The 576716-nt window shown below is 44.6% G+C and overlaps 4 protein-coding genes across 9 annotated transcripts; all 4 read right to left on the reverse strand.

Moving 5' to 3' along the window:
- Nucleotides 1-79039: 79039 nt before the first annotated feature.
- On the reverse strand, nucleotides 79040-366181 carry xylb (xylulokinase homolog (H. influenzae)). 3 transcript variants are annotated; one of them, XR_013889542.1, is made up of 21 exons: nucleotides 366124-366181; nucleotides 360777-360859; nucleotides 348976-349045; nucleotides 347476-347556; nucleotides 347298-347384; nucleotides 345747-345875; nucleotides 345519-345584; nucleotides 335604-335676; nucleotides 323631-323749; nucleotides 317651-317732; nucleotides 314997-315037; nucleotides 307500-307615; nucleotides 305845-305960; nucleotides 301439-301512; nucleotides 293732-293828; nucleotides 179136-179194; nucleotides 172334-172421; nucleotides 167908-168002; nucleotides 139761-139863; nucleotides 81879-81938; nucleotides 79040-79312 (listed from the first exon to the last, which is right to left on the reverse strand). XR_013889542.1 is itself a non-coding variant. In XM_080213346.1 (20 exons), exons 1-19 carry the CDS (start codon nucleotides 366172-366174, stop codon nucleotides 139801-139803), a joined length of 1590 nt encoding a protein of 529 aa, XP_080069472.1. In that variant the 5' UTR covers nucleotides 366175-366181; the 3' UTR covers nucleotides 79040-81938; nucleotides 139761-139800. The 3 variants fall into 3 exon arrangements, 2 of the variants coding, with proteins under 2 accessions (XP_080069472.1, XP_080069480.1); XM_080213346.1 differs by having other exon boundaries at nucleotides 79040-81938; XM_080213354.1 differs by lacking the exon at nucleotides 366124-366181 and adding an exon at nucleotides 363876-365078 and having other exon boundaries at nucleotides 79040-81938.
- A 7174-nt stretch (nucleotides 366182-373355) lies between these two features.
- On the reverse strand, nucleotides 373356-455829 carry LOC145359003 (meiosis-specific coiled-coil domain-containing protein MEIOC-like). Of its 4 annotated transcripts, none has more exons than XM_080213364.1 (8): nucleotides 455732-455829; nucleotides 433768-433896; nucleotides 426160-426329; nucleotides 421015-421116; nucleotides 413609-415418; nucleotides 392014-392148; nucleotides 383559-383739; nucleotides 373356-383000 (listed from the first exon to the last, which is right to left on the reverse strand). In XM_080213364.1, the coding sequence occupies exons 3-8, from the start codon at nucleotides 426306-426308 to the stop codon at nucleotides 382714-382716; spliced, it is 2664 nt and encodes an 887-aa protein (XP_080069490.1). In that variant the 5' UTR covers nucleotides 426309-426329; nucleotides 433768-433896; nucleotides 455732-455829; the 3' UTR covers nucleotides 373356-382713. The 4 variants fall into 4 exon arrangements, with proteins under 4 accessions (XP_080069490.1, XP_080069495.1, XP_080069500.1 ...); XM_080213369.1 differs by lacking the exon at nucleotides 455732-455829 and adding an exon at nucleotides 450678-450766; XM_080213374.1 differs by lacking the exon at nucleotides 426160-426329.
- Nucleotides 455830-484641: 28812 nt separating this feature from the next.
- Nucleotides 484642-489682, reverse strand: iba57 (iron-sulfur cluster assembly factor IBA57). The gene is made up of 3 exons (XM_080213391.1): nucleotides 489324-489682; nucleotides 486945-487291; nucleotides 484642-485113 (listed from the first exon to the last, which is right to left on the reverse strand). Exons 1-3 carry the CDS (start codon nucleotides 489611-489613, stop codon nucleotides 484719-484721), a joined length of 1032 nt encoding a protein of 343 aa, XP_080069517.1. The 5' UTR covers nucleotides 489614-489682; the 3' UTR covers nucleotides 484642-484718.
- Nucleotides 489683-516793: 27111 nt separating this feature from the next.
- On the reverse strand, nucleotides 516794-527521 carry gjc2 (gap junction protein gamma 2). Its single transcript, XM_080213403.1, has 2 exons — nucleotides 527432-527521; nucleotides 516794-520538 (listed from the first exon to the last, which is right to left on the reverse strand). The coding sequence occupies exon 2, from the start codon at nucleotides 520516-520518 to the stop codon at nucleotides 519283-519285; it is 1236 nt and encodes a 411-aa protein (XP_080069529.1). The 5' UTR covers nucleotides 520519-520538; nucleotides 527432-527521; the 3' UTR covers nucleotides 516794-519282.
- Nucleotides 527522-576716: the final 49195 nt, after the last annotated feature.

A 576716-nucleotide genomic window follows, 5' to 3' on the forward strand; every position in this document is an offset into this window, starting at 1 on the left:
TCAACCTTTCCTCATAAGACCTACCCTCCAAACCAGGCAGCATCCAGGTAAATCTCCTCTGCACTCTCTCCAATGCTTCCACATCCTTCTTATAATGAGGTGACCAGAACTGAACACAATATTCCAAATGTGGTCTCACCAACATCCGGTACAGTTGCAGCATAACCCAGGGCTCTTAAACTCAACCCCTTGTTAATAAACGCTAAGAATAAATGACTCGAAGGGCCGAATTGGCCTCCTTCTGCAATGTAGGATTCTATGAATCTATGATTCTGACTCTTGTGGCTAAATAGATCAAGGGATATGGGGGAAGTCGGGATCATGATATTGAACTTAATGATCAGCCATGATCACAATGAATGGCATAGTAGGCTGAAAGGGCTGAATGGTCTCCTCCTGCATCTATTTTCTATGTATGTTTCTATGTCAAAAGTACTGGGGAAACTATTGGTTTTAAGGGTTGATAAGTCCCAGAACCTATTGAGTTACATCCTAGAATATTAAAGGAAGAGAGGGCGGATGGACTGGTGTAATCTCCCAAGAATCCTTAAAATCCTACATAAGTCCTTGATGCATTATCACCAAGTTTACAGCATTGGGAAATTGTCAATTGAATGCCTTATCCAAAAAGGTTGGGAGATAAAAAAATCCATAGGCCAATTATCTTAAATTTATTGGGAAGATGTTAGAGAACATAATAAAAGTTGTAAAGCAGAGCATTTATAAGTACATAATATAACCCAGAGGGTCAGCATGACTTCATGAAGACGCCTGCCAAATGTATTGGAATTCTTTGAGATGGTAATAAGCAGGATAGATAAAGGGGAACCAGTAGATGTAGTATACTTGGATTTCCAAAAAGCATTTGATAAGGTATTACGCAAATGGCTACTTCGTAAACAAAGAGTCGATGGTGTTGGGAGTAGTACATTGGCATGGATAGAGGATTGGTTAACTAATAGAAGGCAGAGAATTGAGATAACAGTGGTATTTTCAAGATGGCAACTTGTAACTAATGTAGTGCCACAGGGATCAGTGCTGGGGCCATAATTATTTACAATATCTAGAAATGACATGGGCAAAGGATTTGAATGCATTATTACCAGGTTTGCAGATGACACAAAAATAGATGGAAAGACTAGTGGTGAGGATAACACAAAGACTACAGAGGGTTACAGACAGGTTAAGTGAGTGGGCAAAAGCGTGGCAGATGGAATATAACATAGGAAATTCTGATGGTTGCACTGAGTGCTATTTAAATGGAGAAAGACTGCAGAAAGCTGCAGCACAGAGGGATGATAAATTACAAAAAGCTAGCATGCTCGTTCAGCAGGTAATAGGGAAGGCAAATGGAATGTTGGTCTTTAGTTCAAAGGGGAGGGTGGGTGGCACAGTGGTTAGCACTGCTGCCTCACAGCGCCAGGGACCTGGATTCAATTCCCAGCTTGGGTCACTATCTGTATGAAGTTTGCATGTTCTTCCCATGTCTGCATGTGTTTCCTCTGGGTGCTCCAGTTTCCTCCCACACTCCAAAGATATACGGATTAAGTGGATTGGCCATAGTAAATTTCCCCCTAGTGCCAGGGGACTAGCAGGTTAAATATTTGATTTGATTTGATTTATTATTGTCACATGTATTAACATACAGTGAAAGTATTGTTTCTTGCACGCTATACAAAGCATACCGTTCATAGAGAAAGAAACAAGAGGATGTAGTGCTACAGTCATCGTTAGGGTGTAGGGAAAGATCAACTTAATGTGAGGTAGCTCCATTCAAAAGTCTGGCAGCAGCTGGGAAGAAGCTGTTCTTGAGTCGGTTGGTACGTGACCTCAGACTTTTGTATCTTTTTCCCAAAGGAAGAAAGTGGAAGAGAGAATGTCCAGGGTGCGTGGGGTCCTTAATGATGCTGGCTGCTTTGCCGAGGCAGTGGGCAGTGTAGACAGAGTCAATGGATGGGAGGCTGGTTTACGTGATGGATTGGGCTACATTCACAACCTTTCGTTGTTCCTTGTGGTCTTGGGCAGAGCAGGAGCCCATACCAAGCTGTCATACAGCCCGAAAGAATGCTTTCTATGGTGCATAAGTGGAGTTACAGGGATAGGGTCTGGGTGGGATTGTTGTCGGTGCAGACTCAATTGGCCGATTGGCCTCCTTCTGCATGGTAGGGATTGTATTCTATGGAATGGAGAATAAGAAAGGGGAAATTTTGCTAAACTATATAAGGCACTAGTTAGACCACACCTGGAATACTGTGAAAAGTTTTTATCCCCTTATCTAAGGAAAGATATACTGACTGTCCAGAGGGGGGGGGTTCACTGGATTGATCCTGGGTATGGAAGGATTCTCTTTTGAGGAGAGGTTGAGTTGGTTAGTCCTGTACTCATTGGAGTTTAGAAGAAAGAGAGGCGACCTCATTGAGATGTATAGGAGGTTTGACAGGGTAGATGGTGAGAGGCTGTTTCCCCTTGTCGGAGAGGCTTGGACCAGAGGGCATGATCTCAGAGTCGGGGGGGGGGTCACCCGTTTCAGACAGAAATGAGGAGGAATTTCCTCTCTCAGAGGGCAGTGAATCTGTAGAATGCTTTGTCACAGAGAGGTGTAGAGATCAGGTTGTTAAGTACGTCCAAGGCTGAGACAGACGGATTTTTAATCAGTAAGAATCGAAGCTTATGGGGATATGACAGGAAAGTGGAGTTGCGGAATATCACATCCGTTATCACGAGATTGATTTCAGATATGAGGGGTTTATTGTATGAAGAGAGATTGAATAATTTTGGCCCATACTCTCTGGAATTTGGAAGAATGAGGGGAGATCAAATTGAGGTATACAAGATGATAAAAGATATGGATAAAGTAGACGTGGAGCAGATGCTTCCTCTTGTGGGGCATCCTAGGACGAGAGATCATAGTCTTAGGATAAGGGGTAGCAAATTTAAACAGAGTTGAGGAGAAACTACTTCTCCCAAAGGGTTGTGAGTCTGTGGAATTCACTACCCCAAAGTGTGATGGATGCTGGGACAGAGACCGAATTTAAGGAGACAGATTTTTAATTGGTAATGGGTTGAAGGGTTATGTGGAGAAGGCAGAAAAATGGGGATGAGGAGCACTGATGGGCCGAATGGCCTAATTCTGCTCCTACACCGCGTGAACTTACGAACATCGGATCAGTCAGGATCTGACTGAGCAGACTCGACGGGCCGAATGGCCTGCTTCTGCTGCTCTGCCTTCTGGCCTAATCCTCTGGAGGTGGGCACATCCAGCAAAAGAATACATTTTAAACATTTCTTAATCATGCCTCCTCCGTTTCGTCGAATGATTGGGTGGGCGTTGTTACCTGAGTCTTAAATGAGTGCAACATGGGAGAGAATCCGAAGGAGTCAAACGGAAGATTAACGCTGGGTGGAATTTTAATCAGCTGAAATCCTCCAGATAGCGAACAGCACGGTTAAGTTGCTGCATTTATGCAGTTGTATGCTAATCTCCCAGATCAGAATCTCACCCCCTCATCACAGCTAGACAAAATCAGGAGACAATTTTGCGGCAGGCATTTAGTTCAACCCTTGCATCCAACTCTGTTTTTAATGCGTTCCTCTTTTTTTGAACGGAATTTACATACCTGGCCCACAAAGCGATGATTTATGTGACACATGAAAGGATGAGCAGTGAGGAAAGAGCTTAAAAAGAAGCCAGTGGATTAATGAGAGGGTGAATGTGCGAGCGTACTGAACGCTCGCCTGGGTCTGAATGGGAATTGTAATTTGTGTGGCACAGTTGCTGTCGAGGGGAGCGCTGAGCCGGCAATGGCTGAGAGATGCGCGAGCGGCTCACTGCTGACCGCTCCCCCCTCCCCCCCCCACCCCCCACCCCCCAGGGCCACGTCACTCGAGGGGGACCGGCGAACCCCTCGCTACCTGCTCCGGAGAGCTCCCTCGGGGAGCCAGGCCGCACTGGGAATCTCCTCTCCCATCTCGTGCTAATCGATCGTCCGCAGGCGACCCCCACCCCCCCACCCCCCACCCCTTGCCGGTGGGGAAAGGAGATAATTGCCGCCGTCGGAATGCGGCTGGAGCAGCCGGCCTTTGAGTTTGGCTCCTTTGTAGGCGAGCGGGGAGCGGGAGGGAGGTGGTGCGGTGGGACATCTGGTGACTGGGTGAAAGGTTCCTCGGCTTTGTTCACCAGAGTGCTGGCAAACAATAGGGGGGCATTAACTCAAACATAAAGGACAGAAAGAACAGCGGAACAGATAGTTCAGACGAGATTCAAACGGAGGTTTCCTCCTCTGATGTGTGAGGAGGACTTGTCTTCCTTTGATGTTGCCTTTAAATCTTTCACTGTCGCTTTATTCCGAAGCTGACAGATCTCACTCCTTATTGTGAGATCTCGCTGTCGGAACTGCTTCGAAATGATTGAGCCTCCCTTCATCATTCCCCGTCCTACCCTACTCCTGGGGCCCCCTTTAGCTACGGTCGTTGGACTCTGGAGCAGGAGGGGAGCGGAGGGGCAGCTTAACAGCTAGTGTCTGGAAGGTTATTCACTTTGGGCCTCGGAAACGTGGGGCAGTGTGTCGTCCAGAGGTAAATTAGCCAGAGGAGCAGAGAGAGGGTGAGGGTGCACGTCAAGGAACCATGTAGAGACGCTTGTACAGAAATAATCAAAAGGGCTGATGGAATTTCTTTTATTCATTCATGGGACCTGGGCATTGCTGGCTGGCCAGCATTTATTGTCCATCCCTAGTTGAGGGCAGTTGAGAGAAGTAAAGTTTAAAGTTTATTTATTAGTCACAAGTAAGGCTTACATTAACACTGCAATGAAATTGCTGTGAAAATCCCCTAGTCGCCACTCTCCGGCGCCTGTTCAGATACACTGAGGGAGAATTTAGCATGGCCACTCCACCTAACCAGCATATTTTTTGAGTCAACCACATTGCTGTGTCTCAGGGATCACGTGGAGTCATAGAGGTTTACGCCATGGAAAGAGGCCCTTCAGCCCAACTTGTCCATGCCACCCTATTTTTTAACCATTAAGCTAGTCCCAATTGCCCACATTTGGCCCATATCCCTCTATACCAATCTTACCCATGTAACTGTCTAAATGCTTTTTAAAAGCCAAATTTGTACCCGCCTCTACTACTACCTCTGGCAGCTCGTTCCAGACACTCACCACCCTCTGTGTGAAAAAATTGCCCCTCTGGATCCTTCCCTTTGTAGGCCAAACGGGGTAAGGACAACAAATTCCCTTCCCAGGTGGTTTTTTCTGACAATTGGCAATTGGTTTCATGGTTATCAGTAACTTCCTGATTCCAGATACTTTTCTTGAATTCAAATTCCACCATCTGCCGTGGCGGGATTCAAACCCCGGTCCCCAGAACATTAGCTGAGTTTCTGGATTAATAGTCTTGAAATAATACCACTAGGCCATTGTCTGCCCCTAACTTCTGCCCTTTGTCTAATGGGGTATGGAATACAAAAGCATGGTGGTTATGTCACATCAGAACACAAGAAACGGGAGATGGAGTGGAGCACTCAGCCCATCTAGATTCTGGCTGATCTTGGGCTTCAAGTCCATTTCCCACTCCCTTCCTTGATTCTCTAAGAGACCAAAAACCCCCGGCTATCCCAGCATTCAACAATGGAGCACTTACAACCTGGACTGGTTAGACCCCACCCGGAGTAGGCCAAGACAGATTGCAACGGCTAATCTGTGGGTGTCACTGGCAAGGCCAGCATTTATTGCCCATCCCTAACTGCACTTGTAGAGGAGGCTGTGAAAATATAGAGTCACGTATAGGCCAGACCAGGTGAAGAGCATTACAGAACCAGAGGGGTTTTTAGAACAATGGTCATCATTAGGTTTACAATGAATTAAGATTTCACCATCTGCCATGGTGGGATTCGAACCTGGGTCCCCAGAGCTTTAACCCTCCCCCACCCCCACCCCCGCCCCCGCCCCCGCCCCCGCCCCCGTATTATCACCCAGGTTATTAGTCCAGGGATAGTACCACTACAGTACCACCTCCCCACATCTCCCTGCTCCCTCCTTGATTAATGATTAACAAGGTGTCCTAATACGATGGATTAGATGATTTAAAAATTTGACAGTCTGCATGAGGCAATTGTTTCCTCTGGTAGAGGAGCCCAGAATGGGGGGGGTGGGGGGTGGGGGGGGGGGAGGGGCGAACCTTAAAATTATACCTAGGCCATTCAAGGTGAGAGGGCAGGAAGCAGCTGCTCACACAAAGGGTATTAGAAATGGGTAGCACGGTGGCACAGTGGTTAGCACTGCTGCCTCACAGCACCAGGGACCCAGGTTCGATTCCCAGCTTGGGTCACTGTCTGTGTGGAGCCTGCACATTCTCCCCACTGTCTGTGTGGGCTTCCTCCCACAGTCCAAAGATGTGCTGGTTGGCCGTGCTAAATTCTCCCTCGGTGTACCCGAACAGGCACTGGAGTGTGGCGACTAGGGGATTTTCACAGTAACTTCATTGTAGTGTTAACGTAAGCCTACTTGTGGCACCCGTAAAATAAACTAAGAAATCTCAATCTCTCTACCTGTCCAAAAAAAGACTGCCTCAAGGCCAGAATCCATTGAAAATTCAAAATATCATAGCTGAGCTTGATCAATTATTGTGCAGAACATGTATTAAGTGATATGGTGCAAAATGGGTAAGTGGGGTTAAAAGTTTATTTATTTATTAGTGTTGCAAGAGAAACAATCTAAAGAATGACTCGAGCTGCTCTGTTTCTGTGCAGACCCAACTCTGATTGCAAAACGTATCCCTGCAGGAACCACTTCCATTGATCACCATCTCCACCCCCCCCGCCACCACCCCCACCCCCCCACCCCCCCCAATGCTCATTGGTTAACCTCAGGAATGATCAAGAGGGGTTTCTGATAGATTGGCGAGGCTGGCTGCAAGTGTACCTGCGATTTGTGCTGCTGTGGAATATCTCTCTTGTGGATCCAGGGGAATCATGTTTAACCCAAACGGTAATGGCTGCTGCTGTGCGGGCCTCACTTTTTGTGGTCATTAGCTGTGCTGCCGCTGGGAGGACCTCAAAATGTTCATTCTCACAGAATCCCCACAGTGCAGAGGGAGGCCATTCAGCCCATCGAGTCTGTACCGACCACAATCCCACCCAGGCCCTATCCCCACAACTCCACATATTTACCCTGCTAACCCCTCTAATTTATGCATCCCAGGACACTAAGGGACAATTTAACATGGCCAATGCGCCTAACCTGCACATCTTTGGACTCTGGGAGGAAACCGGAGCACACGGAGGAAACCCACGCAGTCATGGGGGGAATGTGCAAACTCTGCACAAACAGTGACCCAAGCCGGGAATTGAACCCGGCTCCTTGGTGCTGTGAGGTAGCAGTGCTAACTACCCTGCCACCGTGCCACCCAGTTTGTGAAGCTTCTTGTTTTTTAAAAAAAAGATACACTGCACATTTAATGAACTCCAACCCAAACAGGAGTAGCATTTTATTATGACAAAATTTCCATTTATATATCATGTACAAACTCAGGGTATTCCAAAATGCTTTCTTAGAACCCTACAGTGCAGAATGAGACCCTTTGGCCCATCGAGTCTGCACCAACCACAATCCCACCCAGGCCCTACCCCCCTATCCCTACATATTTTATCCACTAATCCCCCTAACCTAAGCATCTTAGGACACTGAAGGGCAATTTCTTAGCATGGCCAATCAACCTAACCCGCACATCTTTGGATTGTGGGAGGAAACCGGAACACCCGGAGGAAACCCACACAGACACGAGGAGAATGTGCAAACTCCACACAGACAGTGACCCAAGCCAGTGATCGAACCCAGGTCCCTGGAGCTGTGAAGCAGCAGTGCTAACCACTGTGCTACCGTGCAGCTTTCTTCTTTCACAAGGAACAATTTATTGCCACCCCAGTGCCTTAATGTAATCTTTCATTTCACGGATCGCCTCCTGTGACAGTGCAGCATTCCCCCAGTACGGCACTGCAGCATCATTCTAGACTGTGTTCTCAAACCTCTAGACAAGACTGAGAGGCAACTTGATGGAGGTGTACAAGATTATGAGGGACATGGACAGAATGGATAGGGAGCAGCTCTTCCCCTTAATTTAAGGGTCAGTCACGAGGGAACAGGGGTTGAGGTGAGGGGCAGTAGTTTGGGGGGATCTGAGGAAAAACTACTTTTCCTGGAGGATTCTCACGGTCTGAAATGCGCTGCCTGGGAGGGTGGTAGAAGTGGGTTACCTCATATCCTTTAAAAAGTAGCAGGGTGGCATGGTGGCACAGTGGTTAGAGTGGCACGGTGGCACAGTGGTTAGCACTATTGCCTCATAGGGGCAGGGACCCGGGTTCAATTCCCTGCTCGGGTGACTGTCTGTGTGGAGTTTGCATGTTCTTCTGTAATTGGGTGAGTTTCCTCCGGGTGCTCCGGTTTTCTCCCACACTCCAAAGATATGTGGGTTAAGTGGATTGGCCTTGCAAACTTGCTCCTTCATTTCAGGGGGACTAACAAGGGTAAATGATGGGGATTTTGGGGATAGGGCCTGGGTGGGATTGTGGTCGATGCAGACTCGATGGGCTGAATGGCCTCTTTTGCACGGTGTGATTCTACGAGAGATGTGGGCCCACAATGCTTTGACTTGGAGGTGAAGGTGCTACCAACTGACCCATTGCTTGCTCAGTAATCCCAAGCAAGGAAGAACAATTTCTTTGCAGTACTCAGCATCCAAGCCGATACCACATGCCTGTCAGATCACAAATAGAAGTCCCTGCCCTTCCCAGTTGTATCCGAATAAGGATTGGGAAGTCACCCCCTCAGCCTTGCACCAGCAAGGATTAGAGACAGCCACGACCATAACTGCACAGTTCCCCCACTCAACACTAAGCCTACAAGATTATGAGGGGCACGGAGAGAGTGGATAGTCAGAAGCTTTTTCCCAGGATGGAAGAGTCAATTACTAGGGGGTACAGGTTTAAGGTGCGAGGGGCAAGGTTTAAAGGAGATGTACCAGGCAAGTGTTTTTACACAGAGGGTGGTGGGTGCCTGAAACTTGCTGTTGGGGGAGGTAGTGGAAGCAGATACAATAGTGACTTTCAAGGAGTGTCTGGACAAATTCATGATGAGGATTGGAATAGAGGGATACGGTCCTTGGGAGGGTAGGGGGGGTTTTAGTTAAGTCCGGTGGCATGGTCGGCGCAGGCTTGGAGGGCCGAAGGTCTGTTCCCCTGCTGTAATTTTCTTTGTTCTTTCTTCTAACACAACAACTGCAATCCCAGCAGGATGTCAGGGAAAACTCACTCTTTCACCTTAGCCAGAGGGACACATCGATGTATTACAGAAGATGCATACATAACTTTGGCCAAGAATGATACCATGGGTGAGGGGTTTCAGTTACATCAAGAGACTAGATGAGCGCTAGCATTAGAACACATAAGATTGAGGGGAGATTTAAAGGAAGGGTTTATAATAATGTAGGTAGGTTAATAAGGGAGAATCTGTTTTCGTGAGTGGCGACAGTTAGTAACCAGATTAGCAAAAACAAAACAGAGCAGAGAATCATAGAATAATCATAAACTATAGAATCACAGAATCCCTACAGTGCAGAAGGAGGCCATCCGGCCCATCGAGCATGCACCGACCACAATCCCACACAGGCCCTTTCCCCTTAACTCCACATATTAACCTTGCTAATCCCCCTGGGTCAATTTAGTATGGCCAATCAACCTAGCCCCCACATCTTTGGACTGTGGGAGGAAACTGGAGCACCCGGAGGAAACCCACGCAAACATGGGGAGAATGTGCAAACTTCACACAGACAGTGATCCCAAGATGGGAATCGAATCCCGGTCTCCGACGCTGTGAGGCAGCAGTACTTGCCACTGTGCCGCTCCAAAATGGCAAGTGTTGTATTTAAGGGAAGGAGTTACAAACTGGAACACACTGCCCGAAAAGGTGAGAGGAGCAGATTGAATAGTTGTGAAATACCTCCTCAGCAGCCGGAGTCCCTTCACCAGATTCCCTTTATTTACAACTCCACTTATCTCCACTCCTCAGAGTGCTTCAGATACAGGGTCAGAACCTGGAGTGTCAGTAGCCCTGACACTCATTATATACATGGGTGAGACTCCCTGATGGGGCGGAAAGTCATTACCTCAATCACGGAGCTCATACTCGAAGAGGCCAACCTGATGGGCCTCAGTGAGGTCATTATAGGCTACTTTCAAAAGGGCATTGGATACAAGAAAGATTTGGAAGACTATGAAGGTTGGGGGGGGGTGGTGGTGGGTTTCTGGGACTAATTTGTTGGTCCTTTCAAAGAGCCTGCACAGAGGCGATGGGCCGCATGGCCTCCTGCTGGGCTGTACAATCCATGATTCTGTCCTTTGGTTTTACAACTCTTTATTCTGAGGCAGCATTTTCCCGGTTTCAATTGTTGCTGGCAGGGAGAAAGAATTGGAAATCTATAACAAGTTTGTTCTACTTAGAGACGATGAGAAAGAGAGGATTTGCAGTTAATGGAGATGTATGGTGAGCAGTGAGATTAAACACATCCTGCCTCACCCGCAGTGGACGGATGCCAAGCCAGGTTAGGCACAGGGCCACGTGAGCTAAAGATAGAATGTTTGCAAATCGGGCAGAAGTGGCTTGGATAAGGTCAATCCAACTTACAAATTTTAGAGCATAGAAACATAGGGACCAGGAACAAGTCCAGGCCATTTGGCCCTTTCAGCCTACCCCACTATTCAATGTGATCCTGGCAGATCCTCGATCTCAAAGCCGTATTCCCATTCCCCAATAACATCCCTGCCCCCCCACCCCCAGTACCCCTTGAAACTGTTAAAATCTAAAAAAAAATCTATCTCCTTCTTGAATATATTCAGTGGCTTGGCCTCCACAGCTTTCTGAGATAGAGAATTCCACAGGTTCACCATCCTCTGAGTGAAGAAACATTTCCTCATCTCAGTCCTAAATGGTCTGTCTGTATCCTGAGACTGTGTCCCTTGATTCGAGCTTCCCCATCCAGGGAAAACATCCCCCCTGCATCAGTCTGTCCAACCCTGTTAGAAATGTTAGTCTCCTCTCAACTTTCTAAACTCCAGTGAATACAGGCCCAGTCTAACCAATGTTTCTTCATAGGACAGTCCCGCCAACCCCAGTGTCAGCCTGGTGAACCTCTGCTGCACTCCCTCATTTTTTAGTTAGGGAGACCAAAACTGCACACAATTCTCCAGGTGTGGTCTCACCAAGGCCCTGTGTAACTGCAGTAAGACATCCCTACTTCTGAACTCAAATCCTCTTGCAATGAAGGCCAACATACCATTTGCTTTCCTGATTGCTTGCTGCACTTGCCTCTCCACTTCCGCTGACTGGTGTACAAGGACATCCAGATCCCTCTGTACGTCCGCCTTCTCAAGATATCACCATTTACATAATACTGTTCCTTTCTATCTTTCATATCAAAGTGCATAACTTCATATTAAGCCATGTTTAGCATCTGCCATGTGTTTGCTCACTCAATCAGCTTGTCTACATCATTTTGAAGCTTCCTTGCATCCTCCTCACAATTCCGCCCAGTTTTGTGCCATCAGCAAACTTGGAAATGTTACATTTGGTTCCTTCATCCAGGTCATTTATGTATATTGTGAACAGCTGGGGCCCAAGCATTGATCCCTGTGATACCTTACTAGTCTTTGCCTGCCACTCAGAAAAACACCCATTTATTCCCACTCTCTGTTTCCTGTTTGTCAACCAATACTCAATCCATTCCAATATATTACCTGCAATCCCACGTGCTTTAATTTTGCCCATTAGTCTCTTATGAGGGATTTTATCAAAAGCCTTCTGAAAGTCCAAGTACACTACATCCACATAAGAACATAAGAACATAAGAAATAGGAGCAGGAGTAGGCCATCTGGCCCTTCGAGCCTGCCCCGCCATTCAATAAGATCATGGCTGATCTGTCGTGGCTCAGTTCCACTTTCCCGCCCTCTCCCCATAACCCTTAATCCCCTCTCTTATCAAAAACCCATCAACCCGCTTCTTAAAAATATTTAGCGAGGCAGCCTCCACCACTTCAACGGGCAGAGAATTCCAGAGATTCACCACCCTTTGAGTGAAGAAGTTCCTCCTCAACTCCGTTCTGAACCGCCCCCCCTTTATCTTGAGGCTGTGCCCCCTAGTCCTACTGTCTTTTTTGAGCGGGAAGAGTCTTTCCACCTCTATCCTATCCATCCCATTCATCATCTTATACGTCTCAATGAGATCTCCCCTCATTCTTCTAAACTCTAACGAGTACAAGCCTAGTTTATTCAGCCTCTCCTCATAGCTCAACCCCCTCAACTCCGGTATCAGCCTAGTAAACCTCCTCTGCACTCCCTCCAAGGCCAAAATATCCTTGCGCAGGTGCGGCGCCCAAAACTGCACACAGTACTCCAGCTGCGGCCCCTTCTACTGATTACATTCTCAAAAAACTCCAGTAGATTTGATAAGCCTGATTTGCCTTTCATAAACCCATGCTAGCTTTGTCCAATCCCATTCACGCTTTCCAAATGTTCTGTTACCACGTCTTTTATAATAAACTCCAGCATCTTCCCCACGACTGATGTCAGACTGATGTCTGTAATTCCCCCATTTTTCTCTCACTCCCTTTTTAAATTGTGAGGTAACATTTATCCCCCTCATATCTGTGGGAATGTTTCCAAAGTCTATAGAATTTTGGAAGATGACCACCAATGTTTCTACGGTCTCTTCCTTTAATACTCTGGGATGTAGGTTATGAGGCCCTGGGGATTTGTCAGCCTTCAAGCCCATTAACTTCCCCAGCACCATTTCCTTACTCATTCTGATTTCCTTCATATCAGTCCTCTCATTAGACCCTTGATTCCCGAACAATTCTGGGAGGTTATTTCTGCTCGCTTGTGAAGTCAGTCCAAAGTCTGTGTTCAATTCTTCTGCCATTTCTTCATTCCCCATTATAGTTTCCCTGGCATCTGACTGTAAGGGGCCTACATTTGTCTTCACTAATCTTTTTCTCTTTATATTTTTATAGAAGTTTTTACGATCCGTTTCTGTGCTCCCTGTAATTTTACTCATGCTTTATTTCTCCCTTCTTGATCAAATATATCCGTCCTCCTTTGCTGAATTCTAAAATGCTCCCAATCCTCAGGCTTGTTGCTTTTTCTGGCAATTTTATGTCTTCTCTTTGAATTTAATATTATCTCTAATTTCTTTTGTCAGCCATGGCAAGCACCTTTCTTCCTTTATTGTTACACCAGTCGGGAATGAATAATTGTTGTAATTCATGCACATATTCTTTAAGTATGAACCATTGCCTATCCACCAACAACCCTTTAGTAAGGTTCCCCAATCTATCCTTGCCAATTCACACCTCATAGCCTCTTGTTCCCTTTATCAAGACTCAGGACCTGAGTTTCAGACTTGACTACTTCACTATTGGTGATGTAGTGGTAGTGTCATTAGGCTAGTCAACCTGACAGCCAGGCTAGTGCTACATAAGAACATAAGAAATAGGAGCAGGAGTAGGCCATCTAGCCCTTCGAGCCTGCCCCGCCATTCAATAAGATCATGGCTGATCTGTCGTGGCTCAGTTCCACTTTCCCGCCCTCTCCCCATAACCCTTAATCCCCTCTCTTATCAAAAACCCATCAACCCGCATCTTAAAAATATTTAGCGAGGCAGCCTCCACCACTTCAACGGGCAGAGAATTCCAGAGATTCACCACCCTTTGAGTGAAGAAGTTCCTCCTCAACTCCATTCTAAACCGCCCCCCTTTATCTTGAGGCTGTGCCCCCTAGTCCTACTGTCTTTTTTGAGCGGGAAGAGTCTCTCCACCTCTATCCTATCCATCCCATTCATCATCTTATATGTCTCAATGAGATCTCCCCTCATTCTTCTAATTCTCACTCTTCTAGTGCTTTGGCTGCACAAGTTCAAATCCCACCATAAGACCACAGGAGCAGAATTCAACCATTCGGCCCATTGAATCTGCTCCGCCATTCAATCATGGTTGATATGTTTTTCGATTCCATTCTCCCGCCTTTTCCCCATAACCTTTGATCCCCTTATTAATCAAGAACCTATTTATCTCGTAGTTAGCACAGCTGCCTCACAGCACAGGGACCTGGGTTCAATTCCCAGCTTGGGTCACTGTCTAAGCGGAGTTTGCACATTCTCCCCAAGTCTGCGTGGGTTTCCTCCGGGTGCTCCGGTTTCTTCCCATTGTCCAAAAGGTTGCTGGTAAGGTGTATCGGCCATGCTAAATTCTCCGTCAGTGTACCCGAATAGTTGTCAGTGCTCGCCAAGTGGGGTTCCGGCTCTCAAAGATTCAACATCCTTCTTGGCGGGTTTGTTTTTTTAGGCTTTCTGTTCCAATTGGTACATATTTGCAGTGTAGAAATAAAATTGGAGAGCGTGATCCCGTCATATCTTTGTAAAAAAAATCAGCTGGCTTTTGCTGTGAATTGTCCACTCCCTTCCCAAGTTAATATTCCAAAGAAATTCACTTCCACAACATCACGGGAAAGTTCAGCATATCTGTTTGGAAATCAGGTGGCCTAGTGGTATTATCACTAGATCATTAATCCAGAAACTCAGCTAATGCTCTGGGGACCTGAGTTCAAATCCTACCACAACAGATAGTGGAATTCAAAATCAATTTTTTAAAATCTGGAATTAGGAATCTGCTGATGACCATGAAACCATTGTCGATTCCAGAAAAACCCATCTGTTTCACTAATGTCTTTTAGGGAAGGAAATCTGCTGCCCTTACCTGGTCAGGCCTACTTGTGACTCCAGAGTCTCAGCAATGTGGTTGACTTTCAACTGCCCTCCAAGGGCAACTAGGGATGAACAATAAATGCTGACCAGTCAATGATGCCCATGTCCCGCGAATGAATAAAAAAAATCTTCATCTTGAAATAGTAAGAAGTCTTACAACACCAGGTTAAAGTCCAAGAGGTTTATTTGGAATCACGAGCTTTCGGAGCACTGCTCCTTCATCAGGTGAGTGGACGTAGGTTCACAAACCTACTGGGCAGCACAGTGACACAGTGGTTAGCACAGCTACCTCATAGTGCCAGGGTCCCGGGTTCAATTCCCGGCTTGGGTCACTGTCTGTGTGGAGTTAAGATAGTCTGGAGTTAGGTTGATTGGCCGTGCTAAAATTGCCCCTTAGTGTCCTGAGATGCATAGGTTAGAGGGATTAGTGGGTAAATATGGGGGTGGGGCCTGGGTGGGATTATGGTCAGTGCAGACTTGATGGGCCAAATGGCCTCTTTCTGCACTGTAGGGATTCTATGAGTTTGCACATTCTCCTTGTGTCTGCATGGGTTTCCTTCAGGTGCTCTGGTTTCCTCCCACAGTCCAAAGATGTGTGGGTTAGGTGGATTGGTCATGTTAAATTGCCCCTTAGTGTCAGGGGTAGTATTTAGGGTAAATGCCTGGAGTTGTGAGGATAGGGTCTGGGTGGGATTGTGGTCGGTGAAGACTCAATGGGCCGAATGGCCTCCTTCTGCATTGTAGGATTCTACGAAACACGGCATTAATAGGCAATTGCAAGATAATTACAGATGGGAATGGCTGAAATGCGAGTCTTTACAGTAAAGTTTGTGAATCCAAATAAATCTGTTGGATTTTAACCTGGTATTGTCAGTCTTCTTACTGTGCTTATCCCAATCCAACCGCCAGCATCTCCACATCATCTTGAAATAGTTCTCATTCTGGGAATATTGGATTGTTCCTGACTCTCGTTTAGACTTGGTGCTAATTGGTGCACATTGAAAATGTTCAGGTGCCTGGACCCTGGAATTCCCTATCTAAACCTCTCCATCAATCACTCCTGTCCTTCCACTGAGGTTACAGAATCACAGAGATATACAGCACGGAATGGGCCCAGCTCACCCACGCCGACCAGTTTCCCAATGTGAACTAGTCCCATCTGCCTGTGTTGGGCCCATGTCCTTCTAAACCTTTTCTACCCCTATACCTGTCCAAATGTCTTTTAAATGTTGTAATTGTACCTGCCTCTACCACCTCCTCTGGCAGCTCATTCCATATACACACCATCTTCTGCGTGAAAAGGTTGCCCCTCAGGTCCCTTTGAAATCTTTCCCCTCTCACCTTAAACCTAGGCCCTCTGGTTTTAGGCTCCCCTACTCTGGGGAAAAGGGCTTGGCTATTCACCTTATCTATACCCCTCATGATTTTAGAATCCTCTGTAAGGTCATCCTCATGCTCCTTCACTCCAGAGAAAAATGTCCCAGCCTATCCTTACAATTCAAACCTTCCAGTCCCAGTAACATCCTTGTAAATCTTTTTTTTACATTCTAAGTTTAAGTTTATTCATTGGCTTCACAAGTTGTCTTACATTAACACTGCAATGAAGTTACTGCGAAGATCCCTTAGTCGCCACACTCGGGTGCCTGTTCGGGTACACTGAGGGAGAATTTAGCACGGCCAATCCACCTAACCAGCGCGTCTTTCAAACTGTGGGAGGAAACCGGAGCACCTGGGGGAAACCCATACAGACACGGGGAGAATGTGCAAACTCCACACAGACAGTGACCCAAGCCAAGAATCGAACACAGATGCCTGGCACTATGAGGCAGCAGTGCCAACCACTGTGCCACCGTACCATCAAGGCTGTAGGGAAATAGGTCCCAGCCTATCCAGCCTGTCCTCCTAACTCAAAACTTCCAGTCCCGGTAACATCCTTTTTTTGCACACTTTCCAGTTTAATAACCTCCTTCCTACAGCAGGGCGAGCAGAATTGTACGCTTATCTAACATCTCTACATCTGGGTCAGTGTCAAACTCTGGACATCTCTACCTCAATGCAAGTCGTGTTGATGTTTGTGCTTGACGACGAGGTGGGGACGGGGCAGGGCGAGGGGAGGTCATTGAGTAAAAGTACAAATTGGAGAGAGAAGCATCCTGGAACTGGTGCATGAAGGAAAGCACTGCCTCCTCCTCCTCCTCCAGTAAGGAGTTATTGACAGCTAGCCCATGTCGTATCAATCAATACCAGTGGCCCTCTGGGGGAGATTGATCTCACTCGAGGGGCTTTCATTTCACATTTCATGAAAAACCTTCTGTCTTTTACCAAAATAGTTCAATCAATAGGAGCTTTCAGAGAAGCGAACGGGAATAGATTCTTCATCATTATTCCACAGTGACCAACACCGGAGCACTCTCACTCTCCTCCATTCACATCCTTTCAGCTGAGATCCCAGCTTCACTGACTCCAGAATTCAGTGTGGCCAGGACTGCGCTGTTCCCTTTGCTGCCCTCGCTTAAGCCTGGCCTCTTGTCATTGCCACCGAATTGGCGATGGCCTAATGGTATTATCGCTAGAATATTAATCCAGAAACTCAGCTAATGTTCTGGTGGACCCGGGTTCGAGTCCCACCACAGCAGATGGTGGAATTTGAATTCAATAAAAAATATTTGGAATTAAGAAGGCCATGAAACCATTGCTGGAAAAACCCATCTGGTTCACTAACGCACCTTAGGGAAGGAAATCTGCCACCATTACCTAGTCTGGCCTACGTGTGACTCCAGAGCCACAACAATGTGGTTGGACTCTCAACTGCCCTCTGAACAAGGGTGACTAGGGATGGGCGATAAATGCTGGCCAGCCAACGGTGCCCATCTCCCACCAATGAATAAAAAAAAAGAATCACACGTCCTCACCCAGCATCTTGTGCCTGTGATTCACTGTCCTCATTTATCACACTCTGTGCAATTTGATTTATTATTGTCACATGTATTGGTGCACAGTGAACAGTATTGTTTCTTGCGCACTATACAGACAAAGCATACCATTCATGGAGAAGAAAATGACAGAATGCAGAATGTAGTGCTACAGTCATAGCTAGGGTGTAGAGAAAGATCAACTTAATATAAGGTAGGTCCATTCAAAAGTTTGACAGCAGCAGGGAAGAAGCTGTTCTTGAGTCGGTTGGTACGTGACCTCAGACATTTGTATCATTTTCCCAATGGAAGAAGGTGGAAGAGAGAATGTCCGGGGTCCTTAATTATGCTGGCTGCTTTGCCACGGCAGCAGGAAGGATAGAAGTATGGGCTCTGAGTCTGCCTTATAGTCTGATCCTTATAGTCTGATACAAAGGGAAATAAAAGAGCCACATTTCGGTAACAACTTTCCCAGCTGCAGTGGGAGAGACTAAGATCCAACGGCACAACCTCAGGGCTAAAGGGATGACTCTTTAGAACAGAGATGAGGAGGAATTTCTTCAGCCAGAGAGTGGTGAATGTGTGCAACTCATTGCCATAGAGGGCTGTGGAGGCCAAGTCACTGAGTGTCTTTAAGACAGAGATAGGTAGGTTCTTGATTGGTAAGGGGAGCCCAGGTTGTGAGGAAAAGAGGGAAAATGGGGTAGAGAAATTTTGAATGGTGGAGCAGACTCGATGGGCCAAATGGCCTAATTCTGCTCCTAATATCTTATGGTCTTATAAAACACTTTGCAGTCAGTGAGGCGCATTTATTGAAACGCAGTCTCGGGTGTAATGTACGAAACACAGCAGCCAATTGGTGCAGAGCAAGATCCCACAAACTGCTATACGATTCTGGACCAGATAAAGGAGGCAATTCTCCCACCCCGCCAGATGGATTTTTTTAGTGCAGCAGTCAGGAGATTTAACCATCTGTGCTGGGTGTCCAGTCCCGAGCGTGTCTACCAATGCTGGATTTCCGGCGTGGGGTTGAATAACTTATTCAGCAGCTAATTTTAATGTGATCTGTCCAGACACACTAGCCTCTCCGCCCCCCCCCCACCACCACCAGGAGTATTTCACTCCAGCAGAGATTACCATAGCTCCCCACTTGCGGGCATCCTGCTGAAGTGAAGGGTGGGGCAATCAAGATACCCCGAGAGGGTCGGACGCTGGAGAGATGCCCCCCTGGGCATTGACACCTTGGCAGTGCCAGTCTGGACTCCCTGGTACTGCCCAAGGGGCAAAGTGCCAATGCCCAGGGGGCATAAGCGATTGAGCTGGCCAGCGGTCGGGAGGCTGGCAGTGCAGGGCCGCTGCGTATGCACCAATCTCAATGCTGGCAGATCAGCGCATATGTAGTGGACCGCTCAGTGCTATGCTGCCGGATCTCCAGTGGGAATAGGCCCTGCCCACAGCTTCTCAGCATGATTTACACTGGTGAACTTAGCAGAGTGTGGGAGATTCTGTTTTAAACTCCCGCTGAAAAAACCAGCACGATTTACTCCAGATTTTATGCAAATTCCACACTTGAATTTTTTTTGGGAGAATCGCCCAGCTGGCTGAGTGATGTTAATTGATGAATAAATATTGGTCCAAACGCCGCCATGGGATCTTTCACACCCACCTTAGAGAGCAGAGAAGGTGGCTCCTCAACTTCACATTTTACCGGAGAGACAGCAGTACGGTACTGGAGCATGTGCCAACATCCATGCTCAAGCATCTTGGGTCTTGAACCCACAACCTTCTGACATCTAGGCCACAGTACTAGCGACCGATTCGTGGCGGCTGACACAGCACCAGTGCTTTTCTCCCCTTGTCCCTTCCCCTCTGTTACCATTTATTCTGATTCTGTTTCTCTCCCTCTCTCGATTTTCTACACACCTTTGTTTTCCTCCTAATTTCCTCTTGGTTTTGCTCCACAGATGTTTATGTCTCCAATTCCCTACATCTGAATCTGCCCCCACCATCTTTTCAGGCATCGTATTCCACATCACAACTGGGCCGTAAGTGGCCGTGAGCCCTCAAATTGTAATTGCTAACACCTACTTGTAACACCTCCCAGCCTGAGGTCAATGCCTACACTTTTTTCAATTCATTAATGGGACATAGGCATTGCTGGCCGGGTCAGCATTTATTGCCCATCCCTACTTACTCCTTGAGAAGGTGGTGATGAGCTGCCTTCCTGAAATGCTTCAGGACATGTGGTGTAAGTACACCCTTATTTATTAGGGAAGGAATTGCGGGATTTTGACCCAGTGGCGTAAAGGTACGGCTGATATATTTCCAAGTCAGGTTGGTGAGTGGCTTGGTGGGGAACTTGCAGATGGCGGTGTTCCCATGTATCTGCTGCCCGTGTCCTTCTCATAAGAACATAAGAAAATAAGAAATAGGAGCAGGAGTAGGCCATCTAGCCCTTCGAGCCTGCCCCGCCATTCAATAAGATCATGGCTGATCTGTCGTGGCTCAGTTCCACATTCCCGCCCTCTCCCCATAACCCTTAATCCCCTCGTTTATCAAAAACCCATCAACCTGCGTCTTAAATATATTTAGCGAGGTAGCCTCCACCACTTCAACGGGCAGAGAATTCCAGAGATTCACCACCCTTTGAGTGAAGAAGTTCCTCCTCAACTCCGTTCTAAACCGCCCCCCCTTTATCTTGAGGCGGTGCCCCCTAGTCCTACTGTCCTTTCTGAGCAGGGAGAGCCTCTCCACCTCTTCTCGATAGAAGTGGACGTGTGTTTGGAATGTATTGCCTAAGGAACCTCAATGACTGAGGGGAATTTCACAGTAACTTCATTGCAGTGTTAATGTAAGCCTTATTTGTGACTAATAAGAACATAAGAACATAAGAAATAGGAGCAGGAGTAGGCCATCTAGCCCTTCGAGCCTGCCCCGCCATTCAATAAGATCATGGCTGATCTGAAGTGGATCAGTTCCACTTTCCCGCTTTCTCCCCATAACCCTTAATTCCCTCGTCCATCAGAAACCTATCTACCCGTGACTTAAATATAATCAGCGAGGCAGCCTCCACCACTTCAATGGGAAGAGAATTCCAGAGACTCACCACCCTTTGAGTGAAGAAGTTCCTCCTCAACTCCGATCTAAACTGCCCCCCCTTATCTTGAGGCTGTGCCCTCTAGTTCTGCTATCCTTTCTAAGCAGGAAGAATCTCTCTACCTCTACCCTATCCATCCCTTTCATTATCTTATGTGTCTCTATAAGATCCCCCCTCAGCCTTCTAAACTCCAACGCGTACAGACCCAGTCTATTCAATCTCTCCTCATAAGCTAACCCCCTCATCTCCGGTATCAGCCTAGTGAACCTGCTCTGCACTTCCTCCAAGGCCAATATATCCTTTCGCAAATCTTGTGCCTTCTGTCTCTTTTATGACGTGATACTGCAGGAACATGTTCAGTTGCCCTGTTTAAGTGTGGCTTAAAAGCATCTCAAAGTCAGAAAGTTGTGGATTCAAGTTCCAATAGCTTGACTGAAGCCCAAATGTCAAGGCTGGCGTTCCAGTTCAACACTGAGAGAATGCCACACTTTTGGAGGTGCCATCTTTTGGTCAAATCATTCCACTCAGGTCTTGTCCCTCCCTCTCAGGTACACATAAAAGATCCCTTTTAAGATAAAAGATCCCTTTTAAAGATAAATAACTTTAACTTTTGAGTTCTTGCTTACAGTGCATCTTGCAGATGGTACATTGTGTGTCAGCGATGGAGGACGTGAATGTTGTGGAAAGGATAGCAATCAAGTCAGCTACTTTGTCCTGGATGGTGTTGAGCTTCTTGAGTGTTGTTGGAGCTGCACCCATCCAGACAAGCGGCAATATTCCATCACAATCTGGACTTGCATCTTGTAGATTGTGGACAGTCTTTGTGGAGGCAGGAGGGAAGTTACTTACCACAGGATTCCCAGACTTTGATCTGTGGAAATCATCCAGGCTGATACATCAGGGCAATGCAATTGGAGGTGTTGGCAGTCTTAAAAGTGGATAAATCTCCAAGTCCAGATGAATTGTTCCCCAAGCTGTTGTGGGAGGCAAGGGAAGAGATAGCAGGGGCTCTGACCCAAATTTTCAAATCCTCTCCAGCCACAGGGGAGGTGCCAAGGAACTGGAGAACAGCTAATGTGGTTCCGCTATTTAAGAAGGGTTGTAGAGATAAACAGGGAACTACAGACCGTGAGTCTCACGTCAGTGGTAGGGAAACTATTAGAGAAACATCTAAAAGGGAGCACCTGTCTCCACTTGGAGAGGCAAAGCTTGATCAAGGATGGCTTCATCAGAGGGAAGTAAAGGCATTATTGCTGGACTACTAATCCAGAAACTCAACTAATATTCTGGGGACTGGGGTTCGAATCCCACCGCAGCAGATGATGGAATTTGAATTCCATAAAACATATCAGGAATTAAGAATCTACTGGTGACCGTGAAACCATTGTCGGAAAAACCCATCCCTAATGTCCTTTAGAGGAGGAAATCTGCCATCCTTACCTGGTCTGGTCTACATGTGACTCCAGAGCCACAGCAATGTGGTTGGCTCTCTACTGCCCTTCAAGGGCAACTAGGGATGGGCAATAAATGCTGGCCAGCCAGCGATGCCCATGTCCCATTAATGAATAAAAAAAACAGGGCAAATTCTCCCGTCCCGCCCACTACGGGGATTGGAGAGGGGGTGTGGTGGGGTGGGGGGGGGGAGGGGGAGAAGGATGCTAGTAGTGGAACACCGTGCAAAGGTCCACTGACCTTGGGTGGGATCCTCCAGCCCCGCTTGCCCCAAAGCCGGAGAATCCCACCCAACAACAGTGAATGCGCTTCACTAATGATTGATCGGGTCTGAGTGACGACGGGTGTGGTGTTATCTGATAAACAGGCCTTTGTTTATAATAAAACACACGCCCTGAATTTCAACATCTGACTAATAATCAGATTGAGTTATACAGAGGCGAATACAATCAATCTCACTTGATCTGGGCCAGCCCCCGTCTATTCATTGGAGCCAACCCTGAATTATTATTAATGTGAGTTAACGTGGAAGAAAGGGGACATGTTCGGAGGGACGGCGGAAATCGCTGACAAAATGGCAAGGTCCCTGCGCGTGATAGTAATGTGTCGAGACCCTTTACAGGAAAGAGCGCTGACATATTCTTCAGCTGTTGTGGAGTTTGCTGTGAGTGCTTTCTCCACAGACTGTGGGCCATCTCCCAGCAATGCGTGATACCATGGCCCGTGATGTGTAGCTATAAATTCCCATCAAATAGGGTTAATCTAGTGAACGCAAATGAGGCTCAGGGGGGTTAATACATCAGTACTTGTCTCCGCATCGCCTGCAGTTATAACCTTGCCCCGTACAAGTAACCAACATTCAGCGGAGTGTAATCCAGATGAGTCCTGATAAATGGATTTGCCCAGAAATGGTATGCAAATTGCATCAGGGTGAAGCACACGCCACAACTCCGAGGGTTAAGACGGGACTTGAATGCAAAGGATGCATTGGAATTCAGGCCCCGGTTCAAGGAGCCATTTTCCACCCACGCCTCGCGGAATTAATACTCAAGGCTGCACAAGTGCAACATTCATCTTGCCTGGGTGGGAATTTAATATCCTGATCCTTCAGATGGCTGAATGATGTGGCTTGAAATCCTATTGCTGCTCGAATAAAATGCCGCACAGTAATGCAGACTGCATCGGCACGTCCCATCACATCCTCGCGTGATGTCACTGGTGTGACAAAATATCGGCAGAATGACAGGAGGAGGCCATTTGTTACATCCTGCTCTTCTTTCACCTTGTCCTTGGGATGTGGTTGTCGCTGGCTAGGCCAGCATTTGTAGCCCATTGCTAATTGCCCCGGAGAAAGAGGCAGCGAGCTGCCTTCTTGAAACACTGTAGTCCCCCGAAGTTAGGTACATCCACTGTGCCGTTAGAGAGGGAGTTTCAGGCTTTTGACCCAGCCACAGTCAAGGAACAGCCAATATATTTCCAAGGCAGGATGGTGAGGGGGATCTCCAGATAGTGGAGTTCCCATGTAGTTGTTGCCCTCATACTTCCAGGTGGTAAAGTTCAGGGGTTTGGGAGATCTTTTCGAAGGAGCCTTGATGAGTTGCTGCAGTGCATCTTCTAGATGGTACACATGGTGGGCAGCGTGTGTTATTGGTGGGAGGAACGAATGTTGAAGGATGGGGTGTTAATCAAGCAGGCTGCTTTATCCTGGATGATGCTGAGATTATTGGGTGTTGTTGGAGCTGCACCCATCCAGGCAAGTGGGGGTTACTCCTGACTTGTGCCTTGTGGATGGTGAATAGGCTTTTGGGAGTCAGGAGGTGAGTTACTCTCCACAGAATTCCCAACCTCTGACTTGTTCCTGTAGCCATATTATTTATATGGCTGGTCGAGTTCAGTTTCTGGTCAATGGTAACCCCCAATATATTGTTAGGGAGGATTCAGGGAAGGTAATGTCATTGAATGTCAAGAAGAGATGGTTAGATTCTTATATATGCCAACTCTTTGATAAAACTATATAATTAGTCATACTTCCTTGTACTACCCTCATAACTCTCCATGTTGTTTCTCATTTGTAAGCATCTTTTTAAGTTAATTTATTCGTGTCACAAGTAGGCTTACATTAACACTGCAATGAAGTTGCTGTGAAAATCCCCTAGTTGTCACACTCCAGGACCTGTTCAGGTACACTGAGTGAGAATTTAGCATGGCCAATACAGCACGTCTTTCGGACTGTGGGAGGAAACCGAAGCACCCGGAGGAAACCCATACAGAGACGGGGAGAATGTGCAAACTCCGCACAGACAGTGACCCAAGCCAGGTATCGAACCCAGGCACTGTGAGGCAGCAGTGCTAACCACTGTGCAGTCTCAAATCTCCCCTGAACCATTCCCTGCTCTAAGGAGGGCAATCCCAGCTTCTCTGCCTGACTCGAGACTCCCCACAGGAAGGGATGTGCTTTCCCAACTCCTGTGAGGGGTTTGTTTTTGGACATTGGCCTGTGCGAGGTGGATTCACCAACACACACGCTGCTGCCCCTCGAACGCAGCTCTGAGCAGTCACTACAGTGGAGGGGGGAGGGGAGAGAGGGGGAGGGGGAGAGGGAGTGGAGGGGGGGAGGGGAGCTGTTCAGTTGTACACTGCCGTGCACAGTGATTTAACATGAATATTAATTACATGTAATAAATGTACTCTTCTAAAGGGGCTTTGAGAGGAGCAAATTACATGATGAAGGACTAATTAAGATGATGTAATCTCGCTTGCAAAGAATAATTCCTTCTTGCCGATATAGATGATCTAATTGAAGTTCCTCATTAAAGCCTCACCAGATTGACTGATAAGATTCCTCCGTAAGTACCAACTGAAGCGTGAGCCAAAAGTGCATTCAAATCGGGGAGCGCTGTCTGCATTCTCCCTGTCCACTTTGTAGTGACAGCATTATCCTTCTTCAGCCTGTCGTCCCACTCCCCCCACCCCCACCAGTCTTGTCTCCCTCCCACCCTGCCAGCCCCCACCACCCCTCCCCCTCCCTGCCACCCTGACAGCCCCCACCACCCCTCCCCCTCCCCACCCCAGTCTCCCTCCCACCCTACCAGCCCCCACCACCCCTCCCCCTCCCCACCCCAGTCTCCCTCCCACCCTGCCAGCCCCCCCCACCCCTCCCCCTCCCCACCCCAGTCTCCCTGCCACCCTGCCAGCCCCCCCCCACCCCTCCCCCCTCCCCACCCCAGTCTCCCTCCCACCCTGCCAGCCCCCACCACCCCTCCCCCCTCCCCACCCCAGTCTCCCTCCCACCCTGCCAGCCCCCACCACCCCTTCACCCTCCCCACCCCAGTCTCCGTGCCACCCTGCCAGCCCCCACCACCCCTCCCCCCTCCCCACCCCAGTCTCCCTCCCACCCTGCCAACCCCCACCACCCCTTCACCCTCCCCACCCCAGTCTCCCTGCCACCCTGCCAGCCCCCCCCACCCCTCCCCCTCCCCACCCCAGTCTCCCTGCCACCCTGCCAACCCCCACCACCCCTTCACCCTCCCCACCCCAGTCTCCCTCCCACCCTGCCAGCCCCCCCCACCCCTCCCCTTCCCCACCCCAGTCTCCCTCCCACCCTGCCAGCCCCCACCACCCCTCCCCCTCCCCACTCCCTGCGTACAGAGAAACATTCTTAACCCACAAAATAGAAGAAGGGAACCATTATCTTAACTATGAGATTGTACAATACCTTTTAATCCCCACGTTTATTGCACAAAAAAAATTAATTTCTTGAACAGAAATATATAATGTTGAAAAATTAGCATTATGTTTTCCACAATGGGATGTATGATTTGATCTATTTTTTTTAAATGTAATGTATTTTGTATCACTTGAGTGGGGCTGTAGGAGGGGTGCGCAAGGTGTTGAGTTATTTTAGAAGGTGCACCATCCCTCGGGCGCAGATTCTTCTGAGCTGTAGCTGGGGAACAATGTCAAAATAGGAAAAGTAGTTTTAGAAAGAGATTACTGTCTTGAATACATAATAAGGACACAAGAACATAAGAAATAGGAGCAGGAGTAGGCCATCTAGCCCTTCGAGCCAGCCCCGCCATTCAATAAGATCATGGCTGATCTGAAGTGGATCAGTTCCACTTTCCCGCTTTCTCCCCATAACCCTTAATCCCCTTGCCTATCAGAAACCTATCTACCCGTGACTTAAATATATTCAGCGAGGCAGCCTCTACCACTTCAACGGGCAGAGAATTCCAGAGATTCACCACCCTTTGAGTGAAGAAGTTCCTCCTCAACTCTGATCTAAACTGCCCCCCCTTATCTTGAGGCTGTGCCCTCTAGTCCTGCTATCCTTTCTAAGCAGGAAGAATCTCTCTACCTCTACCCTATCCTGTTAAATACTGTTAAAATTCTCAGGACAACAACACTTTACACTGATGTATAATCATAGAATCCCTACGGTGCAGAAGGAGGCCACTCAGCCCATCAAGACTGCATCAACAACTATCCCACCCAGACCCTGTTCCCATAATAGCCATAGGGGGTCATAGTTTGAGGATAAGGGGTAAACCTTGAGATGAGGAGAAATTTCTTCACCCAGAGGGTGGTGAATGTGTGGAATCCCCTATCACAGAATGTAGTTGAGGCCAAAACATTGTGTGATTTCAAGAAGAAATTAGATATAACTCTTGGTGCTAAAGGGGTCAAGGCTTATGGGAGGAAGGGGGGGATCAGGATAGTGAATTCGATGATCAGCCATGATCAAATGAATGGCGAAACAGGATCAAAGGGCCAAATGGCCTACTCCTGTTTCTGGTTTCTGTGGTAACCCTCATTTACCCTGCTAATCCCCCTCACACTAGGGTCAATTTAGCATGGCCAATCCACCCAACCCGCACATCTGTGGAGTGTGGGAGGAAACTGGAACACCCGGAGGAAACCCACACCGTTTTAGTGTCACAAGGCTTACATTAACATTGCAATGAAGTTACTGTGAAAATCCCCTCGTCGCCACACTCAGGCACCTGTTCGGGTACACTGAGGGAAAATTTAGTGTGGCCAATGCACCTAACCAGCACATTTTTCGGACTGTGGATGAACCTGGGGAGCAGTCGGAGGAAATCCATGCAAATACAGGGTGAACGTGCAGACTCCATACAGACAGTGACCCAAGCCGGGAATCGAACCTGGGTTCCTGGTGCTGTGAGGCAGCAGTGCTAACCATTGTGCCACCGTGCTGCCCATGTAGCACCTCTAAGCGGGTGGGCACACCTCAAGGTGCCTCACAGAGGGTGTTGTTACCTTTCAGGCACTGAAGCCACAGGATTTAATGAGTGTTTCAGAGCGTGCGAGAGAGGATTAGGGGGAGAGTTGGATTGATTTATTTTGCGGGGTATGAGTGAGACTTCAGAGGGAACTTGAACATAAGAACATAAGAAATAGGAGCAGGAGTAGGCCATCTAGCCCTTCGAGCCTGCCCTGCCATTCAATAAGATCATGGCTGATCTGTCGTGGCTCAGTTCCACTTTCCCGCTTTCTCCCCATAACCCTTAATCCCCTCTCTTATCAAGAACCCATCATAGATGGTCAAACTGGGAGACAGTGTTGTGTCCTCCCACAACCATCCACCGTCTTTGCCTCTCATCTCTCCCCACCCTCACCCCATGCTCACCTACCAACCCTCCAAGCAACCACCCTGAACTCCGCCATCCCTCAAATCACTACCCATTTTTATTCATTCATTCACAGGATATGGGCATCCAGGGCAAGGTCAGCATTTGTTGTCAATCCCTAATTGCCCTCAACTGAATGGCTTGCTCGGATATTTCCGAGGGCAGTTGGAAGTCAATCACATTGCTGTGGCTTTGGAGTCACATGTAGGCCAGACCGGGTAAGGATGGCAGATTTCCTTCCTTGAAGGGCATTAGCAAACCAGATGGGTTTTTTATACAATGGTGATGGGCAGCACGGTGGCATAGTTGTTAGCACTGCTACCTCACAGTGCCATGGACCTAGGTTTGATTCCTGACGTGGGTCACTCTCTGTGTGGGGTCTGCACGTTCTCCCTGAGTCTGTGTGAGTTTCCTCCTGATGCTCCGCTTTCCTCCCACAGTCCAAAGATGTGCAGGTTAGATGGACTAGTCATGCTAAATTGCCCCTCAGTGTCAGGGGGGCTAGCTAGGGTAAATGCATGGGGTTATGGAGATGGGGCCTGGGTGGGATTGTTGTCGGTGCAGACTCGAAGGGCTGAATGGCCTCCTTCTGCACGATATGATTCTACGATTGTTATCATGGTCACCATTATATTGCAGACTAAGGAAATTTGGGATGTCTGCTATGATTCTCACCAACATTTACAGATGCACCATAGGAACCATTCTTTCTGCTTGTATCGCACCTTGGTATGGCTCCTGCTCGATCCAAGGCTGCAAGAAACTACAGAAGATCATGAACGCAGCCCAATCCACCACGCAAACCAGCCTCCCATCCATTGACTCTGTCTACACACCTCAGCAAAGCAGCCAGCATAATTAAGGACCCCACACATCCCGGACATTCTGACTTCCACCTTCCTCTGTTGGGAAAAAGATACAAAAGTCTGAGGTTGCCAACTCAAGAACTGCTTCTTCCCTGCTGCTGTCAGACTTTTAAATGAACTTGCTTTGCATTAAGTTGATCTTTCTCTACATGCTAGCTGTGACTGTAACACTACTCTCTCCTTACCTTCTCTATGAACGGTATGCTTTGTCTGTATAGCGTGCAAGAAACAATACTTTTCATTGTGTACTAATACATGTGACAATAATAAATCAAATCAAATCAAATTGACAAGCCCTCGGCCATTATTTGTTGCACTGGAACAAAATACTGTGATTTTTTTTTAAATGAAAGGTAAGGCAAGAGGGCATGGCCCCTAATCCACCCCAAGTGGAACAGGAATTGAGCTGTTTGCTACTTGGTGTTAACCATGACCACTACCTTCCACGTCCAGCCAACTGAGCTAACAATTCCTGTCCAATACAGTGCCAGCTCTTCAAGAGTTTTAATGTTTAAAGTTTGTTTATTAGTGTCACAAGTAGGCTTACATTAACGCTGCAATGAAGTTACTGTAAAAACTCCCAAGTCGCTACATTCTGGTGCCTGTTCAGGTACACTAAGGGGCAATTTAGCCTGGCCAATGCATCTAACCAACACGTTTTTCAGGCTGTGGGAGGAAACCAGAGCACCAGGAGGAAACCCACGCAGAACGGGGAGAATGTGCAGACTCCACACAGACAGTGACCCGAAGCCAGGGATCGAACCCGGGTCCCTGGGGCTGTGAGGCAGCAGCGCTAAACACTGTGCCACAGGGCCACCCAGAAATACAAATTAACTCAGGCCTCTCACGGTGAGTGCAACTTGCTTCAAAACAAGCCAGGCCGATCTAACTTATTCCGGCTTCTCTCTACAGTGGGCTTGCTTCAGATGCCCCCTGGCTGACCTTTGCTGCCTCGGCAAAGCTCCAGAGGGTAGGTGCCAACTTGGAAGATTCCCTGGATGTGGAGGGAACCTAACAGGGCTGACTGTAGGCCTCAGTGGGAACCGGCACCGTGCTGAGCATTGGCCTAGCCTCTCATCTCCCAACACACAATCAGAAACAAACTCCAATCCAGGCTGAGGCTGAGGCCTTTATGTTGTCATAGCAACCAGCCTGTGATGAATCGTTCTTTGGCCTATCACACCCTCAATGTGCATCGAAAGCCTAATTTAAAATGAAAACAGAAAGTTCTGGAAATTCACAGTCTTCGCTATAAGTTCTGACAGAGCATCCCACCCCAAAACAACTCTTACTCTTCCAATCTCTGCTGGCTTTTGGTTCACATTTTCATCAGTCGTGGTTTTCCCTCTCTCTACCTCTTCTCACTGTCCACAGTTCCCTCTCTCGGCCGACTGCCTGCAGTCACTTTAAACCAGAAACAATACAGGCTTGTACCTGGTGCACCTACTCCTGCACTGACTCAGGTGTCTAAAAACTGGGCAAGAACCCCCCCAAGAATCTCACCCTTCATAAACAGCCAGGAACTACAACTGGAAAGATCGAGAGAAAGAGAGACTGGAAAGAGAGAGAGAAAGAGATAGAGAGGAAGAGAGAGAGAGAGGGAGTAAGAGAGAGAGAGCATGAAAGAGAGGGAAAGAGAGACAGGAAAAGAGAGAGAGAAAGAGAGGGACACAGAAAGGGAGAAAGAGAGGGACAGACAGCGGGGAGAGTCTGAGAGACAAAGAGAGAGACCAGAAAAAGAGAGAGAGACAGAGAGAAAGAGGGATGGAGAAAGAGAGAGAAAAAGAGAGAGAGAGAGCGAGAGAGAGAAAGAGTGCAAGAAAGAGAGAAAGAGGGAGGGAGAGAAAGAAAGACAGGAAAAGAAAAAGGAGACAGAAAGAGAGACAGTGAAAGAGGGAAAGAGAGGGAGAGAAAGAGAGAAAAAGAAACAAAGAGAGAAAGGAGAGCGAGAAAGAGAGAATGAGAAAGAAGTGAAAAGAGAGAGAAAGAGAAGGAGAAAGAGAGAGAGAAAGAAAGAGAGAGAGAGAGGGAAAAGAGAGAGAGAAAGAGAGACAAGAAAAGAGAGAGAAAGAGAGGGATGGAGAGAGTGAGAAAGAGAAAGAGAGAAAGAGAGAGAGAAAGAGAAGGTCAGAGAGTGGGAGAATTCAGAGAGAGAGAAAGCGAGAGAGACAGGAAAAGAGAAGAAGAGGGAGAGAAAGAGAGAGTAAGAGGAAAAGGGAGAAGGGGTGAGAAAAGAGAGAAAAAGAGGGAAAAGAGAGAAAGAGAAAACGAGTGAGGGAAAGAGAGCGAGAGAGAAAGGAGAGAGAGAATGAGAGGGAGAAAGAAAGAGAGGGAGAGATAAAAGTGAGAGAGAGAGAAAGAGAGAGAGAAAGAGAGGGATGAAGAAAAGAAAGAAATTTACTGACACTGTTGGGAAAGAGAATTCACTAACTCTCCACCAGAGCCTGTAAACAGTGTCCCCACTGACCAACCTTTCAGAGTGATAATGTGTCCTGTAAATGGCCAGAAATGGTGACCCAAGCTGACAATGTCCAGCTCCTGGGAATGTGGGAGGAAAATTTTACCTGTAACACGTCCAGTGGAAGCACACACACTAATCCCTGGGAACATTCCTCACAGAGCTCCGAGCAAATCCCTACCACGAGTAAAGCTCTGTTGGGAATGTAACTGTGTGAGGAGTGGGACTCTGGGAGTGAGACTGGGAGTGAGACTCTGGGAGCGAGACTCTGGGAGCGGGACTCTGGGAGCGGGACTCTGGGAGCGGGACTCTGGGAGCGGGACTCTGGGAGCGAGACTCTGGGAGTGAGACTGGGAGTGAGACTGGGAGTGAGACTCTGGGAGCGAGACTCTGGGAGCGAGACTCTGGGAGCGGGACTCTGGGAGCGGGACTCTGGGAGCGGGACTCTGGGAGCGAGACTCTGGGAGCGGGACTCTGGGAGCGAGACTCTGGGAGTGAGACTGGGAGTGAGACTCTGGGAGCGAGACTCTGGGAGCGGGACTCTGGGAGCGGGACTCTGGGAGCGGGACTCTGGGAGCGGGACTCTGGGAGCGGGACTCTGGGAGCGGGACTCTGGGAGCGAGACTCTGGGAGCGGGACTCTGGGAGCGGGACTCTGGGAGCGGGACTCTGGGAGCGGGACTCTGGGAGCGAGACTCTGGGAGCGGGACTCTGGGAGCGAGACTCTGGGAGCGGGACTCTGGGAGCGGGACTCTGGGAGCGGGACTCTGGGAGCGGGACTCTGGGAGCGGGACTCTGGGAGCGAGACTCTGGGAGCGGGACTCTGGGAGCGGGACTCTGGGAGCGGGACTCTGGGAGCGGGACTCTGGGAGCGGGACCCTGGGAGCGGGACCCTGGGAGCGGGACTCTGGGAGCGAGACTCTGGGAGCGGGATTCTGGGAGCGGGACTCTGGGAGCGGGACTCTGGGAGCGGGACCCTGGGAGCGAGACTTTGGGAGCGGGACTCTGGGAGCGGGACTCTGGGAGCGAGACTCTGGGAGCGGGATTCTGGGAGCGGGACTCTGGGAGCGGGACTCTGGGAGCGGGACTCTGGGAGCGGGACTCTGGGAGCGAGACTCTGGGAGCGGGACTCTGGGAGCGGGACTCTGGGAGCGAGACTCTGGGAGCGGGATTCTGGGAGCGGGACTCTGGGAGCGGGACTCTGGGAGCGGGACTCTGGGAGCGGGACTCTGGGAGCGAGACTCTGGGAGCGGGACTCTGGGAGCGGGACCCTGGGAGCGAGACTTTGGGAGCGGGACTCTGGGAGCGGGACTCTGGGAGCGAGACTCTGGGAGCGGGATTCTGGGAGCGGGACTCTGGGAGCGGGACTCTGGGAGTGGGACTCTGGGAGCGAGACTCTGGGAGTGGGACTCTGGGAGTGGGACTCTGGGAGCGGGACTCTGCTGGGACTGAGGCTCTGGAAGTGAGACCCTGCTGGGAGTGAGACTCTGCTGGGAGTGAGGTTGTTGAGAGTGAGTGTCTGCTGGGAGTGAGCCCACCAACGCCGCTACTTTCTCAGAAGATTAAGGAAATTTGGCATGTCAGCTACGACTCTCACCAGGTTTTACAGATGCACCATAGAAAGCATCCTTTCTGGTTGTATCACAGCTTGGTATGGGCTCCTGCTCTGCTCTGGAGGGGTGAGCGTTTAAGGTGGAAGGACTGAGTGATTAAGGTGGAGGGGTGAATGTTTAAGGTGGAAGGGTGAGTGTCTAAAATGGAGGGAGTGTGTTTAAGGTGGAGGGATGAGTGTTTAAGGTGGAGGGATGAGTGTTTAAGGTGGAGGGGTGTGTTTAAGGTGGAGGGGTGAGTGTTTAAGGTGGAGGGGTGAGTGTTTAAGGTGGAGGGGTGTGTTTAAAGTGGAGGGGTGTGTTTAAGGTGGAGGGGTGAGTGTTTAAGGTGGAGGGGTGAGTGTTTAAGGTGGAGGGATGAGCGTTTAAAGGGGAGGGAGTGTGTTTAAAGTGGAGGGGTGAGTGTTTAAGGTGGAGGGATGAGTGTTTAAGGTGGAGGGGTGTGTTTAAGGTGGAGGGGTGAGTGTTTAAGGTGGAGGGATGAGTGTTTAAGGTGGAGGGATGAGTGTTTAAGGTGGAGGGGTGTGTTTAAGGTGGAGGGGTGAGTGTTTAAGGTGGAGGGGTGAGTGTTTAAGGTGGAGGGGTGAGTGTTTAAGGTGGAGGGGTGTGTTTAAAGTGGAGGGATGAGTGTTTAAGGTGGTGGGGTGTGTTTAAGGTGGAGGGGTGAGTGTTTAAGGTGGAGGGGTGAGTGTTTAAGGTGGAGGGATGAGTGTTTAAAGGGGAGGGAGTGTGTTTAAGGAGAAGGGCGTGAGTGTTTAAGGTGGAGGGGTGTGTTTAAGAACATAAGAACATAAGAAATAGGAGCAGGAGTAGGCCAACTAGCCCCTCGAGCCCGCCCCGCCATTCAATAAGATCATGGCTGATCTGTCATGTCTCAGTTCCACATTCCCGCCCTCTCCCCATAACCCTTAATCCCCTCTTTCATCAAAAACCCATCAACCCACGTCTTAAAAATATTTAGCGAGGCAGCCTCCACCACTTCAACGGGCAGAGAATTCCAGAGATTCACCACCCTTTGAGTGAAGAAGTTCCTCCTCAACTCCGTTCTAAACCGCCCCCCCCTTTATCTTGAGGCTGTGCCCCCTAGTCCTACTGTCTTTTTTGAGCGGGAAGAGTCTCTCCACCTCTATCCTATCCATCCCATTCATCATCTTATACGTCTCAATGAGATCTCCCCTCATTCTTCTAAACTCTAACGAGTACAAGCCCAGTTTATTCAGCCTCTCCTCATAGTCCAACCCCCTCAACTCCGGCATCAGCCTAGTAAACCTCCTCTGCATTCCCTCCAAGGCCAAAATATCCTTGCGTAAGTACGGCGCCCAGGTGGAGGGGTGAGTGTTTAAGGCGGAGGGGTGAATGTTTAAGGGGAGGCAGTATGTTTAAGATGGAGGGGTGAGTGTTTAAGGGGGAGCGAGTGAATGTTTAAGGTGGTGGGGTGTGTTTAAGGTGGAGGGGTGAGTGTTTTGTCCCGAATGGTGTCAGGCTTCCTGAGCATTGATGGAACTGCACTCACCCAGACATTGTGTTGAATGTAGTCCAATTCTGGCTGGTGTAGATTGTAAATAGGGAGCAAATATTTATCCAAAGCTCGGCTGTTATTATTTCTTCATTAGTTATATTTGCTAATGATACAATTCCAATTGAAAAAGTCCTGTTTTTGTATGGTGTCACTGAGGTAAGGTCAATAAGAGTAACTTTATGCGATTGTGTAAACTTGCCAGGAAGCTATTCCATCACTGGGTGATTGGACACAGAGATGGAGACCGGGAGGGTTGGGGAGCAGTGGGGAAGGAGGTGGGGGGGGGGACAGTTGGGGGGAAATGCCCTCCACGGTGAACTGGCCAATATTCATTCCTTGACTAACAGCTTATTTGGTCAGGATTGTTTGTGGGATCTTGCTATGTACTGATTGGCTGTCGTGCTCTGGTTCAACAATGTATGTAAGTGGCTGCAACATCTGTGAGACGTCTACATGTTGTAAAAGGTGCTATATAAATGCAGGTCTCTCTCTCATACCTAAATCAGTGGTGATGGATCATCAGAACAGATCAGGGCGTTGACTGGAAGTGAATCTATCCATAGGCTGGCTTCTCTGACAGCTTAATATAAAACCTCCATTTCTACTGTCGTCCATCAAAGAGACGATACAATGTGACCAGGAATTTGCCTCAACCCCCCCACACTGGCACACCACAGACTATGGGCTGGATTTTCACCCCCTGCACTCATTGCCCCTGTCCCCTACCACCCCGACCCCTGTCACCTACCCTGCCCGCTGTTGTCCTTTAGAATAACACAACATTAGAAACCCTACAGTGCAGAAGTAGGCCATTAGGCCCATCAAGTCTGCACACCAACAGGGCATCCCCACCTGGGCCTATCCATGTAAGCCCAACTAGGGTAGCAGGAGGGTTGAGGAATGCCCTCAGTGGAGAGTAATTAGGTGTCCTGCGGCTCCTACCAGAAGTGTTTAAGTAAATCAGCTTATGTTTATCAGTTGGTGCATATGTGCATTTTTTTTGTGTTTAAATGTATGAGTATAAATGTGTTGTACGTGTAAATGTGTATGCATATGTGTGGATAAGAGGGTATGCATATATGTGGATAAATGCACGTTTGTGTATAAATATTTGTGTATACATGTGTGCATGCGTATGTTTTATTTATATATATCTGTGTGTGTGTGTGTGTGTGTGTGTGTGAGTGTGTGTCTGTGAGTGCATTTGTGTGTGTGTATATGTGAGTGTGTGTTTGTAAGTGAGTGTGCATGTGAGTTTATGTGTGGGTGCGTGCATGTATGTGTGTGTGAGTGTATATGTGAATCATGTGTGTGTGTGCATGTGTGTGTGTGAGTGTGTTTGTGTGTGTGTGTATGTGTGTGTGTGAGTTTATGTGTGTGTGAGTGTGTGCATGTGTGCGTGTATGGGAGGGTGTATGCGTGCGTGTATTTGTGAGTGTGTGTGTGCGAGTGTGTGCGTGCGAGTATCTGTGTGAATGTGCAAATGTGTGTGTGTGTACGTGTGTGTGAGCATGTGTGTGTGTCTGTGAGTGTATGTGTGTATGTATGTGAGTGTGTATGTGTGTGAGCGTATGTGTGAGTGTGTCTATGTGTGTGTATATGTGTGTGCAAGTATGTGTGTGTGTTGTTCTAAAAGTGTGTATATCAATGAACAGAATTGTGTTGAATATGATGCCTCTGTGGCCAAATAGCCTGCCAGCATTCCTTGTCAAGCCTCGTAAAAAATGGCAAGATTGAGCAAAGTAGTACCGATCGCCGGTGTCCCCAAATCCATTCCCCATCCACCAGGGCTCAAAAGCAGCAGAAACGGTGAAAGCAAGCAGATCGAAAGTTTTGTTGCAAAAGATTCTGTCACAGTGAACAATAACGTAAGTGCAGATTTTCAAAATACGCTTTGCTCCGGTGAAAGATCTTTCAAAAGCGGCCGTCTGTGGGAAAACACGATAAAAATAAAGACAAATCCATGTTTCACGCAGAGCTCCGGAGTTTGTGCAGCGTGGTAAATCCTCCCCCGCTGCGGGGATGAGGCAGATGACGCATTGGCATGCCGTGCCCATCACTGCACATTCAGTAAAATATTCATCAGTTGTGCAGTTGAGCACAGAATCTGACACGGCTCCACAGAGCTGGCCCTAAGTGTAGAGAGCGAACTCCACACAGCTCACAGTCCCAGGCCGCTTTCTATCCCTGGTACCCGGGCACTTGTCGAGGGCATGGGCTGGTGAGATGGTTTCTTCTGAGCCTTTTGCTTAGAACTGTTGATCTAAGGAATTTTTCCACACCCCCCCGATCTCTCATTGTTCTCCACTGAAAATTGCACCTTATTTTCCAAAGTAATTTTTTTCCCTCAAGTGCTTTAAATTGGGGGAAGATAACCTGCACCTGTTTCCCACTAGACACTGAACAATGCCACAAGTGTATGAAAGCAAGTCTGAGCGCACATCAATCCTCTGCATCAAATGTCTTCAGGAGGCTGTTTATCATGAGAGCATATGTTCCCCATCAAACGCTGCCTCTGACAACTCTTCAAGCTCTCTGGCCAACATTCTGCCAGCTGTGTCTCCATTCTGGGGGTCAGGGGGTTCCCCCACCTGTAGTCTCTAAAGGTCACGGGTTCAAGTCCCACTCTAGAACACTATTTTTACATAGAAAGTATTCTTTCTGGTTGTATCACAGCTTGGTACGGCTCCTGCTCTGCCCAAGACCACAAGAAAGTACAAGGTGTCATGAATGTAAGTCCAGTCCATCATGCAAAGCAGCCTTCCGTCCATTGGCTCCGTTTATATTTCCTGCTGTCTCGGAAAAGCAGCCAGCATAACCAAGGACTCCACTCACCCAAACATTCTCTCTTCCACTTTCTTCTGTCAGGAAAAAGATACAAAAGTCTGAGGTCACGTACCAACCGACTCAAGAACAGCTTCTTTCCTGCTGCTGTCAGACTTTTGAATGGACCTAACTCGCATTAAGTTGATCTTTCTCTACACCCTAGCTATGACCGTAACAATACATTCTGCACCCTCTCCTTACCTTCTCTATGAATCGTATGTTTTGTCTGAAGCCATTAAAAGGTTACATCTGGTAAAGTTTATTTATTGTCACAAGTAGATTTACATTAACACTGCAATGAAGTTACTGTGAAAATCCCCTAACTGTACAGTCTGGCACCCGTTTGGAGACACTGAGGGAGAATTTAGCATCGCCAATACCCCTAACCAGCACATCTTTCAAACTGCGGGAGGAAACTCACGCAGACACGGGGAGAACATGCAAACTCTGCACAGAGAGTGACCCAAGCCAAGAATCGAACCCGTGTCCCTGGCACTGTGGGGCAGCAGTACTAGCCACTAGGCCACCGTGCTGCCCCAAAATCAAAGTGGAGAATGTGGGAAAGATAGGGTTGATTGGACAAACAGTGGAGTTGTCTCTCCATGTAATTTGTGGTAATTTTCAGCTCTGTTTGGGAGATTATGCTTGGATAAGATAAAGCTTAACTGGAGTGCTTTCAACAGATTGGCCAATGCCAAAACAGACAGACAGCACATTCTGGATAAATACAAGAGTGTATTCGAAGAGACACTTGGCTCAATGAAGGGAATTTAAATCAAAGTCAAGAGAAAGCTGAATAGTCAGCCAAAAAGTCTCAAAGCAAGAGCAGTGCCATATTCAACTCATCCCAAGGTCAAAGGAGAATTGGTACGACTTGTTAATACTGGTGAGTTAGAGCCTACAAGAATAAGTGTTTGGGCAACACCCATCGTGCCTGCCGTGAAGCCAGATGGTTCAATTTGAAATAATGATGAAACTTCCGTGAGCCAAAAATTATAAACAATGCTTCTTTTTCTAGAAGTGGCTAAACCCTGAACTCAGATGTTATTGGTCAGTCAGTTTAAGAGGAATTCTGAAAAACTACACTCTCAGGACTGTCATGACTCGAGGGGGAGAGATTTCATTGAAGTGCACATTGCTGATAATGGGCTGGATTCTATGACCTCGCTTGAGCAAGACTGAAAATTCCTGCCCGAGGACAACAGACCTTTCGGTTGTCGACCCCTCGCCCACTCCGATTCCATGGCAGCGAGGCGGTAGACTTCTGGTGAATATTCATCCCACACCAACCCCCGCCGATTATGGCAAGGTCAGCAAGGCAGAGCAGGCGACAAGATGAAGGCATGTAAAATCACCGGTTCCAATGCATCCCTCCCTGATGAGCTCAATGCATTCTACGCCCATTTTGAATAAGAGGTCAGTGAGAGCATGCCCTCCACCCTGGAAGCCCTGGATGAACCTGTACCTGGGGTCACCATTGCAGATGTCAGATCTGCCTTCTTGAAGATCAACCCACGGAAAGCAACCAGTCTGGATGGGGTATCCGGACGAGCACTCAAATCCTGTGCGGATCAGCTGGCGGAAGTATTCACAGGCAGCCTCAACCTCTCTTTACAACAATCTGAGGTCCCTATCTGCTTCAAGAAGGCAACCATCGTCCCAGTGCCAAAGAAAAGCTAGGCCTCAATGACTATCATCCGGTGGGTCTGACGCCCATCATTATGAAGTGCTTCAAAAGGGTGGTCCTGGCACAAATCAACTCCAGCCTCACAAAGTGCCTACACCCACTATAGTTCACCTACTGCCGCAACAGGTCCACAGCAGAAGCCATCTCCCTGGCCTTGCACACAACCCTGGAACACCTAGATAACAAGGACACTTTTGTCAGACTCCTATTTATTAACTACAGCTCTTCAACACCATTATTCTACAAATCTCATCTCCAAACTCTGTGTCCTGGGGTTCGGCACCTCCCTCTGTGACTGGATCCTGAAATTCCAAACTCACAGACCACATTAATTAAGATAGGCAGCAACACCTCCTCCACGATCATCCTCAACACCGATGCCCCACAAGGCTGTGTTCTCAGCCCTCGACTATACTCCTTATACACCTATGACTGTGCGGCTAAATTCCACTCCAATTCGATTTTCAAGCTTGCTGACGACACCACCGTAGTGGGTCAGATCTCAAACAATGACGAGACAGAGCACAGGAATGAGATAGAGAATCTGGTGAACTGGTGCAGCAACAATAATCTCTCCCTCAGTGCCAAAAAATGAAGGAGATAGTCAACGCTTTCAGGAAGCGTAGTGGAACTCTTGCCCTTGTCTACATCAAAAGGAAATGGAAATGGTTCAAGGTTTTAGGTGTCCAGGTCACCAACAACCTGTCCTGGTCCCCCCATGTCGACGCAATAGTTAAGGAAGCCCACCAACGCCTCTATTTTCTCAGAAGACTAAGGAAATTTGGCACGTCAGCTACAACTCTCACCAAATTTTACAGGTGTACCATAGAAGGCATTCTTTCTGGTACTTTTCACTTTATACTAATACATGTAACAATAATCAAATCAAATCCTGTGAAACAGAAGTGACTATTGTTGTCAGATAGAACTCCTGGCCTTCTCTCTGGGACTAAAGAACAGAATATTGCGCAACTATGTAGCTAACAAGTGCAGTATTTCTGCAGGGAGAAATGGTTACATAAGATGCATTATTGGAGTATAATTTACCTTTATATATGAAATATCCTTTGCCTGTCAATTCACGTGTAATTTACGTGGGTTAAGACCTGTGTTGAAGTAAAAAGTGGATTCTTGTTAGTAATTTCTTTGGGAATCAGTCAGTAAATTTGGTTATTTTATTTGGGATCTGCACAAAAGCCGTGATGGGTTTTGAAAACAAGGATGGGAATTTTAACACCAAGACATTGTTGGATTGCTCCCAATGTGGTCAGAGAGCGCAGGGATGCAGAGTGAGTTGAGACATGGGCAGCAGAATTTCCAGAAACTGGGAATAGTTCAGTCTTGAGGTAACTGCAGCATGAATTCATCTTGTTAATACTGATGTTGGAGAAAGATTTATAAGGGGCAAGATGTTGGGCTATTGGAAAATGACTGCAGGGTGGGGTAATTGCAATTGCGTATCTCTTTCAAAGATAGACGATGGGCTGAATGGCCTCGCTCTCATTGGATCCCTACAGTGCAGAAAGCAGCCATTCGACCCATCGAATCTGCACCAACTCTCCAATAGACCATATTACCCCAGCCCTATCCCCAAAACCTCACGTATCCACCATGGCTGAGCCACCTAATCATGATGTGGATGTGCCGGCGTTGGACTAGGGTAAAAACAGTAAAAAGTCTGACAACACCAGGTTTAAGTCCAACCGATTTATTTGATAGTAAATTCACTATTCACCTGACGAAGAGGGTAACCTCGAAAGCTAGTGAGTTTACTATCAAATGAATCGGTTGGACTTAAACCTGGTGTTGTCAGACTTTTTAGTGCGTCCATCTAATCTACACATATTTGGATACTAAGGGGCAATTTAGCATGGCCATTCCTCCTAACCAGCATGTTTTTTGGACAGCGGGAGGAAACTAGAGCACCCAGAGTAAACCCACGCAGGCATAAGAACATAAGTACATAAGAACTAGGCCATTCGGCTCCTCCAGCCTGCTCCACCATTCAATAAGATCATGGCTGATCTTTTCATGGACTCAGCTCCACTTACCCGCCCGCTCACCATAACCCTTAGTTCCTTTACTGTTTAAAAATGTATCTATCCTTGCCTTAAAAACTTTCAGTGAGGTAGCCTCAACTGCTTCACTGGCAAGTTTGTGCATGGGTTTCCTCCGGGTGTTCTGATTTCCTCCCACAGTCTGAAAGGCGTGCTGGTTAGGTGCATTGGCCATGCTAAATTCTCCCTTAGTGTACCCAAACAGGCGCTGAGTGTGACTTTCTCAGTAACTTCATTGCAGTGTCAATGTAAGCCTACTTGTGACATTAATAAATAAACTTTAAAACACAGAATATAAGAGCAGGGAAGTTATTAAACACTCATTAGGCTACAGCTAGAGAACTGTGTGCAGTTCTGGTTACCACACTATGGGAGGGAAATGATTGCACCAGAGAGGAGATCCACCAGGATGTTGCCTGGGTGGCACAGTGGCACACTGGTTAGCACTGCTGTCTCACAGCACCAGAGACCCGGATTCGATTCCCAGCTTGATCACTGTTTGTGTGGAGTTTGCACGGCCCCCCTGTGTCTATGTAGGGTTCCTTCGTGTGCTCCGGTTTCCTCACGGTCTGAAAGATGTGGGGGTTAGGTGGATTGGACATGGTAAATTGATGCCAGTGGGACTAGCTAGGGTAAATACATGGGTTATGGCGATAGGGCCTGGATGGTATTGTGGTTGGTGCAGACTCAAGGGGCTGAATGGCCTCCTTCTGCAGTGCAGGGATCCAATGATTCTGGAGAGTTTCAGCTATGAAGAGAGGCAGGTTAGGCTAGGGTTGTTATCCTTGGAGCAGGGAAGACTGAGAGGGGACCTGATTGAGTGTACCAAATTATGAGGGACACAGATAGGATGGATAGGAAAGAACTTCTCCCCTTAGTGGAGGGGTCAATAACTGGGGCATAGATTTAACGGAAGGGCAGCAGATTTAGAGGGAATTTGACGAAATCCTTTTCACCCAGAATGTGGTGGGAATCTGGAACTCACTGCCTGACTTCTCACCCATGTTCTCCAGGAGCGTGGGTGGGGAAGGAAGGTAAATCTACATCATATACCCAACTCTCAAGAGTGCAAATCAAATCCACAAAGTTTCAACAGGAAGACACTGCCAAATGGGTCACAGCTTGCCAGGTAAAATCTCAACATGCCAGAGTAACGAAGACAAAATGTACAACCCTTGAATAGGGGGCACAAGTACACAGGGCATGTGACAGTGCCCGCCAAGAGAATTCTCTTCATTCTATTGACGAAGCAGACATTGAGAGTCAGCGACAAGCCAGGATCTGGTGTGCCGTGAACCATTCAACACAATTTCCAGTTATTGGTTGGCATAGCAGAGAGCAGAGGCAGTGGGTGGGTGAGGTGTGGCATTAAGCTGGTAATGTAATACAGCCTGGTACATGGGCTGGAGAAGGGCATGAACATGATCTAAATGCTGCGGCATTCAGTCTGATCAAACCCATCCTGCAGATTAAAAGCAGCTTTTCTATATCACTGACTCCGGAATATACAGTGTTCACAAAGACACTTCCTCCTGGCCAGTGTTACCAACACTGGGGAGTGACGTGGCAGCATTGCATTGTCAATCCAGAATCAACCCATCAGAATTCCCGTTCCACTGAAGTGAGCAAAGCAGAGAGAGGGGCAGCAGAAGGCGTACCCCTCACGATTGAGTTAGAACATCAGCCGTGATCGTAATGCATGGGAGCAGGCTTGAAGGGCTGAATGGCCTCCTCCTGCTCCTGTCTTCTAACTTTCTAGCAACAATAGGGCCACACACACCGGGATCACACACACACACCGGGATCACACACACACACCGGGATCACACACACACACCCAGATCACACACACACCGGGATCACACACACACACCCGGATCACACACACACACCGGGATCACACACACACACCGGGATCACACACACACACCGGGATCACACACACACCGGGATCACACACACACACCGGGATCACACACACACACCGGGATCACACACACACCGGGATCACACACACACACCCAGATCACACACACACCGGGATCACACACACACACCGGGATCACACACACACACCCGGATCACACACACACCGGGATCACACACACACACCCAGATCACACACACACCGGGATCACACACACACACCGGGATCACACACACACACCCGGATCACACACACACCGGGATCACACACACACCGGGATCACACACACACACCCGGATCACACACACACACCCAGATCACACACACACACCCAGATCACACACACACACCGGGATCACACACACACACCGGGATCACACACACACACCGGGATCACACACACACACAGGGATCACACACACACACCCAGATCACACACACACCGGGATCACACACACACACACGGATCACACACACACACTGGGATCACACACACACACCCGGATCACACACACACACCGGGATCACACACACACACTGGGATCACACACACACCCAGATCACACACACACACCCAGATCACACACACACACCGGGATCACACACACACACCGGGATCACACACACACACAGGGATCACACACACACACCCAGATCACACACACACCGGGATCACACACACACACACGGATCACACACACACACCGGGATCACACACACATACCCGGATCACACACACACACCGGGATCACACACACACACCGGGATCACACACACACCCAGATCACACACACACACCCAGATCACACACACACACCGGGATCACACACACACACCGGGATCACACACACACACCCAGATCACACACACACCGGGATCACACACACACACCAGGATCACACACACACACCGGGATCACACACACACACCCAGATCACACACACACCGGGATCACACACACACACACGGATCACACACACACACCGGGATCACACACACACAGGGATCACACACACACCGGGATCACACACACACACCGGGATCACACACACACACCCAGATCACACACACACCGGGATCACACACACACACCGGGATCACACACACACACCCAGATCACACACACACCGGGATCACACACACACACCGGGATCACACACACACACCCAGATCACACACACACCGGGATCACACACACACACACGGATCACACACACACACCGGGATCACACACACACACCCGGATCACACACACACACCGGGATCACACACACACACCGGGATCACACACACACACCCGGATCACACACACACACCGGGATCACACACACACACCCGGATCACACACACACACCAGGATCACACACACACACCCAGATCACACACACACACCGGGATCACACACACACACCGGGATCACACACACACCCGGATCACACACACACACCGGGATCACACACACACACCGGGATCACACACACACACCGGGATCACACACACACACCGGGATCACACACACACACCCAGATCACACACACACACCGGGATCACACACACACACCGGGATCACACACACACACCCAGATCACACACACACCGGGATCACACACACACACCCGGATCACACACACACACCGGGATCACACACACACCGGGATCACACACACACACCCGGATCACACACACACACCGGGATCACACACACACACCGGGATCACACACACCGGGATCACACACACACACCGGGATCACACACACACACCGGGATCACACACACACACCCGGATCACACACACACACCGGGATCACACACACACACAGGGATCACACACACACACCGGGATCACACACACACACCAGGATCACACACACACACCCAGATCACACACACACACCGGGATCACACACACACACCGGGATCACACACACACCCGGATCACACACACACACCGGGATCACACACACACACCGGGATCACACACACACACCTGGATCACACACACCGGGATCACACACACACACCGGGATCACACACACACACCGGGATCACACACACACACCGGGATCACACACACACACCCGGATCACACACACCCGGATCACACACACACACCGGGATCACACACACACACCGGGATCACACACACACACCGGGATCACACACACCGGGATCACACACACACACCTGGATCACACACACACACCGGGATCACACACACACACCGGGATCACACACACACACCGGGATCACACACACACACCGGGATCACACACACACACCCAGATCACACACACACCGGGATCACACACACACACCCGGATCACACACACACACCGGGATCACACACACACACCCGGATCACACACACACACCCGGATCACACACACACACCGGGATCACACACACACACCGGGATCACACACACACACCGGGATCACACACACACACCCAGATCACACACACACCGGGATCACACACACACACCCAGATCACACACACACCAGGATCACACACACACACCCGGATCACACACACACGCCGGGATCACACACACACCGGGATCATACACACACACCCGGATCACACACACCGGGATCACACACACACACCCGGATCACACACACCGGGATCACACACACACACCGGGATCACAGACACACACCCGGATCACACACACGCACCCGGATCACACACACACACCGGGATCACACACACACACCGGGATGACACACACCGGGATCACACACACACACCGGGATCACACACACCGGGATCACACACACACACCCGGATCACACACACACACCGGGATCACACACACACACCGGGATCACACACACACACCCAGATCACACACACACACCGGGATCACACACACACACCGGGATCACACACACACACCCGGATCACACACACACACCCGGATCACACACACACACCAGGATCACACACACACACCGGGATCACACACACACACCCAGATCACACACACACAGAGGGATCACACACACACACCGGGATCACACACACACACCCGGATCACACACACACACCCGGATCACACACACACACCAGGATCACACACACACACCGGGATCACACACACACACCCAGATCACACACACACAGAGGGATCACACACACACACCGGGATCACACACACACACCCGGATCACACACACACACCGGGATCACACACACACACCGGGATCACACACACACACCCGGATCACACACACACACCGGGATCACACACACACACCCGGATCACACACACACACCGGGATCACACACACACACCGGGATCACACACACACACCGGGATCACACACACACACCCGGATCACACACACACACCGGGATCACACACACACACCGGGATCACACACACACACAGGGATCACACACACGCACCGGGATCACACACACGCACCGGGATCACACACACGCACCGGGATCACACACACGCACCGGGATCACACACACGCACCGGGATCACACACACACACCGGGATCACACACACCGGGATCACACACACACACCCGGATCACACACACCGGGATCACACACACACACCCGGATCACACACACACACCGGGATCACACACACACACCCAGATCACACACACACCGGGATCACACACACACACACGGATCACACACACACACCGGGATCACACACACACACCCGGATCACACACACACACCGGGATCACACACACACACCGGGATCACACACACACACCCGGATCACACACACACACCGGGATCACACACACACACCCGGATCACACACACACACCAGGATCACACACACACACCCAGATCACACACACACACCGGGATCACACACACACACCGGGATCACACACACACCCGGATCACACACACACACCGGGATCACACACACACACCGGGATCACACACACACACCGGGATCACACACACACACCCAGATCACACACACACACCGGGATCACACACACACACCGGGATCACACACACACACCCAGATCACACACACACCGGGATCACACACACACACCCGGATCACACACACACACCGGGATCACACACACACCGGGATCACACACACACACCCGGATCACACACACACACCGGGATCACACACACACACCGGGATCACACACACCGGGATCACACACACACACCGGGATCACACACACACACCGGGATCACACACACACACCCGGATCACACACACACACCGGGATCACACACACACACAGGGATCACACACACACACCGGGATCACACACACACACCAGGATCACACACACACACCCAGATCACACACACACACCGGGATCACACACACACACCGGGATCACACACACACCCGGATCACACACACACACCGGGATCACACACACACACCGGGATCACACACACACACCTGGATCACACACACCGGGATCACACACACACACCGGGATCACACACACACACCGGGATCACACACACACACCGGGATCACACACACACACCCGGATCACACACACCCGGATCACACACACACACCGGGATCACACACACACACCGGGATCACACACACACACCGGGATCACACACACCGGGATCACACACACACACCTGGATCACACACACACACCGGGATCACACACACACACCGGGATCACACACACACACCGGGATCACACACACACACCGGGATCACACACACACACCCAGATCACACACACACCGGGATCACACACACACACCCGGATCACACACACACACCGGGATCACACACACACACCCGGATCACACACACACACCCGGATCACACACACACACCGGGATCACACACACACACCGGGATCACACACACACACCGGGATCACACACACACACCCAGATCACACACACACCGGGATCACACACACACACCCAGATCACACACACACCAGGATCACACACACACACCCGGATCACACACACACGCCGGGATCACACACACACCGGGATCATACACACACACCCGGATCACACACACCGGGATCACACACACACACCGGGATCACACACACACACCCGGATCACACACACCGGGATCACACACACACACCGGGATCACAGACACACACCCGGATCACACACACGCACCCGGATCACACACACACACCGGGATCACACACACACACCGGGATGACACACACCGGGATCACACACACACACCGGGATCACACACACCGGGATCACACACACACACCCGGATCACACACACACACCGGGATCACACACACACACCGGGATCACACACACACACCCAGATCACACACACACACCGGGATCACACACACACACCGGGATCACACACACACACCCGGATCACACACACACACCCGGATCACACACACACACCAGGATCACACACACACACCGGGATCACACACACACACCCAGATCACACACACACAGAGGGATCACACACACACACCGGGATCACACACACACACCCGGATCACACACACACACCGGGATCACACACACACACCGGGATCACACACACACACCCGGATCACACACACACACCGGGATCACACACACACACCCGGATCACACACACACACCGGGATCACACACACACACCGGGATCACACACACACACCCGGATCACACACACACACCGGGATCACACACACACACCGGGATCACACACACACACCGGGATCACACACACACACCGGGATCACACACACACAGGGATCACACACACACACCGGGATCACACACACACACCCGGATCACACACACACACCGGGATCACACACACACACCGGGATCACACACACACACAGGGATCACACACACGCACCGGGATCACACACACGCACCGGGATCACACACACGCACCGGGATCACACACACGCACCGGGATCACACACACGCACCGGGATCACACACACACACCGGGATCACACACACCGGGATCACACACACACACCCGGATCACACACACCGGGATCACACACACACACCCGGATCACACACACACACCGGGATCACACACACACACCGGGATCACACACACACACCGGGATCACACACACACACCCGGATCACACACACACACCGGGATCACACACACACACCGGGATCACACACACACACAGGGATCACACACACGCACCGGGATCACACACACGCACCGGGATCACACACACGCACCGGGATCACACACACACACCGGGATCACACACACACACCCGGATCACACACACACAGGGATCACACACACACCGGGATCACACACACACAGGGATCACACACACACACAGGGATCACACACACACAGGGATCACACACACCGGGATCACACACACACACTGGGATCACACACACACCGGGATCACACACACACCCGGATCACACACACACACCAGGATCACACACACACACCGGGATCACACACACACACCGGGATCACACACACACACCGGGATCACACACACACACTGGGATCACACACACACACCGGGATCACACACACACACGGGGATCACACACACACACCGGGATCACACACACACACCAGGATCACACACACACACAGGGATCACACACACACACCAGGATCACACACACACACAGGGATCACACACACACACCCAGATCACACACACACACTGGGATCACACACACACACCGGGATCACACACACACCGGGATCACACACACACACAGGGATCACACACACACCGGGATCACACACACACACCGGGATCACACACACACACGGGGATCACACACACACACCGGGATCACACACACACACCGGGATCACACACACACACCGGGATCACACACACACACCGGGATCACACACACACACGGGGATCACACACACACACCGGGATCACACACACACACCAGGATCACACACACACACAGGGATCACACACACACACCAGGATCACACACACACACAGGGATCACACACACACACCGGGATCACACACACACACCCGGATCACACACACACACAGGGATCACACACACACACCGGGATCACACACACACACCGGGATCACACACACACACCAGGATCACACACACACACAGGGATCACACACACACACCTGGATCACACACACACACCGGGATCACACACACACACAGGGATCACACACACACACCTGGATCACACACACACACCGGGATCACACACACACACAGGGATCACACACACACCGGGATCACACACACACACAGGGATCACACACACACACCAGGATCACACACACACACAGGGATCACACACACACATCGGGATCACACACACACACCAGGATCACACACACACCGGGATCACACACACACACCGGGATCACACACATACCGGGATCACACACACACACCGGGATCGCACACACACACCCGGATCACACACACACACCAGGATGAGACACACACACCGGGATCACGCACACACACCGGGATCACACACTCACACCGGGATCACACACATACCGGGATCACACACACACACCGGGATCACACACACACACCGGGATCACACACACACACCAGGATCACACACACACACAGGGATCACACACACACACCGGGATCACACACATACCGGGATCACACACACACACCAGGATCACACACACACACAGGGATCACACACACACACCGGGATCACACACACACACCAGGATCACACACACACACCAGGATCACACACACACACCGGGATCCCACACACACACCGGGATCACACACATACCGGGATCACACACACACACAGAGGGATCACACACACACACCGGGATCACACACACACCGGGATCACACACACACACCCAGATCACACACACACACCGGGATCACACACACACACCGGGATCACACACACACCGGGATCACACACACACACCCAGATCACACACACACACCGGGATCACACACACACACCGGGATCACACACACACACCCGGATCACACACACACACCAGGATCACACACACACACCGGGATCACACACACACACCAGGATCACACACACACACAGGGATCACACACACACACCGGGATCACACACACACACCGGGATCACACACGTACCGGGATCACACACACACACCGGGATCACACACACACACCCGGATCACACACACACACCAGGATCACACACACACACTGGGATCACACACACACACCGGGATCACACACATACCGGGATCACACACACACACACAGGGATCACACACACACACCGGGATCACACACACACACCGGGATCACACACACACACCGGGATCACACACACACACCGGGATCACACACACCGGGATCAGACACGCCAGGATCACAGTCACTGGGATTAAGACATTCCGGAGCAGGATAACTGCTTTCCCTCCCCAGAGAACGCAATGTGAGATACTCTTCTGTAAAGGTCAGTTAAACAGAGTCAGCAAGCAGTAAAATGCCAAGAAGCTCTCTGTGAAAGAGGCTGTACCTAAATCTCCCTGGACTCAGTGGAAATAAGTTTTCATCTTCGATCTGACTTCTCTTTCTCGGTCGGACAATCTGCCTGTTTCAATGCAATCAGGGTTACCAACCGTCTCTGTTAAAGCAACTCACCATGTTCTCACCCAGTGTGGTACTTGGTGCTAAATGAGGAATTAACTCTGTATTTTAATGTGGTTTTGTTAGCCTGTCTCACACTGCGATGTGTATGTGTCCTTGCTCATCAGACAACCAGTAAGTCACATCGCTGGCTCCCTGTAGGAAGGCCCAGATTCTGATGTGAATCCTGCTTCACCGCTTGTCTCAGTTTGAATGATAGACCACTCCGTGTTATTTATTCATTCATGAGATGTGAGCATCGTTGCTACAGCCAACATTTTTTGTCCGTCCCTATAATTACCCTTGAAAACAGCTTCAGCTGAATAACAGGCCACCTTGTGTACCAACACCACCTCTAACAGTGACATTTTATGCGATTTCATTCCCAGTATTTAATATGATTTATTATTGTCACACGTATTAGCATACAATGAAAAGTATTGTTTCTTGTGCGCTACACAGACAAAGCATACCATTCATAGAGAAGGAAAGGACAGAGTGTAGTGTTACAGTCATAGCTAGGGTGTAGAGAAAGATCAACTTAATGCGAGGTAGGTCCCTTCCAAGTCTGACAGCAGCAGGGAAGAAGCTGTTCATGAGTCGGTTGGTACGTGTCCTCAGACTTTTGTATCTTTTTCCAGACAGAAGAAAGTGGAAGAGAGAATGTCTGGGATGCGTGGAGTTGTGGATTATGCTAGCTGCTTTTCCAAGGCAGCAAGAGTTGTAGGGATGGGAGGCTGGTTCGCGTGATAGATTGGGCTACATTCACAATTCTCTAGTTTCTTGCGGTCTTGGGCAGAGCTGGAGCCATGCCAAGCTATGATACAGAAAGAAATCCCACAACACCGGTCTAAAGTCCAAACAGGTTTATTTGTAGCAAAAGCCACAAGCTTTCGGGACAGCCTGTCCCTTCGTCAGGTGGCTGGGAGTTCTCAGAGTTCCACTTGCAGAGGGAGGAGCCAAGCCTCAGGCCATGGAGTTTGGAGATGAGTCTCGTAGGAGTAATGGTGTTGAAGGCTCAGCTGTAGTCAATAAATAGGGGTCTGACATAGGTGTCCTTGTTATCTAGATGTTCCAGGGGTGAGTGCAGGGCCAGGGAGATGGCATCTGCTGTGGACCTGTTGCAGCGATGGGTGAACTGTAGTGGATCCAGGCAATCTGGGAGACTGGAATTGATTTGAGCCAGGACTAACTTTTCGAAGCACTTCATAATGATGGATGTCAGGGCCATCGGCTGGTACTTATTGAGGCACAATGCTTGGCTTTTCTTTGGTACTAGGATGATGGTCATCTTCTTGAAGCAGGTAGTTACCTCAGATTGTTGTAAAGAGAGGTTGAAGGTGTCTATGAATGCCTCTGAAAGCTGGTCAGTGCAGGATCTGAGTGTTCATCCGGGTACCCCCATCCAGGTACCCCCTTTCCGTGGGTTGACCTTCGCTGATGTTGACTTCACTGGCAAGACATTTATCACCCATCCCAAACTGCCCTTGAGAAGGTGGCGGTGAAACCCCCTCATGTCCACATGATGCGTGCGCTATTAGGAATAGAGGATTCAGATTTTGACAAAGCCACCATATAGAGTTGGAGGATGATGAAAGATGTTGGCCCGCAGCACTGCTCGAGCAGATACCAGCCTGCAGCGAGGTTCGGTGCAAGACTAAAGGTCAGCCAGACTCGAAACATTGGCTCTATTCTCTCTCCACAGATACTGTCGGACTTGCTGAGATTTTTCCAGCATTTTCTGTTTCTGTTTCAGATTCCAGCATCTGCAGTATTTTGCTTTTATTGTTATTAAAGTTTATTTGTTAGTGTCACAAGTAGGCTTACATTAACACTGCAATGAAGTTACTGGGGCGGTTCAGAACGGAGTTGAGGAGGAACTTCTTCACTCAAAGGGTGGTGAATCTCTGGAATTCTCTGCCCGTTGAAGTGGTGGAGGCTGCCTCGCTAAATATTTTTAAGAAGCGGGTTGATGGGTTTTTGATAAGAGAGGGGATTAAGGGTTATGGGGAGAGGGCGGGAAAGTGGAACTGAGCCACGACAGATCAGCCATGATCTTATTGAATGGCGGGGCAGGCTCGAAGGGCCAGATGGCCTACTCCTGCTCCTATTTCTTATGTTCTTATGTTCTTATGTACTGTGAAAATCCCCTAGTCGCCACATTCCGACGCCTGTTCGGGTCCACGCAGGGAGAATTTAGCATGGCCAATCCAACTAACCAACATGTCATTCGGACTGTGGGAGGAAACCAGAGAAAACCCATGTAGACATGGGGAGAACGTGCAATCCCCACACAGATAGCGATTACTGGGAATTGAACCTGGGTCCCTGGTGCTATGAGGCAGCAGTGCTAACCACTGTGCCATCGTGCCACCCCAGGAATTCAGAGCAGAAGTAGGCAAGTTAGCCCTTCGAGCCTGCTCCGCCATTCAATCAGGTCATGGCTGATCTTGCGCTGGTCTCAAATCCACCTCCCCACCTGTTCCCCCTATCCCTGTATCCCTTTTTTATTAGAAATATATCTATCCCCTTCTTGAAGCCACTCCCGAGCCCATCCAATTTTAACTGTGTAGCTTTTATCTTATGGTACTTAAGGTATTTTTATTCCTTTTCAATAAATCTTTTCATTTTTAAAATACCTAAAATTATTAATGGTGTTCTGTGCTTCTGGGGTCAGTGGCTTGTCAAATCCCAGGCTGCCTGGATCCACCTATCGCTGCAACAGGTCCACAGCAGATGCCATCTCCCTGGCCCTACACTCACCCCTGGAACACCTGGATAATGAAGGTACCTATGTCAGTAGCTTATTAACACAGAAGTGGAAGCAATAAGAAAATATGACAAAACTTTATATTTGGAAAAGTTGAGTTCAAAGAAGTGTCCGAGGAAAATGGGATCTGTGGTGAAAGGGGTGTATAAGGAAAACTGTTTAGCTGAGTCAGGTGGGGGAATTATCCTGAGGCCAAATGTGTGCTGGGAGAAAGTGTGAAAGTTGTGAATTTTAAGTAGTGATTACAATAAAGGCAGGACACAGCCTACTTCTGGACATTCCTTTTAGAGTTCCACATCCGAGTGGAAATGTTTGAGGGGTTGTGTGATATACCTTTATTAAAAAAGTGACAACAATTGTTTGCCTTGGGTAATAACACTGGATTTTACAGTGAAAAACCTATACAGGATTTGCTGCCAAGAAGATAGTTTACTTGTGTGCTTTGGGGGCTTGTCCTGCAAGAACATTTTAACTGTGTAACTTTAATCTTAAGGGGTTTAAGTTCTTTTTTCAATAAATCTTTGAGTTTGTAAAATCCTAAAATTGTTACTGGTGCTCTGTGCTCCTGGAGTCAGTAGCTTTCCCTCCTGGTTTTCAAACTATATTAAAAAGGAGAGTTATAAGAACATAAGAACATAAGAAATAGGAGCAGGAGTAGGCCATCTAGCCCTTCGAGCCTGCCCCGCCATTCAATAAGATCATGGCTGATCTGTCATGGCTCAGTTCCACTTTCCCGCCCTCTCCCCATAACCCTTAATCCCCTCTCTTATCAAGAACCCATCAAACCCGCTTCTTAAAAATATTTAGCGAGGCAGCCTCCACCACTTCAACGGGCAGAGAATTCCAGAGATTCACCACCCTTTGAGTGAAGAAGTTCCTCCTCAACTCCGTTCTAAACCGCCCCCCTTTATCTTGAGGCTGTGCCCCCTAGTCCTACTGTCTTTTTTGATCAATGAGACTTTTCCCTCTGGAATCTGGCCCTAATCAGCAATAATGTCTGCTGTGGTCGTAACCGAAGAAAGAAGAAATATATGATTCCAAGTCAGGCTGGAGTTTGGCAGGGAAGGGAGCTTTCAATCACTGAACCACAGAGCAGGCGAGGGGCCACAAAATTACCTTCCTTACTGCCTTCCCTCCCTCCAGCTCTGATCCATCCACAAGTTTACAGTGGGATGGGGGAAGGCCCACATTACCCAAATCAATGACCACGTAAGAGCTGTTTCCCTACTGGACTCAATTTACAGGCTTTGCAAGGGAGGGAGCTACTGACCCCAGGAGCATAGAACTCCAGTAACAATGTTAAGAGTTTCTCCTTTTCTTCTCGATCCAGGCTCCTCATAAATTTGAAGGCCTCGATCAAATCTCCTCTCAGTTCTCTCTCAGGTGAGCAATCCTAGTTTCTCTGACTTATCTGCAGATTGGGCAGGTTGGGGTTATTTTCCTTGGAACAAAGAAGGCTGGGGGGTGACTTGATAGAGGCGTACAAAATTATGAGGGGAAGAGATAGAGTGGGCAGGATAAAATTGGTTCCCTTGGCAGAGAATTCTAGAACTAGGGGACACAGTTTCAAGATAGGTGGCAGTAGGTATAGAGGGGGCATGAGGAAGAACATTTTTACACAGAGGGTGGTGGGTGTCTGGAATTCACTGTCCGAGTTGGTGGTGGAGGCAGAGACTCTAAACTCTTTTAAAAAGCACCTGGCTCTGTACCTTCAGCGCTGTAAACCACAGGGCTGTGAGCCGGATGTAGAAGGTGGGATTAGAAAGGGCACCTTCAGGCTGGCATGGACAAGATGGCCTCCTTCTGTGCTATAACATCTCTGTGGTTTCTATGGTAGCTAAAGTTCCTCAATCTGGGACAATTCCCGTGAATCTTTCTGGCACCCTTCCTAAAGCTTTCATATTCTTCCTGCAGTGATCATCTTTATCCTCGTATATTTATATACATCACCGATTTTTATCTTTCTGCCACCTTCATCTAAGGCAACTTCTGAAATCTGTTCTTTGCATTTGCAGCGATGAATGGATTCACATTCAGTGGTTTGTGGTTTGAATTCAGTGATGATAGTGTTTGAGGATTTTGTTGCATGCTTTAGGAATATAGGAATTAAAAGCAGAAGTGGGCAAATTCAACCCTTCGAGCCTGCTCCGCCATTCAATCAGATCATGGCTGATCTCTCCCTGGCCTCAAATCCCCCTCCCCACCTGTTCCCCATATCCCTTTATCCTTTTTTTAATTAGAAATGTATCTATCTCCCTCTTGAAACCATTCAACGGTTCAGACTCCACCGCGCTATGGGGCAGTGAGTTCCATAATTTCACCACCTTCTGCGAGATATAGATCCTCCTGTTTGGCACAGGCCATATTTTGCCATTCTTTCCTTTTCGGTATCAGCAATATTGAAGAATCTTAGCCAGCCATTACATTCACTGGAACAGGGATTCTCACACTATTAATAACAGTGCTTCCTTTACAATGAGAGGGAATTTCCTGGCTGGCCGCTGTGAATGTGAGGCCTTGGAATCAATGTCAAGGTGATGAACACCTCCTGACTCTCACCTCTCCTTTGAAGAGATCTGGTACATGAGCGTTCAATCCTTTATGAGCATGAATACACTCCCTCCATTATCACAATAGTGTTCTGATCATCCATTGCCACATGCCACCCAGATTGAATGGTTCCAGCACCTACGATAGGGCAATATTCATGGACTCTACTTGAAACTCGAGGCCTTCTTTCTTCTTGTTTTGTAAAGCTGACTCTTCCACAAGAACTGTTATTCTGTCAAGACGTGAACTGCAAAGTGTCAAGGACCTGGAGTCCTCCGTCGTTTAGTACCATTGAGACATTCACATGCAGAACAGAGAACACAGAACACCCACATTCCAGCTTCATCAGCATAGAACATAGAACACTACAGCACAAACAGGCCCTTCGGCCCACAAGTTGCGCCGATCACATCAATACCTACCAATCCATAGACCTATCTATAACCCCCAATCCCATAAAACCCCATATACTCATCCAGAAGTCTTTTAAAAGACCCCAGCGAGTTCGCCTCTACCACCACTGACGGCAGCCGATTCCATTCACTCACCACCCTCTGAGTGAAAAACTTACCCCTAACATCACTTCTGTACTTGCCTCCCTGCACCTTAAATCTGTGTCCTCTCGTAGCAACCATTTCAACCCGGGGAAATAGCCTCTGAGAATCCACCTTATCTATTTCTCTCAACATTTTATAAACCTCTATCAGGTCGCCTCTCAACCTACGTCTCTCCAGGGTGAAGAGTCCCAGCTCCCTCAACCTATCTTCATAAGGCATGCCTCCCAGTCCAGGCAACATCCTTGTAAATCTCCTCTGCACCCTCTCAATAGCTTCCACATCCTTCCTGTAGTGAGGCGACCAGAACTGCGCACAGTACTCCAAGTGAGGCCTGACAAGGGTCTTATAAAGTTGCAGCATTACCTCCCGACTCCTAAACTCAATCCCTCGATTAATGAAGGCCAGTACACCATACGCCTTCTTGACCACATCCTCCACCTGCGAGGCCGATTTAAGAGCCCTGTGGACCCGGACCCCAAGATCCTTCTGCTCTTCAACACTACCAAGACTCCTGCCCTTGATAGTGTACTCGTTCATCCCATTGGTCCTGCCAAAATGGACCACTACACATTTATCTGTGTTGAAGTCCATCTGCCACTTCTCCGCCCAGTCTTGCATCCTATTTATGTCCTGCTGCAACTTCTGACATCCTTCCAGACCATCCATAACACCATCGACCTGCGTGTCATCGGCGAACTTACTAACCCATCCCTGCACTTCCTCATCTAGGTCATTTATGAAAATGACAAACAGCAAGGGTCCTAGAACAGATCCCTGGGGCACTCCACTGGTGACTGACCTCCATGCAGAAAAAGACCCATCCACAACCACTCTCTGCCTTCTGCAGGCAAGCCAGTTCTGGACCCACAAGGCCAAAGGCCCTTGGATCCCATGCCCTCTCACCTTCGCAAGAAGTCTTGCATGGGGGACCTTATCAAACGCCTTGCTGAAGTCCATGTACACCACGTCCACTGCACTTCCTTCGTCAATGTGTTCAGTCACATTTCCGAAGAACTCAACTAGGCTCGTAAGGCACGACCTACCCTTGACAAAACCATGCTGACTATTTCTGATCATGTCAAACCTCTCCAAATGCTCATAAATCTTGTCCCTCAGAAGCCTCTCCATCAGCTTACCAACCACTGAGGTCAGACTCACCGGTCGGTAATTTCCCGGGCTATCCCTGTTCCCTTTCTTGAAAATAGGAAACACATCCGCAATCCTCCAATCCTCCGGAACCTCTCCCGTCTCCATCGACGACGCAACGATCATCGCCAGGGGCTCTGCAATCACCTCCCTCACCTCCCACAGTAACCTGGGGTACATCCCATCTGGTCCTGGCGACTTGTCTATCTTGATAGAATTCAAAAGTTCTAACACATCCTCTTCCTTAATATCCACATACTCAATCTTTTCCATCTGCTGCAAACCTGTAGCAAAATCTTCCAGATCAGTTTCCACCATGTTGCAATATATATTAATATATTGGCCTGGAATAAAATAGACCATTGTTGGAGTGCAGCTTCCAACAAGAAGCGCAAAACCATCCAAGGCAACCACCCACCAGGTACACAGTACATACTCATGGGATTTAGCCAATGTTGTCCATCTCATACGCTGCAGAGAAGGTTATCATGCAGACACCACGACAATGGATGAACGGACACCATGTGACAATCGCCAAGCAGGACTATTCCCATCCAGTAGGGGAGTTCTTCAGCAGTCAAGGGCATTCAACCTCTGATCTTCGGGTAAGCGTTCTCCAAAACGGCCTTCAAGACACACAACAGCGCAGAGTCGTTGAGCAGAGACTGATAGCCAAGTTCTGCACACATGAGGACGGCCTCAACCGGGATCTTGGGTTCATGTCACATTATCTGTAATCCCCACTATTTGGTGTGAGTTTGCAAAATCCTACTAACTGTCCTGGCTGGAGACAATACACACTGCTTTAACCTGGGCTTAACCCTCTCTCCACTTGCATTGTCTGTACCTGTAAAGACTTGATTGCCTGTTAAGACTCGCATTCCAACTGTCCCAATCTGTAATCATCTTGCAATTGTGTCTTTGCCCTAATATATGCTGTGTTTGTGAAATAAACTCAGCTGATGAAGGAGCAGCGCTCCAAAAGCTTGTGATTCTAGATAAACCTATTGGACTTTAACCTGGTGTTGGGAGACTTCTCACTGTATCCAGGCAGAGCAGCCCATTTGATTGCTATCCCTTTCACCAACGTTCAGTTGCTTCACCACTGACACAGTGGCAGTCGTGTGCACCATCTACAAGATGCACTGCAGGAACTCACCAAGGTTCCTTAGGCAGCAACTTCCAAACTTATGACTACTTCATCTAGAAGGACCAGGGCCACAGGTACCTGGGAACACCGCCACCTGCAAGTTCCCCTCCAAGTCACTCACCATCCTGACTTGGAAATGTATTGCTGTTCCTTTACTGTCTAACTCCTGGAACTCCAGTCCCCCGAGTGTACTTACACCAACTACAGAGGTTCAAGACGGCAGCTCACCACCACCTTCTCAAGGGCAGCTAAGGTGACCAAAAAGTGCTGTTTCACATCAGATGACTGAATATTTCTTTTAAATGAACCATGGCTACTTGGCTGAGATACTGGAATGTGCCCAGAACCTATTGCGCTGCACCAATTCAGAAATCAACTGCCTTCAGGAGCTGTGAGGAGGGCAGAAAATGAGAACTTAGAACATCTGCATTCATTTTTAAAAAAAAATTCCATGGGATGGAGGCATCGCTGGCACGGCCAGCATTTATTCCCCATCCTTAATTACCCTTGAACAGAGTGGCTTGCTTGGCCAGTTCAGAGGGAGTCAAGAGTCAACCAGATTGCTGTGGCTCTGGAGTCACATGTACAAAGAACAAAGAAAATTACAGCACAGGAACTGGCCCTTCGGCCGTCCAGGCCTGCACTGACCATACTGCCCGACTGACCTAAAACCCCCTACCCTTCCGGGGACCATATCCCTCTATTCCCATCCTATTCATGCATTTGTCCAGACGCCCCTTAAAAGTCACCATCATATCTGCTTCCACTACCTCCCCCGGCAGTGAATTCCTGGCACCCGCTACCCTCTGTGTAAAAAACTTGCCTCGTACATCTCCTTTAAACCTTTCCTCTCCCGCCTTAAACCTGTGCCCCGTAGTAATCGACTCTTCCACCCTGGGAAAAATCTTCTGATTATCCAATGACTGTAGGCCAGGCCAAGCAAGGATGGCAGATTCCCTTCCCTCAAGGACCCTAAAGTAAACCAGGTGGGTTTTTCCAACAATCAATGATAGTTGTCATGGCTGCCATTACTGAATAGCTTTTAATTCCAGATCGATGACTTGAATTTAAATTCCACCAACTGCCATAGACCTGTGTCCCTAGATCATTAACCTGGGCCTCTGAATAAATAGTCCAGCAACAATACCACAACATCACCAGCACCCCACTCTGTATTGATGGTATAAAACTTACCACCGCCGCCCCCCCCCGCCCCCGTATTGATAGTATAATCCCCTCCTCCCCCCGTATTGATAGTATAATCCCCTCCTTCCCCCCTGTACTGATAGTATAATCCCCTCCTCCCTCCTGTACTGATAGTATAATCCCCTCCTCCCCCCCGTATTGATAGTATAATCCCCTCCTCCCCCCATACTGATAGTATAATCCCCTCCTCCCCCCCCCGTATTGATAGTATAATCCCCTCCTCCCCCCTGTACTGATAGTATAATCCCCTCCTCCCCCCATACTGATAGTATAATCCCCTCCTCCCCCCTGTACTGATAGTATAATCCTCCATTTCACTTAACAATCGGTCCAAATGGGAAGAAAACAAATTCTATTCCACAATGAGACATGTGACTTGGGGCCGCCATCTGCTCAAAAGACCTGAAGCATGTTATATCGCTATGAAAGCAACCGTAGAAGGAGACCATTTGTGCACCATGTCTGCATTGGTTCTCCGAAATGAGTCCCTCTCCTTGGTTCTATCCCCAGACCCCCACAAAGCATCTATCCAATCCCCTCACAAAAGTTACTGGGGCAGCACAACGGCACAGTCGTTAGCACTGCTGCCTCACGGTGCCAGGGACCTGGGTTCGATTCCCAGCTTGGGTCACTGTCTTGAGACTGTACGTTGTCCCCGTGGCTGCGTGAGTTTCCTCCGGGTGCTCTGGTTTCCTCCCACAGTCCGAAAGACATGCTGGTTAGGTACATTGGCCATGCTAAATTGCCCTCTATTGTCCAAAGATGGGTAGGCTAAGGGGATTCATTGGGACAATACATGGGATTCCGGCAATAGGGAAGTAAGATGCTCTCTCAGAGAGCTGGTACAAACGTGATGGGCTTCCTTTTGCACTGTAGATCTGAGGTCTGCTTCATCCCTCCTTTGGGACAATGCATTCCCACAGCTTGTCACCATTCATAAAAATGTGCTATGCCCAAAGAATTCACTAATGTCCTTTAGGGAAGGAAATCTCCGTCCTTACCTGGTCTGGCCTACACGTGACTCCAGGGCCACAGCAATGAGGTTGACTCTCAACTGCTCTCAGGAACAAAAGATGGGCAAGACAGAGATGCCCATGTCCAACAAATGAATAAAACCACATTGTCCTTGTCTGCACACTCCGCATCTCTCACCCCAGTTCATTCTGTCAGTTACCTTAAACCTTTCTGGTTTTTTTTCTGGATGTATCACAGCTTAGTATGGCTTCTGTTCTATCCAAGTCCACAAGAGACTACAAAGGGTCATGAATGTAACGCAATCCATCACCCAAACCAGCCTCCCATCCATTGACTCTGTCTACACTTCCCGCTGCCTTGGAAAAGCAGCCAGCAAAATTAAGGACCCCACATACCCCGGACATTCTCTCTTCCGCCTTCTTCCCTCAGGAAAAAAATACGAAAGTCTGAGGTCACGTACCAACTGACACAAGAACAGCTTCTTCCCTGCAGTCGACAAACTTTTGAATGGACCTACCTCGCGCTAAGTTGATCTTTCTCTACACCCTAGCTATGACTGTAACACTACATTCTACACTCTCTCCTTTCCTTCTCTATGAATGGTATTCTTTGCCTGTATAGTGCACAAGAAACAATACTTTTCACTGTATATATGTGGCAATAATAAACCAAATCAAATCAGAAAAATGAAATCAAATCAAATCAACCTGTGTGTGGCCTCGGGTGACCTACCCTACTGCCAAAGAAATCAGATTGCTCTTGATCTCCGCCAGAAGCCACGCTCCATAATTTTGGACGCTATTAAATCTCCCCTTGATCCTCTCTGCTGTAAGGAGGAACAGTCCTTACTTCCAGCCAGAATAACAAGAACAATAACACTTGCAATGATCTGCAAAGTGAAGTGAGTTTCTAATGAACAACATCTTTGAAGGAGAGCTAGTTCATCATTGACCAAGCTATTTATTCATGATTTATGGAGGCCAACACCACTGCACTCCATCACAGTTAGATCATCTACCGATCATCAGGAAAAACGTGCTTTTGCTCAGTTATTTATTTTGCTGGACCCTTACACAGAAAAACTGGGGAGAATGCATAGTTAATCAGCAAGCATCTGCTATCCCTGGCGATGCACGGCTGTTACTGTAGAAACAGGAAATGTTTAAGATTCATCGTGGAGACAGGTTTTTTTCTAAAGATTGTCCCTTCCACATAAAGTGTAACAAGCTGTTAATCTGTCAGAGGATTCGTTTAAAAATAAGGTACAACTGTTTGAAGCTCCCACAGTTTCACGTTTATTCATTAGTCACAAGTAGGCTTACATTAGCACTGCAATGAAGTTACTGTAAAAAACCCCTAGTCGCCACACTCCTGTTCGGGTACACTGAGGGAGAGTTTAGCACAGGCGACGCATCTAACCAGCACGTCTTTCGGACTGTGAGAGGAAACCAGAGCACCCAGAGGAAACCCACACAGACACAGGGAGGAAGTGCAGGCCTCGCACAGACAGTGACCCAAGCCGGAATCAAACCCGGGTCCCTGGCGCTGTGAGACAGCAATGCTAACCACTGTGCCACCACACCATCCTTCACCTTTGATGTGTGGAACTTACATTAATTAAAGAGACAAGTGGGCCAGATTCAAATGTAAACCTCAGATGTGGATGTATGAGGCAAATATTTTACATTGAGGGTGGTGGATGCCTGGAACTCGCTGCCGGGGGAGGTAGTGGAAGCGGATGCAGTTGTGATTTTTAAAGGAGTGTCTGGAAAAATGCATGAATAGGATGGGAATAGAGAGATACAGTCCCCGGAAGGGTAGGTGGTTTTAGTTCAGACTGGCGGTATGGTCGGTGCAGGCTTGGAGGGGCCGAAGGGCCTGTTCTTGTGCTGTAATTTTCTTTGATCTTTGGTCTTTTGTGGAGTTTCCAAATGGCTACCTCTGAGCAGAGACAATGGTCAGGATTTTAGGGCCTTGCTTGACCCAACATGATAAAGTCCCGCCTGAAGTCAATGGAACTTTCCATGTTCTGCCCCTTACCCACTCCGAGTCCTGTGGCGAGCGGGGGGGGGGGGGGGGGGCAAAATTCCACCCGTGGTTTCAATCTTGTTTTGTGCTTTAGCTGAATTCCAGGGTGCGAAGGCCTCAAACTCCACGTCCAATATAACTAAACAGTAAGCTCACTGTCACCAGCCGATTCTGAGGCAGCAGAATGGGAATGGAGGCAGCACTGTCAGCATTGTGATTGGGCTCCTGACTACCAATGTTTACCAGGGCGGGATCTTTTCATCTCATGAACCTCTCATTGGCTCCATTTCCAGCCCCAGGAACAATCGCCTCCTCTTTGCCGTAGCCTCGGCAACTGTTTTCTGGCGGAAGCATCCAGAGGGAACTCAGTTGGAATCGCGGCCACCACCACCACCACCCAGGCCAGGTATGAAATTGAAACACTTCTACTCCAGGGAGGCCCCCAGAAAGGGCTTTCGAGGAGGAGGACAAACTGCAGGAACCCAGCTGAATTTATACCGGCAAAAAAGAAGGCAATGGGTTCAGCTCTTAATCAATGGTGAGGGACTGGCCCCCAACCCTGTGCAGGTCATGATGGCCTAATTAAACTAAAAAACACCTTCTGCCCTGAGTCGGTCCGTACTCCTCTATTCCCCCCTCCCCCCCATTCACATACTCATCCAGATGCCTCTTAAATGTTGCTAATGTGTCTGCTACTTTCACCTCCTCTGTCAGCGCGTTCCAGGCACCCACCCCTCTCTGTGTGAAAAACTTCCCCCCCCCCCCACATCTCCCTCAAACTTTCCCCCTCTCACCTTGAATCTGTGCCCCCCCCCCCTTGTAATTGACACTTCCACCCTGGGAGAAGGCCTCTGGCTATTCACCCTGTCTACGCCTCTCATCATTTTATAGACCTCTATCAGATCTCCCCTCTGCCTCTGTCTTTCCGGGGAAAACAATCCTAGTTTATTCAACCTCTCCTCATAGCCAACATCCTCGAGACCAGGCAACATCCTGGTGAACCTTCTATGCACTCTCTCCAAAGCTTCCACTTACTTCTGATGGTGTGGTGACCAGAACTGCCTCAATATTCCAAATGCAGCTGAACCAATGTTTTCCATTCACAGTTCAAGGACGCGCTGGTTAGCTGCACTGACCACGCCAAATTCTCCCTCAGTGTACCTGAACAGGCACCGGAGTGTGGTGAATAGGGGACTTTCACAGCACTTTCACTGCAGCGTTAATGTAAGTCTACTTGTGACATTAATAAATAAACTTAAACTTTACTTTTATATAATATTCCTGAAAGAACGGGCATGCTGTCGAAGTTTTTTGTCTGGCATTCATCAGATCACATGCAAGAGTATCAAATTTCAAAGGGAACAACGGCACCACATGAGAAAAGGGTACTAATTGATTGGCAAGTTGATTTTGATTGGTCAAGGTGTTGTCATAGAAAATTATTGCCCCCCCCGTCCCTCCCAGCCCCCACACTTTTGTTTAATTCAAAAAATGTGCAATGTTTGGAGATGTTCCCTTTGTCTGTAGAGAAACTCTTTATACACTTATGACTGTGCAGCCAAATTGCCCTCCAGTTCGATTTTCAAGTTTGCTGACGACACCACCGTACTGGGTCAGATCTCAAACAATGATAAGACAGAGTACAGGAATGAGATAGATAATCTGTTGATCTGGTGCAGCAACAATAATCTCTCCCTCAATGTCAGCAAAATGAAAGATTGTCATCGACTTCAGGAAGTGTAAAGGAGAACATGCTCCTGTCTACATCAATGGGGATGAAGTAGAAAGGGTCAAGACCTTCAAGTTTTTAGGTGTCCAGGTCACCAACAACTTGTCCTGGTCCCCCCATGCCAACACTATAGTTAAGAAAGCCCACCAATGCCTCTACTTTCTCAGAAGACGAAGGAAATTTGTTATGTCAGCTACGACTCTCACCAACTTTTACAGATGCACCATAGAAAGCATTCTTTCGGGCTGTATCACAGCTTGGTATGGGCTCCTGTTCTGCCCAAGACCACAAGGAACTACAAAAGTTAGTGAATGTAGCCCGATCCATCACGCAAACCAACCTCCCATCCATTGACTCTGTCTACACTTCCCACTGCCTCACCAAAGAAGCCAGCATCATTAAGGACCCCACACACCCTGGACATTCCCTCTTCCATCTTCTTCTGTTGGTAAAAAGATACAAAAGTCTGAGGTCACTTACCAACCGACTCAAGAACGTCCCTGCTGCTGTCAGATTTTTGAATGGACCTACCTGGCATTAAGTTGCTCTTTCTCTACACGCTAGCTATGACTGTAACACTACATTCTGCACTCTCTCCTTTCCTTCTCTATGAACGGTATGCTTTGTCTGCATAGAGGGCAAGAAACAATACTTTTCACTGTATGTTAATACATGCGACAATAGTAAATCAAATCAAATCAAAAAAGTCAGACCCTTGTGTATGGATCTAGGCAGCTTCTAACAAACATAAGATCCACATTGCAAGCCTGACTAATGAGCTTAAATTGATTGCCAGTGTAATTGTTAGGACACTTTGGATGTTTCAGTAAGTGCTACACATAGCATCCTTGATCCCACACAAATTCTGCAACCTATTAATCCGTCTTTCTTCTACTAGCTGGGTAAGTAAGTGTTGACAGGCAGTCAACTGCAAGAGTTGTCGCTAAAACAGAAAATGCTGGAAAATCTTAGCAGGTCTGACAGTATCAGTGGAGCGAGAATAGAGCCAACGTTTTGAGTCTGGATGACCCTTCGTCAGGACAAGAGTTGTCACACCTGCCCTCTTCACACTCCCCACACCCCTCCCTCACTCAATCTCCAGATACCTGCAATTCTGGCAGAAAACATTGAATAAATCAGCAGATGCAAGAACATAAGAACAAGGAGCTGGAGTGGACCATTCAGCCTTTTGAGCCTGCTTCGCCATTCAATAAGTTCATAACTGATCTCATTCTGGCTTCATGTCCACCTTCCTGCCCACTCTCCATAACCTTCCATCCCTCTACAAATTAAAAACTCATCTATCTCCTCCTTAAATTTGATTAGTGTTCGGCATCCTCTGTGGTAGAGAATTCCACAGATTCAAGGTCCTTTGAGCGAAGTAATTCCTCTTCATTTCTATTTTAAATCTACCAGCCCCTAGCCTCACACTATGGCCTCTCATTCAACAAGGGGAAACAATCTCTCAGCATCTACCCTGTCAATCCCCGTTAACATCTTATATACCTCAATTAGATCTCCTCTCATTCTTCTAAACTCCAGCGAATATAGGCTTAAACTGCTCCAACTCTCTTCATAAGACAAGTTCTTCACCCCTGGAGTTAATCTCGTGAATCTTCCCTGAACCGACTTTATATCCTTCCGCAGGTAAAGGCACTAAAACTGTGCATTGTACACCAGATGTGGTCTCACCAATGCCCTACACAGTTGCAACAGGACTTGCCTACTTTCTATTCCATTAGCAATGAATGCCAAAATTCCATTTACCTTCCTTATTACCTGCTGCACCTGCATACTATCTTTCTGTGATTCATGCACAAGGACATCCTCTGCACCGAAGGAAGGTTCTCTCCATTCACATAATAATTTGCCTTTATATTCTTCTGATCAAAATGGACAAGCTCACACTTATCCACACTGAATTCCATCTGCCAAATTTTGGCCCATTTACCTAACCTATCCATATCCATTTGTAAATTTCTTAATTCCTTAATTCTTATCCTACCTATTTAAGTGTCACCTGCAACTTTGGCTATGTTGAGTCAACCATAAAGCATTTCACAGGATGTGGGTGTTACTGGCCAGGCCATCGTTTGTTGCCTATTCCTAGTTGTCCTTGAGAAGATGGTGGTGAGCTGCCTTCTTGAACAGCTGCTGTCCCTGTGATGTAACTACACCCACAGTGCTGTTAGGGAGGTAGTTCCAGGATTTTGACCCAGCGACAGTGAAGGTGACTGCGATTTAGGCCAAGGTTTTCCACAGGGGATGTGGCAGATCAGCCAAAGGTTAACTGACTTTCAGCAGGACTTGGAAGATCCCAGTGATGGGCTAGACCAGAAAATCCTGGCCATAGTTCCAAATCAGGATGGTGAGTGGCTTTGAGAGGAGCTTGAAGGTGTTGGCATTGCCATGCATCTGCTGCCCTTATCCTTGCAGGTGGCAGGCATGGTGAACAGGCATGGTGGCACAATGGTTAGGACTGCTGCCTCACAGCGCCAGGGTCCCAGGTTCAATTCCCAGCTTGGGTCACTGTCTGTGTGGAGTTTGCACGTTCTCCCTGTGTCTATGTGGGTTTCCTCCGGATGGTCTGGTTTCCTCCCACGGTCCGAAAGACATCGGGTTAGGTGCTTTGACCCGGACAGGCACCGGAGTGTGGCAACTAGGGGAATTTCACAGTAACTTCATTGCGGTGTTAATGTAAGCCTTATTTGTGATAATAAATAAACTTTAACAGCATGAGTGAGTCAGTGGGGTTGTTACAGAGCTGTTGTGATTGTTTACCAATGATAGTTTCCTGAATGTACTGAATTCAATTTGGTAAATTGTCACACTGGGATTTAAGCTGCATCAAACCTTGTCCTGTGCATTAGCTGTTAAGTTATCCTACCCTTTACAATCGGGTAAAACTGAATATTAAAGTAAGACTAACTTTTTTACAACTATTATCAACAGAGGTAAAGATATTTTCATACTTTTTATTGTAGTTTGCTTTAGTTTTAACGTTGCTGAAAAGAGGAACCTATTACTGAGGCTTTTTGTTTCGTACTGATCAGGACAAATGCAAGAGTATCAAATTTTAAACCATCATGGCCAGTCATCCTACAGTCTTGTGATGGTTTGAAATTTGGTATTCTTGTGTTTGTCCTGATGAGTACAAGATAAAAAGCCCTTACAATGCATCCCTCTTTTTGGCAACAATTAAGTTACCAAACAACTTCTTTTATTTTCTTCCAATTTAGGCAAAAGTGAGGTTTTAAAGGAGCCATCTTCCATTTGAAGAGTTATTTTGATCACGTTAGTACACCTCATGATGCTAGTTCAGTAACCCGGAAGGTTCAATTCCTGCCACATCGAGTTTTGAAAATGAATTCAACAAATTTGGTAACATGAGCCTAACATGTTGGGTGGAATGGATAATGTGGGGAGGGAGGTCTCGCCCACACACCTAACCTGCACATCTTTGGAGGAAATCAGCTAAATTGCCCTTTAGTGTCCAAAGATGTGTAGGTTAGGGGATTGGTCAGGGGAAATGTGTGGGTGAGGGAGGGCCGGGGATAGGGTGGGTGGGGGACGGTCTGGGGAAGATAGTCTGTCAGGGAGTCGGTACAGACGCGATGGGCTGAGTGGCCTCCTCTGCACTGTAGGATTCTATGATTCTTGGTGTTGATGCAAACTATGGACTGTAACTGGCTTGTAACAGAGAAAGAGATAGGCCTGGTTTTCACCTGAACCAGCGCTCCATTTTATGCGAGGAATAGCTACGGCACCACAAAGTGTTAACTAAAATTGGGAGGAAATCGAGTTTTAATAGGAGTTACTTTCTCACTCTGCTTAGCTCCAAATGTTGAACATGAATTTGTGGAGCTTTGTGCTTTGATTTCAAATAACAATAGCAAGATGGATGGACTCACCGATAAATATAGAAACATGGGAGCTTCATTAGAAAGAATTGAAGATAAATAGCCTGGGATAATGAAAGAGAAATCAGAGGAGTGCATCAGCTCTCAAAGGCAGGGTTAACATGAGTCAGAAATATAGGGGGGATTTATTGAAAAAACACAGATTAGTCAAGGACTCACTTGGGATTTAGTAAGAGTATTCTCCCCTCTTAGACACCATAATAAAACATCACATTTCTTCACTTCTCATTCAGAATTCCACTTGTCATTGTTTATTGCAGAATGCAACGGTAAATTAAAGCATAGCATAATAGCAGCTTATATGGAGAGAGAAAGAGAGCGAGACAGCGAGCGAGGGCACCTTTAATGTAATGAAAGGGCCCCTAGGCATTTCACAGGAACATTATAAAGCAAGGTAAGTCACATAAGAAGATATTGAATCAGTAAGGGGATCAAGAGTAATGGGGGTAAGGCATGAAAGAGGAATTGAGGATTATCACGTCAGATCAGCCATAATCTCATTAAATGGCAGAACACACTTGATGGGCCAAATGGCCTATTTCTGCCCCTACAACCAAAGGTTAACACTGCTGCCTCACAGCGCCGGGGACCCGGGTTCCATTCCCAGCTTGGGTCACTGCCTGTGCACAGTTTACACGTTCACCCCGTGTCTGTGTGGGTTTCCTCCGGGTGCCCCGGTTTCCTCCCACAGTCCGAAAGACGCGCTGGTTAGGTGCATTGGCCCTGTTAAATTCCCCCTCGGTGTACCCGAACAGGCGCCGCAGTGTGGCAACTAGGGGATTTTCACAGTAACTTCATTGCAGTGGTAATGTGAGCCGACTTGTGACACTAATAAATGCACTTTATGGGTCACAGGCTTGGTCAAAGAGGTAGGTTTGAAAGAAGGGGACATAGAGAGGTGTAGGGTGGGTATTCCGGCGGCCCAGGCAGCTTTTTATTTACTTGCGAGGTGTGTACAAGGCCAGCATTTATTGCCCCTTCCTAATTGCCCCTTGAGAAGGTGGTGGCAAGCTTCCTTCTTGAATCTTAGGCTGATTGGTGTAACAAATTGTCCCTAAATTAGTCTTCCCTCAATGTTCACCAATAGGCGCATGCTTGTTGGGCCGAAGGGCCTGTTTCCCGTGCTGTGTTGTTCTTTGTTCTTTGTTGCTGTCCCTGTGGTGTAGCTACACCCACAGTGCTGTCAGGGAGGGAGCTCCAGGATTTTGACCCAGTGAAGGAATGGCAAACAATTTCCCAGTCAGGATGGGGAGTGAGCTGCTGCGAGTGTTCCAGTGGTGGAATGATTAAAATTGTGAATGCACGAGAGAACAGAATTAAGAGGAAATTCTCTGCCAGATTTAGATTGCTGTGCTGCTGGCATCGTGATACAACCCAATGGCCAACTCTTTCCACCGTCCTTGATGAAAACACCATCTGGTGCAGTCCTGGCACCCACCGTGGCAAAATTGATGCCAAATGGTGCTTTTGGCAATCAATGAAGTTAACAATGTTGTCAGTACGATGGAATAAATGAGAGGTGACAGATACACCCTGCACCCAAATGAACTGTGACAAATGCCCAGCAGTGCGATTCTTGCACACTCTCTGCTCTTCCCACTGAAGAGAACATCCTGAGTGACATAACACCAGCGGAGGACGTTGGCCTGTCACTGGAGGTGGGAGAAATTTGGGCCAATAGGTTAGGAGTATCACACGGGACGCTTACAAAAGAGGGGTCACTGTTTGAGGATTAGGGGGTCGCAGTCTGAGGATTCGGAGTAGACCATTGAGGACGGTGATGAGGAGGTATTTCTTCACCCAAAGAGTGGTGAGCCTGTGGAATTCATTACCACAGGAAGTAGTTGATGCCAAAACATTGAATGTATTCAAGAGGGGCTGGATATAACACTTGGGATGAATGTGATCAAAGGTTATGGGGAGAAAGCAGGATTAGGCTATTGAGTTGGATGATCAGCCACAATCGTGATGAATGGCAGAGCAGGCTGGACAGGCCGAATGGCCTCCTCTTGCTCCTATCTTCTATGTTTCTAATAAGCACACTGTGGAGTACGGTTTGTTTTAAGTGTGATTTATTTTGTCTCCTTTAGCAGGGGACAGATTGGTAACTGCTTCCTCACTTACAATGATTTGATTTGATTTGATTTATTATCGCCACATGTATTTACAGCAAAAAGTATTATTTCTTGCGCACTATACAGACAAGCATACTATTCATAGAGACGGAAAAGACAGAATGCAGAATGTAGTATTTCAGTCACAGCCAGGGTGTAGAGAAAGATCAACTTAATATATGGGAGGTCAATTTGAAAGTCTGACAGCAGCAGGGAAGAATCTGTTCTTGAGTCAGTTGGTATGTGACCTCAGATTTTTGTATCTTTTTTCTGAAGGAAGAAGGTGGAAGAGAGAATGTCCGGGGTGCGTGGGGTCCCTAATAATGCTGGCCGCTTTGCCGAGGCAGCAGCAAGTGTAGACATCAATGGATGGGAGGCTGGTTTGCGTGATGGATTGGGCTACATTCACAACCTTTTGTAGTTTCTTGCGGTCTTGGGCAGAGCAAGAGCCCATACCACACTGCTTTCTATGGTGATCTGTAAACGTTGGTGAGAGTCGTAGCTGACATGCCAAATTTCCTTAGTCTTCTGAGAAAGCAGAGGCGTTGATGGGCTTTCTTAACTATAGTGTTGGCATGGGAGGACCAGGACAGGTTGTTGGTGATCTGGACACCTAAAAACTTGAAGCTCTCGACCATTTCTTCTTCATCGCCGTTGATGTAGACAAGGGCATGTCCTCCTTTACGCTTCCTGAATTCGATGAAAATCTCCTTCATTTTGTTGACATTGAGGTTTGAATTTTTTAAAAAAAATATGCACTACTCAAGACACCCCAAATAATTTACAGTCAATGAGGGGCCATCACTGTGGGTGCAAAAAAAAACTTTCAAAGTGTTGTCGCTGGTGGGGAATGCAGTGCGATTCCAGTTGGGTGAGTTGGCGCGATCCAGATTGCAATCAACCCACACTTCGACTTCCTTTTGGAGCTTTGGGGGATCCTCGTCAGGAAGAAGATGCTCAGGACTTAAAGACACTGACACGGACAGCTCCTCAGAGATTGGGGCACTCTTTATAGAGTGTGGCTCAATGTCCCGACAACCCTGCACATCCTCCCCACCTACTCACTGGCAAGGCAACCTCTGACTCACTGGCATCAGCATCACCCTCTCCATCTCCCCCACCAACCCAATTACCACTTCCAGTGACTCTCTCCCCACAAGAGACCGAAACCCCATTATGGGGTCACCAAAGGGCCTCCTCCCCCACCTTCAATCCTCCTTCATATGTCCTGCCTTCAGTCCAATCCCTCCTCCCCCCCCAACTTCAGGCCTGCTCCTTTGCAGTGCCAACCTGGCAGTGCCTTGCTAGGTGTGAACTGGATTACATCACTGGTGGGGGAGGGAGAATCTCAAAGTCAGTCCTCCCTGGCGCTGTGGCTCCTCTTGCTAGAGTCTCCATTCTTAACGTGATTTGCAGCCGCACATGGCCAGACAGAATCACTCCCGGTGTAACGCAGAAGGTGTGGCGGCCATTTTACACACAGCAAGCTTCTGCAAACAACAATGTGACAATGGCAGCGACTCAGCAAGGTTCCTTTGGCGGCTCCTTCCAAACCCACAACCTCTACCATCCAGAAGGACGAAGGCAGCAGATACCTGGGAACACCACTACTGGAAGTTCCTCTCCGAGTCACTCAACACCCTGGCTTGGAAATGTATCGCCGTTCCTTCCCTCTCACCGGAACAGAATCCTGGAACTCCCTCCCTAACAGCACTGTGGGTACACCTACATGGACTGCATCTGCTCCGAGGTGTCTTATCCTCAGTTTAATATCTCATCTGCAAAACTGCATCTCCAACCATGTGGCATTGCCTCAGTACCACAATGGGGACATGTCAGCCTGCAGTATGTGCTCTGCTCCTGAGCCCACAGCGTCACAGCTAACGTGGCACGGAGATTAGCACTGCTGCCTCACAACGCCAGGGACCCGGGTTCAGTTCCTGGCTCGGGTCACTAGCTGTGCAGAGTCTGCACATTCTCGCTATGTCTGCATGGGTCTCCTCCCACACTCCAAAGATGCAGAGGTTAGGTTAATTGGCCATGTTAAATAGTGTCAGGGGGACTAGCTAGGATAAATACATGGCATTACGGGGGTAGGACCTGGGTGGGAAGGATGTTGGTGCAGGCTCGGTGGGTTGAATGGGCTCCTTCTGCATTGTAAGGATTCTATGATCTACCCTGTTGATCCCTTTCAGCACCTTATATACCTCGGTTTGATCTCCATCATTCCTCTAAACAAACAGAACATGGGCCTAAAATGTTCAAACTCTTTTCACAAGACAAAGCCCTCATTCTGTCATGCTGGTAGGAGGAGAGGAGGGGGGCCACAAAGGGAATATCACTCAACTGGTGATGCAGACCCTTTTCTGTGGTGACCATGGCAGCTGGTGGAATTTGAATTGAGTGCAGAAATCTAAAGCTCATGTCAGCAATGGTGACCATGGCCAAACCTTCCCGTCTCCATCATGGCTGGGATTTTCTGGTGCCGTTGACAGTGAATGGGGCTCTGGCTGGAATGCCAAAGTTTCCATTCTCACTCACCGCGGGCCCTGACACCAACGGGACTGGACGATCCCACTCCATGAAACCATTGCCGATTGTCGGAAAAACCCATCTGCTTCACTAATGTCACTTCAGGGAAGGAAATCTGCCGTCCTTACCTGGTCTGGCCTACACGTGACTCCAGAGCCACAGCAATGTGGTTGACTCTCAATTGCCCTCTGAAATGGCCACTTCATTACGGATGGGCAACGAATGTTGGCCTTGCCTGTGATGGCCACAGAAGATAAAAAAAAGTATCAACTGAAATTGGAGAGTGAAGTGAAAGAGAAGAAAACGATTTTCTCCAAATATCAGGCAAACAAAATCCCTTTAAACAACTAATGAGTGTAAATTATTTATTTTTTATGTTGCTCGATATTCCTCTCTCTCTCCACTCTCACAAAACAGCCTCCAAGATTTACAATCAGTGCTGGAGAATTGTGAAAGGTCAAGCAATAGACCTGAGACTTTCATTTTTGAATGATAATTCGGAACACGACAGCTGATGAAATGGCAATCCTTTCTTCCCTGCGATTTTTAGAAAAAGTTGTGTCTCTATGGTCATTTGATTTGATTTGATTTATTATTGTCACATGTATTAGAATACAGTGAAAAGTATTTTTTCTTGCGTGTTCTGGAAACAAAACATATCGTTCATAGAGTACATAGGGGAGAAGGTAAGGAGAGAGTGTAGAATGTAGTGTCACAGTCACAGGGTGTAGAGAAAGATCAACTTAGTGCCAGTTAGGTCCATTCAAAAGTCTGACAGCAGCAGGGAAGAAGCTGTTTTTGAGTCAGTTGATACACGTCCTCAGACTTTTTCCCGTTGAAAATGTGGAAAAGAGTGACCGGAATTCTCCTGTCCTGTCTGCCATGGGAATTGTAGTGGACGGGCGGGGCAGATGAAGCAAAGGTCCATTGACCTCCGCTTTTGAAGCCAGTGTGGTTGGAGAATCCTGGCCAGTATGTCCAGGATGAGTGAGGTCCTTGATTATGTTGGCTGCTTTTCTGAGTAAGATGTCCCACAACACCAGGTTAAAGTCCAACAGGTTAGCACAAACTTTCAGAGTGTCGCTCCTTCTTCAGGTGAGTGAGGACTTGTGTTCACAAACAGGGCATATATAGACACAAACTCAATTTACAAGATAATGTTGGAATGCGAGTCTTTACAGGTAATCAAATCTTAAAGGTACAGACAACGTGAGTGGAGAGAGGGCCAAGCACAGGCTAAAGAGATGTGAATTATCTCCAGCCAGGACGGTTAGTGAGATTTTACAAGCCCAGGCAAGTCGTGGGGGTTTCAGATAGTGTGACATGAACCCAAGATCCTGGTTGAGGCTGTCCTCATGTGTGCAGAACTTGGCTATCAGTTTCTGTTCAGCGATTCTGCATTGTCGTGTGTCGTGAAGGTCGCCTTGGAGAACTCTTACCCGAAGATCAGAGGCTGAATGCCCATGACCACTGAAGTGTTCCTCAACAAGATGAGAACACTCCTGCCTGGTGATTGTCAAGCAGTGTTCATTCATCCATTGTCGTAGCGTTTGCATGGTCTCCCCAATGTACCATGACTTGGGACACCCTTTCCTGCAGCGTATTAGATAGACAATGTTGGCCAAGTCGCAAGAGTATGTACCATTTACCTGGTGGATGGTGTTCTCACGTGAGATGATGGCATCCATGTCGATGATCCAGCATGTCTTGCAGAGGTTGCTGTGGCAAGGTCGTGTGGTGTCATGGTCACTGTTCTCCTGAAGGCTGGGTAGTTTGCTGCGGACAGTGGGCTGTTTGAGGTTGTGCAGTTGTTTGAAGGCAAGAAGTGGGGGTGTGGGGATGGACTTGGTGAGATGCTCATCTCCATCGATGACATGTTGAAGGCTCTGGAGATGTCGTAGTTTCTCTTTCTCCAGGGAAGTACTGGACAACGAAGGGTACTCTATCTGCCGTGTCATGTGTTTGTCTTCTGAGGAGGTCAGTGCGGTTTTTCGCTGTGGCACATCAGAACTGTCGACCGATGAGTCGAGCACCATATCCTGTTCTTACCAGGGCATCTTTCTGCATCTGTAGGTGTCTGTTGTGATCCTCCTCATCTGAGCAGACCCTATGTATAAGAGAGCAGTCTGTAGAAGATGGCTTCTTTAACGTGTTTAGAGTGGAAGCTGGAGAAGTGGAGCATTGTGAGGTTATCCGTGGGTTTGTGGTACAGTGAAGTGCTGAGGTGACCATCCTTGATGGAGATGCGTGAGATTCCAGATTCTGGAGAGTAGTCCATGGTGAGTCTAATGGTGTGACTGAACTTGTTGATGTTGTCATATAGTTGTTTCAGTGATTGTTCACCAGGAGTCCAAAGGAAGAAAATGTTATCGATGTATCTAGTGTATAGCATCGGTTGATGGTCCTGTGCAATGAAGAAGTCTTATTCAAATCTGTGCATGAAGATGTTGGCATATTGAGGTGCGAATTTGGTCCCCATGGCTGTTCCATGTGTCTGGATGAAGAACTGGTTATTAAAGTTGAAGATATTGTGGTCCAGGATGAAGCGGATGAGTTGTAGGATTGCATCTGAAGATTGGCAGTTGTCGGTGTTGAGTACTGCGGCAATTGCAGCGACGTGGTCATCGTGGGGGATGCTGGTGTAGAATGCCAAGACACTGGGGAGACCATGCAGACGCTACGACAACGGATGAATGAACACCACTCGACAATCACCAGGCAGGAACAAAGAACAAAGAAAATTATAGCACAGAAACAGGCCCTTCGGCCCTCCAATCTTTCACCGACCATGCTGCCTGACTGAATTAAAATCCCCTACCCTTCCGGCGACCATATCCCTCTATTCCCATCCTATTCATGCACTTGTCAAGGCACCCCTTAAAAGTCATTACCCGTATCCACTTCCACTATCTCCCCCGGCAACGGGTTCCAGGCACCCACTACTCTGTGTAAAAAATCTGCCTCATACATCTCTATGCCCCTCGCACCTTAAATCTTTGCCCCCTAGTAACTGACTCTTCCTCCCTGGGAAAAAGCTTCTGACTATCCATTCTGTCCATGCTTCTCACAATCTTGTAGACTTCTATCAGGTCTCCCCTCAACCTCTGTCACTCCCATGAGAACAAACCAAACTTCTCCAATCTCTCCTCAAAGCTAATGCCCTCCATACCAGGCAACATCCTGGTAAAGCTTTTCTGTACCCTCTCCAAAGCCTCCACATCCTTCTGGTAGTGTGGCGACCAGAATTGAACACTATATTCCAAGTGCGGCCTAACTGCAACATCACTTCCCAATTTTTAAACTCAGTGCCCCAGTCAGTGAAGGCCATATGCCTTCTTGACTACCTTCTCCACCTGCATTGCCACAGGTGGAGAAGGTACACCTGCACACCCAGCTCGCTTTGCCTATCAATAATCTTAAGAGTTCTGGCATTTACTGTATATTTCCTATCTGTATTAGACCTTCCAAAATGCATTATCTCACATTTGACAGGAGTGTTCTCTCCTTGTCGGGGAACACTTCAGCAGTCGGGGGCATTCAGCCTCTGATCTTTGGGTAAGCGTTCTCCAAGGCAACCTTCGCGACACACAACGCAGAATGACTGAACAGAAACTGATAGCTAAATTCCGCACACGTGAGGACAGCCTCAACCGGAATCTTGGGCTCATATCTGTAACCCCCACGGCTTGCCTGGGTTGCAAAATCTCAATAACTGTCTTGGCTGGAGACAATACACATCTCTTTAACCTGTGCTTAACCCTCTCTCCACTCATATTGTCTGTACCTGTAAAGACTTGACAATTTGTAAAGACTCACATCCCAACATTATCTTGTATATTGAGTTTGTGTCTGTACAAGCCCTGTTTGTGAATACAATTCCTCACTCACCTGAACAAGGAGTGATATTCCGAAAGCCTGTGTTACCAAATAAACCTGGTGTTGTGAGATACTGTGCTTACCCCTGTCCAACATCAGCATCTCCACATCATGCTCTTCTGAGGCTGCGGAAAGTGCAGACAGTGTCAACGGGTGGGAGGCTGGTTTGAGTGATGGACTGGGCTTCATTCACAACTAGTTTTTTGCAGTCTTGGGAAGAGCAGGAGCTGCAATATTTCCTCTCTCCGCTCCTCCCAGATTTGACTGTTTCCTCTGCTGGCGGTTCTCTGCCACTGGTCCCCATGGGGTTAATCTCAATGGGACCCAAGAGCTTGCAGGTGCAGCAGGTGGTCAGGAAGGCGAATGGGATGCTGGCCTTCATAGCGAGGGGGATTGAATATAAAAGTAGGGAGGTCTTGCTGCGGCTGTATAGGGCATTGGTGAGGCCGCAGCTGGAGTACTGTGTGCAGTTTTGGGCACCGCACCTGCGCAAGGATATTTTGGCCTTGGAGGGAGTGCAGAGGAGGTTTACTAGGATGATGCCGGAGTTGAGGGGGTTGAGCTATGAGGAGAGGCTGAATAAACTAGGCTTGTACTCGTTAGAGTTTAGAAGAATGAGGGGAGACCTCATTGAGACGTATAAGATGATGAATGGGATGGATAGGATAGAGGTGGAGAGACTCTTCCCGCTCAGGAAGGACAGTAGGACTAGGGGGCACAGCCTCAAGATAAAGGGGGGGACGGTTTAGAACGGAGTTGAGGAAAAACTTCTTCACTCAAAGGGTGGTGAATCTCTGGAATTCTCTGCCCGTTGAAGTGGTAGAGGCTACCTCGCTAAATATTTTTAAGGCGCGGGTTGATGGGTTTTTGATAAGAGAGGGGATTAAGGGTTATGGGGAGAGGGCGGGAATGTGGAACTGAGCCATGACAGATCAGCCATGATCTTATTGAATGGTGGGGTAGGCTCGAAGGGCCAGATGGCCTACTCCTGCTCCTATTTCTTATGTTCTTAATGCCATTAACCTGCTATCTACTCTGGGCTATGTGTTTTGGGTTGCTTTCAGTCATCGATACACAACAGGAAATGGCTCACCTTAATTACTGAAAATGCCGAAAAAGTCTTTTCATTGATCAGGACCCTCGGGAGCGATTGTGAAAAGAAGGCAGCTTAAATACGCCTGAGGTTACCTGCCAAATGGGTCAGTGACCTTTTAGTCCTACTGGATTCCATCACATCCTGAAGAATGTCTTGTTTGTTCCATACAATCCAGCTGTTTATTCTGATAATCTGTGGGATATGAAAGCTTTTAGAGAATCTAGGTTACATTTCAATGTGGAAAGGAAATATGTGAGGAATCTGCTGGCGTTTACCATTAATGGAATCATAGAGTCATAGAGATTTACAACATGGAAACAGGCCCTTCGACCCAACTTGTCTGTGCTACCTTTTTTTTGTCTCACGGTGAGCAGACAGTAGATCAAGAAAAACCTTTGATGATTTTTATTTTCAGCTTCTCAGGGGAGTAGGAAATGGTGAACATCGGAATTTGTAAAATGTGTGATGTGAAGGGCGAGCTTGCATTTGTATAGCACCTTTCACAGCACCCCACTGAACTTTACAGCCAAAGGAGTACTTTTGAAAAAGGCAAAGTGCTGGGAATCCAAAACAAAAACAGAAAATGCTGGAAAATCTCAGCAGATCTAACAGTCTCTTGTAGACAGAGCAAGAAGTCTCAAAACACCAGGTTAAAATCCAACAGGTTTATTTGGAATCATGAGTTTTCGGTGTGCTGCTCCTTCATCAGGTGAGCGGAGGTAGGTTCACAAACATGCCATATATAGACAAAGGAATTATCTTGCAATCATGCCTTTGCCTATATATGCTCTGTTTGTGAAAACAGAGCATATATAGGCCCTGAGTCAGAAGCTCCAGCTTCGAGTCCCACCCCAGGCCTTTTTGGCCAAGGAAGATGCGTCCATAATGTGACCAACAATTTGAGTGTGTCAACCTACAAAATCATTCCGGTAGGTGGTAAGTTTAACTTTATTTATTAGTGTCACAAGTAGGCTTACATTAACACTGCAATGAAGTTACTGTGAAAATCCCTGTATCGCCACACTCCCACGCCTGTTCGGGTACACTGAGGGAGAATTTACCATGGCCAATGCATCTAACTAGCATGCCTTTCAGACTTTGGGAGGAAGCCAGAGTACCTGGAGGAAACCCACACAGACATGGGGAGAACACACAAACTCCTCACAAGCAGTGGTCCAAGCTGGAAATTGAACCTGGGTTCCTGGCGCTGTGAGGCAGCAGTGCTAACCACTGTGCCACCGTGCCGCCCGGACAGTATGGTCAGCCATGCTTCAAGCATAGTAGCACCTCTTAAACTATAAGCCTCCGGTGACAGGCTAGCTCCCTGTTCCATGAAAAACCTTGCTGTGGGAACTGATGAAAATCTGCTTTGTGTGCCTCTAGGTGCAGAAAGACCATCAATAACTCAGGTATAGTCTGAAACTTTGAGATCACACCTCCTAGCCCAATATTCTTGCTGCAGTGTGTAGCTGGACAGAGAGCATTCAGTGTCTACTGACACAATTCCATGTCCAATGGGCATTGTGGGGATTGAGGGATTGATTGATCCCTTCAAGCACGTTTTGTTTCATCTCATAATTTTCCTTTGAGATTAAGTTGACTTTAATGCATTATCCTTCAAAAGGACTACCTTTCAATTTATCTCTCAATTCGTTTCTAGTTTATTTGGTTATTCAGAAGAAGCACCTCCGGGTCACAAGGTCATTGGTTCATGTCCTCAAGTTTCATAGACTCGTGGCCAGATTCCCTGCTGGAGGTAGCTCATCACTGGCCAGTGGTCGGATCTTCTGGTCCCTCTGCTTTCAACACGGCTCCCCATGGTTTACAACCTCCCAGCGCTGGGGAACAAGTGGTGTGGGCTCATTGTCGTCAGGAAGGGAAGCTCCACACCAACAGGAATTGCTGGAAAATTCTGGCCTCAATGTAGATCGATACCCTCGGGGAAAACTGAAGGAGTGCTGCAGTGTTGGATTTGTTGCTGTTCTGGATAAGATGTTCTGCCCTCTCTCGTTGTAAAACGCACATGGCACACTTGCCTTCATCAATTAGAGTATAGATTACAAAAGCAGAGAGGTCATGGTGAAGCTGTGTAGAACTTTGGTGAGGCCACAGCTGGAGCACTGTGTGCAGTTCTGGTCACCACATTACAGGAAGAATGTGATTGCGCTGGAGGGGGTGCAGAGGAGATTCACCAGGATGTTGCCTGGGATGGAACCTGGGATGGAACATTTAAATTATGAAGAGAGGTTGGGTAAGCTTGGGTTGTTTTCTCTGAAGCAGAGAAGGCTGAGAGACGACCTGATCGAGGTGAACAAATTTTGAGAGACGTGGACAGGATGGGTAAGGAGCAGCTGTTCCCCTTAGTTGAAGGGTCAGTCACGAAGGGACACAAGTTAAAAGTGAGGGATGGGAGGTTTAGGGGGATTTGAGGAAAACCCTTTTTATCCAGAGGGTGACAACAGTGTGGAATGCACTGCCTGGCAGGGTGGTGGAGGCAGGATGCCTCACATCCTTTAAAAAGTACCTGGATAGGCATTTGGCACATCATAACATTCAAGGCTATGGGCCAAATGTGGCAGGTGGGATTAGGTGAGCAGGTCAGGACCTTCCATGTGTCAGTGCAGACTCAATGGGCCGAAGGGCCTCCTCTGCGCTATAGTGTTCTGTGATTATGTGAAATAAAAATAGGGTCAGTTTTAACAAGATCAGGGAGTTTTGTCCAGTGTTGTTATCCCCTCACTTTCATCCCTCAACTCACATCATTAAAGTCAGTGGAAGAGCAGCGAATGTCAGCAATAATCAGCGGGTCAGGCAGTATCTGTGGAGAGAGAAACAGAGGTAATGTTCCAGCTCAGCGACAACTCCAAAGCAAATTATCTGATTGTTAATGTCATTGCTGCCTGTGGGATCTTGCAGTGTTCAAACTGACATTATAGCAGTGACCACACATTAGAAACATAGAAACCAGAAGCAGGAGTGGGCCATTCGGCCCTTCGAGCCTGCTCTGCCAGTCATTTTGATCATGGCCGATCATCGAATTCAATATCCTGAGCCCCACTTCCCCCCCCATATCCCTTGATCCCTTTAGCCCCAAGAGCTATTTTTTCCTTGAAATCAGACAATATTTTGGCCTCAACTACATTCTACACATTCCCCACCCTCTGGGTGAAGAAATTTCTCCTCTCCTCAGTTCTAAAAGGTTTACCCCTTATCCTCAAACTATGACCTCTATTTCTGGACTCCCCCATCATTGGGAACATTCTTTCTGAATCTACCCTGTCTAACCCTGTTAGAATTTTATAAGTTTCTACAAGAACCCCTCTCACTCTTCTAAACTCCAGTGAATATAATCCTAATCGACTTAGTCTGTCCTCATATGACAGACCTGCCGGCCCAGAAAGCACGTGGAATATTTGGAGTTTGTAAAGGTTACGATAGCAATGCAATATCTTTTCTTCCTGAAACTTTACTCCATGCTAAATTACCAAAAATTTGTGGGCGCAGCCTTTGAGAGAGCGAGAGAGAGGGACAACAGCAGATTAACAATAAAGGGGGAACATGTCTGTCCTCAGAAAACAAGATATTGGATCTTACTGAGACGTATAAGATAATGAAGGGGATGGATAGGGTAGAGGTTGAGAGGTTCTTCCTGCTCAGGAAGGACAGTAGGACTAGGGGGCACAGCCTCAAGATAAGAGGGGGGGGCAGTTTAGAACGGAGTTGAGGAGGAACTTCTTCACTCAAAGGGTGGTGAATCTCTGGAATTCTCTGCCCGTTGAAGTGGTGGAGGCTACCTCGCTAAATATATTTAAGTCACGGGTAGATAGATTTTTGGTAGGCAAGGGAATTAAGGGTTTTGGGGAGAAAGCGGGAAAGTGGAACTGAGACACGACAGATCAGCCATGATCTTATTGAATGGTGGGGCAGGCTCGAGGGGCTAGATGGCCTACTCCTGCTCCTATTTCTTACGTTCTTATGTTCTTATATCATTCAACTCAGTAAAACCAAAGCCGCAAGGGACTCCTGGATATATACGGGGGCAGCAAGGTGGTTAGCACTGCTGCCCCATAGCACCAGGGGCCCAGATTCAATTCTGGCCCGGGTCACTGTCTGTGTGGAGTTTGCACATTCTCCCCGTGTCTGCGTGGGTTTCCTCCGGTGCTCCAGTTTCCTCCTACACTCCAAACATGTGCAGGTTAGGTGGATTGGCCATGCTAAAATTGACCCTAGCGCCAAGTGTGAGGTTACTGGAATGGGGCCTGGGTAGGACTGTGGTCAGTACACATTTGATGGACCGAATGGCCTCCTTCTCTACTGCAGGGATTCTAAGATTCTATGATAATAACACAGGAGTAAAATAATTTTACAAGACTATAATACACTCATTTGAAGCAGTGTTCAGGTTTAATATGCTGCCAGTTTATTTGCAGTTCGCAGCTTCTCTGTGTTTAACAGTGCTCTCTATGGGTAAATAGTGAGTAATACAAAGTGAAAAGTTTGTTAATTGATTCAATTTCATTGAGAAAATCAGCAGTGTTCTGACTCTCTCCCCCCACCACCCCCATTCCCCCGCTAAAGTGAGCAGCTCTGTAACGGAGCTCACAATCTGGGGAAGAGGGGATGTGGAAAGGGTGACACTGCCCAGCGTGAGCGATTGGCATCTACTTACAGGGACCAGAACATCACAGATTCTGGTGGCAGCGACTACCAAAAATACCCGAGGCGTGCACAGGAGGGCAGGAGAGCTCTAAATCCCACCTCCTACACCCCAACGCGGGGACTGGTCAGTGAGGGTGGAGGGAATGTGCGTTTCTCCATTGTCAGACAGAGCAAACACCGATTCACAGCAGGACAGCACGAGATAGTGAGAGTGGATTCATGGAAACGGAGAATATAGGGGCTGGAGGAAGCCATTCGGCCCTTCGAGCCTGCTCCAACATTCATTTTCATCATGGTTCATCATCCAACTCAATAGCCTGATCCCACTTTCCTTTTAAGTTTATTTATTAGTGTCACAATAGGCTTAGATTAACACTGCAATGCAGTTAATGTGAAATTTTCCCCCATATCCTTTGATCCCCTTCCCCCCAAGATCTCTAATTAATTTCTTCTTGAAAACATACAATGTTTTGGCCTCAAATGCTTTCTATGGTAGAGAACTTCACAGATGTATCACTCTGGGTGAAGAAGTTTCTCTGCATCTCATTCCTAAAAGTTTACCCTGTATCCTCAGACTGATGCCTGGTTCTGGTACCCCCACAATCGGGAATCTCTTCCCTGCATCGACCCTGTCTAGTCCTGTTAGAATTTTATAAGTTTCTATGAGATCCCCTCTCATTTTCCTATGCTCTAGCAAGTGTAATCCTAACCAACTCAATCTCTCCTCATACTTCAGTCTTATCATCACAGCATTCAGTCTGGTAAACCTTCTCTGCACTCCCTCTATGGCAAGAACATTCTTCCTCAGATAAGGAGACCAAAACTGCATCCAATATTCCAGGTGTGGTCTCACCAAGGCCCTGTATAATTGCATAAAGAGACTCCTGCTCTTGTATTCAGTCCTCTGGCTATGAAGGCCTGCTGCACTTGCATACCTACCTTTAGTGACTGGTGTAGGAGGACACGGTATACATTCCCCTTTCTTAATTGATAGGCATTCAGATAATAATCCACTGATTATCTGAGATTTTCCAGCATTTTCTCTTTTGGTTTTAGGTTCCAGCATCTGCAGTAAATTGCTTTTATCCGATAATAATCCGTCTTCCTTTTATTGCTACCAAAGTGGATAGCTTCACATTTGTCCAAATTATACTGCATCTGCCATGCATTTGCCCACACATTCAGCCTGTCCAAATCACACTGAAGCATCTCTGCATCCTCCTCACAGCTCACCCTCCCAACCAGCTTTGTGTCATCTGCAAATTTGGAAATATTACATTTAGTTCCCTCTTCTAAATCATTAATATATAATGTGAACAGTTGGGGTCCTAGCACCAATCCCTCCGAAAGCCCATTTGTCACTAAAAAGCAGGACCTTTCAGGTTGTAATCTCTAAGTTGCTTCCAGTGCCATGTGCGAGTGAGCACAGAAATAGGAGAATGGAGCAATTAATGCGTGCCTTAGGAGTTGGTGCAGGAGGGAGGGTTTTAGATTCCTGGACCATTTGGACTGTTTCTGGGGAAGGTGGGACCTGTACATATGGGATGGTCTACATCTGAAACAGAGCAGGACTAATAGTCGCTGCAGTGCATCTTGTAGATGGTACACACAGCACCACTTGGTGGTCAAGGTTTGAATGTTTGTGGAGGGATAGCAATAAAGCGGGCTATTTTTTCTTGGATGATGTTAAACTTGTTGATTGTTGTTGGAGCTGCACTCATCCAGGCAAGTGAGGAGTATTCCATCTCACTCCTGACTTGTACCTTGTAGTTGGTGGACAGGCACTGGGGAGTCAGGAGATGGGTTACTTGTTGCAGGGATCAAAATACAAAGAATAAAGAACAGTACAGCACAGGGACAGGCTCTTCAGCCCTCCAAGTCTGCGCCGATCACATTTACCTATCTATCTAGACCAACCGCTTATATCTTATATCCCTCTGGTTTTTTTTTGTTCATATGTCTACTAAGATAAGTCTTAAATGTTGCTAACGTATCTGCCTCAATCACCTCCCTTGGCAGTGCATTCCAGGTCCCCACTGTTCTCTGTGTCCTAGCCTTTGACTTGCTCCGGTAGCCACAATGTTTAATGGGCTGGTCCAGTCAGTTTCTGGTCAATGACAACTCCAAGGATATTGATCCTGGGGGGTTGTCTCTGAGTTTCCTGCTCCCTGCGATTTTCAATGATCTTTTATTGAATATCTGTTGCCTATTATTACTAGCCTGTTTGGGCAGAATTTTCCAGTCTCGTCCACCGGGGGACCATAAATTCGCAACTGTTGTCAACAGGCATTTCACTGGTTGGTTAAATTATCTGTCTCGCCTTTGCCAATTCCCTTTGCGGGCAGGGTTGGAAAATTTAACTCTTTATCCAATGTCCAGCACCAGATGAGAAGAAATTTTCTCCAATTAGATATTGGGAAGGCTGAAGCTGTTGTTTTTGGTCCTTGTTCCAAATCCTTGTCCTGAGCCATCGATTACCACACTTTGGCCAATGGCTGAGATGGACTAGGCCCTTCACACCTCAACACTGACCTCAGCTTCCAGCCTCCATCACTAAGACCAACCATCTCCACTTGATCTTGTCCCTCTCTCAGCTCAACTGCTGTTGAAACCCTCAATACCTTTCTTAGCCCTAGGCTTGACTATCCCAACGTACTGAAAGAACAAAGAACAGTACAGCACAGGAACAGGCCCTTTGGCCCTCCAAGCCTGCGTCGATCATGATGCCTGCCTAAACTAAAACCGTATGCACTTACGGAGTCCATATCCTTCCATTCCCACCCCATTGATGTATTTGTCTAGTTGCCTCTTACATGCAGCTATCGTATCTGTTCCCACCTCCTCCCCAGGCAGCGTGCTCCAGACATTCACCACCCTCTGTGTAAAAAAAAAACTCCTGGCAGATCTCCCAAATTCTATCTTTGCAAACTTGAAGTCATCCAAAACTTTCGTCCTGACTCACAGTAAGTCCCATCCCTTATTACCCCTGTGCTCACTAACCTCAAGACCAAGAAACACCTCAAGTTTCACATTCTCAATCCTTGTTTTTAAATCCCTCCATGGCCTCAAACCCTACCCCTCACTTTCTCCGTAATTTCCTCCAGCCCCACAAGCCGCTGAGATATCTCTGCTTTCTCATTCTAGCTTCTCATGCATCCCCCATTTTAACCTCCCAACGTTGTTGGTCACGCCATCTGTTGCTGAAGGCCTTGAGTTCCCTCCCCAGACCTCTCCAACTCTCTTCCCTCCTTCAAACCTATCTGTTTGACCAATCTTTGGCTCACCTGATTAAATATCTCCTTGGGTGGTTTTGTTTATCATGCTCCTGTGAAGAGCCTCGGGAAATTGACTTTTTAAATTCATTTACAGGATGTGGGTGTCGCTGGCTAGGCCAGTATTTATTGCCCATCCCTAATTGCCCTTGAGAAGGTGGTGGTGAGCTGCCTTCTTGAATTGCTGCAGTCCACGTGGCGTAGGTACACCCACAGTGCTGTTAGGGAGGTGGCTCCAAGATTTTGACCCAGTGACAGTGAAGGAACGGTGATATATTTCTAAGTCAGGATGGTGAGTGGCTTGGAGGGGAACCTCCAGGTAGTGGTGTTCCCGAGCATCTGCTGCCGCTTCTACATTCTAGCAGTTGTGAGTTTGGAAGGTGCTGCTTAAGGAGCCTTGCTGAGTTCCTGCAGTGCATCTTGTAGATGGTGCATACGGCTGCTATCTAACATTAAAGGTACTATATAAATGCAAGTTGTTGTTGCCTTGCCTTTCTTCCTAATCTCTCTAACCTCTGAATCTACTATACTGAGCTTATTTTACCCAATGAGTTGTAATGTAAGCTGATTTAATAAGAAAAGAAGTAACAGAAGCAGGAGGTTATGGAGGCCATTCTGCCCCTTGAGCTTGTTCCACTATTCAAGAAGATCATAGCTGACCACAGTCAGCAGGAAATTGAGGAGCAAATATGTAAGGTGATTACAGATAGCTCCAAGAAAAATAGGGTGGTAATAGTCAGAGATTTTAACTTTCCCAACATTGACTGGGAAGCTATAGTATTAGAGGGTTGGATGGAGAGAAATTTGTTGTGTGTATTCAGGAGGAACTTCTCATTCAGAATGTAGATGGCCCGACTAGAGAGGGGGCAAAACTTGACCTTCCTTATTTGGAAGGGCAGGTGACAGGAGTGTTAGTGAGAGATCACTTTGGGACCAGTGACCATAATTCTATTAGTTTTAAGATAACTATGGAGAATGATAGGTCTGTCCCAAAAATTAAAATTCTAAATTGGGGCAAGGCCAATTTTGATGTATCGGCCGGAACTTTCAAAAGTTAATTGGGGGAGTCTGTGAGAAGGCAAAGAGATGTCTGTTAAGTGGAAAGCTTTCAAAAGTGAGTTAACCAGTTCAGGGTAAATACATTCCTCTTAGAGTGAAGGGCAAGGCTGGCAGAAGTTGGGAACCCTGAATGACTCAGGATATTGAGGCCCTGCTCAAGAAGAAGAAAGAGGCACATGACATGCATAGGCAGCTGGGATCACGCGAAGGGTATAGGAGGTGTAGTAGTAGAGTTAAGAGAGAAATCAGGAGGGCAGAACGGGGACGCAAAATAGTTTTAACAGATAAGGCAAAGGAGAACCAAAAGAACTTCTACAGATACATAAAGGGCAAAAAAGAGTAATGAGAGAGTAGGGCCTCTTAAGGCTCAACAAGGTCATCTATGTGTGGATCCACAAGAGATGGGTGAGACCCTAAATGAATATTTCTCATCAGTATTTACTGTTGAGAAAAGCATGGATGTTAGGGAACTTGGGAAAATAAATAGTGATGTTTTGAGAAGTGTACAAATTACAGAGAAGGAGGTGCTGGAAGTCTTAAAGCGCATCAAGATAGATAAATCCCCAAGACCTGATGAAGTGTATCCCAGGACATTGTGGGAGGCTAGGGAGGAAATTGTGGGTCCCCTAACAGAGATATTTGAATCATCGATAGTCACAAATGAGGTGCCTGAAGATTGGAGAGTGACAAATGTTGTGCCTTTTGTTTAAAAAAGGCTGCAGGGAAAAGCCTGGGAACTACAGGCCACTGAGCCTCACATCTGTGGTGGGTAAATTGTTGGAAGGTATTTTGGGACACAGGATCTACAGGCATTTAGAGATGCAAGGACTGATTAGGGACAGTCAGCATGGCTTTGTGAGTGGAAAATCACGTCTCACAAATTTAATGAAGTATTTTGAAGGGGTAACCAAGAAGGTAGATGAGGGCAGTGCAGTTGATGTTGTCTACATGGACTTTAGCAAGGCCTTTGACAAGGTACGCATGGTATGTTGTTGCATAAAGTTAAATCTCACGGGATCCAAGGTGAGGTATCTAATTGGATACAAAATTGGCTTCTTGATAGAAGCCAAAGAGTAGTTGTAAAGAGTTGTTTTTTAAACAACTCTTGGTGGTTATTTTCCAGACGTCGCTGGATTCCGGGGAAGTGCCGGAAGATTGGAAAACGGCTAATGTTACGCCGTTGTTTAAGAAGGGTGCCAGGCAAAAGGTGGGGAATTATAGGCCTGTTAATTTAACGTCTGTTGTAGGTAAAATGTTAGAATCGGTCATCAAGGAGGAAATAGCGAGGCATCTTGAGGGGAACTGCTTGATAGAGCAGACGCAGCACGGTTTCCTTAAAGGGAAGTCGTGTCTGACAAATTTACTGGAGTTCTATGAGGATGTGTCTGGGGCGGTGGATAGAGGAGAGCCGGTGGATGTGGTCTTTCTGGATTTTCAGAAGGCGTTTGACAAAGTACCTCACAAGAGGTTATTACAGAAGGTCAGGGGGCATGGAGTTGGGGGTAGGGTGTTAGCGTGGATAGAGGATTGGTTGTCAAATAGGAGGCAGAGAGTGGGGGTCAATGGGTGCTATTCGGATTGGCGGATGGCGACTAGTGGAGTGCCCCAGGGGTCGGTGCTGGGGCCTCAGCTATTTACCATTTATATAGATGATCTGGAGGAGGGAACGGAGTGTAGGGTGTCGAAATTTGCTGATGACACCAAGATTGGGGGAAAGGCAAATTGTGCGGAGGGTGGGGAGAGTCTACAGAAGGATCTAGATAGGCTGGGCGAATGGGCCAGGAAATGGCAAATGGAATTTAATGTTGGCAAGTGCGAGGTGGTCCACTTTGGTAGGAATAATGGTAGGAAGGATTATTACTTACGTGGAGAAAAACTGCAGCAGGCGATGGTGCAGAGGGACCTCGGGGTCCTTGTGCATGAGTCGCAAAAACCCAGCTTGCAGGTGCAGCAGGTGGTCAGGAAGGCGAATGGCATGCTGGCCTTCATCGCGAGGGGGATTGAATATAAAAGTAGGGAGGTCTTGCTGCGGCTGTATAGGGCATTGGTGAGGCCACAGCTGGAGTACTGTGTGCAGTTTTGGGCGCCATACTTACACAAGGATATTTTAGCCTTGGAGGGAGTGCAGAGGAGGTTTACTAGGCTGATGCCAGAGTTGAGGGGGTTGAGCTATGAGGAGAGGCTGAATAGATTAGGCTTGTACTCGTTAGAGTTTAGAAGAATGAGGGGAGATCTCATTGAGACGTATAAGATGATGAATGGGATGGATAGGATAGAGGTGGAGAGACTCTTCCCGCTCAGAAAGGATAGTAGGACTAGGGGGCATAGCCTCAAGATAAAGGGGGGGCAGTTTAGAGCAGAGTTGAGGAGGAACTTCTTCACTCAAAGGGTGGTGAATCTCTGGAATTCTCTGCCCGTTGAAGTGGTGGAGGCTGCCTCGCTAAATATTGTTAAGACGCGGGTTGATGGGTTTTTGATGAGAGAGGGGATTAAGGGTTATGGGGAGAGGGCGGGAATGTGGAACTGAGCCACGACAGATCAGCCATGATCTTATTGAATGGCGGGGCAGGCTCGAAGGGCTAGTTGGCCTACTCCTGCTTCTATTTCTTATGTTCTTATGTTCTTAAACTGGAGGCCTGTGACCAGTGGTGTGCCGCAGGGATCAGTGCTGGGCCCACTGTTATTTGTCATTTATATTAATGATTTGGATGAGAATATAGGGGGCATGGTTAATAAGTTTGCAGATGACACTAAGATTGGTGGCATAATGGACAGTGAAGAACGTTATCTCCAATTGCAACGGGATCTTGTTCAATTGGGCCAGTGGGCTGACGAATGGCAGATGGAGTTTAATTTAGACAACTGCGAGGTATTTTGGTAGATTGAACCAGAACAGGACTTATTCAGTTAATGGTTGGGTGTTGGGGAGAGTTACAGAACAAAGAGATCCAGGGGTGCAGGTTCATAGCTCCTTGAAAGTGGAATCACAGGTGCACAGAGTGGTGAAGAAGGCATTCAGCATGCTTGGTTTCATCGGTCAGAACATTGAATACAGGAGTTGGGACACCTTGGTGAGGTCACACTTGGAATACTGTGTGCAGTTCTGGTCACCTTATTATAGAAAGGAAAGATTTACTAGGATGGTACTGGGACTTGATGGATTGAGTTGTGAGGAGAGACTGAATGGACTGGGACTTTTCTCTCTGGAGCGTAGGAGTGAGTTTATAGAGGTCTATAAAATAATGAGGGGCATCGACAAGGTAGATAATCAATATCTTTTCCCAAAGGTAAGGGAGTCTAAAACTAGAGGGCATAGGTTTAAGGTGAAAGGGGAGAGATACAAAAGTGTCCAGAGGGGCAATTTTTTCACTCAGAGGGTGGGGAGTGTCTGGAACAAGCTGCCAGAAGTCATAAGAACATAAGAACATAAGAAATAGGAGCAGGAGTAGGCCATCTAGCCCTTCGAGCCTGCCCCGCCATTCAATAAGATCATGGCTGATCTGTCGTGGCTCAGTTCCACTTTCCCGCCCTCTCCCCATAACCCTTAATCCCCTCTCTTATCAAGAACCCATCAACCCGCTTTTTAAAATATTTAGCGAGGCAGCCTCCACCACTTCAACGGGCAGAGAATTCCAGAGATTCACCACCCTTTGAGTGAAGAAGTTCCTCCTCAACTCCGTTCTAAACCGCCTCCCCTTTATCTTGAGGGTGTGCCCCCTAGTCCTACTGTCTTTTTTGAGCGGGAAGAGTCTCTCCACCTCTATCCTATCCATCCCATTCATCATCTTATACGTCTCAATGAGATCTCCCCTCATTCTTCTAAACTCTAACGAGTACAAGCCTAGTTTATTCAGCCTCTCCTCATAGCTCAACCCCCTCAACTCCGGTATCAGCCTAGTAAACCTCCTCTGCACTCCCTCCAGGGCCAAAATATCCTTGCGCAGGTGCGGCGCCCAAAACTGCACACAGTACTCCAGCTGCGGCCTCACCAATGCCCTATACAGCTGCAGCAAGACCTCCCTACTTTTATATTCAATCCCCCTCGCTATGAAGGCCAGCATCCCATTCGCCTTCCTGACCACCTGCTGCACCTGCAAGCTGGGTTTTTGCGACTCATGCACAAGGACCCCGAGGTCCCTCTGCACCGTCGCCTGCTGCAGTTTTTCGCCACGTAAGTAATAGTCCTTCCTACCATTCTTCCTACCAAAGTGGACCACCTCACACTTGCCAACATTAAATTCCATTTGCCATTTCCTGGCCCATTCGCCCAGCCTATCTAGATCCTTCTGCAGACTCTCCACACCCTCCGCACAATTTGCCTTTCCCCCAATCTTGGTGTCATCAGCAAATTTCGACACCCTGCACTCGGTTCCCTCCTCCAGATCATCTATATAAATGGTAAATAGCTGAGGCCCCAGCACCGACCCCTGGGGCACCCCACTAGTCACCAACCGCCAATCCGAATAGCACCCATTGACCCCCACTCTCTGCCTCCTATTTGACAACCAATCCTCTATCCACGCTAACACCCTACCCCCAACTCCATGTCCCCTGACCTTCTGCAATAACCTCTTGTGAGGTACCTTGTCAAACGCCTTCTGAAAATCCAGAAAGACCACATCCACCGGCTCTCCTCTATCCACTGCCCTAGACACATCCTCATAGAACTCCAGTAAATTTGTCAGACACGACTTCCCTTTAATGAAACCGTGTTGCGTCTGCCCTATCAAGCAATTCCCTTCAAGATGCCTCGCAATTTCCTCCTTAATGACGGATTCCAACATTTTACCTACCACAGACGTTAAACTAACCGGCCTATAATTCCCCGCCTTTTGCCTGGCACCCTTCTTAAACAACGGCGTAACATTAGCCGTTTTCCAATCTTCCGGCACTTCCCCGGAATCCAGCGACGTCTGGAAAATAACCACCAAGGCATCCACTATAACCTCCGCCATTTCTTTCAGAACCCTCGGATGCATTCCATCCGGTCCTGGGGACTTGTCCACAATCAGCCCCTCCAGTCTGTCGTCATAGTAGAGGTGGGTACAATTTTACCTTTTAAAAAGAATTTAGATAGTTACATGGGTACGATGGGTATAGATCGATATGGGCCAAATGCAGGCAACTGGGATTATCTTAGGGGTTTTAAAAAAAAAGAGTGGCATGGACAGGTTGGGCCGAAGGGCCTGTTTCCATGCTGTAAACCTCTATGTCTCTATGACCATTTACCTAATCCACATCTTCCCACCCCACCTTTATAGCGTTAATTCCCTTAATGCTCAAAAGCGTAAAATTCATGTGGGATAACCACATGAAGGGGGTAACACTTGCAGGTCAATAGGGAAAGAGCAGGGGCAATGGCGCAAATTGGATTGCCCCCTCCCAAAGAACTAGCAGAGGCAAAAAGGGTCAAATGGCCTTCTCCTGTATTGTCTCATTCTATCAACTTGGTCTAAAGATGGATTGTTTGTTGCCAAATGAGGGAGGTGGATGGAAGGAGATCCCAGCCCTGACAGTCAGATTTCGGAGCTAACGGCTCCCAGAAACATGAGCTGTTGTGTTCAAACCATTAAGGACGCAATTCTGTTCTCTGCATCCCTGGCGATACATTCCTCAAGAGTTTTTGGAATAAAATACTGTGACAACATCTAAGAAGACAGGAGAGAACAAAGCGGAGTCGTGAACCACAGATTACTTTTAAATAATGTGAAAGCATGTTCCATTTGAAGGCACCAGCAAGCTCCCTGGTGGGAGATTACCAGAGTACATGTTGAGTAAGTACATCAAATAGTGTAGGCATCAATTGCATCAAACAATTCTGCTATGTCTACGAACTGAAGGTACCCAATATAGTCTGCAAAAGATGGATTACAGCGCGCACTGTGGGACTCGCAACAAGTCTGTTTCGATAAGTACTGGACACCATTAAAAGTACCAGTCCGATCCTATGGCAATGCCCAATGGAATCTGGCATTTAACACAGACAAGTGAAATTGGAGGGTTGATTCGTCAAGTCTCTCCCGCAATGACAGCATGACAAGATAAAATTCTCACCTAAAGAGAAAACGCTGGAAAATCTCAGCAGGTCTGGCAGCATCTGTAAGGAGAGAAAAGAGCTGACGTTTCAAGTCCAGATGAACCCACCCACCCATTATCCCCACACCCTCCTGCCCAAAATGACACCCCCTCCTCATTATAATCTCTGGGAAGAGACAAAAATAAAAGCCAAATACATCACAGAATTGTTTCAGTGCAAAAGGAGACCCATTGGAACAAATTTTATCATCCCGCCTACTACAGGAATCGGATGGGGCAAGGGACAGACCATGGAAAGATCTGTTGAGCTTGGGCGGGAGTTTCCAGTTTGGGGACGAGGGAAGCCGGAAAATCCCACCCACTCTATCTGCAGCAAGTCTCCAAACGAGCATTATGACTTAGTGCCATTCCCCTGCCTTTTCCCCGCACCCCCGCACATTGTTTTGATTCCCAATAATCATCTAATGCCCTCTTGAATGTCTCAATTGAACCTGCTTCCACCACATTTCCAGGCAATGCATTCCAGTGCGGATTAAGGAAAGAGGTGTCCTGTGGAAAATTTCTCTCCACACAGACAGTGACTCAAGGCGGGAACCGAACCCATGTCCCAGGCACTGTGAGGCAGCAGTGCTAACCACTGTGCTACCGTGCCACCCAGAGAGCGGTGGCTTGTTATAATTGATTTGACCTGATTTATTATTGTCACATGTATTAGTACACAGTGAAAAGTATTGTTTCTTGAGCACTGTACAGATAAAACATACTGTTCAGAGAAGGAAAGGAGAGAGTGCAGAATGTAGTGTTACAGTCATAGCTAGGGTGTAGAGAAAGATCAACTTAATGCAAGATAGGTCCATTCAAAGTCTGACAGCAGCAGGGAAGAAGCTGTTCTTGAGTCAGTTGCTACGTGACCTTAGACTTTTGCATCTAACCATCGTGGTCGACTATGAGAGGTAGATCATGGCATGAAAACATGGGGATGTTAGGAATGGTAGTCAGCACTTCAGCAACTTGATCTCCTTAATTCCATTCACTAACCATTGTTCCACATCTTGTTATTGCCTCACCTAATAAAATTCAATCTTAGTCTTGAAACGCCTAATCACGCCAGCATCTGGCCTTAGACATGAGGTCGGGTCAGCTCTTTCCCTCATGTCATGCCATGGAATTGTGCAGCTGTGTATTCCTCACATGGTGAGTTTATCCATCTCCTAGGGAGGGAGATCTACTCTCACTGACCCAGCGCTACTGGGGATACAGGTTAGTTTCGAACACAGAAATCTCCACTTGAATCTGCAAACTTAAAACTCATCCTTATCCTCACACCTGCCACTCCCATTCCACCTTTCATCTCCTTCTTGGGATGGCACGGTGGCACAGTGGTTAGCACTGCCGCCTCACTGCGCCAGGCACCCAGGTTTGATTCCTGGCTTGGGTCACTGTCTGTGTGGAGTCTGCATGTTCTCCCTGTGTCTGCGTGGGTTTCCTCTAGGTGCACCAGTTTCCCCCCACAGTCCGAAAGTCGTGTTGGCTAGGTGCATTGGCCATGCTAAATTCTCCCTCTGTACCCGAACCGGCGCTGGAGTGTGGCGACTAGGAGATTTTCACAGCAACTTCACTGCAGTGTTAATGTAAGCCTACTTGTGACACTGATGAAGAAACATTAATCTTTTCTGCACTGACCTACATTGGTTCCCAATCTGGGAACATCTAAATTTTAAATTCCTCACCCATGTTTTCAGATTCTCCCTCCATGGCCACTGCTGTAACCTTCTTCAGCCTAGAATTCCAGCCACTTGACCATCCCAAATTTCATCTTTTCAATCTCTGGCAGCCATTGCTTCAGCTGCCTAGACCTAAACTCTGGAATTCCCTCACTAAATCTCTCCAACTCGCTATCAGTCTCTCCTCCCCAAAGACTTTCAGCTCCACTCCCCATGACTCTTTTGGTCCGCAGGTGTGTCGGTCCACCTTGATGTCAAACGAGGGGCACGCACTATAGGCCCCCCAATAATGATCTGGAGATGGGGCGGGCTGTTAACGCACAAATAAGTGCGGCGTGCAGGAATGGGACGGCCGTGGTTATGGGGGATTTCAATCTGCATATTGATTGGTCAACCCATGTTGGACGCGGTGGGCTCGAGGAGGAGTTCTTGGAATGCTGCCAGGATAGTTTCCTGGAACAGTGTGTGTTGGAGCCGACGAGGGAGCGAGCTATCTTGGATCTGGTGCTATGTAATGAGGCGGGTAGAATTAGGGAGCTTGCGGTGAAGGATCCTCTTGGGGAGAGTGATCATTGTATGGTGGAGTTTCTGGTGCAGATGGAGGAGGAGAAAGCGGGTTCCCAGACACGCGTCCTTTGTTTGAACAGAGGGGAGTATGGTAGGATGAGAGAAGAATTGGCGAATATTGACTGGGGGAGCGCGTTGGAAGGTAGGTCTGCTGAGGAGCAGTGGAGGATCTTTAAGGAGATCTTTCTTGGTGCTCAGCGGAAATTTATTCCGATGGTCAAAAAGGACTGTAGGAGGAGAGGTAATAAGCCGTGGATAACGAAGGAGGTGAAGGAAAGTGTTAAATTAAAAGCGGAGGCGTTTAGAGTAGCTAAGAGTAGTGGGTGAGAAGAGGATTGGGAGAGGTTTAAATGTCAACAAAGATTGACAAAGAAGTTGATAAAGAAGGGTAGGAGAAACTATGAAGCTGGGCTAGCGCTTAATATAAAAAAGGATAGCAAGAGTTTTTATAAATATATAAAAAGGAAGAGGCTGGCTAGGGTGAACGTTGGTCCCTTAGAGGATGAGAAGGGGGACTTAGTGGTAGGGATGGGGATATGGCGGAGGTCTTGAATAACTTTTTTGTTTCGGTCTTCACGGAAGAGGACGTGAATAATTTGCCGGATGTTAGCGATGGAAAGGTGGTAGGACTGGAGGGTCTCGATGACATTACTGTTACTAGAGAGGTGGTGCTCAACAGACTGGAGGGGCTGATTGTCCCCAGGACCGGATGGAATGCATCCGAGGGTCCTGAAAGAAATGGCGGAGGTGATAGTGGATGCCTTGGTGGTTATTTTCCAGACGTCGCTGGATTCCGGGGAAGTGCCGGAAGATTGGAAAACGGCTAATGTTACGCCGTTGTTTAAGAAGGGTGCCAGGCAAAAGGCGGGGAATTATAGGCCTGTTAGTTTAACGTCTGTTGTAGGTAAAATGTTAGGATCGGTCATCAAGGAGGAAATAGCGAGGCATCTTGAGGGGAACTGCTTGATAGAGCAGACGCAGCATGGTTTCCTTAAAGGGAAGTCGTGTCTGACAAATTTACTGGAGTTCTATGAGGATGTGTCTAGGGCGGTGGATAGAGGAGAGCTGGTGGATGTGGTCTTTCTGGATTTTCAGAAGGCGTTTGACAAGGTACCTCACAAGAGGTTATTACAGAAGGTCAGGGGGCATGGAGTTGGGGGTAGGGTGTTAGCATGGAAAGAGGACTGGTTGTCAAATAGGAGGCAGAGAGTGGGGGTCAATGGGTGCTATTCGGATTGGCGGATGGCGACTAGTGGAGTGCCCCAGGGGTCGGTGCTGGGGCCTCAGCTATTTACCATTTATACAGATGATCTGGAGGAGGGAACGGAGTGTAGGGTGTCAAAATTTGCTGATGACACCAAAATTGGTGGAAAGGCAAATTGTGCGGAGGGTGTGGAGAGTCTGCAGAAGGATCTAGATAGGCTGGGCGAATGGGCCAGGAAATGGCAAATGGAATTTAATGTTGGCAAGTGCGAGGTGGTCCACTTTGGTAGGAATAATGGTAGGAAGGATTATTACTTACGTGGAGAAAAACTGCAGCAGGCGACGGTGCAGAGGGACCTCGGGGTCCTTGTGCATGAGTCGCAAAAACCCAGCTTGCAGGTGCAGCAGGTGGTCAGGAAGGCGAATGGGATGCTGGCCTTCATCGCGAGGGGGATTGAGTATAAAAGTAGGGAGGTCTTGCTGCGGCTGTATAGGGCGTTGGTGAGGCCGCAGCTAGAGTACTGTGTGCAGTTTTGGGCGCTGTACTTACGCAAGGATATTTTGGCCTTGGAGGGAGTGCAGAGGAGGTTTACTAGGCTGATGCCAGAGTTGAGGGGGTTGAGCTATGAGGAGAGGCTGAATAGATTAGGCTTGTACTCGTTAGAGTTTAGAAGAATGAGGGGAGATCTCATTGAGACGTATAAGATGATGAATGGGATGGATAGGACAGAGGTGGAGAGACTCTTCCCGCTCAGAAAGGATAGTAGGACTAGGGGGCATAGCCTCAAGATAAAGGGGGGGCGGTTTAGAACAGAGTTGAGGAGGAACTTCTTCACTCAAAGGGTGGTGAATCTCTGGAATTCTCTGCCCGTTGAAGTGGTGGAGGCTGCCTCGCTAAATATTTTTAAGACACGGGTTGATGGGTTTTTGATGAGAGAAGGGATTAAGGGTTATGGGGAGAGGGCGGGAATGTGGAACTGAGCCACGACAGATCAGCCATGATCTTATTGAATGGCGGGGCAGGCTCGAAGGGCTAGTTGGCCTACTCCTGCTCCTATTTCTTATGTTCTTATGTTCACACGGTGGGTCGTGCGTGGGCTGCTCTTGGATGTTTCGAGAGTGGCCTAGTACTTCGCGTCGTGGTGTGTGCTTAAACCTGGACCAGCAGATGGACAACACAACATCTCAGTGACTATCACTGTTTGCTGTGCAGATACATGGATTTGGGCCGGCGTCTGTGGGAGTTTGTGCATTCTCCCTGTGAATGTGTGGGTTTCCTCTGGGTGCTCTGGTTTCCTCCCACACCCCAAAGATGTGCTTTTAGGCTGATTGGTGTACCAAATTGTCCGTACACTATTCTCCCCTGAATCTGGTTACAATAGGGGTACCATTTGCATACACACGGGGCAAGGTAGGTGTAGGAAAATGCTTTGTTAAGATGGCGGCGCAGACTCGTTGGGCCGTAGGGCCTGTTTCCCGTGCTGGGTTGTTCTTTGTTCTTTGACTCTTGATTCCCTGAGAGATCAACAACTTGTCTCTCTCGGCGTTAAATATATTCAACAACACCACACCTCTTTGGGGTAGAGAAATCCAAAGATTCACAACACTTTGAGAGAAGACATTTCTCATCAGCTCAGTTATTAAGGGGAGGTGCTGGCCTAGTGGTATTATCGCTGGACTCCAGAACCTCAGCTAATGTTCTGGGGACAAGAGTTCAAATCCCACCATGACAGATGGTGGAATTTGGTTTCAATAAAACAAAATATCTGGAATTAAGCATCTACTGATGTCCACAAAACCACTGTTGATTGACGGAAAACACATCTGGTTCACTAGTGTCCTTTAGGGAAGGAAATATGCTGTCCTTACTCAGTCTGGCCTACATGTGACTCCAAAGCCACAGCAATGTGGTTGACTCTCAACTGCCCTCCAAGGGCAAATAGAGAAGGGCAATAAATGAGGCCCAGCTAGCGACACCCAGGTCCCATGAATGAATAAAACAAATGACTGGTGCCCTCATCATGATACTGTGCGCTGCTGGGACTGCGCGGAAAATCCAGCTCAAAGGCTTTCATTCACATTGCAGAAGGAGGAACAGTACTTACGGCAGTATCTTCCAGCCCCGTCTGCTTCCAGGATTGCCCAGTTCTGCCGAAAATCAATTGATTTTTTGCTGAGCCAACACTTCTCTCACGTGTGGGTCCAGCCACATCAGGGCTGGAAAATCCTGGCCTTAGCAAAGTATTAAAACATTCCACAGCTACTGAAATACTTAGCATAGTCACTGCTGTCATCATATTCACCCATTCACGGTGGGTGGAATTTTATGACCTGATTGCAGAGCGGGCGGGGCTGGAAAATATGACAAGCCACTCAGAAGTCCACTGACTATCGGCAACAGCAGAAAATTCCATCAGTGTGAAAGTCCACCTTGTGTGTGGGGGTGGCTGGGAAGGGTAGATGCCGAGGTTGTGGCTGTACGGCTGGGGAGTGGCTAGTTTTGGAGCACAGGTCTTCAGTACTTTTACCAGGATGTTGTAAGGGAGTCTAGCCTTTGCAGTATCCAGTGCCTCCAGCCATGTCTTGATAACATGCAGACTAAATCAAATCAGCTGAAGATTTACTTCCAACTGCCCGCCAGTTGAAATTGTATTTTCGATTCCTGAGTCCAAGTCATTTCCGTGAATGACAAGTAATAAAAGTACCAGCATCATAGCGCCAGGGCTCCCGGTTCAATTCCGGCCTTGGGTAACCGTCTGTGTGGAGTTTGCACATCCTTCCCATGTCTGCGTGAGATTCCTCCCACACTTGATAGATGTCTGGGATAGGTTGAGTGGCCATGCTAAATTACCCCTTGGTGTTGCGGGATTTGCAGGGTAAATACATGGGGTTACAGGGATCGGGTCTGGGTGGGATTGTTGTCAGTGCAGGTTCAATGGGCCGAATGTCCTCCTTCATCACTGTAGGGATTCTTCTGTTCTATGATCAATCCTTGCACAGCATCCCAACCTCTCATCTTCTGCCAGTCTAGAAAACATTATCACCTACTCTCTATTCTGCAGCAGTATTGGGTGGCAACCAGGTGATTTTAATCTGGGTTTTAGGATTTTATTGGATGCAGTCATATATATTAGCTTCCTGTGACACGTTCATTTATGGGGTCCATTTGACGTGACATTGTTGAAAGAACACACTCCCTTGCCTGTTTGTGTTGGCTATTGACTATCCGAACACAGCAAATGAAGCGATACGTGGCCCGGCTTAATAACAACTCTTCAAATATTGACTTGTGCTGTGAGCCTGCTCAGCAAAGGCTTTAATGAAATTTCTCTCCTCTCAGTATCTGCTGCTTACACTGAAAGCTCCATGTCCCTCGCGTTGATAATAAGATGCGACTGTTTGTATTTTCCAGGGGGGCTTTGCAGTTTGAACGTTTTTCATCAATCTCCCAAAAATGTCAAGCAAAGGGCACAGCAAGACGCTCAAGAGAGATTTCCCTGATCTATTCAGTGGCAAGCAGCAGGGCTGCTCTTGACAAAGTGGTGATAAGTGAAGTGACCTTTTCTAATGTCACAGGATCCTATAACATGGTAATGTCTTGTGGCAGATATATTCCAATAACGTCACGGTTTTATTTTTAATTTTCAATTGAAACACAGCGGAGGAATGAAAGGCCTAGCAGAGTGAAAAGATCCCGTGCTTCAGTACCTTTGTCCAAAGCATCATAATCATAGCATTACTTCCCCCACTCTGGTCCCCCTCGTCTTGTCAATCAGCTGCAATGCCTTCTCAGCATTGCGGGCGAGAGAGTCAGCATTGAGTTTAATTCAGAAGTGAGCAGCGCAATGGAAGGGTTGAATTGACATTAATGGCATCATGAGCTATGAGGAGAGGTTGGAGAAACTTGGTTTGTTCTCAGTGGAGCAACAGAGTTTGAGGGGCGACCTAATAGAAGTCTACAAGTTTATGAGGGGCATGGACAGAATGGATAGTCAGGAGCTTTTTCCCAGGTTGGAAGAGTCAATTACTAGGGGGCATAGGTTTAAGGTTTGAGGGCAAGGTTTAAAGGAGATGTACGAGGCAGATTTTGTACACAGAGAGAGGTGGGTGCCTGGAGCTTACTGCCAGGAGAGGTAGTGGAAGTAGATGCGATAGGGGCGTCTTGACAAATACATGAATAGGCTGGGAATAGAGGGATATGGTCCCCGGAAGTGTAGGAAGTTTTAGTTAAGTCGGGCAGCATGGTCAGTGCAGGCTTGGAGGGCCGAAGGGCCTGTTCCCTGTGCTGTAACTTTGTTCTTTGTCCATTGATGGAATTGAATTCCGCCAAGTGGCATTAGATTGGCTGGAGGTGCTCACAGGTGTCAGCAGTAGTTTAGTGGGTGGCTGGGATTTCTGGTTTTATCAGCAGTATACATCTAACCAAGGCTGCAAGAAACTACAAATGGTTGTGAACGTAGCCCAGTATATCACGCAAACCAGTCTCCCATCCATTGTTTCCATCGTCTACACTCCCCGCTGCCTTGGGAAAGCAACTAGCACAATCAAAGATCCCACGCACCTCAGCCATACTCTCTTCCACCTTCTTCTGTTATGAAAAAGATACTATCACATACCAACCAACTCAAGAATAGCTTCTTCCCCGATGCCATCAGATTTTTGAATGGACCTATCTTATATTAAGCTGAGGAAGGAAACACCAATGTATTAGTAAAGGAGTTGTGGGAGAGGATTAGTGTAGCCTAGACAAGAAATGTTCCGCATACCCTATAAAAAGACAAGCGTAGCTAGGACCCATGCGGGTACCCACTGCTACTCCTTTGATTTGGAGAATGTGGAATGAGTTAAAGGAGAAGTTGTCGAGAGAGAGAATGAGTTCAGCCAGGCAAGGGAGAGTGGTGATATATGGGAATTATTCATTGTCTCCCCTATGTACTCTATGAACAGTATGCTTTGTCAGTACAGTGCACAAGAAACAATACTTTTCACCATATCCCAATACATGTGACAATAATAAATCAAATCATTGCAGGCGGGACAGGAAAATTGCAAAATTTGGAAGTTAATTGACTTTTGACACTCTCCAAGTTTTATTTTATTCATTCATAGCACATGGGTATCACTGGCTGGCCAGCATTTATTGCCCATTCCTCGTTAGCCTTGGAGGGTAGTTGAGAGTCAACCACATTGTTTTGGTTCTGGAATCACATGTAGGTCAGAGCAGGTAAGGACATTAGTGAACCAGATGGGTTTTCTGACAATCGACAATGGTTTCATGGCCATCAGTAGATTCTTAATTACAGATTTTTTTAATTGAATTCAAATTCCACCAACTGCCGTGGCGGGATTCGAACCCGGGTCCACAGAACATTAGCTGAGTTTCTGGATTAATAGTGTCGCGAGAATACCATTAGGCCATCACCTTCCCCAAAGATGGGACGTTTTCCTGTCCCATCTGCGACAGTGTCCACCACTGGTGGGACTGGAATATCCCAGACCTTGTTTCGGAATCTGAAGGTTGTGAGTTCCAATCCTACCCTTGGGATGTGAGCATTTAATCCAGGCTGGCATTACACTGGACGCACGGCACAGAGCCAGGCATTCAATTCACAGTCCATGCTGGTCTTTCTGCCCACTCGAGTCTTTTCTCATCTAAATCTGTCATTGTAATCATCTATTGTCGAATAACATACAGATTAGGAGCAGGAATAGGGCATTTGGCTCCCACAAGCTGCCTAATGGCTGGACAATCTATTTTAGGGAGGTTGGATAAGTGTCGGCCAGGGCACCAGGAGTCATCTTCTTGCTCTCCTTCAGAGGGGGCAGCGGAGCTTCAGTTAAATGCCTCATCTGAAAGACAGCATCTCCTCCACAGCAGCACCCCCTCGTAACACCATAAAAACGAGGGGAGCAGGAGTAGGCACTCAGCCCTTCGTGTCTGCTCCACCATTCCAAGTTAAAAGTTAATTTATTAGTCACAAGTAAGGCTTACATTAACACTGCAATGAAGTTATTGTGAAATTCCCTTAGTTGCCACACTCCAGCGCCTGTTCAGGTACACCAAGGGAGAATTTAGCACGGCCAATGCACCTAACCAGAACATCTTTCAGGCTGTGGGAGGAAACTGGAGCACCTGGAGGAAACCCATGCAGACATGGGGAGAATGTGCAGACCCAAGCTGGGAATTGAATCTGGATCCCTGGCACTCTGAAGCAGCCGTGCTAACCACTGTGTCACCCTTCCTGCACTATCTGCAGACCCTTCAATTCCTTTTGTATCCAAAAATCTATTGCCCTCAGTCTTGAATGAGAAGTAAAAATGCCAAGAACTGAGCTAAAAATTATTACACTCTAAACTTCATAGGCACCTTAAAATCATAGAATCATACAGCGCAGAAGAGGCTCTTCAGCCCATCGAGTCATTTTGGTAGGACAAACTTGAATTAGGATTACAGGGTCAACGGCAAGGTTCTGAGGAATGTGGAGAACAGAGAGATCTTGGGATTCATATCCACAGATCTCTGAAGGTTGCCACTCAAGTGGATAGAGCCGTGAAGAAGGCTTATAGTGTGTAAGCGTTTATTAACAGGGGGTTTGAGTTTAAGAGCCGCGGGGTTATGCTGCAACTATACAGGGACCTTGGTGAGACCATATTTGGAATATTGTGAGCAGTTCTGGTCACCTCACTATAAGAAGGATGTGGAAGCATTGGAGAGAGTCCAGAGGAGATTTACCAGGATGCTGCCTGGTTTGAAGGGTAGGTCTCATGAGGAAAGGTTGAGGGAGCTGGGACTTTTCTCTTTAGGGTGGAGGAGGATGAGAGGCGACTTAATAGAAGTTTATAAGATGATGAGGGAGATAGGTAGAGTGGACGTGCAGAGATTATTTCCTCGGGTGGATGTAGCTGTTACTAGGGGGCATAACTATAAGGTTCATGGTGGGAGATATAGGAGGGATGTCCGAGGTAGATTCTTCACTCAGAAAGTGGTTGGGATGTGGAATGGACTGGCTGCTGCGATAGTGACGTCGGACACTTTAGGAACTTTCAAGCGGTTATTGGATCGGTACACGGAGCATACATTAGAATGATAGGGAGTGGAAAAGCTTGATCTTGGGTTCGGACATAGCTTGGCATAACATCGAGGGCTGAAGGGCGTGTACTGTGCTGTACTGATATATGTTCTATGAGTCCTCACTGACACATTGGAAACATTGAGGTCAATACCTGATCATGTGCAACTCAAAATTATCAGAAAGCAAAGCATGATTTTGTTTTTGATAATGGAATAAATGAAGTTCAAGATAAAGGTCTTCAGATCTTCAATCACAACTGTACAGCAATCAGAGAGAAATAGGTCAGTTGCTGACATACGGCACATTGTAAATGGTAGACTCAATAGCCGAGCCTTCTGGCTCATTAATGTCCTTCAGGGAAGGAAATCTGCCATCCTTACCTGGTCTGGCCTACATGTGACTCCAGAGCCACAGCAATGGAGTTGACACTCAATTGCCCTCGGGTAACTAGGGATGGACAATAAATTCTGGTCCAGCCAGTGATATCCACATCCCATAAATGAATAAAAGATTTTAAAAATTCAAAGGGCTTTGCATCATAGTATATATTTGCGTGTGTATTTACTTATACCTTTGCGTGTGTTTCTGGACATGTTTCTAAGCTCATGTGTATGTGTGTTTGTATGTGGCGAGGATGAGCACGCCCTCTGCAGGAGCTGTCAAACTGCAGTCGGTGATGGCTAACATGTCAGGAGGGAGCGGAATGTGTCAGGACCGCTGTCCCTCTATTCTGCAATTCAGACAGATCATTTCTCTCCGGGGATTACAATTTCATGCACCCCTGTGTATCTTGCCGTGAATTAAGCATGAGCAAAAGAAAGAGGCAACTGTGCATGAATTTATTGTGCTGAAAGTTAAGCTATTCTGGAAGGCCATTACATATGTTAAATCATGCTGTTAAATCGAATATAAAGCACAAAAACTAGCTACGTACCATGCCGTCTATGCCAGTACTTGTGTTCTGTACGAGCCTCCTCTCACTCTACTTCATTCCATCCTCACAGCATGACTTTCCAATCATATCTCTTTTGTGTGTTTATCTAGACTCCCTTTAAATGCATTTGTGCTGTTCACCCCAACCACCTTCTGTGGTGACACATTCACCTTCTTCTGCACAGTAGGGATTCGATGATTCTCATCACTCTCTACGCAGAGTTTCTGGCCCTCCAGTGGGAGAGATTGGCAGCCAGAGAACAACACAAAATGCCACTGACACCAGCGGGGCTGGAAGATTCTGCCGCCAAGCAATGTTGAGCCATTTCCTTGCAGGAAAACCCGGCCTCTGGGGAAAGATTTTCCTGAGCTCCTCAGGGGGTTTATTAGTGACCATCTTGTACTTATGGCTCTGCCTTTGCTCACCTCACAACTGGAAGGTGGAGGCGATGGCCTAGTGGTATTATCGCTAGACTATTGATCCAGAAACTCAGCTAATGTTCTGGGGACATGGATTCAAAGCTTTGTGGAGAACATGCCCCTGTCTACATCAATGGGGACAGAGTAGAAATGGTCAAGAGCTTCAAGGTTTTAGGCGTCCAGATCACCAACAACCTGTCCTGGTCCCTCCACGCCGACACTATAGTTAAAAAAGCCCACCAGCACCTCTACTTTCTCAGAAGGTGAAGAAAATTTGGCATATCCCCTAAAACTCTCACCAACTTTAACAAATGCAGTATAGAAAGCATTCCTTCTGGTTGTGTCACAGCTTGATATGGTTCCTACTCTGTCCAAGGCTGCAAGAAACTACAAAAAGCTGTGAATGTAGCCCAATCCATCACGCAAACCAGCCTCCCATCCATTGACTCTGTCTACAATTCCCTCTGCCTCAGAAAAGCAGCTAGCAAAATTAAGGACTCCATACACCCCGGACATTCTCTCTTCCACCTTCTTCTTTCGGGAAAAAGATATAAAAGTGTGAGGTCACGCAAAAACCGAGTCAAGAATAGCTTCTTCCCTGTTACCATCAGACTTTTGAATGGACCTACCTCGCACTAAGTTGATCTTTCTCTATACCCTAGCAATGACTGTAACACTACATTCTGCACTCTCTCCTTTCCTTCTCTATGAGCGGCATGCTTTGTCTGTGTAGCGCACAGGAGATAATACTTCTCACTGTATACTAATTCATGTGACAATAATAAACCAAATCAAATCATTTCAAAGACTTCCTCAGTGGATTTATTCGTGATCACCTTGTACTTTTGGCTCTGCTTTTGTTCACCTCACAACTGGAAGGTGGAGCCAATGGCCGAGTGGTATTATCGCTGGATTGTTAATCCAGAAACTCAGCTAATGTTCTGGGGACCCAGGTTCGAATACCGCCACAACAGATGGTGGAATTTGAATTCAATAAAAATATCTGGAATTAAGAACCCACCGATGACCACGAAACCATTGTTGATTGTCGGGAAAACACATCTGGTTCAGTAACTTAGGGAAGGAAATCTGCCATCCTTAAGGCACAATAGCACAGTGGTGAGCACTGCTGCCTCACAGTGCCAAGGACCTGGGTTTGTTTCCCGGCCTCGGGTCACCATCTGTGTGGAGTCTGCACATTCTCCCCTGACTGCGTGGGTTTCCTCTGGGTGCTCCGTTTGTTCCCACAGTCCAAAGATGTGCAGGTTAGGTGGATTGGCCATGCTAAATTGCCCTTAATGTCAGAGAGCTTAGCAGGCTAAATAGATGGGGTTACTGGGATAGGGCCTGGGTGGGATTGTGGTCGGTGCAGACCTGATGGGCCAAATGGCCTCCTTCTGCACTGTAGGATTCTAAGATTTTATGATTCTATACCTGGTCCAGTCTACATGTGACTCCAGATCCACAGCAATGTCATAGAGGTTTACAGCATAGAAACAGAAGTTTTGGCTCAACTTCTCCACACCGCCCCTTTTTGTTAATGACTAAGCTAGCCCCAATTGCCTGCATTTGGCCCATATTCCTCTACACCCATCTTACCCAGGTAATTGACTAAACGCTTTTTAAAAGACAAAATTGTACCCGCCTCTACTACTGCTTCTGGCAGCTTGTTCCAGACACTCACCACCCTCTGTGTGAAAAAATTGCCCCTCTGGACACTTTCGTATCTCTCCCCTCTCATCTTAAACCTATGCCCTCTAGTTTTGGACTCAGGGAAAAAGATATTGACTATCTAGCTGATTTATGCCCCTCATTATTTTATAGACTTGTATAAGCTCACCCCAAAGCCTCCTACACTGCAGGGAAAAAAGTGCCAGTCCATCCAGCTTCTCCTTATAACTCAAACCATCAAGTCCCAGTAGCATCCTAGTAAACCTTTTCTGCACTTTTTCTAGTTTAATACTATCCTTTCTATAACAGGGCGACTAGAACTCCTGTTCGTGTGACCAATGTGCTTGACTTGCAAATGCCCTCCATGGGTAACTCGGGATGGGCAATAAATGCTGGCCAGCCAGCAAGGCCCATGTCCCACGAATCAATGTAAATAAAATATTTTCTACCGTACCAAATCAAAGCCCTTCCATAATTTTGAAGGTTTCCAGCCAGGCTGCCCACCAGCCTTCTCTTTCCCAGAGGAATTCACACGATGATGTTGAGCTTCCCTTGCTCTCACAGCATTTTCCTCCGATTTCTTCCAATCCTGGCCTGCCAGCAGCAATCCTTCAGTCCCTCAGGGCAGCCGAGTATTCCCAGCCTCCAGGAAATGCTGCTCTAATAATCACAGCCGATCGTTAATTAACAAAAGTCCCCGGTGGATCCTCCCCATCATTAAGGCCCCACAGCTGGACACAATAGGCCTGAAGCCTCAGGCCCTCTTTCATATCTGCCCTCAGGGGTAGGAGCGACAGGGAGGGAGGAGTGGCGAAACAAGAATTCAGAGTAGGACAGCGATCGGAAGCAATAATTCGGGGAATGAGAGAGGCATCTGGGAGAGGGAGTAGTGGTGGGGGTGGGGGGGGGCGGTGACGGTGGGGAGGGGGGCAGCAATGTATGCATTTGTTTTCTTCCTTAGCTCCAAATGATGTTGACACAACAAAGACAACAGAAACTCCTAAGATCTGCTCTGCCATTCAGCAAGATCATGGCTCATCTCACGCCTTTTCTCGACTTTCCTGCCTGTCATCCCATCCCCCCTCCCCCCATTGCTCCTCCCCCTCAGCCCCTCAAAGAACCTTTGGCTCCCTTGTCAAAAATCTGACTAATTCAGCCTTGAATTCAATGACCCAGCCTCCACTAATCTCCGTGGAAGAGAATTCTAAACACAAACAACTCTCTGAGAAATATCTCCTTGCCTTAATCTTAATTGGAAGATCCCTTGCTGTGAAACTGTGTGGCCCCAGCTCCCCGTCCCTGCTTGTTCTAGATTCTCCCCATGCAGGGGCAACATCGTCTCAACATCTAGCCTGTCAAGTTCCTGCAGAATCCTGTATGTTACAACATTTTTTGTAATTCATTCGTGAGACATGGACATCACTGGCTGGTCAGCATTTATTGCCTATCCCAAGTTGCCCTTGAACTGAGTGGCTTGCTAGGTTATTCCAAAGGGCAACAGTTGGCCACATCACTGTGGCTCTGAAGTCACATGTAGGCCAGACCGGGTAAGGACGGCAGATTTCCTTCCCTAAAGGACATCAGAGAACCAGATGGGTTTTTCCAACAATCAACAATGGTTTCATGGTCACCAGTAGATTCTTAATTCCAGACTTTTTTAATTGAATTCAAATTCTACAACCTGCTGGAGCAGGATTCGAACCGGGTCCCCAGAATATTAGCTGAGTTTCGGGATGAATAGTCGAGCAATAATACCACTAGGCCATTGTCTCTCCTCTCATTTCTCATTGTTCTAAACTCCAATGAATACAGGTTCAATCTGTTCAACCTGTGTTCATAAGGCACAACATCCCAGGAATCAGCCTACCGAACCTTCTTTGAACTGCCTCCAATGCAAATATAACTCTCCTTACACAAGGAGACCAGTACTGTACATAGTCCTCCAGATGTGGTCTCACTAATTCACTGTTCCTTTATCGTTATTCTTTCATAGGATGTGGGCATCGCTGGGCAAGGACGGCACTTTTTGCCCATTACTAACTGCCCTTGAACTGAGTGGCCTGCTCAGCCATTTGAGAGCAGTCAACCACATTGCTGAGGCTCTGGAGTCACATGTAGGCCGGACCTGGTAATGGTGGCTGGTTTTCTTCCCTAAAGGACATTAATGAACCAGATGGGTTTTTCCGACAATCGTCAATGGTTCCGTGATCTAGCTTTATAAATGTTCCAGATCTACTAATTGAAATTAAGTTCCACCAGCTTCCTGGGTGGGATTTGAACTCTTGTTCTCACTGGATTACTAGTTCAGCATCATCAGCACCACGCCACTGTCTCTCCTGTTGTAGCAAGACTTCCTACATGACAAATAGGTGAAATGCAACTGAAGTTAGATTCTTGACAGTGCAGAAGGAGGCCATTTGGCCCATTGTACCTGCACCAACAACAATTCCACCCAAGTCCCATCCTCGTAACCCTACGTATTTACCCCGCTAATCCTCCTAACTTTAAAGGGCAATTTAGCACGGCCAATCAACCTAACCCGCACGTCTTTCAGACTGTGGGAGGAAACCCACACAGAGAGTGGGCAAATTCCGTACAGGTAGTGACCCAAGCCGGGAATTGAACCTGGGTCCCTGGTGCTGTGAGGCAGCCACGCTAACCACTGTGACACCCATAATTTATATTGAAAGAAGTCATTCCTGAACTTTATGTGAGACTGGTCAGCTTCAGCTAACGTACTGTGGATAATTCTGGGCACAACACCTCAGGAAAGATGTAAAGGCTTTAGAAAAGGTTTACCAGGATCCAGGGAACTCGGCAATGAGGAAAGGTTGGAAAAGTTTGGACTATTCTTCTTGAAACTGAGAATACTGAGAGGAATTCTTTTTAAGGTTTTCAAGATGATGAGAATATAAAAGTATGGTGAGCCTGTCAGTAACCAGAGGCAACAGGTTTAAAATGATCAGAATAAAAGCTCTAGACAGAGACCAGGGAAAATATTCCACTTTCCTTAAAAAGCAGTGGAAGCTGAGTGTATAAACAATTTTATATTGTATGAGTACTTGGCCATGAAGGAACTATGCATTATACACAAAAAGCAGGTGTGTGGGGCTAAATATGACGGGACTTCCAAACAGCCAACACAGACACAATGGGCCAAATGGCCTCCTTCTATGCTGTAACTTTGTAGCCTATTGGTGGAATCACCAGGACCCATAGAGGTGGTTTTGAAAGTGGAATCGGGAGCAGGATTGTCAGAATGGGGGCAGGCAGTGCCATGATGCATTCCCCCTTCCCGATAATTCTGACAAAAGCGGGCATACATTGGCAACAGCAAGTATGGGTGGCACAATGGCACAGTGGTTAGCACTGCTGCCTCACAACACCAGGGACCCGGGTTCCGTTCCCGGCTTGGGTCACTGTGTGGACTCTGCACGTTCTTCCCGTGTCTGCGGGGATTTCCTCTGGGTGCTCCGGTTTCCTCCCACAGTCCAAAGATGTGCGGGTTAGGTGGATTGGCCATGCAAAATTGCCCCTTAGTGTCGGGGGTCTAGCTAGGGTAAATGCATTAGGTTATGGGGGTGGGGCCTGGTAGGGAATGTGGTCGGTGCAGACTCAATGGGCCAAATGGCCTCCTTCTGCACAGTAGGATTCTATGGTCCTACGATTCTGTAAGTAGCCAATAGTGATCATCTGCCCATTGGACCTGGATGACAATGATGTTCTGGCAGTAGAATAATTGGAAGAGTCCAGGATTTGGGCAGCTGAGTTCAGTTCTCAAACACACTGCACCAACTGTTGTTCTGACAAAACCACTAAAAATGTTGATTGAAATTCATGTTTCTCTTAGTTACTTTTTGTCGCGGGATTTGGTGCCAATTGGTGAACGACTGTGGGACATTTTGCGGTGTGAGCTTGTGTCCACTTGAGTAATTGCTTGAGATAATTCCAAATTCAATTCATTGGATGGGATTCTCTGGCTACATTCGCCCCAAGACTGGGGATTCCTGCCCGAGATTGATTGACCTTTGCGTGGTCCACCAAATTTGCTGTCCTGCCCACTATGATTCCCGTGGCTGGTGGGACGGGAAAATTCCGTCCCCCAGAGTAATGAGGCTTTCTATCCCCTCCCATTCTGGGTTCCACAAATCAACTACAACGTGTTCTCACAATGCACCACTTCTTCCTCCAGGTGGCTTGGGGAAAGAACCAGAGACAACATGAGGAAGCATCAGCAAGTTACATAGAAACATAGATGATAGGAGCAGGAGGGGGCCATTCAACCCTCTGAACCTACTCCACCATTCATTACAATCATGGCTGATCATCCAATAGCCTAATCCTGCTTTCTCCCCACAACCTTTGATCCCATTCGCTCCAAGTGCTATATACAGCCGCCTCTTGAATACATTCAATGTTTTGGCCTCAACTACTTCCTGTGGTAATGAATTCCACAGGCTCACCACTCTTTGGGTGAAGAGATATCACCTCATCTCCATCCTAAGCTCCTGAGTGCCTTGCCTGAAAGGGTGGTGGAAGCGGATTCAAGAATAACTTTCTAAAAGGAATTAGATGAGTACTTGAAGGGAAAAGATTTACAGGTCTCTAGGGTAAATGCGGGAAAATAGGACTGATTGGATGAAAGGGCTAGCGGAAACTTGATGGGCCAAATGACCTCTGTCTCTGCTGTATCATTCCTTCTTTGAAGATAACGGTTCTAGATAGGATCGCAACAGCTTGCACTTGAGGTGGTGCAGCAAAGATTCAATAGAATGCTGTTCCAATGATGACAGGCTGAGTAAACTCTGGGAGTTTGGAAGATCGGGAGGTGATTTCATTCAAACATACGAAATTGTGAAGAGTCTCGACAGGACAGACACTCAGAGGTTGTTTCCCTTGTAGAACACTGGTGCCTAACCTCAGGACAAGGAGATTTTTCCCACACTCCACTGTGTGTTTTGCAGAGGTGTACTGTCACTGGCTGCTCAGGGTTTTCCAGCCCCGCCGCTGTCGATGCGGTGTTTTCCCATTGTTTGCACCTTCCACTGGTGAGGAACCTGCAGCAGGGTGGGGGGTGAGGTGGGGAGGGGGGGGGGGAAACACAACGACTGATGTTGGCAGATCTGGAAGATCTCAGCAGTGGGAACAGCTGGAAAAAACCCATCCAATTATTTAGGACTGAGATGAGGAGAAATATCTTCTCTCACAATATTGTAATGTTGTGAATCATAAAAGTTCCCTGCCTCAGAGGGTTGTGGATGCTGAAAGATTCAATAGAATGCTGAACTGAAAATATTACTGAAAAAAATTCAACTGAAAATATTAAAGACTGTGGGATAAATAGATTTTTGACCGACTGGAGAAACAAAGGATATGGGAAGTTCTTTGATTTTGATTTGATTTGATTTATTATTGTCACGTGTATTAGTGTACAGTGTGACAATACAGATGTATTGTTTCTTGCGCACTATACAAAGCATACTGTTCATAGAGAAGGAAAGGAGACAGTGCAGAATGTAGTGTTACAGTTATAAGTGGGTGTAGTGAAAGATCAACTTAATATAAGATTGTATCACAGCTTGGTATGGGCTGCTGCTCTGCCCAAGACGACAAGGAATTACAAAAAGTCATGAAAGTAGCCCAATCCATCACACAAACCAGCCTCCAATCCATTGACTCTGTCTACACTTCCCGCTGCCTCGGCAAAGCAGCCAGCATAATTAAGGACCCCACTCACCCCGGACATTCTCTCTTCCTTCTTCCTTCGGGAAAAAGATTTAAAAGTCTGAGGTCACATACCAACTGACTCAAGAACAGCTTCTTATCTGCTGCTGTCAGATTTTTGAATGGACTTACCTTGCATTAAGTTGATCTTTCTCTACACCCTAGCTATGACTGTACCATGACAATCTGCACTCTCTCCTTTCCTTCTCTATGAACAATATGTTTTGTCTGTCTAGCACGCAAGAAACATACTTTTCACTGTATGTTAATACATGTGACAATAATAAATCAAATCAAATCATTCAAAAGTCTGATGGCAGCAGGGAGGAGTCGGTTGGTACGTGACCTCAGACCTTTGCATCTTTTTCCTGACGGAAGAAGGTGGAAGGGAGACTGTTTGGGGTGCATGGGGTCCTTAATTTTGCTGGCTGCTTTGCCAATGCAGCAGGAAGTGTAGACAGAGTTAATAGATGGGAGGCTGGTTTGCGTGATGGATTAGGCTACATTCACAACCTTTTGTAGTTTCTTGCGGTCTTGGACAGAGCAGGAGTCATACCAAGCTGTGATACAACCAGAATGAATGCTTTCTAAAGTGCATTGAAGTGGGGTGGATCTTGGGGTGGCCCAAGGACCTGAATAATTGTATTGAATGGCGGAGCAGGTTTGAAAATTGTATGGTCTACACATGTTCCCACTGTCTATGTGTGCATAAGAGGTATGCTTATATTCTCTCAGAAGCAATTCATTCTCAATGTATTTCAATCAGTATTGACGTGGTTTGTGTAGCAAGGATAGTTGTCATTAAACAATTTATTTTCCACAGGACACCTCAATTAATATGCTTCATCGCTATCACCTGCTTTGTCAGCTCTTCACATCCACTGGCAAACACAAAACTCCAAGATCATTTACAAGCTGATATGATCTAACAATGTTTGTGGTGAGGATTCAGTGCGGTTTTCTGTCAGAGAGTTCCAGGTCTACAATTAACACCCAGGCAGAAAAATAACACATTGATCCACTGGGATTTGCACAGGAGCACTGCTTCACTAGCCCACTTAAACACCTTGCCAACTTCCCGATGCAAACATGATCTTCCAATCCGCAATATGCGTCTCAGTAATAATAATAACTTCAAGGATTGGCCATTAACCCCTTCATTGGATGGTGCAGCCCCAGTGCGTGGCTCTGGACTCAAACATCCATTCCAGGATGTACACCTGTAGGCAAGATATTCAGTAACCAATCTTTGCGGTAATGCAACTTCATATAGAATCATAGAATCCTAAAGTACAGAAGAAGGCCATTCAGCCCATTGAGCCTGCACCAAACATAATCCTACCCAGGCACTGTCCCCATAACCCTATTTACCCTAGCTAGTCCCCTGACACTAACAGGCAATTTAGCATGGCCAATCCACCTAACCTGCACAGCTTTGGACTGTGGGAGAAAACCAGTGTACCCGGAGGAAACCCACACAGTCACAGAGAGAACATGCAAACTCCATACAGACAGTGACCCAATCCGGGATCAAACCCAGGTCCCTGGCACTGTGCGGCAGCAGGACTAACCACTGTGCCACCAAGCCGCCCCATGAATGATAGTAGCACATGTTGAACATATGTTTAATGTGGAGGAGTGAAAGGGAAATAAATGGATTAATTACTATTTTAAATTGTGAAGAATGGAATTTCATAAGGCACCATTAAAGGCCCCAAAACTCTTTTACCCAAATCCTAACACACCTGGTACTGTTTGCCTATCGCCCACAACACTTTGGCTTCAGGTTTGGCAAATGATCTTTGTGTTCAAATCCTTCCATCCTGTCTCCATCTCTATCTCCATAATCTCGAGAGGCACAGTGGCACAGTGGTTAGCATTGCTGCCTCACAGCGCCAGGAACCAGGGTTCAATTCCCAGCTTAGGTCACTGCCTATGTGGAGTCTGTACGTTCTCCCCATGTCTACATGGGTTTCCTCCGGGTGCTCCGGTTTCCTCCCACAGTCTGAAAGACATGCTGGTTAGGTGCATTGGCCATGCTAAATTCTCCCTCGGTGTACCCGAACAGGTGCCGGAGTGTGGCGACGAGGGGATTTTCACAGTAACTTCATTGCAGTGTTATGGTAAGCTCCTTGTGATATTAATAAATTAACTTCAAACTCTTTCAGCCCTCTAACTCAAAGGGCTGAATGGCCTACCTCTGCATCTATTTGCTGTTTCGAACTCTCCAGGATTGCAGTGTTCCTCCAGCACCAGGCATTTCCAAATTTCATTTGCGTTCCAAAGAAAAGTCATTTTGGACTTGAAACATTAACTGTTCTTTATCTCCACAGATGCTGCCAGGCCTGCTGAGGTTTTCCAGCACTTGCTGTTTGGATTTCTTTGCTTCACTATTGGCTGTTGCACCTTCAGCTGGGTTCTAGCTCTGGACTTCCGTGCACCAATCACTCTCATCCCACTCCTGGCTTAGTTGTAAAGTTTATTTATTAGTGTCACAAGTAAGGCTTACACTAACACGGCAATGAAATTACTATGAAATTCCCCTAGTCGCTACAGTCCGGCGCCTGGTCAATGCACCTAACCTGCCCATCTTCTGGCCTGTGGGAGGAAACCAGAGCATCTGGAGGAAACCCACGCAGGCATGGGGAGAACGTGCAGACTCCACACAGACGGTGGCCCAAACCAGGAATCGAACCCGGGTTCCTGGTGCTGTGAAGCAGCAGTGCTAACCACTGTGCTACCATGCTACCCATCTGAATAACAAGGTTCGGGACTCAAGTCCCACTCCAGGGCGTGAGCACAAACATCACAATGAAGTACCGAGGCAGCTTTGCACTGTTGGAGATTCTGGCAGTGATTTAACGGTCCCATCCAGTCTAAAGATCATTTGGCGGGACCGGATGATCACTGCAGTGGGCAGGACTGGAAAACTCCAACCTCTTTCTTTCTGGTGTGATGTTGCACCAAGGCCCCATCTGTCTTATTGAGTGAAAGATCCCACAGCACTATTTTGAAGAGAGTGATGGAACACTCTCCACTTGTCTGGATGGGTGCAGCTCCAACAACACTCAAGAAGCTCAACGCCATCCAGGACAAAGCAGCCCGCTTGATTGGCACCACATCCACAAACATTCAATCCACCACCGATACTCAGTAGCAGCAGTGTGTACTATCTACAAGATGCACTATAGCAATTCATCAAAGATCCTTCGACAGCGCCTTCCAAATTCATCACCACTTACATTTAGGACAAGGGAGGTGGATACTTGCAAATAACACCACCAGCAAGTTCCCCTCTGAGCCACTCTTATTGCTGATGGTCATTGCATGGCATTTGTGTGGAGCGAATACTACTTGCCACTTGTCATCACTCTCCCAAAAAATGACTAAGTTTGGGAAGATTGTCATCCAGTCTGTGCCGTAAGGACCAATGTGGGTTGCTCTGGCTTACTCATCTTTATAACACTTAGTGGATAATCACAGCCCCAAGCATGGCTTCCTGCTGGATGCAGATACCGTGAACACAAAGAAAAATATTCAAAAGGATAATAATCTGAAAGAGAAACAGATTTGGAACCACAATTGCTCAGTGTAGGCAAGAGACGACCAACTAGTAAGAAGAATGTTGAAGAATAAATCTGCAGGGAAATTACAGAGAGATGCAAGGATTATAGAGTCCTTTTAATGGGGGACTTTAATTACCTGAATGTAGACTGGGACAGTGGTAGTGTAAAGGGCAGGGAGGAGGCAAACCTTCCTCGATTGTGTTCCGGAAAATTTTCTACAGTAGTATGTCCAGTCCAACACGAAAGGATGCACTGTTAAACCTGGTTCTTGGAAATGAGGTGGACCAAGAAGATCAAGTGTCAGTGGGGGAACATCTAGGAGACAGTGATCATTGTGTTGCGAGGTTTAGGATGATGATAGAAAAAGATACCAGGCAATCCAGAGTAAAAATAATTGACTGGGCGACATCCAGCTTCAGTGGAGCAAAAACAGAGCTGGGTCAGTTAGGCTAGAATAAAAACTGTATCTCAACAATAGGCTACCTTCAAAACAGAAATAGTCTAGATACAGTCACAGTACATTCCTGTGAAAGATAGAGCAAACAAATCCCGGGATGAAAACTGAGATAGAAATTAAGACAAGGAAGAAAATGGAACCAGCTTCTGACAGGTGCCAGGTAGAAAATATAGTTGAGAACCAATTGGAATACAGAAGGTTTAGAGGGGAGGTGGAAAGGTACATTTGAGAAGCAGAAAGGGATTCTGAGAAAAGAAGGGCAGCCGACATGAAGGAGAATCCTAAAGTCTTCTTTAAACATATAAATAGTGAAGAGGTAGAAAAACAACTGATTAGGGACCATAAATGGAATTCACACATGGAGGCACTTCAGCAATTCCTAGTGGTTAAATACACAATAAATCCCTGACACTGTCTCTAAAATCAACACAGAACAATTTATTTATCTAACTAACTGTGAGCAAATTTACTAAACTATTAACAAACTGAATAAATCCCTCTATTAACTATTCCCGAATTACACAAGATTCCAATGGTCTGCTGTTCAAATAAATAGTTTCCACTCATTAACAAATAGAATTTTGTTACTCTTTAAACTACAACCAGGTTTTGTGTCTTCCAGAATATTCTGGACTGTTGATTCTTCTGGCTGGAACTTTTTTTCTTCCTTGGTATCTTTGCTATCTACATAGTGCTTTCTCTAAGACATAGATGAAGTTATGAGAGCCAGCAATCCTCTCTCCAGAGCTGAGTTATTATCTTTGGCAGGTGGCAGTTGCTCTCCTCTCTTTGTCTCACTGCCCTCCTTCTTTTATACCCGTGATGACGTATCAATATTTTCCACAATAGGATCGGTCTTAGGTTGTCAAAACTATCAGATTTAAATCTTAGGAGTGGCATGTTGGCACAATGGTTAGCACTGCTGCCTCACAGCTCCAGGGACCTGGATTCAACTCCTGGCTTGGGTCACTGCCTGTGTGGAGTTTGCATGTTCTCCCTGTGTCTGTGTGGGTTTTCTCCAGATGTTCCAGTTTCTTCCCACAGTCTGAAAGACGTGCTGGTTAGGTGCATTGACCCGAACAGGCATCGGAATGTGGCAACTAGGGGAATTTCACAGTAACTTCATTGCAGTGCTAATGTAAGTCTACTTATGACCAATAAATAGATGAAGACATTTCCCCCTGGTGCTGCAGTTTCCTCCTACATTCCAAAGATGTGCGAGTCAGGTGAATTGGCCATGCTAAAGTCTCCCTCAGTGTACCCAAACAGGTGCTGGAGTGTGGCCACTAGGGGAATTTCACAGTAACTTCATTGCAGTGTTAATGTAAGCCTTACTTGTGACTAATAAATTCACTTTAAAAAATCTTTAATAGGTTTTTGGTATCTAAGTGCCTGATTCAAACTGATCAGCTAAATTCAAAAGCCTATTGTCTTGGTAAAAACTGAGACTTGGCCTTTCGATACCAATGTTTCAGTTTGGGCTCTCTAAGCATAGAAAAAGCACCACCTTTCAACAGGACCATGTAGTTCTTTCACCCCCCCCCCTTAGCATTTTACAACTTTTCCATTTTACAAACACCAAATTCTAACTTCCTACCTCTCAATCTACAATGACTCTACCCTATTTCATTATAGTGTGCAGGGGAAGGTATCAAGGTTTGCTGATACACAAAACTTGGAAGTATCGAAGAGGACAGTATAGAATTTCAGAAGGACTTAGGCAAGTTGGTGGATTAGGCAGATAGGTGTGAGAGAAGTGTGAGGTGATGCATTTTGGTAGGAAGAAAATGGAGAGACAATACAAAATAAGGAATAAAATTCTTTAAGGATTGCAAGAGCAGAGGGAATTGGTTGTATACGTGCATAGATCATTAAAAATGGTAGGAAAGACCAGTTAATTAAACATACAGTATTCTGGACTTAATTAAAGTTTACTTAGTAGTGTCATAAGTAGGCTTACATTAACACTGCAATGAAGTTACTGTGAAAATCCCCTAGTTGCCACGCTCCGGCGCCTGTTTGGGTTCCCTAAGGAAGAATTTAGTACAGCCAATGCACCTAACCAGCATGTCTTTCAGACTATGGAAGAAAACTGGAGCATCTGGAGGAAACCCATATAGACACGGGGAGAATGTGCAGACTCCACACAGACAGTGACCCAAGCCGGAATTTAACCCGGATCCCTGGTGCTGTGAGGCAGCAGTGCTAACCATTGTGCCACTGTGTAATAGGGGCATAGAGTACAGGAGCAAGAAGGTTATGTTGAACTTATACAAGACACTAGTTAGGCCTCAGGTGGCATATTGCGTACAGTTCTGGGTGCCACATTATAGGAAGGATGTGAACACAATGGAGGAAGTGCAGAAGAGATTGAGAAGAATGGTTCCTGGGATAAAAAAACTTCAGTGATGAGGATTGGAAAAATTGGGACTGTTCCCCTTGGAACAATAAAGGTTAAGAGATTTTAATAAGATGTTCAAAATCATGAAGGGACTGGACAGAATAAGTAGGGAGAAACTCTTCCCATTCGTATCAAGAAGGAGAGGGAACAGATACAAGTGATTTGCAGAAGAAGAATCAAGAAGGAGAGGGAACAGGTATAAAGTGATTTGCAAAAGAAGCAAACGGGACTTGAGGAAATATTTTTTCCCACAGCAAGTGGTTGGGGTCTGGAATACACTGCCTGGAAGTGTCAGGGAGGCAGGTTCAAACAAGGCATTCAAGAGAGCATTAGGTGATTATTTGAATAGAAACAATGTGCAGCGGTATGGGGAAAAGAGAGGAGAATGGCACTGAGTCATGATGCTTGTTTGAAATCGAATAGCCTCCTTCTGCACTGTAACAATTGGTGATAAATAGAGTCTGATACAATAGTCCTTCTCCTAAAGGGGGAAGAGACAGTTCAAGTCTATAGCCTCTTCATCTGAATTCTGGGTGAATCTTGATGAAGGGGCTGAACAACTGTTAACTCAGCTTTCACCTTTCCTGAGCTGCTCAACTTGCAGGTTTTTTTTATTGTTATTTTTATCCCTCAAAGCAGAAAGTTAGAAAAGAAGGAGTTTACAAAGAAAACGCCTTTTTTGTAAAGTTTCTTTTTCACAATAAAAGCAGTGAAAGGATAAGACCATGTGGCTGTCTGTCACTGAAGATCCTGTTAACTCAAACTGTATGGGATGTGAAAGAAGGCTGAATTTCTTTCACGCAGAATGTTTGAGCCTTTGAGGATGGACAATGCCTATTAAGCCCCTTTCCCCATAATGGGTCCAAGGACACACCAAAGCACTGTCAGAGTTAATTTTGTTCCATGTTAGTCCTTTTGACGACAGTCTTAGATCCTGCAGGGGAAAAAACGTTGCGGTTTTTCAATTCGTTACTTCAAATAAAAATATTTTAACAGCTTTCCATCTTGGGAGGCTGTTGAAGTGGGAATCAAAGGGGAACAGGAGGGAACACAAGGAATCAACATTCTACGTAATTCATATTACAGATAGAAAAAGCTTGCCTTTGTGTAGGAACCATTTTTATTTTTAATAGTGTCACAAGTAGGCTTACATTAGCACTGCAGTGAAGTTACAGCAGCACGGTGGCACAGTGATTAACACTGCTGCCTCACAGCACCAGGGACTCAGGTTCAATTCCTGTCTTGAGTTACTATCTGTGCGGAGTCTGCATGTTCTCCCCGTATCTGAGTGGGTTTCCTCCAGGTGTTCTGGTTTCCTCCCACAGTCCAAACACGTGCAGGTTACATGGATTGACCATGCTAAATTGCCCCTTGGTGTCAGGGGACTAGCTAGGAATTGTGGGGATACAGCCTGGGTGGTGTCGTAGTCGGTGCACTCAATGGGCTGAATGGGCTCCTTCTGCACTGTAAGATGCTGTGATTCAATTGTGAAAATCTCCAAGTCACCACACTTCAATGCCTGTTCAGGTATATTCACTGATAGAGAATTTAATGTATCCAATCCTCCTAACCAGCATATCATTCAGACTGTAGGAGGAAACCCACGCAGACATGGGGAGAACGTGCAGATGCCGCACAGACAGTGACCTGAGGCTGGAATTGAACCTGGGTCACTGGCGCCGTGAGGCAGCAGTGCTAACCACAGTGCCACTGGGCTGCCACTTTGTGTAAGCTCAAAACGTTCTGAAACATTTTACAGCCAAAGAAGGACCTTTGAAGCATGGGTAACATGGCAGCCAATTTGCACACAGCAAGATCCCACAAACAGCAACACGATAATGACCAGATAATCTATTTTAATCGCATTGATTAAGAGATAAATGTTGGCCAGAAGATGAGTCGAGAGAGAATTCTCCTGCTCTTCCTGGTAATAGTGCTATGGGGTCTTTTACTTCCAGCTGAGAATATACAGGGATGGGAGGGGGGTTTCGATTTAGCACCTCCTACAGGCCAGCACTCCTATCAACACAGATAAAATATGCAGCATAAACTGTACTGAACACTAACCCTATTTCCCAAACAAATCCTTTCGAGTCTAAGCTGCCGATTGTCAATGCCAGCTTGAAATTCTTCTCTCTGTTTGATGCCACAGTTTGACTTTGACGTGGATCACTGACTTATCCCTTTGTTCCGTTTCTCTTTTCATCGTTTCTTTCCTTCCTTCCTTCTTTTTTCCCTTCCTTTTTATGGCTAGGGGATTGGATGTCAAATGGTGGGGCGGGGGGGGTGGGTGTTGGCCTGAAAAAGATAGGGGGTGGGTGGGAAGGCGTTGGCACTGGGAGGTGGGGGGGGGGGCGGGGGGGCTACATGTTTTTTTAATTCGATTTGAGGAACATCTCAATCTCTTGACTTTAGTTTGGGTTCATGAAAGCTGATTCCCGCTTCAGTACACTCCGGCGACCTGAGCATTCTCACGTGCGGGTAAACAAAGCACTGACACAAAGCCAGTGGCCCACCAAACAAAAATCCTCTGCTCCTCAGCATCTGTTGTTGGGAATTGGCAGTCACAAAGGTAATTATTTTTAATTGCTGTTTTTTTTCCCCCTGATTTCCCTTTCTTAGCCCTGCTAATCCAATGTGGGCTTCCCAAACGTTGGAAAACCATCTGATTTTACAGGAGTCTGGGAGGGGAGGTGGTGGAATTGGGTTGAGTGGTGGGGGGGGGGGGGGGGCGGTGGCAGGGGGATAATGTTGCCAACTTTATTCTGATGCACCAGCTGAAGCTTTTTAGCTCTAACCTGGGCTGAACCGATGGAGGACTTTCCAATTTTGAAAGGGCTTGACAGGGTAAAGCTAGACAAAGTTTTTTCACTTGTGAGCAGCTAACTAAAGACCATAAACATAAGCTAGTCACCAATAAAGCCCATAGGGAATTCAAATTCGAGACAAACACCTTTCCTCTGGAGCAATAGAATGTGTTTATTTATTTATTAGTCACAAGTCAAGCTTACATTAACACTGCAATGAAGTTACTGGGAAAATCCCCTAGTTGCCACACTCTGGCGCCTGTTCGGGTAACACTGAGGGAGAATTTAGCATGCCTAATGCATCTAACCCGCACGTCTTTCAGACTGTAGGAGGAAAACGGAGCTCCCAGAAGAAACCCACGCAGACATGGGGAGAATGTGCACACTCCACACAGACAGTGATCCAAGCCAGGAATTGAATCCTGTCCGTGACGCTGTGAGGCAACAGTGCTAACCAGGCTTGCTGCCACGAGGGGTAGTTGAGATGAATGGCAAAGCAAGACGGAGAGAGCGACGGGTACAGCAGGGTGGCACAGTGGTTAACATTGCTGCCTCACAGCGCCAGCGACCCGCTTCGATTCCCAGCTTCAGTCAGTCTGTGTAGAATCTGCACGTTCTCCCTGTGTCTGTATGGGTTTCCTCCACTTTCCTCACACAGTCCAAAAGATATGCAGGTTAGGTGCACCGGCCATACTAAATTCTCCCTCAGTGTACCCAAACAGGTGCCGGAGTGTGGCAGCTAGGGGATTGTCACAGTAACTTCACTGCAGTGTTAATGTAAGCTTACTTATGACAATAATAAACAAACTTTAACAAGGTTAGATGAAGAGAGATGGGAGATGGCTCATGTGGAGCATAAATTAATGCATGGACTGTTTGTCCTGCTTTTTTACTGTAAATTCTATGTAGCCTAGAGTGGTGGGTGCCTAGAACGTGCTACCTGAGGAGGTAGTGGAAGCAGGCACATTAGCAACATTTAAGAAGCATCTGGATGGGTACATGAATAAGGATGATACGGACCAAGTAAGGGCAAAAGTTTTTTTTAGTTTGGCTAGGGCATCATGATTGGTGCAGGCATGGAGGGCTGGTTCCTATGTTGTACCTGTCTTTGTTTTTGTTCCCCCTCCACTGCTTTCTGAGGTAGAGAGTTCCAAAGTCACACAACCCTCCGTGACAACCTCCTAGCCTTCTGTCCAACCTGACTCCACACCCAGCCACTTTGTCTGCTTCAGAACTCTTTCCAGGAGTGGCTGGCATAAACTCCCCTCCCCTCCCCCCAATATTGAAAATCCAAAGTTTAGGGCATTTTTTCAGAAGGCATTAATTCTCCCAGCTCTGCGCACCCAATGTGTGAGTGAAAATCCAGGCCTCAGTGCATTCACTGGTGCTCACTTGGATTATTGAATATAGGAGTTGGGGTGTCTTGTTGAAGTTGTACAAGACATTGGTAAGGCCACACTTAGAATACTGTGTACAGTTCTGGTCACCCTATTATAGAAAGGATATTATTAAACTAGAAAGAGTGCAGAAAAGATTTACTGGGATGCTACCAGGACTTGATGGTTTGAGATATAAGGAGAGACTGGATAGACTGGGACTTTTTTCTCTGAAGCGTAGGAGGTTTGGCGGTGATCTCATAGGGGTCTATGAAATAATGAGGGACTACCTAGATCAGCAGGGTAGTCAATATCTTTTCCTAAAAGTAGAGGAGTCCAAAAGTAGAGGGCATAGGTTTAAGGTGAGAGGGGAGAGATACAAAAGGATTCAGAGGGGCAATTTTTTCACTCAGAGGGTGGTGAGTGTCTGGAACAAGCTGCTAGAGATAGTAGTAGAGGCAGGTACAATTTTGTCTTTTAAAATTCATTGAGACAGTTACATGGGTAGATGGGTATAGAGGGATATGGGTTAAACTTGGGCACTTGGGACTAGCTTGGTGGTTAAAAAGGGGGCAGAATGGACAAGTTGGGCCAAACAGCCTGTTTCCATGCTGTAAACCTCTATGACCTCAATAGGATAGGCCCTGGTGGTCCAATATGATGGGAACTAATTCCCAATGGTGTCTCATATTCTGAAAGTAGAGTTTGGATTTGAAACTCATGGAATGTGCTAAAGGCTGGAGCCCACATTTCACCAGATTCTCATCTGTAGCTCAGCCTCTCAAACGCATGTGCGGCCATTTGCCATTCTGTTTTAGTCACCCCTTCACAGATCCTGCTGGAGGTTGTGTTACAGTCACATTCTGCCCTTCCCAAAATCAAAGGGAAGCTGGAATTTGCAGAAAGCTCAACCGTAGATGAGTATGAATCAAAATGAACATGTAAAGATTACACTTTGCCCATTACTGCAGATAAACTGAAAGGTCACACACATTTATAAATCAATGGGATATGGTGTACAAGTAATTCCAAAAGAATTAAGTCATTATTGAGCTACAGTAGCTTTAAGTTATTTTGACAAGAATGCACTGGCTTTATACAAGGACATAGTCTCTTTATTTTTAAATGAATACATTTTTTTTAAGTTGATTTATTAGTCACAAGTAGGCTTACATTAACACTGCAATGAAGTTACTGCAAAAAGCAGTAACTTCATTGCCACTCCGGCGCCTGTTCGGGTACACTGAGGGGGAATGTAGCACAGCCAATGCACCTAACCAGTCCGTCTTTCAGACTGTGTGAGAAAACCAGAACACCCAGAGGAAACCCACATAGACATAGGGAGAACGTGCAGACTCTACACAGACAGTGACCCAAGCCAGGAATTGAACCTGGCGCTGAGAGACAGCAGTACTAACTACTGTTAGCTACTATTAAATGCTGTGGCTACAAGAGCAGGTCAGAGGCTACGAATCCTACAGTGAGTAACTCACCTCCTGGCAAGTTAGTGATGTTAGGAACAAGAAGATAGTGCAGCTCTAACGAATGTGGTCATGGGCATTTGGCCTCTGATCTTTGGGTAAGCATTCTCCAAGGTGGCCTTCATGACACACAACAACGCAGAGTCGCTGAGCAGAGTCTGATAGCCAAGTTTCACACATGAGGACAGCCCCACTGGGATCTTGGGTTCATATCACACTATCTGTAACCCCACGACTTGCCTGGGCTTGCAAAATCTCAGTAACTGTCCTGGCTGGAGACAATATACATCTCTTTAACCTGTGCTTAACCTTCTCTCCACTCACACTGTCTGCATCTTTAAGACTTGATTACCTGTAAAGACTCACATTCCAACCACTATTTTGTAAATTGAATTTGTGTCTTTATATGCCCTGTTTGTGAACAGGACTCCCATTCACCTGATGAAGGGGCAGCACTCCGAAAGCTTGTGGCTTGTGCTATCAAATAAACCTGTTGGACTTTAACCTGGTGTTGTGAGACTTCTTGCTGTGCTTTCTGCCCAATGCAGGGTTCTATGAAACCCAGCACATGCTCAATAAAATGCACCGCATCTTTCAACACTGCACTTTGCAACCTTCTGGACTCAACATTGAGTTCAACAATTTTAGATCATACCCTCTGCCTTCAAAATGTACTTCTGGTGGGCCACGTTGGCACAGTGATTAGCAATGTGCCTTACTGCAGGCTCGATGGACCCAATGGCCTCTTTCTGCGCTGTAAGAATTCTATGATTCTTTTTGCTGGTTTAATTTTTTTTTGTTTCCTTTGAGCTTGAACAACAACTATTTAGATCCTTCCATTCACACCTCCTCTAGACAGGCTGGGTGGAGTTTTCCCGTCCCACCGCCACGGGAATCATCAGACGGGACGTGGACCATGCAGGATTTTTCGACCTTGGGATGAGCGTGGCTGGGATATCTCACTCATTGTTTTGCTTCCTTATTTAGCCCATTAGCACTTTTGGTCTTGCGTGAAAAAAACGTTTGTCTTTTGGTTTCTCCTGCTCTCTGCTCTTTGGTTCTTTTGCCCATCCCTTCCATCCTCACTGTGCCCACCACCCCTCTCCCCCTTCACTTGATTTAAGGTTTTTCCGACATTGCCCAGTTCTGATGAAAGGTCATCAACCTGAAACAGTTTGCTGTGCTGCAGTTCTTGCCGCATCTGCTGAGTGTTTCCAGCATTTTCTGCTTTTATTTCAGATCTCCAGCACCCGTGAGGTTTTGCTTTTGAAAGCAGAGCAATGTTGTGTTGTCCAGTGCACTTCCACAAGAATTAAATGTCTAGGTTTGTGGTAATGCCAATTAATTTTATCAAAAACTTAAACTGGCCAGACAAAGTAAAGACTCGGTCCTCTAATTTCCGGCTGAATAATTCCCTATCTACATAGGATAGTCAGAAGCTTTTGCCCAGAGTGGAAGGAAACAAAACAATGAGTGAGATATCCCGGCCATGCTCACCCCAAGGTCAAAAAATCCTGCCCGAGAGTAACGGACCTTTGCATGGTCCCTGTCCCATCTGCTATGATTCCCATGGCGGTGGGAGAGGAAAACATAGGATAGAACATAGAACATTACAGCGCAGAACAGGCCCTTCGGCCCACGATGTTGCGCCGACCAGTTAAAAAACAATGACCCACTAACCTAAACCAATCCCTTTTCGTCCATAAACCTATCCACGGATCTCTTAAACGCCCCCAAACTAGGCGCATTTACAACCGCAGCAGGCAGGGCATTCCAATCCCTCACCACCCTCTGGGTAAAGAACCTACCCCTGACATCCGTCCTATAACTACCCCCCCTTAATTTAAAGCCATGCCCCCTCGTGCTAGCTTTCTCCATCCGAGGAAAAAGGCTATCACTGTCCACCCTATCTAAACCTCTAATCATCTTATATGTTTCAATAAGATCCCCTCTTAGCCGCCTTCTTTCCAGCGAAAACAACCCCAAATCCCTCAGTCTCTCCTCATAGGACCTCCCCTCCATACCAGGCAACATCCTGGTAAACCTCCTCTGCACCCTCTCCAAAGCCTCCACATCCTTCCTGTAATGTGGGGACCAGAACTGCACACAATACTCCAAGTGCGGCCGCACCAGAGTTGTGTACAGTTGCAACATGACGCTGCGACTCCTAAATTCAATCCCCCTACCAATAGGATAGTCAGAAGCTTTTGCCCAGAGTGGAAGAGTCAATTATAGAGGACACAGGTTTAAGGTACGAGGGGCAAGGTTTAAAGGAGATGTGCAAGCCAAGTTTTTTTACACAGAGGGTGATGGGTGCCTGGAACTCGCTGCCAGGGGAGGTAGCGGAAGCAGATATGTTAGTGACTCTTAAGGGGCGTCTGGATAAATTCATGAATAGGATGGGAATAGAGGGATGTGGTCCCCGGGAGTTTCAGTTCAGACTGGCAGCAGGGTCGGTGTAGGCTTGAAGGGCCGAAGGGTCTGTTCCTGTGCTGTAATTTTCTTTATTTCTTGTACATAAAACATGGAGTAATCAATAGCAATGGCATGTCCATATTTTCATTCAATATTGCGAGCTTATTCACTAATACACACCTCAAGGACGCTTTACACCATGGGTGGCCAAACTTTCTGAACCTTAGAGCTGCCTACAATAATCTCCAGATAGGGAGTAGCAAGACATGGAAAATCTTCGCAGACACATATTAATAACATTGCACAGGTTCTCTCACCACCTGTCACAGACACAGTCTCGCAGCTACGTCCTTTAGATTGGTCAGTGATGGTGCCACCGAACCACTTTTGGTAACAGACATTGAAGTTCCTCCACGCAGAGCACATTCTACACCCTTGCCACCCTCAATGCTTCCTCCAAATGGAAGTGTTTGACCTGATGCCACGAGACTTCAATTGATCTTGAAGACTTCCAGGGCAACTCCTACCCAACTGTAAACCACTGTGCCACCACCTCTGCTGGTGATGGTGATACATTATCTGTAAGGTACGATGTATTGAGTATGACTAAATCAGGCTGATGTTCGACTCATGCGTGAGACAGCTCTCCAAATTTTGGCAAGGAGTTTGCAGGGTTGACAGGGCTGAATTTGCCATTGTCATTTCACAGTGCAGAGGTCCATTTGCTTTCATTCCTTTGAGACTTTTTGACAGTTTTATACAACTGAGCATTTTGCCAAACATTTCAGAGAAAATTAACTTTTAGCCAGGCTGTGGGTCTTGACTCACATGTAGGTCAGGCCAGGTCAGGATGGCAGATTTCCTTCTCCAAAGGACATTAATGAACCAGATGAGTTTTTACAACAGTCGACAATGGTTTCATAGTTATTCATATTTTATTTGAACTCAAATTCAACGATCATTTGCGCTTGATAGTCTTGTGGTGGGATTCAAACCTGGGTCCCCAGAACATTACCCTGGGTCTCTGGCTTACTAATCCAGCGACAATGTCATTCTGCCACCATCTCTCTCTGGAGTTCGTGATTGTAACACCCATAGGCAAAGTTTAAAAGGCAGGAAGAGATTCTTTTCACATAGTCAATGCCCATTGGAAGAACATTGGATGTGAGTCTGCAATTGGACAACACTTGCTAAATAATCCTGAGTGTGCAAAGAATCAGACTAAGAATTAACCAATCTAAGAATTTCAGTCATACTCGCAGTGTGGTTCACTTGCTAAAAGCTTCATATTCACACACAGGGCCCTGTCCTTTTTTTATTCAACAGTGGGGCACGGGCATCTCTGGCTGGCCAGCATTTATTGCCAATCCTCAGTTATCCGAGGGCAGCTGAGAGTCAACCACATTGCTGTGGCTTTGGAGTCACATGTAGGCCAGACTGGGTAAGGACGGCAGATCTCCTTCCCTAAAGCATATTAGTGAATCAGATGGATTTTTCCAACACTCAACAATGGTTTCATGGTCATCAGTAGACTCTCTTCCACCTCCATCCGTTGGGAAAAGATACAAAAGTTTGACGTCATGTACCAACCAACTCAAGAACAGCTTCTTTCCTGCTGCTGTCAGACTTTTGAATGGACCTACCTTGCACTATGTTGTTCTTTCTCTATTCCCTAGCTATGACTGTAACATTAAAACATAAGAACATAAGAAATAGGAGCAGGAGTAGGCCATCCAGCCCTTCGAGCCTGCCCCGCCATTCAGTAAGATCATGGCTGATCTGTCGCTGCTCAGTTCCACTTTCCCGCTTTCTCCCCATAACCCTTAATCCCCTCTCTTATCAAAAACCCATCAACCCGCGTCTTAAAAATATTTAGCGAGGCAGCCTCCACCACTTCAACAGGCAGAGAATTCCAGAGATTCACCACCCTTTGAGTGAAGAAGTTCCTCCTCAACTCCGTTCTAAACCGCCCCCTCTTTATCTTGAGGCTGTGCCCCCTAGTCCTACTGTCTTTTTTGAGCGGGAAGAGTCTCTCCACCTCTATCCTATCCATCCCATTCATCATCTTATACGTCTCAATGAGATCTCCCCTCATTCTTCTAAACTCTAACGAGTACAAGCCTAGTTTACAAAGAACAAAACAAAGAACAAAGAACAACACAGCACGGGAAACAGGCCCTTCGGCCCAACGAGCCCGCGCCGCCGTCCTACTATCTCAGTGACCTATTCATGATTTTAGTCTACGTCTAACGTGCGAGGATCAGGGAGGTCCAATTTAGGGACAATTTTAGTACCCAATCAATCAGCCTAAAAGCACATCTTTGGGGGATGTGGGAGGAAACCGGAGCACCCGGAGGAAACCCACGCAACCACGGGGAGAACGTGCAAACTCCCACAGACACAGGCCCAAATCCATGTGTCCGCACAGCAACAGAGATAGTCTCTGAGCTGTCATGTTGCCCTCGAGATGGTCCAGTTTAAGCACACTAACGACATGAAGCAATAGGCAACTCCCGAAGCAACATCCAAGAGCAGCCCACTACAACCTGCCGCCTGCATGCCCCTTGCTGGACTTAAATGCCTGTGGAGACAAAAAAATTCATTATTAAACAGGCAAAGACTAACATTCCTGAGGCAAAATGTATTCCCAAGCCTACAATGTTCAGTAAGGCCTACTATATCCCCCTATATGTAGCCCGCTCATATGGCTGTCTAAGTGACTCTTAAACAACCCTAGCGTGCCTGCTTCCACCACCTTACTCGGCAGTGCATTCCACACCCCCACTACCCTTTGCGTGAAAAACTGCCCTCTAATATTTGTCTTATACCTAGCCCCCCTCACCCTAAGCCCGTGACCCCTCGTTCTATCCATTTCTTGTAGCGGAAAAAGCTTACCACCATTTACTCTATCTATCCCCTTCATAATCTTATAAACCTCTATTAGATCCCCCCTCAGCCGACGTCTCTCAAGGGAAAACAGCCCAAGTTCATCCAATCTTTCCTCGTAAGACAGCCCTTCCATACCAGGCAACATCCTGGTAAATCTCCTCTGCACTCTCTCCAGGATCTCTACATCCTTCCGGTAGTACGGCGACCAGAACTGGACACAGTACTCCAAGTGAGGCCTAACCAATGTTCTATACAACTGCAACATCAAACTCCTACTCTTATATTCTATACCTCTTCCTATGAAGGCTAACATACCATACGCTTTCCTCATCACATTCTGCACCTGTACCGACACCTTCAGGGACTTATGCACTTGCACCCCCAGGTCTCTCTGCGTATCTATACTCCGGATAGTTCTACCTTTTATCGTATAACTCCCCTCCACATTATTCCGGCCAAAGTGCATCACCTCGCATTTCTCCGGATTAAATTCCATTTGCCATCTATCTGCCCAATCTACCAGCCTGTCTATGTCCTGTTGCATTGCCAGGCACTGCTCCTCAGTACCCGCCAATCCAACCATCTTGGTGTCATCAGCAAATTTGCTGATCACACCACCTACCCCCTCTTCCAAGTCATTAATATATACCACAAATAGAAGAGGTCCAAGTACCGAGCCCTGCGGCACACCACTGGTGACAGGCCTCCAATTGGAAAAGGAGCCTTCCACTACTACTCGCTGTCTCCTCCTCCCAAGCCAGTTCTCCACCCATCTACATACCTGGCCTTGTATCCCATGAGCCTTCACCTTTTCTATCAGCCTACCATGAGGGACCTTGTCAAACGCCTTACTGAAATCCATATAGACAACATCAACGGCTTGTCCTTCGTCAACCGTTTTTGTCACCTCTTCAAAAAATTCCACTAGATTCGTAAGGCACGACCTCCCTGTAACGAAGCCATGCTGCGTATCCCTGATCAGATTGCAGCGCTCCAGATGTTCATACATCCTATCCTTGAGGATCCTCTCCATTAGCTTGCCTATAACTGAAGTCAAGCTCACCGGCCTATAATTCCCTGGGTTATCCCGCTGACCCTTCTTAAACAACGGTACTACATTTGCAATGCGCCAATCCTCTGGGACCTCACCTGTGTCCAAAGAAGAGACAAAGATTTGCGTCAGAGGCCCAGCAATTTCATCCCTCACCTCCCTTAACAGCCTGGGATAGATGCCATCAGGCCCTGGAGATTTATCCGTCTTTATACTATCTAAGAGTCCCAACACTTCTTCCCTCGTGATGACTATATCCCTCAACGGATCCTCAAACTCCTCAAGCACAGCACCAGACATCAGGCCCCTCTCCTGCGTGAATACCGACGCAAAGTATTCATTCAGGATCTCCCCCATTCCCCCAGGCTCCAAGCATAGTTCCCCTCCTCTGTCCCTGAGAGGGCCAATCTTCCCTCTAACCATCCTTTTATTTCTAACATAGGAGTAAAATGCCTTAGGATTTTCTTTAATCCTACCCGCCAAAGCCATTTCATGGCCCCTTTTTGCCTTTCTGATGCCCCTTTTAAGTTCTCTCCTACATTCTCTGTATTCTTCTAACGCTATCTCTGTCCTCAAATGCCTAGATCTAATGTACGCCTCCCTCTTCCTCCTGACCAGGTCCTCAATATCCCTAGTTACCCACGGCTCTCTAATCCTACCCTTCCCATCCTTCCTCTTGACCGGCACGTGCCTTTCCTGCAAAGATTTTAGTTTTCCCTTGAGAGACTCCCACATACCCAGCGTCGACCTGCCATCAAGCAGCTTACCCCAGTCCGTATCTTTAAGATCCTGCCTAATCCGGTTGTATCTAGCCCTCCCCCAGTTTAACACCCTCCCCTTAGGACAGGCTTCATCTTTATCCATTAATATCTTAAACCAGACAGAGTTGTGGTCACTGTTAGCCACCTGCTCTCCTACTTCAACGTCAACCACCTGCCCAGGCTCATTCCCCAGAACCAAGTCCAGTATAGCCCCCTCCCTGGTCGGGCTATCCACATACTGCTCCAGGGATCCTTCCATTACACACTGTACAAATTCCTCCCCGTCAGCACCCTCTGATCTCGGCACCTTCCAGTCTACCCCGGGGAGATTAAAATCTCCCACTACCACCACCCTATTCTTCCTGCACTTATCTAGAATGTCCCTGCTTATCCCTTCTTCCACAGCCCTCAGGCTGTTGGGCGGTCTGTAGTACACACCCAACATAGTAACATCTCCCTTCCTATTCCTCAACTCCACCCATAGCGACTCGATTCCTATATCCTCTATACCTCCCTCCCTCTGCACTGCTATGATGCAATCCTTAACTAACAACGCCACTCCCCCACCTCTCTGTGACCCTCCCCTATCACGCCTGAAGCACTTATACCCGGGAACATTCAACTGCCAGTCCTGCCCTTCCTTCAACCAAGTCTCTGTCACCGCCACCACTTCCAACTTCCTTTCGAACATTATTGCCTTCAGTTCATCTGTTTTGCCAGTCACACTCCTAGCATTGAAACACATGCACCGAAGACACTCAGAAACAATTCGATCCTTCTTCCTACCCTCTGGGCTTACCCTATCCCCAATCCCAGTTCCGTCCACATCCCCACCCCCCCTCCATATTAGTTTAAACCCTGCCGAAACACTCCAGCTAACCTTCCAGCTAAGATATTCACACCCTTCCCAGTTAACTGTACCCCATCCCTCTTATATATTTGCCCCTCTTTCATAAAGACTTCCCAATGGTCTACGAATCTAAAACCCTCTGCCCTACACCAATCCTTCAACCACGCATTGAGTTGGAGTATCTCATTATTTCTAGCCCTGCTAGCCCCAGGCACCGGCAGCAGCCCAGAGAACGCCACCCTGGAGGCCCTACATTTCAGCCTAGCCCCCAACTCCCTGAACTGCCTACGTATGTCCCCCCTGCACTTTGTTCCTACATCCTTCTCTCCTATGTGCACTATCACATCAGACTTGGTCCCTCCACCCTTCAAAATTCCCTCTACCCTTTCTGAAACATCCTGTACCCCTGCCCCAGGGAGGCAGACTACCATCCTGGATTCCCGCTTTTGCCCACAGAACCGCCTGTCAATCCCTTTGACTCTCCCATCCCCCACCACTATCTCACACCCTGCACTCTTCCCTTCCTCCGAGGTATTCTGATCTCCCTCCCTTGCCTTCTCTACCCCAGCTGTCACCCCACCCTTGATATTCCGGGATAATTCCTCTGGGGCGGTCCTAGTGCCACGACTCCTTTTCTTTTTGCTCTTCCTAACTGTGACCCATCCGTCTCTCCTCCCAGGTCCTGGTATCTGCTCAGTGTTACTGTCCCTATCCATTATTTCCTCATTTTCCCTAACTAAAAACATATCCTCCAGCCTCAGTTCCAGCTGCCTCACCCGGGCCCTTAATCTCTGCACCTCTAGACATTTCCCGCATATGTGGGCTTTCGGGAGATGTGCTGTCTCCAGGAATGTCCACATATGACAACGAACACAGTGAACACGTGTAACCCTAGACCCTGCCATTATGTTTGCCCCCTATTAAGTTGTCCTATTAATTCCTGTTACCAAGCCTACTCTCGCCCAAGCCCAGTGAGCTTAAGCCCTTTTACCTCTCACTCTGCTTCCCGCCTCACTCCGCTGCCCGCTCCCGACGCTGCCCGCTATCTACCTTGGCCTTCTTTTTATACTCCCGCGCTCCCTTCCCAGCAGCCCCCGCGCCTATCTCCCGCTACGGAGCGCCAAAATAATCAAAAAACCCTCTCGAACTAGAATTAAGTCAAAATATAGTAATTACAATGCAGCACACTCACCAAAAGGCAGCCACTCGTCGAAATCACAGCTCCAGAGAACAGTGAGGTGGATCCTCGGGTGAGTGACTGTTTTATACTCCCGCGCTCCCTTCCCAGCAGTTTATTCAGCCTCTCCTCATAGCTCAACCCCCTCAACTCCGGTACCAGCCTAGTAAACCTCCTCTGCACTCCCTCCAAGGCCAAAATATCTTTGCGCAGGTGCGGTGCCCAAAACTGCACACAGTACTCCAGCTGCGGCCTCACCAATGCCCTATACAGCTGCAGCAAGACCTCCCTACTTTTATATTCAATCCCCCTCGCTATGAAGGCCAGCATCCCATTCGCCTTCCTGACCACCTGCTGCACCTGCAAGCTGGGTTTTTGCGACTCATGCACAAGGACCCCGAGGTCCCTCTGCACCGTCGCCTGCTGCAGTTTTTCGCCCCGTAAGTAATAGTCCTTCCTACCATTCTTCCTACCAAAGTGGACCACCTCGCACTTGCCAACATTAAATTCCATTTGCCATTTCCTGGCCCATTCGCCCAGCCTATCTAGATCCTTCTGCAGACTCTCCACACCCTCCGCACAATTTGCCGTTCCCCCTATCTTGGTGTCATCAGCAAATTTTACATTCTGCACTCTCTCCTTTATTTCTCTATGAACGGTATGCTTTGTATAGTGCACAAGAAACAATGCTTTTCACTGTATACTAATACATGTGACAATAATAAATTAAATCAAATCCAGATTTTTTTATTGAATTCAAATTTCACCATCTGCCGTGGTGAGATTCAAACCTGGGTCCCCAGAACATTAGCTGAGTTTCTGGATTAATAGTCTCGTGATAATACCAGCAGGCCATCACCTCCCTGAAAAAACATTTCCATTCACATGTCTTTTACAACTAAACCAAAGCTCATGGCTGACCATTCTTTGGCCTGTGCTCCCAACTGAGTCAACGGCCTTGTTTGGGAAAACCCTACAAATCCAGGCAAAAACTCAGAGGATATTTGGGTTACTCAGTTTTCCAATTTAGTTTTCTGCAATTTCACAAGAACTTGATGGAAGGGCTGCACATCTTTGGCTCCACTGTCTCCATAGCCAATCGTGACAAATCAGCCTGAGGTCTCATGGCTTGTACAAAAATAATTATTCTAACATCCTCCTTCATTTCTCTGGTAATAATCCTGATGCCTTGTCACCAATTCAAATTCAAATTGGCACACTCAAATGTGAGGGTGAGATTTTAAAGCTGAAATTATGGGTAACATGAAATAAAACATTGATTCACTAAATCACACTGAATAACCAGCATGGAGGCAGCTCATTCAGCCAAATACACTCAATGAATTATTTCTGACACTAAACTGAATGTTGATGGGCGGCACAGTGGCACAGTAGTTAGCTCTGCTGTCTCACAGCGCCAGGGACCCAGGTTCAATTCCCAGCTTGGGTCACTGTCTGTGTGGAGTTTGTACATTCACCTCATGTCTGCATGGGTTTCCCCTGGGTGCTCCAGTTTCCTCCCAGAGTCCAAAGATGTGCGGGTGAGGTGGATTGGCCATGCTAAATTGTCCCTTAGTATCAGAGGAACTAGCTAGGGTAAATGCATGGGTTATGTGAATCCCTGTGGGTTGTTAACCAGAGATCCAAGAAGCATTGCAGATGCATTAGAGGGAGAAATGAGCAGTCACGTTTTTACATAGAGGATTGTTAAGATCTAGAACACGCTCCCTAAAAAGCTGGTGAAATAATGCCAGCAAAATATGTAAAGGACAACTGGATATATATTGTAGAGAATTAATTTGCAGATTCGGGGGAGGTGTGGATATAGTGGTAATATCACTGGACAACCGATCCCAAATACCATACCAAAGTTTTGAGGACAAGAGTTCAAATCCCATCATAAGAACATAAGACCTAGGAGTAGGAGTAGGCCATCTGGCCCCTCGAGCCTGCTCCACCATTCAATAAGATCATGTCTGATCTTTTCATGGACTCAGCTCCACTTAGCGCCCGCATGCCATAACCCTTAATTCTTTTACTGTTCAAAGATCTATCTATCCCTGCCTTAAAAACATTCAACGAGGTAGCCTCAGCTGCTTCACTGGGCAGGGAATTCTTTGTGTCTTTCACTGTGAAGACCGACACAAACTGCCTGTTCAATGTCTCAGCCATTTTCTCATTTTCCAGTTATTAAATCCCCCTTCTCATTCTCTAAAGGACTAACAAAGAACAAAGAACAGTACAGCACAAGAAACAGGCCCTTCAGCCCTCCAAGCCTGTGCCACTCACTGGTCCAACTAGACCATTCGTTTGTATCCCTCCATTCCCAGCCTGCTCATGTGACTATCCAGGTAAGTCTTAAACGATGCCAGCATGTCTGCCTCCACCTCCCTACTTGGCAGCGCATTCCAGACCCCCACCACCCTCTGCATAAAAAAACCCTCTGATATCTGAGTTATACCTCGCCCCTCTCACCTTGTGACCCCTCGTGATCGTCATCTCCAACTTGGGAAAAAGCTTCCCACTGTTCACCCTATCTATACCCTTCATAATTTTGCACACCACTATTAGGTCTCCCCTCATTCTCCGTCTTTCCAGGGACAGCAACCCCAGTTTACCCAATCTCTCCTCATAGATAAGACCCTCCATACCAGGCAACATCCTGGTAAACCTCCTCTGCACTCTCTCTAAAGCCTCCTTGTCCTTCTGGTAGTGCAGTGACCAGAACAGGACGCAGTACTCCAAATGTGGCCTAACCAGCGTTCTATACAGCTGCAACATCAGACTCCAGCTCTTATACTCTATACCCCGTCCTATAAAGGCAAGCATACCATATGCCTTCTTCACCACCTTCTCCACCTGTGCTGCCACCTTCAGGGATTTGTGGACTTGCACACCCAGGTCCCTCTGTGTTTCTATACTCTTGATGAGTCTGCCATTTATTGTATAACTTCCCCCTACATTAGTTCTTCCAAAATGCATCACTTCGCATTTATCTGGATTAAATTCCATCTGCCATTTCTCTGCCCAATTTTCCAGCCTAGCTATATCCTGCTGTCATTAGCATTGGGGTGTCCCTAGAAATGTAAATGGGTATAGTACGATAATAATGTTTTTCTCTTTTCATTTTAAGTCGGTTTTAAGTCGGTCCACCTCGTGTCCAACAAGGGGCATACACGCGATGGGTCGTACTGGGGCTGCTCTTGCTTGTTCAAGATTGGCCTAGTGCCTCATGTCGTTAGTGTGTGCCTAAACTGGACAAGATACTGGGCAAGACGACTGCTCAGTGACTATCGCTGATTGCTGTGCAGACACATGGATTTGGGCCGGTGTCTGTGGGAGTTTGCACATTTCCCCCGTGCTTGCGTGGGTTTTCTCCGGGTGCTCCAGTTTCCTCCCACACCCCAAAGATGTGCTGTTAGGCTGACTGGCAGGAATAAATTGTCCCTAAATCAGTTTTCCCTCAATCTGGATGGCCACAAAACATTAGATAGAGGTCATGGGTAGAGAGGTGGACTGGTGGTGTTGAGATGGCAGCGTGGGCTCGTTGGGCCGAAGGGCCTGTTTCCCAGGCTGATTTTGTTCTTTGTTCTTTGTATTGTCTGACAATATTCATCACTATCAGCAAGTCCAGCCATCTTTGTGTCATCCGCAAATTTGCTGATAACACCAGTTACACCTTCTTCCAGATCATTTATATATATCACAAATAGCAGAGGTCCCAGTACAGAGCCCTGCGGAACACCACTAGTCACAGGCCTCCAGCCGGAAAAAGACCGTTCGACTGATACCCTCTGTCTTTTACTTCAGCCACACTTTTTCATTTTATATATTTGTAGAAACTTTTGCTATCTGTTTTTATATTCTGAGTTAGTTTACTCTCATAATCCATCTTACTTTTCTTTATAGCTTTTTTCGTGGCTTTCTGTTGACATTTAAAGATTTCCCAATCCTCTAGGTTCCCACTAATCTTTGCCACTTTGTATGCAGCTGGTGGAATTAAAATTCCATGAACAAATCTGAAATTAAAAGCTAGCATCACTAATAGTGACCATTATCAATTGTTGGAAAAACCCATCTGGAATGAATGGGATGGATAGGATAGAGGTGGAGAGACTCTTTCTGCACAGAAAGGATAGTAGGACTAGGGGGCATAGCCTCAAGATAAAAGGGGGGCGGTTTAGAATGGAGTTGAGGAGGAACTTCTTCACTCAAAGGGTGGTGAATCTCTGGAATTCTCTGCCCGTTGAAGTGGTGGAGGCTACCTTGCTAAATATTTTTAAGACGCGGGTTGATGGGTTTTTGATAAGCGAGGGGATTAAGGGTTATGGGGAGAGGGCGGGAATGTGGAGCTGAGCCAAGACAGATCAGCCATGATCTTATTGAATGGCGGGGCAGGCTCGAAGGGCTAGTTGGCCTACTCCTGCTCCTATTTCTTATGTTCTTATGTTCACTGATGTCCTTTAGGGAAGGAAATCTGTCAACCTTATCTGGTCTGGCCTACATGTTACTCCAGAGCCACAGCAATGTGGTTGACTCTCAACTGCCCTTTGAAATGGCCGAACGAGCCACTCTGTTGAAGGGCAATTAGGAACAGGCAACAAATGCTGACTCAGCCAGCGACGCATACATTCCATGGAAGCAAAACGAAAATAGGGGGAATGGGATCAAACGTTATGAGGAGAAAGCAGGATTAGACTGTTGAGTTGGACAATCAATGGAGCAACTCGAAGGGCCAAATGGCCTCCTCCTGCTCCTATCTTCTATGTTTAAAAGCTATGGGGTGGGTCTAAATTGAACCGCTCTTTCGCAGAGCCAGCACAAGTAAGATAAGGTAAAAGGCCTCCTTCTATGCCATAAAATTCTAGGCACAGTAAGAAGTCTCACAACACCAGGTTTAAGTCCAACAGGTTTATTTGGAATCGCGAGCTTTTAGGGCGCTGCCCCTTCATCAGGTGAGTGAGCAGCACTCTGAAAGCTCACGATACCAAATAAACCTGTTGGGCTTTAACTTGGTGTTGTGAGACTTCTTTCTGTGCTCACCCCAGTCCAACGCCGGCATCTTCACCTCATAAGATTTAGGATTCCCGCAGGATGTTCTTCATTGTTCAGCATTTGTTCCGCACCAACTGTTCTAATTCCATGTATCGTGTCAGCATTGGTCCATACACCTAGAATTGAAGACAAAAGAAGGAAAGACATTTTTTACATTACTGAGCCCTGTCTGTAATAACATACATATAAAAGTTAGTTGATTTACTGTTGTCCCAAGTAGGAATACATTAACACTGCAATGAAGTTGCTGTGAAAATGCCCTAGTAGCCACACTCCTGTACCTGTTCGGGTACACTGAGGGAGAATTTAGCACAACCAATGCACCTAACTAGCACGTCTTTCAGACTGTGGGAGAAAACTGGAGCGTCCAGAGGAAATCCACCAGACATGGGAGAATGTGCAGATACTGCCAGACCTACTGAGATTTTCCAGCACTTTCTCTTTTGATTTCAGATTCCAGTATCCACCGTAATTTGCTTTTATTAAAGTACAGACTCCACACAGACAGTGATCTGGATTCAATTCCAGCCTGTCTATGTGGAGTTTGCACGTTCTCCCCGTATCTGCGTGGGTTTCCTTCAAGTGCTCCGTTTTCCTCCCAAAATCCAAAGATATATAGGTTAGGTTGATTGGTCATGATAAGTTGCCTCTCAATAATGAGGAGGTTAAATATGTGGGGTTGTGGGATGGCACCTGGGTGGGATTGTTGTCGGTGCAGGCTCGATGGGCCGAATGGCCTCCTTCTGCAATGCAGATTCTGTGAGTCTATGAAGCTGGGAATTGAAACTGAATCTCTGGTGCTGCAAGGCAACAGTACTAACCACTATGCCACCCATATTCGATTCATTATTAGGCATATTAGACTAGAATATTAGACCTATTAGATGTTAGATGAGAATTTAATCAAAGCACGATAGTGGCACTATTGGTTTGGTGCCAGATGCCAGACTGTTCACTGTATAAAGCCCAAATTCATTCAAGACTGGAATATTGTCAGTGCTTCGCTCAGTCTGTGCTGATATCAAAGCTTACTGCAAAGACTCCTACTCATCCTAATGAACTAATCCTTTCCCAGACTCTCCTTACTCTCTGAATACAATCAACAGAATTTTAATACACAAGCTCAACAGCGCAATGCTGAGCTCAACTCATCCCCCCTCCTAGAAGGCAAGATGAGATGAGGATGCCTCCAAAATGGATATTTCTCTTTGAATAACTTTCCCAATTTGAAACTAATTGGGAATATATTGCTGACGAATGTTTCTGGTGTATGTGGGTGGGTTATTCATGGGTTTATTGGCACATTCGGCATATCTTGGTGGGGGCGGGTTTAGCATTTCACACACGTACCGATGTATTTTAGTAAACATGCCGGGCGATCACACATGATGTCTACTCGGATGAGAAATTCAGCAGGTGCGACTTTTATTTTTGTTCATGGAGTAGAAGTGGCACAAGTGCCACCGCAGATTCCCGAGAGGACTACACAACATCACTGCCAACTCAACAGTTGAAATTGGCCAACAATTTATTACGTAAATAGTCACATGTGCAGATACCAGTATAAGCTGCAGCTTTCACATGGAAGTCAATTAAAAGCTGCTACCAGCTGGAGTTTGATTCAGCAACTGAATTCACAGCGATTAAATATATTAATAAGTTTATTTACAAAAAAGGTGCAACAGTAGCATTTTGCTGTTGGCATTTGCGATTTTTCTGGAATTATGTGATGGAACTGTGTTGCTTTGCTATTGCGATAGTAAGTACTATGTTAGTGCCATGGCCTCCCAGTAAGTGTATCTTGTGGTCTCTCTCTCTTTCTTTCTCACCTACCTGGTTCATTCCACTGGCAGGCAATGAAGCCATTTTATACAGAACCCACACCTTAGGGTCCAGAAGTGCTAATATGAGATTAACCACAATGTAGAAGCAGTTTACCTGAATTAAGGGGAGATGATGGCTGAGTAGTACTTAGAACATAGAACATAGAACATTACAGCGCAGAACAGGCCCTTCGGCCCACGATGTTGCGCCGACCAGCTTTTAAAAAAAACACTGACCCACTAATCTAAACCAATCCCATTTCGTCCATAAACCTATCCACAGATCTCTTAAACGCCCCCAAACTAGGCGCATTTACAACTGCAGCTGGCAGGGCATTCCAGTCCCTCACCACCCTCTGGGTAAAGAACCTACCCCTGACATCAGTCCTATAACTACCCCCCCTTAATTTAAAGCCGTGCCCCCTCGTGCTAGCTTTCTCCATCCTAGGAAAAAGGCTATCACTATCCACCCTGTCTAAACCTCTAATCATCTTATATGTTTCAATAAGGTCCCCTCTTAGCCGCCTTCTTTCCAGCGAAAACAACCCCAAATCCCTCAGTCTCTCCTCATAGGATCTCCCCTCCATACCAGGCAACATCCTGGTAAACCTCCTCTGCACCCTCTCCAAAGCCTCTACATCCTTCCTGTAATGTGGGGACCAGAACTGCACACAATACTCCAAGTGCGGCCGCACCAGAGTTGTGTACAGTTGCATCATGACGCTGCGACTCCTAAATTCAATCCCCCTACCAATAAACGCCAAGACACCGTATGCCTTCTTAACAACCTTATCTACTTGATTCCCAACTTTCAGGGATCTATGTACACATACACCTAGATCCCTCTGCTCCTCCACACTATTCAAAGTCCTCCCGTTAGCCCTATACTCAACACATCTGTTATTCCTACCGAAATGAATTACCTCACACTTCTCCACATTAAACTCCATCCGCCACCTCGCGGCCCAGCTCTGCAACCTTTCTAAGTCACCCTGCAAACTATGACACCCTTCCTCACAATCTACCACACCTCCGACTTTGGTGTCATCAGCAAACTTACTAATCCACCCAACTATACCCTCATCCAGATCATTAATAAAAACTACAAACAGCAGTGGCCCCAAAACAGATCCCTGAGGCACACCATAATAACTATCGTACTATCATACTATCGTACTAGCATACTATCATAATAATAATCACTAATAATCCAAAAACTCAGTTCGGGCTGCACGGTGGCACAGTGGTTAGCACTGCTACTTCACAGCACCGGGTTCAATTCCCGGCTTGGGTCACTGTCCGTGTAGAATTTACACGTTGTCCCGTGTCTACGTGGGTTTCTTCTGGGTACTCCGGTTTCCTCCCAGAGTCCAAAGATGTGCAAGTTAGGTGGATTGGCCATGCTAACATTACCTCTTAGTGTCAGGGGAACTAGCTAGGGTAAATTGGGTTATGGGGATAAGGCCTGGGTGGGATTATGGTCTGTGTAGGCTCGATGGGCTGAATGGCCTCCTGCTGCACTGTAGGATTCTATCTATCAGCTAATGTTCTGGGGACCCGGGTTCGAATCCCACCATGGCAGATGGTGGAATTTAAATTCCATCAAAATGATCTGGAATTAAGAATCTACTGATGATCATGAAACTGTTGTTGATGGTCAGAAAAGCACATCTGGTTCACACATGTCCTCTAAGGAAGGAAATTTGTCATCCTTATCCAGCCTGGCCTCCACGTGACTCCAGTCACAGCAATGTGTTTGACTCTCAATTGCCCCCAGGCAACCAGGGATGGACAACAAATGCTGGCCAGCCAGCGATGCCCATGTCCCACGAATGAATAAAACGAATATCAATACCAATGTCAAACAAAGTCAGTAACTCATAAACCAGGGGTGTTATTTTCCTAAGTTATTCATTTTTTCATGTGTCACAACTGGCTTACATTAACACTGCAATGAAGTTACTGTGAAAATCCCAGAGTTGCCACACTCAGGTGCCTGTTCAGGTACAATAAGGGAGAATTTAGCATAGCCAATGCACCTAACCAGCCCCACTCATTGGCCAATGGGACAAGAAGGTAAGATCACCTCCACAGTTGCCAAGAAACTCTGCCATATCTTGGGAGTCAATGTGAACCTCTCCCAGCAATCCTTTAATGGTCCCAAGCCACTGACTTTTAGCACACTGTCTGTTCCTTGATTCAAATTCCCCACATCATGTCAAAGCCTTTTACAGGCTACAGAGGAGATTTATTCAAATGATACTATGGATGTTTTTTATTCTTTCATGGACATAGACAAATCTGGCTAGGCCCTAATTACCCTCAAGATGGTGAGTAATTAACCTCAAGAAGGTGCACCCACAGTGCTGTGAGGGAGAGAATTCCAGAACTTTGTTCCAGCGACCGCAAAGGAATGGCAATACATTTCCAAGTCAGGATGGTGAATGACTTAGAGGGGACCTGTAGGTGGTGGTGTTCCCAGGTATCTGCTGCTCTTGTCCTTCGAGGTGTTACAGATCATTGGTTTGGAAGGTGCTGTCAAAGGATCCTTGGTGATTTGCAACTCTTCAGTTATATGGAGATACTAGCATTGTTCTCCTTGGGGCAGGGGATGTAAAGGAGAGGTTCTATAGAAATGCTCAAAATTATGAAGGGTTTGATGGAGGAAATAAGGAGAAAGTTGTTTCCAGTGGCTTCCAGAGCACATAGCCGAAAGAATCAGAGATAAGTTGAATTGAATAAGCTGAATCAGAAAAAGCTGGCACACCTTAATAACAAAGACACTTATGTCAGACTCCTATTTATTGACTACAGCTCAGTCTTCAACACCATTATTCCGACAAATTCATCTCCAAACTCAGTGGCCTGAGTCTTGGTTCCTCCCTGCGCAACTGGATCCTGAACTTCCTAACTCACAGGCCATAATCAGTAAGGATAGGCAACAACACCTCCTCCACGATCATCCTCAAAACATGAGCCTCACAAGGCTGTGTTCTCACCCCCCACTACACTCCTTGAGTATGACTGTGGCCAAAGTCCCCTCCAAATCAATTTTCAAATTTGCTGACAACACCACTGTAGTGGGTCAGATCTCAAACAATGACAAGACAGAATACAGGAATGAGATAGAGAATCTGGTGAGCTGGTGTGACAACAATAGTGTCCCCCTCAATGTCAACAAAATGAAGGAGATTGTCATCAACTTCAGGAAGCTTAGTGGAGAATATGCTCCTGCTTATATCAACGGGGAAAAAGTAGAAACGGTCAAAAGCTTCAAGTTTTTAGGTCTCCAGATCACAAACAACCTGTTCTGGTCCCCCTATGCCGACATTATACTTAAGAAAACCTACCAATGCCCCTATTTTCTCAGAAGACTAAGGAAATTTGGCATGTCCGCTACGACTCTCACCAACTTTTACAGATGCACCATGGAAAGCATTCTTTCTGGTTGTATTACAGCTTGGTATGGCTTCCTCTCTGTCCAAGGCCACAAGAAACTACAAAAGGTCACAAATGTAGGCCAATCCATCATGCAAACCAGGCTCCCATCCATTGGACCCCAGACATTCTCTGTTCCACCTTCTTCCATTGAGAAAAAGATTACAAAGGCCTGAGGTCATGTACCAATCGACTCAAGAATAGCTTCTTCCCTGCTGCCAACAGGCTTTTCAATGGACTTAACTTGCATTGAGTTGATCTTTCTCTGCATCCTAGCTATGACTGTAACACTGCAGTCTACACCTCCTCCTTTCCTTCTCTATGAACAGTATGCTTTGTCTTTATAGCACGCAAGGAACAATACTTTTCACTGTATATTAATATGTGTCATTAATAAATCAAATCAAATCAAAACAATCAGCCACATGAGTCTAATGCAGAAAATGCAAATTGGCAGCTATAGCTACTGATCCCATTGAGAAGCCTCGGGAAAGAGAGGAGCACTTGGGTCTGAACGTACCTGCATCTAATTGTTGGCAGTCTGCTCGAACCTTGACTTTCAGGATAATTGTGGAAAAATTGTATTGACAAAAACACAATAGTTGTGTACAATGCTTTAATGCAATGTGGTTGACTCTCAACTGCCCCCTGAAATGGCCTAGCTAGCCACTTTGTTGTATCAATTGCTCAACTCCACAACACGTGGACTGTAGCGTTTCAGGAAGGCAGCTCACCACTACCTTCTCAGGGGCAACAAAATGCTGGCCAACCAGCCACGTCCCACGAATGAATAAAAAAAAGTACCCCCATATCGGTGGCAATTGCCAATTTAGGTTCGTCTCATAGTTGAGGAACCCGAAGGTGTGAGAAAACTGAAGCACAGTTACATTCATCTTCCGACTGATAGCAATGTAATTCTTCACTTTCAACAAGGCAAAATGCAGCTAAATGACTAATTGGTTTAGTCGATGACCTCCCTCTCTGCTCCATGGTGCTCGTGCTTATAGTTGATGCTTATAGTTGAGGCTGCTTCCAGCTTAAACCCATTTTGGATGTGTCCCCTGCAGCAAGAATTCCAACTCTTCACCATCAAGGCAAAGCAGCCTTGGCTACTTTCCCCCACGATCAATCAGGCAGCTATTTTGCACAATCTCAATTTTTCTTTCCTTGACAAATTGCAGCCCTTTCAGTGCCATGTCTTTTTTGGATTTTGCGATCCCAAAACAATTTGATTTGATTTGATTTCTTATTGTCACACATATTGGGATACAATGAAAAGTACTGTTTCTTGCACGGTATACAGACAAAATACACCATTCATAGAGTACATAACCCATTTAGTTCACTAATGTCTTTAGGGATGGAAGTCTGCTGTCCCTACCTGGTCTGGCCTACATGCGACTCCAGAGCCGCAGCAATGCGGTTGACTCTCAACTGCCCTCTGAACGAGGGCAACTAGGGATGGGCAATAAATGCTGGCCAGCCAGCAACGCCCATGTCCTACAAATGAATAAAAAAAGACATTGTGGAGAAGAAAAAGAAAGGGTGCAAAATGTAGTGTGAGTCATAGCTCGGGTGTAGAGAAAGACCAACTTAGTGCGATTAGGCCATCCAAAAGTAGGCCATCCAGGCGGCACAGTAGCACAGTGGTCAGAACTGCCACTTCACAGCTCCAGGGACCTGGGTTCACTTCCCGGCTCGGGTCACTGTCTGTGCAGAGTTTGCACATTCTTCCCGTGTTTGTGTGGGTTTCCTCCAGATACTCCGGTTTCCTCCCACAGTCCAAAGATGCGCAGGTTAGGTTGACTGGCCAAGCTAAAATTGCCTCTTAGTGTCCTGCGGTGTGTAGGTTAGAGGGGTTAATGGGTAAATATGTAGGGATACAGGGCTAGGGCTTGGGTGGGGCTATTGTTGGTGCAGGCTCGATGGGCCCACTGTAGGGTTTCTATATATTTTTATATTAAAAGTCTGATTACAGCAGGGAAGAAGCTGTTCTTGAGTTGGTTGGTACATGATCTCAAACTTTTGCATCTTTTTCCCGAAGAAAGTAAGTGGAAAAGAGTATGTGATATTCATATTGTGTTCCAACAGTTCCATGGTTTGGACAGTGCTGCTTTTTGCAAAATACTTGAAGAAGCTGAAAGGCACAAGAGAACACACGGGGTCCTTAATTATGCTGGCTGCTTTTCCAAGGCAGCAGGAAGTATAGACAGAGTCACTGGATGGGACACTGGTTTTCGTGATGGATTGGGCTTTGTACACAATCCTTTTGCAGTTTTTTTGCGATCTTGGGCAGAACAGGAGCTATACCAAGCTGTAATACAACCGGAAAGAATGCTTTCTATGGTGCCACTTTAAAAATTGGTGAGAGCCGCAGCTGGCATGCCGAATTTCCTTAGCCTCCTGAGACAATAGAGGCATTGGTGGGCTTTCTTAACTACAGTGCTGCATGGGGCTGCCACATAAGAGGGTCAACTATAAGAGGGCCAAATCGCCAGACAAGATTCTCTTGTGCCTTTCAGCTTCTTCAAGTAAGTGACACTGACTTTGCAAAAAGCAGCACTGTCCAAACCATGGAACGGCTGGAGCACACTATGAATATCACAAATGAGTAGCTATTACCTCAAGTAGACCCTAGCACACAATAGCCCTATTCCACTGGTGTCTCTTCCAAATATTTTAAGTTTATTTAATAGTGTCACAAGTAGGCTTACATCAAAACTGCATTGAAGTTGCCTTACCAACTAGCTTTCATATAAAAGAAGGATCTGAAATCCATAGCAAGCCAAAAGGGTGAAAAGGAGAACAAAGAGTTACCTGCCACCATCAGACTTTTGAATGGACCTACCTTGCATTAAGTTGATCTTTCTCTACACCCTAGCTATGACTGTGACACTATATTCTGCATTCTCTAAGATGGATATAGAGGGGTAGGGGCCAAACTCGGACAATTGGGACTAGCTTAGTGGTTAAAGAAAAGGAGCGGCATGGACAAATTGGGTCAAAGGGCCTGTTTCCATGTTATAATCTTCTATGACTCTCCTTTCCTTCTCTATGAACGGTACGCTTTGTCTGTATAGCACACAAGAAACAATACATTTTACTATATACCAATATATATGACAATAATAAATCATTAAATCAAATCAATCAAATTAAATCAAGTTATTGTGAAAATCCCCTAGTCGCCACACTCCAGTGCCTGTTCGGGTACACTGAGGGAGAAGTTAACATGGCCAAAGCACCTAACAAGCAAGTCTTTCAGACTGTGGTCACGTCATTATGAGATTGCTGAACTGGGTTGTGGGTTGCTATGTAGAGTTCGTAGTTGAGGGGCATCATTTTGTTAGTTGTATTTCCCCAATCAACTGCAAGCTGAGGTCGCCAATACTTAGTGGGATGAACTTTTCGGCAAGCTACACTGATTGACACAGTAATGGCGCGATTATGCAACATTAGTTAGAAAAGCAATTTTTTAATAAAAAATAACTCATCCCGCCCGCCACATATAAATCACACAGCCTGTCTATTCCAAACGGTCTTATCGAGAGGTAGACTAATTGATGAAACATCACGTCAAGAATCAGCCAAGGTTTGCAAGAAAGAAAGTTTCATTCGTCAGCAAAAGTCACAAGTCAAATTAGCAAGAAAAAGTCATGGCGCATTTATCAGTGTCTGATCTCTGTGACACATATTCTCACCGTACAACCTGTAGAAAACGGAATGATTAGTGTGTGAGGCTGTCAGAGCCTGATGACTGATTTATTCCCTGGCTAGTAAATCTTGCTAGCAAGAGGGTCTAAGATTAATCTGTAGAAATATATGATACATAGACTCTTTTTTTCATCATGTCCAATAAACTGGAATGGGTATTAATGAAAGATTTAACAAAACCTGTGGGAAATATGAAATTTCCCTCAACCTATTGCCTGCAAGGCTGCTGCACTAGCCAGCAGTCATTTTAACGGTGTGGAGTGGCGCACTTTAACCCTGTTGTTATCACAGGCAGGGAGAAGTAGTTTGGCGGTGCTGTATGTCAATTTCATGGATTATCTGTACTGAGATTGTTAATGGCAGCACAAGTAGTCTTAAAGTTTTACTTGTTCTGAGGATGTGAATAATGGTGCCAAGGTCTTATTTACTGTTCATTCCCAGTATCACTGCCATTTATTCTGAGCAACAAGTTGGCTGGCTCGACCGCTTCAACAGATATTACGAAGAAAAAAGTAGGAAGCCTCACACAGCAGGTTAAAGTCCAACAGGTTTATTTGGAATCACGAGCTTTCAGAGCTCTGCTCCTTCATCAGGTGAGTGCAGAAACTCATCAGAGGATTTGATTTCATTTATTATTTCACATGTATTAACACACAGAGAAAAATGTTGTTTCTTGTGCACTATACAGACAAAGGAAGGACTCTGAAATCTCGTGATTCCAAATAAATCTGTTGGGCTTTAACCTGCTGTTGTGAGACTTCTTACTGTGCCCATCCCAGTCTTACGCCGGCACCTCCATATCAAAGAATAAAAGAACAAAGTACAACACAGAGACAGGCCCTTTGGCCCACCAAGCCTGTGCCGATACGTGATGCATTTCTAACTAAAGATATTTTGCCTCTACGCAGCCCATTTCCTTCTGTCTGTCAAGGTGCCTCTTAAACATTGCCATTGTATCAGCTTCTACCACCTCCTCTGGCAGCGCATTCCAGGCACTTACCACCCTCTGTGTAAAAATCTTGCCTCTCACATTTGTTTCAAACATTCCCCCTGTTATTTTAAACCTATGTCCCCTAGTAATTGACATTTCTACCCTGGGAGTCGACCACATCATGTGGGACTCAAACGATGTGTAGGTTCAATTAGGCAAAGGCGGCAGGCTCCCTTCCATGAAAGATATGTGTTAACCAGCTGGGTTTTTACAAACATTGGTAAATTTAATGGACATTTTTATTCTGGTGCCAGCCCATGAATTACCAGAATCCTTGCCAAGTAGCTTTCACATAAAAGAAGGATCTGAAATCCATAGCAAGCCAGAAAGGTGAAAATAAGAACAAAGAGTTAACTGCAGAAACAACAATACAGCAAGGAAACTAGCAAGCAAAGCATTAATCTCAAATACCTTGCAATGCAGATACACAAAGTCGCCTCTCCAAATCATCTTCCAGACTTTCCTACGTAGTTTCTTCAACACCATCTATTCTGTAATGGTCCTGGACCAGAACCTCGAGGTATTTTACGAAGCCAGACTAGACCATAACAATTTTCTACTTTGGTATAAATGTGAGGAAAGAATGCTTCACTCCAGCAATAATTCCACTGACAAATTAGGTATCTATTTTATCAAAACAAGCTTATTAACACATTTAAGTGTAACTCTAAAATTAACTCTTACAGGTTGAATGATCTTTAAACATGAAGGAACAACTTTAATTTCACTATTTCAGTTCCAAATAAGCAACTTTATTCGTAGAGACTTAAAACCAATTTTAAATATAGTTAGCAATCATAAATATACTTGCTATAATAAGTGTATATATTCTGAGGCTTTGCTCCCTGAGTTAAGGCTCACCAGCCAGGGGAGACATCCTGTCCACTTCTACCCCGGCATGCACTGTTAGAATTTCATAAATTTCAATGAGACTACTTCTCATTTTTCCGCACTCGAGAGAATGAAGGTCCAGTTTTCAGCATGGGTTTCTTCTGGGCGCTCTTGTTTCCTCCCACAGTCCGAAAGACGCGCTGGTTAGGTACACTGATCACGCTAAATTCTCCCACAGTCTGCCTAAACAGGCGCCAGAGTGTGGCGACTAGAGGATTTTCACAGTAACTTCATTGTATGTTAATGTAAGTCCTTACAGATGCTGCCAGGCTGATTGAGATTTTCCAGCATTTTCTCGTTTGGTTTCAGATTCCAGCATCTGCAGTAATTTGCTTTTACTCAGTTAGTTAATGTAAGTCTACTTGTGACACTAATAAATAAACTTAAAAAACTTAAACTTAAAAATAACTTAAAAGTGTTGGGGGGGAGAGGGCCTGGCTAAAATACTCCATCAGAATCGGTACAGACTTGATGGGCTGAAGAGTCTCTTTATGCACTATACACATTCTATGAGCCAATCCTGCCATCCCAGCGATTAATCTGGTGACCCTCTATTGCACTTCCTCGATGACAAATCGTGACGCAATCTCAGGTTCTTCTGGCAGTAATCACCCATGTCTCAGTGTTCACTGCTTGTTGCCATGCAGGGATCATGCAGGTTCTCACTGCTGCCATTATGGCTGTGGACCTCTTTGTTCGAAGAAGTCTGCAGATTCTTATAGCTGCAATCTGCCCTCCAACAGATGAGGAGGATTGTGATGTGTAGTAATGGGGGAATAACGATGGCAGGGTGGAGCACAGATCTGTTGTCCCCTCCCAGGAGAACATTCATGCTCCCACCACTGCCAGTCTGTTAGTGTCCCTGCTGCTGCCTGTCAGGAAGCCCATCTGGTCTGCAGCCATTCAAACCGAGGCAACCTGAAGTCAGGCACTCAATGTGAAACCTTCTGCAATATCTCCCAATGAAAGTTAACAGACTTCCATCAGCCATGCTGCAGTTACAGACATTACAACAAAGCTTGAAACCAGGCAAAAGCATCCATATTGCAGGCACTAAGAGAATGGTTTGGTTTTGTGTGTATAATTGGATGTGCTGTTGGATAAAGCTGTTACGGAAAGATCTTTTGTTGGTGACTTTTATTTCAAGGCATAGGCCAAGTGGACAGCGTGATGGTACATAATAGATCAAAAGGTGGGCAATTGTGGAATAATGGTATTGAGGGGATGGCACATTAGGGAAAGTGGAATCTCAGTAACCACTCATGGACAGCTCATCTAGAGGGAAATGGGTCCCAGACATCTCCTCTTCCTCCTCCTCCATCTCCCAGGTGGCCTCTGAATACCTGCAGGCAAAGGCTGCACCCACATTATAGTTTGCGGAAGATACAGTAGACCAATGCTAATTTGAACACCCGCTATAGTGAGAACGGGCAGGCTTCCCTGGGTGGTCCAGGCAGCGGGACCATTGTTTCAGGATGCCGATGGTTTGCTCAATGATGCGGTCGCCATGTTGTTCTTAAGTAGTCGGGTGGCAGGGAATGGCCATGAGCCAGGCGTCACTAAGTAGCCAGCCTCTCATTTTTCTTTGTGGTCCAAAGATTGCAGGGATGGTCAGTTGTCTCAGGATGAAGTGGCTATTTACCGCCATGATGTCTTGTGCTCACCATCTGCATCTTGATGGAGCAGTAGTTATATACATCTGGTACATCTCCCCATTTGCTTGCAGTGTCCATATTTAAGACAGAAATGGAAAGGTTCTTGGATGGTAGAGGAAATCAAAGGTTACAGGGAAAAGGCGAGAGAATGGGGTTGAGAAACTTATCAGCCATGTTTGAATGGCAGTGCAGACTTGATGGGCTGAATGGCCAAATTCTGCTCCTATATCTTATGGTCTTATGGAGTGATGTGTGTAAAATAGATGGTTGCCTGCAACATTGGCATCTCGCAACCCTTGCGAGCACACTGGCCACCACTATTTCTGCTCAGGGCTTCTGTAGCACTGGTCACGCAGATGACAGTGCCACGCAGCCCAATTTCCAGCCAATAGTGTCTCCAACATTTGATATCGGCGAAGTCTACATTAATGGTGAGCTGCTAAATTGAAATTGTCTCTCAGTTTTAATGTAAATGGTATTCACTGGAAGTTGGCTGGTTCCTGATCAAGAACAATTATGTGGTAATTTTTTTTTAAAACATAATCAGCTTTGATATTAAGCCAGCAAATGTCATCCAAAAGGTTCTTGTCACTTCACATTAAGTCAGTCTTGTACTCCTGCAGCTCCAACCTTGTCACTGCTCATGCACCTCATAGCAGCCCCATCTTTCATCTGCACTCTGCTTAATGCAGCTCATGTCCTCGAACAACCTCAAATTGTGCTACCTCTGTCGCAGCCAGTTGGCTTTAAGTTGTCTTTTAACCCTTCATCACAGAAGTCCAAGGCATAATGGGCAACAAACTGGGACTGTGAGGAACAGCTGTTCTGAAACTGAAGGGCTACTGGATCACTACGATCCTGTCAAATGCTTCACAGTTAATATGCACTTGTCTTCTCATTTTAACTAAAGAAAGACAATAACAGTACCATCTGTTTCTCCGAATGAGCTAACTTTCATTTGGAGTATTTACCTTTCTCCCTTTAGCCCAGGACAAATTAACATATAAACAAGGAAGAGGAATAGACCATTCAGCCCCTCAAGCCTGCACCATCATTTAATAAGATCATGGCTGGTATGATTGGAACATAAGACAAGAACTTGGAGCAGGGGCAGGCCATCTGATCTCTTGAGTCTGCTCCATCATTCAATAAGATCATGGCTGATCTTTTCATGGACTCAGCTCCACTTACCCACCCTCTCACTATAACCGTTAATTCCTTGACTGCTCAAAAAATTACCTAGCCTTGCCTTAAAAACATTCAATGAGGTGTCATTGAACATTCAAGTGCTTCACTGGGTAGGGAATTCCATAGATTCACAACCCTTTGGGTGAAGCAGTTCTTCCTCAACTCAGTCTGAAATCTGCTTCCTTTATTTTAAGATGAAAGGCATGACCAAGCTGGCTACCTAACCATCAATTCTCATCTTACAAGTTATATTGAGCTTATTTTTAATTAATCTGGCACAGCCTCAAGATAAGGAGGGGGGGGTGCGGTTTAGAACGGAGTTGAGGAGGAATTTCTTCACTCAAAGGATGGTGAATCTCTGGAATTCTCTGCCCGTTGAAGTGGTGGAGTCTGCCTCGCTAAATATTTTTAAGACGCGGATTGATAGGTTTTTGATAGGCAAGGGGATTAAGGGTTATGGGGAGAGGGTGGGAATGTGGAACTGAGACACGACAGATCAGCCATGATCTTATTGAATGGCGGGGCAGGCTCGAGGGGCTAAATGGCCTACTCCTGCTCCTATTTCTTACGTTCTTATGTTAATCTCATCAGCTTGCATAAACTAGGCCTAATTAGCAATTCAGAAATTACATCCAATGCCACTGTGACAAAAGTAAACTATCCCTCTTGCTCCTGTGTTCCTCCTTGCCCTGCTTAATCTGTCTGTAGCTTCTGACATGGTAACCACACCATTCTCAAAGCTTCCGCACTGCCATCCAGCTGGGTGAAACTAGTTGTTTGCTTCCATTCTCTTCCTTCTTATCGACAGACAATCACCTTCAATGGCTTCTCTACATCTTTCCATACTAAAAACTCTGGTGTCCCCCAATTTCTCCTCTCCTGCTCATTTATCATCAACATTTTGTCCCCCTCCCCATGTACCCATGACATCATCCAAAAATACGGCATCATTTTTCACATGTTCAAAGTTTATTTATTAGTGTCACAAGTAGGCTTACATTATCACTGCAATGAAGTTACTGTGAAAATCCCCTATTCGCCACACTCCGGCGCCTGTTCAGATACACTGAGGGAGAATTTAGCATGGTCAATGCATCTAACCAGCACATCTTTCGGACTGTGGGTGGAAACCGGAGGAAACCCAAGCAGACACAGGGAGAACGTGCAGTCTCCGCATAGACAGTGACCCAGTCCGAAATCGAACCCGGGTCCCTGGTGCTGTGAGGCAGCAGTGCAAACCACTGTGCCACCATGCTGCCCACTTGCTGATGATATCCAGCTCTACTGTACACTCAACTCTGTCAACTATTCTACTGTCAGTAACTATCAGACTACTTATTTGTTATCCAGTACTGAATGAGCAATACTCCAATTGTATATTGGGAAGATCATTAGCAGAGGTATGGTATTCGGCCCATCGAGACTGCTCTGCATCAATAGACTCGAGGCTGATCTGACTGGACCTTAACTCCACTTCCCTACTTGTCCACCCCCACATCAACTCTCACCTGACCTTCACTCCCTTAAGAATCAAAAATCAATGTAACTCAGTACTGAATGTATTTAATGGAGCAGCCTCCACTACTCTCTGTGGAAGAGAAATCAAAAAGATCAATGACCATCGGCAAGAAGAAATTCCTTCCAATCTCTACCTTAAATGGGAGACATTTTATTTCGAAACTGCACCTCCAGTTCTACACTTCTGCGCGAGGGGATACATCCTCTCAGCATCTACAATGTCAAGCTCCCTCAGAATCTTTCATGTTTCAGTAAGATCACCTCAAAAAGAATAGTCATTTAAATGAGATATGGGAGGGCTGCTTGATTATGAAATTATACTTCAGTATGCAGCATTTTTTTCCAAGATGGCACAGGGTGAGGTGACTTTTTGTAAGCTGTGCCCAGCATATCTTCTAATTCTATCTTTTACTCTCATTCTATGCTTCTAAAACTTATATTCTACACCATCTCTTTTCCTTCTCTATGAAAGATATGCTTTGTCTACATAGCGCATAAGAAACAATACTTTTCACTGCATACTAATACATGTGACAATAATAAATCAAATCAAATCAAAAATCTCATTCTTCTAAACTCTACTAAGTACATGATCAACCTGCTCAGCCTGTGGTAATGTGGCAGCTTTAAGAGAAGGGGCGGGAGGTGTTCCCTGAGGGCCAATCAGGCTGAACCCTACAGAATTCCTACAGTGCAAAAAGAGGCCATTTGACCCATCAAGCTTGCACCAACAACAATCCCAGCCAGACTCTATCCCTGCAACCCCAGGTATTTACCCTGTTAATCCCCCTAACCTACCCATCTAGGGACACTAGAGGGCAATTTAGCGTGGTCAATCCACTTAACTCACACATTTATGGACTGTTGATGTGGGAAGCTGAGGCCATCAAGAGCAGGAGCATATCCCAGGTTATGGAAGAGAGTTGTACAGTCACATAGTACATTCTGTCTGATGCTGATTTAGCGTTGGCTATACATCCTTGCTTCTCTGAGTCACATTAAACCACCATCGATTTATTACACAACCTTCCCTCATTCATCCCAGGAATCAACCTAACGAACTTTTGCTGAACCACTTACAATGAAAGTATTCCCCTCCTTATGTAAGAGACCAGGATCACATATAGTACTCTTGGTGTGTCTTCCTAATGTCCTGTACAGTTGGAGCAATACTTCCCTACTTTTATACCCCGTTCACTGTTTACATAGATTGGGGGAAAGTCTGAAGTCATTGTCTTCTGACCCACAGCAAACTCCACTCACTGGCTACTGACTCCATCCTTCCCCAGCAGCTGTTTCAAGACTGTACCAGGCTGTTTACAATCTTGACAATATTTTTGCAAGGACAACATTTTGTAAAATGATTATGTTTTGGACTGACTCATTGATTCAAGGTAAAATGGAAGGACGAAGTAGTCTGCTACAGATGCTGCCTGACAACAAGCCTGTGTGGCTTCTTACCATGGAATATTGTGGATAGTTCTGGGTGCCACACTATAGGAAGGATGTGAACACATTAGAGGGAGTGTAGATGAAGTTTACAGGAATGTTTCCAGGGATGAGAAACTTCACTTTTGAGGATAGATTGGAGAGATTGGGACTGTGCCCTTTGGACAGAAGAAGGGTAAGAGAATTTTTGATAGAGAGGTTCAAAATCATGAGGGGCTGGGCAGACTAACTGGGAAAAAACTGTTACCACTCATAAAACGATGAAGAACAAGAGGGCACAGATTTGCAAAAGAAACAAATATGATGTGAAGATAAAGTTTTTCACACAGTGAGTAGTTTGGGTTTGAAATGCACTGCCAGAAAGTGTGGTGGAGGCAGGTTCAATTGAGGCATTCACGAGGGCATTAGATGATTACTTGAATAGAAACAATGTGCTGGAGTATGGGAGAAAGGGAGGGGAATGGCACTAAATCATGATGTTCACTTGGACATGCAGATATGATGGGCCAAGTGGCCTCATTCTGCACCATTACAATTCTGTGATTCTGAGATAGGGAACTCAGGTCAGAAGTTGTTGAAACAGGGCAATTTGAAGGAGATGACGGAGAATCTTGGCCACTTGCTGGAGAGCCAGTGAGAGACCCGTGCTGCCTCCTCTGGAAAGGCCCAATCAGGCAGTTGTGAGGTCACTGGCAGGCCTTCCACAGGATCAGGACTCTAGAGGCACAAAATCATGCTTGGCAAGAGCTGCTAGCCAATCAGAGGTCAGCAGCTCTGTTGGAAACAAGGGAGTCAATGGCTACGGCTGGAACAACACCCAATGGATCTCAAAGTGACTCACAGTAGAGACAAATGATGGTGGGAAGGGTTTCACAGGAGAAGGAAATGGAAGGGGCTCATCGGGGGTTGGCTCTGAGTGGACACTGCCTGATGCTGAGTTGGTTGGTCAAGCACTGAGTGTATTTGAACAAGATTTGGCTCAGTTAAATTCATTAGGCGATGGCCCAGTGGTATTATCACAGGACTATTAATCAGCTAATTTTCTGGGGACATGGGTTCAAATTCCACCATGGCAGGTAGTGGAGTTTAACTCAAAAAAACCATGAAACCACTGTTGATTGTTGGAAAAAACCCATCTGGTTCATTAATATCCTTTAGGGAAGGAAATCTGCTGTCCTTACCTGGTCTGGCCTACATGTGACTCCAGAAACAGCAATGTGGTTAACTCGCAATTGCTCTCAGGCAAATAGGGGTGAGCGATAAACGCTGGCCAGCCAGTGAAACTCAAGTCGCACAAATGAAGAAAAAAAGTTAGCTGGACAGCTGGTTAGAGATGCAGAGCGATGCCAACAGTGTGGGTTCAATTCCTGTACCAGAACCAACTAGGTGGTTCCTAAATCAACTTCGCCCCTCATCTGAGGTGTTGTGATCCTTAGATTAAATCACCGCCAGTTAGACTTCACCCTCAAAGGGGAGAGCAGCCTATGGTCATCAGGCTCTGTAGCGACTTTACACATACGTACATAGAAACAAGGAGCAAGAGTAGGCCACTCAGCCTTCGAGCCTGCTCCTCCATTCTTGTAACCTCATTCTTGATCTTGTAACCTCATTCCCGCCTACCTTTCACCCTTTTGCTTCTCAAGAATCTATCTCGCTCTGCCTTAACAATATTCAGAGACTCTGCTTCCACTGCCATTTGAGGAAGAGTTCCAAAGACTCACAACCCTCTGAGAGAAACAAATTCCCCTCATCTCTGTCTTAAATAAGCGACCCCCTAATTTTTAAACAATGGCCCCTAGTTCTATATTCTCTTACAGGTGGAAACATCCTCTTCACAACCACCCAGTCAGCACTGAATGCATACTGTAACTCAATGACAGAGGATTTGGGCAGCATGGTGGCACAATGGTTAGCACTGCTGCCTCACAGCACCAGGAACCTGAGTTCAATTCCCAGTTTGGGTTACTGTGTGGAGTTTGCACGTTCTCCCCGTGTCTGCATGGGTTTTCTCCGGGTGCTCTGATTTCCTCCCACAGTCCAAAGATGTGCAGGTTAGGTTGGTTGGCCGTGCTAAATTGACCCTAGTGTCAAGGTGAGTAACAGGGGAAATATGTGAGGTTATAGGAACAGGGCCTGGCTGAGATTATGGTCGGTACCAAATCAATGGGCAGAATGGCCTCCTATTGCACTCTAGGGATTCTATGATTCTATGATTTAGCCTGCAGACGGCACTGGCTGAACAGATTTCCATTTGTGCTGTAGTTTGACTCCATTCCAGCAGGCAGTGCAACAACGAAGACTGAGAAGAGTGTTGGTGCAATAACACAACCTTCCTTGCCCTCAGTCCAAATATGAACTGGATCTGTAATGAATCCATTCGTGAAGATCACGGTTTGCATGTCATTGTGAAGCAGGTGGAGGATGTGACAAGATGTGAGTGCAGTTAAAATGGAAGAGGACACTCCATAATCCCTCACGATTGACAGTGTCGAGGTCAATAAAGGCCACATATTAGAGTTAGTTCCCAGCACTTCACTTGTAGTTGCCACGCAGTGTCCATCGTGCCCTTAGTGGGTGGAATCCAGATTGTGACTCTTGAAGAAGCTCTTCAGCCACCATTGATTAATCACCTTAATCGCAGACTGAATGATGTTATACTGGCCACGGTATTATGGGGGACAGCTTGGGAATGATGGGAAGGTGGTAGACTAGCAACCTCTCCTATTTTATATGCCTACCACCACGCGCCCACACCGCCCCCCCAATATGCTGACTGGTGGAAGGTGGGGGCTGGGAGAGGGGGGCATAAATTCCCCCTGTATTGCCAAAGTAAATTCATTCACTAATGGTCAGGTGGCCTCTGTAAATTCTGACATACAGCATTTTAACTCATCATCGATAGGAAGACATCTAATCAGAAATTAGTTGGAATTATTCAAATCTACCAACTCAACAAGTGAGAACGAGGCACATTACCCATGCTAATTTATGGTAATTAATTTGCTCAAAGCAGCCTTAATGCTTTGACTGCATTTACCACATGGTAATAAGTCAGTATAAAAATGACCAATGATCGGGATATCTCTCCCAAGGGTTTAATTTCATCTGGTAAAACACATTGATGAATGTTCCTGTATAAAATTTGTTTGCGTGTTATTTTAGCAAAGTCATTAAGCCAATTAAAATAAACAGGGCAGCTTAAACATTGCTTTAAAGGAACAAAGGAATTTTATGCAAATGCTTTAACTGTTGCACTGGCAGAGAAAATTAAACCCCAGAGTGTTTAGTTACAGGAGAAGTCTAGCTTCTAATTAATTAATTTGCATGTGTTAATTAGGCATAATTGCCATACTTCACTAATATGTTTTCTACTGTGCAATAAATGCACCCTTAAAGCTTCAGAAAGCAAGGAGTGGCTGAAGTAGAAACACAAATAGAGCGGGTTAGATGAACGTTACTGGGAGTTCTTTGCATAAAATACTTTTCACTGTATTCCAATACATGTGGCAATAATAAAAACAAAGAACATTGCAGCGCAGGAACAGGCCCTTCAGCTCACCAAGTCTGTGCCTCTAATCTAATATTTTCTTGCCTCTACTTGGTCCATATCCCTCTAATCCCTGCCTTTTCATGTATCTATCCAGATGACTCTTGAACGTTGTTACAGATCACCTCCTGCAGCAGCGCGTTTCAGGCATTCACCACCCTGTGTGTGAAAAACTTGCCCTTTATATTTCTTTTAAACTTTCGCCCTCTCATTTTCAACCTATGCCCCTGAGTAATTGATCCTTCAACCCTGGGAAAAAGACTCTGACAATCCACTCAATCCAAGCTTGTCATAATCTTGTAAATCTCTATTACGTCCTCCCTTATCCTCTGACGCTCCAATGAAAACAATCCAAGTTTGTTCAACAGGCAGCATGGTGGCACAGTGGTTAGCACTGCTGCCTCACAGTGCCAGGGACCTGGGTTTGATTACCAGCTTGGGTCACTGTCTGTGCGGAATCTATACATTCTCCCCGTGTCTGCATGGGTTTCCTCCAGGTGCTCCGGTTTCCTCCGGGTGCTCCGGTTTCCTCCCACAGTTAGAAAGACGTGCTGGTTAGATGCATTGGCCATGCTAAATTCTTCCTCAGTGTGTACCCCCTCAGTGTGGCGACTAGGGGATTTTCACAGTAACTTCATTGCAGTGTTAGTGTAAGACTACATGTGACACTAATAAGTAAACTTTAAACTAAGTTTAAAACTTTCTTCATAGTTCATATTCTCCAAACTAGGCAATATCCCTGGTAAATCTCTTCTACGCTCTTTCCAATGCATCAACATCCTTCTGGTAGTGTGGCAACCAGAATTGTACACAATATTCCAAATGCAGCTTAACCAAAGTCTTATACAGCTGTTACTTCCTCAAACAACTCAATCAAGTTTGTGAGGCACAACTTCCCCTTCACAAAACCATGCTGCCTATCGCTAGTAAGCCTACTCTCTTCCAGCTGTGAGTATATCTTGCCCCTAACAATCTTCTCCAATAATTTCCCCACCTCTGATGTAAGGCACACAAGCCTGTAATTTCTCAGATTGTCTCTTCTGCCCTTCTTCAACAGAGGAACAATGTTAGCTATTCTCCAATCCTCTGGCACCTCACCTGTGGCTAAAGAGAATACAAAGATTTTGGCCAAGGCCTCTCAGTGTTCTGGGATAGATCTTATTTAAAAGACTCCCACATATCGGATGTGGATTTACCCTCAAACAGTCACATCCAGTCTACATTCCCTAGCTCCTGCCTAACACTGTCGTTGTTAACCTCCCCCTAGTTTAGTACTTTCATTTTGGACTATTGCTATCTTCTTCTACAAGTACCTTGAAACTTACAGAATTGTGATTACTGTTCCCAGAATGGTCCCCCACTGAGACGTCAATCACCTGTCCGGATTTGTTTCTCAAAACCAGGTCTCACATGGCTCCTTCCCGAGTTGGACTATCTGCACATTGCCTCGAGAAGCACTCTTAGACACACTGAATAAACTCTGCCCCATCCAAGTCCCTGACACGAAAGGAATCCCAATTAGGGAAGTTAATCACAGCAACCATGTTGTTTTTACATCTTACCATAATCTGCTGACATATCAGTTCCTCCACTTCACACTGGCTGTTGGGAGATCTGTAGTACAACCCCAACAGTGTATCTGCACCGCTCCTGTTCCTGAGTTCTACCCATAAGGCCTCACTGCATAATCTCACCAAGGTGTCCTCCCCCTGTTTAGCTGTGACATTCTCCCTAATCAGTACAATAACACCCCCACCTCTTTTGTCACCCTCTCTATCTCACTTGAAGCATCTAAATCATGGAATGTTAAACTGTCAGACCTGTCCTTCTTTCATCCAGGTCTCCATAATTATCACAACATTGTAGTTATCCAAGCTTTAAGTTTATCCACCTTACCTGTCATACTCTTCGTGTTAATTATGCTGGCTGCTTTTCCGAGGCAGTGGGAAGTGTAGACAGAGTCAATGGATGGGAGGCTGGTTAGGTGGATTAGCCCATGGTAAAATGTGCAGGGTTATGGGGATCGGGTGGGGGGAGAGGGGGGTGGGAGTACTGTGTAAAAGTTGATGCTGTCTTGATGAGCTGAATGGCCTCCTGCACCGTAGGATTCTATGATTCTACTGTTCTAAGGTCATGAACTAAAGTGGAGGTGGACATGCAATTTGGTACTGCCGGTCTCTGTGGCGCTTCCAAACCCTGGGCCATCTTGAAAGAGGTTGGCTCATGGTCAGATTGACTGCCGTCTTGGGAGAGGGCAGGTAGCCAGTTCATGCTAAATGTATTTAATTCAGGTGCCAATTTGAGGCCCTGTTCCAGTGGCGGTTGGGATTTCTAGTTAGCAGTGCAGGCAGCCCACATTGGCCTGGCTCAGGTAGAATGGCCAATGGATCATGTGGAACCATAATGGCTGCCAACCCACAGCTGTGGCCGCTGGACATCACTGAAGGGTCAGTCCCCCCAGAGAAACATGGCCAGATTGGATGGTGAACCTGCTCTCTGGCCTTTAATTGTCTGAAGCATTGAAAATTGTGATAGACATGTCTAAAGCACACCATGCGGTGCGGAGCCTGGAACTAACACAATGATAGGTTCCCAATATCTGATTAAAAATTCAATCCCAGGGACACTGTGTGGAGTTTGCACCTTCTCCCCATGTCTGCATAGGTTTCCTCAGGTGTTCAGGTTTCCTCCCACACTCTAAAGGGGTGAGGGTTAGGTTGATTGGGCACGCTTAATTGCTCCTTAGGGTTCCAGGATGCGCAGGTTAGAGGGATTAGCAAGCTAAATATGTGGGGTTAAGAGGGTACGGCCTGGGTGGGATTGTCATAGGTGCAGATTCGATGGGCCAAATGGCCCCCTTCTGCACTGTAGGATTTTATGACTCTATGACACTGAATGACCAAATTAAAAAGGAGCTTGGATAGGCTGGACTATAGAATACTGAATGTGGACATATAAAATATTAAGTGATTGGCAAAGGACGACGAATTGTGGCAATAAAAGATGGACGGCATTATTTTACAGCACAAACATACACAGTAGATAGATTTATGGATGATAGTGGATTGGTATAATGTAGCAGTAAAGAAGATGAATAGATCCTGGGCATGTAAATCCCAGGAAATAGAACAGAAATCTCAAAATAATCCTGAAGTTGTACTGAGTGTGGTTCCAACTTCCCCTGGAGTTCTGTGGGGTGTGTTGGAGGGCATGAGGGCAGGGGAGAGGTATTAGGGAGGGCATGAGAACAGTGGAGAGGGTATGATGAAGGGCAATTAAATCGATTATTGGGATTGGGTTCTTGAGTCTGTAGGAGAGGATAAAGAAGCTGGGAATATTTACACTGGAGAAGGGAAGGTTCAAAGCATGATCCTGCAGGAATGGTCAAGATTCTAAAGTGATAAATGAGACAACATCAGGATGTCACAGATGCTGCAAGAGGGCATAGCCTCAGGTTTAGAAGAGACATTTTAGATTTAACTGCCATATGCAGAACTGAGCTATCATATGGAATGGATGGTCAAGGGAGGCATGAGGCTGACTGTGTCATTTAAAAACAAATATTTATTAGTGTCATAAGTTGACTTACATTAACATTGCAATGAAGTTACTGCGAAAATCCACTAGTCACCACACTTCAGAACCTGTTTGGGTACACTGAGGAAGGATTTTAGCATGGCCAATGCACCTAACCAGCATGTCCTTCGGACTGTGGAAGGAAACCGGAGCACCTGGAGGAAACACACGCAGACACAGGGAGAACATGCAAACTTCACAGAGGCAGTGACCCAAGTCAGGAATTGAACCCAGGTCCCTGGCGCTATGAGGCAGCAATGCTAACCACTGCGTCATCGTGCCATCTAGGTCAAGTCACAGTTGGATAAGGGCCAAAGGGAAAATCCAACAGAGGGATATGAGAGGTGTCTTGAGATACGTGATCATTTTTAGGTGGAGCTAATCAGATGGACTGCAATGACTTATAAATTTCTGCGTTCTTAGCCTGTATGCTCCCAGTACAAATAGGTCAAGTATCTCAAGTCTCTCCTGATAAGTAACAGTTCCCATTCCTGGCAACATCCTAGTGAATCTAGGTTATATATCTCTATGACTTTAATATCCTTTCTATAATAGGATACTCAAAACTGTACAAAGTACTATAATTGAGGCAAGTTACAATCAGCCTCACAACTGAAATAAATAAATGTATCAGAGAAATATCCAAGTATTTTATTCATAACACTATTGTCAAAAGTAATGGGCTTTTCAAAATTTAAATGTTAACTTACTGATTTCCCCTGAGAAGTGCTAAAAAAAACTGAGCAAAGATGGTGTGGCATGACAGACTGGAATGTATGTGGGAAGAGTGGAGTAACTGAGAGCTGGGGAGACATCAGAGGGGTGAGTATGATGGCGAGGTCTTGTCATGCTCACAGCCGTGATGAAATATTGACTGTTCTTATAGGTTTATACGACCCTGTTATTTATCAGGAACTTCATACTTTGCAAAGCTTTTCTTCATATTTCAGTTACTTATCACTCACCTCATTCACACAACTGTAGCAATATTGCTACCTTTCCAGAGATTAGTGGGTTGAATTCTGCCAACTGTTGCCACCACTGGGATCAAAAGTAGGAGGTGACTCTGCTACTCATAGAAACCACAGAATCCCAACAGTTTAGAAGGAGGCCATTTGACCCATGAATCTACACCAACCACAATTCCACCCAAGCCCTATTCCCATAACACCACAAATTTACCGTTAATCCCTCTAACCTATGCATCTTAGAATAGAATCATAGAGTCTAGTGTAGAAGGAGGCTATTCAACCCATCAAATTTGCATCGACGATGATACATCTAGCCCCTATCCCCATGTATTTACCCTGCTAGCCCCCCCCGATACTAAATGACAATTTAGCATGGCCAATCAACCTGACCCACACATCTTTGGAGTGTGGGAGGAAACCAGAGCACCTGGAAAAAGCCCAAGCAAACCTGGGGAGAATGTGCAAACGGCACACAGACAGTGACCCAAGCCAGGAATCGAAACCGGGTCCCTGGCAGTGCTAACCGTTGTGCCACCATGCCGACACTTTGAGAGACTGTGGGTGAAGAATCCAGGTGGCATAAGACTGAGGGGTAACCTGATGAGGTGTATAAGATTATGAAAAACACGGACAGAGTGGATAAGGAGCAGCTGGTCTCCTACATTGAAGGGTCAGTCATGACGGGACATAATGAGAACACAGAAATACAAAGTGAGGAGCAGGAAATTTAAGGTGGATGTGAGGAAAAATGCTTTTACCTAGAGGGTGGTGATGGTCTGGAATATGCTGCCTGGGAGGGTGGTAGAGGCAGGTTGCCTCACATCCTTTAAAAAGTATCTGGATGAGCACTTGGCATGTCATAACATTCAGGGCTATGGGCTAATTGCTGGCAGATGGGATTAGATGTTTCTAATGTGTCGGTGCAGACTTGATGGACCAAAGGGCCTCTTCTGCGCTGTACGATTCTATGATTCTATGAAACCAGAGCAGTGCAGTTATAGTAAGGGCAGCCACGGCTATCGGGGGTGCCCATAAAAAAGGTTTCCCACCTACCGCAGGAGTCCACTGGAAGGCCAGAAGGTTTCACTGTGACTGCAGCAGGCCCTCGCAACATGGAAAAAACAACCCTGGAGGCAATAAGTTGCCTTAATTGCCCATTTAAGTGGCTCAATTGGTCACCCAGGCAGTATTGTACTGTGGCAGGAGGATTGGGTCTCCTCTCATTGTCTTCCCATATGCTATTTTGCCAGTCTCCCGCCTCCAAGCCTATCGCCATAAGTCTGTGAAAAATCAGCCTGAAGTTTCTCTAATTCAGACAGACTGGAGAGATTATTGACTAAGAAAGATGAAGAGAACAGTACCAAAAGAAAATAAGAAATAATGGACCCCATGTGTGCACTTGTCAGAGAAAGCCTTGTGTGGATGACTTAGAACAAAAAAATCAGTTCTATCGATTGACCAATCTGCTCACAATCTACTTAGATGGTACACTGAGTGGTCCATCATCATTATTTAACCACACTTTAAGGACTTTTAACTTCTAAAAGGTCTGCATTTGCATTAGTATTTTCTTCACTTGAACTGCACTGTTCACACGGACACACACAGCTCACTGCTGGAGGACTGCCCATCATTGACCTCATTGCAATAGTGCAGCTCAGATAAGGACATCTCAACTGACAATGAAGCATTTCTGCTATCAGTTCACGTAAACAGCAGAAAGATGCCTGCTTAAGTGTAAACTTTGGCTTGGGCTATGCAAGCTTTAACGAGAGGAACTGGGGAAATAACAGCCAAGGTTCCCACTTCTGATTCTTATCCTCTGACCTTGCTGGAATGGAGACCAGGTGGTGGGCAATAATGTGGAACTTGCCGCAGTGCCCTGTATGATTGAACAGAATACTCATCTGTCAAGGTGGTCAGTTGGCTCAAAAACAAAAACAAAATACTGACAAAGGGCCATCCTGATTCGAAACATTAGCTCTATTCTCTCTTTACAGATACTTTCAGACCTGCTGAGATTTTCTAACATTTTCTGTTTTGGTTGGTTAGCTCAGTTGGATGGACGGTTGGTTCTTGATGCAAAGTGATGTCAACAGAGCAGGTTCAATTCCCTTACTGGCTGAGGTTATTGGTGAATCACAGAAACCCCACAGTGCAGAAGGAGGCCATTCAGCCCATCAAGCCTGTACTGACAACAATCCCACACAGGCCCTATCCACATAAAACAATGCATTTACCCTGCTAATCCCCCTAACACTAAGAGGTAATTTACCATCATCAACCCACCTAACCTGCACATCTTTGGAGTGTGAGAGGAAATCGGAGAAGCCAGAGGAAGCCCAAGTAGACAAGGGGAGAACGTGCAGACTCCACACAGTCACCCGAGGCTGGAATTGAACCTGGATCCCTGGCGCTGTGAGGCAGCAGTGCTAACTGGCCGTTCGAAGGCCCAACTTTCTCAAACTTGCTACTCATCTGAGGTGCGGTGACCCTCAGGTTAAATCACCATCTCAAAAAGGAGGAAAGCAACCTATGTTTTAAAGTTTATAATTTATTTATTAGTGTCATAAATAGGCTTACATTAACAGTGCAATGAAGTTACTGCGAAAATCCCCTTGTTGCCACACTCTGGCGCCTGTTCGGGTTACACTAAGGGAGAATTTAGCAAGGCCAATGCACCCGAACCAGCATGTCTTTTGGACCTTGGGAGGAAACCAGAGCACCCGGAGGAAACCCACGCAGACACGGGGAGAACATGCAGACTCCGCACAGGCAGTGACCCAGGGCTAGGAATCGAACCGGGGTCTCTGGCGCTGTGTGGCAGCAGTGCTAACCACTGTGCCACCATGGTCCCCTGAGACTTTGGCGACCTTCATTTCACCATGAATACTCGTCTTTTGAGCTCTGTGCACACTTAGGAAAGTTTAGAGGGACACTGGTCCTGTCTGTGGAAATGTATTCACAGTAAAAAGTCTGACAACACCAGGTTTAAGTCCAACCAATTTATTTGATAGTAAACTCACTAGCTTTCGAGGGGTTTCCCTCTTCTTCAGGTGAATGGAGAGTTCTGGCCTCAGACAGAGCATATAAAGCACAGACAGTTTACAGATTACAGATCTGTAATCTGTAACTCTCCATTCACCTGAAGAAGAGGGAATCCCCTCGAAAGCTTGTGAGTTTACTATCAAATAAATCGGTTGGACTTAAACCTGGTGTTGTCAGACTTTTTACTGTGTTTACCCCAGTCCAACGCCGGCATATCCACATCATGAAATGTATTCAACCAGATTTGTGGAAAAAAATGTAGAAAAGTATTTAAAATTAGCAAAATGCATTCCACTCTGAGGGTGTCTCTCTCTCTCTATCTCTCTCTTACACATTCCCTCTTGCTCTCACCTTATCAACTTCACAGGTTGGAGTAACCGCCAGCTTGGGTTCTGGTGCGATTTTCACCGTATCTGCAAAAGATTGTCCAGGTGCTGCTTGCAGTCCTGAACACAAGAAGACAGAAGCAGAAAGGTAAGTGATGGCTCCAGGTCTATTACGAGATTGTAAAAAATACTAGAAACACAATATAAAAGTTATAAATATCGGAACTGCCCGGTGCGTTAGTCAAGATTCGAAAGAGAAAAACACAGTTAGAAACATAACATCAGGGCTGCCTATTTCCAACATTTGGGGTGGAATTTTCCGTTTTTTTCACAAAATGTTGCCTCAGGTGGGAAAAATTGTGCTGCCAGATTTTCCCACAAATTTTTCAGCACTGGAAAAAATGCTGGGGGTAAATCCTAATGTGAAGGGGTAATGGAGCAAAGAAATTCATAAGATGGGGAGGCAGTGGCCAAGTGGTATTATCACTAACTATTATTCCAGAACCAACTAATGTTCTGGAGACCTGGGTTCGAATCCCGCCATGGAAGATGGTGGAACTTCAATTCAACAGAAAAAATTCTGGAATTAAGAATCTACTGATGACTATGAAACTGATTGTCAGAAAAACCCATCTGGTTCACTAATGTCCTTTAGGGAAGGAAATCTGCCATCCTTATCTGGTCTGGCCTACATGTGACTCCAGAGCCACCGCAATGTGGTTGACTCTCAACTGCCCTCAGGCAATTAGGGATGGGCAATAAATGCTGGCAATGCTCACGTCCCACAAACGAATAAAATGAAAGATACAGGAGCATAATTATGCCATTTACCCATCGGGTCCATTCTGCCATTCGATCATGGCTGATATGCTCCTCATCCCCATTTTCCTGTCTTTTTCCCATAACCCTTCAACCCATTACTAATTAAAAATCTGTCCAACTCCTCCTTAAATTTACTCACTATCCCAGCATCCACCGCTCTTTGGGGTAGTGAATTCCACAGACTCACAACATTTTGGGAGAAGTAGTTTCTCCTCAACTCTGTTTTAAATTTGCTACCCCTTATCCTAAGACTATGACCTCTTGTCCTAAAATGCCCCACAAGAGGAAGCATCCGCTCCACGTCTACTTTAACCAAACCTTTTATCATCTTGTATACCTCAATTTGATCTCCCCTCATTCTTCTTCATCTCCCCTCAATGATATCAAAATGTATGGTAATGGGGTTCCCGGAGAAGCCCATTATGTAATTGTTGGGAGAACAGAGATAATTCAGCGAGGAAATCCCAGCAGCTTGAAAGCCAGTTTTTGAGTCCTAAAGGATTTTCCTCCTCTGCCAGCATTCCTACCCATAGGTGCGGAAAAAGATAGAAAGAGGAGCAGAAAAGAAAAAGAGACAGAAAGAACAAAGTAAAGACATGCTTCATACGGTGAATATTGATGGGTAAAACCCTGTTTACTCAGAACCTGTTGCCTGAGGAGAATTGGCTAAATCCTTGAAGGCTGAAATTGAGACCCTACAAGCAAAGTTTAAAGTTTATTTATTAGTGTCATAAGTAGGCTTAACACTGCAATGAAGATCCTGTGAAAATCCCTAGTCGCCACACTCCGGCACCTGTTCAGGTTATACTGAGGAAGAATTTAGCATGGCCAATACACCTAACCAGTGCATCTTTCAGACTGTGGGAGGAAACCGGAGCACCCGAAGGAGAACGTGCAGGCTCCGCACAGACAGTGACTCAAGCTGAGGATTGAACCCGGGTCCCGGCTGTGAGGCAGCAGTGCTAACCACTGTGTCACCATACAGCCCACTGCCTACTGATCAAGTGGACTGCCTACTAACAGAGTGAGGTTGTCTCTGTTGTTTCTACTATTTCATATGTCATTTGTAGTTCATAGCAATCATGATTTGCCTGTTAATTTAACTGATTCTGACTTACATTGAAGTAAAAGTAACATAAAGTGAAATGTCCAGTAATTTCATTTGGGACTCTACCAGTAATTTGGTTATTTTGGTTTATGGATCCCCAAGGGATTCATATTCCCTCCCTAGCTCTGTAACCACCTGCAGCCCGACCACCCACCAAGAGCTCTGTGCATCTACAATTCTGGTTTGTTGCTCCACCATTGGTGGGTGTGCCTTTGGCTACTGGAATTCTATTTACAAATCTCGCTGCCTCTCTAACACTCTCACCTCGGGTTCTTTTACTCAGTTAAAGATGCTATATAAATGCAATCTGTGATTATAATTTATTCTTCATCATAGAGTCATAAAGTTGGACAGTGCAGAAAAGATCCTTTGGCCCATCAAATCTACACCAAGAATAACTACCACAAAAGTCACTCTAATCCCATTTTCCAGCACTTGTCCATATCCCTGAATGTTACGCTATTGTCAATTGCTCATTGGATCCCATTGGATCCCATCTAAAAATAATACATGGTAAGAAGAAAATAATCCTGTGCCTACTTTTATAAATTATTTTATACAGTAATGGACATCTCAGATCCTTTATATGAATGATTTAGGGTGCAACTTTAGCTTTAAAATCACAGGATGACAGCACTGTGGATTTACCTACAACGCATGGACTGCAGCAGTTCAAGAAGGCAGCTCACCAGCACCTTCTCAAAGGCAATTCTGGATGGGTAATAAATCCTTGCTTAGTTAGTGAGACTGACAACTCATGAAATAATTTTAAAAAAGATCTCTGTATCTACCACAGGTTCGGCCATTCAATTTAGGACTGATCTGGAGAGAACGCACTTGTGAAAGGCATTTGAAAATCACACTGAAGCCAGGTAGGTATCATAGCATCTCGAATTGCAGTGAGATACCCACCTGTTTTTGTCCATTTCAAGAAATCGACCAAGGTGTTGGGAACCCAGATGTTGGTCCCACCTTGGAAGAGTCCAGCTTCATTGTAACAGTGGGGGAGGCCTGAGACAGAGGCTGGGATTTTCCGCTCCCAGTTCCGTCGGAGGGCTTCAGCTGCAGGAACGGAAAATCTCAAGATGCCCAAATGGCATTTCATGCCAATGTAAAAGATTTCCCCCCTACCCCCCTGCCCCATCGCCTCCCCCTTCCCCTGATGTAACGGGATTTCTGATGTTTGAACATTGGGAACATCATTTCCATACATTAATGTCTTATTATCAGCCCTCTGTGTCTGAATCAACTTCCTCCGTAAGGAAGTCAATTCACATCAACGTAAGGGTAGACCAGTGTGAATCACCTCCCAGAGGAACGCAGGTGACTGCATTGTTCAAGTGGAGAAGGTCATGCCCAGACTGTGCCCACTGACACTATCGGGCACGAACACTGCCCCCAGCAGCAGAGGGCAATGCCTGTGCAGTAGTGGGAGGGCGATTGCGTAGTGGGACTGGGTGGGGGGGCGGTGGAATTCCTGGTTAATGTTTGCGCATTGGAGCGACCTTTAAACATAAGCACCCTTACTTCCAAGAAACTAAGTTGCTGGCAGCATGAGCTCAATCAGAGTCCTCCCCATCAGCGTGACGTCGGGGAACCCACCCCATTCTTTTTTTTACAAAATCCGGTACTATAAGGTGGAGAAAGTGCAGGCAGCTTCGATGCCACTCTTCCCGCCTGCTATCAGCCTTTGCCGATATTGGGAAAATCCCACTTAGAGAGATGGTCAGACTCAGAGTGGATTGAAAATTGAGTGGCAAACAACAGGAGGCTCAAGACCGTACCTGTGGACAGAACAGTGGTGTTTGGCAGGAGCAGTCGCCTTAACCATACTTGGTTTTCCGACATCGAGGCTGTCACATGGCAGACAGGAAAACACCATAACCAGGTCAGAGAAAATGCACAAAAACTGAAGTCTCACCCAGAGGAAGCGGTCTCTGGATTACAATGTGGGGGCAAATGTTTGGACGGCACAGTGCCCAGTGGTTAGCACAGCTGCCTCACTGTGCCAGGGACTCGGATTCAATTCCCAGCTTGAGTCATTGTCTGTGTGGAGTTTGCACATTCTCCCTGTGTCTGCGTGCGGTTCCTCTGGTTGTTTCGATTTCCTGCCACACTCCAAAGATGTGCGTGTTTTTGCCCGTGCTAAATTGAGCCTAGTTTCGGGGGGGATTAGCAGGGTAAATATGTGGGGCTATGGCGACAGGGTGGGATTATTGTTGATGCAGGCTCGATGGGCCAAATGGTCTCCTTCTGTACTGTGGAGATTTGATGATTCTAAATGAATGGGCAGGTGTTGCATTTCCTGTTTGCTTGCACAGCCATTTACCAGTGAAAGATCAGCAGTGGGTAGGGGTGATGGAAGAGTGAACCAGCTGGGCAAGGAAAGAACAGTCACTTTGAAAAAACTGAGAGCGCTGGGGACTTCAGGCTTCCTGCTGAGATTGTGGTAGAAAAGGATCCGTTTAAGACTTGAGCCATCGCATGAGCCGGTCATTCAGAACACTCAGCTTCTACATACCATGTTTTGCTCTGTACGCACATCCCAGGCAGGCTGAATTAGCTGTGTCTATTGTGTACACTGGGGCATTGAAAACATCTGCCAGGACCTGCAACATCAACAAACAGGTGGTGACTGGGTAATCCCTGTTATTGCGGTTTAACGGAGCAATCCCACAGAAGGTACTGGCGCCACATACAGTCACACCAGAGACCATGGCTGCACAGAGTTAGGGGTGTCATATCACATGGAAGGGAATCAGGCAGCCCCTTGAGGAATGAATCATAGGACTTAAGGGGAAAAAACACACACACACATGCACGCAGGTTTCATATCACACAACTCATTAATTAGAACAGAAAACAATTATTTTTAATGGTGTGACAAGCCTCGGTGCAGGCAGAATGTTGCTCACGATGCAGAGTGCCAACATTGAGGTCAATGAATGAGAAGTCATGTTAGGGGTGATAGAAAAGTAAGGGTATAGGTGGAGGTGGGGTGGGGCTGGGGGAAATACAGAGTGCTACTGAGGCCCAGGAGTGAAATGAATTAAGAATAAAAGGCAGCGGGACACCAGGAGGAGAAACGTAGGTAAAATGTGGGTTGCAGCAGAGCTTTGGCTTGTCAGTTTCTTTGAAGCCAAATGGGAAAAATATCAGCTCTGATCTTCTACCACTTTCTCAAGGGAAATTAGAGATGGGCAATAAACACGACATTGCCAATGATGCTTACATGAAGTTGTACAGTACAGAAAAAGCCCTCTGGCCCATCAAATCTGCACCTACACTAAAGTCGCGCTAATTCCATTTTCCACCACTTATCCCATATTCTCGGATGTTATGATATTTCAACTGCTCATCCAAATACTTTTTTTAAAGTTGTAAGCTTTCTGGCCTCCGCTACCTTCCCAGGCACTGCATTCCAGATTCCCACCATCTTCTGGGTGAAAATGTTTTTCCTCAAATCCTCTCTGAATCTCCTGCCCCTCACCCTAAAACTCTGCCCTCTGGTGACTGACCCCTCAAGCCAGACGAACAACTGCTTCCTACTCACCCTATCCAGACCCCTCATAATCTTATCCACCTCAATCACATCCTCCCTCAGCCTTCTCTGCTCTAAAGAAAACAATCCAAGCCTATCCAGTCTCTCCTTATAGCTCAAATGCCCCATCCTAGGCAATATCCTGCTGATTTTTTTCTATACCTCATCCTGTGAAAGAACTTTTTAAAAAATGCCCTCCTTCTGGGGGGATTTAGAATGGAGGCCAAAGCCACTGCGGCCTAAGCCTGAGGTTCCACCTATCTGGAATGTGAAGTACAGGTCTGCTTCTGCAATATGTGCGTCAGTGACCTGTGCAGCAATGTGCAGCCATTTGCGAGATATGACCAGCTGCCCCTTGGAAAGATCCAGAGATCTAGAAGTTTGAGGCCACTGTGCTTTTGAAGTCTACTGACAAGCAGTGGTGAAAGGCATGAGGTCTTCTGCAACGTGGGCACAGATCTTTAGTCTAATGGCCTGGAGAGTCACAGCCTCCTCCAGCACTGGTTCACGGTCATCTCAAGAGAGTTGCCTTTTTTAATGGTTGATTCTATGCTGAGGGTGCGACCTCCCTTGTCTTTCTGTCCCTCGTCCCTCTCACCTCCCCTCCTAATGCTGAGGATGTTGCAAGACATCATTACTTGACTTGAAATCCAAGAGCCCAACTAAGTACTGCCTTCCTTGTGCTCAGGTGACCTCCCTTTGCCCCTTCTCCTATGCTGCCATCACGTCAGTAGGTTGAGGCCCCCACTGAACTTGATTTTCCCCCAGTTAAGTATTGTTTCTCTGGGCTAATGAATACATATTTGAAAGTTTGGGCTACAGTCCAGGGGAATTGAGGAATAATGTTTTTGCAGCGTGTGGTAATGACCTGCAACTCGCTGCCTCCAAGGTTGATGGTTGAACGCACATAGTCTTTTTCCCAGGGAAGGAAAATTGAAAACTAGAGGGCATAGGTTTAAGGTGAGAGGAGAAAAATTTAAAAGAACGTGAAGGGCAATTTCTTCATGCAGAGGGTTATGCGTAACAAGGAACAAAAAAAAGGACAGCACAGGAACAGGCCCTTTTGTCCTCCAAGTCTGCGCCGATCATGATGCCAGCCTAAACTAAAAACACTTACAGAGTCCCTGTCTTTCCATTCCTATCCTATTCATTATTTGTCTAGTTGCCCCTTAAATGCCAGTGTCATAGCTGCTCCCACTTCCTCCCCGGGCAGCGCGTTCCAGACATTCCCCACCTTCTATGTAAAATATCTGCCTCGCACACCTCCTCTAAACTTTTCCCCACACACCTTAAACCTATGTCCCCTAGTACTTGACCTTTCTATCCCAGGAAAGAGCATCTGACTTTCCACCCTGTCCATGCCTCTCATAATCTTGTAGACTTCTGTCAGGTCACCCCTCAACCTCCATCATTCCAGTGAGAACAAACCGAGTTTATCCAATCTCTCCTCATAGATAATACCCTCCAGACCAGGCAACATCCTGGTAAACCTCTTCTGTACCCTCACCAAAACATCCGCATCCTTCTGATAGTGTGGTGACCAGAATTCTAAGTGGTGATGATAAATTGTTTCTAATGGAAATTTGATGGGCATTTGATCAGAGATAAACTTGTGGGTCTACAGGGATAAAGCAGAGGAAATGGACTGACTGGATTACTCTATAAGAGCTGGTATAGATTCAATTATTTAAACTACCACCTTCTGTGTTCTGGTTCTATGACATAAGGTATAGGATATAAGATAAAGTGGTCTATCACTGATGAAGCCTTAATAAGATTACAGCTGGAGTATAGGCCTTTTTTCCCCCACCCTCATGTGAAGCTGGACTAGCCATATCTTATGTTGCACTAGATCAACCCTCTCAACTTACCACTGGCTCTTGGCTTCTGCCTTAATTTCCAAATTCCCACCTTTGTGTTTAAAATCTCTTGGTGCCCGTGCCCCAGTTCACCTGTTCCAGTACTCCATTCCCTAACAAACTCTCTGCTCCTCTCTCTAAATCTTGCATCTCCAGTTCCTCCATTCCCACCTCCCTTTGCTGCCGGATGTAAATTGTACATTTTTGTTCTAATTCTAAGTAATCTTGCTTATTTTTCACTTCTCTAATACAGATGAAGGGTCACATTCAAAACTTTAATTGGTCCTGTTTCCTTGCCTCGCAAAATGTGGACTGACACGTGGAAAGACCACATTTATTATCTATTTACTGCGGATGCTGGAGTCTGATTTACAGATTCCAGTATCTGAAGTAACCTGCTTTAATCGACTGTTAAACTCACTGCCACTTCTCTTCCACTAATGCCTACCCTACTGCTTTTCTTTCTGATGGGATTTCCGTATGTCTTTACCCCCCCCACCCCCAACCACCACCACCCGTCCACCTTCACTGCTTTTCATTTCTCTCTTGGTGTTGGACAAGGTATTTACCAAGACTGGCTTCCACATTTCTCATCATCCTTGGTTGAGCTAATAGTTGAGTTTGGCCACTCAAAGAGTTGTCTACTGGTCAGATTAGGGTAGTTCAGTGACCCAGTCAGGTTTTCATTACAAATCCAATAGCTTTCACAATTTTTTATTCTGCTACCAGCCAACAGTATCCAAATTTATTGAAAACAGTTCCACAATTTGTCATAGCTACGATATGAACTCACAACTCCAGGCTGTTAACTCAGCACTCAGCACCCTTACACTATATTCCTTTTCTCTCCAAGCTGCTAACTCATAGAGTCATAGAAATATACAGCACAGAAACAGGCCCTTTGGCCCAACTCATCCATGTCAACCAGGTTTCCTAAACTGAACTAGTCCCATTTACGTGCATTTGGCCCAAATCCCTCTAAAATTTTCTTATCCATCTACCTGTCCAAATACCTTTTAAATGTTATAATTATATCTGCCTCTACCACCTCCTCTGGCTGCTCATTCCATATACACATCATCCTCTGTGTGAAAAAGTTGCCCCTCAAGTACCTTTTAAATATTTCCCTTCTCACCTTAAACCTATGCACTCTAGTTTTGGACTTCCCTACCCTGGGGAAAATACCTTGGCTATTCACTTTATCTATGTCCCTCATGACTTTATAAACCTCTATAACAGCATAAGATATAGAGCAGAATTAGGCCATTCGGCCCATTGAGTCATTCAATTGTGGTTGATATGATTCTCATCTCCATTCTCCTGCCTTCTCCCCGTTACGCTTGATCCTCTATCCCTGACTTCCCTTGTCAGCCATAGTTGCCTCATCCTCCCCTTGGAATGAATTTATGTTGTGCCTCCTGAATTATCCCCAAAACTCCTGCCACTGTTGTTTCACACTCTTCCCTGCTAGGCTCCCTTTTCAATCAAATTTGGCCAACTCCACCCTCATGACCTCATAGTTTTCTTTACTCAATTGCAGCACTATTATATCCGATGCTAACATTTCCCTCCCAAACTACAAGGTGAATGCTATCATATTGTGGTCACTGCCCACTAGTGATTCCTCCATCTTAACCTCCCTAAGAACATAATAACATAAGAAATGGGAGCAGGAGTAGGCCATCTAGCCCTTCGAGCCTGCCCCGCCATTCAATAAGATCATGGCAGATCTGAAGTGGATCAGTTCCACTTTCCCGCTCTCTCCCCATAACCCTTAATTCCCTTGTCTGTCAAAAACCTATCTACCCGTGACTTAAATATATTTAGCGAGGTAGCCTCCACCACTTCAACGGGCAGAGAATTCCAGAGATTCACCACCCTTTGAGTGAAGAAGTTCCTCCTCAACTCCGTTCTAAACTGCCCCCCCTTATCTTGAGGCTGTGCCCTCTAGTCCTGCTGTCCTTTCTGAGCGGGGAGAATCTCTCTACCTCTACCCTATCCATCCCTTTCATTATCTTATCCGTCTCTATAAGATCCCCCTTCATCCTTCTAAACTCCAACGAGTACAGACCCAGTCTCTTTAGTCTCTCTTCATAGTCCAACCCCCTCATCTCCGATATCAGCCTAGAGAACCTCCTCTGCACTCCCTCCAAGGCCAAAATAACCTTGCGCAAGTGCGGTGACCAAAACTGCACACAGTACTCCAGCTGCGGCCTCACCAGTGCCCGTACAATTGCAGCAAGACCTTCCTGCTCCCTAATCAAGTTTGCCTTATTACACATTGCCAGATCCAGAAGTGCTGGTTTCCTAGTGGGCTCTGGCACACTCTTCATCCACCTATGCTCCAGACTGAAAAGTCCCAGCCTATTCATCCTTTCTTTATAATTCAAACCTTCCATCCCAGTAACATCCTTGTACATCTTTTTTGTACCCTTTCCAGTTTAACAATATCCTTCCTATAGCAGCACAACCAGAATTGTATGCAGTACTCCAAATGGACTTCAACGCGGATAAGTGTGTAGTAGTCCATTTTGGCAGGACCAATGGGATGCAGGAGTACAATATCAAGGGTAGGAGTCTTAGCAGCATAGAGGAGCAAAAGGATCTTGGGGTCGGGTCTATAGGACTCTTAAGTCGGCCTTGCAGGTGGAGTATGTGGTCAAGAAGGCGTATGGTGTACTGGCCTTCATTAATCAAGGGATTGAGTTTAGGAGTCGGGAGGTAATGCTGCAACTTTATAAGACCCTTGTCAGACCCCACTTGGAGTACTGTGTGCAGTTCTGGTCGCCTCACTACAGGAAGGATGTGGAAGCTATTGAGAGGGTGCAGAGGAGATTTACAAGGATGTTGCCTGGACTGGGAGGCATGCCTTATGAAGATAGGCTGAGGGAGCTAGGGCTCTTCTCCCTGGAGAGACAAAGGTTGAGAAGCGACCTGATAGAGGTTTATAAAATGTTGAGAGGAATAGATAGGGTGGATTCTCGGAGGCTATTTCCCGGGGCTGAAATGGTCGCTATGAGAGGACAGAGATTTAAGGTGGTAGGGAGCAAGTACAGAGGAGATGTTAGGGGTAAGTTTTTCACTCAGAGGATGGTGAGTGAGTGGAATCGGCTGCCATCGGTGGTGGTAGAGGCGAACTCGCTGAGGTCTTTTAAAAGACTTTTGGATGAGTATATGGGATCTAATGGGATTGGGAGTTACAGATAGTTCTATGGCTTGGTAGGTATAGATGTGATCGGCGCAACTTGTGGGCCGAAGGGCCTGTTTGTGCTGTAGTGTTCTATGTTCTATGTGGCCTTACCAATGCCTTGTACACTTGTAACTTAACTCCAATATTCAATGCTCTTACTAATAACGGAACTGTGCCAACTGCTTTCTTCACCATCCAGTCTACCTGTGAGGGCACTTTCAAGGAACGATGTACCTACGTCCCTAGGTCTCTCTGCCCCATGTCTTTCCTGCCTTTATTTCAGCTGGCTGGTATTGGCAATTCTTTGCTTTTGACTTGAAAAGATTCATTCTTAGTGATCTGGAGTGAGGCTTTGGTTTTTCCTGGCTCAAACCTGATCCTGGTGCCTTTGTTATCGTCATATCAGAGAGCAACTGGTGCAGCACAGATTTGGTTGAGTGGGTGTTTGATTTTTTTAATGTAAATTTCACTTCGCTACCTGGACAGTGAGAAATGTAAAGCCACAGATATTCTTGTGTCTTCGTATGTTAATTACATTGTTCACCAGAATTGACAGCCTTAATTGGCTTTGATCTGGTTGAGATGGAGGATAATTATAAGACGTTAAGCAGGGAGAAGGGTAACTCAAGGGTGGAAATGGAAACTCATTCATCGTCCTCTGGCGTCAACTGATTATTGTACTGAGATAACCTCATAGCAGACAGCTACGTGATAAGGATGGATGGTCTCCTACCTGTAGGATATCTGGGTTCGAAGATGCCCCTCCTGTAGCCAGCACTCTGGTTCCCTTCACTAAAATGAAAAGCAGAGTAAGAGGGGCAGAAAAAGAATCAAAGCTGATAATTTTACATCAAGTGAACAAATGTTTTGCTAATGATCTAAACGGTACCGTTTCTGTACTTAAAGGAGATGAGTTCAAATGAGCACTTGTAGCTTGTATAAAGTTGATCCCCATCCACTTTTGAGCTAGCCACATCATTTGAATGGGATGTCTAAGGGTTTCCAAGACTGAGGCAGTATACAGAAAGTTTGGTTTTAACAAACAATGAGCAGTACAGCATAGGAACAGGCTCTTTGATCCACCACGTCTGTGCCTACACATGACTCCTTTCTAAACTAAAGACCTTTTGCACCCACGCTGTCCATATCCCTCTATTCACTGCCTATTCATGTATCTGTCAAGATGCTTCTTAAACGTTGCTTTTGTATCTGTTTCTACGATCTCCTCTGGCAACACATTACCAGCACTTACCACCCTCTGTGTAAAAGAACTTGCCTCTTGCATCTCCTTTAAACTTTCCCCCTTTAACCTTAAACCCCACTAACTAACATTTCTCCCTGAGACAAAGACTCAGACTACGCATTCTTTTAGGTTTATTTATTATTGTCACACATAGACATACAATAACACTGCAAAGAATTTACTTTGAAACTCCCCTAGTCGCCACACTCTGGTGCCTGTTTGGGTACACTGGGGGAGAATTTAGCATGGCCAATGCAGTCTTTTGGACTGTGGGGGGAAACTGAAGCACCCGGTGGAAACCCAAACAGACACAGGGAAAACATGCAGACTCTGCACAGAAAGTGACCCAAAACCAGGAATCAATACCAGGTCCCTGGCACTGTGAGGTAGCTACGCTAACCACTGTGCCACACCATGCTTGTCATAATTTTGTAAACTTCTACCAAATCTCCCCTCAGCCTCTGTCATTCAAGTGAAAACAAACCAAGTTTGTCCAATCTCTCCATATAGCTAATACCCTTCATTTACCAGTCAATATCCTGGTAAATCTTTTCTGCATCCTCTCCAAAGCCTTCACACCCTTCTGTAGTGTTGGGACCAGAACTGTATGCAATATTCCAAATGTGGCCTAACTAAAATTCTATGCAGGTGCAACATAACTTGTCAATGTTTATACTCTATGTCCCAACCAACGAAGACAAGCATGCCTTATAGCTTCCTGATCATCTTATCCACTTGTGTTGCCATTTTCAGGGATCTATGGATATGGCTGCCTAGATCTCTTTATATGTTAATGCTTCTAAGAGTTCTGCCATTTACTGTGTACTGTCCCACATTAGACCTTCCAAAATGCATCACCTCGCACCTGTCTGGATTAAATTCTGTCTGCCATTTCTCCATCCAAGTCTCCAGTCTATCTATCTCCTGCTTTATCTTCTAGCAATACTCCTCATTATGTGCAGTTTCCCCAATCTTTGTGTCGTCTGCAAACTTACTATTCAGACCACCTACAACCTTCTCCAAATCATTTATATATATTACAAACAGCAAGGGTCCCAACATTGGTCCCTGCGTTACACCACTAGCTACAGATCTCCATTCTGAAAAACACCCATACGCCACTACACTCTGTCCAAATGACCAAGCCAATTCTGTATCCATCTTACCAGCTCATTGCCAGTCCCAGGTGGCTTCACCTTCTGTATCAGCCTGCCATGAGGTACCTTGTCAAAGGCGGTGCTAAAGTCCATGTAGTTAACATCCATCACCTTGCCCTCATCAATCATCTTCATCACTTTTTCAAACAACTCAATCAAATTTGTGAGACACGACCTCCCCTGCACAAAGCCATGCTGCCTATTACTAATTAAGTCTATATTTTTCTAAATGTGAGTAAATTCTGTGAGATTATAAAGCATCTTTCAGAATAGAAACCCTCCACATGTCACCTCATGTTGTGACTTTATCCCATCCTGTCTTCCTTCCTGTATTCTTTGTCCCGTCACAGGCAAGGCTAGCATTTATTGCCCATCCCTAATTGTCTTTGAACTGTGTCGATTGCTAGACAGCATTTAAGAGTCAACCACATTGCTGTGAATCTGAACTGGGTACGGGTTCCTTAAAGGACATTAGTGAACCAGATGGTTTTTACAACAGTTGATAATTCAAATTTCACCACCTGCCGTGGTGGGATTTGAACCCAAGTGCCCAGAGTATTACAATAATCTCTGGATTAATAGTCCAGTGACAATACCATGACACCACCACTTCACTTAGTATGTAACATGGTAAAAGCAGATGAGAAGAAGGGAGGGATGGGGAGAGAGATGAGAGAGAGGAAAGAAAAGAAAGAACCTCAATATCTCACAGCCAATGACATATTTTTTATTGCTGCTGTTTTCACATAGTCAAATGAGTCAATTGTGGACAGCCAATCTGGATGCTTAAAAGAGACTTTGTGTGTTAATGTAGTTTAAGATGTGCTTTGTAATCCATGTTAATCTTAATATAACTGATATGCAAAGGGGGAAGTAAAGGAGTATTGTACAATAATCCAACTTTTCACATTCAACAAATGGCTTTTTCCTTGTTGTTAAACTAATTAACAGTCCTGTGACTCTGGTTCTCACGTTTTACAAAAAAAGGTAAAAGTTACGGTCTGTTGAACCCTGCCCTCATCAATCATCTTTGTCACTTCCTCAAAAAGACTCAATCAAGTTTGTGAGACACAACCTCCCCCGCACAAAGCCATGCCGTCTGTCACTAAAAAATCCACATTTTTACAAATCTGAGTAAATCCTGTGAGATTTTAAAGCGTCAAAGCAAATTTCAGAGTAGAAACCCTCCTCATATCACATGATGTTGTGACCTTATCCCATCCTGTCTTTTTTATTGTATTTTTGCCCCGTCACAGGCAAGGTCAGCAAAATGTTGGCTCTATTCTCTCTCCACAGATTCTATCAGGCCTGCTGAGATTTTTCCATGTTTTTTGCTTTGGTTCCAAGTGACCCTTCTGGGTTTTGGGATACCCTCGCATTTAACATCAGCAGGTTCTGAACAAAAAGTCCCATCACGCAAAAATGCCCATCACGCAAACCACTCTCCCATCCACTGACTGTGTCTACACTTCCTGCTGTCTTGGGAAAGCAGCCAGCATAAAAAGGACCCCACGTACCCATTTTGGAATCTTCTCATCCGGTTTTAACAACAACTGGGATCAGAACAAAAGGGGCATCTCAGAGTTCAGGACATGTCAGAGTAATGGGGAGCGAAGGAGTTACTACGTGAGATGCTGGCTGGAATTTTCCCATCTTGTCCGCCATGGGAATCGTAGCGGGCGGGACAGGACCATGCAAAGGTCTGTTGACCTCGGGCAGGATTTTCAGCCTTGGAATGAGCACAATAGGAAAATCCCGCCCACTGTGTGTGTAAAGCCAAAACTGCAGTTAAGTAAACTGTTGCACTGTATTCTTGTTGTGGGTTTTTCTTTTATGTTAATAAATATTCTTTATTAATTGATCACAAAATGACTAGACTATTCGTCCCTGATTTGAATATCTTTTTTCTTTAATTTACGTTCCAAGTTACTCTAAGATAAAAGCAAATTATTGTGGATGCTGGAATTATTGTGGATGCTCTGACGAAGGGTCATCCAAACTCAAACCGTTAGCTCTATTCTCTCTCTCTCTCCCCACAGATGCTTTCAGATCTGCTGAGATTTTTCAGTACTTTTTGTTTCAGTTCCAAGTTATGCTTCTGGGTTTTGGGATATTCTCGCATTTAACATCAGCGGGGTCCTGAACAAAAAGTCCCATCACGCAAAAATGTCCATCACGCAAACCAGCCTCCCATCCTGTCTACGCTTCCCATTGCCTCGGCAAAGCAGCCAGCATAATCAAGGACCCCACGCACCCCAGACATTCTCTCTTCCACCTTCTTTTATTGGGAAAAAGATACAAAAATCTGAGATCACGTACCAACCAATTCAAGAACAACTTCTTCCCTGCTGCTGTCAGACTTTTGAATGGACCTACCTCGCATTAAGTTGGTTGTTCTCTACACCCTAGCTATGACTATAACACTACATTCTGCACTCTTTCCTTTCCTTCTCCCTATATATTCAATGAATGGTGTGTTTTGGCTGTCTAGCACAAGAAACAGTGCTTTCCAATACAAAGGGTGGCAATAGAATCATAGAAACCCTATAGTGCAGAAGAAGGCCATTTGACCCATCGAGTCTGCATCGACCATAAACCCACCCCGACCCTACCCACATATCCCTACATATTTACCTGCTAATCCCTCTAATTTATGCAATGGGCAATTTTTAGCATGGCCAATCAATCTAACCTGCACATCTTTGGACTGTGGGAGGAAACCGGAGCACCCAGAAGAAACCCACGCAGACACAAGGAGAATGTGCAAACTCCACACAGACAGTGACCCAAGCCAGAAATCAAACCTAGGTCACTGGAACTGTGAAGCAGCAGTGCTAACCACTATGCTACTGTACCACCCATCATGTGCATGATGGCACAGTCATTAGCACTGCTGCCTCACAGCCCCGGGGACCTGGGTTCGATTCCTGCCTTGGGTCACTGTCTGTGCAGAGTCTGTATTTCTCCTTGTGTCTCCGTGGGTTTCCTCCAGTTTCCACCCACAGTCTGAAAGATGTGGTTAAGTGCATCAGCCATGCTAAACTCTTCCACAGTGTACCCGAACAGGCGCCGGAGTGTGCCAACTAGGGGATTTTCACAGTAACTTCACTGCAGCGTTAATGTAAGCCTACTTGTGACATAATAAATAAACTTTAAGTGTGATAATAATAAATCAAATCATAAGCTTAAAGGACCAGATAATCTGTTTTCAGTCGTGTAGTTTGAGGGGGTAAATATTAGCTTGGACACTGGAAGCACATCCCTGCTCTGCTGTGAACAGTGAAAACTGGTAGCCAGTTTATACTTATTCATTCGTGGGATATGGGCATCCAGCATTTATTGCCCATCCCTCGTTGCCCAAGGGCAGTTGAGAGTCAACTACATTGCTGTGGCTCTGGAGTCACATATAGGCCAGACTGGGTAAGGTCGGCAGATTTCCTTCCCTGAAGGACATTAGTGAACGAGTTGGGTTTTTCTGATAATCGACAATGGTTTCATGGTCATCAGCAAATGCTTAACTCCAGATTTTTTTTAACTGAATTCAAACTCCACTATCTGCCGTGGTTCGAACCTGGGCCCCAGAACATTAGCTGAGCTTCTGGATTAATAGTCGAGCGATAAAACCACTAGGCCTTCACCTCCCCAGTTTTAGTATCTGACTTGAAATTCAGTAATTCCAATTGAGAAGCACTCTCTCTGTACTTCACTTAAACGTCAACCAAAAGTGTGTGTTCCTGGCCTGAATTTTACACTCCTCCTCCTTGGATTTTAAGCAGTTGCAGGGATAGGATTCCCTTCCGGGTTCTGGCCTGCCCTCACCACACAACGATATTACACTGGAGTGGGCAAAGCCTCGGATGGGAAACCCGCCCTTTTTTTTCTATTTTCTCATGAGATAAGAGTGTTGTGGCCAATATTTGTTGCCCAACCCTAATTGCCCTTGAACTGAATGGTTTGCTAGACTATTTTAGGGACAGTTAAGAGTCAATCACATGGCTGTGGGCCGGAGTCATATGTGGGCCAGAACGGGTAAGGATAGTAGATTTCCTTCCCTGAAGGATGTTAGTGAACCAGATGGGTTTTTAATGACAATCAGCAATTGTTTCATAGTCATTATTAGACCATTTTTAAATTCCAGGCTTTTTATTGAATTCTAATTCCACACATGCTGTGGTGGGATTTGAACCCGGGTCCCCAGGGCATTACTTGGGTGACTAGTCCAGTGATAATACCACTACACCATTGCCTCCCCTTAACCTATTTGAGGTCCTGAAGTGACTATTATTTGGTCACTTAATGGCCATTTCCTGCCCTTATCCCAATTTTTAGGTTGGTGAGGACAGTGAGCCTCCCTGAAGGAAGGTCAGAACGATCCAAAGCTAGATATCTTAGGTGGGAAGACTTATTAACTAGACCCCAACGGCCCCCTTTATGAACTCCTGGACCTTCCCAATACTCTTCCCTGCGACCCCTTACATTTACCTTGTCCTCTGGCTCCTCACACTTCAGTTCAGGCAGGTTGGTGTAGTTTCTCCTGTGTCCACTGCAGGGACAGCTTCCTAAAGCAAGCTTCCTCCTGAGTGTTGGAAGTCCCACCTGTAGCCAATATCATTCATTGCAGGGTACTTTGATTATGGGGCACGCGGGAGGCAGCTTGGTGTGTTCCTCACTGACTCCTTGGGTCATTTCTTTAGATCTCAGTCAAGACACCAATATTTAATTGCCCACCATTCCTTTAGAAATCATCGAGAAATGCAGGGCAATTAAATTACTCACAAGTGATTCATGCATCAATCATCTCTTTATTACTATTGTTTTTGAAACTTTTTACATTTACGGTTACAGTCCTTATATTTTGCAACAATTCTCTGAAAAAACAAAGCAGAATTTGGCTTTTTCCACATGCCAAATATTCATTTTCCAATGAATCCCAATCGCACTCAGTAAAGACTGTGATAAATCATTTGTCCAGGATCTGCGTCTCTCCTGTGGAAAACGCTGCGAGTTTTAATGCCAGGATAAACAATATCTTTGCACTGTAGGTGGATTTAGTTTGCAATTCACTATAAAAGTGTTCATAAATTTAATGTTGTTGTACTTGGGAAAGCGTTTTCTGAAGATAATAAGTTTGGGATTACTTGTGACATGTCTTATGTATTGCAAAAGATTTTATTGTGACACATCTTTCATTCTGTCACATCACGGCTAGCACTTATCCAGAATCCTTTGGTTGGCTGAAGCACAGGGAACATGTGTAGCAGCGTACAAATTCAAAGAAAGATGTGTTTGCAAAACTATCTTTGCTTTCAAATGGATGTAGAAATTGAAATTATAGATTCATGACAATTTATTGAAAAAAATCATTTATCCTTATGAGGTATTATTACCTTGAAGTAGGGGCGGCACAGTGGCTAGCACTGCTACCTCACAGCACCAGGGGCTCAAGTTCGATTCCCAGCTGGCATCACACTTTGTGCAGAGTCTGCATGCCCTCCACATGTCTGTATAGATTTCCTCTAGGTGTTCAGGTTTCCTCCCACAGTCCAAAAGACGTGCTGGTTAGGTGCATTGGCCATGCTAAATTCTCCCTCAGTGAAACCGAACAGGCACAAAAGTGTGGTGACTAGGGGATTTTCACAGTAGCTTCATTGCAGTGTTAATATAAGCCTACTTGTGACACTAATCAATAAACTTTAAGAACAGCTCAGACTGGGACACCAGTATCTGTACTGGTGACTGAAGTTTACATTGCAATCTTTAACAAACTTAGAGTCTATCAGATAACATCTCATTTGAAAATGATTTTCCTTCCATTATACCCTCAAGACATGGATCAGTTAAAGTACTATCTCTACTCTAATGCTGTTAGATTTTGGTTTCTGACAGAAGTCTTTGTGCTTGATTGAAGATGTGCAGTTGGATATTCACTTAAGCCTACATCTTACTGAAAATGTCCCAGAACACCTTAGCTCTTAGGACTGTTTATACGTGATATGTTAAACATAAGAACATAAGAACTAGGAGCAGGAGTAGGCGATTTGGCCCCTCGAGCCTGCTTCACCATTCAATAAGATCATGGCTGATCTTTTCGTAGACTCAGCTCCACTTAGTCACTCACTCACCATAATCTTTAATTCCTTTACTGTTCAAAAATCTTTGCCTTAAAAACATTCAATGAGGTAGCCTCAACTGCTTCACTGGGCAGGGAATTCCACAGATTTACAACCCTTTGTGTGAAGAAGTTCCTCCATCTTACGATGTGTACAGAGTGGCCAAAACTAGTGAGGAATTAGAAGATTGGGAAAGCTTTAAAAAACAACTAAGAAAGTGACAAAGAAAGGAAAGATAGATTATGAAACTAAACTAGTGCAAAATATAAAAACTGATAGTAAAAGTTTTTACAAATATATAAAAAGGAAAAGAGTGGCTAAAGTAAATGTTGGACCCTTAGAAGACGAGAAGAGGGATTTAGTAATGGGAAACGAGGAAATGGCCGAGGCCTTAAACAAGTTTTTTGTGTCGGTCTTCACGGTGGAGGACACAAATAGCTTAACAAACATTAACGGTCGTGGGACTGTAGGGGGCGAGGTCCTTAAAACGATTACTATTACTAAAGAGGTAGTGCTTGGTAGACTAATGGGACAAAAGGTAGTCAAGTCCCCGTGCCCAGATGGAATGCATCCCAGGGTACTGAAAGAAATGGCAGAAGTAATAGCAGATACATTAGTAGTGATTTATCAAAATTCACTGGACTCTGGGGAAGTGCCGGCTGATTGGAAAACAGCTAATGTTACGCCGCTGTTTAAAACAGGAAGTAGACAAAAGGCGGGTAACTACAGGCTGGTTAGCTTAACGTCCATAGTTGGGAAAATGGTAGAATCCATCATTAAAGAAGAAATAGCAGAACACCTGGAAAAGAATGGTTCAATCGAGCAGACACAGCATGGATTCATGAAGAGAAAGTCGTGTTTGACGAATTTACTGGATTTTTATGAAGATGTAACGACTGCGGTTGACAGAGGGAAACTGGTGGATGTGGTGTTTTTAGATTTCCAGAAGGCATTCAATAAGGTGCCTCACAAAAGGTTGCTGCAGAAGATTAAGGTATGCAGAGTTGGAGGTAAAGTGTTAGCATGGATTGAGGATTGGTTATCTAACAGGAAGCAGAGAGTTGGAATCAATGGTTGCTTTTCTGGTTGGCAGTTGGTGACTAGTGGCGTGCTGCAGGGATCGGTGCTGGGGCCTCAACTGCTTACCATATACATAGACGATCTGGAGGAGGGGACCGAGTGTAGGGTAACAAAGTTTGCTGATGACACAGTGATGAGTGGGAAAGCGAATTGCGTGGAGGATGCAGAAAGTCTGCAGGGAGATTTGGATAGGCTGAGTGAATGGGTGAGGATCTGGCAGATGGAGTATAATGTTGGCAAGTGTGAGGTTATCCACTTTGGAAGGAATAATAGTAAAATGGACTATTATTTAAATGGTGAAAAATTACAACATGCTACTGTGCAGAGGGACCTGGGGGTCCTTTTGCATGAATCGCAAAAACCCAGTCTGCAGGTGCAGCTGGTGATCAGGAAGGCAAATGGGATGTTGGCCTTTATTGCGAGAGGGATAGAATATAAAAGCAGGGAGGTCTTGCTGCAACTGTAACGGTACTGATGAGGCCACAACTGGAGTACTGTGTGCAATTTTGGTCCCCTTATTTGCGAAAGGATATATTGGCCTTGGAAGGAGTGCAGAGAAGGTTCACCAGATTGATACCGGAGATGATGGGGTTAGCTTATGAGGAGAGATTGAATAGATTGGGCCTGTACTTGTTGGAGTTTAGAAGGCTGAGGGGTGATCTTATAGAGACATATAAGATAATGAAGGGGCTAGATAGGGTAGAGGCAGAGAGATTCTTTCCACTTAGAAAAGAAACAAGAACCAGAGGACACAGCCTCAAAATAAGGGGGAGTCAGTTTAGAACAGAGTTGAGGAGGAACTTCTTCTCTCAGAGGGTAGTGAATCTCTGGAATTCTCTGTGCATTGAAGCGGTGGAGGCTATCTTGTTGAATATGTTTAAGTCACAGGTAGATAGATTTCTGATCAATCAGGGAATTAAGGGTTATGGGGAGGAGGCAGGTAAATGGAACTGAACCACTTTCAGATCAGCCATGATCTTACTGAATGGCGGGGCAGGCTTGAGGGGCTAGATGGCCTATTCCTGCTCCTATTTCTTATGTTCTCAACTCAGTCCTAAATCTGCTCCCTCTTATTTTGAGGCCATGCCCCCTAGTTCGAGTTTCACCCGCCAGTGAAAACAACTTCCCTGCTTCTATTTTATCTATTCCCTTCATAATCTTATGTTTCTATAAAATCTTCCCTCATTATTCTAAATTCCAATGACTATAGTCTCAATCTATCCAGTCTCTCCTCATAAGTCAACGCTCTTAACTGCAGAATCAACCTAGTAAATCTCCTCTGCACCCCTCCAGTACAGTGTATCCTTTCTCAAGTAAGTGCTCCAGGTGTGGCCTCACAGCACCTTATACAGCTGCCACATAACCTCACTGTTTTTAAACTTCATCCTTCTAGCAAAGAAGGACAAAATTCCATTTGCCTTCTTAATTACCAGTTGCACCTACAAACCAACTTTTTGTGATTCATGCACAAGGACACCCAGGTCCCTCTGCACAGCAGCATGCTGCAATTTTTTACTAGTTAAGTAATAGTCCATTTTGCTGTTATTCCTACCAAAATAGATGGCCTCACATTTACCAGCATTGTACTCCACCTGCCAGACCCTCGCTCACTCACTTAGACTATCTAATGTCCCTTTGCAGACTTGCAGCATCCTCTGCACACTTTGCTCTGCCACTCATTTTAGTGTCATCTACAAACTTTTACACACTACACTTGGTCCCCAACTCCAAATCATTCCCGAAAGACCTCCCCCGCAGACTCCAAATCATCTATATGAATCGTAAACAATTGCAGTCCCAAGACTGATCCCTGGGGTACACCACTACCTACTCATCGCCAACTAGAAAAACATCCATTTAACCTCGCTCTTTGCTTTCTGTTAGTTAACCAATCCTCTTTCCATGCTGATACATTACTCAACGCCTGCACCTTTATCTTATGCAGCAGCCTCTTGTGTGGCACCTTGTCAAATGCCACCTAGAAATCCAGATACACCACATCCATCAGTTCCCCATTGTCCACCACACTTATGATGTCCTCAAAGAATTCCACTAAATTAGTTAAACATGACCTGCCTTTCATGAACCCATGCTGTGTCTTCCCAATGGGACAATTTCTATTCAGACATCTCACTATTCCTTCCTTGATGATAGATTCATTTTCCCCACCACAGAAGTTCAGCTAACCAGCCGATAATTACCCACCTTTTGTGTTTTTTAAACAATAGCATCACATTTGCTGTTTTCCGATCTGCGGGAAGCACCCCAGAACCTAGTGAATTAAATTATCATGAGTGCATTTGCTATTTTCCCCTACTTTCCTCATCTACCATAGCCTTCTTGTCATCAATTTTTGATATATTATTTGTGTTTTCCACTGTGAAAACTGACACAACTATTCAATGCCTCACCATTTCCTCATTTCCCAATATTAAATCCCTCTTCTCATCCTCTGAAGGACCAATGTTTGTCTTAGCCACTCTTCCTTTTTATATATTTGTAGAAACTTCTGTTATTTGTTTTTATATTCTGAGCTAGTTTACTCTCATAATCCACCTTAATTTTCTTTTTAGCTTTTTTCGTGGCTTTCTTCCCAATCCTCTAGTTTCCCACTAATCTTTGCCATTTTGCATGCAGTTTCTTTCAATTTGATACCCTCCTTTATTTCCTTAGATACCCAAAGCTGATGATCTCTTTTTCTACAGTCCTTCCTTAACACTGGTATATAGCTGAGCTGAACATTGTGAAAAATTGCTTTGCAAGTCCTCCACAGTCCCACCACAAAGTTTTTGCTCCCAGTTTACCTCAGCCGACACCTCCCTCATCCCATTGTAGTCTCCTTTGTTAAGCACAAGCCACTGGCATTGGATTTTATCTTCTCACGCTCCATCTGTATTTTAAGTTCAACCATACTGTGATCGCTCCTTCTGAGAGGATCTCTAACTTTGAGATCATTAATTATTCCTGTCTCATTACACAGGATCAGATCTTGGATAGCTTGCTCCCTTGTAGGTTCCATTACATACTATTCAAGAAAGCTATCGCGGATACATTCTATGGACTCCTCCTCAAGGCTGCCTTGACTGACCTGGTTTGGCCAAACGACATGTAGATTAAAGTCCCCCATGAAAACTGCTATACCATTTTCACGTCAGTTAATTCTTTGTTTATTGCTCACTCCACTGTGATGTTATTATTTGGCAGCCTATTCACCTATTGGTGACTTTTTCTCCTTAATATTTCTAATTTTCAACCAAATGGATTCAAGGTTTTTCTCCACAGAACCTATACCATCCCTCACTACCACCCTAATGTCATCCTTAGATATCACAGCTACACCACCTCCCTTACCTTCCTGTCAGTCCCTCCAAACAGTCTGACACTCCTGGATATTTAACTCCCAATCATGACCATCCTGCAACCATATCTTTGTAATGGCCACTAAATCATACTCATTCGCGATGATTTATGCTGTCAATTCATTTACATTGTTTTGAATGCTACGAGCATTTAGATAAAGTGCCCGTACACTAGTTTTCATACCTTCTTACTGAAATAGGCAACACAAGGCTCTTGTTGGCTCTCCAGTAGGCCTCCATGACCCCTGTCTCTTACATTAAATACCATGATTTTGGATTTTAACCTGGTGTTGTGAGACTTCTCACTGTGCCCGCCCCAGTCCAACGTCAGTATCTCAAGTGGAGAGTGCTGGCGGTGGAATGGGGCGGGCACCGTAAGAAGTCTCACAACACTAGGTTAAAGTCCAACAGATTTATTTGGTAGCATGAGCTTTTGGAGCGCTGCTCCTTCATCAAGTGAGTGGAGAGTTGAGTCCACAAACAGGGCATATATAGATACAGAGTCAATCGCAAGATAATGGCTGGGATGCGAGTCTTAACAGGTAATCAAGTCTTAACAGATCTGTAAACTGCTTAACCTCTCTCCCTCAGTGGACAGAGGGTTAAGCACAGATTAAAGAGGTGTAAATTGTCTCAAGCCAGGACAATTGGTAAGTGTTCCTGTCAGGGAACACTTCAGCACTCAAGGGCATTCAGCCTCTGATCTTCGGGCAAGTGTTCTCCAACGTGGCCTTCAAGACACATGACAACGCAAAATCGCCGAGCAGAAATTGATAGCCAAGTTCCTCACACGTGAGGATGGCCCCAACCAAGATCTTGGGTTCATATCATGCTATCTGTAACCCGCACGATTTGCATGGGCTTGCAAAATCTCACTAACTATCCTGGCTTGAGACAATTCATAGAACATAGAACAGTACAGCACAGTACAGGCCCTTCAGCCCTTGATGGTGCGCCGAGCTTTGTCTGAAACCAAGATCAAGCTATCCCACTCCCTATCATTCTGGTGTGCTCAATATGCCTACCAATAACTGCTTGGAAGTTCCTAAAGTGTCCGACTCCACTATCACAGCAGGCAGTCCATCCCACACCCCAACCACTCTCTGAGTAAAGAATCTAACTCGGACATCCCTCCTATATCTCCCACCATGAACTGATAATTATGCCCCCTAGTAACAGCTATATCCACCCGAGGAAATAGTCTCTGAACGTCCACTCTATCTATCCCCCTCATCATCTCATAAACCTCTATTAAGTCACCTCTCACCCTCCTCCGCTCTAAAGAGAAAAGCCCTAGCTCCCTCAACCTTTCCTCATAAGACCTACCTCCAAACCAGGCAGCATCCTGGTAAATCTCCTCTGCACTCTCTCCAATGCTTCCACATCCTTCTTATAGTGAGGTGACCAGAACTGCACACAATATTCCAAATGCGGTCTCACCAAAGTCCTGTATAGTTGCAGCATAACCCAGGGCTCTTAAACTCAAACCTCCTGTTAATAAACGCTAACACATTATAGGCCTTCTTCACGGCTCTATCCACTTGAGTGGCAACCTTCAGAGATCTGTGGATATGAACCCAAGATCTCTCTGTTCCTCCATATTCCTCAGAACCCTGCCGTTGACCCTGTAATCCGCATTCAAGTTTGTCCTACCAAAATGAATCACCTCGCACTTATCAGGGTTAAAGTCCATCTGCCACTTTTCGGCCCAGCTTTGCATCCTATCTATGTCTCTTTGCAGCCTACAACAGCCTTCCACCTCATCCACTACTCCACCAATCTTGATGTCATCAGCAAATTTGTTGACCTACCCTTCAGCCCCCTCTTCCAAATCATTGATAAAAATCACAAATAGCAGAGGGCCCAGCACTGATCCCTGTGGTACACTGCTGGTAACTGGTCTCCAGTCTGAAAATTTTCCATCCACTGTCTTCTATGAGACGGACAGTTACTTATCCAATCGGCCAAATTTCCCTCTATCCCACACCTCCTTACTTTCTTTAATCTGTGCTTAACCCTCTCTCCACTTGCATTGTCTGTACCTGTAAAGACTTGATTACCTGTTAAGACTCACATTCTAATCATTATCTTGCAATTGAGTTGTGTCCATATATGCCATGTTTGTGAACCAAATTCTCCACTCACTTGATGAAGGAGCAGCACTCCAAAAGCTCATGCTGCCAAATAAACCTGTTGGACTTTAAATTGATGTTGTGAGATTTCTTATTAAATACCATCTTATACCTTCATACAATGTGCCTGATGAATGGAATAGTCTCATCCATGAAGAGGAGCCAAAGAGTGCCCTTTTCATTTTAATCTAACTATAATCATATCTTCTGTTAAAAAATACAGCTGGAAAAAAATCTACAGCTCAGCTTTTAAATCTCTCAAAAATACATCCTTTAAAGATGGATTATCCTCGATTGTGGGAAAGAAACACTTTGTCTTGTGTCCATGACATCTTTGTTAATCTCTCCTTAGCTCTGACCTCATCCCTGCCCTTCTATTCTGCCCATCTCCCCAACCACCCTCCAACAATATAATCTATCATATTTCTCCACCTCTTCTATTCTGAAGCACAATCATGCTGGACTCGAAACATTAACCATGTTCCCTCTCCACAAATGCTGCCAGGCCTGCTGAGTTTATCCAGCACTTTCTGTTTTTATTTCAGAAACAAGATCAGATCTCTTCAACATAATAATTTCAACTTCCCAACCACATTAGTGCAACTGGGTGTCTTATTTTTAAAACAAGGGACAAAATTTGACAACATAGGAAGGATGTGAAGGCTTGTGAATGAGTACAGAAGAAATTTGTTCCGATGTCTTCAGATGATACATTTCAGTTATGTATGTAGACAGGAGAATATGGGGTCGTTCTTCTTAGAGCAGAGAAGGCTAAACAAAGATTCAGTTGAGACATTCAAAACCATGAAGGGTTTACATTTTGCTTCCAAAGATTGATAATGAGAGAGTACAGATTTATGATGATTGGCCGAAGAACCAGGAAGACATTAAAGAAGGTTAATCATAGAATCCTGCAGTGCAGAAGGAGGCCATTCAGCCCACTGAGTCTGCACCGACTATCCCCATAACTCCATGCATTTACCCCGGCTAGTCCCCCTGACACTAAGGGGCAATTTAGCATGGCCAATCCACCTAACCCGCACATCTTTGGACTGCGGAAGGAAACCAGAGCACCCACAGGAAACCCACGCAGACACGGTAAGAATGTGCAAACTCCACACAGACAGTGAGCCAAGCCAGGAATTGAACCCAGGTTTCTGCTGCCATGAGGTAGTAGTGCTAACCATTGTGCCACTTTAACACACAGTGGCTATGATTGAAATGCACTGCCTGATGAGTGGCAAATGCACATCAGTTCAAAGGGAATTGAATAAAAATTTGAAGGGGTAATAAACCTTCAGGAATATGGGGAAAGATTCAGGAAGTGGGACTAACTGGACTACTCTTCAATGCAAGCTCCTCTGGCAAAATGGCCTCCTTCTATACTGTATTATTCTGAGATTTTATGATGTCAAACCCACTATGGCAGGAATTTAACACGTAGGCTGAGAGATTCACGTGTAATGGCATTAACTAAGCCCTTTCTTATTAGGCAGATCCAGGACTGGGCCTGCTGAACTGCAATCCCAGGCAGGGACTAGTGTCCACCACAGTTACTTTATATTCTGTAATTAAATGATGTTCTTTTCCAGTTGGGTTTCTTGAGTTTTTACAGGGAGAAAGTTAACTTTCAAAACACAAGCACTTTTTTTAAAAATCAGCAAGTGTAATTTTTTCTGAGGGAATGAAAATCCATATTTGTAAAATATGTTTCTCTGAGTCAGAGAGGTTGATCAATAGTAATTATAATTTAGTAATCCATGAAATACTCAAGTACTCCTGATTGTGCATGACTTCATTGTTCTTTGCAGTGAGCATCGTGGGTACTTTAAGTTCATACCAGATCACTTGGAGTGACACAGTGGTTAGCACTGCTGCCTCACACCACCAGTGATCTGGGTTCAATTCCCAACTTGGGTCACTGTCTGTGTGGAGTTTGCATGTTCTCCCCATGTCTGCGTGAGGTTCCTCTGGGTTGTCTGGTTTCCTCCCACAGTCCAAAAATATGTGAGTTAGGTTGATTGGCCAGGCTAAATTGCACCTGTGTCTCAGGATATACAGGTTAAAGGATTAGAGGAGTAAATATGTGGAGTTGTGGGGGTAGGGCCTAGTTGACATCGTTGTCGGTGCAGACTCGAAGAGCCGAATGGCCTCCTTCTGCACTGTATGGATTCTATGGCTCAAATCAGTGATTTCTATGGTGATTTTCTCTGTGGACAATGGTAGCGGACCCTGTGTAGGAAATGGGGTATGTATCTGAGCTCTGATCAAAATTTCTAAATATCCATGTTTATAGCGCATGTGCAGTGCCAGAAGTTGCTGTCAGTTTTACCTAGCACCGACAGTTCCAGACCAAAATTGGGTCATTACCTCATTGCTATTTGTGGGACTTTACTGCACACAAATTGGTTGCCGCATTGCCCCACATTAGTGTCTACACTTCAAAAACACTTAATTGGATGTATGTCACTTTGGGACATTCTGAGATCACAAAAGGTGCTGTAGAAATCTTTCTTGTTTAAGGCAAGAGGTAAAAGCAAATGGTGCAGGTAAAAGATATATGAACATAAAGGCAGGCCAGAAGACGGAGAAGACACAGTGAAGGCAAGACTTTCAGGAGTGATAAGAGAGAGAATGACAAATAGTATGCCACCACAATAAGAGTGTTACAAACAGACAGAGAAAATAAACACAAAGCAACATGGACTGAATGAAAGACTACTGAGTTGGATTATCCGCCATGATCATAATGAATGGTGGTGCAGGCTCCAAGGGCATCCTGCTACTCCTATCTTCTATGTTTCCATAAAAGCAGGAAAGAACAAGCTTCAGGAAATCTTGTTTTGGTTCTTCTTCAAGAGATGAAATATATCAGCTAATAATACATTCTGAGTTGGAGGGTATAACATCCCTATTGTTATAAACCATAATACCATGGGCTTGCGTTATTCTCTCTAGGTTGCTTCCTGTCCTAACTCTTTCAGTTTTAAGAATCAGCCAAAGGTCCACATGTGTCACAGGTGATTCAGAAAGAAGGTCAGAGGGGAATGATGATTATATTTGTCCTTTCCCATGGGATTGGCTTTGCATTTCAGTGTTCCAGCTGAGAAGCAATTGAAGCTTTCCCTCAGAGATAAATTGAGTTTAGTCAAAGTTAGTTCATGTGTAAGATAAAATCAGTTCCATGTGTAAAATAAGTGAGGTATTTTTAAAAACAGATTTAAAAGCACATTCAGCAGTAGACTGCAATAGATGTCCAACCATTCTTTATATGGTACAGGTTTCAGATTTCCATTGTATCAACCAATGAACATCTCACTTGGTTTGTAACTGAAGTTGAGACATTGGCGATATTAACTGCCTTATTTCTTTAATAAAAACAGAAAATGCTGGATAAACTCAGCAGCTCTGGCAGCATCTGTAGAGACCAAAGAAGTTACACGCAACTGGTAAGATCATTCCCATTGGATCAAACAGCGCAGAATGGCCATTCGGCCCATTGAGTCTGCAGCAACAATATCGACCACTAAAGTCGCACGAATCCCATTTTCCAGCACTTTTCCCACATCTTTGAATGTTATGATACTTAAAGTGCTCATCCAAATACTTTTCAAATGTTGTAAGGTTTCCAGCCTGCACTACCTTCCCAGGCAGTGCATTCTAGATTCCCACTACCCTCTGAGTGAAAATTAAATTCTCAAATTCCCTCTGAATCTCCTGCCCCTTACCTTATGCTCCCTTGTGATTGACCCCTCAACCAAGGGGAACGGCTGCTTCCTATTCATCCTGTTTATATCCCTCATAGTCTTATACACCTCTACCATGTCCCCCCTCAGCCTTCTCTGTTCTAAAGAAAACAATCTAAGCCTATCCAGTCTCTCTTTATAGCTCAAATGCCCGATCCCAGGCAATATCCTGGTGAAGCTCCTCTGCATCCCCTCGAGTACAAACACATCCTTCCTACAGATCCTCAACTAAAGATTAGTAATCCCTACATCTGCCCAGTTTGTCAAGATCTTTGGCCTATTTCTTGTCTAATAAATAGTGGATCCTTTGTTTCACAAATTAGTTTGGAGCTTAACCCTTCCCAGATAGGCTGTGTCTTCTGGTTCGATATTCTGGACAATGTGAGATAGATTGTCACACAATACATTATGTAGCATTTACCAATCTTAACAATAGCAATCTTCTTCACCATCTCCCTTTCAGTGAGAACATGCCTGATTCATACAAATGTTCCTCATAAACCAATCCCTTCAAACCCTCAAATCATTTTGGTTGTGTTGAGTTGGATTTTTGCAGCCATGTGATGGTGAGCTTGGAGATGAAGGGAATGGGAAAATAAGAGGAGCCACATTGAGACAGCCTTCTGGCCAACAATTTTTCGCCAAAATCAGGCTGGGATTAGCAACCCACTCTACAAAGGCAAACAGCCAATCGTGATGGTTAACTGGGGCATTTTGCCACTGTAGGGAGGAATCCCCCAATTCAATTAACATGGCCTCCTTGCAGCAGGCTGGGGTGTCTTTCAAGGCAGAGGGTCCCTGCCCCAAAGAAGCCAGTTGAATGTAGGAGTGGCCATTCCTCTGGGACAAAAGATTGCTCTTCACAGGGTCTGCCAGTGGGGTTACTGAGGCTTCAGCCCTCTAATTGGGTCTCCAGCATTGCAATTCACCTGCCATCCTTATTATGATGGGAAGGGTGCACAAGCGGGCAATTAGGAGGCCATCTCCAGAAAGATTGCATAGCTGCTCTCATTGCTAGCAGTTATTGGTTCAGGACTCCCATTTGATCCTAAACCCGTGGGGAAATCTAACTCACTGGGCGGGATTCTCTGGCTGCGTGTGCCCCAAGACTGGAAATTCCCATCCAGGCTCAGCATGCCTTTGAATGGTCTGCCACCTTTTCTGTCTCACTCGTTAAGTTTCCCGTGGCGGACGAGATAGGAAAATTCTGGCCATTAACACTGGAAGTGGATGGATGGGAACAAGGTGCAGCATGGGAAAAATAACAAACCCGTTCATTCATTCACTGTGTGCACACGGCCTGAAAGGCCGGTCTGTAGTTCACTGTCTTCATCCTGAACTGTTTCCCTGGCAGTTTCTATCAAAGGTGGCTTGTCATTTTCTTCCATTCTCAGGGGCTGAGTGAGGAAGGAAGTCCCAAGTCTCCAACAGCTGGAACAAGGACCAGACCCACATTGTTGGCCTTATCCTGAATCGCATGCCAGCTATCTAGCCAACTGCACTAATTGAAGGCCACCTTCAATCAAAAATATTAAGCACAAACTGGATGAAAAAGTTTGATCATGTCCTCATCTTCTCCTTTTATCAACTTGATGAATAGGCAAGACCGACAAAGAGGAAATGCAGAAAAGAACACACTGCCAGAGAGGAAACTGACAGATTTTGAGCATGTCCTGCTCAGTGTGTGACTTTGAGACTATGTATGATTTTCTTCTGTGGCTTCCTGCGATACAGTTCATTTGGAATACTATAATTGGATATTTTGACTGTAGCGTGATCCTGACATATGGCAAGACATTCTCCTACCCAGTAAAACCAGCTGGGCAGCAGGCACAAATCCATGTGGCACTTTCATTAAACACTTTCTGAATACTGAAGTAAATGGCATCCACTGGATAGTCCACATCCACTAATATGGTTATTCCCTTCAATTATTCCAGTAAATTAGTAAATCACAAGGTATTATTTTAAAATAACCCGTGTATCAACTGAGCTCTTTATGTGAGCACTGGCTGTGTCAGGGGCAGCGCAGTGGCACAGTGGTTAGCTTGCTGACTTATAGTGCCAGGGACTCGGGCTGCAAGTCAGCAGAGCTAACCACTGTAAAACCTGAGGGAGAATTTAGCATGGCCAATGCACCTAACCAACACATCTTTCGGACTGTGGGGGGAAGCCAGAGCACCCGGAGGAAACCCACGCAGACACGGGGCAGACTCCACACAGACAGTGACTCAAACGGAAAATCAAATCTGAGTCCCTGGCATTGTGAGGCAGCAGTGCTAACCACTATGTCCCCGTGAATGGAGGAATATAGACTAAGGGTAGGCAGGAGGGATTAGTTTAATTTAGTGTCGTGTTTGGCACAACAACGTAGGCCGAAGGGCTGTTCCTGTGCTGTACTTTTTGATGTTCTAACCCTTGCTTATTTCAAAATAAACATGTTATTCTGACATCTGTTTACAGTTTCGACTCCAGATCCAAATTTAACTAGGGTCTTTGTAGATGTTGAAAGGGTCTACTTAACAATCTGAAAGATCCTAGCCTGTCTGTAACTTGCCACCTCCTATGAATGCACCTAAAAGGTCTCGCTATTTTCTGCAATTTATCTTTCTCAGCTGACATTGGAAAACCAGTCTTCACCACTTCTTGTATTCTTGCTTTTTTCTATCTAATATGCCTGAAGTGGTCGCTTAAACATGTGGTTGCAAGATTGTTTTCACCTTTGTCAATTGAATTATAGAAGAGGACCATTCAACCCATTGTGCCTACGCAGGTCTTTGTAAAGGCTATCAAATTAGTTCTGTTATTCCTGTTCAACCCACCGCCCTGCAAATGTTTCCTTTTCAGCAATGTATACAATTCACTTTTGAAAGTTATTATTGATTCTGCTTCCAGTACCCTTTCAAGCAACACATTTCAGACCATAACAGCTCACTGTGTTAAAAAAAACTCATCTCCTCTCTGGTTCTGTTGCTAGATTGTTTCCCTTGTTTCATTGATGGGACTGTCAACCAGAAGCTGCTATTCAGCGCTTTACACACAAACTGCATTTGCCATCTATAGTTGCAGTATAAATTGCCTATAGCGCTGAAGCCAGCAATGGGGCAAGGGCAGGGGCAGACAGAGAAGGCTTGCAAAAAAATTCTCAGTCTGCCCATGCCCTTGCCCCATTTATTGCCCATCCCTAGTTACCCCTGAAAACGAGTGGCTCGTTCAGCCATTTCAGAGGGCAGTTGAGAGTCAACCACATTGCTGTGGCTCTCGAGCCACATGTTGGTCTAAAGATGGTACATTTCCTTCCCTAAAGGACATCAGTGAACCAGGTGGGTTTTTCCACAATTGACAATGGTTTCATGGTCATCAGTAGTTTCTTAATTCCAGATATTTATTGAATTCAAAATTCAAATTCCACCATCTGCCATGGCGGGATTCAAACCCAGGTCCCCAGAACATAAGCTGAGTTTCTGGATTAATAGTCTAGCGATCATACCACAAGAGTGGATATGAAGGTGGAACACTGCACTGAAAAAAAATCAGTGTCACCAACTTGATAGGAATATTGCTCAAGGTCAGATATGATGTTCATCGAATCTACAGTGCAGAAGGAGGCCATTTGCCCATCAAGTCTGTACCAACAATAATCCCACCCAGGTCCTGTCCCATCTCACTAACCCTATTCATTTACCCTCCTAATCTCCCTGACATGAAAGCGCAAATTTTAGCATGGCCAATCAACCTAACCCGCACATCTTTGGAGTGTGGGAGGAAACTGGAGCAACCGGAGGAAAGCCACGCAGACATGGGGAGAATGTACAAACTCCACACAGACAGTCACCCAAGGCCAGAATTAAATCCAGGTCCATGGAGCTGTGAGGCAACAGTGCTAACCACTGTGCCACCATTATTAAAATAACTTTGAACTTTTCTTTTGAATAACTTGGGTCAGTGTCTGCATCTTCGGAAATAATCGATCCTTTTCCTTATGTATACAATCATACAGTTTCTGAATTGTTGTGCTTTTAAACCGAATGAAAATACAGATGTTTGCATTGTACAAATAGGATTCAGCTATGTAACAAAGCACATATGGACAGCAATGCTTTCCAGCAGCATTACTCATGGAAAGTCAGAATCTGTGGGCCCAATGTGTGACCAGTAGAGAGCGTTGACATAACATAGAACATAGAACACTACAGCACAAACAGGCCCTTCGGCCCACGAGTTGCGCCGATCACATCAACTCCTATCTATAACCCCCAATCCCATAAAACCCCATATACTCATCCAGAAGTCTTTTAAAAGACCCCAACGAGTTCGCCTCCACCACCACTGACGGCAGCCGATTCCACTCACTCACCACCCTCTGAGTGAAAAACTTACCCCTAACATCACTTCTGTACTTTCCTCCCTGCACCTTAAACCTGTGTCCTCTCGTAGCGACCATTTCAACCCGGGGAAATAGCCTCTGAGAATCCACCCTATCTATTCCTCTCAACATTTTATAAACCTCTATCAGGTCGACTGGTGGAGAGCGCTGACCGGTGGAGACTGCTGACCGGTAGAGACTGCTCTCCGGTAGAGAGTGCTGACCGGTAGAAAGTGCTGACTGGTGAAGTGCACTGACAAGTGAAGAGCACTGACCAGTGGAGAGCGCTGACAGTGAAGAGCACTGACCGGTGGAGAGCACTGACTGGTGGAACATGCCGGCCATTGGAGAGCGCTGCTTAGTGGAGAGCACTGACCAGTGGAAAGCGCACTGACCAGTGGAGCGCACTGACCGGTGGAGAGCATTGTCTGGTGGACAGCACTGACCAGTGGCGTGTGCTGCTCTCTGGAGGGTGCTGACTGGTGGAGAATGCTCATCAAAGAGGGAGCATCCTCAGCCCCCATCTACATATAATGGATTATACCCCTCCACACCACAAAGGCATAAGGTGACCCAACCCATCCCTCCTCCCATTCAGGCCTCCTTTAGCCATGTGCCTTGACAGTGCCAAGTGTGTACTTACTGCCACTATGCACCCTGGCACTGACACCTGGTGCCTTGGACTCTATGGGGAATTGCGAAGGTAGGACCAGTGGCCATCTGCCCCTCTGTTGCTGCCAAGCTGCAGAGAAAGGGTCCCTGAACGATCCTGAGATTGGGTGGGTCGGATTGAGATTGGGTGCCACTCTCCCACAGGTTGAAGGTGTCGTGACTGGACAGCCCTTTACAGCCCTGGCAGACCTGAAGATCGCCCCCTGGCATGGTGACTTCCTGTCTGTAAGCTGTGAAAATTCTGCAGTGGCCAGGACACTTTAACCTCCATGCTCCCTGGTCATCTGGTAAGATTTTTAAATCACTGCAGCACTCCATTCTGCAGCAGAGGTTTCCCTTTCTCCCTGTCAGAAGCTGCAGGTGTGAACATACTCCTCTGAAGTCCTCTGACAGAGAGATGTCAATTTCAGGCGGGGAGGGGTGGGGGGGTTCCCAGTCTGCTCAGCTGGGCACACAGCTCCAACGTATGCACACAGCTTTGATTTGATGCTCCTAAGGCTTTCCAGCAGCGAGAAATCACTTAAACCCGCTCCACTGCACTGAAGACTTTGATTTATAACAAATTCAACACACAGTGCCTCATAAAAGATTCAGCTGTCAAATCAAGCAATGTCTATCATCCTCCTATCAGCCACCGGCCATGATTCATTTTGGTAGGACAAATTTGAATGCGGATTACAGGTTCAACGGCAGGGTTCGGAGGAATGTGGAGGAACAGAGAGATCTTGGGGTTCATATCCACAGATCTCTGAAGGTTGCCACTCAAGTGGATAGAGCCGTGAAGAAGGCTTATAGTGTGGTAGCATTTATTAACAGGAGGTTTGAGTTTAAGAGCTGTGGTGTTATGCTGCAACTATACCAGACCTCAGTGAGACCACATTTGGAATATTGTGTGCAGTTCTGGTCATCTCACAAAAAGGATGTGGAAGCATCGGAGAGAGTGCAGAGGAGATTTACCAGGATGCTGCCTGGTTTGGAGGGCAGGTCTTCCAAGGAAAGGTTAAGGGAGCTGGGGCTTTTCTCTTTAGAGCGGAGGAGGATGAGAGGCGACTTAATAGAGGTTTATAAGATGATGAGGGTGATAGATAGAGTGGACGTGCAGAGACTGTTTCCTCGGATGGATATAGCTGTTATTAGGGGGCATAACTATAAGGTTCATGGTGGGAGATATAGGAAGGATGGCCTTGATCTTGGGTTTGGACATGGCTTGGCACAACATTGAGGGCTGAAAGGCCTGTACTGTGCTGTAATGTTCTGTGTTTATTTTGATTCCCCTTCATGGTTGACTGCGTCTCATTGATCCTGATCACAATGTAGACAGAGTCTAATCCTGATTAATAGTCTGTGGTTTCACTCCCTCTTTGAAATGATGAGATGGGGGCTGTTTAGGGAGACTGAGGGGGGAGGGGTTTGGGTCAGGTCAACCTCATGTCTGCATAGTGTGTGGGTGACCTGTGATTTGAGTGGGCTGCGGGGAGGTGTCAGATGCCCTACTTTTCTGAGGAGCTGGCGGCAATCCCCTGTAGCCTAGGGGTCCAGCATGCCATGCCCCTGCATCTGTGTGGCATCTATAAAGCCCACCTGGTGCCATTCCCAGTGGTGGGCCGGGTGAATGAGGGGAGGCTAGTGAATGGTCTGTCAAACCCGCTGGTGCCATTTCAAGGTGAGTCACGGTACGAATCAATTCCGAACTCCCAGATTGCCTGGATCCTCTACATTTTGCCTGCCAGCACAACAGGTCCACAGCAGACATCATCTCCCTGGCCCTGCATTCAACCCTGGAACACCCAGATAACAAGGACACCAATGTCAGACTCCTATTTATTGACTCCAGCTCAACCTTCTGCACTACTTTTCCCATGAAACTCATCTCCAAACTCTTTGGCCTGGGCCTCAGCTCTTCCCTCTGTAACTGGATCATGAACTTCCTAACTCACAGACCACAATCAGTAAGGACTGGCAACAACACCTCCTCCACGATCATCCTCAACATCGGTGCCCCACAAGGCTGTGTTCTCAGCCCCCTACTATGCTCCTTATACACCTATGACTGTGTGGCCAAATTCCACTCCAATTCAATTTTTAAGTTTGCTGACGACACCACCGTAGTGGGTCAGATCTCAAACAATGACAAGACAGAATACCGGAATGAGATCGAGAATCTGATGAACTGCTGCGATGTCAACAATCTCTCCCTCAATGTCAACAAAATGAAGGAGATTGTCATCGACTTTAGGAAGTGTAGAGAACATGCCCTCGTCTACATCAGTGGGGATGAAATAGAAATGGTCGCGAGCTTCAAGTTTTTAGGTGTCCAGATCACCAATAACCTGTCCTGGTCCCTCCATGCCGACACTGTAGTTAAGAGAGCCCACCAATGCCTCTACTTTCTCAGGAGACTAAGGAAATTTGGCATGTCAGCTACAACTCTCACCAACTTTTACAGATACACCATAGAAAGCATTAATTTTTGGTTCTGTTACAGCTTGGTACGGCTCCTGCTCAGCCCAAAACTGCAAGCAACTACAAAAGATCATGAAATAAACCCAGTCTATCACTCAAACCAGCCTCTCATCTGTCTACACTTCCCACTGCCCCAGAAAAGCAGCCAGCATAATCAAGAACCCCACGTACCCTGGACATTTTCTCTGCCACCTTCTTCGATCCGGAAAGAAATACAAAAGTCTGAGGTCACGTACCAACCGACTCAAGAACAGCTTCTTCCCTGCTGCCATCAGACTTTCGAATGGACCTACTCACATTAAGTTGATCTCTCTCTACAAACTCGCATGACTGTAACACTACATTCTCATTTCCTTCTCTATGTACAGTATGCTTTGCCTGTATCGTGCACAAGAAACAATACTTTTCACTGTATACTAATACATATGACAATAATAAATCAAATTGAATCAAATCAGATTATCGGGTTGCCGTCCACTTGGGTGGGAAACCAATCGGAGCTGGTGGGTGAGGTGGGGGTTCGGGAAAATCCCGAGAACCTTCGCCCCTATCGGATATCCCAATTTTTGGCAAGCAGCCCATTCACGGGACATTGGGAATCCTGCTTGATCTCTGAAGGGAATGGAAAACTGCCCCCAGAATGTTTCATTCCAAGTAGTGTACATTACATCAAGAAGGCCTTTATTGTGGCCATTGGTCAGCGCTCTCCACCAGTCAGTGTTCACCACCGGTCAGTGCTCTCCAGCGATTAGTGCTCTCTACCAGTCAGTGCACTCCACCAGTCAGCACTCTCCAGCGGTCAGCACTCTCCAGTGGTCAGTGTGCTCTCCACCAGTCAGTACTCTCCACTAGTCAGCACACTCCACTGATCAGTGTTCTCCACCGGTCAGCACTCTCCACTGGTCAGTGCTCTCCACCAGTCAGTGTGTTCCACTGGTCAGTGTGCTCCACTGGACAGCAGTCTCCACTGATCAGTACTCTCCACTGGTCAGTGTGCGCCATCAGTCAGCACTCCCCGCTGGTCAGTACGCTTTACCGGTCAGTGCTCTCCAATGGTCAGTGCACCCCACCAATCAGCTTTCTCCACCAGACAGTGCGTTCCACCAGTCAGCATTCATCACCATTCAGTGCTCTCCACTAGTCAGTATGCTCCACCGGTCAGTGCTGTCCACTGGTCAGCGCTCTCCACCAGTCAGTGGCTTCACCAGTCAGTGCTGCCTACCGGTCAGTGCTCTCCACCGCTCAGTATGCTCCACTGGTCAGTGCGCTCCATCAGTCAGTGCTCTCCACTGGTCAGCATTCTCCACTGGTCAGCGCTCTCCACCAGTCAGCATTCTCTACCGGTCAGTGCTCTCCACCGGTCAATCCTCTCCACCGGTCAGTGCTCTCCACTGGTCAGTGCACTTCATCGGTCAATGCTCTCCACTGGTCAGTTCTCGCCACCAGTTAGTACACTCTACCAGTCAGTGCTCTCCAATAGTCAGCATTCTTCAGCGTCAGTACTTTCCAACAGTCAGTACATCCCACCGGTCAGCATTCTTCACCGGTCAGTGCTTTCTACCAATTAGCATTCTTCACTGGTCAGCGCTCTCCACTGGTCAGTGGGCTCCACCGGTCAATGCTCTCCACAGGTCAGCAATCTCCACCGGTCAGTGCTATCCACCAGTCAGCGCTCTCCACCAGTCAGTGCTCCCCACCGGTCAGCGTTCTCCACTCATGAGTGCTCTCCACTGATCAGTGCACTCCACCAGTCAGCACTCTCCACCAGTCAGTGCTCTCCACTGGTCAGTGTGCTCTCCACTGGTCAGTGCTCTCCACCAGTCAGTGCGCCCTCCACCGGTCAGCGCTCTCCATCAGTCAGTGTGCTCTCCATTGGTCAGCATTCTCCACCGGTCAGCACTCTCCACCAGTCAGCGCTCTCCACCGGTCAGTGTGCTCTCCACTGGTCAGTGCTCTCCACCAGTCAGCACTCTCCACCAGTCAGTGCGCCCTCCACCGGTCAGCGCTCTCCATCAGTCAGTGTGCTCTCCATTGGTCAGCATTCTCCACCGGTCAGCACTCTCCACCACTCAACGCTCTCCACCGGTCAGTGCTGTCCACTGGTCAGCGCTCTCCACCAATCAGCGCTCTCCACCGGGCAGCACACTCCATTGGTCATGCTCTCTACCAGTCAGCACTCTCTACTGATCAGTGCTGTCCACCGGTCAGCGCTCACTACCGGTCAGTGCTCTCCACCAATTCGTGCTCTCCACCAGTCAGCGCTCTCCACCGGTCAGTGCACTTTCCACTGGTCAGTGCTCTCCACCGGTCAGCTCTCCCCAGGGGTCAGCGTGTTCCACTGGTCAGTGCGCTCTCCACCAGTAAGTGCTGTCCACTGGTCAGCACACTTCACTGGTCAATGTACTCCACCAGTCAATGCTCTCCATCAGTCAGTGCTCTCCACCGGTCAGTGAACTTTCCAATGGTCAGTGCTGTCCACTGGTCAGCACTCACCACTGTCAATGCTCTCCACTGGTCAGCGATCTCCACCGGTCAGTGAGCTCCACCGGTCAGCGCACTCCACCACTCAGTGCGCTCCACTGGACAATGCTCTTTACCGGTCAGCACTCTCCACCAGTCAGTGCACTCTCCACCGGTCAGTGGACTCTACCAATCAGTGCTCTCCACCGTCAGTGTTCTCCACCGGTCAGCGCTCTCCACCAATCAATGCTCTCCACCAGTCAGTGCGCTCCACTGGTCAGTGCACTTTTCACTGGTCAGTACTCTCCACCAAGCAATGCTCTCCACCAGTCAGTGCACTTTTCACTGGTCAGTGCTCTCCACCAAGCAATGCTCTCCAACAGTCAGTGTGTTCCACCAGTCAGCGGTCTCCACCAGTCAGCGCTCTCTACTGGTCAGCGCTCTCTACCGGTCAGAGCTCTCCACCGGTCAGAGCTCTCCACCGGTCAGAGCTCTCTACTGGTCAGAGCTCTCCACCGGTCAGAGCTCTCCACCGGTCAGCGCTCTCTACTGGTCAGAGCTCTCTACCGGTCAGAGCTCTCCACCGGTCAGCGCTCTCTACTGGTCAGAGCTCTCTACCGGTCAGAGCTCTCCACCGGTCAGAGCTCTCCACCGGTCAGAGCGCTCTACCGGTCAGAGCTCTCCACCGGTCAGAGCTCTCCACCGGTCAGCGCTCTCTACTGGTCAGAGCTCTCTACCGGTCAGAGCTCTCCACCAATCAATGCTCTCTACTGGTCAGTGTGCTCCACCAGTCAGCATTCTCCACCGGTTAGTGCGCTCTTCACTGGTCAGTGCTCTCCACTAGTTAGCATTCTCCACCAGTCAGTGCGCTCCACCGATTAGTGCTCACCACCAGTCAGTGCACTCTCCACCGATCAACGCTCTCCACGGGCAGCACACTCCACCAGTCTGCACTCTCCACCGGTCAGTTCGCTCCACCAGTCAATGCACTCTCCACTGGTCAGTGCTCTCCACCAGTCAACGATCTCCACTGGTCAGCGCTCTCCACAGTCAGCACTCTCCGCCAGTCAGTGCGCTCAACCAGTCAGTGCTCTCCACTGGTCAGTGCGCTCTCCACCGGGCAGCGCGCTCCACCAGTCTGTGCTCTCCACTGATCAGTTTGCTCCACCAGTCACTGCATTCTCCACCGGTCAGTGCTCTTAACTGGTCACTGCATTCTCCACCGGTCAGTGCTCTTTCCACCGGTCAGCGCTCTCCACCAGTCAGTGCACTCTACTGGTTAGCAATCTCCACTGGTCAGTGCACTCTTCATCAGTCAGTGCTCTCCACCGGTCAGCACTCTCCACAAGTCAGTGCTCTTCACTGGTCAGTGCTCTCTACCGGTCAGTGGTCTCTCCAACGGTCAGTGCTCTCTTCACCGGTCAGTGTTCTCTTCACCGGTCAGCACTCTCCACCGGTCAGCGTTCACCACTGGTCAGCACTCTCCACCGGTCAGTGTATTCACCAGTAAGGACGCCCCAATCAACAATGCTCTCCCAGCCATCCATGAATCAGAATGATTATCTCCCCAGGAAAATCTCCATAAACTAAAGGGATCGTTAGAGAAACAGGCACAGAACGACTGAGCTAAGAGACATGAGAAGAGTCTCTGAGACTAACCATTTCACCATATCAATCGGAAGAGGGAGAAACAAAAACTAGTTGGGAAGCCCAAGTTGGAAAACAATAAGAAAGGAGTAATGTTAATCTTTTACATCGATACTCATATGTAAGAGAGATAAAAGTAAAAGCATCATTCCTGGCTCTGTGCAGAACAGTAATGCCTTTGGAAAGGAACAGCAACCACTTCTGTTTTATATGAACCATCTAATGCAGTCACATTCAAGCTTAAGGGTGCAATGATAAATTAGAGCTTTCAGGTAATGATTTTTTAAATTGATTTGTTGCTTTTATATTTTTTTCGCGAGTGATTACAGTTTGCGTACAGAGGGAGAGAAAATAAAAATCAATCGGTTAGCTGGGAGACAGGGTTTGACGCTGCACTGATGAGACACATTGTGAGCTGGGGAAACATTAGCGCTATGGGCAAAGTCGAAGTGAGCTACCAGCGCAGCTTTGAAGAGAAATCAACCCCCCCTCGCCCGCCCGCCTTCATTAATATAAAAATATCACCAACACATCTGTTTCAGAAGAAGGCTAACGTCTGTAAAAACACCGTGCATTGTGAAATCCGACTTTTATAAGAATCGGCAGGTGTATGTGTGTGTGTTCAACAATCCTCATTTCCATGTAAGACATTTGGCCTAATTAAATCATCCTAATGGCTACTGCCCCAATGCCGCACTGATTTATGGAATTAAAATGTGTCTCGCAGCAAAGTCAATGGCTAATTACTGCTGCTATCAAACGGCGGGAGGGAGAATCTGAACTGATTTTATACAAATGGTAATTGTATTTGACAGCTTAATTGCTTGCCTATTATTTTTACTATGGCTGCTCCACAACCAGCTTTCTTTACTCCGCTGAAATGTAATCAATTTCCTTTCTACAGATGCTTTCCAGCCAGGATGTGGACAACAGTTTACTTTATAAATCTTTGCCTGGCGTTCACTCCAAAACAGCTGCAAAATGAAACCTCATTTTTACACCACTTTCAGCTCCTGATAAATTGTATTCCATCAGCCACTGTGCAGCAGCTAATCAATCCAGCCCGGAGCCGCTGGCAGCCCGGAAACTCAGAGCTCTTTCCTACTCCACAATCCCTCACGTTGAGACTCTGGGATTTGTTTTAGTTTAGGAAATTTGCCCCTCCTTTCCTGGAGATGTTCACACTGGGTAGAGTTTTAACTATTTGTGTGTATTGAGGTTCACCAACTCTCCAGGACTGCCCTGGAACCTCCGAGAATGTCTTGCAGCTGTCAGGAATCAAAGGTTAATAACGCAGGTTAAGTAACCCAGAAAAAAACCCGTGGGGGCGCTGAAAGAAAATGTTTCCTTCATCTTCTTTGTTTTATTTGTAAATGGCACAGCGGTTAGCATTCTTGTCTCAGTGCCAGGGGTCCAGGTTCGATTCCCAGCTTGGATCACTACCTACGTGGAGTTTGCACGCTCTCCCTGTGTCTGCGTGGGTTTCCTCCAGGTGTTCCAGTTTCCACCCACAGTCCAAAATACGCGCTGGTTTGGCACATTGGCCATGCTAAATTCTCCCTCTGTGTACCCAAACGGGCGTCAGAGTGTGGCGACTAGGGGATTTTCACATTAACTTCATTGCAGTGTAAATGTAAGCCTACTTGTGACACTACTAAACAAATGGTTATAAAAAATATTTGCGCTTTAGGGGCTGAATCTTGTCAGTGCGTGCTGTTCCCAATGGCAGAACCAGAAGTGGGCACCACTTCCAATCTCCTGTTTTTTCTTGCTTCCTACGCATTTACAACTGAGATGTAAAGTGATCGCAACGTGCACAGGATAAACATGCAGGTCCATGGTGGGGGTTGTGTCTCAATGGTGAAACCCCACCATCAGATGACATAGTTGCAGCTACAGGTGGGCTACAAGGCAGCCTCCTCAACAAACAGGGACGTTCTGCAACACAGCCAGGATTTTCCTGCCATTTACACAAGATATGAGAGGATAAAGGTGGCGTGAGTGTCCTTCAAAATTAAATTTCATTTGCAATATTTGACGTTACGTTGGTTTCACTTTCTCCGTGTGTGTGTTATTGTTATTTATAAAGACGAGCTCAGTCCAACAGCAAAATGCCCTGGCACATGTCATGACTGACCCAATGAGTGAAGTGAGGGACTTCTCCTTCATTGTGGAAGAAACAATGATGTCTCTTTGCAATAATCGAATGGCCATGTTGGTGTACAGTGCTCACCTCTCTGTGGGACAAGGGCTGAAATTGTATGTTCAGCCGGTCCCCACTTCTACGCATTGGAAAGGACATTGTCTGAGGGCAATCTCAGTCAGAATAACTGAAATGTTGCTGGCTGAACTCAATAGTCTGTAAGTCCAAAGATGGTAAAAAGTCTGACAACACCAGGTTTTGTGTCAGTCCAAAGATGTGCAGGTTAAGTTGATTGGCCATGCTAAATTGCCCCTTAAGCATTCTGGGATGTGTAGATGTCGGTGCAGACTCGATAGGCCGAATGGTTTCCTTCTGTACTGTAGGATTCCTATGGTTCTATGACTCTGCCAGCCACACCCCGAGATGGACACTTGTGGAGGGGACTGACATCACCCTCATTTTCCACAACCAACATCACTTCTCCCTATTGCTCCCCCTCCACAACACATCCACAACACATACCTTTCCCAGTTCACCCCACCTCACCACCAACCCAACCTCTGTCCTTCCTTGGATCTTATTCCACTCTTCTAGAGCCGTTCTCCACCACTGATTCACCTTTGCTGATTCCAAGCCTTCATGCAAGCTGCCATTGTCCTGACACCTGCCCTCCCCTCTGCCGTAGAGTTAGACAAGGAAAACCGCTGACCTTACGCACACCTGCGGACATACACAAGCGAATGTGAACCGAGGGCCACCAGATTCTTGTGCGTACTGACTTTATCTTGAAGGTAGGATGTAATTAAAAACAGTTTGATGCTAATGATAATTCATGGTATACAAACATATTACAAGTAGGGATCTGCCGCAGGCCAGCATGAGGCTTGACATGCTGCAAACACACCACTGACTTTATCTCTGCATCTCCACCCACTGACAGGAAGTCAACATTTCACATCATGCTTAATTAAGTCATGCCACCTTTCACACTATTGTCGGATCCATAAGAACATAAGAAATAGGAGCAGGAGTAGGCCATCTAGCCCTTCGAGCCTGCCCCGCCATTCAATAAGATCATGGCTGATCTGTCGTGGCTCAGTTCCACATTCCCGCCCTCTCCCCATAACCCTTAATCCCCTCGCTTATCAAAAACCCATCAACCCGCTTCTTAAAAATATTTAGCGAGGCAGCCTCCACCACCACAACGGGCAGAGAATTCCAGAGATTCACCACCCTTTGAGTGAAGAAGTTCCTCCTCAACTCCGTTCTAAACCACCCCCCCTTTATCTTGAGGCTGTGCCCCCTAGTCCTACTGTCCTTTCTGAGCGGGAAGACTCTCTCCACCTCTATCCTATCCATCCCATTCATCATCTTATACGTCTCAATGAGATCTCTCCTCATTCTTCTAAACTCTAACGAGTACAAGCCCAGTTTATTCAGCCTCTCCTCATAGCTCAACCCCCTCAACTCCGGCATCAGCCTAGTAAACCTCCTCTGCACTCCCTCCAAGGCCAAAATATCCTTGCGTAAGTGCGGCGACCAAAACTGCACACAGTACTCCAGCTGCGGCCTCACCAATGCCCTATACAGCTGCAGCAAGACCTCCCTACTTTTATATTCAATCCCCCTCGCTATGAAGGCCAGCATCCCATTAGCCTTCCTGACCGCCTGCTGCACCTGCAGGCTGGGTTTTTGCGACTCATGCACAAGGACCCCGAGGTCCCTCTGCACCGTCACCTGCTGCAGTTTTTCGCCATGTAAGTAATAGTCCTTCCTACCATTATTCCTACCAAAGTGGACCACCTCGCACTTGCCAACATTAAAATCCATTTGCCAGTTCCTGGCCCATTCGCCCAGCCTATCTAGATTCTTCTGCAGACTCTCCACACCCTCCATGCAATTTGCCATTCCACCAATCTTGGTGTCATCAGCAAATTTCGACACCATACACTCGGTTCCCTCCTCCAGATCATCTATATAAATGGTGAATAGCTGAGGCCCCAGCACCGACCCCTGGGGCACTCCACTAGTCACCATCCGCCAATCTGAACAGCACCCATTAACCCCCACTCTCTGCCTCCTATTTGACAACCAATCCTCTATCCAAGCTAACACCCTACCCCCAACTCCATGCCCCCTGACCTTCTGCAATAACCTCTTGTGAGGTACCTTGTCAAACGCCTTCTGAAAATCAAGAAAGACCACATCCACCGGCTCTCCTCTATCCACCGCCCTAGACACATCCTCATAGAGCTCCAATAAATTTGTCAGACACGACTTCCCCTTAACGAAACCGTGCTGCGTCTGCTCTATCAAGCAATTCCCCTCAAGATGCCTCGCTATTTCCTCCTTGATGATGGATTCTAACATTTTACCTACAACAGACGTTAAACTAACCGGCCTATAATTCCCCACCTTTTGCCTGGCACCCTTCTTAAACAACAGCATAACATTAGCCGTTTTCCAATCTTCTGGCACTTGCCCGGAATCCAGCGACGTTTGGAAAATAACCACCAAGGCATCCACTATCACCTCTGCCATTTCTTTCAGAACCCTCGGAAGCATTCCATCCAGTCCTGGGGACTTGTCCACAATCAGTCCCTCCAGTCTGCCGAGCACCGCCTCTCTAGTAACAATAATGTCACTGAGACCCTCCAGTCCTACCACCTTTCCATCGCTAACACCCGACAAATTATTCACGTCTTCCTCCGTGAAGACCGAAACAAAAAAGTTATTCAAGACCTCAGCCATTTCCCCATCCCCTACCACTAAGTCCCCCCTCTCATCCTCTAAGAAAGTACCCCCACCTTCTCACCCAGTTCCCCCTTGGTTAAAAACGGCTATCTGACTGGGTGAGTTGGATGTGCAGCAAGGCAGATGTGTAACATGCAGTATATTTGGCAATACCAGAGGCGATGGCCTAGTGGTACTATCGCTAGACTATTAATCCAGGAACTCAGCTAATGTTCTGGGGACCTGGGTTCGAATCCCACTACGGCAGCTGATGGAATTTGAATTTAATAAAAAAAATTCTGGAATCAAGAATCTAAGGGGTGGCACAGTGGTTAGCACTGCTGTCTCACAGCGCCAGGGACCTGGGTTCAATTCCCGGCTTGGGTCACCGTCTGTGTGAAGTTTGCACGTTCTCCTGTGTCTGCGTGGGTTTCTCCGGGTGCTCCGGTTTCGTCCCAGAGTCTAAAAGGTGTGTCGTTTAGGTGCATTGGCCATGCTAAATTCTCCCTCAGTGTACCCGAACAGGCGCCAGAGTGTGGCGACGAGGGGATTTTCATAGTAATTTCATTGCGGTGTTAATGTAAGCCTATTTGTGACTAATAAATAAACTTTACTTTACTTTCAATAATAGCCATTGCCAATTGCCGGAAAAAACCATCTAATGTCCTTTAGCGGAGGAAATCTGCCATCCTTACAGGTCTGGCCCACATGTGACTCCAGAGCCACAACAAAGTGGCTGACTATCAACTGACCCCCAAAGGCAACGAGAGATGGGCAATAAATGCTGGCCAGCCAGCGACGCCCATGTCCCACAAATGAATTTTAAAAAACCCTCTATGGCAGGGGATTAACACAGCCATTACCTCAATGAAATTCACATTTCCAGCAGGAATTACAAACAAGGCCCGGCAAGGATATATGCCAGATCCACACACATTCCGGGAACTACTGAAACAAAGCTAAGGAAAATTTTATCAGGGACTGCTGTGATATGCCTTGCAAGAGTTACAGCAACACATCACTGCAAAGGAAGTGTGTCATGCAATCCAATTTTAATTTCACTTTTATTTTCAAACAGAGCACAGCATGGACAGCTTTACTGCTGATGTTGTCTTTGCGCTTTCCGGCACGTGTATTTGTTCACACATCTAGAATTAATAAGTGAACTCACAACAGGTTTACCTAATTCTTTGTGAGTGATCAAGCATAGAATCATAGAATCCCTACAGTGCAGAACAGCCATTCAGCCCATCAAGTCTGCACTGACTGTCTAACAGAGCATTTACGCATGCCTACTCTCACCCTATCACCCTAACCCCACAAATTTACCCCATTAATCTCCCTAACTTACATATCTTGGGACACTAAGGGGCAATTTAGCATGGCCAATCCACCTAACCTGCACATCTTTGACTTGGTGCTTATATAGTGCAATAACACATACAACAAGGGGGGCCTTCTCTTTTGGTGACCTCTGTCAGGAAAGGACACAGCACAAGCTACTGCAGCAAGCAGGAAAAGGGTTGGAGATCTGGAATTATTCGGTTCCATCTAGAATCACACCCGAGCCTAACCAAATAACATAATGGGTGCCTTTCTTTGTCAAGCAGGCAGGGGGTGGCTTACATAGGGCACACAGTGGCATAGCGATATTATTGCTAGACTGATAATCCAGAGATCGAGGGTAATGCTCTGGGGACCCCGCTTCGAATCCCACCATGACAGGTGGTGAAATCTGAATTTGATAAAAATCTGGAATTAACAGTCTAATGGTGACCATAAAACTATTGTTGATTATTGCAAAAACTCACCCTGGTTTAATCATGTCCTTTTGGGAAGGAAATCTGTCGTACGTGTGACTGCAGACCCACAGCAATATGGCTGACTCTCAAATGCCCTCAGGATGGACAATAAATGCTGGCTCAGCCAGCAATGCCACATTACCATGAAAGAATAAAAGAAATCCTGAATTTTCCCCTTAAAGGTACTGACATTTTACCATCATTTTTTTTAATCCAATTCAATCAAATCAGGTCCAATTCAGAGTCTTAACAAGTGAGACATTCCCAATCCAAGCTGACAAGACAGGGATCTCACCTCCTGTCCTGGGCTTGATCTACATGATACAAGCTGATTGGAGCAGGCATTGCATCACTTCCAAGGCTTGATTTCATAGCGTCATTGAGGTTTACAGCATGGAAACAGGCCCTTTGGCCCAACTTGTCCATGCCGCCCTTATTGTTTTTTAAAACGCCTAAACTAATCCCAATTGCCTGCATTTAGCCCATATCCCTCCATACCCATTGTACCCATGTAACTATCTAAATGCTTTTTAAAAGATAAAATTGTATGCATCTCTACTACTACCTCTGCAGCTTGTTCCAGACACTCACCACCCTCTGTGTGAAAAAATTGCCCCTCTGGACACCTTTGTATCTCTCCCCTCTCACCTTAAACCTATGCCCTCTGGTTTTAGACTTCCCTACCTTTGGGAAAAGATACTGACTATCTACCTTGTTTATGCCCTTCATTATTTTATAGACCTCTGTAAGGTCACCCCTCAGCTTCCTATGCTCCAGAGAAAAAAGTCCCAGTCTATTCAGCCTTTCCTTATAACTCAATCCATCAAGTCCCAGTAGCATCCTAGTAAATCTTTTCTGCACTCTTCCTAGTTTAATAGTATCCTTTCTATAATAGGGTGACCAGAATTGCACACAGTATTCTAAGTGAGGCCTTACCAACGTCTTGTACAACTTCATTTGCATCTTAGCCAAAAGGCCATTTTACCATCATCTTCTGTTTCATTTCAGCATTACAAATAGATTTCTACTAAGTTTTCTCTTTTACTTTCAGTTTTGTTCATTCCTTCTCGACTTGCATTTTTTTATGTGCCTTCTTTTTTATTCCATTAATTTTGTGCTTGTTTTATGAATTCATCGTGGTAAAGGAGTCCCAACATTGCAACAGTGACTACAATCCAAAAAGTACTGTGAACGGTTGTGGTCATGAAAGTCGCGCTTTAAATGCAAAAAATATGAATAATAATAAATAAAGATAATAAAAAATAGTAAAAATATATATAATGCAAATGCAAAAGCCACTATATGAGGTGTCTTCTTGTGAGCTGTACCCAGCATATCCTCAAATTCTATCTTTCACACTCATTCTGTGCTTTTAAAACTACACTCTAACTTTCCAATGTTATGTCTGTAACATTATATTCTGCACCCTCTTCTTTCCTTCTCCCCTATGTACTCTATGAACAGTATGCATTGTCTGTACAGTGCACAAGAAACAATACTTGTCACTGCATACAAATACATGTGACAATAATACATCAAATCAAATTAAATCAAATAAAAGCTCTGACGAACAGTCATCCAGACTCAAAACACTGGCTCTGTTTATCTCTTCACAGATTCTGTTAGACCTGCTGAGGTTTTCCAGCATTTCCAGTTTCAGCTTTCAGCATCCGCAATAATTTGTTTTCATTATATAATTACAAGACTTTCTTTTGAAGGGATATTAAGGGATAAAACACCTTGTCATATCAGGTCTCAGACACTTATAGGGTATTTAGAACCAATGATACAACTATATTGAGGGAATGAAATCTTAAGGCTGAACTCGTACTGAAGCTAACTCCACAATCCTCCAGCTTTTCACGCCCCTGGCTTGTCTCTCACAGTAAGCTGCTGATAGATGCAGAGCAAAGTTGCTGCAATGATTTGGGATGTTCTGTTCGTGCTCAACACAAAAATTGGCATTACTCGTTAGAGTTTAGAAGAATGAGGGGAGATCTCATTGAGACATACAAGATGATGAATGGGATGGATAGGATAGAGGTGGAGAGACTCTTCCCACTCAGAAAGGACAGTAGGACTAGGGGGCACAGCCTCAAGATAAAGGGGGGGGGCGCGGTTTAGAACGGAGTTGAGGAAGAACTTCTTCACTCAAAGGGTGGTGAATCTCTGGAATTCTCTGCCTGTTGAAGTGGTGGAGGCTACCTCGCTAAATATTTTTAAGACGCGGGTGGATGGGTTTTTGATAAGAGAGGGGATTAGGGTTATGGGGAGAGGGCGGGAATGTGGAACTGAGTGAGCCACGACAGATCAGCCATGATCTTATTGAATGGCGGGGCAGGCTCGAAGGGCTAGATGGCCTACTCCTGCTCCTACTCAGTTCAAAGACATGTGTAATCTAACTACTTTTTACATGCTCCCCACCACCCTTTTACATATGTTATGATGAAGATGGCAGACTTCAGTCTGATTTGTTTCGCAAGCTGGGAGGGAGTGCAGAGGAGGTTCACTAGGCTGATACTGGAGTTGAGGGGGTTGAGCTATGAGGAGAGGCTGAATAAACTAGGCTTGTACTCTACTGAATAAACTAAGCTTAGAAGGATGAGGGGAGATCTCATTGAGACGTACAAGTTGATGAATGGGATGGATAGGATAGAGGTGGAGAGGCTCTTCCCGCTCAGAAAGGACAGTAGGACTAGAGGGCACAGCCTCAAGATAAGTGGGGGGGGGGGCAGTTTAGAATGGAGTTGAGGAGGAACTTCTTCACTCAAAGGGTGGTGAATCTCTGGAATTCCCATTGAAGTGGTGGAGGCTGCCTCGCTAAATATTTTTAAGACGCGGGTAGATAGGTTTTTGATAGGCAAGGGGATTAAGGGTTATGGGGAGAAGGTGGGAAAGTGGAACTGAGCCACTTCAGATCAGCCATGATCTTATTGAATGGCGGGGCAGGCTCGAAGGGCTAGATGGCCTACTCCTGCTCCTATTTCCTATGTTCTTATGTTATGTTCTTATTTTCACTGAACTTGAGATTAATGTATGCAGGACAGTAAGCCACTGGAGAAACGAGGAACTCTACCTGACAAAAGGACATTGACCTGAAATATTGGCCAGAATTCTCCGTCCGTGAACGCCACCAGGATTCTCCGGTCCCACTGACAACGCATCCCCACCCCTGGGTTTCCCGCCGGCGTGGGGTAACGTCAGTGGGAATTCCCAGAGAATCCCACCACTAGCAAACAATGTGATCACCTCCCACTGGCGGGAAACATGCAGCTGGGAGGGTGGAGAATATCACTGTTAATTCTATGGCCGGGATCATTTACCTCAATGCCACCCTGCTGTCATTATCCCTGTATCCCTTGATATCATTAGTCTATAGAAATTTAAGAGCAGCACGGTGGAACAATGGTTAGCACTGCTGCCTCACAGCTCCAGAGACGCGGGTTCCATCCCCAGCTTGGGTCACTGTCTGTGTGGAGTTTGCACGTTCTCCCCATATCTGCGTGGGTTTCTTCTGGGTGCTCTGGTTTCCTCCCACAGCTGCAAGCAAGGACAAAGAATTTGGCACTCAGCCAAATCTCCAGTCACTGCAACAGGACCGGGGAAGCCTGACAGCAAAACAGCTGGAAAGTCCATCCTATTTCTCTCTCCACAGATGCCGTCTGCCTCGCAAGGTAATTCCAGGGTTATTTGTTTACATTTTAGTAACCACTGAGGTGTGCAGAAAACAAGAAAGTGTACACTCTGCTCTGACAGATACAAAATGCTCCACTGACAGACCATTAGCTCAGGCTGTGGAGAATCATTTGTGTTAAGTGAGATTAAACAGAAGCAGGTTTTTCACAGATTTCAGCACTTTGTTTAAGATCATGGGATAGTTACAGCACGGAATGAGGGCATTTGGTCCATTGAGAACATGCCAGATCTCTGCAAGCCCAATTCAGCCAGTCCCACTCTGCTTCAATTTTCACACCATTGGCTGGAGGTGGGGTCTTGCTGTCCCACTGCTGTCAACAGTATTTCCCATTGTTTGAGCCCTTCACCGCTGGGGGACTTGTGGGGACTGGATGATCTTGTCAGAGGGAACAACTGGAAAATCACCATACTCTCAGGCAGTGCATTCCAGATTTTAACCACATGCTGCATGAAAGATAAAAGCAAATTATGGCAGATGCTGGAATCTGAAACCACAAGAGAAAATGCTGGAAAATCTCAGCAGATCTGGCAGCATCTGTAAGGAGAGAAAAGAGCTGACGTTTCGAGTTCAGATGATCTTCCAAAGCTTTGACAAAGGGTCATCTGGACTCGAAACATCAGCTCCTTTCTCTCCTTACAGATGCTGCCAGACCTACAGAGATTTTCCAGTGTTTTCTCTTTTGGGTGCTGCATGAAAGAAATGTTTTCTCATGTCACTTCTCGTCTTTCAATTTTCTCATTTTGAATAAAATCGGATTGCTAAGATTTAATGGAAAAAGTTGTTGCTCTTTGGAAAATTACAGTCGTTGATTTGTAGTGTCGTATATTTTACAATATTACTTATTCCATTATTCTAGCTGCAAATCAATGGCACATCCATAAACAGTGCTGAGCACACAAATTCCCAACATTAAATCTAGTCAGCACATCCTAGCACCAGGATAAACATCTCTGAATAAAGGCACTATGAAAACAATGATAAGCAGCTATAGATTAAGTATTAGAAATAAACTCATCGGCACAGGAACATGGGAGCAGGAGTAGACTCTTCAGCCCCTCGAGCCTGTTCCACCATTCAACTAACCATGACCGATCAATCTACCTCATGACATCTTGCTGTTGTTATCCCCATATCCCTCGATATCATAGGATATAGGAATCTAAGGGCAGCATGGTGGCACAGTGGTTAGCACTGCTGCCTCACAGTGCCAGGGATATGGGTTTGATTCCTGGCTTGGGACACTGCCTGCGTGGGGTTTGCACATTCTCCTTGTGTCTGCGTGGGTTTCCTCCCACAGTCCAAAAGACGTGCTGGTTAGGTTCATTGGCCATACTAAGTTCTCCCTCCGTGTACCTAAACAGGTGCTGAGTGTGGCAACTCGGGGATTTTCACAGTAATTTCATTGTGCCATTAATGTAAGCCTATTTGTGACACTAATAAACTTTAATAGACTCTTGTATTTTCCCTACTACTGACATCAGACTAACAGGTCTGTAGTTCCCCATTTTCTCTCACAAGAACATGAGAGCAGGAGTAGGCCATTTAGCCCTTCAAACCTGCTCCACCATTCAATAAGATCATGACTGATCTTTTCATGGACTCAACTCCACTTGTCCGCCTGCTCACCATAACCCCTTAATTACTTTACTGTTCAAAAATCTATCTATCTTTGCCTTAAAAACATTCAATGAGGTAGCCACAACTGCTTAATTGGGCAAGTAATTACACAGATTCACAACCCTTTGGGTGAAGAGGTTCCTCCTCAACTCAGTCCTAAATCTGCTCACCCTTATTTTGAGGTCATGCCCCCTAGTTCTGGTTTCACCCACCAGCGGAAACAAGCTCCCTGTTTCTATCCTAACTATTCCCTTCAATAATTTATAATGCTGACACTATAGTTAAGAAAGTCCACCAACACCTCTACTTCCTCAGAAGAACATAAGAACATAAGAAATAGGAGCAGGAGTAGGCCATCTAGCCCTTCGAGCCTGCCCCGCCATTCAATAAGATCATGGCTGATCTGTTGTGGCTCAGTTCCACTTTCCCGCCCTCTCCCCATAACCCTTAATCCCCTCTCTTATCAAGAACCCATCAACCCGCTTCTTAAAAATATTTAGCGAGGCAGCCTCCACCACTTCAACGGGCAGAGAATTCCAGAGATTCACCACCCTTTGAGTGAAGAAGTTCCTCCTCAACTCCGTTCTAGACCGCCTCCCCTTTATCTTGAGGCTGTGCCCCCTAGTCCTACTGTCTTTTTTGAGCGGGAAGAGTCTCTCCACCTCTATCCTATCCATCCCATTCATCATCTTATACGTCTCAATGAGATCTCCCCTCATTCTTCTAAACTCTAACGAGTACAAGCCTAGTTTATTCAGCCTCTCCTCATAGCTCAACCCCCTCAACTCCGGTATCAGCCTAGTAAACCTCCTCTGCACTCCCTCCAGGGCCAAAATATCCTTGCGCAGGTGCGGCGCCCAAGCTACAACTCTCACCAACTTTCACAGATACACCATAGAAAGCATTCTTCCTGGTTGTATCACAGCTTGGTATGGTTCCTGCTCTGCCCACGACTGCAAGAAACTACAAAAGGTCGTGTATGTAGCCCAATCCATCACGCAAACTAACCTTCCATACATTGAATCTGTCTGCACTTCCCACTGCCTCAGCAAAACAGCCAGCATAATTAAGGACCCCACACACCCCGGACATTGTCTCTTCCACTTTCTTCCATTGGGAAAAAGATACAAAAGTCTGAGGTCAACCGACTCAATAATAGCTCTTCCCTGCTGCTGTCACACTTTTGAATGGACCTACCTTGCATTAAGTTGATCTTTCTCGACACCCTAGCAGCAGAACTAGAGGGCACAGCCTCAAAATAAGCCGTGGGGGGAGGGGGGGGGATGCAGTTTAGATCGGAGTTGAGGAGGAACTTCTTCACTCAAAGGGTGGTGAATCTCTGGAATCCTCTGCCCATTGAAGTGGTGGAGGCTGCCTTGCTGAATATATTTAAGTCACGGGTAGATAGATTTCTGATAGACAAGGGAATTAAGGATTATGGGGAGAAAGTGGGAAAGTGGAACTGATCCACTTCAGATCAGCCATGATCTTATTGAATGGCGGGGCAGGGTTGAAGGGCTAGATGGCCTACTCCTGCTCCTATTTCTTATGTTCTTATGATTGTGACACTACATTCTGCACTCTCTCCTTTCCTTCTCTATGAACATATGCTTTGTCTGTATAGGGTGCAAGAAACAATACTTTTCACTGTATGTTAATACATGTGACATTAATAAATTAAATCAAATCAAATTTTATAGGATTCTATAAGATCCCACTTCATTCTTTTAAATTCCAATGAGTATAGTCCCAGTCTCCTCAGTGTCTCCTCACAAGCCAACTCTCTCAACTCCGGAATCAATGTAGTGAATCTCCCCTGCAGCCCTCCAGTCCAGTGTATCCTTTCTCTTCCTCCTTTCTTAGATATTTGGGTTACATTTGCTATCCTCCAATCTGAATTTTGAGAGATGGATACCAATGCATCCATTATGTTACTGCCACCTCTTTCAACACTCTGAGATGTAGATCATCAGCGCCAGGGGAATTAATAACTTTCACTTTCATTAATTTCTCCAGTCCTGTATTTTCACAAACACTAATTTCTTTCTATTCCTCATTCCCACTGGTCCCTTGGTTCTCTCCTATTTATGGAAAGATTTTTGTGTCTAAAGTAATTATTTAGAGTCTCTGCCATTTTCCCATTCCCCATTATAAATTCTCCTGTCTGCCTGTAATGGGGCCACATTTGTATTTGTTAACCTTTTCCCTGTTGCATGCCTACAGAAGCTTTTACTGTCCCTTTTTATGTTTCTTGCTAACTTACATTCATATTCTATTCTCCCATTCTTTATGGGTGGAATTTTATATCTGCTGGGCAGGTAATTGTGCGCCTGACCCAAAAATGTGCTAAACAGTGTGTGATGATGTTGTGCGATAAGTTGAACGTTGGCAAGGATCATCCGCACACCCACCAATAGTTATGCTGCATTTTGAGGGGATTAAAATCTCAACTGATCAACATTTTACCCTGTGCCCTTTGCGATTCGAAGCTCAGCGCATGGAAACATGGGAGATGGACTTGCCACTTTTTTAACTTAATGGAATCAAGGGTGGAATAAAAGGGGAATGGATTAAAAGCTGACTGAGGAATTGTGAGTTTTAGGTGGTGTTTTGGAGTTCTGAGAGACTGTTTTCTGTGTTGTGCTCAGCATGGTGTAGAGCGCTCAGGATATTGCTATCCTCTAGCTGGCCGCTAGAAGTCCCCTCCCAGCTTGCTGTGTCCACCAGCACTGGCCATTCTGCGGGCAGTCATACCTCTGCGGCCTCTGCCTGCCACTTTTAAACTTCGTGGTAAGCTGCCATTGGACATGGAATCTGCCAAGCGCCTGTCCCCCTCGGCCCAATGCGGCCATGATTTGCGCTGGCTGCCATTTAAGTGGTCGGCCGGTGAAGTGACTTGATTTAGAATTGAGCTAGGATGGGGTTAGGAATCACGGCCGCTGTCGGTTTACCTACTGAGCGTGCGCATCACGTGTCAAGTTCTGCCCTCTCAGATTCATGGTCCATCCCTTGCTGAATACTAAAATGCTCCCAGTCCTCCAGTTTATTACTTATTTCTAGCAACTTTATAAACCTCTTCCTTTGATCCCATACAATCATTAAATTTCTTTATTAGCCATGGTTGATTCACTTTCATCAAAGCGAAATACTGTGGAAGTTGGAATCTGAAAGAGAAACAGAAAATGCTGGAAAATCTCAGCAGGTCTGACAGCCTGTGTGGAGAGAGAATAGAGTCAATATTTCAAGTCTGGATGACTGGAGCTAAGAGCAAAGAAAATCAGATGAGGGTGGGTGCTGTAATTGGACAAAGGGAATGTAAATGAGGATACAGAAGTCTGAAAAAGGTGGCACAAGTGTCTACTGAGTGGTCAGAGTGTATGAATGGCAGATGGGTCGTACTTGGGCTGCTCTTGGTTGTTCGAGATTGGCCTAGTGCTTCATGTCGTTAGTGTGTGCCTAAACTGGACCAGATACTGGGCAACACGACAGTGACTATCACTGATTGCTGTGCAGACACATGGATTTGGGCCAGTGTCTGTGGGAGTTTGCGCATTCTCCCCGTGCTTGCGTGGGTTTTCTCCGGGTGCTCCGGTTTCCTCCCACACCCCAAAGATGTGTTGTTAGGCTGATTGGCAGTAATAAATTGTCCCTAAATTAGTTTCCCTCAGTGTGGATGGCCATAAAACATTAGACAAGGGTCATGGATGGAGGGGGGGTCTGGTGGTGTTAAGATGGCGGCGCGGGCTCATTGGGCCGAAGGGCCTGTTTCCCGGGCTGTTTTTGTTCTTTGAACAGAGGTACAGGTTATAAAGGGACTGCCTGAGGAACGTGGCAGTTGCCTTGAAGGCAGGGGTGGTGGTGGTGGGGGTGGTGGTGGTGGTGGTGGGGAGGGGTGGGGGGTGGGAGAAGGGGGAGGCTTGGGGGAAGATGGAGAACGAGAATAGAGAAATGCAAAAATTGAAGTGAGACTGAGGGTGATAAAAATGATTGAACGAGGTGAGAAGATGAAACAAAATAAATGAGAATGGGGTGAAAGTGTCCAATTACAGCTCCCCCCTCCCAGCATAAATCTCTTCTGATTTTCTTTGCTCTCAGTTCTGATGAAGGGTCATCCGGACTTAAAACATTGGCTCTATTCTCTCTCCACAGATGCTGTCAGACCTGCTGAGATTTTCCAGCATTTTCTGTTTTTGATTCACTTCCTTGTTGCATTTTTGTGCCTGAATGTATACTTGTTACAAACCACATCTTAAATCCTTAAATGCTAGACATTACCTATCTACCATCGTACATTCTAACTGTATTTTCCCAATCTACCATGGTCAACTTACCACTCATATGTTTGTAGTTTCCTACGTTTAAACTTAAGATCTTGGTTTTGGGTAGAATCACATTGTCTTCAACCTTAATGGAAGATTCTATCATATTATGGTCACTCTTTTCCAAAGGTTCGCAAGAGGATTATTCATTTTGGAATCATAGAATGGTTACATCACAGAAGGAGCCCATTCAGCCCATCATTCAGCCCCGTTCTTTATGAGAACAATTTGGCTAGTAACACTTCCCAGCTTTATCACAGCAGCCCGGAAAATTTTTTTTCATGTGCTTATCTATTTTCTTATTGAAAAATATTTTGCATAATACTAGATCTCAAATAGCCTCTTCCCCAATTGGTTCCTCAACAAATTGCCCTAGAAAACCATCTCGTACATGTTCTATGAATTTGTCCTCCACAGTATTAAATTTTGATTTGATCTATTATTGTCACATATATTAGTATACAGCGAAAAATATTGTTTCATGTGCACTATACAGACAAAGCATAACGTTCATAGAGTATGATGTGGAGATGTTGGCATTGGATTGAGGTGGGCACAGTGAGAAGTCTCACAATACCAGGTTAAAGTCCAACAGGTTTAATGCTAACACAAGCTTTCAGAGCACTGCTCCTTCATCAGGTATTGTCTCCAGCTAGGAGAGTCAGTGAGATTTTGCAAGCCCAGGCAAGTCATGGGTGTTACAAATAGTGTGACATGAACCCAAAATCCCGCCCCGGAATCTGGCCAACTCTGTCAGTAGAAGTTCTACCGAGCCATTCACCCAGAGGCCCCCATCAGAATACATGTCTGTGCCCTTGATATCTGTGATGCTTCTTCCAAACAGTATTCAATATGGATGGGTATAGATTCAGCTGGGGGTAACTGATAATCTGCTTGTAACTAATAGGATGTTTCCTTCCCCATGTTTGACCTGACGCCGTAAGACTTCATAGGGTCCGATGTCAATGTTTTAGATTCCCAGGACCACTCCGTCCTGGCTGTATCACTGTGCCGTCTCCTCTACAGAAATAGCTGGATGAAATTTATTGGCAGTTAGAATTATTGCAGATAAAATCCAGCATAGATAAGTACAAAGAAGAAAATATGGCACCAGGCTTGGAAATGGTATTGAATTGGTCAGGCAGAAGTCTGAAGAAGAGGTCAGTTTGATAGTTTAATCAACAGTTACTATGTTATTGCAGAGAAGCAATCAATAAAGGAAGCAAGCCGCTGTTAAGTTGCCAAAGCAATAGGGTATAAATCTGAGGCTATCATGCTGGAGCTATATCATACGCTGGTTAGATAACACCTTGAGTAGCGCATTCAGTTCCCATCAGTGAAGCCTAAGGGAAATTCAATATCTGATTGTCGTCCAGAAAAGGTTCACAAAGCTTATTTTTTGTATCAGTGGTCTGAGTTATGAGGAGAGGTCAGAAAAACTGGGGTCAAGATTTTACAGGATGGCACTGGCTCTGTCCACTAACTAGAAACTCTGCGGCAACCCTTCCCCAGACAATCATGGAGGGCCCGAAATACATTTTACATTAATCGGTTAATTAACAGACTGCATTCAAATTTTCCATAACTTTAAGAAATGAGATCCCCCTCCCTTTTAGTTTCATTTTGGGCAGTGTTTTGGAAGCAGCTTTAGCAGCAATCTAAGAAGCAGTGTCTCCCTCTCCCTGTTCTTCTCTTTAAGAAGCTGTGTTCTGGGGAAACAGATTCGACTACAACCTGAGTTTCTTCCCAAGGGATTTTCAGCATTCAGCCTAGGAGGCGGGATTCCAGTGGACATTACCCTATGCGATATTGTGTTTATTTGGAGGGTTTTGTGTATTGGATGTTGATTTTGGTTGGAACATATTAGAGATGTTTCCGTTATACATTATCGTGGTTGTTCTGTCACTCATTTGTAATTGGTAAAAGTTCTTGCTAATTGCCTTACTGTACATGTCAACAATATTCTTAATTAAATTTTGTCTTTGATAAAAGCTCCTCATGGATCAGTTCAATCACACCTGGAGTGAAACCTCTCATGCTCATCCTAGCCAAATTCAACATAAAATGTTACAGGTCAAGCGAGCTTCATAGAACAGCTTGAAGTATCCAACCTGACTTGTAACACAGGACAAATCTAATGATATTAAAAGGCATTTTCACAAAAATAAGATACTCACTGATGCTGAGTTTGGGTTCTGCCAGCGCTACTCAGCTCCTGAACTCATTACAGCTGCGGTTCAAACATGGATAAAGGAGCTGAGCTCAGGTGGTGAGGTAGAACATAGAACATTACAGCGCAGAACAGGCCCTTTGGCCCACGATGTTGCGCCGACCAGTTAAAAAAGCAATGACCCTCTAACCTAAACCAATCCCTTTCCATCCATAAACCTATCCACGGATCTCTTAAACGCCCCCAAACTAGGCGCATCTACAACTGCAGCAGGCAGGGCATTCCAATCCCTCACCACCCTCTGGGTAAAGAACCTACCTCTGACATCTGTCCTATATCTACCACCCCTTAATTTAAAGCTATGCCCCCTCGTGCTAGCTTTCTCCAGTTACTGCCCTTAATATCAAGGTAGCATATCATTCGGCATGTCGGCAAGGAGCCCGAGCAAAACCAAAATCAAAGGGAAGCACGGGGACACCCTCCGTTGGTTGGGATCATACCTAGCACAAAGGAGGGTGTGTGTAGCTGATGGAGGTCAATCATCTCAACCCCAGGACATCGAATGGCATGAGTTCCTCAGCATAGTGTCCTCGACTCAACCATCTTCAGCTGCTTCATTAATGATCTTTCCTCCATCATAAAGGTCAGAGTGGGGTTGTTTGTAAATAAGAACATAAGAACATGGATAGAGGATTGGTTGTCAAATAGGAGGCAGAGAGTGGGGGTCAATGGGTGCTATTTGGATTGGCGGATGGTGACTAGTGGAGTGCCTCAGGGGTCGGTGCTGGGGCCTCAGCTATTTACCATTTATATAGATGATCTGGAGGAGGGAACCGAATGTAGGGCGTCGAAATTTGCTGATGACACCAAGATTGGAGGAAAGGCAAATTGTGCGGAGGGTGTGGAGAGTCTACAGAAGGATCTAGATAGGCTGGGCGAATGGGCCAGGAAATGGCAAATGGAATTTAATGTTGGCAAGTGCGAGGTGGTCCACTTTGGTAGAAATAATGGTAGGAAGGATTATCACTTATGTGGCGAAAAACTGCAGCGGGCGACGGTGCAGAGGGACCTTGGGGTCCTTGTGCATGAGTCGCAAAAACCCAGCTTGCAGGTGCAGCAGGTGGTCAGGAAGGCGAATGGGATGCTGCCGTTCATAGCGAGGGGGACTGAATATAAAAGTAGGGAGGTCTTGCTGCGGCTGTATAGGGCATTGGTGAGGCCGCAGCTGGAGTACCGTGTGCAGTTTTGGGCGCCGTACTTACGCAAGGATATTTTGGCCTTGGAGGGAGTGCAGAGGAGGTTTACTAGGCTGATGCCGGAGTTGAGGGGGTTGAGCTATGAGGAGAGGCTGAATAAACTAGGCTTGTACTCGTTAGAGTTTAGAAGAATGAGGGGAGATCTCATTGAGACGTATAAGATGATGAATGGGATGGATAGGATAGAGGTGGAGAGACTCTTCCCGCTCAGAAAGGATAATAGGACTAGGGGGCACAGCCTCAAGATAGAGGGGGGGCGGTTTAGAACAGAGTTGAGGAGGAACTTCTTCACTCAAAGGGTGGTGAATCTCTGGAATTCTCTGCCCGTTGAGGTGGTGGAGGCTACCTCGCTCAATGTCTTTAAGACGCGGGTTGATGGGTTTTTGATAAGAGAGGGGATTAAGGGTTATGGGGAGAGGGCGGGAATGTGGAACTGAGCCACGACAGATCAGCCATGATCTTATTGAATGGCGGGGCAGGCTCGAAGGGCCAGATGGCCTACTCCTGCTCCTATTTCTTATGTTACATAAGAACATAAGAAATAGGAGCAGGAGTAGGCCATCTAGCCCTTCGAGCCTGCCCCGCCATTCAATAAGATCATGGCTGATCTGTCGTGGCTCAGTTCCACATTTCCGCCCTCTCCCCATAACCCTTAATCCCCTCTCTTATCAAAAACCCATCAACCCGCGTCTTAAAAATATTTAGCGAGGTAGCCTCCACCACTTCAACGGGCAGAGAATTCCAGAGATTCACCACCCTTTGAGTGAAGAAGTTCTTCCTCAACTCTGTTCTAAACCGCTCCCCCTTTATTTTGAGGCTGTGCCCCCTAGTCCTACTGTCCTTTCTGAGCGGGAAGAGTCTCTCCACCTCTATCCTATCCATCCCATTCATCATCTTATACGTCTCAATGAGATCTCCCCTCATTCTTCTAAACTCTAACGAGTACAAGCCTAGTTTATTCAGCCTCTCCTCATAGCTCAACCCCCTCAACTCCGGCATCAGCCTAGTAAACCTCCTCTGCACTCCCTCCAAGGCCAAAATATCCTTGCGTAAGTACAGCGCCCAAAACTGCACACAGTACTCTAGCTGCGGCCTCACCAATGCCCTATATAGCCGCAGCAAAACCTCCCTACTTTTATATTCAATCCCCCTCGCTATGAAGGCCAGCATCCCATTCGCCTTCCTGACCACCTGCTGCACCTGCAAGCTGGGTTTTTGCGACTCATGCACAAGGACCCCGAGGTCCCTCTGCACCGTCGCCTGCTGCAGTTTTTCGCCACGTAAGTAATAATCCTTCCTACCATTATTCCTACCAAAGTGGACCACCTCGCACTTGCCAACATTAAATTCCATTTGCCAGTTCCTGGCCCATTCGCCCAGCCTATCTAGATCCTTCTGCAGACTCTCCACACCCTCCGCACAATTTGCCGTTCCACCAATCTTGGTGTCATCAGCAAATTTCGACACCATACACTCGGTTCCCTCCTCCAGATCATCTATATAAATGGTAAATAGCTGAGGCCCCAGCACCGACCCCTGAGGCACTCCACTAGTCACCAACCGCCAATCCGAATAGCACGCATTAACCCCCACTCTCTGCCTCCTATTTGACAACCAGTCCTCTAACCACGCTAACACCCTACCCCCAACTCCACGTCCCCTGACCTTCTGCAATAACCTCTTGTGAGGTACCTTGTCAAATGCCTTCTGAAAATCAAGAAAGACCACATCCACCGGCTCTCCTCTATCCACCGCCCTAGACACATCCTCATAGAACTCCAGTAAATTTGTCAGACACGACTTCCCCTTAACGAAACCGTGCTGCATCTGCTCTATCAAGCAATTCCCCTCAAGATGCCTCGCTATTTCCTCCTTGATGACGGATTCTAACATTTTACCTACAACAGACGTTAAACTAACCAGCCTATAATTCCCCGCCTTTTGCCTGGCACCCTTCTTAAACAACAGCGTAACATTAGCCGCTTTCCAATCTTCCAGCACTTCCCCGGAATCCAGCGACGTCTGGAAAATAACCACCAAGGTTATGATTCTACAATATTCAGCACCATTCACAGAATCATAACAGTGCAGAAGAGGTCATTTGGCCCATCAACTCTGCACTGCCTTTCTGGCAGAGGATCTTACCCAAGCCCTCTCCTCCACCCTATCTCTGTAATCCCACACATTTACCATGGCCAATCCATCCAACCTTCACATCTTTGGATTGTGGGAGGAAACCAGAGTACCTGGAAGAAACTCCCGCAGACACGGGGAGAACATGCAAACTCCACACAGACAGTCACCCAAGGCTGGAATCAAACCTGGGTCCCTGGCACTGAGGCAACAATGCTAACCACTGTGCCACCTGCCGCTCTCAATGCCGCTTCTCAATTACTGAAGCAGTCCCTGTTCAACTGCAGCAAGAACTGGACAATATTCTTCATGCTCGGGCTGATATGTGGCAAGTAACATCTGTGCCTAACAAGTGACAGGTAATAACCATCTCCAACAAGAAAGCACCTAACCTTCAACAACATTCAATGGAATTCCCATCACTGAATCTGCCACTACTCAGCTTGCTGAGAATTGTCATTGACCAGAAACTGAACTGGATTAGCCATTTTTTTATATTCATTCATAGGATGTGGGCAAAGCTTTCTGGGCCAGCATTTATTGCCCATCCCTGAGGGCGTTTAAGAGTACACCACATTGCTGTGGGCCTTGAGTCACATATAGGCCAGACCAGATGAGAACTTTTGAATGGGCCTATCTCACATTAAATTGATCTTTCTCTACACTCTAGCTATGACTGTAACACTACATTTTGCACCCTCTTCTTTCCTTCCCTATGTACAGTATGCTTTCTCTGTATAGCACACAAGAAACAATACTTTTCACTGTATACTAATACATGTGACAATAATAACTCAAATCAAATCAAATCAAATGGCTTCCTTTTGTGCTGTGACCATTCTATGATTCTATAGGACAAATTGTTTTATAAAAAAGAAAGGTTTGCATTTATACAGCCCCTTTCACAAACTTCAGGATGTCCCAAAAGATTTGAAGGATAGTTGAGAGCAGTTAAGTTAGTTCATTGGGGAACATCACTCAACCAGAGATAAACTGGGAAAATCCAAGTGCTTTAGATTGAGTTGGTGGATTCAACACATTACTGCTTCATGACTAAGGGCTTCGGAGAAGCCATGGGAGGTAAGGGTTACCTCAATCTGCCATTTGCAAATGACCCAAATAGCATACAAGAAATTTAAGTCAGAGTGACCCTGAGGGGGTCAGTGAACACACAACGATCAAGTTGCATATGATCTATGATTCAATTATACTAAAGAGCAAGAGAAGGTTTCATCTTTGAAAGGTTGGTTTCAATTAGATGAAAGAAGAACTGAAACAAATGAATTATGGGAGGGTGTTCATCCACATTTCAGTATAAGACAATTGGAACACCATTGAAATAGTGCGAGAGGACTGAGTTTAGGAATAGGGATATTTGGCTGCGATTGTGTAGGGTGTTGGTGAGGCCACAACTGGAGTGTTCTGTGTAGTTTTGGTGTCCTTATCTGAGGAAAGATGTCCCTGCTACCGAGGGAGTACAGTGAAGGTTTACCAGGCTGATTTCTGGGATGGCAGGTCCGTCATGTAAGGAGAGACTAAGTCGGTTAGGATTATATTAATTAGAGTTCAAAAGAGTGAGAGGGAATCTCATAGAAACTTATAAAATTCTAACAAGGTTAGACAGGGTAGATTCAGGAAGAATGTTCCCAATGGTGGGGGAGTCCAGAAGTAGGGATCATAGTTTGAGGATAAGGGGTAAACCTTTTAGAATTATGATGAGGAGAAATTTCTTCACCCAAAGGGTAATGAATGTGTGGAATTCACTATCACAGAAAGCTATCGAGGCCAAAACGTTGTCTGATTTCAAAAAGAAATTAGATATAGTTCTTGGGGCTAAAGGGATCAAGGGATATTGGGGGGAAAGGCAGATCAGAATATTGAATTTGATGATCAGCCATGATCAAAATGAATGGCGGAGCAGACTTGAAGGGCCAAATGGCCTACTCCTCCTTCTAGTCTCTATGAGAGATACAGAACAACTATCTACTTGTGATTGGCAAACTCAGATTAAATAAATTTGATTCCAAATGGATTAAAAGATTACAAGTAAATTAAAGAGAGGAAATACAAATACGAAAGAGAAAAGGTTCACTGGGACAAATAAAGAAGCATACACAGTCATATGAAAATAGATTAGCAGGGCTAAGAGTAATTGAATAACAGCACAATACTGCAAATTTCTTTCAGAATTATGAAGACAAGGGGTGGGATTTTCTGGCCTTGCTTGCCCTGAAACTGGAAAAATCTCACCCGAGGCCAATAAAACTTTCTATGGTCCGTTCCGATTCCCATGGTGGCTAGGATGGTAAAATTCACTCCAAGGCCTGTCAAGCAACAAAGTGGCATTATAAAATGTGGATGGTCTTAAAACTGCAAAGAAGACAAGGTCAATAATACTCTCAATTATTATTTTGTCATCAGACTGGGAAAATAACACCTGAACAGCACTTAATTCCTAAAAATGGAGTGGTAGCGTAGCAGTTACATTACTGAACCAATAAGCCAGAGGCCTGGATGAATAATGCAGAGAAGGTGAGTTCAAATATAACCTTGCGTGATGATACTGTGCTATTAATATACTTTATATTTGGCAGGAGGGGATGTTGTTACTTTGGAGAGTTAATGTACCTTTGTTTACATAAGTTCTCCTGGGATTTCAGACTAGATGGACCGAGTTACATTATATTAGGTTAAGGGGAACAGTTAGGTTTGTAGCAGAGAAAGAGTTTCAATTTCACTTTTAAAAGAGTGCACTTGCTGGATGGGGCTAGGTGAAGATCACAGCCTACAAGCAACTCTGTCTCTCTTTCTCTCTCTACAAAATCTCTCTGGAAGCTCCAAAACTGTCAACAAAGATCAAAGCAAGTATGCCTGGATTTGCAAACTGCCTGTAAAGTGGGGTTTAAGTCTATAAGAGAAATACTGTTTTATTAGAACTAACTAGTGATAAGTTAGACTGCTGCATTTTGTTAGAATGACATTTAAACTGTGTTATGAATAAAACTTGTTTTGATTTTAAAAATTCCCTAATTTGTCAATGAATCTCTCCAGAAGTGAAGCATCCTTCCCTCACATTTATGCCAAAATAGAAAAATTATTGGGTCTCGCCTGGCTTCATAACATAGCTTGGGGTTTCTGATCTGTCATCCAAACACGTAACAATTTGAGAATTTTAATTAGTATTTTTTAAAATTTGGAAATATAAAGCTTGTATCAACAGAAAATACGATGAAGTTACAGCATGATCTGGACAGGTTGGGTGAGTGGATAAGTCAATGTCAGATGCAGTATAATTTGGATAAATGTGAGGTTATTCACTTTGGAAGCAAAAGCAAGAGGCAGATTACTACCTGAATGGCTGTAAGTTGGGAGAGAGGAGTGTATAGCGGGACCTGGGTGTCCTTGTGCACCAGCTGCTGAAGGTAAACATGCAGGTGCAGCAGGCGGTAAAGAAGGCAAATGGCATGTTGGCCTTCATTGCGAGAGGTTTCAGTTACAGGAGCAGGGATGTGTTGTTGCAGTTTTACAGGGCCTTGGTGAGGCCACACCTAGAATATTGTGTGCAGTTTTGGTCTCCTTTTCTGAAGAAGGATGTTCTTGCTGTCAAGGGAGTAGAACAAAGGTTTACCAGACTGATTCTGGGAATGGCAGGACTAACGTACGAGGAGAGATTGACTAAGTTAGGATTGTTTTTGCTGAAGTTCAGATGAATGAGGGGGGATCTCACAGAGATTTATAAAATATCTAACAGGACTAGACAGTGTAGATGCAGGAAGGATATTCCCAATGGTGAGGATGTTCAGAACGAGAGGTCAGTCTAAGAATAGACGATAGACCATTTAGGACAGAGATGAGGAGACATTTCTTCACTCAAAGAGTGGTGAGCATTACTGCAGGAAGTAGTTCATGCCAAAACATTGAATGTATTCAAAAGGTGGCTGGATATAGCGCTTGAGGCGAATGTGATCAAAGGTTATGGGGAGAAAGCAGGATTAGGCTATTGAGTTGGACGATCAGCCGTGATCATGATAAATGGTGGAGCAGGCTCGAAGGGCTGAGTGGCCTTCTCCTTCCATGTTTCTATGTTTATTGCACTGTGTTAAAAACTCAAAGATTTACCATGGTCCTTCAGGGAAGAGCTGCCATCCATACTGAATTTGGGCTGCAAGTGACTCTCATCGCACACAAACATGGTTGCCTCTTTACTGTCTTCTGAGGTGGACGAGCAATCCATTCAATTATACTAAACTGCTCAGATGAATTTCAGATCAAGAAGAAGTACCAGCATCATTTCTGGGCAATTAGGAATGGGCAATAAATCCAGATTTGCCAGCGATGCCATTACGCTGAGAAATAGTAACAAATCCAAAACAAACTGCCAAGGGTTTACAATAAAGGAAATGGCAAGGTTAGATATCGGGTGGAATTTTCCAGCTGGTCCCATTGACGGCAACCTCTTGCCATGAAATATTCAGTGGCAAAGGGCGTGAACCACAGGAAACCCCATCAACAGTGGCAGAACCAAAAGATCCTGCCACTAGCCAATGGCAGGTCACCTCTGCCACCACAAAACATGCTGCGGATGGTGTGCAGCAGTAAGGGCTGGATAAATGAAGGTGCTGGGTGGAGGCTGGGTAGAGAGTGACTAAGATGCCATGGACAAAAAGATAATGGGAATATAAATGGTGGTGATTGTTGTAGAATCAATCTTGGTCAACGTAATGCAGCATTGTTAACAGTTCAAGGAAGCAGTATTCATTTAGACCTGGTACTTATTATGTATTCATATATTGGACATAGTATCATAGAATCAGGACAAAAGAGGCCATTCAGCCCATCAAGTCTGCACTGACTCTCCAACAGAGTATCATGCCCAGACCCTCTCCATCCCGCTCTATCCAAAATTCCCACACATTTACCATGGCTAATCCCATTTAACCTATATATCTTGGTACATGAAAGGGCAATTTAGCATGCCCAAACCACCTAACCTGCACATCTTTGGAGTGTGGGAGGAAACCGGAGCACTCGGAGGAAACCCACGCAGACACGGGGAGAATACGAAAACTCCACACAGTCACCCAAGGCTGGAATTGAACCCAGGTCTTTGGAGCTGTGAGGCAGCAGTGCTAACCACTGTGCCACCATGCTGCCCGTGTACGAATTGTCTATAAGGGCTGGATAGGTGGAGGCCTTAGATGGAAGCTACAGAGAGATTGACAAAGATGCCATGGACAAAAAGTCAAAAAGAATGTAAGTGATGGTGATTGTTTTAGAATCAGTCTTGGTTAATGTAATGCAGCATTGTTAATAGTTCAAGGAAGCAATGAGAGGCAGAGTTCATGTAGACGTGGTACTTATTATGGATTCATATACTGTACAAGAAATGGAAGTCGCCTCAACAGTAGCCATAAGATGATAAAGTTTAACATGATCTGTAAGTCTTAAACATCCACAACTTAGAAATACCCAAATCCAGCTGTGTTTTTACAACAATTTGTGCTTAGTGTTCTTTTTCTTACCAATACCAGCTTTCACTCAAGATTTTGGGGCATCATGGTGGCACAGTGGTTAGCACTGCTGACTTACACTGCCAGGAACCTGGGTTCAATTCCTGGCTTGGATCACTATCAGTGTGGAGTTTGCACGCTCTCCCTGTATCTGCGCGGGTTTCCTCCGGGTGCTCCGATTTCCATCCACAGTCCAAAGAACATGTTGGTTAGGTGCACTGGCCATGCTAAATTCTCCTTCAGCGTATCCGACCAGGCGCTGGAGTGTGGCAACTAGGGGATTTTCACATAACTTCACTGCAGTATTAATGGAAGCCTAATTGTGACTAATAAATATATTTAAAACTTCAACTGTTTAACCTCCATTCAAATCCATGGTTAAGCCAGGGTGGCAAAACTGGCTGGGTTCACACATGGAAATGGCAACCGGAATAAGGTAAGGATTGACTGCTAATGCTGAGAGAATTATACCCCAGCATGGATCATCATTATCAAGAGAGAACAGAAGTGTAAAAATAAATAACCAAGATGGAAAGTTAAACAATAATGCCTGTGCAGAGGTGGAATAGGTCGTAATTGAGAACATGTAATCTGGTTGAGTAGCAAGACTACAAGTCAAACCTTGCATTCAAACTGCTGTGCTCAATTACAACCTACTATAAAACCACAGGTTATTACTGTGATTCAATTATGCTTTAATCATTCTGTAAATGGAATAAGTGGTATTTTCTGCTTCCTGCCATTTTAAGCCAAAGTAACAGAACAAAGAACAAAGAAAATTACAGCACAGGAACAGGCCCTTCTGCCCTCCAAGCCTGCCCCGACCATGCTGCCTGTCTTAACTATGCTTCTGGGGACCATATTCGTCTATTCCCATCTCATTCATGTACTTGTCAAGACACCCCTTAAAGTAGTGGGGACACAGGCAAGGCACTCAATTTTTTTAAATAATCCTCTATGTCAACGTTTTTGTTTTACTTCCAAGTGACTGAGGCTAATTGTGACTTTGTTTATATTCATTTACTGCAGAGTTGCTGTGAGAAATGCTGAGCTGTCATGGAGAGTGGAAAAGTCAAAAGTGGAAAAAGGGTGGCACAGTGCCACAGTGGTTAGCACTGCTGCCTCACAGCGACAGAGACCCGGGTTCAATTCCCGGCTTTGGGTCACTGTCTGTGTGGAGTTTGCACATTCTCCCTGTGCCTGCATGGGTTTTCTCTGGGTGCTCCGGTTTCCTCCTACAGTCCAAAGAATGCGCTGGTTAGGTGCAATGGCCATGGTAAATTGCCCCTTAGTGTTAGGGGGACTAGCTAGGGTAACTACATGGGTTTATAGGAATATGGGCTGGGTAGGATTGTGGTCAGTGCAGACTTGATGGGCCAAATAGCCTCCTTCTACATTGTAGGATTCTATGATTATCTATGAGAAAGGGACTCCCTTTGCCCAGCCTGTCATTATAGTTTTGAACCATTCCAAAGATTGTCTTAAAGTTTATTTATTGGTGTAACAAGTATGTTTACATTAACATGCATTGAAGTCACTGTGAAAATCCCCTAGTTGCCACACTCCAGTGCCTGTTCAGGTACACTGAGGGAGAATTTAGCATGGCTAATGTACCGAACCAGCATGTCTTTTGGATTGTGGGAGGAAACCCACACAGACATGGGGAGAACATTCTGATTCCACACAGACAGTGGCCCAAGCCGGAATCAAATCTACGTCCTATAGCTGTGAGGCAGCAGTGCTAACCACTGTGCCACCATGCTGCCCACATAATTGGACCACACATTTAGACTGACAATCCCAGTACTGTACTGTGGGAAAGAACAAGACTTGAATTTATACTGCGCTTTTCGCAACCACTGGGCACCTCAAGTGCTTTACTTTTGATGATGAGATTGCTGCAATGTCAGGGTGCTGTCTCTCAGACTGACGTTAAACCGAGGCCTTTCTGCCTCTCAGCTGCTAATAAAAGGTCCTGTGGCAACTATTTGAGCAAAAGAAAGGCAGGTTGCCCTACTGTGCTAGATAATATTTATCCCTCAACCAATTTAAAACTGATTATTTGGGCATCAACACATGAGGTTAGTGGGATTTTGCCATGTGTTGGTTGGCTGATGCATTTCTGAGACTAAAACAGTAACTTCATGAATATTTCATTGGCTGAGAAACTTTGGAACATCCCACTATCATTAAAGGAGTACTGTGGCACAGCAGATAGCATTGCTGTCTCGTGGTATCAGGAACCCGGGTTTGATTCCAGCCCTGGATGACTGTTCTCCCCATTTCTGTATGGATTTCCTCCAGGTGTTCCGGTTTCCTCCAACAGTCCAAAGATGTGTGGGTTGGGTCGATTGGCCACGCTAAGTTGCCACATCGTGTCCAAAGATGTGTAGGCTAGGTACATTAATCATGGTAAATAGACAAGGCTACAGGGATAGGGCAGAGAGGAGAGCATAGGTGGGATGCTCTTTCAGAGAGCTGGTACTGACTCGATGGGCCAGATGGCCTCTTTCTGCCCCATTGGGAATTTGTAGTTCTTTCTTTTGCCAATGAACTTAACCTCCTTAGCAATAGTTTCCACAAGAGCCACAGAATTTGGCAGCACAGTGGTGAGCACTGCTGTCTCTCAGCACCAGGGACCCGGGTTCATTTCCTGGCTTGGGTCACTGGCCGTGTGCAGTTTGCACGTTCTCCCCGTGTCTGCGTGAGTTTCCTCTGGGTTCCTCCCACAGTCCAAAGATGTGCAGGTAAGTGGAGTGGCCATGCTAAATTACCCCTGTCAGGGAGGCTAGCTAGCGTAAATACATGGGGTTACGGGGATAAGACCTGGGTGGGATTGTTGTTAGTGCAGATGCAATGGGCCAAATGGTCTCCTACTGCACTGTAGGGTTTCCATGATTCTATGAATTTGTTATCTTTCACCTCCCTCAACATCTGATAGAATCCATATTTTAACAAGTACAGTTAATTATCTCATTTCAGTTAATTCAAATTATCTTTCAGCAAGCAACAGAAACAGCCAATGGCAGAAGGGCATTGGATGTTGTGTTTGGCAGAAGGGCAGTGGATGTTGTGTTTGGGGGAAGGACAGTGGATGTTGTGTTTGTGGGAAGGGCAGTGGATGTTGTGTTTGGGGGAAGGACAGTGGATGTTGTGTTTGGGGGAAGGACAGTGGATGTTGTGTTTGGGGGAAGAGCAGTGGATGTTGTGTTTGGGGGAAGGACAGTGGATGTTGTGTTTGGGGGAAGGACAGTGGATGTTGTGTTTGGGGGAAGGACAGTGGATGTTGTGTTTGGGGGAAGGACAGTGGATGTTGTGTTTGGGGGAAGAGCAGTGGACGTTGTGTTTGGAGGAAGGACAGTGGATGTTGTGTTTGAGGGAAGGGCAGTGGATGTTGTGTTTGGAGGAAGGACAGTGGATGATGTTGTGTTTGAGGGAAGAGCAGTGGATGTTGTGTTTGGAGGAAGGACAGTGGATGTTGTGTTTGGGGGGAGGGCAGTGGGTGTTGTGTTTGGAGGAAGGACAGTGAATATTGCGTTAATGAACGTTTCGAAAGCCTTCGTGAGTGAAGACAGAAAATTGGAATAAAAACTGGACAGAAGGGAGCGAACAGACAGTAGTATTCAGGGTAATTTCTCAATGTAATGGGAATGGTCAGCTGTGCCTTACAGAATTCTGTTCTGAGCCAACTTCTGTTTACTCAGTATACCAATGATTCACATCGAGGAGTCATTCATACACAACATAGCAAATATGGAAGGGAATATTGATAAAATGATGCAATAAGCGAAGAAGTGTGAGGTGGCACATTTGGATGAAAATAAATAAAAGTCTATAATATTTTGAAAAAGGGAAAGTTGGGTGATGTGGAACAGCAGAGAAATCTGGGGTTTCATGTTCACCGGAAACATGAATCATTCACACCCCTCAATACCAATGCATCGTGAAAACAGGGTGTACCATATACTGCAGCAAATAGCACTTAGCAAATCTGCAACCTTTAGCATCTAAAAGGATGGGGGCAGCAGATGTATAGGGACATCACCAAGTGCAAGTTCCCCTCCAACACACACACTTCCCTGATTTGGGACTATACTCCTGCTCCTTCACCACTGTTCCTTCACCATCACAGGGTCAAAATCCTGGAACTCACTCCCTAACAATAGTGGAGTGCGGCAGGTCAAGAAGGTGGCTCACCATCTTTTCAAGGGCAGTTAGGGATGGTCAACGAAATGCTGCACAGCGGCCAACCAATAAAAAGTATTCACAAGTATGTTATTTCTAATTGTAAATCAAAGAGTTTGAATTTATATTGTGTCTCTCGTACTTTCATGTTAGGGGGAAGGAAGTGGCATCGTGGTAACCAACCATTGGACTAGGGATATGGAGGCCCAGGATAATGCTCCAGGGAAATGGGTTCAAATCCCACCACAGCTGGAGGAATTGAAATTCAATTAATAAACCTGGAATTAAAAGCTAGTCTAATGGTGACCACAAAACTATTGGCAGTTGTCATAAAAAAGCCATCTGGTACATTCTTGTCCTTTAGGGACGGAAACCTGCTGTCTGTAACTGGCCTGTGATTCCAGATCCACAGCAATGTGGCTGATTCTGAGATGGCCAAGCAACCACTTCACTATAAAGTTCAAGAGGAATGAGATCAGGCAGGCCACATGGCATTGAGCAGAAATCTCACTGCCAGCGTTAAATGTCGCTACATGATAGATTGAATAGAATAGACAACTGTTTCCAACAACTGAGAGGCATGAGACATGGACAGAAGATTCAGTTTAGCTATATGCTGGAGTTTTACCGCCATGCCTGTCCAACACTCGCAGAATGGCATTCTCTGTTGGCCTCGGGCAAGATATTACGAGCCTTGGGCAGACGGGGCAGTAAAATTCCGGTAATAAACTATGGATGAATGGAACACCATAAAGGTGATGACCCTACAGGCCCATGGAGAATCATTGATTGATCTACTAGGGGCTCACTGAGTACAAGTTCCCCTGGTAACAGGCGGTGGTTTGTTCGGCTGGAAATCATTACCTTAGCCTTTTATAAGGCAGGCCCAGGAGTGGGCCTGTTGAACTGTTGTCCCAAGCAAGGACTAGTATTTGTGCATCACAGTAGTTGATTTACTTTGCACTGCTTTCCAGTCGGGCTTCCTGAGTCATTACATTATAGTATGTGAACAGTTAATGATTGAAGCAGAGGGCAATTACACAGTTAGAAATAGCTTAAGAAGCTGGATGATGGTGGAAGACATACAAAGAGACAAAGACACAGGTAAGGCTTATGCTCCTCTACTGCGGAAAATTAACATCAGAACAAGTTGGACTGAATGTCTTTTTTCTAAATTGTCTTCTCTACACAACCTGATACTAAATGAACTGTAAGTTCTTCATTTGATAACATTAACACTGCTGAATTAAGGCTATTAAATAATTCAAAGTACTTGGTGCAAAAAATTTCCTTGCATCTGTCATTGGCCTGGGCTCATCAGGACTTGGAAAATGTTTGTGGGGGGAGAGAACAGGGAAAATAGGAAAAACCTCAGCTGAAAGTAAATTGAGTGGTTTCTGTATCTGAACCTAAACAGCAGGACAAGCTAAACAACACTTTTCCCAAGAGGTTTCAGTCCCTTCTGCTCCATTCTGTCTCTGCACTGGTTCATCCAAATTAGTCATGCCATCTAACATCTCGTAGATTCTCCTGTGCCAGCAGAAAGCTTTTTGATCGACTACTCATCCAAGCACAAGCAATAAAGCAGAGTATTTGTAAATACCCAGCCCCGTAAAGGACAGATTTCCTCCCCCAGTGGAATGCCCAGGCAATTGCCCTGGTCCTTTCTTCCAGTAAACCATCTATATTTCTGATGTGTGAATCAATTGAGCATTAAACTGCATCTCAGAATGCCAAATCGTACGACTGTGGGAACTGGACTAAAGGGAGGTTTTCCATCTGAAACCCTTTCTATCTTGCCTCTCCTCCAATATTGACAGCTATATTGTATACACACACAACTGGCTGTAATTTCCTCCTTCAGACTTTCTTTCTATCAATACAACTGTGGCTCTGGGAGGAACGTGTTTCATTCTATCGTAACCTAGCTAATTAGTCTTGCTATCCCATTAGAAGTGGAACAAAGCTCTCTAATCTCTTTAATGCTTTCAGTCAGAATGGACATCAGATAGTTTATGGATAAACGGCAGCCCTTGTCTAAATGGAGTCAGCGTTCCCATGCAGAGATCAAAATAATCCATTTCCACATCTTTTATTTGTGAGATTGATTCATCAAAGATATTTAATGAATCATCAAATGTATACCAACCAGTAAACATACAATGCGAGGAATGGTCATTTTCAGATACAAGTTCAGCACAGCTTTACCCAAATGCCAGAAAAAAACACGGGAAAGTTTAGAAGTGGGACTGAAAGAGAAGATAGCTGTTGCATGAATTTTTGTATATGTTTTTGTGGGATTTGCCCACAAGCAAAGGTTGTGCAATTAAATTCAACTGATTTGTCCAATCCCATCTTCTGAAGCATAAGGCTTGTAACCGCAAATTATATGGATTTCTGGAATGATTAACAGTAAGATGCTGAAAAGACTGCTTTTCTAAATCTGAAATATGTAGTTAATCTTCCATGGCAGAAGTCACAAGTATCAGCAAAGAAGCAAGTTATGTGGCCCATCACGCCTGTGCTAGCTCTTTGAAAGAGCTATCCAATTAAGGGGAGGCAACAGCTAAGTGGTATTATCGCTAGACTATTAATCCAGGAACCCAGCTAATATTATGGGGACTCAGGTTTGAATCCCACCACAGCAGATGGTGGAATTTGAATTCAATAAAAGAAAAATATCTGGAATTAAGAATCTACCATTCAAATAGTTGCCAATTGTCGGAAAAACCTATCAGTTTCACTAATGTCCTTTAGGGAAGGAAATCTGCTGTCCTTACCTGGTCTGGCCTACATGTGACACCAGAGCCACACAGCAATGTGGTTGACTCTTAAGTGCCCTATGAACAAGGGCAACTAGGGATGGGCAATAAATGCTAGCCAGCCAGTGACATCCACATCCCACCAATGAGTAAAACAAAATTACTATCACATAACCCATTCTTTCATCACAAGCCCTGAAATTATTTCCTTTTGAAAGATATGTTGACAGGCAAACGTGAGTTTCTTGTACCAGGGTGCGTCAAGTGTTGGGAAGGCTCAATATTACCGACTCAGAATAACAACAGATTTTATCATGATAATTTACGCATTTTCAATGTCACCAAAGTATTACCATATAAATAGAAAAGGGAATTCAGAGAGCATTGAGTAGTCAAATTTCAGAGGCACAGCACTGTAGCATTCAGTACTAAGGCCGGAATACTACAGTTGTTCATTCTTGCGGGATTTCCCATCCCGCTGTACTGAATAGAGGTTTGGCTGGTCACCAAATTCTCTGACTTCACTGCAGCGGGAGCGTGGCATGAACTGCCAGTAAGATCACACCCTAAGTTAAGTCTTCGAATAAGTTTGTCAATAAATAGAACTGGACACACAGATATAATTCATTACCAGATTAAAGTCATACCATAAGACACAGGAGCAGAATTAGGCCACTCAGCCCATCAAGTCTGCTCCACCATTCAATCATGGCTGATATTTTTCTCATCCTCACTCTCCTGCCTTTTCTCCATAATCCCAATCACCTTATTAATGAAGAATCTAACTATCTCTGTCTCACAGACACTCAATGATCTGGCCTCTACAGCCTTCTGCAGCAAAGAGAGCCACAGATTCACCACTCTCTGACTGAAGAAATTACTCCTCATCTCTGTTTTAAAGGATCGTCCCTTTAGAACAAAGAGCAAAGAAAATTACAGCTCAGGAACAGGCCCTTCTTCAGCCCTCCAAGCCTGCACCGACTATGCTGCCTGACTGAACTAAAACCTCCAACCCTTCCAGGAACCATAACTCTCAATTCCCATCCTATTCATGTATTTGTCCAGATGCCCCTTAAAACTCATTACCATATTTGCTTCTACTACCTCCTCTGGCAGCGGGTTTAGCCTGAGGTTGTGCCCTCTGGTTCTAGGTTTTCCTACTCGTGGAAACATCTATATATGGAAACATACATTCTATCTTTATTATTATATAGAGTTGGATTTTACCCCCACCTTCCAGGATATTTGAGGCAGAGGTCTCACTAAATAAAGCGCATGGCCCTCCCACCCACACAGCCCTGGCCTGTCTCTCATATTATCGTGGATGGGGAAGACATCAGGCAGTCCACTCGCCCTTGGGTCTAATGAGGCCCTTATTGGCAACATAAGGGCGTCATTTTGCCTCCACCACTATTTTACTGGCAACAGGAGAAGGTGGACACCAGGCGGATAGCTTTCACAACATAGGCTACTGCTGGAGGGAAAGGGGGTAACTCCTTTGGGTATCCCCTGTCCCATCAGAGGCAGCCTCTCCCCCAAACACCAAGATCATATCCCTGCATTAATCCTCCTGTTTTCACACTGTCAAGATCCATCACGGGCACGGGGCACTGGTGACTACACCAGCACAGCTGAATCACTGGATCTGAAAACATCAGCAGGGGCTATGATGGCTATAACTAACAACGGGGACAGTAGATGGAATCAAGTAAACAGAAAACATGAGGCCAGGATGCACTGAATTAGGGATATACAACACGATTGGTGACATGGGGCTTGGGGCAGGCATCAGACCAGGCAGAGCACACCTTAAGTATTAGTGCAGCAGGCATTGGGCTAGGTTTATCTTTGACTGCAACAAATTTTCCTTTTTGAAAAAAGGAACTCAGTACTTTTTTTTAATTCCTGAGACACAGAGACAGATGCTGAGAGTTGCTCCAGGCATGGCGGAAGAACTATAAGCTAATAATGTACAGATTCAATCTGAGGAAAAATATCAAAAAATACTGGCATTTATATCGTACCCTTAACATAATTAAAATTCCCAAGATGTTCCACAGGAGGGATATCAAGCAAAACGTGACGCTGAGACACAAAGGAGACAGCGGACAAATAGCCAAAGCTTGATCAAAGAGGTAGGTTTTAAGGAGCGTTTTAAAGGAGGGGAGGGTGGGGGAAAGGTTAAAGGTTTAGGGAAGGATTTTCAGGGCTTAGGGCCCAGGCAGGTAAACGATTAAAACGGGGATGTACATGAGGCCAGAATCAAAGACGGGCAGATATCTTTTAAGTTTATTTATTAGTGTCATAAGTAAGCTTACATTAACACTGCAATTAAGTTACTTTGAAAATCCCCTATTCTCCACACACTGGCGCCTGTTCAAGTACACTGAGGGAGAATTTAGCACAGCCAATGCACCTAACCACCACATCTTTCAGTGCAAAGATATGTGGATTAGGTTGATTGGCCATGTTAAATTACTCCTTAGTGTTCCAGGATGTGTAGGTGAGAAGAATTAGCGAGGTAAATATGTGGGATAGGACCTGGGTGGGATTATTGTCGGTGCTGACTCGATGGGCAGAACGGCCTCCTTCTGTTCCGTAGGGATTCTATTCTATGACTGGAAACTGGAACACCCAGAGGAAACCCACGCAGACATGGAGAGAACATGCAGACTCCACAAAGGCAGTGACCCAAGCCAGCAATCGAACCCGGGTCCCTGGCGCTATGAGGCAGCAGAGCTAACTGAGGCTGTAAGGCTGTGGGAAAATCCAATGATAGGGAGGACTTTACATCATGGAGGAATTTGGGAAAAAAAGGATCAGAATTTTAAAATCCAGGCAGGGAGGGAGCAGATGAGTGACATATGATCGGGACTTGGTGCAAGTTAGGAATATGGGCATCAGAGTTTTGGATGAAACTCAAATTTATCGAAGGTGGCAAATGGAAGTCCAAAGGCTATATAAAAAAATTAATTAAAGCATTAATTATGTATTAAAAATGTAGAGTGGGTCACAACATTCCATTCAGAAATACACTGAACCTTTCTACAACTGATCAACTAGAAGAGGTAATAAGGGCTATTAAGGGGTCACAAATAATAAATTAACAAAAACTGAATTGAAATTTAACATGGCAACTTAAAACACTATTCCAATTATCAATGACGCACTCCAATAATCCAAAGGCCATTATAAAACATCAATTTGTACCTGCAGAATCAACTATGCTTGTAGGCTGTTGTAAATTGCCAATGTCCTCGTTAAAGCTGCTCTTACGAGAAAACATGATTCCCGCACAGTTCCACCTGCCAAATTGTTCTTCCTGGGCTACCTCGCAGATTGTCCAAATAGATTTTGTGCTTGATTTATGGCCTAAGCTGACCCACCAATTGCTGGAACAACTTCTTTCTCAGCAATAATCTCCCTTCCTGGAGAGGGTGGTATAGTGGTTAGCACTGCTGCCTGACTGCGCCAGGGACCCGGGTTCAATTCCAGGCTTGGGTCACTGTTTGTGTGGAGTTTCCTCATATCTGCGTGGGTTTCGTCCGGGTGCCCTGGTTTCCTCCCACAGTCTGAAAGACGTGCGGGTTAGGTACATTGGCCGTGCTAAATTCTCCCTTAGTGTAGCCGTACAGGCGCCGGAGTGTGGTGATTCGGGGATTTTCACAGCTTTATTGCAGTATCAATGTAAGCCTACTCGTAACTAATAAATAAACTTCAGAAACTTAAAACTTAAGAAGTTAAAAAACAACTTTAAAAACTTAAAACTTCCCACTTTGCAGAAAACGACTCCTAGTAGCTCTGGATGCCACCATCGCAGCACCCGCACCCTCAGCCAGCCCCAATCGCCCACCCCTGCCAGCTGGTTCAGCCACATGTCACACACACACACACACACACACACACACACACACACACACACACACACACACACACACACACACACACACACACACACACACACACACACACACACAGGTTTAGCCTGCAAATATCAAGCAGAGTATCCCGCTGACCCAGAAGGTCCTGGGTTTGAATCCTACTTTGGCAGATGTTGAAATCTGAATTCAAATTACTCAATGAATCAAAACAAAATAGAGTAAATTTAAGTGCAACAAGTGCTCATAAAAGATTAAAATTTGAAATGAAAACTCACTGAAATAAAAAAACAGGCTGAATGTTGAAGATTCTGAAAATGGTCAAAGAACAAGCATGCTGCCAAGTGGGCCACTTTTGTCATTACAGTCTGCATCAATAAACCACATTTTCTGGTTGTTCACACCCCGCTGCAAGCAAGGGCAGAGAATACGGCGCTGAATCAGCAAAATCTGCAGCAGGACCAGAAAATCCTGCTGGGGCAGACATCCAGAAAATTCCCCATCATTGAGCAAAGGTTTAGAAGCAGCAGATTACAAATATAACCTCATTGCAGATTTCTCAAGAGTATAGAGGCAAGAAACTAAGGAGGGGGGGTGGAATTCTCCCAAGTGGAGGCCGTTTCACAAGATCCCTGCTGGACACCACGGCCTTCACGAGTCTTCGGCAGCCAGATTTCCAACAGCGCCAGCTCCGCGTCAGAAATCAGTGAGGAACAGCATAACTTATCCTCATTTTGAGGCTATCACTAAGGAGGATAATACAAGGTAAGTATATATAATGTTTCTGTGGAAAATGTATGAAGACATCATTCGTGGTGACAGCTATGGCTCAGTTGATAACACTCAGGTTTCTAACTGTGGCTTCAAGTCCCATTCCAGGATCTAAGCCCAAAAAACAAGGCTGACACTCCAGTGCAGTACTGAGTGAATGCTGCACTATTGGAGGTGCTGTCTTTCGAATTAAACATTCAGCTGAGGTTCAGTCTGCCTGCTTAACTTGGATGTAAAAGATCCCATGGCACTATTTCAATAAAGAATAGGGAAATTATTTGTTCAGGTACATTGAGGGAGAATTTAGCACGGCCAATGCACCCTAACCAGCACGTCATTCGGGCTGTGGGAGGAAACCCAAGCGAACACAGGGAAACGTGTAGACTCCGCACAGTCACCCAAACCGGGAATCAAACCGGAGTCCCTGGCTAATATTTATCCTTCAATCAACATCACAAAAAGAGATTACCTGATCACTGTCAGATTGTCTTTTGTGAAGTTTGCTCTGTGCAAATTAGTCTCTGTGCTTCCCACATTACAATAGTGACTATACTTCAGAAGTACTTAATTGGCTACAAAGCACTTTGAGGCAGTCAGTGGTTACAGATGGCACTATGCAAATACTAGAGTTCCTTCTATATACCTGTGTATAAGGCAACCTACGTATAAGGCAATCCCAAAATTGCATCCAAAAGTTCATGATCAATACATTTTTTTCTGCTCTTCTCAATCTAACCAGTGCATTCAGCTGGTGTTCCTGCCCTCTAAAAATGTGATTTAAAGTTTATTTACTGGTGTCATAAGTAGGCTTACATTAACACTGCAATGAAGTTATTGTGAAAATCCCCTAGTCACCATACTCCGGCACCTGTTCAGGTACATTGAGGGAGAATTTAGCACGGCCAATGCACCCTAACCAGCACGTCATTCGGACTGTGGGAGGAAACCCAAGCGGATACAGGGAAACGTGTAGACTCCGCACAGTCACCCAAACCGGGAATTGAACCAGAGTCCCTGGCGCTGTGAGGTAGCAGTGCTAATCACTGTGGCGCCCAAGGAAACCTCCCAGTCCCCATCCCTGCATTACCAGCACCGCTCACCCTCTCCCCCCACTCCAAATCTAATACAGGCTCCCTCAGAGATCCTGTCAGGATAGACAATAGGATTGGGAAATTTGAAAAGCAGCAGCAGTTAAGTGTGAACAAAAATAATTATAATGGGCAAGGTTGGCGTAACATATGATGCAAAGTGTGACAAATATGTGACAACCAGAAGTCAAGTGGTGCGGACAGGTAGGGCATTCAGACACACCTTTTTACATACATAAATAATTCTACATCATTTAAATTCTGTGCAGTGAGCTGATAAATTCCAATATGCAGTCCCCAGTAGGCAAGGTCTTTGATGGAGGTACAGAGTTGAAAGTTACCCTTTACAGTTCTAATACTCAGTCTGCAATTGCGTGGTGTCAAATTGATGTTTTGCCCCAACCACAAAGCATATTATTCAAGCAAACCAGTTTTCATATCTTTTGATCGCTGCCTATTATTTAGTAAGGTAACAGGAGAAATTTATACAGGAATTGCCCGCTATTCTGTTAGCAACCATTAATCTAGGCAATAGTCCTAAAGTATTGGTTTTGGGATTAATAATGGTTGATAGATCACCTTTCAGCAGAACGCTGAAAGTAAGGTTTCACATGAAGTTGCTTTATAAATCTGGGGTGCTAATATGTTAGTGTTCCTGGCAGCTAATTACAGTTTGAACATCCCCTTGAGGTGTGCTAAACTAATACTTTGGAAGAAACAGTATGATCTTTAACATTATTAGTGAAGGAAAAATGGCAGCTCTCAGATGGTGCAGTAGATCATTATGTTACAGTTGGGTTTCACGTTGAGAAAATTATCTAAGGCCATTGCACATTCTGGGTGCAATTTAATGTTTTCCCCAGTGGCAAGCTTGATGGTATACATAGAAACATAGAAGATAGGAGCACGAGGAAGCCATTCAGCCCTTCGAGCCTGCTTCACCATTCATCACGATCATGACTGATCATCCAACTCAGTAGCCTAATCTTGTTTTTTCCCCACAACTGTTGGTCCCATTTGCCCCGAGTGCTATATCCAGCCGCCTCTTGAATACATTCAATGTTTTGGTATCAACTGCTTCCTGTGATAATGAATTCCACAGGCTCACCACTCTTCGGGTGAAGGAATGTCTCCTCACCTCTGTCCTAAATGGTCTACCCTGAATCCTCAGATGGTGAGGATACATTCAATGGGTTGTTAAGTTTGCAATTTTAGCTGAAATTCTATGCATTTTTTTTGACAGAGTTTGTTACAACATTGTCAAGACTCTTCTGCCCTCCCTCGTGGTGAGTTTGGTGGCAAAGGGACATTTAATCAGGCCCTGCCACATTCCCACCTTCATCCCAATTAAGTCCCTGTCTGGAAGGCTGTGGATGGGCCTCTACAACTAGGACACTGGGCAATCAATACCCACTTACAGACTTCCTCCCGTCACCTTTGGAGTTAGTCCAAGGGCAAGAGGCAGGCTCACCATGTGGGGAGCTTGACTAGAAAACCCGTGCAGGGCTACTTGCAAGCGGAGGACTGTCATTTAAAAGGTCCCAGCATCAAGAAAGGCGAGACCCTCTGAGACCTACCCTCTGCCCCTGCTGTCAAACCCCCCCCCACCCTGCAAAGGCCCATCCACCATCACTCACATGTGACCTGGGATCCTGTAAGAACACACATGCTGGGTGAATGCTGTACCAGCAGCAGCCACCACTTCCCTGGGGGCACTGCATTTCATTAGAGCTGCCAGCCTCTGAATGGCCGGTGAGTCCATGGGCCGGGCTTCCCTCCTTGGGTCTTCGATCCCAGGGAAGCCCACTGCTGTCCAACTAAGTGCCTGAATGACACTTTAAATCTCTAAAAGAGAGCAATAACGGGCTCACACCAGCTTTCCATGTGGCAGCCATTAAATATTACTACCTGTCTCTCTGTCGGTGCAAACTGTATGGTCAGCATCAAGGTCACTCTTCCATCCCAAGAGTGTAAAGGTGAGTCATAGCTCACCTGGGATTTTCACAGTAACAGTTAACGTAAGCATACTTGTGACACTAATAAATAAAGTTAATACTTTAACTTAAACTAGAAGTATTACAAAAGTAAAGCAATGATTTTGGACAATGTTCCTCAAGAGTAAACAATAGCTATATTTTTTAAGCATTTTCCAAAAGTAACAACTGAGATATTGTAAACTTGGGCGACTAAGGTAATCCTTAGGGCGACACAGTAGCACAGTGGTTAGCACTGCTGCTTCACAGCTCCAGGGACTTGGGTTTGATTCCCGGCTTGAGTCACTGACTGTGTGGAGTTCGCACGTTCTCCTCATGTCTGCGTGGGTTTCCTCTGGGTGCTCCGGTTTCCTCCCACAGTCCAAAGATGTGTGGGTTAGGTTGAGTGGCCATGCTAAAAAAAATTGCCCCTTAGTGTCCTGAGATGCGTAGGTTAGAGGGTTAATGGGTGGATATGGGGGTAGGGTCAGGGTGGGATTGTGGTCAGTGCAGACTCAATGTGCCAAATGGCCTTTTTCTGCACTGTAGGATTTCTAGGTATAGCACAATCCTGAAAATTCTACTCTTTGGCTAGGTTCTCCAACAAAAATTTTGTATCAACACCAATATTTCACAGTACTTCATTGCAGTGTTAATGTAAACCTACTTGTGGCTAATAAATAAACTCTTTTTCACTTTAACTCTTGTATTCAACTGTTGCTTCTGTTCTGCGAAAAATTGATAGTTAAATAGTGAACCTCTCCTTGACGTAAAACCAAATTTGTGTCAAGAAAAGTGGAGATAGGGAGCTGAGAGTGGAAATTTTGAATGACTTACACTTATTATTGTCACAAGTAGGCTTACATTAACACTGCAATGAAGTTACTGTGAAAAGCCCCTAGTCACCATACTTCGGCACCTGTTTGGGTACACTGACGGAGAATTTAGCATGGCCAATGCACTTAGCTAGCACATCTTTCAGACTGTGGGAGGAAACCGGAGCACCTGGAGGAAACCCACGCAGCCACGGGGAGAATGTGCAAACTCCGCACAGACAGTGACCCAAGTGGGAAATTGAACCCAGGTCCCAGGCGCTGTGCGGCAGCAGTGCTAACCACTGAGCAGCAGTATCCAGGGGCTTGTTAAGTGAGCAGAGTTGCCAATCACATCTGACAACACGGCAGAAGCGAGTCAACAGCTGACTGACAGCTGAATGTACTGATAAGATACTGCTGGTTCTGTCATCCTTTGGAGGGAACCAGTGAAGAGAAAACCCCAGCAGATGATATAGGGTGGATACCTTCCTTTACTTTTAATTTGAAATGGAGACATGGGGCTTGTAAAATTCTTACTGCTATCTGAGTGCTGTTCAATGGCTGCAGAGTGCAGATCAAACCCAAGTCTATTGACTGCCAGCCTGAGTGAAGTGAGCTGGTTTTAAACCCCCTGCCCCCCCAACCCTCTTCCCCCACTGCTCCTTCTCTATTGGGCGAGCCTCCATTCATCTAGTAGGGGACTTTGTATTCAACAAGGCCCAAGGGAAATTTATTGATGATCCCCCGTGGCCATAATGATCTGTTTGAATATTTTAATTGCTTACCCAACTGCTCCACATGAGTGGCCACTCGACTGAAAATGGATGGAACCATGTCAGGATCCCAATTCAACCCCACATTTAGGGAATTTCTCTTTCTCCCCTTTGCCCAGAGAAACATCTCCCGTTTGAATCCAGAGTCTGCTGACTGATGGCAGTTGGCACGGAGCGACTGGAAGGGAGAAGGTTGATCAAGGTGTAGGCAGATGTCTTTCATGTGCCCATGTTGATGATAGTGATGTGATGCAAACATCTTGGTTGCAAACGTATTCATAAAAAAAAGGAAAGCTTGTATTTAGTTAGCACTTTACAGTCAATGAAGTACTTTAAAACTGTTGTAATGTAGGAAACGTAGGGGCAAACTCTCAGGCACTGTGATGTGGCAATGACCAGTTCATCTCTCTTTATAATGCTGATTGACGGATAAATGTCAGCCAGGACACAAGGGATAACTCCTCTCTGCTCTTTTTTGAAAGAATACCATGACATCTTTTTCACTCAAGCAGGAAGATTGGGCCTTCACTTCAATGCCTCACCTGAAAGACAGCACTTTTTCATACTGCATAAAAGTGTCAGCCTTGAATTTTGTGCACAAGCTCTGGAGTGGGATTTGAACGCTTGTGATTCAGAGGCAACGGTGCTACTTTTAAAGCCACAACTGACTTCATTGCCTTTCACTACATAGGCAAGATATCTGAATACATGTGCAGGGAGGGACCTCGGTTCAAATCCTGGCTTGGGTCACTGTCTGTGTGGAATCTGCACATTTTCCCCGTGTCTGCATGGGTTTCCTCCAGTGCTCCAGTTTCCTCCCACAGTCCGAAAGACGTGCTGGTTAGGTGCATTGGCCATGCTAAATTTTCCTTCAGTTTATGATTTGGATTTGATTTATTAGTATACAGTAAAAAATATTGTTTCTTGCGTGCTATACAAAGCATACCATTCATACAGAAGGAAATTAGAGAATGTAGAATATAATGTTACAGTCATAGCTAGGGTGTAGAGAAAGATCAACTTAATACAAAGTAAATCCATTCAAAAGTCTGATGGCAGCAGGGAAGAGCTGTTCTTGAGTCAGTCAGTACGTGACCTCAGACTTTTGTATCTTTTTCCTGAAGGAAGAAGGTGGAAGTGAGAATGTCAGGAGTGTGTGGGGTCCTTAGTTATGCTGGCTGCTTTGCCGAGGCAGCGGGAAGTATAGTCGGAGTCAATGGCTGGAAGGCTGGTTTATGTGATGGATTGGGCTACTTTCACGACCTTTTTTAGTTTCTTGCGGTCTTGGGCAGAGTTGGAGCCATACCAAGCTGTGATACAACTAGAAAGAATGCTTTCTATGATGCATCTGTAAAAGTTGGTGAGAGTCGTAGCTGACATGCCAAATTTCCTTAGTCTCCTGAGAAAGTAGAGGCATTGGTGGGCTTTCTTAACTACAGTGTCAGCATGGGGGGACCAGGACAGGTTGTTGGTGATCTGGACACCTAAAAATTTGAAGTTTTCAATCCTTTCTACTTCTTCCCTGTTGACGTGGATAGGGGCATGTCCTCCACTACTCTTCCTGAAGTTGATGACAATCCCCGTTGTTTTATTGACATTGAGGGAGAGATTATTGTTGCCGCACCAGTTCTCCAGATTTCCTATCTCATTCCTGAAGTCTGTTTCGTCATTGTTTGAGATCCGACCCACTAAGATAGTTCACCAGCAAACTTAAAAATTGAGTTGGAGGGGAATTTGGCCACACAGTCATTGGTGTATAAGGAGAATGGTTGGGGGCTGAGAAAACAGCCTTGTGGGGCATCAGTGTTGAGGATGATCATGGAGGAAGTGTTGTTGCCTATCCTTACTGATTGTGGTCTGTGAGTTAAAAAGTTCAGGATCCAGTCACAGACGGAGGAGCTGAGGCCCAGTTCACACAGTTTGAAGATGAGTTTCATGGGAATAATGGTGTTGAAGGCTGAACTGTAGTCAATAAATAGCAGTCTGACATAGACATCTTTTTTATCTAGGTGTTCTCAGTGTACCCGAACAGGCGCCGGAGTGTGGCAACTAGGGGATTTTCATAGTAACTTCATTGCAGTGTTAACGTAAGCCTACTTGAGACACTAATAAATAAATCTGAATAATACAATAGGCCTTTAAAGTGGCAAAACATCCCAAGCAGCGTTATTGAATAACAATTTGACCCTGAGCTGCAATAAAAGATACCAAATCAGGTGGCCAAAAGCTTAGTCAGGGAGGTAGGTTTTAAGTTGTGTCTCAAAGGAGGAAACGGAGGTCGAGAGATAGTAAGGATTATGGAGGGAATTCCAGAACTCAGGGCATCTAAAGGCCTCATTGCAGCTACAATGTGCTCATACAGCCACTGCTAAAATTGAAGCAATACCTTTACTGACAACGCCATGGCTTCTCAAATCACTGTCATGCAACAGTGAGACAGCTATCACTTTCAACTCTCTCATACTGTTACTCAGAGCTTTAAGTTTAGTCAGAGACGCTCTATTTAATTTTACTGTGATCATCATTCAGTGTTAAGACCATTGACTGCTGATATGCCTGTGTGTGCTGATTAATCGCATGTGCTTCAAGTATACTATGCAAGATCCAGCCCATTGCCACAGCATTATTAATTTGTGAATGCTGCTCAAGTTGACAGGCTGCAGAAATCTGCCATCCAACCATTGCTTCCTGCAAATGTTATTAGAAATCCATCGGAAACCTTTGGATTTTCCAATCAAGGTACTGACACTTTGCAACAAACCAGTCAACTGGACGGAGCTGAAGCAGAGATAGACTCTGCTATCAGTTACTGACACTGAGGTATGATACAGTGGTGTCTTTCATTAAAGATAAGGGCAAGTCTCCATTTGTCCTGGCTGATGATATATGTCAGGTATTCTTTGTAAAATTCATTATCAACTCTTTCAAGCGGCTGACTGCATCGCTTGCTCAAGTCAATGCAGTTGGATTCTATATGAGTTTTGCTGAGGGTGCCAAGCTGCTCCAGTGCTACTTTAGATACATTCCCCACACAAAGGCACAATATTATAGCCTTTTTGTCTCTTTCATGCTCACAATTAGTGTTCGTACACCGAGAAGGAGATGAGCTTGCAAAAGCAGGGGTCAGAACAGTGGTACTGGGTATAATATTTCACTTCTGGCTGTCACAAAACTATTATAAAGAACTATTAACCTACAATCCTACATGTTAGTACTGTTAATGCACTTTACCCTCTCCAGGAAGAATAAGTTGTAATCATATGTAATCATAAGTTGCAATCATGGCTGTAAATTGGGAGAGGGGAGTGTGCAGCGGGACCTCGGTGCCCTTGTGCACCAGTCACTGAAGGTAAGCATGCAGCAGGTGGTAAAGAAGGCAAATGGTATGTTGGCCTTCATTGCAAGAGGTTTCGAGTACAGGAGCAGGGATGTTTTGTTCCAAATATACAGGGTCTTGGTGAGGCCATACCTAGAATATTGTGCGCAGTTTTGGTTGTCTTTTCTGAGGAAGGATGTTCTTGCTTTTGAAGGAGTCACAGAGGTTTACAGCATGGAAACAGGGCCTCCAGCCCAACTTGTCCATGCTGCCCTTTTTTTAAACCCCTAAGCTAAGTCCCAATAGCCCGCATTTGGCCCATACATACCCACCTTACCCATGTAACTGTCTAAATGCTTTTTAAAAGAGAAAATTGTATCTGCCTCCACTACTACCTCTGGTAACTTATTCCAGAGACTCACTACCCTCTGTGTGAAAACATTGCCCCTCTGGACACTTTTGCGTCTCTCCCTTCTCACCTTAAACCTATGCCCTCTAGTTTTAGACTCCCCTACCGTTGGGAAAAGATATTGACTATCTAGCTGATCTGTGCCCCTCATTATTTTATAGACTGCTATAAAATCACTCCTCAGCCTCCTACGCTCCAGAGAAAAAAGTCCCAGTTTATCCAGTCTCTCCTTATAACTCGAACAATTAAGTCCCAGGAGCATCCTAGTAAATCTTTTCTGCACTCTTTCTAATTTAATAATATCCTTTCTATAACAGGGTGATCAGGACTGTACACAGTATTCCAAGTGTGACCTTACCAATGTCTTGTACAACTTCAACAAGACGTCCCAACTCCTGTATTCAATGTTCTGACCAATGAAACAAAGCATGCCAAATGCCTTCTTCACCACTCTGTCCACCTGTGACTCCATTTTCAAGGAGCTTTGAACATGTACCCCTAGCTCTCTTTGTTCTGTAACTCTCCCCAACGCCCTACCATTAACTGAGTAATTTACCAAAATGCATCACCTCACATTTATCTAAATTAAACTCCATCTACTATTTGTCAGCCCACTGGCCTAATTGATCAAGATCCCGTTGCAATCGGAGGTAACTTTCTTCACTGTCCACGATGCCACTAATCTTGGTGTCATCTGCAAACTTAATAACCATGCCTCCTATATTCTCATCCAAATCATTAATATAAATGACAAATAATAGTGGACCCAGCACTGATCCCTGAGGCACACCGCTGGTCACAGGACTGCAGTTTGAAAAACAACCCGCTACAGTGCAGCGAAGATTTACCAGGCTTGTTAGGGGATGGAGGGGCTGATATATGAGGTAAGATTGATTAAGTTAGGACTGTTTTCGCTGGAGTTCAGACGAATGAGGGGGTACCTCATAGAGACTCATAAAATTCTAACAGGACTAGACAGGGTAGATGCAGGGAGGATGTTCCTGATGGTGGGGGAGTCCAGAACCAGGGATCAGACTTTTGGAGAATGGGATCAAAGGCTATGGGAAGAAAGCAGGATTAGGCTATTGAGTAGACAATCAGCCATGATCATGATGAATGGAGGAGCAGGCTCAAAGGGCCCATTGGCCTCCTCCTGCTCTTATCTTCTATGTTGCTACGTTTCTAAATTTATATTGCCAGTTTCCATATGCCTTCCACCCCTTTTGTTTCATCCAGCTATCCAATCTAATCTTGAAGGTTGACATAGTTCTTATTTTTACGTAGTTCTCAACCACTAACCCTGGATTTGAATTCCACTACTTCACAAATCTTCACCTAAGGGAACTTTTCCTGCCTTCTGTTTCAAATCTTTTGAATTTTAAGTTTACATGTACGACCCTTCATACTTCTGCCCTCAATTACTGAAAACAATCTGCTTCTGCCTACAGCAAAAAACAGAAAATGCTGGAAAGGCTCAGCAGATCTGACAGTATCTGTGGAGAGAGAATACAGCCAATGTTTCAAGTCAGGATGACCCTTTGTCAGAGCTGAAGACAACAGAAAATAGGATCAGATTTATACTGTTAACGGTGAGGGTTGGAAAGTGAGATTTAAAAGTGGACAAATTAAATGGTGGAAGAAATTGAGAATTTAATGATGTGCCCTGTATTCTTTGTTGCTGTCATGAAAAAATGCTAAATTTTTCTACTCTTTCTTTTTAATTTCTATTTTCCACAGCATCCTTATCAATCTGCCGTTTCAATATCCTCTCTTTTTTAGTATGATGGACAATACAGCACACAGTACTTTAACTCAGTACTTTGGCTCATCATTACTCTTTTTCTATATTCTAAACCTCTTACGAGGAAACCTAGAATTCTCTGGAATTCTATTAGCTTTCTATTTACAGCACCTAACATGCTGCCTTGATAACAAAACAAGAAATGGGAGCAGGAATTGACCATAATGGTCTGTTGAGCCTGCTCTGCCATTCAATACCATCATGGCTGATATTGGCCATTTTCCTGTCTCTTCCAAGATACTAAGAATCTGTCTATCCTCAGCCTTAAATGTACTCAACAACAGAGTAGAAAGGGACACACGAGGAGACAGTTGAAAACACCAGAATGAGACAAAGACCGAGTGAGTAGCGAATGAGGTTCACCTGGAAATTCAGTGCATGGTGAAAGAGATGCGTATACATATTCAAAGTTAATGAATTGAGTGATTAATTTAATTAAATAACAATGGTAGGACATATGTAATGTTGCAGCTGTGGAACATGGGTACTTTTGGACGAGGACAAACACATCTGCAGAAAGTGTAAGGCGCTAGAGGAATTCTGGATCAGGATTATTGATCTTGAAGCTGTACTGCCAATGCGGCACAACATTAGGGATGGGGAGAAATACCTGGATGCTTTGGCTGGGATTTTCTGACCATTCCTGTCGGCGCGATCTTTCAGTCCCAATGGCAAACCCAGCAGCAGTTGGTGCTTACAATGGAAAACCACAGTGGCAGTGGTGGGGCCAGAGGATCCTGATGTTGGTCAATGGCAGGCAGGCTCGGTTCCTACAAAACACTCGCTATCACAAAACACTCCGCAAAGGCACATGGAAAATCCCGACCTTCGTTCCAGAGGATGGTCACCCCTCTTAGAATAGGGTGGTCTGTTTGGTCAGCAACTAGGGACAAGAGAACGTGACTATGAGTGAAGCAGGTAAAGGGACCGAGAACATAGTAGGGGGGGCCTCAGCCTTCGCAACTGTCTACTTCTTCTTCTGTTTTGTACATTCGCGTCCCTCTAGAGTAGAGAATTCCAAAGATTCACAGCCCTTTGAGTGAAGTAATTTCTCTTTATCTCAGTCCTAAATTAGCCCCTTATCTTGAGACTGTGCCTCTCATGTTTTATACTCCCCAACTCCTTACGGCACAGAGAAATGAAGAGGAACTTCTTCAGCGAGAGAGTGGTGAATCTGCGGAACTCTTTGCCGCAGAAGGCTGTGGAGGCCAGGTCACTGAATGTCTTTAAGACAGTTAGATAGGTTCTTGATTAAAAAGGGGATCAGGGGTTACGGGGAAAAGACAGAAGAATGAGGACGAGAAAAGTATCAGCCATGATTAAATGGCGGAGCAGACTCGATGGGCCAGTGGCCGAATTCTGCTCCTATGTCTTATGGTCTTATGGAATTCCAGTATTCATTGTGGGGTCGGTGCTGGGGCCTCAGCTATTTACCATTTATATAGATGATCTGGAGGAGGGAACCGAGTGTAGGGTGTCGAAATTTGCTGATGACACCAAGATTGGGGGAAAGGCAAATTGTGCGGAGGGTGTGGAGAGTCTGCAGAAGGATCTAGATAGGCTGGGCGAATGGGCCAGGAAATGGCAAATGGAATTTAATGTTGGCAAGTGTGAGGTGGTCCACTTTGGTAGGAAGAATGGTAGGAAGGACTATTACTTACGTGGCGAAAAACTGCAGCAGGCGACGGTGCAGAGGGACCTCGGGGTCCTTGTGCATGAGTCGCAAAAACCCAGCCTGCAAGTGCAGCAGGTGGTCAGGAAGGCGAATGGGATGCTGGCCTTCATAGCGAGGGGGATTGAATATAAAAGTAGGGAGGTCTTGCTGCAGCTGTATAGGGCATTGGTGAGGCCGCAGCTGGAGTACTGTGTGCAGTTTTGGGCGCCGCACCTGCGCAAGGATATTTTGGCCCTGGAGGGAGTGCAGAGGAGGTTTACTAGGCTGATACCGGAGTTGAGGGGGTTGAGCTATGAGGAGAGGCTGAATAAACTGGGCTTGTACTCGTTAGAGTTTAGAAGAATGAGGGGAGATCTCATTGAGACGTATAAGATGATGAATGGGATGGATAGGATAGAGGTGGAAAGACTCTTCCCGCTCAAAAAAGACAGTAGGACTAGGGGGCACAGCCTCAAGATAAAGGGGGGGCGGTTCAGAACGGAGTTGAGGAGGAACTTCTTCACTCAAAGGGTGGTGAATCTCTGGAATTCTCTGCCCGTTGAAGTGGTGGAGGCTGCCTCGCTAAATATTTTTAAGAAGCGGGTTGATGGGTTTTTGATAAGAGAGGGGATTAAGGGTTATGGGGAGAGAGCGGGAAAGTGGAACTGAGCCACGACAGATCAGCCATGATCTTATTGAATGGCGGGGCAGGCTCGAAGGGCCAGATGGCCTACTCCTGCTCCTATTTCTTATGTTCTTATGTTCTTATGTAATGTTCTGTGAACCTGGATTCTCAAACCCCTCTGTTCTCCAATCAGTCTTTCCATTAAATTGTAACTATTAACCGTTATTCTGTTATCAAAGCTCATATTTACTGACATTAAACTCCATCTGTAAATTTTTATTACACCTCTCACATTATTCAAATATTCCTTTGCTATTTTAAACAAATTGCCTACACCATACTCAAATTTTGTCAGCCTATATCCAAATTATTGATAAGACAGGGCACTGCATTAGCCCCAGATTTGGACTCTGTGAAACATCACTACACATTTCCAGCTGCTCTTAAAGATAAAATCTCCTTAACCACTGCTTTCTGTAGCACATTTTTTCATCACTTTGCCATTCTCTCCCTTCACAGTGGCACAGTGGTTCGCACTGCTGCCTCACAGTGCCAGGAACCTGGGTTCAATTCTGGCCTCGGGGTCACTGTCTGTTTGGAGTTTGCACGTTCTCCCCATGTCTACGTGGGTTTCCTCCCACAGTCCAAAGATGTGCAGGTTAGGCTGATTGGCCATGCTAAATTAACTCTAGTGTCAGGGGGATTAGCAGGGTAAATATGAGGGGTTATGGGGATAGGACCTGGGTGGAATTGTAGTTAGTGCAGACTCGACTGGCCAAATCTTCTGCACTATAGATTCTATGATTCTTTTCCATATCCCTTAACATTCACTAGTAATCTCCATTGTAATACGTTATTAAAGGTTTATTTGAAGTCAATCTTAACTAGGCCCCTTGCATTTCCCTACCTATCATGTCTGTTATCTCCTTTTTATGAGGTCTGTCGTCCCTCTGTAACCCATACTGAACTCTCTCCCAGATACTGAGGGCTGAAATCTCATCTGGGATGTGGAGGCATGTTTTCATGTGCAATTGGTTACATTTGCTCTCGATGGAATCAGACTTTTTTTCCATATTCCCAACTCAAATTTTTCTCTGGTCTTTTTTGCAAGTCTGGAAAGCCTGGTGTCAAAACACTCTCCAATTTAAACAGGGAACTAAAATTGGCTTTAAGGCTGTTGAGGAGTCAGAACATTCTGAAATCTAAGTCTAAAATTGTTTTCATGTCTTCAAATGTCACTATTATGTACTGTATTGTAATGTTGACTTATATATAATGCAATCATTCATCACAACGATATGCCCTTTCAAGGTAAGTTGACCTTTATATTGACTCGCCTTGTATATTTGTTCACATGCATTACAATGCCCTTTTAGTGGAGATAGCACAATACAGCAGTGAAAAATGTTATAAAATGGCCTGTCAGTCTTTGCTATCATCTTTTCTACTATGATTTAAGTGGCCCTGATTAATAAAAAAAGATTAACACCTGAAAAAAAATCTAGCCTCCTGCTCCATTGCATTGAGAGACACTAATTTGAAATTGGTATGAGCGCTTTCTATTCTCCACAGGGGTACTCTATTGTTTGGAAAGCTGAGGCCATTGTCAATGCCTGGCTGAGTTTTAAGTGCGAATAGGTTTCTACAGAGTAGGTGTTACATTCAACCTGAGAATAAATGACATTTTCAAGAAGTTGAAATAACTGATCGATGTTTGTTGACACAAGCTAATAGGAAATACAAGTATTAAAAGCTTTTTTCACATAGCAGATTGCATTTGTTTTCTCCACTTTATTAGATAGACAGATGTTAATTCCTGCACCCCCTCCGCCCTCTCCCAAGGAATGTAAAATCTTTCCATTGATATTGCATAGAATCTGAGGACTATACCTGTTGCATACTGCTGAGAGGCAATGGAAGATACACATGGGGCATAGAGGTAGCATAGGTGATCTAAGAAGACATGGAGGATATGTGAGAGCGTATAGGTGGCACAGACGATCTGGTTTGCCCTGGTGGCTGGGTGGAGAGGAAGGTGAGAGGTGAAATTTAGGTGATCAGGTGAACATTAGGTGAAATTTAGGTGAACAATGTCAGCAGCTTGGATTCTGTACCAGAGAACCAAAGTGGGCTTTCCAACCGGCCTGCCTCCACAACTACGCTCATCATCAACTCTATTGTGGCTTGCAAACCACCCTTCATAATGAACCTGACCCCGATGAGGAAAGACAAAGGTGGCACACAAAGTCACACAGCGGGAAGATTTAGCCCACAGTAATTTCATTCTGAAAGAGACTATAAAACTTCTCCTGTCACAGATGTTTAATAACTGGCCCATAACTACTTGAATTTGTTCTTTCACTCATTCATCATTATTATCAGAATATGCAGGACATTGAATGTTATAAACATGTTACTTTCTCTAACAACTGATTGGATTTGATTTACTATTGTCACATGTATTAACATACAATGAAAAGTATTGTTTCCTGTGCATGTTACAAAGCATACCGTTCATAGAGAAGGAAACGAGATAGTGCACAATGTAGTGTTACAGTCATAGCTAGGATGTGGAGAAAGTTCAACTTAACGCGAGGTAGGTCAGTTCAACACTCTGACAGCAGCAGGGAAGAAGCTGTTCTTCAGTCGGTTGATACATGAACTCAGACTTTGTATTTTTTTCCCGAAGGACGATGGTGAAAGAGAGAATGTCCAGAGTGCGTGGGGTCTTTAATTACGGTAGCTGCTTTGCCGAGGCAGTGGGAAGTGTGAATAGAATCAATGGATGGGACGCTGGTTTGCGTGATGGATTGGGCTACATTCACAGTTCCTTGCGGTCTTGGGCAGAGCAGGAGCCATACCAAGCTTTCTATAGTGCATCTGTAAAAGATGCACTACAAAAAATATGGATCTGGATCAAAGATGAGAAAGTCAACAGATGAAACAGATCAAATTTTAAGATTTCCTGTAAGATGTTCCATGCCTAAAAATAAATTCCCTCTTTACATGGGTTGCTGCACCATTGCGAATCTCAGGCTTTCAAAAATGGTGCAAATTAATTAAACAGACATCCAATGTAAGTATCAGAAGAGCCAATAACTGAGTGGTATTTGTGATGGATGAATGTTTATGTATTATGTACAAGTGTTCAAAGAAAATAAAAAAGAAACACATTTGTATGAATGTCTCTATGATTTTTCTTCTGGCTTGCTTGCAGCTGCATCCAGGCAATTAATCTTTAAGTTTCCAGGGCAATCCTCAAGCATTGGCAGCTTTAGATTAGTCACCTTGTAACGTGAATGGAGATTTGCAAATGCCATCTATGCAATGTTTTATTTGCTCTTGAGATGTGGATGACACTGGTAAGATCTTGAAGGCCTTAGCAGTTAACCACATTGTGGGAATGGAGTTACCTGCAGACTAGGCCAAGTAGAAGTGGCAGGCCTCTTTGCTGAAGGTCATTATTGAACAAAAGGAGGAGCAGGAAAAGTAGGCCTTTCAGCCCTTCAAGCCTGCTCAGCCATTCCATAAGATCATGGCTGATCTGATTGTGCCCTCAACCAAGCATCAGATCAAGTTCCAGATGGGTGCAATGCCTCATTTTGCCAGCTTGCATCTTATTTACCTCATTAAATGTGTTTGAGTCACAGGTAGATAGATTTTTGACCAATAAGGGAATTAACGGTTATGGGGAGCAGGCAGGTAAGTGGAACTGAACCACTATCAGATCAGCCATGATCTTATTGAATGGCGGGGCAGGCTCGAGGGACTAGATGGCCTACTCCTGCTCCTATTTCTTATGTTCCTATTATTGAAGGAACAATTAATTGGATTCAATTGGATTTTGAATATGATTTATGGAGCGAGTAAGTAATGGATTTGGGTTTGCTCAGTGTATTCTGAGCATTGGCTTTGTAAGAATGGAGCAAAAATGAAAGAAGCTCCAAACACTCCACAACCCCTGATACCTTTCAACTCTCTTGATGGTCAAAAATTTATCTAACTGTGCCTTAAAATTATTCAATGACTCTGCCTCCGCGGCTCTCTGGGGAAGAGAGTTCCAAAAACTCAAGACTCCTAGAAGAAAACATTTTTCCTTACCTCCATCTTAAATGGGAGGCCCCTTATTTTAAACTGTGTCCCTTAGTTTGGGTGTCTCCCATAAGGGCAAAAATCCTTCCAGCATCTATCTTGTCACGTGCCCTCAGGATCTTAGATGTTCCAATAAGATCACCTCTCATTCCTCTAAACCCTAAAGGACACAAGTCCAGGTGGTTCAACCTTTGCTCTCAAGATAAATCCCCTATCCCAGACCGTCAGGTTGGGTTGAACCACTTTGGTTTATTTGACAGCTACTTTCATGGTCATTTTACCTGGTATGACAAATTTCACAACTTGCCAAGAGGATTTGGACTAATAACCACCGAGTCCAATAGCATAAACATCCAGCTGCCATTGTCTGTGCAAGGAACCATATCAGCCTGGCGTCTTGCATACAGCAAGACCCCAGCCTAACTTTCATATTCAATCACAAATCCTTCAATTTTCAAACTACACTTGTTATTTTTTTAACTGGGTTTGTCAATAATAAAAGATACCCTTGCATCCATCATATCTCAAAATTTATAATCAATATCATAAAATTAGATTTTAAAAATTACAAGCTGTGAAAATTTCCATCAATTTCCAACAATAAAGTGTAGTCAGCATGACCATGATCATGACAGACTTTAGTGGACTAGACATAAAACCATGCAACTGCTAAAAATCTGAAACAGGGAGCAGATAATGCCAGAAATCAGAATCATTAACTGGAACATTGGGTGGATTCCGCCCAAAGCCAACAGAGAATGCCGTTCTCCGAGCCTTGCCCATCCCTGGAATCAGGGCAGGGTCGCCGGTAAAATTCTGGCCATTAACTTTCTTGCTCTCTCCACAAGTGCTGTCTAACCTGCTGAGTATTTCTTATTGTTTCTGTTTTTATTACTGGAGTATGCATTTCAGTTAAACGTAAAGGGAACCAGGGTTCAGAAGTTCTTGTACGAATAGTGGAGAACAGGAAGGGAGACAATCTTGGAAATGGATTGCAGTTTATACCTATATTGGAAGCAAGCTTCTGTGATTTTGTCCTATTAGTTACACTGGGTGGAATTTTCCACTCCAGCCATCATCATATTTGACACATTCTCCATGAATATGTCATGCTTCATGAATATGGAGGGCATCTAACGCCAGTAGCTTTGAAGTTATCACCACACTGAACTTCCTAGCCTGCAATTCTTCCAGAATTCCACTGGGGATCTTAGCACAATATCACAATTGGCTACACACAAATACGTAAGGGAGGTGACAGGTGCATTTTTCGATAAAGCTCACCATTATGCTGGGCGAGCGCACTGGCAGATAATTAGTTTGGAATTTTGCTCCCCTGATTTTGATGGTGAGTTAAAGACGTGGCGAGTTTCCAGCTGATCAGTTATGTCTCAGGAGAAAGCTCAGCCATGTGTCATCCACGAAGATTATATGAGTCTGCGATGGGGTGTCCTTAGTATGTGTTGTGCAGACTGAAGGAACATCAATGGCTGGAAACTGCATCTCTGCCTTGTACATGGAGGGAAACCATTCCACGGAAACTACCACTGATAGCTCAATTGTATCCGTCCACAGATACAGGAGTGGAGGAGAATGCAGGCTGCAGGCATCACTGCCTTCTTGACATTGAGCATGCACTTATCAATAAAGGTCACCATTATGTGCAGATCAACACGCTTAAAGTAAGCCAGGCTCCCAGAGCTTTGGGATTCACTACAATCTTTTACTTATTTCTTTATATTAGTGTCACAAGTAGGCTTACATTAACACTGCAATGAAGGTACTGCGGAAGTCCCTTAGTTGCCACATTTTGGTGCCTGTTTGGGTACGAGAACTTAGCATGACGAATGCACTTAACCAGACCATCTTTCAGATTGTGGGAAGAAACTAGACCACCCAGAGGAAACTTACATAGACACGGGGGGGGATGCGCAAACTCCACACAGACAGTGACCCAAGCCGTTAATTGAACCCGGGTCACTGGCACTGTGAGGCAGCAGTGCTAACCACTGTGCCACTGTGCCACACAGGCTTCCCACAAGTCCAACGCACATCAACTGTACACATATTGTTTTTTAGGGCTCCCTTGCAACAATTCTGAAAGAAATGGCGTGGCGGAGGTGATAGTGGATGCCTTGGTGGTTATTTTCCAAACGTCGCTGGATTCCGGGGAAGTGCCGGATGATTGGAAAACGGCTAATGTTACGCCGTTGTTTAACAAGGGTGCCAGGCAAAAGGCGGGGAATTATAGGCTGGTTAGTTTAACGTCTGTGGTAGGTAAAATGTTAGAATCTGTCATTAAGGAGGAAATTGCGAGGCATCTTGAAGGGAATTGCTTGATAGAGCAGACGCAGCACGGTTTCATTAAAGGGAAGTCGTGTCTGACAAATTTACTGGAGTTCTATGAGGATGTGTCTCGGGCGGTGGATAGAGGAGAGCCAGTGGATGTGGTCTTTCTAGATTTTCAGAAGGCGTTTGACAAAGTACCTCACAAGAGGTTATTGCAGAAGGTCGAGGGACATGGAGTTGGGGGTAGGGTGTTAGCATGGATAGAGGATTGGTTGTCAAATAGGAGGCAGAGAGTGGGGGTCAACGGGTGCTATTCGGATTGGCGGATGGTGACTAGTAGAGTGCCCCAGGGGTCGGTGCTGGGGCCTCAGCTTTTTACCATTTATATAGATGATCTGGAGGAGGGAACCGAGTGTAGAGTGTCGAAATTTGCTGATGACACCAAGATTGGGGGAATGGCAAATTGTGCGGAGGGTGTGGAGAGTCTACAGAAGGATCTAGATAGGCTGGGCGAATGGGCCAGGAAATGGCAAATGGAATTTAATGTTGGCAAGTGTGAGGTGGTCCACTTTGGTAGGAAGAATGGTAGGAAGGACTATTACTTACGGGGCAAAAAACTGCAGCAGGCGACGGTGCAGAGGGACCTCGGGGTCCTTGTGCATGAGTCGCAAAAACCCAGCTTGCAGGTGCAGCAGGTGGTCAGGAAGGCTAATGGGATGCTGGCCTTCATAGCGAGGGGGATTGAATATAAAAGTAGGGAGGTCTTGCTGCAGCTGTATAGGGCATTGGTGAGGCCGCAGCTGGAGTACTGTGTGCAGTTTTGGGCGCCGCACCTGCGCAAAGATATTTTGGCCTTGGAGGGAGTGCAGAGGAGGTTTACTAGGCTGATACCAGAGTTGAGGGGGTTGAGCTATGAGGAGAGGCTGAATAAACTGGGCTTGTGCTCGTTAGAGTTTAGAAGAATGAGGGGAGATCTCATTGAGACGTACAAGATGATGAATGGGATGGATAGGATAGAGGTGGAAAGACTCTTCCCGCTCAAAAAAGACACTAGGACTAGGGGGCACAGCCTCAAGATAAAAGGAGGCGGTTTAGAACGGAGTTGAGGAGGAACTTCTTCACTCAAAGGGTGGTGAATCTCTGGAATTCTCTGCCCGTTGAAGTGGTGGAGGCTGCCTCGCTAAATATTTTTAAGACGCGGGTTGATGGGTTTTTGATAGGAGAGGGGATTAAGGGTTATGAGGAGAAGGCGGGAAAGTGGAACTGAGCAGCGACAGATCAGCCATGATCTTATTGAATGGTGGGGCAGGCTCGAAGGGCTGGATGGCCTACTCCTGCTCCTATTTCTTATGTTCTTATGTTCTTAATCTGTGAGATTCATTAATAGAAATAATAATGGGCAGCACGGTGGCACAGTGGTTAGCACGACTACCTCACAGCACCAGGGACACAGGTTCAATTCTAGCCACCATGGGTCACCGTCTGTGTGGAGTTTGCATATTCTCCCCGTGTCTGCGTGGGTTTCCTCCCACAGTCAGAAAGACGTGCGGGTTAGGTTGATTGGCCATGCTAAATTGCCCCTTAGTGTCAGGTAAATTAGCAGGATAAACATGTGGGATTACAAGGATAGGGTCTGGATGGGATTGTTGTTGGTGCAGACCTGATGGGCCAAATGACCTCCTTCCGCACTGTAGAGATTCTATGATTCTTTGAAAAGGATTTCACTTTCTGAACGTCCAGCTAATTTGTGTTCACAGAAAGCAGATCCCGCATGTTTGTGCCAGGAGCTCACAAGGCCCATACATTTTGATTCACTCCAAGTGTCAGAGAAATTTGAGGGAGCTTGGTGCTTAGAGAATTGATTCGTTGGTGATAAGGGGTACCCTAAGAAGACATGTAATGACACCCATGCATTGGCCACAGAGTGCATCTTAGGAGAGATACAATGCTGCAGATTCTGTCACATTGGTAGATCCAATTCAGGTGGGAGTTATAAAACAAATGGCAGAACCATCAGGAGCACAGACACACAGACAGATTTGAGAGTACAGGTCCACAGATCCTTAAAAGTGGCAGCACAGGTGGAAAAGGTGGTGAAGAAAGCATATGGCATGCCTGCCTTTATCAGCCAGGGTATCAAATATAAAAGTTGGCAAATTATATTGCAGTTATATAAAACAATGGTAAGTTCACACTTGGAATACTGTGTACAAATTTTGGTCACCACACTAACAGAAGAATGGCTTTGGAGAGAATACAGAAAAGGTTTATCAGGATATTGCCTGGTATGGAGGGTATTAGCTATGAGGAGAGATTGAATAAATTGGGATTGTTCTCCCTGGAAGGATGGAAGCTGAGGGGTGGCCTGAGAGAAGTTTATAAAATTATGAGAGGTATAGATAGGATGAATAGTTGGAAGCTTTTTCCCAGGGCAGAAATGACAATTACAAGAGAATACAAGTTCAAGGTAAGGGGGGAAAGGTTCAGTCAAGAAGTGTGGGGGAAGTTTTTTTTACACAGAGGACAATGGGGGCCTGGAATGCACTGCCAAGTGAGGTGGTTGAGGCAGATGCGGTGGCGACATTTAAGACTTATCTGAATAGGCACATGAACAGGCAGAGTATGGAGAGATAGAGGCGGTTGATCTAGATAGGACAACATAATCAGCACAGGCTTGGTGGGCCAAAGAGCCTGTTCCTGTGTGCTGTACTGTTCCTTATTCTAACAAAGTACTTAAGACAGCAAACTACTGGCCCCTGAAAGATGCATTTCAATCACACAATGATCACAAAGAAATCATAAGTCACCTTCAATCCTAACTATGGGACCATCCTTGACTACTGTGGAATGTGATGTGCATTCCACTAATATACATCCTTAAGCAACTACATGTAGTGTAGTCCTGCCAACCATTTCAAGAACAAATCAGAGGCCATGGCATCCTTCAAAAGTCTGAAACACTACTGCGCACATGGATGCACTCATGGCAGCATGACAAGGCGCCTCAAAGGCAAATAATGTTTGTCAATAGTTAGCGCTTGACTATCTCATGATGGAGCCAGTACCCTCCAAATGCCAGCTCTCATGCATGATTAATGGAGGGGTTTCATACTGACACTGAGCCCCAAGGTACCTTTGGATATAAGAAACAGTGACTTGTTACACAACAGCACGCACGCAAAGCTGCAAGTTATGATAGCCTTGTCCTCACACAGAGCAGTTCAGCGGGACCATCATGTGATTATTGATGAACATTCCCAACCCTGCATTCATCAGAAGCCTGCCAAGTTTACACGCTGGGAAGAGTAGTGGCTCAGTCAGTTTTGACACAACAGTCAATGATAACTTACTCCCTTTAATGATACTGCTAAGCACTAGGGAGATGTGCTGGAGCATCGCTTTGATCCCATTTCTGTCCTCAACACTGTCTACCTCACAAAGGCTGATCCTCTCTATTCCCCCTCAGTCAGTGAGTACAGAGTCATGCAATGAATTCCATATCGACTGGCTTTCTGCAACTTTGCAGAGAGATTCCACGAATTACCATTAGGCAGCTGTACAAGAGCAAAGTAAGATCCTCACAGGTAAGTGGTTGGGTTCATCAGGATGAGTACACATCCTGACAGCAAACACTCACTCCCATCGAGCAGACATTTTAAATGTCACCAAGTGGAACCAACCTCCATTGCTCAGCATCATGCATGGAGAGAATGGAAATAAATAAAGAAATAACATTCAGCCTTAAACCCAGAGACGAAGTAACGCTGCAGGGAGGCATGAAAGGCTATACTTCTCTTTCCAAAACCTTCAGTCATGAAGTAGACACCATTGCAAAGAGCAGTGACATTAAAAGACTCGCAACAAATACTTGTGACATCCACAAACTACAGACATCAGCGCGACAGCTTTCAGATAATCACTAAGCTTAATGAACAATTCTCATGAAGTCACAAAGTCTAGGTGAGATGGAAAGATTGTTGTTGGTGCAGACTCGATGGGCTGAATGGCCTTCTGCACTGTAGGGATTCTATGATGATTCTATTGTCCAGCCATCCTCTTCATATAGAAAGTGACTTTGTTTATGTCACAGATGTGGAACTAAAGGTGATTTTTTTTAAAATGAATTAATGGGATCTGGGTGTTACTGGCTGCACCAGCATTTATTGCCTTGATCACATGGATCACCAGGATCTGGGTGTCCTTGTGCACCAGTCACTGAAGGTAAACATGCAGGTGCAGCAGGCGGTAAAGAAGGCAAATGGCATGTTGGCCTTCATTGCGAGAGGTTTCAAGTACAGGAGCAGGGATGTGTTGTTGCAACCATACAGGACCTTGGTGAGGCCACACCTAGAATACTGTGTGCAGTTTTGGTCTCTTTTTCTGAGGAAGAATGTTATTGCTCTTGAGGGAGTGCAGTGAAGGTTTACCAGGCTGATTCCAGGGATGGCGGGACTGGTGTATGAGGGGAGACTGACTAGGTTAAGATTGTTTTTGCTGGAGTTCAGATGAATGAGGGGAAAACTCATAGAAATTTATAAAATTCTACAAAGACTAGACAAGTTAGATGCAGAAAGGATATACCCGATGGTGGAGGGAGTCCAGAACCGGGGGTTCACAGTCTGAGAACAAGACATTTCTTCATCCAAAGAGTGATGAGCCTGTGAAATTCATTAATACAGCAACTACTAACTCATTAGTACTTGATGCCAAAATATTGAATGTATTCAAGAGGCGGTTAGAAATAGCACTTGGAGTGAATGGGGTCAAAGGTTATGGGGATAAGGCAGGATTAGACTTTTGAGTTGGATGATCAGCCATGATCATAATGAATGTCGGTGCAGACTTGAAGGGCCTATGTTTCTATGTTTCTTAACTGTAGCTTCAGCATGGGGGACCAGGACAGGTCGATGGTAATCTGGACACCTAAAAACTTGAATCAAACTAACAAAGGGGGAAAGAAAAACTAGCTGCGTTGATTGCTGGCCATCATTCCATACCAGGGGATATCAACTACTTTCTACTTCATGCTATTTACCTCAGGTAGATTCAGCTAGGCAAAGATACCACTGCACAGCAAAGGAATGAGAATTAGGTCCAATTTACCTGTCTTGTAAATTTGTATCGAATTTACATTATCCTCCAGAGAGAGTACTATTTTTTCATTTGGATTGGGTCTAAATGGAGCAATTCTGCATCTCTCAGGCAGCACCAATCGAATCCAAATTAAAAGAAATCAGTGTGGAAATGACTTTTCGTGGAGGCATTTCTGTTTTGTAATTGATAAAAACATCCATGCCTGGTCTTACACTGCCAAACCTCTGACAAACTGCCATAGATTTATTGGATATATTTCAGGTACTTAATTTACCTTCATTAGGTTCCTAAATGAATGTGGGAGAAAGCCACTCAGAACACTGATCAATATTTTAAAAAAGACTGCATCTGACCCAATCCCTCCCAATTACTTTCCCTGGCTAAATGATCTCGAGACAAGGTGCAGAATTTTACAGCTCCCCACCTTGGTGGGATGGGATGACAGGAAGGGAACAGGGGCACAATGTCAGGAGCATTATGTGCACCCACCCTCGCTGCAATTTTACCAGCAGCAGCAGGTAAAATTAGCCCAGTTGCCCATGGGTAATTGAGGTCAATTAATGGCCACTTAGAGACCTCCTCTCGCTGCCGCTGGGATTTAACCTGTGGCGGGGGAGGTCAGAGCCAAGTGTACAGCCCACCAGGTGAAACATCTATAACCATCTTCAGTATTGATCTATCTTGGGTTCCTCCTGAGGTCCCCAGCATCACAGATGCCAACCTTCGGCCAACTTAATTCACTCCACATGGTATCAAAAAATAGCTGAGCATTATATACAGCAAAGGCTTTAGGTTCTGCCTATATCCTGTCATAATTAATGAATACTTGTGCTCCATAACAAGCTTTTCCAGTGTAATTATACCACTGGCATCCACTCAACAACGTAGAAATATTGCCCAAGTAAGACCTGTCCACAAAAAGCAGGATGAATACATCCAATCAATTACTGCGCCATCAGCCTATAATCAATCGTCAGGAAAGTGATGGAAGATTTTGTCAACAGTGCCATCAAGCAGCACTTACTCAACCAATTACCTGCTCACTGACACTCAGTTTGGGTTCCAGCAGAACCATCCAGCTCTAGACCTCATTACAGCCTTGGTCCAAACGTGGACAAAAGAGCTGAACTCAAGTGACAAGGTTGCAGAAGATGGTGGCATAGTGGTAACGTCACCAGACTAGTAGTCCAGAGACCCAGGGTACATGCAGAGTCATGGGTTCAAATCCCACAGCTGCTGGTGGAATTTAAATTCAGTTAGTAAATCTGAAATTGAAAGCTAGTCTCAGTAAGGTCACCACGAATGTAAAGTTTGTGAAGTTTATTTATAAGTCACAAGTAAGGCTTACAATAACACTGCGATGAAGTTACTGTGAAATTCTCTTAGTTGCCCACATTCCAGCGCCTGTTTGGATCAATGCACCTAACCAGCATGTCTTTCAGACTATGGGAGGAAACGGGAGCACCTGGAGGAAATGCACGCAGACGCGGGGAGAATGTGCAGACTCCACACAGACAGTGACCCAAGCTGGGAATTGAACCCGGGTGCCTGGCGCTGTGAGGCACCAGTGCTAACCATTGTGCCACCGCGCCACTCCAAATGATTGTCATATTAAAAAAAATCTGTTTTCCTAGGAGTTTTATGGAGGGACATGGAAGAGCCAATTGCGAGAGGAGCTGGCTGGGTTAGTTTTAGAATCTTACTTTTTTTTTAAGTTCCTGTAGACCAGGAGAAGCAAGGTTAATAACATAATCCTAATTTCCCAGAAGATACTCAGAACCACATTTTAACTATCTGTCCACAATGGGTGGCCACAATCAGTCTCAATCATAAAGTAACGCTTTCCATCTTGAGACTGTCATCCCCTGGTCCTGCCAACATTAATGTTGAAAGTGAGTTATAGGAAAAGGCTTCAGCAAAGAATTGCGATCATACCATTAATCTCTATTGATAAGTCTGCCTTGATTTCAAGCCTTAGTGTTGCTATTCCATCAGTATGGGGTTGGTTGCTTGGGAACATACAATCCCAATGGCCGTGATTCCATTCAGCAAGCATAAGCAATGGTTACAGTTCTGCTCACTGATCCTCAGGTGCTTAAGCATATTAAATACAGCCTTGAGGCCAATCTATTTTCAAGTCAATTTAAAACAGAGTTGAGGAGGAACTTCTTCTCTCAGAGGGTGGTGAATCTTTGGAATTTTCTGCCCATTGAAGCAGTGGAGGCAACCTCATTAAATGTGTTTAAGTCACAGGTAGGTAGATTTCTGACCAATAAGGGAATTAAGGGTTATGAGGTGGGTAAGTGGAACTGAACAACTATCAGATCAGCCATGATCTTATTGAATGATGGGGCTGGCTCGAGGGGCTAGATGGCCTACTCCTGCTCCTATTTCTTATGTTCTTAAGGCACAAAAGCCGGACAGAAAGTAGCACAAAGGGGTTGCAGTTAGAAGAACTGCAGTGTTCTGAAAATTTGTGGGTGGAATTTTACAACCTCATCGTTTCCGTTTTGCAGCAGGAGAAGGTCATAAAATCGGGCATGAAGCGACTAGAATCATAAATCCCTACAATACAGAAGGAGGCCATTCTGTCCATCAAGGGTGCGCTGACAACAATCCCACCCAGGCCCTATTCCCCGTAATCTCACATATTTACCCTGCTAATTTCCCTAACCTACACATTCCAGGACACTCGGGCAATTTAGCACAGCCAGTGCACCTAACCTGTGCATCTTTGGACTGTAGCAGAAAGCCAGAGCACCCGGAGGAAACCCATGCGGACACAGAGAGAATGTCCATGCTGTAAACTCCACATAGACAGTGACCCAAGCTGGGAATCGAACCCAGGTCTCTGGAGTTGTGAGGTAGCAATTCTAACCACTGTGCCACCGTGCCACCCATTATTGACTATGAGGAATGGCACCCCTATAATCTGATGGTATCTTTCTGAAGTCGCTAACAGTTAACCACACAACCCATTTTAGTGTTTTCTTCAAATTTTCACATGTTGCTCCCGTACCCTTTCATGGAATATTAAAAGAAATGGTCTTAAGGTTGGTCTCAAGGAAACAGTGCTATTTACAATCCTCTAGACCAGAGTTTCTCAAAATTTTTCCAGCCATGGAAGACTTTCAACCTCCCAGGAGTAGTGACCAAAACCCTGAGAAACATTCAAATTATATTGAAGAGTTAAACCACAAAAATTAAGTTGTTTTTGTGCAATTAAGGTACAAACAAACAAAAACAAATTTATAGAAGTATTTTCTATTTCTTATAGGTATGCATTTATTATAATTAAAAAGTTTTCTAATTTAACAACGTACTTAAGTCTTACCTTATTCGTGTTATTTTTAATTGAAGGAGTGATGCTGCATCTTTTCCTCACAATTGATTTAATATTACGAGTGCTGATGGAGAGCCGGATTCATACAACAAGAACCCGTGGATGTATCCAAAGGAAAACATCTGCCTTGTATTTCTGAGCCAACTTCTGACCTGTGCTGCTGTTGTCTTTGGATATGATGTGTGACTATTTCTGTGTAGCACCTTAACAACTCACATACATAACATTTATATTATTCCTTCACCAGTAGACTTCGCCGTTTCCTAAAAGATTCTAATAAATTGATGCATGTAATTTGGATTTTAGAAACATGCGTTGTCTCCTCTTAATTACCATGTGAGCATAAATGTTATATAAATATCGTGTTACAGTCACAGCTAGGGTATAGAGAAAGATCAGCTTAATATATGCTGCCATCAGATTTTTGAATGGACCTCGCATATACTTCTTGACATCCTAGCTGCGTTAATGTAACACAACAGGAGAGATTTTACAGCCTCACTTAGCCCGAAAGCCCACCTGAGGTCAACAGGCTTTCCCACTGTCTACCCCTTGCCCACTCCGATTCCCATGGTAGGCGAGTTGATAAAATTCCAGTGTATATTCTGCATTCTCTCCTTTCCTTTTCCCTTATGTACACCATGAACAGTATGTTTTGTCTGTATAGCACGCAAGAAAAAAGATACAAACGTCTGAGGACATGTACCAAACGACTCAAGAACAGCCTTTTCCCTGCTACCATCAGACTTTTGAATGATCCTATTATATATGAAGTTGATATTTCTCTTCACCTTATCAGTAACTGTAACACTACATTTTGCACCCCGTCCTTTCGTTCTCCCCGATGTACTCTACGAACGGTATGCTTTGTCTGTATAACGTACAAGAAACAATACTTTTCACATATCCCAGTACATGTGATAATAATAAATCAAATCAAATCAATGTTACCCCATGCTATACGGCCTGTCGAACTTTCTGTATTTCAGATGTTGGCTGGCTAGTTTATCATTATAGAGTTTACTGCATTCTGCTTTCTCAAACAATTTTGTTAAAGCGTTGACTTTCCAATACAACAACCACAGGCAAAGATGTTTGTATGATAATGGTCAGAATCCCTGCTTTCTCCTCACCTCATTTAGCATTTAGGATGCATACCCATTAGGGTCTGTTTTATTTTCATCTATTAAGTTCCACCAAAGTTTCCGATACCACTCGCTTATCTGTCTGTAGCTATCTTTCTAACAATACTACTGCCACTTCTTATAAACACTTTCTCATCATATTCTTTCACGAAAATCAAAAGAAAGAAGGTTTGCATTTTTATTGCGCCTTACATGATCTCAGGATGTTCAACACGCTTTACAGTCATGGAAATGCTTTTGAAGTGAAGGCACTGTTGCAACAACTTGACAGACAATTTTGCAGAACAAGCAACCACAAAGAGCAATGTGGTAATGACCAGATAACCTGTTTTTCAGTGATACTGAATGAGGGATAAATATCAGCCAGGACTAATTGATACAAAATGTTCATTTTTGATGTGGTTTACTTTTTCACCTCTGTAGTTACCAGCAGCAAGCCTCACTAACGTTCCCCTCCTGGACCTCAGTCACTGAAGTCAATTTAACACGCTTACTCGTCACTCCAACTGGGATCAAATAGAGCAGGGATTGGACATCAAGCATCCTTGTTGCTTAGGGCTGATCTTATAGAGGTCTATAAAATAATGAGGGGCATAGATCAGCTAGATAGTCAACATCTTTTCCCAAAGGTAGAGGAATCTAAAACTAGAGGGCATAGGTTTAAGACGAGAAGGGAGAGATACAAAAGGGTCCAGAGGAGCAATTTTTTCACACAGAGGATGGTGAATGCCTGGAAAAGGCTGCCAGAGATAGTAGTAGAGGCGGGTACAATTTTGTGTTTTGAAAAACATTTAGACAGTTACATGGGTAAGATGGCTTTAGAGGGATATGGGCCAAATGTGGACAATTGGGACTAACTTAAAAAAAGGGCAGCATGGACAAGTTGGGCCAAAGAGCCTTTTTCCATGCTGAAAACCTCTATGATTGTATTACTCAGGTAAATACTGAGCAAAAAAAAAGAACTGGACAGGGAGTTTTAAGGTATTGTAAATCAACAAAAATAGTTGTGGGCGAAGAAATACAACTTTATATAAAGCCTTAATATTAAAGGAACAAAAACTATGCATGCACAAAATAATTAATCGATCATGCTTCTTTTGAAAACAATTTGGAAAATGAAAAATTGGGACCCATTTAAAGTTTAAAATTTTAAAAGTTTATTTATTAGTGTCACAAGTAGGCTTACATTAACACTGCAATGAAGTTATTGTGAAAATCCCCACCACACTCCAGCACCTGTTTGGGTACACTGAGGGAGAATTTAGCATGGCTAATCCACCTAACCAGCACGTCTTTCGGACTGTGGGAGGAAACTGGAGCACCCGGAGGAAACCCATGAAGACATGGGGAGAATGTGCAGAGTCCACACAGACAATGATCCAAGCCGGGAGTCGAACTTGGGTCCCTAGCACTGTGAGGCAGCAATGCTACCCATTGTGCCATCGTGTTACCCCACGGTTGATTTAACTGATCACTGGTTGATTTAACAAGCTGCACATTCCGATGGGGGTAAGAAAAGACACATCCAAGGCATTTTTACTTTTCTTCTTCAAGCTTTACATAGCGTAACTAACTGTACGAATGCTGATCAAGCCTGTCCCATGTCTCTTAGCTTGGATTTCTTGTGCCATCGCTGTCTCAGCACCCAAAATTCAATCAAGCTGCTTGGGGAAGAAGGAAAAGAAAAGGAACAAGCTGTGCCGACAACAATTCTGCATAAAGACACAGGTCAGAAAGTAGCCGTGAACCAGCTGACCTTGGTCTACATCTAGGCACAGTATGGCATTCATATATCTGCCAGACACACCATCTAATATGCATTAGCAATCTGTGCAGGTAACAGTGCCAACATTCATGGAATATTTTTGAAAAAACAAATTAATCAAACGTACTATGAGGAAGATTCTCCTGAATGATGTGGAGGAGAATGTGAAAAGGGATTGTGTAGGATTGAGGCAAGTGCTGTGAAAGATGACTCAATCCAAGCTTCCTCAGAATTATAGTCCTGTAATTTACACAACCTCCTCTGCTTTTCCTCAACATTTAAAGACAATGCCCCCATCATTACTTAAGGCAATAAACTCAATATCACATTTGACTTTACTCAGTCAAAGGTTAATGTCTATTAGAAATTTGCCTCTTAATTTTTTTTATAGTTGACATTCATAGAATCCCTAATACTGAAGGAGGCCATTCGGCCCATCAAGACTGCACCAACAACAATCCCACCCTATCCCCGTAACCCCACATATTTATGCTGCTAACCCCCCCAAAATTAGGGTCAATTTAGCGTGAAGTGTGGCAGGAAACTGGAGCACCCAAAGGAAACCCATGCAGACACTGGGAGAATGTGCAAATTCCACACAGATAGTGACCCAAGCCAGGAATCGAACCCAGGTCCCTGGTGCTGTGGGGCAGCATGCTAAGCACTGTGCCACTCATTTTCTCGTACGTCTATTGTTTGGAAGACTCTGATCAGTGCCATACAAAGTTGTTTTTTGTCCAAGAATAGGAACACCGGAACAGGAGCAAACCATTCAGCCTGTTCTGGAATCTAGTTCCATATACCTGCTTTGCACCATTCCCCGTAATATCTTTGATTAATAAAAATCTTTAACCTCAAATGCAAAATTCTCAATTGCTCTGCCATCAATTGCTGTTTGCAGCAAAAAAGCCACACACTTCTACCACCATTCGTATGTCCAGGAGTTTCTTACTTTCATTCCTTAAATCACTGGTTCCAATTTTTTGACCAGCCCTAGATTTCCCAACAAACATAAATAGTTTCTGTCTATCTACTCTATCTGTTCCCTGTTAAAATCCTGAGAGCCTCAACTAAATCACTCCTAAATTCCAGAGAATGCAACCCTACTTTGTATAAAAGTATAAAAGTCAAACCTTTGTTATCTCTAGACTCATAGAAACATAGAAACTAGAAGCACGAGTAGGCCATTCAGTCCTTCGAGCCGGTTCCGTCATTCATTCTGATCACGGCTGATCACCAAATTCAATATCCTGATCCCGCCTTCCTCTCATATCCCTTGATCCCTTTAGCCCCAAGAGCTACATCTAAATTCTTCTTGAAATCAGATGACATTTTGGCCTCAACAACTTTCTGTGGTAGCAAATTCCACATATTCACCACCCTCTGGGTGAAGAAAATTCTCCTCACCTCAGTTATAAAAGGTTTACCCCTTTTTCTCAAACTATGACCTCTAGTTTTGGGCACCCTCACCATTGGGAATATTCTTTCTGAATCTTTCCTTTATACTCCTGTTAGAATTTTATAAGTTTCTATGAGATTGGTGTAACAAATTGTCCCTAAATTATTCTCCCCTTAATCTGGTTTCCAATGGGGGTACCATAAGCATAGACATGGGTCAAGGACGGAGGAGGAAAAACACATTGTTAAGATGGCGGCGTGGGCTCATTGGGCCGAAGGGCCTGTTTCCCGTGCTGTGTTGTTCTTTGTTCCTTGAGATCCCCTCTCACCCTTAAACTCCAGTGAATATAACCCTAACCCAACTTAGTCTCTCCTCATGTGACAGACCTGCCATCCCAGGAATTAGCCTGGTAAACCTTCACTGTTAAATGACCTGACTATTACAACACGCTCCTGCTGCTCTCCAACATTCTACCCATACTTTGTAAACTTCAGGTCAACCAAAACTGCGGCTCATACTCAACTAGCACTAAACCCTGTTCACCCTTAACTCTGTACTCACTGACGTACAAACCCTCTCGCAGTCTCGCCCCTCCTTATAACCTCTTCCAGACCCACAACCCTCTGAGATAGCTAAGTTAGCTTTGGCCCCTGGAGCATTTTCTAACTTAAATGTCACCACCATTACTAGGTGGTCGTACTAGGGCTGCTCTTGGATGTTCGAGAGTAGCCTAGTGCTTCATGTCGTTAGTGTGCGCTTAAACTGGACCAACTGACGGGCAACATGGCAGCTCAGTGACTATCACTGTCTACTGTGCAGACACATGGATTTGGGCCGGTGTCTGTGGGAGTTTGCACATTCTCCCCGTGCTTGCGTGGGTTTTCTCCGGGTGCTCCGGTTTCCTCCGGGTGCTCCGGTTTCCTCCCACACCCCAAAGATGTGCTATTAGGCTGATTGGAGGTAATAAATTGTCCCTAAATTAGTTTCCCTCAGTGTGGAATGCCATAATCATAGATAAGGGTCATGGGTGGAGGGAGGACTGGCAACGTTAAATTGCGGCACGGGCTCGTTGGGCTGAAGGTTTCCCAGGCTGTTTTTGTTCTTTATTAGTGGCTGTGCTTTCAAATGCTGAAGCTCCAAACTCTGGAATGCCTGCCCTTCTACCTCTCCACTTCACTTTCCTCCTTTAAGACGTTCCTAAAGCCCGCAATTTTGAACGAGATTTTGATCATCTTGCCTTGATCCAAACTTTCATTCCTAAGGGAGAATTCCCAGCTCTGGAAACCCGAACTTTAGAAATAGAGTCATAGAGGTTTCCTTCGGCCCAACTTGTCCATGTCGCCCTTTTTTTAACCTAAGCTAGTCCCAATTGCCTGCGTTTAACCCATATTCCTCTATACCCACCTTACCCATGTAACTGCCTAAATGCTTTTTAAAAGACAAAATTGTACCCACCTCTAATATTGCCTCTGGCAGCTCATTCCAGACACTCTCCACCTGGCACCTGCAGTATCATTTTGGTGGGGTCTGGGCGGCAGGCTGGATTAGAAGTCAAGCTCATCGGCCCCAAAATGGATGCAAAAGCTTATGTTTTATTCATTCATGGGTCATGGGCGTCATTGGCTGGCCAGCATTTATTGCCTATCCATAATTGTCCAAGGGCAGTTGAGAGTCAACTACATTGCTGTAGCTCTGGAGTCATATGTAGGCCAGACTGGGTAAGGACAGCAGATTTCCTTCCTTAAAGGGCAGGAATGAACCAGATGGATTTTTCCGACAATCAACAATGGTTTCATGGTCATCAGTAGATTCTTAATTCCAGATATTTTTTACCAAATTTAAATTCCATCTGCCGTGGCAAGGTTCAAACCTGGGCCTCTAGAACATCCGCTGAGTTTCGGGATTAATAATCTAGCAATAATACCACTGGGCCATCAGCTCCCCTGCCAGGTACAGAGACAGCTTGGGAAGAAGATCTTCCCTTAGTTGGCCAGCCAACTAAGTTGCCAGTAGCGGATTTCACGGCTGTTTCCGGGGATTGTCGATTGTGTTCACACAAGGTCCAGGTTTCTTGGCCTACCAAAATCCCACTTTAGTGGACGCAGCTGGTGATTTATTTGACTTTTGATACGGTGAAAAGTTGAGGCTGCAACACAGATTCTTGCAGGACACCATTACATACATTCTGCCAGCTGAAGGACCTGCCTATTAACCTTGCACTTTGTCCCTGCCGTTTAGTCAATTTCCTGGTTAATGTTTTGCCTGCAACTGCATGGACATCAACTTTGGCTAACTCTCATAGTTAGGAGGGAGACTTGCAGACAGTGGTGTTCCCATGCATCTGTTAGCCATGTCCTTCTAGGTGGTCAAGGTTGCTGGTTTGGGAAGTGCTGATGAAGGAGCCTTGGTGAGTTATTGCCACATGAGTTGTAAATGCTATACACTGCTGCTGTCACTGTGCAACAGTGGTGGAGGGAGTGAATGTTTAGGATGATGCATGGGATGGAGTCAAGCAGGGTGTTTTGTTCAAGATTGTGTCAAGCTTCTAGAGTATTTTTGGAGCCATACTCAAGGGAAAGCATTCCATAACATTCCTATTTGTGCCTTGTAGATGGTGGACAGACTTTGAAGAGTCAGGTAATGAATTACTCGGCATAGAATTCCCAGCCTCTGACCTTCTCTTGTAGCTACAGTTTTTATATAGCTAGTCAATTCAGTTTCTGGTCAATTTAAGTCCCAAGGATGACGATAATGGGGAATTCAGCCATGGTAATGCCAATAAATGTCATGGGAAGATGTTTAGATTTTCTCTTGTTGGGAATTATTTCATTATCTGGCACTTGGGTGTTGCAAAATTTACATGCCATTTATTAGTCTAATCCCAAATGTTGTCCATGTCTTGCCACAAATTGAACAGGCTGCTTATGGTACTAAATGTTGTGCAATTATCAGTTAACACCTCCGCTTCTGAATTTATGATAAAGGGAAAGTTATTGATGAAGTAGTTGATGACTGTTGGACCTAGGGCACTCCTGCAGATGATTGGCTTCCAACAATCACAACCGTCTTCCTTTATGCTAGGTGACCCCAACCATTGGAGAGGTTTCCCCTGATTCCCATTGCCTTCAGTTTTGCTCAGGCTACTTGATGCCACACTCAGTCAAACGCTGCCTCGATGTCAAAGGCAGTCACTCTCATTGCAAAATATGCCCTTGATTCATTGAAGAGAGGTCCTGATAGAGCTTTATAGAAGTTGGGTGAGGTCACAGGTGGAGTACTGTGTGCAGTTCTGGTCACATTATAGGAAGGACATGAATTCACTACATGGGGTGCAGAGAAGATTCACCAGGATGCTGCCTGGGATGGAACATTTAAGTTATAAAGAGAGGCTGTGTAGGCTTGGGTTGTTATTTCTGGAGCAGAGAAGACAGAGGGGCGACTTAATCGAAGTGTTCAAGTCTATGAGGATAAGGAGCAACTGTTCCCCTTAGTTGAAGGGTCAGTTATGAGGGGACACAAGTTAAAAGTGAGGGGTGGGAGGTTTAGAGGGGATTTGAGGAGACGGTCTGGAATGCAGTGCCTGGCAAGGTGGTAGAGGCAGATGCCTCACATCCTTTAAAAACTAGCCAGATGAATACTTGGCATGCCATAACATTCATCGCCAAATAGTCAATATGTTTTTCCAAAGGTAGGCGAGTCTAAAACTAGAGGGCATAGGTTTAAACGGAGAGGGAAGAGATACAAAAGGGTCTAGAGGGACAATTTTTTCACGCAAAGGGTGGTGAGTGTCTGGAACAAGCTGCCAGAGATAATAATGGAGGTGGGTACAATTTTGCCTTTTAAAAAGCATTTTGACAGTTACCTGGGTAAGTTGGGTATAGAGGGATATGGGTCAATCGTGGGCAATTCAGACTAGCTTAGAGGTTAAAAAAAGGGGCGGCATGGACAAGTTGGGCCAAAGGGCCTGTTTCCTTGCTGTAAACCTCTATCACTCAATGACTAAAGGACAAGTGCTAGAAAATGGGATTTGGTGTGGAGGTTAGGGCCTTTCATGCATTGATGCAGACTCAATGGGCCAAAGGGCCTTCTCTTCTGCACTGTTGTGTTCTGCGAGTCCTGTTTTTCACCAGGGAATAAAAGTTACTATAACCCATGATGCCTTTTCAGTGTTTTTTATTAATGCAATAATCTAAATTATGTGAATCTCTGTTTATAAATACAGTGAGTGAATGAGTGCATGAGTGCGAGTGAGTGTGGGAGTGAGTGAGTGAGTGCGTGTGAGCATGCACGCGTGTGTGGCGAGCTAGCGAGCAAGTGAGTGCTGTGTGTGTTCACTGTACCAGTGGGATGTGTTAATTATTTGAGAAATCAGAGAGAGAAAGCGGGGAGTTATGGACCAGTTAGCCTAACATCTGTTGTCGGGAATTTGCTAGTGTCTGTAATTAAGGATAGGGTGACTGAACACCTTGACAATGTTCAGCTGATTGGAAAAAGCCAGCGTGAATTTCTAAAGGGTACATTACACCTAACAAACCTGATTGGATTTTTCAATGAAATGACGGAAGTGGTTGACCGGGAATATCTTATGGATGTTATTTAGATAGGTTTTTGTAAGTTATTTGATAAAGTCTGGCATTATGCGGCAGCATTGCAATGTATCACCATTCCTTCACTATTGCTGGGTCAAAATCCTGGAATTCTTAAACAGCAGTGTGGGTATGCCTACTGCAGCGATTCAAAAAGGTTACTCACCACCACCTTCTCAAAAGCAATTAGTGATGAGTGACAAATGCTAGCCTTAGCAGTGACATCCATGTCCCATGAAAGAATAATTTTCAAAAAAATCCATTTAGCTGAAACCGGGTGAAATATAAAATGGAGCAATTCATATATCCAGTCGGATCCTTGCTTCCCCCACAGTTGCATCCAGGTATTTTTTGAATGATTCTGGGATTTTTGCCTCCTTTGCAAGATTTCCTGATTATCAATCTTAAAACTCTTTTATTAGTTTCAATCTAGATGTTTTATTCTACTCCACGGTTATTGTTCTCCAAGTCGTGCTGCAGCTACGATTTTGTGGACATTTTCTGGGTCTTTTGCAAATATCAGATGAAGATAAACATCACTTCTCATGGCTTCTTTGACACGCTGGGTCAGCAAGGAGTCATGCCTTACATTTAGAAACTCTTGACCCAAATCCCCTAGGGTTACTCTGTTTATATTAAGTTAATTGAAGTCTCCTATTAAAATAAATTACTTGTTCTCACATGCATATGCTTTCCATTGCTCCATCTTGAAAACTATTCTCTTGTGCTGACCTTGTGGTCTGTAACATATCCCTGGAGCTAGCTTGATTTTTTAGAGCATTCCACCTCATTTTGTAGATTTCTACCTTCCTTATAAAACATCTTTTATCTCTCAAGTATCCCTGGAATAGAGCACTGAACCATCAGTTTTTAGTTCACTGTATTTTTTGAAAGCTCTGCATATCCCGTGATGTTGTATTGATTTCCATCCTGTGAGTTTAACCATGTTTCTGGTTCCCTGAGTACACATTAACCTAAACACTGCTGCACAAGTTCCAACTGCTGGCAACAATGGCAAATGCTACCCAACAGCAACCCATCCATCCCCACAGCCCCAGGCTCCCTTCACCCACCTGTCACAGTATGGTCTGCACCACCTGAGCTCCAAAGGAAAAGGATGAGTTGTAATGGTTTAAAAAACTGTCAATTTTCATCATTGGCTAAGAGGTTCAACATGTAATAAATGATTCACAAATCACAGACTTGTTACGGTGCAGAAAGACGCTATTTGGTTGATCGTGTCTGCACTGGCTCTCCAAATGAGCATCATGACTTAATGCCATCTTCCTGGCTTTTCCCCCTACCCCTGCAACTTGTTTCTATTCAAATAATTATCTAATGCCCTCTTGAATGCGTCGATTGAACCTGCCACTATTACACATTTAAACAGTGCATTCCAGACCCAAACCTCTTACTGTGTGGAAAAGCTTTTTTCTCATTGTATTTATTTCATTTGCAAACCACTTTAAATCTGTGCCCAGTCGTTCATTTTCCTTTTACACGCAAGAACAGTTTCCCCCCCAACTACTGTGTCTGGACCCTTCATGATTTTGAACATCTCTATCAAATCTCCTCTTAGCCTTCTTCTCTCCAAAGAGAATAGACTCGACCTCTCCAATCTATCCTCATAACTGAAGTTTCTCATCCCTGGCACCATTCTTGTAAACTTCATCTGCACTCTCTCCAATGTATTTGCATCCTTCCTATAGCGTGGCACCCAGGACTATCCACAGTACTCTAGCTGAGGTCTGACTAGTGTCCTATACATGTTCAGTACAACTTTGTCAAAGTCATCTGGACTTGAAACTTCAGCCCTTTTCTCTCCTCCCAGATGCTGCCAGACATGCTGAGATTTTCCAGCATTTTTTTCTTTTGGTTTCAGATTCCAGCATTAACAATAATTTGCTTTTATTCAGTACAACTTTCTTGTTCTTGTGCTTTTATGTCCCTATTGATAAAACCTAAGATGTTGTACGCTTTATTAACTGTTCTCTCCAGCTGCCCTGTCACCTTTAATGACTTACTTAGCAGTAACAACAAATTCTTACATTTACATAGTGCCTTTAACAAGCAAAGAATTCCATAGGAACACAATCAGGCAGAAAAATGGCAGTAAGCCAAAGAAGAACACATTAATGCAGATGTCTAAAATCTTGGCCATAGGTAAACTTTAATGAGGTTCTTAAGAGAGGAAACAGGTAATGGGGAAAGCTGTGGGGAAATGGATTTGGAGAGATTTAGGGAGCAAATTCCATGGCTTAGACCCCAGTTGGCTAACGGCAGGGCCACCCATGATGAGCTGAGCAAAATGCATGTGCGAGTGTGCATGTGCGGGCATGCGTGTGTTTGTTTGTGTGTGTGCATGTGTCGTGGGTGGCGAGACATAAGGTGAAATGTGCAAGCAATAATTTATAATTTTTTAATTATTTACTTATTAGTGTCACAAGTAGGCTTACATTAATGCTGCAATGAAGTTACTGTGAAAATCCCCTAGTCCCCACATTCCAGCACCTATTTGGGTATACTGAGGGAGAATTTAGCATAGAATCATAGAATCATACGGTGCAGAAGGCCATTCGGTCCATCAAGTCTGTACCAACCACCATCATACCCAGGCCGTACCCCCCATAACCCCTTGCATTTACCCTAGCTAGTCCCCCTGACACTAAGGGTCAATTTAGCATGGCCAATCTACCTAACCTGCACAGCTTTGGACTGTGGGAGGAAACCAGAGCACCCAGAGGAAACCCACGCAGACACAGGGAGAATGTGCAAATTCCGCACAGACAGTGACCCAAGCTGGGAATCGAACACGGGTCTTGTCACTGGCAGGCAGCAGAGCTAACCACTGTGCCACCGTGCCACCCAACAAAGAATTATCAGAGGGTTGTAAGGCTGGTGGAAAGACAGAAACAGGGTGTGGCGAGGATTTGAATACGAGGATGAGAATTCTAATCTTGAGGAGTCTGTGCAACAGCAACCAACATAGGCCAGTGAGACTCAAATGATGGGTGAATGGGACTTTTGCAAATTAGGATATAAGCTGCAGTGTTTTGGAAGCTTAAGTTTACAGAGAGTTGAAGATGAGCAGCCAGCCAGGACAGCATTGAAACAGTACAAGATATTTGTAGGAAAGCTTAGAAGTAGTCCCAGAGTGAAAGTACTAAACTGGAGGAAGGCTAACTATGACAGTATTAGGCAGGAGCTAGGCAATGTAGACTGGGGATGGCTGTTTGAGGGTAAATCCACATCCGATATGTGATAGTCTTTTAAAAGTCAATTGTTACCAATTCAGGACAAGTGTGTCCCTGTAAAAATGAAGGATAAAGATGGCACGATTCAGGAATCCTGGATGACAAGAGTGATCATGAGCTTAGTGAATAAGAAGGAGGAAGCATACATAAATTTCAGGAAATTGAAAATGGATAAGGCTCTTGAAGAATACAAAGATTGCAGGAAAGAGCTTAAAAAGGGACTTAGAAGGGCAAAAAGGGGCTGTGAAATGTCCCTGGCAAGCAGAATTAAGGAGAATCTCAAGGATTTTTATGCATATGTAAGGAGGAAGAGAGTAGCTAAGGAAAGTGTAGATCTACTCAAGGATAGTGGAGGGACTTTGTGTGTGGAGCCAGATGAAGTAGGTGAGGTGCTTAACGAGTACTTTGCATTGGTATTCACAAAGGTGAAGGACGTGTTGGATGGTGAGTGTAGAAGGAAGGATGTTGACATTGTAGGACATGTTGAAATTAAAAGGGAGGAGGTTTTGAAAAACATAAAGGTGAACAAGTCCCCAGGGCCGGATAGGGTCTACCGCAGAATACTGAGAGAGGCAAGGGAAGAAACTGCTTTGGCAAAAATCTTTGAATCCTCTTTTGCCACAGGTGAGGTCTGAGAGAATGGGAAAATAGCTAACATTGTTCCTCTGTTTAAGAAGGGCAGAAGAGACAATCTGGGAAATTACCGGCCTGTGAACCTTACATCAGTGGTGAGAGATTATTGGAGAAGATTCTTAGGGATAGGATGTACTCACAGCTGGAAGAGAATAGGCTTATTAGCAATAGGCAGCATGGTTTTGTGAAGGGGAGATCGTCTCCCACAAACTTGATTGAGTTCTTTGAAGAAGTGACAAGAAAAATTGACCAGGGCAGGGCAGTGGCTGTTGTATACATTGACTCTAGTAAAGTCATCGATAAGGTTCCTCATGGCAGGCTGATACAGAAGGGAACTCATATGGGATCCAAGTTGAGCTGGTAAGATGGATACAAAACTAGCTTGGGCATAGAAAACAGAGAGTAGCAGTGGAAGGGTACTTTTCTAACTGGAGGTCTGCTACAAGCAGTGTTCCACAAGGATCAGTGCTGGGGCCTCTGTTGTTTGTAAGATATATAAATGATTTGAAGGAAAATGTAGGTGGTCTGATTAGTGAATTTGCAGACGAAACAAAAATTGGGGGATAGTGGATAGTGAGGAGAATTGTCAGATACAGCAGGATATAAATCAGCTGGAATCCTGCGCCAAAAGATGGCAGATGGAATTTAACCCAACAAACGTGAGGTGACGCGATTTGGATGGTCTACAGCAGAAGCAAAGTATACAGTAAATGGTAGAGCCCTTAGAAATATTAGCATACAGAGGGATCTAGGCATGTAGATCCACAGTTCCCTGAAAGTGACAACTACTCAGACAGACAAGGTGGTCAAGAAAGCATACGGTATGCTAGCCTTCAACGGTCAGGCCGCCGAGTATAGGAATTGGAAAATCATGTTGCAATTGTATAAGACTTTGGTTAGGCCACATCTGGAGTATTGCGTACAATTCTGGTCGCCACACTACCGAAAAGATATTGATGCATTGGAAAGGGTGCAGAAGACATTTACCAGGATGTTGCTTGGTTTGGAGGATGTGGAAAATGAAGAAAGGTTAAAGAAACTTGGATTGTTTTCATTGGTGCCTCGTAGGACGAGGGGGGGGGGGGAATGTGATGGAGGTTTGCAAGACTATGACAGGCTTGGATCGAGTGGATAGTCAGTCTTTTTCCTAGGGTTGAAGGATCAATTACTCGGGGGTATAGGCTGAAAGTGAGAGAGGGAAAGAAATGTAAGGGGCAAGTTTTCCACACACAAGATGATGAATGCCTGAATCACGCTGCCGGAGGAGGTGGTGGAAGCAGATTCTACAACAGCTGGATAGAGACATGCATAGGCAGGAAATAGAGGGCTATGGACCAGGTAGAGGCAAGAAAATATGAGATTAGAGAGGCATCTGTGTCGACACAGACATGGTGGGCCAAAGGGCCTGTTCCTGTGCTGTACTGTTCTTTGTTCTTGTTAAGTTTTATGGTAATAAATGTGTTGATGAGGATTTCAGCAGCAGATGGACTGAGGCAGGGGTGGAGAAAAGCAATATTAGGATGCTGAACGCAGACTGTCTTGGTGATGGAAAGGATACGAGTGCCGAAACTCAGCTAAGGGTCAAATAGGACACTTCAGCCAGAGACAGCAACCAGAGGGATGGACAGATTCTGTGATTAGGGAACACAGTTTATGACAAGGACAATGGCTTCCTCTCTATCTGCATATAAGGGATCCTCTTCCTGCAAACTGTACGGTGATTATTGCACAGAAACAAACACACACGCAGTTGAGCCTGTACATGTAACTACATCTGTAACAATCACGCATTTACTCAAGGTGTCAGATTATCAAACTGACGCGCTGAGATATGAACGAAGAAACTCAATTGCCTTTGGAGAAGTAGACTGAAGCTCTCGGATAGTCATTGACTGCACCCTTGTGGTAGATAGAAACTTCTGCATCCGTATTGCTGACTCGTGTGGTTGGATTCATGTTGCCTGCTTTCTTTTGGGAGTTATCACAATTTTGACAGGTTTGATTAATTTTCAATAACCCGAACCACTGAATAATTCTGACTTTTAGAAACAGATTTTCATTACGCCGGCTGAAATCCACTGTCATCAACTTGAGCTTGATTTGAGGATGACTTGCAACTTCAGCTGAATACACTGCACGACTAGCCAAAATTTTCACCTCTTAACATAAGAACATAAGAAATAGGAGCAGGAGTAGGCCATCTAGCCCTTCGAGCCTGCCCCGCCATTCAATAAGATCATGGCTGATCTGTCGTGGCTCAGTTCCACTTTCCTGCCCTCTCCCCATAACCCTTAATCCCCTCGCTTATCAAGAACCCATCAACCCGCTTCTTAAAAATATTTAGCGAGGCAGCCTCCACCACTTCAACGGGCAGAGAATTCCAGAGATTCACCACCCTTTGAGTGAAGAAGTTCCTCCTCAACTCCGTTCTAAACCGCCCCCCCTTTATCTTGAGGCTGTGCCCCCTAGTCCTACTGTCTTTTTTGAGCAGGAAGAGTCTCTCCACCTCTATCCTATCCATCCCATTCATCATCTTATACGTCTCAATGAGATCACCCCTCATTCTTCTAAACTCTAACGAGTACAAGCCTAGTTTATTCAGCCTCTCCTCATAGCTCAACCCCCCTCAACTCCGGTATCAGCCTAGTAAACCTCCTCTGCACTCCCTCCAAGGCCAAAATATCCTTGCGCAGGTGCGGCGCCCAAAACTGCACATAGTACTCCAGCTGCGGCCTCACCAATGCCCTATCTTCCTCCATTTAATGGGCTAGCTTAGCAGTTTTAATCCTCCAGCTTACAAAACTTGCTGCAATTGTAAATTTACAGCAGAATTTGTGAAATGAGACAAATGCTAGCACTATGCCATTTTCCACTAAATATTGAACAAATGCAGCATTCAGACGTACAGCATGAAAATTTTACCAGAAGCTCATTTTCTCTATGTCAACAAATGCTAACAAGAAGATTGCAGAGACCATGCCAGGAGCAGCACCAGGCATACATAAAAATGAGGTGTCAACCTGGTGAAGCTACAGCACGGGACTACTTGCATGTCAAACAGCAGAAGCAGCATGTAGCTGACAGAGTTAAGTGACCCCACGACCCACAGATCAGATGTAAGATCTGCAGTCCTGCCACATCCAGTCATGAATGGTGGTGGACAATTAAACAACTCATTGGAGAAGCAGGCGCCACAAAAATCCGCATCCTCAATAATGGAGGAGCCCAGCACATCTGTGCAAAAGCTAAGGCTGAAGCACTGCAACCGTATTCAGGCGGAAGTGTCAAATGGATGATCCATCTCGGCCTCCTCCTGAGGTTCCCGGCATCACAGGTGCCAGTCTTCACCCAATCCGATTCACTCCACATGGCGGCACAGTGGCACAGTGATTAACACTGCTGCCTCACAGTGCTAGGAAACTGGGTTTGGTTCCCAGCTCCTGTCACTGTCTGTGCAGAGTCTGCACGTTCTCCCGAGTCAGTGTGGGTTTCCTCCGCCATCTTTGGCTTGTATGTCATTTTTTTTTAAATTCTCAGGTCTTATTTAAAATCCAATATTTTAATTTGATTTGATTTATTATTGTCACATGTATAAGTATACTACGAAAAGTATTGTTTCTTGCACACTATACAGATAATCTCCAAACTCTGTGGCTTGGGTCTCGGCTCCTCCCTCTGCGATTGGAGCCTAGACTTCCTAACCCACGGACCACAATCAGTAAGACTAAGCAACTACAGCTCCTCCACAACAATCCTCAGCTCCGCTGCCCTACAAGGCTTTTTCAGCCCCTTACCAAACTCCCTGTACACTTATGACTGTGGTGCCAAATTCCCTTCCAACTTGATTTTCAAGTTTGCTGACGACACCACTATAGTGGGTCGGATCTCAAACAATGATGAGACAGAGTAAAGGAAAGAAATAGAGAATGTGGTGAACTGATGTGGCATCTCTCCTGCAATGTCATCAAAATGGAGATTGTCATCATCGACTTCAGGAAGTGTAGTGGAGAACAGGCCCTGTCTACATCAATGGGGATAAAGTAGAAAGGGTCGAGAACTTCAAGTTTCTAGGTGTCCAGATCACCAACAACCTGTCCTGGTCCCCCAATGCCGCGCTACTGTCAAGAAAGCCCACCAATGTCTCTACTTTCTCAGAAGACTAAGGAAATTTGGCATGTCAGCTACAACTCTCACCAACTTTTACAGATGCACCATAGAAAGCATCATTTCTGGTGGTGTCACAGCTTGGTGTGGCTCCTGCTCTGTCCAAGACTGCAAGAAACTACAAAAGGTCATGAATGTAGCTCAGTCCATCACACAAATCAGCCTCCCAGCCATTGACACTGTCTACGCTTCCCACTGTCTCAGAAAAGCAACCAGCATAATCAAGGACCCCATGCATCCCGGACATACTCTCTCCCACCCTGTTCCGTCGCCAAAAAGATACAAAAGTTCGAGGCCACATACTAACCGACTCAAGAACAGCGTCTTCCCTACTGTTATCAGACTTTAGAATGGACCTACCTCATATAAAGTTGATCTTTCTCTAAACCCTAGCTATGACTGTAACACTACAGTCTGCACTCCATCCTTTCCTTCTCTATGAATGGTATGGAATTCACTACCACAGAACGCTGTTGAGGCCAAAACGTTGCACACAAAACGTGTCATAAAGACTCCACCACGGGGTACTTATGCTCGTGAATGTTAAATCCTATAATAAATATGCAAATAAACCCTGACCTCACTGTCCCTCATGCAGAGGTTTACTTAATATGTCATGGCTGTGGAACATCTTTAGGGAGATAGGTATAGGAGATAGTTTGATGCTTCAAGTATCAATAATTGAACAGGACAGTGGACATGGCAGGATGGTGACATGTGTCTCACTGTGCACAGGGAAAAAGGTTTGGACACACACTGTGCATGCAACTCTGACGTTGAGTCTTCAGAAACTATCGAAATTTCTGCCTCATCACGGTATCACAGCCAACCATGCCACCATGTAAAGGGCCTCATCCACAATCATATAGGTTTGCAGCATGGAAACAGGTCCTTCGGCCCAATTTGTGGGTGGCACGGTGGTACAGTGGTTAGCACTGCTGTCTCACAGAGCCAGGGACCCGAGTTCAATTCCAGCCTTGGGTGACTGTGTGGAGTTTCCATGTAATCTGTGGTTCCTGCACTTGCGTACGATTAACATCTAGAAAGCTGCTTGCAGCCCCAACGAGTAACAATGGGACAATGCACTGATTTGCCGGAAGATTTGACACAGGGAGTGGGATTTTACGGCCTCGCTCATCCCAAAACCATAAAATCCCCGCCCGAGGTCAATGGAGTTTTCCATTGTCCGTCCCTCGCCCGGTCCTGTGGTGGGCATGACGGTAAAATTCCAGCCCCAGGGAGTGAAGCCTCAGCTGGTAAATTAATAGATAGAATAGCTCTTCAAAGCTAATTGCAACACAAATTTATTGTTACAGCATAAGGATGCCTATGCAGGCTTTTGTGGTTGTGCTATTTAATTAAACCTGTATCAGAAGGATAGCCCTTGAGATCATTTTTATGCATCCTTCCCTGCCTTTTAATATAATCAAATGAACTTTAAACCAACTTTAAACACTGGAAACACAAAAGCTTTCCTTGCTGCCCTAGCCAATATTCTGCCGTCTACCAGTCAACAATGCAGAAATCCAAATCTACTTCAATTCTCACACTGTGCTTTATAGTGGTACAGTTATGGTTCAGCCACACCAGTACTAAAACAGTCCAAAGTGTTGCAAGTTTGTTTCTGTTGTTTTCAGAGTGCGCAAAACACATTTAAACGAATGCAGAATACTCCAACATATTAGATCATTCTAACTTACAGACTTCGAAGCCCAGCTTCTCAGCATATGCCCTTTTGGCCAGCATCTGTCCCTCTATCACTGCTCGGACCTCCACCTCTTTTGGAAACTGTGAAACCTACAACAGACAAGCAGACAAACAAGGACCCTTTAATTCATCTGGTTTTACAGAGACAGAATAGAAAGAAAAAACTAAGGAAGTATAATAAAAAATGAACAATACAACACCCCCAAAATCCTAGATGAAGGGCCCGATTTTACCAATTGGAGCCTAAGGGCAGGATCCGGGCGTAATATGGATGCGAGCCCAGAATCCTCGTTCCAGTGTGCCTCTACACTTCTTGACGTCTCCGATCCAATCGGCGCTGTGGGCAGGACTTAGTGCTGCCAGACCGTTCGGATCTCTGAACGGCACATGTGCCGTTCGAAAAAAATCGGAGGCAGGGCGCCCGGGCGCTGGGCTGGAGCACGCGGCTGTGGCAGTTTGTGCCTTCTTTACAGCTGAATGTTTCCGAAAGATTGTTTCCTGCTGTGTATCCTGTGTCAGTGTACCCAGGCGGACCAATTCCAATAGAACATCAGCAGTTCGCTTTGGAAGGCAGGTCTATGCCAGGCTGTATCTTGTTTTGGTGGTTCGACCTGATGGGTCCACTATCAATATCCGATGCAAGGAGCTTAAAAAAATGAATATGATGCCAGTCGATGTTTCACTTCTGCCAGAAGCTGGAAGGAAAGCAAGGTTGTGCAAACGTGTTCCCAAAAGAGCTAGAATAGAGCAATCTGAAGATGAATTTAAAGTTGACAATTACAGCTAATTCTGGACGAAGAAGTAGTCTTCAAAATTTTGGATTTTAGAAACAACCATCACTGGACTGCTTGGCTGGTGTTGACATCAGAGGAACTTTGACAAATGCACATATTACTGTGATGTCATTAATAAGTTGTGTTTTTTACTTATGATTGACTCCATTTATTTTGTTAAAATGTATTTCTACAGGAAGGATACAGGGAAGGAAAAAACAGACTCCCGTTTTAATATCTATTATTACATGGTTTAAATGCAAGGAGAAAATGCTTTGAATGTTAAGTAGACAATACCCATTCACATTAATTCTGTGCCTCCTGTTCCTGACTACATTTGTATGGATTCGATTTACATATTTAGTTGTTTGTGCGATGTATCGTTAAAACCAGTTGCAGGAAAAAAAGGCAGAAAGCGGAGAGAGCAGCGCTCTGACACAAATCATCCTGGGGGTGGTGGTGGTGGCAGTGGGGTCGGCTGCCACTCTGCGGGCAATCCCTCCTCCCCACCATAGGAATGAATCCCTCCGCTCGGACTGGACATGCAGCCATGCCATCCCACCAAATCTTCAGGATCAAGCAATTCCTCGCTAAGAAGATGAAGCAGAACTGGCCAATTCCACAGTGAATCTGCATGAAAACCGGCGACAAGATCAGGGACAACTCCAAGAGGAGACACCGGAGAAGGACCAGGCTGGGCCTGTAAAGAGATACACCAACACTGGTACATTACCAGCCACAGCCATCTCTCCCATTCTCTCGCCCCTGCAGGGAAGAATAATCTGTGGCTGGTAGTGTACCAGTGATGGTGTATCCCTTTACAGGCCAAGCCTAGTCCTTCTCCAAAGCCTCCTCTTGCTCCCTGATCTTGTCGCCGGTTTTCATGCGGATCCACTGTGGAATCGACCAGTTCTGCTTCATCATCTTAGCGAGGAATCGCTTGATCCTGAAGGTTTGGTGGGATGGCATGGCCGCATGTCCAGTCCCAGAGGAGGGATCGCCTGCAGAGTGGCAGCGGACCCCCCTGCCACCCCCTAGCCAGAGATCCATCTGCACTCTCTCCTCTCCCCGCGCCCCCCCCCAACCAGAGATCCATCTGAGCCCCCTCTTCCTCCGGCGGACACCAGCGGAACGATGTGAAACCCGGTCACTTTAGCCGTGGCTCCGAGTCTGTGGTGAGCAGGATGCTGCAGGCTCTCGAAGGACTGAAGATAGTTGAGAAGGATGGTGGAGGGAGGCCAGCTATCAAGGTAGGTTGGGGTTGTGCTCTGCCAAGGGGGGCCTGCCTCCCAGGAGGGTCTGATCAGTGCGGGGGGGGAAATCTGCCGGGGTGGTTAGCAGGGGGTCTGTGAAGGATGGTTGAGGAGGATGGGCTTCGGAGGTTTAAATCATCGTGCCGCCCAATTCAGGCGCGAACTGGATCCGCACCCAAATTGGGTGTTGGTAAAGTCGCGATCTGCTCGGATGCACGTGCAGATCGCGTTATAGGCTCAACCTCATTGGGCCTATCAATACTCATTCTCTTCTGGTGACTTTCACATTACTACCATCCCAACTGACATGTTGCTCATACTCCATTCTCTGGCCCTCCTGGGGAAGGCATGCCCAATCAGGGGACATGCATCTCACCTAACTCTGGTCCATCTCCTCATGATGTGGGTATGCCGGCGTTGGACTGGCGTAAACACAGTAAAAAGTCTGACAACACCAGGTTTTAGTCCAACCGATTTATTTGATAATAGACTCACAAGCTTTCGGGGTTAGCCCCTTCGTCAGGTGACCTGACGAAGGGGCTAACCCCGAAAGCTTGTGAGCGGCTAACCCCGAAAGCTTGTGAGTCTATTATCAAATAAATCGGTTGGACTAAAACCTGGTGTTGTCAGACTTTTTACTGTGCCATCTCCTCTGACCATGTGCCTTTCTTTCATCTCCATATACGCCAAGCTGCTGCATAACAAGTGAGTGAGCCCATCCCAGGGGAGGCACAGCAGAGATTGTCGCCCTCACAGAATGTAGGAGGCTGCAGCAGAGCTTGCTGGACAGGACAGGGGTCACTTGTGTGGGAAAGGGGAGATCACAGCTCCATCAGTTCATCAATCCTGACAATCCGGAAACAGCTTAACTCAGCCATTAAAATTCCGTAGGCATCAACAGATTGAGGCCATCCAAGTATCTCAGGGCAGTCTGAGCTCCCAAAACACGCCTGATGACAAGGAAGCTCATGAAGACCATCACAGGGCTCACTTGCACCCTCCACCAACATGGAAATACACACACCAAGGTGGGACACACTCCAGATTAGATTCTGGTCACTTTCTGGAGAACACTCATTGACATGTCCCACCTCCATCAGAGCTTTGGGGAGTTGCACTTTTCTGCACAACTTCCACTTTGAGTGTTTCTCTAGTGCTCCAATAACAAAAGGTAGACACAGTTTTTAAGCTATGGCTTTACCACAGCTTAATGTGGATAGCTTACACTTGATCACTGTAAATATCTAATTGCACTGCAGATACTGTGCAATGCTTTGGGACCCTTTATTGAAAAGCAGCAAGATCCAAAATCCAGCATCTACTCAAAGCCAAGATTTTGAGACACTCTGCGTGTACATTAGCGATGCTACATAAATATTCATTTTTGAGGTTGTGAAAGGCACTATCGAAATGGAAATGGAAACCTTTTTCCTATCACATAGAAGATTACAGCACAGGAACAGGCCCTTCAGCCCTCCAAACCTGTACCGACTATGCTGCCAGTTTGAAATAAAACCCCCTACCCTTCCAGGGACCGTATCCCTCTTTTTCCATCCATTTCATGTGTTTGTCAAGATGCCCCTTAAAAGTCACTATCGTATCTGCTTCCGCTACCTCCTCAGGTAGTGAGTTTCAGGCACCCATCACGCTATGTGTAAAAACTTGCCTCACATATCTCCTTTAAACCTTGCCCCTCACACCTTAAACCTATGACCCCTCATAATTGACTCTTCCACCCTGGGAAAAAGCTTTTGACTATCCACTTTGTCCATTCTCCTCATAATCTTGTAGACTTCTATCAGATAATAATGTAGTAAATACAATGAATACATGTAACATGTAATAGGCAAAATAATTGCCCTAATACACAATGTTGCTGACTGAGACTAGTTCTGAACTAAAAGCCATTTTTTTCATAAGGGTAGTGAATGGACAGTAAACAGTAGAAAGCAGTGCATCATACATTTCTCTACTATCCCTGACACATAAAATCACATTCTCTCCAAACCAACCTCAGAACATAAAACCATCACTTGTGCTGTGGAACATAATCCCAAAAGACCAGCCCCCCTGCTGATTAGTTCAAAGAATAGAATTCGATTCTGATGAGCAACACAAAAAGCCACATATATAGTCCTACAATCAGCATCCCTTCTCAAAGACCTCTGATGTATTTGTCAAACAAACCCATTAAGTTAAAGCTGAGATGCTCCTTTGACCTTTGCTATTGCGAATGTCTAGTTTGCGTAGTATATATCTTCTAGTTTTAGGAATTGAAGTTTTAATTTCTAGGTAAATGGAGGTATCTGATTGAAAGACTGATATGCAACATTGAAGTAAATGCAATTTTAATAAACTTGGAGCTAATTAAACTTAGCATCTGGATGGGTGCATGAATAGGAGGGAAAAGAAGAATAAGAACCCAAGTAAAGGCAGATTTTTTTTTTAGTTTAGTTAGGACATCATGATCGGTATGGGCTTGGAGGACTGAAGGGCCTATTCCTGTGCTGTACTTTTCTGTGTTCTTTGCTCTAAAAGGTAATATACATTTAACTTCAAGATCAGAGGTAACTGTGTGAAAACCATAAACAAAAGGGTATCTTCTATCCAAATGTAATAAGCCCTTACTTCAATAAACGATTTTAAAAATTTATGTAGTTCCCAGGTCAAAATGAGGTAAAACCAGATTATTAACAAGAGAGTTTCTTAGTTGGGCTGGAAAATCTTGGATGAGTGTGTTGTAAAATTCCATTAGAGATGGAGTTTAGGATCAAACAGTGTGCTGGAGATAAAATTATTTGTTAAGCTGGTGCTGCTTGGGTTTGCTTGCATAATTTCTTCCCATATATAGTGAAGATCTTTTTAAAAAACAAGAAATCTTATAGCGTCGTTCTGTCAGTTAATTGCTGTATGTTTGTATTTCTTCTTGAAGTCTTAATTGTCCCTAACTTGATCAATTGGGCCAGTGGGCTGACGAACAGCAATGGTATTTAATTTAGACAAATGCGAGGTGATGCATTTTGGTAGACTGAACCAGGGCAGGACTTACTCAGTTAATGGTAGGGCGTTGGGGAGAGTTACAGAACAAAGAGATCTAGGGGACATGTTCATAGCTCCTTGAAAGTGACAGAGTGGTGAAGAAGGCATTCGGCATGCTTGGTTTCATCGGCCAGAACAATGAATACAGGAATTGGGATGACTTGTTGAAGTTGTACAAGACATTGGTAAAGCCACACTTGGAATACTGTGCAATTCTGGTCACCCTATTATAGAAAGAATATTATTAAACTAGAAAGACTGCAGAAAAGATTTACTAGGATGCTACCAGGACTTGATGGATTGAGTTATAAGAAGAGGCTGAATAGACTGGGACTTTTTTTTCTGAAGCGTAGGAGGCTGAGGGGTGACCTTATAGAGGTCTATAAAATAATAAGGGGCACAGATCAGCTAGACAGTAAAAATATTTTCCCAATGGTAGGGGAGTCTGAAACTAGAGGGCATAGGTTTAAGATGAGAGGAGAGGTACAAAAGTGTCCAGAGGGGCTATTTTTTCACACAGAGGGTAGTGAGTGTCTGGAACAAGCTGCCAGAAGCAGATACAATTTTATCTTTTAAAAAGCATTTAGATGGTTACATGGGTACGATTTTTATAGAGGGATATGGACCAAATGTGGGCAACTGGCATTAGCTTAGGGGTTTTAAAAAAAAGGACAGCATGGACAAGTTGGGCTGAAGGGCCTGTTTCCATGCTGTAAACCTCTATGACTCTGACAGGGTTGTAATATAAGGCAGTTTTGGACCACTTCTGCACACTTGATTACCCACAGAAATTTGATCTGGCCACCTTTGAATTATTTACCAAACTTCGCTGGATTCCGGGGAAGTGCCGGAAGATTGGAAAACGGCTAATGTTACGCCGCTGTTTAAAAAAGGTAGCAGGCAAAAGGCGGGGAATTATAGGCCGGTTAGTTTAACGTCTGTAGTTGGAAAAATGCTTGAATCCGTCATCAAAGAAGAAATAGCGAGGCACCTAGAAAAGAATGGTTTGATAGAGCAGATGCAGCACGGATTCGTTAAGGGGAAGTCTTGTTTGACGAATTTATTGGATTTCTATGAGGATGTGACTAGTGCAGTAGACAGAGGGGAACCGGTGGATGTGGTGTTTCTCGATTTTCAAAAGGTGTTTGATAAGGTGCCGCACAAAAGGTTGCTTCAGAAGGTTAGGGGGCATGGAGTTGGGGGTAAGGTGTTAGCGTTGATAGAGGATTGGCTGTCTAATGGGAGGCAGAGAGTTGGAATCAATGGGTGCTATTCTGATTGGCGGTTGGTGACTCGTGGAGTGCCGCAGCTATTTACCATTTATATAGATGATCTGGAGGAGGGGGCTGAGTGTAGGGTAACGAAATTTGCTGATGACACAAAGATGAGTGGGAAAGCAAATTGTGCGGAGGGTGTGGAAAGTCTGCAGAAAGGCTGAGCGAGTGGGCGAGGACCTGGCAGACGGAGTATAATGTTGGCAAGTGTGAGGTTATCCACTTTGGCAGAAATAATAGTAGGAGGGATTACTATTTAAAGGGCGAGAAGCTGCAGCATGCTACGGTACAGAGGGACCTGGGGGTCCTTGTGCATGAGTCGCAAAAACCCAGTCTGCAGGTGCAGCAGGTGATCAAGAAGGCGAATGTTGGCCTTTATAATGAGCGGGATAGAATATAAAAGCAGGGAGATCTTGCTGCAACTGTACAGGGCACTGGTGAGGCCGCAGCTGGAGTACTGTGTGCAGTTTTGGTCGCTGCACTTGCGCAAGGATATCTTGGTCTTGGAATGCAGAGGAGGTCCACTAGGCTGATGCCGGAGATGAGGGGGTTGGACTATGAAGAGAGACTAAATAGACTGGGTCTGTACTCGTTGGAGTTTAGAAGGATGAGGGGGGATCTTATAGAGACATACAAGATAATGAAAGGGATGGATAGGGTAGAGGTAGAAAGATTCTTCTGCTCAAAAAGGACAGCAGGACTAGACAGCACAGCCTCAAGATAAGGGGGGTGGCAGTTTAGAATGGAGTTGAGGAGGAACTTCTTCACTCAAAGGGTGGTGAATCTCTGGAATTCTCTGCCCATTGAAGTGGTGGAGGCTACCTCGCTAAATATATTTAAGTCACGGGTAGATAGGTTTTTGACAGACAAGGGAATTAAGGGCTATGGGGAGAAAGCGGGAAAGTGGAACTGATCCACTTCAGATCAGCCATGATCTTATTGAATGGCGGGGCAGACTCGAGGGGCTAGATGGCCTACTCCTGCTCCTATTTCTTAAGTTCTTATAAGAAAACAGTAAACAACATATAACTGTATCTCTCCTAAATACATCACATCCTTGGCTGCCAACAGAAATGTGTATTTCTCGCAACAATATTGGATGGGTGGCTAAACTTTAACAATAGGAAGGATGCTTGCAATTAAATATAACAGCACTAATGAATTAATTAACACCTTAGGAAGCACATCAGAGCACACTCCTTTTTGCACAGCCACAACAGCCAGTTTGTCTGAACTTTCAACCAATAGCTTTATCATTGAGAGGTATTCTGTCTGACTTTTTATATTTCTGCTTGCAAGTTATTTCCAACATACAAGTTAAGCATCTAAAACAGGTGAAAATCCATTTTTATCACACTTACTTTGCAGTTGTTGGCATTGAATCGATGAATACCTACAACAGCAGGGGTAATCTCCATCACATCAAAATAAAACCCTTAAAAACAGAAACACATTGTACAAATAAGAAGAAAAAAGCCTTTAACTAAAACTCAATCATTTCATATTGATTAGTGAGATACTTGTGAATAATGCATAGGAACAGGCCCTTGGCCATGATGTGCTGAACATGACGCCAACTTAAACTAATCTCTTCTGCCTGCCCTTGGTCCATATTCCTCTATTCCTTGCATATTCATGTGCTTATCTAAAAGCCCCTTAAACACCTTCTCTGCAGCATGGCCTCTCTCTCATGTTTCACCTCAATGCCTCTAGTGTCAGGAAGGAATTTGTATAATTCTGGTGAACTCTGTTGGAAAAATCATGGGGACAGTTCTCCAGTTGTTCATGCCGGTGGGATTCTCCCATTTGCAGCACACCCCTTCCCAGAGGTTTCCCGGTGGCATGGGGTGACATCAATGGGAAACCTCATTGACAGCTACTGGACCAGAGAATCCCAAAGCCAATGAATAGTGTGCCACCTCCCACCACCGAGAAACACACAGCTGGGAGGCCAGAGAATTCTCCTCCTCCATATCTTTCAAAACTATGTATTTTTTAAAATACAGAACATTGTTTTATCTGGATACATGGATGCTGACCTGGAGTTCTTTAAAAAGGGTCACAGTTCCCTTTGAACTGGGAGCATGCCTGCCCTTTTCCACAAAGTCACCTGATCAGCATGGTATGTGAGGGTGAAGAGCGGCTTGTTTGTTTGTTTTAAACTGCAATCACTTTGACTGATGTGGGAAGACTGGCAAAGGCTAGTGATTTACTAGAAATCACTTGACAGAGACAGCCTTTACGCTTTGGACCTGGGGTTTTTCAAATCTGCGTGTTTTGGGAAATAAGCTGAAAAGGAAGACTGCTCTAACTTGCTTCCTCACTGCCTTGACCAGAATTCCGTGTGTGGTTACCGACACGCCGCCAGAGAATCTTCAACAGAGTATAACTTGTCTGCATTTGCAAACCTGTAAAACTGAGACAAGAATTAATCCAGCTCTATATTCTCTTTGCTGAAGATCCATTGGTAAGAACCTCTTGACATCTATTGGGTTTTTACACAAGGGAGGTCCAGGTCAACAGCAATGAAACCGTGCGAACTTTATGCTTTACATTTTAAAGTCTAACCCAAAGCTCATTTCTGCAAAAACCCTATCTGTTTGCCATTTGGTTGTTTTTGTATGTGCGTGCTGGGGTATCTTTAAAAAGGATAGATGGTTATATTTCCAGAATACACTTAACATGACAGAGGGACAGTTCAAAAGAGATGTGAGGGGCAAGTGTTTTACACAGAGAGTGGTAGGTGTCTGGAACCTGTTGCCAGGGATAGTGGTAGAGGCAGATACAACAGGGATGTTTAAGGGGCTTTTAGATAAGCACATGAATATGTAAGGAATAGAGGGATATGGACCAAGAGCAGGGAGAAGGGATTAGTTTAATTTAGTATCATGTTCAGTACAACATCATGGGCCGAAGGGCCTGTTCCTGTGCTGTACTGTACTTTTTTCTATGCTCTAATACAATTGTGTATTAACGAGTTCCCGCAACGTTCACAAAAATAGTTTTGTTTTATAATAAATCAACCATTCTGTATTTATTGGAACTGAGAGGAAGGTTCTTTACGCAGAGAGTTGTGGGGGTATGGAACGCGCTACCGAGTAGGGTGGTGGAGGCAGGAACGTTGGACTCGTTTAAGGTTCAGTTAGATAGACACATGAGTGAAACGAGGACGGAGGGTTATGGTAGGGGCTATTAAATAAGGTTAGAACCTCAGGAGACACCGGAAAAGCAGGCTTGTAAGATTAACGTTTTTGTCTTTTTATTCCGCAGGTGGAGGTCCACCTCGTGTCAAACGAGGGGCATGCACACGGTGGGTCGTGCATGGGCTGCTTTTGGAAGTTCCGGGAGTGGCCTAGTACTTTGTGTCGGTGTGTGTGCTTGATCCTGGACCGGTAGACGGGCGCCGCAACAGCTCGGTGACTAGCACTGCTAGCTGTGCAGATACATGGATTTGGGCCTGTGTCTGTGGGAATTTGCGCATTCTCCCTGTGGTTGCGTGGGTTTCCTCCGGGCGCTCCGGTTTCCTCCCACACCCCAAAGATGTGCTCTTAGGCTGACTGGTTTTACCAAATTGACACTATTCTCCCCTGAATCTGGCTAAGTTAGGGGTTCCATTCGTAGACATGCAGGGTAGAATAGGTGTAGGGTGATGCGGCGGCGTGGGCTCGTTGGGCCGAAGGGCCTGTTTCCCGTGCTGGGTTGTTCTTTGTTATTGAAAGGCTAGCTAAAGTCTCTCTAATTCTGGGTCTAACAGCAGCAAAGGTAAATAACTGGCCATTTTGGTAAGTGATTTAAACTTTTCAACCTGCTGCGTAGTTGGGCGAGTTAAGTTGTGCATTCCTCCCATGCTAGTCGTAACAACTGGAATCCTATCTTGAAATTAATCCATATTTTCAAATAGATATTAATGCAATACAACTGTGGGGCAACTTAAATAAATGGAAGAACAGATTCCTTTAATTACCAGACAAATGTTTTGTTGCCTCTTCTTCCTTCTACTTTGCACGTTGTGATGCTTTCCCATCCCAACTCATCATTACTCCTCTGCCCTCCCACTCCCTTGCTGCCATCCCTATTTTAAGTCCCACTTGCATAAATATAAAGTTAGCATCTGTGCCTCTCTCAACATTTTCCAAAGGTCCATTGAATTTACTCATCATTGCCTCCTTTTAAGCAGCAAACCTAACAGTCTCATCTTCTTTGCTAATCAACCTTCCAACTAGTCGTCTCATGGCAGGGGTTAATTTTGTCAACTCCCTTACTATCACGATTACCACTCCCACCACTGTCTCCCAAAACTATGTTAGCAGATCAAACAAAGCACTCTCCTTTGCATTTTACTCCAAAATGTCTGTTGCTCACAAACATCGTTCTTGCCTTCAATCACATTTTTGTTGGACAATTCAACTGACATTGTGATTTTGAGTAAAACTTGCTTAACAGGTAATCTGTGTGGAGTCTGCACGTTCCCCCCATGTGGGTTTCCTCTGGGTGCTCCGGTTTCCTCCCACAGTTCAACGATGTGCGAGTTAGATTGATTAACCGTGCTAAATTGACCCTAGTGTCAGGGGGATTAGCAGGGTAAATATGTGGGGTTATGGGGATAGGGTCTGGGTGGGATTGTGGTCGTGCAGACTCGATGGGCCAAATGATCTTCTTCTGCAGTGTAGAGATTCTATGAACTCCAACAAAAATGCAGACTATCCAACAGCTTTTCTGATCCCTGCACCAGCTGATCATATTTCTTTCTCCTCAGGTACTCTTTTCCCCCACCTTTTAAAAATTGGTATCAAATTACATCCTCTGTGAACGTAACCACAGTACAATTCATTCCCTCACCCTTCTCAATCTCCCTCCAGCATTAGATGGTCAGTCATGTTACCCTTCTTCAAAACTGCATCCAGCTCTTTTTGACAACCCTCACTTGCCTTCTTCCCAAATTAATCATAATCAAAGCATCAACGCTTCTTCTTTCCACTCAATACTGTTAACCTCTGGACTCCGCTAAGCAGGTATATTGGCTGTCTTGGTTCCTCATTTTCCCCCATAACAACACATTTGAAAATATTAGGTCAGTTTCCATATTTACACTGATGGTACACAGTTCAACACCTCCCACATCAGTTTTCTAGACACTCCCCCACTCTTTCTGCTGCCCCTCCCCTACCCCCAGCTATCTCTGTTGTCAAAATGTTGACTTTCTTCCAATTATGGAACTGAGCAGCGACAGATCAGCCATGATCTTGTTGAATGGCGGGGCAGGCTCGAAGGGCTGGATGGCCTACTCCTGCTCCTATTTCTTATGTTCTTATGTTCTACCAGTCAAACATTGGGAAGGCAGTGGCATAGTGGTATTATCTCTGGACCAGTAATCCAGAAGCCCAGGATAATGCTCTAGGGGGCCCAGGGTCAAATCCCACCCTAGGCAGATGGTGAAATTTGAATTCAATAAAAATCTGGTATTAAAAGTCTAATGATGACTATGAAACCATTGTTGATTGGAGTAAAAAAGGAAGGAAGTCGGTCGTCCTTACTTGGTTTGGCCTACATGTGGCTCCAGATCCACAATCATGCGGTTGATTCTTATTTGCCCTCAGGGATGAACAATATATCCTGGCCTAGCCAGCGAAGCCAACATCCCACGAACAAATAAAAAAAAGCTATCACCTTCAGTCCATCAGCACTTGCTGAAGGTGAAAGCTCTAGTCTAAAAAAAATTACAATCTCTTATAGTTGATGAAAGTTCTTTGCGCATTCTCCACTTTACCTAAATTTCCATTATTCCCAGGACAAGTGGCTTTCAATGCTTTTGTAAATTCATCCCATGAACCAGAAGCACTCTCGTCACGGATCTTCTCCCTCGTCAAAGAACCATTCTTAAAACTAGAGATAAGGAAATTAGTTAGTTAAGAGCACAAACTTACCCTCAAATTTCCTTACCTGGCATGGTAACTTGTGTAAAACATTTTTTTATAGATTCCTATACAACTGATCAAATCCTCAAAATGTTACATTATAAGCACAGGTTAACCTTTGCCTCCACCCTCCCCACAATACTGGGGCAACATGGATCTGATTAAGGAAAACCCCACATTCAAACTCAAACATATCACGAATAATGGGGCACCTATAGAAGCTGAACATGTACAATAAAGGGGATTGGGTGCAGAACAACAGAAATCTCTTTAATGGCATCCAAGATGGAGAAAAATAAAACTTCATAATAACATTACATCCAGTAATATAATGCCAACATAATGTGGGACAATTTGGGGTGGTTCAGTGGTTAGCATTGCTGCCTCACAGCACCAGGGACCCGGGTTTGATTCCTGGCTTGGGTGACTGGCTGTGTGGAGTTTGCACATTCTCCCCATGTTTGCATGGATTTCCTCCGGATGCTCCAGTTTCCTTCCACAGTCCAAAGATGTGCAAGTTAGATGGATTGGCCTTGGTAAATTGACCCTTAGTGTCCAAAGTTGTCTAGATTAGGGGAGATAACGAGGGGGTGAATATGTGGGGTTACAAAAAAAGGTTACCTGGGTAAAATGCTGTCGGAGAGTCGGTGCAGATTTGATGGGCCGAATGGCCTCTTTCTGTACTGTAGGGATTCTATGGTTCTATAAATATTCGTGAGGAAATTTTTTTTTGTTTTATGTAATAGTTTTAAATCCTGTTTACATTATTAGAAGAACTTTGCATCAATGTCATGATGGACTGAGCTTCTTAAAATTATAATTTCATTATATCTTTAACTAACCACTATAATTGTGTTAAGCTCATTTTCGCTTCAAGAGTGCGTCTGATTAAAGTGAGTGTGTGAAAAAATATGAGCAATTTGCTACGTTACTGACAATAGTTTCCATCCCACTATCCTCCAGTGGTCACTTTGCTCATTAAAAGCCAGCACTCCATTGCCTCAGAAAAGCAACCAGCATATTCAAGGACCCCCACATACTCCAGGCATACTCTTTTCTACATTCTTCTATCAGGAAAAAGATATAAAAGTTTGAGATCAAGAACCAACCAACTCAAGAACGGCTTCTTCCCTGCTTCCATCAGACCTTTGAATGGACTTGCCATATATTAAGTTGAACTTTCCCTACACCCTAGCTACAATTGTAACACTACATTCTGCTTCCTCTCCTTTCTTTCTCTCCTATGTACTCAATGAGCAGTATGCTTTATCTGTATTGTGTGCAAGAAATTATACTTTTTACTGTATCCCAATATGTGTGGCAATAATAAATCAAATCAAAGTATCCACTAATGTTAGTTAAATACACAATCTAGCCCATTGCCTGAGCTAAGGATGGAAGTCGACAACACACATCTTAAACAGTGTGAAAAATAAGAGGATACAGTGAACATTCATTTTCAGATTTCTCAGGTCTTTTTTTTCCAATTTTAGAAACTATTGTTTACCATACGAGTGCCATGTAGGCGTTGCTATCAACAGGATTACAGAAGATATGTCCCTCTAAGGTGGGTTTCGGATCCTGAATCCACAGAAAGGCAGTATCACTCGTCCCAAGGCTTACCTGGAAAATTCAATAAAAAGCCTCATTGATGCAAGTGCAAATCCAAGACAAAAGAAGGTGGTTTACTAGTTATGTTTTTGGAATACAATCAAAAAAATTGTAACATAGAAACACTGAACATAGGAGAGGAGGAAGCCATTTGACCCTTCGAGCCTGCCCCATCAGTCATCACGATCATAGCTGATTATCCAACTCAATAGCCCAATCCTGCTTTTTCCCATTAACTTTGATCCCATTTGCTCCAAGTGCTATATTTAGCTGCCTCTTGAATAAATTCAACGTTTGGCATCAACTACTTCCTCTGGTAATGAATTCCACAGGCTCACCAATCTTTGAGTGAAGAAATGTCTCCTCACCTCTGTTCTAAATGGTCTACCCTGAATCCTCAGAATGCAACCCTGGTTCTGGATTCCCCCGCTATCGGGAATATCCTCCCTCCATCTACCCTGCCAAGCGTTGTTAGAATTTTATAAGTCTCTGTGAGATCCCCCTCATTCATCTGAGCTCCAGCGAAAACAGTCCTAACCTAGTCAATCTCTCCTCATACATCAGTCCTGCCATCCCTGGAATCAGTCTGGTAAACCTTCGCTGCTCTCCCCCAAGAGCAAGAACATTCTTCCTTGGAAAAGGAGACCAAAACTGCCCAAATACTCTAGACGTGGTCTCACCAAGACCTTGTATAATTGCAACAACACATTCCTGCTCCTGTATTTGAAACCTCTCTCAATGAAGGCAATATACCATTTGCCTTCTCTAACGCCTGCTGCATCTGCTTACCTTCAGGGACTGGTGCACAAGGACACCCAGGTCCCGCTGCACAGTCCCATCTCCCAATTTACAGCCAGCCATTCAGGTAGTAATCTGCCTTCTCGTTTTTGCTTCCAAAGTGAATAAACTCACACTTATCCAAATTATACTGCATCTGCGATTGATTTGCCTACTCACCCAACCTGTCCAGATCATTCTGAAGGATCTCAGCATCTTCGTCACAGTTCACCCTCCCACCCAACTTGATATCATCTGCAAACTTTGAGATGTTATATTTTGTTCACTCATCCAAATCATTAATATATATTGTGAATAGCTGGGGTGCCAGCACCGATCCCTGTGGCGCCCCACTAGTTACTGCTTGCCAATTTGAAAAGTACCTATTAATACCTACTCTTTTTTCCTCTCTGCCAATCAGTCTTCTATCCATCTCAGTACATTTCCCCCAATCCCAAACACTTTAAACATAAGAACATAAGAACATAAGAAATAGGAGCAGGAGTAGGCCATCTAGCCCTTCGAGCCTGCCCCGCCATTCAATAAGATCATGGCTGATCTGTCATGGCTCAGTTCCACTTTCCCGCCCTCTCCCCATAACCCTTAATCCCCTCTCTTATCAAAAACCCATCAACCCGCGTCTTAAAAATATTTAGCGAGGCAGCCTCCACCACTTCAACGGGCAGAGAATTCCAGAGATTCACCACCCTTTGAGTGAAGAAGTTCCTCCTCAACTCCGTTCTAAACCGCCCCCCCCTTTATCTTGAGGCTGTGCCCCCTAGTCCTACTGTCTTTTTTGAGCGGGAAGAGTCTCTCCACCTCTATCCTATCCATCCCATTCATCATCTTATACGTCTCAATGAGATCTCCCCTCATTCTTCTAAACTCTAACGAGTACAAGCCTAGTTTATTCAGCCTCTCCTCATAGCTCAACCCCCTCAACTCCGGTATCAGCCTAGTAAACCTCCTCTGCACTCCCTCCAAGGCCAAAATATCTTTAGTCATGCACAATAATCTCTTGTGCAGGACTTTGTCAAATGCTTTCCAAGAGTCCAAATATAAAACAACAACTGGTTCCCCCTTGTCAACTCTACTATCTTCAAAGAATTCCAACAGATTTGTCAAGCATGATTTCCCCTCCATAAATCCATGCTGATTCTGTTATGATCCTGCCACTGCTTTCTAAATGCTCTGCTATAAACTCCTTGATAATGGATTCGAGAATTTTCCCCACTGCCGATGTTAAGCTTACAGGTCTATAATTCCCCGTTTTCTCTCTACCTCCCTTTTTGAATATTGGAGTGACATTCACTACCCTCTAATCTGAGGGACTGTCCAGAGTCTATAGAATCCTGAAAGATGACCACCAATGCATTCACTATTTCTAGTGCCACTTCCTTAAATATTCTGGGATGGAGATTATCAAGCCAAAGAACAAAGAACAAAGAAAATTACAGTGCAGGAACAGGCCCTTCGGCCCTCTAAGCCTGCACCAACCATGCTGCCCGGCTTAACTAAAACCCCCAACCCTTCTGGGGACCATATCCCTCTATTCCCATCTTATTCATATATTTGTCAAGACGCCCCTTAGGAGTCATTATCATATCCGCTTCCACTACCTCCCCTGGCAACAAGATCCAGGCACCCATCACCCTCTGTAAAAAAATCTGCATTGTACATCTCCTTTAAACCTTGTCCCTCACATCTTAAACCTGTGCCCCCTAATAATTGACTCTTCTAGCCTAGGAAAAAGCTTCCAACAATCCACTCTGTCCATGTCTCTCATAATCTTCTAGACTTCTATCAGGTCCCTCAACCTCCATCATTCCAGCAAGAACAAACCAAGTTTCTCCAACCCCTCCTCACAGCTAATGCCCTCCATGCCAGGCAACATTCTGGTAAATCTTTTCTGTACCCTCTTGAAAGATTCCACATCCTTCTGGTAGTGTGGCAACCAGAATTGAACACTATATTCCAAGTGCAGCCCAATTAAGGTTCCATAAAGCTGCAACATGACTTACCAATTTTTAAACTCAATGCCCTGGACGATGAAGGCAAGCATGCTGTTTGCATTCTTGGCTACCTTCTCCACCTGTGTTGCCACTTTCGGTGACCTGTGTACCTGTACACCCAGATCCCTTTGCCTATCAATATTCTTAAGAGTTCTGCCACTTACTGTGTATTTCCTATCTGTATTAGACCTTGCAAAATGCATTACCTCACAACTGTCTGGATTAAACTCCATCCGTCATCTCTCTGCCCAAGTCTCCAACCGACCTATATCCTGCTCTATCATCTGATGGTCCTCATCGCTATCTGCAAATCCATCAACCTTTGTGTTGTACGCAAACTTACTAATGAAACCAGTTACATTTTCCTTCAAGTCATTTATATATATTACAAACAGCAAAGTTTCCAGCTTTGATCCCTGAGGAACGCCACTTGTCACAGCCCTCCATTCAGAAATGCATCATTCCATTGCTACCCTCTGTCTTCTTTGACTGAGCCAGTTTTATATCCACTTTGCCAGCTTACCTCTGATCCCATACGACTTCACCTTCTGCATCAGTCTACCACGAGGGACCTTGTCAAAGGCCTTACTGAAGTCCATGTAGACAACATCCACTGCCCCACCCTCATCAATCATCTTCATCACTCCCTCAAAAATTTCGATCAAGTTAGTGAGACACGACCTCTCCTTCACAAAATCATGTTGCCTCTAATATATCCACTTATTTGCAAATGGGAATAAAATCTGTCTCGAAGAATCCTCTCCAATAATTTCCCTACCATTGATGTAAGCTCACCAGCCTGTAATTACCTGGATTATTCTTGCTATCCTTCTTAAACAAAGGAACAACATTGGCTATTCTCCAATCCTCTGGGGCCTCCACAGTCACGGGCAAGTGTTCTCCAAGGCGGCCTACACGACACACGACAGCGCAGAGTCGCTAAGCAGAGACTGATAACCAAGTTCGACACACATGAGGACGGCCTCAACTGGGATCTTGGGTTCATTTTGCACTATCTGTAACCCCCATGACTTGCGTGGGCTTGTAAAATCTCACTTACTGTCCTGTCTGGAGACAATACACATCTCTTCAACCTATGTTAATGGTATCTCCACTCACATTGTCTGCATCTTTAAGACTTGAATAGCAGGTTAGCTGTAAAGACTTGCATTCTAATCAGTATTCTGTACACTGTGTGTGACTTTATATGCCCTTCTCTGATCAGAACCTTCCACACACCTGACGAAGGAACACCGTTTCCGAAAGCTTGTGGGTTTACTATCAAATAAACTGGTTGGACTTTAACCTGGTGTTGTGAGACTTCTTACTGTGTTTACCCCAGTCCAACACCGGCATCTCTACCTCATGACCTCTGCAGTAACCAGTGAGGATACAAAGATTTCTCTCAAGGCCCCAGCAATTTCCTCCCTTGCCTCTTTCAGTGTTCTGGGGTGTATCCAACCAGGCCCTGGAGACTTGTCTACCTTAATGTTTCTCAAGAACTCCAATACCTCCTCTTTTTTGACCTCAATCCCCACCAGGCTCTGAGGATTTATCCGCCTTCATTCCCATCAACATTTCCAGCACCATTTCTCTACTAAAATTGATCTCCCTCAGTTCTTCCCTCTCACTAAATCTTGCATTTTCTTTTGTGAAGACAGAATCAAAGTGTGTATTCAGTTGCTTGGCCATTTCTTTGCCTCCTTTTATACATTCCCCTGTTTCTGTCTTTAGGGGACCTACATTTGTCTTCAATTTTTTATACACATTTATTACATAATGTTTACATATTCAAATATTCTTAAAACAAATTTGATACAAATAAGTTATACTTACAAACATACATACAATTAAGGAGTAGGAGGAGGCCATTCAGCCCCTTGAGGTTGCTCAGCATATAGTAAGATCATGACTGATCTAACAGCAATCTCAAATCTGCACCCTGCCTGCACTCAACAATTTATCACCCCTTTGCTTACCAATACTCCATCCAAATCTGCCTTAAAGATATTCAAAGAGGGTGATCTTACCGGCTTGTCACCCTGGTCAATGGACGGATCAAGTTGAAAAGATCACAAGACAAGCAAAAAAACCAGGCTCATGGCTGGTTTCTTGTCTCTCATGGTCTTATCGGCAGTGGATTGCCAGGGTAATTAGCCTGGCACCTGGGAAGCTGGGGTGTGGGGAGTAAGAGATCTGTCTGCACTTACACAATACACCGAAAGATCAACTTTTGAACAATGGTGCCCTCTAGCTGTCAGCAGCTGGCTTTCCGGCAAGAACAGACTTCATCCACTCTCTCTCGATGTGAATCATACTTTTCCTTTCTTCTTTGCACCAAGTGCCATAAGATTTCACCTGACAACTCGCCGAAACATTGGGTGAAATTTTCTCCCGCTTTCACACACATTCAGCACTTAGAATATTTTTTGGTAAGATCACCCCCACAGTCTCTGCTTCCGCCACCTTTTTAAGAAGAAAGTTCCAAAAACTCACGTCCCTCAGAGAAAGTTTTTCGCCTCATCTCCGTATTAAATGGATGAACGCTTATTTTTAAACAACGACACCTTGTTCTACATTCTGCCACAAGAGAAATCATCCTGTCTACATCCATCCTATCAATATCCCTCAGGATCTTATATGTTTCAATAAAGTCACATTTTATCCTTCTACACTCCAGTAGATATAAGCCTAGACTGTCCAACCTTCCCTCACAAGATAACCCACCCATTCCAGGTAATAAGACTTGTAAACCTTTTTTGAACTGGTTCTAACACATTTATATCCTTCCTTAAGAAAGGTTGCCAATAATGTACATGGTATTCCAAATGTGGTCTCACTATTGCCCTATACAACAGAAGCGTAACTTCCCTACTTTTGTAGTCAATTTCCATTACAATAAATCATAACATTCTATTAGCTTTCCTAATTACTTTCGGTATCTATATACTAACCTTCTGGGATTCAGGCACCCAGTTCCCTCTGTGAATTGTAAACAGTTGGTTAGCACTGCTGCCTCACAGCACTACGGACCCGGGTTTAATTCCGGCCTCGGGTCACTGGCTGTGTGACGTTTGCACATTCTCCTCATGTCTGCATGGGTTTCCTCCGGGTGCTCCAGTTTCCTCCCACAGTCCAGAGATGTGCAGGTTAGGTTGATTGGCCATGATAAATTGACCCTGGTGTTTGGGGATTAATAGAGCTAATATGTGGGGTTATGGAAATAGGGCCTGATTCAGTTGAGGTCCTAGCATTGATCCCTTTGGCACACCACTTGTTATACCTTGCCAACCTGAAAAAGACCTATTCATGCCTATACTCTGCTTCCTACTAGTTAGTCAATCTTTTATCCATACTAATATGTCACTCCTTATAAAATGAGCTTTTATATTTTTGAAATAATTCCTCAAAGGCCGATGTCCCTTCACCAGATTCCCTTTACTTACAAACTCAATTCCATTCCTAAGAGTGCTTCAGATACACAGTCAGAATCTGAGTATCAGTAGCCGCGACACCCCTCAATATATATACAGGTGAGACTCCCTGATTGGACAGGCAAACATTACCTCAGTCAGGCAGCTCATACTCCAAGAGATCTAACTCATGAGCCTCACCGAGGTCATTGCACCCCTTTCCCAGTAAATCCAAGGAACCTTGGTGATTTGCATGCCTCACCGGTCTCTTGCAGTGTTTCAGCGCTGGGTCAGGTTCCTCCATTGAAATCTAAACTCAAACAATATGAGCATCAGAACATTGGGCTGTGATCACGAGTCTCACTACCGGACACCTAACTGTCACGTATCACCAAAGGGAGGCACTACAGGGGTAACTGGTAATTCAGGCATTCTTTACTAGCGCATGGCTCCCATTTGTAGTAAGCTAGCCAGTGGCCATGGATTCTGCAACTGCATTTGAAGCATAGCAAGTGGGGAAATCTACTGACCTGTGGACTGAGTTAGGGGAACTCAGTGGAATCTGCAAAGTCTGTCCATCATCTGCAAGATGTGACAGAATGCTCTGCACTTGCCTAGAGTTCAGCAGCTCCAACACTCAAGAAGCTCAACACCATCCAAGACAAAGCAACCGCTGGATTGGCACCCCTTCCACCACAATAAATATTCAACCCCTCCACCACCAACACACAGTGGCATCTACAAGATGCATGGCAGGAACTCACCAAGGCTCCTTCAACAACACTTTATTACCTACAACCTCTATCATCTAGAAGGACAGGAGCAGCAGATATATGGGACACGATCACCTGCCAGTTCCCCTTAAAGACACACAGCTTCCTGACTCGGAGCTACATCTCTGTTCCTTCACTATTGCCGGATCAAAATATTAGAACTCCCTCTCGAACAGCACGAGTGTGCTTACACCAGATGGACTGCAACAATTCAAGAAGGAAGCTCGCCACCACCTACTCAAGGGCAATTAGGGATGGGCAATAAATGCTGGCCTAGCCAGCGATGCCCACATCCCACGAAGGGATAAACTAAAATTTGGAGGATAACAAATTGTTAGACGTGGTCAACCTTTCTTTCTTGAAACTTGAATGTTCATTATTTAACATGCAAGCTCCTCAACAATACGAATATACTCACTGCTATATCTCCCTGCTGAAGTCGCATTCCTGCCAGTGATGCTGTAAGATAGAAGAGATTCGACATATTAACATATCAATATTGCAATTATCTATATTAATATCTTAATCTGCATTCTGTTTCAGAAAAGTTAATTTAATTCTCATGCTTACTTTTCAATAACTGACAGTGTGTCTATAAGTAGATTTTATTTTAAAATTAAGTTTAAATTAAATGATTATATATATACTTTCAAAATGTGGGAAAGTTGTTCACAATAATGGGCACTCCGATTAAGTTGTTCACATTAATGGAAGCACTTACACACTAAAGTTAGAAAAGTTTAAAATGAGATTTTTCATTGCTAAAATGAAACAAAAAACTATGAAAGTTGAAGCTCTGAAACAGAAAATTAAAAAGTTGCTGGATATACACAACAGGTTAGTCAGCATTCGGAAAAAGAAAATCTAGATTCTGGAAAAGAGTTGATCGACCTTTTATGCATTCCCTCGATTTTCCTTTTAATTTCATAACTGTGTAAGTTAAAAACAGGAGGAATCAGTGTTAGTTTGCGAAAGGACAGTCTACTTGATTAAAGATCCTGCATGTGAACTTATTTTCCACTTTTCCACCACTAATGTACTGCAGCAATGGTATGTACTAGCTTCAGCTACTCAGCAACCTGGCTCCAGCAGTGCGGCTCTACAGGTCCGTTCACCATGGAAGTAAATCCCATTATGGCTGCTAAATCTTACGAGAGGGCCATAAAGGGACTTGCAGCAGAAATATCTTGGTTTGAGATCCTTCCTGCGTCCAACCGGCGGCAAAATTACCATGAATTAAAATTAATTTACATAGCATTAAAAGGTTCAGCACTGTATCATCCAGGCTTGTTAATTACTACTGGTTTTCAAAAATAAACTCCAGTTGTGATGATCACACCAGGAGAGGGGGGGATGATTATAGCCCCCAGGCAGTGAGGGACATGGCTGGGCAGTATCCTGGCACTGTTCCCAGAACCCTAGGAGAGCAAACCAGGCAGTGCCAACTGGCTGGCACTGCTGGGGTGGGCCCACTGGAGAGCCCCATTGGTGGAGCTTCCCCTTGTGTGTGTGTCGGTGTGGGGGGTGGGGGGGATGGTGAGGGTGGTGTCTCCCTGATGCATGCATGATGTGCGGGAGGGGGTGCCCCAATCATTGAATGGCGGGGTGAGGGGGCTGTCCTTCAGCCTGTCTGCGAAGGCTGGAGGTGGTCCCCTTGTCTACCGGGGGTCCTGATGTCCATAGGAAGGTCCCCCCATCCATGAGGGGTGAGAGGTGGTGGGTAGGCAGTCCTTTAACTTAACTTAATCGGAATGCCCAGTGTCCAGCCAGCCTTGCCAACTCTTTCAGGCTCTGACCCAATAGAATGATGGCGGAAATCACAATCATAAGAACATAAGAACATAAGAAATAGGAGCAGGAGTAGGCCATCCAGCCCTTCGAGCCTGCCCCGCCATTCAATAAGATCATGGCTGATCTGTCGCTGCTCAGCTCCACTTTCCCGCCCTCTCCCCATAACCCTTAATCCCCTCTCCTATCAAAAACCCATCAACCCGCTTCTGCTGCAGTTTTTCACCCCGTAAGTAATAGTCCTTCCTACCATTCTTCCTACCAAAGTGGACCACCTCACACTTGCCAACATTAAATTCCATTTGCCATTTCCTGGCCCATTCGCCCAGCCTATCTAGATCCTTCTGCAGACTCTCCACACCCTCCGCACAATTTGCCGTTCCCCCAATCTTGGTTTTTATTTCTGACAAAGTATCAGAAGATCTGCTGAGAAAACCTTATTGTGTTTCTGGAGAGGAATAGGCCAGTCTACAGTCAGAATCTGACACTTTGCCATTTCGTTTTGTTAAATTCTACCTCAGTTCTGCAATTTCTGCCAAGGAAGACTCGATAACTCCGAGTTGCACATCCATCCAAATCACATATGCAGGGCAGGTCCTTCATTGTCATTGACTAAAATCTTAACATTCCCGATTTAACACCAGTGTGAAAACACATCACAGCAAGGATTTCAACGGTTCCAAACAATGACTCAACTGCTGGCGTTGGACTGGAGTAGACACAGTAAGAAGTCTCACAAAACTAGGTTAAAGCCCAACAGATTTATTTGAAGGAGCGCTGGAGGAGAGTGATTCCAACGCTCCGAATTCGTGGTTCCAAATGAACCTGTTGGACTTTAACCTGGTGTTGAGAGACTTCTCACTGTGCCAATTCAACCAGGCTTGTGTAATAAATGTGGCTTTGTCAGTATCTTCCACATCTCAAAAGGAAAGGGCCGATAAAATGGCCACTCTCTGCTGATCCATTTATCCCTCTCAAACGTAGCACTTTAATTTAACGATTTTCCTCTTTTCATTTTCTTTCTGAGCCCATCCTTCTTCATATCAAGATAAAACACTTGTGGTTTACATTAAGGGTGATTGAGTATACGTTTGTTGATACAAAAAGTACTCTGAAGTGAACCAATTTGTAAGTCCCAATAAATTTGTCCAGAGGGAATCCGTGCCCATAGATCAGGGGAGTATCTTACTGCACCAATAATTTTTTCTTCTGAGCATCCACTCTGTAAAGCTCTTAGAGAAATGAAGCTGGTAATTGCTACAAAATACATGACTATAATCTTACCTGGATTATCTCCTGTAAAAGCAATGACTTTACACTCAGAATTGAATCCAAAGCGTTTCACATAGTATGGAGATACTGAACCCTAAACAGAAACCAAGGAAGAAAAGAACACTGACATTTCTCATGCATGAAGTTATCACAAATAGCAGCCAGTTAATAGAGGCGTATATTTCCCACCTCCTTCAGAAAAAAAATGGGCGGTTATGATGGCACAGTAGTTAGCACTGCTGCCCCACAGCGCCAGGGACGTGGGTTCAATTCCGGCCTTGTGCCTCTATCTGTGTGGAGTTTGCACATTCTCCCCGTGTTTGTGTGGGTTTCCTCCGGGTGCTCTGGTTTTATCCCACAGTCCAAAGATGTGGGGTTAGGTTGATCAGCCATGCGAGTGTCAGGAGAAATAGTAGGGTAAATATTGGAGTTACGGGAACAGGGCCTGAGTGGGATTGTGGTCGGTGCAGATTTGACGGGCCGATTGGCTTCCTTCTGCACTGTAAGGATTCTATCCTATGAAAGGAATAGAGAATATCATAGGCACAATGAAAGAGTTAGTGCCAAATCAAGGATTTGCAGAGGCAGTAATTAAATACAGTGATTCTTAACACTAGCTCAGTTCCAGAAGGTTGTGAGTACTGATTTGTGTACCAAAACTAGTCGTGCCCCTAGCCAAGCTGTTCCAGTATAGTTACAACATTGAATCAAACCCACAATGTGGAAAATTGCCCAACTATGTTCCTTCCACAAAAAGCAGAACAAAACAAATCCAGCTTATCACTGCCCCATTAATCACTTGACAAGCCACCATGTGTACTGCTCCTGGACAGTGCATTTAGTTGTACACAGGGCTTCCTTACTGGCATTCCCATCAGCAATGGTCACTAACTGCACTAATCTCCTCTCCATCCTGCTCACTCTGCCCAACACGGAACTTCTGGGCTCTTCTGATGGATCAACAATCACCGTACTCTACTATTTCCCTTGCAGACTGTCTGCTCATGCCTTCTATGTGTGATCATATTTGAACCCTCACTTGAACTGAAATCTTACACATCACTTAAGCCTCCCCATCAGTCAGAGCTCTCCAACCCCCATCTTAGACCATGACTCTAATCACTAAGTCTTTATCTGATCATTCCTTTCATATCTTCAAGAACTTTGCCTTTCCCATATCCCTCACCATTCTATCAAAGTCCCACCAACCCCAAGTTGGCCCCAAGTTTCCCCCTGAGACATTCTCCCTTCTTTAATCCTCTAGGCCAAGCAATGCTCATCTTAGGTCACATCAAACTCCAGGTCACATGGTCCTGTTCTTCTGAACTTATTATTCTGTCCTCTCTAAACCTTTGGCTACTTGTAAATTCTCGTATCCACTATCCTAGTAATGCTCTTAATCTAAAAATTTCTTTTTTGGTTCCAATCACACAAACAAGTCTTGTGAAAAAAGTTTTCCAAATCTCTCTATAACCAGAGGCACTACCTTTTGTAACCTCCCAGTAACGAGGCCCCCAAAACTCAACACAATACGCTCTGTATGTTCGAAATTGCCTCTTACTTTCCGGTTATAGTACTGAAGGTTGGTGCTCCAAGACTAGTGGTGCCCCCAGTAGAGGAATCCTATTACATTTACAACACTGGCATTTACCCAACAATGTAGAAAACTATCCAGCTATATCCCTTCCACAAGAAACAGGACAAATCCAACCAATTGCTGTGCTAGTAGTCGACTCTCAATCATTAGCAAAGTGAAGGAAGGTGTTATCAACTGTGTTATCAAGGCACTTAATACAGCAACAACCTATTCATCAATTTTCAGTTCCGTTTAAACCAGAAGCACTTGTTTTCATAATTCAGTACAGTCCTGAGCCAAACATAGACAAAAGAGTGAATTCCAGAGGGAAGGTAAGAGTGACAGACCTTCACATCCAAGGCAACATGGACTGAGTGTGGCATCAAGAAGCCCAAACTCAATGGGAATCGGGGGGAAACCTTCCACTGATTGATCCACTGATAACAGTAAGGGGTATGGCTGTGTCATTGGAAGACAATCAACTGGGTCCCAGTATATTGCTGCAGGAATTCCTTAGGCAATGTCTTAAGCCCAACTATTTTCAGCTGCTTCATCAATGAACTATCCTCCAACATAAGGTCAGAAGTGGCATTCCCATGCATGTGCTGCCGAGGCAATAGAGGTTATGGGTTTAGAAGGTGCTGAAAAAGCTTTACTGATTGCTGCACCACAATTGTAGATTGTTCACAGGTGCTGCCACAGTGTGCCTATGATGTAGGGAGTGAAGGTATAAAGTGGCGGTTAGGGTGTTGATCAAGTGGGTTGCTTTGTCCTGGATGGTGTTGAGCTTTTTGAACGTTGTTGGAGCTACACTCATCCAGGCAAGTGATAAGTGTACCACCACAAACCTGACTTGTGCTTTGTAGATAAAGAACAGGCTTTAGGGCGTCAGGAGGTGAATTAGTCTTGACTTGAACATTGCAGAATTCCCAGCCTCTGACATGCCCTGACCCACAGTATTTTTATGAACTGTCTTGTTAAGGTTCTGACCAATGGTAATCCCCTGGATGTTAATTCAGGGAGGGTCTCAGTGATGGTGCTTCCATTGAACATCAAGGAAAAATGGTTAGATTCATTCTTTGTAGAGACAGTAATTGTTTGGCAGTTGTGTGGAGGGAATGCATGATAACACTTATCACGCTGTGCTACACGACAAAAACAAGATACTTGTTAATTTAAAAGAGGAATTAAATGGTTTCTAATTTAGTTCTTTATTCAGGTTGCAGCTCCTCCTAAATTAAATACAGGCTACACTGAGGAATAACCAGCTTTATTAATGGTTACGGTAAAAGGAAATGCAAATTTGAAATCACTATTTATTAAAAATGCCAAGTGGGTCACAACATTCCATTTCAACATGCATTGAGAACATTTTGCCAACGGCAAAATCCATTATAAAAGATCAACATTCATCTCCTGTGTCTCATACACCAATGATAGGGGTTTCCAATGTTATTAAGTGTTTTGCTTATGAAATGTTCTGTGACAACCTATTTTAGCATACTGACAACACAATAATAAAATAAGTAAATAGTGCTTTCAGTCTCTCTGTATTTGTGGTCATTAATCACTGGGTGTTGTTGTGGTGCAATCTGTTCCTTTGCGCTGGATGTTGATGTTGGTTTTGTGGTGTGTGAGGTGAGTAACAGGCAAGTTATTTCTTCTCTGTTAAGGACAAATACATGATGACCATCCAAGTTTGGGTGACGAATGGCAAGTAATGTTCGCGCCACACAAGTGCCAGGCAGTGACCATCTCCAACAATAGAGAATCTAACCATCACCCATTGACAGTCAGTGGCATTACCATCACTGAATCCTTCACTATTAACATCCTGTGGATTCCCATTTACCAGAAACGAACAGAACTGGCCATATAAATACCATGGCTACAAAGCCAGGTCAAAGGCTAGGAATACTGCAGTGAGTAACTCACCTCCTGACTCACCAAAGCCTGTCCACCATCTACGAGGCACAAGTCAGGAGCATGTTCGAATACTTCCCAATTGCTAGGACGGATGCAACTCCAACATTCAAGCAGCTCGACACCATCCATGACAAAGCAGCCCGCTTGATTGCTACCCCTGCCACAAACATTCAATCCCTCCACCACTCACACACAGTAGCAGCCATGTGTCCCATCTAGGAGATGCACTGAAGGAATTCACCAAGTTTCTTTAGGCAGCATCTTCCAAATCCACAATCACAACCATCTAGAAAGACAAGAGCAGCAGATATCTGGGACACCATCACCTGGAAGTTCCCCTTCAACTCACTCGCCATCCTGATCTGGAAATATATCATCATTCCTTCACTGTTGCTGGGTCAAAATCTTTGAATTTCTGTGAGTGTACCTCATTTGCTACGCATCTTATTCCAAAGGTACAATTTGAGTTTTAGTGAGAATGTAGGATGTTGTAGTGTATTAAAAATAGGTTCCTAACACTTGACGTCAGGAAGCACGAATACCCTCAATCCGTCAACTTGATAACCAACTTTCATCACGCAGTCAGGAAGTCTTATTTTGTATTTTCTCATGGGATATGGGCATTGCTGGCTAGGTCAGAATTTATTGCCCATCACTAACTGTCCTTGAGAAGATAATGATGAACCAACTTCGTGGACTGCACAGTCCATGTAGTGTAGGTACACCCCCAGTGCTGTTAGGCAGTTTCAGGATGTCAACCTAACTGCAACGAATGAACGGCGATATATTTCCAAGTAAGAGTGGCTCAGTTTAAGTTTATTTATTAGTGTTGCAAGTAGGCTTACATTAATACTGCAATTAAGTTACTGTGAAAATACCATAGTCACCACATTCCGGAGCTTGTTCGGATACAGTGAGGGAGAACCTAGCATGGCCAATGCACCTTAACTAGCATTTCTTTGGACTATGGAAGGAAACCGGAACACCCGGAGGAGACCCACATAGACAAGGGCAGAATGTGCAGACTCCACAGAGACAGTGGCCCAAGGCGGGAATCGAACCTGGGTCCCTGGCTCTGTAAGGCAGCAGTGCTAAGCACTGTGCCACCATGCCGCCCCTATGGTGAGTGGCTCAATGGAGAACTTGGTGGTGTTCCTATGTACCTGCAGTCCTTTCCTTCTCAGTGATAGCAATCATGAGTTTGGAAGTTGGTGTTTGAGAGATTTGGTGAGTTGACATTTTGCCTCTCACTCAATTAAGTGTCCCAACTACTTTCCCACTCCCCGAAACATCATGAGGCTCTGTGCACCTTATGTGAAACAATAGGGCTAAACTACCTATTTGCTTCTCTTTGATTTAATTCTAAAATCTGAATCCTTTGACAGTGTCTGGAAAACTTAATTATTCTTTTCATAACTTTAAAACTTTCAATATATCACCTCTGATTTCTTTTCGCAGTAAAAACATGCTTAACCTTTTTGATCTTTCTTTCCTATAGCCATTTTTTAAGACACAGCATCATCTCTGTTAGCTGATACAGCTTGTTTAAGAACAGTGAACAGGTTCATAGCTCCATGAAAGTCACAGGTGGACAGAATGTTGAAGAAGGCATTCAGCATGCTTGGTTTCAGAACATTGAGTAGACGAGTTGGGACATCTTGTTGAAGTTGTACAAGACATTGGAATACTGTGCACAGTTCTGGTCACCCTATTATTGAAAGGATATTATTAAACTAGGAGTGCAGAAAAGATTTACATGGATGCTACCGGGATTTGATGGTTTGAGTTATAAGGAGAGGCTGGATAGACTGGAACTTTTTTCCCTGGAGGCTTAGGGGTGATCTTAGAGGTCTATAAGATAATGAGGGGCATAGATCAGCTAGATAGTCAATGTCTTTTCCCAAAAGTAGGGAAGTCTAAAACTAGAGGGCAGAGGTTTCAGGTGAGATGGGTGATATACAAAATGGTCCAGAGGGACAATTCTTTTACACAGAGGATGGTGAGTGTCTGGAATGAGCTGCCAGAGGTAGTAGTAGAGCTGGGTACAATTTTGTCTTTTAAAAAACATTTAGACCATTACATGGGTGAGATGGGTCTAGAGGGATATGGGCCAAACGCAGGCAATTGAGACTAGTTAAAGGTAAAAACTGGGTGGCATGGATAAGTTGGGCCAAAGGTCCTGTTTCCATGCTGTAAACCTCTATGGCACGATGAGTGAAGTGATAATGATGGTACTGGAATGGGTAGAACAAACATTAAGACTGGAATTCTACAGCCATTCACCCCAGCGGGATTCTTGCATCCTACTGGCAGCGCAACCCCGTTGTGGATTTTCTGGCAGCGTTGAATGGCTTCAACAGAAATTCCCATTGACAGTGGGGACACCAGAAGGTCCTGCCACCAGCGATTGGTGTGCTGCCTCCCGCCACGAAGAAAAACTCGGAGGGAAGGTCAGAGAATCCCACCCTGAATCTCTGATTAATGTCATACCAATATGGAATGCGATGGAAGTGGCGCACCAAGCTTCTCCTTCAGACCTGGTGCACAGACATCAAGACATTTCTGGGACCAGTCGTGCGCACGAATATCCATCAAATTCATTCCGGAACCTAGAGGAAGGCACCAAAAATGTGAAAATTCTTTCAAGTGAGTTAGGAAAAAATGGACAAAAGTATAAAAAAAAGGTATAGGAGTAGGCCAAGGGTCCTTCAAGCCTTCTTCAACATTCAAAGATCAGGACTGATCTTGATCCCACTTTCTTGCTCTATCCCATTGCCTTAGAGTCTAAAAATCTATAGCACTCAGTCTCAAATATGTTCAATGACTGAGTATTCACGGCCCCCTGGATGGAGAATTCCAAAGAATCATAACCCCTCTCAATGAAGACATTTCTGCTCAAAGGATCACAGTAGCAGGAGTAGGCCATTCAGCCTCAAGTCTGCTCCCCCATTCAACTAGATCATTGCCTACCACCGCATTATTCACAAATCCCATTGTCATTACTATCTAGAAATCTATCGATCTCCATTTTGAACAGACTCAATGACTGAACTTGCATTGCCCTCTGGAATAGAGGATTCCAAAGATTCACCACCCACTCTGTGAACAAATTCCTCTTTATCTCAATCTCACTCCCAGCTGCAGGAAACATCTTTTCTGCATCTACCTTCTTATAGCCACTTAAGAATTTTCTAAGTTTCAATGAGATCACCTCTCATTCTTCTAAACTCTAGAGAATATAATCACAGTCCCCTCAATCTCTCCTCAGTAAACAGTCCCGCCGTCCCAAGAATTGATCTGGTAAACCTCCACTGCATTTGCAATATGATAAGTATATCCTCCTCTGGATAACATGACCAAAACTCCAAGTGCAGTCCAACCAAGATTCAAGACAACTGAAGCAAAACATCTTCAATCTTGTACTCAAATTCTCACAGCACGGTGGCACAGTGATTAGCACTGCTGCCTCACAACGCCAGGGGCCCGGGCTTGATTCCCGGCTGTCTGTACAGAGTCTGCACATTCTCCCTGTGTCAGCGTGGATTTCCATTGGGTGCTCCGGTTTCCTCCCACAGTCCAAAAGACATGCTGGTTAAGCGCATTGGCTGTGCTATATTCTCCCTCAGTGTATCCGAACAGGTGCCAGGGTGTGGCAACCAGATTTTCACAGTAACTTCATTTCAGTGTAAATGTACACTTACTTGAGAGACTGAAAAAAAATAAATGAACTCATCTAAGTCCTAAATTGCAACCCCTTATGCTAAGGCAATGACACCTGGGTCTAGACCCTTATGACTGGTGAAACAGCCTCTCACCATCTACACTATCACACCGTCTCAGAGTCTTAGGGGTTGTGATGAGATAGAAACATAGAAGATAGGAGCACGCCATTTGACCCTTCGAGCCTGCTCTGCCATTTATTATGATCATGGCTGATCATCCAACTCAACAGCCTAATCCTACTTTCTCCCCATAACCCTTGTTTCCATTTGTCCCAAGTGCTATATCCAGCCACCTCTTGAATACAGTCAACATTTTGGCATCAACTATTTCCTGTGGTAATGAATTCCATAAGCTCCTCACTCCTTGTGTGAAGAAATGTCTCATCTCCATCCTAAATGGTCTACCCTGAATCTTCAGACTATGACCCCTGGTCCTGGACTCCCCCACCATCAGGAATCTCCTCCCTGCATCTACCCTGTCTAGTCCTGTTAGAATTTTATAAGTCTCTATGAGATCCCCCTCATTCATCTGAACTCCAGTGAAAACAATCCTAACCTAGTCAATCTCTCCTCACACATCAGCCTCACCATCCCTGGAATCAGCCTGGTAAACCTTTGCTGCACTCCCTCAAGAGCAAGAACATCTTTCCTCAGAAAAGACCAAAACTGCACACAATACTCTAGTGTGGCCTTAACAAGGCCCTGTATAATTCCACAGAGACCATTCCCTCTGAGATAACCTAATCCACTCCTCCATTACACCCAACAGCTCTCCCATCACTCATGGCACCTTCCCATGCAATCACAGATGGTGTAACACCTGCCCCTTTACCTCCTCCATGCTTACCATCCAAGATCCAAAACACTCATTCCAGGTTAAGGAGCAATTCGCTTGCACCTCTTTTAATTTGGTGTATTACATTCGCTGCTCCCAATGTGGTCTCCTCTATATCGGAGCAACCAAGCATAGACTGGGTGATTGCTTTGTTGAGCAACTTCGGTTTGTATGCAATCAGAATCCTGACCTTCCGCTTACTTGCCATTTTAACATATGATCCTGCTCCCATGCCCACATGTCAGTCCTTGGCCTGCTGCAATGTTCCAGTAAAGCTCAATGCAAACTGGAGGTACAGCACCTTATCTTCCAGCTAGGCACTTTACAGCCTTCCAGTCTCAACATCGAATTCAACAACTTCAGATGATTAGCTCTACCCCACCTCGACCCCATCTCGACCCCTTTGTTTTCATTTTATTTAATTTTTTACTATTCTCGACCTTTTATTTCTTTTTGTCTTTCTTCATTTTCCTTCCCCCACTCTTTCCCCTGATTTATCCACCTTCATTTCCTTTTCTTCCCCTTTGCTTCCCCTTTTCCTCTTTCTAAATTTCACCTCTCTCCCAACCTTTACCCCCCCTCCCCACATCTTCATCTGTTACAGCTTATCCTCTGACTTAGCTTCTCTGCTGTTTGGTCATTCACACCCTTTATTCTCTGTGGACAGCTAGTAGTAGTCTTTTCCCCTAGTTCCTGTGGCTATGACTCATCTTTCATTCCCTCACCCTGCAGTATAAATATCTCCCACTTTCTATGCCTTTTAGCTTTGACAAAGGGTCATGCGGACTCAAAACATCAGCTCTTTTTCTCTCCTTATAGATGCTGCCAGATCTGCTGAGATTTTCCAGCAATTTTTCTTTTGGTTTCAGATTCCAGCATCCATGGCAATTTGCTTTTATCCTGTATAATTGCAACAACATATCCCTGCTCCTATCTTCGAAACCTCTCACAATGAAGGCCAATATGCCATTTGGCTTCTTTACTGCCTACTGCATCTGCATGCTTACTTCAGTGACTGGTGTACAAGGGAACCCAGGTCCTACTGCACACTCCCCTCTCCCAATTTACAATTGTTCAGATAGTAATCTGCCTTCTTGTTTTTGCTTCATAGAGTCATAGAATCTACAGCATAGGTCTACAGCATGGAAACAGGCCCTTCTGCCCAACTTGTCCATGCCGCCCTTTTTTTTAAAACCCCTAAGCTAATCCCAATTGACTGCATTTGGCCCATATCCCTCTATACCCATCATACCCATGTAACTATCTAAATGCTTATTAAAAGACAAAATTGTACCCTCCTCTACTCCTCTACTACAGGATGTATCGGACAGAGTATTCAGGACTCTTAGGGGAGAGGGAGATCAACCCCAAGTTATAGTTCATGTGGGGACACATGACATAGGGAGATTAAGGGAAGGGGATATTAAGCAAAGATTTATGGAGTTGGGGTGGAAACTCAAGGCGAAGTCAGAAAGAGTAGTTATATCTGGACTCTTGCCTGTGCCACGGGATAGTTTAGAGAGGAATAGGGAGAGGGAAAGTTTGAACTCGTGGCTGAGGGGATGGTGCAGGAGGGAGGGGTTCAGGTACTTGAGCAATTGGGGCTCATTCTGGGGAAGGTGGGACCTCTATAAGAGGGATGGTCTACACCTGAACCAGAGGGGAATCAATATCCTGGGGGGTAAATTTGCAAAAGCGATGCAGGAAGGTTTAAACTGATTCGGAGGGGGGGAGGGATAGTGAGGAAAGGGGGTGAAAGTGAGGGGGGCATAGTTGGGGAATGCAAGGCACGGCATAGTGGGGGTGGGGCGGAGCAGGGTTTGAAATGCGTGTACTTTAATGCGAGGAGTATTCGCAATAAAGTGGATGAACTTGCAGCGTGGATCAGTACCTGGGACTTTGATGTTGTGGCCATTTCTGAGACTTGGATAGAGCAGGGTCAGGAATGGATGTTGCAGGTTCCGGGGTACAAATGCTTTAGTCGGAGTAGAGAAGAAGGTAGAAGGGGGGGTGGGGTAGCATTGCTAGTCAAGGACTGTATCACAGTGTCGGAGAGAAAGTTTGATGAGGACTTGTCAGTTGAGGTAGTATGGGCGGAGATTAGAAATAGGAGAGGAGAGGTCACCCTGTTGGGAGTCTTTTATAGAGCTCCTAAAAGTTCTAGAGAGGTTGAGGAAAGGATTGCGGAGACAATCCTGGTTAGGAGTGAAAGTAATAGGGTAATTGTTATGGGGGACTTTAACTTTACGAATATTGATTGGAGTTGCTATAGTTCTAGCTCGCTAGAGGGGTCAGTGTTTGTACAAAGCGTGCAGGAAGGTTTTTTGTCTCAGTATGTAGACAGGCCAACTAGAGGTGAGGCTATATTGGATTTGGTGCTGGGAAATGAGCCAGACCAGGTGCTAGACTTGGAAGTTGGTGTGCATTTTGGTGATAGTGACCACAATTCGGTTACGTTCACCTTAGTGATGGGAAGAGATAGGCATGAACCTCGGGTCAGCAATTTTAGCTGGGGTAAGGGCGATTATGAGGCTATCAGGAGTGAATTAGGAAGCATGGATTGGATTAGGGGATTACAGGGACTGGGAACGTCTGAAATGTGGAGTTTTTTCAAGGAGCAGCTACTGCGAGTCCTTGATAGGTATGTCCCTGTCAGGCATGGTGGATTTGGTAGATCTAGGGAACCGTGGTGCACTAAAAGAGTTGAGTCGATGGTTAAAAAGAAAAAGGAGGCTTATGTTCGGATGAGATTGGAGGGCTCAGATAGTGCACTAGAAAGCTTTAGATTGGCTAGGAGGGAGTTGAAGAGTGAGTTGAGAAGGGCTAAAAGAGGACATGAGAAGACTTTGGCTGATAGGATTAAGGAGAATCCTAAGGCGTTCTATAGGTATGTCAAGAACAGAAGGTTGGTCAGGGCAAGATTAGGGCCAGTTACAGACAGCAGGGGGAAGTTGTGTGTGGAACCGGAGGAGATTGGAGAAGTATTGAACCAATATTTCTCTTCGGTGTTCACGCAGGGGGACATGAATATAGCTGAGGAGGACATTGGGTTGCAGGGGTGTAAAATAGACAGTATTACGGTTGATAAAGGGGATGTGCTGGAAATTCTTGAGGGGCTGAAAATAGATAAGTCCCCTGGTCCGGATGGGATCTACCCTAGGATTCTCTGGGAGGCTAGAGAGGTGATTGCAGAGCCTCTGGCTCAGATCTTCAGGTCGTCATTGGTCTCTGGTGTAGTCCCGGAGGATTGGAGGATAGCGAATGTTGTCCCATTGTTTAAGAAGGGGAACAGAGACTTTGCCGGGAATTATAGACCGGTGAGTCTTACTTCTGTTGTGGGCAAGGTTTTAGAAAAAATTATTAGGGATAGGATTTATAGTTATTTGGAGTGTAATGAGTTGATTAGAAATAGTCAGCATGGTTTTGTAGCCGGTAGGTCGTGCCTTACTAACCTTATTGAGTTTTTTGAGAAGGTGACCAAAGAGGTGGATGGGGGCAAGGCAGTTGACGTGGTATACATGGATTTTAGTAAGGCGTTCGATAAGGTTCACCATGGTAGGCTTCTGCAGAAAATGCAGATGTATGGGATTGTGGGTAATCTAGGAAGTTGGATCAGGAATTGGCTATCAGATAGGAGACAGAGGGTGGTGGTGGATGGTAAATATTCATCATGGAGTACAGTTACGAGTGGTGTGCCTCAGGGATCTGTTTTGGGGCCACTGTTGTTTGTAATTTTTATTAATGATCTGGATGAGGGTATAGTTGGGTGGATTAGTAAATTTGCTGATGACACCAAAATTGGAGGTGTGGTAGATTGTGAGGAAGGGTGTCATAGTCTGCAGGGAGACTTAGATAGGTTGCAGAGCTGGGCCGAGAGGTGGCGGATGGAATTTAATGCGGAGAAGTGTGAGGTAATTCACTTTAGTAGGAGCAACAGATGTGTCGAGTATAGGGCTAATGGGAGGACTTTGAATAGTGTGGATGAACAGAGGGATCTAGGTGTGTGTGTACATAGATCCCTGAAAGTTGGGAATCAAGTAGATAAGGTTGTTAAGAAGGCGTACGGTGTCTTGGCGTTTATTGGTAGGGGGATTGAATTTAGGAGTCGCAGTGTAATGTTGCAACTGTACACTACTCTAGTGCGGCCGCACTTGGAGTACTGTGTGCAGTTCTGGTCCCCGCATTACAAGAAGGATGTGGAGGCGTTGGAGAGGGTGCAGAGGAGGTTTACTAGGATGGTGCCTGGTATGGTGGGGAGGTCCTATGAGGAGAGACTGAGGGATTTAGGGTTGTTTTCGTTGGAAAGAAGGCGGCTAAGAGGGGATCTTATTGAAACATATAAGATGATTAGAGGTTTAGATAGGGTGGATAGTGATAGCCTTTTTCCTCGGATGGAGAAAGCTAGCACGAGGGGGCATGGCTTTAAATTAAGGGGGGGTAGCTACAGGACGGATGTCAGGGGTAGGTTCTTTACCCAGCGGGTGGTGAGGGATTGGAATGCCCTGCCTGCTGCAGTTGTAAATGCGTCTAGTTTGGGGGCGTTTAAGAGATCTCTGGATAGGTTTATGGACGAAAAGGGATTGGTATAGGCTAGTGGGTCATTGTTTTTGTAACTGGTCGGCGCAACATCGTGGGCCGAAGGGCCTGTTCTGCGCTGTAATGTTCTATGTTCTATGTTCTATGTTCTACTACCTCTGACAGCTTGTTCCAAACACTCACCACCCTCTGTGTGAAAAAATTGCCCCTCTGGACACTTCTGTATCTCTCCCTTCTCACCTTAAACCTTTGCCTTCCAGTTTTAGACTCCCCTACTTTGGGAAAAGATATTGACTATTTAGCTGATCTGTGCCCCTCATTATTTTATAGACCTCGATAAAATCACTCCTCAGCCTCCTACGCTCCAGAGAAAAAAGTCCCAGTCTATCCAGCCTCTCCTTATAACTCAATCCATCAAGTCCCAATAGCATCCTAGTAAATCTTTTCTGCACACTTTCTAGTTTAATACTATCTTTTCTATAATAGGGTGACCAGAATTGCACACAGTATTCCAAGTGTGGCCTTAACAATGTCTTGTACAACTTCAACAAGACATTCCAACTCCTGTATTCAATTTATTTATTCTGACCGATGAAACCAAGTATGCTGAATGCCTTCTTCACCACTGTCCTCCTTCACCACCGGTGACTCCACTTTCAAGGAGCTATGAACATGTACCCCTTTGTTCTATAACTCTCCCCAGCGCCCTATTATTAACTGAGTAAGTCCTGCCCTGGTTCAATCTACCAAAATGCATCACCTCGCATTTGTCAAAATTAAATTCCATCTGCCATTCGTCAGTCCACTGGCTCAATTGATCAAGATCCCATTGCAATTGGAGGTAACTTTCTTCACTGTCCACTATGCCACCAATCTTAGTGTCTTCTGCAAACTTACTAACCATGCCTCCTATATTCTCATCCAAATCATTAATATAAATGACAAATAACAGTGGACCCAGCACTGATCCCTGAGGCACACCGCTGGTCACAGGCCTCCAGTCTGAAAAACAATTCTCTACAATCACCCTTCGAAGGCCAATTATGTATGCATTTAGATACCCTGCCCTGGATCCCGTGAGATTTAACCTTATGCAACAACCTACCATGCACATTTGGATCTCTCATCCTTCTAAACTCCAGAAAGCATCACTCCAATGTACTCAACTTTTCAGCATCCAGGAATTTCCAGGAATCAAACTCATGAATCTTTTCATAACACGGCAAAAATCCCAGCCAGGATCACCATCACTGAGAGTCATTTTTTTGTCCCACATTTATTAACAAACTGAATTTGAATCCCACCAGCTGCTATGGTGGAGTTTGAACTTGCGTTTCCAGTGTATCTGTCTGCCCCTCTGGACTTCCGGCCCAGTAACACTATCACTACACCACTCTTCTTATTTTCCCCATGTTTTTGTTCTTCTTGGCGGAAAATAACACTTGAAAAACAAATCATTAAATGTATTGCATTTTGAGACATCCAGACACCAAAAGATGAGATATAAATGCCCATTATTTCATATTGCAAACAATTCAAAGTACAGGATCTTTATGTTTAGATGCTGTGCTTTGCTTATTAAGGGTTGCAGTACATGAACATGGAAAGGATGTTTCCACTAGTAGGAAAAACTAGAACCAGAGAGCACAACCTCAGGCTAAAGGGACAGTCCTTTAGAACAGATGAGGAGGAATTTCTTTAGCCAGAGAGTGGTGAATCTGTGGAACTCTTTGCCGCAGAAGGCTGTGGAGGCCAGGTCATTGAATGCCTTTAACAGAGAGATAGGTTCTTGATTAATAAGGACATCAGGGGTTATGGGGAAAAGGTAGGAGAATGAGGATGAGAAAAATATCAGCCATGGTTGAATTGCAGAGCAGACTGGATGGCCTGTGTGGCCTAATTCTGCTCCTATATCTTAAGGTTTTATGGTAGCATTCTGCACCAAAAATAAACTGTAATGCAAGCAAGAAAAGTCCATGCATCTAGCAGTGAAGTTATTTAACCTTAAAAATCATTGAAAGCTATCGCATGTCATGAATTGGTTGGACTAGGAGACTACAGGGTCTGGGAACGTCCGAAATGTGGAGTTTTTTCAAGGAGCAGCTACTGCGAGTCCTTGATATTTATGTCCCTGTCAGGCAAGGAGGAAATGGTCAAGCAAGGGAAAAAAGTTGATTCGCTGGTTAAAAGGAAAAAGGAGGCTTATGTCAGGACGAGACTTGAGGGCTCAGGTAGTGCACTGGAAAGCTTTAGATTGGCTAGGAGGGAGTTAAACAGTGAGTTAAGAAGAGCTAAAAGAGGACACGAGAAGACTTTGGCTGATAGGATTAAGGAGAATCCTAAGGCGTTCTATAGGTATGTTAAGAACAGAAGATTGGTTAGGGCAAGATTAGGGCCAGTTAGAGACAGCAGTGGGAAGTTATGTGTGGAACCGGAAGAGATTGGAGAGGCATTGAACCAATATTTCTCTTCGGTATTCACGCAGGGAGACATAAATGTAGCTGTAGAGAACACTGGGTTACAGGGTTGTAAACTGGATAGTATTGCAGTTGATCAGGAGGATGTGCTAGATATTCTTGAGGATTTGAAAATAGATAAGTCCCCTAGGCTGGACGGGATTTACCCTAGGATTCTCTGGGAGGCAAGAGAGGCGATTGCAGAGCCTCTGGCTCTGATCTTCAGGTTGTCGTTGGTCACAGGTATAGTGCCAGAAGATTGGAGGATAGCGAATGTTGTCCCATTGTTTAAGAAGGGGAGCAGAGACTTCCCCGGGAATTATAGACCAGCGAGTCTTACTTCTGTTGTGGGCAAAGTTTTAGAAAAAATTATTAGGGATAGGATTTATAGTTATTTAGAGGGTAATGAATTGATTGGAGATAGTCAGCACAGTTTTGTGAAGGGTAGGTCGTGCCTTACTAACCTTATTGAGTTCTTTGAGAAAGTGACCAAAGAGGTGGATCGGGGTAAGGCAGGTGACGTGGTATATATGGACTTTAGTAAGGCGTTTGATAAGGTTCACCATGGAAGGCTTCTGCAGAAAATGCAGATGTATGGGATTGAGGGTGATTTAGTTAATTGGATCAGGAATTGGCTAGCAGATAGGAGACAGAGGGTGGTGGTTGATGGTAAGTATTCGTCATGGAGTTCGGTTACAAGTGGTGTGCCTCAAGGATCTGTTTTGGGGCCACTGCTGTTTGTTATTTTTATAAATGATCTGGATGAGGGTATAGGTGGGTGGATCAGTAAATTTGCTGATGACACCAAAGTCGGAGGAGTGGTAGATAGTGAAGAGGGGTGTCATAGTTTACACAGAGACTTGGACAAGTTGCAGAGCTGGGCCGAGAGGTGGCAGATGGAGTTTAATGCGGAAAAGTGTGAGGTAATTCACTTTGGCAGGAATAACAGATGTGTAGAGTATAGGGCTAATGGTAGGACTCTGAATAGTGTTGATGAACAGAGGGATCTAGGTGTATGTGTACATAGATCCCTGAAAGTTGGGAATCAAGTAGATAAGGTTGTTAGGAAGGCATACGGTGTCTTGGCGTTTATTGGTAGGGGGATTGAATTTAGGAGCCGCAACGTCATGTTGCAACTGTACAAAACTCTGGTGCGGCCGCACTTGGAGTATTGTGTGCAGTTCTGGTCCCCACATTATAGGAAGGATGTGGAGGCATTGGAGAGGGTGCAGAGGAGGTTTACCAGGATGTTGCCTGGTATGGAGGGAAGGTCCTATGAGGAGAGACTGAAGGATTTGAGGTTGTTTTCATTAGAAAGAAGGCGGCTAAGAGGGGACCTTATTGAAACATACAAGATGATTAGAGGTTTAGATAGGGTGGACAGTGATAGCCTTTTTCCTCGGATGGAGAAAGCTAGCACGAGGGGGCATAGCTTTAAATTAAGGGGTGGTAGTTATAGTACGGATGTCAGAGGTAGGTTCTTTACCCAGAGGGTGGTGAGGGATTGGAATGCCCTGCCTGCTGCAGTTGTAGATGTGCCTAGTTTGGGGGCGTTTAAGAGATCCGTGGATAGGTTTATGGATGGAAAGGGATTGGTTTAGGTTAGAGGGTCATTGCTTTTTTAATTGGGCGGCGCAACATCGTGGGCCGAAGGGCCTGTTCTGCGCTGTAATGTTCTACGTTCTATGTTTGAATTAAGAACTTCCCACTCAGTCAAGATAAAACAAAGAATTCCAGCACACACACATTATCTTTTTGACTAATACAGTTTGTGACTACTTGTGTCAAACACAAAATAGTTGAATGCTGTATAAAAGCAGAACTATAAACTACCTACCTCCCATTTTTGTATCTGCCAGTGACTTTCACCTATCAGTTTCTGCCAGAATCTTCTGTCCAACCCTGGCAAGTTTGGTGGTGGGAGCAGAGTTGCCCATCTCCACCACGATTAAGTCTGTGGCAGGACTGCCCTCAAATTAACTCCAAACTGTTGCTTATGACAGCTTGAGTCAGTGTTAAAAACGCAATTCATTAAATGGTCAATTCTAATCAAACGGGACATGCTCAGTGGCCATCTATGCTGGGGGAGGGGGTGGAAGGGGTCCTTCGTTCAAAGGCACTCAATGATCCAGTGACGATCCCAGACCGCTGGTGATGTCATATCGGCAGCAGCCATCATCTCCCCACTTTTGGCTGCTGCCTTCTGATCCATCCCCCAAGTCCTGCATCCCAGGAAAAGGTTCACCACTGGCCTGTCGCGTGTCTGAGTAACACATGATAAGACCATAAGAAATAGGAATAGGCTGTTTAGCCTCTCAAGATTACGCCGCCATTCCAGAGGAACATTGCTGATCAATTGCAGGACTCTCACCAGCTTTCCACATCTGGCAGCCAAAAACCCATCACCTCCACAGAGTTCCGGCCTGAAGCACATGTTAGAGTTACATCAATCTGTCTTTGGGAATCAGAGGTGTAACGTAGGGTCAAATCATCTGGGAATTCGAATCAATTCAAATTCCTGGTTATGACCTGATAAATCCACACAGTTCACAGGTCCCTGCAGTATGGCTCAGTATTTCTATTCAATGCAAGTCAGGTTATAAGCAACTCTGATCTATCGCCTTTGACAGCTTGAACTCAGTATTAAAAATGCACTTCATTAAATGATCAATTCTAATCAAATGGGACATGCTCATTGGTCCAAATGACTTTCTCCTGTTTTAAATATATTTCCGTGTGATCGTCAAAACTAATTTCTACTATCGAATATGGAGAGCACAAAGAATATGGCTGGGATTTTACCAGCACACCCACCCAAGGCTCATTAGATCCTGTCCAATTTTGGGCAAGCGTGCCAGGAAAATCAGGGCCTATGTGTTCTGTAAACAACACAATTGTAAGAAAACACACTTACCATCACTGTAATCAATTGCCGCATAGTCTCCAAGGAATAGAGAAGCAACAAAACTACTGACCAGAGAGATTCTCTACAATCAGAGGAAAAAAAAATGTTACTGTTCATATACCAATAAAACTCATCAATTACTCTCCAAAGTCTGCTCATATTCAATACAGGGAGTACAGATTTATGAGAAATAACAGAATTAAAGTGAGTCCTACATAAGAACATAAGAACATAAGAAATAGGAGCAGGAGTAGGCCATCTAGCCCTTCGAGCCTGCCCCGCCATTCAATAAGATCATGGCTGATCTGTCGTGGCTCAGTTCCACTTTCCCGCCCTCTCCCCATAACCCTTAATCCCTTCTCTTATCAAAAACCCATCAACCCGCTTCTTAAAAATATTTAGCGAGGCAGCCTCCACCACTTCAACGGGCAGAGAATTCCAGAGATTCACCACCCTTTGAGTGAAGAAGTTCCTCCTCAACTCCGTTCTAAACCGCCTCCCCTTTATCTTGAGGCTGTGCCCCCTGCCAAAGGACCCGTTCTTGCGCTGTAATTTTCTTTGTTCTTTGTAGACCTATCAGCCAATGTGAAACAGCATTGTTAGGTCTACATCAGCCTGTCCTACTAAGGTTTTTCACAACACTGTTTTAACTCGCAATAATTTATTGACCTTGCCATGAATGAATCTAATTCCCCGCACATAAAGCTGTAATTTTCATATTCCGCCCTGGCAGAGTGCTAACTGTTCAATTGCAGTGAACTGTGACAAGCCAGGATGTTTCTGCCTTTATTCAACAGTTACAAAAATAAGCTTGGGTGAGGAGAAACTGATTTAAAAAACAAGATGAAAGCTGATGTGTCAATGTGAAAACAGTGTGTTTATGTTCAATCAAATCAGATTTGCTGCAACAGCTGATCTGAAATATCAATATGTGAATTAACATACTGATAGTGAATCCCTGCAATGCATCTTGTTGGGGCGGCACAGCGACACAGTGGTTAGCGCTGCTGCTTCACAGCGTCAGGGATCCAGGTTCAATTTCGCCCCGGCTAACTGTCTGTGCAGTCTGCACATTATCCCCATATCCGCGTGGGTTTCCTCCTGGTGCTCCGGTTTCCCCCCACAGTCCGAAAGACTAGCTGGTTAGGTGGATTGGCCATGCTAAATTCTTCCTCAGTGTATCCAAACAGGTGCCGGAGTATGGTGACTAGGAGATTTCCACAGTAACTTCATTGCAGTGTTAAAGGAGTACGGTAGGATGAGCGAAGAATTGGCGAATGTTGACTGGGGGAGCGTGTTGGAAAGTAGGTCTGCTGAGGAGCAGTGGAGGGTCTTTAAGGAGATCTTTCTTGGTGCTCAGCAGAAATTTATTCCGATGGTTAAAAAGGACCGTAGGAGGAGAGGTAATAAGCCGTGGATAACGAAGGAGGTGAAGGAAAGTGTTAAATTAAAAGCGGAGGCGTTTAGAGTAGCTAAGAGTAGCGGGCGAGAAGAGGATTGGGAGAGGTTTAAATGTCAACAAAGAGTGACAAAGAAGTTGATGTAGGAGAAACTATGAAGCTGGGCTAGCGCTTAATACAAAAAAGGATAGCAAGAGTTTTTATAAATATATAAAAAGGAAGAGGCTGGCTAGGGTGAACGTTGGACCCTTAGAGGATGAGAGGGGGGACTTAGTGGTAGGGGATGGGGAAATGGCTGAGGTCTTGAATAACTTTTTTGTTTCGGTCTTCACGGAGGAGGACGTGAATAATTTGCCGGGTGTTAGCGATGGAAAGGTGGTAGGACTGGAGGGTCTCAATGACATTATTGTTACTAGAGAGGTGGTGCTCGACAGACTGGAGGGACTGATTGTGGACAAGTCCCCAGGACCGGATGGAATGCATCCGAGGGTTCTGAAAGAAATGGCGGAGGTGATAGTGGATGCCTTGGTGGTTATTTTCCAAACGTCGCTAGATTCCGGGGAAGTGCCGGAAGATTGGAAAACGGCTAATGTTACGCCGTTGTTTAAGAAGGGTGCCAGGCAAAAAGCAGGGAATTATAGGCCGGTTAGTTTAATGTCTGTTGTAAGTAAAATGTTAGAATCCGTCATCAAGGAGGAAATAGCGAGACATCTTGAGGGGAATTGCTTGATAGAGCAGACGCAGCACGGTTTCGTTAAGGGGAAGTCGTGTCTGACAAATTTATTGGAGTTCTATGAGGATGTGTCTAGGGCAGTGGATAGAGGAGAGCCGATGGATGTGGTCTTTCTTGATTTTCAGAAGGCATTTGACAAGGTACCTCACAAGAGGTTACTGCAGATGGTAAGGGGGCATGGAGTTGGGGGTAGGGTGTTAGCGGGGATAGAGGATTGGTTGTTGAATAGGAGGCAGAGAGTGGGGGTTAATGGGTGCTATGCGGATTGGCGGTTGGTGACTAGTGGAGTGCCCCAGGGGTCGGTGCTGGGGCCTCAGCTATTTACCATTTATATAGATGATCTGGAGGAGGGAACCGAGTGTATGGTGTCGAAATTTGCTGATGACACCAAGATTGGTGGAACGGCAAATTGCGCGGAGGGTGTGGAGAGTCTGCAGAAGGATCTAGATAGGCTGGGCGAATGGGCCAGGAACTGGCAAATGGAATTTAACGTTGGCAAGTGCGAGGTGGTCCACTTTGGTAGGAATAATGGTAGGAAGGACTATCACTTACGTGGCGAAAAACTGCAGCAGGTGACGGTGCAGAGGGACCGCGGGGTCCTTGTGCATGAGTCGCAAAAACCCAGCCTGCAGGTGCAGCAGGTGGTCAGGAAGGCTAATGGGATGCTGGCCTTCATAGCGAGGGGGATTGAATATAAAAGTAGGGAGGTCTTGCTGCAGCTGTATAGGGCATTGGTGAGGCCGCAGCCGGAGTACTGTGTGCAGTTTTGGTCACCGCACTTACGCAAGGATATTTTGGCCTTGGAGGGAGTGCAGAGGAGGTTTACTAGGCTGATACCGGAGTTGAGGGGGTTGAGCTATGAGGAGAGGCTGAATAAACTAGGCTTGTACTCGTTAGAGTTTAGAAGAATGAGGGGAGATCTCATTGAGACATATAAGATGATGAATGGGATGGATAGGATAGAGGTGGAGAGACTCTTCCTGCTCAGAAAGGACAGTAGGACTAGGGGGCACAGCCTCAAGATAAAGGGGGGGCGGTTTAGAACGGAGTTGAGGAGGAACTTCTTCACTCAAAGGGTGGTGAATCTCTGGAATTCTCTGCCCGTTGAAGTGGTGGAGGCTGCCTCGCTAAATATTTTTAAGACACGGGTTGATGGGTTTTTGATAAGAGAGGGGATTAAGGGTTATGGGGAGAGGGCGGGAATGTGGAACTGAGCCACGACAGATCAGCCATGATCTTATTGAATGGCGGGGCAGGCTCGAAGGGCTAGATGGCCTACTCCTGCTCCTATTTCTTATGTTCTTATGTTCTTAAAGTAAGCCTACTTCTGACACTAATAAGTAAAGTTTAAACTTTTAGATGGTACACACTTTAATACCTGGAAATATGTTTGCACAAATTATTGAAGATGGCCAGAGAGGTTGAGAAAATGATTAAAAAGTTATATATCATCCTGGACTCTATACAGAACAGAGTACAAAAGCAAGTAAGTTATGGTGAACGGCTATTAAACACTAATTCCACCTGAATTGGAGTATGGTGTCCAAATCAGGACAGTGCATTTTGAGAAGGAAGTGAAGGAAACATGTACTAAAATTGTCCCAAGGTTGAGGGACCTCAGTTACATGGATAGATTGGAGAAGCTGGGGTTGTTTTCTTTAAGGGAAGGTTGAACATAAATTTGTAGTGATGTTTAGTGACTCAAAACAGAGCAGACAGAGTCCCCTTGGCGGAGGGATGAGAACAAGAAAGCAGCAATTTGATTTATTTATTGTCATATGTACTAATATACAGCAAAAAGTATTATTTCTTGTGCTCTATACAGACAAAACATACCATTCATAGAGAAGGAAACGAGAGAGTGCAGAATGTAGTGTTACAGTAATAGCTAGATGTAGAGAAAGATCAACTTAATGCAAGGTAAGTCCATTCAAAAGTCTGACAGCAACAGGGAAGAAGCTGTTCTTGAGTCGGTTGGTACGTGGCCTCAGACTTTTGTATCTTTTCCCCAAAGGAAGAAGGTGAAAGAGAGAATGTCTTGGGTGCATGGGGTCCTTAATTATGCTGGCTGCTTTGCCAAGGCAGCAGGAAGTGTAGATGGTCAATAGATGGAAGGTTGGTTTGTGTGGTGGATTGGCTACATTCATGACCTTTTGTAGCTCCTTGCAGTCTTGGGCAGAGCAGGAGCCATACCAAGCTGTGACACAACCAGAAAGAATGCACCTGTAAACATCAGTGAGTGTCGTTGCTAATATGTCAAATTTCCTTAGTCTTCTGAGAAAGTAGAGGTGTTGGTGGGTTTTCTTAACGATAGTGTCAGCACGGGGGGATTAGGACAGGTTGTTGGTGATCTGGACACCTAAAAATGTGAAGCTGCCGACCCTTTCTACTTCGTCCCCATTGATGTAGACAGGGGCATGTTCTCCTTTACGTTTCCTGAAGTCGATTACAATCTCGTCTGTTTTGTTGACACTGGGGGGTGAGATTATTGTTGCCGTATCAGTTCACCAGATTCTCTATCTCATTCCCGTGCTCTGTCTCATCATTGTTTGAGATCTGATCCACCATGGTGGTATCGTCAGCAAACTTGAAAATCAAATTGGAGGGAAATTTGACCACACAGTCATAGGTATATAAGGAGTATAGTAGGGGGCAAAGAACACAGTCTTGTGGGGCACTGGTGTTGAGAATGATCGTGGAGGAGGTGTTGTTGCCTATCCTGACTGATTGTGGTCTGTGAGTTAGGAAATTCAGGATCCAGTCGCAGAGGGAGATGCCAAGGCCCAGGCCACGGAGATGGGTTTTGTGGGAATAATACTGTTGAAGGCTGAGCTATAGTCAATAAATAGGAGTCTGACATAGGTGTTCATGTTATTTAGGTGTTCCAGGGTTGAGTGAAGGGCCAGGGAAATGGCATCTGCTGTGGACCTGTTGCGGCGGTAGGCAAACTGTAGTGGATCCTGGTAGTCCGGGAGGCTGGAACTGACTCATACCATGACTAACCTTTCGAAGCATTTTATAATGACGGATGTCAGAGCCACCAGCCAAGTCATTAAGGCACATTGCTTGGTTTTCCTTAGGTACCGGGATGATGGTTGTCTTCTTGAAGCAGATAGGGACCTCAGATTGTTCTAAAGAGAGGTTGAAGATGTCTGTGAATATCCCCGCTAACTGATCCACGCAGGATTTGAGTGCACATCCGGGTACCCCATTCGGGCCAGTCGCTTTCCATGGGTTGACCTTCAAGAAAGCTGCTCTGACATCTGCAATGGTGACCCCAGATACAGGTTCATCCAGGGTTTCCAGGGTGGAGGGCACGCTCTCACTGACCTCTTGTGGGCGGCACGGTAGTACAGTGGTTAGCACTGCTGCTTCACAGCTCCAGGGTCCTGGATTCGATTCCTGGCTTGGGTCGCTGTTTGTGTGGAGTTTGCACATTCTCCTTGTGTCTGCATGGGTTTCCTCCGGGTACTCTGGTTTCCTCCCACAGTCCGAATATGTGCAGGTTAGGTTGATTGGCCACGCTAAGAAATTGCCCCTTAGTGTCCAGGGATGCATAGGTTAGAGGGATTAGTGGGTATAATATGTAAGGATATGGGGGTAGGGCCTGGGTGGGATTGTGTTCAATTCTCCCTCAATGTCAACAAAACGAAGGAGATTGTCATCGACTTCAGGAAGCATAAAGAAGAACATGCCCTGTCTACATCAACGGGGATGAAGTAGAAAGGGTTGAGAGCTTCAAGTTTTTAGGTGTCCAGATCACCAACAACCTGTCCTGGAGCCCCATACCAACACTGTAGTCAAGAAAGCCCACCAACGCCTTGACTTTCTTGGAGGACTTAAGGAAATTTGGCATGTCTGCCACAACTCTCACCAACGTTTACAGATGCACCATAGAAAGCATTGTTTCTAGTTGTACCACAGTTTGGTGTGGGTCCTGCTCTACCCAAGACCGCAAGAAACTATAGAAGGTCAGGAATGTAACCCAATCCATCACGCAATCCATCAACCCATCCATTGATTCTGTCTACACTTCCTTCTGCCTTGGCAAAGCAGCCTGCATAATTGAGGACTCCACGCACCCCAGAATTCTCTTCTTCTGTTAGGAAGAAGAAACAAAAGTCTGAGGTCCCGTACCAACCGACTCAAGGACAGCTTCTTCCCTGCTGCTGTCAGACTTTTGAACGGAGCTACCTTGCATTAAGTTGATCTTTCTCTACACCCTAGCTATGATTATAATATTACATTCTGCACTCTCTTATTTCCTTCTCAATGAATGATATGCTTTATCTGTATAGTGCGCAAGAAACAATAATTTTCACTGTATGTTAACGTAAAATACACCACCGACGTATCATGATCACACTAACAGTGGAAAGGCATATTCCTAATGAGAGCTGTTTCTTTGAAGCATTATTTTTCTATGTAAAATAACATTTGTGTTTAGGAGTAGCCAATTGCTCATTTGCTATGCCTGAGAAATATTATGCTGTAAATGCTAAACTAAAGGTTAAATGCACAGTAAACATGTTCCAATTCTCTGTCTACTTCCATACTGTTACAGTGTGACACTAGAATATGTGACTGTATTTTTGTTGAATTGATTTACACCTTCGGGACGTCCCCAGAATATCACCCGCAATTTCTTCTCTTTCTGCTCCTGTACCACTAACTCTGTATCCCCAATGAGTTATTATTAATCCCCTTCCATTTCTTAACTATAGGCAGAACCTTTCCCCCGGGGATTTAAGTCCCATGGCAGAGTTGGGGACAGGGAGAGTTTCTCCTCAAGGAAATCGTTGGAGAGTTGTGCCATATCCCTTGACCCTGGCCTCATTAATTATTTAGTTGGGGGTTTCCTGATGTTTCTCATGGTGGGGTGGGGCAGGCTGGATGGCGTTGATCCCATACTGATATTATCCTGGATGTCTACAACATAAGTTTTTATGTTATCAGCGAATTTTGAAATTTTACACCAACGCCCAAGTCATTTATGTATGTAACAAAAGTACTAGTCCAAGCACTGATCCATGGGGAACAGAAGAATCTGCCATCCTCCTGTCTGAATAATAAGCCAGCTGAAGATGGAGGGATACAGTTAACACTGTGGTTGAGTTCCTGAAAATCGCAACTTTAAGTGAATCATAGTTTCCCATGGAATTCAATGTGAAAGCCAGGATTAAGCTCCTTTGGATATTTGGCCAGAACTCTACCACCTGATCTGTCATGGAATTGGAGCAGGCGAGGGTCTGACAATGGAAATCTCCATTGACCTCGGACGGTAATTTCCGGTCTTGCTCGAGTGAGGCTGTAAAAATCCCACCCTTAGTTTACACATTTGGAATACTGCATGCAGTTCTGGTTGCCACACCACCAGAAGGACATGGGTGTTTTGGAGAGAGTGCAAGGAAGGTTCACCAGGATGTTGCCTGGTCTACAGGGTTTTAGATTTGGGGAAAAGTTGGATAAACTCGGGATTCTTTTCACTGGAAAGACAGAGGCTGGGGGCAACCTCATAGATGTCTACAAAATTATGAGAGGTACAGATGGGGTGGATAATCAGAGGCGTTTTTCCAGGGTGGAAGGGCCAACTACAAGAGGGCATAGATTTAAGATGAGAGGGAGGAAGCTTAAGGAAGATGGACAGAGAAAGTTTTTCATGCAGAGGGTGGCGGGTGTCTGGTAAGCACTGCCAGAGGACATTGTGGAAGCAGGCACATTAGCAACATTCAAGGTATATCTTGATAGACACACGAACGGGCGGCCATTAGATGGATAGAAACTGTGTATCGGCGCAGGCTTGGTAGGATGAAGAGCCTGTTCCTCTGCCCAGATAGGATGAGCGCCATGCATTTCTAGTTGAAATATCTTGTAAAATAAAAATCACCACTAAATATAAAATAATTACAATATACAAATTAAAACTTTTTTTAAATGACAGTATCTTTCAGATTAGGGGTGACAGGGTGGCGCAGTGGTTAGCACTGCTGCCTCATAGTGCCAGGGACCCGGGTTCAATTCCAGCCTGGGATGACTGTCTGTGTGAAGTTTACACATTTTCCTCATTTCTGCGTGGGTTTCCTACAGGTACCCCGGTTTCCTCCTTCAATGCAAAGATGTGCAGGATAGATGTGTTGGTCAGGCTAAATTGCCCCTTAGCATGAGGGGGACTAGCTAGGGTAAATGTGTGGGGTTACAATGGGAGGGCCTGGGTGGGATTCTTGTCAGTGCAGGCTCAATGAGCCAAATGGTCTCATTCTGAACTGTAGGGATTCTCTGATTAACCAGGCTCTATCTAGTGGCAGAGGTTGGTCAGTGCAGCCAACAGCTACTTACATTAATCAACGTCTGCCAGTAGATGGAAGTGAGGACACTGCGAGTTTAGGAGTGAAGTTAGAAGCAGGATCCTGTGGTCAGGAGTTGCTGAACTGCAAACACCATGGACTCAGGGAAGACGAAGGCTGGGAGAAAAGAGGAAGGGAGTCGGCAAGGGGGTGCGGGGGAGAGGAAGTTAAGACCAGGAATCCACTGGGACTAGACAGGGTAGATATCAGAGGATGTTTCTTGTTGTGGCAGAGACTAGAACAATTTAGGGAAGGTCTACCGTTTAAGACGGAGATGAGGAGAATTATTCTCTCTCAGGTGGTTAATCTGTGGAATTCTCTTCCTCAGAAAGCAGCGGAGGCTGGGTGAATTTATTCAAGGCCAAGTTAGACAGGTTTTTGAAAGACTAGAAAGTTAATGATAATGGGGGCAGACGGCAAAGTGTAACTGAGGCCACATCTAGATCAGCCAAGATCTTATTCAATGGCGGAAGAGGCTTGAATGGCTTATTCGTGGCTCCTAAATCTTCTGTTTGGCAAGAGGGGGAAGGAAGAAGAGAAGCAATAAGGCCTGGAGAAGCAGGGTAGGAGGCAGCAAATTTGGGGTGGGAGGAGTCAACAAGGAGGGGTAGTCCACAAGGCTTGGAGAGGCAAAGAAGAGAAAGAGAGGAAGAGGGATTCAGGGAAGCGAGTGGAGAAAGCACAGTAGGGGAATATCATTTGAACAGGTAGGTAATCTGTGGCAAACAACGTTCAGTAAACTGGCAACATTAAATGGATATATTGACAATAGTTTATTAACAATACTAAATGAAACAATGTTATGTGAGTCAGAGCCCCATGCTTATGTCCCACTGGTTATGTCCACCCCTGCAGAGCAGCCTGATTTTACATCTGCTCAAGTTCCAGGAGCTGCACCACATTGTAGCAGTAGAAAAAATAAAAGGATTTGTAGTTGCATGTGGGTGTTTAATTGAGCGTTTAAACACTATACTACATTGTCATTAGCCTATTTAATGTTTTTCAGGCAGAAACCATATTCCAAAGTTCCACTGTCTCATTGTTCTAATATTTATCCACAACTTGCTATGGTGCATTTGGCCTTGCGGAGAATGGCATGGCAAGAGTTGACAAACTGAAGGGTGTGTGAATCGGTCCACCTCAGAAATTCCTATAGCTAAGTGTGTGGCTACAGGTGCCCTTGCCATAAGTGCTCCTCTTCTCCTATTGTTTCTTCCCTTCTCCTGCAAAGGATGTAAAGTGTACATCACCTTCCAGGTCCTGGAGCTCCAGACTTCGTTGCAGTGCAATATTCTTCAAGGTGAAACGGATCACAACCATTCTGCAAACCCACATATTAAAGCACTAGCTGATCCTAAGAATACTGTGCTTGGCCACCATAAACAATCACCAAGTATTATAGTGCATCCCATCAACAGATGTTAGCCTGGTCCACAACCATGTTTACCTCAGTTTTCTTGTAGTCTTCAGGGTTCTTCTTGTTGAACTTTGCAATTTGATTTCCAGTGAAACGCTATGAGGGGCAAAACATACAAATGTTTAACAACTGCTGAACCGAAACCTAGCTCAAACCGAGTGCAAACCTAACCCAGGTCTCTGGGGCTGTGATGCAGCACCGTGCTGCCACCATGCCGCCTACTTGTGGCTTTTGCTGAGTTAGTCAATTTAAACGAACCTCGTATGCCCGCGATCCAGTAATGTCAGCAAGTTTCTGCGGCCCGCCAACAGATTTCTCCAGTTGCTGACACTCTTCGGTGGTGCTGGAATCCATCCAGATAGGAGATTCTTTTACAGCAAAACTAGACTGAAGAGAAAAGGAGCGTAAACCAATGTGAATTCTTTGAATAGTGCTCAGGTTAAATACCTGTTCATATTTGCCAATGATTTTCAACATTTCTAGCTGTGGAATGATGACTGGATGACCTTTTGTTAGAGCTGGGGTCATTCAAATTCGAAACATTGGCTCTATTCTCTCTCCACAGATGCTGTCAGACCTGCTGAGATTTTCTGTTTTTATTTCAGGTTCCAGCATCTGTAGTGTTTTACTTTAATCATAGGGTTGTCCCAGTGTTTAGGAATGTCACCCTTGTGTTCATGCTGGGAGTCATGCAAGAAAGGCAAGGGATTGTGATCCCAAAGGTTGGCAGAAGAAGACCACCCAAATCAAGCCAATCGCAGTGTCAGCTATGGAGGGAGAGTATGCCAATGCCTTGCAGCATTATTGGGATCCCAGACAACATGGAATCCACAAACCCAACACCGTCACATAATTCAATGCAGCTGCCATCAACGCAGATACACTCATAACAGACTACCCTCACACTGGGTCAAAAGAACGTCACGAGCAAGGAGGAGGAGGAGGGACAGCAGTGAGCATTCTCCCTCGGAGATCGGAGGATAGACAGAACCATGTTCAACTGCGAGCAGAGGCACAGCCTTGAGAGTGACAAGATGGAAAGGTTGACTTTGACCAGCAGTGTGAGACGTGCGCCCACAAAGAACAAAAAAAACAGCAGAGGAACAGGCCCGTCGGCCCTCCAAGCCTGTGCCAATCATGATGCCTGTCTAAATTAAAACCGTATGCACTTACGGAGTCCGTATCCTTCCATTCCCAGCCTATTCATATATTTGTTTAGTTGCCCCTTAAATTCTGTTATTGTACCTGCTCCCACTACCTCTCTGGACAGCGTGTTCCAGACATCCACCATCCCCTGTGTAAAAAAACTTGCCTTGCACATCTCCTCTAAACTTTTCCCCACATACCTTAAACCTATGTCCCCTAGTATTTGAATTTTCTACCCTAGGAAAGAGCATCTGACTACCTACTCTGTCCATGCCCCTCATAATCTTGTAAACCTCTGTCAGGTCACCCCTCAACTTGGTTGCCTCCAGACCAGGCAGCATCCTGGTAAACCTCTTCTGTACCCTTACCAAAATATCCACATCCTTCTGGTAGTGTGGCGGCCAGAATTGGACACAATATTCTAAATGAGGCCTAACTAAGGTTCTGTACAGCTGCAGCATGACCTGCCAATTTTTATGCTTAATGCCCCGACCCATGAAGGCAAGCATGCTGAATGCCTTTTTGACTATATTATCCACCTGCTTTGCCACTTTCAGTGATCGGTGGACATGTCACCCAATTACACTACCTCAAAACCTAAACAGGACTGCATCTCAAAAACCTTTCCAGAGCTAAAGTAAACAAAATACCTCCACCCCTCACCTCCAATATCTGAAGCAGTGAACGGTCATCCGGCATGTTTTTCAAGGTTTCATTCGCTCCCTCTTTCCAATAAACACTACCGTGTTGCTGTGAAGGAAACCAACTGGAGACAGTAATCAGCCTTCACAATAAGAAGCTCTTTTCTTAATGTCTATTGGAACAAATTAACTTCACTCACCTGGCCAGTGCCGGACAAGGATTTCAATTTAGAAAAATCAAAATTTGAGGCCTTCATTCTCTCCAGGAGCAAATCCAGTGCCTGAAAATGCCAGAAAATTTCAGAACAATGTCATGAGTGATCACATCCTGCATTTCATTTTCTTTTAAGCTAATGTTTGACATCATTCTGATTTCCTTCACCAAATCATCAGAGCTATTTTCACAGAAATAGTTAATCATTGAATCCTTACAGTACAGAAAGAGGCCATTCAGCCCATCGAGTCTGCACTGACAACAATCCCACCCAGGCCCTATCTCCATAACCCCATGCATTTACCCTGCTAATCCCCTGACACGAAGGGCCAATTTAGCATGGCCAATCAACCTAACCCACATATCTTTGGACTGCGGGAGGAAACCAGAGCACCTGGAGGAAACCTGGAGATTGCAAACATCAAGAGGCTAGATGTCTTCCCAAAAACGCGGTCATTCCTAATAAACTGGCCAATGCATGTGATCAGTGCACTTTCCAAATCTGGGACCTCTATCACCTGGACGGATATGGGCAGCAGATACGTGGGAATACCAACACCTGCAGGTTCCCCTCCAGTCACTCACCATCCTGACTTGGAAATGTATCAGCAATGTCGCTGGGTCAAAATCCTAACAGCACTGTGGGTGTATCTACACCACATGGACTGCAGCAGTTCAAGCATGAAGCTCACTACCACCTTCTCAAGGATAATTAGAGAAGAGCAATAAATATTGGTCGGCCTGAGGTATCCACATCCCACAAAAGAATATATTAAAAAAGAATAATTGCTTTTCCTGCCTTGTATCAACCATAGCTCATTTGAAGGCATTCACACTTTTGAGTCACAAGGTTCTTTGTTCTGGTCCCACTCCTGACTTGAGCACAAAAATCAGAGCTTCTACTCCAGAGAGGCAGCAATGCACTGTCATCTTTCAGATGGGGGTGACACAATGATTAGCACTGCTGCCTCACAATGCCAGGAACCCGGGTTCCATTCCGGCCTCGGGTGACTATCTGTGTGGAGTCTGCATGTTCTCCCTCTATCTGTATGGGCTCCCTCTGGATGCTCTGGTTTCCTCCCACAGTCCAAAGGTGTACAGATTAGGTGGACTGGCCATGCCAAATTGCCCCTTAGTGTCCCAAGATATATAGGTTAGGGGATTAGCAGGGTAAATATGTTGGGGTTACAGAGTAAGGGCCTGGGTAAAACACTCTATCAGAGTCAGTATAAACTCGATGAGCTGAATGGCCTCTTCTGCACTGAAGGAATTCTGAGATGTATAACTAAGGCACTTGCCTGCTTGACAACTCAAAATGAGCCAGTCTACTGAATCCCCAATAAACAAACTTCTGCTCAAGAAACATTGGACTACTGATGTGCAAATCATTTTTGTACAAAAATAACCAAAGGACAGTGAACTATGACAATTACACAAAGTTATATCCTCCAGATGATAGTCACTAGAATATATTTCCAATTCATACCTTTACCCACAATAAGACAGGTGTTGTGACTGTCAGCTGATCACTGTGTACATGGACGCCACCTTGTGTCCTAGAAATAAAAAAAGAAGCTTCATTGGGCATTCCTGAGGAACTCAAATGTTATTATAGTTAAGGCAGCACTGCATAAAGAAACATCATTCAACTCATCAAATCTATTTTTTAACAGATCATGGACAATCTGTAGTATTGCAGACTCTACAAGAAACACTTCATCTCTCAAGGGAATGTTCTATTTGATTTGATTTGTTATTATCACATGTATTGGTATACAGTGAAAAGTATTGTTTCTTGTGCACTATACAGACAAAGTACATAGGTGAGTAGGAGAACATAAGAACATAAGAAATAGGAGCAGGAGTAGGCCATCTAGCCCTTCGAGCCTGCCCCGCCATTCAATAAGATCATGGCTGATCTGTCGTGGCTCAGTTCCACTTTCCCGCCCTCTCCCCATAACCCTTAATCCCTTCTCTTATCAAAAACCCATCAACCCGCTTCTTAAAAATATTTAGCGAGGCAGCCTCCACCACTTCAACGGGCAGAGAATTCCAGAGATTCACCACCCTTTGAGTGAAGAAGTTCCTCCTCAACTCCGTTCTAAACCGCCTCCACTTTATCATGAGGCTGTGCCCCCTAGTCCTACTGTCTTTTTTGAGCGGGAAGAGTCTCTCCACCTCTATCCTATCCATCCCATTCATCATCTTATACGTCTCAATGAGATCTCCCCTCATTCTTCTAAACTCTAACGAGTACAAGCCTAGTTTATTCAGCCTCTCCTCATAGCTCAATCCCCTCAACTCCGGTATCAGCCTAGTAAACCTCCTCTGCACTCCCTCCAGGGCCAAAATATCCTTGCGCAGGTGCGGCGCCCAAAACTGCACACAGTACTCCAGCTGCGGCCTCACCAATGCCCTATACAGCTGCAGCAAGACCTCCCTACTTTTATATTCAATCCCCCTTGCTATGAAGGCCAGCATCCCATTCGCCTTCCTGACCACCTGCTGCACCTGCAAGCTGGGTTTTTGCGATTCATGCACAAGGACCCCGAGGTCCCTCTGCACCGTCGCCTGCTGCAGTTTTTCGCCACGTAAGTAATAGTCCTTCCTACCATTCTTCCTACCAAAGTGGACCACCTCACACTTGCCAACATTAAATTCCATTTGCCATTTCCTGGCCCATTCGCCCAGCCTATCTAGATCCTTCTGCAGACTCTCCACACCCTCCGCACAATTTGCCGTTCCCCCAATCTTGGTGTCATCAGCAAATTTCGACACCCTGCACTCGGTTCCCTCCTCCAGATCATCTATATAAATGGTAAATAGCTGAGGCCCCAGCACCGACCCCTGGGGCACCCCACTAGTCACCATCCGCCAATCCGAATAGCACCCATTGACCCCCACTCTCTGCCTCCTATTTGACAACCAATCCTCTATCCACGCTAACACCCTACCCCCAACTCCATGTCCCCTGACCTTCTGCAATAACCTCTTGTGAGGTACCTTGTCAAACGCCTTCTGAAAATCCAGAAAGACCACATCCACCGGCTCTCCTCTATCCACTGCCCTAGACACATCCTCATAGAACTCCAGTAAATTTGTCAGACACGACTTCCCTTTAATGAAACCGTGTTGCGTCCGCCCTATCAAGCAATTCCCTTCAAGATGCCTCGCAATTTCCTGCTTAATGACGGATTCTAACATTTTACCTACCACAGACGTTAAACTAACCGGCCTATAATTCCCCGCCTTTTGCCTGGCACCCTTCTTAAACAACGGCGTAACATTAGCCGTTTTCCAATCTTCCGGCACTTCCCCGGAATCCAGCGACGTCTGGAAAATAACCACCAAGGCATCCACTATCACCTCCGCCATTTCTTTCAGAACCCTCGGATGCATTCCATCCGGTCCTGGGGACTTGTCCACAATCAGCCCCTCCAGTCTGTCGAGCACCACCTCTCTAGTAACAGTAATGTCATTAAGACCCTCCATTCCTACCACCTTTCCATCGCTAACACCCGGCAAATTATTCACGTCCTCCTCCGTGAAGACAGAAACAAAAAAGTTATTCAAGACCTTCGCCATATCCCCATCCCCTACCACTAGCTCCCCTTTCTCATCCTCTAAAGGACCAACGTTCACCCTAGCCAGCCTCTTCCTTTTTATATATTTATAAAAACTCTTGCTATCCTTTTTTATATTAAGTGCTAGCCCAGCCTCATAGCTTCTCCTACCCTCCTTTATCAACTTCTTTGTCAATCTTTGTTGACATTTAAACCTTTCCCAATCCTCTTCTCGCCCACTGCTCTTAGCTACTCTAAATTCCTCCGCTTTTAATTTAACACTTTCCTTCACCTCCTTCGTTATCCACGGCTTATTACCTCTCTTCCTACTGTCCTTTTTAACCATCGGAATAAATTTCTGCTGAGCACCAAGAAAGATCTCCTTAAAGATCCTCCACTGCTCCTCAGCAGACCTACCTTCCAACACATTCCCCCAGTCCACATTCGCCAATTCTTCTCTCATCCTACCGTACTCCCCTCTATTCAAACAAAGGACGCGTGTCCGGGAACCCACTTTCTCCTCCTCCATCTGCACCAGAAACTCCACCATACAATGATCACTCTCTCCAAGAGGATCCTTCACCGCAAGGTCCCTAATTCTACCCGCCTCATTACATAGCACCAGATCCAAGATAGCTTGCTCCCTCGTCGGCTCCAACACACACTGTTCAAGGAAATTATCCCGGCAGCATTCCAAGAACTCCTCCTCGAGCCCACCTCGTCCAACATGGGTCGACCAATCAATATGCAGATTGAAATCTCCCATAACTACTGCCGTCCCATTCCTGCACGCCGCACTTATTTGCGTGTTAACAGCCCGCCCCACCTCCAGATCATTATTCGGGGGCCTATAGACGACACCCACCAGCGTCTTCCTCCCTTTGCTGTTCCTAATCTCCACCCACAACGATTCCACGTTCTGCTCTTTGGCTCCGATATCATCCCTTGCTACCACCTTGATACTATCCTTAATCAGCAGAGCTACGCCACCCCCTCTTTCCTCCTGCCTATCCTTCCTAAACACTTGATAGCCCTGTACATTCATCTCCCAGTCCCTGTCACCTTGCAGCCACGTCTCTGTAATGGCCACCAGATCGTATCCATTTGTGTCGAGAGAGTGCAAAATGTAGTGTTACAGTCATAGCTGGGGTGTAGAGAAAGATCAACCTAATATAATAAGAAGTCTCACAACACCAGGTTAAAGTCCAACTGGACAACATGACCTGTTGGAAATTAACCTGGTGTTGTGAGACTTCTTACTGTGCCCACCCCAGTTCAACACTGGCATCTCCACATCATAGAATCATAGAACCTTACAATGCAGAAAGAGGCACTTCGGCCCATCGAGTCTGCACCAAGCACAATCCCACCCAAGCCCTACCCCCATATCCCTACATATTTTACCCGCTAATCCCTCTAACCTAAGCATCTTAGGACACTAAGGGGCAATTTTAGCATGGCCAAACAACCTAACCCGCACATCTTTGGACTGTGGGAGGAAACCGGAGCATCCGGAGGAAATCCACGCAGACACCAGGAGAATGTGCAAACTCCACAAAGACAGTGACCCGAGCCAGGAATCGAACCCAGGTCCCTGGAGCTGTGCAGCAGCAGCGCTAACCACTGTGCTGCCGTGCCGCCATCATAACTTAGTATATGGTAGATCCATTCAAAAGTCTGATAGCAGCAGGGAAGAAGCTGTTCTTGATTCAGTTGGTACGTGACCTCAGACTTTTGTATCTTTTTCCCAACAGAAGAAAGTGGAAGAGAGTATGTCCGGGGTGCATGGGGTCCTTGATCATGCTGGCTGCTTTTCCAAGGCAGCGGGAAGTGTAGACAGAGTCAATGGATGGGAGGCTGGTCCGCGTGATGGATTGGGCTATATTCACAACTCTTTGTAGTTTTTTGTGGTTGTGGGCTGAACAGGAGCCATTCCAAGCTGTTATACAACCAGAAAGAATGCTTTCTATGGTGCATCTGTAAAAGTTGGTGACAGTCATAGTAGACATGCTGAATTTCCTTAAGTCCCTGAGAAAGTCGAGATACTGGTGGGTTTCCTTAACTATAGCATAAGTGTGGAGTGGCCAGGACAGGTTATTGGTGATGTGGGCAATCAGTACATCCAAAGAGAACAAAGCACATCTCCAGGATTTTCACTGATCTCCACATCTCAAACCTAATCTGTAGCACTCCAGAAGAACATACGAAATATGAGCTGAAGCAGCGTACTTGGGCCCATCAAATCTGCTCCACCATTCAACAATATCACAGCTGAAATTCTATCTCAGTTCCACCAACCCACACCATTCCCAAATCCCATTCATTCTTCGTACCCAAATATCAACTGATCTCTGTCTTGAACACACAGTGACTAAGCCTCCACAGCCTTTAGCGTAGAGAATTCCAAAGATTCACAATCCTTTGAATGAAAAACATTTCTTCATCAAAATTAGGTTCAGAAGGGAGGTGAAAAAGCAAATAAGAGAGGCAAAGAGAGAGAGTGAAAAGAGACTGGCAGCTAATATAAGGAGTCCCAAAGTCTTGTAAAGGTATATAAATATGCGTATTGTGGGGAACACAGTGGTTAGCACTGCTGTCTCACAGCACCAGGGACCTGGGTTTGATTCCTGGCTTGAGTCACTGTCTGTATGGCATCTGTATGTTCTCCCCATGTCTGTGTGGGTTTCCTCTGGATGCTTCCATAATCTAAAAGATGTGCTGGTTAGGTCATTGGCCCAAACAACGGCTGGAGTATGGTGACTAGGGGAATTTCACAGTAACTTCATTGTGGTGTTGAAGTAAGCCTTACTTGAGATGAATAAATAAACTTTCTTTTAAAATAGTAAAAAGTGACGACAGTAGGAGTAAAGATGATGACAGATCAAAAGGGGAATTTGTACATGGAAGCAGAGGGCACATCTGAGATATTAAATGTATACTTTACACCAAGGAGGAAGATGATACCCAGCACATGGTAAAAGAGGAGATACATTCAGACTCTAGAAGGGTTGAAAATTGAAAAGGAAGAAGTATTGGATAGGTTATCTGTATTTAATGCTGATCATGCACTGGGGCCGGATCAGACACATCCAAGGATGGTGTGAGAGGTGAGAGTAGAAATTGTGGCAGAATTGGTCATAATCTTTCAGTCTTCCTTAGATACAAAGGTGGTGCTAGAGAACTGGAGATGTGCAAACATTATATCCTTGTTCAAAAAAAGACTATAAGGATAAATCCAGGCCAGTCAGTTTAACTTTGGTAGTGGGGACACTTCTATAAACAATAACTCAGGACAAAGTTAAGAGTCACATGGATCAATGCAAGTTAGTTAAAAATAAGCATGCACTTCTTAAGGTAAAATCATACTTAACTAATCTGCTAGAGCTTTTTGAAGAAGTAACATAAAGGCAATGTTGTTGATGGACCAGGGGGCCCACCACATCATCCCCACCTCTGGTCCGAGACACACCCTCCCCCTCCCAATCTGCTCCAACCCCCATTCCAGTCCATCCTGCCTCTCTGCTTCAGATAGAACCCACCACCAGCTCCGGCTCCTCCGCCTGGTCCAGGCCCCTCCGCCTTGTCCAACCCCTCCTCACTCTAGTGGTCTGACCCACCCCTCCTTAACTCCAGTCTGACTCACCCCCGAGGTAGAGATAGAGCCACTACTGGTCTCTGGCTAGCAAACCACCTACAGCAAAGTTACACTCCAGAAAGGTAAAAAAGGCTGCTTCCAAATGAGCCAGCAGAATTTCTAGTCACAGGGAGGCACACAGAAACAGTGTTGTCAGCCTGGATTTCACACACCAGCAGCCAAAACGGAAAATAAAAGGATTCTTGTCACTTGGCCTGTCAATCATTCTCCTCCCAAATAATTCAAAAAGGTTGTAAATACATAAAACTCCAGGACATTGCATTAGGCCCAGATTTAAAAAATCAAAACTCCATTTAAACCATTTAAGCGCCATTAAAAGGATGTCTAATCAGGCAGTATGTGCCACAATGAAAATAGAAACAAACTTACAAACTCAGAGAACATGCTTAAAAATACATTTCTTAAAGGCACAGTAGCGTCACAGCAGGACGAGAAGACCTTGCTAGCAAACAATGCTGAACTGTCTCCACCACCAGAAAACACTGTGGGGGAGTGCCAGAAAATCCAGCCCCATGTATTCATAAACCTTCAAGCTTTTGCCTGGCCTCTTTCCCCCCTTTTTCGGCAGAATTTCCAGTTCCCACTATCCCACCAATGACATAGTGGGGTCCCTGCCCAGATAGGACAGTGGCTACATTATCATATATTACCATACCATTATTGAGCTTCCCCACTGTTATCATGTCCTCTACAGTCAGATTTCCCCCACCAATGACAAGACATTGGCAGTGTTTACCACAGGTCTGGGCTGACAGGAACCTGGTAAACAGAACCCAATGGGAGAGCACAGATAAGTACAGGCCCCATGGAGGAAGAGGGATATGTCCGGGCAGGAGGTAATGCCACAGGGGCCGGTGGCAGGGCTTTTGTTGTGGAGGCCAGGGGAGGCAGTACCTACATCTGTGGCAGGATCCTTGTTTTTAGCTTAATTCTTTTTGGATTAGGAAATCAGAGGTCAGCTGATGTGATGTCATGGGGCCTGCCTCCATTATTCTTTTCAACTAAGCCAGAAAAAAATCTAGCGGGATAGACCGGCATTGGAGTTGGAAGACAGCACACCGCTTTCCCCACCTGAATCGACACTTCGTTCAAAAGACAGAGAATTCTGCCCGTTATCTTCCCACTTTACAGATACTGATCTTTCCACAATGCATTTTCTGCTTTTTCGGCTTTATATCAGATTATTGCACACCACTTTTCTAGAAGAGTCAGCGCAGAATTATCTTTATTTTATAAATATTCATTCACATCAGATAAACGCTGATGTTTTTAACTAGTAGCGTCAGGTGAAGTCCCACCTATATCCAGGAAAAAGCAATCCTTGACTTAGACATCAGCTTTGAATTAGAATTAATTTTAACATTCACAAAACTCCTTTGACAGCAACATATCTTTGAAAAAACAAAAGATGAAATCAGTTAGAATCAAAGAATCACGGCAAGGAGACAGGCCCTTCGGCACGAACTGGTCCATGCCAACCAAAATCTCCATCTAAGCTAACCCTATTTCCCTGCATGTGGCCCATATTCTTCTATAGAAACATAGAATCTACGACACGGAGCGTATAGTGATTTCTGGGACAAATCCCCAAATTGCCCAGGTCAGTATTGCTTCAGCGTAAATGCTGCACAGCTGGTCTTGTGAATGTACCTACTACACAAAATCAATTCTACTCCTTCTTCTGGACTTTGCCCTAATTATACACACATGGCAAGCTCCCAATGTGAATAAGGATTTCCAGTGACACTGTGGCCATGAAAATAAAGGACTTTCAGCAAATATTTAAAGCGGCTATTTTGAAGTACAAAAAACTGCAATGCAAATGTTCTGTATGTTCTATGTTCTAAATGTTCTGTGTTCTATAGAGAGACAAAGGACGAGAGGTGACCTGATAGAGGCGTATAAGATGTTGAGAGGTATTGATCAAGTGGATTCTCAGAAGCTTTTTCCCAGGGCTGAAATGGCTGCCACAAGAGGACACAAGTTTAGGGTGCTGGGGAGTAGGTACAGAGGAGATGTCAGGGGTAAGTTTTTCACTCAGGAGGTGGTGGGTGCGTGGAATCGGCTGCCGGCAGTGGTGGTGGAGGCAGATTCGATAGGGTCTTTAAAGAGACTTTTGGATAAGTACATGAGTCTTAGTAAGATAAAGGGTTATAGGTAAGTCTAGTAGGTAGGGACATGTTCGGTGCAACTTGTGGGCCGAAGGGCAAGTTTGTGCTGTAGTTTTTCTATGTTCTATGTTCAAAAATCAGTGGGAGACTGGGAGAAAAGGTGGCACCTGGAAAATGTTATGATTTCTGGAAAAAACATGATTTCTCTTTCATAAAACCAAGCTGATTTTGTCTGATTATCCAGTGATTTTATAAGACTTCCTTAATAAACGATTCCAGCATTTAGAAATGGGGCACAGGTTCAAGGTGAGAGGGGGAAAGTTTAAGAGAGATATGCAGGGGGCAAGTCTCTCACACAGAGAGTGGTGGGTGCTTGGAATGCACTGATTTCATGTGATCTGATTTATTATTGTCACATGTATTAACATACAGGAAAAGTATTGTTTTTTGCACGCTATACAGACAAAGTATATCGTTCATAGAGAAGGAAAGGAAAGAATGCACAATGTGGTGTTGCAGTCATAGCTAGAGTGCAGAGAAAGATCAACTTCATGCAAGGTAAGTCCATTCAAAAATCTGACGGCAGCAGGGAAGAAGCTGTTCTTCAGTCAGTCGGTACGTGACCTCACACTTTTGTATCTTATTTCCCGAAGGAAGAAGGTGGAAGAAAGAATGTCCGGGGTGCGTGGAGTCCTTAATTATGCTGGCTGCTTTGACGAGGCAGTGAGGAAGTGTGGACAGAGTCAATGGATGGGAGGTTGGTTTGTGTGATGGATTGGGCTACATTCACAACCTTTTGTAGTTCCTCGCGGTCTTGAGCAGAGCAGGAGCCAGACAAGCTGTGATACAACCAGAAAGAATGCTTTCAATGGTGCATCTGTACAAGTTGGTGAGAGTCGTAGCTGACATGCCAAATTTCCTTAGTCTTTTGAGAAAGTAGAGGTGTTGATGGGCTTTCTTAACTATAGTGTTGGCATGAAGGGCCCAGGATAGGTTGTTGGTGATCTGGACACCTAAAACCTTGAAGCTCTCGACCCTTTCTACTTTGTCCCTGTTGATGTAGACAGGGGCATGTTCTCCTTTATGCTTCTTGAAGTCGATGGCAATCTCCTTTATTTTGATGACAATGAGGGAGAGATTATTGTCCCTGCACCAGTTCACCAGATTCTCTTTTTCATCCCTGTACTCTGTTTCATTACTGTTTTGAGAATCAACCCACTATGGTGGTCTAATCAGCAAACTTGAAAATAAAATTGGAAGGAAACTTGGCAACACAGTCATAGAGTCATAGAAGTTTACAGCATGGATACAGGCCCTTCAGCCCAACTTGTCCATGCCGCCCTTTTTGTTAAACCCTAAAGCTAGTCCCAATTACATGCATTTGGTCCATATCCCTCTATACCCATCTTACCCATGTAACTGCTTAAATGCTTTTTAAAAGACAGAATTGTACCCGTCTCTACTACTACCTCTGGCAGCTTATTCCAGACACTCAACACCCTCTGTGTGAAAAAATTGCCCCTGTGGACACTTCTCCATCTCTCCCCCTCACCTTAAATCTATGCCCTCTAGTTTTAGACTCCCCTACGTTTAGGAAAAGATATTGACTATCTAGCTGATCTATGCCCCTCATTATTTTAAAGACCACATAGGCGTATAGGTATAGTAGGGGGCTAAGAACACAGCCTTGTGGGGAACCATTGTTGAGAATTATCATGGAGGAGGTGTTGTTGCCTATCCTTACTGCCAAAGGGGATGGTGGAAGCAGACACATTAGCAACATTTAACAGGCATCTGGATGTGTACATGAATAGGGAGGAAACAAAGAAATAGAGACCGAGTAAGGGAAGAGGGTTTTTTTTAGTTTTCTTGGGGCATCATGACCAGCCTGTGTCTTTGTTCACTTTCCCAATAACTGATGTCAGGCTAACTGGCCTGCAGTTCTGTTTTCCCTAAGCCTACTTTGTTGAACAATGATATTTAACTAAAGTAATCTGATATTTGTAACTTGCTGTCATTGTCATAAACACTTTCCCTTCTCATCATGATTGTCGCCATTTCTCATTTCAGTACTTTTCTTCATACTAGATCCCTGTCCTTCGAACATTTCCTCTCCTCACCGAATAGTGTAGCTCTCCAGGTCCTTACATAGTTAAATACGACTTCCAACTCTTCACGTTCATTTGGAATTTCCAGTTGCCACTTTACCAAGATACTGCATAACTCCCTTCCGAACAGCACTGTAGGTGTATCTATACAAAATGGACTCTTGCAGCTCAAGACAGTGATTCACCATTACCTTCACAAGGGCAATAAATGATGGCATAGCCCAGCGACGTCCTGTGAGTAAATATCTTTTTTAAAACCCCAAAAATGGATATTTATACCTGCAACGTGACTATTTAGCTCCAGGCTGCCAGGCACTGTCGAACCGGCCACCCAATTGTGTGCACTTTTGAATGAGCCCTATCTCAGAAACTGCAAAGTAAATTTATGCCAAAAAATTTTATTACTGTTAATTCCAGTTTGTCACACTCTGGGCGCAATTTTACAAGATTTTTTTTGTGAGTGTCTAGCGAGCTTGAAAACGGGAGAGTTCCTGATCTGTTTTTCGGGCGAGTTCTCATGCTGACCCTCATGCACTCAGTCTTTGAAAATATGGGCTAGACAGTTTCCAGCCAGTAGAGGCAGTGGGTGGGACTTAGTTCACCAGACACCAGCAGCTCAGATCGGAGCCACAAACTGCACATATGCAGAAAAAGCTTAAAAAAAAAGCAGTTTTCCTGACAATACACCCTGGGGCCAGATACAACCTCCCCTTCTCCCAATAAGGACATCTGAGAACTCCCCCAACATTACTGATCCCCTTACCACCCGCCCCCGCCTTTGGACCCCTTTCACATGGCCCCCTTATCACACCCCCCAGCCTACGTAGCTACTTGACATGACGCTCTCTCTCTCTCTCTATCACAGAGGCACAAATTCCCCCACACCCCCAATCAGCATATGTGCAAGTGCTGACTTGCCTTCCCCTCCAAAGTAACAAGGCAAACTGCCTTAAACTCGCTGGAATGTTCTAACAGGCACGTGACTCGCCCAAACTGCCTGCAGCTGATCTGCCCTAATGAGGGAGAGCTCCAAAAAAGACCTAAGGATGGACAGACAGGCCTCCAGGAAGACAGCTCCCTGGTTTTTGGATGCAGATCTGGCCAGGTTGCTGGAGGCAGTGAATGTAAAGTGGGACACCCTCTTCCCACCAGCAGGATGCTATGTCAGGGGAAGGGATGGAAACGCAGCCTGAGGGGTGCTGGCAGCATGCGTTAATGCTGGGGCACTGGCCAGGAGAACCGGGAAACAGTGCTGCAATAAACAGAATGATCTAATCCAGGCAGCAAGAGTGAGTGTTTTACCTCATCTAGCATCTTCCCCTTAAATAATGTCCAGATCCTCCAATCCCCAGCACCTTGCATACTTTCAGCTCCTGACCCCGAAGCATCTCCCTCCTCCCAACCCACCCCCTGCACCCCCCCCCATCCAACCCAAAGAATATCACAACCCCTTCCCTCTGAGGTCCACCCCTGAAACCCTGCAGGGTTTGTGCCATCGGATTTTACATAGCTCTTTCTGCCCCCAGGTATAGTTTAGTTTATTTATTAGTGTCATAAGTAAGCTCATGTTAACACTGCCATGAAGTTACTGTGAAAATTCCCAGGAGGAGAATGTCTATAATCGGCAGGAGAGAGTGAAGTCAGGGGATGGTGTGCTCAAGATTTGGGTCCTCATTCACTTTGAGGAAATGGCACTGGATCTTGCAGGAGAGGAGGGGATGTGGACGATTACTGACACCAGTCAGGCTAGAGCACAGAAGTGAACACCTTACAATCCTCCACTCGCTCTGTCAGTGCTCCACATTCCCTCCTTCACCACCACCCCATGTAGATGTGTAAAGTTTTCTTACCCAAATTCTGGCAAATCGTCATCAAACTTCACACTTGTCTCATGGATCACATTCAGATTATCATCAATGGCCATGGCTTTTATCTGAGAGAGAAGAACATTTATTTGTGGATGGAATTTTGCATCCCATGATATAGAATTGTAGATGGCTAATAGCATCCTGCATAATATCATGTCCCAAATTTCCAGAACAATGGTTAAGGAGTTTACGAATATCATCAAAGTCCCCAGATTAAAGGAGATAATCCAGGGCAGCATGGTGACACAGTGCTGCCTCACACTGCCAGGGACCTGGGTTCAATTCTGGCCTCGGGTCACTGTCTGTGTGGAGCCTGCACGTTCTCCCCATGTCTGCGTGGGTTTCCTCTCACACTCCAAAGGTACACAGGTTAGATTGATTGGCTGTGTTAAATTGTCCCTAATGTCGGGGGGTTAGCAGGGTAAATGTGTGGGGTTACGGAAATAGGGCCTGGCAGGGTTTGTGATTGGCACAGACTCGATGGGCTGAATGGCATCCTTCTGTACTTTAGCGATTCTATGATTTAGATATAACTGCCATATATATTGAGTTTTCCACAATATACATGTACATTATCATAGGATCGTAGGGTGGAATCCTCCATTCCCGTGACAAGAGTGGGATATTGGAAGGACTCCTGTGCAAAGCGTAGCAGTTAAACCTGCCGAATCATGCAGTCTTCAGCTTAATCAGTGTTCTGCCACAAGTTTTCATCAAACCTTGTGGTGGTCTGGTCAGGAAGCTAGCTATCATGATCTCATGTCCAAGCATTATATTCAAAATGCACTCAGAACACTCCCGTGCAGTATTGCCCTTCCCCAGACCTCACCTCCCAATCCGTCCATTCCTTCAACCCCATCCCCCTCCCCACCCCGTCACCTTCATGTATGTGCCATTTCCTGACCAGAAACACTGGCTCTATTCTCTTTCCACAGATGCTGCCAAACCTGCTGAGATTTTCCAGCATTTTCTGTTTTTGTTTCGGATTCCACCATCAGCAGTTTTTTGCCTTACTCTTTATTTAATATTGCCTCCATGTAATGCAAGTGCTTTTCTGCAATGTTGGTCTGATGGGCACATAATTGTGTTGCACAGGACAACTTGGAGACCGGCTACTGATTTCAAGTGAAACCCCAGCCATTTCCTAAGCAAGGGTATATGCAGGTGTTGAGTGCACCATAAAGGGGTGAATCAGTGCTACCATAATGTCATTCAGCTGTTGCAACAGCTGGATCCTGCTGTAGCCAATGCATACATATGCAAGCACTTGCACTTCTTAAACACTCCTGAATCAACAAGCATTCTGAAACATGGTAGACACTGCTCTGAGGCTATTATACACATCTCTTTAAACTGTGATCAGTGCTCCTACCACTCACATTGTCAGCCACTTCAGGTCTTGAACAGCAGGTTAGGTGTAAGGATTCGCATTTTAATCAGTAATCTCTAAACTGTCTGTGCTTTATATGCTCTGTCTGAGGCCAGAACTCTCCATTCACCTGACGAAGAGGCTATCCCCTCGAAAGCTTGTGAGAATATTATCAAATAAATAGGTTGGACTAAAACCTGGTGTTGTCAGACTTTTTACTGTGTTTACGCCAGTCCAACGCCGGCATACCCACATCATGGCTATTTAAAGGGCCATTCAACAAGGTGCAGGTGAAATTATTTTTTAAAACTTACTTAAAATTTATTTGTAAGTGTCACAAGTAAGCTTACACTAACTGCAAAGAAGTTACTGTGAAAATCCTCTAGTTGCCACACTCCGCTGCCTGTTTGGGCACACTGACAGAGAATTTAGCATGGCCAATTAACCAGCACGTCCTTGGTATTGTGGGAGAAAACCGGAGCATCCAGAGGAGACCCGCACAGGCACAGGGAGAATGCCGCACAGACAGTGACCCAAGCTGGGAATCGAATCTGGGTCCCTGGCGCTGTGAGGCAGCAGTGCTAACCACTGTGCTACCATGCTGCATACAAGCTTATTTTTGTAAGTTTAGGTGCATGTACGTCACTTCCTTTCTCAAATGATGGCGTAGCACAAACACCACCGTAAAACATTTTCTCACAGTTTGTACATCTTAAAAAAAATTCACATAATAATGTGAAAGGTTTGCAATCAAAGGGAAGCAAAAACTTTTTATGTTAACACACCAGGTGTCAGGTTCACCACAGGACAAAAACAAGTTTGTAAAATACTTTTTCTACATAGTGAAATCAGTCTGCTGTTAACAGGTTCATGTGACCATTGGGATCAAAGTACAATGTCAAATTGGATTTAAATTAATGATCTTACAGTAAAGTTACTTTTGCAAGCTTTTATCATTCAGTAACTAGCAGTATTGAACTTAAATAAAGTGTCAGTTAGGAATGGTAAGAAATGTCTGGAAGAAAAAGCTAAAAAGAGATATAGTCAAAGCTGATGGAGGCCGAACATTCCCAGGACCTGAATTGTTCTGTAGTGTACATCAATTATACTTTTCATGTTATCTGGAATTCTCTTGGAACAACAGCACTCAAGTAGGAATCAAATAAAACATAGAAGATAGGAGCAGGAGGAGGCCATTTGGCCCTTCAAGCCTGCTCTGCCACTCATTACGATCATGGCTGATCATCAAACTCAACAGCCTAATCCGATAGAAACATAGAAGATAGGAGCAGGCAGGCTCCATGAATATAATTACCACCTGCCCCTTTTAATTTCTCTCCCCAGGGACCTGCTGAAAGGGAGGAAATATAAACCCACAGTCTTTATTAAAGGTTGAAAGGTTGAGATTGTCCACTTTGGAAGAACAGAAGAACAGCATATCATATAAATGGAGAGAGAGCACAGAGCTCTGAGGTAGAGGGATCAGGTTGTCCTGGTACATGAATCACAAGAAGTTAGTATACAGCTACAGCAAGCAATTAGGTAGGCAAATTGTTGTTTATTGCAAAGGGAATGGGACATAAATATAGGGATGTTTTGCTACAGTTGTACAGGGTGTTGGTGAGACTACAACTGGAGTACTCTGTATAATTTTGGTCTCCTTCTCTAAGAAAGAGTATAAATATGTTAGAAGCAGTTCAGATGTGAAGTACCTTTTTTGTCAGAGGTCTTGGAACTCAGAACAGGGTGGAGACAGAGTCAATTAAAGTTTTGAAGTAAAAGGTAGATTCTTGATTAAAAATGGGACTCAACGGTTATTCAGGACAGAAAGAACGCAGAGCTGAAGCCACAATCCAATCAGCCATGATCTTATTGAATGGCCTACTGCTGCTCTTAACACATATTTGTATGTATGTAAATTGAGTTATTGGTGATTGATAACAAGCCCAATAAAAATCTGAAGTCACACTGGTTGCATTACAGGATGGATTTGATGCACTTATCACATCCAAATCATTCAGCTGACTGTTAGTTGAAACTCAATCTCAAACTTAAAGCCAAGATCCAATGTGCAAACTTCTAATCTAAAGCAATCCTCATCCTTACCTTCAAACACACACCTCAAACAACCAACCTAAACTCAAAGCCCTGATCATCTCAGCTCTGCAACCCAAACTCTCAATTCATCTCAAGCATCAATCTAGACTCAAACCCCAAAATTGAGTCAAACTTCAACATAAATCCAAATCATCTCAAACCTGTCCAATCCAAATTATTTCTGCCTCCAATCATAATTCAACTCTCAAATCATTCCAATCAACAATCATTCAAGCATTCTTTCTGGTTGTATTACAGCTTGGTATGGCTCCTGGCTCTGTCCAAGACTGCAAGAAACTACAAAGGGTCTTGAATGTAACCCAATCCATCACGGCAAATCAGCCTCCCAACCACTGACTCTGTCTATACTTTCCGCTGCCTTGGCAAAGCAGCCAGCATGATCAAGAGCCCCACACACCCCAGTCATTCTCTCTTCCACCTTCTTCTGTCTGGAAAAGATACGAAAGTCTGAGGTCATGTACCAACTGACTCAAGAACAGCTTCTTCCCTGCTGTCATCAGACTTCTGAATTGACCTACCTCACATTATGTTGATCTTTCTCTACACCCTAACGGTGACTGTAGCACTACATTCTGCCCTCTTTCATTTCCTTCTCTATGAATGGCATGCTTTGTCTGTACAGTGCAAGAAACAATACTTTTCACTGTCTACTAATACGTGACAATAATAAATTAAATCTCAACTCTTAAACCTAATCCCCCAAACAATCTGAAATCCCTATCTAAACCGAAAATCATCTCAGATCCCCAGTCTAAACTCAAAATCATCTCAGATCCCCAATCTAGACCCAAAATCATCTCAGATCCTGGTCTAAACCCAAAATCATCTCAGATCCCCAATCTAAACCCAAAATCATCTCAGATCCCCAATCTAAACTCAAAATCATCTCAGATCCCCAATCTAGACCCAAAATCATCTCAGATCCCAGGCGAAACCCAAAATCATCTCAGATCCCCAATCTGAACCCAAAATCATCTCATATCCCAGTCTAAACCCAAATTCATCTCAGATCCCAGTCTAAACCCAAAATCATCTCAGATCCCCAATCTAAACCCAAAATCATCTCAGATCCCCAATCTAAACCCAAAATCATCTCAGATCCCCAATCTAGACCCAAAATCATCTCAGATCCCAGGCGAAACCCAAAATCATCTCAGATCCCAGTCTAAACACAAATTCATCTCAGATCCCAGTCTAAACCGAAAATCATCTCAGATCCCCAATCTAAACCCAAAATCATCTCAGATCCCCAATCTAAACCCAAAATCATCTCAGATCCTAGTCTAAACCCAAAATCAGCTCAGATCCCCAATCTAAACCCAAAATCATCTCAGATCCCAGTCTAAACTAAAAATCATCTGAGATCCCAGTCTAAACCCAAAATTATCTCAGATCCCAGTCTAAACCCAAAATAATCTCAGATCCCCAATCTAAACCCAAAATCATCTCAGATCCTGGTCTAAACCCAAAATCATCTCAGATCCCCAATCTAAACCCAAAATCATCTCAGATCCCAGTCTAAACTAAAAATCATCTGAGATCCCAATCTAAACCCAAAATTATCTCAGATCCCAGTCTAAACCCAAAATAATCAGATCCCCAATCTAAACCCAAAATCATCTCAGATCCCAGTCTAAATGAAATCTCCAGGTAGACAACCCAGGCTAACATACAAACCCCCTCAATTCACTGGCCTTCACCCAAATCACTGGCCATGCAGCCAGGCGCTGCACCCAAACCCGGACAGAATCATGTCCCGAGCTCTGGGGCTACCGAAAGCTGAGTCAGCCGATCAGCGGGCAGGTTGAGACAAGGTGAGGCCAGGCCCTCCCCGCCGCTCACCTGTTGGGTGCTCAGATCGACACCCAGGTAACAGCCGCCGCTGCCCGCCATCTCCGCCAAGGAGGGGGAGCGGCCAGACAAGAGGAGGAGGCGGAGCTAGAGCATCGAATGGGCGGGGCCTGAAGTGTGGTGGGCGGGGCATAGCCCAGAGGCCGGTGTCACGAGCGGCCACCTCGCGCAGTGTCCATTAGAGGGCGGGGTCAGGACGTGGCGAGAACGGAGAGGGTCCGGGCTGCGGGGGCGGGGCTGCGGGAACGGGGCCCGGCCTGCGGGGGGCGGGGCCAGGTGTCAGGAGCGGCCGTCTCGCGCAGCACAGTGCGCAGGCGCATCTTGGCTCCCGTGGGCTTTGTACTTTGGCTGCTAACTGTCGCAGGATCATCTTCACGCCATTAAAAACTTCACATTTAACTCCTTCCTGCCAAAGGTAAAGAAAAACCCAAATGTGAGAGATCTGAAATGAAAAGAACATTCTGGAAATGCTCCACAGATATGGTAGAGAGAAACACAATAAAGATTAAAGTTTATTTATGATGTGGCGATGCCGGTGTTGGATTGGGGTGGGCGCAGTAAGAAGTCTCACAACACGAGGTTAAAGTCCAACAGGTTTATTTGGTAGCACGAGTTTTCGGAGCGCTGCTCCTTCGTCAGGTAAGAGGAGCGTTGGGCACACCAACAGGGCATATATAGACACAGACTCAGTTGCAAGCTAATGGTTGGAATGCGAGTGTTTACTGGTAATTAAGTCTTTATAGGTGCAGATAATGCTTGTGGAGAGAGATAATCACAGGTTAAAGAGGTGTGAATTGTCTCAAGCCAAGTTAAAATTTATCTATTAGACAGCAGTCTGCTTACGTTAAACACTGCAATGAAGTGACTGTGAAAATCCCCTTGTTGCCACACTCCAGTGCCTGTTCGGGTACACTGAGGGAGAATTTAGCAGACCCAATGCACCTAACCAGCAGGTCTTTCAGACTGTGGAAGAAAATCGGAGCACCCAGAGGTAGCCCGCGCAGACACAGGGAGAACATGCAAATGCCGCATAGATAGTGATCCAAGCTGGGAATGAAACCTGGGTTGGTGTTGTGGAGCAGCAATGCTAAACATCGTGCCACCATGGCAGTTAGGTGGGACATGAAGGGAGATAAAAAAGAAAGACAGTTTGATTTGGTGAGCAGAGAACCAAATGATCTCAGTTTTAATGAGAAAGAAGCCCTCAAGCATCTCACAATTGTCTTTATATGGTTAAACCAGGTGTGCACCCCTTCCAATTGAGGGCATGAGAATGGTGGGAAGAGGTGGTGGCACAGTGGTAATGTCACTGAACTAGTAATCCAGAGACCCAGGTGTAGCTCTGAGGCACCTATGTTCGAAACGTATCATGGCAAATGGTGAAATTTGAATTCAGTGAAAATCTGGAATTAAAAGTCTTCTCTCGAGTGATGTTCAACATGGTGGATCATCATCTGAGAATGGATGGTAATTAGTTGGAGGTTTTCGTGCTCATGTTTTACTTGATGAAGGTGTAGAAGAGATGACGTTGTAGAAGGATGGATTAGTAAATTTGCTGATGACACCAAAGTTGGAGGAGTTGTAGACAGTGAGGATGGATGTTACAGTTTGCAGAGGGACATAGATAAGCTGCAGAGCTGGGCCGAGAGGTGGCAAATGGAGTTTAATGTGAAAAAGTGTGAGGTGATTCACTTTGGTAAGGTAACAGGAGTACAGAATATTGGACTTGGAGGGTTGCATACAGTTCTGGTCGCCGCATTATAAGAAAGATGTGGAGGCATTGGAAAGGGTGCAGAGGAGGTTTACCAGGATGTTGCCTGGTATGGTGGGAAGGTCTTATGAGGAAAGGCTGAGGGACTTGAGGTTATTTTCATTAGAGAGAAGAAGGTTACGAGGTGACCTAATTCAGGCATACAAGATGATCAGAGGATTGGATAGGGCGGACAGTGAGAGCCTTTTTCCTCGGATGGTGATGGCTAACACGAGGGGACATAGCTTTAAATTAATAGGTCGTAGTTATAGGACGGATGTCAGGGGTAGGTTCTTTACTCAGAGGGTAGTAAGGGCGTGGAATGCCCTGCCTGCAGCAGTTGTGGACTCGCCAACTTTAAGGGCGTTCAAATGGTCAGTGGATAGGCATATGGATAACATTGGAATAGTTTAGGTTAGAGGGTCATTAGATTGGTTCGGCTGGTTGGCGCAACATTGAGGGCCGAAGGGCCTGTACTGCACTGTAATGTTCTATGTTCTATGATGCCTTGAGACTTCCTGAGATCCAGAGTCAGTGTTGAAGAATGCTATGGCCACTCCCTCCCCCTAGTATTGTGGTGGCACCTCTGGTGGGTATGTCCTGCCGATGGGACAGGACATACCCAGGGAGGATCAAAGAGGAATGTGGAAAGAGGTTTGTTGAAAGATATGATTCTTGGAGTATGACAATTGATAGGCCCGTTGCCTATCAAGCTAGTTTGTGGTTCAGTTCCCAATGTGGCAGCTCCCCAAATATTAACAAGGAGGACTTTGAATCTGGGTCTGAGTTGGGTTTGCCTTTATCATCAAATCAGTGTCACGTTCAATGCCAGATAGTCCACCTGGTTTTATTCTCATTATAGTGGCTTGAGACAACTGACTGGCTGTCCAGTGTGATGATACTGTGCCTTTAAGAAATGTATTTATATCATGTTTTTTGTGAGGGGTATGCTTAAAATTAAGTGGTTTTACATAGTGCCGATTTGTCTGCACCAGGGAGCTCGCAGGCTAATGATTGATTTCAGCTAGGGATGTGTTTGTCTTAATCTCAGTTAATACATTTTTGTTTTTTTTTCCCCCTGGGGTTTCAGAGTAGGATTTTAATTAGGCTGATTGACATAGAAACATTGACAATAGAAGCAAGAATAGACCATCTGGCCCTTCGAACCTGCTCCGCCACTCATTTTAATCATGGCTGATCATCGAACTCAATACCCGAATCCCACCTTTCCCCATATCCCTTGATCCCTTTAGCCCCAAGAGCTATATCTAATTTCTTCTTGAAATCATGTTTTGGCAACAACTACATTTTGTGGTCGTGAATTCTAGATTCACCACTCTCTGGGTGAAGAAATTTCTCCTCACCCCAGTCCTATAAGGCTTACCCCTTTATCCTCTAACTATGACCCCTAGGCATGTTTTTTACATACAGGATGGTGAATGCCTGAAACTTGCTGCCAGGGGAGGTAGTAGAAGCAGATATGATCATGAATTTGTCTTGACAAATATGTGAATAGGATAGGAATAGAGGGATACAGTCCCTGGAAGGCTAGTGGGTTTTAGTTTAGTCAGGGCAGCATGGTCGGTGCAGGCTTGGAGGGCCGAAAGGCCTGTTCTTGTATTGTAATTTTATTTGTTCTTTGCTCTTAGTTCTGGATTCCCCCATCACTGGGAGCATTCTTTATGAATCTACCCTGTCTAAGCATGACAGTCATGTGCTTAAGGGGAGAAGCTAAGCTTACAGGGAAAAACAGGCAGCTACTGCCATGTTCTGAAAGACCTCTCTTTCTGGAACCTACTGTTCGGGACCCGCTACGAGAGATAGATCTCCTTCTCTCCAGAACTGTTGTGGAGGCATCAGGACTGGCAGCCCATGCCCAAAAGCCTGTATGTTGCTAACTGATTTTGAAGAGGAGTTTAAGTCTATAAGAGGAATCTTTGCTGAATCGGAACTAACAGAGATAGATTGGCAGTTAAAAGTTGTTTCTTGTCATACTTGAGTATTTCAATTGATAAAAGTTAAGATAATTCATTTGTTATAATTAAACTGTTTTGTTAAATAAAGTATGTATTGATAAAAACTTCCTCATGTGTCAATAGAACCACACCTGGAGTGAAACATATTATCCTCACACTAATATTAAATAGAAAGACTTTTGGGGTGAATGCCAAAATAGAAACACTGTTGGGGTCTAGTCAGGATTCATAACATAATTTGGGGTTTCTATTCTAGTACCCTCAAAGGTACTCTGGACCAGTCAAAGATCAACCACATTGCTATAGGTGTGGAATCATATTAAAACCAGACTCAGGTAGATTTCCTTCCCTCAAGGATATTAATAATAATTTGTCAAGCTTTGGTTAAGGAGAAAGACTGTAAAGTTTCACATTAAATGTTAGTTGATATTTATTAAGTGATTGTGAACAAAAAAAAAGTATTGGGCACAGACAAATTTTGCTGGAAACAAAGTCAGTTGTAAAGACTTCCACCCCAAGATGATTGGCTGGCAGCTGCTTGGTCCTAACAGGACCATGATCAAGCAGTATTCACTATTGACACTGCAGGCAGTTCCCCAAGAAGCAATGATGGGCATGGACTGAGAGGCAAGTTCAATGTATTGGCAGGTTTGGTTGGCAGACAAAAATGAGGGGTGTGTGGGGGCCGTATTTAGGAGGCCTGAGGTGGAGGGTTAAAAGGGCTTTTTTGGCTGGGGGTGACTCCCAAAGATCATGCTCCTCTTCCTGGGCCAACACCGGCCCATGGTAAAATCAGCTGGGCTAGCCACTTGGCTTTCTTCTGTCATAGCTAATGTAGCAGCAGAAGCAGAATAAGACACTTGAATGACTATTTTTCTGGAAGTGGGTGAGCCTCAGATGTGCTGCCTGTTCAGTAATATGTGGCCGACTTGTGGCAATTAACACACCACTTCAGGACGTTTACTTGATCAAATACGGCAAACAGGCCCCTAGCTTCAGGCAAAGCACAGCCAGTTTTTAAGAGATCTGGTCCTTTAGTTGTGAGATCACTCTGTTGTGTATACAATTGTATGCAAAAGCATGCTGTACCTGCTATTTCACTTGCGTGTACTCCTCCTTTCACTATGTTGGCATGTTATTTTTAGGTACACCTGCTCCTGCACCTGGAATGTTCTTCTACACTTGTCATTGAATCAAAGTTGGTCCCGTAGCTTGATGCTAATGATGGAAATGAAGCATATATGCCAGGCCATGAGATTACATATTGTGGCTGAATACAATTCTGCTGTTGCTGGAGGCCTGTAGCACCTCACAGATGCTCAGTTCTGAGCTGCCATATCAATATCCCATTGAGCATGACGATAACACTATATAATACAATTGGTGGTATCTTCAGTGTGCAGATGGGATTTTGCCTCCCAACATGAGCACAGATTCATCAGCTGACCCAAGCTGTCGGTGATAATCAACAGGATTTTCCTTACCCATGTGTGACCTGATGTCATGAAACCTCATGGGTGTCAATATTGAGAAATCACAGAACTACTCCCTCCTACCTGTAGAGTACCTATGACTGCCTTGGTGGGCCTGTCATGCCTGTGAGACTATAAATACCCAGGGTTGGTGATGACATACCTGGGGAATTGGTTGTCAGCCTGATTTAGTGTGCACAACTATCAGAACATAAGAAATAGGAGCAGGAGTAGGCCATCTAGCCCTTCAAGCCTGCCCCGCCATTCAATAAGATCATGGCTGATCTGAAGTGGATCAGTTCCACTTTCCCGCTTTCTCCCCATAACCCTCAATTTCCTTGTCTATCAGAAATCTATCTACCCGTGACTTATATACAGTGAGGTAGCCTCCACCACTTCAATGGGCAGAGAATTCCAAAGATTCACCACCCTTTTGAGTGAAGAAGTTCCTCCTCAACTCTGTTCTAAACTGACCCCCCCCCCTTATTTTGAGGCTGTGCCCTCTAGTTCTGCTATCCTTTCTAAGCGTGAAGAATCTCTCTACCTCTACCCTATCTAGCCCCTTCTTATAGAGAATCCCCCCTCAGCCTTCTAAAGTCTTAACAAGTACAAATAGTCTATTTAATCTCTCTTCATGAGCTAATCAGACTGTTGTTTGTTGGACAAGTTAACAGTGCAGAGCATGCCTTTGTCATTTCTGGAGCCTGGATCATTGCTGGGTTGTCTGTCCAGTTTTACTTAACTTTTCTGTGGTAGTTTGATACAACTGAATTGTCTGCTTGGCCATTTCAGAGGACAGTTAAGAGTCAATTACATTGCTGTGAGTCTGGAGTAACAAGTGGGACGTTTTTTGCCTTGAAGGACATTAACGAAACAGATGAGGCAACAGTCCAGTAGTTTTATCGTTAAGAGATTGAATTAATAAATCATAAGAACGTAAGAACATAAATAGGAGCAGGAGTAGGCCATCTAGCCCCTCAAGCCTGCCCCACCATTCAGTAAGATCATGGCTGATCTGAAGTGGATCAGTTCCGCTTTCCCGCTTTCTCCCCATAACCCTTAATCCCCTTGCCTACCAAAAACCTATCTACCCGCGTCTTAAATATATTTAGCGAGGTAGCCTCCACCACTTCAATGGGCAGAGAATTCCAGAGATTCACCACCCTTTGAGTGAAGAAGTTCCTCCTTAACTCCGTTCTAAACTGCGCCCCCCCCTCCTTATCTTGAGGCTGTGCCCTCTAGTCCTGCTGTCCTTTCTGAGCAGGAAGAACCTCTCAACCTCTACCCTATCCATCCCCTTCATTATCTTATACGTCTCTATAAGATCCCCCCTCATCCTTCTAAACTCCAACGAGTACAAGCCCAGTGTATTCAGCCTCTCTTCATAGTTCAACCCCCTCAACTCCGGTATCAACCTAGTGAACCTCCTCTGCACTCCCTCCAAAGCCAAAATCTGGAATGATAAACTAAATTCCCCAGCTGCCATCGTAGGATTTGTACTCAAGAGCCCAGGGCTTTAGTCCTGGCCTCTGTATCATTAGTCCAGCAATGGTCAAAGGTCTATTTTTAAAAATAACGATGAAATAATTGCAAATCTGACAATTCAGGGTGGATAGCAGTGCTGCCTCTCAATGCCATGGACCTGAGTTTGATTCCAGCCTTGGGTGACTGTGTGGAATTTGTTCGTTCTTCCCATATCTACACAAGTTTCCTTCAGCTGCTTTGCTTTCCTCCCACAGTCCAAAGATGTGCAGGTTCGGTGGATTGGCCAGGGCAAATGCATGGGGTTACAAGGATGGAAAGAGGGCTGGGTAAGATGCCCTTTTGGGGAGTCAGTGCAGACTCAATGGGCTGAATGGCCTTCTTTTGCATTGTTGAGATTCTATGATACCCCCTCTTTTGAGAATGAAATGGTCTTCTGAGGTAAAAATGTCTGATTTTCAAAAATGCAATGCTTTGTTAAAAGCTGCTGCTGTATGTTTACAGGATAAGTTTCATACTCAAGATTAAAAACAATCAAAAAGGTTAACATCAAACTAATTTAAACTTTTATTTCTTTGCAGTAATGTGCTAATTTTCAAACTTTTGTTTTTTAACAGAGCTCCAAAGCTGCTACATGCCCCAGTTAAATATAAACAGTAACTTTTAAAATAATTCAGCACTTGAAAGCCACGGCTGACTGCAATAAACAATAATTTGTTTGTTAGCGAGACTGAATTCAGTAACATTTGTAACACAAGAACATTGTTTTAAGTGATTCACAAAGACAGTACATTTATAATTAAATGGCATTCATTAACATAACTTTATGATTGGTTGACACAATATGTACGTACTGCTGACTTCTCCTCTGAAAGTCCTTGTTCTTTTTTTGAGATAAGTAATGACTGAACTTACAGATTAAACCACATTTTGTACATCTGTGGAACATCTCCAGCACAGAGCAACCCAACCACATGATTCTATCAACTGGAACTAAAATATTAAACCTTTGTCACAATATTTATAGAGCAGCAATATAGGTTATTTTCTTCCTGGTATATCCAGTATATGGTGACAGCATCTTTTAGTGAACATTTTTATCCCCTAAAAGTCAATATCATGACATCTTTTCTAGCACCCCACTGTCACAGGAGAAGTCTGCAAATGCACATTGGTCTTAAGTCACTGAACTCTTCTACCTTAAGGAAATCATGGAAATTCCTATTATAAGTGAATCATACAAGTATTCTAGAAATTCAGTGATTTAGAAACATGCTCAGTTCCAGTTTGTCTCTGGCTAACACAGTTAAATAAAAATGTCATTCAAAAAAAATTAGTTGCAATGGTTAACGACCACGTTGACTAAGAAAAGTGCAGTAAAAAGATTAACTAGTCAAAGCTCAAATTATTTGGCTTTTGAAAATGGTCCCTCTTTGTCGATGAATATCTAACAAATTATGATAATTACATTTCCCCTGTGTATAAATTAAGTATTCTTATTTGTGGGGCAAACATATCAACATTCTTACTCAGGCAAACTAAATTTCCTGTATATTGTATTAAAACTAATATTGATGATCAAGGCAAAAGACATGATTAAACATATTATATTTAAAAGCTTGGAATTACTGAAGTACCGCAAATGCTTTAATTTTCAAACTGGGGCAGAAGTGTCAAGGGCAAACCCCTTTTTTTAGATGAACAAATTCAGTGAGAAAGGGGAAAGTATGTAAGCGCTTCATGACATTCTAGCACCTAAAAACTATTGTTCGCAAATTTCACACTGATCTAAGATAGAACATACTGACATTATGGATAGCATACTCTTCATTTGATGAGAATACAGTTTGTAGATTATTGCATAAATTACATTCCATGCCATTAAATACCAGTGAAGGTTGATTGATTTCACAATTAAGCAAGTGCCTCATGCCTTTTACTGAACCAGACTAATACAAATACATTTAAGAAAATTAGCATGCTACACTGTTAGCTATACATTGTCAGATATTATATAACTGATCTTCCGTGAACAGCTAGCAGAAACTAACAACATTTTAACTATCAGTAATAACAAGTGGAATTATAAAGCTGCTGAATCCAACATACATACAGCTTTTTACCATTTAAAATAAAATATTATCAGTAAAAGGCACATTACCATATTTAAAATACACATCAAAATGATTTAGAAAGATTACACACACCATGAATACAAATTAACACACATAACCCAAAAAAGTAATCTACAATGCCCAATACATTCATCACTAGAGCACAATCCAGTATGGCTACAAAAATAAATTTGTGTAAACAAAATCTAAGATTTTCAAAAATGCACAAGCAAATCATCTTTTATTCCCTTCATCACACTGCCGTACATTTAAATGTGTACGGTTTTAATGCTTTATTAAAATCTGTAGCAAACTATTTCCATAAAATTTATACCAAAAATGAGAACTGTAAACCTATTATACAAAGGCATGTTGCAATCTAGGTTATAAAAGGCAGCACTGATTTCTGTGGATTTTGACTGTAAACCGTATTCCTTTATAAATTCAGAATGTTGTAAAGTTATTGTATGGACCATACTAACCAGAAAGGTGAAATGTATTCATTCTTTTCAGAGATTAATATATTGAGGAATGTTTCAACAAGTTCAATTCTTGATTTCTAAATTCACCTTTCTTATAGAAAACTACTTCTATCCCCAAATAATCCCAAATTGGTGACAGTTATCAGTTCAATTAATGCATTAATAAAAAATAAATTGGGTAATTCAGAATGGAAAAAGTGTTCCGACAGCATGGATTTTTAATTGTGAATAAAGTGATAAATATAACTACAGTTTGAATGTGTGTAGCCTTTAGGGTCCGATATATGTGACCACAAACTTTAACTGAAGATTGGCTTATAAAGTTTCCACTTCTGTGCTTGAAAGCCCTCAATTTTCTGTCAATTAAAGTTAAGTGGGCTAACCAGAGAGCAAAACAGAATATTTATCTTTAAGGTATTTCAACATATACATAATTTTAAGAGTTTTGTGTTGCAGTATTAAATTAGAAATTGCTATGACTGGGTACCATGAGTGTAATTAAGGAAAAGAATTGTGCAAGATGGATTTTTTTCATGTTATTGGCCCAGCATGCTTTAAGAGTTTTTTAATGCAACAGATTGAGAGCTAAAGTTTGCAGAATTTGGATTTTGTTTACCATTAGATGACTGGGAGGACCAACAGTTAAAAAACTCAATTTTATTAGGCAGACTATGCATTTTAGGACATAGGAAAGCAATTTAAATAGCCCTTAAATATGCAATCTCACCTCATGCCATACTAACATAGTGCCAGCTGTTTTATTAGCATATAACAGCAATTTTAAAACAGCTTCTTAATGTAAAATGTATTTGAAGCTGTGATTCAGTTCATAGCATTCTTATCTCTGAATCAGGAAGTTGTATGTAGTCCAGAGACTTCAGCAGGAAAAGCTAGGTCTATACTCCAGTGTGGTACTGAGAGAATACTGCCCTGCTGGAGGTGTTGTCATTCGGATGAGACTTTAACCAAGGTCCCGTCTATGTGGAAGTGAAAGAACCAACTACTATTTGAACAACAGGAGAGTTAGATTTGGTGTTGAGGCTAATGATTATCCTTCAATCAACACTATCTGATCATTGTCAGATTGCTCTTTGTCAGAGCTTGCTGTGCACAAATTGGCTGCCACATTTCCTACAATAGTGACCACATTTCAAAAGTGCCTCATGGACTATAAAGCAAATGAGATCATGAAAGATGCTTTATAGGTACAAGCCTGCCTTTAGAAATCTGGCAGTCATTGGTCCTACACAAATTACAATTGAAGCTCTTTTCAACAGAACCAATGAAAATTAGATTATGGTTGACCACAATATGAAGTCATGCGAGCTTAACCAAAGCCTAAATGCTCAAATCGATTATGTGTCACCATTTAATTAGAAGATAAAGTTGTTCTCATATGATATAAATGAACAAATTATTGGATTAAGTAAATTTTGCAAAAAGGAAGCCAGTACGGAGTATTTCACTCTTCCCTCAATTTTCTATTAGAAAGCATTAACTCAGCACTGATTTGTTAACCGGTTTTCCTTAATCCAAATACCAACACTCACCAACTTTTTACTGTGCAATGTTACACATTTTTGGGCAATACATAAAAGAATGAATATTTATCATTTTAGGGATCCTGTCATCCCAAAACCTTTACTTTTAGAAAGCAGTCACTATTATTTTGTAAGCAAACTCCAGTTCATACATTTATTATTCATTGATTAATATGTTAGTATAAAATGGTCCACAAACAATTAATGAATGTATTTCTAAACTGTTAAGATTTTCCAATATGAGCATATCTAAACTGAACTGTATTATGTTATGAAACTAAGATTAGTAAAAAAAAATGCTTTACTTTCTTGGATAAACATGCATGAAATGCAATCCTGTTTTGAAAAATACAATTTGTTGGTTTAATTAAACTATACAGATTTACTAAATGTAATAAGATTTAAATTAAATCTTAACAATTTGTATATGCTGGCTGCCGAGGAAATTAATTTTAAACATTAGGAACAAAACGCATTCCATACAAAAATCTTTAAAAATACATAAAGTGAAATGAAATACTGTCACATTTGGAAAGCTCTTTAGACTTTTGTCTCTTGCATTTTTCAGATGATTTCTGGTTGTTTTTAAATGTAGATCTTAATATGGTTAAATCCAAAGACACTCAGTGCTGCCCTTTTCAATAATTTTATGTGTATGCAGAACATGTAATTTCAGTGCGTGCTACTATGTTGCCTTTAAATCTAATCTCATGGTTAGAATAGTCTCAAAGAGATTCCTCCCTGAGCCAATCTTTCCAAATACAAACTATGAATACTACCTGGTTTATAATACCATTTTTCAAAAATAAGATCATATGGTCATTTTTATTAAAAGCATTAAATTGACAAACAAGTAGTGTAATGTGGAAGAAAAAACAATTTTTGACCTATATTAATAGTCCTATAAATATTTTAATCCTTCTCTACATTCACAAAGCTTTAAGATGCAAGACTTCTGATTGTCTAAGCCGAAGTATGAAAACTAGCATGTGACTAGCTCTAGGTAATAGAATGTCTACAGTCACAAAATGGTTCCAGAATTCTAGAAATAAATCAGTTAAACAAAAATAGCTTTGGTAACCTAGTACTGTACATAGTTAGATTTGTGAAAAATACTTTGCACATATAACCCAAAAAACTAAATATTAAATATATATTTCCTGAGTAAACAGTTAATCTGATTATTAGGAAGGTTTGGCAAGAATGATCCCATTAATACAGTACATTAGATACTAAATCTGAATTTAAATTAAGATTGAATCAATATTAAAATAAATATATGGAATGCTTTAAAAATTATAATCCTGTAAACTGATATTACTAAAGAATCAATTTTGTTTTCATTAAGTGCATGCTAGATCAAATATAAGTACTACATTTATTTCCCCACCGCAGAGGGTTAGTAAATCTAAGAACTAATCCTGAGTAACAGTTCTTTTTCTTTCTTAAAACTTTTTATACAACTTATAGACTTAAAATGAGATTACTCAAGTTATGTAGCACTTGTACCCATTCATTCAGTCTTTTAGTTCTGAAATGCAGTGATGGTGACTATATTACAAAGATTGCACTATGGGAAACATCAGGCTAAACACGTTGGATTACGTTTTAGCAGAGCAGTTTATAATTTAGTTAATCCCTCAGTTCAACTAAGCATTCAATGGGGTTCTGGTAGATAATGCTTTTCAAATGAGCAAATAAACTTTTGTTTCTTGATTTGCATCTGTTCCTAGGCCTCAAAATAGATAAATTAAAGTTGTCACCAGATCCTAATTCAACAACATCAGCAATCCAGGTATAATAAGTATAATTATTTTTGAGTGCATTTGCATCAATTCAGCAGGAAAAGCACATCTATTTAAGATTAGGAGCATATGTTTCAAACCAGGGCAGCTAATATGCCTCTTTGACCAACATCTTATTTAATATTGGCCTAATTTGCATTATGATACAAATGTGGTTTAAAGTTCTATTCAACAGCTGTCTTGCAGTTTTTAGGTGGGTTGCTTAAACTTGCACTTTTTCCCCAACTTTATCGACAAAGCTTATACACAAGGTAATTATCAAATTGGGTACCTTTCAGGACACGAGAAATAGTATATTTTTTAAAGCAATTAGTGAACGGGGTAAGAAAGATTTCATGTGAATACTATTTGTAACAGCAAACAAATTTATAAAGAATACACCTGCAATTTTGCTAAGAGCAAACAGAAAATCCTCTCCCAACATGCATGGCCAACCTTTGTTTTAACAAAAAAGTAATATTAATAAATTATGCATCTTTTGATTTAAGTTTTTAAGATCAATTTTTCAGTAAAGTTTGAAGTGACCATTTCTGCAGATTTACACTAGATAAAATTAGAAGAGTAGCAAAAATGCCACTTTTAACAGTAATTATTAAGGAATTCTCCAGCAAAATCCTTAAAACATTGGAAAAGGCTTTCTCGCCAACGATGAAAGGAAATGAGTATTACTGCTAGGGATTTAACTCAACGTTCCTTCACAAAAGTGTGGGGTATAGGGAGGGAAAAGGATTAAAGACAAAAGAAAACGTTAGTTATTAAAATTCTTGTTTTCCCCAACACCCTCGATCAAAAATACTATGGTTTAACATAACGCATATTTAAATTTTACGTATCCATGGAGTCCTTTTCTTAGTAAGACAGTACTCCAATAGACAGTGATGTCTTGTGCACAGTGATGCCATTCCCATTTCTGAGCCAAAAGCTCTAGGTTCAAGGCCTACTTCACGATTTGATGGCATTAACAATATGATCAAACTGGTAGATTATCAACTTGCAAATCCTGATGAAAAGAATGGGAGAGTTTCTTGGTCAACCATACTGCAGAAGGCAGCAGAAATGCATGTGAATCCTACCAGAGTGAAAAATATGATCAATAAGGGAAAGACTGTCACCATTAATTTTACTTGTGGTGAACAGCAATTATTTTCCTTAGAAGGAAATATGTTCATGAGTGAAAGACTGTAAATTTATTAAATTATTTCTTCTGAATCCTACTTGTGAAATTAGAAAAGCTAAATGATGATAGATTGGGAAACATTAACGCGCAAAGGGATATGGGTGTCCTTGTACACCAGTCACTGAAAGTGAGCATGCAAGTGCAGCAAGCAGATAAGAAGGCAAGCCTTTGCTGCAAAAGTATAGGAGCAAAGTTATCTTACTGTAGATGTACAGGACCTGATAAGACCACACCTGGAATACTGTGTGCAGTTTTGGTCTCTTTACCTAAGATAGGATATACTTGCCAAAGGAGGAATGCAGTCAGTGTTCACCAAACTGATTCCTGGGACGACAGTATTGTTGTACAAGGAGAGATTGGATCAACTGGGCCTGCATTCATTGCAGTTTAGAAGAATGAGGGGGAGCTCATTGAAACACTTAAAATTCTGACATGGCAGAACAAACTGGATGCAAGAATGATGTTTCCGCTGGATGGCGGGGGAATTGGTATCTAGAACAAGGGGTCACAGTCTCAGGATACAGGTAGACCACTTAAGACTGGGGTGAGGAGAAATCTCTTCACTCAGAGGATAGTGAAACTCTGAAATCCTCTACCACAGAAAGCTGTAGAAGCCAAGTCACTCTATATATTTAAGAAGGGAATAGAGAAATTTCTAGACTCTAAAGATGTCAAAGGGTATGGGGAGTGTGCTGCAATATGGTGTTGAGATAGAGGATCAGCTGTGATCATACTGAATGGCAGAGCAGGCTAAATGGAGCTAAATTAGTGTACTCCTACTCCTATTTTCTATGTTTCTAACAAATTTCCCCCCCTCCTCCAAAATAACGGAAAACAAAATATGATGCAAATCATTCAGCATTTTTAACTGGAGCTGAAATACATCCTCCCCTGCTTTATACACCTCATCTGCCACACAACCTGTGACTGAGCCAGTACTTATTATGAATTATTACCTTAATAAGTGTAATTATATAAAATAACAAAAAGTTTAAAAATGAAAAATGTTTTTTTTTTGAGAATATGTGGGTACTAGCAGAATTTTAGTTTTAGATAGCTATAAATATGGTTTCTTTCATGGGTTGTTAACCGTAATGAAACATGTTACAATAAAATTTTGTTTTTTAATAACCTCACCACATTCTTTGGAGTCCAAATGCAAGAAGAGTGAGCTCAAAAAAAATTAAAAGTTAGTGATGCACATTTAATTGTTTGAGCAGTTAAGCCATATTTGTGGATGCATGTACAATTCTATGACCAGATAATTCATCAATTTAAAAATCGGATGACTGCTTTTAAGTGCTTAACATAATTAACTAAATTATTCTTGGGTGCACAAGCACATAACTGTGTATTTCTTTAGAAAATAGTCTAAAACAAAATAGTTAAATCATATACCCTATAACTCTAATTCCATAACCTCTGAGTTATGAAACTTTTATCAGCTGTTTAGTTAGGTAAATATTCTTTTTCCAAACAGCTCTGTTTTTGGTTTGAGGATTTCCTTTGCCACTATGATCTGCTTTATTCATGTGACTACAAAGTAGAGTTAACTGTAACATTTGAGTTAAAGTAATCAAAAGCAATTGATTTTCTAAAGTTTTTCCTTATAGGAAAGGATCCCAATTTGGGTTTTCTAAACTCCTTTAAGCCTTTTATACTATGGAAAGTGAACAGTACTGCTTAGACGTTCCAGTGCTTAAACTAAATTTAGGCTCTGACCAGGTTACATAACTAATTAAAAGAAAGGCAAGATTGTAACAAATTCTGTAACAATGCACAGAATTTCAGCTGGAATTTGAAAATAAATAATCCATTGAATATAAAAATCAGTCCAAATCTAGTGGGTTTTATCACCATTACTTTTGCTTAGAAAGCTCAATGTTACAGTTCGTCTGATTATGTGTTAAGCTTTTAGTTGGATAGGTCTAATGACAGTTATTAAATCTCATCAAAACGGAACATGTTTTCAGCTTTCAGTAAATGTTCATAATCCAAAGTACTAATTAAAAAATAAGTCTATAGAACATGCTTCATTGATTGAGATGTTTGAATAAATTCAACTCATAGTAGAAATTATACTGCTGTTTACAAAGTAAAAAAGGTAAATTACTAGAATTCTTTACAGGTCTCAAATATGCCAAAATCAGGCCAAAATGGATGCTACATAAAACTGCAAACAGTACTGTATTCCCTTCGTATTGTCACAAATGTTCAATATTTCTCACCTCATTTTTTAAATTCTTGTCTCAAGTCATAAGGAAAAAAAACAGCAATTATTTGGTTTCTCCTCTAATCCAGACAAGATTTGGTGCAATTTCCTGAACAATATGGTTACTATCTGGTGATATTAACATACACCAAAAACCAGTTTCAAATAGAAATTGCCAATTTTCTGATGCAACTGAATTGGCTCATTACAACACAAACTGGTGTAGCACCAGGATTTCACAGAAGTTAGCAAAAATGATATTTTCACACTGTACTGAGATCAAATTTCACTTTTCAAATTTTCTTAGAAATTGATGACCAAACGATATCTTTCCAAATCCCTTCTCCTCTCTCTTCTCAGATATACAACTTGCCCTTACCATTCAGATTACCAGAATAATTTCAAATTTAGGGAAGCTATTTTTTTTAAACTTGTGTGGCTCATCATTAATCCTAGTTCACACAATGCAGATTCTTCAATACTGCTTTAAACACTTCATCCATAGTTTGACATATTCCACAGCAGAACTCACAAAATAGAACAGCAGCTGCATTTAAAGCTGTTACTTTTTCAACATACTTCTCTCTTACAATCATTTTCTATCTTTATTGCTGCATATCTAGCATGATCAGATTCAGGCCTCTCCTGCATTTTCTCTTCACTGAATCTTTTGTCCTCATTTTTGATAGCACCCCCTTGACCCAGCTCTTTTAGTGCTTTTTCGATTTCACCTTGCTTGACTAGTGTCCCAAGGGAACATTTTGGCAAGGCCATCTGCAATGCGCACCAGAGAGCAGTGCGTGCCTTGCGTGTTGACATAGTTAAATCCTTTATGGCAGCTGCCAGGGCCAAAACATCTGCAAAAGCAAACAGGCAACGAAGATATTATTTATTACAGATAACAAGAGGACTCAAAGTCAGCTCTGGACAAGAACACATAGCAAATGACAGACAGCAAAACATTTCTTTAGAAATCAGTCAGTAGTCAATTAGCAACACATATCTAGCTCACTGCCACATGTAGAAGCTTTGTGGTCCAACGTTTATAAGCTTCTCAAAAGCTTTTCATCTGTGCATATGAAACAATAGTTACATTTTATATTGCATTTTTATTAGACTTGAAAGTTGTCAACTCAATGTTTTATCTATTTTATACTGCTTTATAAGCTAACCAAAAAAAAACTTGGCTTCGGGTATGCCCAAAATTGTGAAGGGAAGAATATTGGGACTAATGTTTCTGAAAGGGTTAGATTCTGACTATGACTTGCCACTTGCCAGACAGAATGACTGTAATGTTCTATTTGTTCAATTTCCCATACAAAGAAGGGTGATATTGTAACAAGAACACACTCGATTCTCTTTTGCTTAAATTCCAATCACCAATGCCTGAAGCTAATATACTGTGAACTGCTTACCCTTGTCATCATTGTAGCGAGGTGCTCCTTGTCGCTGACGATTTGCAGCATTAATTATTTCATCTTTACGACGTGCTTGAGTGACATGAATGGCTTCCAAATGGCAATTGAGGGTTGAAGATATATTAGCATGAACAGGAGAACTTCGGAGACGTTCCATTTTGCCAAGCAAAGTCAAGACCTGTCACACAAATCAAACATTAGCTAGAAAGACTTCCATTCTTAGTGAACATGTTACATTTGTTAAGAGATGAACTTAACTAGGCTAAATACTGCAATGATAGGTATTTCTCCATAAAGTTCCATTTTGGCTTCCAATTCCAAGAAGTAAAATTGGAAAGTATAACCTTTGCATTAATTTCTGTTTACCAGTTTCAACCACAGTAACTTCACTGCAATTTTAATGTAAGCCTACTTGTGACATTAAATAAACTTAAACTTCTCCCTTGCCTCTGAGACAGATGGTTCAAACTCCAGGATTTACGGAACAATAATCCAGGTTGACACTACAGTATTGAGGTGCCATTTTTTGAAGGAGATATGGAGGTAATGTCACTGGATGAGTAGTCAAAAGCCTGGACATGCTCCAGAGGCATGAGTTTGAATCCACTACATCAGCTAGGGAACTTAATATTCAATTATCAGCAGAGGAGGCAATGTGTTTAGGACTGACAGGAGAAAAAAAAAGCTCTTTTACAAGGTATCGGGCGCCCAACTACAAAGTTAACCTGGCCAGACATGGATGGGAATCTTCCCTTATCAGTTCTGTCAGTCACTTCCTTTTTGCCTTTTCATATCTTGTATCCCTGAATTTTAAGCACTCAGTCCAAATCATTTTAAGCCACATTTCCATTATTGCCACTACATCAGATTATCTCAATATTTGCGCTTGCGGCCAGGGCAGGGAAAGAAATTAGCAGCTCTCGCGCTTCTCCTGTTTCTAGATCCCTTATCTATTTCTGCTTCCATCCACCAGCACCCCGCCAAACTTTAACCCTTCTTCTTGATAATGCATGATATATTTTCCCCTTTCAAGATTTGCAAATCAATTCACAAAACAACCACAAAGAAGTCCTGGTAAAATGATAATACTCATTGTTGGCATCTGGTTACAAATATGGTATATATTAAGAACAAAGAAAATAACAGCACAGGAACAGACCCTTCAGCCCTCCAAGTCAGCACCGATCATGCTGCCCGACTTAACTAAAACCACCCCCTCCCTTCCGGGGACCATATCCCTCCATCCTCATCCTATTCATGTATTTGTCAAGACGCCCCTTGAAAGCCACTATTGTATTTGCTTCCACTACCTCCACCAGCAGCAAGTTCCAAGCACCCACCACCCTCTGTGTAAAAAATCTGCCTCGTACATCTTCTTTAAACCTTGCCACTCGCATCTTAAACCTATGCCCCCTAGTAACTGACTCTTCCACCCTGGGAAAATGCTTCTGTCTATCCACTTTGTCCATGCCTGTTGTAACTTTGTAGACTTCTATCAGGCTGCCTCCTCAAAGTCTGTCGTTCCAGTGAGAACAAACCAAGACTCTCCAACCTCTCCTCATAGCTAATGCCCTCCATACCAGGTAACATCCTGGTAAATCTTTTCTGTACCCTCTCCAGAGCCTCCACATTCTTCTGGTAATGTAGCAACCAGAATTGAACACTATATTCCAAGTGTGACCTAACTAAGGTTCTATAAAGCTGCAAAGGCTTGCCTATTTTTAAACTCAATGCCCTGGTCGTTGAAGGAAAGCACACCATATGCCTTCTTGACTATTTTCCCCACCTACGTTGTCACTTTCAGTGACCTGTGAACCTGTACACTCAGATCGCTTGCCTATCAATACTCTTAAGGGTTTTGCCATTTACTGTATATTTCCTATCTGTATTAGATCTTCCAAAATGCACTACCTCTCACTTGTTCAGATTAGGTGCTGCATGAGTCATTGATATTGAAAGCAGGAACAATATAACGCAGCACTAAGTTTATGTGCATCCTGTAGGTGATCCCACTGCAATTACTAAACAAACTAGAGAGTACAAATCTTAGTTTAACAGCATTGTGCAATGTTGTTAATCTGACAGGAAAATAACCCATTAGCCATTTATAACACTGAGCAGATAATACTGATTTCAGAGATTGCCTCAGACGTCATTAGCATATTCTGCACATCAATGACAGTAAATTTGTATTGGAAGAAAGATTCAATATATAGTGGAATGATTGAACAACTCAGGTCTTCACTGTCGGTAAGAAGTTTTAGAGCTCTCAGGTGTCTGTGTGACACAACCTTTAAGAAGCCAGAGGACAAAAGACTGAACGGTTCACAACTGAATCTGTGTTTCCTTGAACACAAGCCTGAAGATGCTGCTGATTGCTCATTCTTCTCACTACAATATATTTTTAACATCTACAATGCAATACAACTTTTGTTTTACAAATTTCAACAACTCATTAAAAGCACCAAGATACAGTGGGATAATAGGTAAGCAGACAAAAAGACTGAAGTAAATGGAAAAGACTCTTGAGAATCATATGCCAGTTACTGGTTCACCATGAGCCTATTTATGCATCCTTCTTATGAATTTCACCACACAAAGCCTGCTCAGTGAACTTACTTTGGCAACAAATTAAACAAGAACTCCAGCCATGATTCCACTCTCCGTTCGCAAGATAATTATGGATGAGAAATACCACCTAGCCCAGTTCATCTCATCCAAAATGACAAACATACATATTGGGAGCAGGAGTAAGTCATTCTGCCCCTTGAGCCAGCTCCACTATTTGATAACATTGCATATATACTAGTGACTTAAACTCAGCAATATTTAATTGTCAAGCAATTTTGAACATCGTGAAAGGTGCTGTATAAATATAGGTTTTCTTTTTGTTTCATTTCAGCTGCATCCAGTAGGCAGAATGACTGCAGCAATTGAAACTGGAGGCCAAATCAATTGTTAGGAAAGTGGCTACAAAAAAATCACAACATTTACAAAACAATTTAATTCTGTAGCTAATGCAACCTTTCCATTCTGATCTCTCTGGCCTTAAACTACTGTCATACAATTGCATTGTGCACTGTGAATTTACAGCCTATCCACAGATTCCCTATAATGTTTCATTACATTTGTACTCAACGCATGTGCAAATAGTATTAAAAAAGATCTAATTGCTCGAGGTGTGAGAAACAGAAAGATCAAGTGGAAAAGCTTACTTAATAAATTAGAAATTCCAACAGCAAAAAAAGTGTGACAGTGAAGTTCCAAGAGAAATGTCTAGAAGCACTGGAATTGGATTTCTATAAAGCCCCTTTATGGTAAAAACCCATTAGGCTGTTTCTTTGGGATTTCAATGGATTTTGCTTGCCAAAGGTACAACGGATGATCAGGAATCCTCACTCCCAGAGAAATTTTAGTCCCACAGTGTTACTACCTTTGGCTAGATTATGCGCAAGATCGAATAGAAATTTGTAAAACCTCACTTTAAGCAATCTCTTAATGATTGACAGATTTTTTTCCTGAAACTTTACAGAAGTCAAAAAGGGTGATTGTGAGTAAAAACCCCATTTTGCATCACTTCTGGTTTTTAGTTTCTTACATTTATTTTGATGACACATAGGATTCTCAAGCCTCTGGTACATCAACACTGCACTTCATTATAATTGTACCTACTTTAGGGCATATTGAAAATTTACATTGCTATTTATATGCTGCTTTAAATTCAAAACAGAATTTTTTAGAAATATTTAATTGACCCACCTAACCCTCAAAACTCTCTCCAACCTTCCCAACAACAGCCCTCCACCCCTCTGCAAGCCCCCCACAATCCCAACTCTATCCTCCCCATTCACATCCCCTTCAACTTCCCAACACTCATACAACTCTCTCCACCCAATCTACCCCACTCTCCTCTAACCTTCCTCAGCCCCCACAAACCCTCCCTCCAACTTCTCTTCAAACTCCCCTCAAGGTCTCCCACAATGCTGTTACCATTTTTCAGCTGAGAGCACTCTCATTAACAGTTGCACTGCTGCTGACCTTCAGGTAGCACCATCCTCCCCCCCAATCTTCTTCCCCCTAACCCCCACAGAGTTCCCTGCTCAATCATGCCCCCTTCTGCAGAGTTCCCCCAGCAGTTTTTTACTGAACACATATTTAAAGACAAGGAAAAATAATCTGGGATGGCAATGAAAAACACAAAAATGTACTGAGATCACACCCAGCCAGCAGGACCAAGAATTGGACACAATCTCAGGTGAGGGTAAAAGTTACAGGAGATGCCACCAATCCTGCAATATTTACTTTCATCTAATTTACTGTACATACAATAACCACTTTAAAAATGATACCTGCAAATAAAGGATACTTGATGCAACGTCCCTTGTGTTTCTAATTTACAGGTTTCATTGTATTTTTTTTGAAACATTTAATGAAGAAATAACATTAGTATTTCAATTATTTTGACTTAAAACTTCAATAGTTAGAAGTAACCTTTTCCCCTAAACCCTTCCTGCAGACAAATGGTTAAAAATATTCTAAAACATAAAGGGCAGGATTCTCCAATCTCCTTCATTCCCATCCAATTGCCAGCAAGAATGGAGATTTTGGCGCTCAGCTAAAAGTGCATTTACTGCAGCAGCACCTGACGCAGACAGGTTGGAATTTCCGACGATAATCTTTTGCTAATCTTCCTCCACAATTCAATGATCTAGTTATAATAAGAGCAGGGAATATTAGAAATATACTGCCGACATGAGGATCTAAAAGAGGGAGGAAGAGCTGTTGCAGGAGGAGCCATGTGTCAGACTGATGAGGACGGTAATTCTGACAAATGCCTAAGTTTTTGCAAAGCCAGAAAGGTTCCATGTCTTCGCCAAAATGGCACCAGAGCCCAAAATCTTGAAGTCTGTCAAACCCAGCCACATCCCATTTTTGCTGGTGGTGGGAGGGATTAACAGGGTCACACATCCCCAATTCACAGAGGCAGCTGCGCATTTAAACGCGCAACTACCTTCAAACAGAAGAAATTTCGGTCACCCAAGCTTCTGAAACATGACTCATACGAAAAGATCTGAACCAGCTGGAGTTATTTAAAGAGGTAAGATACCCTTTTGGGAGGGGTCAGGTTCCCTCTGGGATTGTTAGTCGACACGATTGTGTGTAAAAATTGGATAAAGTCTGTGGAACTGTCAGGCTGTGAAATTATTTAACTTCCTTGCCCTTTAACAGTTGAAAAAAAAATCCAGTGTGCAGCTGAAAAGCAAAATTGATGCTTGAAATTTCAATGGATGGAAATTTCAATAGGCATAGATTAATTGGAGACCTGGACGGAGAGATGGCAGATGGAGTTTAATCCGGACAAATGTGAGGTAATGCATTTTGGAAGAATCTAATACAGACAGGAAATATACAGTAAATGGCAGAACCCTTAAGAGTATTGATAGGCAAATGGATCTCGGTGACAAGGTACACAGGTCACTGAAAGCGGCAATGCAAGTGGAGAGGGTAATCAAGAAGGCGTACGGCATGCTTGCCTTCATTGGCCGGGGTATTGAGTTTAAAAATTGGCAAGTCATGTTGCAACTGTACAGAACCTTAGTTAGGCCGCACTTGGAATATAGTGTTCAATTCTGGTTGCCACATTACCAGAGGATGTGGAGGCTTTGGAGAGAGTACAGAAAAGATTTACCAGGATGTTGCCTGGTATGGAGGGCATTAGCTATGAGGACAGGTTGAAGAAACTTCGTTTGTTCTCACTGGAACGACGGAAGTTGAAGGACCACCTGACAGAAGTCAGATTATGAGAGGCATGGACAGAGTTGATAGTCAGAAACTTTTTCCCCAGTATGGAAGAGTCAATTATTAGGGAGCCCAGATTTAAGGCGAGTGGGACAAGATTTAAAGGAGATGTACGAGGCAGAGTAGTGAGTGCTTGGAACTCATTGCCAGGGGAGGCAATGGAAGCAGCTATGATAGTGACTTTTAAGGGGCATCTTGACAAATACATGAATAGGATGGGAATAGAGGGATATGGTCCCAGAAAGGTAGGAAGTTTTAGTTAAGTCGGGCAGCATGGTCGGTGCAAGCTTGGAGAGCCAAAGGGCCTGTTCCTTTGCTGTAATTTCCTTTGTTCTTTTATTGTTCACATTGACTGAATGCTATTATAGTTTTCTTTTTATTCATTTGTGAGACATTGGCATTGTTGGCTGGCCAGCATTTATTGCCCATCCCTAGATATCATTGTTCAGAAGGCAGATGAGAGTCAATCACATTGCTGTGGCTCTGGAGTCACATATAAAGTTTACTTATTTGTGTCACAAGTAGGCTGACACTAATATTGCAATGAAGTCACTGTGAAAATCCCCTTGACACCACATTCCAGTGCCTGTTTGGGTACACCCATGGAGAATTTAGCATGACCAATGCATGTGGGAGGAAACTGGAGCACCCAGAGGAAATCCATGCAGACATGGGAAGCACATGCAGACTCCACACAGACAGTAATCCAAGCCAGGAATCGAACCCGGGTCCCTGGTGCCGTGAGGCAACAGTGCTAACCACCGTGCCACCCCTCATAACTAGACCAGACCGAGAAAGAATGGCAGATTCCCTTCCCTGAAGGTCATTAGTGTTTTTACAAAAATCGGCAAGGTTTTATGGTCATCAGTAGATTCTTAATTCCAGATTTTTTTATTGAATTCAAATTCCATCATCTGCCACGGCAGGATTCGAACTCAAGTCTCCGGAACATTAGCTGACTTTCTACATTAATCGTCTAATAATAATTTCACCAGCCCAACGCCTCCACCTCCCCACCCAGCTTTGCTGCTTCCACAATCTATCACGATCACAGTAGTGGTCTGTAAATTTAGTTTGATTGACAACTCCAAATGGTCTTAATGAGATTAGCTGTCTTTGATGTGGGGCTATGAATACAAATATTGAATAACGGGATTACATACTGGAAGAGATTTTAAATTATTGGATAGGCTTTTATCAATCATAGTGTTTTTTAAAAATATAGTAAAGTCTATAATAGATACTTAGAACTTTATTTCATGTCAGCATGATTCCTGAGGTCTGTCCATGGGGAATACTCAGTCAGTTAGCACGGACAGTGTAAAGGCAAAGGATGCTGGCCATAAGTTGGCACTATGTTGGCATGGGGGGGGTAAGTTGGAATGGGGTGGATGAGGCACCATAAAGGTAGGTAGTGGAGCATAGTTCGCATGGTAGTTATGAGGGGTCATGAGGATGGGAAGAGGAACATGAGCTGGCATAGAGGGTAAGAAGGGCCATGGTGGTACATACAGAGGCATGAGGAGACATGGATGAGTCATGGAGATGAAAGCTAGAAGGCTGTTTTTATTACAACTGGGACAAAGTTCCAAAGCATCAAGGAGAACCTTTAAAACCAGGCCATTTCAGCACCCAGCATCGCCTATGGATGCCTTCGCACGGTTTTTGAGGTTGCATGACCCCTCTTAGCACCTGTGTCCCTGGAAAGAAAATCTGCAGGTCACATCAGGTTTTCTTGAGTCAGATTCATGGAATCAGAATATTCCATTTTATTAGAAAGGTCCCACAGACTCACTAATTTATTATTATATGCAATTCAACGTGGAATGCTTAAACAGCCACTTATAAGTGCCAGAAACTTACAGAGGTGCCTATTTTCAAAACTGTAAAGATGATGACGACACGGTTGAAGGAAAAAGCAAAACATCATCACAAAGGCAACCTCTCACAACTCCTAGTATTTCTCTGTTGTTTTGGCAGAATCTCAGCAGTTTTCCTAGCTTCTCTCCTGCATGGTCTACTGAAAGCAGTTTAGGTGGATTGGCCATGCTAAATTGCCCCTAGTGTCCCATGTATAGGTTAGTGGGGTAAATATGTGGGGTTATGGGGATAGGGCCTAGGTCAGAGAGTCAGTGCAGACTCAATGGGCCGAATGGCCTCTTCTGCACTGCAGGGATTCTAAAATAGAGAAACCAATGCCAAATTTAAATTGAATATTAAAAAGGTTATTAAATGTTTACAAATTGTACTACTAGAAGTAATAAATTTGTGTCCATATTTCTTCAGTTTTGTGGCAACACAAAGGAAAGGAAAAATTAATGAAGAAGGTTGTTATGTATTGGTCTAGGATTGTTCTTTCGTATCCATTTCAAAGATACAATATTAGTGGCCTATCATCAGGTTGCTTCCCTATTCTTTCTCTGCATAGCCACTGGGTGGTTGGGTACAGCCTAAGACCTTCATGTTTAGCGCATACCTAATATTCCTTTGTGCCTACTTTAATTGAAATTTTTATTTTAAAATCAACTTCCTATAATTACAAAATAATTCAAAATTGAATGTTAATTAAGGCCTGAGTGAATGGACAAAACAACAAAAACAAATTGTGATAAAAAATTAAACAGAAAATAAACACTCCTAATACGAAACGTACCCTAGCTTGTTCACGTAACTGATCAACAATTAAACGATCTACTCTTGAGGGATTGGAAGGCAGGCGAGGAATAGGAGTATTGTTTGAACTGGACACTCGCTTTCCAGGAAAATTTCTTGCAAGCTCAGCTTCAGTCTGTAATAAAAAAATAAAATAAAAGTGAAGAATGAGATTAATGTTTTAAATTTGTCTTCCTAGGTGTCTGTTACAAGTTCGTGAAGTAACTTTGATGAATAGGTTCATATCATTTGTGAACATGAATGGACACAAGTGTAGAGGAATATCAAAATTTGCTAATGATATGAATTAGAGAATTGATAAACAATGAACACTCATGAACTGAAGAAACGTCGGAAATTCAGTCAACACATTTTTAGTAAAAGGACAGAATGGAAACATACCCTAATAAGATAAAAATTCTCAATACAGAGAGGAACAGAAAGATCTAGATTCAGATCTTAAAAAATAGTTTCAGGCAGAAAAGATCAAAAAAAGGCATCCTAAGCGCTGAATATAGGGGCACTAATTATAAATTCAAGGAGGCAAATGAATCTATACAGGGAACTGGTTAGGCCACAATTGGAGTACTGTTTCTTTGCCAGTTTACAAAGCATCTAACAAAGCATTGCCTTCATTGCTGAACATCACACTAACATGCAGCCAAGTGCTCTTATGCTTTTGGCTAGCAGGGGAATGCAGTTAGGTCTTGAAAGGGAAGATGGAGAAAGGGTTAATGACATTGGGACCTCTTTTCAGGGCTCCACTTCTCAGACTTTTTTCTCCTCTCCTTCCACTGCACAAGACGCTTCCTGCCCCATGACCAAATTTACCTCCAAAAGGTGGGCAGATTTTGATGCGGCCTTCACGTGCTCCAAGATTCAGAGACTATCTGTTCTAGGCATCTTGTGTTGTCAGAACAAGAGAACCAGCAATCTAATTGTAGTTCTTCTGAAACTACAGGGATAAAAGAAAGTATAAAAGAACATTCTTAATTACCCTTACTGCATCAAAATCTGCCTCCCCGTGTCTGAGAAAATTCTTCAATGGGGTGTAAACAAGTTGGGAAGAAAATGGAGTTGTCGATAGATGTCCCTCAATTTGAAGATAACATCAATTCAGGGTCCTGAATTTCTGCCATGTAACAGAACAGGCCGCTTCTCAACCTGCATATCTTTGGGCACATGAGGCAGACAGTCCATAATGCAATGGGATCTAGAGTACAAGAAACTTTGTTTTTTCCCTTCCCTGCAGCTGTTCTACTTGTGATTAAGGCGTTGTGATTCAAAGCATCCTGCAGCTTGATGGACAAGTTGTGACTGTTCTGAACACTTGATAACAAGCTACTACTAGACAATAATGTTAATGATCCAATATGCTTTAAGAAGAGCTTCAGAATATCTTTGAAGCAATTTGTTGAAAGTTGGTCATTTGACAACTGACAGAACAGGACTGGTCTGGTAAACAGTTTTTGACCATCTGGATATGGTGTTCAGTCCATGGAAACTGATTTTGCAGTTTTGCCTGAATGCTTGTGGCACTGGCTTTAACAAAGACATTAGCATTTGTTCAATAGCCTTCGACAGAATCTGGAGAATATGACAGGTATTACTGATATACAGTAACAATAAATAAATAATAATTTATTTATTATTCTTACTTGTCACTGATATACAGTTCAAATCTCACTGCAGCATAGGAATAAGTTGGCAACAACTGCTCTGCATACCAGGGCTTCTGTTGATTTGCAGAAGTTTTTGTTGTCAAACACTCGCTTGTTTGTAGAAGATCAAGCTGGTGCTGATGATTCAGTATTGGATCTCTTCACTAATGGTGGCCTGTTGGAAGAGGTGGTTTCCATAATATGGGAAGTGTTCAACATATTCCAGAGTCTCTCCTTCATCATACAAAGGGTGGAAAATCTGGCTAACTGGGTGTAGGTAAATATATAAGTTTTGTTTTGACAACACTCCTTGTTGGTAGAACTGGAGAGATCAAAATGTTGTTTGCAAATCTGGTGCAGAGTGGCCAATGACACTGCCATCATGTGCAAACGGTAGATGATGAGGGGTGCAGATTGGTTGGTAGGACGGCTGAGGAACAGTGGAGGATTTTTAAGGAGATCTTTTTCGATACTCAGCAGAAATATATTCCGATGATAAAGAAGGACTGTAAGAGAAGAGATAACCAGCTGTGGTTATCGAAGGAAATAAAGGAGAGTATTAAAAGCTGATGCATTCAGAGCAGCTAAAAATAGTGGGCAATTAGAAGATTGGGAAAGATTTAAAAGACAACAAAGAATGACTAAGAAAGCGATAAAGGAAAGATAGAGTATGAAGCTAAGCTAGCTCTAAATATAAAAAATGATAGTAAAAGTTTTTACAAATATATAAAGAAGAGACTAGCCAGAGTGAATGTTGGACTCTTGGAGGATGAAAGGGGGGATTTAGCAGTGGGTAACGAGGAAATGGCTGAGGCTTTAAATAAGTTTTTTGTGTCGGTCTTCACGGAGGAGGACACAAATAGCTTGCCGAATATTAGAGATAGAAGTATGGTAGGAGAACATAAGAACATAAGGAATAGGAGCAGGAGTAGGCCATCCAGCCCTTCGAGCCTGCCCAGCCATTCAATAAGATCATGGCTGATCTGTCGTGGCTCAGTTCCACATTCCCGCCCTCTCCCCATAACCCTTAATCCCCTCTCTTATCAAAAACCCATCAACACGTCTTAAAAATATTTAGCAAGGTAGCCTCCACCACTTCAACGGACAGAGAATTCCAGAGATTCACCACCCTTTGAGTGAAGAAGTTCCTCCTCAACTCCGTTCTAAACCAACCCCCCTTTATCTTGAGGCTGTGCCCCCTAGTCCTACTATCCTTTCTGAGCGGGAAGAGTCTCTCCACCTCTATTCTATCCATCCCATTCATCATCTTATACGTCTCAATGAGATCTCCCCTCATTCTTCTAAACTCTAACGAGTACAGGCCTAGTTTATTCAGCCTCTCCTCATAGCTCAACCCCCTCAACTCCGGCATCAGCCTAGTAAACCTCCTCTGCACTCCCTCCAAGGAGATAAGGTCCTTAATGCAATTACTGTCACTAGAGAGGTAGTGCTTGATAGACTAACGGGACCGAAGGTAGACAAGTCCCCGGGACCGAATGGAATGCATCCCAGGGTTCTGAAAGAAATGACAGAGGTGATAGCGGATGTCTTAGTAATTATTTATCAAAATTCGCTGGACTTTGGAGAAGTGCCGGAAGATTGGAAAACGGCTAATGTTACGCTGCTGTTTAAAAAAGGTAGCAGACAAAAGGCAGGGAATTATAGGCCGGTTAGCTTAACGTCCGTCGTTGGAAAAAGGCTAGAATCCGTCATCAAAGAAGAAGTAGCAAGACACCTAGAAAAGAACGGTTTGCACGGATTCGTGAAGGGGAAGTCGTGTTTAACGAATTTATTGGATTTCTATGAGGATGTAACTAGTGCAGTAGACAGAGGGGAACCGGTGGATGTGGTCTTTTTAGATTTCCAGAAGGCGTTTGATAAGGTGCCTCACAAAAGGTTGCTGCAAAAGGTTAGGGTGCATGGAGTTGGGGGTAAGGTGTTAGCGTGGATTAAGGATTGGTTGTCTAACAGGAAGCAGAGAGTTGAAATCAATGGGTGCTATTCTGGTTGGCAGTTGGTGACTTGTGGAGTGCCACAGGGATCGGTGCCGGGGCCTCAACGGTTTACCATTTACATAGATGATCTGGAGGAGGGGGTTGAGTGTAGGGTAACAAAATATACTGATGACATGAAGATGAGTGGAAAGCGAATTGCGTGGAAGGCAGTCTGCAGGGAGATCTGGATAGGCTGAGTGAGTGGGCGATGACCTGGCAGATGGAGTATAATGTTAGCAAATGTGAGGTTATCCACTTTGGTAGAAATAATAGTAGGAGGGATTATTATTTAAAGGGCGAAAAGCTGCAGCATGCTACAGTACAGAGGGACCTGGGGGTCCTTGTGCACGAAGCGCAAAAACCCCGTCTTCAGGTGCAGCAGGTGATCAAGAAGGCAGATGGAATGTTGGCCTTTATAGCGAGGGGGATAGAATATAAAAGCAGGGAGGTCTTGTTGCAACTGTACAGCGCACTGGTGAGGCCGCAACTGGAGTACTGTGTGCAGTTTTGGTCACTGCATTTGTGAAAGGATATTTTGGCCTTGGAGGGAGTACAGAGAAGGTTCACCAGGCTGATAGCGGAGATGAGGGGGTTAGCCTATGAAGAGAGATTGAATAGACTGGGTTTGTACTCGTTAAGAGTTTAGAAGGCTGAGGGGAGATCTTATAGAGACTTGCAAGATAATGAAGGGGCTAGATATGGTAGAGGTAGAGAGATTCTTCCCGCTTAGAAAGGATAGCAGAACTAGAGGGCACAGTCTCAAAATAAGTTGGGGGGGGGGGGGGGTTGGTGGGAGGAGGAGGGGGAGGAGGAGCAGTTTAGATCAGAGTTGAGGAAACCCTTCTTCACTCAAAGGGTGGTGAATCTCTGGAATTCTCTGCCCATTGAAGTGATGGAGGCTACCTCGCCGAATATATTTAAGTCACAGGTAGATAGGTTTCTGATAGACAAGGGAATTAAGGGTTATGGGGTGAAAGCGGGAAAGTGGAACTGATCCACTTCAGATCAGCCATGATCTTATTGAATGGCGGGGCAGGCTCGAAGGGCTAGATGGCCTACTCCTGCTCCTATTTCTTATGTTCTTATGAGATCTGTGGTGGTCAATTTAGTTTTGGCACAGAGGCAACTAAGATTAGTTTTCTATCCAAATGGTACTTACTACTGGTACCAAACAGTTGATCTTTGATGAGGTAAATAGCCATTGTCAAGTGTGATTGTGAATAGTGTGGGGGCTATCATATTGCCTTGCCTGACTCCAGGCAAGATTTTGAAGGTGTTGGTTTCAGATCTCCCATTTAAGACAGTTTCAATCATATCATCATGAAGCAATTGCAGGGTTGTGATGAAGGTTCTTGACCATCCAAATCATTAGAGCCTCGCAATTCATTGAGTTAAATGCTTTGGTTAAGCCAATTAATGAATGGAAGTGTTCTTGGCGTTATTCTTGATAGTTTTCTTCAATTTATCTGGCAATAAAGACCATGTTAGAGGTTCCCTTTGAAAAAGGTCTTAAAGCCACACTGTGTTTCTGGCAGGATTTCCTTAGCCACAGGAAGTAGGTAACTGAGGCAAATGCGTGTCAAGATTTTCCTGATTATAGACAAGAGGGAAATACCTTGAGAGTTTCCACCAAATGATGCATCTTTGTTCTTGAAGATAGTTACAATTAATTCATTCCTGAAGTCACAGGAGAGTGCTTTTTCTTCCCAAACCCACAGGATGAGTGCACTGAGTCCTGACATGAGCAGAAGAACATGGCCAAGGGAGTGTCAAGTATGAAAATGTGAAGCTATTAACTTTGATAGAAAGATTAGAAAACAGAAAGTGGAATTCTCCAACCTTGAGACTAACTGCAGGAGGCTTGGTGGTGCTAAATATTGGGGGCTGGGGGAGACCTACATCAGATTTGGTGCTTGGAACCTCATTAATTATTCATTAGTTATGCAAAGGTGAGTTCACCTCTCCTGCAGGCTGTCTGCTGATTCACCTGCCTATCGTAAGCTAGCGGATTTGAAAGTCCCAGCACCATATTTAAACACCCGTCCAGTGCACTCGTATCACTCTCTTGTATTTATTGTATTTACCAAACCATTCAGGATGTCAGCAATCCACAGAGAAAAAGGTCAGTAGCCTGAAGTAGAAGGTAGCACAATCTTCCAGCACCAGAGCCATTGAGGCCCCCAATTCAGGGAGCCCAGGTCTAACGCACGTCCTCTTCTGCAAGGACGGCTCAAAGAAGCAGTGGACTTCACCTAACCTCTCCGGTTCAGGAAACTGTTGTGCAGGAGGTGAGCTTGCCTGTCATCTTTCCAGTGCATGAAGCAGATGAATTATCTCATCCACTCCATCAGGGTAAGTCCTCTCTCAGCCCCCTCCACTATCAAACTCTCAGTATGGCATCATTTACTGAAATAGCTACTCTCTTCATGGATCTCACATATTCAGTTGCAGGAAACACATATCAACACCTTTCCATCTACCTTGTTGCTTGAACTTCAATTTGGCAGAAAAATTGGCACGTCTGCTACATTTCTCACCAATGTTTACAGATGCCCCATAGAAATCATTATTTCTAGTTGTATCAAGACTTGGTATGGCACCTGCTCAGTCCAAAACCACAAGGAACTACAAAGGGTCATGAACAAAGCCCTGTCCATCACGCAAACAGCCTCCCATCCATTGACTCTGTCTACACTGCCCGCTCTCTTGGAAAAGCAACCAGCATAATCAAGGACCCCACACAGCCCAGACATACTCTCTTCTACCTTTTTCCTTCGAGAATAAGATACAGAAGTCTGAGGACAACTGACTCAAGAACAGCTTCTTCCCTGCTGTTATCAAACTTTTGAATGGATCATCTACCTTGTATTAAGTTGATCTTTTTCTACACCCTAGCTATGACTGTAACACTACACTCTGCACTCTCCCGTTTCTTTCTCTACGTATGGTATGTTTTGTCTGTATAGCACACAAAAAACAGTACTTATCACTATATACCAATGCATGTGACAATAATAAATCAAATCAAATCTCTATTCCTTCTGGGTAGGGTGCACCAAACATAGGGTGCACCAAACATTTTGCCCAAGCTTTGCTCTCTGATCACATCTCTTTCGTTTGTCTCCATATTGGTCAAACTTGCGCACAAGCATGAATGAGCTCAGACAGGGGAATGGACAGCAGAGATCATTGTCCCTGTTTGATGAGGCTCAAGCTCAGTCCATCTCACAAACCAGCCTCCATTGACTCTGTCTACATTCCCAGCAGCCAGCATAATCAAGGAACCCACATACCCCGGACATTCTTTCTTCATCTTACTCTATTGGGAAAAAGATACAGAATCAGTTTCAGCTCATCCACTAAAACCATCCTTCTGTCATTTGCAGGTACAAGCAGGATGCGGTCAGCTAGCCAGCCCAGCACTTCTATGGGCCCCTGGATCAAGTCTGAGGATAAGGGGGCTTTGGAAAAACCATTAACAGTGCTCAGCTGCACCCTCCACCAGTGCAGAGACCGAATCATCAGTGGGGCATAGCTCAAGGTTGGAATCAGGGTCACTTTCTGGAGAACGTCTTACAGACACTCTCCACAGCAACTGGAGACAGGGCCAGCCCAGATCTCCAGCAGTTCAAGGGCTACTAGAGACCAACCACCTGCTTAGTCCCAGTTAGAACAAAAAACAAAGAAAAAACAACACAGGAACATGCTCTTCGATCCTCTAAGCATGTGCCAATCATGATATCCCAACCAAAAAAAAGCTTCCGCCCTTACTCAGTCCATATCCTTCTATTTCCTCCCTATTCATAGGCTTTTCATACATACATAAAGAGCAAGAGGGTAGCCAGGGAGAGGGTTGGCCCACTCAAAGACAAGGGAGGGAATCTATGAGTGGAGCCAGAGAAAATGGGTGAGGTATTAAATGAGTACTTTGCATCAGTATTCAGCAAAGAGAAGGACTTGGTGGATGATGCGTGGGTAAGGGTGTGTAGATTGTTTGGGTCATGTTGAGATCAAAAATGAGTTATCGAGGGTCTTGAAAAACATTAGGGTAGATACATCCCCAGGGCTAGATGGGATATACCCCAGAGTACTGAGTGAGGCAAGGGAGGAAATTGCTGGGGCCTTAAGAGAAATCTGTGCATCCTCACTGGTACTGGGGAGGTCCCAGAAGACTGGAGAACAGTTAATGTTGTTCCTTTGTTTAAGAAGGCTGGCAAGGATAATCCAGATAATTATAGGGCGGTGAGCCTTACATCAATGGTAGGGAAATTACTGAAGCAGATTCTTCGAGACAAGAATTACTACCACTTGGAAATAAGTGGACGTATTAGCAAGAGGCAACATGGTTTTGTGAAGGGAAGGTCGTGTCTTACTAACTTGATTGAGTTTTTTGAGGAAGCAACAAAGATGATTGATGAGGGTAGGGCAGTGCATATTGTCTAAATGGAATTCAGTAGGGCATTTTGACAAGGTCCCGCATGACAGACTGGTACAGAAGGTGAAGTCGCATGAGATCAGAGATGAGCTGGCAAGATGCATACAGAACTGGCTCGGTCATAGAAGACAGAGGGTAGCAGTGGAGGGGTGCATTTCTGAATGGAGGGCTGTGACAAGTGGTGTTCTTCAGGGATCATTCTATTTACAATATATAAATAATTTAGAGGAAAATGAAACTGGTTTCATTAGTAAGTTTGCAGAGGACATAAAGGTTGGTGGAATAGTGGATAGCGATGAGGACCAAAGGAGGATACAGCAGGATTTGGTTGGAGATTTGGGCAGAGAGATAACAGATAGAATTTAATCCAGACAAATGTGAGATAAATAAAGCATTTTGAAAGGTCTGATACAGATGGGAATTATACAGTAAATGGCAGAACCCTTAAGAGTATTGATAGGCAAAGGGATTTGATTGTACAGGTACACAGGTCACTGAAAGTGGCAATGCAAGTGGAGAAGATAGTCAAGATGGCATTTGGCATGCTTGCCTTCATCGGCCAGGGCATTGAGTTTAAAAATTGGCAAGTCATGTTGCAGCTTTATAGAACCTTAGGTAGACCACATTTGGAATACATTGTTCAATTCTGGCTGCCACACTATCACAAGGAAGTGGAGGCTTTGGAGATGGTACAGAAAAAATTTACTACAATGTTGCCTGTTCTGGAAGGCATTAGCTATGAGGAGAAGTTGGACAAACTTGGTTTGTTCTCCCTGGAATGGCGGAGTTTGAGGGCGACCTGATAGAAGTCTACAAGATTATGAGGGACCTGGACAGAATGGATAGTCAGAAGCTTTTTCCAGGGTGGAAGAGTCAATTACTAGGGGGTATAGGTTTAAGGTGCAAGGGATAAGGTTTAAAGGAGATGTATAAGGCACATTTTAACACAGAGGGTGGTGGTGGGTGTCTGGAACTTACTGCCGGGGGAGGTGGTGGAAGCAGATACGATAGTGACTTTTAAGAGGTGTCTTACAAACACATGAATAGGATGGGAATAGAGGGATATGGTCCCCAAAAGAGTGGGGGTTTTAGTTCAAACGAGCAGCATGGTTGGTGCAAGCTTGGAGGGCCGAAAGACCTGTTCTTGCGTTGTAAATTTCTTTGTCCAATGGTTTGATTTATTATTGGAGGGGCTGATTGTGGACAAGTCCCCAGGACCGGATGGAATGCATCCAAGGGTTCTGAAAGAAATGGCAGAGGTGATAGTGGATGCCTTGGTGGTTATTTTCCAGACGTCGCTGGATTCCGGGGAAGTGCCGGATGATTGGAAAACGGCTAATGTTACGCCGTTGTTTAAGAAGGGTGCCAGGCAAAAGGCGGGGAATTATAGGCCGGTTAGTTTAACGTCTGTGGTGGGTAAAATGTTAGAATCTGTCATTAAGGAGGAAATTGCGAGGCATCTTGAAGGGAATTGCTTGATAGAGCAGACGCAGCACGGTTTCATTAAAGGGAAGTCGTGTCTGACAAATTTACTAGAGTTCTATGAGGATGTGTCTAGGGCGGTGGATAGAGGAGAGCCGGTGGATGTGGTCTTTCTAGATTTTCAGAAGGCGTTTGACAAAGTACCTCACAAGAGGTTATTGCAGAAGGTCGAGGGACATGGAGTTGGGGGTAGGGTGTTAGCGTGGATAGAGGATTGGTTGTCAAATAGGAGGCAGAGAGTGGGGGTCAACGGGTGCTATTCGGATTGGCGGATGGTGACTAGTGGAGTGCCCCAGGGGTCGGTGCTGGGGCCTCAGCTTTTTACCATTTATATAGATGATCTGGAGGAGGGAACCGAGTGTATGGTGTCGAAATTTGCTGATGACACCAAGATTGGGGGAACGGCAAATTGTGCGGAGGGTGTGGAGAGTCTGCAGAAGGATCTAGATAGGCTGGGCGAATGGGCCAGGAAATGGCAAATGGAATTTAATGTTGGCAAGTGTGAGGTGGTCCACTTTGGTAGGAAGAATGGTAGGAAGGACTATTACTTACGTGGCGAAAAACTGCAGCAGGCGACGGTGCAGAGGGACCTCGGGGTCCTTGTGCATGAGTCGCAAAAACCCAGCTTGCAGGTGCAGCAGGTGGTCAGGAAGGCAAATGGGATGCTGGCCTTCATAGCGAGGGGGATTGAATATAAAAGTAGGGAGGTCTTGCTGCGGCTGTATAGGGCATTGGTGAGGCCGCAGCTGGAGTACTGTGTGCAGTTTTGGGCACCGCACCTGCGCAAAGATATTTTGGCCTTGGAGGGAGTGCAGAGGAGGTTTACTAGGCTGATACCGGAGTTGAGGGGGTTGAGCTATGAGGAGAGGCTGAATAAACTAGGCTTGTACTCGTTAGAGTTTAGAAGAATGAGGGGAGATCTCATTGAGACGTATAAGATGATGAATGGGATGGATAGGATAGAGGTGGAGAGACTCTTCCCGCTCAAAAAAGACAGTAGGACTAGGGGGCACAGCCTCAAGATAAAAAGAGAGCGGTTTAGAACGGAGTTGAGGAGGAACTTCTTCACTCAAAGGGTGGTGAATCTCTGGAATTCTCTGCCCGTTGAAGTGGTGGAGACTGCCTCGCTAAATATTTTTAAGACGCGGGTTGATGGGTTTTTGATAAGAGAGGGGATTAAGGGTTATGGGGAGAAAGTGGGAAAGTGGAACTGAGCAGCGACAGATCAGCCATGATCTTATTGAATGGCGGGGCAGGCTCGAAGGGCTGGATGGCCTACTCCTGCTCCTATTTCTTATGTTCTTATGTTGTCACATGTATTAGTATACAGTGAAAAGTGTTGTTTCTTGCACACTCAGAGACAGTGCAGAATGCAGTGTTACACTCATGCTAGAGTGTAGAGAAAGATCAACTTAATGTGAGATAGGTCCATTCATAAGTCTGATGGCAACAGGGAAGAAGCTGTTCTTGAATCATTTGATACGTGTCCTCAGACTTTAGTATAATTTTCCTGACATAATATTTGGGATACTTGGGGTCCTTAATTATGCTGGCTGCTTTTCCAAAGCAGTGGGAAGAGTAGACAGCATCAATGGGTGAGAGGCTGGTTTGAGTGATGGACTGGGCTTCATTCACAACCCTTTGTACTTTCCTGCAGCTTTGGATATGGCAGGAGCCATACCAAGCTGTAATATAACCAGAAAGAATACTTTCTAGGTTTCTTTTTATTCATTCATGGGTCATGGACATCATTGGCTGGCAAGCATTTATTGTCCATCCCTAGTTTTCCTTGGAGGACAGCTGGGAGTCAACACATTGCTGTGGCTCTGGAGTCACATGTAGACCAGATGGCAGATTTTCTTCCCTAATGAACCAGATGGATTTTTCCGACAATCGACAATGGTTTCATGATCATCAGTAGATTCTTCAATCCAGATATTATTTTTGAATTCAATTTCCACCATCTGCTGTGGCAGGATTGGATCTCGGGTTCTGGGAATATTAGCTGAGTTTCTGGCTTAATAGTCTTGTGATAATACCACGAGGCCAAGGCCTTCCCGTGCATCTGTAAAAGTTGATGAAAGGCGCAACGGACATACCAAATTTCCTTAGTCTTCTGAGAAAGTAGAGGCATTTCTGGGCTTTCTTGACTATAGTGTTGGCATGGGGGGACCTGAACAGGTTTATGGTGATCTGGACACCCAAAAGCCTGTTGCACTTGACCATTTCTGTAGACAGGGGCATGTCCTCCACTATGTTTCCTTAAGTCAATGACTATCTCCTTTGATTTGTTGGGTATGTAAATATCATGGTCAGGTGAAAGCATTTTGGTTTGAATCTTTACAATCCTCTTCTTCTCAGGTTCAACCTTTCTAACACCCATTTAACCAAGATATGCACTCGAAGACGAGAGCCCTACACTGATCTGGACTTCTTTTATGGAAGTTTGAGTATCCATACATGGTGTGGGACATCACTGTTGTCCCTTTCTGAAAGTTGACGGAGTGAGCATATTAGCAGGATATCAATGGTCACAGATAAGATCTGACCCTAGTGAATCGTGAGCACTTGAGGCTCAAGTATGAATGCAGGATCTGTCCTCTCAGTGAAGGTGTGGCTATTACCTCAGAAGTCACAAAACATCTTGAAGGGCTAGAAGAGATGTCTCCTGATGATCTGACTTAGTTTTAATCCTCTTGGAACTTTTCAGCCATGAGGATACCACGGTCATGCCTCCCACATATCTCCTCCTCCATCAGCATTCCCCCATGATTCCTGCATCTTCTCACCTTCATCCTCCTGTAGCCAGTTTGTGTAGGGCACAGTAAGATCAAATCATGCAGCAAACCCTCTCCAGTGCTAATTGCAGAGAGCCAACTGAGCAGTGCAGGCATTTCAATCACATCTTCAGAAGTCCTATGGTGTGCTCTGAGAGAGTGTGTGATGGTGTGAGCAGCATTGCACCTTTCCTCAACTGAAGCCTCAGGTCGATTCAGCAAAGTCATGAACCAATATTTATGTGGGCAGTCCTTATATCCCAGCATCAATCCTGACACACTTGCCGACCCTCAAATTTCCAAGGCATGTGAGAATGATTGAGGATGTAGGAGTCATGGTAACTCCCAGGGTACTGTGCACAAATGTGCCGGATGTGTTTTCAATGTTTGCATACTAACTACACCTTAATGGAATGGAAGGCCTTGCAGTTGTTGATGAACATCAAAAAATTCTGCCTGGGAGCTTGTATGGCCAGATGGGTGCAGTCTATTGCTCACTGCACTGAGGAACCAGAGAAAGTTGTAAAGTTCATGAACCTCTGAGCCTAGCTATCCTCATTCAGAGCAAATAATAATGGCAATAAAAGCAAAATATTGCAGATACTGAAAGTGTTAATTAAAAATAGAAAATGCTGAATAGAGTCAGCAGGTCTGGCGGCATCAGTGGAGAAAGAAATAGCATTAACATTTTGAGCCCATTAACTCTGTTTCATAGCCAGCATTTTCTGTTTTCATTTCACATAATGACAGCCCTTCCCGTGAAGGGCACTGGTCACCTCTTGAATGCACCAATGTGCTACTGACTGTGAAATGTTACACAGGTCCCCAGTTGCTACCTGGGAAGAACTAGAGGCAAAAAACTGAGCGCTACCATCACCTACAGGGCCATTGACAGGGGGAAACCTTCAAACCCACATGGCGTTAGATCTTCTGGGAGGATGTGCAATATATACAATATGTGCAATAGGTGACAAAAACGGTTGACGAGGGTAGGGCTGTGAATGTCATCTATATGGATTTTAGTAAAGCGTTTGACAAAGTCCCTCATGGCAGGTTGGTGCAAAAGGTTAAATCTCATGGGATAAAAGGAGGTGGCTTGGCCACAGAAAACAGAGGGTAGCAGTGGAAGGGTCTTTTTCCAGCTGGAGATCTGTGACCATTGGTGTTCCACAGGGCTCTGTACTGGGACCTCTGCTATTTGTGATAGATATGATTTGGAAGAAAGTGTAACCGGTGTGATCAGTAAGTTTGCGGATGACATGAAGATGGCTGGACTTGCGGATAGCGATGAACATTGTTGGAGAATACAGCAGGATACAGGTAGGCTGGAAAATTGGGCAGAGAAATGGCAGATGGAATTTAATCCAGTTAAATGCGAAGTGATGCATTTTGGTAGGACTAATGTAGGGGGGAGCTACACAATAAATGGCAGAACCATCAAAAGTATAGACACACAGAGGGACCTGGGTGTACAAGTCCACAGATCCTTGAAGGTGGCAGCACAGGTGGAGAAGGTGGTGAAGAAGGCATATGGCATGCTTGCCTTTATAGGACGGGGTATAGAGTATAAAAATTAGTGTCTGATGTTACAGCTGTAAAGAATGTTGGTTAGGCCACATTTGGAGTATTGGGTCCAGTTCTGGTCGCCACACTACCAGAAGGATGTGGAGGCTTTGGACAGAGTGCAGAGAAGGTTTACCAAGATGTTGCCTGGTATGGTGGGTCTTAGATATGAGGAGACATTGGGTAAACTGGGGTTGTTCTCCCTGGAAAGACAGAGAATGAGGGGAGACCTAACAGAGGTATATAAAATTATGAGGGGTATGGACAGAGTGAACAGTGGGAAGCTTTTTCCCAGGTCAGAGGTGACATACACAGGGGGTCACAGGTTCAAGGTGAGGGAGCAGGGGTGGATGATGTTTAACTCAGATATCAGAGGGACTTATTTTACACAGAGGGTGGTGGGGGTCTGGAATGCACTGCCAAGCAGGGTGGTAGAGGCAGACATGCTGGGATCGTTGAAGACTTATCTGGATAGTCACATGAGCAGACTGGGAATAGAGGGATACAGAAGAATGGTCTAGATGGACCAATGAGCGGCGCAGGCTTGGAGGGCCGAAGGGCCTGTTTCCTGTGCTGTATTGTCCTTTATGTAGCAGACCAGATCTCTTGGGGCAATCACAGCCTTGCCTTGCACTGCCTCTCACTCACTTGGAGAATGGAGACTGATGGATGACAAACTCTTGCTGTTACCAGTCATCTCTGCAGCCTGGGTCTCTGCTCCTCAGCCTCCTGTTGATGCTCATGCCTTGTCCCGCATGCAGTGCCTCCTGCTGGAACTGCACACAGGGCTAGCTTTGCACCCTGCCTTAAATAAGGATTCATATAAAAGCTCCCTAAAGTACTGGTTCTATTTTCATTTTGCCTCCGAACTGAAAAGAGATGCTGAAGACCAGAATGGTTAAAGGGTGCTGAGTACAAGGTGCAAGACAGACCAGTGGGGGAAGTTGGGCAGCTAAGCTGTGGCACCTTAGATTGCATTGTTCTTCGTGCTAAGTTACCCCTGGGACTGACTCTAGCACGTACAGAAAGGTTAGCAGCATTCCATTCATTGATGTGACATCTGGAGTCCTATGGGGGAATGGCAACCTGTGATTTACATAATTGAACCAACTTGGCTCTGACTTCCATTCATTCATTCACGTGGCATAACTATGAGCGCTCGTTTCTTCTTGGTGAATGAATGGAATCCGTAAGATCTGATGGATTACCTTAATTGATAGTCCACAACTTTCTTTCACCGATAGGATGGCACAATTGATGCAGTTGTGCTACCCTCACTATAGCCTTCGCTCTCCAAGACTGCATTTCTGTCTTCCACACTGTAGTTTTTCCAATTTGGCATAAGGCTATTTAATTTTGCCTATCCCTTGCAGCAGGTGGTCAGGAAGGCGAACGGGATGCTGGCCTTCATAGCGAGGGGGACTGAATATAAAAGTAGGGAGGTCTTGCTGCAGCTGTATAGGGCATTGGTGAGGCCGCAGCTGGAGTAGTGTGTGCAGTTTTGGGCGCCGCATCTGCGCAAAGATATTTTGGCCTTGGAGGGAGTGCAGAGGAGGTTTACTAGGCTGATACCGGAGTTGAGGGGGTTGAGCTATGAGGAGAGGCTGAATAAACTAGGCTTGTACTCGTTAGAGTTTAGAAGAATGAGGGGAGATCTCATTGAGACGTATAAGATGATGAATGGGATGGATAGGATAGAGGTGGAGAGACTCTTCCCGCTCAAAAAAGACAGTAGGACTAGGGGGCACAGCCTCAAGATAAAGGGGGGGCGGTTTAGAACGGAGTTGAGGAGGAACTTCTTCACTCAAAGGGTGGTGAATCTCTGGAATTCTCTGCCCGTTGAAGTGGTGGAGGCTGCCTCGCTAAATATTTTTAAGACGCGGGTTGATGGGTTTTTGATAAGAGAGGGGATTAAGGGTTACGGGGAGAGGGCGGGAAAGTGGAACTGAGCCACGACAGATCAGCCATGATCTTATTGAATGGCGGGGCAGGCTCAAAGGGCTAGATGGCCTACTCCTGCTCCTATTTCTTATGTTCTTATGTTCTTTAAAAGCGCAAGTTTTGAAATCTGGTTTGCTGTTGCTTCCAGGGGAATGGGGTGTGTGCCCTGTGTAATTGTTCTGATGTGGAGATGCTGGCGTTGGACTGGGTAAACACAGTAAGAAGTCTCACAACACCAGGTTAAAGTCCAACAAGTTTATTTGGTAGCACAAGTCACTAGTTTTTGGAGCACTGCCCCTTCTTCAGGTGAGTGGGAGTTCTGTTCACAAACAGGGCATATAAAGATACAAACTCAATTTACAAAATAAGGGTTGGAATGCAAGTCTTCACAGGTAATGATGAAGGGGCAGCGCTCCAAAAGTTAGTGGCTTGTGCTACCAAATAAACCTGCTGGACTTTAACCTGACGTTGTGAGATTTTTTACTGTAATTGTTCTGGACCCTGATCACTGTGGAGACACCAAATGAGTTTGTGTTCTAAGGAGCCCCAGAGCTCAGCGATTATCAGGTCCACATAGCCCCTGGATTGCCCATCTGTGACTTGTTTCCATTTTGCAGCAAGAATGTCTACACTCTGTGACTCCTGTTTGCCAGCCCGAATTTACACAGGAGCTTGACATAGTTCCTGTTTCCAAAGAGGACCATAGACAGCAGTAGCCTTCACAATTCGCTGCAGCCCCGATTTGTTCAATGTTTATGCGCACCTTCCCCAATATGCAACACTAACAAGCCCCACCCCATAATCTGCAGTCCATGTTCATTCCTTTCCATTAATACATGTGCAATCCATTTGACATCCTTTTTTTGTCTGAATTTCATGCAGCCTTGTCAGAGTCCAGTTTTCCTCCCTTCGGTCTTCCCTCTGCTTTCTGTTGTTTGATCTCTTAATCCACTTCTCTTTTTTGCCATCGTGCACCTTCACCCTTCCCCCACCCCGTTCCTTGCACAGCCCTCCTTCCATATTGCTCCATCAGTCTTACATAGAACATAGAACACTACAGCACAAACAGACCCTTTGGCCCACAAGTTGCGCCAATCATATCCATACCTACCAGGCCTATCTATAACCCTCAATCCCATTAAATCCCATGTACTCATCCAGAAGTCTCTTAAAAGACCCCAGCGAGTTCGCCTCGACCACCACCAACGGCAGCTGATTGCACTCACCTACCACTCTCTGAGTGAAAAACTTACCCCTGACATCTCCTCTGTCCCAACTTCCCAGCATCTTAAACCCGTGTCCTCTCATAGCGACCATTTCAGCCCTGGGAAATAGCATCCGAGAATCCACTCTGTCTACACCTCTCAACATCTTATAAACCTCTATCAAGTCACCTCTCATCCTTTGTCTCTCCAAGGAGAAAAGATCGAGCTCCCTCAATCTATCCTCATAAGCCACGCCACCCAATCCAGGCAACATCCTTGTAAATCTCCTCTGCACCCTTTCAATAGCTTCCGCATCCTTCTTGTAGTGAGGCGACCAGAACTGTGCACAGTACTCCAAGTGGGGTCTGACAAGGGTCTTATAAAGTTGCAGCATTATCTCTCGACTCCTAAACTCAATCCCTCGATTAATGAAGGCTAGTACACCATACGCCTTCTTGACCACATCCTCCACCTGCGAGGCTGATTTAAGAGTCCTATGGACCTGGACCCCAAGGTCCTTCTGCTCCTCAACACTGCTAAGAGTACTACACTTGATATTATACTCCTTCATCCCATTGGACCTGTCAAAATGGACCATTACACATTTATCCGCATTGAAGTACATCTGCCACTTCGCCGCCCAGTCTTGCATCCTATCTATGTCTCGCTGCAACTTCTGACATCCCTCCAAATTATCTACAACACCACCAACCTTTGTGTCGTCGGCAAACTTACCAACCCATCCGTCCACTTCCTCATCCAGGTCATTTATGAAAATGACAAACAGCAAGGGTCCTAGAACAGATCCCTGGGACACTCCACTGGTGACCAACCTCCATGCAGAAAAAGAACCATCCACAACCACTCTCTGCCTTCTGCTGGCAAGCCAGTTCTGGATCCATAAGGCAACAGCCCCTTGGATCTCATGCCCTCTCACTTTTTCAAGAAGTCTTGCATGGGGGACCTTATCAAACACCTTGCTGAAGTCCATATAAACCACATCCACCGCTCTTCCTTCACCAATGTGTTTAGTCACATTTTCAAAGAACTAAACTAGGCTCATAAGGCATGACCTGCCCTTGACAAAGCCATGCTGACTACTTTTGACCATACTAAACTTCTCTAAATGTTCATAAATCCCGTCCCTCAGTATCTTCTCCATCAACATACCAACCACTGAGGTCAGACTCACTGGTCAGTAATTTCCTGGGCTATCCCTGTTCCCTTTGTTGAAAATAGGAACCACATTTGCAATCCTCCGGAACCTCTCCCATCTCCATCGACGACGCAAAGATCATCGCCAGTGGCTCTGCAATCTCTTCCCTCACCTCCCACAGTAACCTGGGGTACATCCTATCTGGTCCTGGCGACTTATCTATCTTGATGCAATTTAAAAGTTCCAACACATTCTCTTTCTTAACGTCCAAATACTCAATCTGTTCAGTCCACCACAAACCTGCAGTACAACCACCCAGATCATTTTCCACCGAGGGAAAGTACTCATTAAGCACCTCTGCCATTTCTACTGGTTCTGCACAGACATTTCACCCTTCACCTTCTATAGGTCCTATTCCTTCACATCTCATCCTTTTGCTCCTCACATATTTGTAGAACACCTTGGGGTTCTTCTTAATCTTACCTGCAAAGGCCTTCTCATGACCCCTTTTGGCTCTCCTAATTTCTTTTTTAAGCCCATTCCTACAACCCGTATACTCCTCTAGATCCTTAACATCTCCTAGCTCTCTGAACCTTCTGTACGTCTTTCTTTTCTTTCTGACTAGGTACGTTACAACCTTCATGCACCACGGTTCCCGTGACCTACCAAAACCTCCCTGTCTCATCAGAACGTTGGCGCGCAGAGCTCCAGACAAACATTCCTTGAAAATCTGCCACCTTCCTTTGGTACTTTTCCCCAAGAACACCTCCTTCCAATTTACACATCTAATTTCCTGCCTGATGGCTTCATATTTCTCCTTACTCCAGATAAAGACTTTCCTAGCCTGCCTGATCCTATCTCTTTCCAATGCTATTGTGAACAAGATAGAATTATGATCACTATCCCCAAGATGCTCTCCCACTGAGAGATCCGACACCTCTCCAGGTTCATTAGCCAGTACCAGATCAAGTACAGTCTCTCCTCTCGTAGGCTTATCCACATACTGTGCCAGGAAACCCTCCTAACACACCTAACGAACTCCTCCCATCCAAACCCCTTATCTTAGGGATATTCCAGTCGATGTTTGGGAAATTAAAATCTCCCATCACGACAACTCTGTCATTACTACATCTCTCCAGGATCTGTTTCCCTATCAGCACCTCATCATCCCTGTTACTACTGGGCAGCCTATAGAAAACACCCAGCAAAGTTACTGACCTCTTGCTGTTCCTAACTTCCACCCACAGAGACTCCGTAGATAATCCCTCTACGGCATCCATCTTCTCTACAGATGTGACCTATCCCTGATCAATAGTGCCACTCTGCCCCCTCTTTTGCCTCCCTCCCTGTCCTTCCTGAAACATCTGAATCCTGGCACCTGAAGTATCCAGTCCTGTCCCTGAGACATCCAAGTCTCTGTAATGGCCACCACATCACATTCCCAAGCAGTGATCCACGCTCTAAGCTCATCCACTTTATTCACTACACTCCTGGCATTAAAATAGTCACACTCAGACCTTCGGTCTGGGTGCTCCCCTTCTCAGTCACCCATCCATCCTCCCTCTTACACTGTCTACAGTCACCTCATCTCAATTCCCTCCCCCCAACCTTTCTAGTTTAAAGTCTTCATCATGCCATCATGGCAACTCTGACCACCTCACCATTTCAGCTGTAGTCACATTTCGGACTTTTGTTGCGATGGCTGCTGTCCACGTAGATGTTGATGTTGGGCGGGGGGGGGCAACCCTGTATTCCCAACCTTGGGTGCAGTACTGAATCAAGACAGTGAAACAGGAGGGGCCATGGGTCCAGCAGTGCAATGCTGTCCATAAAAGACCAGCTTGGCATGGAGATGGAGGGCAATGGATCAGAAGCAGCATGGCATTAAGGCAAGTAATTTTCGTTGCACTCACCTTGACGTCTCTGGAGAACTGAAAGCCATCTTGTGTACGCCACTCTTTATCTACCAGGTTTGACACCAGGGTGATTTCCCACTTATATGACACAAGTTTGGAAAGCCAAATGGGATGCCAGCAGGCAGCCACTTAAAATGCGCATTCATGAGATGTAAATGGTGGTCATGCCACTTGCCAGACATCCAAACTGCCATTAAGCCACCACTGAAACAACCGCAATGTGAATTTATGCCAGCGGCTTCTGGCTCCTGCCACATATTCTGCTTCCGCCCGCCAAGGCCTCCCCAGAGCTTTTTTTAAACTGGTGAGAAAGTATTAAATGTTGATTTCAGAGAAATAAGTATCCCTATATACTAAAAGCAGCCAAGTTAACAAGCAGGAACAGCAAACAGACAAATTATTATATGAGGTTTGGAGCACAAAATAAGTAAGTTCTGCTGCAATTATAGAGACTTGGTGAAATCACACCTGGAGTACTATGTAGTTTTTATCTCTTAATCCAAGGAAAGATATAGTTGCCTCAGAGGGAGTGTGACAGAGGTTTCATGTATTTAATTTTTGGGATTCCAGAGCCGTTCTACAAGAAAAAATTGGTTAGGATGTGCCTAAGACCTCAGAAGTTTTAAAGACAAGAGATTATATTGAAACACATAAGATTCTGCAAGGACTGCACAATATTAATGTTTCGCTTGCAATTAAGTCCAGAACAGGATAAGGAGTCAGCCATTTAGCCTGAGATGAAAAGAATTTCTTCACTCAATGTTGTGAAACTTTGAAATAAGCAATACGTATAATTATGGCTAATATTAATAGATATTTGGATTCTTAGGGGTAGGAGGTTTGGGCGAGAAAGTTGAGTAAAGGTTGACGTTTAGCCATAATCTTTTTGAATGGTGGAGCATGCCTATTTTCATTTTTCAAAGAAGATCCAGTCTCGACAGATGATAGCAGTAACAGACCAGTCAAGAAGTTTTATACTTGAAGAGATGGGTAAAAGCACTTGAGATATCTGAAGATAATCTCAATTGTAATTAAATAGGAAAATGTCTTTTAATATTATCATATCTTTAATCATTTTTGTGGGAACTAGCTCTAGTGTGCATGATCTGTCTGAGCCTTCAAAATACTTCAAACATTTTAAATTCCACGTATTTTACTCTATGTACTTTGAAAAATATTTAGTTAATTTTAATAATATTTTCCAGTTAAGCTAAATTACAGATAATTTTTCAAGTTCTGCGAAACCAAACTATCACAATTAAATAGTATTTGTTTAAAACTGCTATATGTAGTTCAGCATATAACATATATAAAGCATAAGAAATATTCTTAAACACTACATTTTGTTCCCTTCTTCAGATTCTCTCTTCAACTATCTGACAACGTCTTTCCTAGAAATTTAGCGGTTCATGTGCAAAGACCAGAAATAAACTTAAACACCACAGAATTTCCTGTAAATTCTTTACCTTTTTCCTTTCCTTTTCCAAAGCCCGCCACTGCTCATAACACTCTTCCAATCGAATATGAAGTTCATTTGCTGGGCCACTGCGATTCTTCATAGGTCTGTACTTGGAAAAAGGTGGTGGAAAGCCAAAGTATGGTGTGGTCATATCTCCACCAAAAAGGTCACTCATAAAAGGGTGCAGCTGATTAAAATCATCATAGTGAAAAAAGTCAATGAGTTCAGGGAACGGAAATGTCGAAGGGGGAAAGGGAAAACCGGCTGAAGAAAATCCATGTGGGCCAAATTGAGAGAAGTTTTGATTTTGCTTAAAATCAGGCATCATGAATGGAAATGGGGGTACAAAAGAATGATTAATAAAATCAGACAAATTGCTACTGTCTTGTTCTTGCTTTCTACGGTAACTATTATACTGTTGGTGATTTTGACCAAAAGGTCCAGACTGCAAAGAATGTGGATATCCATTTTTCCGTCCTCTCTTATCATCTCTGTTGTTAGCACCATTGTGTCCATGTTTGTTAGGAAATCTGAAATATTTGCCTTGTTCATCATTGCGATGTGGTGTCCAGGTAGTACCAAACCCAGCAGACTGTTTTCGATATTGATCATCTCTAGTGCCAGATGGTTCAATTTGCAATGATATACCAGCCTTCTTTTGTTCTTGCACCTGAACACCAGCATTGGATGAGCCCCAATCATTAATGGTATTGCTAGGAAATTTTTGGCATCCATTTTGCCTTAGGGATTCCAAGGGAGCTGCTGAAGGATAATAGGTAGGTTGAAGGACTCCAGAAATTGGTAATTGTACAGAGGACCCACTACTTACAGCGGAAATAGTTGCTTGTGAGCTTGTTGAAATTATGTTCCCATCTTTTCTAAACACTGGACTAGGCTCACCAGAGCTCAACATGTTGCTATCAGACCATAACAGGCTGCTTTGGGAAGAATGAGGACTATATTCACCACTCTGTGGCATATGTGTCAAATTAACATACTCAGATGACCTGGGAAGGCCATCTAAGCAATTCTGATGAAGCTTTTCACACTGATTTTCAAACTTGCCTCCTCGTAAAATACGAGCATGGTTTTCCTGTTTTGGAAAGTCTAAAGCAGATTTTCGATTCATGTCACCTACAAAGCCATTCTCCTTGGAAAACTGATGCCCATGGAAATTCATTTGTGGAACGGAAGAGCTATTTTTAACAGGACTGGCACTGAAGTCTTCATATCCCTTTTGAATTGGTTGCTTTTCCTGAAGCACCTTTCCCCACAGTTCACCAACATATGAGCCGTAATTATTTTCAGAATTCCGGCCATGATCTTTAATTCCAAAAGTTGCAAATTTATTCTCTCTAAATCGGTCCATTTTGTAGTGCTCCTTGCGTGTGTTTGTATTACTAGTACTACAATTATTCCGAAAATTACGAGTAGTAAAATCAGAAACTCCCCTTTCCGTTTCCTCATAATCTCGTAAACAGCAATCAAATTCCTTACTCTGCAAGGCAAACCCTTCTTTAAGAGACACTGTATTGTTTCTCACTGAAGAAGAGACATCACTGGGCCGAGAATCGCACTGATTGGTATCCTGATTAATCATGGACATCCATGGTTCTGAAAGATTAAAATTTTGAAAACCCTGATAAAGTTCATCAAATGTTCCTGTTTCAGTTAATGCCTGAGAGTTTTCTTCATAGCATTGAGAAATGCCTGAACGATTTGAAATTCTGTGATCCACATTATTTTTCAAAGTATTTCCAATGGCATCCCCATTTGCAGTAGACCAAATTGACTGAAACAACCTAGACGATGAACCCCTGCAAAAAATAGAACAATTACAATTGAAATACATAAACCTTATGAAGCACCAGCATGAACTTTACAATCATGTTCAGGTTTTGACAGTACTTCTTTAATTTACTTTCACTTTCCTGCAATATGCAGAAATCAGGTTATTGCTGAAGAAGTATATAGCATAGAATGTTTCTCATGATAGCAGCTGCTGAAAGAAAAGAACCATATAAATTCCAAAAAACCGAGGCACTTTTATTCTTTCAGAGGATGTGAGCATTGCTGTTAAGGTCAACATTTGTTACCCATCCCTAATTGCCCTTGAGAAGCAGGTGGTGTGTCACTTACCTGAACTGCTGCAGACAATGTGCTATCGATGCACTCACAATGTTGTTAGGGAATTTTGAACAGCAGCAGTGAAGGAACAGTGTTAACAGTTCCAAGTTGGGGTAATCTTAGAAGGAAAACTGCAAATGGTGGTGTACCCAAGCATCTGCTGCTTCTGTTCTTCTGAGTGGTAAAAGTCACAGGTTTAGAAGGTTCTATTGAAGAGGCTTGACAAGTTGCTGCAATGCATTTTGTATATGTTTCATACTGCTGCCATTATGGGAGAGTATGAGGGTAGGATGTCAATCAAGCAGACTGCTTTCTCCTGGAGGTTTCTTGTATATTAATTCAGCTGTACTCGTTCATACAAAGAAGAGTATTCCATCACACTCTTAACTTGTGTCTTCAGCAAAGGGACAGAATTTTCCATTCCCGCTAGTGGCAAGATTCATGGCAGTGAGGGGCACAAGATTTGGAGTAATGGGAAAAGTCAGTTTTTCGCCATTGGAAAATCAGGTACGAATTTTGTTTTCACAATTTTGATGGCAGCAGCTCAACTCTCTGGCTGATCTATGCCAGCAGCCACATTTGCATCTCATAAATGGTCATTAAAAGCCCAACTTTTATTGATTGCTGGCAGTTTGGATGAGTAAGGGAGTGTTAATTTCTTTGTAATAATCTAATTTTGTTTGTTTTTAGTATTTAATTGAAATCTGTCTAAATTCTAAATTTCTCAGTCCAAAAATGTGCGGGTTATGTTGATTGGCCATGCTCAATTGCCCTTTAGTGTCGGGGGATAAGTAGGGTAAATATGTGGGGTTATAAGGATGAGGTCTGGGTGAGATTGTTGTCAGTGCAGGCTCAATGGGCTGAATAGCCTCCTTCTACACTGTACGAATTCTATATGATGAAGCAGGGTTTCAGGGCTTTACTGGAAAAGCAGCTGAAGTTAGCTAATTAAGGAAAACAGCTTAAACCAGTTTTTTTATAACTGAGGTCAGCTAACTCCTTACTTTGAGAAGTATATGTCAACAGACATCTCAGATTGACTTTGAATGAATTGCTGGTGTTGGGTGAGTACGGGAGTTAGATGAGAAGGGAAAGCAAGTGCTCCTTTGCTTTTGCCTTCTATAAATCTTTCACCCTACAGGAATTGGTTGTTGTCCCACTAGGGGGTAGAAGCTAGCTGTTTAGGGAGTATCTGGGAAGTGGTTAAAGTCTATTCTATTCCTCAGATTTAAAAAGAATCCAAACTGGTGGTAAGGCTAATAAATAAATTTAAAAAGTAAACTAATTAATTCAATAACATGATTTAAGTTAACAAAGACACATTAGGATGGCAGGACAGGCAATGTGTCACAGCTGCTGCATGTAGGAGATTCTAGATGCCAGAGTGATCCAGGGCAAACATGTCTGCAATAAGTGTTTGCGATTAGAACAGCTTCAGTTCAGAGTCAGTGAGCAGAATTTTACTGGTTCACCTCACCCATTGATGACGGAGTAAACTAGTAAAATTGCATAACAGCTGCGAAATTAGGATCACACCCGATTTCATGGCTCTCACAATTTTATAAGAGCCAGATTTCCGGCGAGGTTGGCCTCTCGCGGAAATGGGCAAGAGACACTATAATGGGCAAGAGACCAAAGAGGTGGATGGGGGTAAGGCAGTGGACGTGGTGTATATGGATTTTAGTAAGGCGTTTGATAAGGTTCACCATGGTAGGCTTCTGCACAAAATGCAGATGTATGGGATTGGGGGTGATCTAGGGAATTGGATCAGGAATTGGCTAGCGGATAGGAGACAGAGGGTGGTGGTTGATGGTAAATATTCATCATGGAGTTCGGTTACGAGTGGTGTGCCTCAGGGATCTGTTTTGGGGCCACTGCTGTTTGTAATTTTTATTAATGATCTGGATGAGGGTATAGTTGGGTGGATTAGTAAATTTGCTGATGACACCAAAGTCGAAGGGTGCCATAGTTTGCAGGAAGACTTAGACAGGTTGCAGAGCTGGGCCGAGAGGTGGCAGATGGAGTTTAATACGGAGAAGTGTGAGGTAATTCACTTTGGTAGGAATAACAGATGTGTCGAGTATAGGGCTAACGGGAGGACTTTGAATAGTGTGGATGAGCAGAGGGATCTAGGTGTATGTGTACATAGATCCCTGAAAGTTGGAAATCAAGTAGATAAGGTTGTTAAGAAGGCATACGGTGTCTTGGCGTTTATTGGTAGGGGGATTGAATTTAGGAGTCGCAGTGTTATGTTGCAACTGTACACGACTCTGTTGCGGCCGCACTTGGAGTACTGTGTGTAGTTCTGGTCCCCACATTACAGGAAGAATGTGGAGGCTTTGGAGAGGGTGCAGAGGAGGTTTACCAGGATGTTGCCTGGTATGGAGGGGAGGTCCTATGAGGAGAGACTGAGGGATTTGGGGTTGTTTTCGCTGGAAAGAAGGTGGGTAAGAGGGGATCTTATTGAAACGTATAAGATGATTAGAGGTTTAGATAGGGTGGATAGTAATAGCCTTTTCCCTCTGATGGAGAAGTCTAGCACGAGGGGGCATGGCTTTAAATTAAGGGGGGGTAGTTATAGGACGGATGTCAGGGGTAGGTTCTTTACCCAGAGGGTGGTGAGGGATTGGAATGCCCTGCCTGCTGCAGTTGTAAATGCGCCTAGTTTGGGGGGCGTTTAAGAGATCTGTGGATAGGTTTATGGACGAAAAGGAATTGGTTTAGGTTAGTGGGTCATTGTTTTGTAACTGGTCGGCGCAACATCGTGGGCCGAAGGGCCTGTTCTGCGCTGTAATGTTCTATGTTCTATAATACATTATTTAAATGTATTATAATATTCATTTACATGTCTTTAGTGAGCCTGGTATTCAATCCAGAAACCATTGAGGCTCCCCGGGAAAGCTGAGGGCAAGGGAGGGTGCCCCTTGGGTAGTGCCAGCTTGGCATTTTGGCACCTTGGTATTACGTGTCAGGGTGGGACCAATGAGGGAGGCTTACAGGGGACAGCCCAATCAGGGAGGAGGGAGTGCCGCTGCGCACTCTGCCTGTGGACAAATGGGGGCTGCACTGGGGCCTGTGACTGGCTGTGGACCCCTGTGATTCCAAGGGCAGTGTTCAGGTTGCCAATAGCAGCAGGGGACTGACAGCTCTGTCAAACTTCTGCTGCCACTATTGTGCATGTGCAAAAAAAAATCAGAGATAGGCACATGTGCAATGGCTCCCTCTACAGGCTGGCTGGTGAATTAAGCCAAACCCACTGCCTATAGCAGCTGGAAATGGTCTAGACCCTTTTTCTAACCAACATGAACATTGAATACAGGAGCTGGGACATCTTGTTGAAGCTGTACAAGACATTGGTAAGGCCACACTTGGAATACTATGTGCAAATCTGGTCACCCTATCATAGAAAGGATATTATTAAACTAGAAATAGTGCAGAAAAGACTTACTAGGATGCTACCAGGATTTGGATTGAGTTATAAGGAGAGGCGGAATAGATGGGACATCTTTCCTCTGGAGCATAGGAGGCTGAGGGGTGAGCTTATAGAGGCCTATAAAATAATGATGGGCGTAGACAAGATAGATAGTCAATGTTTTTTCCCGAAGATAGGGAAGTCTAAAACTAGACAGCATAGGTTTAAGGTGAGAGGAGAGAGTTACAAAAGTGTCTAGAGGGGCAATTTTTTCACACAGACGGTGTTGAGTGTCTGGAACAAGCTGCCAGAGGTAGTAGTTGAGGCAGGTACAATTTTATCTTTTAAGAAGCATTTAGATAGTTATATGAGTATGATGAGTATAGAGGGATATGGGTCAAATGCGGGCATTTGGAATTAGCTTAGGAGTTGAAAAAAGGTAGCATGGACAAGTTGGACTGAAGGGCCTGTTTCCATGCTGTATACCTCTATGACTCTACGTGCACAGGATTGGGCATGAAAACTCGCCCAAAAACACAGATCAACAACTCTCCCCTTTTCAAACTAACTTAGAATCATTCTCATAAAATTCCACCTCATGAGTTGGAGGCTTAAATGCAGACACTCTGACACATCAGAGAAAGGCCAAGTTACTTGGATACTCTGTGGCACAAGATTATCATAACTCTAAGGACAAGATCTTTTGATTTGGTCAGTGGTCAGAAACAGGAGAATGTGACTGCATGCAAAGCAGGTAAGGGAACCCAGAGGGCAGGAGCCTCAGTCTTTGCTTTCGTTCACCATTTGTGAGGTTCTTTCAGCTTGTTTGGATGAGCGTAGGGGCTGGAGGACGGATGAGGTGACCGACCATGATAAGGAAGCCATTCAGTTGAGAGGGAGCAAAAGGGAATGTAGTGGTAGTGGGGGAATTGGCACTGTTCTCTGCAGTGTGAGAATCCAGAAGGTCACATTGTCTGTCTGGTTCCAGGACGTTTGCTCAGGACTGGAGGGGAACATAGAGTGGAAGAAAGAGGATTCAGTTGGTGTGGTCAACCACATTGCTACTGGTTGGGAAGAATGACAGAATTCCTTCTCTGAAAGACATTAGTGAACCAGATAGATGCCTACAAAAAGTTTCATGATCACTGTTACGGAGATTTTTTTTTTAAAACTAGATTTTTTTAAAAATTAAATTCTAGCATCTGCCATTGTATGGTTTGAACTCATTTCTCTGGAGCATTAATTCAGAGCCTCTGTATTACTGGTCTTAGTAACATTACATCACCATCCCTTAATATATCTTGCACATATAAAGATTATCAGGTGAATCTACTATTAAAATCATTTTACAGCAACAAAGGCAAGGTCCTACAGCAACACAGCTTGCCACCATAACAGGAGTTCTAACATCATGTCATTAAGGTTACAGAATTTTATTTTATATTCACTTATGCAAACCTCTACAAGACTAGCATTTTTTTCCCTTCTCTAATTGATCTTGACAAGGTGATGGTGAGCCACCTTCTCAAATCGCTGCAGTCCATGTGTTGTAGGTACATCCGCAGTGCTGTTAGGGAGGGGTTCCAGCGACAGTGAATCTCATTACACCAATCCATGGAAATTAGGTGCACTTCAACACAAAATTAGCCATATAACTAAGGAATCTACTAAATACACTAAAGCTGCATTGATAAGATCCAGTCCAGGTGACCATTTGAGGTCACACCAAATGCAATATAATTACAACCTAAAAATACTACCATTTTCAAATGCATAACATAAACTTCAAACCTAATAACAAAGCAGCAGTAACTGCAGCAGCTGCAGCCTAAATTTCATGTGCATCCGTAAATCTATAATAAAATTTGACTCACCAATTTGAAACAGATTCTGGTTTGTCAGGTTCATCTAGTATGTTGGAGACCAATCCAAATAAATCAGGTGTATTTCCAGGATCTGATATGCTAAACTGGGATCTGAAATAAGAAGCTACAATATATTAATCTGCATATTTTTAAAATCACATTTCTATCCCCTGGCCTAGAATTTTGTATTTAAAGAAACACTGTGAGAATATCTAGGAGATCTTATAGAAACATATAAGATTATGAAGGGAATAGATAAAATAGAAGCAGGGAAGTTGTTTCCACTGGCGGGTGAAACTAGAACTTGGAGGCATGGCCTCAAAGTAAGGGGGAGCAGATTTAGGACTCAGTTGAGGAGGAACTTCTTCACACAAAGGATTGTGAATCTTTGGAATACCCTGCCCAGTGGAGCAGTTGAGGCTACCTCATTGAATGTTTTTAAGGCAAGGATAGATAAATTTTTGAACAGTAAAGGAATTAACGGTTATGGGCATGGGCGGGTAAGCGGAGCTGAATCCATGAAAAGATCAGCCATGATCTTACTGAATGGCAGAGCAGGCTCGAGGGGCCAAATGGCCTACTCCTGCTCCTATTCTTATGTTCTTATATCACGGCCTTACATTTGCAGTTTTTATTTTTGAAAAGATGATACTTCTGCAATATAGAAATATATAGAATTGGAAACTGTTCATCTCTCCTGTGCTCAAGCTTAAAAATAAACACAATTATTTCTTAAATTACTGAATACTTTCCTTTCCCAAAATCAGTCTAGTAACTTCATGAATTTGTTGAGACTATGCAACCTCATGGTCAAGCTGGACAGGGTGTTTCATGCCTTTGCTACCCTGTTTATGAAGTTATTTCTAAACTATTCATCTTTTGAGCTCAAGCATTTATCAAGAGTTAGCATGTGTCACTATGTCAAATTATTTACTTGGGTCCATTTTATCTATAACTTTTAATTTGTTAATCCAGCTTCTTTGATCTCCCATTGTAACTCAGATATGCAATCTCATTGTCAGTCTAGTTGGCCTTCACTGCATAATGTCACAACAAGGATGTCCCTTAGAAACATAGAAACTATAAGCTGCAGTAGGCCATTCAACCCTTCGAACCTGCTCCGCCATTGATTTTGATCATGACTGATCATTGAATTCAATATCTTGATTCCTTCTTTGCTCTCATATCCCTGGATCCCTTTAACCCCAACAGGTATATCTAAATTCTTCTTGACATCACACAGCGTTTTAGCCTCAACTACATTCTGTGGTAGTGAATTCCACATATTCACCACCGTCTGGGTGAAGAAATTTCTTCTCATCTCAATTCTAAAAGGTTTACCCCTTATCCTGAAACTATGACCCCTAGAATTGGTCTTCCCGATCATTAGGAACATTGTTTCTGAATCTACCCTGTCTAACCCTGTTAGAATTTTATAAGCTTCTATGAGATCCCCTCTCACTCTTCTAAACTCCAGTGAATATAATCGTAACCGAATTAGTCGCTCCTCATATGACAGGCCTGCAATTCCAGGAATCAGCCTGGTAAGCCTTCGTTGCACTCCCTCTATAGCAAGGACATCCTTCCTCAGATAAGGACACCAAAACTGCACACAATACTCTCATCTGCAGTATCATGTGGTTGTACATTTGTCCCTCTTGTAGGGCCATTTCAATGCTCTATACAAATTCACTGTTCTCCTCTAGGACTGGATATAGATGTTCTAAATTAATGTTTTGGGATTTAGTTTTGGATTTGCAAAACGTAAAAATCAGGAAAAGTTAAAAGTCAATCAGAAGAAAATAAGAGTCATAGAGATTTACAACATGGAAACAAGCCCTTCAGCCCAACATTTCCCCATGCCGCCCCTTTTTTCAACCCACAAGCTACTCCCAATTGCCCATATGTGGACCATATCCCTCTATACCCATCTTACCCATGTAACTGGCTTAAACGGGGAGAGATACAAAAGTGTCCAGAGGGGCAATTTTTTTACACAGGGTGGTGAGCGTCTGGAACAAGCTGCTAGAAGTAGTAGTTGAGGTGGGTACAATTTTGTCTTTTAACAAGCATTTAGATAGGTATGGTGGGTACAGAGGGATATGGGCCAAATGCAGGCAATTGGGATTAGCTTAGGGGTTTAAAAAAAAGGGCGGCATGGACAAGTTGGGCCGAAGGGCCTGTTTCCATTCTGTAAACCTCTGACTCTAACAGAGTCGTAACACAAACCAGTTTCGGACCACTTCTGCACACTTAATTACCCACAGAAATTTGATCTGGCCACCGTTGCAATTCATCCTGTGTGAAAAAATTGCCCCTCTGGACACTCTTGTATCTCTCCCCTCTCACCTTAAACCTATGCCCCCTAGTTTTAGATTCCTCTACCTTTGGGAAAAGATATTGACTATCTAGCTGATCTATGCCCCTCATTACCTTATAGACCTCTATAACCCCTAAGCCTACTGTGCTCCCGAAAAAAAGTCCCAGTTTGTCCAGCCTCTCCTTATAACTCAAACCACAAAGTTCCGATAGCATCCCAGTAATTTTTTTCTGCACTCTTTCTAGTTTAATAATATCCTTTCTTCAACAGGGTGACCAGAACTGTACACAGTCTTCCAAGTGTGGCTGTACCAATGTCTTGTACAACTTCAACAAGACATTCCAACTCTTATATTCAATATTCTGACCAATGAAACCAAGCATGCCAAATGCCTTCTTCACCACTCTGTCCACCTGTGACTCCACTTTCAAAGAGCTATGAACCTGTACCCTTAGATGTCTTTGTTCTATAACTCTTCACAATGCCCTACTATTAACTGAGTAAATCCTACCCTGGTTTGATTGACCAAAATGCATCACCTCACATTTATCTAAATTAAACTCCATCTGCCATTCGTTGTCCCACTAACCCAATTGATCAAGATACCATTGCAATCCAAGATAACCTTCTTCACGATCCACTATGCCAATAATCTTGGTGTCATCTGCAAACTTATTAACCATGCCTACTAAATTCCCATACAAATCATTAAAATAAATGACAAATAACAGTGGACCCAGCACCAATCCCTGAGGCACACCACTGGTCACAGTCTCCAGTTTGAAAAATGACCCTCTATGACCACCCTTTGTCTTCTGTCATCAAACCAATTTTGTATCAATTTGGCTACCTCACCCTGGATCCTGTGAGATTTAACCTTATGCAACAACCTACCGTGTGGTACCTTGTCAAAGGCCTTCACTGGAAAATAGACGAATAATTGTAGTAATTTAAGAGATATGTACAGTATGATATCAATTCATTTTCAGTGCATTATCTGAGAGTTAAAAATCAGAAGTATGATGCCAGGATTTTTAACTATGACATCTCTTTCTTGAAAAACGACATAATAATGTACCTATCCACATCAATGGGGAGAAAGTTGGAAGGGTGGAGAGCTTCAAGTTTTTAGGTGTCCAGATCACCAACAACCGTCCTGGTCCCCATTATAGTTACATGGGTAAGATGGGTATATGGATATGGGCCAAATGCAAGCAATTGGGATTAGCTTAGGGGCTTAAAAAAAAGTGCGGTATGGACAAGTTGGGCTGAAGGGCCTCTTTCCATGCTGTAAACCTCGATGACTCTAAAAAAGCCCATCAATGCCTCTACTTTCTCAGAAGACTAAGGAAATTTGGCATGTTAGCTATGACTCTCACCAACTTTTATAGATGAAAGCTTTCTTTCTGGTTGTATCACAGCTTGGTATGGCTCCTGCTCTGCCCAAGACTGCAAGGAACTACAAAAGGTCGTGAATATAGCCCAATCCAAGATGCAAACCAGCCTCCCATCGACTGACTCTGTCTACACTTCCTGTTGCCTCGGCAAAGCAGCCAACATAATTAAGGACCCCATGCACCCTGGACATATTCTCTTCCACCACCTTCCTTCAGGAAAAAGATACAAAAGTCTGAGGTCACATACCAACTGACTCAAAGACAGCTTCTTCACTGCTGCTGTCAGACTTCTGAATGGACTTATCTTGCATTAAGTTGATCATTCTCTATACACTAGCTATGACTGTAAACACTACATTCTGCACTCTTTCGCTTCCTTCTCTATGAACGGTATGCTTGTCTGTATAGCATGCAAGAAACAATACTTCTCACTGTACGTTAATACATGGGACAATAATAAATCGAATCAAAATAAAAAAACTCTCATTTAAAAGGCCCATTATTACAACTCAAACATTTCAAAGCATTTCACAAAGAAATAACACGTACTGCGTTTCAAAACAATTTAAGCAAAGTGAAAGCCACTTTATATACAGTAAAATCATACTAAAGGGAATTAACAATTAATCTGCTTATAAGTGGGACTGATTTCAACTCATGTTTCAGAAAGGCCAGCATCTAATTCATTGCACTTCCCAGTTCCTATTTGTGCTCATCAATATTAGTAACGCTGTCTGCATCTAGCTTTCCTAGGTCAGGTATATTACAGTTACATATAAAGGCATGGTGGCACAGTGGTTACCGCTGCTGCCTCACGATGCCAGGGACCTGGGTTCGATTCCCAGCTCGGGTCACTGTCTGTGCAGAGTCTGCACGTTCTCCCCATGTCTGCTGGGGTTTCCAACTGGTGTTCCGATTTCCTCCCACAGTCCAAAGTTGTGCAGGTTAGGTGAACTGGCCATGCTAAATTCTCCCTCAGTATACCTGAAGAGGCACCAGAGTATGATGACTAGCAGATTTTCAAAGTAACTCCACTGTAGTGTTAATGTAAGCCTATTTGTGACTAATAAATAAACTTTACTTTAAAGTTGCCATAGTTGCAGATGACCACAGAGTGCCTTTCCCTTTGACAGGGAGAGCTGACTGGTGGTGATTTAACCTGAGGATCACTACAAAACAGCAAACTAGTACACCAAGCCAAATGCCTCAGATCCCAATTCAGAAGAACATCCCTACTACAATGGTGTAACATAACATAGTCCCCATCATTTTTTAAATCATTCAAGGACACTTTCCAACTAAACTCCAAATGTGATATGTTATGATACTGTACATTGGAACTGAATTGATCCTAGCTAGAATGCACTTCACATCACAACACCATCTAAACTGACTTGAAACTCAGTGGTCCCTGCAGACTTCAGTGAAATACTTTACCTCTGTTTAGGGCCATCATGAAAAGTAACTGGAGGTACAGTATCATCAGTAAACACAGACCAATGGCTGTATAAGACAGCTGGATCCACAGAAGGCGTAGAATTGCTGATGCCACTTAACAGAGAAGTTGAGAAAAGCTGCTGTTCCATGTTACCTTCTTACTAATTTACCTGTTGAGTGATTATAAATGTAAGAAATTTTTGTGTTAACCAGCTGCAACACATATAAAACACTGACTCATTACAAATATTAAATATAAGATGTGCAATCATCAAATATATCTTCATGCAAATTGTACAGATAAATTTGAAAATGGAACAAACACAGATAATCCCACAATCTTCAACCAATTCACAATTGTAATGAAGGAAAATAGAACAAACTCAAAGCAATAGGGTAAAGTTAAAAGTCACTTTGATATCTACAAATATGAGAACTTCTTTGCATTGAAATCCTGAGTGGTCAAGGCAGTGAATAAAATAAAATGGTTGATCGTTCTTTTGCCATAACTTGTAAATGCTATGTTTCAACACAGGGCAGCCAAGAAATTCAACATTCCCATTTTACAGATTCTAACACCACCCCTCCCTCAAAGAACATAAGAACATAAGAAATAGGAGCAGGAGTAGGCCACCTAGCCCCTGCCCTGCCATTCAACAAGATCATGGCTGATCCGAAGTGGCTCAGTTCCACTTTCCCGCTTTCTCCCCATAACCCTTAATCCCCTTGCTTACCAAAAACCTATCTACCCGCGTCTTAAATATATTTAGCGAGGTAGCCTCAACCACTTCAACGGGCAGAGAATTCCAGAGATTCACCACCCTTTGAGTGAAGAAGTTCCTCCTCAGCTGCATTCTAAACTGCACCCCCCCCCCCCCATAATCTTGAGGCTGTGCCCTCTAGTCCTGCTGTCCTTTCTGAGCGGGAAGAACCTCTCCACCTCTACCCTACCCATCCCTTTCATCATCTTATACGTCTCAATGAGATCTCCCCTCATCCTTCTAAAATCTAACGAGTACAAGCCCAATCTATTCAGCCTCTCCTCATAGCTCAACCCCCTCAACTCCGGTATCAGCCTAGTGAACCTCCTCTGCACTCCCTCCAAGGCCAAAATATCCTTGCGCAGGTGCGGCGACCAAAACTGCACACAGTACTCCAGCTGCGGCCTCACCAGTGCCCTACACAGCTGCAGCAAGACCTCCCTACTTTTATATTCAATCCTCCTCGCTATGAAGGGCAGCATCCCATTTGCCTTCCTGACCACCTGCTGCACCTGTAGGCTGGGTTTTTGCGACTCATGCACAAGGACCCCCAGGTCCCTCTGCTCCGTAGCATGCTGCAGCTTTTCACCCAGCAAGTAGTAGTCCTTCCTACCGTTATTCCTACCAAAGTGGATAACCTCACACTTGCCAACATTGTATTCCATCTGCCAGGTCCTCGCTCACTCGCTCAGCCTATCTAGATCCCTCTGCAGACTTTCCACATCCTCCGCACAATTTGCCGTTCCACTTATCTCTGTGTCATCAGCAAATTTCGACACCTTACACTCGGTTCCCTCCTCCAGATCATCTATATAAATGGTAAATAGCTGAGGCCCCAGCACCGATCCCTGGGGCACTCCACTAGTCACCAACCGCCAATCCGAATAGCACCCATTGACACCCACTCTCTGCCTCCTACTTGACAACCAATCCCCTATCCACGCTAACACCCTACCCCCAACTCCATGCCCCCTAACCCTCTGTAACAAACTTTTGTGCAGCACCTTATCAAACGCCTTCTGAAAATCGAGAAACACCACATCCACCGGTTCCCCTCTATTCACCGCACTAGGCACATCCTCAGAGAATTCCAATAAATTTGTCAGACATGACTTCCCCTTAACGAAACCGTGCTGCGTCTGCTCTATCAAACAATTCTCCTCAAGGTGCCTCGCTATTTTCTCCTTGATTACGGATTCAAGCATTTTTCCTACGACAGACGTTAAACTAACCGGCCTATAATTCCCTGCCTTTTGCCTGCTACCCTTTTTAAACAGTGGCGTAACATTAGCCGTTTTCCAATCTTCCCCGGAATCCAGCGAGGTTTGGAAAATAATCACCAAGGCATCCACTATCACCTCCGCCATTTCCTTCAGAACCCTTGGATGCATTCCATCTGGTCCTGGGGACTTGTCCACCATCAGTCCCTCCAGTCTGTCGAGCACTGCCTCTCTAGTAACAATGATCTCAATCAGGCCCTCCATTCCTACCATCTTTCCATCGTTAACACCCGGCAAACTATTTGCGTCCTCCTCCGTGAAGACCAAAGCAAAAAAGTTATTCAAGGCCTCAGCCATTTCTTCATCCCCCACCACTAAATCCTCCCTCTCATCCTCTAAGGGTCCAACGTTCACCCTAGCCAGCCTCTTCCTTTTTATATATTTATAAAAACTCTTACTATCCTTTTTTACATTTAGCGCTAGCCTAGCTTCATAGTTTATCCTTCCTTTCTTAATCAACTTCTTCGTCATTCTTTGTTGATATTTAAACCTCTCCCAATCCTCTTCTCGCCCACTACTCTTAGCCACTCTAAACGCATCAGCTTTTAACTTAATACTCTCCTTTATCTCCTTCATCATCCATGGCTGATTATCTCTCCTCCTACGATCCTTATTAACCATCGGAATAAATTTCTGCTGAGCACCAAGAAAGATCTCCTTAAAGATCCTCCACTGTTCCTCAGCAGACCTACCTCCCAATCTGCTCCCCCAATCTACATTCGCCAATTCCTCTCTCATCTTATTGTACTCCCCTCTGTTCAAACAAAGGACACGGGTCCGGGATCCTACTTTCTCCTCCTCCATCTGCATCAGAAACTCCACCATACAATGATCACTCTTCCCAAGAGGATCCTTCACCACAAGGTCCCTAATTCTACCTGCCTCATTACATAACACCAGATCTAAGATAGCTCGCTCCCTTGTCGGCTCCAACACACACTGTTCAAGGAAACTATTCCGGCAGCATTCCAAGAACTCATCCTCAAGCCCACCACGTCCAACATGGGTCGGCCAATCAAAGCAAATAAGTCAAAAACTTTTTTACTAAAACAATGCTTTAAAACAAAAAGCTCATTGTTATTTAATATTACTATACAACTACCAAAGATTGCAATGAAAATTTGAAGTCTGTTGCTTCAGAGATATGGAATTCTACCGTGCCAAAGGGGGCCATTTGATCCATCAAGTCTGCACCAATCCCAGTCAGGCCCTAATCCCTAACACCATGCATTTCCGTGGTTAGTCCCCCTGACATTAGGGGCAATTTAGCTCAACCAATCTACCTAACCCACACATCTTTGGATTGTGGGAGGAAACCAAGCACCCGGAGGAAACCCACACAGACACAGGGAGAATATGCAAATTCCACACAGAAGTGACCCAAGCCAGGAATTGAGCCTGGGTCCCTGGTGCTGTGAGGCAGCAGTGCTAACCACTGTGCCACCATGCCTCCCCAAATTTAGCATGCTTGGTTTTATTGGTCAGGACATTGAATACAGGAGTTGGGACGTCTTGTTGAAGTTGTACAAGATATTGGTAAGGCCACACTTGGAATATTGTGTACCGTTCTAGTCACCCTACTATAGAAAGGACATTATTAAACTAGAAAGAATGCAGAAAAGGTTTACTAGAATGCTACCAGAACTTGATGGTTTGAGTTATAAGGAAGGGCTGGATAGGCTGGGACTTTTTTCTCTGGAGCGTAGAAGGCTGAGAGGTGATCTTATAGAGGTCTATAAAATAATGAGAGGCAGAGATCAACTAGATAGTCAATACCTTTTCCCAAAGGTAAGGGAGTCTAAAACTAGAAGGCATAGGTTTAAGGTGAGAGCGGAGAGATACAAAAGGGTACAGAGGGGCAATTTTTTCATATAGAGGATGGTGAATGTCTGGAACAACCTGCCAAAGTTAGTTGTAGAAGCGGATACAATTTTGTCTTTTAAAAAGCATTCTATAATTCCTTGATGTTTTAATATGAACTTAACATTTGTGAAGGGAAAATCTGGACCAGAGCAGCAAACAGAATGTTCGCTGCCACAAAAGCACTGCAACTTCCAGCAACTGCACTTATGCCGAAACTGAAAGTGGTGATGACCTTAACAGGCTCCAGAGGAACACACACTAATGGTCCTGCCATTCTGATTCTTAAGGCAACAGAGAACAGTAATGCATGAATTTTGGCTATTGTCCACAGCTTACACAAATTTTGTATGCAAGGTGTTAGGGCTGGTAATCACAGACACAAAGTTTTGCAGTCTGATTTTAAATGGGAAAGGAGATGGGGAGGGGATGTTGAACATCCTATTTTGAGATCTATTAACCTCCAACTAATTACAACCTGGTCCCTTTTGACAAAGCGCATTGCTAAGCCCAAATCTGTCTCTGTCTGGATCTGCCCCTCAAGCCACCCGACAGTGACAGTGGGACATGTAAAAAAAATCTTAAAAAGTAATTCATATATTACTTTCTCCTAAAATTAAAAAAGTGACTTAATTACAAGCTAAGTATCAATCATCCAGACCCTTTAAAGTATCAATAACACCCTTGAAAAAACTTAAAATTGAGTAAACGAATATTAAAACAACATTTTGTCTGGGATACAGCTGTTTCAACAAGCTCAATGGATTTCTGTGCATGCATGCTGAACCACGCTTCATTATGTATGCTTGGCTGACAGCCCAGGCAACTATACTCATTGGGGTAGATGGACTTGGGCTTGGCACTCGGGATATGATGAGGACCTTTTAGACTTGCCTTTAAAAGGCCCCCCTCACGCAGACAAAGGTCAACGAGGGGCTGCGAATGTGCATGCATGTGGAAGCAAACCCCGAAAGACAAGGGGTTTCAGCAAAGCCAGGGGCCAGAGAGAATTGTTTCACAACATCCTTGTTGCTCCTCCAATCAAGGTTCTATCTCACCCATGTTCACTGCTCCAGCTCCTCTAATCACAGATTCCCTCTTTTGTTGCTCGTCCAGAGACAGAGGGCAGTATTATTCCGGCACATCCGCCCGAGGTTTGCACAATCCTGCCTGAGGCCAATGGAGAATGCCATTCTCCAAACCTCGCCTGTCCCTGGAATCGGGGCTGAGATGCTGATAAAATTCTAGCCAGAATCTATGTTTGGAGGAGCTACAAGGGCTGAGAGGGGGAACCAAAACTGGAGGAGATGGAGCAGTGAGAGGCATGGGAAAAACTGGGGAATTTAAATCAAATAAAATGCTGTAAATTGATGACTGTAAGAGAACATAAGAACATAAGAAATAGGAGCAGGAGTAGACCATCTAGCCCTTCGAGCCTGCCCCGCCATTCAATAAGATCATGGCTGATCTGAAGTGGATCAGTTCCACTTTCCTGCTTTCTCCCCATAACCCTTAATTCCCCTGCCTATCAAAAACCTATCTACCAGTGACTTAAATATATATAGCGAGGTAGCCTCTACCACTTCAACAGGCAGAGAATTCCACAGATTCACCACCCTTTGAGTCAAGAAGTTCCTCCTCAACTCTGATCTAAACTGCACCCCCCTCCTTATCTTGAGGCTGTGCCCTCTAGTCCTGCTATCCTTTCTAAGCAGGAAGAATCTCTCTACCTCTGCCCTATCCATCCCCTTCATTATCTTATAGGTCTCTATAAGATCCCCTCTCATCCTTCTAAATTCCGAGTACAGACCTAGTCTATTTAGTCTCTCTTCATAGTCTAACCACCTCATCTCCAGTATCAGCCTAGTGAACCTCCTCTGCACTTCCTCCAAGGCCAAATATCCTTCCGCAAGTGCGGCGACCAAACTGCACACAGTACGCCAGCTGCGGCCTTACCAGTGCCCTGTACAGTTGCAGCAAGACCTCCCTGCTTTTATATTCTATCCCCCTCGCTATAAAGGCCAACATTCCATTTGCCTTCTTGATCACCTGCTGCACCTGCAGACTGGGTTTTTGCAACTTGTGCACAAGGACCCCCAGGTCCCTCTGTGCCGTAGCATGCTGCAGCTTTTCGCCTTTTAAATAATAATCCCTCCTACTATTATTTCTGCCAAAGTGGATAACCTCACACTTGCTAACATTATACTCCACGGCCAGGTCCTCACCCACTTGCTCAGCCTATCCAGATCTCTCTGCATACTTTCCACACCCTCCACGCAATTTGCTTTACCACTCAAGAGAGATGGAAACAACTTTCTTCAGAGCAACACTTCAGAATTTGGGAGTCAATGGATATTTGACACAATTTTTCTCTCTCTGGGATTATTTATATTTAATAATCCTTTTTGTTGTATATTTTCATGGGGGGCATATATAGGAGAGGGATGGCCATTTCTGGCAGCCACCTAGGAGGATGTACTGAGTTGAGTCTTTTTTATTATTATTAAACAATATCCCCTCTACCTCTCCATCAGACTGCAAAAATTAAAAAGCACTTAGATAGTTACATGGATGTGATGGGGATATGGGCCAAATGTGGGCAATTGGGACTAGCTTAGGGGTTTTAAAAAAAGGGCGACATGGACATGTTGAGCTGAAGGGCCTGGTTCCATGCTGTAAACCTCCACTATGACTATGATTCTTAGTTATAAAAGTTTTCCTATTTTAATATTAAAAATAATTAGGATCTTGGCATCACCATTGGCAGATCCGGAGGGCATCCAGATAATGGTGGATTCAGTGCAGGTAAAGTAACTTCGGCTATCCAGATAGAGAGAGAGAAAGAGGGAAACAGAGACAGGCACCAGGCAATTTGTTCACTTTCATGCTTATTTGTGTTTTTGATCTCTATCTTTATTTTTTCCTTCTAAAGTTCTCCTTCTGGGCCTGGTTTTCAAGTTTCTAAACTTGGGTTATTTAGCCACCTTGGCTTGGTAGCACAATGGTTAGCACTGCTGCCTCACAGCACCAGGGACCTGGGTTTGATTCCCAGCTTGGGTCACTGTCTGCACATTCTCCCCGTGTCTGCATGGGTTTCCTCTGAGTGCTCGGGTTTCCTCCCACGGTCTGCAAGACGTACATTGACCCGAATGGGTGCCGGAGTGTGGCAACCAGGGAAGTTTCACAGTAATGTCATTGCAGTGTTAATGTAAACCTTACTTGTGACTAATAAATAAACTTTAACTTTACTGTAAGAACAACAAACTAAACAAAAATGAAAAAGGTTAAATCCATTCCAATGAGTTTTTTTCACCTTTTACACTGCTTAAATAAATCATTTAGTGAGGAAAGTTTAAGGTAGATAGAGATAGCGTAGAAATAACTATTGTAGAGGAAATCTAGTTTATTTTTCATTCCCCTTAGAGATTTTTAAGGGTCACTTGTTGTGAGAAAAAGTTGTGAGTCTACTTAATTCAGAAGAGCCCAAAATTCTAGGCCTTGAATTTCCTTTAATATCAGCCACTGAATGAAATTTGTAATATTTCCCACATATATACTATACAACTAAAAGAAAGTATTTTTTTTCCTCAATATGAAAGGCAACAAATGCTAATTAAGTTAATTCTCTTGTTATCCAACATTCTTACCTTATAGCCAATGTAAACATCAAAATGGCTTTAAAAATGCAAAATCATGGTTTACCTTACCTGTGATTAATGATAACCGAAGGGGGAAGCTGAACTGACCAACTTCTTGCAGAGAAATTCAGATCCCTGTTCCACATCAGTACCATTGCATTTGACATAAGGAATTACAAATTTTGAAGTGGGCTCAGGCTAGAAATAAAAAGTTAAATTTGTTTTGAAAACAAAGTAGTATTGATTAATTTTATGATCTAAAATGCCATTAACTTTTACTTTTGAAGTTCAGGTGAGTACTGGATATTAACAATTTTTAAATTTCAAGTATTTATAATCAGAACTAATTTTACAACATTTAGTATAGTAGCTCAGTTTAATAAATTATTACTTGCAGAAAATCAGATTAAGCAGATTCTTCAATAAAATTCCCAGCAGTAATGAAGAAAAATTAAATCTTCAGCAACTTACTTATTACTGTGTATCAATTTTGGAACGATGCCAAAAAGATCCAGTGAATTTTGGATGCCATATTAAACTAAAGAATGTACATCCATGGTTCAATATTGTTAAGTACCAATTATCAATTTTAGTATCAAGTTCCAATTATTAGTTTTTTCTATTATAACTAACAATGTGAGCTTTGCTTTGCATTTATTTGGGTGTCTAATTTTCAAACTTCGCCAAAAGCTTAATATTCAATGAATTCACAGAATCAGAGAAATAATGGCACAGAAGGAGACATTCAAACCATCCAGCAAAAATTTCCTAGCCTAATCCCACCTTCCAGCTCTTGGTCAATTATCTTGTAGGCCAAGACACATCAAGAGCATCTCCAAGTACTTTTTAATGCCTCTATCATCCTTTCAGAAAGTGAGTATTAGAATCCCACCAATCTCAAGAGTGAAAAGAAATCCTGCTTAATTTCCCTTTAATCTTAAACAATGTTCCCTTGCTATTGACATAAGAACATAAGAAATAGGAGCAGGAGTAGGCCATCTAGCCCTTCGAGCCTGCCCCGCCATTCAATAAGATCATGGCTAATCTGTCGTGGCTCAGTTCCACTTTCCCGCCCTCTCCCCATAACCCTTAATCCCTTTGCTTATCAAAAACCCATCAACCTGCGTCTTAAAAATATTTAGCGAGGCAGCCTCCACCACTTCAACGGGCAGAGAATTCCAGAGATTCACCACCCTTTGAGTGAAGAAGTTCCTCCTCAACTCCGTTCTAAACCGCCCCCCCTTTATCTTGAGGCTGTGCCCCCTTGTCCTACTGTCCTTTCTGAGCAGGAAGAGTCTCTCCACCTCTATCCTATCCATCCCATTCATCATCTTATACGTCTCAATGAGATCTCCCCTCATTCTTCTAAACTCTAACGAGTACAAGTCTAGTTTATTCAGCCTCTCCTCATAGCTCAACCTCCTCAACTCCGGCATCAGCCTAGTAAACCTCCTCTGCTCTCCCTCCAAGGCCAAAATATCCTTGCGTAAGTGCGGCGACCAAAACTGCACACAGTACTCCAGCTGCGGCCTCACCAGTGCCCTATACAGCTGCAGCAAGACCTCCCTACTTTTATATTCAATCCCCCTCACTATGAAGGCCAGCATCCCATTAGCCTTCCTGACTACCTGCTGCACCTGCAGGCTGGGTTTTTGCGACTCATGCACAAGGACCCCGAGGTCCCTCTGCACCGTCGCATGCTGCAGTTTTTCGCCACGTAAATAATAGTCCTTCCTACCGTTATTCCTACCAAAGTGGACCACCTCGCACTTGCCAACATTAAATTCCATTTGTCAGTTCCTGGCCCATTCGCCCAGCCTATCTAGATCCTTCTGCAGACTCTCCACACCCTCTGCGCAATTTGCCGTTCCACCAATCTTGGTGTCATCAGCAAATTTCGACACCATACACTCGGTTCCCTCCTCCAGATCATCTATATAAATGGTAAATAGCTGAGGCCCCAGCACCGACCCCTGGGGCACTCCACCAACCGCCAATCCGAATAGCACCCATTGACCCCCACTCTTTGCCTCCTATTTGACCTAAGGAAAATAATTATTTCCCCTCCCCCATTCTATCAAGGCATGATTTTATTCACCTTATTTATATCTCCCCCTAGCCTCCTCGGTTTCAAAGGAAACTACCTATCTGATCTTTCCTCATAGCTACAATTTCAGAGTCCTGGCAACACCCATCTAAATCTCTTTGATACAATATTGCATCCTCCCTGTAATATACTATCTTAAAACTGTACACAGCAGTCTAATGGTGGCTAACTTTTTGTTTAACACAGCTCTAGCATAACCTCTCTGTTATTTAATTTAAGTCTAAATCATTCATATATACCAGCAAAAAACAAGGAAAAAAGTACGAAGCACTGCAGAACCCCACTGGAAACAGCCTTCCAGTCGCACAACACACCCAACCGTTATCCTTTATTTCCTACCACTGAGCCAATTTGGATCCAACTAGTCACTTTCCCGTGGAACTCATGGACTCTAACTTGTTTTACCAGCCTGCCATATTGGCCTTGCAAAGCTCTAGCTAAAATCTGTACAACCTAATTCAAATGTGCTACCCACATCAACTGTTACCTACTCAAAAACTTCAATTAGTTTAATCAGACAAGACCTTCCCGAAACAAATCCATTGCTATTTAAAATGATGATTAATAATGTTGTTGTTAAGAAGGCATACAGTGTCTTGGCGTTTATTGGTAGGGGGATTGAATTTAGGAGTCGTAGCGTTATATTGCAACTGTACACAACTCTGGTGCGGCCGCACTTGGAGTATTGTGTGCAGTTCTGGTCCCCACATTACAGGAAGGATGTGGAGGCTTTGGAGACGGTGCAGAGGAGGTTTACCAGGATGTTGCCTGGTATGGAGGGGAGATCCTATGAGGAGAGGCTGAGGGATTTGGGGTTGTTTTCGCTGGAAAGAAGGCGGCTAAGAGGGGATCTTATTGAAACATATAAGATGATTAGAGGTTTAGATAGGGTGGATAGTGATAGCCTTTTTCCTCTGATGGAAAAATCTAGCACGAGGGGGCATGGCTTTAAACTAAGGGGGGGTAGTTATAGGACAGATGTCAGGGGTAGGTTCTTTACCCAGAGGGTGGTGAGGGATTGGAATGCCCTGCCTGCTGCAGTTGTAAATGTGCCTAGTTTGGGGGCGTTTAAGAGGTCTGTGGACAGGTTTATGGACGAAAAGGGATTGGTTTAGGTTAGTGGGTCATTGTTGTTTTTTTTAACTGGTCGGCGCAACATCGTGGGCCGAAGGGCCTGTTCTGCGCTGTAATGTTCTATGTTCTAATATCCCTCAGAATGTTTCCAATAATTTTCCCACAGCTGAACTTATGTAGACTAGCCTGTTATTATTTGGTTTACCATTCTCTCCTCTTCCAAGCAAAGATACAATATTTAACAATCCTCCTGCCTAGAGAATAATGACCAGAAAAATCAATATTCCCAGAAACCCATGACAGGTTGTGGTATGGATTAGTTTGAGGCATAAATAACTTAAAATGTACAAACAAAAATGATTGGCGAAGGATAAGATTTCCTGACAGAAAGCCATGGAAATAGGTGGATTTGATTTGAGTTATTGTCACATGTGTTGGGAAACAGTGAAAAGTACTCTTTCTTGCCTGTTTTTTCAGACAAAACATACCATTCATAGAGTGCATAGACGAGAAAAGAATAGGGTGCAGAATCATGTTGCAGTCACAGCTAGATTATAGACAAAGATCAGCTTAATAGATGGTAAGTCCATTCAAAAATCTGATGGCAACAGGGAAGAAACCACTCCTGAGTTGGTTGGTACATGCTCTCAGACTTTTGTATCTTTTCCCCGATGGAAGGAGGTGGAAGACCATCCACGATGTGTGAGGTCCTTAATTATGTTGGCTGCTTTTCCAAGGCAGTGGGAAGTATAGACAGAGTCAATGGATGGTTTGCGTGATGGACTGGGCTATGTTCACGATCCTTTGCATTTTCTTGTAGTCTTGGTCAGAGCAGGAGCCACACAAAGCTGTGATACATCTGGAAAGGATGCATTCTATGATGCATTGTAAAAATTGGTGAGAGTTGCAATGGACATGCCGAATTTCCTTAGCTTCCTGAGAAATTAGAGGTATTGGTGGCTTTCTTACCTATATCCTCTGTGTGAAGGGACCAGGACATGTTATTAGTGATCTGGATACCTAGAAACTTGAAACACCCGACCATTTTCACTTCTCATCTATTGATATAGACAGGGGCATGTCCTGCATCATGCTTCCTACTATCCTCTTTAGGGGCAGGTGTGACCTGTACAGTAAAGACGGGTGGCACTTAAATCCCAGGGGGACTAATATCTTGGTGGGAAGACTGGCTAAGGCTACCGGGGGGACTTTAAACTAGAAAGGATGGGGGGAGGGAATTGTGATGGGGAGACTGGGACGGAGGAGGTTAGCTCCCAGGTAGGAGAGGACTGCAGGCAGTATGAGAGGGAGGTTAGACAGGGGGTGGAGAAGGGTAATGCCCAGACTGAGGGGCTGAAGTGTATATATGTTAACGCCAGTAGTGTAGTGAATAAAGTAGATGAGCTTAGGGCGTGGATTGCTGTTTGGGAATGTGATGTGGTGGCCATTACGGAGACTTGGATGTCTCAGGGACAGGACTGGGTACTTCAGGTGCCAGGTTTCAGATGCTTCAGGAAGGACAGGGAGGGTGGCAGAAGAGGTGGTGGAGTGGCACTGTTGATTAGGGACAGTGTTATGGCTGCAGAGAAGGAGGATGCCGTGGAGGGACTATCTACTGAGTCTCTGTGGGTGCAAGTTAGGAACAGCAAAGGGTCGAAAACTTTGCTGGGTGTATTCTATAGGCCGCCCAATAATGACAGGGAAGTTGAGGTGCAGATTGGGAAACAGATTCTAGAGAGATGTAGTAATAACAGAGTTGTCGTGATGGGAGACTTCAATTTCCCAAACATCGACTGGAATATCCCTAGGGTAAGGGGTTTGGATGGGGAGGAGTTTGTTAGGTGTGTTCAGGAAGGTTTCCTGACACAGTACGTAGATAAGCCTACGAGGGGAGAGGCTGTACTTGACCTGGTACTGGCGAATGAACCAGGACAGGTGATGGATCTCTCGGTAGGAGAGCATCTTGGGAATGGTGATCATAATTCTATCTCCTTCACAATTGCATTGGAACGAGATAGGATCAGGCAGGCTAGGAAGGTGTTTGTCTGCAGTAGGGGGAAATACGAAGAAGTCAGGAAGTTACTTGGACAAATAAACTGGAAGGAGGCGTTCTTGGGGAAAAGTACCGAAGGAAGGTGGCAGATGTTCAAGGAATGTTTGTCTGGAGCTCTGCATGACAACGTTCCGATGAGACAAGGGGGTTTTGGTAGGTCATGGGAACCGTGGTGCACGAAAGCTGTGGTGAACCTAGTAAGGAGGAAAAGAAAGGTGTACAAAAGATTCAGGGAACTAGGAGATGTTAAGGATCTTGAGGAGTATAAGGATTGTAGAACGGAGCTTAAAAGGGAAATTAGGAGAGCCAGAAGGGGTCATGAGAAGGCCTTGGCGGGTAAGATTAAGGAGAATCCCAAGGCCTTCTATAAATATGTGAAAAGTAAAAGGATGAGAAGGGATAGGACCTATAAAAGGTGAAGGGGGAAAGGTCTGTGTGGAACCAGAGGAAATGGCAGAGGTGCTTAATGAGTACTTTGCCTCAGTATTCACAGTGGAAACTGATCTGGGAGATTTTGCTACGGTTTTGCAGCAGATGGAAAAGATTGAGTATGTGGATATTAAGGAGGAGGATGTGTTAGAACTTTTGAATTCTATCAAGATAGATAAGTCGCCGGGACCAGATGGGATGTACCCCAGGATACTGTGGGAGGCGAGGGAAGTGATTGCAGAGCCCCTGGCGATGATCTTTGCGTCGTCAATGGAGACGGGAGAGGTTCCGGAAGATTGGAGGATTGTGGATGTAGTTCCTATTTTCAAGAAAGGGAACAGAGATAGCCTGGGAAATTACCGACCGGTGAGTCTGACCTCAGTGGTTGGTAAGCTGATGGAGAGGCTGAGGGACAAGATTTACGAGCATTTGGAGAGGTCTGACATGATCAGAAATAGTCAGCATGGTTTTGTCAAGGGCAGGTCGTGCCTAACAAGCCTGGTTGAGTTCTTCGAAAATGTGACTGAACACATTGACGAAGGAAGTGCAGTGGACGTGGTGTACATGGACTTCAGCAAGGCGTTTGATAAGGTCCCCCATGCAAGACTTCTTGCGAAGGTGAGAGGGCATGGGATCCAAGGGCCTTTGGCCTTGTGGATCCAGAACTGGCTTGCCTGCAGAAGGCAGAGAGTGGTTGTGGATGGGTCTTTTTCAGCATGGAGGTCAGTCACCAGTGGAGTGCCCCAGGGATCTGTTCTAGGACCCTTGCTGTTTGTCATTTTCATAAATGACCTAGATGAGGAAGTGGAGGGATGGGTAAGTAAGTTCGCTGATGACACGAAGGTCGGTGGTGTTGTGGATGGTCTGGAAGGATGTCAAAAGTTGCAGCAGGACATAAATAGGATGCAGGACTGGGCGGAGAAGTGGCAGATGGACTTCAACACAGATAAATGTGTAGTCGTCCATTTTGGCAGAACCAATGGGATGAACGAGTACACTATCAAGGGCAGGAGTCTTAGTAGTGTTGAACAGCAGAAGGATCTTGGGGTCCGGGTCCACAGGACTCTTAAATCGGCCTCGCAGGTGGAGGATGTGGTCAAGAAGGCGTATGGTGTACTGGCCTTCATTAAACGAGGGACTGAGTTGAGGAATCAGGAGGTAATGCTGCAACTTTATAAGACCCTTGTCAGGCCTCATTTGGAGTACTGTGCGCAGTTCTGGTCGCCTCACTATAGGAAGGACGTAGAAGCTATTTGAAAGGGTACAGAGGAGATTTACAAGGATGTTGCCTGGACTGGGAGGCATGCCTTATGAAGTTAGGTTGAGGGAGCTGGGACTCTTTTCCCTGGAGAGACGAAGGTTGAGAGGCGACCTGATAGAAGTTTATAAAATGTTGAGTGGAATAGATAGGGTGGATTCTCAGAGGCTATTTCCCCGGGTTGAAATGGTCGCTACGAGAGGACACAGATTGAAGGTGCGGGGAGGCAAGTACAGAAGTGATGTTAGGGGTAAGTTTTTCACTCAGAGGGTGGTGAGTGAATGGAATCGACTGTCGTCAGTGGTGGTGGAGGCGAACTCGCTGGGGTCTTTTAAAAGACTTCTGGATGAGTATATGGAATTTAATGAGATTGGGGGTTATAGATAGGTCTATAGATTGGTAGGTGTTGATGTGATCGGCGCAACTCGTGGGCCGAAGGGCCTGTTTGTGCTGTAGTGTTCTATGTTCTATGTTCTATCTCCTTCATTTTGCTGACATTGAGGGAGAGGAGCAGCACAATGGCACAGTGATTAGTACTGCTGCCTCACAGTGCCAGGAACTCAAGTCCGATTCCCAGCATAGGTCACTGTCTGCATGGAGTCTGCACATTCTCCCAATGTCCACGCAGGTTTCCTCAAGTGCTCCAGTTTCCTCCCACAGTCTGAAAGACGTGCTGGTTAGGTGCATTGGCCGTGCTAGATTTTCCCTCAGTGTACCCAAACAGGTGCCAGACTGTGGCAACTAGGGGATTTTCACAGTAACTTCATTGCACATAAGCCTATATGTGACACTGCCAAATAAACTTAAAACATTGTTGTCATTGCACCATTTCACCAGATTCTCTGGGCAGGATTTTACATCCTCACTTGTCCCGAAACCGCAAAATCCCGCCCAAGGTCAACGGGGCTTTCCATGTTCCACCCCTCACCCACTCCGGGTGAGCGGTAAAATTCCGACCTCCTGTACTCCATCTCGCCATTTTCTGAACTCAGATGATTGAGAGTGTGGAGAGAGGCGCTCAAGTTATACTGCATGCATACTGGTGAAGTGAATCACCTATGACACAAATCTTTGGCAAGCCAGAAGGGCAGAGTTGCATACACGGAAGAGACAGAGCAAAACTCAATGAGCGAATTGGGAACAAAGAAAAAGGGTCAACAAACCACAATTTCTGATGAATTTTATAGGTTCAGAAACATGTGAATTCTGGGGTTCTATCTGTTTGGCTGCAATCAGAGAGGCCACATCCAAATCAAGTGCCAAGTCAAACAAAATATACCTAGTTTAAACAAAACAAAACTGGACTCCAGTATACAATTTAGAAGATGATTCAATAGAGGATTCTGAGATATGTCAATTGAATAATGTAAAAAGGAATAAATCAGATCCCATTGTAATAGTACCTTTGGTAAATGGGTGGCCACTAAGCATGGAAGTACTTACTGGTGTTTCAGTCAAAATTTAGTGGAGCAAATATTTAAATAACTTCAAGGCAGAGTTCAATCCCTAAAGTTAAATAATTCAATAGCTAGATTGGCTAGGGGGGAAACCCTGAAAATTCTGGAAACGACATCTGTACCAGAAACTTATCAGCACCAGTTTACTGAACTACTGTTCACTGTCACAAAACACCAAGGGCCTAATCTCATGGAACGATATTGGTTATGTCAAATAAAGCTAAATTGGCTAGATAACATCAGTACATCTGATGGTAATTTACAACAAGTTTTTAAAAATACCTAGAAGTTTTTCAAAATAAATTAGGCAGAATTCAGGGAATTATGGCTAAAATATGCATTAATTCGGATGCAACCCCCAAAATATTTTAGCAGTTGAGCGGTGCCTTATATTTTGCATCAAAAAGTCGAGGCAAAACTTAATGTTTGGGAGAATTAAGAATCATTTGGCCAATAGTTTTCTGCATGGACTGCCCCCATAATGCCCATACTAAAATCAGACAGGACTATCCGCATTTGTGGACTCTACAAATTAACTATCAAACAGGCAAGGTGGACAGATATCCAATCCCAAAGATTATGTATCTTTATGAAAATCTAGAAGGAGGTCTAACATATATAAAACTAGATATGAGCCATGCCTATCAACAATTAGAATTGATGAGGATTCAAGAAAATTTGTAACAAGTAACATTCACAAGGACTTATTTCAATACACCCGTTTCCCTTTTGATGCATCTTCAGCATGTGCTGTTTTGCCACACAACATGGGGAGTTTATTGCAAGACATACCCAAAGTAATCGTGTTCCTAGATAATGTTTTAATAAGAGGAGTTTCCCCAGAAAAGCATTTGGCAAATCTCAAAGAGGTGTTCAAGAAATTCAAACAGCTGAGATGGGAATTAAAAGAGAGAAGTGTATCCTTTAGGGCCACAAGGTCACTCATCTTAGATTTAAAGTCGATGCCAAGGGGTTTCACCCTCTTGAAGAAAAAGTAAAAGCCATAAAGACAGCACCAACACCTAGAAATGTATCAGATCTGAAATCTTTTTTGGGCATGGTTAATTATTACGGCCGGTTTATATCAAATCTATCAATTTTGCTGGCACTGTTACACCTCCTTTTAAAAAAATATTAATGTGGGTATTGAAGTAAATCACAAAAAGAAATTAATTTTGCTTTACAATCTTCATACTTATTATCTATTTCAATCTAAAAAAGGAAATAATCCTAACATGTGATGTTTCACCAGCTAATACAGGGGCAGTTTTGTCTCATAGGATGGAAGATGGTACAGAACAGCTTACTGCTTTTGTATCAAATCCTTAACTGATGCTGAGAGAAAATACTCCCAAATTGAGAAAGAAGGGCTAACCATCATTTACGGAGTTAAAAAATTTCACCGGTATATTTACAGACATCATTTCATGACCACCACCGGTCACAAGCTACTATTACGATGATTTCAAGAAGACAAGTCTATTCTTCCTATTGCATCACCCAGAGTCTAACGGTGGACCTTACTTCTAGTAGCATACAACTTTGTGCTCCAACATAAACCAGATACCAAAATATTGAACACAGATGTTCCGAGTCATTTTCCTCTGCCCCAAACAATATCACCATCAACAGTATCACAACCTCAACTTGTTGGGTCTGTCAGATCCTGAATTGGGCTCAAAGGGACCCAGTCCTGTTCAGACTAAAGCAGATGGTTTCTCATGGATGGCACTTTTGATCAATTCAAACCTCTCCAGCTCCACAAAGACAAATTGAGCTGGGTGTTACTGTGGACTGGGAGTTACTGTAGGGGTCTACAGCAGTTCCTGGCCCAGTAAGAGGAAAGTTATTGTACAAAGTTATATTTGGTGGCCAGGCATTAATAAAGGTGTTGAGAACCTTGTAAAGTGTGGAGAGTATTGTGATCAATGTCAACAACAAACATTGCCTCCTTCGACTCACTTGCACCAATGGGAGTGGTCTGGCCAACTGTTAAGAGAAATTTCAAATAATCAGGGATTTAAGACACTAATAAAACTGCTAGCACAAAGTGAAATGACTCCAAATCAGACCGACAGACTAACAGGCTTGCTGTCTGCATGAAGATACATAATCAGAGGAAGAGATTCAAACAAGTAAGAGATTTGAACAAGTATTTTTGATTTAAACATGTATTTTGTATTTTAAAACGTACTTCAGGTGTATTTTTAAAATGGTCTAAGCGCTTTAGCCAAAAGCAGACGGGTCTCTCCTCAACCTCTGTTGCTCCAGTGAAAACAAACCAAGTTTCTCGAACCTCTCCTCATAGCTAATGCCCTCCATACCAGGCAATGTCCTGGTAAATCTTTTCTATACCCTCTCCAAAGCCTCCACATCCATCTGGTAGTGTGGCAACCAGAATTGAACACGAAATTCCAAGTGTGGCCTAACTAAGGTTCTATAAAGCACCAAAATGACTTGCCAATTTTTAAACTCAATATTCCAGCTGATGAAGGCAAGCATGCCCTATGGCTTCCTGACTACCTTTTCCATCTGTATTGCCACTTTCAGTGATCTGTGTACCTGTATACCTAGATCCCTTTGCCTATCAATACTCCTAAGGGTTCTGCCATTTACTGTATACTTCCTATCTGTATTAGACCTTCCAAAATGCATTATTTGATGGTATTTCCCTTTCTCCTTGTCAGAAGCTGCAAGTGTGAGCAGGCCCATTTTAAGTCCTCTAACAGAGAGGTGTCAATTGCACTAGCGGGTCATTCTGCACAGCTATGTGTTTAGCCCCAATATATTCATACATCTTAGATTTGAAGTTTCTTAAAGATCATAGCAAACTGAAACCGTTGAAACCTGCTTTATTCCACTGGAAACCTTTGATCTCAATTTCAACATGCAGTGTTTTGAAAGAGGCCTCCATTGACAGCTTAATGGATTACTTAATGCATTAAATGGAAACCTTCTTCCTCAATGGGATATATCTTTATTGTGAGTCATGAAATGTTTTCATAAACATCTGCCATCGCTGGTCAATCTTCTTTCCTGCTAAACTCCTTTCCCAGCCCACTTCAATCAACTCTACTCTCATTCCTTTGTAATTACCATTATTTAAGTGTAGCACAGTTGTTTATGACCCAGGTTTCTTACTCTCAAAATGAATGCTAAGTTCTAACATATTATGGTTACTGTTTCCCAGGAGATGTTTTACTCTGCAACTGTTTATTAAACCTGCCTCATTACACATTACCACATCCCAAACAGCCTGATCCCTGGTTGGATCTAAATATTCAAAAACAGCTTGATCCCTGGTTGGATCCACAACAAAGTAAGAAGCATAGCTGACATGATTTTTACAGTCCACCAATACAAGAAAAACATCACATACAACATCAACTTCATTTTAATCTCCATGCCCCTGTCACCTGGCAGCCTTTAATATCACTGCAGCACTCCATTCTGCAGCAGAGATTTACCTTTCTTCTTGTCAGAAGCTGCAAGTGTGAGCAGACCCATCTGAAGTCCTCTGACAGAGAGATGTCAATTGCACCAGGGGAGCCATTCTGTACAGCTATACATTTCGCCCCAATATATTCATACATCTTAGATCTGAAGTTTCTTAAACACCATAGCAAACTGAAACCGTTGAAATCTGCTTTATTCCATTAGAAACCTTTGATCTCAATTTCAAAGTGCAGTGCTTTGAAAGAGGCCTCCATTGAAGGCTTAATGGATTTCCACTCATGCTCCAATCAGCTGTGTCTCTTTATTTTCCTTCACACTTAAGCGCATCTCAAGTATCTCCATTATTTCTAACCACATTGTTTACAAATATTCTAAGCTATATTCATAGCAAGGGGGATTGAATATAAAAATAGGGAGGTCTTGCTGCGGCTGTATAGGGCATTGGTGAGGCCGCAGCTGGAGTACTGTGTGCAGTTTTGGGCGCCGCACTTACGCAAGGATATTTTGGCCTTGGAGGGAGTGCAGAGGAGGTTTACTAGGCTGATACCGGAGTTGAGGGGGTTGAGCTATGAGGAGAGGCTGAATAAACTAGGCTTGTACTCGTTAAGAGTTTAGAAGAATGAGGGGAGATCTCATTGAGACGTATAAGATGATGAATGGGATGGATAGGATAGAGGTGGAGAGACTCTTCCCACTCAGAAAGGATAATAGGGCTAGGGGGCACAGCCTCAAGATAAAGGGGGGGCAGTTTAGAACAGAGTTGAGAAGGAACTTCTTCACTCAAAGGGTGGTGAATCTCCGGAATTCTCTGCCCGTTGAAGTGGTGGAGGCTACCTCGCTAAATATTTTTAAGACGCGGGTTGATGGGTTTTTGATAGGCAAGGGGATTAAGGGTTATGGGGAGAGGGCAGGAATGTGGAGCTGAGCCACGACAGATCAGCCATGATCTTATTGAATGGCGGGGCAGGCTCGAAGGGCTAGATGGCCTACTCCTGCTCCTATTTCTTATGTTCTTATGTTCTAAGCCTGATTGACAGCTGTGGTTTCTTCAAAAGGAATACATGGTTTAACTTCTTCTTTTGCAGACCATTGAAAGCAAATTGATGGGGAGGTAATTGACTGGGTTGGACTTGTCCTAATTGTTGTGGACAGGACATACCTGGGAAATTTTCAACGTTGCCAGATGGGTACTGGTGTTTAGATGTAATGGAACAGCTCGGCACTCTCTGGAGTACAAGTCTTCAGAACTAATGCCAGAGTCAGGGCCCAGAGATTTTCTTAATCTCATGTGGGGTGTATCAAATTGGCTGAAGACTGGCCTATGTGATGCTGGGGATCTCAACTGGAGGCTAAAATGGACCATCCATTCAGCATTTCTAGTTTAATATGGTTGCAAATGCTTCAGCTTGTCTTCCACAGTAATGTGGTAAGCTTTCCCATCATTGGGAATATTTGTGAAGCCTCATCTGCCAGTTAGTTGTTCAATTATGTGCCACCATTAATAACTGGATGTGGCAGGACCAGAGTTCAGGTTTGATCCATTAGTTTTGGGATTGTTTCTCTCTTTCTATTGCATGCTGCTTCTTTTGTTTGGCATGTTGACACTGTCCTTTGTCACAATGACAAAGTGCACAGAAGGGTGTGTTGTCTGCCTGGTGCTCGGGTACAGGATGTCGCAGCTGGGCTGCAGAGGAATCTGGAATGGGAGGGTGAGAACCCGGTCGTTGTAGTACATGTGGGTGCCGGCGACGTAGGCAAAGTGCGGACTGAGGATCTGGGGAGGGAGTATGAAAAGCTGGGAATGGAATTAAAAAGTAGAACCGACAAGGTGGTCGTCTCTGGGCTACTGCCTGAACTGAGTGCAGACGGGCGTAGGGTTGACAGGATAAAGGAAGTGAATGGGTGGCTCAGGGATTGGTGTGGGAGGAATGGGTTCGAATTTATGGGGCATTGGCACCAGTATTGGGGTAGGTGGGACTTGTTCGGGCGGGATGGGGTGGGTCTGAACCGTGCTGGGACCAGAGTGTTGGCGAATCGAGTAAAGAGGACTGTAGACAGGGCTTTAAACTAATTAGGGGGGGGGAGGGTGCGAGGGTAGGTGACGCTACGAGGTCTAAAGTTAAGGATAGGGTACAGGTAAGGGAAGAGGCCGAGGATGTCCCAATTGGTGGCGTTACGGCAAATAGGGTCCAGGTGAAGGCTGGGATGAAAGCGCTTTATCTGAATGCACGAAGCATTCGGAATAAAGTGGATGAGCTGGTGGCGCAGATCGACACAAATGGATACGATCTGGTGGCCATTACAGAGACGTGGCTGCAAGGTGACAGGGACTGGGAGATGAATGTACAGGGCTATCAAGTGTTTAGGAAGGATAGGCAGGAGGAAAGAGGGGGTGGCGTAGCTCTGCTGATTAAGGATAGTATCAAGGTGGTAGCAAGGGATGATATCGGAGCCAAAGAGCAGAAAGTGGAATCGTTGTGGGTGGAGATTAGGAACAGCAAAGGGAGGAAGACGCTGGTGGGTGTCGTCTATAGGCCCCCGAATAATGATCTGGAGGTGGGGCGGGCTGTTAACGCGCAAATAAGTGCGACGTGCAGGAATGGGACGGCAGTAGTTATGGGAGATTTCAATCTGCATATTGATTGGTCGACCCATGTTGGACGAGGTGGGCTCGAGGAGGAGTTCTTGGAATGCTGCCGGGATAATTTCCTTGAACAGTGTGTGTTGGAGCCGACGAGGGAGCGAGCTATCTTGGATCTGGTGCTATGTAATGAGGCGGGTAGAATTAGGGACCTTGCGGTGAAGGATCCTCTTGGAGAGAGTGATCATTGCATGGTGGAGTTTCTGTTGCAGATGGAGGAGGAGAAAGTGGGTTCCCGGACACGCGTCCTTTGTTTGAATAGAGGGGAGTATGGTAGGATGAGAGAAGAATTGGCAAATGTGGACTGGGGGAGCGCGTTGGAAGGTAGGTCTGCTGAGGAGCAGTGGAGGATCTTTAAGGAGATCTTTCTTGGTGCTCAGCAGAAATTTATTCCGATGGTCAAAAAGGACAGTAGGAGGAGAGGTAATAAGCCGTGGATAACGAAGGAGATGAAGGAAAGTGTTAAATTAAAAGCGGAGGAATTTAGAGTAGCTAAGAGCAGTGGGCGAGAAGAGGATTGGGAAAGGTTTAAATGTCAACAAAGATTGACAAAGAAGTTGATAAAGGAGGGTAGGAGAAGCTATGAAGCTGGGCTAGCGCTTAATATAAAAAAGGATAGCAAGAGTTTTTATAAATATATAAAAAGGAAGAGGCTGGCTAGGGTGAACGTTGGTCCTTTAGAGGATGAGAAAGGGGAGCTAGTGGTAGGGGATGGGGATATGGCTAAGGTATTGAATAACTTTTTTGTTTCTGTCTTCACGGAGGAGGACGTGAATAATTTGCCGGGTGTTAGCGATGGAAAGGTGGTAGGACTGGAGGGTCTCAATGACATTACTGTTACTAGAGAGGTGGTGCTCGACAGACTGGAGGGGCTGATTGTGGACAAGTCCCCAGGACCGGATGGAATGCATCCGAGAGTTCTGAAAGAAATGGCGGAGGTTATAGTGGATGCCTTGGTGGTTATTTTCCAGACGTCGCTGGATTCCGGGGAAGTGCCGGAAGATTGGAAAACGGCTAATGTTACGCCGTTGTTTAAGAAGGGTGCCAGGCAAAAGGCGGGGAATTATAGGCCGGTTAGTTTAACGTCTGTGGTAGGTAAAATGTTGGAATCCGTCATTAAGGAGGAAATTGCGAGGCATCTTGAAGGGAATTGCTTGATAGGGCAGACGCAACACGGTTTCATTAAAGGGAAGTCGTGTCTGACAAATTTACTGGAGTTCTATGAGGATGTGTCTAGGGCAGTGGATAGAGGAGAGCCGGTGGATGTGGTCTTTCTGGATTTTCAGAAGGCGTTTGACAAGGTACCTCACAAGAGGTTATTGCAGAAGGTCAGGGGACATGGAGTTGGGGGTAGGGTGTTAGCGTGGATAGAGGATTGGTTGTCAAATAGGAGGCAGAGAGTGGGGGTCAATGGGTGCTATTCGGATTGGCGGTTGGTGACTAGTGGGGTGCCCCAGGGGTCGGTGCTGGGGCCTCAGCTATTTACCATTTATATAGATGATCTGGAGGAGGGAACCGAGTGCAGGGTGTCGAAATTTGCTGATGACACCAAGATTGGGGGAACGGCAAATTGTGCGGAGGGTGTGGAGAGTCTGCAGAAGGATCTAGATAGGCTGGGCGAATGGGCCAGGAAATGGCAAATGGAATTTAATGTTGGCAAGTGTGAGGTGGTCCACTTTGGTAGGAAGAATGGTAGGAAGGACTATTACTTACGTGGCGAAAAACTGCAGCAGGCGACGGTGCAGAGGGACCTCGGGGTCCTTGTGCATGAGTCGCAAAAACCCAGCTTGCAGGTGCAGCAGGTGGTCAGGAAGGCGAATGGGATGCTGGCCTTCATAGCGAGGGGGATTGAATATAAAAGTAGGGAGGTCTTGCTGCAGCTGTATAGGGCATTGGTGAGGCCGCAGCTGGAGTACTGTGTGCAGTTTTGGGCGCCGCACCTGCGCAAGGATATTTTGGCCCTGGAGGGAGTGCAGAGGAGGTTTACTAGGCTGATACCGGAGTTGAGGGGATTGAGCTATGAGGAGAGGCTGAATAAACTAGGCTTGTACTCGTTAGAGTTTAGAAGAATGAGGGGAGATCTCATTGAGACGTATAAGATGATGAATGGGATGGATAGGATAGAGGTGGAGAGACTCTTCCCGCTCAAAAAAGACAGTAGGACTAGGGGGCACAGCCTCAAGATAAAGGGGAGGCGGTTTAGAACGGAGTTGAGGAGGAACTTCTTCACTCAAAGGGTGGTGAATCTCTGGAATTCTCTGCCCGTTGAAGTGGTGGAGGCTGCCTCGCTAAATATTTTTAAGAAGCGGGTTGATGGGTTCTTGATAAGAGAGGGGATTAAGGGTTATGGGGAGAGGGCGGGAAAGTGGAACTGAGCCACGACAGATCAGCCATGATCTTATTGAATGGCGGGGCAGGCTCGAAGGGCTAGATGGCCTACTCCTGCTCCTATTTCTTATGTTCTTATGTTCTTATGCCAGTAGTCCTGTGTTTTAGGTTAGCACCTCATTTTTAGGTATGCATGGCACTGCTCCTGGCATGCACTTCTGCCCTCTTCAGTGAACCAGGGTTGATCCATTGGCTTAAAAGCAAAATGCTGCAGTGGCTGGAATCTGAAACAAAAACAGAAAATGCTGGAAAATCTCAGCAGGTTTCACAGCATGCAGAGAGAGGCTAGAGTCAACATTTCAAATCTGGATGACCCTTCGTCAGAGCCACTGACCAGAGGGTAACGGTAGAGTTGGGAATATACTGGACCATGAAATTACAAATTATGGTTCAGCTGCTGCTGCTGATGGCCAACAGAAGCTTACAAATGCCCAATGTTCAGCTGCTGGATCAGTTTTAAATCTACTTCATGTAGTATGCTGGTAGTGTCACAGACTTCAATGTGAAGAGGGGACTTCATTCTCACTAGAACTATGTGGCAGTCACTCTACCTATCATGTCATGGACAGATACATCTGTGGCGAAAGGTAGACTGGTAAGGGTGAAGTCAAGTAGATTTTTCCCTCTTGCAGGATCCCTCAACTTACTGCGAATTCTGAAATAAAAGATTTTTGATTCGATTTATTACTGTCACATGTATTAGTATACAATGAAAATTATTGTTTCTTGCATGCTATGCAAGCAAAACATACCATTTGTAAAGGAGAGAAGAGGGTGAAGAATGCAGTGTTTCAGTCACAGATAGGGTGAAGAGAAAGATCAACTTAATATGAGGTGGGTCCATTCAAAAGGGAAGAAATTGTTCTTGAGTCAGTTGGTATGTGACCTCAGATTTTTGGGAGAGAGAACGTCTGGGGTGCGTGGAGTCCTTGATTATGCTGGCTGCTTTTCTGAAGCAGCAAGAAGTGTAGACGGAGTCAATGGATGGGACGCTGGTTTGCATGATGGACTGGGCTTTGTTCACAACCCTTTGTAGTCTCTTGTGCTCTTGGACAGAGCAGGAGCCATACCAAGCTGTGATACAACTATGCTTTCTATGGTGCATCTGTAGAGGCTACTGAGAGTGATAATGGGCAGACCAAATTTCCTTAGCCTCCTGAAAAAGCAAAGGCATCGATGGGTTTTCTTAATGATAACATTGACATGGAGGGACCAGGACAAGTTGTTGGTGATGTGGACACCTAGAAACTTTAAGCTCTCAACCATTTCCACTTCATCCCATTGATGCAGACAGAAGCATGTCCTCCACTCTACTTCCTGAAGTCAATGACGTTCTCCTTCTGTTTATTGACATTGAGGGAATGTCAGCAATTCACAAGATTCTTTATCTCATTCCTGTCCTCTGTATCATCATTATTTAAGATCCAACCTACTAGTGGTGTCATCAGCAAAAAATCGAGTTAGAGGGAAATTTGGTCACATAGTCATAGGTGTATGTGGAATATAGTAAGGGGCTGAGGACACAGCTTTGCAGGGTACCAGTGTTGAGAATAATTGTGGAGGAAGTGTTGTTACCTATCCTTACTGATTGCTGTCTGTGAATTAAGAAGTCTAGGACCCAATTGCAGAGGGAGGTGCCAAGTCCTAGGCCACAGAGTTTGGAGATCAGTTTTGTAGGAAGAATGGTGTTGAAGGTTGGGCTGCAGTCATTGAAAAGGAGACTGACATAAGTGTCTTTGATATCCAGGTGTTCCAGGATTGAGTGTTGGGCCAGGGAGATGGATCTACTGTAGATCTGCCTAGCTTTTCTTTAGTACAGGGATGATGGTCATCTTCTTGAAGCAAGTAATGCTGCAACTTTATTAATGCTGCAACTTTATAAGACCCTTGTCAGGCCTCATTTGGAGTACTGTGCACAGTTCTGGTCACCTCACTATAGGAAAGACGTAGAAGCTATTGAAAGGGTACAGAGGAGATTTACAAGGATGTTGCCTGGACTGGGAGGCATGCCTTATGAAGTTAGGTTGAGGGAGCTGGGTCTCTTTTCCCTGGAGAGACGAAGGTTGAGAGGCAGCCTGATAGAAGTTTATAAAATGTTGAGAGGAATAGATAGGGTGGATTCTCAGAGGCTACTTCCCCGGGTTGAAATGGTCGCTACGAGAGGACACAGATTTAAGGTGCGGGGAGGAAAGTACAGAAGTGATGTTAGGGGTAAGTTTTTCACTCAGAGGGTGGTGAGTGAATGGAATCGGCTGCCGTCAGTGGTGGTGGAGGCGAACTCGCTGGGGTCTTTTAAAAGACTTCTGGATAAGTATATGGGGTTTTATGGGATTGGGGGTTATAGATAGGTCTATAGATTGGTAGGTGTTGATGTGATCGGCGCAACTCGTGGTCCGAAGGGCCTGTTTGTGCTGTAGTGTTCTATGTTCTAAGTAGGGACTTCAGATTGATGAAAGGAGAGATTAAAGATATCTGCGAAAATCCCACCAGCCGGTCCACACAGGATCTGAGTGCTCATCTGGCTACCCCTTCCGGGCCAGTCACTTTCCGTGGGTTGGCTTACAAGAAGGCTGATCTGACGTCTGTGATGGTGACCTCGGATACTGGCTCGGTCACGGCATCCAGGGTGGAAGGCGTGCTTTCGCTGACCTTTTGCTCCAAACAGCATTAAGCTCATTGGTGTTGGCAAGTCTACATGCCTTCATTTTATAGCCTATTATCCTTTGCGGATTTCGCCACAGTTCATGGGAATCTGTGTGACCAGCCTGAGACCCTAGCTTGGTCTGGTACTGGCTCCTGGCATCTTTTATTTTTCTCCGCAGATCCTATCTGGATTTCTTACATAGGTCAGGGTCACCTGAATTGAATGCCTCAGACCTGGACTTCAGAAGCAGCAATATCCCTGTTCATCCATGGTTCATAGTTGGAAAGCACACAGATTTGCTTCTTTTGCACACAGTCTTCTACACACTTACCAATGAAGTCCGTTATTGTAGTGGTACACTCACTTAGGTTGGTCGCTGAGTTCTTAAATAATGACCAGTCCACTGACTCGAAGCAGTCCCACAGGAGATCACCCGATTCCTCAGACCAACACTGCACAACTTTTTTTTAAAATCGGATTATCCTGTTTCAGTTTTTGCTTGTGAGCCAGGAGCAGGAGCACTGCCTTGTGGTCTGATTTGCCAAAGTGTGGGCGGGCTATAGAGCAGTAGGCATGTTTGATGTTTGTGTAGACGTGCTTGCTATTTCACAACATCAAGCCAAACCCATGCCCACACTTGTATTTAATGAGCACAAATTCAAAAAGAGCAAAAATATTACAATGGCATGATTGGGGGAGTACCACTGAATAAACTTCAGACAAATTTTCAGGAGTTACAGCAATCAGCTGCAAATGATCTCAATATGAACTTATTTACATTACCTCCCCAGAGTGAAAAGTTGAGCAAGGATAAGATCAAGTTCTTGGAGAGCAAACTTGGACCCTAAAACCAACTTAAAACACAGATTCACCATAGCAAGCAATAAGTTTTCCCTCAAATCACTCCTTAATAATGAGATAAAAAGGGGTATTTAGATATTACTGATGGGACGTATATGACTCTCTAATATAAAATACTCTGGCTTGTCAACAGCAACGTGAGACCAAGTTATAAAATAAATTATTTTGATACAAATTATTTTGATACTTTTGATATTATTTTGGGATATTTGATTCTCAACTGAGAATTGATGTTAAGGAAATAAATTTATAATTGATTTTCCTCCATATATTCACCAGGGAAGCATAGCTTTCATAATTAATAATCCAAATACACTCAACAATCAACACAGATAGACTGAAAGGAAACAATCTGAAACATCTGCCGGAATTTTACCTGTCAACTTGCCATGGGAATCAGAGCAAGCGAAGGGTGGACCATGGAACGGTCCGAAGACCTCTGGTACGATTTTCCAGTTTTGAAATGAGCAAGGCCATAAAATCCCGCACATTAACTCTGCTTCTTGATACATATTCTGTATGACCTGCTTTAATTTCTCTCATTAGCAGCATTTTTTTTCTATTTCAGGTTTCCTGCATCTGCAGCATCTTGCATCTGGATAACTACATTCAATTTTGAACACTTAACTTCAAGAAAGAGTTGGGTGTAAATTCACCAGAATTATATCACAGCATAAGTGGATAAATTGCAAGGACAAGTTGCATAAACTTGTCTTTAGCCCTTGTGTTTAGGCTTCAGGTTAATCCAGGACGTGTTTAAAATTTTTAGTGATTTGCAGGCTATTTCCTGTGGTGTGGGAAATCCAAACTGACAGCATAATCTTAAAATTACAGTTGGGCCATTTTGGGAAATTTTTGTTAAGATTGTCGATTGTTGTAAAAACCTATTCTTTAGGGAAGGGAATCTGCCATCCTTACCTGATCTGGCTGACATGAGATTCCAGATCCACAGCAATGTGGTTGACACTTAAATGGACAATTAGGGATGGGAATAAATGCTGACCTGGCCAGCAACACCGCCATCCCATAAACAAATTTTAAAAATACCTGCACATTCTTTTCATATGAAACAGCAAACGATCATGCATTCCTCCAAAGGAATATTTATACTTGTTCCGGTCTAATTAGTCCATACCACACGGCCCTGACAATACAGTCGTGACAAACTATATTTGGCCGATGTTTCCCCTGCCAGAGTTGAATGTGTTAACAGGTGCACAACTTTATCCCCAACTTGTGGGTGTGTACATATATGCAATGCAGATACTTTTGTCCAAATAATGGTAATTGCGATTAAATCTGCACTTATTCATCATTTGCACTAAACTGATTATAAAGGCAGTATTTTGTTTGCAGCAAGTTTCTCGGCACATCTTAGTTAGTACAACTCGATCTTTTTGCCATCTTGTTATTCTGTATTTGCTGGCCAATATCTTGCAAATCGAGTCCACAAATGTGTTCCTGAAATGCGCTTCAAGACAAATGATAGTCGCAAACCCAAACTATTAATAACGCCGAACAACACTGGAAATATCGGACCCTTACATTCATGGCGGTGTTGATCGGTCGACGTTTACGTAATCTTTACTGTGCAGACCAATCTCTTGCTCACTGTGGAGCGGGAGAAAATCCTACAAATCATCGTTAGAAATAATTTATACTCACTTGAAGTGCGATCAGCAGTATTTAGGTCGTCACATTTTTTTCACAATCGCGAGATTTGCGTATCCTGCCAAGTAAACGAGTCGCCATTAATTCTACACCTTCTGGGTTGCTAACAGGAAATGCACTTTCAACCGTGCAATAACAGGAAATAGATGATCCATTCTTCATTTTCCTTCCTGTACAATGACGTGTTTGTTCACCAACCAGTACCATTAAGCTTTCCAAGAAACATATTCAGGATCACATCGTATCAAATACAGGCAAACAATATAAATGAAGTGCCGAATGACATTCAACACAAAAATGATAGACTTGGGACTTTTGAAATTGAAATCGAAAATGCTGCATATATTCAGTGGGCAAACAGCATATAAAAAGAGAAAAGGAGGCTTAACATTTTAGGGTGATAATCGATCAGAATCAAACCGACCTGCAATTGGATCCAACTGCTCTACACAGATATCAATAGCGCAGTTTCAATCAATGGGCAGGAATCAGATAGATTTCAGATTAGGTCTGGAGTCAGGCAGGACTGCTCTCTCACCTCCGTCCTTTTTGTGTGTTGCATTGAACCTTTTGCCAAGGCCCTTAGAAGCGACACAGGTATCACAGGGGTTACAATCCCAGGCAGTGGAGGCACGCAGGTCAAAGCTTCCCTGTATATGGATGACGTGGCTGTCTTCTGCTCAGACCCCTCATCTGTTTGCAGGCTCCTCCAAGTCTGTGAGCAGTTCGAGCTGGTTTTGGGAGCCGAAATCAACTGGGGCAAGAGCAAGGCCATGTTCTTTGGGAACTGGACTTTTGTCCCCTTCACCATTAGGGCAGACTACTTTAAGGTGCTGAGGATAAGGTTTGGAGCGGCAGGGGCACACGCCAAAAACTGGGAAGAGCTCATTGCCAAAGTGAGGCAAAAATTAGGGTTGCGGGAGCAACACACCCTCTCTATCACCAGAAAACACCTGGTCATCCGCTGTGAACTACTGTCCCCAAAACCTGCGCAGCAGCAGTGACCCAGGCCATCTTTAAATTTATCTGGACATCAAAGATTGATTGTGTCTGGAGGGAAGCGATGCACAAATCTCTAGAGAATGAAGGGAAACATGTTCCCAACGCCGCCCTCATCCTGATGGCCACCTTTGTGTGCAGCTGCATTAAGCTGTGTGTAGATCCTCAGTACACTAACAGCAAGTGCCACTACTTTTTGAGGTTCTACCTGTCCCAAGTGTTGTGGAGCATGGGTCTGGCCAGACTGCCACGGAACGCTCCAAATAGTTGGACCATACCGCAGCACCTGTCCTTTGTGGAGAAATTTTTCTGGAAACATACCTTTGACCACATGGTGACCAAGCAGTGGTCAGCACGTAGTGTCCTTGAAGCCCTGAGAGAAAAGGAGATGGTGAATCCTGTCGGATGGTTCCCTGAACAGAGAGAGGGAAAGTTTGAACTCGTGGCTGAGGGGATGGTGCAGGAGGGAGGGGTTCAGGTTCTTGAGCAATTGGGGCTCATTCTGGGGAAGGTGGGACCTCTACAAGAGTGATGGTCTACACCTGAATCAGAGGGAAACCAATATCTTGGGGGGAAAATTTGCAAAGGCTATGCAGGGGGGTTTAAACTGATTCAGAGGGGGGATGGGATCCTGAGTAGCAGGGATGAAAGTGAGGGGGGCATAGATGGGGACTGCAATGCACGGCATCGTGGGGGTGGAGCAGAGCAGGGTTTGAAATGCGTATACTTTAATGCGAGGAGCATTCGCAATAAAGTGGATGAACTTGCAGCGTGGATCAGTACCTGGAACTTTGATGTTGTGGCCACTTCAGACACATGGATAGAGCAGGGACAGGAATGGTTGTTGCAGGTTCCGGGGTTCAAATGCTTCAGTCGGAGTAGAGAAAGAAGTAGAAGGGGGGGAGGGGTAGCATTATTAGTCAAGGATTATATCACAGTGTCAGAGAGGAAGTTTGATGAGGACTTGTCTGTTGAGGTAGTATGGGCTGAGATTAGAAATAAGAGAGGAGAGGTCACCCTGTTGGGAGTCTTTTATAGACCTCCTAAAAGTTCTAGAGAGGTTGAGGAAAGGATTGCGGAGACGATCCTGGATAGGAGTGAAAGTAATAGGGTAATTGTTATGGGGGACTTTAACTTTACTAATATTGATTGGAATAGCTATAGCTCTAGCTCATTAGAGGGGTCAGTTTTTGCACAAAGCGTGCAGGAAGGTTTTTTGACTCAGTGTGTAGATAGGCCAACTGGAGGTGAGGCTATATTGGATTTGGTGCTGGGGAATGAGCCAAACCAGGTGTTAGACTTGGAAGTTGGTGTGCATTTTGGTGATAGTGACCACAATTCGGTTACGTTCACCTTAGTGATGGAAAGGGATAGGCATGAACCTCGGGTCAGTAGTTTTAGCTGGGGGAAGGGTAATTATGAGGCTATTAGGAGAGAATTAGGAAGCATAGGTTGGACTAGGAGACTACAGGGTCTGGGAACGTCCGAAATGTGGAGTTTTTTCAAGGAGCAGCTACTGCGAGTCCTTGATATGTATGTCCCTGTCAGGCAAGGAGGAAATGGTCGAGCGAGGGAACCGTGATGCACTAAAAAAGTTTCGCTGGTTAAAAGGGAAAAGGAGGCTTATGTCAGGATGAGACTTGAGGGCTCAGGTAGTGCACTGGAAAGCTTTAGATTGGCTAGGAGGGAGTTAAACAGTGAGTTAAGAAGGGCTAAAAGAGGACATGAGAAGACTTTGGCTGATAGGATTAAGGAGAATCCTAAGGCGTTCTATAGGTATGTTAAGAACAGAAGATTGGTTAGGGCAAGATTATGGCCAGTTAGAGACAGCAGTGGGAAGTTATGTGTGGAACCAGAAGAGATTGGAGAGGCATTGAACCAATATTGCTCTTCGGTATTCACGCAGGGAGACATAAATGTAGCTGTGGAGAACACTGGGTTACAGGGTTGTAAACTGGATAGTATTGCAGTTGATAAGGAGGATGTGCTAGATATTCTTGAGGGTTTGAAAATAGATAAGTCCCCTGGGCCGGACGGGATTTACCCTAGGATTCTCTGGGAGGCAAGAGAGGCGATTGCAGAGCCTCTGGCTCTGATCTTCAGGTCGTCGTTGGTCACAGGTATAGTGCCAGAAGATTGGAGGATAGCGAATGTTGTCCCATTGTTTAAGAAGGGGAACAGAGACTTCCCCGGGAATTATAGACCGGTGAGTCTTACTTCTGTTGTGGTCAAGGTTTTAGAAAAAATTATTAGGGATAGGATTTATAGTTATTTAGAGAGTAATGAATTGATTGGAGATAGTCAGCATGGTTTTGTGGAGGGTAGGTCGTGCCTTACTAACCTTATTGAGTTCTTTGAGAAAGTGACCAAAGAGGTGGATGGGGGTAAGGCAGTTGATGTGGTATATATGGACTTTAGTAAGGTGTTTGATAAGGTTCACCATGGAAGGCTTCTGCAGAAAATGCAGATGTATGGGATTGAGGGTGATTTAGTTAATTGGATCAGGAATTGGCTAGCAGATAGGAGACAGAGGGTGGTGGTTGATGGTAAGTATTCGTCATGGAGTTTGGTTACAAGTGGTGTGCCTCAGGGATCTGTTTTGGGGCCACTGCTGTTTGTAATTTTTATAAATGATCTGGATGAGGGTATAGTTGGGTGGATTAGTAAATTTGCTGATGACACCAAAGTCGGAGGTGTGGTAGATAGTGAGGAGGGGTGTCATAGTTTACAGAGAGATTTGGACAAGTTGCAGAGCTGGGCCGAGAGGTGGCAGATGGAGTTTAATGCGGAAAAGTGTGAGGTAATTCACTTTGGCAGGAATAACAGATGTGTAGAGTATAGGGCTAACGGTAGGACTCTGAATATTGTTGATGAACAGAGGGATCTAGATGTATGTGTACATAGATCCCTGAAAGTTGGGAATCAAGTAGATAAGGTTGTTAGGAAGGCATACGGTGTCTTGGCGTTTATTGGTAGGGGGATTGAACTTAGGAGCCGCAGCGTCATGTTGCAACTGTACAAAACTCTGGTGCGGCCGCACTTGGAGTATTGTGTGCAGTTCTGGTCCCCACATTATAGGAAGGATGTGGAGGCAGAGGAGGTTTACCAGGATGTTGCCTGGTATGGAGGGGAGGTCCTATGAGGAGAGACTGAGGGATTTGAGGTTGTTTTCGTTAGAAAGAAGGCCGCTAAGAGGGGACCTTATTGAAACATCTCAAAAAAGCAAGTACCAAAAATACCTTTAGGCACCCCATAATCTCAGAGGAAAACTAGAAAAGTTAAATGAAACAACAGAAAAACTTATGAGCGGGACAACCCACATGTAACTGGTATCTTAGGGAACTAGTCAGGAGATAACATCAGATTACCTTCACCTTTAGGCAACCAATCAGGGACTAATCTTGCACTGGCTGGACCAATGTGAGCTTAGGAACGCCACTAATAACATATGTGGACTGGGTCTGAAATAGTATAATGAAACAACTCTTGGCACACAGCTCTAGGAAATTGAGCAGGAAGATGACAGATTATGGCCAACAGGACACAGCAAGAGTCAGCACCACAGTCAACTGGAGAATTGGGAGCTGGGGTTCCATAGTAAACTGATTGTATATCAGTGCATTTGTTAAGTATCACATTTTTGCACTTGTGATTAACTTAATAAATTCTGTGAAGCTTGTGATATTCTGAAGCAAGGGTCCCCTTAAAATTAGCTATTGCAACTCAGTCTGACACTTGTAATTGACCTGAAATCTTACCACTTGCAAAATGAAATATATCAATAAAAAAAAACACAATTAATTATATTTTAAAAACTGCACTACGCTGCTTAATACTGTAATTGATTGCCCATGCTCCATCTAGTGGCAAAGGTTGGTCAGTGTGGCTTGGTTAGTGCAGGTAGCAGCTAAAACCCTGGGACTACTGCAATGACCAAATTTTACTCTTAGATGGAGGCCAGGACTTCAGTGAGTTTGGAAGCAATGCCAGGAGGGGAGCCAGGATTTGGGAGACAGTCAAAAAAAATCTTGATGACTAAGGTAAAGACAGACAGTGGGAGAGGCAAGATCAGGAGTTGGCAAGGGCAGGAGCAAGAGGAAACGGGACTGAACGCAAAGGTGGAAACACTGCAGGAAAAGTCATGTGAGCAGGCAGGTCACAGAGAGGAGGTGTGTGGCAAACAACGCTTAAGTGAAAATGGCAACATTAAATATACATAATGACAATACTTATTGTTAAAGTGAAACAACATTGAGTCAACATTAGGCAGGGGCTTAATGATTCATAATGCTGTATTTAAGTTATAGTGCTGTACCTGTACAGAGGAGTATTGTAGCTTTACATTGGTTATTTCTTACCTGGAGAAACCAAAAGATTGGTTTGGAGGGTAGAGGTATCAGAAGAGGGGACCAGCTGGATCATATCAAGGGGCAAAGGGATAAAGTCAAATTGAGGAACGGGGGCTTAGGTGAGATGAATTCTGCCATAAATAAATGTATGGGCGTGGCTTTGCATGTATCAATCTGGGTATTTAAGATAGTTACACTGAAGTTAGAACTGGTTTTATTTCTTCTGTTTCAGAGTAACACAGTCAGAACCATCCGAAGTTAGTGGTTTTAATCGCTTTGTCAAACGGTGCCCAGCACAGCACAATCATTCATGGGAAGTTAGTGCTTCTGTATAACTGCAATGCAAATGTTTACCTGTTAACTTTGGATAGGGATTCTGCAGTGCACTGTGATGATACTTTGCTATCTTATGTGAGGTCTGATTAGGTTGATTGACAGAGTCTTGTGGTTAATGCAAAGAGCTAAGCTTGCAGGAAAAAAACAAGAATGCAATCAGTAATTGGCTTGCATTCTTAGCCTCTGCTGAATGCTTCGTAGACAAACCGACTCTTGTAACAAAACAATCCCTCTTAAAGCAGCCCCAACTTAATCATGAAATATAGCAAGAACGCGCCTTCTGAAAGGATTCCTAACTGTGAGATCAATAGTAAGAAGTCTCACAGTACCAGGTTAAAGTCAGGATCTTGTCTGCTTTCTTGCATCTTTGTAGACACTTGATGTCTGTGTCGATATGTGCGATTTTCTTGACGATCCTCTCCACCCTGAACCGGCAGTTTGTGGTGTTGGTGGTAGCAATGATGTGGAGATGCCGGTGTTGGATTGGGGTGATCTGTAGTCCGAAAGAACTTTGCCGTCTCACCTCTCTCACACTCTGCAACCACTTCATACGCCAGCTCTGTAGCAAATGCCGCAACCAAGATAGAGTCCGTATTCTCAATTTCTGCTCAGAATGAACACCAGCTGCGAAACAATGCCAAGATAGAGTCCATATTTTCAACTTCTGCTCAGAATGAACACCAGCTGCGAAACAATGCCAAGCAGACAAAACAATGGAACTATGCCATTTACATGCACACCAAGAACAGGAAACTTGAGAAACTTGGCATCATCACCAACAGCAACCAAGCTTCCCCCTGTACCACAGTAGAAAACAGTACCACTGCAGGGAAGTCCATTGTCAACTTGTTGGACTACATCCTTCAACCAGATGAAATCGAGGTTCTCAGCCAAGGGCTCAATTTCTAACCCACCACCAAAATGGACCCCATCAGTCTCACAGCGGACACAGAGGAATTCATTAGGCGAGTTAGGCACTGGTAGTTCTTTCACAAACCTCAAGAGGCCAACAGATCCAATGAGACAGTCAATGAACTGGAACAGCCAACAGATCCATGGTGCAGCAACCAAAAAAGAAAGTCAAATTGGACTCCCACCCCCGGAAGGCCGCTGTCCTCGACTCGACATGTATGCACAAACCATCAGATGTGTCAATGCAGATTCATCAGCCGCACTCACAAAGCAGCCCTGAATATCACCCAAGCACAATGCAATGCTATCTGCGCTCTCAAGATCAACTGCAACATTATCAAACCAGCAGACAAAAGAGGGATCGCCATCATACTAAACAGATTACTGCAAAGAAGTGTACTGACAACTGAATAACCAGGAACACTACAGTCACCCGCAGATCCAACCAAAGGACACAGCCGCCAACTCAACAGACTGATTAAGATCTTTGATCCGGACCTTCATGCTCTCATCGTACTCCCCATGCTGGAGATCTCTACTGCCTCCCAAAGGTTGACATGGCCAACATACCCAGCTGTCCCATCGTATGGGACCCTGTGTGAGAACTTCTCTGGCTACGTTGAGAGCATCCAGGAACCCATTGTACAAGGAACCTCCAGCTTGTGCCAAGAAACTACAGACTTCTTACAGAAATTCAGCACCCATGAAGCAGTTGAACCAGGAACATTTCTCATCACAATGCATATCCTGACACTCCACACCAGCATCCACCATGACGACAGCATCGCTGCAACTGCCTCAGTACTCAACACTGACAACTGTCAATCTCCCGATGCAATCCTACAACTCATTCGCTTCATCCTGGATCACAATATCTTCAACTTTAATAACCAGTTCTTCATCCAGACACGAGGAACAGCCATGGGGACCAAATTCACACCTCAATATGCCAACATCTTCATACAAAGGTTCGAAAAGACCTTGTCGCCACACGGGACCTTCAACTGATGCTGTACATTAGATACATCAATGACATTTTCTTCCTTTGGCTCAGGGTGAGGAATCACTGAAACAACAACTGTGCGCAGTTCTGGTTGCCTCACTACAGGAAGGATGTGGAAGCTATTGAGAGGGTGCAGAGGAGATTTACAAGGATGTTGCCTGGATTGGGAGGCATGCCTTATGAAGATAGGTTGAGGGAGCAAGGTCTCTTCTCCCTGGAGAGACAAAGGTTGAGAGGCAACCTGATAGAGGTTTATAAAATGTTGAGAGGAATAGATAGGGTGGATTCTCGGAGGCTATTTCCCAGGGCTGAAATGGTTGCTATGAGAGGACACAGGTTTAAGGTGCTGGGAAGCAAGTACAGAGGAGAAGTTAGGGGTAAGTTTTTCACTCAAAGGGTGGTGAGTGAGTGGAATCGGCTGCCGTCGGTGGTGGGAGAGGCGAACTCGTTGGGGTCTTTTAAAAGACTTCTGGATGAGTATATGGGATCTAATGGCATTGGAAGTTGCAGATAGTTCTATGGCTTGGTAGGTATAGATGTGATCGGCGCAACTTGTGGACCGAAGGGCCTGTTTGTGCTGTAGTGTTCTATGTTCTATGTAACTACATGACAACATCAACAAGTTACATCCCAACATCAGATTCACCATGGACTACTTTCCGGAATCTGGAATCTCACGCATCTCCATCAAGAATGGTCACCTCAGCACTTCACTGTACCACAAGCCCACAGATAACCTCACCACGCTCCACTTCCCCAGCTTCCAACCTAAACACGTTAAAGAAGCCATCCCCTATGGACAAACTCTCAGTATACACAGGATCTGCTCAGATCAGGAGGAACACAACAGACACCTACAGACCCTGAATGATGCCCTCATTAGAACAGGATATGGTGCTCAACTCATCAACTGACAGTTCAAATGCACCACAGCAAAAAACCATACTGACCTCCTCAGAAGACAAACATGGAACGTGGCCAACAGAATACCTTTCGCCGTCCAGTACTTCCCCGGAGCAGGAAAGCTATGGCATCTTCTTCGGAGCCTTCAACATGTCATCAATTAAGGTGAACATCTCGCCAAGGCCATCCCCACACCTGTATTACCTACCTTCAAACAACTACGCAACCTCAAACAGATCATTGTTTGCAGCAAACTATCCAGCCTCCAGAAGAACAGCAGCCATGACACCACATAACCCTGCCACAACAACCTCTGCAAGATGTGCCAGATCATCAACACAGATGCCATCATCTCACATGAGAACACCAGGTACAGGGTATATATTCATGCCACTCGGCCAATGTTGTCCACCTGATATGCTACAGGAAAAGATGTCCTGAGGCATGTTACATCGGCGAAAACATGCAGACGCTATGACAACAGATGAATGGATACTGCTCGACAATCACCAGGCAGGAGTGTTCCCTTTTTGCCTGGGAACACTTCAGCAATCGATGGCATTCAGCCTCTGATCTTCGGGTAAGCATTCTCCAAGACGCACTACAAAGTAAAATCACCAAGCAGAAATTGATAGCCAAGTTCTGCCTACATGAGGACGGCCTCAATGGGGATCTTGGGTTCATGTCACATTACCTGTAACTCCCACGACTTGCCTGGGCTTGCAAAATCTTACCAACTGTCCTGGCTTGAGACAATTCACACCTCCTTAGCCTGTGCTTAACCCTGTCTCCACTCGTATTGTCTGTACCAGTAAAAACCTGATTATCTATTAAGACTCGCAATCCAACCATTATCTTGCAATTGAGTCTGTGTCTATATATGCCCTGTTTGTGAACCCAACTTTCCACTCACCTGATGAAGGGGCAGCACTCCAAAAGCTTGTGGTACCAAATAAACCTGTCTGATTTGATTTGTTACTGTCACATGTATTAATACACAGTGAAAAGTATTGTTTCTTGCACGTTATACAAACAAAACATACCGTTCATAGAGAAGGAAAAGAGATTGCAGAATGTAGTGTTACAATCATAGCTAGGATGTAGAGAAAGATCAACTTAATGCAAGGTAAGTCCATTCAAAACTCTGACAGCAGCAGGGGAGAAACTTCTTGAATCGGTTGGTACGTGAGCTCAGACTTTTGTATCTTTTTCCTGAAGGAAGAAGGTGAAAGAGAGAATGTCTGGGGTGCATGGGGTCCTTAATTATGCTGGCTGCTTTGCCAAGGCAGCAGGAAGTGCAGACAGACTTTAACATGCTGTTGTGAGTCTTCTTACCATGCCCACTCCAGTCCAACGACGGCATCTCCACATCATGAAATCAACAATTATTCCCATCTCATTACACAGGACGAGATCTCGGATAGCTTGCTCCTTCAGTTTTCTTGAACAGTATGTAATGGAACTTATCGCAGATACATTCTATGAACTCCTCCTCACGGCTGCTTTGACCAATCGACATGTAGATTGAAGTCCCCCATGATAATGCCATTCCATTTTTATATGCATCAGTTATTTCCTTCGTTATTGCTCGTGATGCTATTATTTAGCAGCCTATAGACTATGCCTATCAGTGATTTTGTTTCTCCTTACCATTTCTAATTCCCAACCAAATGGATTCAACGCTTTTCTCCATAGAACCTATATCATCTCTCATTACCACCCTGAGGTCATCTTTAGATGTCAGAGCTACACCACCTCCCTTACCTTCCTGCCTGTCCTTCCAAATACCCCTGGATATGTAATTCCCAGTCATGATCATCCTGTAACCATGGGTCCAATTCCCCCATTCTGACATGCACATTTTTTGGTGCATCAGGAGGGGAGAATCGCGTGCCAACATTTTGCGGGATTCGTGCATGCATTCCCGAGGCATGTGTATCTCCCACAGCCAGGCGCAGTTGGGACCATGCTGGAAACTGGCATGAAAAGAGGTAAGTCATTTAAATCTATTTTTAATGTATTTTCAATGTGATTATCAAGCCTGGTATGGAATTCTCCAGGCCCGATAGCATCTGCCATCCCATCAGGAGTATTTCACTCGTGCGGGTTTGGAGTAGCTCCCCGCTTGCGGGGATCGGGCAGCAAGGGATGATGTCCCCTGGGCATGGGCACCCTCGCAGTGCCAGCCTGTGCCTTAGGCTCTGCGACCCCTCCGACTGCACCCTGGGTATAAGGTCTTGGATCCCCGAAGTTAGTTAGTATTATACTCACTGTGCTGCTCTGCTTTGCCCTCCCACTGCACCCTGGAGACGAGGCCATGGATCCCTGAGGTAAGTTAGTTTTTTTACTCACTGTGCTGCTCTGCTCCATCCTCGAACTCTATCCTGGAGACTAGACCGCGGATCCCTGAGGTAAGTTAGTTTATCCTGGGTAATGATATAGCTGGATCACAGGTGGGACTGATACCTACTTTGGTTGAAAAGCCAATGAAAACTCAAATGACTGAGTTTTTGGAAGAAGCATATCCTGCAATGTTTCCCAACTTTGTGGTAACGTGATCACAAAGCCACAGGTTGAGACAGAAGAAAGAAAAATCAAAGAGTAAGATAAGGAGGTTGAGGTTCAGTTATCAGAAATAATTTTTGACCAGATCCAGAACAAATGAATAAATTAATAAAGCATATTGGAACAGAAAGATATACAATTGGAAACTCTGGAAATAATTTTGAGTGTACCATTTCTCAAGAGAAGGTGGAGTAGGACTACCTGACAGAGGCACTAAGGCTAGTTAACAAGAAAGGGGACGGGGTGAAAATGCTGGAAAATCTCAGCAAGTCTGGCAGCATCTGTAGGGAGAGAAAAAAGCTGACGTTTTGAGTCCAGATGACCCTTTGTCAAAGCTTTGTCAAAGTAATTTGCTTTTATCCAATGATAAAATTACCCTTCTGGACCATCCTGAACACACATGAAGTTCAAAAAATGCACAAAAGAACAGGTTTTCTTTGACAAAGTCTATGCGCAGCTCAACCTTCTGAAAAGGATTACTTCAGTACGACATTTTGGGACTCTAGAAATAAAAGAACTGTTTGGACTCAGTGAGGAAAATTAAAAAGCAAATCTAAAGTGGTTTGTGCCACTTTGCATTCAATGTAAAGTTTTACCCTTTGGATCTTGTCCACTTCTCTGAGGACATCACCAGAATTAATTAACAATGATTAGACTGTAAGATCATGAGAACTGGTTATCCACGTTGGTAGCAATAATAGGAAGACAGATTATTACTTGAATGGATATAAACTGAGAGAGTTGGATACTCAACAAAACCTTGGAATCCTCATGCATCAGTTGCTTAAAGTAAGCACGCAGGTACAGCAGGCAGTTATGAAGGCAAGTGGTGCACTGGCCTTCACAGCGAAAGGATTTGAGTATAGGGATGGGGATGTTTTGCTGCAATTATATAGGGTGATGGTGAGGCCATACCTGGAATATTGTGTGCAGTTTTGGTGTCCTTATCTAGGAAGGATATCCTTGCTATAGAGGGAATACAGTGATGGTTTACCAGGCTGATTCCTGAGATGTCAGATCTGTCATATGAGGAGAGACTAAGTCCATTAGGATTTTATTAACTGGAATTTAGGAGAGTGAGAGGAGCTCTGATAGAAGTTTATAAAATTCTAACAGGGTTAGACAAGATAGATTCAGAAAGAATGTTCCCAAAGGTGGGGAAATCTCATACTTTGAGGATAGGGATTAAACCTTTTACAACTGTGAGGAGAAATTTCTTCAACCAGACGGTGATGAATGTGTAGAATTCACTACCACAGAATGCAGTTGAGGCCAAGTTAAATATAGCCCTTGGGGATAAAGGGATTAAAGGATATGGGAGTTCAGGATATTGAATTCGATGACCAATTACACTGTGAGGAGACAGAGATTGCAAAGAGGTAGAGACAGGTTAAATGAGTAGGCAACAAGGTAGTTGATGGAATATAATGTGGGGAAGTGTGAGATTATTCATTTTAGTTATTTTATTATATTTTTAAACATGAAACTTGTAAATGTTGACGTTCAAATACTTGAATGTGCTTGTTCTACAAGGAACACAAGAACAACAAACAATTGGGAAGACAAATCACCTTTATTGCAAACAGTTTGAAGTACAGGAATAAAAAAGTCTTGCTACAGTTGGAGAGGGTATGTGTTGATTTGGTCTTCATTTTCAAGAAAGGGTATACTTACATTGGAGACCATGCAATGAATGTTCACTAGATGGCCCATGGGATGAGAGGGTTATCGTATAATAAGAGGCTAGGTAAATCACATTATAGTTTCTGGAGTTTAAAAGAATGAGAGGTAATCTAATCTATTCAAGATTGTGAAGAGGCTCATAGACATCATAGATATAAAGATCGTTTCCCTTGGCTAGGGAACCTAGGCCACAGAGACACAATCTCAGGCTAAGGGGCAGATTGTTGAGGGTTGCGATAAGAAGAAATTTCTTAACACAAATGGTTGTGAAACATTTCAAATTCTATACCTGAGAGTGGTAGGTGCTCCATCACTGAATATTTTTAAGGCTGAGCTCAGATTTTACATTTTCTCAGAGAATGATGGAATATGGGGGGCAGATCAGACATGATTAAACTGAAAGGCAGAACAGACTCAAGGGTCTACACCTGCTCCTATTTATGTATTTTGACCCCTAAGATACTTGCTCTGGTCTATAAATCCCTCCATAAGCTGCCCAAATCCATTTCTGAAAGATTCTCCAACATATATTCTCAGGACTCCAGTTTTGTGTGTAAACTACACCACTTTGCCTCCATCCATTCACATCAAATCAACCTGGCAACAATCTTCGCCTTGATCCTATTCTTTCAAACTCCCTTGTACCGTTTGTGATTTTTGTTTTGATCCATGAAAGAACCAGAAAAAGTCTGGTTGAGTAAGGATCTTCCTGAATGTGAACATTCTGCTAGAAATATTAAATAGAAATATTGAGGTTGGGGAACTGCCAACCTTTCTCTGGTTAATCTTGAAAATTAATGTTTGGCACGTACAGACCAGACTTAAACAGGAGCAATAAGGTGCTATGAATCTGGTAGAAGCACAGATAAGTAAGCAATATTTATTAAAATGTAACTTTTGAGATTCTGGAGGAAGGTTGTAAAGCTAGGCAACTTCTCTATCCTACAAGATCATAGATAGATAACAGAATATTTACAAGAAAGGCAAGTTTAATAATTTGTTTGTAGTTTTGTCACATTTAATGATTAGGTGATCGAGGTATTTTAATCAATTAACCTGTTATAGTCACTGAAATTATGGTCAATGTAGGAAACAAGAATGTTGATGCAGGTGCATTCTTATCTGACAAGTGAAAATACACCACTTAACCAGAGCCTGATACAAAGCTGTATTTTTGTTTTAATGTGCCGCCTTAAAAGAAGTAATTTTTTTTTGAAAATATACATAACAAATGTACATAGCCTTAGCTTTGACACACACATTGTTCTTATCTATTGATATATATACAATTTTGGATAGATTTTAGGTATGAAGTGACTTTGTAATCTCTAAATCAGGTCAAGATTGTGTGCCATATTATATATTTTTAATTAGTTTCATTCGAAGCAAGAACAATTGCTATGAGAACGTACATTAAACAACATACCGATAACCCCGTTTCAATGGAAATGCTACAGGATATCAATATAGCAATCAATATACCCAATTTGGGATGATGGGTTCAAATATGAATCATATGTACGTATCTCAGAAGAAAACCTGAAAACTAAATGAGATAATGGGAAAAAAAACTATGAGGGGGCTATCCCACAGGTAACTGACATCTTGGGGAGTCAGTCAAGAAATAATTGGAAATTTGCACTGTGGGAGGAAACCGGAGCGCCCAGAGGAAACCCACGCAGACACAAGAATGTGCAGACTAAAGAAGGAAATAACCGCTGCATGTGAAAATGGAACAGCAATTATCATGGGGGATTTTAATCTACATGTCAATTGGTCAAACCAGGTCAGTCAAAGCAGTCTTTGAGGAGGAATCCATAGAATGTATCTGCAATAATTTCCTTGAACAGTATGTAATGGAACCTACGAAGGACAAAGCTATCCAAGATCTGGTCCTGTGTAATGAAACAGATCTCAGTTAGGGATCCTCTCAGAAGCAATTACAATATGGTTGAATTTAAAATACAGATGGAGTGTAAGAGGGTAAAATCCAATCCCAGAGTCTTGTGCTTAAACAAAGGAGACAACAATGTGACGAGGGAGGAGTTGGCTAAGGGAGACTGGGAGCAAAAATTTTATGGTGGGACAATTGAGCAATCGTGGAGGACTTTCAAAGCAACTTTTCACAGTGCTCAGCAAAAGTATATACCCCTAATAAGGATGGACTGTAGAAAAGGGGATAATCAGCCATGGGTATCTTAAGAAATAAAGGAGAGTATCAAACTGAAAGAAAATGCATACAAAGTGGTAAAGATTAGTGGGAAACTAGAGGATTGGGAAATCTTTAAAGGTGCACAAAAAGTCATGAAAAAAGCTATAAAGAAAGGTAAGACAGATTATGAGAATGAACTAGCTCAGAACATAAAAATAGATGGCAATTATTTCTACAAATATATAAAAAGAAAAAGAGTGGCTAAGATAAACATTGGTCCTTTAGAGGATGGCAAAAGGGATTTCATAACAGGAAATGAGAAAATAGCCAAGGCAGTGAACAAGTATTTTGCGTCAGTCTTCACAGTGAAAGATACAAATACCATGCTAAAAACTGACAAGAAGTCTATGGTAGATGAGGACCTAGAAACTATCATTATCACTAAAAAAGCAGTGTCAAGTAAGCTAATAAGGTTAAAGGTAGACAAGTCTCCTGGGCCTGATGGAATGCATTCCAAGGTACTAAAAGAGATAATGGTGTAAATAGCAAATACACTCGTGGTAACTTATCAAAATTTGCTAGACTCTGGGGGTGGTTCCAGTAGACTGGAAAACAGCAAATGTAACGTCAGTGTTTTAAAAAGGAGGTAGACAAAGGGCAGGTAATTATAGGCTGATTAGTTTAACTTCTGTAGTGGGGAAAATGCTTGAATCTATATATAATTAGCTACACATCTGGATAGAAATTGCCCCATTGGAAAGACACAGCATGGGTTCATGAAAGGTAGGTCATGTTTAACTAATTTAGTGGAATTCTTTGAGGGCATTACGAGCACAGTTGACAATGGGAAACCGATGAACGTGGTGTATCTGGATTTCCAGAAGGCATTCAACAAGATGCCACAAAAGGCATCAAAAGGCTGCTGCACGGATAGACGATTAATTAACTAACAGAAAGCAAACGGGGGGATAAATGAGTGTTTTTCTGGTTTGCAATCAGTGACTAGTGGTGTGCCTCAGGAATCAGTGTTGGGACTGCAATTGTTCATAATGTACATTGATGATTTGGAATTGGGAACCAAGTGCAGTGTGTCAAAGTTCGCAGACGACACTAAAATGAATAGTAGAGCAAAGTTTGCAAAGGATACTGAACATCTGCAAAGGGATATAGTCTAAGTGAGTGGGCAAGGGTCTGGCAGATGCAATACAATGTTGGTAAATGTGAGGTCATCCATTTTGGTAGGAACAACAGCAAAATGGACTATTATTTAAATGCAAAAAGTTGCAGCATGTTGCTGCGCAGAGGGGCCTGGGTGTCCTTGTGCATGATCACGAAAAGTTAGTTTGCAGGTGCAGCAGGAAATTAAGGCGGCAAACGGAATTTTGTCCTTCATTGGGTGGCACAGTGACACAGTGGTTAGCACTGCTGCCTCACAAGGCCAGGGACCCGGTTCGATTCCTGGCTTGGATCACTGTCTGTGTGGAGATTGCATGTTCTCCCCATGTCTGGGTGGGTTTCCCCCAAGTGCTCCTGTTTCCTCCCAGTCTGAAGGATGTGCTGGTTAAGTGCATTGACCCAAATGGGTGCCGGAGTGTGGCGACTAGGGGAATTTCACAGTAACTTCATTGCAGTGTGAATGTAAGCCTGACCTATGACTGATAAATAAAACTATTTTAAAACTTTGTTAGAGGGATGGAGTTTAAAACAGGGAGGTTATGTTGCAGCTGTATAAGGTACTGGTGAGGCCATACCTGGAGTACTGGAGTTTTGGTCTCCTTACTTGAGAAAGCATATACTAAGACTAGAGGGGGTGCAGAGGAGATTCACTAGGTTGATTCTGGAGTTGAAGGGTTGGCCTACGAGGAGAGACTGAGTCGACTGGGACTATAATCATTGGAATGTACAGGAATGGGGGGGGTATTATGGAAACATAAAATTATGAAGAGAATAGATACAAGCAGGGAGATTGGTTCCACTTGGCGGGGGGAGGAGGGGGGGTGAAACCAGAATTGGGAAGGCATAGGCTCAAAGGGGAAGCAGATGTAGGACTGAAGTGAGGAGAAAGTTCTTCACCCAAACGATTGTGAATCTGTGGAATATCCTGCCCTCTGAAAGAAGTTGAAGTTGTAGGGATATGGGGGTAGGGCCTGACTGGGATTGTGGTTGGTGCAGACTTGATGGGCCGAAGGGCCTCTTTCTGCACTGTAGGGTTCTATGATTCTACCTCATTGCATGTTTTTAAGGCAGATATCAATTTTTGAACAGTAAAGGAATTATGGGTTATAATGAATGGGCAGGAAATGTAGCTGAGTCCACGAGAAGATCAACCATAATCTTAGTGAATGGCAGAGCAGTCTCAAGGGGCCAAATGGGCTAATCCTGCTCCTAATTCTTATGTTGTTTTTCACATCCAAGATGTCAGCTCAATGGGATAGCACTCCTGCCCAGCTTCCTTAGAGCAGAGAAACCCATTTGAGGTATGCAAAATGAGGGACACAAATAGAGTTGATAGGAAGAAACCTTTCCTCTTAGTAGTGGGGTCAATAACTAGAGGCCATTGATTTAAGGTAAGGGGCAGGAGATTTAGAGGGAATTTGAAGGAAAACATTTTCACCCAGACGGTGATGGGAATCTCACTGCCTGAAAGGGTGGTAGAGGCAGGAATCCTTAGAACATTTAAGCAGCATTTTGAAACACCATAGCATACAAGGCTATGGACAAAGTGCTGGAAAATAGGATTAGCATAGGTGTTTGATGGCCAGCGTGGATGCAATGGGCCAAAAGGCCTCTTTCTGTGCTATGAAACACTGACACGTTGTGAGGTTAGCAGGCTCAAATCGCAATCTGTCAACGTGCGCAGGCAAGATGGACAGATGGTTGACCTCCATGCCACTGTGTCAGGGAAGTGAATCTTTTTTTTTAAATCCTGTTCTCTGCAGTTGTAAGCAGACCTTTTTCAGTTTAATTTCATTGCTGCCGAGTTTCTACAAGGGGTCCTTCTTTGCTACTTCAATAGTTTAAATAGGGTCTGTTTATTTTAGTTCTGGGTTATTTTATCATCCTGCATTGTTAGGAGGATGGTCATGTGTTTTCGGACAGTCCTTTTTCTTTTTCCAGTGAATTTAAGGTTTTGGTTTTTCTGTTTGGCTGCAATTAGAGTTGAGTTTTAGAAGAGACAGCAAGCCTAGAAAGAAGTGTTTTTCTCTCTCTCCCCATTTTGTTTAGAAATTCTGCTGGTTATCAGAAAACAAGGTCTTGCCTTTCTGAAGGGTAGAATCTGCCGTTGGTGATTTGATCAGAGTCTCTCCCTATTGTTCTGAGTGTCAAAAGACCTGCCGTATTCATCCAAAGGACTCAAGTCCAGTATTACATGAGCATGTCTTTCCTGTGTTAAACCTGCGAAAAGTGTTTTTTCATAGAATCCCTATAGTGCAAAAGGTGGCCATTTGACCCATCAAGTCTGCACCGACCACAATCCCAACCAGGCCCTATTCCCGTAACCCTCATATTTAACCTGCTAATCCCTCTGACACTGGGGGCAATTTCGCATGGCCAATCAACCTAACCCGCACATCTTTGGAATGCGGGAGGAAACCGGGCACCCAGAGGAAACCCACGGAGACACAGGGAAAACGTGCAGACTATGCACAGACAGTGATTCGAGGCCGGAGTTGAACCCAGGTCCCTGGCGCTGTGAGGCAGCAGTGCTAACCACTGTGCCATGTGGCCATGGGACTGTCTATGAGGTTGGTTTGATTGAAATACATTAAATACATTTGTTAAGTTTTACACATTATAGTGGTTGTTTTGTTTTGTGTTTGCAATTGATAGAAGTTCCTGCTAATTTTCTTATTGTATATGTTAACTATATTCTTAAATAAACTTTGTCTGATAAAAGCTCACTAGTCGGTCATTTGAAACACATCACTCATGTTAGCCAAATTTAAGATGCAAAACTTATGATCCAGGTGGGCTCCGTTGAACACTCTGAACTTTTTAACCTGAACCATAACAGCATCTTGTCTCTCGGACAGGCTCAAGGATAAAAAATCGAAGCAGGACGTTCCTCCCGGTGTCTTGGTGAGTGGGGGGTGGGCACCATCCAAACCCGGTCATTCACCTCTTTGCCGCTGGCGAGACCTCGCTGGTGGGTTGCCGGGCGGTCACCCTCCCTCAGAAAAGTACCTTCTGGGAGGGGGTGAAGGCGGGTTCCAGGTTCCCACTCACTTTCGGGGTGTGAAGAAGCACGCGGTGACCCTCACACCGCCTAGCCCTGGTCTTTAAAGGTTAAACTCCCTCACTGTGGGTCAAATGGGTCACAAGCTCTGAAACTCCTGTAACCCCAGAGGGGAGCCTCATGTCACCAAGCTGTCCTGGCAGCTCTGACAGGTCAGTGGATTTTCCAAGGCCAACAACCATTCAAATGTCGCCGATTCTGCCCACTCAACACAAATATCACTTAAATATGACACCTTTTCACTTGCACCTAAATACAAGTTGGTAGGGAAAGGAGTATACAAGCAAATTACTGCGGAGGCTGGAGAATAAACACGGAAAGTGCAGGGAAAATCTCACTCTCAACGTTTCACCCTCTCCGCCGAGACAAACTGGGTCTCTCTTCCACCTAGCACGATCTGTTTTTTAGTAACTATCTCATTAACCATCTCCCGACAGAGATGAAAAAATACAGGGGAAGTCACGCTCACCGTGAAGATGGACCCTTAATCGACTGCTTTTGTGTGTGTGTTTTCCCCGCTGCGGAGACGGCAGCCGATCTGCTCCTGTCACCAACTGACCGCGCTCTGAACCAGCCCTGCCCTGCGGGGCCACCTACACACACACACACACCGCTCGCGCTCTCAACCGTCACCAACCGACACCTCGCCCAACACGCGCTCTTCCCGCGCTCCGGCCCGCGCCGCGGCCCGCGTTAGCCCCTCCCCTCCCTTCACAACGGCTCCTGCGCCAGCCTCTTGCCCTCCCGTTCCCCACCCGCACCAGCTTCTCCCAACGTCGCCAGCCCCGCCCCCAGCTCTCCGCTGGAGAGGGGGGGGGGGGAAACCAGCTGATAGATAAAGCAGCCGACCAATGACAAGTTGACATATGACTTCAGCCCCGCCCCCGCCCCTCGTCCCCTCCCCCTAGGCTGGTGGTGCAGGGACTGGATGATGGACAAGAGTTGAGGAGGAACTTCTTCACTCAAAGGGTGGTGAATCTCTGGAATTCTCTGCCCGTTGAAGTGGTGGAGGCTGCCTCACTAAATATTTTTAAGATGCGGGTTGATGGGTTCTTGATAAGAGAGGGGATTAAGGGTTATGGGGAGAGGGCGGGAAAGTGGAACTGAGCCACGACAGATCAGCCATGATCTTATTGAATGGCGGGGCAGGCTCGAAGGGCCAGATGGCCTACTCCTGCTCCTATTTCTTATGTTCTTATGTTTAATACAGCTGACAAAAGTTGACCCACGGCTTAACCACCACCGCCCCCTGATTCCCCTTCTGGTTTCTGATGGAGGGACCGGGCAATGGGTAATTTTTGGGTCTACTCTTTTTTGGCTGTCAATTATCAACATCCTGGGGGTTAACATTGACCAAAAACTAAAGTGGGCTAGCCACATAAACCATAGAATCCTTACAGTGCAGAAGGAGGCCATTCGGCCCATCGAGTCTGCATAGACAATTCCACCCAGGTCTAATCCCCGTACCCAACGTATTTACCCTGGTAGTCCCCCTGACACTAGGAGGATCGCAACAGACACATCCAGACATTGAAAGATGCCCTCATAAGAACAGGATATGGCATTGATTGATAGTTCCGACACATCACAGCGAAAAACCGCACCAACCTCCTCAGAAGACAAACACGGGACATGGTGGACATAGTACCCTTCGTCGTCCAGTACTTCCCCAGAGTGGAGAAGCTACGACATCTTCTGCGGAGTCTTCAACACATCATTGATGAAGACGAACATCTCGCTAGGGCCATTCACACCCCCACTTCTTGCCTTCAAACAACCGCACAACTTTAAACTACCCAGCCTTCAGAACAGTGACCACAACGCCACACAACCCTGCCACAGCAAGATCTGCAAGACATGCCGGATCATTGACATGGATGACATCATCTCACGTGAGAACACCATCCACCAGGTACACGGCACATACTTTTGCAACTCAGCCAACATTGTCTACCTAATACGCTGCAGGAAAAGATGTCCCGAAGCATGGTACATTGGGGAGACCATGCAGACGCTACGACAACGGATGAATGAACATCACTCGACAATCACCAGGCAAGGCTGTTCCCTTCCTATTGACGAACACTTCAGCGGTCATGGGCATTTGGTCTCTGATCTTCAGGAGACTGATAGCCAAGTTCCGCACATATGAAGACAGCCTCAACCGGGATCTTGGGTTCGTGTCGCACTATCTGTAACCCCCATGACTTGCCTGGGCTTGTGAAATCTCACTTACTGTCCTGTCTGGAGATAATACACATCTCTTTAACCTATGCTAATACTATCTCCACTCACATTGTCTGCATCTTTAAGACTTGAATAGCAGGTTAGCTGCAAAGACTTGCACTCTAATCAGTATTCTGTACACTGTGTGTGACTTTATATGCCCTTCTCCGATCAGAACCTTCCACACACCTGACGAAGGAACACCATTTCCGAAAGCTTGTGGGATTACTATCAAATAAACTGGTTGGACTCTAACATGGTGTTGTGAGACTTCTTACTGTGTTTACCCCAGTCCAGTGCCGGCATCTCTACATCATTAGAAGAGCAGGGCACAGGTTGGGAATTCTTCAGCAAGTAACTGACTCCCCAGAGTTTGTCCGTCATGTACTAGGCACAAGTCGAGATTATGATGGATCACTTGCCATTTCCCTGGATGAGTGCAACCCCAGCAACAATCCAGAAACTTGACAATATCCAGGAAAAAACAGCCCGCTTGATTGCTACCCCTTCCACAAAAATCCAATCCTTTCACCACTGAAGAACAGTGGTAGCCATCTCTACCATCTATGAGATGCAGTAAAGAAACTCAGCAAGGGTCCTTAGGCAGTACCCACTACCATCCAGAAAGACAAGAGCAGCAGATACTTGGGAACACCACCATCCAGAGGTTCCTCTCCAAGTCACTCACCATTCTGACTTGGAAATTTATCACTGTTCCTTCACTATCGCTGGATCAAAATCCTGGAATTCCTTCTCTAACAGCACTGTGGGTATTTCTACCTCAGGGACTACAACGAAGGAAAGGAGGATGAAAAAATATGGGGCTAAATCTTCACCAAACATTTATTTATTTATAAAGTTTATTTATTAGTCACAAATAGGCTTACATTTACATTGTAATGAAGTTACTGTGAAAATCCCCTAGTCACCAAACTCCAGAGCCTGTTCGGGTACACTAAGGGAGAATTTAGGATGACCAATGCACCTAACCCACACATCTTTGGACTGTGGGAGGGAACCGGAACACCCGGAGGAACCCCCATGCAGACACAGGGAGAATGTGCAAACTGCGCACAGATAGTGACCCAAGCTGGGAATCAAACCTAGGTCTCTGGCGCTGTGAGGCAGCAATGCTCACCACTGTGGTATGGCAGAGCATTGGTCCTGGCAAGAAAATTGGTGCATTCCCCTCCAGAGAACCCGGTTGTTTTCTCTCCAGATACTACCATTCTACCAAAAAAAATCAATGAGGCACAATTCACTGTTACACAGAGGGACAGGGTCTAAACACACCCGCAAAATTTGGCTGTGCAGGGATCAGGGTACCATCTTTAAAAGGCACCCTAATTAGAGTACAAATAAACTTCCCACATTGGAGGTCTCAGGGGTTCCCCTCCCCACCCCCAATGGGATCCAGCATTTACTCCAACTCCTCTTCCCTCATCCCTACCACCAACAGCAGCATACTTTGCCTATCTGTCTGCTCCTGGCCAACAATCACAGCTGCACAAATCCGAGCCCCACCCCTCCATGAGGATCCCACTGAGGCCTGTCCTTTGCACAGCCAGGTTGACACTGCCAGAGCGGCATGGGCATGGTGCCAAGAGCACTGCCTGGCCACGTCTCTTGTCTCCTGGGGCCGAGGCTTACATTTACACCCAAGGGAAGACCCCAGTAACAGGTTCACGGGTACGTGTACCTAATGTGAACTGCACCAGCATGACGTCACATCAGCGCAGTTTGAAGGTATGGCAGGGATCAATATCTTGCAAGGGGGCAGTTTAATAATATTGAAATTAATGGAAATCTATGTAAATCAGCATCAGCGAGGAAGATCCAAAATTGCATTCTCACCGGCAGGAACTGTGACTGTGGATCTCAAGTCCCTGACAGCAAACGCAGGCTCAAGATACCACCCATAGAAACAGGAGTGAATAAATGCGATTAAAACAATTTGGTCATGTGGAAACATGGTCTTATTGGTTGTAACGTCTACAGATAGACTCCATTTATTTCCATGCTTTTAATCAGAAATGTCCAAACAATGTCCTTTGGGCTGAATGGTGTTTTCAAATCCTGACAATACGTATCCCAAAGCCCAGGCACTTCCACTTTGCTTGCAGTCATATTTTCTTCTATTGGAATTTCACATAGTTTGGAAAAGGCTAACAACCTTTCTGCTTTCAGAAGTGGATCATTCCTGAATCAAACATTCAGACTTGTTGGTATCCACAGTTCGAGATGCATGCAAATCAATGAGATAGGGACGAGGAGCCTATAAGTCATGATTGAATGGTGGAGCCGGCTCGATGGGCCAAATGGCCTAATTCTGCTCCTATATCTTATGAACTTATGAACAATGATATAAGCATCATATGTGGCCTGCAAAACTCCACAGAATGCAGGCAAGGAATTCACAAAGGCCAAACACTTGGATGAAGTGAAGTATTTACATGACAACCTAATCATGGGTTATCTGCTACCATACTTCATAAGGTGCCGAGTTCAGGGACATGTTGATCTCAAAACTTTATTCAAATACTTTCAGCTTCTTCAGTAAATCAATGTTAGCAGTTTGTTGTACAACAGAATCCTGCCAACCAAATGAATTATTTGTCCATTATTGTCCTGCCACCATTCAGCTGCTGCTCGATAAAATGATTTGTCAACAATTGGCTAATACAGTGATGGTCCTTTATGGTAGCTGTGTCAGTTTTACTATTTATTTCACAAATTCATAAAAATAAGCTAGCCTCCTCCCTGCAGTATTTTGCAGCTTCTCACAAAAAAAAGGAACTCAGGTCACAGGACAACTGACAGAAAGGAAAGGGCGTATGGAGCATCTTTCACATCAGTTTGCACACAGCAACATCCCAGGAAATGTATGATTAGCAGATTATGTATTCTGGTCAGTTGAGGGAAGGGAGACAAATATAGGTAGACAGAGTTTAGGTTTAACATCTTTTTGACTATAGGCAGTATTGCACCAAACTGTCAGCCTAGATCAGGTGTACAAATCTGTCCTAGTGCTGGAATCCCTGATTGGTTCAGGTGCAAGACTAACACCAACTATGTCAAGCAGATGTCTAAACACCTAACCATGATGTGAAAGTGTGTACGCTTACTAGATGCAACGCTTAAAGGAACGCTTAATTCAGATCCTCCTTGGCACTGAAAATATGTAATGATTTACTTCCTAATTCCTACACTTTAGTTAGCATCCTTATTGTAACTGTTAGGTACAGGGATTGATGATGTCCCTCTATGGGCATTCACAGAACTACATAACTGTGACAGTCTCTATTCATAGTAAGGTGATCTGCTGGAATCCAACCAAACAATTCCAGTAAGAGGAAGACCTGTTACTTTGAGCAGAACTTTTATACCTCGGGTTCATCTCAAGCTATCTTAGGGAACAGATTCATTGCACAGGATAGCACAAGCAGTCCATTCAGCCCATATGCATTATGCACCTAACACATGCATCAAGCAGTCGCTTATGTTACTATGAAAAATGGCCATATATTAATTTTAGATTTTAGAACGTTGGGGAGAGAAGTGCCTACTTTCCGTGGAAAGAAATAATAATGCAATTCTGGGAACTCAACAGGTCCAGAACATGTTCTTTTCCGTAACCACGGAGGAAAAAAACAGCTGAATGAGAAGAGGGACGGCACAGTGGTTAGCGCCGCTGCCTCACAGCGCCAGGGGCTCGTGTTCAATTCCCAGTTTGGGTCACTGCCTGTGTGGAGTTTGCATGGGTTTCCTCTAGGTCCTTGGTTTCCTCCCACAGTCCAAAGATGTATGGGTTAGGTGGATTGGCTATGTTAAATTGCCCCTTAGTGTCAGGGGGACTAGCTAGGGTAAATGCATGGTGTTGGTGGGGACAGCACCCAGGTGGCATTGCCAGTGCAGACTCGATGGGCCGGATGGCCTCCTTCTGCACTGTGGGGATTCTATGAAACAAATATCAATGGAATTGCAAAATCTTCTGCAAAGACCAGGCCAACATTTTGAAGGCAACATTAAGGTACTCCAGGCTCCTACACACATTCATGGGCAAGAGGTTCCTGGAGATATGTGAAGAGTGCATACAACATAGAACATAGAACACTACAGCACAAACAGACCCTTCAGTCCACAAGTTGCGCCAATCATATCCATACCTACCAGGCCTATCTATAACCCTCAATCCCATTAAATCCCATGTACTCATCCAGAAGTCTCTCAAAAGACCCCAATGAGTTCGCCTCTACCACCACCAACGGCAGCCAATTCCACCCACTCACCACCCTCAGTGAAAAACTTACCCCGACAAGGTGCCAAAACATGCAACATGCTCGAGTGTATTAAAAAGCCTGAAGGAGGGAATGAAGTAGGAACAGGAAATACTCAACAAGTTTAACAGCATTTGAGGGATCACTGGATACTGCAAAGACAATGGGCCCTGATAACATTAGCAATAGTACTGTAGGCTTGTGCTCCATAACTTACAGCTCCCCTAGCCAAGCTCTTCCAGTATAGTTACAACACTGGCATCTACCTGACAATGTGGGAAATTGCCCAGGTATGTCTTGTACACAAAAAGCAGGACAAATCCAACCCAGCCAATTACTGCCCAGTCTACTCTCAATCATCAATAAAGTGATGGAAGGGGCCATCAACACTGATATCGAGCAGCACCTGCTCAGCCACATCTAATTTGGTTTCACCAGCTTCACTCAGCTCATGACCTCATTGCAGTCTTGGTTCAAACATGGACAAATGAACTGAATTCCAGAAGTGAGGCGAGAGTGACAACCCTTGACATCAAAGTTGCATTTGACTAGGTGTGGCATCAAGGAATCCCAGCAAAACTGGAATAGGTATCAGGTTGAGTCATACTTGCTACATAGGAAGATGGTTGTGATTGTGGAGGGTCAGTCATCTCAGCTCCAGGACATCTCTGCAGGAGTTACTCAGAGTAATGTCCTAGGCCCAACAATCTTCAGCTGCTTCATCAATGACCTTCCTTCTGTCATAAGGTCAGAAGTGGGGATGTTTGCTAATGATTGCACAATGCTCAGCACCATTCACAATTCCTCAGATACTGAAGCAGTCCATGTTCAACAAGAGCTGGGCAATATCCAGACTTGTGTTGACAAGTAGCAAGTGACATTCATGCCAAACAAATGACAGGCAATGACCATCACCAATAAGAGACACTCTAACCACCGCCCTTTGGCATTCAATGGTGCTACCATCACTGAATCTCCCATTGTCAACATCCTTGGAGTTACCATTGACCAGAAACTCAACTGGACTCTACATAAACACAGAGGTTACAAGAGCAGGTCAAAGGCTAGGTGTAAATCACTTCCTGAGACCCCAAAACCGATCCGCCGCCTACAAGGCACAAGGACAGTAATGTTGCCTGGATGGGTGCAACACTCAAGAAGCTTGACACCATCCAGGACAAAGCAGTCCACTTGATTGGCACCACATCTACAAACATCCATTCCCTCCACCTTCCAAACCCACGACCACTTCCAGCCTGATGGCCAAGGGCAGCAGATACGTGGAAACAACGCCACCTGCAAGTTCCCCTCCAAGCCACTCCCCATCCTGACTTGGAAATATATGGCCATTCCTTTACTATTTCTGGGACAAAATTCTGGAATTCCCTCCCTCATGGCATTGTGGATCAACCCACAGCATACGGATTGCAGTATTTCAAGAAGGCAGTTCATCACCACCTTCTCAAGGGCAATTAGGGATGGGCAATAAATGCTGGCCAGCCAGCTACACCCATGTCCCACAAATGAATTTTAAAAAGTTAACATTTCAGGGTTGGATGGATTTTGATATTTTACCTCAAGCAATTCTTGATTGAACAAAGCACAGTAGCACAGGACTGCTAATGTTTCCCAGTCACACGAGAGAGGGGGAGAGAGCAAAAAAAATGGAGAGAGGAGGGGCTGGAAAGATACAATAAAGTTTCTTTAAGTTTAAAGTTTATTTAATACTGTTACAAGTAGGCTTACATTAACACTGCAATGAGGTTATTATGAAAATCCCTTAGTCGCCACACTCCGGTGCCTGTTTGGGTACACTGAGGGAGAATTTAGCACGGCCAATCCACCTAACCCATACATCTTTGGACTTGGGAGAAAACTGGAGCACCCAGAGGAAACCCACACAGATACAGGGAGAACGTGCAAACTCTGTACAAACAGTGACCCAAGCCGAGAATTGAACCCGAGTCTCTGGCGCTGTGAGGCAGCAGTGCTAATAGTAATGCAATCATGGAAACTGACCGGGCCTAGTAAAAGTTTGCCCAGCAACTTTGAACACCAAACACCAGGAATGATGCCTGACCTCCAAAATACTTATTAAAACAATAGGTTTTCAAAATATTTGTTTGAGCATTTGAGGCATGCAGTTTTGACACCACAAACCTTCAAGTAAAGTTAGAGGAAATGTGCCCTTTCCCTTCATTACATTCCATTTAATCTCAGAAAACCAATACACAAATGCAGATGTAAGATTTTCTTTGGTTCCTATGTCATCCCATAGCCAGAGGGATTGATAGCTTGAGACAACTCCAAGCAGGTTGTTACCATCTGTCAGGCTTAAATGGCCAACGGGGGTGTGTGTGTGTCACACGCAAGCAAATGTGCATGTCCACAAAACCAGTTGTCTACAAAAGAGTCACTCATTGTGATTTGGCACAGAGGGACTCAGAGTGAGGCCGCTCAAAGCTGGAGGACAAGAAGCCTTCTGCATTGAAAGTAGCCACATTATCCCATGGCAGGTTAACATAAGAACTAGGAGCAGGAGTAGGCCATCTGGCACTTCTCCCTCCAGTGTTTTAGAATCTAAAATTAATAAATTGCCTTTGCAGCCAGGCCACTGCTGTGGAGGGGGTATTCCCCTCCAGAGGGTGGCCTGTGGCTCCTGCTGCCATCAAAGAGGAACTCTCAGCCTTTCTGGAACAGTGGCCTCCTACTCAGCTAATAGGGAGCTGCCTCCTGGCTACAGCCAAGTCCAAACCTTAGCCTCAAGAGTTGGGTGGTTAAGAGAACAAAATGAAATAAAAGAATGATAATATGTAGACAAACAAGTGAGCATGTAGCAATATTAACTGCCCATGTGATATGTCCAGTTATCCTATTCCTTATTCAGTCTAATAACATTCACGTGTCTTAACGTGTTTTGATAGGTCAGCACTTAAATACGTAGAAGATAGGAGCAGGAGAAGGCCATTCGGCCCTTCGAGCCTGCTCTGCCATTCATTACGATCATGGCTGATTGTCCCACCTCAATAGCCTAATCCTGCTTTCTCCCCATAACCTTTGATCACATTCGCCCCAGAACAGTTAACAACTTCAATTGTTTCAAATTCTCAGTAAAGAATTAGTTTTCATGTCAAAAATTCTTGTAGACAAACAAGTTATATTCCTGTTAGACTGCAAAGTGCAACGTGATTTAGATGGGGTCTTATCAGAGGATTGACAGGTGAAGTTGCAATATCAGGTTAATGAAAACTCACACAAAGTATTTTCACAAATCCAATTCTCTATTTAGGAAAATATTTTTCCACAAGATGCAGTGCTCGTTATAAAATATATATTAATTTATTTACTCTCATCACTGGGCCACCAATCTGGAACAGATGTCTTCAACTGCACATGGGCACCACCCGCTATGCGCAGATGAAGCGGTTCATTTACGAAGGCCAGTCGAACCATGGCTAAACCAACATCACCCAGGTAGCTTCTGAGCCTTCCAGCCGCCTTTCCTGATGCGGACACAATCTGTGCCTTTTCGGGAACACTGTCAGGGGCTAAAGGGGTGTCCAGTTGGATTGGCATCAGCCTTTTCCTAATCACGCCCGTGTAGTGAGTCCGAGCCGTTAACTCTTGCCCGATGTAACAGCCTTTAGTGAAACTGATCCCATTCATGTAAGTGAGGTTGGATTCCAGAGGTATTGCTTCTCCAGATGGAAGGTCCTTCACACCTTCAGCAATTCCTTAAATAAAAACAAGATTACCATCTGTCCTAATAATTTGTACATGTAAAACATGTTCTTATACATTCACATAACCAATACTTAATCATTTTTAATAGCTTGGCACCCAGCTATCTAATATTCTCACTAAAGCAACATTTCAACATACCCTATGGATCCCTTTAGAGAGATGACTTGCTTTGTGTCACGCTCCTTCAGGCACCTGAACCTTTCAAAATGTCCATTCCTTCACTGGCACTGGGTCAAAATCTAGGAACTTCCTCCCTAACAGCACTCTGGCTGTACCTATACCACATAGACTGTAGCGATTCAAGACGACAGCCCACCACCACCACCTTCTCAAGGGCAATGAGGGATGGAAAATAAACATTGACCTAGCCAGCAACACCCACATCATGAAATAAAAAAAAATGACATGGTCACAATCACGGAATCCCATGTTTATTTTAATCAGCTGGCAGTGGGTGTGTATAGAATCCATTATAATATCTACATCTCTCTAACCATTCCACACACCTTGGGGACATATTGGAATAACCCAGGAAAGCCAAGAATGTTGGAACACAACTGGCTAAAGCAGTACAACATCCAACAGCTCACCAGTTAGGATTACCACAATGACTAGAGCACTGGCTTGATGTTCTTGAACATTTTGGGAAGAATCCCTGCCCCTAGTGATAACTCTGTTCCTCCAACTTTCATTAATGATGGAAGTTGGTTGGCCGATCACCAAGAGTGTTCTTTGCAGAGCTGACTGATCCAACTGCTGACTGCCTGAAAATGGACAAGGCCATGGATACTGTGGGTAGAAGTGTCATTGTGGAGTAACACCACGACTGGAGACCCTGCTTAAAAAGGAAGAAAATAACTAGCTGATCATCAGATAACAGATCAGTGAAGGCTTGAGCTTTTGCGAGATGGACAGAGGCATCAGAAGCAGTGTGGTGACAGCCTAAACTCACCAGTAATTGAATATATCGCCTCTTGTGCCCATCTTGTTACATCTGAACCCTACATACCCTCACTAGTATAAGAGGAATATTTGCCCTCAATAGGTATTATGTTGTTGCTGTCCAATGCCATGTACCAGTAATTAGTAAATCCAGGTGTCATTGAAGGACTTTATTACAGGCAGCCCTTCTCCAACACAATCAACGATAGTGTGTGACAGAGACCTCTCTTCTTGAGCCACTTTGTCCTTTTTGCCATACATCCTAACTGTGGATCTATGACTCAGTATCACAGCAGGAACATAGTAGGTTTGAAAACATTTGCCCTTGAGAAGGTGGTGGTGAGCTGTCTTCTTGAATCGCTGCAGTCCATGTGGTGTAGGTACACCCACAGTGTGTAAGGGAGGGAGTTCCAAGATTTTGAAAACGTTTCCCTCTGCCCCAACCATATAAATAAATATACTCTCAGAACCAGATCAGAAGCATACTATTACTGGATCTTAGAGTGAGAAGGAGAGATGCGCCCAAGGACACATTAACAGACAAAATTAAAGTAAAAAAATCTGATAGTTTGGGGCTTTGACAACATAATTCCAGCCATCTGTATAGATAATCAGCCCATCATTATTACCGTCAATTAAAAATCAGCCCATGACAGATATGCCTGCGTAAAAAGTTATCCTTATCTTAAGGATGCATGACAAGTGATGATTTGCAAAAACGCAGCAAAAAGTGAGGCGGCATCAAGGATCACTTTGCTTCGAATGTGATCCTCACTATCATGAAGATAACACAGTACCGCCCTTAAAAGTTTGCAAGATATTTTTCACAGTAACCCCTTTGAAGCTTCAGACTTGAAGGGGTTTTGATTCGCTCCTTACCTATCTTGTACCGATATCTATGATAGTCCTGGATTTCTCCCAGATGACTTTCTGGGACAATGTCTAATGGGTTGTCATTAGCGCTCAACACCAGGCGCCATCCCATTGCATCCGTTCTGGGGTCCCGGGTGCACACTACCACCTTCTTGGCATTTATTTCTAAAGCGCTGCCAGTTTTGGTTGACTGTTCGACTGGGAGTATTGTCCACAGGAAGAGATCCGGACAAGGGGATATGTCCACTTTCCTTCTAATTTTATAAACTTTCAAATGCTTCTGAACAGAATCCAGCAATGTGGCGTCACACTCCAGGAGAATGCTTGGCTCTTTATCTTGGCTTTTGTGCAACCTGACATTTCAAAAGGAACAGAAGATTATTCTTTGGAAGGAGTGACTTTAGCAGCAACACAGACAGTGAAGTGATTCACTTTCCAACACAACTGTTTTGCATGCCTACAGATTACATTTAAAACAAGATCTTAACAAAACAATTTGATTTGAATGATGCCATTAGGGTCTGATGAATGATGAACATGGCTCAAGTGGAGGAGAAAATCTGGAATGGACTCATTGGAATGGAATGAACTACACTGTTCTGTCTCGTGAATCGACTGTAATTCTCAGAGACAACAAGCTCAGTGCATTGTAGACTTATTGGCAATGGTCAGCATGCACAGTGGTTGTCAAAACTTTAATTCCTGCATGAATAATGCACACAAAGCAACGTTGATCTAAATTGAACTAATAACCTCTATTATCAGAAGAATGTAAGATATGGGATTGAGAATAGATCATACAGCCTGTCAATGCAATCGTAGCTGATCTTGGGCTTCAATTCCATTTCAGCTCCATTTTCCCAGCTGCTCCCTATATCCCTTCCTTCTCTGACATCTGTCTCTCTCAAGCTTCAATGTATTCAACAATGGAGCATCCACAACCGTCTGGGGTGGAGAATTCCAAAGATTCACAACACAAAGCAAAGTAATTCCTCATCTCAGTCCTAAACAATCGGCCCCCTATCCTGAGACTTGGCCCCTGTGTTTCCCAACCAGGGGAAACAGTTTCTCAGGATCCACCTGATCAAAACTTTCAGAATCTTCTACATTTCCATGAGATTACCTCTTTCTTCAAAACTCCCGCGAACGTAAGCTCAGTTTACTTAGCCTCTCATCGTAGGACAACTCCCAGGAACCAAGTCAGTGAACCTTGGCTGTAATCACTCCAATGCAAGCATAATCTTTCATAGAATCATAGAACCCTACAGTGCAGAAAGAGGCCCTTCGGCCCTCCAAGTCTGCACCAAACATAATCCCACCCAGGCCCTACCCCTATGTCCCTACCTATTATACCCACTAATCCCTGGACACTAAGGGGCAATTTCTTAGCATGGCCAATCAACCTATCCCGTACATCTTTGGACTGTGGGAGGAAACCAGAGTGCCCAGAGGAAACCCACACAGACACGAAGAGAAGGTGCAAACTCCACACAGACAGTGACCCGACCCAGGAATCGAACCCAGGACCCTGGAGCTGTGAAGAAGCAGTGCTAACCACTTTGCTACCATGCCAGTCATTTCTTTAATGAGCAGACCATAAATATACACGGTCTCAGGAAAATCCTGGAGCAAGATTTCTTTATTGTCCTAGTCCAATCCCTTTGCCATAAAGGTCATCACCCCTTCCTAATTGGATCTGTATGCCAACTTTCTGCATCTCTTAACATATTAGTAAGCCCTTTCGTAGAAGTCCTCGCCAAGGCAAACATCCAACCATGCACAATATAAACACTTTTACTATATTAAAGAAATTAAAAGTGAAATGACTGTAAGAACAATAATGAGTATAAGACTTTAAAATGAGGCGGAATTGGGTGTGGATTAATTTAGGAATGCTACCAGGCATTTGTTTCTTACATACAGTTTTGCTGCAATCTCTTCCAGCTATAGTTTAATACACAGACAGCACAATGGTTAGCACTGTTGCCTCACAGCTCCAGGGACATGGGTTCAATTCCCAGCTTGGGTCACTGTTTGTGTGGAGTTTGCACGTTCTCCCCATGTCTGTGTGGGTTTCCTCTGGTTGCTCCGGTCTCCTCCCACAATCCAAAAGACATACTCGTTAGGGTGCATTGGCTATGCTAAATTCTCTCTGTGTACCCAAACAGGCGCTGGATTGTGGCGACTACATGATTTTCACAGCAACTTCATTGCAGTGTTAATGTGACAGTAATAAACAAACGTTGCACTTAATCAACAGATTTTCCCCCTCTCAAAGAACCAAAGGAACTGGAAATGTTAACTCTGTTTCTCTCTCCCTCTAGATGTTGCTGAGTTTTCTCAGGTTTTTAATGTTTCAGATGTTTGTTGAACCCCCAGACCCACCTGTAAAGGATCACATCGAACAGGGTTCTCCCCTGCAGGTTGAGGAAGTGACAGTACAGAGAGTCCTGGGGCCCGCTCAGCACAGCCGTCACATCGTTAGTGACCAGACCCTGGAGGAAGGAGCCGCTGTCCCGGCCCTGGAGCCGCAGCAGCTGCCGGTGCCGGAGCGCATAACAGCGGTACCGGCCTCCAGCCTGGGCGCTACCGCTCCGCCGACACATCCCAGCGGCACGGAGCCGCACCGAGTGCCCCAGCACTCGGCCACAACCCGGCGGAAAACGCAGCAACATAACGGCTACCTCAGCCCTTACTTCACTGCGGCTTAGACACCCTTAACCTCTAGGACCCCGCCGCCATCTTTTCAGCGACTCGAAACTCCATGGGCACCGCCACCTGCAGGGCAGCCAGCAGAGTGTCACACACTTCCCGCGACACCGCCACCTGCAGGGCAGCCAGCAGAGTGTCCCACACCTCCCGCGACACCGCCATCTGCAGGGCAGCCAGCAGAATGTCACACGCCTCCCGCGACACTGCCACCTGCAGGGCAGCCAACAGAGTGTCTGATACAAACCTCTCGCGACACCGCCACCTGCAGGGCAGCCAGCAGAGTGTCACACACCTTCCGCGACAGCGCCACCTGCAGGGCAGCCAGCAGAGTGTCACACACCTTCCGCGACAGCGCCACCTGCAGGGCAGCCTGCAGACTGTCACACATTTCCCAAGACACCGCCACCTGCAGGGCAGCCTGCAGAGTGTCACGCACTTCCCAAGACACCGCCACCTGCAGGGCAGCCAGCAGAGTGTCACGCACTTCCCAAGACACCGCCACCTGCAGGGCAGCCTGCAGACTGTCACACACTTCCCAAGACACCACCACCCGCAGGGCAGCCAGCAGAGTGTCACATACCTCTCACAACACCGCCACCTGCAGGGCAGCCAGCAGAGTGTCACACACTTCCCAAGACACCGCCACCTGCAGGGCAGCCAGCAGAGTGTCACGCACTTCCCAAGACACCGCCACCTGCAGGGCAGCCTGCAGACTGTCACACACTTCCCAAGACACCGCCACCTGCAGGGCAGCCTGCAGACTGTCACACACTTCCCAAGACACCGCCACCCGCAGGGCAGCCAGCAGAGTGTCACATACCTCTCACAACACCGCCACCTGCAGGGCAGCCAGCAGAGTGTCACACACTTCCCAAGACACCGCCACCCGCAGGGCAGCCAGCAGAGTGTCACATACCTCTCACAACACCGCCACCTGCAGGGCAGCCTGCAGACTGTCACACACTTCCCAAGACACCGCCACCTGCAGGGCAGCCTGCAGACTGTCACACACTTCCCAAGACACCGCCACCTGCAGGGCAGCCTGCAGACTGTCACACACTTCCCAAGACACCGCCACCTGCAGGGCAGCCAGCAGAGTGTCACACACTTCCCGCGACACCGCCACCTGCAGGGCACCTAGCAGAGTGTCAGAGAGTCCCAATGTCTTTTTTGTGTTATGAGTATTAATTTAGATTTACAATGGATGTATCATTGAGCCCTATTCTGAAGTATTTCATGTCTCTCCACCATTTTCAGTATAGGGCAGTGTTGGTTTGATAGACTTTATACAGAGATAAACTGTTTCCACTGGCAGGAAGGTTGGTAACCAAAGGAATCAGACACAAGGGGCAGTATTTTTGTGGTAAGATGGGTGTGGGAATACAGGTAGGTCTGAAATTTCCCACTGGGTCTGGTTCTCCAGCATGTAAAAAGTCTGACAACACCAGGTTTTAGTCCAACCGATTTATTTGATAGTAAACTCACAAGCTTTCGAGGGGACTCCCTCTTCGTCAGGTGAATGGAGAGTTCTGGCCTCGGACAGAGCATATAAAGCACAGACAGTTTAGAGATTACTGATTAGAATGCGAATCCTTACACCTAACCTGCTGTTCAAGACCTGAAGTGGCTGACAATGTGTGTGGAAGGAGCACTGATCACAGTTTAAAGAGATGTGTATTATATAATACACATCTCTTCATATAATACACAACTCTTTAACCTGTGATCAGTGCTCCTTCCACACACATTGTCGGCCACTTCAGGTCTTGAACAGCAGGTTAGGTGTAAAGATTCGCATTCTAATCAGTAATCTCTAAACTGTCTGTGCTTTATATGCTCTGTCTGAGGCCAGAACTCTCCATTCACCTGACAAAGAGTCCCCTCGAAAGCTAGTGAGTTTACTATCAAATAAATCGGTTGGACTAAAACCTGGTGTTGTCAGACTTTTTACTGTGTTTACCCCAGTCCAACGCCGGCACATCCACGTCATGTCTCCAGCATGTTCCAGACATTCTGCCATTTTCCAGAAGGCCAGGTCCGGTCCAGAATGGAGACCTACCTATAAGCAGTGGGTAGCTGAGTCAATGAAGAGGCCTATAATTCTGTAACAAGATCTATTTGGCAGGTGGTTACCGCCCCCCCCCCTCCCCACCCCCCCCCCCCCCCTCCCCCCCCTCCCTCCCCCCCCAACCTGGACATAGCCAGCTTGAACCTGTATCTGGGATCACCACTGCAGATGTCAGAGTAGCTTTCTTGGAGGTCAACCCACGGAAAGCAACTGGCCCAGATGAGGAACCCCGACATGCACTCAAATCCTGCGCAGATCAGCTGGCAAAGGGTATTCACAGACATTTTCAACCTCTCTTTTCAATAATCTGAGGTCACTATCTGTTTCAAGAAGACAACCATCATCCCAGTACCTAAGAAAAACCAAGCAGTGTGCCTTAATCACTATTGGCCAGTGGCTCTGGCATCCATCATTATGAAGTGCTTCAAAAGATTAGTCATGGCACAAATCAATTCCGCCCTCCCGGACTACCTGGATCCACTACAGTTTGCCTACCGCTGCAGACACCATTTCCCTGGCCCTGCACTCAACCCTGGAACACATAGATAACAAGGACACCCATGTCAGACTCCTATTTATTAACTATATCACAACCTTCAAAAGCATTCTTTCTGGCTGTATCACAGCTTGGTATGGCTTCTGCTTTGCCCAAGACCGCAAGAAACTGCAAAAGGTCGTGAATGTAGCCCAATCCATCACGCAAACCAGCCTCCCATCCATTGACTCTGTCTACACGTCCCACTGCCTTGGGAAGCCGCCCAGCATAATTAAGGACCCCACACACCCTGGACATTCTCTACCATAGAACATAGAACACTACAGCACAAACAGGCCCTTCGGCCCACAAGTTGCACTGATCATATCCATACCTGCCAGGCCTATCTATAACCCTCAATCCCAATAAATCCCATGTACTCATCCAGAAGTCTCTTAAAAGAGCCCAGCGAGTTCGTATCCACCACCTTCTTCTACCTTCTTCCTTCGGGAAAAAGATACAAAAGTCTGAAGTCATGTACCAACCAACTCAAGAACAGCTTCTTCTCTGCTGCCATCTGACTTTTGAATGGACCTACTTCGCACTAAGTTGATCTTTCTCTACACCCTAGCTATGACTGTAACACTACGTTACAGACTCTGTCCTTTCCTTCCCTATCCATGGTATGCTTTGTCTGTATAGAAAACAATACTTTTCACTGTATCCCAATACATGTGACAATAATAAATCAGATCAAATTTCACAGCTAGAGGGGCTCCTATTGGCCCTCTAGTGTGGGGAGATTGTCCACTGTCCTTCACTGGACAGTGAGCCCAATCTTTAGCCAGCAATTACCCAATTCTATAAATTTGTGTCAGGTGACCATTCCCGATGGCGTATCCTCATTTGAACACAAAGTCTGGATTCTGTTTCCAGGTGGAATATCCTATCCAGGGTAACTGGCAAAGGACCGGGATATGAAGGGTGGGGTGGCGGGGGGTGGGGGCGGGGGCGGGGGGGGGGGGGGGGGAGCTGGCGCAGGGAGGGCACTGCTGCTTCTCAGCATCAAGGACCCAGGTTCAATTCTTGGCTCTGTGCAGAGTCTGCACATTTTCCCCATGTCTGGCGAATGGGATGCTGGCCTTCATAGCGAGGGGGATTGAATATAAAAGTAGGGAGGTCTTGCTGCAGCTGTATAGGGCACTGGTGAGGCCGCAGCTGGAGTACTGTGTGCAGTTTTGGGCGCCGTACTTACGCAAGGATATTTTGGCCTTGGAGGGAGTGCAGAGGAGGTTTACTAGGCTGATACCGGAGTTGAGGGGGTTGAGCTATGAGGAGAGGCTGAATAAACTAGGCTTGTACTCGTTAGAGTTTAGAAGAATGAGGGGAGATCTCATTGAGACGTATAAGATGATGAATGGGATGGATAGGATAGAGGTGGAGAGACTCTTCCCGCTCAGAAAGGACAGTAGGACTAGAGGGCACAGCCTCAAGATAAAGGGGGAGCGGTTTAGAACGGAGTTGAGGAGGAACTTCTTCACTCAAAGGGTGGTGAATCTCTGGAATTCTCTGCCCGTTGAAGTGGTGGAGGCTGCCTCGCTAAATATTTTTAAGACGCGGGTTGATGGGTTTTTGATAAGCGAGGGGATTAAGGGTTATGGGGAGAGGGCGGGAAAGTGGAACTGAACAGTGACAGATCAGCCATGATCTTATTGAATGGCGGGGCAGGCTCGAAGGGCTAGTTGGCCTACTCCTGCTCCTATTTCTTATGTTCTTATGTTCTTATGTCTGTCTGGGTTTCCTCCAGGTGCCCTGGATTCCTCCCACATTCTGAAAGATGTGCTGGTTAGGTACGTTGACCCGAACGGGCGCTGGAGTGTGGCGACTAGAGGATTTTCACAGTAACTTCATTGTAGTGTTAATGTAAGCCTTGTGACTAATAAATAAACATTTTAAACTTTAACTGAGTGTTGTCTTTACGGTGTTACTGTGATCTGACATGTACTGCCTGGTGGGGAATATGTTCAATAGTAACTTTCAAAAGGTTAAGTATTGGGAAAGAAACATTTATCGGGCTATGGGGAAAATGCAGGTGAGTGGAACTCATTGCATAGCTCCTTCAAAGAGCTGGTATAGACAAGATGGGCCAAATGGCCTGTGCTTTTAAGATTCTATAATCTGCAATCAGCAGGTTTCCACAACGACCAGGAATGTTTATGTGGCTGGGCTGGTGCTTTAGTGTGAGCTGCCTGAAGAGGGCAGACATGTCCTGGTAAATAGCAGTTTCTACCTCAGTCATGTTCACTTCACAAAATCATAAAGGATGATGGGCGCGATCTTATGACCTCGTCCCACCTGACTTTGGTGAGGTGAGGTCGTAAGATTGGGCAAGAGTCGAAAAATCCGATTTGCACCTGGTTTCTTGCCACACCCAACCATACCAGCACTCAACGAAATCGACATTACTCCCAGAAAAGGCATGAAGCTGATTTAAATATTAATGGATAAGAAGTCTCACAACTCCAGGTTAAAGTCCAACAGGTTTATTTGATAGTAAACGCCACTAGCTTTCGGAACGCTGTTCCTTCATCAGGTGAGTGGAGAGTTCTGATCACAAATAGGGCATATAAAGATACACATAGTCGACAGAATACTGATTAGAATACGAGTTTTTACAGCTAATCTGCTAATCTGTAAAGATTTGCATTCTAATCAGTGTTCTGTAAACTGTGTATACCTTTATATGCCCTGTGACCAGAACTCTCCACTCACCTGACGAAGGGACAGCGCTCCGAAAGCTAGTGGTGTTTGCTACCAAATAAACCTGTTGGACTTTATCCTGGTGTTGTGAGACTTCTCACTGTGCCCACCTCAGTCCAACGCCGGTATCTCCACATCTTAAATATTAATGACATGGCGCTATCGTCTGCGCTCACTTAACCACCTCACCCCTCGAGGTTCTCCCCAGCGATAATCAGCAGGAGACCAGATGCGATGGCCCCACCAAGGGGGATCAGAGGCTGTTGAAGCTCCAGGGTTGGTTGGGGGCAGGGCTGGGCAGTGCCCACTGGACGCCATAACAGTACCAAGGCATGGGCCTGAGTAGAGGATGAACATGTTGGGCTGGAGCCCTGATGGGGAGGGAAGGGGAGCTCCACAGAGGTGGCAGGGAAGGAACTCTGCAGATGGGGTTGATCGACAGGGGAAAGAGGGCAACTGGTGTGTGGAATTAATTTTATGTTTCGAGCTAGGGAGACATGTACCCATCTCCTAATTTATGTATTTGGGTTGGGACTAGTTGGTAATCTAACTGTATGTTATGGATCAGTTGGAGCACAGGCATAATTATCAGAATCTTGCTTACCAAAGGAAGCTATAACTAGCATGAATTACTGTGTCATTAAAGGGCATATTACAGAACAAGATGCAGCTCATAAATATTGCTGATATGACAGAAAAGTGATTTACAGATAGTCTTTGCTGAGATTTCTGTCCTGTGCCCATAACTGTGGACACTAAACGTAATAAGAAGTCTCACAACACCAGGTTAAAGTCCAACGGGTTTATTTGGCAGCACAAGCTTCAGGAGCACTGCCCCTTCGACAGGTGAGTGAGGACTTGTGTCCACAAACAGGGCATGTATAGACACAACTCAGTTACAAGATAATGGTTGGAATGTGTGTCTTTACAGGTAATCAAGTCTTAAAGGTACAGATAATGTGAGCGGAGAGAGGGTTAAGCACAGGTTAAAGAGATGTATATTGTCTCCAGCCAGGACAGTTAGTGAGATTTTGCAAGCCCAGGCAAGTCATGGGGGTTACAGATAGTGTGACATGAACCCAAGATCCCAGTTGAAGCCATCCTCATGTGTGCAGAACTTGGCCATCAGTCTCTGCTCAGCGATTCTGCATTGTGTGTTGTGAAGGCCGCCTTGGAGAACATTCACCCAAAGATCAGACGCTGAATGCCCATGTTTCCAAATACTCACTAATTTTATCTCAAATTATAGGTTCTACCAGTTTCTCCCTAATTGATTTTAGACTAGCTGTCTCCGATTGCCAGATTTATCTTTCTCCTCTTTAAGCTGAGGTATTACATAGTTCACATATCTTCAGTTGCTTCATCAATGACCTTATGTATATTGTACGATGAGAGATAGTCTTTCTCACTGATCCTTGATGGTTCTCAGTTCTAGTTGCACTTACTCAGATAATTAGGCAGCATGTGATCCCATGCAATAGGAAAATCTGAACAACATTTGGATGTGGATTAATCTGGAAAATAATATTCAGGCCTCACATTTGCCATGAAATGCCCATCTTCAGCAAGAGAGAATCTAACCACCTCCCCTTGACATTCAATGGCATTTGTCATCAATGAATCTCACCATTGAAATCATGAATCAGCCACCTAAATGCTGTGGTTACTACAGCAGTCATGATGTGGAGATGCCGGCCTCTGTATCTTTAGGACTTGATTACCTGTAAAGACTCACATTCCAATCATTATTTTGTAAATTGAGTTTGTGTCTTTATATGCCCTGTTTGTGAATAGAACTCCCACTCACCTGGTGAAGGGACAGCGCTCTGAAAGCTAGTGGCTTTTGCTACCAAATAAACCTGTTGGACTTTAACCTGGTGTTGTGAGATTTCTTACTGTGTACTACAGCAGGTCAAAGGGTGGGTCTTCTGTGGTAAGTACCATCCACAAGATGCACTGCAGCAATGCACTAAGGCTCCTTTGATAACACCATCCAAACTTGCGACCTCTACAATCTAGAAGGAGAAGAACATCAGATACCTGGCAACACCACCACCTGAAAGTTCCCCTCCGAGTCAATCCTTCGCTGTGGCTGGGTCAAAATCCTGGAACTCCAGTCCTTAACAGCACTGTGGGTGCACACACACCACATGGACTGCAGCAGTTCAAGAAAGCGGCTTCTCACAGTACACTGCTGCCTCACAATGCCAGGGACCTGGATTAATTCCCGGCTTGGGGTCACTGTCTGTGTGGAGTCTGCATGTTCCCCCTGTATCTGCATGGGTTTCCTCTGGAGGAAACCGGAGCACTAGGAGGAAACCCATGCAGACATTAGAAGAACATGCAAACTCCACATAGACAGTGACCTGAGCCGAGAATTGAAGCCAGGAGGGGGTCCCTGGCATTGCTGAGGCAGCAGTACCAATCACTGTGCCGCTTGTATTTGTCCATGTTACAATTTCAAGGCTCAGCGGTTGAATATTGGTTCTGCCCAGTTCTGAACCGCAGACCTCTTGCACGTAGAGCAAATGTGATAACCACTCAACTAGGTTTGACCTGGGAGTAATTATTTAAATCCACTTAATGTTCACAAGTAACAAGTCAGCTGCACACAAGTAATTATTTTTAAGTGCGAGCTTAGTTCAATTGCCGGTCAGCTGGTGGTCTCCTGAGATAAATGTCTTCTTTGTCAAGGGAGGTTTGAATCTCCAACTTTCCGATTCAGAGGGATTCTGACCTGTATCAGAAGACTGTGCGTTCAGGACTTAACAGGGATCTGAACCCATAATCCAGAGTGACACATGAAGCTGAGACTGTATCTGAATGGTCCATGGCATTATTTTGATTGCTGTGTGCAGGGTTGGCAGTATTTAATAGACTACAGCCAAGGTGGAGGCTTTACCTGACAGTTTGAAGAGCTTTCCAATTAGTCCCACACTTCTTCATAGTTCTGTAAATCTTCCGTTTTCGACCATGTATCGCGGTACCTTTTGGAAATGTGCTACTGAAAATGTCCCCAAGGTTGGGTGTATTCAAGATCAGGACAACTTCATTATAATCTATTTCTATCCTCATCTCCTCTTGGTCATCGAGTTACTGACTCTCCTGCCAGTGGGGGAAAATATTCTTATCATAGAATCCCTACAGCGCAGAAAGAGGCCATTCAGCCCATTGAGCCTGCACCGACAACAATCCCACTCAAGCTCTATCCCTGTAACCCCACATATTTACCCTGCTAATCCCCTGACATTAAGAGGCAATTTAGCATGGCTAATCCACCTAACCAACACATCTTTGGACTGTGGGAGGAAACCAGAGCACCCGGAGGAAACCCATACAGACACAGGGAGAATGTGCAGACTCCACACAGACAGCAACCCAAGGCAGAATTGAACCCGGCTCCCTGGTGCTGTGAGGCAGCAGTGCTAACCACTGTGCCATCGTGCCAGCCCTTCTAATCTAGTGTATTTGTTACCTATTCTTTCAGAACCCTTCATAATTTTGAATATCTTTATCAAGTTTTCTCTGAGCCTTACCTGCTCTCAGGAGAGGAATCCCAGTTTCTCAAATCCCTTACCCTTGGGACCTTTCTGCACCCTCTCCAATACCTTGACATCCTTTCTGAAGTATTAACATAGAACATAGAACACTACAGCACAAACAGGCCCTTCGGCCCACGAGTTGCGCCGATCACATCAATACCTACCAATCCATAGACCTATCTATAACCCCCAATCCCATTAAATCCCATACACTCATCCAGAAGTCTTTTAAAAGACCCCAGCGAGTTCGCCTCCACCACCACTGACGGCAGCCGATTCCATTCACTCACCACCCTCTGAGTGAAAAACTTACCCCAACATCTCCTCTGTACTTGCTTCCCTGCACCTTAAATCTGTATTGTAGACATAATACTCTCGATGAGGCACAAGCTTCGACTTATAAAGACTTAGCATAACCTTCCTGCTTTTTTACTCTATGCCTCTTTCAGAAAGCCCAGGATCCTTTTTAACATAGAACATAGAACATAGACATTACAGCGCAGAACAGGCCCTTCGGCCCACGATGTTGCGCCGACCAGTTAAAAAGCAATGACCCTCTAACCTAAACCAATCCCTTTCCATCCATAAACCTATCCACGGATCTCTTAAATGCCCCCAAACTAGGCACATTTACAACTGCAGCAGGCAGGGCATTCCAATCCCTCACCACCCTCTGGGTAAAGAACCTACCTCTGACATCCGTCCTATAACTACCACCCCTTAATTTAAAGCTATGCCCCCTCGTGCTAGCTTTCTCCATCCGAGGGAAAAGACTATCACTGTCCACCCTATCTAAACCTCTAATCATCTTGTATGTTTCAATAAGGTCCCCTCTTAGCCGCCTTCTTTCTAACGAAAACAACCCCAAATCCCTCAGTCTCTCCTCATAGGACCTCCCCTCCATGCCAGGCAACATCCTGGTAAAACCTGCTCTGCACCCTCTCCAATGCCTCCACATCCTTTCTATAATGTGGGGACCAGAACTGCACACAATACTCCAAGTGCGGCCGCACCAGAGTTTTGTACGTTGTGGCTCCTAAATTCAATCCCCCTACCAATAAACGCCAAGACACCGTATGCCTTCCTAACAACCTTATCTACTTGATTCCCAACTTTCAGGGATCTATGTACACATACACCTAGATCCCTCTGTTCATCAACACTATTCAAAGTCCTACCGTTAGCCCTATACTCTACACATCTGTTATTCCTGCCAAAGTGAATTACCTCACACTTTTCCGCATTAAACTCCATCCGCCACCTCTCGGCCCAGCTCTGCAACTCGTCCAAGTCTCTCTGTAAACTATGACACCCCTCCTCACTATCTACCACACCTCCGACTTTGGTGTCATCAGCAAATGTACTGATCCACCCAACTATACCCTCATCCAGATCATTTATAAAAATTACAAACAGCAGTGGCCCCAAAACAGATCCCTGAGGCACACCTTTTTAACATCCTTATCATTTGGCCTAACACCATTATTCCCTGGTTCTGATACATTATTATTTGTCAATTTTCCACTATGGTTGGAGTTCCGCTCCTGTTTGTGGTGGGTGGGTTTGGCGGTGCGAATGGGAAATATCAGGAGAAGACCTTAGACGTGTTTCTCCACAACATAAATGCAGGATTCCATCGTCCTCGCCCCTCCAGTCAGTGGAGGCTGTGATTCCCACCTCCATTGTAATACACTAGCATTTCATTGTCGGGGCCATACACCAGAAACATCCCTCCACATCAAATTAAACTCTCACAATGGCGTGGCGTGAGAATGCTGCCATGCGCAACTGGTTTCAAAGGACATGCGCCTGGTGAGTAGATCTCTGAGGGGAACTTGGAGGTGAGCGCATTTGGGCTGTGAGTGGATCCATGCCTGTGGAGGGGAAGCCCGAGTCATGGATTTCAGTGCGGTTGGGGAGGGTGTGGTGGGTGTCAGCCCAGACTGAAGATGCCACGTAATCATGGGAGGGAGGTGTGGATGGAGGCAAGATGAGGACAAGGGCAAAGCAAATGGAAAAACAGGTCAAAGATGTGCATCCAGTTGCAGTGAGACTGTTCAGCTTGAGTTCAATTGCCATGCTTGGAATCAGACTAGATACACAATTGTGTCCACTCAAACAGCCCACTTTGTGTGAAAGAACAAAGAACAGTACAGCACAGGAACAGGCCCTTTGGCCCTCCGAGCCTGCGCCGCTCATATGCTCAACTAGACCATTCATTTGTATCCCTCTATTCCCAGTCTGTTCATGTGGCTATCTAGATAAGTCTTAAACAATCCCAGTGTGTCCACCTCAACCACCTTGCTGGGCAGTGCATTCCAGGCCCCCACCACCCTCTGTGTAAAATACGTCCCGCTGACATCTGTGTTGAGCCTTGCCCTAAAGTGGCAATTATTGCTGCTCAGCATTTCACCCTTGGTGCACAGACTTCCAAAATCAGTGGCATTGCTGGACTGGACAAGCAACAGTTTCCCATTTAAAAGGGACCTTGGCACACTGCCCGAGGTTAGCATTCCTCATCCTTCACTCCGTACTGAAATGTCTATTGACAAGTGGCCCCCTTCGGCCCAGCTGAGTGGAAGGCCTTGAAGTGAGGGTTAGGACAAGGCCTGTGCCTGAGATGAGAGCTCAGGATGCAGGCTTTGTCATGTGGTGTGGGCCAGGAATGGTGTGGGATCTTACCCAACCAGCATGCGAACTAAGGACTGGACGTCAATGCTGTGGCCAAGATATGAGTCAATGGGGTTTGAGAGGCAGCTACAGAACCAGCAGTGGCGGCAGAGAAGCATTCTGGGAGACATCAATGTGGTCACGTTGACCATACAGTGGGTAGCAGAAATTTAATTATTTTCATTTTTAAAATATTTTATTAACCTTACCACCAATTTGTATTCTTTGTAAACCTTAGGAATAGAATAGACCTTAACCCACTTCCCAGATACTCACCAGATCTAAGTGATGAGAGATTGCAGAGCTCAAGATGCAGAGGGATCTGGGTGTCCTAGTGCGTGAATTGGAACTGGTTAGTGTGCAGGTACAGCAAATAATTAGGAAAGCTAATAGAATGTTATTGTTTATTGCAATGGAAATTTAATACAAAAGTAGGGAGGCAATGTTTCATTTGTACAGGACAATGGAGTATTGTGTATAGTGTTGGTCTTCCTACTCAAGGTAGCGTGTAAATGCACTGCAAGTTCAGAGAAGGTTTACTAGACTAATAACTAGAATGGGAAGGTTGTCTCATGAGGAAAGTTGAACAGGTTATGTTTGTATCCAGTAGAGTTTAGAAGAGTAAGAAGCAACTTGAATTTTTTTTACTCAGTTGTGGGACATGTTTGGCCAGCATTTATTGCCCATCTCTAATTGCCTTTGAGAAGCTGGTGGTGAGCTGCCTTCTTGAATCACTGCAGTCCACATGCTGTGGGTTGACCCACAATACTGTTAAGGAGAGAATTCCAGGATTTTGACCCAGCAATTGCGAAGGAACGGTGATATATTTCCAAGTCAGGATGTTGAGTGGCTTGGAGGGCAACTTGCAGGTGGTGGTGTTCCCGTGTATCTGCTGCCCTTGTCCTTCTAGAAGGAAGTGGTCATGGGTTTGGAAGTTGCTGTCCAAGGATTTTTAGTGAATTTTGTAGATAGCACACACTGCTACTACTGAGTGTCGGTGGTGGAGGGAGTGAATATTTGTGAATGTGGTGCCAATCAAGCAGACTGCTTTGCCCTGGATGGTGTCAAGCTTCTTGAGTGTTGTTTAATTGAAACATATAAGATCCTGAGGGGAATTGACAGGGTGGATATGGAGAGGATGTTTCCTCTTGCAGGAGAATCTAGAACCAGGGATCTGTGTTTAAAAATAAGGAGTCACCCATTTAAGATGGGGACGAGAGGAATTTCTTTCTCTCAGAGGATCATGAGATTTCCTCAAAAGGCAGTGGAAACAGAATGTTTGACTATTTTTAAGGCCGAGTTAGATAGATTCTTGATAAACATGGGGGTGGTTATTGGGGGTTGGCAAGAATGTGGAATTACAATCAGATCAGCCATGATGTAATTCAGCGGTCTCCGAACTCCGATCTGGATGTGACCCGCGGGCCGTAGTTTGAAGACCCCTGACCTAATTGAATAGCAGAGCAGGCTCGAGGGGCCAAGTGGCCCACTTATACATGTTCGCATACATATTTGTATGTAAGTTGTACTCCTGACACTTGGATGCAATGGTCTTGTCCATTCTTGTGGGTAGAATGTAAAATATCCCACAGCACTATTTAGAGATTAGTTAGAGAAGATCCTAAAATCCCGGCCAACACTTATTCCTCAACCATCAACACTGAACAGATGAGAGCAGAACTGAGAGCTTGCAGATTTCAAAAAAGGTTGGACCGGTTGGGGCGTCTTTCTGTCAAGAAGGTTAAGAGGTAGCGTGAGTGAGAGTTTTTTAAATGATGAACGGGTTGGACAGTGTAGGTACGGAGAAAATGTTCCCAGTTGTGGAAAAATCCAAAACTCGGTTCATTGATATGAGATAGTTACTAATAAATCCAATGGGGAAATAAAGGCTGGGATTCTCCCAAAAAAAATTAACATGCCCAACTGATCGGAAAACAGGAGAATTTCCCACCCGTTTTCTGGGCGTACTTAGTTTCACAAGACTGTGCATCACGGAGGGCCTCAGGAAGATTCGTGCCGGAAAGTGGGTGTGGGGGGGTGGGGAGCCTCAGTGTGCTGAGCAGCCCGCTGTGCAGGTGCTGATCTGTCAATAGGGACATCGGCACGTGCACACTGGGCTCTCCCATGACCAGCCCTGATTGCTCCCCCCTCCCTCCCCCACTGATCCCTTTGCAGAGTGTGCAGTGGGTCTTCCCACCATCACAGCCAATCAGTGGCCCCAGCATGCCCTGCCTCCTCTGGCCCCATCTCCTTGGCACTGCCCAGAGCCCACTGGGCAGTGCCAGGGTGCCTGGTAGGCAGTGCCTGGGCACCCAGACGGCAGGGCCAGGGTGCCACTGCCAAGCTGGCACTACCCAAGAGGCAACCCCCCTGCCCACATCTTCCTGGGGGGGTCCTCAATGGCCTCTGTGTCACCGGCAAGATGAGCATACCTGGTGCCTCCTGGTGGGGAGCAGTTGTATAAACCCTACTGATGGGAACCTCTCTCAGTCACGGGGGGAGGGAGGGTGGGGAGGAGAACCACTAGCGGCTCAGAGGCTACAATCAGGAATCATATTCAAATAGTGATTTCCATATGGTAATTACATGGAAAAAGAAGACCTGAGAGACCTGGGACGCCTGAGTGAGTCCCAATACAAGCCCCCCCACTGATGTCTCCTGTTCTGCTGCACTACTTGAGCAGCTCAGCAGGCTGGGAGAATCCCTGTCAAAGAGTGTGATTGCATTAATGGTGCTATATAAATCCAGTTGTTGTTGTGACATTTGTGTGTGCCTCTTGGTTGCAGTGTTTCCAAAGTGGTTACACTCCAAATTGCCCACCTCCACACACAAGCGCCACACAACAACCCACCCCCCCCCCAATCCTGATCCACACCAGCCATCTAGATAACTGCACTTCACCCCACTCGCGCCTCCATCCTGATCTAAACAAGGGCACCCCCCCCCCCTCACCTGTGGTAACATTGCAGTCTGGAGCAATGATCATTGATAGTAGGGGCTCCAATATTTCTTTCCATTTAATGGCTGACCTACCTGCCATTGGTGTGTCTTGGGAGGATTTGCAGACTGATACTCAACCTTTATGACTACATTATTAACACTCATCCCTTGGACATCAAGTCCTGGGGTGGGGCTTGAAGCTGGAGCTTCTGGCTTGGAGGTAATGACATTACCCAGCATGCCCACAAGACCTCCCGGGAATAGCACATCCCTATGGAAACAAGATGATGCTCTTCCGATGGCCAGTGTTTGATTGTGAATTGGCATCAGGCAACTTTGGTATCTCTATTCTTATAACTTGTTGCTTCATTGAAATGAATCAGTGTGATTGCCAAACAGCTGCGAGGACTCAAACAGAGTAACTGCCAGACGCCAAGTGTTGTATTCCCAATGAAACAAGAGCGGAAACTGCAGGAGTTCTGGCACAAGTCTTCCTGGAATCGTTGGATGTTGGAGAGGTACCTGGGAACTGGGGAAGGCTGATATTAATCCTCCTTTCTCAGTGAAAACGATCCAGGGAACTGCAGGAGACTAAGGATTTGGCAGAATTTTACAGCCTTCCTTGTCCCGAAACCATAACATTCTGCCCAAGGTAAACAGATCTTTCCATGGTCCGTCCCTTGCCCGCTCCGATTCCCATGGCGGGCGGAATGGTAAAATTCTGGCCATTATATATAAAGTTGTGGAAATCCTTATCAAAGATAAGATCACGGAGCACCTGGATAGGAATAAAAATCTCGTGTGTGAATTGTTGGTCTTACCAAGCTGGCGTACTGGCCGGGACTCTCCGGCCTGTTTCGGGAGGCAGGAAAACTGATGGGGGCGGAAAATCCCTAAATGGCTTACCCATTGGCAGGTTTTCCGTTTGCAATGTCCCGACCCCTCCGTCAATGATGTAATGACGTTCCCTCCCAGAAAGGAGGAGAACCCTATTACCATAACATTAAGCGTATCATTAGTGAGCTACCCTGCTGTAGCCTCCCTTCATGTTAGGGTTTCCCCAGTGGGGTTTTACAACTGATCTGGACCAGTGGGGACCTAGCAAAGAGAACCTGCTGGGGGCTCAGCCTCTTGGGAGGGGGATCATGTGACTGGGCAGTACCCTGGGCAGTGCCCAAGGAGGCTTCAGATGGGGATGGTGGGGGGTTCCTTGTCTCACTTGGAGGGGAGGTTTCCTGGTTCTATGTGCGTTGGGGGGGGGGGGGGGGCTAATGGAGGAAGGGCTTCCCTGAGTCAGGGGGACATGTGCATGGGAAGGATCCTCTCTTTTTAGTTTTATTTCTTGGAGATCGGGGCGCCCTTTCATAGAGGTGCTCCAATCTCTGAAGGGCTGAGGTTCCTGGTGGGATGGGCTCATTCAGAGACGCCGTGACGTCGTGGGGCCTGCCTCTAGGATTTTTTCAACTGAGATTTTCAACTAGGTTTTTCAGCTGAGTTTTTCAACTAGGTAATGCTGCAACTTTATAAGACCCTTGTCAGGCCTCATTTAGAGTATTGTGCGCAGTTCTGGTCGCCTCACTATAGGAAAGATGTAGAAGCTATTGAGAGGGTACAGAGGAGATTTACAAGGATGTTGCCTGGATTGGGAGGCATGCCTTATGAAGTTAGGTTGAGGGAGCTGGGACTCTTTTCCCTGGAGAGACGAAGGTTGAGAGGCGACCTGATGGAAGTTTACAAAATGTTAAGAGGAATAGATAGGGTGGACTCTCAGAGGCTATTTCCCCGGGTTGAAATGGTTGCTACGAGAGGACACAGGTTTAAGGTGCAAGGAGGAAAGTACAGAAGTGATGTTAGGGGTAAGTTTTTCACTCAGAGGGTGGTGAGTGAATGGAATCGGCTGCCGTCAGTGGTGGTGGAGGCGAACTCGCTGGGGTCTTTTAAAAGACTTCTGGATGAGTATATGGGGTTTAATGAGATTGAGGGTTATAGATAGGTCTGTAGGTTGATAGGTGTTGATGTGATCGGCGCAACTCGTGGGCCGAAGGGCCTGTTTGTGCTGTAGTGTTCTATGTTCTATGAGATTCAAAAAACTTGGTGGGAAAAGCTGTCAGTAGAACGACTGGCTCCCCAGCACGAATGGCACTGGGCGGACTTTACACTTACTACCCACTAGGGTGAGGGCATGGGGTGCTGGACCCTGAGGGTCCAGGGGAGTACCATCAGCCTGTCAGAAAAGGGGAGCATCCTCTCCCACCACTCAAATCATGGCTCCCCCTCACCCCCACACAGGTATGAGAAGGAGCTAACCCAACCTCCCCGTCCTTCCCCCTCAGGTCTCCCACTCAACTTTCCTTCAGCTCTCGCGTCAGTGCCAACAGTGCACTGCATCTGGCAATGACACCTTAGGTCCATAAGATATAGGAGCAGAATTAGGCCACTCAGCCCATCGTGTCTGCTCTGTCTCATTCAATCATGGCTGATATTTTTCTCGCCCCCATTCTCCTGGTAATGACACCTCGAGGGGGCTTGAGGAGTTGCTGCCAGGCTGCAAAAGAAAGATCGCTCAAAGGTCCTGGGTGTTGAATGGGCTCGGGGTGGGTGCAAGGGATTGACCTCACCACTGTCACCTGGGATGTGGATGTCATGGTTTGGCTGCCCCTGCTCACCCTGGCAGACTTGAAGATCATCCTGGGCATGGTGATTTCAGGCAGCCCTGTGATGAATATCTGCATTCCTGCCTGTCAGGTGTGAAAATTCTGAAATGGCCAGGTCACTTTAATCTCCATGCCCCCAGTCACCTGGCAGGCTTTTAAATCATTGCAGCACTCCATCTAGCAGCAGAGATTTTCCTTTCTCCCTGTAAGAAGTTGCAGGTGGTGAGCAGACCCCTTTGAAGTTCTCTGACAGAGAGGAGTGCTGGAACTGTACTGGCACACCAGCCCTGGAATTGGGGAAGGTGAGGCTTGTGAAATGGCATTCTCCATTGGCCCCAGGTGGGATCTTATGAGCCTGAGGGAAGACAAGGAGGTAAAATTCCGGCAGAGCAGTCAATCGCACTGGGGGGACAGGGATCCAGTCTGTATAGCTGTGCACACAACTTTGATTTAAAGTTTCTGAGACTTCCTAGTAAGTTGAAATTGCTGAAACCCTCTCCATTCTAATGGAAACCTTTGATCTATAACAAATTCAACATGCAATGCCTGGAAAAAGACTTCCATTGACAGCTAAATGGATTTCTACCACCCTCCAGCCACCTGTGTTTATTTTCATTTCCCTTCAGGATTGAATGCACCTCAAGTACCCCATTGATCCTGACTGAAAAGTGGACAGAGTCTAAGTCTGATTGACAACTTCTGGTTTCACTTCCTCTTTTGCAAACCACAATAATTTTGAAAAATTTACAGTCTGTCAATCATTACAAACTGAACATCAGTGAGCAGGTTATTGCTGTGTAAGTACCACTTCACAGCGCTGTTAGTGACCCCTTCCATCACTTTACTGATGATTGAAAGTAGACTGATGGGGAGGTAATTGGCCAGTTGGATTCATCCTGTCTGTTGTGTACAGGATATAACAGGGCAATTTTCCACATTGATGGGTAGATGCCAGTGTTGTGACTGTACTGGAACAGCTCAGCTGGTGGTGCGACAAGTTTTAGTGCACAAGTCTTCAGTATAATGCCAGAATTGTAGCTTTTGGAAATGAGCCAAGTATTCATAATGACACTGAAGAAATTTAAACAAACAGCTATTAAAACTGCTGGGGGTGGGGGGGGGAGTTCATTGACCTTAGTTGTATCTGTAATCTATTTTCTTAAAGAATAAAAAGCAGGGAATTTTAAGGCTTCAGATCATGACAATTATACAGACCGTATGCATCCTTCAAGAGCTTTTACATTTATTCCATTAGTTTGTGACTCTTGCTGTGCAGTAAGACTCTCACCACGTGGGCTGTTTGAACTCAGCAACATCTGTTAAATTTTGGATCTGAGTTTTACTATTTCTTTTATTCCATTAGCTCAAACTTAAGTCTGTTGTGCTGCACTTTTTAGTCTTTGTTTTTTCATTGGATGCCCGCATTGTTGGCAAGGCCAGCATTTATTGCCTGTCTCTGATAGTCTTTGAACAGAGTGACCATTTCACAGGGCAGTTAAGAGACAACTACATTGTTGTATGTCTGGAGTCACATGTAGGCCAGACAGGGTGTGGAGGCAGATTTCATTCTCTAAAGGGCATTAATGAACTAGTTGGGTTTATAAGACAATCATTAGTGACCTAATTTGCTCCTATGTCTTATGGTCTTATGATAGTTATTATGGACACCATTACTGAGATTAGCTCCTATCCCTAATGTTCTTCCAAGTTTCTTTGTCGAGCCAGCTGTTGTGCCAAGAACTTGGTTTTGACTGCACTCCCCAGATAAACCAACTAGGATTCAGATCTGAACACTAGCTGGATAATGAGTTGCACTTTGGTCCTTCAAGACTGTTTGCCAGTCAGCTGTCTTTTTCTCCCTTAAGATAATTCTTCACACTTTTAACTTTAATTGGTGACAATGCCTTCAGTTATCTATATTCCAAACTCTGGAAATAGCTCCCTCCCTCACTTTCCTCCTTTAAGACCATGCCTTATAACCTAACTTTTTTGACCAAACTTTTGATCCTCTGACCGAATATCTCCTGATGTAGGTTGGTGTAATGCTTCATTTTATAATGCTCTCATGAAGTGCTCTGGAACATTTTATTAAAAATAAACTGTTGGATTTACCCGTACTTGGAAAACCCAGTGACTGAAGAGAAGCAAAGGCTGACTGGCTGGAACAGGCACCCGTCAATTCCCAACACTGCATGGGGGCCAGGAGGAGTAGCCATGCTTCCTCCTCCACCTCCATGACGACCACCGCAACCCGCGCCCCCCCCCCCCCCCCCCACCCCCCCAAACCTTCTCTCCTTACATTGAGGTAGAGTGGGTAATCTGGCTAGCTTGAACAGGAAATGGTTTCAAAGAATTTGAGAAGTTTTGCATTTAAATACTTCCCCAGCTAAACCTCCTCTCTCCTCATTACTATTGAGGCGAATATTTCAATGAGCAAGCTGTCAGTCAATGGGACAGCCTCTCCAGGGAGACTCTGGAAACAGTAAATATTGATTCATTCAAGTTAATTTTGTTTGGCAAATAACATTTTGGGATACAGCGTATAAATAATTTGATGTGTTAAGTGTACAATGCATGGAGGAACAAGTGAACTTGGATCAATGGTTCTGAAAGCATTTCATTACTCTGAATGAGTCTGTTGAAGACTAACTGATGGATTGATTGCTATGATTATCTCAAAAACTCCATTATTGTTGTATCGTACAAATGTCAGCTTAGCAGAAGAGCATTGATTCTTCTTCATCTTGCAATTCCTACGTTCCTAATTTGTTTTTAAATGACCCACTCAATGCTTCGCACACTTATTTGTTATTCTGTGGAAACATGGTAGGCATTTTGTTTTGATAGGTGGCACCAAAGTGATGAAAACATTTTCTACTGTTCCTATTGGAATGACTATATAATCCATACATTTACACTGAGCAGGTCTTTATCTTTAGAACTGTTTAATTTATATTTACTCAAGACATGAATGTGTTAAACCAGGTAAGGCAAAGACTATTGTCCTCCCAGCCCCTCCCTCAAAAATACACCCAATAATGCAGACGTGACTTTGTAGTGAGTTTATTAAAAGGTATTCAAAACATTCAATGACAAGCAGGTACATGAAAACGCTAATAAAATTGATAATATTTTCTTCCAACAGAAGCACAGGCGTTTCCAAAACAATGTTAGGTGATGTGTTTTGCCTCAATGATGACGTTACTGACAGTATTTTTCCTAACACTGGCTCTGTTCATTAATTTATTTAAGAGACTTCAGTGCTTATTACCATCGACGACCACATGAAAGTTTAACTTAAACAAAGAAGACAAATGAAAAGGTCTGCATCAGGACACAGTGAAGGAGCATATTGTGCATGTTATTGCTTGTATTCCATCCTCCTTTCGGAAACAGCATTAGCAACTGGAGACAGTTTTTTAAAAAATAGCATAATAAACGGGGTTACTTCATTAAACCCCTCTGAAGAAAATCAGAGGCTGAAGGATGCATGCTATTTTCCTCCTGATAAATTCAAGTATCTTCCAGGTTGGAGGAATGTAGACAGCTTTTAAAACTAAAATAGCACATACACTATTTAGCCAGCGGGCGACAGAAAGGCACCTCTTTTATCCTGAAATAGGTTAGAGTTACGACATGGAATGTGGTATTTACATTTAATGATCTATCTTACCTAGAATGAAGGAAGGAATAAAACTTTATCCCATTAGTTAACTCCTACATGTATCATGGGCTGTAGCTGTGAAGATCAAATCTTTTTGCACAGTTGTAGCCCATCACCTACAGGTGGGCAACAAGTTTGTCATTCTGAGTATAGCTACTGGAGCCTAATCATGTATTCAAAAAGCACGAATCATATTACTCACACAGTGGCTGCAGTGAGAAACCGCAGAGTTCACAATATGACTGTTTCTGGGAGATATCAAATATGTTACAATCCTAACTTCTAGAGATGATTCTACCCTTGAGTACTAGCCAGAGGCTTATCGGTCAGTCAAAATAATCTTAGTCTATACATTTTGCATTTTAAAAATTAAGCTGCATAAATGTTTTTTGGTGTCATGGACTCTGTCATCCAGCTTCAACTTGTATTCATTTCCCACCTTAAAGTTTACGCTGAGAATATCTGCACTTTTGTTAATCTCACTGCTACAATAGTTGAATCCCAATACTAAGATCACAATGCATTGAGCTATTCAGGTGACATTAGTGTACCTTTGAGAGATTTTTCAAAAAAAATCATGCTCTCTGCAGCTCAAAGCCTTAGCTGATGTCACTGTTGCCAGCTGGACAAGAGATTATAGTGGCTTAAATGGGGGTTTGTTTATTTTTACTGGGATGTTTAAGACTCTGCATTGTTCTGAGGAAAACTGGCTAGCAGGTCAGATGATAGGAGTTCTTTCAATTTCAGTTTGGAGCTGCAGGTTTTGGTTTTTGGAAGGGACAGCAAGCTGAAAAATCTCTCTCTCTGGTTTTGCAAATTCTGCGGAAAAGCTAATGGGTTAGCTGAAAATCTGCTGTTGGTGACTTGACCACAGTCTACCTGAGGTTCTGGGAAGCTGTTCTGACTTCAAACTGTTCTGGGTGTGTCAAGGGGCCTACTAGGACTTACAAAACTTGAGGGTTTTCAATTCTCTAACCAAAGGACTCAATTCCGGTACCACATGAGCATTAGACTTTGCTGTGATGAACTTGTTTAAAGAGTTTTGTCTACATAAAGTCTTGGTTTGATTGGAACATCTTAGATATATTTGTTAAGGGTTATACATCATCATTGTTTTGTTTTCCTTTGTAATTGATAAAAAGTTATTGCTAATTTTCTTTCCAATACATGTTAACTATATTCCTAAATAAACTTTGATAAAAGCTCCCAAGTCGGTCATTTGAATCATACCAGGATTGAAATATGATCCAGGCAGGCTCCATAAAGCATTTTGGAGTTTCTGACCTAAAACATAATGCTCATGCACGAGCTAAATATTTTATTTTATTGTTTTGGTGACACTAACTTGCCTGAGATAGATTCTTTATAAAAGACAGTTCCACCTCTTGCACTCAAAGCTGGGCACAGGGGATTGAAATTGCCGGACGATTCTTGCAGAATCCTGCTCAGTTGGAGTTTGCCAAAAGGACCCCAAACTCGGCCAATACCTGGATACACTTGTGCAGGAATTTCCTGTTCCTTTGCTTTGGGGTCAGGGATCCACCTGTCCCAAATAAGATGGAAAGAGTGGGGCTAAGAAGGAGGTCTTCTCACTCTGCAACTTTCTGTGCTGTTCGCCTTTCAGTGGCCTGGAGCAGTTGAGGAAGCTGGCACAATGATAAAGGACAAGTGTGCTGGCTTCAGGATCAGCAGGAGTGAGTGATATTCACTGTTCGATGTGTTGGGGGTTTGTGGGGGGGAGAGGTGTGTTCAGGTTTACCCCTGGTCGTATCTTTCATTCTTAAATTATGATTTATTTTCCTCTTAAAAAAGAGATACAAGAGGCATATTTGAGTTTTCTTTCCCAGGTAGGGAGAAGGGACTTTGTAAACCCTCAGCTCTCACAGCAACAGATATTAAACATTCTGGCCTAGGTGTTTGGGATAGCAAGCCCATGAAACTTGCCATGGATTGTGTCAGTTATTTTACTGGAGGCATAAACCTGAACTCTAAGAGTCTGTTAAGAGCTAACAGTACAGCAACGCAATGAATGATTTCCAGGCTACCCGATAAAAGGAAATTGTCAATGGGAGACTGAAAGATAAAGCTAATCAATGGACACTGAGAAGAGCTGGGATCCCTCACAAATTGTACAATAATAAAATGTACAGTAATAGAATCAAATGTGAAATGCTAAATACTAATGCCAAAATGGATCTTGATCTGGGTTGAATGATGGAGCAGACTTGACTGGCCGAATGGCCTAATCTTGCTCGTATATCTTATGGATAGCTCAGTAAAATTTTGTACTATGGATCTGGTAACATCATGGTTCGTGCGAGTTCCTATCCTTTACCCGGCTGCATCTTTAGAGCCTTTTTGAAGGATTCTTCCTCATATTTGACCTCTGTTTAGTTCACAAGCTACATCCAAAGAGGTGAAGTTCAACAAGAAGCTTTACTATTAATGAATATTTACCAGTAACATCCAGTGCGATATTTTGTTTTATTTTGCTTGTGGCAATGCTAATTGCTTGGTTAATAATCAATCATTAGTGGTCAACAGCCCACCACAAATCCACTGGCCAATTTGTCACATTTCCCTAAGGTTGCACATCATTTGATTTTTTTTTAAAATTGATTTTTCATTTAGAATGTATTTTCTTTATTAATGTTGCAAGTTAATCAAAGTGGCAATGCTGCTGACAGCAATTGCATAATATGGAATTAAAGTGTTGTGAAATATATTGAAATGCCTAATTTAGGCATAAATATATATTTGAAAACAGTCCTTTTTTTAGGATGCAACCACAGATTTAACTATATAAACCTTATCGGGACATCAAATGTTCCAATGTTTTCTGTTGTCCTTTGCTCTTTTCCACATTGTCTGCCAACCAAACTGACGCTCACACCAATCAGCGATGGTCTCCATGCCCATTAGCTGAACTCCAGTCTAAATTGTACACTTGTGCTATCTATTTGCCCTGACACTGCTCAACTCCAGGTCACAGCCTCAAAAGGCCAAAGAGTCAAAGGCTGTTCCCAAGCTCAGTGCATCAAAGGGAAGAAATCTTAAATTAATAGTATGTTATTACACATATTCGCTCATATTATTTATAGCAGCTCTTAAATGTCAAACACCTCTTTTCAGTTCAACTACATTCCACAACCCGGGTGCCTAAAGGGCTCTCTGCTGTAATTTGATTTCATACTCGTATTATTTTGTGTCAGCCACTAGTGCATTGAATTACCAACTACAATCTGCTTTGTGGTGTATCATGGAGATAAATGTCCCTGCCAATTGCTCAATTGCTTCACTCTAACCAGTCCAATGAACCATTCTGCTTCAGCATTCAACTGACCATCTAAGTGTTTCCACCAATGAATGGACAACAGGATGATCCCATTATACTAATAACTCCTTTTGTTTTTGGGGGAAAAACATACTTATAGCAGGAGTTGATATAGCTAAGTGGTTTGCTGAAAAAAGGGTTTCTCAATAACCCTGCATTCCTCTACTGCTTGGAGATGTGCAATGATACTGGGAAATTGACTTAAACTAAGCTTCAGTTGTGTTAAATACATTCCATATTTCTTAGAGTGTTTCAGGCAGGGAGAGAGAATTCGGAGAACAATAAATAAGTGTTTTATGGTGACAGCTTTGCAAGCAACTCATCAGTCTGACTCATTATTGTCCTACAGAGAAGGAACTTTGATCTTTTAACCCTATCTGGCTTATACGAGATTCCAGACCCACAATAATATGGTTGACTTTTTTAACTTCCTTATCAAGCCACTCAGTTGAGGAAAATTATGACTGGCAGTAAATGCTGTCCTTGCCTGCAAGGCCCACATCCCATGTATGAATTTTTAAAAAAGTTCAGTTCTTAATTGAAAACATTACATTCACTTTAAAGGTTTAGATTCTCCCACCACCTTCTAATTATGTTCATGTATGATTCCAATGGAACATCATTCATCATTACAGATAGATGAACATATCATCAGTCAGTGTCAGTATGTTATTTAATTCCAGAGTGGATTAGAGTGGAGAGCAATCCTGTTCTCACTCATGCATGTATACATATGCTTTGCAACAGGGATCATTCAAAGAGACCCCAACTTGATTTTTTTCCCTTCCCAAGCCTTGGAATGTTGACGCCAATTATTTCACTCCTGTCACCGCATCAGTAGATAAACTAGCTTAGCATAGACTAACATTTTATTCTAGGTTCTTCTGTCTGCAAGGTGTCCTAATTTTAATTGTCCAGGACACAGTAACTATGTTCCAGTTTCACAACTCACCAGCAGTCCAGGGATTGTAGGAGTAGAAAGTGTCAGTCATTGTGAACAGAGGACAAGAAGCTATCGAATACAAAATTTATAGCTTGTGACACTATGTTCACTTAGTTATCAATTTTGTTCACTTGAGATTTATCCCAGGGGCTCTCGTTCACTATCATCTCTAGCCCAGATATTACTCTTTGCAATGTCAGTGTATGGATGTTTAATGCATTTTTGTAACACTCCACTGTCTAATCAGAGGCAGTAACTAAATAAAAAGAGCAGACAAAGGAGTGTCATACAAATGTGCAAAGTGTCCATATGCTAATATTACAAAGAATAGTTTTTCAGTTTATAACTCCTCCAGGTATTCACTGAGATTCTTACCCCAGGCTGGCCCTAGCACATAATGTGGGTTGTTCACTTGTACTTCTGGTAACCTACAATTCAACATGAGGAGATATGTACAAATACACATCGTAAATTAACACTTATACATATTTTTTAAAAGCTACAAACTGTCAGAAATCTGAAACATGAAATGCTGTAAATGCACTGCAAGTCTTACCCGAAATATTCATCTAATGTTTTCAGATCCTAATCAACCTGCAGCACATTTCCAGCATTTGCGTCAAACATTGGAGAGCACACAGAGAAAAATAAAATCTGAGCTGGAAATAGTTAACTAAGCCATTGAGTTAAGATTCCTTTTAAAAATCTCATCTGACATATAAACAATTCTTTTCATAATATAAATGTAATTACTCTAGATCTAAGAACGCAGTTAGTGTTCTGTACTGTAATTTTTCATTATAAATAAAGGAACTTAAACTCTATTTTCATCCGCTAAGGCACTTAGTAAAAGAATGTGTTAAAAACAAACAGTGACACTATCTCCATACTACAAGTGCCGAAATAGCAAAGAGATTAATCCTGATTTTCATTGTTTTGGAAAATAAAGTTCACAGCGCATGATAATATTAACTGGCCGATTTATTTACTGATGCACATTTGTGATGGTCCACATGGTCTACTTCCACTCCTATGTCTTAAGGTGATGTGATGACCATTGCTCAGGCACCATAAACTAGTTTGTTCTGAACATGTCTTGCCAGTCAGGCCATCCACTGTCCCATTATCTCAAAGGGCTACATTTATCTTTCAATCAATAAATATTGGCATTGATTAAAAAATAAACAATGCCGTTAATCAGAAATAAAAAATTCAAAAGCACAGCAGGTCAATCCGCTTGTTAACTACGCCCAGTTATCTGATTGGAATAATCATGTTGTGATATCAGTGGTGGAGAGGTTGTCAAGGAACAATCTATTTAATAATCAATAATTGAAATAAAGATTTTTGGATTGGGATTGAAAAGCGATAACAACATTGTATTGTACGCTGTGATAAACCAAGAACACACTTGGGTTGAGTGGCAAATAGGATTGCAAAAGCGATCTACATACATCGACATAATTTATAAATTGGAAGACTTAAAATTGTCAATATTTGATTTTTGTTTTAGCAAGCTAAACATTCAGTTGCCCAGTGACATAACTGACATTAGTGGCTGCAGATACAAAACCGCCAGCTGCTGAGTTTCTGATCCCAGTCATATTATGTGGGTATACATTAAGGGAAAACTAACTGTTTCAACAAAATGAAGGAACAGTAAGAAGACTCACAACGCTAGGTTAAAGTCCAATCGGTTTATTTGAAATCACAAGCTCTCAGAATGCTGCTCTTTCAATCAGGTGAGTGTAGGTAGGTTCACAAACACAGCATATACAGGCAAAGACACAATTGCAAGATAATGGTTGGAATGAGAGGCTTTACAGATAATCAAGTCTTTACAGATACAGACAGTGCGAGTGGAAGTTAAAGAAGTGTGAACTGGCTGTCCTGGCTTGAGACAATTCATACCTCTTTAATCTGTGATTATCCCTCTCTCCACTTGCACTGTCTGTATCTGTAAAGACTTCATTACCTGTAAAGACTCACATTCCAACCATTATCTTGCAATTGTGTCTGCTTATATATGCTGTATTTGCAAACCTACCTCTCCACTCACCTGATGAACGAGCAGTACTCCGAAAGCTTGTGATTGCAAATAATCCTGCTGGACTTTAACCTGGTGTTGTGGGACTTCTTTCTGTGCCCAGCCCAGTCCAACGCCGACATCTCCACATCAAAATTAAGGAAGTCAGGCGCTTCCCTCAAAATAAAGTGATCCCCACATGATTCTGTGAATATACTAATTGCGTCAACGGAATGTGTGAGGATGCTTCGGAGCAAGTGAGATAGGTCCATCTGTCCTCCCAGCCTCAATGATCCAAGGAGGCCAAGGAAGGAAAAAGCATAATCAGGTAAACAAATGCATTGCTGTTTACAGTAAAAACATGTGTCCCGTATGATTCATTGCTAGTAAATGTGATCATGTGGATGTTATACAACTGAGCATCACTCACACTGATGATGGATTCTAACCCTCAGTCCCATCAGAATAAAGCTTCAATTTGAAATCTGTCCAGCTTAAAAGTCCTGATGACAGAATGACTAATGACTTCAGCAGAGCCTAATTTTGTGGTACATGTCATTGAAGATGACATGTGAAATAAACTAGGACCTTAAAAACAAAATTTGCATGAACTGGAATGGGCACACAAGACCTTGCTTTATATCCTAGAGATCTCATAGTATTCAGTTGCGTGGTAGAGATATGATTTATCCTGAATAATTCCCCTAGTAACTTCCAAAAGCTGACTATTCTAGTCATCTACCCAAACCCATGGCAATTTACTAGATGTTTGAACCTAACAAGAGTCTTCCTGCCATAAATCGTTTTGCCTCTGTTTACAATGTCGTTTCTAATTTGCTTTCACAATATCACTGTGAATTCCATTGAAGGATCACACTTTGAACATCTGGTGCTGGGACTGGAACTAAGTAGGGCTAGCATAAGTGCATTCTTCTGTATCGTAAAATGTTACGATCGACCTACTGTGCATTTCAAACATTTTCTGTTTCTAATTCAGGATTTTTGTGAGACGGAATTTCAAATCTTCCAGGTTAATTTTTAAATGATTCCAATTTGTTTCACCCTGTTTCATGGATGGCTGGAACAAGGAAGCAATGACACTTTGGTCTGTGCATAGTTTGCACTGTCACTTGAGGCTGAAGTGCAGTATAGCATATGCTTTAATTTTCAAATGCAGCGTACGAATCAGTCATTGTCAGATGCACTGGAATTAGGGTCAATGCACATTTTGTGTAAAAGCATGCTACAGAACCAGAATCCTGTAATAGCATTTTAAGGCAATGGCAACTTCCCTTGTAATTTTAACGAGTCTGCCTCTACCCTCCTCTCCCATACACTGCCAACACCTTTTGATGTAATTTTCCACACATTGTTCTCCTTAATCATAAAAAGATGAGAAGATCCATGCTGCAAATGTCTGTAACACAAATAAATTTCCCTTCTTCCATAGATCACCTGTCTCTCTTAAGACAGGAATTTATAGCTTTTTGTAAAATTAGTTTTTTGACTAAAAAAGAAACCCTTAGATCTATAAAACACTCACATTAAAGTGAGATAATTTTGACTGGCGTACAAAGCCCACAGAAATTGAGTGCAGATCCATACAAGCTGAAAATGTCTTAGATTCTGGATTTGAAAGAGGGCAGCTGAGTATAAGATGAGGAAATTTTTCTATAGCAAGAATAGAACAATGCGGGTGGACAGGAAGCACATCTTTTGTATAGCAGATCAGTGTTTAGATTTCCCTTTTGGAAGTTTGGAAGCTAAAGCCCTGACATTTTGAACTAACCCATGAGCAGAAGGTGAAATGGTTACTAAAAGAAATTACAGAGAAGAATGTTGAATGACTACGGCAGCTTACTCATTTGGAGCTGTAATGGAGTTAATGGCTTGTTTCCTGTGAAATAGGCACATAAGTAATCAGGTAAAGAAGAAGAATTGCGGCCCGACAACTATTTGAATTTTCAAATGAAGACAATGTAATCTCTGTCACTACAAAAACATGTATCCTCAGTACATACAATTCCAGATGTTTATGATATTTTGATGCTGAGTACAAGTGGACTCCTAGGGTGGAGTTTTCCAGCCATTCCCATTGACAGGATCTTTGGTCCCACTAAGGGGACCAAAAGATTCCGCTGCTACTGCCACAAAACACAACATGGGGGAGGGGGTTGAAAATCCCACCTCTAGGGGTTGATGAACAGCTGAGAGGGACAGCACAATGAGCCACTGGCTTCAATAGGATTACAGATCAGAGGATTGGAGTGTTTGATTTATGAGCCTCTCAGCTTTCCAGTCATTGATTCCGATGGCTAGGAAATTAGGAACACTACAAATCTGGCATCCAGTATCAAATTCTCCGATTTGCACCATCATCGAACAAGATTTCATGCTGGGAGCCTGCCTACTCCTAAGACCCAAAGAGCCAAATTGTTATCAAGTTGGTTATCTAAGAGAGAAAGCAGATTGTAGTAAAATGTGCAGAAAGCGGCTACTGCCTTTTGTTTTTTTAAAAAAAGGACCATTGTAAACTTAATTGAATAGAAAAACAAGTTAAATCCAAACAGATGTTTTTCCATCTCCAGATTTGCTACTGGAGCTGCCTTTCTCTGAACCAGGTTTGGGTTTAGCACCCTGTTTCTCATGAGCAGTGTTGACACGGTTTTGCTCTGCTACAGTACCTCCTGATGTTGGGCTGCTGGTCCTGGACTTCTGTGCATTCTCTTGGCTGTTATAACTCTGAAAGGCAATGTCTAACTGCTCCTGAGCATCTTTCAGGTGCTTGTGGAGCCTAGCCAAGTCAGGTGGAATGTTGTCATCTGGACTTGTGGACTGTTGCTCTTGGGCCACATTTGCTAAGTTTTGCTCATGAGCCACAAGGCCATTTGGAACCTTGGTGGACTTGTCTGATTTGACCACCAGATTGTACCCTGGTGGTGATGTCGGAATGTTCCGAGGATACTGATAAGGGAAAGGTCGCATGTTGTTCTGGTTACGCCGTTTGCTACGGATGATATCTCTGATGGTTCCAAAGCCGAGATGGAACATCTCACATATATTAAGAATCAGGCAAAGGCAGCTGACTACATACATTACAATGAGGAAGACTGTCTTCTCTGTAGGTCTCGAGACAAAGCAGTCCACAGTGTGAGGACAGGGGTTTCTAGTACAGACATATGAGGGGTCAACTTCAAATCCGTACAGAAAATATTGTCCCAGAAGGAAAGCAACCTCAAACAGTGCTCTGAATATCAGCTGGAAAACATACATTTTCATCAGACCTTCTTGCAAGATGCGTCGTCTGCCATCATGTTTTTGATTATTGCCTTCTTTTTTTTCACTTTCTGCTTCATCGCAGATCATTGGCTCTTCCTCATCTTCATCCTCTGTCTGTTCTGAATTACGGTGGACTTGCCATCGCACAGTTGGCAGTTTCTTCTTCTTGCAGAACTTGTTCCTCTTTTCTTCTTCAGTGGATCTGGCAATTTTATGGATAGCATAGCCGAGGTACATCACAGATGGGGTTGATATCATGATGATCTGAAAGACCCAGAACCTTACGTGGGAAAGAGGTGCAAATGCATCATAGCAGACATTCTCGCACCCAGGCTGTTTGGTGTTACAGACAAATTTGCTCTGCTCATCAGAATATATGGACTCTCCTCCAACCGCAGTCAGCACGATGCGGAATATAATCAGCACCGTCAGCCATACCTTGCCAACAAAGGTGGAATGATTGTGGATTTCTTCAAGAAGACGAGTTAAGAAGGCCCAGCTCATATTTGTCATAAGAGTTCCTCATCTAATATCTGAAATAGAACAAAAAAGAAACAAACTTAATCTGTTGACAAGTGCATGCTTTTTTATATTGAAAACAGGAGACGATTCAATTTACAAATTCTGGGTGTCACTGGCTCAGTAAGAAGTCTCACAACACCAGGTTAAAGTCCAACAAGTTTAACCTGGTGTTGAGAGACTTCCAACTGTGTCTACCCCAGTCTAACGCCGGCATCTCCACATCATGTCGCTGGCTGGCCAGCATTTATTGCCCATCCCTAGTTGCCCTTGGTTAGGCCATTTTAGAGGGCAGTTAAGAGTCAACCACATTTCTGAGTCTGGAGTCACACGTAGGCCAGACCAAGTAAGGATGGCAGATTTCCTTCCCTAAAGGGTATTAGTGAACAAGATGGGTTTTTCCAATAATTGATAATGGTTTCATGGTCATCAGAAGATTCTTAATTCCAGACTTTTTTTTAATTGAAATTCCACCATCTGTCGTGATGGGATTTGAACCTAGGTCCCCAGAGCATTAGCTGAGTTTCTGGATGATACCACCGGGCCACCGCCTCTCCAAATCCCCTTAATCTAAATATTATACAAAAAGAATATAGCATCTTTCACAGCATTAGGAGTACTTCACAATCAATTAATTACTTTAAAGTGACTATTAAGTTAAAAAAAGCCTATCAAAATGAGATATATGAATAGTTGTGTGGAACTGATTAAGGGAACAATATTATTTAGGACTCTAGGAGAATTCTGTGCTCTTTTTCAAATGGTACCATGGTTACTTTTAGATCCGTCTAAACTCAGAAATAGTAACTTGGGTTTAATGTCATGTCTGAAAGGCAATGCAGCACTCCCTCAGAACTGAATGGAAATGTAAATCCAGATTATAAACTGAAGGTCTTAATTGGGGCTTCAATGGGTAAAACTTTCTGATTCAGATGGCTCTACATGGGTTCTACAGCCTGTTCACAGTAATTCTCGCGGAAGAGCTGTAGAATGCTGGATGAGTAGCCTCCCTCATCTTTCTCAATCTTTGTAATACTCTGAGCTCGTTGTATAAATTGGTGTTTATCCCCAAATTTTCTTCAGAAATGCTGGCCCTTAGCAGGGAAGAAAAGATGTATTTAAAGCTTTTTTGTTGTGAATGTAGCTCAGGAATGCGAGCAGGCATTCCTGCACTAACATGCGCTTTGGTCTCATGCATTAGGATTCCCTCCCCGAACCACTCTCATTTTATTTAAACCCGCCATTTTAACCCAACTGTCACTGTTGCAATTCAGCTGACTGACAATGTGTGGGCTAGGAATATCTTTCTGATTTGAAGAAATCTAGCAAAATAATCCTGTTTACATAATATCTGAGGTTTCTCCAATTCTGCAAAAAGTTACACTGACCGATTGGGGGGACATGCAAGGAAATTCTCATGAGCAATCTTCTCCTTCGATCAAAGTCTCCCTAAGTTGTAACATTTTGTACTCCGACCCATCTCAATAATCGCTACACAGATAATGAAACAGCATCAAAAAATTCCTCCATGTTAGGCCCTCAGCCTCACCGAGTCATGCTTTTTGTATGGAGAGGAACTTGTACAAAGCAAAAAAAAACCTGATAATTTGGAGGTTTTATTTTCCAAAGAATTGTCTTACTTGAAGTGCTTTTGTTGATACAGATGCATTTTTTGTCATGGTCTACTCTTTTGAAACAGCACAATAGCATAGTGTCAAGCTTTGGTTCATGTACAAACTGACACATAAATCTGGAGAGGGGAAACATTAGATGTGAATCCTGCCCCTTTCACTCTGATTCCTGTTGCTTTGATGCCACGTAAAGACAAGAAATGGCTCAGCTATGATGCTCAAAGAGCTGTCAACTCTCATTGCTTTGGATTATACACAAGGAAAAGGCACTCGGGCAAGAACCTGGAGGATATCCAACATCTGTGGAATTGACCTGTAAGGGTCAGCGCCTTCAAAAAAGGAAGAAAATTGGAGAGAGGGTGAAAAAAAACAGTTCCTCCCCATTATTAAATAAGCAATAATTTCAATAGAACTGTGTTTTACAAAATACAGTTGTTAAAATGATTTTGATCTTCAACGTGAATTTTATGGAACATTACAGTAAATTGTTGTCAACGTTTGGAAGGAAAGGTTATTCACAGAACACACAGCCCAGCCAACATATCTGATATTTTATATATAAAACTTGGGTGGAACTTTGTCAAAAAATGGCAGAGTGTCAGGTTCTCCCAAGAAACACAGCCAAGTTTTCACTCCAGATCTTCTGACACTTTAAAGCAGAGGGTGTGTTTTACACCATCATTCTGAAGGGGTAGGGCCTAAAGACACAGGCAAGGCCAGCTCCACAGAGATCAGGGCACCATTTTTAAGACATGTTTGCACTGCCAGTGTGCCCTGCCATGTCCCTGGCTGCCTGAGGACTACACTGGACACTGTGGAGTGCAGTACTAATTCCTATCAGCATAATATCACACCAGTGGGTGGTAGTGATGGTGGATAGCAGACATCCCCATAAGGTGAGGCATTGTGCCATTTGGGCAGATTATTATTTAGGGCATGAGGGCATTGCCAGCAGGAGTTTCTGACCATAATGGGATTTCTGCCTGGGTCAAACAGGCCTGGAAAATCCTGGCCCTTGTTAAAAGTGTGACTGTTTAAATTAAAAAGCTATTCCCTTGCAGGGTGACACAGTAGCACAGTGGTTAGCACTGCTGCTTCACAGATCCAGGGACCTGGGTTTGATTCTCGGCTTGGGTTACTGTCTGTGTGGAGTTTACACATTCTCCTTGTGTCTGCGCGGGTTTCCTCCAGGTGCTCCGGTTTCCTCCCACAGTCCAAAGATGTGCGGGTTAGATTGATTGGCCATTCTAAAATTGTGCTGAGATGTGCAGGTTAGAGAGGTTAGTGGGTAAATACATAGGGATAATGGGGATAGGGCCTGGGTGGGATTGTGGTCAGTGCAGACTTAATGGTCTGAATGGCCTCTTTCTGTCCTGTAGGGTTTCTATGACACTTAGAATGGATATTTAGCCATTTTCTATGCTTACTTCTTGGTGTTCCTTCTCAACGCAGTGGGCGACAGTTCTCAAAGCAATGATGGCTCTAATGTACCTCGGTCAACTTGCTGTTCTTCATGTGTGAGTCTCTCCAGTAAATGTTGAAAGAATTTTATGATTTCAGGGACCAATACAGCCAAAAGAAATCATATCTTCACTTAACACACATTTTAGGAAGTTCCAAATAGTGGCACAGCAGCTAGCACTGCTGGTTCACAGCGCTAGGGACCCGGTACATTTCCTGGCTTGGGTCACTGTCTGTGCAGAGTTTGCACATTCTCTCTGTGTCTGCGTGGGTTTCCTCTGGGTGTTCTGGTTTCCTCCCACAGTCCAAAAGACATACTGGTTAGGTGCATCGCCATGCTAAATTCTCCCGCAATATACCCGAACAGGTGCTGGAGTGTGGTGACTAGGGGATTTTCACTGCAGTGTTAATGTTGACACTAATAAATTTAAAAAAATACAAGTTAAAACTCGAGCTAATTGATTCTCTCTAGCCTGGTGGCATCATGCCAACTGGGCAGTCTTCAATCCAGACCCCATGTACACTCTGGGACCTTCCGTGTTTAATCGTTCGCCACCACTTATTCAGCAAGCTAAAGGAGCCTGGCCTACACTTTCTTTAATGTAGAAAAATTATATTTAGGGAGGAAGAACAGCCCCATAACAGCAGGCGATAACAATGATATTATTGTGTTGAACCGCTGAAGTTTGCAGAGGCAGCCAAGTCCTACCTTGGAACTGAAAGCAGGAGGTCGACCTCGCCAGTGGACAGTGAGACCCAGTGCCACATTTAACCAGTGGCAGTCAATTAAGTGGCAACCGCTGGCACTGCCATCTCTGTTAAGGACAATGGCCTGATTCCCAAGACCTGCCAGCAACTCAGCAGTGCCATCGTTAATGGTGGGCACATTACTGGGCTGCACCTGGATCAAGAGTTACTGCAGTCCATCCTGTAGATAATAATACACGTTGCTGCACTGTGTCATGGTGATGGAAAAATTGAGTGTTTATGGTGCTGGATGGTGTGCCAATCAAGCGGAATGCTTTTTCCTGGATGGTATCAAACCTTTTGAGTGTTGCAGCTGCACTCAGCCAGGCAAGATGATGTTATTCCATCATACTCCTGACTTCTGCCTTGTCGATGATGAACAGGTGTTGGGAATCAGGAGGTGAGTTACTTGCTATAGAATTTCCAGCCTCTGACTTACTCTTCAGCCACAATAGCTGGTCCAGTTCAGTTCCTAGTCAATGGTAACCCACAGGATGTTGATAGTGGGATTCTCAGCAATAGTAATGCCATGAATGTCATGGGGAGATGACTGGAATCTATTTTGTTGGAGATGGTCATCGCCTGGCACTTGTGTCGTATGCATATTACTTGCCATTTGTCTGCCCAAGCCTGAATATTGTTCAGGTCTTGCTGCATTTGAACATGGACTGCTCCAATATCTGAGGCGTCACAAATGGTGCCGAACATTGCGCAATCATCAGTAAAAATCCACATTTCTGACCTTATAATGGAGAGAAAATCATTGATGAAGCAGCTGAAGATGGCTGGGCTGAGGACTCAGTTGTGCTCATCTGCTGTCTGGAAAAATTGCATGGTGGCAGGAATACATTGGGCATGCCTGCCAATGTCTTTCCATCCTCAAAGGGCCCGTAAAATTCTGCCAAAAATATTTTTGCTAAGCAGGAAAATAAATTTGCCAGGCATTGATTAATTTCTGATAAAATGCACATTTTTGTAAGCAAGTACTTTTTAGCAGGATTAAACAATATGCTGTTTGTGATGGATGTGACAAGATGTATTGCATCTTGAGTGATATTCCACTGAACTGCAGAGCTCGGCTATTAAACTTGCTAATTACCAAATATGGCATTGGAAATATGATTCTCTTTGTGAGACTTCTGAATAGACATTAAAATTCATTCAGACGTCAATGGTCTCCTGCCTTCACGGCTCTCCAGCAGAGAGCCCTGCACCATGTAACACTGTGTGTGGCTGTACAGTTTACAGTTTGATTAAGTGTATTTGTGAGTGTAATAATGGTCTGAACAAACTGGTTCCGTCATTTGACATTCTCCAGGGATATAGCAACCCTCCCTAAGAGATGGGCCCACACTACATAATGTGACCTCATCCATAGATATTTTGGGGTATGAAACTACCTGTTAGAGTGACTATCACAATTCCTAGATTGTGAACCATTCTGTTAGCTGCCTTAGGGAATCTTGTTATAGCACAAAGCTGCTGGTCTATTTATAATATTAATATAAATTTACAAAAAGTAATTTTGCACTTTTGAACAAAATGTGAGTTGAGAAAGTGAAGATCAGTGATTCTCCAGCTGAAAAGTTTGTCAATGACACCATAAACATATCTGATCTCACCTGATTCTTCGAGGTATCATGTCGATATATAATAATTTATTACAATGGTATTTCATTTGCCATCTAGTGAATTAACAAAGTGGCAAAAATAAATAGCATGAAAGCTTAATTAGGATATATTTAATAAATCAGGTCATTTCTATGTTACTACTGTGCACTATGGCATAGAAATATCAACTTGCTCACTTAATAAAGCTGTTACCTTTGAAAGAAAGAAGACATTTCAGTGCAGTATTAAAGATGTGCTGCATTGTCAGAGGCCCCTTTTGCTAATTTAGGTGGAAATAAATGATCCTGTGAAATTATTCAAAGGGGAGCAAGGAAATCGCCCAGTGTCCCAGCCAAATATCCTCCCGATAATAAGACCACAAAAAAGCCACTGACTTGGAGATATTTTACAAGAAAAATAAGGTACTGATTTACAGTGCAAGTTTTATTCTCACACCAACTTTCAAACAATGAATGACACTGGTAACTATTTCAGCCAGCTAGTACCTACTGCCTGGCTCCTGTTGAAATACAATTCAAATTTGACTGTCGAGGAGAGTTCCAAGTGTTGCTTCTACAGAGTTATGTGCCTATTGGTTGAATATTAAATGTGAAATTACCTCTTTCTGAGTTTTGTACCATTTGTCTCTGGAGATAGTCAGATCCTGACTGTGGAGATGTACTGTTGCTTTTACTTTGCTGCAACACACTTTGCAATGGCACTAAAATGCAACATAAGCGTCCTCTTACAAAGACTGTAACTCAGTGTATTATGGGTTACAGTAGACTTTTTGAACAAGAGAAATAAAAAGACCCAAATGAAACTGAAACGCAGTTGTGATGATGTTCCGTTTGTTCCATATGTGATCTCTTGGAATATTTGCAACAGTTTGCTGAAGATATCTTATAGCGCTGAGTGCTGGGGTGACACCAAGTTACAGATTTAAAATATCCCACTGTTCTGACATATTACATTGGTAGGTAAGAAAGAAGTTGGATTTATTGTGTTTTATCATATGCAGGGAATTTGCATCCATTAAAGTGCTGCAAAGAGAATGAACGGCAACGCAATGTTTCTCTGGTGGCATTGGTTGAGGTAGGGATGTTGGCTAGGATACCAGGAGTAAGCTCCCTGCTTCTGTTCAGAGAATGGTGTAGGGTCATTTATATGAGCCATGGTTAATACCTCAATCAATAAAGACAATACTTTTTAGCTATGCACTGAAGTAGGTTATGTTCTCAAACCCAGAGTGGGGCTGGAATCCACAACATTTGTTCACAGATAGTATTCAAACTCTCGAAATAAGGAACTCAATCACACAGCAACTGCTTCTACTCACAAACTGAAACTCTTAATCAACTGGCCATTCATTTTATATGGTTCACTTCACAAAAAAAAGTAACTAGTATTATAATACATTATAAAGTGAATCTAAGAAAATACAAATGAGTACTTACGTAAACATATTTCCTCCCTTTTTTAAGAGAAGTTACTTGTTAAAGTTGATTTTAAGAAAGGAGTTTTAACTCTCAAAGCGGCTGTGTCTAAGAAAATAGACACTGCTTCAGCCCACAGTTACAGGCTTTAAGCAACTTCAATAGGCTCCACCTTTATGCTTCATCATGTCTAGACAGCGATCACTTTAACTCACTCGCTTGTGCAGTGGCATCTGCATTAACCTCTTCTTTAACCAACTGCGGTTTAAAAGATCACTGTATCTCAGCTTCACCTACTCAGAATCATAACAGCACAGGAGGAGGCCATTAAGCCAATCGTGTCTGCAATGGCTCTCCAAATGAGCCTGTAAGCCTGCACGTTCTACCTCTTCAATTTTCTTTCTTGTTTAAAACAAGGAGAAACAGCACATGTTTCTTTTCTCTGCCCATCAGCCGGACTGAGCAACCTACTCAAAGTGCAAATTCCTGGGAAAAAAGTTTTAATAATGTTGAACTTGGGCTGTACTCCCTAGCACAAATAATTAAACAAAAGCAGACACGGAAGGTTGGATGCACAGCAGGTTTTAATTGCGGAATAGGCGGCCTGATTCAAGGACAAGTCTGCAGCTCACATTCTTCAGTGCAACTGCTCAACAACTGTCACAACTTCTTGAACAACTATAAAATTCATTATTGTCCTCCATTTGTGTGCTAGGAATTCTTGCCTTTATTGTCTCATGGTCATCATTCAGTACAAAATTACTGGGGCAAGTTCAACTACTGAAGAATAAAATGCAATTTTATTAAAGAAGCACTGCCATTCTAGTGAAAGGGGCACCTATTGTTCCAAATACATTAAGTATAAACATTCTTCACTATTTTAAGCACACTAATTAACTCTATTTCAATTATTTAAATTATTGAATTATTTTAGTGCCTCATTTAATCAGAAACTATGTACTTTTATGAAACTTCTGGCAAAGTTTCGCTTATTCATGTGCTCATTTCCTTTTGAATACAAGATTGTGTAGGGACATTGCTGTTGATCATGTAGCGAAAAGCTATCTGATGTAGTATTAAACTGTAGTATTAATACATGTAGCATTAATGATCTAAGCGGCACAGTGACAGAGTAGTAAGCACTGTGCCTCACAGCACCAGGGACCCAGGTTCGATTCCCGGCTTGGTCACAGTATCTGCATGTTCTCCCCATGAGTGCATGGGTTTCCGTCAGGTATTCCGGTTTCCTTCCAGCCTGAAAGACGTGCTGGTTGGGTGCATTGCCATGCTAAATTCTCCCTCAATGTACCTGAACAGGCACCAGAGTGTGGCGACGAGGCGATTTTCACAGTAATTTCATCGCAGTGTTAATGTAACCCTACTTGTGACACTAATAAGTAAACTTTAAGCTATGTCACGTTACAGAAACCGAGGAAGGGCAGCAGTTGAGGCCCTGCAATTAGACATGATGGCCAGAATTTTACCAGGGTGGGAGAGGCTCGCAGAACGGGATTCTCCGTTGGCCTTGGATGAGAATTTATGAGCCTCGCCTGAGCGAGGTCATAAAATACCAGCCAATGATTGTGGGGTAGGGAATGGCAAAACTGGCAAGAGGTCTCACTCCTAATTCTCCACATTGGGTGAGGACAGGATTGAACTGGTGTTGAATGTGGTGCTGTTTTCAGTCAATTAACATGTAGCCATTTGTTTTCTAATCCCACACAGATGATGGGTGAATGCCATCTTGAGGAAGGAACTATGGAGGGCCATTGGAGAGTTAAGCAAAGAGATCTTTCCCAGGACATTAACTGAGTACTAGCACAATAAAGTTCATTCAATCTCCAGGGTAGTCAAAGACCATAATTCCAATGTTGAGGATTTCTGCCTGCATGCAGCCTGGATTGTGACTGTGGGATCATGCTTGTTTGCTTCTTGAACCTGCACTGCAGAGATGCCTTATCATGAAGTTTCCATAGGATAAAGATGCCCCAGAGCATTTGTGTGGGAGGGAAAGGGAGGTGGAATCAGCTCAAGGAACAGCAAGTGAAAGATGTGATGAAAAACTGTTTTCCAGTTGCAAGAAACATGCTGGTATCTTCACAGAAGAGGCTGCATTTGAATTCCATATATTTTTTGCATGCTTGTCCCTTTGTCTGCCCTGACTCAATCTGCACCAGGTGGGACATAGCTGGAAAATTGCAGCCATTGTTTTCTATATGTTGAGGGCAATTTTCTGACCCAATTCACCCGGGGTGCAAATCCTGTTATGGCCACTAACTCTCACAAGAATGCCATAAGGGGACTTGTGCTGGGGCAATCTCTGAATGAGATCCTCTCTGCACCCCCCACCATTGAGATTGTAATCTGATTTATGTCCAGTGAACGTACAAACTGGATTTCCATTAATTTAAAGATTCAGAAATAGCTTTACAGTGTTGCTTCCACCTTCCCCATGTGTTCCCCTGGAATCACTATAGATTTCCGAAAATGGAAACCAGTCGTGGTGGCCACGCTGTGGGCTCCGATGATGTAGCTCCTGGTGAGGGAAATGGCTGGGCACTGCCTCCTAGCAGTGCCAAACGGGGGGCTCTAGGGAACCCCACTGTTGGCTTCCCATTATGTGGGGTGGTGGCAATTATTGAAGGGGTGGGGGGTGGGATGACTGCATTGCAGGAGGGAGGGGTGCTCTGATGCTCTGAAGCTGGCAATGATGGAGGAGAGGATCTTTAAATTCAATCTGAGATCGGGATCTCTGTGGAGCTACCCTTGCTAGCATTTAGACCCTGTTCCTCAGGAATGAGAGTGCTAAATGCACCCCCTACTTTATTTCAATAAATGTCAGAAGGTCTGGAGAGAAAAACTGCCTGTTTCTCTAGCTTCAGTCAGAACCTGACACATTGCCATTTTTTGGGACAATTCCACCTGTTAACTCACATTGAAATTACCTGTTAGATTTTGCCAATAAGCAATGCCCTGTGATCAGATTATAGCTTAATAAATTCATTTTACTAACATAGAACATTACAGCGCAGTAAGGGCCTTCAGCCATGATGTTGTCCTGACCAGTGAAACCAATTTAAAGCCCATCTAACCTACACTATTCCAATATCATCCATATGATTATCTAATGACCATTTAAATGCCCTTGATATTGGCGAATCCACTACTGTTGCAGGCAGGGCATTCCATGCCCTTACTACTCTCTGAGTAAAGAACCTACCTCTGACCTCTGTCCTACATCTATCACCCCTCAATTTAAAGCTATGTCCCCTCGTGCTAGCCATCTCCATTCGAGGAAAAAGGCTGTCACTGTCCACCCTATCTAATCCTCTGATCATCTTATATGCTTCTATTAAGTCACCACTTAACCTTCTTCTCTCTAACAAAAACAGCCTCAAGTCCCTCAGCCTTTCCTCATAAGACCTTCCCACCATACCAGGCAACATCCTGGTAAATCTCCTCCGAGCTCTTTCCAATGCATCCACATCCTTCCTCTAATGCGGTGACCAGAACTGCACGCAATACTGCAAGTGCGGCCACGCCAGAGTTTTGTACAGCTGCAACATGACCTCATGGCTCTGAAACTCAATCTACCAATAAAAGCTAACACACTGTACGCCTTCTTAACAACCCTATCAACCTGGGTGCCAACTTTCAGGGATCTATGCATATGGACACTGAGATCCCTCTGCTCATCCACACTACCATCTTACCATAGCCCAGTACTCTGTATTCGTGTTACTCCTTCCAAAGTGAATCACTTCACACTCTTCCACATTAAACTGCACTTGCCACCTCTCAGTCCAGCTCCGCAGCATATCTATGTCCCTCTGTAACCTGCAACATCGTTCTGCACTATCCACAACTCCATTGACTTTAGTGTCATCCACAAATTTACTAACCTATCCTTCTACGCCCTCATCCAGGTCATTTATAAAAATGACAAACAGCAGTGGCCCCAAAACAGATCCCTGCGGTACAGCACTAGTAACTGAACTCCAGGTTGAATATTTCCCATCAACCACCACCCTCTGTCTTCTTACAGCTAGCCAATTTCTGATCCAAACCGCTAAAACCACCCTCAATTCCATGCCTCTATATCTTCTGCAATAGCTTACCGTGGGGAACCTTATCTAACGCTTTGCTGAAATCCATATACACATCAACTGCTCTACCCTCATCCACCTCTTTGGTGACCTTCTCAAAGAACTCAATAAGGTTTGTGAGGCGCGACTTACCTTTCACAAAACCGTGTTGACTATCCCTAATCAAATTATTCCTTTCTAGATAATTATAAATCCTATCTCTTATAATCCTTTCCGAAACTTTGCCCAGAACAGAAGTAAGACTCACTGGTTTATAATTACCAGGGTTGTCTCTACTCACCTTCTTGAACAAGGGGACAACATTTGCTATCCTCCAGTCTTCTGGCATTATTTCTGTCAACAATGACGTCCTAAAGATCAAAGCCAAAGGCTCTGCAATCTCCTCTCTAGCCTCCCAGAGAATCCTAGGATAAATCCCATCCAGTCCTGGGGACTTGTCTATTTTCATACTTTCCAGAATTGCTAACGCCTCTCCTTATGAACCGCAATCCCATCTAGTCTAACAGCCTGTATTTCAGTATTCTCCTCGACAACATGTTTCCTCCTGATGCTAATGACTGAAGTACAAACTGTCCATCTTAATTTAATGCTTCTTCTGGGTTGCAAGATGATGCAAGACAGCTGACTGCTAAGTTTTGGTCTGAGCCTGTTGGGACTCTCTGAAGGTTAAATCTGTAGGTCAGCCTGCTGAAAACTTCATCTCCAAAAAACACAAGAAGTAGGAGGCTGTGTGTATGGTGGAGGCACATTCAACGTCGCATTCAAGAGGGAAGTGGATTATTATCTGAAAAGGAAGAATGTTCTGGGCTAAGGGGTAAGGGAATTTGACATGTCCACAATGGCTCTTGCCAATTTTTACACCAGAGAAAGCATCCTGCCTGGTTGCTTGATTTGGCTCCTGCTCTGCCCAAGACTGCAAGAAGCTACAAAGGGTCGTGAATATAACCCAATCCATCACGCAAACCAGCCTCCCATCCATTCACTCTGTCCACACTTCCCGTTGCCTCAAAAAAGCAGACAGTAAAATCAAGGACCTCACGCATCCCGGACATTCTCTCTTCCACCTTCTTCCGTCGGGAAAAAGATACAAAAGTCTGAAAACATGTACCAACCGACTGAAGAATTGCTTCTTACCTGCTGCCATCAGACTTTTGAATGGTCCTATCACATATTAAGCTGATCTCTCTCTTTACCCTATTGGTAACTGCAACACTACATTCTGCACCCTCTCTTTTCCTTCTCCCCTATGTACTCTATGAACGGTATGTTTTGTCTGTGTAGCACACAAGAAACAGTACTTTTCACTGTATCCCACTACATGTGACAATAATAAATCAAATCAAATCAAGAAGCCTACAAGTTGCACTGACCAGAAGTGGCATTAAATAACCTACTCCTCTAAACAGCAAGTGCAGAGACAATAAGCCAAGTGCTCTCCTTCAGTGCTATAACTGTTGTGACTCTATGAGCAGGAATAGACCATAAAGCCTCTCAAATCTGTTCTGCCATTCAACATGTTCAAGATTGATCTTTTGCCACGTTATGTGCTGCCACCTCCACCCTTGGGACATATGTTCAGGCATTTGAGGGACTGCCCAGAAGGGATGAGCCCTTAGCCTCTAGCATGCCACATTGTCTCTTCATAGCTCTTAGTCTATGAAAAACGAGAGCTACTAAGATCAGTAAAACCTCCTGAGATACTTGTCTGAATCTAAGCCTTGTTAACAGGCTGGAAAACTCAGTGTTCTCCCATTTGTCACCAAGGATCTAATGGCAACAATCTGAGCATTCCATGGAAAAGTGCAGTCTACTTTCAGGGTCTCAATCATGTAGGCCCTTATGGTGGTGACCTAGAGTTACTATAGCTGCAGAGGGTACTGAGGTGCTGCAAGATGACAGGCAGTGAAATTCCCCAAGTGACTTGCCTTCTTTATACAGTTGGGTATCATGCTGGTGTATTTATGACCACTTTATGATACTCTGAAAACATCTTTCCTAGTAGAGCAGGAACTTTAAGATTTGAGTTCTAATGCACTTTAGCTGAGGGATAAAGTCTCTTGTCAGCAACAAGGTTCATTCCTCAGCTCCTCTTTCCCACTACTGCTCTGAGTATCACCACATGCAATGCACTCTTACTCTCACTCAAATAATGCCCCCTCCCTCCCCAGGTGAAACTCTCCCAGATGATATAATGCTCAGGTGAATGGGTATGAAGTACTGGAGGGATAGAAGCTGTTTATTCTCCTCCCATTTTTCCTCAGCCACTTCTAGAGGAGGAGGACAGGCTAGAATTGCCTCCTGCGGTGCAGAGCTTACTTGCAATAAAAGGAGCTATGAGGGTTTCCTGAAGTGGTTTGCTGACGAATTCCACTAGTGGAAGAGACTAGAACTCAAGGGCACAACCTCAGAGTGGAGGGATGCTCCTTTAAAAAAGGACACAAAAAGGAGTGAGAAGCAGAATATTATCAGCAACCTGTAGTTGACATCTTCCCTCCTATTTAATACCTTTTCAACAGCCTCATTACCTCCCTTGTTGACAGAGGCTTGAGGAGTCTAGCACCAGGCACAGAACTTTCTCACTTGTTATAGGCTGCCTTTGGTGACAGTGCATTCAAAGGGTCTGCCTAAGAAATTACATCCTACATGAATCTTTTATTAGTGGTTTTATGAACACAGGGATGTAAAGGATACCTTTGCAATAGATTTTTAAACACGAGTTAAAATGGTCAATTTGGTCAAATGAACAGTATATTTTTACAACAGTTGTTTACACAAGATAATCTCTTCCCCTTATGTTGTACAGCCTCAACAGGAAAAAAGGTGCATATGATTTTGATTGAAAGCAGTGATAGGCACTGCCATGCTAATCTTCCACTCTCCCCTCCCAATCTTTAAAAGCATTAAAGTTGGATGTATGACTTCTGCAAAGTACAGGTTTCAAGCTAGTTCGAGCTATACATAAGACAATAAGATTTTGCAGCAGAATTAGGCCATTCAATCATGGCTGATATGATTCTCATCCCCATTCTCCTACCTTCTTCCTGTTACATTTGATCCTATTATTGATCAAGAACCTATCTCTGTCTTAAAGACACTCAGTGACCTGGCTTCCACAGCCCTCTGTGGCACTGAGTTCCACAGATTCACCACCCTCTGGCTGAAGACACCACTGTGGTGGGTTGGATCTCAAACAATGACGAGACAGAGTACCGGAATGAGATAGAGAATCTAGTGAACTGATGTAATGACAATAATCTCTCCCTCAATGTCAACAAAACGAAGGAGATTGTCATCGACTTCAGGAACCATAATGGAGTACATGCCCCTGTCCACATCAATGGGGGCGAAGTAGAAATGGTCGAGAGCTTCAAGTTTATAGATGTCCAGATCACCAACAACCTGTCGTGTTCCCCCCATGCCGACACTATAGCTCATCAAGACCTCTACTTTCTCAGAAGACTAAGGAAATTTGGCATGTCAGCTATGACTGTCACCAACTTTTAGAGTTACACCATAGAAAGCATTCTTGTGGTTGTAACACAGCTTAGTATGGCTCTTGTTCTGCCAAGACGACAATGAACTACAAAAGGTCTTGAATGTAGCCCAATCCACCACACAAACCAGCCTCCCATCCATTGACTCTGACTGTACTTCCTGCTGCCTTGGCAAAGCAGCCAGCATAATTAAGGACTCCACGCAGCCTGGACATTTTCTCTTCCACCTTCTTCCTTTGGGAAAAAGATACAAAAGTCGAGGTCACGTACCAACTGACTCAAGAACAGCTTCTTCCCTGCTGCCATCAGATCTTTGGATGGACCTATCTTGCATTAAGTTGATCTTTTTCTACACCCTAGCTATGGCTGTAACACTACATTCTGCACTCCCTCCTTTCCTTCTCTATGAACAGTATGCTTTGTCTGTAGAGCGTGCAAGAAACAATATTTTTTACTGTATACTAATACATGTGACAATAATAAATCAAATCAAATAAATCAAAGAAATTCCTCTTCATCTCAGTTTTAAAGGAGCATCCCTTCACTCTGAGGTTGTGCCCTCAAGTTCTAGTCCCTCCCGCTAGTGGAAACATCCTCTCCATGTCCACTCTATCTCGGCCTTGCAGTACTCAATCAGTATACACGATGCAAAGTTTCCTCCCAGCAGTTACAACCTTGCCATACACAGCAAACATGCATGAGCACATGCACCATTGAGACTCCAACAAGTTTCCAGCCTCGAATGTCACAATGAAAAGGAGCAGGCTTACCACTAAACAATACCTTGGATCAAACAATGTATCATTTGGCTCCAAATGGAATTAAGGCAGCCAAAGGGAGCTGACTGATTGCCTCTATAGCACAACCATTTTTGTCAACCTCAGATGTATTTAATAGTCATGTTAATAACCTTGTTAAAGTTGGAACAGCTCATTAAACTTCATGAGAAGTCTCAAGGTTTCGATTAAGTGTCTCATTAAGTTATAATTTTATTGGCTGCAATTCATACTTTCAGCAGTGAGACTGTCTAGCATAATAATTTACTGATCTTGCCCGAGGTCTTTCACAAATAACGTCTCTTGCATCCCAACAAACAAAACTGGAATCTTAAATTTTGAACGTAGTGCATTTCACAACATGATGAAGGATATCAGTTTTCTGGGATCAAGCCGAGATCAGTTTTATAGTGTCACCTTCTCAACCAAAACACTGTCTGTGAGTAAGTTTTTCCATTAATACTCATCTGATAGAATGATTACTTTCCCCCTTTTTTCTCAATATACATTATCTTCAAATTTAATTACCATTCTTTCAACTGTCCACCACAACCTTAGCGGAATATCTGTGGAAACACCAGATAAATTATGTAAATACTGTTTATGACATTCCTCTGGGATTTCAAGTTTAAGTTTATTTATTAGTGTCACAAGTAGGCTTACATTAACACTGTAATGAAATTACTGTGAAAATCCTCTAGTCGCCACACTCCGGTGCCTGTTCGGGTACACTGAGGGAGAATGGCCAATGCACCTAACCAGCATGTCTTTCAGACTGTGGGAGGAAACTAGGGCACCTGTAGGAAACCCACACAGGCACAGGGAGAATGTGCAGACTTTGCACATACAGTGACCCAAGCCAGAATCAAACCTGGATCCTTGGCACTGTGAGGCAGCAAAGCTAACAACTGTGTTACTGAGTCACTTTTTTGCTAAAATTACCCTCTGGAATTTAACCTGAATAGGTTTGCTTGAGCCTGTTATAAACATTTACTTATTCTATTCCTTTGCTTTACTGTGCCCATTTGTTTTCCTTTCAATATGGGGTGGGATGAGCGGGGGGTGGGGGGAGGTGCTTTTGCACCCATGTTCGCTGCAAGCACATTTGGTAACTTGGCCACAAAATCCCCCAAGAGCTGGAAATGAGAAATTTGCCAGTAAGATCTTGTTTTCTAATCTTCCCTGCCCGTGATCTAATGAGGTTTTCACCCTGGCACTGTCCCCCACGGCTGGGCCACGTCTCCATTTTTTGTTTTGCACAGAGTGCTGCGGTAAGAAAAGCCAGTGGTGCAACCCAGCTACACACCGGTTTTCTCCTTTCAGCCAGCACTGTACAAAGATGAAAAACTCCCCCATTGTGCAGTATTTTCCACGTTTTGGCTCAGGTTAGAAATGTGGTGTGCAGCTCACCATCAGCACTGCCAGCTTTTCCCATCAGAGCAGCATGGCTGCCTCACAGTGCCAGGGACCTGGGTTCGATTTCCAGTTTGGGTCACTGCATGTGCGGAGTCTGCATGTTCTCCCCGTGTCTGTGTGGGTTTCCTCCGAGTGCTCTGGTTTCCTCCCACAGTCCAAAGACGTACTGGTTACGTGCATTGGCCATGCTGAATTCTCCCTCAGTATACCCCAACAGGTGCCGGAGTGTGGCAATTGGCGGATTTTCACAGTAACTTCATTGCAATGTTAATGTAAGCCTACTTGTGACACTAATAGATAAACTTTAAACTTTATTTATAAACACTTTGAAAAAATAAAATGCTGGAGGCATGGTTCACACCATCAAACTCATGAGACCAGGGAAAGCTGGTAACGCTGGGAATCCCGATATCAGGGTGCCCCAATCATCAACGCAAACAAAGAAAACACCCTCCAAGTGTAAGGGGAACCTCCCTTCCTGCCCCACTCCCCTTCCATGGACAATGGTGCTCCCCAGAGGGCCACCACTGGACCTACCCCCTGCCACTCTGGCTGTGCCACCCTGGCATTACTGGGGGTAACGCCCTGCAGTCCCTCTTCCCACAGGGGCTATACTGACCTGTGCACCCTTGGCAAGTTCCGTTGAACTGCTTCATGTTTGTGAAAAGAGCTGTATTCTAAAGATGGGGAGACAATATGGTGGGGAAGCCCACTAATTACGTTAAAATATATAAGATAGGGGTTCCTATTTTACAGTTATAGGCAATCCAGTTTTCAATAAGCAAGTGCAAAACACAGGGCTGCTTAGACTGTTTTATGCTACTCTTCAAAATAAAATTACAATCCTCTTTTCCATCCTCACCTACTGGCCTAGAAATGTAATTGTGCCCCAAGGGTGTATACTGCATGCATATGTAATATTGATTCAGGCAGCTACCCCCATTACTCATTAGCTGCATATCTACAAAGGGAGCTGAACGTTGAGTGTGGTGAGTGTAGAAATTTCTTGACTAGAGCTATTTAACTTCACTGCAGTGTTAATGTAAGCCTACTTGTGACACAAATATAAACTTTAAACTTAGAGCTATTGATTTCAAAGCAGGCCAAGCTTCTTAAATGGGAGGTGCATTCTGGCTAAAAACAGCAAGGTTCTCTGAAGCTGCTGTGGAGACACTTGTGCAGGTAATGAATTCCAGAATTGCAGAATAACTGCAGCTCAGAAGGAGGTAATTGCTGGTTCCCAGCAAGGCTAACTCAGCTAGTCCCACTTTCCTGTGCTTTCCCGATAGCCCTGTAAATTTTAGCTCTTTCTTTTTTGAAATTCCCTTTTAAAGCTCTGATTGAATTTATACCCACTGCATTCTGAGGCAGAGCATTCCAGATCTTGTCCCCTTCCTGCACAAAGAAGGACTCTTCTTGTCCCCATTGCTTCTTTGGTTAATCACTTTACATCAGTATTCTCTTTAAACTACCACCAATGTCTTTCTCTACCTACTCTGTCCATCCAGACCCTCATGGTTTTGCATAACTCTATCAAGTCTCCTCTTAACATTTTTTCAAAAGAAAGTAAAAAACTATGAATGCATGACTAGCTTTTTTAAAGCTTTTCTACATATGTTGTTATTTCTGTGGGATTCATTGGTTCCGTACAGAGTGTAGACAGGGAGAAGTACATGGAAGTGCCACAGATTGGCATTGAAGGTTTGAGAGGCCATGGGAGGGTGGGTGGAGGGACAAAGGTTGGCAAAGGGTCAAGGGTAAGGCTTTTGGAACTGAATTTTCAAAAGTTTCCATCATCTAGACCAAGGGTTTACGACATCTCTGATGGACTGTGAATAAAGGCCCTTGAAAACTGATCTGATTCCATGAAAATGCCAGGCAACTAGGAGACGCCTATCTTTGCTAAAAGCCAGCCGGGTTAGGAGGCTCATAATTTGCACTAGGCTGCACCTTCATCCCATGCTAGTGAAAATTGCGGATGTCACAAATGGGGCTGGGAATCTTGTAATTAGGACGCAGCATCATCTTTAAAAATCTGCAAGGTCAGGGAAATTCCATGAAAATCCAGCCCTTTATTTTATTTTAATTTTCCTTGTTTTTTCGATCAAACTGTATCATTTTATCCTTACTTGCATCAAATTTAATCTACCAAGTGTCCACCCATTACACCAGTCTGCCTATGTCCCCTTGGAACCTATCACTATCCTTCTTACACTTCATAATCCTTCCAAATTTTGTGATATCTTCAAATTTTGAAACTGAAAATTGTATAATCAGGTCGAGGTCATTGATATGGACCAAGAAAAGCAGTCTTACTATTACTGAAATCCCATTTTCCCCAGTCTATAAACAACCATTCGTCAATGCCCTTTGTTTCCTCAAGTCAATCTTGTATCTGTGCCTCTTCACATTAGGGAACTTAATGTGAAGGAACTCTTAGGGAGCAATGACCGCAATATGATAGAATTTAACCTGTAGTTTGAGAGGGAGAAGATGTAATCAGATGTAATGGTGTTACAATTAAATAAAGGTAACCACAAAGACACGTGGGAGGGACTGGCCAGAGTTGATTGGAAAGGGAGCCTAGTAGGGAAGCCAGTGGAACAACAATGGCAGGAGTTTTTGGGGGTTATTCGGGAGGCACAACAGAAATTCATTCCAAGGAAGAGGAAACATGGTGGTGGGCAAGTCCCCAGGACCGGATGGAATGCATCCCAGGGTTCTGAAGGAAATGGCAGAGGTGATAGTAGATGCCTTAGTGATTAATTTCCAAACCACGCTGGATTCCGGGGAAGTGCCGGAAGATTGGAAAACGGCTAATGTTACGCCGCTGTTTAAAAAGGGTAGCAGACAAAAGGCAGGCAATTACAGGTCGGTTAGTTTAACGTCTGTTGTGGGAAAAATGCTTGAATCAGTCATCAAAGAAGAAATAGTGAGGCACCTTGAGAAGAATTGTTTGATAGAGCAGACGCAGCACAGATTTGTTAAGGGGAAGTCGTCTCTGACGAATTTATTGGAATTCTATGAGGATGTGACAGAGGGGTAGACAGAGGGGAACCGGTGGATGTGGTGTTTCTCGATTTTCTGAAGGCATTTGATAAGGTGCCGCACAAAGGTTGTTACAGAAGGTTAGGGGGCATGGAGTTGGCAGTAAGGTGTTAGCGTGGATAGAGGATTGGTTGTCTAATAGGAGGCAGAGAGTTGGTATCAATGGGTGCTATTCTGATTGGCGGTTGGTGACTAGTGGAGTGCCCCAGGGATCGGTGCTGGGACCTCAACTATTTACCATTTATATAGATGATCTGGAGGAGGGGGCTGAGTGTAGGGTGTTGAAATTTGCTGATGACACGAAGATAAGTGGAAAAGCAAATTGTGCGGAGGGTGTGGAAAGTCTGCAGAGGGATCTAGATAGGCTAAGCGAGTGGGCGAGGACCTGGCAGATAGAGTACAATGTTAGCAAGTGTGAGGTTATCCATTTTGGCAGAAATAATAGTAGGCGGGATTACTATTTAAAGGGCGGATAGCTGCAGCATGCTACGGTGCAGAGGAACCTGGGGGTCCTTGTGCATGAGTCGCAAAAACCCTACCTGCAGGTGCAGCAGGTGATCAGGAAGGCAAATGGGATGCTAGCCTTTATAGCGAGGGGGATTGAATACAAAAGCAGGGAGGTCTTGCTGCAACTGTACAGGGCACTGGTGAGACCACAGCTGGAGTACTGTGTGCAGTTTTGGTCGCCGCACTTGCGCAAGGATATTTTGGCCTTGGAGGGAGTGCAGAGGAGGTTCACTAGGTTGATACCGGAGATGAGGGGGTTGAGCTATGAAGAGAGGCTGAATAGACTGGGTTTGTACTCGTTGGAGTTTAGAAGGATGAGGGGGGATCTTATAGAGACGTATAAGATAATGAAGGGGATGGATAGGGTAGAGGTAGAGAGATCCTTCCCACTCAGAAAGGACAGCCGGACTAGAGGGCACAGCCTCAAGATAAGGGGGGAGCAGTTTAGAACGGAGTTGAGGAGGAACTTCTTCACTCAAAGGGTGGTGAATCTCTGGAATTCTCTGCCCGTTGATATGGTGGAGGCTACCTCGCTAAATATATTTAAGACGTGGGTAGATAGGTTTTTGGTAGGCAAGGGAATTAAGGGTTATGGGGAGAAAGCGGGAAAGTGGAACTGAGCCACTTCAGATCAGCCATGATCTTATTGAATGGTGGGGCAGGCTCGAAGGACTAGATGGCCTACTCCTGCTCCTATTTCTTATGTTCTTAAACATGCTAAGGGGAATATTTTTTGGCATCCATGGCTGACGAGGGAAGTCAAGGATGGCAATAAAAGCAAAAGAAAAAGCATATGATATGGCAAGGATTAGTGGGAAGGCAGGGATTGAGAAGCCTTTAAAAGCGAGCAGAGGGAGACTAAAAAAAACAATAAGGGGGGAGAAGATGAAATATGAGTGTAAGCTAGTTAGTAATGTAAACGAAGATAGGAATCCATTTTTTCAATATATGTTAGGTAAGAGAGAGGCAAAAACAGACATTGGACCACTGAAAGTGAGGCTGGGGAATTAATAATAGGAAACAAAGTAATGGCAGAGGAACTGAATAGTTGCTTTGCATCTGTCTTCACAGCAGAAAACACCAGTGGGATGTCAGAATTCCAGGAGAATCAGGAGGCAGAGATGAATGTAGCTGCCATCACTAAAGAGAAGGCTCTGGGAAAGTGAAAGGTCTGAAGGTGGATAAAACACCTGGACTGGATGGGCTACAACCCAGAAAGAGATAACTGAGGAAATTGTGGGGGCATTGGTGGTGATCTCTCAGGAATCACTGGAGGCAGGGAGGGTCCAGAGGACTGAAAAGTAGCTAATGTAGTACCGCTGTTTAAGAAGGGAGGGAGGCAGCAGATGGGAAGTTATAGGCTGGTTAGCCTGACTTTGGTCATTGGCAAGATTTTAGAGTTCATTATTGAAGATGAGATCGTGAAGTGCTTGGAAGTGCATAATAAAATAGGACTGAGTCAGCATGACTTCGTCAAGGGGAGGTCATGTCTGACAAATCTGATAAAGTCCTTTGAGGAGGTAACAAGGAAGTTAGGTAAAGGAGAGTCAGTGTACGTAATTTATTTAGATTTCCAGAAGGAATTTGACAAGGTGCGACATAGGAGACTGTTAAATAAGTTAAAAGCCCATAGTGTTCAGGGTAAGATCCTGGCATGGGTAGAGGATTGGCTCACTGGCAGAAGGCGGAGATTGAGATAAAGAAGTCTTTTTCAGGATGGCAGCCAGTGACTGGTGGTGTGCCTCGGGATCGGTGCTGGGACCACAACTTTTCACAATAAACATTAATGATTTGGAAGAAAGAACTGAAGGCACTATTGCTAAGTTTGCAGATGATACAAAGATATGTAGAGGGACAGGTAGTACTGAGGAAGCAGGGGGGCTGCAGGACTTGAACAGGTTAGGGGAATGGGCAAAGAAGTGGCAGATGGAATACAATCTGGCAAAGTGTAAGATTATGCACTTTAGAAGGAGGAATGGAGGCACAGACTATTTTCTAAATGGGGAAAAGCTTAGGAAATCAGAAGCATAAAGGGACTTGGGAGTCATTTTCAAGATTCTCTTAAGGTTAACATCCAGGTTCAGTCAGCAGTTAGGAAGGCAAATGTAATGTTAGCATTCATGTCAAGAGGGCTAGAATACAAGTGCAGGGATGTACTTCTGAGGCTGTATAATGCTCTGGTCAAACCCCATTTGGAGTATTGTGAGCAGTTTTGTGCTCCATATCTAAGGTAGGATATGCTGGCCTTGGAAAGGATCCTGAGGAGGCTCACAAGAATGATCCCTGGAATGAAGAGCTTGTTGTATGAGGAATGGGTGAGGATTCTGGATCAGTACTCTTTGGCGTTTAGAAGAATGTTGGGGGGGGGGTTCTTATTGAAACTTATAGGATACTGCAAGACCTGGATAGAGTGAACGTGGAGAGGATATTTCCACTAGTGGGAAAAACTAGAACTCAGGCTAAAGGGACGATCCTTTAAAACAAAGATGAGGAGGAATTTCTTCAGCCAGAGTGTGGTGAATCTGTGGAACTCATTGCCGCAGAAGGCTATGGAGGCCAGGTCATTGAGTGTCTTTAAGACAGAGATAGATAGGTTTTTGATTAAAAAGGGGATCAAGGGTTATGGGGAAAAGGAAGGAGAATGGGGATGAGAAAAATATCAGCCATGATTGAGTGGCAGAGCAGACTCGATGGGCCGAGTGGCCAAATTCTGCTCCTGTGTCTTATTTTCCTATTGTCGAACTATGATCATCATCAAAAAAATCAATCAAATTAGTTAAACACAATTTACTTTTCATAAATCCATCCTAATTCACATTTGTCCAAGTGACACATAGGGCGGAATTCTCGTGAATCAGGACCAACCAAACCAGCAGGAAAATTGGACAGTTTCCCATTGGTACCTGGATGTCAGGTGGAAATCACCCACCTGATGGATGCAAATTCACACATCCCAAAAAACCCGCCAGCCAGCCCAGCTGTTCAGAAGTCAGAGCACCCATTTTAAAAAGGTGCCCTAATCTCCACGCTGGAGACAAATTATACTCGAAATGTGTAACATATAAAAAATTAAATGGTGACCCTCCAACTGTAGGCTATTGGAAGTGGCCAAGTATTAATAATGACATAATGAAATCCCTTGGGGTAATGTCAACTGACAGATATTGTAACTGCCGCAACGTTTACTTTTACCTCTCACTAACAGGGGCAGACATTTTTAATTTGTTAAAAGGCTAGGGATTTAAGTAACTTTATAGCTTGGCAGTCCTATGAATCTTATCTACCCATTATCATTATCTACCCAGGTTGTCAAATAGGAGGCAGAGAGTGGGGGTCAACGGGTGCTATTCGGATTGGCAGTTGGTGACTAGTGGAGCGCCCCAGGGGTCGGTGCTGGGGCCTCAGCTATTTACCATTTATATAGATGATCTGGAGGAGGGAACCGAGTGTATGGTGTCGAAATTTGCTGATGACACCAAGATTGGTGGAACGGCAAATTGCGCGGAGGGTGTGGAGAGTCTGCAGAAGGATCTAGATAGGCTGGGCGAATGGGCCAGGAACTGGCAAATGGAATTTAATGTTGGCAAGTGTGAGGTGGTCCACTTTGGTAGGAATAATGGTAGGAAGGACTATTACTTATGTGGCGAAAAACTGCAGCAGGCGACGGTGCAGAGGGACCTCGGGGTCCTTGTGCATGAGTCACAAAAACCCAGCCTGCAGGTGCAGCAGGTGGTCAGGAAGGCGAATGGGATGCTGGCCTTCATAGCGAGGGGGATTGAATATAAAAGTAGGGAGGTCTTGCTGCAGCTGTATAGGGTATTGGTGAGGCCGCAGCTGGAGTACTGTGTGCAGTTTTGGTCGCCGCACTTACGCAAGGATATTTTGACCTTGGAGGGAGTGCAGAGGAGGTTTACTAGGCTGATGCCGGAGTTGAGAGGGTTGAGCTATGAGGAGAGGCTGAATAAACTAGGCTTGTACTCGTTAGAGTTTAGAAGAATGAGGGGAGATCTCATTGAGACGTATAAGATGATGAATGGGATGGATAGGATAGAGGTGGAGAGACTCTTCCTGCTCAGAAAGGACAGCAGGACTAGGGGGCACAGCCTCAAGATAAAGGGGGGGCGGTTTAGAATGGAGTTGAGGAGGAACTTCTTTACTCAAAGGGTGGTGAATCTCTGGAATTCTCTGCCCGTTGAAGTGGTGGAGGCTGCCTCGCTAAATATTTTTAAGATGCGGGTTGATGGGTTTTTGATAAGCAGGGGAATTAAGGGTCATGGGGAGAGGGCGGGAATGTGGAACTGAGCCACGACAGATCAGCCATGATCTTATTGAATGGCGGGGCAGGCTCGAAGGGCTAGATGGCCTACTCCTGCTCCTATTTCTTATGTTCTTATTATGAGCATTTATTTTTCCTGCTTACACACTGTGGGCTAAGTCCCTTGTTACAGTGAAAATGGGGTCTGCTTTCCATAGAATAATATTGTAGAATTCCTACAGTGCAGAAGGAGGCCATTTGGCCCATCGAGTTTGCACTGACTCTGACAGAGCAGTTACACACCAGCTCATTTCCCCTACCAGCAAAAACAGGATCTGATGGAAATGGGGGCAGGATTTCCAAAGACCCACCTGAAAGATGCTGCCCACCGCTATAGTGTTCCAGTGTCACTGGTGGCCTCTATCCCAAACTCCAGAGGCATCCCCAGCCTCCTCAAGAATGTCCCAAATTCTTTTGGCCCAGATGTGTCAATGACTGGTGTGTTTTACTGCTGGGGTAACAGAGAATCGGGGGGAATGGCTGGTGTGGGGGAAAACACTGGTCGAGCCAGTCGAGCGGGATGCAATTCGGATTCCAGTGGGATTTCCAACCCTCCAGGGTGGGTACCATCAGTTGTAAATTTAAGCCAGTGTGAAAACAATTTTTAGGCCTCCTGCCAAATTCTCCCCTGTGCCTGCCATTGAACTCAGTAGCAGGGGCCTGGATGAATTCCGACCCTGGTTTCCATTTTATGTCAACTGTGAGTCTTTTTTCATAAACCCTCTGATTTCCTTTTTCACTTCCCCTCTGTACTTCAAATATTCAGTCTGGTTCTCACTGGGATTTATCAGCCTGATATCCATCGCCTAACCTTTCCACCTTTTGGGAATGTACCACAGTTGTATCCAAATCATCTTCTCTTTAAAGGCAGCACATTGTTCCATTACAGTTTTACTTGAGAATAATTGATTTCAATTTACCTGGGACAGAAATGTCCTCACGCAAACGAATTGACCATCCTCCAATTAAATGTTTTTACTTTATAATGCGTCTTATCCTTTTCCATAGCTAGCCTAAATCTTCTGATACTGTATGATCACTGTTCCCTGGAAGTTCCCTGATTGATAACTGGTCCACTTGACCCACCTCATTCCTCAGAACTGGAACCAGATCCAGCAATGCGTCCTTCCTTGTTGGGCTGAAAATATACTGATCCAGAAAATTCTTCTGAGCACACTTCAGAATCTTACTCCCTCCCTAAGCCCTTTACAGGAATACCATCACAGTTTGTATGAGGATAGAGGAATAATAAAGTCCTGCATTATCACAAAAGGTTTTGTTTCACTGTGGATAGGATCCTCTGGCCTCCCCACTGCATCATTCTCGCAGCGAGAAGTGGCACACCACGCGCTGGCGACGAGATGTCCTGGTCCTGTCACTGTCGATGGGGTTTTCCACTGACTACATCCCACACTGCTGGGAAGCATGCTGCAGGGGTGCACTGGTGGTGGGACCAGAAGGTCCTGTCAGCGTGAACAGCCAGAAAGTTCCAGCCTATATCTTTCAGTTTCATTCTTTTTTACAGTTTCTTTTTGCTTTGTTATTTTTCCTTTCTTTTTGATGCATTGCACCCAACAGTTCTTTCATTTTTTTTAAGCAAACTAAGATTTCAGTATTCCAGTGGGAAACCCACTTGTCAGCACTTAAACCAAGGAGAAATATTAAGCTCAAACACCATAAAAACACTTCCAGAATTGAACATCTCAATACTTCAGTGAATCCTGATCATGAATCATTTTAAAAAAAGTGTTTGAAGATTTCATTTTGGACAGTCATAGATAACAGAACTGTGGCTGTGAAATGGCTTCATTGTTGGACTAATAATCGAGAGGTTTAGACTAATAAATTTAAATCACATCATGACAGCCTAAAAACTTAAATTCAATTTAAAAATCTGAAAATGAAAAAGAATTTGGCATCAGCAAAGCTGTTTGATTGTCAAATAAAACTCAATATTTCTCTAATATCCTTTATGGAAGGAAATCTGTCAGACTTTAAAACTCTAATAAGAGGAGATGTGATGGTGGCACAATGACAATGCTACTAAACTAGTAATTCAGAGACCCAGGCTAATGCTCTGGGGGATATGGGATTAAATCCCACCAACACAACTGGCAAAATTTGAATTCATTTCTGGCATATAAAACTAGTCATAGTAATGATAACAATCGACAGTTGTAAAAATGCATTTAGTTCACTGATGTCCAAATTGACAGCAAGATGCCCACATCCATAAAAGAATAAAGTAAAAGAACCTTCTCTATCTGAATGTGATTCCAGTCCCACAGCATTTTGATTCTTAACCACCCTCTGAAGTGGTGTAGCAAATCACTCAGTTGTATTGAACCATTACCAACAGTTCAAGAAGGTTCAATGAGGGACGTATAATCAATGCTGACCTTGCCAACAATGCCCACATTTGATAATACATTTTTAAAAAGATGTGTCCAATGAGTCAATGCGTTGTCAGAACATAATCTGTGATTATAAGTCCACTGCTCAGCTTGGGACTGAGCCATACAGATGAGGAAGGTCTTAGATTCCATCCTTGTCCTTGTCAAGTTAGGTCAACCTAGTTGGAGCAGCAGGAGGGCTGCTGTAATTAATCTCAACTTCCCTTTGGGATGTACATCAGCCAAAGTTCCTGTTTCTGATTACTATCGAGTGATACTTACCTGAAAATAACCATCTGAACATCAGTCCATGACAGGAAATTATTTTGGTATCACACTTCCATTCAGAGTAAGAAGTCTCACAACACCAGGTTAAAGTCCAACATGTTTATTTGGCATCATGAGCTTTTGGAGTGCTGCTCCTTCATCAGGTGAGTCTCACCTAATGAAGAAGCAGTGCTCCGAAAGTTTGTGATACCAACTAAACCTGTTGGACTTTAACTTGGTGTTGCAAGGCTTCTTACTGTACTCACCCCAGTCCAGTGGCACTTCTCTACAACGTGATTTCCATTCACAAGTAGGCTGTTATATATTCAATGTTTAAGCTCAAAGCTGAAGTGGGCATCATGGTGGCACAGTAATTGGCACTGCTGCCTCACAGTGCCAGGGACCTTGGTTCAATTCTAGCCTTGGGCAACTCCTTGGATGAAGTTTGCACGTTCTCCCTATGCCTGAATGGACTATTTCCCAAAGTCCAAAGATGTGCAGGTTAAGTGGATTGACCATGCTAAATTGCCCCTTAGTGTCCAAAGATGTGTATGTTAGTTGGATTAACAACGGTAAATGAACAGGGTTATGGGGGTGGTAGGCCTGGATATGACGCTCTTTTGGGGTCGGTGCAGACTTGATGGGTCAAATAGCCTCCTTTTGCACTCTATGGTTCTATCATACTACATTATGAAGTTCCAGAATACTCAAGCATTTGTAAAATGAGACCTCAAGAAATTGCACATTCCTGGGGCATACAAAAGAAAAGGAGCTGCTCAAAATACTGAGCAATTTTAGCTCTAAAGACATCCTACTTAAACTGAATTAGTGGCTTGTTAGCAATCGCCACATAGTCTAAAGCACAGTGAAGTTGGCCCGAAGCAATAACCTTGCTCTCATGTAAACACACAATGTTCTAAAGAATTCCACACACTAATGCAGTGAAACCTTTAAGATAGCACTTGAATTTTTGCCAAGTGATCTGTTCAATATCTGGATTTTTGAAACTATGAGACTTGCCAGCTCTAAGTCTTGATGCTTTACACTTCATAAAACAACTAGAACATTTTTAAAAAATAGGAAAAAGAAAAGGCCAGTCAGCTATTCATCTCATTCAGTGCCTGCTTTGAACACAGTCATATTACTTGCACCTGTCTTGCAGTCAAACATGATTAGAACCTAATGTTAATTTTATCTTTAACTTGGGAAAAATAAACAAAAGATTTTCTGTTTAATTTTTAAGATGGTGCTTTTCTCTTTACAATTGAAATTTGCCACTCTAATCACCATCAGATGGACAAAGCTGATTTAGCTTTCCCTTTTCTCTTACAATCCTGGGTATGGTGGGTGCACTAGGTGGGGAGGGGGATGGGGTGGTGGGGCAGGAATCATGTCAATTATTACTGTATTGTTACTCTATATGACATTAGTCAAACATCAGCCTGAACTTTACCATCCCACCCTCCAGGGGAACCAGAGCAGGTGAGGGACCTTGGGAAGGTCCACTGACCTTGGGCGGGATTTTATAGTTGCGGCAAGAGTGAGGCCGTAAAATCCCACCCATCATCTCTACAGCACAGATGAAAGTTCTTCACATGCAATCATTAAGCCTGCTGAAATGGGACAGAATGTGAATATATATTTTTGGCAACAACCAATGATCATCTTCAAAAAGAGAGATCTAACCATTAACCCATGACATTCAATGGTATTCCACTGCTGAATCTTCCACTATCAATATCCTGGGGTTACAATTGAGCAGAAACTTAACTGGACTAGCTGTATAAATACAGTGTTTATCAGAGCAGGTCTGAGGTTAGGAATCCAGCAATGAATAACTCACCTCCTGACTCCCCAGCACCTGTCGACCATCTATGAGGCATAGGTCAGTAACGTGGAGGAATATCCTCGATTTGCCTGGATGAGTGCAGCTCCAACATCACTCAAGAAGCTCAACGCCATCCAGGATAAAGTTGCCCGCTTGATTATTACCACAAACATTCACTTCCTCCAACACTGACACAGTGGCAACAGTGCATACTAATTACAAGGTGCATGGCAGGAACTCACTGAGACACTTTAGTGAGCACCTTCCAAACCCAGCCCATTGCCATCTAGAAGGACAAGAGCAGCAGATGTATAGGGACTCTTCCACCTGGAAGCTTCCATCCAAGCCATTCATAATCCTGACTTGGGAAATATACCGTTGTTCCTTCACTGTCGCTGGGTCCTAACAGCATTGTGGGTGTACCTGCACCACATGGACTGCAGTGGTTCAAGATGGCAGCTCACCACCATTTTCTCATGGCAATTAAGGATGGACAATAAATGCTGGCCTTAATTAAATTTATTTAATTTAAATAAATTAAAAACTCTTCCCCTACAAACTCAGATTGATGCAAACTGGCTTCCTGCAGATTATACATTTTCCTGATCATGTGATTGGGAGGCAGATTGTAAATTATACCTACAAAAGTAATTGCATTTACATACTGCCCTAACATGATCTCAGATGCTTCAAAGTTCCTTCAAAGCAATTCATGGCTTGCAAGGGTATTTTGATAAGTAAGGAAGGAGAAACATTTTCATTTGTGGCAGGGTCAATAATTCGAGGGCACAGATTAAGGTCATTGGCAGATGAGAATTTTATTTTTTACTTTGTGACATCTGATGATTTGGAATGCTAAAAGGGTGGTGGATGCAGATTCAACAGTAACTTTTAGAAGTGAATTTGATATTACTGGAGATGTAAAAATCTTCAGGGCTATTGGGAAAAAATGGGAGAATGGAACTAATTGGATATCTTTTTAATAGGCAAGCACACTGGGTCAAATGAGTGCCTCCTTTACTGTATGATTCTATGCTTCTAAAATGCAGTCACTAATGTTACACAGGCAAACATGCCAGCAAATCAATGCACAACAAAGTCCTATTAAAGAATGAATGAACAGGTACTCTATTTCAGAGTGCATGGCTGATGGAGAAATGTTGGCCAGCAGTCATCCTGGCCCAGAAGGATACCTTTAAAATTGCAGAAAAAAAGTACCTGACACATTTCTAAAGCTGCATCCATTTGGCACCAGTTTACCCAGCATGAGTGATACTGTGTGCAACCTGAGCAGTCCAGAGCTAAAACTGTGTGACTGTCTCATTATGTCATGAGCCCTTAGACGTTTATAAGCCCCCCAGTACCTGCGATGAATGTGTCACATGTCTCTCAAATTCCAGAGACGCTGAGACGCAGCGACACTCAAATTCCAGGAGTTGAATTGGTTCCAGACGGGAATATTGTATGAATGGAGAAGTTTGTTTTAAGTTTATTTATTAGTGTCACAAATAGACTTACATTAACACTGCAATGAAATTACTGTGAAAATCCCCCTAGTAGCCACACTCCAGTGCCTGTTCGGGCACAATGAGGGAGAATTTAGCATGGCCAATGCACCTAACCAGCACGTCGCTCAGACCGTGGGAGGAAACTGGAGCACCCAGAGGAAACCCATGCAGACACGGGGAGAACGTGCAGGCTCCACAAAGACAGTGACCCAAGCCGGGAATTGAACCCAGGTCCCTGGCGCTGTGAAGCAATAGTGCTAACCACTGTGCCACTGTACTCACACTGTCCTCATTTTAACACCCCATTTCCCATTTGAAACAACAGGGGTTACAATCAAGGAAGCAACGGTCATTGTGATCTACCATGTTTCACTTACAAATCTTTTCAAATTAATTGCAAAGACAAGTTAAACGATCTGTAGTTAACAAATATACTAACTTTTTTTTGGTAAGGTCACAAAACCAATTTATCTTGCAGCACTTCAACCTTATCATAAGGCTTCAAGGTTTTAAAAAGTAAAATCTTTAGTTGATTTACATAAAAATTACATCAACTGGCGCCTCTAAAATTTTGACCTTGAGTTGCATCAAACCAAACTGATTATCAACATGGAGGAAAAAATGTTATTCTGCAGTCAATGGAAACATATCCATTTAAACAGAAGGACTCCCATTCTCAAATTGGTGAGAGTACTGTAATGTTTGTGTTTCATTCTGCTGCATTTGCTATACTTACGCGGTTTGTGATATAATTGGTGCCTGAGCTCTGGGACATCAGTATCAATAGTGTGAAAATCCATTCCAAAAGGTCCTAAATGTTGCATAACTGGAGAAATAATTCTAATTTTATGTCAGCAGTAATTTTTTTTTAATTCAAATGTTGGTGATTGGCCAAGGCCCAGAGTGCGAGGATGTCAAGGTGCAAAAGAAAGCGGCATAGAAATTGTGGTAGATTAAGATGTGTTAGCTTATGTGATACTGCAATTCGTTTTAAATCTAATAGGTTGTGCAAATCAATAGTCTAGGAGTCAAAGTTTTGAACTTCTGGTAAAAATGAATAAGTTCTCCAGAATCCCACAAAGGTGGACCATCTCATCCCACTAGATGCTGAATATCATTAATTTAGCAAATACCTGAGTATAAAACATTCAAGCTGTTTTCTACAATTGACTTAAGAGAAAATGAGGACTTATTCCTGTTGCAAAATGAATTGGGTCAGTAAGAGAGGAAATGGAGATGTCCCTATGAAAATCACAAAACAGGATGCTGAAATGATCGGATAAAGAAGTTTCCTCTCTGTGTCTGGTCCCTTGTCTTTGCTGAAGAGAATTACACACTTATGAAATATATCCATATGGAAAAAGTCCAATTACCCGATTAATATCACTATTGCAAAAAAACCAGCAAAGCATTGGAATACGAAAAGAAATCTTAACTCTCCCAGATAATGTACAATTTGCACCAGCTTTGGACTTTGCCCAATTTATTTAGTTTCTTGACTGAAGTAAATAAACATAGGTGAAACCTCAAAAAGATACAACTCTGTTTTATTCTCTCCCACCCCCAAGCAAAACTGCAGCACCTCGATTTGATAACATTTAATCCTGACTAACTGCATTTCAAAGGTTAATAACTTCCCATTAACAGTGGAACTGAAACCACAATGTCATCTAAACCCATTTCTATCCTATTAACTTTGGTTCCATTCATTAGATCTCTGTCCAGCTCTTGGAGTCGCTCAATATTGTACCAAGTCCTCTTGGAGACACACTGTGGGGAAAATCATTTTAACTTCAGCCAAAATAATAAATAATCCGCTTGTCTCTTACATTACCTACACACAGTATTTTAAAGGCTTGGATCGTGTCCACCATAAATCCTTCTTGTTTTAATTAAAATACATTTCCTGCTGTGAGTATCTGTGTGCTAGGGGGCCCTGTTCATGCTGTTCTTCTCTGAATTCCTTTCTTAGAATTGAATCTATTTTAAGTTAGTGCACACAGAATAGCACAATATATTCTGAATGTGGTCTCAGCAATAACCTATACATAGACTGGAAACAACTAAAAAAAGAAATGCTGCATCCAACTGTTGTCAACAATTTCGAAAAGCTGAAACAAATGTCACAAGAAACTGGAAAAGCTAAGAACCAGAGAGGCAAAGAGCAGAAACCTTTAGTTTAGATTCATAAAATTTAAATAGCAATTAACAGATGTGAGCAGTCACTAGTAATGTTTTACAGGCACAGGTCAATGCCTGTTCATTATAAGATCAAATAATAGGGCAGAGCTGCAGGAGCAAATCTGCAAGAAATTGAAGAAAGATGTAACAAAAAATCGAGTGATGAAAATGAGGATTTCAATTATTCTTAATGGTCATACAGTACAGGAGGTCATTCCGCCCATCGAGTCTGCACCAATAAAAACTATACAAAATCCACACTAATCCTACTTTCTAACACTTGGCCCATAGCCTTGAATGTTATGACATTTCTAGTGCTCATCCACGTACCTTTAAAAAGTTATGAGGTTTTCCACGTCTGCTCCTCCCTCCCAGGAAGTGCATTCTAGATTCACACCATCCTTTGGGTGAAAAATATTTTTCTGAGTTCCCTTCTAAACTTCCTGCCCCTTACCTTAAAATTATGTCCCCTCATTATTGACCCTTCATAGGCTGGGAAAAGAAGCGTAAAGGACAAAGAGGGTGAAGAACTCCTAAAATGTGTCCAAAAGAACTTTCTTGACCAGTATGTTTACAGCCCAATAAAAAAGCAGTAAAAAGAAGCAGGTTGTACCCATATGTTAAAATGGCGGCACAGGCTTGTAGGGCCGAAGGGCCTGTTTCCCGTGCTGTGTTGTTCTTTGTTTTTGTTGTTCATATGCAGCAAGAACTGGGCAACATTCAGGTTTGGGCAGATGCAATGCAAAGACCTCTCCAACAAAAGAAAATCTAATCAACTTCCCTTGACATTCAATGGTATTACCATCACTAAATTTCTCATTATCAATATCTGGGCGTTACTACTGTCCAGAAATCGAACTGGACCAGTGATCTAAATACTGCAACTACAGGAGCAGGTCAGAAATTTTGCAGCGTATAACTCACTTCTCGCCTCCCAAAGCCTGTCTACCATCTTCAAGGCACAAGTCCTCCACCAACACACAATAGCAACAGTATGATGGAATACTCTCCTCTTGCCTGGATAGGTGCAGCTCCAAAAACACTCATGAAGCTCAATAACATCCAGGGCAAAGCAGCTCGCTTGATGGCACCCATCCACCACGTTCAACATTCACTTCTTCCTTCACCAATACACAATAGCAACAGTGTGAAACATCTACCAGATGCAGTGTAGCTCACCAAGATAGCACCTTCCAAACCAGAGTCCTCTACCACCTCAAAAGTCAAGAGCAGAATATGCATGGGAACACCAACGCCTGCAAGTTTCCCTCCAGCATGTCCTGATTCGGAAATATATCACTATTCCTTCACTGTCGCTGGGTCAAAGACCTAGAATGTCCTCCTTAATTGTGGGTGTACCTACATCAGGTATTCTCCAGTGTTCGAAAAGGCAGCTCACCACCACAATTCCAAGGGCATTTAGGGAGGGGTAATAAATGCTGGCCTACCAGAAATGTCCAGATCACTAGAAGAAAGTGAAAAAAAGAAAAGCAAAATACTGTGGCGAGTAACTCTCCAAAGCCTATCCACCAACTACAAGGCACAAGTCAGGAGTGTGATGGAATACTCCCCACTTGCCTGGATGGGTGCAGCTCCAACAACACTGGAGAAGCTTGACATTTCCTCCTTTTAAACAACATAACTTTACAGCCCTGAGGCGATAACAGCTAACTGTGGCTTCAAGCGCGCGGGACAGCTCCTTAAAGGGGACCTGCGAGAGAGCTTCTTAAAGAGTTAGATTCCTAAAGGGACCATGTAATAGTTGGTTAAGGGGGAGCTGTGCATCAACTCCTTTAAATGACCTGCAGGTTAGATTCTTATAGGGACCATGTGGCAGCTATTTAAATGGCACTCGTGGAACAGCTCCTTACAGGTGCCCTGTGAGTAGCTCTTGAAACGGACCATGAAGTAATGTCTTTAAAGGAAGGTGGACTAGCTGCTTAAAGGAGAAGTGGACTAGACCATGGAACTATAATGAGGCCATGAACAGTTAATTTAAAAATAACTTTGGGATTGTTTTTAATGAGAGCATATATATATGGCAATAACTTTTTTCTCTAATTGTAAAATTGTGGTCCAGTGCACAAGTGTTTTGTCCCATCATAAACACGCTTACATAAGAATATAAATCATGACTGATCTGACCTTGCCCTCAATTCCACTTTCTTGTCTCTTCTCTGTTACCCTTGGCTCCACGTTGCTTCAACAATCTGTCTAACTCCCTGCTCTCTAGAGTAAAGAAATAATGTAAAGTTATTCATGACACTGCTGTAAACCTCTATGACTCTATAATTTTGTCTTTTAAAAAGCATTTAGACAGTTACATGGATAAGATGGGTATAGCAGGCTATGGGCCAAATGTGGGCAATAGGGTTTAGCTTAGGGGTTTACAAAAAGGTGGCACGGACAAGTTGGGCTGAAGGGCCTGTTTCCATACTGTAAACCTCTATGATTCCATGACCATCCAGGACAAAGCAGACCACTTGATTTGCACCACATCTACAAACATTTAATTCCTCCACCCCCGACACTCAGTAGCAGCAATGTGTACCATTTATAAGATGTGGTGCAGCAATTCACCAAAGATCCTTAAGCAGCACCTTCCAAACTCACTACCACTTTTTTCTAGGAGGACAAAGGCAACAGATAAATGGGAACACCATCACCTGCAAATTCCCCTCTCAGCCACTCACCATCCTGACTTGGAAATATATTGCTGTTCCTTTGCAGTCGCTGAGTCAAAATCCTGGAATTCCCTCTCTAACGGCATTCTGGGTCAACTCACAGAACATGGACTGCAGTGATTCAAGAAGGCAGCTCACCAGCCCGTTCTCAAGGGCAACTAGGGATGGGCAATAAATGCTGGCCAGCCAGTGATGCCCATGTCCCACGAATGAATTAAAAAAAACTCCAGAGACCAGTAATCTGAAGTAAAAGCGGAAAATCCTGGAAATACTCAGCAGGCCAGGCAGCATCTGGGGGGTGAGAACAGTTCTTAGCAATTAGTGGAGAATGGTGTGCATGTTTCAGTGGAAGAGCGTTTTGAACATAATATCATTAGAGTTACAGCCCTTTGACCTTCAAAATAGTGTCTTCAGCAAGTGCACATACATGTGGGGAAAATCACCTGGGATGCTATACTGTTGAAAGTGTTACCATGCTCGTAGTGAACATGCATCAGAATATGCAGAGCAGGCAGATCATAATCATGCAATGCTGACCTGATGCTAGGAATACTATTTTGGAGTGCAGTACTCCAACTAATATCCTCTCTTAATCTTACACAACTGAACACATGTTCAGTGACAGGAAGGATCTCTAACAATGTGGTTGATTCTCAACTGCCCTCCAAGGGCAACTAGGGATGGGCAATAAATGCTGGCCAACCAGCGATACCCATGTCCTGCAAGTGAATAAAAAAATTGGCGCTGTTCAAAGGGCTCATCAATTAGTAACATGTTAGTTGTTAGTTGATTTATTTTGCTTCTCCACCAGTTTCCTTCCTGTTACCTGGCAGCCAGCTGCTCAGCAAGGGCTGAGTGAGGGAGGACAGCATGTTTATGCTCCAAGGTGCCACTGTGGCCTTCTTAGGGCAGCACCTCAAGCAATCCCAGTCACCTGTTGGAAGACTGATTGCTGGAGCGCCGTGACACCCTGCAAGCCACTTTGTAAATGGCAACTGCATGTGAAGGCAGCAATCTGAGTGTCATGTCATGGTTTCGGTGATGTAGCTGTCAGTTAAAAAGCTGGTATTATGCACAATAGGTAAGGTATAGATGTGGGGTGCAGTTGAGCAAGCGAATGTCAGGACTGACTTCTGCCAGGGACTGTTGATGAAGAAGGTGGTGGATTGTTACATACATAGAAACATAGAAAAGTACAGCACAGTACAGGCCCTTCAGCCCTCGAAGTTGTGCTGAGCTTTGTCAGAAACCAAGGTCAAGCTATCCCACTCCCTTGTTGGCAGAGGAGGGTGTGGCAAAGTAAGTATAGTACTGCAGTGGCAGGACATGGCATTTGAAGATTGATTCACTGATCTTGACTAACTCATTTAAAGTCACTGAATTTTTTGTGCAATGCACTGAAATAGTCTGCTCCCACGGCCTTCAGATTGTGCCTCTAATGGACTTCTATAGATACATCTCTCCTCCTTCCCATCACTACTGCCTTCTGTACAGCATTCGAAAACCTTGGTGCCAAGGCCATTTGCATTTCCTGAATGACTATCAACACTTGTTCCAGCCATAGTGCACACCAGCTTTAAGCTGGTACCAGCCACTTACGATATTGGCCCACAGCTGACCTGTGCTGAAATGACTGAAATGACAGGGTAGCATGAAGTGAGATTCCTTATACTCTCTTTTGGGAATTTGCTTCCTGCTGACTCTTGTGTGGATATATGCAGAAATCAAATGTGTTTTATTTATTTCTTGTTAATCACTGCATCCTCAGCTAGTGATCTTTAAGTGCTGCAGCATGTTTGTAGTTCATTTGTTCTTTTTCCACATCAGAAGACTGTCAAACTTTATTACTCCTGCCTATTAGTCAAGGACCTTTGACCCTTTGCTGCAATAGCCCAAAACTGCAGCTCAGGACTAATTGCATTGGAGGCAACAAGCTACTTTGTGCAGCTGGACAAAAAAAGGGCCTCATTTATCATAAAGGCGGGACTTGTTTCTATCTAAGTTTTAAATTTTTCAAATAACTTTTTGCCTAAGGTATGGATTTCAATGGAGCATTGTCAACTCATAAGTCATTTGATAATAGAAACGATTATGAAAATTAGTCTGAACCATTTGGAGTAGACTGGCCTGTTAAATTAGTATTGCTTTTTTTAATGATTAAAATGCTAAGTGAACAACCAGGACCCTCCATACATCACCAAAGCTGAGAAATAGGTAAAATGATAAAGCACAGCTTAGAAAATGTCAAGTCTAACTTTAAAAGCTGTAGGTTGTCAGAGAGAGAGTTAGGGAGTTTAGAATAGTGAAAAAGAATGAGAATCCAAAGTCCAATTATCCTTAATTTCAACTGGGTGACTATGAGGGAAGTAGAGTTATTTTCATTGAAAACAGAAACAAAAATCACATGTCGCTGTTAGTAGTTTTTAGTTGGGAAGTGACCAAGTTCTGGATGATTGTGTTTGTTTTGGAACAGCTTTAATGTATTTTTAGTTCAGAAAACCATAACCTGAAAATATTGTTGGCAATATTTGTGAATGAACATTTACCTCTTTCTTCTGACCACTAACCTGTATTCTGTTTTAATGCAGACAGTTATCCATGTACTTTGAATGGATTTAGACTTCCACTAAAGCAACAGGAATGTCCAATGAGCCAGTTAAGTATTCATCCACTTATCTCACCAATCGTAACTTCTAACCTAATTTCGTCTTCTTTTACTTTTCCTCTGTTAAACACAACAAACTTGTCAGTGAGATAGGAGTTCGGATGAAAGTTCATTGACCTTAATTTCTCTTGCCGCAAATGCAGTTCCTGTTTTTATATCAGATTACCAGCATCCACAGTGTTTTGCTTTTCAATGAATGGTGCAGGCTACAAACATGCAGCAGCCAAAAGAAACACATGAAACACAAGGAGATGGTGGGAGAAATACATTTGTATTTCTTGTAAGATTTCTAATTCTTTCCCTTTTATGTTTGTAAAGGTATAAGAGCTGGAAAATAAATTTCTGCTTGATTAGTTGGGAGTGAGCTTTTTTTGGTTATGAAGTTACTTAATCCAGTGCAAAGAATAAATTGGCTGGAAGTAAAGAAATTGAAGCCGGAGAATAGGAAGATTTGTGATGCCAGTCCAAAAACATCACCAATCAATTATTCCTGTGTTACCTGTAGGCAAATCTTAAGAGTCCTGCATACAACATGACCTTGCAATCAGTGGTGAATGAACGGAACTGTTTATTCCATTTACAGCTGGCTATCAAGATCTTTTATGTACCATTTACCGTCATCAGGAATTCTATAGACCATGGTGTCTTCAACAGGGGAGTTGCGACCTGTGCTTTCAACGAACAATACAGCACAGGAACAGGCCCTTTGGCCCTCCAAAAAAGCTTCTGCTACCAAATAAACCTGTTGGACTTTAACCTGGTGTTGTGAGATTTCTTACGGTGTCCACCCCAGTCCAACCCCGGCATCGCCACATCAAACTCCACACAGTGACCTAAACTGGGAATTGAACCCAGGTCCCTGGCACTGTGAGGCAGCAGTGCTAACCACTGTGCCACTGTGCCGTCCTTAATTGGTTTCCTTAACCAATTAGATTGAACAATTCTTGCTGAAGCATGTAGAATCATAGCATCCCTACAATGCAAAAAAAGACCATGGGCCCATCGAGTCTGCCCTGACAACAATCCCACCCAGGCCCTATTCCCATAACCCCATGTATTAACACTGCTAATCCCCCTAACACTAATGGCCAATTTAGCACGGCCAATCAACCTAACCCACACATCTGTGGAGTGTGGGAGGAAACTAGAGTACTCAGAGGAAATTCACACAGACACGGAGAGCATGTGCAGAATCCACACAGACAGTCACCCAAGGACCAGAATTGAACCCGGGTCTTTGGCGCTGTGAAGCAGCAGTGCTAATCACTGTGCCACTGTGCCATCCAAGAAATAAAACCTCAACCAAGAATGTAAGTTAGGTTGTTTAATTCAATGTAAAATTACATGCAGAAAATAAAATAGAGAGAGATCAAGATGAGTTTAAGAGAAGGATATAAATGAAGAGATAGTAAAAATTTTAGTTTGCAATTGTTTAAAAGATCTCAAACAATAATTAAAATCTGAAGGAATGGGACTCCTGAATTATAAAAATAAATTTTCAATGCCAGAGAGGTTGTTCCGCAGTGAACACAACCTCATGTCCTTCATGTGTTTGAGATACCATTAGAAAAGTTTGTGGAGGAACAGGGAAAGTCAGAAGCAATTTCTCAATTTCCCTTGTTTAATTGTAGACTTGCAGATGCCAGAAATTGCTATCTGATTTAATGGGGAATATGTATAAGCACTGATAGCCTCACCATTAATCCTGTGACTAAATATGGACCAATATGTTTATGAGTTTGTTACAAATAGTTTGCAAACACAATATTTTGCCAGGGATGCCATGCCAATGGCCTGCTTTGTTTTTTTTACTACTTGCAAAAATCTAATTATTTTCTTGCCAACTAATTAAAACCTGTAGAAAAGTTTTAAATGGCTTATTTGAAATTGAAAACCTGAATAGCCCATTTCACCAGTGCCAGCCATCAGTCCTCTTTTATTATTAAAAAAATGCAGCTCCTCTGTGGTGTAGCCAAACGGGCCAGCTAAAATGGTGTTTTGTAAAGCACTCTGGGACAATTGGGCAAGAAGCTAAACCGACAGGCTGCAGTTCAAAGACAGACAAACAGGCTGCAACCCTCATAAGTGAATAAACAGGATATGGGCCATCTCCAGGATGAAAGAGACTTTCTGGTCACACTGGGTTGTGTGCCAGACATAAGGGCACTGTGAATCCTTATTTAGGAGGAAGGTATGTGACCTGTGTGCCTCCAACACCTACAGACATGGCCACTGGGGACACACCCAGAGATCGGTGTTGTAGCACCTGATTGGACTCTTATCGATCAGGGTGATCAAGTCCTGATCGATTGATTGGCAGTGGCCAAAAAGGGGCGTGAAACCAAACGGGGTATAAAGGGTGCTGCAAACCAGGAATCTCTCTCTCTCTGACCCCACGAACAAGCTACAAGAACAGTGAACATCGCCAGCAACAGGAGAGCCACCACACCTGAGAAGGAAGAAAGAAAGACCACACCAAAATACCAGACCAGACAGACCAAAGGACCAAACTACACAGACAACTACCAAGACCAGCACACAGATAAAGGTCAATATCTGCTTAGGTACTTGCCAGTCATGCAAAGTTAAGTCAAGTTCTTGTACCGTACTTGAATTCTAGTATTTTCCTGTAAGATAACTTATTGTTGGTTGGGTGGGTGATTATTGATTGTGTGGGTTCAAATAAATATTGTTTGTACTAATAAGACGTCAACTCATAGTTATTTGTCCACCGTATAAGGGTTAAAACAGACTGATTTTACAACAGTGGTTAAAATAAAACACCAAGTGATGAGATCAAAGGGCAGATCAATCCTGAAAGGTTTGTTATGAAAGTGACGCAACAGGTCTAAACAGCTAACATTCCTCTTTGCTTCAACTCTCAGGTGCCGGCTGATGAGTCTATATGGTGTCAACTTGGCACCAAATACTCAACCCCAGGCTGCCTCATGTGACATGCCTTAATTAACAAAGGCATTCATTTGAGCTCTTGCTTCAGTATATCAATGGCTTGCTTCACCAAGATCCTGAAAAGTTAGTTTCCCATTATTAAATCACTCTTCTGGCCTTGTTTTTGGGCGCTTTGATGAGGGTAAGAAATAGGTCAGTTCAATCCTGAAGGATAGTTAGAAGCTTTTTCCCAGGGTGGAAGAGTCAATTACAGGTTTAAGGTGAGAGAGGCAAGGTTTAAAGGAGATGTACGAGACAGATTTTTACAGAGAGTAGTGGGTGCTTGGAATTCGTTGCTGGGGGAGGTAGTGGAAACAGATACAGTAGTGAGTGACTTTTAAGGTGCGTTTTGACAAATACATGAATAGGATGGGACTAGAGGGATATGGTCCCCAGAAGGGTAGGGGGTTTTAGTTAAGTCAGGCAACACGGTCGGTGCAGGCTTGGAAGACTGAAGGGTCTGTTCCTGCGCTATAATTTTCTTTGTTCTTTAGATTGCCGCACCGGGGAGTGCAAAGGGGCTGGAATCAGACTAGGGGGAGGTTGGAGGGGATAGGAGGAGGAAACTTTGCTTTAGGGAGTAGGGGCTGATGAGGTGCCAGTGATCAGAGATCAGAGGCCAGAGGTGGCTATCAGGAGGACAGAGCTGGCCAGCGGGAAGACAGAGCCGGCCATCAAAGGCTGGAGCCAGCCATCGGGAGGTTGGTGATTGGGCAGGACACGGGAGGGGCATGTCAACCAATCTCTCAGTATACTGGAAGATCAGTGTATGCCCAAATGGTACTCAGCTGTCTTCTGCCAGCCTCTCCAGTGAGACTAGACACTCAGCCCCACCACCCCAAAATCTCTGACGTGATTCTTCTGATAGTAGTACACAAGGTGCCATAAATTATCAGAAGCCAGCTTGCCCACTTGCTTGGGCACTTAAGATTTATTTTGGGAAAATCACACCCTATATTTTTGTAATGATATGAAGGTCAGTGTTGATCAGTGTGGGCTGATCAAGATTCAACACAAGGTTAGCATAACTCCTCTACTTTCAATTCTATGTCTTTATAAATAAACCCTCATGGTAGGCCTGCTTTTGTGATGATCTTATTGGCCTGAGTGGAAACTTTCAATTTTGTCCTGCTAGATTTTCTCCACCTCTCCTCAATTAAGTGGGTGCTGACTCTTTGGGGATCTTTTGTTTTTTTTGTGCGAGCTGGAAGGGCTTTGACTCACAGGGCCTAAGCGAAAAGGGTGAGGCAAGGTAAGTTTATGAGTTTTTATTACTTTTTTCTCTGTATTTCTAAAAAGGGCAAGTATGAGTGTGAGAGTATGTTGTTGCCAATGCAATATGTGGGAGGTCCTGGAGGCTCCTGGTCTCCCAGACATCCATATCTGTGCTCAGTGTGTGGAGCTGCAGTCCCTAAGGGACCAGGTTAAGGAACTGGAACTGCAGCTCGAGGACCTTCGTCTCATTAGAGTGAATGAGGAGGTAATTGACAGGAGCTATCGGCAAGTGGTCACACCAGGGCAATGGGAAGAAGGCAAGTGGGTAATGGTTAGGAAGGGGAAAGCTCACGTGGTGGAGAGCACGCCGGTGGATGTCCCCCTTCAAAATAAGTACTCCTGTCTGAGTACTGCTAGGGGGGACAGCTCACCTGGGGGAGGAAGCGGTGGCCAGGTCTCTGGAGCTGAGCCTGATCCAGTACTTCAAAAATGTAAGAAAAAGAGCAGCAAGGCAGTGTTAATAGGGGACTCCATAGTGAGGGGTTCAGACAGGCGTTTTTGCGGATGCAGACGGGAGTCGCGGATGGTGGTTTGCCTCCCTGGAGCTGGGATCTGGGATGTCTCTGGACGCGTCCCAGACATCCTGAAAGGGGAGGGTGAGGAGCCGGAGGTTGTGGTTCATATAGGTACCACTGACACAGGCAGGAAGAGGGAAGGGGTCATGAAAAGGGTTTACAGGGAATTAGGTAGACAGCTGAGAAAGAGGAACACGAAGGTAGTAATCTCAGGATTGCTGCCTGTGCCACAGGATAAGAACATAAGAACATAAGAAATAGGAGCAGGAGTAGGCCATCTAGCCCTTCGAGCCTGCCCCGCCATTCAATAAGATCATGGCTGATCTGTTGTGGCTCAGTTCCACTTTCCCGCCCTCTCCCCATAACCCTTAATCCCCTCTCTTATCAAAAACCCATCAACCCGCTTCTTAAAAATATTTAGCGAGGCAGCCTCCACCACTTCAACGGGCAGAGAATTCCAGAGATTCACCACCCTTTGAGTGAAGAAGTTCCTCCTCAACTCCGTTCTAAACCGCCTCCCCTTTATCTTGAGGCTGTGCCCCCTAGTCCTACTGTCTTTTTTGAGCGGGAAGAGTCTCTCCACCTCTATCCTATCCATCCCATTCATCATCTTATACGTCTCAATGAGATCTCCCCTCATTCTTCTAAACTCTAGCGAGTACAAGCCTAGTTTATTCAGCCTCTCCTCATAGCTCAACCCCCTCAACTCCGGTATCAGCCTAGTAAACCTCCTCTGCACTCCCTCCAGGGCCAAAATATCCTTGCGCAGGTGCGGCGCCCAAAACTGCACACAGTACTCCAGCTGCGGCCTCACCAATGCCCTATACAGCTGCAGCAAGACCTCCCTACTTTTATATTCAATCCCCCTCGCTATGAAGGCCAGCATCCCATTCGCCTTCCTGACCACCTGCTGCACCTGCAAGCTGGGTTTTTGCGACTCATGCACAAGGACCCCGAGGTCCCTCTGCACCGTCGCCTGCTGCAGTTTTTCGCCACGTAAGTAATAGTCCTTCCTACCATTCTTCCTACCAAAGTGGACCACCTCACACTTGCCAACATTAAATTCCATTTGCCATTTCCTGGCCCATTCGCCCAGCCTATCTAGATCCTTCTGCAGACTCTCCACACCCTCCGCACAATGATAGTGACAGCAGGAATGGAATGAGGTGGAAGGTGAATGCGTGGCTGAGGGATTGGAGCAGGGGGCAGGGATTCCGGTTCCTGGGTCATCGGGACCTCTTTAGGGGCAGGTGTGACCTGTTCAGTAAAGACGGGTGGCACTTGAATCCCAGGGGGACCAATATCTTGGCAGGAAGATTGGCTAGGGCTACTGGGGGGCTTCAATCTAGAAAGGTTGGGGGTAGGGAATAGAGATGAGGAGACTGAGAGCGAGGACGTTAGCTCCCAGGTAGAGAAGGACCGTAGACAGTATGAGAGGGAGGTTAGATGGGTAATGGAGAAGGGAAGTGCCCAGACCGAGGGTCTGAGGTGTGTCTATTTTAACGCCAGGAGTGTAGTGAACGAAGTAGATGAGCTTAGGGCGTGGATTGCTGCTTGGGAATGTTATGTGGTGGCCATTACAGAGACTTGGATGTCTCAGGGACAGGACTGGGTACTTCAGGTGCCGGGATTCAGATGCTTCAGGAAGGACAGGGAGGGGGGCAAAAAAGGTGGCAGAGTGGCACTGTTGATCAGGGACAGTGTCATGGCTGCAGAGAAAGTGGATGCCATGGAGGGACTGTCTACGGAGTCTCTGTGGGTGGAAGTTAGGAACATCAAAGGGTCGATAACTTTGCTGGGTGTTTTCTATAGGCCACCCAATCGTGACAGGGAAGTTGAGGTGCAGATAGGGAAACAGATCCTAGAGAGATGTAGTAATAACAGAGTTGTCATGATGGGAGACTTTAATTTCCCAAACATCGACTGGAATATCCCTAGGGTAAGGGATTTGGATGGGGAGGAGTTTGTTAGGTGTGTTCAGGAGGGTTTCCTGACACAGCACGTGGATAAGCCTACGAGAGGAGAGGCTGTACTTGACCTGGTGCTGGCTAATGAACCAGGACAGGTGACGGATCTCTCGGTGGGACAGCATCTCGGGGGTGGAGATCATAATTCTATCTCCTTCACGATAGCATTGGAAAGAGATAGGATCAGGCAGGCTAGGGAGGTGTTTGTCTGGAGTAAGGGGAAATATGATGACATCAGGCAGACAATTGGATGAGTAAACTGGAAGGAGGTGTTCTTGGGGAAAAGTACTGAAGGAAGGTGGCAGATTTTCAAGGAATGTTTGACTGGAGCTCTGCACGACAACATTCCGATGAGACAATGAGGTTTTGGTAGGTCGCGGGAGCCGTGGTGCACGAAGGTTGTGGTGAACCTGGTCAGGAAGAAAAGAAAGGTGTATAAAAGGTTCAGAGAGCAAAGAGATCTAGAGGAGTATAAGGCTTGTAGAAAGGAGCTTAAAAAGGAAATTAGGAGAGCCAGAAGGGGACATGAGAAGGCCTTGATGGGTAAAATTAAGGAGAATCCCAAGGCGTTCTACAAATATGTGAAGAGTAAAAGGATGAGAAAAGAAGGGACAGGACCTATAAAAGGTGAAGGGGGAAAAGTCTGTGTGGAGCCGGAAGAAATGGCAGAGGTGCTTAATGAGTACTTTGCCTCGGTATTCATGGTGGAAAGTGATCTGGGAGGTTGTACTGCAGGTTTGCGGCAGACTGAAAAGATTGAGTATGTGGATATTAAGAAAGAGCATGTGCTGGAACTTTTAAACTCTATCAAGACAGACAAGTTGCTGGGACCGGATGGGATGTACCCCAGGTGACTGTGGGAGGTGAGGGAAGTGATTGTAGAGCCCCTGGCGATGATCTTTGCATCGTTGATGGAGACAGGAGAGGTTCCAGAGGATTGGAGGATTGTGGATGTGGTTCCTATTTTCAAGAAAGGGAACAGGGATAGCCCGGGAAATTACCGACCGGTGAATCTGACCTCAGTGGTTGGTAAGTTGATGGAGAAGATTCTGAGGGACAAGATTTATGAACATTTAGAGAAGTTTAGAATGATCAGGAATAGTCAGCACGGCTTTGTCAAGGGCAGGTCATGCCTTACGAGCCTAGTTGAGTTATTTGAAAATGTGACTGAACACATTGACAAAGGAAGAGCAGCGGACGTGGTTTACATGGACTTCAGCAAGGCGTTTGATAAGGTCCCCCATGCAAGACTTGAGAAGATGAGAGGGCATGGGATCCAAGGGGCTTTGGCCTTGTGGATCCAGAACTGGCTTGCCTGCAGAAGGCAGAGAGTGGTTGTGGATGGGTCTTTCTCTGCATGGAGGTCGGTCACCAGTGGATTGCCCTAGGGATCTGTTCTAGGACCCTTGCTGTTTGTCATTTTCATAAATGACCTGGATGAGGAAGTGGAGGGATGGGTTAGTAAGTTCGCCGACGATACAAAGGTTGGTAGTGTTGTGGATAGTCTGGAGGGATGTCAGAAGTTGCAGTGTGACATTGATAGATTGCAAGACTGGGCAGAGAAGTGGCAGATGGACTTCAACGCGGATAAATGTGTAGTGGTCCATTTTGGCAGGACCAACGGGATGCAGGAGTGCAATATCAAGGGTAGGAGTCTTAGCTGGTTTGAAGAGCAGAAGGATCTTGGGGTCCAGGTCCATAGGACTCTTAAATTGGCCTCGCAGGTGGAGGATGTGGTCAAGAAGGCATATGGTGTACTGGCCTTCATTAATCGAGGGACTGAGTTTAGGAGTTGGGAGGTAATGCTGCAACTTTATAAGACCCTTGTCAGACCCCATTTGGAGTACTGTGCGCAGTTCTGGTCACCTCACTACAGGAAGGATGTGGAAGCTATTGAGAGGGTGCAGAGGAGATTTACAAGGATGTTGCCTGGATTGGGAGGCATGCCTTATGAAGATAGGTGAGGGAGCTAGGTCTCATCCCTGGAGAGGTGAAGGTTGAGAGGCAACCTGATAGAGGTTTATAAAATGTTGAGAGGAATAGATAGGGTGGATTCTCAGAGGCTATTTCCCAGGGTTGAAATGGTCGCTACGAGAGGACACAGGTTTAAGGTGCTGGGAAGCAAGTACAGAGGAGATGTTAGGGGAAAGTTTTTCACTCAGGGTGGTGAGTGAGTGGAATTGGCTGCCGTCGGTGGTGGTAGAGGCGAACTTGCTGGGGTCTTTTAAAAGACTTCTGGATGAGTATATGGGATCTAATGGCATTGGAAGTTACAGATAGTTCTATGGCTTGGTAGGTATCGATGTGATCGGTGCAACTTGTGGGCCGAAGGGCCTGTTTGTGCTGTTGTGTTCTATGTTCTATCTTCTCCTGCCTTGAATCCCTATCTGTGTTTGGATAAGGTTTTGCTCACCCTTATGAGTGACTTGAGATAGTTGATATATAGCTTTTTTCAAACGATTTATTTATGCTATTTACAAAGACTTCAAGGTAAGTACATGGTTCTATGGATATTCTGTGCCTTGCTCTTGGAATCTCTTGGTCATCTGAACCTGATGTTATGTTTACATCATCATTAGCATCATTGTCTCAATAGCAGGACCATTAACCCTTTACTTCACAGTCTGGGGCTCTAATTGAATTTCTCACTTCTGTTCCTTTTGATTGACTATTTGTGGCTGTTCATTCAAACAACATGCTCTTACCAACTGGAATTTCTTGCCCAGTTTCCTGCTCCCTTTCTGCAAACAAAAAAATCTCCTCAAATCCTTGTTTTTATATGCCTTTGATTCTCCCAGACTAGTTTTCCCTGACCCTTGATGTTTTGTTTTGCTCCCTGTGAGGGAACTAAGAATTTATATCTTTTATAAAATAGGTGTAGGTATTCTCATGGGTATTTCTAAAATTTTAAAAGCTGGATAATGACTTTTTAAAATGGCTGAAGCTCTGTTGGTCTACAGCCCTCCAACAAAGAGAGTTTTCTGGCAAGATCAGGGAAATTCATCATCGCTGGAGGGACACAAATTACACCCCTGAGGACAGCACGTCCAGACAAAACTGTACAAAGGCTATCTGTATTTCCTAACCCAGGTTGGCCACTTATTCACCTGATGAGATGAAGGACTCCGCAACCTTCCTTTCAATTCTTAATGGTTGGAATATTTAACCATCTCAGGAACCTAGATAGGGATACACATCAAAAGAGGAAATCTCAGCAGATTTGGCTTCACCTGTAAGGAGAGAAAAGAGCTGACTTTTCGAGTCCAGATGACCCTTTGTCAAAGCTTTGTCAAAGGGATACACATCCCTTGTCAAAGACCATAACTGGAGTTATGCGGCCGTTCACGCTGCTCGGATTCTTGCTGGTGGCGCAATCCCTGCCATGGATTTCAATCGGAATTCTATTTTTGGATCCTGCGTCCTGACCAAGACCACACTGTGTAATTGGACGGATAATGTCATTGGTCAACTCTTGCAAAAATGCTGAGCTGTGGTGGATTCCGACCTCCAGTGGTCTTGATGTGGGATGCCAAAGAACTTGGGGAAAATCCAGTCCACTCCATATTTTGTCAAGTGCATATATACATGTTGGCAGGATCACACAAACAGTAGAAAAGTGGGTGAAGTATTACAGAGTCTCTGGCTTCCATGGGACTGTAGTTTAAAATCACTCAGGTGGAGCAAAAACGAACATAATTTTTTGAAGTTCAGTCATGAACATTATTTGTTGGAAGGGATATGAGACCAATGAACTAGCACAGACTTATTTTAGACCTGAAGTTATTTGGGATTATCTCAATCATAATAGGTGGTTTTGGACAGATTAGGAGGAAAGAAACACCTTTTGATGTTAAGCCTAACAACATTATAACTGTGTTTACAAAGTTCTCATATATAAATTTGCTAGGCATTGCATACAGAAGAAATCTCTCCCTGCGAAATATAAATGCTCATTATTCTGAAAACCACTGCGCAATACTGATTACTTTGATTACTTATTCACATTGCGGGCGGGTGAGGGTGGCGGTGAGGATCGTGGAAGTCTGATGGTGAAGAAGAATTAACACAATTGTTTCAAGTAGATCTCTTTTTCTGGCTCAGGAAAGGTATAAATAGCAACTAGAGTTTCAATGCCAAACTGTGTGCTGAAAAGTGGGTGTCTGTGGCCACTGGTTTAAAACTTGATTAGCTGTAAAGGCTCACATTCCAATCATTATTCTGTAAATTGAGTTTGTGTCTTTATATGCCCTGTTTTGAACAGATCTCCCGAGCTAGTGGTAGGGGATGGGGATATGGCTAAGGTCTTGAATAACTTTTTTGTTTCTGTCTTCACGGAGGAGGACGTGAATAATTTGCCGGGTGTTAGCGATGGAAAGGTGGTAGGAATGGAGGGTCTTAATGACATTACTGTTACTAGAGAGGTGGTGCTCGACAGACTGGAGGGGCTGATTGTGGACAAGTCCCCAGGACCGGATGGAATGCATCCGAGGGTTCTGAAAGAAATGGCGGAGGTTATAGTGGATGCCTTGGTGGTTATTTTCCAGACGTCGCTGGATTCCGGGGAAGTGCCGGAAGATTGGAAAACGGCTAATGTTACGCCGTTGTTTAAGAAGGGTGCCAGGCAAAAGGCGGGGAATTATAGGCCGGTTAGTTTAACGTCTGTGGTAGGTAAAATGTTAGAATCCGTCATTAAGGAGGAAATTGTGAGGCATCTTGAAGGGAATTGCTTGATAGGGCGGACGCAACACGGTTTCATTAAAGGGAAGTCGTGTCTGACAAATTTACTGGAGTTCTATGAGGATGTGTCTAGGGCAGTGGATAGAGGAGAGCCGGTGGATGTGATCTTTCTGGATTTTCAGAAGGCGTTTGACAAGGTACCTCACAAGAGGTTATTGCAGAAGGTCAGGGGACATGGAGTTGGGGGTAGGGTGTTAGCGTGGATAGAGGATAGGAGGCAGAGAGTGGGGGTCAATGGGTGCTATTCGGATTGGCGGTTGGTGACTAGTGGGGTGCCCCAGGGGTCGGTGCTGGGGCCTCAGCTATTTACCATTTATATAGATGATCTGGAGGAGGGAACCGAGTGCAGGGTGTCGAAATTTGCTGATGACACCAAGATTGGGGGAAAGGCAAATTGTGCGGAGGGTGTGGAGAGTCTGCAGAAGGATCTAGATAGGCTGGGCGAATGGGCCAGGAAATGGCAAATGGAATTTAATGTTGGCAAGTGTGAGGTGGTCCACTTTGGTAGGAAGAATGGTAGGAAGGACTATTACTTACGTGGCGAAAAACTGCAGCAGGCGACGGTGCAGAGGGACCTCGGGGTCCTTGTGCATGAGTCGCAAAAACCCAGCTTGCAGGTGCAGCAGGTGGTCAGGAAGGCAAATGGGATGCTGGCCTTCATAGCGAGGGGGATTGAATATAAAAGTAGGGAGGTCTTGCTGCAGCTGTATAGGGCATTGGTGAGGCCGCAGCTGGAGTACTGTGTGCAGTTTTGGGCGCCGCACCTGCGCAAGGATATTTTGGCCCTGGAGGGAGTGCAGAGGAGGTTTACTAGGTTGATACCGGAGTTGAGGGGATTGAGCTATGAGGAGAGGCTGAATAAACTAGGCTTGTACTCGTTAGAGTTTAGAAGAATGAGGGGAGATCTCATTGAGACGTATAAGATGATGAATGGGATGGATAGGATAGAGGTGGAGAGACTCTTCCCGCTCAAAAAAGACAGTAGGACTAGGGGGCACAGCCTCAAGATAAAGGGGAGGCGGTTTAGAACGGAGTTGAGGAGGAACTTCTTCACTCAAAGGGTGGTGAATCTCTGGAATTCTCTGCCCGTTGAAGTGGTGGAGGCTGCCTCGCTAAATATTTTTAAGAAGCGGGTTGATGGGTTCTTGATAAGAGAGGGGATTAAGGGTTATGGGGAGAGGGCGGGAAAGTGGAACTGAGCCACAACAGATCAGCCATGATCTTATTGAATGGCGGGGCAGGCTCGAAGGGCTAGATGGCCTACTCCTGCTCCTATTTCTTATGTTCTAATGTTCTTATGTTCACCTGTCAAAGGAGCAGCACTCCGAAAGCTAATGGAGTTTGCTACCAAATAAACCTGTTGGATTTTAACCTGGTGTTGTGAGACTTCTTACTGTGTTTACCCCAATCCAAAGCCGGCATCTCCACAGCATTGGATGTGAACAGCAACGATCTTGTTTGTGATGCATTCCACTATGGAATAACTTAATAACTTCCACTGTCTAGGCCAACACATGAACAATGGTTACTTAAGATAAGTACCTGAAATTGCTGCTATCTGTGGAGTGGGTGGCACAGCAGTTAGCACTGCTGCCTCACAACAACAGGGACCCGGGTTTGATTCCGCACGTTCTCCCCGTGTCTGTGGGTTTCCTCCGAGTGCTCCGGTTTCCACCCACAGTCCAAAAGACATACTGGTTAGGTGCATTGGCCATGCTAAATCCTCCCTCAGTGTTCCCGGAACAGGCACCGGAGTGTGGTGACTAGGGGATTTTCACAGTAACTTCATTGCAGTGTTAATGTAAGCCTACTTGTGACAGTTAGAAAATAAACTTAAAATCTGTACTTCATCAATAAGGAAACATATTCACAGGGAAAAGAAGCATGAAAAACCTCTAGAAAAAAAAATGCTAACATTTATGCACACACTTGCTCGGTCTCTGAAATACGGAAATACTACCACTGATGGAATATAGACGTGCGCTACAGACTGAATATCTTCGGATGCTTACATGCACAAAATGAGCAACAACACCATGATATCATGCTTAGCTGAACTGTGCAAACGTGTTGAAGAGTCTTGAAGAATGACAGCGATAGAAACAAAAGCACAAATAAGAACAGTGGATACCACTGAGCTCTGGGGCACTGCCAACATTCACTTGAATACAAGGTCTTCAGAGACAAGTGGGGGAAAAAAACTGGATGAAGGTAAACTGCTTATTTTTTGTTGTAATTTATCAAGAGGAACAGTCTGGAATACATGTGTGTGCATACAAGACGTTGATTTGAATTTGTTAGTTCCCAGGATTTTTATTTCCGGAAAAACATTTTAACATTTCTAAAACATTATTGTGTGGGCTTTGAATTTCAGAGTAAAATGCTCGCGAACTAATTCAGTACTACTGCAAAACAGTCAATGTATGCAGAAATGGAAGATTCATTTTAATTTGAATTTCTGTCCCTAAAAGGTTACACTTAACTAACATTTTTTATTCTCCAGTCTAAACTTTTTGGTCATCAAGATGGGGAATGGTAATATCAGGGAATGAAACAATTCCCAAATTGCTCAGAGCTCCTTCTGTCTGCCATAATAAGATCGTCAATTCCAATATGCACTTCCAACTTCACCCCATCCCATGAACGAATAAAAAAAAAGCCTGCAGTCTAGGTATGAAATTCAGACTTACTTCATTAATGCATAATTTTGGAAGTTTTAAGCAAAGCCATGCTAGGGAAAGAGTTAACATTGTCCAAACCCATTTTCCACCAAATTCTTAGATGAAACAGATGAAGAGACTGTCAACGATTTGGTCTCTGCTGGAATTGAAACTTAAGGCCTGAATATTGGTTCCTGAGTCAGGTACGCAGAGATGGGAGAACTCCCAGAACTGCCAACTTAACTCCTGAGGAAGTGCTCTGGAAGTTCAATATTTTGTTCGGAGGGGAATGTTTCTATGGGACTCACCCTTATAGGCAGCCACAGGGACTGCAGGGTGGGGAGGGGTGTTGAGCAAAAGGAATACCATGGAATTCATTTTGTCCCAGATGTGGGAAAATAAATGGATGGAATAAAAAACCCCTCCAGCTCTCATCCCTCACAACCCCTTCACCCCCACGCACTCCCATTCTCATCTATGTCAAATCATTCCATCTAATGGAATAAAAGATTGATTAGGGCAAGATTAGGGCCAGTCAGGGATAGTAGTGGGAAGTTGTGCGTGGAGCCTGAAGAGATAGGAGAGGCACTAAATGAATATTTTTCGTCAGTAATCACGCAGGAAAAAGTCAATGTAGTAGAGGAGAATACTGAGATACAGGCTTTTAGACAAGACGGGATTGAAGTACATAAGGAGGAGGTGTTAGCAATTCTTGAAAGTATGAAAATAGGTAAGTCCCCTGGGCTGGATGGGATTTATCCTAGGATTCTCTGGGAGGCTAGGGAGGAGATTGCAGAGCCTTTGGCTTTGATCTTTATGTCATTATTGGCTACAGGTATAGTGCCGGAAGATGGAGGATAGCAAATGTTGTCCCCTTGTTCAAGAAGGGGAGTAGAGACCATCCTGGAAATTATAGACCGGTGAGCCTTACTTCTGTTGTGGGCAAAGTTTTGGAAAGGATTATAAGAGATAGGATTTATAATCATCTAGAGAGAAATAATTTGATTAGGGATAGTCAACATGGTTTTGTGAAGGGTAGGTTGTGCCTAACAAACCTTATTGAGTTTACAGGCGAACTCGCTGGAGTCTTTTAGAAGACTTCTGGATGAGTACATGGGATCTAATGGGTATCAATGGGTGCTATTCTGATTGGCGGTTGGTGACTAGTGGAGTGCCGCAGGGATCGGTGCTGGGGCCTCAGCTATTTACCATTTATATAGATGATCTGGAGGAGGGGGCTGAATGTAGGGTGATGAAATTTGCTGAAGATATGAAGATGAGTGGAAAAGCAAATTGTGTGGAGGGTGTGGAAAGTCTGCAGAGGGATCTGGATAGGCTAAGCGAGTGGGCGAGGACCTGGCAGATGGAGTATAATGTTAGCAAGTGTGAGGTTATCCACTTTGGCAGAAATAATAGGAGGAGGGATTACTATTTAAAGGGCGAAAAGCTGCAGCATGCTACAGTGCAGAGGAACCTGGGGATCCTGTGCACAAGTCGCAAAAACCCAGTCTGCAGGTGCAGCAGGTGATCAAGAAGGCGAATGGGATGCTGACCTTTATAGCGAGGGGGATGGAATATAAAAGTAGGGAGGTCTTGCTGCAACTTACAGGGTACTGGTGAGGCCACAGCTGGAATACTGTGTGCAGTTTTGGTCGTCGCACTTGCGCAAGGATATATTGGCCTTGGAGGGAGTGCAGAGGAGGTTCACTAGGCTGATACCGGAGATGAGGAGGTTGGACTATGAAGAGAGACTAAATAGATTGGGTCTGTACTCATTGGAGTTTAGAAGGATGAGGGGGGAATCTTATAATGATGGAAAGGGACACTTGACCCAAACATAGGGATCAGTCTAGTTTGGGCAGAGGCCTGTGTACAAAAAAGCATGGAGACGGTTCCTACCTTGAACACTTTATTGTATATATGTACATAGTTCTTTCTAATATATACATAAGGTCCTACTTAAGGCTACAAAGACTTCATTCAAACTTACTGAATGATATCCAACATCTTACAGCATGGTGGTAGCGAATGGAATAACCCAAAACCCCGCAAATAATTCAGTGAAGAATAAATACACCAGGGAAAAGCTTCAAAGAAAGGCTTGTAAGTTGAAGGCAGAAATTTAAAATTTGTCACTGCAGTAGAAGATCGTATGGGAACTCTTGGAAGTCCACCTTCAATTTCTAGAGTGCTGAGTCAGCAGGCCTCGCATGGTGAGCTATAGCTTTTAAGTTGCAGGATAAAGCAAGTCCTGAGAAACTTTTAAATAGATCAGTGATCACAAATTGCCATTTAAAAACTCTGTCTGACCACCCAGATTCCCAAGTCAGCACCTGAATATGTGGGGTCCAAGCTTGCTTCAAAAAGGGGGAAAATAAATAAGTTAATTCAGAAATAGCGTTACTAAAAATCACTGATAAAAACCAGCAAAGGCCAGGATTCAATGCTTTGTGACTCTATAGGATAGCACTGAAACAGAGAAGTCTGCAACTAGTTAATCAAAGCAGGTATTATTTAAAAGTTTTTAAAGACTCAGTGCAAGCGCTATTGCAGAGGGAACCCACCAAACCCAACAGCGTCATCTTGAATTTTAGCAACTTCTTAAAGCCGAATATAAACTATGGCGGTGTTCTTACAAAATAATTCTAAGTGTCAAACGGGCCTGAAAATGGGACAAATTGCACCTTTATTTGGATGATTTAAAATTAAATCTCATCTGACTGTCAAAAAAAATGAGGCCAAACCTGTTTTCTGCCAGAAGGGGGTGGGTCAGGGCTTAGTTTGCCCAAAAGCCAGCAGATAGCAGCAGAGTGCGTAATTGTGCATGTGCAGGTCTCAGTGCTCCTGCAGAGATCTTTCTCTGCCTCTCCCAATTATAGCTGGCCTTCTGGCTGATTCCACCACCTCCCCCCAGCCCCTCACCGCCAGCTACTACGGGGCTCCATGATCAATTGTCAGACTATCTCCATGAGCACGGACCTGCTAGTTGCAGAGTGCGGAGCAGTCATCCCATTCCCCTCGATTGCTGTTGCAGTACCCAACACCTTACAACATTGCCTTGCTTCTTTCCCAAAGCGGGTCAGCTGCAAGATTGGTCCCAATGCCTTTCTGAAACGAGTGGAGAGGATAATTAGGTTTATTGTTCTGTAAAGATGGGGAAAGTTCCTATAATAATAATACTTATGACACATTGGAAAACAGAAAATTATGCATACTCATTCCAATTGGTTCTAACCCAGCATGTACTAACATGCGCATTTTTAAAACAGGGTACATTTCAACCTGAAAAATGTTTAATTTTATGTTGTGGTCTACTTTAATTACAACCCACCAGAATGAAGTTAAAAACAAAGAGGACTGAAATTCAAACTGTTCAGCAACTTTCCAAAGTGCAAATCATGTGATAAATTGAAATTACAATCCATAAAGCCATAAATTTAGTGTCAGACGATTCAGCAAATCCTGCTTGAGCCTCTTTAAATGAAATGCCTAGTATTTTCCCAGACATTTGCAAATTCTGTAAGTCTATCAGGCAATGAGCTAATGAGATGTTACATGTTAACACAAAGTCTTCCATGGTTTTTTTCTAAGGAAGGGTTTCATTTCTTGTAAATGCAAGAGTTATAATAACTTTACTACACAGCTAAATCATTTTCAAACAACATTGAAAGATACGCTAACATATTTATTCTTGAAAACCAGGGTGGGAACACAGTGGGACATCCCCAATGGGAAAATCTGATGGAACTAAAGTAGGGGTTGTTTGCTCTTTCCAGGAATTTGCATTTCTGGCACAGTCCTGAAAATACTCATGGGCTCCCTGTGCTATTTCCCATTATGAGCTCAAGGTAGACCATGAATATACAACTCGGAAATCTGCCTTTATTGGTAAACGAAAGACACACTGAGAGAAGCATCCAGGAGGTGAGAGATTAATGGTTACAACCTGATGAGGAAATTCACTGATGGATGTCTTGGGCTAGAATATTTGGTGGTAATAGGTTGATATAGGAGG

Source organism: Carcharhinus amblyrhynchos, chromosome 2, assembly GCF_965287045.1.
Source record: "Carcharhinus amblyrhynchos chromosome 2, sCarAmb.v2.hapA, whole genome shotgun sequence".
In the NCBI taxonomy this organism is placed as follows: domain Eukaryota; kingdom Metazoa; phylum Chordata; class Chondrichthyes; order Carcharhiniformes; family Carcharhinidae; genus Carcharhinus; species Carcharhinus amblyrhynchos.

What these genes read in the sequence shown, in the direction of transcription:
- xylb (XM_080213346.1), bottom strand. Translation starts at nt 366,174, where the DNA reads ATGGCGGGCAGCGGCGGCTGTTACCTGGGTGTCGATCTGAGCACCCAA. An exon ending in TCGATCTGAGCACCCAACAG is followed by an intron (nt 360,860 to 366,123) that starts GTGAGCGGCGGG and finishes CTTCTCTCTCAG; the next exon opens with ATAAAAGCCATGGCCATTGA. An exon ending in CCTTGTCCGGCACTGGCCAG is followed by an intron (nt 347,385 to 347,475) that starts GTGAGTGAAGTT and finishes TTTCCTTCACAG; the next exon opens with CAACACGGTAGTGTTTATTG.
- LOC145359003 (XM_080213364.1), bottom strand. Translation starts at nt 426,308, where the DNA reads ATGGAACAGCAGCTTTTCTCAACTTCTCTGTTAAGTGGCATCAGCAAT. An exon ending in CATGATGGCCCTAAACAGAG is followed by an intron (nt 421,117 to 426,159) that starts GTAAAGTATTTC and finishes TTCTTATTTCAG; the next exon opens with ATCCCAGTTTAGCATATCAG. An exon ending in AGTTACGTGAACAAGCTAGG is followed by an intron (nt 383,740 to 392,013) that starts GTACGTTTCGTA and finishes TTTGTGTGACAG; the next exon opens with GTCTTGACTTTGCTTGGCAA.
- iba57 (XM_080213391.1), bottom strand. Translation starts at nt 489,613, where the DNA reads ATGTTGCTGCGTTTTCCGCCGGGTTGTGGCCGAGTGCTGGGGCACTCG. An exon ending in TTCGATGTGATCCTTTACAG is followed by an intron (nt 487,292 to 489,323) that starts GTGGGTCTGGGG and finishes TTGAAATGTCAG; the next exon opens with GTTGCACAAAAGCCAAGATA. An exon ending in TAGATATCGGTACAAGATAG is followed by an intron (nt 485,114 to 486,944) that starts GTAAGGAGCGAA and finishes TTTTTATTTAAG; the next exon opens with GAATTGCTGAAGGTGTGAAG.
- gjc2 (XM_080213403.1), bottom strand. Translation starts at nt 520,518, where the DNA reads ATGACAAATATGAGCTGGGCCTTCTTAACTCGTCTTCTTGAAGAAATC.